This window comes from Misgurnus anguillicaudatus, chromosome 14 (genome assembly GCF_027580225.2).
Source record: "Misgurnus anguillicaudatus chromosome 14, ASM2758022v2, whole genome shotgun sequence".
NCBI lineage: Eukaryota > Metazoa > Chordata > Actinopteri > Cypriniformes > Cobitidae > Misgurnus > Misgurnus anguillicaudatus.
Window position 1 is genome coordinate 23,992,559 of NC_073350.2, and position 576,716 is coordinate 24,569,274.

A 576,716-nucleotide genomic window follows, 5' to 3' on the forward strand; every position below is an offset into this window, starting at 1 on the left:
CTGTAGGGTGTTTGGGTCTGAACAAAGTGCACTAGTCTGTATGGCCCCTCCTGCTGTTCTTTCCGACCGGATCGCAGTGTGTCCTCGCAGCTCGGAGACCTCGTTAACGGGCCGACGTGTGAAAGCCTCGCAACCTTTCGCTGACCTCACCGAGACTGGCATGCGAAAAAATCCAGCTCCTGCGAGTAGAAGTAGGAGTTCAGAAGTTCACCAAGAACCCGCTGACAATCCAGCAGTTCTTGTCTAATCCCGGCCACCCTCGCTATCCCCTTTACGCCCTGTTAACCACCGCCACCACGAGCTCAGCAGGAGAAGCACCAATGCGAGACCCTCATCAGAACGGGAACTGAAGGCCAGGCGATCATCTTTCACCGAGAGCGCACATGAGAGTGATCAGAGTAGATGTGCTTTCCCAAAAATATCTAGATGAATGGAAACGCCCTTCACTTCCATTCATGCTATCAATGTTGATGGTGCTTGCAAACCAAAAGAGTTAGCAAGAGAATTGGTGCTCACACATCATTACATTTAAATCACATTTTTAATAGTTCATGCTGTGGTCATGCTAAGGAAACTACAAATCTATGTAAATATTGACCATGTGTGGCCCTGTGTGATTCACTTATTTGAATGGCTTCTAATAGTGCTCCCCGCTAGCTTATCTTCATTGATCTACGCTAGCATGCGTTCGTCGTTGCACGTGTGTTTCCACAGATATTTAAAAGAGTATTAGGTCAATCAAAGTGCAATCAGTGGCGCTTTGAGCTTTGCAGGCTGTGGTGTGCGCAGCTAACACAAACTGTGAGGGAAATTCAGCGGCCAGGTCGTACTGTGAATATCAATCTGTCATTAGTGGAAGCCACATAAAATACAATCTGTGCTGCAGTTGAATCATCTCATGCCAAGAAGACTTGCTGCCACATCACTACAAATCTTGTGTTCTGTCAATAGAAATAGTTTATGATTCAATATTCCAAATGCTGCACGAATTAAATAATTAGACATAATCGTTACAACGACAGCTTTCACATGGACACAATTATTCATGAGAAATAGTTTTTAGAATATTGCATGAGTTGTTTGAATAAAAAAACAAACAAGGATAAGAGTATGATGTAAATCGACCTGTTGGTGTATATAGGGGAGAGCGCACAACCTAACGCTTTTTAGATTAATCTTTTTTTTTACACAATCACACACCTCTCTGCTACAAACGAACACTTAAACTTTGTTTGTTGGACCTACCGTTATTGTACAATTACACCGAAAGCGACAAGAGTGCAAACGTTACATCTTACCCCATAGGTGGGGTTAATTGTAACACCTGCTAGAAAATGTATACTAAATGTGGATATTGTTTATACAGCTGCCTATAATAGATAGATATCCAGACATTTATCCATTCATGATCCTTCATCTAACCATTCTTGTATTAAGTATCAATGCATATAAATAGATTTTTTTGAAAGGGCTGCATAATTAAGACAAAAAATTATAATTGTGAGCTATTTCCTCTGATTGTATTAACAGTTATCATTTTGATGAATAGTATTTACATTGTTTTCATTTCATTATCATTGCATATTAGTTGTAACGCTGTGTTACAACTAACCCCACTGTGTAAAATTTTTTTCAATCCCAGCTATAATTTACTAGGAGTTGCTGACATGTTTCCAATTTGTGTTATGTTTTTAGGTACCAAGACAGTGATTAAAATATAAGGTTGGATTTGGTGACTTACACACCGAACTCAGAAAAAAAAACATAAGATGGAGAAATTTAGTTTTATGCCTCCAAAACACTCTTTGTTCAATAACTTAACCAAAACACATCAAAACTTTTCACTAATTCATAGGAGATCATTTTCTGATAGTAAGAAAAAAAAGACCAAAAGCAAAGATTGCTCGGCCTTGTATAAATTGCTGTGTTACAATTAACCCCGCTTTAGTTTGTGCCCCGCTCATCCCTACTGTATCTTCATATACAGTAAACATCAGAATGTAAATAAAAATATAAAAATCAATTTATTTTGATAATAAATCACACGATTGCTGAATTAAAAAATATTACTCTCCTATTTTAAAAAATTATATTTCATAACTTTTACACAGCAGGGAGAGGTATGACATTCACATTGGTTATGTAAAGATTTTTCCCAAATTACTGTAAAACTGGGGAATCAGCAAGGACAGCTGGTAACATTGAGACCTAAGTCGAAAATTAATCAATAATCTAAATGTGTCCTCAGTTATTAACTTATTCAAACATTTTTGTAATACCCTAATTAGGTGAAATTATTATTTATTGTAATAAAATAATAATAATAAGTATTATTATTAATATTATTTTTGTTACTATTATAGCAGCAGGAGTTGTATTTTTATAAAAAGTGCAAAATGTTTCTCAAATTTAAAAATGTTTTTTTACAAACACTATTAATCACAAAATGGACAATTTAACAAAAATATTTGCATAAATATTAGTAATAAAATACATGTAGAAAATACATATTTTAAAAGACAATATTAATATTATATTATTTATATTACTGCACTGTAAAAAAATGCAGCACAAAGTCAATTCAACATAGTATTTTAAGTTTTGGCTTGTGATAAGTTAACACAACTTATACAATTAAGTTGAAATTGTTAAAGTAACAATTGTGGACTGGTGTTGAAAATTAGCATTAACACTTAAGCAAGTGCATATGGTTTGTCCAATAACGTGATGTCCTATTAAATAAAAAAAAAAACATGACAAAAATGCTGCGTTTTTTTACAGTGTGTGTATACTAAAACAAAATATAAAAATGACATTTAAACATGATATAATATATAAATATTTAGAAATTAGAATAATATAACATTAGGAATAGTTTGACATTTTGAAAAAAGCCTACAGGTTAAAGTAGCATTAAAATGACAAATAAAAGCTCATTTGTATTATATCTTTGCAAAAAGTTTTTTTAGAGGTTTGATAAAATTGTTTATAAAAATCCTTTTCTCGTGCATGAAAAGTTTCAGTAATAGAATTCATGCTGGCTGCCATTTTATACATCCAAACAGTCCAAAGTACACGAAGTACAAGTTCTCTTCTGTTCCCTGTTATAATATAATAATGCTGTGTAATTTTAATATACATGCTGGAAAAGAGAATACAGGCAGTACCGCAAAATATGTCACCAATTCCAGTAAATAAATTATTTACGTGAGTTTATCACAAAGTAGCCCAGTTACAATGATGAACTAAGCAGAGGGAGCCATCTCCAAAACTGTTTTAGGCAAAAACAATCAATTCTATCCAAATACCAGATACCAGGTTTATTCAGTATGTGAAAAACATTCGTCAACAGAAGCAGAAAAAATGGCCTTGAAGCTTTATTTGGAACAGATTCACAGGGAATGTACAATATTTGCCTATTTTGATGTACGTCATAGCTACAATTAAGATACACTTGGGGATATATTAAAACGCATTTAGGGATCTGCGCCTTTGCCATTTCAAAGCACGTTCCTTTTGGTAACATACCAAATGTAACATTAACTCCTCAAAGATCTTGCATGACATCCTTTAAATAGAGGGGCTGTAGTACATCTCTCCAACCAAAGACCTGAGCCTTTTCAAGGTTTGTGGAGAAACTTAATGCAAGACAGAGATCCAAATGTTCTGCCCTTCAGGAGTAAATTTGCCCCAGACATACAATTTGCCAGATAGGGGAAGAGTGCAATGATGTTTATAATAGCTGGATGGTGAGGGAGGGAAACTATACATTGAGAATTGCGTTTATGAAATATTCCAGACTTTTGAAGGAAATTATGTAATAAATGTATTTATAAAAAGGATGGAAAGATATCTTATGGTATAATATAAAAATAATACCATGGCTTTCTGCATGAATAGTGCATAACGTATGAGGATTATATCGCAGAAAGTCATTTAACTGTACTATTACGACCACTTACACCATTTCATTCAATTTAATTTCATGCCAGAAAAGAAAACTCGAATGTTTCAGCCTAAAAAAGATGTCAAAAGATATTTAGTGCTGAGTGTTACAAGTAGCAGCAGCTCTCAAATAAAAACATCTGACTTTTACATTTACTGCAAACGCGCATACACTTACACATTCTTCCCTGGTCAACACGGTTGCGTCTGGCCTGCTGTAGTTGACCTATTTAACACTGTGAACTCTGGGACACACGCATGCGCAATATGTACAGAAAGAGATCACAAACAATCGAGACATTGCAGTCGGTATTACACTTTAGATGTTATCACGGCATAAGACCTAAAGCAACATTTAAGATGCATCTGGCAATAAATTATTTAATATATCATATTGTATTTTATAATATTTGAATTGCTTTTTAATTGTATGTAGTCTTTGTTATAATGTTATGTTTGCTAATGGACCCTAAGTCTGAAAATAAAGCTGAATTGAACATATTCCACATGAAAAAAACCTAAACAAATTCTAATGGTTTCCACTACAGTATAAACCATCAGCTGTTTACCATTAAAACACATACCATGTGGAGACTCAGAGAGACCATTATAGTTTTCATTAAAACCAATACAATTTCCATTATAACCATTACATTAATCGGAATTTCTGTGATAGTTTTATTGTTTTATTTCAGCAGGGATATGCAACTGAAACAGCGAAATAATAGAGAACAAGAAAGAAATGATTTTAAAAGAGGAACTCTTTCGCCATCTAGTGGCGATTTGTCTGTAGTGCACCAGGGAAACGAATAGGACCATATTATTGGCGACAATAAACTGTTTATTTACGTAAGACCTGTTAATTTCGTCTGAAGATGAAATAGTAAGTGTTAAATTTAATATCGTTAAAAATCGTTACTGTCCATTTTACTTACCTGGCATGTTTTCATTTGATGGTTGAATCGATGTGATGGAGAAGCGTTACAGTCTCTCATGGATTGCTCTTTTCTTCAAACTGCTTTAAATCTCGTCCTCGGCTCCACAGCATCTTAACATGCTCAGTAGTTGTATTTCAAATCTGTCCTATATAACATTTTTAATTTGAGGCGACATTATGTTACCAACACAAGTTGTTTCTTAGTAAGGCCTCGGTATTTAGAGAAGCCTGTGTGCCGTCAATTAAAACGTAATTTGAGAGGTGGCTAAATTTAGTTGCGTCCTAAACTATCAACAGACTAACGTCTAATAACAGTTAACTTTGTAAGGTGAGGAAGAAATGTTTTACGCTTGATTTACGCCGACTGTTTGCACGCGCAAGCCTACAAATGCGACCTCCGGAGGCTGCAGCCTTCCGAAACGGCAGGTATTAAAAGAAAACCACTGATTTTCAATATTTTACCATGTTCTTTTATCAACTTAGACAAATTAATACATACCTATCTTTATTCAATGCATGCACTTAATCTTAGTACAGCGCGTCATGAATGTGTTAGCATTTAGCCTAGCCCCCTTCATTCCTTAGGATCCAAACAGGGATGAATTTAGAAGGCACCAAACACTTCTATGTTTCCCCTATTTAAAGACTGTTACATGAGTAGTAACACGAGTAAGTATGGTGGCACAAAATAAAACATTGGGATTTTTTAGGCGGATAAAAATGAGAACTATATTGTATGGCGGAAGAGCACTTAGTTTGCAGCACTTCGATCTCGGGTGCAGTAATATTGATGGAAGTTTGAGCGAGAGGGGGAGTAGTTGGATAAGGTTTTGAATTCACCTGTAATTTGAGATAAAATATTTAGATGAACTTTCCTACCCTCTACTTGAGTAAAAATGTAACAATTATTTTATGTCTATGTGTGTTTTTTCTTTATTTATTTTCTTTATTTATTTTTTATTATTTTTTTTTCTTTATTTTTATTATTATTTTTTTATATAATTGTAAATTCCTCAAAACAGAATGTTTGTTCTTATTATTGTATAAACCTATGTTACTATGTTCTCAAATGTCAATTGTTACTGACATAATGGTAATAAAAAATTGATAAAAAAAGGGGGGGGGGAGTAGTTGGGAGTGATAATGTCACTGCGCGCCGAGGTTGAAGTGCTGCAAACTAAGTGCTCTTCCACCATACAAAATAGTTCTCATATTTATCTGCTTAAAAAAATCTCCACATTTTATGCCACCATACTTACTCATGTAACAGTCTTTACAGTAAATAAGTGAAACATGTAAGTGTTTGGTGGCTTCTAAATTCACCCCAGTTTGGATCCTTAAGGAATAAAAGGAGCTAAGCTATTGAAAAAAAGATAGGTAACTTATGTATTAATTCGTCCAGGTTGAGGTAAGAACATAAACTATTGAATAACGGTGGTGTTTTCCTTTAACATATAACATATGCATATAACCAATATCTGATCTGGATTTTTCCATAGATTTTTTTACATGTTATGTTTGACGTATTATTTATGTTTTGTTTATATTTATTTTTGTTTATTTTTTTATTTAATTAGTTTTAAAGTCTTTAACCTTGTTTTTAAATAACCAAAGATAACCACAATGTTTGTTTTTTTCGCAGTAGCCACAATTAATATTAAATCCTTAATCCCCACAATTTAATTAAATTGTCGATTATGGCATTACAAATTAATAATAAAAAAAAGATGTAGATTAGAAGTGAACTTTTAGCTTTTTAATGAACACATGAGAATCCTACAGTATGAATTTATACAGCAGGGGTAATCTGTTTGTACTGGAACTAACAATGCTTTTCTTGACCAGTAGATGGCAGTGTCTTCATGTTTAACTGTAAGCGCGTGCTTGTTTGTTTTGAAATGTAGATGTTTATAAATATTCATTTTCATCATCGCAAACTCGATTGTATTTTTTGGCTTGCAGCAACATCGGTAAAATGACATGTCCCCAAAGTCTCAGTAAATCCGACCCAATATCTTTCAATAAGACCTGTCCTGCCCTTTAACTTTTAGTAAATGAAATCCACAGAAGCAAAGGTGATGTTTTCTGAAGCGTAGCAAAGACGTCAGAGTACCAGAGACATGTGTTTAGTCTAAAGCTATACAGCTCATAGTCCTGCTATGTACAGTATATATTTTTAATGCACAGCGATTCATGTTGATCAATGTACTTATAAACCTTTGTTTACAATTGAAGAGCTTAGATGCAAAACCCTCTTAAGTGCATCTGACATGCTTTCTTGTAAATTAGCATTTTTATTATCAGTCTCTTGGATTGGATTATGCAAATAAAACAGTATTTCTGATCTGAGTATTTGGTGTCCTTTTGTAAGTGCCGAGACCATTCAGTTAATATGTGTATTAGGACGTTTAGTTCTTTAACAAAATCAGGGTTGGGTTTGAACTCGATACCCTGAACTGGTTGATTTAATTTCAAAAGAGTGCAATGTGTCGAGATGGCAAATGAGATGACCGGAAGATTTGGTACTGCATCTGTTATTCACATTCTGTTCTTCATCAATCAGTCCCAGACTTGATAGATTCTTCTTTATTAAACTGAATCGCTCCTGTATTAATCAGTCTTATGTTGACGAAGGAACAATCCATCTTCACCTCTCTCTTTTTTATATCCTTCTTTTTTTGAGTCTGTTTGGCTGAGTGATGACCAGCCACCTTCAGAGAAGGAATGGCCCCTGTTGGAGCTGTTATTGGTGGCATTATTCTGGCAGAGAGATGGGCAGGACCCTGGAGGAGACTCGTGATTCATCTGGCAGAGGCTAGAGAGCAAATTGGTCAGAGAAGTTATAAGAAAAACCTTAGATTTGTGACCACCTTACACTTTGGTCTCCCCCCATGGCGGTGGGTAGGCAATGACTTTCAGGACAAAAATAGTTACCAGCCAATAACCTGTACTCAATGGATAGCAGTGTATTGTTTTATAGATCTAATAAATCACAATAAATTACATATTTTTTCTCGTTCATCTGTAAGTGGAGTATAACTTTTTGTAATACAATGGCTACTTGTTTTCGTCTCAACAGGTGCTAGCATGGTCAAGGTCAGAGGTTTGAATCCCAGGTAACGTACTTACCATACATACAGATTATTAAATAAATATAGATTTACATTTACGAATTTGGCAAATATCAAAAGTGATTTACCGTAAAGCTATATTCTATCAGCATGTTTATTTTCTTGGAATCAAACCCACAATCTCTGCTTTGCTTATGCAATGCTCTACCATATGAGCATCACAGAAATGCTAGTAAAACAATTGTTTTTTAAGCTGACCTGTATACGCCGGTTTTATATCTTATGTTTAGTTAGAGTAATATAAAGTGAAATCTGGACATGCAGCTTCATCTGATATGTGCCATTTTTTTTAAGTCATCTGAGTACACATGGCCACACAACATCCTGCTGTTGATGGATATCTCTCTCTGTAATCTCTGTTTTTTTGGATTTATCTGAGAGCACACAGCTGTAAAATGGTTTGCTGATAGACATCTGGGCCTGTTTCTCTGACAGCTGTGTCAACCAAACAAACAACTCACAAGAGCCTGTGCATCTTTCTGAGGACTTACTGTTAGTGGACGACCAATTTGGGTTTTTGATGGGCGATGCAGATATAAAGAAAGCAAGGGGGGGACGATTTGGATGATTTAAGGCCGATATAAAAAAAAAGATATTTGTTGTAACTAAGAAACATATAAAGAATTAGTGAAACTATATGAACGTTTATTTGGCATAATATTTAAAAAATCAGTCACGGGTTGGATCACATGGCCATGTTCCTCCCGAACTTAGTAAACTAAACTTCTTTAAAAAATGGGGTTAAATAATTACTGCTTTAATCTAACAAAAATATAGATAACATGTATAATTAATGACAAAACAGTATTTAATTTATTAAAATTAACAAATAAATAGCATTTAGTTACTTTTCTCAGTAAGAGTTACCTGTAGGAATTAAAGGTTTCTTAAAGGAATATTCCATTTTCTTAAAAGAAAAATCCAGATAATCCACTCACCACCATGTCATCCAAAATGTTGATGTCTTTCTTTGTTCAGTCGAGAAGAAATTATGTTTTTTGAGGAAAACATTGCAGGATTTTTCTCATTTTAATGGACTTTAATAGACACCAACAATTAACACTTAACTCAACACATAACAGTTTTTTTCAACGGAGTTTCAAAGGACTATAAACAATCCCAAACGAGGCATAAATAACAAATATACACTTTTAAAGCACAACTTCTCGTCTAGATCCAGTCCAGTGCGACCTAACGTAAATGCGTAGTGACGTAGGGAGGTCACGTGTTACATATATAAAAAAAAAATTATTGTGAACAATAAACTGACACAAAGACATTAATTAGTATCAGTTGACATACAACAATGTATAGGAACGGTCCTCTTTCTCCACACTTGTAAACACTGGGGCGGAGTTTCGCGTTCGTCTTTTGTGACCTCTTGACGTCATGACGTATTGCGTGGGGTCACGCTGGCGCATCACGACCAGATCTTGACGAGAAGTTGTGCTTTAAAAGTGTATATTTGTTATTTTTCTTGTCAAAAATGACAATCGTTTTGCTAGATAAGACCCTTATGCCTCGTTTGGGATCGTTTATAGTCCTTTGAAACTCAGTTGAGTTAAGTGTTAATTGTTGGTGTCTATTAAAGTCCATTAAAATGAGAAAAATCCTGCAATGTCATCAAGACATCAACATTTTGGATGACATGGTGGTGAGTAAATTATCTGGATTTTTCTTTTAAGAAAATGGAATATTCCTTTAAAGGTAAAGTTATAAATATAGCACTGGACTAAAAAAAGATTTATGTCTGTTTTTCTGTTTTGTACACACAACACATTATCACGTTTAAAAGGAAATGGTGATCAGATATTTCACAGCTGTCAGACGCTGACAGTGTGTTTAAGTTTGTGCTGCACCGCATGAGATTTCAAAGGGACATATCATGAAAATTAGACTTTTTTCATGTTTAAGTGCTATAATTGGGTCCACAGTGCTTCTATCCACCTAGAAAATGTGAAAAAGATCAACCCGGTAACTAAGTTTTGGTTTACCATTCGCTGCAAGCATGTAAAAAATAGGTTATTGAAATTTGGCTCCCCTTGTAATGTCAGAAGGGGATAATACTGCCCCTTAATCTGCACATTTTGCTTACTCCTACAAAGTCAATTTTAACATGCTAAAATAAATGATTTATATAGTATTTTAAGCTAGAACTTCACATACGTATTCTGGGGACACCAAAGATTTATTTGACATCTTAAAAAAGTCTGGTGAAATATTTATTCCCTTAAAAAGCATATAAAGCAGTTTGCTGTCGCTTTGATGTCGTGTGACAACCAGTCTGTGGGTCGATGCGTAGGCTCTAGTATATTCATCTTGAAACACAATGCTAATACATGGCCCAACTGGCGAATTCATTGTCCAAACAGAAATATTTATTGGCAGATGCCAGTAATAAAAAAATGTCCAAATATTGGCTGATATATCGGCTTTATCGACCACTACATACAGTATGTCAGACTTGAAGTTACAGCAATGCAGTATTCTTTTGAATTAATTCAATACAACATTTGACATTTATATCTTCTGCAAAGATTACTTTCTTAAACATTTATTATCTTCTGGTCCATTAACAGTGTTATTCAATTACTGTTTGATGTTGGGACACATTTTCTTCTTGTGCTTGTTTTTGTGGAATAATAGCCTATTATATTAACTCACTGTGTTCAGGTTCGTAAAGCATATTATGTTGATGTCAGGTTTCTGGCATTATTAATGGTGCTAGAACCGTGTTTCTTAAGAAATAAAATACCTTAAAGTCCATGTAATTTCAAAGAACATTATAAATGTTAGAAATGTATTGTTGTTCAACAATATATGTCACCCAAGATCCAGAGCTATGTCACCGGGCGGTCAAGATGTACCAACGAGCACTGTAATCTCATCATATTTTTCATCAAGTGTAGCGCAGCTCTAAGTCCCCATCACTGTCAGCCCGTCCTCGAGCTGAACTGACATCTCTGTCGTTACTCTCCCAGTCGCGATGTCACATGGATAAAAGTCTGTGCGTGTCCTTTCTCGACAGTGATTGACTTGATGTATGTGTCATGTGACCCCCAAGGAGGAAATCTCTACTGCCATGTAAGAAGGCAGCTGAATACCAAATATAACGGTGGCCATTGTCACATGGTGGACTTTTTCGCTGCTGATGTTGTATTGTGAGGCTGATCGGCCTAAATTTAATAGAATTTACCACTGAAACACATTTGGCTGTTTTATCTTATGGTGACATCTCTATTTAGTCATGCTGTATGTGCAGAATGCTGTGTCACCGAGGCTGTGTGATAGATTACACAAGCAAGTGGTATTTAGAGATTTTGTCTCATTGCTGTTGAAGGAGAATTGCTTTAAATCAGTTAAGTCTCTCTGGCATCGAGATAAAGGGTTGTGAGGGGTGAAGGTGGAAGAGATTTCCATTTCTGGTTTATTTTCGGCTTGTGCCCTGCAGCTCATGCTCTGCCCGCATGGCTGGTAGCTGCATGTTAATGATGTCATTCTTTCATGCCATCTCTTCCACCAACCTTTTGACCCTGTCAGCAGCATGGTGTATACACTATTTATAATATACAATGGTTGAAATCATGACTACAGGAGCATGGCATTCTTGAATTATTAATAATGTATTGCGAATAATGAAATATAAAACATTGCATTGTCATAAAAGGTCAGCAAGCGTAGTATTGTATACCACAATGAAAATATTTTGAAACATATCTAAAAATATCTAAACGTCCTCAACACAAAACACATCTTGTGGGAAGCAAATTTTAGTGTAGTGGCAACAAAATTTTTGAACCTTATGCTTAAAAGATAAAGAAAACCTAAATATCCCAAATAATTGGGTCCCCAGTGCTTCTGTCAACCTAGAAAATGTGAAAAAGAACAACCCAATAACTTTGTTTTGGTAAACCATTCTCTGCAAACATGGGAAAATACACTGAAAAAAACGATTCATTGAATTTAATAAATTTTTTAAGGTAAGTGGTTGCAATCAATTTATTTAAGCTACATTTAAACAAAAGTTTTATATTTTACGTTACTAATCTTTTTTGTTTGAATGTAGCTTAAATTGATTGCAACCACCTACCTCAAAAAATTTATTAAATTCAATGAATCATTTTTTTCAGTGTAGATTATTGAAATTTGTCTCCCCTTGTGATGTCAGAAGGGGATAATACCGCTTCTTAATCTGCACTATCCAACCACGGCACTGCCATTTATTGCAGACATTTGCATTTAAAAGGACACACCTACGAAGTGTCAATTTTAACATGCTATAATAAATTATCTATATGGTTTTTTGAGCTAAAACTTCACGTATGTATTCTGTGTACACCAAAGATTTATTTGACATCTTAAAAAAAGTCTTGTGAAATGTCCCCTTTAAGCTTTCTCAGGCCTGTGTTAGGAGAGCAGTTTTCTGTTCTGAGGATGTTTTGGCAGACGTGATTTGCTAGGAGCCTGAGTGCCAGATCCCTCACAGGCAGATCTGAGATCAGGTGCCAAGATTATAGAGAGACTGTCCAGGCTCTCTCAAGTTATATTGCCAAATCTGAGTATTTATAGGAACTTATTATAAGGGTTATGTCTGCAATGCAAAACCTTTTAAACCCCGGAACGTTTAAAAATAATTATGCTTTAATTTAAGAAAGTATTTCCTTAAAAGAATATACCACACTTGCAGAAATATGGTCTGGTCAAGCTCTTTATTAATTTTAGCATAATAACTAAATGGCTAAAACTGGTACTGCAATCACACAAATGGTGGCCAATACACAACATGACAACATAAACATCAGTTGAGTGCTGCAACTCCACTTTTTAAATGAAAATATCCTGGCCAGACCACTATTGTCAGTGATATAAGTATTTGAAATGAAAATTATTTCTTAATGTGTAGTGACATATCAGGGCCATTTTATGATTAATTGATATAAATTTCTTACATACTGTTCCTTTAATATTAAATCCAATATAAAGTATTATCAATATATCCATATATTATGTCGAAATAAACATGTACTACATAATAGTAATGGCCAATAGCACATTTGACACAAAGGCACATTCAAAATACATTTAGTTTGTCATCATTAAGACATTTCAGTTTTATATACCCAGTTTTCCAATTGGAACAGATGCTGCTATCACCTATCCCTAGGCACACCGTGATCTCATCTGCGGCTCACTGTGTGCTACCTAGCAGGCCCTTTGTTTGTCTACAGTCCACTGAGGCTGAACTCAGAGCAGCGAGAAGGATCTTCTTTTGAGTCTGTTCCCTCTCGACATTGAAGGATGTAGCGTCAAAATGTACTGTACAGATGTGTCTAGCAGCCCCACGTGAGTTGGCGTAACACAGATGGAAAGAGAAGCAGAGTGTGTGTTTTTAATGGAACGTGAACAGGGAAAGGTTTTCAACGTGTAACTAGTCAGCATCTCTGAGAAATCTATTGGTTATTTCTCATTGGAGACTGGTGTTAATTACATGCCTGTTTGCTAACATCTAATTCAGTGAGACATTGAAGGAGAATTGAAATAGAGCGAGAGAGAGAGAGAGAGAGAGAGAGAGCACATTTGGGGGAAGCTAAACGTTAAAGAAGTAAAAGTGAGTAATGACGTGTCATGGGGCATTTACACCGCTCATGGGCAAAAAACCTCCAATCCCACAACTAAAAGGGCTGCACCAGAGACAAATTGGATTAGCCAAGTGAAGCGAAGCAGTCATGGGAGAGAGTGAGTGTGTGTGCGTGCGTGCGTGCGTGTGTTTTTCTCATTTCAGTGTAAGCTAGAGTCTAGTACGTGAGTGTTGAAGGCCTGTGTCAGGTGCATTAGCCATCATTGTCAGCGGTAGCATTTGGTGTGTTATTGTTAAATATGGTCTATTCTAAAGTAATGATTTTACAAGTAAGTATATTAACGCAATGGACCTACTGAGGAAACTGAGTGATGCTTGCCCAAAAACTCACAGCTGTGATGTGGGTGGCTGACAAAAATTTTCAAAGTGGTTTTTAGTGCGTTGCTATGTGGTTGCTAGGGTGTTCTAAGTGGTTTCCTAATGTGTTCTGAGTGTTTTTAAATGTATGCTAGGGGGTTCTGCGTGGTTGCTAGGGTGTTTACACTGCTCATTTGCATAAAGTTAAGCTTTGTAATTTTTGTCCCATTTCTAACTCTCATTTTAAAAAAAAATGGTGTATGGTTGCGTTGTCGCTATAGAGTGTAGTCAGCGTAAACATGAATTCAAAATTTAGATGCCCAAATATGGTTTAAAGCAGTGTTTCCCAACCCTGGTCCTCGGGCACCCCCTCCCAGAAAGTTTTAGATGTTTCCTTATTTAAAACACCTGATTCGACTCATCAGCCTCCTTCCAAAATGGTAAAGATGTGTCCCTAACAAGCTGATGAGTTAAATCAGGTGTGTTTAATAAGGAGACATCTAAAACTTTCTGGGAGGGGGTGCCCGATGACCAGGGTTGGGAAACACTGGTTTAAAGGATTAGTCAATTTTCTTTAAAAAAAAAAACCAAATAATTTACTCACCATTGATGTATTTGTTTGTTCAGTCAAGAAGAGACTATGTGGTTCAAGGAAAACATTCCAAGATCCCTCCCACCCCAATGGACCCCAATGGACCCCAACACCTTAAACTGCAGTTTAAAAGTGCAGCCCCAAAGAACTCCAAACGATCCCAAACGAGGCACAAGGGCCCCATCCAGCGAAACGACTGACATTTTTGGCAAGAAAAACAAAAAGTATGCACTTTTAAACAACAACTTCTCTTTTGTGTGACGAGCCAGCGCAACCTCACGTAATTGCTTAATGATGTAGGGAGGTCACGTGTGACATATAGGAAACGCACATTTGCGGACCATTTTAAACAATAAACTGACACAAAGACATTAATTAGTATCATTCCACATACAACAACGTCAGAACGGTCCTCTTTCTCCACACTTGTAAACACTGGGGCGTAGTTTGCGTACGTCATCCGTGACCTCTTGACGTGATGACGTATTACGTGAGGTCGCGCTGGTGCGTCACAGGACCGGAGGAAGAAGAGAAGTTGTGGTTCAAAAGTGCATATTTTTTATTTTTCTTGCTAAAAATGACACTCATTTAGCTACATAAGACCCTTATGCCTCATTTGGGATCGTTTAGAGTCCTTTGAAACTGCAATTTTAAACTGCATTACCACTGTTAAGTGTTGGGGTCCATTAAAGTCCATTAAAATGAGAAAAATCCTGGAATGTTTTACTCAAAAAACATAATTTCTTCTCGACTGAACAAAGAAAGACATGGTGGTGAGTAAATGGATTTTTTTTAAGAAAATGGACCAATCCTTTAAGGTCATACCTTTAGCGTGAGTCAATGCTTTTTTGACAGTAATGCAAGCTCGCACCACTTAATATCCGATTACCCAAGACGTTAAGGAATGGCTATTCAATTATTATATATTATATAACTGCCATGATTAGCAAAATACTTGTTAAGTATTGACTTGACAAAAGAAGTGATTCTTGATACTGTGTGTTGTAACTTGGAAATTCAGTTATTGTTGTGTATTATAGACTATATGTAAACATCTGTTAATGGCTTATTTAGAAAAATAGCTTTGAGTAGCACTTCTCACATTATTGCATGTCAAATTAAGACAAATTTAAGACAAATTGCTCTATTGTTTTTCCTTACTTTTGCTTTCCCTAATATCTTTGGATTAAAGGCATCTGCTAAACGCCTAAATGTAAATGTGTTCATGACACAACTATTTTTCTTTTATTTTTAAAAAAAATATTATTATTTTGCAAATTCTGCAAGGGATATGTAAACTTATGAGCAGAACTATATCACTTTTCTTTAAAGGGGACATTTCACAAGACTTTTTAAAGATGTCAAATAAGTCTTTGGTGTCTCCAGAGTACATATGTGAAGTTCTATAAAACACCATATAGATAGTTTATTATTGCATGTTAAAAATGCCACATTGTAGGTAAGCTTTCAAATGCAAATGAGTGCAATGATCTCTGCACTAAATGGCAGTGTCGTGGTTGAAGAGTGCAGATTAAGGGGCAGTATTATCCCCTTCTGACATCACAAGGGGAGCCAAATTTCAATGACCTATTCTTTCACATGCTTTTGAAGAGAATGGTTTACCAAAACTAAGTTACTGGGTTGATCTTTTTCACATTTTCTAGGTTGATAAAAGCACTGGGGACCCAATTATTGCACTTAAACAAGATTTTCATGATATGTCCCCTTTAAACATGGAAGAAGTCAGATTTTCATGTCCCCTTTTAATTTTAAATTACATAGTTTTATCAGCAAACCAGAAGTAGCAGTTAAAAGCGCTACATGTATCAGCAGCGGCAGTTTTTGGGAGATACAGACCTGTTGAGGTTAAGTGAGCATACAGCAATGAAGCAGATAAGTGTGATGTTCATCCAAACTACACCTGTCTGTCCTACTGTTGTCATGTGCTTTTCTCACCTCTGCTGCTAAAATTCATGGGGACTGGAACAAAGTGATACCCACAAAGTCCTTTAAGTGTTAAAGCAGTCTACTGTAAAAGGCAACCTTTAATACCCTCTAAATCAAAAACAGTCGTCTTTATTTCACAGGCTATTGCTTTGGCCTGAAGCCACATTCAGTAGTTATTAACAGAACCTGTGACCTTTTATCTTTGACTGTTTGAAATAAAACTTATTCAATTCAATATTCCAATATTAATGGGATAGTTCACCCAAAAATGAAAATTCTGTCATCATTTAATGTTCCAAACCTGTAGAAATCTATTTGAGCAATGTTTGTAAATAGTTTTGGGGCACAATTGACTTCCATAGTATTTGTTATCCTACAATTGAAGTCAGTGGTGCTCCTGGTTCCTGCTTTCTTACAAATGTCTTCCTTTTGATTTAGCAAAACAAATAAATGTATACAGGTTTGGAACAACATTTTTGGGTGAACTATCCCTTTAAGTCAGTAAAATAATCTGCACTTCCACTACCTCCCTCCTGCAAATTTGTACACATTTTATGAAATGGCTAATTCATATGAATGCATACAAAGTGAATCGTACAAAAAGGTACACAATTGTACTCCAAAAAGTTGCATTTTAGTACTTCAAAGGTACATATTGGCAGATCAAAGATACATATTTGTACCTAATTAGGACCTTTTTTAAAGGGTACTGTCTCAATGACAGCTTTGTACCTTAATTTTTGACAGTGTAGTAGGGTGACCATACGTGCCATTCTTCCCGGACCCGTCCTGTCCAGGATTTCGGGTGCGTCTTCTGGAAGTCGCATTTGTCGACCACATACGTCATAGAGGATTATTATTATTATTACAGAAAAGCAACCATTACATTTTAAGGTAAGAATGAAACTACGATTGTATATCTTATGTATGCGGTCAACAAATACGACTTCCGGAAGTCGCACCGGTAAGAATGGCACGTATGGTCACCCTACAGTGTAGCCACCTCGTAAATAGGAATTGCCATTAGTTTGTGTTGGACATTTCATAAAGGGGCCAGAGCACTTTAATGACCTCTCCATCACTTCTGCTGTAAAGAAAACGGCAGGATAATTGGGACCTATAGGCAGAGATGTATCTGTTGCTTTTCACAGCAGGGTTGTTGGTTTTAATACGTCATGTAGTTTAATTATGAGTACACTGCTCTAATAAATATAATAATAACATCTGGCACAAAAATGATAAAACAGCCACTAGGGGAGCCAAACTGCTTGTTGTTCACACATCAAACAGTTCGAAGCTGAAACAATCTAACACACATTTTTCATCAGTTAACATTAAAAAACATGGCCTTAAAATCTTTCATGACCAAGCAAAATCCCAAAGATGCTGACATCTGCTGAAGCCGAATAAAACAAAGTTCACTTTGATAGCCCCCGTCATCATTTGGCTGTCACGCTCGCATAAACACCTCCCATAATAGCGCGGGTGTGAAAGATGCTGAAACTCGGCTCAAGCAATATAACACTAACACAATCGACTAGCAAACCACGGCTGAGACGAGAGGGGCAGGTGGCAAACAACGTGATGAGGAAATGAGAAACTAAATGGATCTCACCTCCAGCATGCTCTGTTTGTTTTATGTATTTCTTCGCTTTTTTCTCTCAAGGCGAATTGTGTCATTTTCACATCACTGTGTTCCTGTGGCGGAGGTATACGTTCCCCCTGCTGAGAAGTGACACAGTTAAAGAGAGTGAGACAGTGGGTCCTTACCGCGGTAAAATCAATCATGTATCCGCACAATCCATACTTTTAATTTACACTATAGATCCAGAACAGGAGACACTCGTAATTACTGTGCAGGTCTGGGTAATTATCGAATTATCTGATTTTTTATTGTTTTGCTGATGAAATTAAGAACATTGTAAATATCACAATAATTTTAATGTGCTTTTAATTTGGTCCATATGTTTCATAAATGTCATTAGACATTTTCCCCAATCCTCACGCTTTTGCAAGTTAGGAGAGTATTATTTAAAGATGTTTAAATCTAATTAAAACTTTATTATTAAGCTGCTCGTTGAAATACTTGATTATGATTGGCCAGTTGCGACATTTGCATGTTTGTTATTCCCAGATGTCCAGAGTGTTGTGCAAAAAATGTTGTACAGTTTAAAATGACACTAAAATGAAATATAAGGAGGGACTTCCTAGAACAAGGAAGACATCAGCCTGTTTTTAGGACAGTGAAAACAGCAGTATACAGATAAGTAAATTGTGTGAAAAATACCGCCTTTTTTACACGTGAAACATGAACACATGTTATGTTGCGCACTGTAAACACAATCAAAGCTTCACAAACACAGAAAGAACAAGACCTTTAAGGGGGACATTTCACAAGACCTTTTTTAAAACATTGATAATTTATAATAACATGTTAAAATCGCCACTTTGTAGGTGTGAGCAAAAATGTGGCGTTTTGGGGTGTGACTCTTTGAATGCAAATAAGTTGATCTCTGCTGTAAATGGCAGTGCCATGGTTGGATAATCCAGATTAACGGGCAGTATTATCCCCTTTCTGACATCACAAGGGGAGCCAAATTTTAATGACCTATTTTTTCACATGCTTGTGGAGAATGGTTTAGCAAAACTAAGTTACTGGGTTGATCTTTTTCTCTTTTTCTAGGATGACAGAAGCACCGGGGACCCAATTTAAGCACTTAAACATGAAAAAGTCAGATTTTCATGCTGTGTCCCCTTTAATAACTCTGACTGAATCTGGCTGAAGAAGGAAAGACATCGGATGACATGGGGGTGAGTAAATAATCAGTCAATTTTCATTTTGGGGTGAACTAATCCTTTAAGTTACGATTGGTACTGTTTCGATTTGTACTATTTTCGGTTTTGCAGACTTAAATCTGTTCAGCAACAATAGCTGTATGGTTAAAATAATGGTTCCCCTGACAGCCTCTTTAAGCCATTTAGAGCAAATAAAGTTAAATGAATTTCCCATTTATTGGAGACCAAATAAACAAGCAAGAGTTTACAAGGTTTGACCTATCAAAACACATAAACAACATACAAGGAATCATCTTGAGACACGACCAATTTAAAGAGCACTGTTGAGAAAAGCCTCTCACTGACACTTTCACTTAAACTCACCGCACAAACATCTGTTCTCGCGTTATAACAGGAATCGTTTTGTTTTGTCATTGCATCTGTGCTGTCTTTTCATTTCAGCTGACCTTGAAACAACAGTCTTCCTTTTAAGAATGCAATGCCAGAAACACAGTAAATCTAAGATATATCACATCTCTTAGCTTCTGGACAAGAAATGGTAAACATGAAGGTGCAGGGATGCTGTTTTCTATCCACAGTGAGTGCACAGAGAACATAATGGGTTGTCAGAAGATAGGAGAGGTTAAATTTATGAGTTTAGAAGACAGCTCTTTATGCATTAATCTTAAGCCAAGTGTACGCTACAAGACTAAAACTAGTTCACGGATAAGCTTCAGGTCATATCCGCCAGCGCTTAAAGTGTGAGTGACCATTCGTCACTTGTAATTGACACCTGGTCTGTAATTATTTATGTGAACATACACAAAACAATAGGGGTATAAGAAATATAAATGTGAGTATTGGGGTTTGGCAATACTGTATCAATTCTTAAAAAAAAAATGTTGGCAGTTGTTTCGTTTGGAGTTTACATCCCGACCACTAGATAGCATTCTTCTTATCTCTGAACTTAAATGACAGGACAGTACTAGCATGGGGCCCGCCACAATTCTTTTTGCTAAGGTTTGCATTTGGTTGTGTGTTCTGACAGCTTTGACCTAAAATCAATGACCTTTAATTTTATTCCTAAATTATATCCCTAAAATAGTAGGGGAGAGCAGGGCACAACCTAATGCTTTTTGGTTTTGGCTAAATCTTTAAAAAAATATTTGAGTTTGATTAATTATATTTTTACACAAGCAACACATCATCTTTTAAAGTTAGTTTCTAGTATTTACCATTCTTGGACAATTACACCAAACGTGACCGAAGTGCAAACGTTACAACTTACCCCATTGGTGGGGTTAATTGTAACAGGCAGGGGGTTAGTTGTAACACTTGCTAAAAATTAAGTTTGCAGGCAAATATTTCAATACTATTTTGTCTATATACTTGAAGTGGATCTTGTTTATATATCTGTCTATAATAGACAGGTATCCACACTGTATTCATTCATCCAGCCCTTTTCTAACAATAGTTCAATTATAAATGGATACAAATCTCTAAATATGTGAGATAAAGCAGCAAAATTTGGGAAAAAATTTATTTTAGCCATTCATTTCATTATGATTTCAATCTTTGACGTGGCCTTATTCAATCAAAATTAAAGATGAACAAAAATAAATTTGTTGGCAGCCAGCCTATTTAAAACAACAACAAGAAATATGCTAACGTTAGCGGTTCTATATCGTAAGTGCTGAGGGATTAGTTGTAACACAGGGCTACAATTAACCCCGCAGGGTGAAAATATTTTCAAGCCTACCAAAAAAGTTGCTAAGAGCTGCAGACATATTTCAAAACGATGCTATGTTTTAGTCAACAAGACACTGATTAATATGACATAGCATTGGATTTGGTATCTTTACACACCCAACTTAGAAACCGAAAAAAAACATATGATGAAAAAATTTACTTACATGCCACCAAAACACTCGTTCATCAATAACAAATAATAATTTGCGGGAGATCGTCTTTTGACAGCGTGAAAAAAAATACCGGAAAATCAAAACGCTCAACCTTGTGCAACAATGTAAACAGTCCGTGTTACAACTAACCCCGCGTTAGTTTTTGCCCCGCGCACCCCTAAATATCCCAACATATCTCCTCACTCTACAGTACGGTAATGTAGCGCAATATTTTGCACCACAAGACATGTACTGTGATACGTATTGTGAGATTCTTGCCAATACACAGCCCTAGAAAACGCCCACTTGGCTGTAATACTTGACATGTATCTTGCATGACAGTTCTGTTAGTTCTGCCTTCGTGGTCACTTAACGTACGTGGACACCCATTTTTGCTGTGTAATATATTTCTTGTTGGCAGCATGTAACTGATGCGTAAGGATAACGGTTTTGAAGATTTACACTTGTGTAAATCAAAATTCCCATTGCTAAAGATCAAATGTTTTTATTGCTTTCGACACCTGCTCAACTCCTCAACGACATATTTAAGCTACAGTATAGACAGACTTGGCATCATAGCAGTTTTTGCTCCGCTCGCAGTTTTAGTCCTGACAGCTGGCCGAGCGTTTTGTATGTCCACCACATTCCCGAGATCAGCTCAAAGGCGGATGACATTTTGCAGGGCTTTTTTCCCTCTCCTCTGGGAAAGCTTTGCCCTTTTGCTCTGTTCCAGGACCAGCTAGCTCTAATGCAAGATGCTTATCTTAACAATTGTGATATAACCCTATAAAACTGCTCTCACAACAGACTAAAAGGGCAATATCCACCGACACCTGTTGCTTTTTTGTTACTCGCTCCGCCCTACTGGACATCTGCCTCAACAGGCAACTAGCATCCTGCCAAGCTAAACAACATGCTGCACTTGACATTCATTTCTTATTGATGTGTAGGGCTTTAATTGCATCTGGGGAGCTTCAAGCTTACTTCCTGCCAGTAGCTGGACCTCCTATCCCGACCCGAAGCTATGCATTTATAGTGTCACGCTGGGCGGTGTTAGTGCAGTTGCCCTTTAGCAGCACACAAACAAAACCATCTGAGGATCAGAAGACAAGAGTTAGTGGTATATTTCCAGTAATTACTTGTCATCTCACTTACACACAAGTGTTGGTGTTGGTAGTTGATTTAAATAATTGAATGTAACCCAAATACTAGTTACGTGGAACTGGGTTCTGTAACCATTATATGAGTCTTGGACAGAAGTTTGGAGTCAGATGAGAAATAACTTAATTATTTACTGTACCAGGTACAACGTTGGCCTTTGACTTCTGCTTTGGAGATAAAAAGGTTAAATATTTTAGATGATTATGACATCAATATTTAATGTAATTAGAAGTAACATACTGTTTGTCATAAGACCTAGACAGTATGAGAAATGTTATTTAAACAATGTCCTAGTTAATATCCTTTCTGGGATTTTTGTCTAGCACACAAAATCTTGCCCTGCCCTTTCCCTGTGAGTTTTTTAGCAGTAGTATAGATAGCGTATGGTGCTAAATTCATCCACAAAGTATATCATCTTCATTTCAGAGGCAAGAACATAGGAATACAGGAACAGTATGCAGGTAATATTTCATTAAGTACCATTCCCTTGTGTGAAGAGAGCCAAGGCACCGAGAAACAGAATAAATCAAACAAAGATAGGTGACCAAATCTAGGCTATGTCTGTATATGAATGAGATTTGAGCATCAGAAATTGATTTCAATCTTTGCCGTGACCTTACTCAGTCAATATTAAAGATATCAAGGTTATATTTTTAAAGGAATTCCTTTACATAATGTAGAATATGATTTTATGTAAAAAACAGTAATCGCAAAAATTGACTTTTGCTAGGTTTTTACTTGCAGGATCACACAGGGTGTTCGGTTTCATTTCATGAAAGAGACCAAAAAAGTTAAGTTCTTGGGTGACCTGTAATTTTGCATGAAAGACACGCAATCAGGCTGAATTGATTTGAGAGGTCAAGGCTGGTTTTACAGTTCTCTTAGGCTTCATTTAAAGTTTTCCTAACACCTGAGCAGACTGAAAATCTTTTAATACTGAGCTGGTCAATCTTTTTTCCCTGGAGGAATTACCAGTCCTGTTGTCTTGTTCAGTGTAGGTTGTTGTGTTTGGGCTCAGTTCTTGTAGATGGTTTTAGATCATCAGCATCAGACCTATTATACTGCATGTGGCTGAGGCAAGACCTACTCTCTTTTTAAGACCAATTATAATAGACCCGCTCACTTTTTCTCTAATTTAGCGCATATCAGTTCACTTGTCAAAGTGCTGTCTGTCAAATCCGTTCCACTAGAGAAACGTCCTAATAAATTAAACTTCGTTATGCGTTTTAGCTACAGCCTTGACTTACACGCTGCTGCTTCCTCAAATCCATTTCACTTGCCTCATTTTGGGGCTTTTCCATTGCATAGTACCCCACGGTTTGGTTTGGGCCAGGTCAGCTCACCTTACTTTGGCTTGGTTAGCTTTTCCATTGAGTTTAGTATCACTTCGCAGTGGGAGGGATTATAGGCGTGTCGTTATATTTGCATTGACATCATACAAGTGAGAGCGTCGTTGTACATTCCCATACATTTATTTATTTCTCAGTCTGCCACAAAATTAAAATTGACCACCACAAATAGATGTTTGCAAATCACGTTAATCACTACCTCTGTCTCACATGACAGTTTCTGTACAAACACCGGTGGCGTCGGTTGACGCGTTCCACTGAGCCCCATTTAAGTTGCATTTAAGCATATATGCAGACGTGCATGTCGCAAATGTGCCACCACAAACTGAAAGTCTGGAAAAAACTGGTATGGTGTTCTTGATTCTCAACCTGTGGATGTTTTTCATTGCCAAAAGGGAGTTTGGGAACGTATAGCAGAGCACAGATTACGACATGTTTGCTCGAGACAGCGCAAGCTAGCATGAAGGTAAAGCTAATTTTTTACATTATAGTGATGACGCTGGTAGTGACGATTCTCTCAGACCAATCAGTGATCTGCTGTGTTTTCGTGTCACGTTTTGGTATCAGCTAGGGTCGCTTTGAACCCCAACCGAGGTGGAACTAAAAAAAGTATCGGGTACTACTGCACCCAGTGAAAAAGCCCCCAAAAGTAAGCTGACCCGACCCAAACCGTGGGGGACTATGAAATGAAAAAGTCCATATAAATTAAACTCCATTTCGTGTTTTCATCACTTTCACCAACTGTACTCCCGCGACACAACAAGGTAAGCAAAGCTTTTAGGCTACAAAAGCTTCCGACACCCATATTTTAGATTCTTGTATTATCGCTGCTTTTGCATTATTTCAAAGAATGCCCGAGAAACACATTTTTATTATCATTTGTGAGCCTGTCTGGCTCATAAGTCTCGTAATCTAATTATGAGATTCAGAGCATTAAATATTGATTTTACTCATTGATATCACATTGATTTTAATCTTTGACTTGATCTTATACTCAGTCAGTTATTAAATATATCAAGGTTATATTTTCACAGAATGTTCTTTACATTATGATTTTAGGTAGAAACAAAAAAAACACAAACACAAAAAAAAGATTTTAGCTGTCTTAACATTAGGGATGTAACGATTAATTTTGTGTCCCATTAAAACTGAAACCGAATCTGAATCGCAAGGCTGCGATTATGTGTTTAATGCACAGCTTGAGCGTGTACTATGGCATTTGGTCAGTAGGAAGTCCGTATCAATCTAAAATTATTATGAGTCGTAGTCGTTTATAATGTGCATTTAAAAAAGCAACACTCGTTAAACAAAATCATTCAAAATATTCTTTATTATCATGAAAATACCTGAAACAATTTGAAGAACAGCGATATGAATATTCTTGTAGACATTTCCTGGAATAGCGTTTGTAACGCTACTTCTTCTGTGGCACAAAGGGAGTTTCTGCACGAGAGCGCCCCCCCTGGCGTTCGGATGTGCCGGGATTTCACTGTAATTCATTCAAATTCATGTATTGAGAAAACGCGCATTTGCACGGTTAATCGTTACAGCCCTACTTAACATGCAGGGTCCTAATAATTATGGCCTGTTATAGTCAATAAATAAATGTGGTTGTCCCGTATAAAATATTCTATTTATTCACAGTGAAATGGAAAGACGTGGCCACACCCACCCTGAACATATTTTCCTTGCGTATCTAATTAATTGTGCAGTTTTATGTTAATGTGGCCTCATTCCTGGGATAATTTAAGGGATGCTTCAAAGGCTTCAATTCTTGGACCGATCTGAGGTCTAAGGGGATTGGCTGGAGGGAGACTTAATTTTACACATGCAAAGTTAACTATGGAACTTCAATAGAGAGCGTTACCTTTGGGAGCATGCACCATTATGGAAGTTATGAGAGATGTTCTAGATACATCTCCAGTTTCATTTTATTGTCGGATCTGCACTGGTTTTCTCTGTACATGGTGTCAGGATTTCGACGAGGACAGGAGAAATAAATAAATAATGAAGCTGGCGAATCTTACGAAGGTATACACTCATGAAGAGATTAACATATAACTCAACTGGGCTATGTTAGCATTATTGATATGTGACCCAGTTAAAGTCATTTTTGTGATTTATTCTTAATATTGACTAAGGACATATATCATGAAATCAATGATTTAATGCTCCAAGTCTTTGAAACTTCAGTCTGGATTTCACAGACAGGGTCACGTTTAACATTCATAATAATGAAAACTTCCTGTTCTAAAACACTGTGAGTTGCCTATGTAGTTAGCATTTTAAGTACTCATATAAACACAGGGATTGTGTTTTATAGCTTACAACTTGCCTTTTCTCAGCAAGATTGCTTTGAGCGCTGAGTGTTTTAAATTACAGTATTATAAGTAATGACTTTTTCAGATACAGATGTTTGATTGCAGGCTGATGTCTACAGTATATGACCCCATTATGCCTATTTTAATTCCATTCATGTAGTTGCATGCCTTTCAGTGCGTCGTGACAAAGGTCTGATTTTCTAATTCCATTTACCTGTCTGGAGATGTTGAAAAAGCTTTGAGAAACAGAGTCTGACGCTTGTCTAGCTCAGCCCAGTTGTCCTTTACTAACCAGCAATGATTGACTGCCCAATGTGAGTTAAATAAAGGGAAGCGCGCCATTTGCTTCCAGAAACTTCTCTGATTAACTGAGGTTTGCCTAATAAAATGCAATGAACACGGCCAGATCTGTGCCTGCCTCGCTTATGAAAAACTTAGGGATTGGTTTGAAATTGATTTATGTCATATGAAGGTCAAGCTGAGTGAATATCTAGAGTCTGTGTTGTGTGTATGTCTTCAGAATGTTAACATGGTTTTATTGGTTAACATACACAGAAGTCTATAAAAATACACTTATTATTATTTATTATGGCAGTAATATTATTTATTGTTTAAAAATATATATATGCTTGTTTTATTATCTTTTAATTATAATGATAATTTTTCTATTAATAATATTAGTAATAATCTATCTCACTAGGAAATGACATCAAGTGTTGTTGGCTCATCCCTCCATATTAAAAGGCAAAGACAACACAGAAAAAAAGCAGTAGAGTCCACGAGCCAGCATGCTGATAGACTTCCCCCGTTCGTCTCAAATCTGCATGCAGACAACTACTTTATGGATATTTGGGTTTCCTCACCATAGCAACAGAGCTGCAAAACCGTACCGTACAGTCTCTCATCACACACAGTCGTGCCTGGGATCGCACGGCACGCGGGAGAAAGAGGGAAAGGACTCCGCTTCCATGCGCCTAAATCTCTGGAGGAATTTTTCTCATTACAACCATGACAGTTCACTTACAACAGCACCCAAGAGCCAAGGGTCATGTTCACAGTCGCCGGTCGAGCAGTCGTTCCTGCGTTCAACTGAGAGACAAATGGAGGGATGCAACAATTTCACTGTTTGCTCACCATGACGGAGCCGCTCTGTGCTGAATCCTTTTGTGTCACGCAGCCAAGCTTCTGTCCTCGCCTCACGCCTGTGGGTTAACTGCCAGAGGAAGGCTGGAAGAGCCCCCTCCTCTTCCACACCGCCAATCTGCAATTTTTACTCAATCTGCCTCTCTTGTCTCGTTTTACCTCAGTGTGCGAATATCTCCACCCCTTTCTCTCACTCTCTCATGCTTTCTCTCTCCCTCCCACAGCTTGCTATCTCTCCTCCCCTCGTGCCTTCAAAGCCAGTCTGCTCGCCACTTTAGGGCTGCTTGCTAGATGATCTCTCGGAAAACAACATCCGCTTCTGTCTCCGGCAGCTCCATGTCGAGGTTTCTTTAGGATTTTTTGTCCAAGGCAGCAGGATGCTGATGTGCCGGCACTGATTCTTCTACTTACCTTCTAATTTTCCCCTTTCCCCTTCCCTCTCCTAATCTCCTGCCCTCTGACCTTCATCACCACCTTTCACCTGTTCCCTTCCATCCCTATTCCCTCTCTTTCTTCGTCCCTCTTTCTTGACCATGTTGCCATGTGTCTGCCGGTTCCAGCCTGTCCTTGCTTTGCTATCCTTAACTTTCTTTACTCAAGGGGAAAACTGTCCAGCGACCTGCCTGTGTCCAGACCCTCACACCGTAGACTGTAGCGGACGAGGACTTACCCGTCTACCGGAAGAGATCCCGCTGGATGTGAGAAGACTGCTGTTGGCCGACAACTGGATCCCACGTATTCCCTCAGACTTCCTAGTGCTCTTCAGTGACCTGGTCTATCTTGACCTCCGCAACAACTCGCTGTCACGCATTGAGCCGGGCACCCTTAGCACTTCCTCCAGGTTAGTTTTCCTGGACCTCGGCTGCAACAACCTGACTGAGATCCCCAAAGGGACTTTTGGAGAGTCGAGGAGCCTAATTAAGTTGCGCCTGGGCAATAACCCCTACTTAAGCATGGTCAACGAAGACGCCTTCACGGGTCTCACATCCTTGCGTGAACTTGAACTAGAACGCAATGCTTTATCTGGGCTACAGGTGGGTGCCCTGAGCCAGCTGCCCTCGCTCCGGATGGTAAGGTTAGAAGGCAACCCTTGGGTGTGTAACTGCAACTTTGCCAACCTGTTTACTTGGCTGGTGGAGAACAGTCGCAAGCTTCCTCATGGTGAGTCCTTGAATTTGACATCTGTGCAATTATCCCTAAAGCTAGCTAGCTATTATAGAGCCATCTAATTGTTGCATAAGCTTTACTGTACGACATGATTCTCCTATTACCCTAGTTTAAATAAGGGACCTCTTTGATCTAAATATAGCTCTTTCCCACCCCCACAATGACTACAAGGGATTTCCACACTTATGACAGACAAATGAGGACAGTACAGAAGCATTATGAGACCCCTTTGTGTACTGGGTGATGCCCTGTCCTTTGCGGAGCTCGTGATCGGTTTGTGATGGTCAGACGTGCATCACACATATGCTAAACGCCTGCTTCAATCAGCCTGGTGTGCGTCTGTATTTGATATACTATTAGCCAGTTCAAGACATGGTATTTACAGAAACAACAACTATAATCAGTCATCCTTTGCTGTAATGAACAGTTTAATAACGTGTTTGTTATTGTATATTCAGGTTTAGATTTAAATGTCACAAATAATTTACCATAGTACTCCCCTTACCATAGTACAAAAAATGTCCAGGCATTGTCTCTAGACATAAAGACATATTTTGTGTGCATATTTTGTGTGCCTAAGGGAGAGAGAGAATTAAAGAGCACATCATACTCCAGAGAAAGGGTCACAATAGCAAAAATCGGCTTATACAAAAATTCGTCTCATTGTCTGGTGTGAGGAGCTCAGAATTGTTCTGTGAAACGGATAATGATGTGGCTGACGTCCAGGGAATTTCCACCAGACACTTATTTCGTAGTCACAAAGATGTCTTGTATTAGAAAGTCGCATGTATTTATCCTCTCTGGGGCCGTTTTCTTTATATTGCCAAATATAAAACAAAACATAAACTCAGTGGCTGCATGCTAGAATATAATATTGTTATAGTTTTATAACATATATAACATATATAATAAGCTGTATTGAAAGCATTGCACCTGTATAAACATACATTTTAACAAAATTGGGACATCAATGGGTTGTAAATAAACCTATGCTGGGTTGTTGTTACCCAACCATAGGTTAAAACTTCCACGTTTCATATCCCTGTCGTGTTTATACATATAAATAAACATGTATTTCTCTCAAGGGTTTTTCCCCTCCTAGGAGTTTTCCCACAGGGTTTTTGTCCTAGGGTTTTTTTCATCCCCGGAGAGTCAGCCAACATTGGATTAACTTAGCACTTTCCTGTATAAGTTACATTATTATTACTACGCTCGCTTGTAAGGTTATTCTTAGCCGCTGTATTCTGCTTTTTATATTATCTATCAATTATTCTGTATTTTCCCCTACATCTATTCATGTAAAGCTGGTTTGAAACAATTAACAATTGTGAAAAGCGCTATATAAATAAAATTGAATTGAAATAACCCAGCACTTTATTTATGACCCAACTGTTGATTCTGTCCATATTTACCCAAACATGCGCTAAAACAACCCAAAAATATTTACACTGGATGTACATTCTGTAGTTTTCAGTGTTTTGTTTTGTTTTAAATTTCTAATTCCTTTTTCTAAATCATAAGTAAAATAGTAGTATTAAACAACTGGACATAAACTTCTAGTCACATGTGTAATTTCCCTGTAGATAAAATGGAAAACCAATCATCTGTACAAACAATATATCTAATGGGCAAACACCACACGACCCCAGAGCTCCATTATCTGTCATTTAGCTTGAACAGATGAGCTTCTAGTCCTGTTTGTTTACACACAAACCTGACCTTGTCTTGTGGGTATTTCAACTCACTGTGATGCAATAGTACGTTATGAGTTGCTCATAAGGAGTAAGCACAGAACAGCTTGTAAAAACCGATTTCCATTTCCTTATGATGCAACCGCTGTAAAGAGAAAATCACATTGACTGTCAACTCCCTACCGTCCGCTGTTTTCATTACATTCACATTCCATTTCCCTTGGCTGATGAGAATTTTGATTTGGGCATTGAAAACAAGTTTAGTGCACCGGGTAAAATATGATATCCCTCAGTGGCTCCTGCAAATAAATTGATCATGGGCTTTCACAGAAGTCATTAGCAGCCATAATGAATTGTAAAGAGCCGAGAGCCAAGCATACATCAGCATCAGCGTCCGCAGCAGTCCGGGGGCAAAAACTGAAGCCGAGCCCTCGGTGTACCCGCACTGATGCACTCTGAATTGAGTTAGGAGCACGCATCTCACCTCATGTTTATTACTTATTTCTGCATCACTGAGCTCTTATAACTTCAGGGCGTTAGAGAGCAGGAGGTTAAAACTACAAATAGTCTAACGTGACCTTTAGAATATGCATATCCAGAGGACTGGCCTGTGTTTGTCCAAGAACCTCTATTTATCTCTGCATGATATGCATCTATATGGACTTTACTTACAGTAAGGTTGTAATAAGGGTTTTATTTGCTAAATTGATGTATGTATTCAAACTTAAAATAGTGTTTATTAACTTGATCTTTGACACTAAATCTAAAATAATGGCAACAAGCAGGGCTCAAACACTGATGATAGCATGGATAGTGGGCGGGGTGAAGCCCCAGGTCAGCTTGGAAAAACAGGTGCATACATTGAGACAGAGTGTGAAGGTGGTCACTAACTTTGCAAAATTAATTAGACCTTCAGAAAGATAACTTTGACCGATTTTCATCAGGATTATCAGATGGTTATGTGAAACAAACAGAAGTGAGAGAAAATCTGTTAAAGGATTAGTCCATTTTCAAGTCCAGATAATTTACTTACCACCATGTCATCAAAAATGTTGATGTCTTTCTTTGGTAAGTCGAGAAGAAATTATGTTTTTGAGGAAAACATTCCAGGATTTTTCTCATTTTAATGGACTTAAATGGACACCAACACATAACAGTCTTAATGCAGTTTAAACAGAGTTTCAAATGACTCTAAATGATCCCAAACGAGGCATAAGGGTCTTATCTAGCGAAACGATTGTCATTTTTGGCAAGAAAAATAAAAAATATGCACTTTTAAACCACAACTTCTCGTCTATATTTGGCTATGTGACGCGCCAGCGCGACCTCACGTGATTGCGTAATGACATCGAAAGGTCACGTGTTACATATATGAAACGTACATTTGCGAACCATTTTAAACAATAAACTGACACATAAAGACATTAATTAGTATCATTCCACATACAACAACGTTGGAACGGTCCTCTTTCTCCACACTTGTAAAAACTGGGGCGTAGTTTCGTCATCCATGACCTCTTGACGTGATGATGTATTACATGAGGTCGCGCTGGCGCATCACAGGACCGGAGGAAGATGAGAAGTTGTGGTTTAAAACTGCATTTTTTTTTTTAGATAAAGACAGACCCTTATGCGTCATATACTAGATAAGACCCTTATGCCTCATTTTGGAATTGTTTAGAGTCCTTTAACTGCAATTTTAAACTGCATTAAAACTGTTAAGTGTTGGGGTCCGTTTAAGTCCATTAAAATGAGAAAAATCTTGGAATGTTTTCCTCAAAAAACATAATTTCTTCTGAACTGAACAACGAAAGACATCAACATTTTGGATGACATAGTGGTGAGTAAATTATCTGGAGAAAATTGACTAATCCTTTAAGTACTACTAATAGCGCATCTATACACAAAGTAGGATGGGGAATATCCATAACTGGTACGGTTTTAATCCTGTGCCCTCTGGGTTTTTCTGGTGAAAACAACCAACCACCACCATTTTCTGACACAAATGTACAACCATGGGGGTTTATTTCTTTCTTTTAAATGTTTTGAGTAGCACTTTGAGTAGTAGGGTTTTGACCTCCCTTCTGAGTCATTCCAAGCTTAAGCCACCTGTGTTTTCGTGATCGGGGCAGAAACAACCCAGAGGAGTGGTTAAGTACAGTAAATGCATACAGAGCGTAGTTGGCTCTGACGGATACGCAAATACTTACTGAGATTCAGGGTTTTTGGCCGGGGAACCTGCGAGTTGGGGCCTGGTACTGCGGCCGGATATTGTAACATGGGATCAATTTACATGTTTCCCCTCAAACAAATGACCTCGAAAACTCACATCAGAGCTTATGTAGGTGACAAACGCACATCTTTGGATTAGGGTTGGGTACTGCAACCGGTACCTTTTAGAGCACAGACCGAATTATGTTGGTACTATCAAGTATTGATTCACATTAAATCAATCGGTGCCAAACTTTAGTACCTGAGAACGCAACTGGGCTCTGCGTGAGCTGGTAGAAAAAGTGAGAGAGATTCTGTGAACCATCCAACTCGTTCAAACACAACATACAGCGCAATGTGCTGCATCGTCACCATCGTTTATCTTTGTCACATGCTTTTAGATCATAGCAATGTAAATATTTGAGCATAAAGAAGACGCATAACAGATCTCAGTGAACTACTCACACACTGTTCAGTGCGTGCATGCATTCCCGGAAAGCTCCAATCTTAATGCTTCAGACAGTGTGCAAATACTAACTGAGTTATTATTTTCTCACGCTGGAATGGACATATTTACCCCAAATTATCTAAAAATGTGATTGTCCTGGTCCTACAGTCTGTTAAGCTACCTCCTAAGTGGTAGCAGTTGGGAAATAAAACGCGGGTATGACAGTTTCAGCAGTAACAACATAAACAAGCGGCTTTCGTGGTCAACACGTAACTTCCGGTAAAATCCACTAAGAATAAATAACAACAAAGTACTTTAAACTTAGTTTATTTATATAACAAGCAACATAAACAACACGTAGAATACCTAAGAAACCAAAACATTTGTTATTTTCGACGAGGTATTTGTTTAAGTGTTCAGTTTAGCAACTAGTCAGACCATTAAAAGAACTGAAACCGAAAGTAAAGTTCGGACCAGTCGCGTATCGCGTCACCGCACGTGCGTCCGATGAAACCGTTTATAAATGTATACTCAATCCAGTATTACAGTATTATAAAACGGTTAGTTCCAATCCTTGATTCTGATTGGTCAATAGGTGTGCTTTATTGACGATAAAACACTGCTATGACCGCTTCACCCAACGGTTCTATTTAATATCACTGCGCCCTTAGCAACACCCTTAGCAACACATAAACATATAATGAGACAAAGTCTGAGAACAGTTTGTTGTTTTTATTTGAGCTTTCATGTTGTTGTTCGCAGTCAGGGACTATTTTTTCTAGCGGAAGGAATGCTTTTATTGATTTAACTTCATGAAAGTTGCACTAATATTTTTTTTACTTTAATATTGTGTGTTAACCGTTTTATAAAAGCAATAAGGTACTCGAGGCAAGTGCTGTATCGTGAATAAGTAACGAGGTAAGTGCTGTATCGTGAATAAGTAACGGCTGAAGGGGTTGCAGGCACTCCGCTTCGCGTCGTGCCTAACAACGCCCTTCAGCCGTTACTTATTCACGATACAGCACAGCCTCTCGTACCTTATTGCTTACTTAATTTATTAAGCTTCTATACCTAGAACTACAGACCAACCTGAAAAACATGAACATTTCTAAATGAATAGCAAAATGTTTAAATTGAGTTGTTTAGACTTATTTTTATCACAGTTTTTGTTGTTACATAGAGAATAAAGTACCGAAAAAATGTACTGTTGGGAACGAGTACCGAATTTCAAGTACCTACACTGGTATCATACCAGTTAAAATGTGAAAGGTACCCAACCCTGCATGGGATAGATACCTTCCACAGATTTGTTTTGCCCTAAGGACTGCCCATGAAAGCCTGTGTTTTAGCCCAGCGCAGATGCTTTACTGGTGAGAGCTAGCTACTGATTGTTTAGATAACACCATGATCTGTCGGCCTGAGGACCTGCGGCGTGCGTTATAGATGACTCATGTACGAGTGGCCCTAGAGGCTAGCCATGAAAGACAGAAGCGCTACAATGATTTACACCAAAGGCTGGCTACATATATCCCCTGGGATTTAGTTTATTTAAAAACGCACCCCAAGTCTGATGCAAAAGCGAGCTTTGCAACCAAACTGGCTCCACTGTATGCAGGTTCTTATCGGGTCGCACAATGCCTGTCTGATGTAGCCACTGTTGATAATGATCTAGAAGTAAGTGTAGTGCATGTGGTAAATCTTCAACCCATTCACACTTGGCGGTCATCTGATTCACAAATCACACCAGTCCCTGAGCAAAGTGGTCCTGACATTTCAGGCACTGGTCAGAGTACTCAGGACCTGAGTATTGATATGGGTTTGGACCTAACCCCCTGCATTGACAGGGAGGGTGCAAGAGAGGCGGATGATGTCTCTTGAACATTCTGGATTGAACGAGATGGTCATATAGATCTGGGATGAGATGTGAGTGAATAAATTATGAGAGAATTTTCATATTTTGTTGAACTATTTGGTGGAGTGGGAGAAAAACTGAATTGTGCAGAATCTATATACTGTATTCTCCCTCAAGGTTCAGGCTTTATAGAGTTTTATATCATCTAAACGTCGTAGCTGTTCTCTTCATATCAGTGTAATGGTTTATTACCCACTTAAGCCTTACTGTTGAACCACTGGGCACACTAGAGATACTTTGCCTCTGTCAGAAATACAGTTCCCTATTAGATATCCAGTGCATCAAAGCTCACCGTGGATTATCCTCTTAATGAGAACATGGATTTCTTAACAGCAGGAAACGTCAGTTTCTTTATTCCTAGTAGTATGAGAAAAGTGATAAAGGAAAGAAGTGTTTGGATTAAAAACTGAAAAATCCCTGTTGTATATCCCTTCACTGTTTGATATTAGAGCTATTTGATATGATAGCTTCAGAATAAAGCATTCTCTAGCATTGTGCGCTTAAGACAAAATGTACAGTAGTTAAACAAAATCTTGTTTTTTATTAAACTCAAATTTTTTAGAGTTGGGTTGAAAATGGACAAACCACACTGTTGTGTTTGAATGAATCTAGAACATTATTGGTTAATATTTAACCTAGCGGTTGGGTTTGTCTTTGAACCAGCCATGTGTTAAAATAAGTTAACATTTCTTATGCTGCGTGCATCAGTTATGCCCGGGTTGATCCGAAAATATTTTTAATGATGTTCGGGTTGCGGTGGGTCGGGTCGTTATAAAGATGCCAGTTAACTATTTCAAACAATTACTACTTTTAAAAAATGCGGGCCAGGGAGCGGGTCGGGTACACTATATTTTTTTTGCAGTCCGAGTTGTGGGCGGGTTAGTTGAAAACGTCTGTCGTGTTGTTTAATACATTAGCTACTAGCAATACAAGCTTGGCGACTTCGTTGACACACCGACAGTGACTGTTGGTGACAGGAAGTGGACGTGTCCATGCGACAAAGATAAGAAAAAATTTATTTCACACAAATGATGAGCGACTTTCAGGAGTGACTACCAAAGGAAGTGAAGCAGTGCAGTTCACGTCATCGGTCTCATTTGTTTATAATTGTTACTGGGAAAACCAGAATTTGGACCGCCTCCTAATGACCTCATTGAAAGAGACGGGCGTCACACAGCAACGAGTCGAAAAAAGTTAGTTGACAGACTCCTTATGTCAGCGGCGGCTCGTGACTGCTCTTCCGAGGGGCGCAAATTCAAAATCATGTGTGTTGCTTGTGTTTTTAAAATATGTGTTTGTTGAGTCATGTGAACCATGCCCATCACGTGTTTTGTCAGAATAAGAGCCTGCTGCACACGCGTCAAAAGCGTTTATGATAAAAGAGACGCTCATGTTCACAAAATAAATGCAAGACACTCCCTTAATATTAAACTCTGATTACGCATGAGATTATGCGAGTATCTGGCAAATGCGAGCGTCTGTTTATCATAAACCCTTTAGATGCGTCTGCAGCAGGCACTTATTTTGACAACACACGTAATGCACACAGGCTCACTCGACACGCCGAACACATATTTTGAAATCACGAACTACACACATGATGGGCTACATACATGTTGTGACGAACTGGCCGCCACTGCCTTAAGTGCAATTTTACGTCTACGTAGCGCCTACGCTGTAGGCTATGGGTAGCTCTGCATAGCATGATTCCCTCTTGTCAGGTCAAAAAATTATGTGAACAGTATAAATGAAAACTACACGTAGATGCACACCTACAGTGTATAGAGGCTATGGCGTAGGTCCTACACAAAAGTATAAATGACCCATTAAAGTTTTTTCAATAGCATTGCCTAAATAATCTGTATATCTAATATTGCTTCTTCAGTATCACAGCACCACAAGCATAGTCCCTCAGTGATGTTTGACAGATGGATGCTCATTTAGAGAAGCTCATCTGTGAGCATCAACACTCAGAATAAACCAGAGCTCATTACAGTCAATCACTGCCAGGTCTGATTTATATCACTTTGACCAAATCACTTGAGCTAATGGTCACAGGAATCAATTTTTGAAAGTGTGAAAGCAGCTTATCATGCCATCGGAAAGAAATTGGATTTTGTGGAAGAGGGATGGAAAAACGTCTTCGCACACGAAATATTCATGATTTAACGAAAAGCAATTGATGTCTGCATAGGCAGACAGATAGATTCAGCATCAGTTGTTTGTTGTATGTTTGGGGTTGCTGGTATACAACCAGTGTAGACATGTTTTGTGCTTGTTGCTCACTTTCACACATTCTGATTTCCCCTGTGATCGTGTGCCCTAAACACAAACTACAGTAGGCTGCCTGGCGGAATGAACTGTGATGGATAATGGCTGATGGAATCATTTAATGGATGGATGGGCCTTTAAATGTGTAACCTTTGAACTTGATGTTTGGTAGAGGGAAGAATTGTGAAGTGTTTGAATATAAGAATGATTTTAATGAAATAACTTGAAATACACAGTGTCCTCATGCTCATGAGGATGTGCTTTCTCAGTCCACCTCCAGCCTCCGCTGTGAATCATTCATGAGGGAAACAGGTGTAAACATGATCCACCTCTTTCATCGCCGCTCATGGTTAAGAACAAAGTCCATTTATAATTTATAATTGTGACCTCAGACCGTCCTGACAGTTGCCTTTTTAACCGATTTACAACCAGTGTTTTCCACCCAAGACATGTTAGATGAAACCTTATAAAGTCATCTCAGCTTGTTGATTTATTAAGTGTATTGAGATAGGTCTACATCTGAATGTGACTGATGCTTTTATCCAATGCAAATCTCAGCACATCTGTTTTATTAATGTGTTCTCTGGAGATCAAATCTGTGACCTTGGTGTTGCTGGTACAATGCTGTACCCGCCGAGCTGCAGGTGCACAATTTATCTTTAGTCTGCACACAGTACCTGAACTGACAAGTATGTTACCCTGCCTTTGAAAACCTAGCTGAAGTAATTTTTTGATGATTTATTTTTTTACATAAAATATAACCTTTAAAGATCGAAATCAGTGATGTTTGATGTTCCTAATCTCATAATTAGATTATGAAACTATAGCATAGATTTCACAGACAGTGTTACATATGACTTAAAGGGAGAGTTCACCCAAAAATGAAAAATGAAAACCCTCATGTCGTTCCAAACTCGTAAGACCTCCGTTCATCTTCGGAACACAGTTTAAGATGTTTTATATTTAGTCCGAGAGCTTGTTGACCCTGAAAATATACGTATGGTATACTGTCCATATCCAAAAAGGTAATAAAAACATCATCAAAGTAGTCCATGTGATATCAGTGGGTCAGTTAGAATGTGTTGAAGCATCGAAAATACATTTTGTTCCAAAAATGACGAGTTTATTCAGCATTGTCTTCTCTTCCGCGAGACTAAAGTCACATGACTGCAGTGACGTGGATGATGTATGACACGGCTGACGTGTTATCTGGTGCGCCCCAGCTGTTAGTTTTTTTTTGTGCGCCTGGGCTTCGTTTACAGTCTGAGGGAGACGCACACTGTAAGTTTGAAAAAAAACTTTGCAAACATGTGTGAGGATAACACATCATCCGCGTCACTGCAGTCACGTGACTTTAGTCTCGAGGAAGAGAAGACAATGCTGAATAAAGTTGTTTTTTTTTGTTATTTTTGGACCAAAATGTATTTTCGATGCTTCAACACATCCCACTGATGTCACATGGACTACTTTGATGATGTTTTTATTACCTTTCTGGACATGGACAGTATACCGTACATAGATTTTTAATGAAGGGTCAACAAGCTCTCGGACTAAATATAAAACAACTTAAACTGTGTTCTGAAGATGAACAGAGGTCTTACGTATTTGAAAAGAGATGAGGGTGAGTCATTAATGACATTATATTTTTTTTTGGGGGGGGGGGTGAACTATCCCTTTAAAGTAAAAAAATGCACAGTCTGGTGTTTAATCGCATTTAAAATATAACTGCAGATAGATTTTTTGTGTATAATATGTGCCAGATATTACCCTACCATCTGTGATTATCTTGGCTAAACCCCAGCCAGCATCCTTTGCATACTTTCTGCATATATTCCCATTATGTAACAGAGGACAAATATGTCTACACGTGTGTGGTATAATCTGTCATTTTAATTTTAATTAAACTCTGGATCCAGACTGCCATGTGGCGTGTTTCCACTGCGAGACTTTGTGTGTGTTTATTTACAGTAAGTATGCATAAACTATGTCATGGCATGCATAGTATGCACTGCTGTGACATCACAGAGTTGCCCATTGAGGGAAACCCCTCCTGATGGGAATGAGTCACATATTGAGAGCTTCCTTATTATAACTATACTGTGATATATTGCTCACTCCATCTCTCTCATCATTCTCTACCTCTCCTTGACCTTTATCTCCGTTTCATCTTTTGCACTGATTTTCTGTTTGTATGCTAATACATGCAAAATCTTACCATTATGAGAGCTCAGTCACACAGCTTGTGTGAGAGCTATTGAGTAGCTGTGTAGTATTACATGATAGAGTGCCATCAGAGTTAAGCTGAGGTCAGGCATGGCTGTCAATATGCTGAAATCCACACCGGCTATTCATGAGACGATGGTCAATGGTCTGAATGGAGTTGGGTTGGGTGCCAGACTCCAATATCAGGCTCAGTTTGGCCAGGTAAATCAATCGGGAGAAAAAGCGTGTTAGCCCAGAGCTTTCGGCCTTCATACCCGTCGCTAATCTTGAATTTAATCCATCAACTGCCAACATCACATGGCCGTTTGTCTAATAACACCTAAGCTGTTTTTACGATGTCACAGATTGCTCACTTGTTCACTTCCAAACTGTTTTCTGATGTTAGCCAGTAAGTTCATCCACATACTTTGTGTTACTTGCAGTTTTTTAATAATAACACTTTACTTTATCAGCTTTTTGGTTTCACAGATACTGTAGGTAATACAGTATCTGTGAGGAGAGATTTGAGGAGTGAAATATGGATTTAAGTGAGATCATGAGTCCATCAAAAGGAGCTTTGACAAAGTCTAATGGTGATGTGCTGGCGTATTTGTATAACTCATAAAAGACAGAGAAATGCAGAGATCTGCACTGGATTATTGGAGACTGTCCTCCAAAAATAACAACCTTGTTTGTGCAAGCACATTTTAACGACGTAAAGTGACGTATTAAGGGTTTAGTGTCCTCTAGCGGCAGCTTAGATATATACACTAGATGTTGCCTTGGGGTTCTAAGCATGTGTAAAACCGCCGCCATTTTGGAACAGGGGTCTTGTCATAGGAAGTATCTAGGTAAAGCTGCTATCTCCGCCTGTACTTCGAGTTCATGGACGATGCCAGACTTTTGTGCTGCGTCGGGATGTTAGGCCTACTAGCACTATGCATTATAGTTAGAAAAAGGAGATTTTCATAATATCAAAACTTTAATTTTTTCTGGACTCAATGCTAAATACATGTCTCACTGTTGAAACAAACCAAAAGAAAACCAAGAAAATCGCATTCATGACGATTTATGGTGATTTTATTTCCGTTACACTTTTGCCTACAATGACGCTGATGCGAGGCTCCCCTGTTTCAAGATGGCGGCTCTATTTGACACATTCAGTCTAATGAACTGCCGTAGCCAATGCGACATCTAGTGTAGATATCTATGTAGCGGCAGTAGCTTATACAACCTGTTGTTACGTTTTAAGGTTTTTGCCTTATACATCAGATCTGACACATTTAATTTTATGAATTTGTAAATGTAGAAACGGTTTCATAAACATTTATGGTTTTAAAAATATTTTGGAGCATCTCGCCCCACCCTTACCCTAAACCCAACCACTTCTCAAGCATATAAAACACAACACGCAAGTAAAAGTACAGTCATGGGTATTTATTGCATAAAACAGTATAAAAGTATTACAAACTATTCATGTTGCAAACCTTGCAAACTGAAGCCATATGATTACTTTATATGAAGAACTCTGTGATCAAACGCACAGTCAGATCTCATTCAAACATAAACCAGCATGACGTAGTCGGTCACAAGAGCCAATATCGCTTCACATTCTTAGCTAACGTAATGATGCAATCGGTCACAAGACACACAGCCAATGCCTTTTCACAATCATCGCTTCTTCTGGCGGCAGTTTTTGAACGAGTACACCGGATCTGAAATTTACAGCGGATTGTCATCACTTTTGCATCTTTTCTTCAAATAAATCAATCGTTTGACCTCGGTACACTTGGAATATTTTAAGTACATTTTAAAAAGTGACTGTTTTGTATGCTGTGTTTATATCATGGGTACATTATTTGCCTAAATGCCTGAATAGTGTAATGTGTAATAAAATACAATTAATCCTGGCGGTTTAAATTGAAAATCTTATCTCAGTACATGTCATCATAGCAAAATTATAACCCCAAAATATAATTTTATACCATAATATATTAAGTTTCACCTGCTGCTGGTAGAGGCGCTAATTTAGTAAATGCATCTATGAGGCTGTTTACACTTGGCATTAACATGTGTTTTCGTCGATCGGATCACAAGTGGACGACGTTAATGCCAGGTGTAAACGGTGTTCAAAACGTTTTGAGCTCGTCCACTTTCGACCACTTTCAACCACATCCAGAGGTGGTCGAAACCACTTTCGATCGGATCGCTTTGGAGTTGCGGAACGCACATGTGGTTGAATGCGTTCGAACAGCCACACGCGACCGCCTTCTCTCCGCCCATTTATCTAATCTGAGGTATTAAACACAAGTTTTACGTCTTTTTTTACTTCTGGCGTGAAGATATGGTGAACAGCGCTATTTTTAGCCCTTTCATTGATAAAACTAAGCGGCTGATCTCCGTAGTTTCGTTTTGAAAGCGTGTGAAAGTTGCGCGATCCTATTTCATCAATTGCGCTGAAAATTCAAAGAAAGCTCTTACATACTCATGTACAAAACACTGTGCAGCATGTTTACTTGCTAAACAAGCAGTGCACTCTGACATAATAGTTTGCGTCCATATAAACTCATAATTACTCCCGCTCGGGTTTGAATGACAGCAGAGAGACTCGCCCACCGTCTCACAGACCACCCCCTCATAGTATTCAGCACAGAAGCAGTCGAAAGTGGACAAAAGAGACGGATTTAAATACCAGGTGTAAACGTAATGTGTCTCTCTTGTCCACTTGTGATCCGATCGATGAAAACACATCTTAATACCAAGTGTAAACAGCCCCTATTGGTCGTATTTGGTGAAATGGACAAACGACCAAACCAATCGTATGGGTTGGAGAATAGGTTCGATTATTGGCAATCGAAAATCCCAAACTATTAGTGTGTTACAATACTGCTCAGGTATTCATTGAACCAAGGCCTTTAATTTTATCTGGGTAATCTACCTGCAAAGAAAAAACATTTTAAGTTGTAAGATTAAAGAAAATCCCATGGTTTAATCTCAGCTGTTCTGGATGCATGTTAAACAGAAGACCGTCTTTTGACCCTTATGAAGAAACCTGAAACCATCAGGCACAGCACGGTCTCAGATCCTCTCATTAAAAGCGAGCAAGTGCGATTGTTTTCCTCTGGGTCTGTTAGCGCTGTTCGGGTACCTGACCCGTTTCAGATGTTCACAGCTCTGTATTCACACCTGAGGGTGTGGAAAGGACCTAGTCAATGTTAAAGTGTTTGCTGTGTCAACATGTACCTTAAGTAAAAAGATGCTAAACTTAAATAGAAGTCATTTGACCTAAATTTTACACACTGCAATTCATCTAGTATATAGAGAGTCCCCAGTGTCACCTGCCAAGCTGAAAATACCATTAGCTGTGGTAGCATTACTCTACTATGTCAAATATTACTACAACTTAAAACAAGAAAGTGCACTGTAGAGTATTTATGTAGCTCTATTTGCATAATATTATGTAATGGATATGATTTGCATTAGCAGAATATATGAAGAGTTTGGTTCCAAAACGCGATAAACGCCATTTTTGAAAAAAATGAGTTACTGCCAAAATCAGTATTATATCAGGTCAGTAGTTAAAAGTAAATTCTTAATTTTACGCAAAATCCAATATCCGCCGTGATATTCTGTCATCTTTTCTCCCATTTTTCCCAAAATGCGATAAACGCCACTCCCCCTTTTTTACAGAACGCAATAAATCCATTTCTGATATTACAGCCCACCAGTCACGCAATGTAAACAAACAATGGCGGACGCGCTGAGTACACGGAGTCCTAGTTTTCCTCATCTACTTTGTACTTCGTGATCAACAAACAAAACAAAATAATACTTTAATTGCATTGCTAAACCTGTGATGGTTTTCTGTGATGGGAAAGAAACGTAAGCCATCAGCATCAAATAATTTCCCTGAGAGGCACTCGGGAGACGGGTGCTTCTCCCGACAGCATCAAGCTTCTCATGCTAACACATTGACCCCAGAGGATCTTATGAAAAACTTTCCATAATTTTACTCAAAGTCAACGAAAATCGAGCAGGACCAAAAACATTTTACAGCTGATCGCTGTGAAAGACGTTAAGCGACGACGTCAAGTAACCGCAATGACAGTGATCTTAATATGACAAAGTAAGTGTTTTGATTAATGCCATTAATGTTTATATTTTTAATTAGTGTGTACAACTAGTCAACTAAATGAATATAACATGGCAAAGATGAATGCACATTTATATAGGCTATTGATTCAATAGATTTATAGCATTTTGAATAAAAACTTGTCATGGATTTATTGCATTTTGTGGAAAAAATAATCCGTTTTTATAATAAATCTTTGAAAATCAATTTATGGATTTGAATTTTTTATGTTTTTATAACCTAAAGATGCCATGTGAACGTTTGTAACAGAAAATAGTTGTTTTCATCTTGTCACTTTCTTGGTATAGAAAACACGTTTTTACCAAAATTTGTCAAAATGGATTTATTGCGTTTTGGAACCAAACTTTTCATATATTTACATTTCTTTATTTAGCAGAGAATCTAAAGAAGCCCAGGTAAATCATTATGATAGCAAAATGGGAATTTAAAGAATAATTTCACGGCAATAAAGTAAAAAAATCAATAATGTATAACTTTTTTAAATCAAACAGTGTAGTTTATTTTTGATGACAAGCTAAATAAATGACAAGTAAATTACCATTCTTCACATGTGTCTTTAATTTCTTTCCTGGCTGCCAAACCTCTCCACACAGTTGTGATTTATGCTTGTCATCTCCCCTCATCTTAAGCAAACCCAAACATTTTATTTTCGACAAGGTATTTGTTTTAGAGATCAGTTTAGCCAATAGCCGAACCAATAAATAAGTACAGATTGTAAGTTCACTGCGGTTCAGGTATGTAACCTCGACATCTCGAATGTGTCTGATGACACCGTCTAATAGTACCCTTTAAAAAGTGTATATTTGAGGTACTAATATTAACTCTTTAGATGCAAAACAGTACTTTTTGAATAGGTATCACCCCAGTGACAAATACCATTTTTTAACATTTGTCTGTGTAGATTTATGTTAAAGGGAACATTTCACAAGATTTTTAAAGATGTAAAAGAAATTTTTGGTGTCTCCAGACTCAGAGTTCATATGTGAAGTTCTAGCTCGATATCTCATATAGATAATTTATTTTAGCATGTTAAAGTTGCCACTTTAGGGGCCCTATTTTAACGATCTAAGCGCATTGTCTAAAGCGCACAGCGCAACGTCTAAATGGGCGTGTCCGAATCCACTTTTGCTAATTTAACGACGGGAAAAATCGTTTTTGCGCCGAGCGCATGGTCGAAAAGGGTAGGTCCTATTGTAATGGGAGTATTTTGGGCGTAACGTGCAGTAAACCAATGAGAGTCACAGCTCTCATTCCCTTTAAAAACAAGTTGCGCTGGCGCTATGTCTAATCCCTATTTAGATGACGGACTTTGTAAACTGAAAAACTAAGCGGAGGTAGAAGATCCCCAGTTTAAGATTAATGTTAAATAATTGTGTTCTTTTTCACTTGTATTGAAATTGTTATTTTTTTATTAAAACCTTTAAAACCCGTTTTCTTTTAGTCATGGAAGTAAAAAGCAGGCTTGTAATTGCTTTAAATGTATGGCTATCCAATATCATCAAACAATAATTTACAAGTATGTAAGATAAGGTTTGTACTCTAAAAATACTTTATTTGTAACAAACAGGAGATAAAGAAATTACAAACGGCTCTCCTCACGTTTCAGCACTTTGGACAGCGTTTTTTTTTAGCAAATAGTTTTTTTAAGCATTACTTACAAATGTTTCTCATCTCGCCATATCCACAGGTACATCATATACTATAAATCCGTGAGGTAGCATTAAAAAAAAAACATTTAAAAACAGACGCATTTGTTTAAAGCAAAGCATTTATTTACTTATCAGGCTACAGGTAAAGCAGCTCTTTGCGCCTTCTAACGTCTCATAATCAGTCCTCATTTATAAATATGTCCAAGAGACTCAATAATAATCTCTTAAATTCAATCCTTTAATCTTTCATATTTAAAAGCATTTTTGTGCTGCTGCGCATTTATGTACTTTGTGATAAGCAAACCTGCGTTGTCCTCCCGTTTATAGGCGCATATTACTAATGCGCTCTTTAAATAACATAAAACATATTGCGCCATTGACTTTAGACTTTAGACCAGGTTTTTGTTGGTCAATGGCGTAGTCTATTTTAGTTGCCTCAAAATAGCAACGCGCCAACAATGCGCCTGAACACACCTCGTTTTTCAGACCAGAACGCCCATGGGCGCAAAGGGGGCGCAAATGCATTTGCTATTTAAACAACGCGGCGCTAAACGTGAAAATTAGGGTGGAAACTAGCGAAAGACACTTGCGTCGCGCATTGCGCTGCATTGCGCCGGGTGTAAGATAGAGCCCTAGGTGTGAGCAAAAATGTGCCGTTAAAGGGGTGTATTATCCCCTTCTGGCATCACAGGGGGAGCTAAATTTCAATGACCTATTTTTTTCACATGCTTGCAGAGAATGGTTTACCAAAATTAAGTTACTGGTTTGATCTTTTTCACATTTTCTAGGTTGATCGAAGCACATGAGACCCAATTATAGCACTTAAACATGGATTTTCATGATATGTCCCCTTTAAAAAGTGACTATAGATTTGGACAGCTGTATTAAAGAGCTATTAGGCTATATAGGCAGGTCTTATTTGTATTTATTTCAGTCATCTTCAGCATGCATTGTTTTTATTTTAAACCCTAAAATGTTCAGACTCATGGCATACGCTCACCTTTAAATGTGCTATATAATAATGTTAGCTGCTCCACTTTATAGCTCTTTATTGAGAAGGAAACATACTGATTCTATTAATAAAAACAAGTTTAAATCTAATAGTTTTTTAAAAACAAAATGGGTAAAACATGTCTAATTATTTGCCTCCATGAATAAAACACACATGAATATAAAAAGTATACAAATGTCCTAGAACTGCATATGGAGCACGGCTGATGAAATAATAAAGAAGTATACTTTTCACAGACCCTTTTCCTTCTCCAAAAAACGTATTTCTCATATAGCCGTCTACACAGGCCACTGTGGTGGAAATAAATCACGTTGAAAGCGTAACCAGGTCACAATGCATTGAGGTCAAGATTTTTTCCTGCCGCACTGAGTATTGATTAATTTTTCTCCCTCAGAGTACAGCATGCACTTCATAGAAAATAGAAAAACACAATTACATTTTGAGCAGGTATATGAAGTTTTAAGATGCAGGAGGAGACAGATGGGGGGGTCCAGACAGAATATAGCCCTTAAAGTGATAGGCCTCTTGAGTGCTGTGAAGAAGCTATGAGAATATAAATAGAGGCCATTTATCTCATTCATCCTTTAGTGAGTTAGCATGACCTGTAAACACATATGGACTGCTGTCTCACATTACACTTCCTCTTGGTGGTGGAAATCAATACGTCAGCATATACACTATCATTTTTTTTTTAAATGAAGAAGAAATTATTATAGGGCCTGAATGATAAGATCATTCTCAACTGTGTTCAACTTTTGCCCAAATGTATATCAAATGTAGATCACTTGCTTTTGACTAGCTTGCTTATATCTGATTGTATATTTTTGGATAAAAGCATCTGCCAAATACATAAATGTAATGTACATGTTCGTCAGACTTTAAAACATCAACCTAACAAGCTAAACTGTGTTTTGAGTTGTTCCGTCCCTTCCATAAAACTGCATTTGGCTCCAGCAGCATCCACCCACCAGTTTCATCAATCAGATCAGTATTGTGCCCTATGTGTTTTTGGAAGTATTCTCAGTGTTATGTTTTGTGCTGTTATCTGTCATTTACCATGCATGTTACAAATGTTAATGTAACTTATAATGGCTTTTTCACATTGGTGATATAGAGACATGTATGGTTAGTCCTGGCTGTCATTGAGGTCTGGTTAATGCAATAGGAGCTTTCATCAGACTAATATCTTTCTGTGAATAATATCCCGACAAATTCAATGGCTTGCGAGTCTGTGGTTAAGAGACATCCGTCAATGAGTGTTTGTGATTAGACGTCGACATGTTTCCGGTTTAATGCGGCCAGTTGCGAATGATTTGTCTGGACAGAGCTGCCAGAAACATTTGCACTTGACAGTCTATTGCTAACTAATTCAACAATTATATAATCGTAATAAAAGCGCTTAGCCAGCTTCTGCAACAAGAAAGATGCCATAAATGTAAAAGCCTATAATTAAAATGCCTTCGAAAGGCTTTTGTTTTACATCAAATCCTTATGAATTAGTTAAATATAGTAAAACATTTCATAGTGAATTTACAGTATATTACTGGCTACTGTTTATTACTCCTGTTAGTTCACTATAAAACAAATCTGCATGATCAGTAACCCTGCTGTTACTTCGGACACAAATCTACTTCTACACCAGTTGTCTCAGTCTATGTAGATACTATTGCAAACATCTGATTAAAAGGCGGGGTGCATGTTCTCTGAAAGCCAATGTTGACCTTTGAAATCACCTAAACAAACACACCCCTACCCCAATAGAATCTGGACCTTCTTTTGATAGACTCGTCCCACACATATGCAACCCAGGCAACGATGTCGGTTAGTAGACATGCCCTTTACTGCTGATTGGCTACAAGTGTGTTTTGGTACTCGGCCCAATTCCCTTTTCCAAAGTGTTTTTTAAAAATCATGCACCCCGCCTTTAATTAATAGTTAAATTGTAAAGCCTATTGTTCTGGGGTAAGCAGTGGGGAAGATGTCACACATTTGACATCCACCTTTTTCTCAAACGCTGAAGTGATGTGACGAATATCCCTTCCTGTGCGAGACTTCCAGTTCAATAGCTAGCCGGTAGAAAACAGTGTAGTGGGAGCACGCATTTAAACAGTTAATATTTACTACACCTGCCATGTATGAACCAGTGTGAGGATTAAATTAATAAGTGGCTTGATATATGAAGATATATTCAAACATTTCGTGTTGTTGATCGGAGGTGACAGGTCTTCAATGCGCAAATATAAAAGCAGAGACATACCAGTAGCTTTACAATGGGAAAGTCAGTCGAGTGTTTGTACACGGACTTCGTGGTTTTAACCTTTTCAGGGGATGGTTTAGAGTGTCACAACTGGCCCTCTGGTGTGAGTTTTTTTTTAATGGCAATTTTTAATGGACTTGTTTATTGTGACACGTCGAGCTTCACGCGGTCCGACACAGCCAGAAATCTTTCTCATTCAACACATTGTAAGTTATTTGAACAAAGCATAATGAACATATTAAACTACTACATGTATTGATTATTGTTTTCGTTTTATGAAAATATTATGACATCACTTCTTACGCACTAGGTGGAGACGTGAGCTTATAAAATTATTTGCCTACTTTTTAAACTATTTGCTTTTTCATTTAAAACAAAACAAAAGTACGCGCAAACACATTACAAACTATTTTAAAGATTAACTAAGCAGATTATGTCGTATATATTCTGTACTATAATCGCATTTTTGTAATAATATATAGTAGCAGAATAAATAAATCAGCATATTTTATCAGCATAATATTAGTTAGTTAAACAATTATTGTATTTATTGTTTACTGGCAGTTTCTATGAAAGGTTTTACTGGATGGATTTGTAAATACAGATCAAGAGTGCATGTGCGCCAAATACACATTCAGTTCTTGTGCATGCATTATGGTTAAAACAAATGTTTTGTAGAGATTTACTGTGTTTGTATTAGCTATTATGGACCCTAACTGCACAAATTATGTATGTCTTCCTGGATTTCATAATAAATGTTAAACAGCCAGTCAAAATGGCACACTTGTGTTTTTCGCAATAGACTACCATTAGCTTTAGTGGCTCACCAGAAGTCATAAACAAGAAAGCTCAAAGATGGCAGCGCCCACATTTACGTCAAGATGTGGATACTTTCCCCCTGTTTGTAAGGGGATGAAGCATTCATGTGTTTAGAAAAAAATATTTTTGTGAATTGCCTAAACAACACTGATGCAGGTAGTAATGTGATTTAAAGTCCTGCTTGTGAAAAAAACACAGAATGAAAACAATTGCGCAAGAATTTTCAATTACTATACTACAAGTCCCCATGTTTTACCCACATTTCATTATGTTTAATTTCTCAATGAACTACTTTATAATGAAGGCTTTGAGAGATTCTCCCAGTGATTATTTTGCAGTATTTTGTGCAATGTTTTATGGTAAAACGTTTGACTCCTAGAGTATTTTACAGTACAAGTGAGACATTATATTTTTTCAGACACTTTTCTCATCTTCTGCCGTTGTATGACTATCCCACACAAACTGTGAACTATTGCTGGATATAGTTACAGCTCCCACACAGAAGCTCACACGCCCGTGCATCAGATGACCTGACTGTTCAATGCAACGATACCGAACTCTCATTTCTCTCTAAAAGACACTGAGCTTTATTAATGTGACAGATTTAAGTAACACAGCCCCCACCCCCACCCCTCCCGTTGCTTGTTTCATCATCTGTAGACACGCTCCTGCTGTTTTATTTCATGTTTCTGCAAGCGTTACACTAAGGTGACACCTCTTTCTTGATATTATCTTCGTAGCGCATTTAATTTTTTTATTTCCTCAGTCATTTCTTTTTATTTCTGCTCATTTAGCCTTAATGTTTCCGCATGAATTCTAAAATCTTATTAACACTACACAAATATATCATTTACGTTTATTGAATGCAAACTGATTAAATAGTGTGAGTGCAGTGAAAGTTGTTATTCCTCTCGGTGAATTTCATGATTATGAGCTGTAGTCTTAAATGTCCTTGATTCAGTCTCATTAACACACAGCAGTGTATCAGAAGACTCATACTGTGAAGGTCTCTGTGTGTTTAACTTTCGTTTTGACTAAGTGAGCGATGGCCGTTTTATTTTCCCCTTACATCATGTTCAGGTCAAACAGTGGCATCAGTAGAAATGAAATGTGATGTTCTTATACAACGGAATGGAAATTGACACAAGTCCAGGAATTCAATTTGTGTCAAATAAAATCTAATCTGGATGGCTATCCAGTACTACAGTCCTTACATCTATTTTGTAAACTAATACTTTTTAGGTCATTAAATTGGCTCAATTGTGTATTCAGGAGGCAGTTCAGCATCCATTTAATAAACCTAATGTTATCCTTAAGTAGATATCAGTAGTCAAACAACATGCAAGGGTTCCTGTATTCAACATAGTTAAGTGCAGTATTGAGTGTTCTTACATAACTATACTATGGTTTTACTATAGTAACACTGACTTTAGTAAATGCAGCATCAGAAGAGGTTCACATTATACAATCTAAGAGTGGACCGAGGGAATCTACCTCATACAGTATTTATTTTACCCATGGCAGCTGTAGTTTATACATTTACAATATGGCCAAAATTGTTCTACTTTTATGGCTGGAGCCATGCCGAAAAAAGACAAGGGTCCTACAGTACCCGGACTGCGGTCACAATGTTAAAAGTGTTTTCTACACTGTAAAAATGTTTGCTGCACTTAAATGTTGAAGCCCATTCAACTATTTTTTTTGTAATTTATACCAACCCCTCACTAGCAGGGCTGGCCCTTGGGGTTATGGGGCCCTAGGCGAGACCATAAAAATGGGTCCCACTGGTGTAAACATTTTCATAGCACTGCAATTTGACAAGTGAAATAAAAACACAACTGTAGTGCTACAATAGGCCTACTGTATGTATCAATACAAATATCATGGATATTAATAGGCTACAGAATAATTGCTATACACTGAAAAAAAATGATTCATTCAATTTACTAAATTTTTTTAAAGTAAGTGGTCGCAATCAATTTATTTAAGCTACATTTAAACAAAAAAAATTTAGAAAAACAAAACAAAAATCTTTTGTTTAAATGTAGCTTAAATAAATTGATTGCGACCACTTACCTTAAAAAAATTGAGTAAATTGAATGACTCATTTTTTTCAGTGTAGGGTGATCATATAGTATTCTGTTTTTGAACCTTACTATAGTATATTTTTAGTATCTAAAATGTTTCTTTTTTTCATATGGGTTCATTAAAAAAAGAGTGATGACATCACCTTTAAATTAGCATACACATTAAACAATGTAAAGCAGAAAATACCTTTACTTTGTGATTTTTCTGCTTTTCTCTTTTTCTCTTCATCTACTAAAAGGTACCGTTTTATTGCCATAGTTTGCCTAATCCTACCACCACAACATCACTAAAATAAATCTTGTTTTTATCTTTATTGAAAGATGTAACGTAAACATTATGTTGCTATACGATACTACATTACCCATAATCCCAAACATTTAATTTCCAAGCATGCACAATGAGACACATCTCCGCAAGTGTGTCATTAACATTATGCAAATTAACCCTCTCTGCTCCTATTTTGTAATGTTTTATGTTTTTATTTATACTAATGTTTTGTATTTTTTATCATTTTATTGTGGATTGTTGTATGTGGAGAATTTATCCTGTTATTAAATCCCTGTGGGGTTTTTTCACCTACCATCCCTATTTTAATCAATAAGGTCCCTGCGCATGTAGCGCATAATGCCTGCTGATCGCGTCCATGAGATTTGTGCAATGACAAAATAGTTTTATGCATGGAGGGCCCTCGTCTTGCCTATATTGCCTGTTGGACAGGCCGGCCCTACTCACTAGTCAAGAAAGTTAAAACTACTTGTTAATTCAATTTTTATTCTTTTATACAGGTATAGAGAGTATGGAGTGCTCTTTGCCCACCGACGGTCGCCGTGTGCCTCTCAGCCAGCTTTCCCAGGACAGTTTTCGGGAATGTCAGATGACCCTGACCCTCACAGATTTCCTCATCATCATCTTCTCGGGCATCTCCGTCTCTGTGGCCGCCATCATGGCCAGCTTCTTCCTTGCGTCAACCGTACACTGTTTCCAGCGCTGGAGCAAAGGAACCAAAGGAGATGAAGAAGAGAGTGAAGAATGAGAAGGATAAGATGAGTTACCTTCAATCTGATTCAGAGCCAAGACTTTGAGTAGCGGAGAGATAAACATTAAGACTCTACAGACACCTGCTCTGTGGTCACCGGCTTCTCAGTTGGACAAATGTATCTGGTGACAGTGCTACTAAAATGACTAGTATGCATTACTGGACTTCTGGTATGCGGGTAAGCCTTAGTATGCAAACATCCAGGGATTTCCGTGTAACAGGAGATTCTTGAAGACCTTGTCCTCCAGTAACATTTTCAGTGTTGAATAATATTGTCTGTAGAGTTTCTATTTATGTAGTAAACACAGTAAAGATAGCAAAATAAAACCGTGCTACTTGTTAATTGTGCCAAATTAGCACAGGCAGACAGCAATGGACTGATCTACAGATAACAAAGTCATAAAAGGCAGGTAGAAGTCAAATATATCAGTTATAGCTTTATACAGCCAGTATTTGTAACAGAAGCCATTTAAAATGTGAGAAAAGGAACTTGGATTTCAAAAGGCATTACCTAAATGAAAAGACACGATATTTAGAATAGTTTCGTGTAAATAGCCATGTCAAATAATGCACTTTAAAATGGTTTAAGTTGCTTCCGCCCTCACTAAGTGGACTGGCTTGGCCCAGATCTGCCAAAGAATGCTTAGACTGAGGGTCGCTGTGTGGTTAATGTGTCTTGGAATATAGATTTATTTTTCTTTAAAGATATCATGTGATCTTAGCAAGATTACATTTATTTATCATACTCTTATATTTACCCTTAATGTGACTTCCAAATACAATATTTATGAGATGGAGATAAGTACATACTACTGTTTTACAAATGTCTTTGTGTCCTTTGTGTCTTAAAGATATATTGGCATAATGAATACAGTGGCCCTGTTTATTTGGACTTTTAAGCCACACTTAAACTAAATAAAATATGGTAATGGATTAAACTTTAGCACAAGTGCACTTTTCAAGCGAAATTATTCACAAAAAGATGTTAATTTGACATTAAATTATCAAACAATATATGAAGAGTTTGGTTCCAAAACGCAATAAATTCATTTTGACTAATTTTGGGTAAAAATGTGTTTTCTATACCAAGAAAGTGACAAGATGAAAATCACTATTTTCTATTACAAACTTTCACATAGCATCTTTAGGATATAATAACATTAAAAATTCAAATCCATAATTTGATTTTAAAAGTTTTATTATAAAAACATTCTTTTTTCAGCAAAGTTTTTTTTTTCAAAACGCTGTAAATCGATTGAATCAAATATATAAATGTGCATTCATCCTTGTCATGTTTTATTCATTTAGTTGACTAGTGGTATAAAAAATAAACATTAATGACATTAATCAAAACACTTACTTTGTCATATTAAAAACACAGTCATTGCTGCTGTCATCTTCGGGACGTCGTTGCTGAACTTTTTTGACAACGATCAGCTGTAAAATGTTTTGGTCCTGCTCAATTTTCGTTGACTTCGAGTAAAATAATGGAAAGTTTTTCATAAGATCCCCTGGGGTCAAAGTGTAAGCATGACAGAAGCTTGATGCTGTTGAGAGAACAACCAACAACCGTCATTTTTCCTTCGTCCAAGTGGCTTACGTTTCTTCCCTGCCACAGAAAACCATCACAGGTTTATCAATGCCATCAAATGTATTATTTTGTTTTTGTTTGTTTGTTGATCACGAAGTACAAAGTAGATGAGGAAAACTAGGATTCTGTGTGTATTCCTGCCGCCATTGTTGTTTACAGTGCATGGAATGGTGCGCTGTGATTGGTTGAGTGGATTTATTGCATTCTGCAGAGAAGGAGGACTGGCGTTTATCACGTTTTGGGAAAAAGGGAGAAAATATGACAAAACAAGATGGCGGATATCGGATTTTGTGTAAAATTAAGAATTTAGTGACATGATATAATACTGATTTTGGTGGTAACAAATTTTTTTTAAAAATGGCATTTATCGCGTTTTGGAACCAAACTCTTCATATGTTCCTTTCCAAATTAAAGGGATAGTTCACCCAAAAATACAAATTCTGCCATCATTTACTCACTCTCATGTTGACATACATAGTAAGAAAAGATCGGTTTGGTTACAAACATTACTCAAAATATCTTCCTTTATGTTAAAAGACCTTTGATTGTTTGTCTTTGCTTTTCTGTATATCCTATACACTCAGAGAAAAGATACAAAAGTTGTCACAGGGATGGTACCTTTTAAAAAGGACCTAATATTTACCACTTTGGTACAGATATATTCCTTTGAGGTACCAATATGCACCTTTTAATGCTTCCCCAGTGACAACTTTTGTACCTTCTTGACCTTTTTTCTGAGAGTATATACACTGTATGACCAAAAGTATGTGGACGCCCCAAACCCACACCCATAAGTCTATGTGTTGTGTTTTATTTCAAATCAATTTGTGTTTTGAAGGTTGTTGGTAACAGCTTCCTCTCTTGTCTGTGCTCTCTCATGTAGACACAAAGCATCAGTGAGGTCAGGGACAGATGTTGAGTGATGCGGGTCTGGCTCGCAGCCAGCTTTCCAATTCATCCCAAGGGTGTACATTAGGGTTTAGATCTGGGCTTTGTGTAGGCCAGTCAAGTTCTTCCACATCATGAGTCAGTAAATAATTTCTTTATGGACCTTGCATTGTACACAGGGAATTGTTATGCAGGACATGAAAAGGCCCTCCCCAAACTGTTGCCACAATGTTGGACGCACTCAATTCTGTAGACTGTCATTGTCTGATGACAATGCCGTAGCATTAAGATTTAAGGGACCAAGCCAAACCCATTCACTTCAAGGGCGTCCACATGCTTGAGGTCGTGCTTGCTTGTTTCATTTAAAGGGCTTTATGTGTCTTTGTTGATCGGAGTACATGGTGAAGCGGGTGATTTTCTAAAAGTACGTTTATTAAAGGGTCTTTTGCACAATATTAAGTATTACATTCATTAATATCTCATGTGTTGACACATTTTTCTGTTCCCACTGCTGCTGTCCGGGAACAGATGCTGTGGATGTGCTATTTTAAGAACACGTTGCTATATTTTCCCAGTATCACAACTTCATTTTTGCTAAGCATGAATAATTAATTGGATGTGAGAAATGAAGGAGACGGTGTGCTTGCTGTCTAATATTTTATTGGGATGGAAGGCCACTTTTTAATTTGTTTATTCTGGGAACATACATTCTGCTTGCATGCCTCAGCTATCATATTTTTTGGGATGTCAGAGGCAGGTCTGCATATTGATGTAATGTAAATGGACTCAGTTGATTCATATGCACACTTATTTTAAAGCTGGACTGTAGCATGATATCAGCAAAAAATCTGCAGCTATAATATTTAGGATATTGTATGATTTCATATGTTTTTCACACATGTACCTTAATTGTGTTCAACCATCCCCAAAATTTCAATACATGTTTATGAATATGTATTTTGTGTGTTTGTAAATCAAAACTGGCATTGTCATAACAATTTCAACACATCTCCCAGGCCATCATAAGCCAACATGGCTTATTTTTAACCCATGGTACAGACTCAACCATTATAAATGAATAACATGTTATAAATTAATCAACCCGATCTCACAGGGATTTTTCTACCCAGTCTCATGTAGATGCGTATAAATAGCACAAAGTGTGAAAACTTGTGCAATATTTGATTCCAATTTTATATGATATATATTGTCCTGTTCACTTAGTACAGTGCATCTTTTTGTGTCGTTTAATTTATTGGTTTCTCAAATGCGTTCTATTTTTTAAACCATTTTCACTTGGGTTTGGGGTTAGATTTGGGATTTGCTATAGGATGCTATTTAATATTTTTCTCCATGTTTTTGTCTATTTTTAAGCCATGTTCACTTGGAGTTAGGGTTAGATTTGGGGTTTGGGTTAGGATGTCATTTTATGTAACAAAAAATTGTTCTAACCCCAAAGCCAAGCGACAATGGTAAAAAAATAGAAAAAAACATTAACATAAAACAACACAAAAAGATGCGCTGTATTATGGGAACGTGAAGCAGGGAAAACCATTTTTTTAAGGGGGCACAGCTCAGAAAAATTTGTACATACACAGACATCAAACGAAATATTATAGAGCTTTCAGTCCTTTCCATGGCACTTACATTTCTAACAATTTGAGCGCCCCTGCCTTCATGTAAAAACCTCCAAAATAAAAGTGTTGACTAACTTTCATATCAAATACTATTCAATCGGAATAATTACATATTGGCATAATATTTACATCTGAAATGGCATGTTTTATTTACGTTTTGTTTAATGACTTGTTTAATTGTGTCATTAATGCATTTTGCACAACAACTGCATTATCCTATAAAATTAATGTAATTTTGAATCCATTAAGTATATAAACAACGAAAATGACATAAGCTATAGCCACGTGATTGAGTTTAATGTTCAATAATGAAAAAAATATGTTTAGATAAAATTATTAGAGAAACGGATTTTTGCATTAAATTTTACCTCACATGTGAGCATGTGTGATTCTTCCGCGGCCCCGTCAACTCTGGCGAACTTTGGCGTTGTACCAAGATGAATCTAGAAATCTACTAATATAATGTTGAGACGGTCACATTTTAAACCATACATTTTCTACACAGAGGGGGTTAACTGCACATTACCGTACTGGGGTTTGGAAGAGTTGTGAGCGTTTCTTACACGTTTTAATTTCTCAGATAGCAAAATGCAGCAGCAACAGCAAAGAGCTCGTAAGCGCTGACTGCAGCGCCTGCCGCCAGAATAAAGCAATATTGCACGATCAAAACACTATTAAAAATGGTAAAAATCTCCCAAAAGTGACAAGGATGCAGCACAGAATTGATAATATTGTGCATATTAAACAGATTAAAAGACAAATAACAGATTAATGGACGCTTCTTTAATTTTGAGGTTGCATGCAAAATCCATTTGTCTCAAAAAAAACGAGGGGGCAAGTGCATCATATGTATGCAAAATTGGAATATGTATTGCTCGAGTTTTCACACTGTTTATACGGATCTCCATGAAACTGGTGGAATTTTTACATATTTTATGAGGCCAATTTGTATAAATTCATACAATGTGAATCGTGCACAAAGGTATGATTGATAGAAAAAAGCAACATTAAAACACCGTCCCTAATCCCCAAAGTCGGCGAAAGGCAAATCATACTAAAATGCTCAAATGAGGTCATACGAATTCATAGGAATTGGTTACCTTGTAAAATATGTATGAGTTCCCCTGAGATTAACCTATGATGGGTTGTTTTAGAACTATAGGGTTGGGTTTGCAAGGTTTCTTAAACCCAGTGTTGGGTCAAACATTGTACAAAAAATGCAGCAATTTTGTCAGATCAACACATATTTTTATGTTCCTTTAAAGGGACATTTCACTTTTTTGAAGTAGGCTAGTTTTCCGGCTCCCCTAGAGTTAAACATTTGATTCTTGCCGTTTTGGAATCCGTTCGGCCGGTCTCCGGGTCTGGCGCTGGCACTTTGGGCATAGCTTGGCGCAATCTATTGAATCTGATTAGACCATTAGCATCATGCTAAAAAATAACCAAAGAGTTTTAAATAGAAAAAATATCGAAAATCTTTGGTTATTTTTTAGCGCGATGCTAATAGTCTAATCAGATTCAATGAATTGTGCTAAGCTATGCTAAAAGTGCTGGCGCCAGACACGGGGATCGGCTGAATGGATTTCAAAACGGTGGGAGTCAAGTGTTTGAATCAGGGGAGTTGGAGAGTGGGCATATTTTCAAAAAAGTGGAATGTCCCTTTAACTTAACAAATTAAGTTAAACAATTCCAACTTGTTTTATAACTTATATCAACTTAACACAAGTAAAAATTAAAAATATTAGGTTGAATTGACTTGCAAAACTAAGTTGTATTTTAACTTCATGCTGCATTCTTTTTCACAGTTATCAGTTGGGTTAAATTAAATCAGAAAATGTTTATATTTGACCCAACAATGAGTTAAAACAACCTAGCATTTTGGGTTGAAAGAGTGCACCTTCCTTTAGCGTCTGAAATGACACACGATTCCTCCATTTTCAATTTAGTAAAGATGCATAATGGCCCCTTTTTGCATACAATTATTGTGTCGGCAAAATGACATTGCAATTTGTGTCACTATAAATGAGGCACATCTTTCCAAAGACATTAAAATATGATGTGTTCAGTGTTGTACTGCCTGTATCTGAATTCATTATGTGTATTATATGAAATAAGCCCACAGCATAAGTCATGTCCTTAACTGTCATAACACTGAGAAATATAGTAAAAACGTGTATGTGTTGCATTATTATCATGGTGTATAGACTATGTCCATTGTGTCTCGACTGAACACTATGTATACCTATAGTAAACCAACTACTATGTAGTTACAGTAAAAAGAAAGAAAAATGTGAGGTGAAGGAGGGTTTTTTTCTTTACTGCATGATTCAAGGGAAGATGATTTGTGACCCTGTCTTTGAAATCCAGACTGAAGTCGTAATCTAATTTTGAGATCAAAGTTGACAGGATCTTACTTAACATTAAAGTAATCAAAGTTATATTTTAACAGATAATGTTCTTTACATTGTGTAAGATGATTTTATGTTGAAAACAGTAAAATAAAATGACTTAAGCTGGTTTTTCAAAGATTGGGGTAAAATTTATTTATTTTAAAGGGGACATATCATGAAATTCTGACTTTTTTCATGTTTAAGTGCTATAAGTGGGTCTCCAGTCCTTTAAGCAACCTAGAAAATGTGAAAAAGATCAACTCAGTAACTTAGTTTTGGTAAGTCATTCTTTGCAAGCATGTGAAAAAATAGATAATTGGAATTTGGCTCCTCTTGTGATGTCAGAAGGGGATAATACCGCCCCTTAATCTGCACTATGGAACCACGCCACTGCTATTTAGTACAGATATCAGCTTTGCATTTGAAAGGACACACCCAAAAACGGCACATTTTTGCTCACACCTAAGCAACTTTAACATGTTATAATAAATCATCTATATGATATTTTGAGCTAGAACTTTACAAACGTACTCTTGGAACACAAAAGATTTATTTAACTTTTTTTTTAAAGTCTTGTGAAATGTCCCCTTTAATTTTGTTGATGAAATACAATAGCAGATTAAACAACTGACTAGTTTGATCTTTAATTTTTTTTCTTTTTTTTATTATTTTAAAACTGAAGTGTGCAAAACCGTATCAATACAAATAAAAACAAAAATTTTTTGGTTAATTTCTTCAAGAACATTTGCCCTGGTGAGACTGATCTGTTTGATGACCAGTGCTGGACAGAAAGAGTGTTTTCTGTTTGGTGATGCTCGTGGTTTACACACTTCAGCCTTATGTGCAAAATTTGTTTATAAAGATATATTAATAAAAGTCTTAGTTTGTGTATCACATTCTCATAAAGCTTAATTGCTCATGGGTTTAATGGAGTTTGTAAATTCGGGATAGTAAATGGGAAATTAGTAGCAAACATTGAGGAGACACTGAAGTGACTCAATCATACTCAACATAATTTCACTTCCCAGTTTTAACGCTTGTGACGTCATTCAATGGGTGATAATGAACTGTCAGATGATATCTGCGATCTGTCAAGAGAAAGATGACTTTTGAGGGACTTAGACTGTAGATTCCCTTGACGATCAATAACAGCATGTTTTGGCAGATATATCTGAAGAATAACATGAGCATACCAAGGTTGTGCTAAAAAAAAGTATTTGTCACTTGATGGATAAATAAATTGGTTTTTATTAGTAATATTAATTTGGAGCTCCTTAAATGACAGGCCTACCCAACAGAAAACTTTGTTTTGTGATTATTTACTCACTTTTGTGTCAATATACTGTTTGTTTTTTCTTTTGTAGGACGCAAATTAAATATGTTTATAAATCTTAATATGCTCTTTTCTATTCAGTGACGTCATCTCATAACATTAAAACAAGTATAACATAGGACACATGCATTGAATTTAGAATAATGAGCTTCATGCATTATGGATGTTTGTCCCGTCACTGTTTTTCAGCATGATGCAGCAGATGTGTACAACCTCATTTCACTCTTTAGATTTGGTAGCACATTGAAAGGCTACACTGTAGATGGATACACACTGTGAATAGCAATCCATCCTTTCGCTGTTCTCCACAAACCTGGTGTTTGTATGGTGAGAACTCTTATAGGCAAGGGAAGGGTGGAAAATGAGAACCCTCCTGCAACCATTTACCTCATTTGGTTGCCATGGCTACAGGGCCAGAGGCTTGCACGGTGGGATGCTGAAGCGTGAGCAAGGATGAAGGCGGAAATAGTCATCCTCGTCTGGCCTGTGAACAGTACACTAGAAGTTGCCAATATTGGGAGGTCCACATTTGACTATATCATCTTATCTGGACAGCAATGAGATTAAACTGAGATCATAAATAAAGATCCTAAAATATGCCCAGGATAGGGTGTGCAATCAAAAGCCACTAGACACTTCTATGGAGTCAAATATATTCATGAAATTCTTCTGAGGCCACTGTCTTTTTATCAAAGTTGAGGCTTAACTAAGAACATCCAGAGCTATGAAAAAGCCACATGTGCAAAAACATTTCAGTCTGAGCGAGCAGGTGGGTTCGCAGGGTCACTTTCAGCATGGAGCTTTAGTCTCTTCTCATTAGTTTTGGTGCAGTCTCTTTAGATTAAGATGGCTGTGACCTCTATTTCTCATGCGCACACGCATTTAAACTCTCTAAGGTAACCCTCCTAGGATTTAACATGCAAGATTAGCCAGAGACATGAGACAAGGATTACATCTGATGCTTTTAGTGTACAGTAGCACAGGGAGCTTTCTCATAACAATGCAAACACTAAGCTTTTCGAGGGATTTTACAGTCTGTTTACAATTATTTCAGTAAAAATGGTCGGAAATATGTATGACCTGTTTTTGAATAAAGTACACTGTGAAACATTTCAATACACAAACTGAAATGTGAAATTTCTATTCTTTTTCAAATGCCGTATTTCCACAGGACAACAGCGTGAAGTGAATTGGAAGTAAAACGTGACCTAGAAACTCCTGAGAGAACAACAGCAAGGAATGCTGGGTAAAAGAAACTGACACCTCTGGAGAGATCTGTATGCAGAGGCTCACTGGTCCCCCCTAAACTTCAAGTAAAGACAGCTGCTCAGGTTACTGTACTATATCCTGTGGGGTCAGGACTTGCACGCTCTTTTTTTATTTACAGTACAGAGGGGTTGGAAATTGCTGCGGTTTTACAGGTCATTCAAAAATGGATGGATACATTGGCACATCAACACATCACGTGTTTATTGATTAACATCTATTTAGTATTTTTAATAATTTAAAATAATTTAAAATTTTAATTATTTAGTATAGTTAAACTGGAAAGCAGCTCAAATCAATTTGAAAATTCCTTGGGTCAGCGTATAAAGATTTTTATTCTCAGAACTAAGGGACCAAGTTTAGGGACGATGCATCTAGGTGTCACAATCATCCTAAAAATTGCTGGCTTATTTTCAACCCAGCATTGGGTCAAAAAGGAACAAACCCAACTGCTGGGCTAAATTAAATCATATTTTTTTATATTTGAGTTAAAAAACAGTATTTTGGGTTGAAACTACTTAGCATAGATTAGCTACATTACAGCCATTAATTACATTACAGGGTTCGTCCCTTTTTGACCCAACACTGAGTATCTTGTTATTACTTTGGCACAAAAATCAAATAGCTAAACAGCATAAAAAGCATGTTATAAAACGGCTCATTCTGGTTCTTCATTCTGATTGGTTCTAAGCCGTGATAAAATAACCTGGTAACCCCACAGTTCACACCGCATTACATAAGTATCACTGCGCCACTGTTGCTGCGTACTGATTTATGAAAATTAACACCACAGTCTTTAATCATATTTTTAATTAGTCTACAATTGCACAATTAATGACAAAATCCAGATAAATGGCAATAAATATTGTTGAGTCATCTCGTCAATAAAGAGAAAACGTTCCCTGAGGAGTTTCTACCTCAAATCCATATATCCGCTTTTATCCACTAGGTGGCAATCTTACCCAACTTAAACAGTGACGCATTCCCTCAACACTAAAAACACCGTGTAAGTTTTGATCATGACTCTGAATCTGATCTCTTACAAAAGTTCTTCACAAAAATTTTATTATCTCCGCTTTTAGCTGTAAATTTGAGAGGTGATAAGAGAACAAATGAAGCTAAGATGAAACTTTTTTTTTTAAAGCGAACCGTCTGTTCTTTCGTTTGATATATTTTATGTTTATTTAAAGAACATTTTTCTGGAAGGCATTAAACTAAAACTGGGTGGCAACATTTTTAAAAAAACGCTGACGGGGAAAGAGTAAAGCATGCCTCCAAGCATATTTGATCATCACTTCAACAGTTGCATGATATAAATGTGAATGTATAAATTAGATGAATGTTGATTTATAAAAATAAACACCACAGTCTTTAATCATATTTTCATTGTGTCTCATGCGTCTGTGTTGGTTGGGAACTGCGCTCTGTTGCAGCCACACTTGATTCTGAGGAACTACTTTGTTTGGCGAAAGAGTAATATTTGTACTAATATAATTACAACTTATTTGTGTTTTATTTTATGAAATCCTGCTATGCATATGTAGTAACCGTTTTATAAAAGCAATAAGCCCCACAAAGCAGTAGTGTTACAGTGCATTTTATAACAGCTAAGGGGGTTTTAGGGGTTTTAACAATGGTAACCGACTGCTTCTTGGAGCTTATTTCTTTATCATTTGGTCACATCTTGTTTTTCTTGTTTATAGCCAAAACGCTTAACTCTTTCCCCGCCATTGACGACTTATCTTGTCAATTAAGAGAAAACATTTGAATAAAAAGTGTTTTATGTTAATCTGCAATATCGTGTTTATCCACTGAATGGCGCACTTACTCAATTTATGAATAAACTGAAGCCAAAACAGTATTTACTCATTTTAAAATCTGTGTATGTTTGATAATCGTTCTGAATCGGATCCCTCACAAAAATACCCATATTTAAGAGTTTAAGCAGAGAAAAAAATATAGATAGGATGAAACGTTTTTCCCCCTTTTGTTTGTTTGAAAGCAGAGGGTCTCTTTTTTCATTTAATTTATTTGTAGGTGTACATATATATTTATTTATTTATTTGTAGGTTTATACATGAAAATCACAAGAAATGCTGACGGGCCACTTTTAAAAAAATGGCTGGCGGGGAATGAGTTAATAATTTAAAAGTTATTATATAACAAAATTTCACAGCATATTAAGGATGCCAGCATAAGAATCTATTTGGAATACCAGGACATCTAGTTAAATTCTGCATGTATAGTGTGATGATATGAACTGTATGATAATACAGATTATAGAGGTCTAGCTGTACCCAAGCAGCCCCCCCCCCCCAACTTGCTCTTAAAGTACTGCGTGCCTGATAGAATGAGGACGTATAGACAGGTTTATTATACTCACAAAATATATGTGACCTGATTCAGGCATACTGGTACAGGGGCGCATATATTCTTGCTACGTTAACACTTTATTTGCTATTATGTAGTAAAATGGCTTTGGTGAATTATAGCTTAATATACAGTAATTGGCTCATAGCACTGCGGGTGTTCCCTGCAGCACTCCTGGGACCCCTTGTACTGCAAAAGTCGTTTTAGTTTAGCAAAAAAGTTTTGTGTACAAACAACAATAGGCAGATAGTGGCTAATCATCAGATTTTAATGTCAGTGTTGGTTTTCCCTGTAATCATCAATCAAATCCTGACATTATTGTGTCTGGCTGTGAATCGGTGGATGTGGCCTTGTATAATATGAATGAGCTTTAATGAGATCTTCCTCTAAGGCCACAACCCCGTAATGTGATTGATATCTGCTTGACTTTCCCAGATTAATTCAGTGTGGCAAAACCGATTGGAGTGAGGAAAACGTGGAGAAAGCCAGAAAGCACAATGAGTATTGTCATTCTTAATGAGCCTGATCTATTAGACATTCATCAAAACCATGTCATTTCTAAAGGCTTCTGCTCCGTAAACATGGTGGATGTTGAATAGATGGATGAGTGCTGTCTTAAGATTTAGATAAATTATGGTGACTTTTGTTGTTTATTTTTGTGCATCCCATAGAAAACAATTGCTAATGAACACTCCATCTGCTCTTGATCAAACAAGTAAACAGTCCTGCCGTGAAATCATACCATTGTAACTGCTTAAACTAACAGAGCCACTGTGTTTACAAAACAACCCATGAATAACTTGCTTATAAATGTACAGTTTAAATGTCAAGGTTACTAAGACACATCTGCTTACATGAGTGCAGACAGATATCCCAACACAATATTTGTTAAAGTTGTAGACAAAACATTTGTAACATCAGCCGTACGTCTTTACTCTCTCCCCGGACCTAACAATAAGTCACAAAGCACAAGTGCATATACCTAAAAAGGTCAACTTTGTTTTTTGATCAACTCACTGCGTATGAATCAAAAATAATGAGGCCTCTGCTAGAGTGGCCTGGAGCGAGGAAAGGGAATTATGGGTAAATGTGAAATAAATGTAAATAACAAACTGTGAGTGGATGGCATAAGCATGCTTGAAAGCGAGAACTACACACAAAGGAAAGGATGGAGTGATGTCCTCTAATGCACTTTTTAGATACAGTCTTTGCAGTCACAGCGGTTAGGAGGTCTATAATACCTGTGGAGAGCTATATGTACTGTGTACCCATTTATCAATATAGCAGTTGCTCGGATCGCAGGAAACACAGTCTGTACCTTAAATGTACTGTAAAACACTTTGCATAAAAACATCTGACAAATGCATAAATGGAAATGTTAGTGTAATATTTGATAGAAAGCTACAGGAAAGAAGAAAAAATACGCTGAAAAAGTTCTTGCTTAAGACTCTGAATGTATTTGCATCTCAATCTTATTTAGTTTAGAATAAATGATATGACAAAGTAAAAAACTATTTCTAAAAAATGATTCTCATTCAAAGTTAATGACCCGGGTGTGAGGGACCTGGCTTAGGTTGTGCTCCTGTCTCACTCAGCATTCTCCGGCTCGGCTCCCTTCGGAGTCCTGTCTGAGCTAATTAGCACATAAACTCAAAAGGGGATGTCGCATGTCCCCTTTGAGTTTATCTAAGAGTGTAAGAATAGCAGGAGACATAAATAGGTTGAACTGTGCATTAGTTCAAAGTAAAACTGCATACATAGTTGAAACTTTCATCAAGGAAAATGGAAAAGGAAATCATACCCAGCTCTTTCCATAAACCGTGTGCTGTCAGAATAGGTAAATGTCCAATGTGATAAACAATAGGGACAACAACTCTAAATCAGTCCAGGTGTCAATCAAACTAGAAGAACCTGTAAACTCTATATAGTTTTTTTAGAAGGTTGACATTTTTTGCTGCCATTGCCTGAAATCCAAAAATCACAGTGTTCAAAAAAAACAACAACTCTAGAATACATTATATTGACATGCATGAAACTGTAGAAATCTATATGAAGAGAGAGGGGGAGAGATTTATGCTTAGTCAGATTATGTCAGTTTAATCACATCTGCCAGAGCACCATTATGGCAGACTCGGGGTTTTATAATCCCATAGCAATCTCAGCCTTGGTAAATCACATCCACTTATACCAGCACCCATGAAGAAAACCACTGCACTGGCCTTTGTATTCAGGTAATGTATTTAGGTTACAAACTTAATAAACATTAATAATTATTACAGTATATGGATGGATTGTTGTTTTATACTGCCCTCTTGTGGTGTGGTGAAGCAAGTGTTCAGAAGCGTTAAAACGACACCTTGTGGATAGCAGACACTGCAAACTGAACATACAATTTAGTTTTGTTATGTATTATATATTTAAACATACAAACATAAAATGGATAATACATATATATTTTGCATGTATAATTAAACTATAATTTTATTTTAATTGTAAGCATTTATGTAAATGGTTGGAATATATGAGGTCAAATCACAAATCTGCATACACATGAAATTATATCGCATTAAAAAAATCAAATTGCATTGTATTAAGTATATTGTATGTATTTTAAGTAGTTTTGAAGTAATAAAAAATATTTCTTTTAGTTTTAGTCAAAGTGAATAACGACAATGCTAGGGTGTGTGAAAAAGAAAGATAAATGATTGATCTAATTTTATTAAAGGTTTTTATTTATATCACGGCTTTTATCAAACTTGTCGAGGCGCGCCAATATTACGTCATCTCATCATCGTCATACATAATCGTCTTCACGAGGATTACACGGTTGTTTATGCTATTATATTCAATATTAACATTTCTTCCCAGAGGATCTTTTCATTTCGATTGCCAAGACATTACCGTGTTATTATTTTTACATATCTTCTCACAAATATCTAAATATTGGGCCAGTATTTGGTTATGCACGCTATAAAGGATGCTATGATTAATAGCAGCTCTGTGTCACGGTGGACAGTCGATATTAAGGTTTGGTTTTGATTACTGTATGCGTATTTTTATATAAGGTGTGCTACTATTTTACTGTAGGAGGCTGTTTACACTTGGCATTAACATGTGTTTTCGTCGATCGGATCACAAGTGGACGACGTTAATGCCAGGTGTAAACGGTGTTCAAAACGTTTTGAGCTCGTCCAGTTTCGACCACTTTCAACCACATCCAAAGGTGGTCGAAACCACTTTCGATCGGATCGCTTTGGAGTTGCGGAACGCGCATGTGGTTGAATGCGTTCGAACAGCCACACGCGACCGCCTTCTCTCCGCCCATTTATCTAATCTGAGGTATTAAACACAAGTTTTACGTCTTTTTTGACTTCTGGCGTGAACATTCGGTGAACAGCGCTATTTTTAGCCTTTCATTGATAAAACTAAGCGGCTGATCTCCGTAGTTTCGTTTTGAAAGCGGGTGAAAGTTGCGCGATCCTATTTCATCAATTGCGGTGAAAATTCAAAGAAAGCTCTTACATACTCACGTACAAAACATTGTGCAGTATGTTTACTTGCTAAACAAGCAGTGGACACTGACATTATATTAGATCGCGTCCATATAAACTCATAATTACTCCCGCTCGGGTTTGAATGACAGCAGAGAGACTCGCCCACCGTCTCACAGACAACCCCCTCATAGTATTCAGCGCAGAAGCGGTCGAAAGTGGACAAAAGAGACGGATTTAAATACCAAGTGTAAACGTAATGTGTCTCTCTCGTCCACTTGTGATCCGATCGACGAAAACACATGTTAATGCCAAGTGTAAACAGCCTCTAGGATTTAAAGATTTTTAATCTCATGTGTTTCCACAAGGGAGCAGCAAAGCAAAGCACGAGACACTTTTCTGTCAAGGCTGCAGCCTCCGGAGGTCGCATTTGTAGTCTGCATACGTCATAAAGATTGTCTTATTTCAGAATATTAACAATTAAACCGTTTACTGTTATTCTTAGTTAATCGTTTATTGTTGTAATATGCTTATGACTTGCGCATGTAATGCTCAGTTAACTTAAATAAACCAAGCTCGATGACGTATGCAGCCTGCATATGCGACCTCCGGAGGCTGCAGCCTTCTGATTGAGAAGCGGCCTTATCTAATAACAGATAATTACAGAAATGACACCGATTCAAAGTGCTGTTCTGAAAGCAAAGCTTTTGGTTTTTTGTGGTTGCTGCGAGGTTAGATTCTCTGTTGATTTATTTCACACATTTTTGCATTGTTAAAGCTTTACAAAATTGAACAAAAACAGAAAAAAGAGTGTAGAAATAAGGAAGAGAAATGATTGAAAATAGGAAAATTATAGAATACATAAAATACCTGGTGTTATTACACATTTTTCAGAAGATGGACTTTAACATTAACTGTAAAAATAAGTCTTTTGAAACTGTACCTATAATTTAGAATTTCTTTATCCTAAGAACAGAAATTGGTACCAGATTTGCTGATTAATTCTGAATAATACAATCATAATTAACAAAATGATATCTGAAATCAGGTTTTGCTTAAAATCTGTGAGAATGATACATTTTACATATTCACTGCTCATCTTTTTTGGAGACTCCTGCTGGCAATTAACTGAGATGTTTCCCCTCACTGTAATGTTTCACAGAAATCCCTTTATCTGCTTTAAATTACAGATCGCCTTGAGGTTAATTTTGTGAAAATCTGCACCTATTATATGCACCAGACTGTTCTAATGGAAGAAAAAAGTACACATTGGCTGCCAGGACACTGGTCTTTACCTTGTTAAAATTCCTTCCCACGGTACTTAATGGAAATCCAATTTTTATAAGGGGCATTTTAAGATGCATTAATTTATTCTGTTCCCCAGAAATACTACAGTCAAGGTGTGAAGGTAACAAGTCTATCTTTTATATAATTCTTCTGCATTTTTTCCTTTTCTTGGCCTTTATAGAGCTTGTATGCATGTTACACTTTCTCGTCTAATCTGAAACGGTCTGTTCCAAAGATTAGTTCTCTTGTAGCTCATTGGAAAAGTGTCCATTGTTACGCTTACTGTTTGCTTGCCATTCTCGTATAATGACATTTTCGGCTCTCGGCAGAGCCACCTCTGTCTTCTTTAATCACTTTTTAATGAGAGAGAGAGAGAGAGAGAGACTACAGTCCACAGTGGCTTTGGTTGTCCTCACTGTAGCATCCTCTTCAAATGGCTCCTCTGATGTGGATTCATGCTCCAGACTTTCAGTGTAATTGGCCACAGATTTCTCATATCGATTTAAAAGAGAGTGGCGAAAGAGTTTCTTCAAAGCCACATGTGCAGATGGTTATGAGTGCACAAAGCAATACTTTAAAGGAATGTTCTAGGTTCAATACAAGTTGAGCTCTATCAACAGCATTTGTGACATATCGATTAGCAAAAAATCCTTTTTAAAGTTTTGGGGAAAAAATACATCAATGTCACGACGCTGGTATATCCAGAATCTTTTGCATGATACCAGCAGAAAATCTAACCATAGGTTTTACTTTATAATGCCTACTTTATAAAGTTCATAAAGTATTTCCATCTCAAAATGAATGTGTTTATGAATAATAAATCATAAACCAATCATATAAGTAATTTGTGACCCGGGACCACAAAATCATAAGTCATAAGTTCCACAGGTTTGTAGCACATTGTATGGGTCAAAATTTTTGAAAGATTTTTTGCTAATTTTTTACTCATTCCCCGGGCGGCCATTTTTTGAAAAGTCAAACAAAACGTGAAAAAAAACTTTTCATCCTATTTATTTTTTTTTCTGCTTTAAACTCTTAAATATGGGTATTTTTTAAATACACATTTTTTTTTTTAGCAAAGGGCTGTAAGAATTGCATTTTTGTGAAGGAGTTTTGTTGGGGGTCGGATTCGGAGCGATTGTCAAAACGTGTACGGAGTTTGAGATGGGTAAATGACGTTTTGGGTTCAGTTTTTTTTCATAAATTGGGCAAGTGCGCATATAGTGGATAATTGCGGTATTGCAGATTAACATAAAATTTAATCAGGAACACGTTTTTTTAAATAGTTAAAAAGATATTTTGTTAATTTCTTACCATAACTATATCACAAAGTTATTTATCAATGTATCATTGATAATATATGAAGAGTTTCGTTGCAAAACGAGATAACCACCGTTTTTTTAATTGTTCAGAAATCTTGTTTTTTGGTTGTGCATTCCAATTAATTTCAATGCAACTGCAGTTGGTTTGTTTTGATTTAAACCTTCATAACTAAAAAAATACAGCAAAGTAGCACCATAAAACAAAATAATAACATGATAACATAATAATAAACATGTTTTGACAAAAATGTTAAAAAATTGATTTATCTTGTTTTGCAACGAAACTCTTCATATGTTGCTAAGGACTAACCTGGCTAACACCAGACCAGTCTCATAGAGAATGAGACGTGGTCTGGAAACCACATGTTCATTTTCTCGTATTTGAGGCGTGGTTTACAAATGCTCAGAGCCGTTTATTGGGCACTACGAATGTCTATCAAATACGTCAAAATGGTGTGTTGCATAGACGTCGTCATCGTCTTGCTGCTCCCTCCTCGTTCTGTGATTGGTTCCCTATGCCGTTTATTGGGTGCTACAAATGTCTATCAAATGCGACTCTGTACGTAGCTCATAGCCAATCGGTGTGTCGCATAAACGTCGTCATCGTCTTGCTGCCTCCTCCCCGTTCTGTGATTGGTTCCCTATTTCAGGGAGAAAATAGGTCCATAGTTTCCATGCTAGACTTGCATCCTAAATAAATTTTCGTGCAAGGCAGCATGGGGAAACCCAGGCTACTTAATTTGAACAACTTTAAAGGCGATTTTCTCAATATTTTCGATTTTTTTTTGCACCCTCAGATTCGAGATTTTAAAAACTCTGTCAATTATTGTCTTATGCTGAATGAATAAATAAGTGTATTATCGATGTATGGTTTGCTAGGATAAGAATAAATATTTAAAAGAATTAACCCTTAAGGCTAGTTGTGGTCAAGGCTCACATTTATGTTAATGCTTTAGCAAAAATAACTTACATCTCTGCCTAAAAATGTTGTAAGTGCTTTATCGTGATTTTGCCTAAAAAAAAACTGTTATTTGTGGTGGTAATAGACATTAACTTATAGTCTATCCAAAACATTTCTTTCACATTAAATCTACAAATTTCCGTTTCAGAAAATTTCTACAATTTCTAAACCCTCCTACATCTCTCTTCAAAGTGACAGAAATGTTTAGAAACGAAACATAATTTATGTTGAGAACATCGAACTAACAAGTTCCCCGTCACTCCCCTAATATTTTCAACATTTGCCATCGTTTAAAAAGATACAAACGCTCACCCTGATCTACGGCTTTAACTCGCATGTTTATGGCGACAGGACTGCATATACGCATGCATGTCGGCACACACAAAAACAAACAAAATTGTGTACATGCGTCAGCGCAGGAGACTTGCAGTCAGGGAGCAGAATAAATGGCGTCATGGGGGTGTGGTAAACATGTTAGATCTCATCCTTCTGTCAGACGGAGGGGCTGCAAATTGGGTGACAGCGATGAGATAAGTGGGGGTTGGGTGTGGGCTGTTTTCCATGCAGATGCAACTCCAAGACCAAAGGAAATGGGAAATTCAAGGAATGATGGGGGTTGGGGTGGAACAGTGCAGTGGCCTGAAGATGAACCCATCAGGGGTTTTAGCTCAGCAGGGTCATCTCAAGTTCAGGTCTTTCCCTGACTGGGACAGTCACAGTGTATGGCAGAAAGGACTCTTCGTGGAAGCCATGAGACCAGGAAGCGAGCCCCCCGAGGGTCCTTTAACGCAAACCCCTTTATCGCTGAACTTCTCATGTGAGGAGCTTTTTAGGGATTGCGGGAAAGCCAGAGATAATTTACAACCCTTTAGATGAAGGTTTTACTGGATTTGTCCTTTTCAAGAGCTGTATTTCCTGCAGCATGCAATTTATAGTGGGGCATTCAATGGCTCAGACAATAAATCCTTCATCTACAGACGCAAGCAAACTTCTCACCTAAAAAGAAAACAACCCAGACATGACCAGGGTACATCATAAAAGCTTTCTGCCGTTTGTGACATCATACACAAAGGTTGTCGATTCCAGGTGAGAGCTTGTTTGAACATATGGTGAAGGAGACAGATATTGGCCCGGGTTAAGACGGAAAGGAGCCAGTCAGTCACTAGATGCTTCAGGAGTCAGGGGTGGCCTCGCTTCTCTGGCACTTTGCACAGACGGCAACAGCAGGAGTCTTTTGACTGGATCAGTAGACCATACTAGTATGTCAGGGAAAGGATAGTAATGAAGGGTGTTAGCGGGGGGATGATGAGATGAGGGGGTTGGCTTATTTGGAGAAGTGTTGAAATGTTGCTGAAGTGAACAGGTGTTTGTTGATAGAGACTAAAAGATGGGATTTCTAAGAGGTGTGGGCTTTATGAGGTGTGTGGGCTTATTGTTTTCCAGGCTGTTTTTACTTCTTTTCTATTCCTTTTCTACCTGTCTGACACTGCAAAAAAAATATATATTTTTCTTGTTTTCAGTAAAAATATCTAAAAATTCTTAAATTAAGATGCTTTTCTTGATGAGCAAAACGACCCAAGAAAATAAGTCCAGTTTTTAGACCAAAAATATAAAAATATATCAAATTTAATTGATTTTGAGCATAAAACAAGCAAAAAAATCTGTCAATGGGGTAAGCAGAAAATCTTGAACATTTTTCTTAAACACTAAATTCAAGAAAAATTAGCTTACCCCATTGGCAGATTTTTTTTTGCTTTTTTATGCACAAAATCACTTACATATGATATTTTTGGTCTAAAAACTAGACTTATTTTCTTGGGTCATTTTGCTCATCAAGAAAAAGCATCTTAATTGAAGAATTTTTTGATATTTTTACTGAAAACAAGACAAAAATACTAAGAATTTTTTTCTTGAAAATAATTTTTTGCAGTGTACAGATTCTTTTTAACTTGTTTTCTAATAAAAACTTAAAACAATAAGTTTGCTTTAAAATGTACACCGCATACAATATACATTTACATTTAGCAGACGCTTTTGTCCAAAGCGACTTACAAAGATTAGGAAACAATAAAAGCGATATGTCATAGGCAGTGGCGGCCAGTGACTTCTTTTTTCGTGGGCGCTCAATGCGAAGGTCGTCACAACATCATGTATGTAGCCCGTCATGTGTGTGGTTCCTTATTTCAAAATGTGTGTTCTGCACATCGAGTGCGTGTATGTGCATCACGTGTCTTGTCAAAATAGGTGCCTGCTGCAGATGCGTCTAAAGGGTTTGTGATAAAAAAGACGCTAGCGTTTGCCAGATACTCAAATAATTTCATGTGTAATCAGAGTTTAATGTTAAGGGAGTGTCTTGTGTGTATTTTGTGAATGTGAGCGACTCTTTTATCATAAACAGTTTTGACGCATGTGCAGCAGGCAATTATTTTGACAAAACACGCGATGCACATGGTTCACATTACGCAACAAACACTTAAAAACGCAAGCAACACACGACACTCCGAATACTTATTTTGCGCCACTCGAAAGAGCAGTCACAAGCCGCCACTGGTCAGAGGGAGGAAATATTTCAAATATTTGTGTATTTTCATTCTTTTTCACTTGCTATAAGTTTTAACAAATTATAAAAGAGAAAAAAAATCAGCTGGTGTAGAAATATAGAGATATATAGTATGGCAAAATATACTTATGCAGTCAGAAAAAAATGGTCCCTAGGTGTCACTGGGGTCAAAACCCTTTCAAAAAGGACACCTTCGCACCCAAAGAGTTAATATTAGTACCTCAGAGGTACATACTGGTACCAAATAGTGCATTTTTAGTGCATTAAAGGCACATATTAGTACCTCAAAGGTACATCATATTTTGGTACCAATATGTATCTAAATGGTCTATATTAGGACCCTCTTAAAGGGCACTACCCTTCTCGATAAAAAAAGATTAATTAAAAATAGGATTTTGCAGAGATCTATTAATTTAATAGTTTTTACTATATATTATAAATAAATAAATAATGTTTTAAGGTTTATTAAATTAATACTGGGGTCGTTTGTATTATTTAAATATGCTTTAACAAAAACAATGTATGTCAAATGTTGCATAGACTAAGTCAAACATAAGCTCATTTTGGCTCTTTTAATGCAGTTCAGATACTGACTGTCGGCTAAAAAGTTGTTTATCAGATCAATCAAAATTGAGATGCTTTTCTTTATTGCAGCAGTTTTTTCCTACAAAACAGAAAATACAGAATATATGTACAAAAAAAAAATACATTTTCAGTAGTAAATGTCTTCTTTAGGCATCGTTGATGTTTAGTGTGACCTCTCTTGGCACTAAACAACAACTAAATCTTGAGCGTTGTTGAGCAGAATGAAGTAAAAAGACTAATTTCTTTAAAATTAGAAATTAGGATTTAATTTTATTTAGGTTTAAGAGATCCTGCATTTTTCTGCTATTGCTCACATCAGTTTACATTTTTATACAGTTTTTAAACCTATATACACATTTCCTGTATTTTATGGATGTATTCTATTAAAGTGACTGAGAAACAATTATATATGATCACTATAACATTGCAAAAACAACAAATCTAATTATGGCATGGAGGCCTAAGACTTTTGCACAGTTGAAAATATGTTATGAGGCACATTGTCTTGTGAATTTTAGGCAAAGATCTGTAGTGTCTGATTTAATGCATGCATGGCCTTTGATGTTAACAACTTTTCAAAGTTGATATTCATTCAGTTATCTTAGGAATGCAGATTATATGATTAAGTGCATTGCATTTATTATTATATACATCTAGCATTGTTTTGTCGAGCTTATCCGTGAGAATATCAAAACTTGCAAGCCGTTTCTTTGCCATGGTCCACCATTTTGATATTTATTGCATATGCTAAATTGCTTATTTGAATGCCTCTCGTCTATTTGCAGCAAAACAAGGTTTTGAAATCTGTTGAGCACATCCTGTACTGAGCTTGATGTGTATGCAAATGTTGCACTTTAGCTGACATCTAAACTTTCATTGAACTCGCTCTTTCCCAGCAAGAGTTTGTGTTAACAGTATGTCTGGTATGCAAAACAAATTGTTTTGCATTTGCTTCTATATTTAAAAGATCTAACAAAGACTGATTCCCATCTCCTTGACGGCAGCAAAAAGAGAAAGATTGCAGGGATAAGAGGAACTGAAGAGCAGAGCAGAGGGTAGAGCGAGGCATAATGGAGAGGTAGAGGTAAAAACACGGGGGGTTGATGGGGACTGCTGTGTGTGAACAGGGGACCTCTCGGTGAACTGCGTAGTCGCGAGCCGGGTCATCGGGGTGAGGCTGTCAGAGCGTGCCTGAAACAGTAACCCGGGAGTTCAGCCAGAGTTCACACACAGAATGTGTAGGATCCATGTCCACTGCACGGTACATTTTCTTCCACAGATACCTACACTTTTAACAATTAATAAGCTAAAAGAAAGTTCCCAGTTGTGATTTTTTTTGTATTAACTCAAAATGTTTTGTTATAATTACCTACAAAAAATTAAAATAGAAATTTGTTAAAATGTCTTAAAAGTATGAAGCTGTAAAATGAATGTAGCTTCTATATAGGCCTATTGTAGGTAAAATAATCTGGATTTGGGTAAATTTGATGAGAAATGATTAAATTCATATTAATCTCTTCAAGAATATCAACAATTGATTGCAAACTTGACAAATCTGAGTTCAGTTTGTGACATTGTTGAGATCTCTTCAGAAACTTCAGTTTTGAGATTCCTGGGTCTCAGACACTTAAAGAAATATCTCAGACACTTAAAGGGACACTCCACTTTTTTGAAAATATGCTCATTTTCCAGCTCTCCTAAAGTTAAACATTTGATTTTTACCATTTTGAAATCCATTCAGCCGATCTCCGGGTCTGACTGTACCACTTTAGCATAATCCATTGAATCTGATTAGACTATTAGCATTGTGCTAAAAATAACCAAAGAGTTTCGATATTTTTCCTATTTTAAACTTAACATTTCTGTAGTTACATAGTGTACTAAGACCAACAGATTTTTTTTAGGCTGATATGGCTAGGAACTATACTCTCATTCTGGCGTAATAATCAAAGACTTTGTTGCCGTAACATGGCGCAATGATATTACATAGTGCCCAAAAAATAATTGTTGTCAGTTTAATTAGGGGGAGTTGTTTCAAAATATACTCCATCAGTCTGGCATTTACATCATTCACTTGTGTGTTTTCATCAGATTGACCTGGTTTCTTGTTAGACAGTGATTTAAACGTTAATTTGGCTTAATACGTCAAAAATCCTTTAAAAACGTATAAAAGTTGATGAAATATGACGAAATGTGTCCAACTAAAGGCTGCATAATTTGAAGGATGCAACCTTCGTAGGATGCATACTACAAAGGATGCATAATTCGTAGTGTGCATACTACAAAGCATGCATCCTTCTTAGGGTGCATACTACAAATGATGCATACTTTGTAGTGTGCATACTAGGCTAGAAACGATACTAATCTGGCGTAATAATTAAGGACTTTGCTGCCGTAACATGGCTGCAGGAGGCGCAATGATATTACATAGTGCCCCAAAATAGCTGGGAACTATTTTCGGGCGCTGTGTAATACTGTTTTAAGGACACTTATGAGCTGGTACACCTGATATTTAAGTTGGTTTTGGTTGATTGGATGACGCTAAATACAGGTGTAAACGAGGTGTGAAAAGTTTTATGCTTGTCCACTTTCGACCACATTTAGAGTTAATCGAAAACGCGTTTTGGTGTAGACGCGCATGTGGGTGAATGTGTTTGAACAGCTACAAAATACGACATTAACATAATAAAATATGACATTATTTAGGCATTGTTTAAAGGCGGATATCTGAAACTACTCAGCTGATCATTTGCGATTTATAGATTTCACATCTGAAAGAAAGGGGTACGCGCGTTTTTTTGTATGTACGTTCATTTTATGAATTATGTACGCATGATCGTAAGATCAAATGTAGGATGATTTCTACACCAAATTTTATAATTGAGGCCCCAGGTGTGATCGAGAATGTGTTTTTTCGTCCACTTGCGAGCCAACCGACCACAACGCATCTTAATACTAGGTATAAAAAAACAAACAAAGCCTTAAGAGGACACATAAACAAAAGTTTCCATTTGCTCTCCATTTAATCTCAAAGTGTTGGATAAATAATTGAGTCATTGATCTTATCTGTGATTTTCTTTTGGGAGTGTGCTTTCCCAAAAGACAACATTTGCAGAAAATATTTAATTAATTTAATAGAACAACAAACAATAATACATACGTAAGATTTGTGTAGCTTGGTTTAAAAACATCTTTTAATAAAAAATGCAGTTGAGAAGTAAAGCCTATAAGGATCCACTGGTATAGCTGAAATGGGAAAGACCACTAAGTCCTATCTGACCCTATGGGAAAACTGCCTGCTTTACTCCAATTTAAGACTGGCTGGCCCATTGTCAAGCAAAGAGCTTGACCTGAAGTTGAACCCAATTGTCATGCCCACAATGCATTGCAGAAAATCAGGGGAGGATGGGTCTAAAGAGGTAGAAACATACCAAAGGTATGGAAATTGGTTTAAACCGTTAACCACAGTTGTTCGCCATGAAATCCATTCAATCTGTTAATTTTCAGAACGTTGCAGTAACCTTAAATCAAAGCAGGGCGGACACGCAGAAAACAACTTGATTTTATAGTCTTTTTTGACGTTCCTGACAGTAAATGCTGGAATTGTCTGTTGGAGCTCAGTTTCCCCATTGAGTGGGCTGTGCTCATCTCCTCCCCGTCTGCAGGCCTTGCGGGACTGAGGCCGCGTCTGCGAAAAGCAGCCCCAGCTGTGGTCACCGGCGCCAGTGCTGAGTGCAGACTAAAAGCCCTGAGCCTTCAGAACAATCCAGCCTTTGTGGAACTACTGGAAGCCATCAGCCAAAAATCAAATGACCGTAGACCGCAGATATAAGCCAGATGTGGGGATTCCGACTCCGTTCCAGCGAGCCCCAGCCCAGTTAAACTCACCCCATTCAGTGTGGTGGTGGCAGCCAGGGGAAGGGGTCATGCAACGGGTATTGTGTTGCTCCAGCAAATGACATGCTTGTCTTCATCTTCAGTTCCCATCACTTTTAAACCATTACAATACGGAACGGTGGAGGCATGAGCCGAGGCCTTAGCAGTTTTTGGTTTACTCTGTGTCCTGGCTTTGGAAAAATCTATAAATCTTGGTTTTATACACGCTTGTACACTTTCCAAAAGTAATTTCCTCCTATAAGTGCTGTGAATTCAAAAGTATAGTGCTTGTTAAAGGGGCCAGACATCCTCCACCCTGACACGTGTAGATTTATGTTCTATTTCAATGAAAATCAACAGCCAAAAGATGACAACAGCGCTAAGAAACCGTCATGTTGTCAGTTTAATTAAGGGGAGTTGTTTCAAAATATACTCAATCATTCTGGCATTTACATCATTCGCTTGTGTGTTTTCATCAGATTGACCTGGTTTCTTGTTAGACAGTGGTTTACACATTCATTTGGCTTAATACGTCAAAATCCTTTAATTTTGTGTTAAAAACATATAGAAGTTGATGCAATATGACAAAATGTGTCCATCAAAAGGCTGCATCATTTGAAGGATGCATCCTTCTTAGGGTGCATGCTACAAAGGATGCATCCTTCTTAGGGTGCATGCTACAAAGGATGCATCCTTTTAGGGTGCATGCTACAAAGGATGCATCCTTCTTAGAGTGCATACTACAAAGGATGCATCCTTCTTAAAGTGCACACTACAAAGGGTGCATCCTTCATATCTGTCCCCACTTTCTATATTTTACCTTTAAATATAAAGCATACAATTCTTAAGATATCTTTTTTTTTTGCATTTTTGTGTGGCTCCATATCCCATCTTTGCTTTAAAAACTTTTACCGTTAAAGTGTCTTAATATTTTAGATCAAATGGACATTCAGTAATATTTCACGTTCAAGAGAGTTACGTAATCTGAAGGCCATGTGAAGATCAAAAGTTAATTTTCTCATTTTCTTTTCTGTACTAACAATGCATACTACAAAGGATGCATACTACAAAGGATGCATCCTTCGTAGGGTGCACACTAAAAAGGGTTCATCCTTTGTAGGGTGCACACTACAAAGGGTATATTTCTAACTTCAATGGGTGCATCATTCATAGGGTGCATCCTTCATAGGGTGGTAATGAGCTGCTGGCCACCTGTTCTACACGTACCTTGACGTCGTAATTAGGTGCTTGCACAAACAAACTACGAGCATATTAACAATGCACAATGCACAAAGGATGCATCCTTCGTAGGGTGCACACTACAAAGGGTGCATCCTTCATATCTGTCCCCACTTTCTATATTTTACCTTTAAATATAAAGCATACAATTCTTAAGCCGCCTTTACACTGCACACGACATACGGAAACGACAGTCGGAGTTCTCCCCCTAGTGGCAGTCGTAATGAAGTTTCAGTTTAATCGTATATGGGAGAGAAGCTCGTTTCAGCGCAAGAGGCTTAATTCTAATATGTTTACCAGGTGGAATAATGAAATGAATGACTTCCGGCTTATTGGCCGTCGTTTGTCGTGTGCAGTGGAAAGGCGGCTTTAAGATCTTAAGATAAAGTGAAGATCAAAAGTTAATTTTCTTACAAACTGCAAAGGATGCATACTACAAATGATGTGTCCTTCGTAGGGTGCACACTACAAAGTGTGCATCCTTCGTAGTATGCACTTTAAAGGGTATATTTGTAACTGCAAAAAATAATAATGCATACTAAAAAGGATGCATACTTCGTAGGGTGCATACTACAAAAAAATGCATCCTTTGTAGGGTGCACACTACAAAGGGTGCATCCTTCGTAGGGTACACACTACAAAGGGTGCATCCTTCGTAGGGTACACACTACAAAGGGTGCATCCTTCGTAGGGTACACACTACAAAGGGTGCATCCTTCATAGAGTTTTAAAACTATATCATTTAAAACATTATTCGTAGGGTGCACACTACAAAGGGTATATTTGTAACTGCAATGGGTGTAACATTTTTCGTAGTGTGCGCACTACAAAGTGTATATGTGTAACCGCAATGGGTGCATCATTCATAGAGTGCATCCTTCATAGGGTGGTAATGAGCTGCTGGCCACCTATCCCTACGTACCTTGAGGTCGTAATTAGGTACTTGCACAAACAAACTACGAGCAAACTAACAATGCATACTACAAAGGATGCATACTTCGTAGTGTGCACACTACAAAGGATGCATACTTCGTAGGGTGCACACTACAAAGGATGCATTCTTCGTATGGTGCACACTACAAAGGATGCATCATTTGTAGGGTGCACACTACACAGGGTGCATCCTTCATAGAGTTTTAAAACTACATAATTTAAAACATTATTAAAAACTACATAGAACGCAGACAGCAGAAAACAGCATTTGTTATCTGTCCCCACTTTCTATATCTATATAAAATTCTTCAGATATCTCTTTTTTGCATTTTTGTGTGGCTCCATATCCCATCTTTGCTTTAAATACTCTTTACTATTAATGAATCTTAATATTTTAGATCAAATGGATATTCAGTAATATTTCACAAGTTCAAGAGAGTTACGTAATCTGAACCTTCTGAAGACCATGTGAAGATCAAAAGTTAAATTTCTCATTTTCTTTTCTGTATATTTTATGATATTGATGGTATGACTGTAAATGTCAATCTCAATGTTCTGTCTTGTTACCCATATCATTTCTTTGATGTTATCTGTTTATTTTAAAATACACATTTTAATAAATCACTATTTGCTCAGTGTCTTCATGCTTAGCACATATTCAATGCAGCTATATTTCATGTATTTGCTAAATCTATGCTAAAAACTCAAACCTGTTACTTTCAGTCATGTTCTCAAAAAGGCCTCTATCCTACATTAAGAAACCATGTTAAAATAAAAAAGTTACCTGAGATTGATCAACACTCATCTTGAAAAGTATGTGTGATATTAGATTTAGTGTTGGAAAAAAAACTGAAATTTTGACCTTAAAGTGTAGTCACCGGTTGTAATAAGCTGCTGGTCGCAATAAGGCACATATAAATTTAGGTGCTTGCACTCTCACTATAACATACACACTACAGTCATAATGTCTCTGTTTTAACATCTATATCCACTTGAACTCGATTACCAGGCCATGTCAGTGCATGTCAAGTCAGTTATGGATATGCAGGGGTTAGATTTCGAGTGATTGTTAGTGAAGAAGTCCTCCACAAAAGATCAATGATGACTGGTCCAACAGATTTATTGATCCAGAGAGTGTAACCCTGGGTGAGAACTATGTCACGTTTTTGATTTAGTTCCCCACGGGTCCTCACAATTGACATCAAACAGGTCCATAAATCCTAAAGGAGCAAACACAGAGCAACAGGTCACAGAAAGGTAACTCTCTATGTCTCCTCTGGAGGATCTCCGAGTTGGTGTTTATTAATGGCCAAAGGCATTCGAACACATCTGGTCCCTCACTTAGTCATGTCTTGATCTGTGTGTGCATTTGTAAGCTTTTTAAGCTGTTTCACCCGTTAGCTCAGGGTGCTATGAAGAGCTTGTATCCTTTTCCGGATCCTTGCTTGATTAAAACGGGACTCTGGCAGTAAGGGTCGGTTCTTCTGGTAGAGCGCCTGGGAACACACGGTTGCATAACTGACGAGGAAGTGGCTTGGGTCGTAAATAATGTGTCTGAAATGATCCATCTGGGAGCTGCACTTTCAGTGGACACTAACTTGCTGCTGCCTAGTTGCTTTTGTAAAGCGTACATCGCCAAATCGTAAACTGTGTTTAACCCATGCACCCCATTCCCCATGGCTTTCATTGGGGAATTCTGTTTTTAAACATCTCTCTCTAACAACATTAGAGAGAGATGTTCCTAAAACATTTTAATGTTTTCATTATAAGCCAATGAGTGAAAATCAATTGTCAACATCAAAATAATTGCAAATGAACACATGGATGCACAAATGAACACCTTTACACCTTATTCATAGACATCAACGTAAAAACCACACACACACTGGGATCAGTGTAGCAAAAGCTTTGTTTTTGTATCCATTGTAATCTGAGGTGTAGTCTCTTGCAGTTAGATGAAAGCAGACAGCACAGCTATCAAGGCAAGGTGATTTGGCACGCCTGCGCAGCTCTTATGTAATTTCTCGCCTGGCTGTGATGTCCCTGGCTCTGTTGTTATTCCTGCTTTGATCTGTCTCAATTATAACGGTGTTCCAGAAACTGGCGCTAATGAAATAGATATAGCAGGAGTGTAAGTTCGGCATGGCTCACAGGAAAGATTCAGTGTTGATAAGTGCACCGCTTCTCTCTCTGTACACTTCATCTATAGAGGAAGCATTGGTATACATCGTGTAACCAGACATAGCGTTTGATCTGGGAGCAATAAAACAAAAAGATTAGGATTAGTGTCAGGATATAGTTTTGGAATATTCGCATGAACAGCTTAACGGGGACATTTCAAAATACTTTTTTAAGATGTCAAATAAATCTTTGGTGTCCCCAGAGAGTATGTATGCGAAGTTCTAGCTCAAAGTACCCGATTGATAATTTATTATAACATGTTAAAATTGCCATGTGCCGTTTTTGGGTGTGTACTTTTAAATGCAAATGAGTTGATCTCTGCACTAAATGGCAATGCTGTGGTTGGATAATGCCGATTAAGGGGCAGTATTATCCCCTTCTGACATCACAAGGGGAGCCAAATTTCAATGAGCTATTTTTTCACATGATTGCAGAGAATGGTTTACCAAAACTAAGTTACTGGGTTGTTATTTTTTACATTTTCTAGGTTGATACAATAATCTGGGAGCTAATTATAGACTAAAAAGTCAGAATTTCATGATATGTCCCCTTTAATATCAAAACATATTTGGAAATGCATGGATGAAACATTTCTTTACAATTATTGCTATAGTGAGTATAGTAAGCATATTGAGATGCTTTATGCTTTTAATTCATGCTAATTATTACTATCTGATTATTGTGGTAGCATGACTTCAGTAGCTGTTTTTTATTTAAAGGAGTAGTTCACCCAAATGTAAAATTCTGTACTTTTATTTCAAATACAACTTTTACAAATGTATCATTTTACTTCAAATTCAAAATATGTGTTCGGAGTATCATGTGTGTTGCTCATGTTTTCAAAATATGTGTTTGTTGCATCATGTGAACCATGTGTATCACGTGTTTTGTCAAAATAAGTGCCTGCTGCACACGCGTCAAAACCGTTTATGATAAAAGTGATGCTCACGTTCACAAAATACACGCAAGACAGTCCCTTAACAGTAAACTCTGATTACGCATGAGATTATGCGAGTATCTGGCAAACGTGAGCGTCTCTTTTATCATAAACCCTTTAGATGCGTCTGCAGCAGGCACTTATTTTGACAAAACACGTGATGCACATAGGATCACTCGACGCGCAGAACACATATTTTGAAATTAAGAACCACACACAACAAGTCATATATATCTGGAATGGCATGTGGGTGAATAAATTTAGTAAAATGTTCATATCTGGGTGAACCATTTCTTGAATTTGTAAATGTAGTTCATTTTAAAATTTGAAATTTGCTAAACCACATGATGCAGTTCTGGCTGCTGCCGTGCAGAGAACTTGATGTTAGCACTCTCACTATCCATGAACTTTAACCTCCTGCCTCAGCTGCCCATAATTCTCAGCAGACAGGGCAACTGAGGCATGGAGTTCAGCGTCTTGCTGGGGGTCAGCGGAGTCTCATTTTGTCAGATCAGCTGTTGAGTGATGGATGCAGAGTGGGTGAAACTAGCAACAGTGCCGATCGTGAGTAAACCATTGTGGAGTCTTGCCCAATGTATTTGTTTCAATTAGAAAAGGATTAATTATAATAGTAAAACAGTTACTTTAAAGGTACTATAATGTTTTGAGATAGTATGGGGGGGGGGTGGCTGGGAATTAAATTTTTTTACATTATATTTATGCATTTGGTAGACAATTACTGTATACCCAAAGTGCATTACAATGTATGCTTCATTGGGAGTTAAAGGAAAACGCCACAGTTATTCAATATTTTATGTCCTTACCTAAACTTAGACAAATTAATACATACCTATCTTTTTTAATGTGTGCACTTTTAATCTTTGTACGGCACCTTGTGAATGTGTTAGCATTTAGGCTAGCCCCATTCATTCCTATGGCTCCAAACAGGGATGAATTTAGTAGCCACTAAACACTTCCATGTTTTTTCTAAGACTGTTACATGAGTAGTTACACGAGTAAGTATGGTGGCACAAAATAAAACTTTTGTTTGGAGCCATAGTAATGAATGGGGCTAGGCTAAATGCTAACACATTCACGAAGCGCTGTACAAAGATTAAATGTGCACGCATTGAATAAAGATAGGTATGTATTAATTCATCTAAGTTGAGGTAAGAACAGTCAAATATTGAAAAATGGTGGTGTTTTCCTTTAAGGTGGGTTTCCTGGGGACATTTTGCACTTCTAACAGAAGAATATTTGAAGAATTTGGTTCCAAAACGCAATAAAGGCCATTAAGAAAAAAATTGAGTTACTGCCCAAATCAGTATTATATCAGGTCAGTATTAAAAAGTCGATTCTTAATTTTACACAAAATAATATCCGCAATAAACGCCACTCCTCTTTTTCTACAGAATGCAATAAATCCACTCCACAAATTACAGCGCACCATTCCACGCATTGTAAACAAACAATGGCAGCGCATTGAATACACAGAGTCCTAGTTTTCCTCATCTACTTTGTACTTTAATGGCATTGATAAACCTGTGGTGGTTTTCTGTGACGGGAAAGAAACGTAAGCCATCAACATCTAATAATTTACACGAGAGGCACTCGGGAGACGGTTGCTTCTCCTGACAGCATCAAGCTTCTGACATGCTAACACATTGACCCCTGTGGATCTTATGAAAAACTTTCAATTATTTTACTCAAAATCAACGAAAATCGAGCAGGACCAAAACATTTTAAAGCTGATCGCTGTGAAAAATGTTAAGAGAAGATGTCAAGTATAACCGCAGCAATGACAGTGATCTTAATATGACAAAGTAAGTGTTTTGATTAATGCCATTAATGTTTATTTTTTTAATCAGTGTATACCACTAGTCAACTAAATTAATATAAAATGGCAATGAATGCACATTTATATATTGATTCAATAGATTCATAGCATTTTGAAAAAAAAACTTTTCATGGATTTATTGCATTTTGTGGAAATAATATAGGCCTATAATAAATCTTTATAATAAATCTTTGAAAATCAAGTTATGGATTTAAATTTTAAATGTTTTTATAACCTAAAGATGCTATGTGAAAGTTTGTAACGGAAAATAGTGGTTTTCATTTTGTCACTTTCTTGGTATTAAAATCACGTTTTTACCGAAATTGTCAAAATGGATTTATTGCGTTTTGGAACCAAACTCTTTATTTTATGTCTTTTGACTTTCATGCACTTGACCTAAATTTGAGATGGCATACAGTGCAATTCAGGTATTTCTCTGTTTGATTGAGAATTGAACCCATGACTTGGCTCTGCGAACTGTGATATAGTAACACCTGGCACACCTTGGTCCCATATGTGATCTGAACAACCACTCACAATTTGTTAAGTTGTATGTATATTTTTGAGTGCTATCTGCCATACAATTGCTAATGCATATTTTCTAGGGGGTTTACCTTACATCTTAAAAATCGTAGTTTTTAATGAGTTTAATTTACAATGTGCTTATATGTTAATATCCCCTTTGAAGTGAACAACAAAGGAGTCTTAAAAAATGTGTACAAATCTATTCTTGTTTAGATGATGTACTGTATGTTATTCTCATGTATTCCCTCAACCATGACATTGTGCGTGTATCGCTTTTAGCATTACTGTGGCTTTTTGTACTTCCTCATAAGCCTTTTTGATCCATGAGCCAGGAAATATGGATTCATAGAAAGAAACCATGGGAGTAATATGAAAAACAGATTCGGCAGGATAAAGAACTGCTGCATAACCGCAGACCTGCAACAGTGAGATTTCCACATTGCGATTCCACAGGGTTTGACTACATCAGATTTATCACGAATCACGTAAAAACCACTCTGTATTCAATCAGCACTATTCAGAATCTGACAGTGATGGTTTATGTGGCTTCTCTGTGGGAGATGCACATACAAAAGGGTAATTAATAATCAGCAATGTGTTCGGTGAAGAATGTCCTCTCCGTGTTTGGAAATAATAAATATTACTTTGGATAGGAAGAAAGTCATTGTCTTTTGGTTGTTTTGCTTTCTGCTGCACACATGTCCTTTTCCAGTTCACAAGCACTGTGATCAAAGTCTGATCGCTGTTGATGCATTGCAAACACTGTCTAATGATTTCAAGCCAGTTCTGCAAGTGAATATGACGTGTACGAGACGCCGCTGATTTATGCTGTGGTCCGATTTATGTTGTGTTTGAGTAACCCTGATCTGAACCTGCCCAATGGGGTCTGAATCCTTCTTTCCTTTCGTATATGTACAGCTCCCCAGCTTCATGACCCGCTGTTGACATCTCACAGTACTTCAAATGGCCCACTCCGGGGCAATGAAAATCAGTCGCCACAAGAGACTCCTTTTTTGCTTTAACTAAGCAAATTGTAATTCATTATCTTTCCTGTCTGTACTACAATTCGAGCCCAAATGTGTGAGGCATGTTCAAATCAGGACGGTTCTTGTGGGTTATCTGGAAGCCGTAGGCCAGACACATCCAACAGCTTTATTTATTTTTCATTGTTCGGACTTGCACAGAGGTTTCTTTGCTGGTATAATGTGGAACGACGCATACTTTACTATCCTACTGAAGTACCTGATGTTTTTACAATAAATTTCAGTTTAACGGGACGGGACATGATTTTATACATCATTAGATATTGGTGGGATTGGGAAATATGGACGTACTTGAATTAAATATCGGAATTTGCTAGCTAGTAAATACTCTCATCACAGGTTTATTCTCCAGTTAACTGCACATGAGAGCACAACGCAATACTTCACTGAAAGGCACACGTTTATTTTTCAACATAATGCAATAGCAATGGTGGGATAGATTTGTGGTTAAATATTTCCAGCTTGCCATAAAACATCCCACTAAAACACTACGTTTTTTTTACTGGTCTCCCTGAAACTTTGTTCTCAGAACAAAGTCCAAACTTTTGAAAGCACTGTTACAATCAGGCCAAACCTCCAACGGAAAGTAAAAGAGATCTGCAATGCAGTAACTTGAGCTTTGCTTTGAAAATAAACCAAGCTTTGCAAAAGAGAACGGACCAAGACATAAAGCATATCTGACTTCTTTCATTTTTACTCTAAATGTTTCTGTCAGGAGGAACGAGCCAGACTACGTGCTCGAGAGCCAGGTCAGGTCTGGGTTGTGTTGGGAAGTTTGGAGCGCCGAAGAACCATTTACCGCATTCAACCCCAGAAGAATGCACGATGACATGATGCGTCATGATGTCTGTTGTAAGCTAATCTGCTCGGTCTGACCACATATTTGCTTTTTGAGCCTGTAAAACATCCCTGGAATAGGTGCTTAAAACTGCATTTTATTCAGATGCTGAATTTACAGTGACAGTAGTTAAAAGGTAATCTTTAAAAACGTTAAAGTACATATACAGTACAGCGGCTGGTTGAGGCTTCATGTGCATACTGTGCTGGTCCAACCGCACAAGGTCAAAGGTGACCCGCAAGTGTTCTTGAAATGAGGCATCATGTGCGTCATAGTATCCTTTTTTCTACTCACTGCCCCGTGATACTCCAGAAATGTCTCATTTTCACTCCATTGTGATTGTTCAGCTATAAAAAAAGTTTGATTGAAATGTAACACTTGAACTCCTGTGGCATCTCTATGTCCTCTCATGTCCGTCCCTTGAAAGTATTCATGCAGGTGTAGGTTCCTGAGAATTTATGGATTTCTTCAAGGGCACTTTCTGGAAGGACGCTGTTTTATGGGTAAAACCAAATGATTGGAAATTAATAAGCATAATTATCTGATTCAGTATAATTGTTTTGGTGAATAAAATCAGACTTTACCTTTTGAGGATTACAAGAACATTCATAGTCCATGGAAGGTAAACAAATGGTGTGTTTGTTCGTACGGCATCCACCGTCCTTTGGGCCACCACCTCTGGTTTTAGCGGAGGGAAGAGTTTGGGAAACCTGTTGAGCAAAAATACCAGACATGAATACACTAAATACAGCTGTCTAAAAACTCAAGCGAGTTGGCTGTCACACAAAAAGCAAAAATTTGAGTCAACCAATTTAACTGATATATATATATATATATATATATATCTCTGATATATACCTTATGTTTATACCTTGAAAGTTATTCAAGGAGATTAAATATAGTGTGGACGTATTGGCAGACTTGGGAGGGTTACTTTTTAAATGGATTCCGTTAGTTACAAATTACTTCATAAAAAAGCAACTTAATTAAAGCACCAAAATATAAAAGTAAAGTAAGCTGATTACTTTTGGATTCCTTTAAGGTCACATATATTATATATCATTCCTTCTGTTCCACATTTATAATGCTATGAAATCAGCTTAAGTAGTAACTAATAAGTAACTTTAATGACACTTAAATGACTTAGGGGCGGTTTCACGGACAGGGATTAGACTAGTCCTATACTAAAGTAAATGTAAGAGCTGTCCAAACTGAAAACAACTTGCACTGACATATCTTAAAATACAACAGTGTCCTTTGTTTTGCCTCAAAGTGCACACAAGTAATGTTTTTAGTAAGACATGTTTGTTCAAACTTGTTATATTTCCTAATTAAACTAAGGATTAGTCCTGGCTTAAGATAATCCCTGTCCGGGAAACCACCCCATAATGTCATATCGATGCATTGTAAAAAGGAAAAAAAGTGATTTACAGAAATTAATTGAATTAGTAACCCAACAACAATAAAAAGACGAAAACATTCAAAAAAGGTTTAGTCCTCGTTTTTTTATTCGTATGTGATAACAAATAAGATTTCAATGATATTTTAACTATAAACTTGGACATGGTTTTTATTTGAAACTTCTGGTCACATTACTGTTCAGTCAAGCAGTGCTTGAAAATCAGTGTAAACCTTTGTAATCCTGAAATTATTACCATTTTTTACAGAATGTAACTGTAATCTGATTACTATGTTTTTTTACGTAATTGTAATGGATTACAGTTACTAGTTTTTTGTATCCTGAATGATTTGGTAATCCCGTTACTCCCCAACCCTGCATATTGGATAGGTAAAATAAAGTAAAGAGGCAAGCCAAAATGATTTCAGATGTTAAATTGTTCATAATCTCATCAGTAATGTGCATTTTGACTCCATATTGACTTCAGCTCACCTGACTCTCATGCCCTGAAACATTTCAGTGTTGGTGTGGAATGGGAGGACAGTGGTACAGCCCACACCAGGACAGTCCAGCAAACCCAATGTGAGGCTTTCCATGAAGGCCAGTGAGGATGATTTTGAAGTGCAGTAGTCTATCGCACCAGGAATAGGTGAGAGAGATAGGATGGAGTTGAGACACACAACATGGCCGTTTTGCAGTTCCAGCATACGAGGCAGGAAGGCTTTTGTGGTCTGTGGAAAATAAAAAAAATGTATACATACAGAAAGCAATAAGGTACTTCATGACTACACTCACACTAATGTCTTAATAATACAAATAATAAAAAATATTAAGGACACAAATGTTTAATAATTTTAATATTATTATTAAAAATATAAGTTATACAAAATAAAAGTGATTTTTGGCATGGTATATGGGTATGTGCTGTGTGTAATTATTATGTATAAATAAATACACACACATTCATGTATGCATTTAAGAAACATTTACATGTTTATATATATTTATTTATATTTGTATATATTCTATATTAAAAATAAATGGAAAAAAATTATATATATAAGTAAAACAATTCTGAAATGAATATATGAATGTGTATGTGGTTAAATATAATTGGGCACAGTACACGCACATATATTGTGCAGAAAAGGTCACTTTTGTTTTGTGTGCGATTGGTCGCGATTAATCTTTGCCCAGCACTAATTATAATTGAATATAAAGCGCCATACTTCTGTTGAAAGATATAATCCTTGACATGTAATGACTAACAGAACATTGCTATGCAACGTAAATTACACGAAGATTGTTGCAGCTGTTTGTGATGGTCTGTTAAAAGCTTCCCACAATCCTCCTGGCCTAAGATAAGCCTACTTGATCTGAAATGACCAGATGCTTCAGGTTTCCTCTTGATCATCCAAACTTACCCAAAACTGGCCCAGTGTGTTGATATGCTGTGTCTTCAAAAGTGCATCATCATCACTGTCCAGCAAACTCTTCCCATGCACAACTGCAGCATTATTCACTAGGATAGTAACATCTCCCACCTGACGTAAGTAAAAAAAAAGACAGACTGTGAGACATTGTATTCTTCTAGAGTTATCTTTTGCTGCTTTTCTTCTGTGTCTTATCAAATACAGACATTTTGAGTGAGGGGTAATCTCTTTCCAGAGGTTGGGGGTGGTCAGGTTAAAACAAAGCCAGTATTTGGGTTTTAGAGGTTGTTAGAACAAAACCTTTAGCCTTAGAACTACATGGCATTCAAGAAACAGAATTTATTATGGTTTTAAAGAAATCCCTAAGGTTTTATAAGATGGGGCATACCTTTTCTCTCACAACCTTTGCTTGCTTGTAAACTTCTTCTCTGTTGGCCACATCGCAAACAAAATAATGGCACTCTGTTCCCATCATGGCGATCTCTTCGCATGCCTCCTTCAGGCATTTTTCCGTTCGACCCCACAGGATTAGCTGATAGAAGATAGGGAACAATAGTCAATGGTTAATTAAAAAAAAAATATATAAATTTAGTGTTTAAAGTACTATAAGAAAAAGCTGTGATCTGTCACTAACAGTGATATATCTTTCTGAAAAAATTACTAACATCATTATCATTTACTTACCTTTAAGTTGTTTCAAACCTGTTTGAATTTTTTTTTTGTTCTGCTGAACACAAATGAAGATATTTAAAAAATATATCTACTATGGAAGTCAATAGTGCCCCCAGATCTTCTTGGTTACAAACATTCTACAAAATATCAGCAGAACAAAGAACTGTATACAAGTTTGAAACAACTTAAAGGGACACTCCACTTTTTTAAAACTATGCTCATTTTCCAGCTCCCCTAGAGTGAAACATTTGATTTCTACCGTTTTGGAATCCAGTCAGCCAATCGGTCTGGCGGTACCACTTTTAGCATAGCTTAGCATACTTAATTGAATCTGATTAGACCATTAGCATCGCGCAAAAAAATGACCAGAGTTTCAATATTTTTCCTATTTACATCGTGTACTAAGACCGACGCAAAATTAAAAGTTGCGATTTTCTAGGCTGATATGGCTAGGAACTATACTCTCATTCTGAGGTAATAATCAAAAACTTTGCTGCTGTTACATGGCTGCAGCAGGCGTAATGATATTACGCAGCGCCCGAAAACAGTCCCCTTAGTATCTAGACTATTTTCAGGAGTCAAGTTTTAAATAGAAAAAATATCGAAACTCTTTGGTTATTTTGAGGGCGATGCTAATGGTCTAATCAGATTTAATGGATTATGCTAAGCTATGCTAAAAGTGGTACCACCAGACACAGAGATCAGCTGAATGGATTCCAAAACGGTAAAAATCAAATCTTTTATTCTAGGGGAGCTGGAAAATGAGCCTATATATGTTCAAAAAAAGTGGTTTTTTAACTTAACTTTAACTTAAGTAAATGTTGACAAAATTTTCTTTAAAGCAGAAAAATGTTCACTGCTGAATAAAACAAATTAGATTATCAATATAAATCGAGTAAAAGTTGAAGTGAAAAGATGATTTTTTTATTTTGATTAAATTACATAATTTAAAGCTCGCTTGAGGAAAAAAGCATCTTGTGTGCTTCAGTGTGGACAAATATTTGAATAGCAGTGCATTCCTTATTTGTTCCTTATTCCTTGTGTATTTCAGGTATATATTTATTTTAGTACAGTGTCTTACCTCATATATAATGAGTAAAAGGAACTTATGTTCTTGAATATGGGTGTTTACTAGTAAAACTGCAAAACATGAAATGCTTTATTGACATTTTTCATCAACTTTTTGACACATAAAGCATGATTCTGAATTTATTCTGGTACTGGTCCTTTTTTAAATGAAAAACACATTTACCTCTCTATGAGAAATTGTAAAAATATGATAGGGTTAGGATATTTATTAATCATATCTTCAATTATGCTACTGCTACCACAGATCTTCAAACTGGTTTATGGTTTTTCTATACAGTCACAGGAAACATATACCACTTCAACATATGAAACTAGTTGTTAGGCATGCAGGAACAGAAAGGTCCCTTTCACTAAAGTAACAGTGGGGCCATTTTTCAGGCCACAATTAGTTTGGAAACGGATTAAGAGAGATGACTGCGTGAATGGATCGGCTGGGACAGGGTACTTGGGGGGCAGTGATTGGTCAATTAGATTTGTCAGTCTGAGGGGTCAAGAAGAGGTAATGAAATCAGGGCTGCTGCCTCATCATCTCCAACAAAGATTACACTGACCGTTGGGCATACGCGCCAAGCCATTTTCCGTTCAAACACCGTAATAATAGTGAGATGTTTACGATGATACGATAAACCCCATAACTCTCAAATAGTTCTTGCTGTAACAGCAAATACTGTCTACAAAATAATGAAATGTACAATAACCTTCTTGACACTTCTGGCTTCTAGTCAATGAAAACTGAAACACATTGACTTGAATGAAACACATTGCCATGTGTGCTTGTAATTGGTCCAATTAATCCTTTCTCTGTTTGAGAAAGCAGTTTGTTAAATTTCCAGCATGTGTGCCAGCATGTGCACGTTATTTTTACATAAGTAAGCACTCCAAGCCATTCCTAAATGGAAAATCCGAAGAAACAATGTTTACCATCATAATTAAAGGAAAACACCGCTGCTTTTCAATGTTTTACTATGTTCTTACCTCAACTTAGATAAATTAATACATACCTATCTTTTTTTAATGCATGCACTTTTACTCTTTGTACAGCGCTTCTTGAATCGGTTAGCATTTAGCCTAGCCCCATTCATTCCTATGGCTCCAAACAAAAGTTTTATTTTGTGCCACCATACTTACTCATGTAACAGTCTTTAAATAGGGAAAACGTGGAAGTGTTTGGTGGCTTCTAAATTCATCCCTGTTTGGAGTCATAGCTAAATGCTAACACATTCACAACGCGGTGTACAAAGATTAAAAGTGCATGCATTGAAAAAAGATAGGTATGTATTAATTTGTCTAAGTTGAGATAAGAACATAGTAAAATATTTTCCAATAAGCTAAAGTAATCTTTGTGGTCCCTATCAGCATCAATGGACTTTGTCAAAGATGGTCTGATCTGTAGGTGGTTTCAATCTTTGGCCTAATTGACCTCTATTTGATAAACCTGGCCTTGTGTTTTTGCATGGGGCCGTTCTGTATGCATGGCCTTTAGGGTAATTACAGAGATGGCCCTGATTAAATTTCTAATAGGATTTCACAACAATCTTGATATTTCTGTTGGAGAACAAGAGCTCACAAGGTGGTCTCCTATACAATCCTGTTATGAGCTTCATCTGCACACATTAGCAAGTCTTATCATTCGAGTCCCTAGAGTAGAAATGGGCGAGTGCGCAGCATTAGCATATAATATGCTAATATAAGAAGCAAACAAACCGTGCTTAATCCTATTCCATGAGGACACACATTGTAATCCTTAATCACACAACTGATCAGTGCTCTGTGTATGAAGCGGATGAAAGTCATTGAACTAACATTGATCCAGGGTCCACATTGCATGCTTCAGAGTTTGTGTAATGAACTTGCTTGACTTTTCCATGACATTTCCAGTTGTAAAACTCCAATGTTAGGGGATTATAGATATTAAAATGGATTTTCAGTGGTATGTCAGATACCAAACATTTGTATTTATAGATCAAAGTATGTACAAATGTGAAAAGACTAAGATAGATTTGTATTTTTATTTTCTCATCCTTACTAATCTTAACAGTTTTATATATACCGTATTAATTTTAGTTTATATTTTCAATAAATTTATCACTCATTATTATTCCAATTTTCCATGGCTGGTGTTTAATAGTAGGCTGTAGGGATGGGACGATTACCGGTTTCACGATTAACCACGATAAAATGTCCCGACGATTAGTATTATCACATATACTTATTTGCACAAGAAGGCATTTAAGGGATAATGTATTGTATTCATTTACGGAAAACTTATTAGAAAGATTTATTTATTATTAAACAGATTTATTTTTTTAACACAGAAATAATTTCAGAGACATAAAATATTAAATTGTGATTTTCAAAAAAAAAACTAAAAAAAATTTTTTTTTTCAGTTTGTGTATCAGTTAATTTTGAACATTTCCATCTCATTTGAACAAAACCATGATATTAATAACCGTGGTCACTATAATCATGATATGAAATTTTCATACCGTCCCATGTGTGGCTCATTTTCAAGGCTGGGTACTGTTACTGTCTTAAAATTGATTTTGATGCTCATTTCCCAGCTCCCCTAGAGTTAAACATTTGATTTTTACAGTTTTGGAATCCATTCTGCCGATCTCCGGGTCCGGCGCCACCACTTTTAGCATGGCTTAGCATAATCCATTGAATCTGATTAGACCATTAGCATCGCGCCTAAAAGATAACCAAATGCAATGATAACGCAATGATATTACGCAGCAGCCGAAAATAGTCCCCTTAGTATCTTTCAATAGCAGGGGACTATTTTTGGCTGCTGTGTGATATCATTGTGCCTCCTGCAGCCATGTTACGACAGCAAAGTCCTTAGTTCCTAGTCATATCTGCCTAGAAAATTGCAAATTTGAATTAGTACACAATGTAACTACAGAAGAGTCAAGTTTTAAATAGGAAAAATATCAAAACTCTTTGGTCATTTTTGAGCGCAATGCTAATGGTCTAGTCAGATTCAATGGATTGTGCTAAGCTGTGCTAAAAAGTGCTAGCGCCAGACCCGGAGATCATCTGAATGGATTCCAAAAAGATAAAAAAACAAATATTTAACTCTAGGGGAGCTGGATTTAAAAAAAGTGGAGTGTCCCTTTAACAAATAGTTAATCGTTAAAACCTATTGCAAGGACTAGTAAACTGGATCTGAACCTTGGATCTGCAGGATCTCATGTCTTTGGCATAGCCATAGTTGGATCTATCCCAAAGGACCCTTAACATTACAGAAAACATTGAGGAGCATATATTCCAGTGCAGGTGAAATATATGATACTGGTGGGTTTAATATCTGCAAGACATCAAGTCTATTCCACTTGCTCCTTAAGTAATCCACTTTGCTCCCTATGGAATGAGTCTGCATGTGTATGGAGGGGTGGAGTGCGGGGCACAGGGAGTTCAGTGGCCGGTTGCATAAACATAGCCGTGACGTTAAGACTGCGTCTTAAGTATGATTCTGACTAACTAGCAATTAGTTAGGGCTAATCAGTCTTATTATTTGGATTTAAATTAGACCAATCTACCTTTCTATGTAACATACTTAAAACAGTTATGATCAGTCTTGAAGAAAAAAATTCATGACTAACTTTTAAAGCTAGTCTTAAAGTTTTATGCAACCGGCCACAGGAGGCAGTCGCCTGCCGCTGTCTAATTAGTGTGGAGACAGAAGGGTCAACCGCAGGGCACTGCCCAGCTGGGAGCTGTATATTCCCTGCCACCCTCCCCCTAGCCCATATACATACAGAAAGCAATTTACATAGGGCTCACTTCCTTCACACTTCCTTAAGCCATCAGCCACAAGAGGCCATGAGACCACATGTATGTCATGGATGAGGGTGCTGCCTGCCATCATTTCCAGAATTTATGGGGATCTCTATAAATCAGTCATGCTGTGGGTCTTAAAGTGTTTCAAGTTTTGGTATGGGTAGTAGTAATAGTATGGTGACCAATAACACGGCAGTTAGGGCGAAGGTCAACCCTCACCCAAAGGCCAGGGTGGTCTTGTTAACTTCGAGTCTGTATTCTGAAAAAAAGCGCATTAATGACTCATGCCGTCGCCTCTTTAGCATTCTCTAAGAATGGGGTAACTGTGAAAACAGCCACTGCAGGTGTTGTTTCTACAGCCTTCACACCTTGACAATGGCAAGCAACAGGGTGTTGACAACTACAGTGGCTTCCTTTAACGTACTGCTGCCAAGCTTTAAAAAGTGCCGCTTGTTTCAGAGACCTTTGACCTCGGATGATGTAAAATGCGAAGGGTCCTTAGTAGTTTGCGGTTTGACGCTTGCATTAAACTTTTATATTGCATTTCATTCACCCTTATATACAAATGCTCATCTGGGGTGAAATAAGTCAACTTAGCATCAAGGCTGCTGTCACTGTGGTTACAGAAGTTATTAAGCTCTGTTTATTACAGTTCAGGCATGGAGTCTATTTATAATGTAATGTCTAGGGTGGGTGAGGCAGCTGAGATATTTCTTTCCAGCTCTTGACTGTCAGTCTTATTTCATTAAATTGTACAGAGACAGAAACATAATACTGTTGCCAATATGAGATATGCCGATAAGCCATTAATGCATTATATATTGATCATAATAGAAAATAATTTTAAAGGGAAAATCAGACTTCCTAACAGGTTTGAAAAGCAGGAAGCCAAGGTCAAAGTTGTTGGCACCAATAACTCTTTAGAGGGTCAACTGCTTCCACAACAATGTAATAACTTGACAATAAGTCATAAAAAGGCTAAATTCCCCCCCCCAAAAAACCACTGTTCTCTACGTGACCCAGTTTGTTTTACCAGTTGAACCAGACATTGGGTTTCAGGTCTGGTTTTTGACAAGGGGTCATGACCTATAGGTTGTCTAATCAGACCTAAGCACTGTTAAAACAATGGTTTAATGAACAGGACATGCAATGTCTCTAGGGAAAAGAGTAACCCATACAAAGTAATGGAAAACAAGGCTAAATTAACCGTTACATAATGATCTGTGAAAAAGTGGATTAAATTACCTATCGTTTGGAAAAGTTTTGAAATTCACCACGGTACTACAATAAAGTACCATAAAACTTTACACTTGGTTTAAATACAAAAATAAATACAATTTTGCACAATATGACAAAATGATTTTGGAAACGTCCGATAATGTTTGAAGGTGGGATGTGTTAACTTGCAATGGTTTAACAGTACACTTTGAGAAAAAGACTAGCCCAGGTGAAAAAGTAGTACACTTCAATAGTGTACTTAAAGTGCTTTATTTTCGTACACTAATTTTGTACTTAATATACAAAAAAATCTTCTTTAGTACTTCTTAAGATCATATAAGTGTACTTCACTGTGCTATTTTGAGACACCATAAATATTAACTAAAAGTGCTAAAAAATGTATTTAAAAAAATGTATATAAGTACCACTTTTAGTAAACTTGAACCCATATTTGTATGAAAGTTGAGTTCAAGTTTAATACAAGTGTTAACTAAATACATTTTTAATACAGATATAGTATGTTAAAAGTGCATTTTTGTTCATATTCATGGTGTCACAAAATAGCACAGTGAAGTACACTTAGATAGAATATCTTAAGAAGTACTAAAGATGAATTTTTAGTATATTAAGTTACAAAATTAGTGTGCGAAAATAAAGCACTTTAAGTACACTATAAGTGTACTACTTTTTTACCTGGGAGGGCGGTACCTCAAAGATACACATTGGTACCAAAGATATACATATATATTATGTACCTAAATGGACTTTTTAAGGGTACCGTGCCATACTGTCAGTATAGGAATAATATTTATTACATGTTCCTAGCTCCATTTGTAGAGTATTATGTTAGCAACCCAAAAGTTATTAGTTCGATCCCAGAGATCACACATAGCCTATAAAACAAAATTATAGCATACTTGTCACTTTGGATAAAATGGGGTCTAACAAATAACTGTACAATTTTTTAATAAAACTGCCTACCATGCTTATTTGTAAATGTAAAACAGAATTCAGCTGCCCTGATATGTGCATATAAAAATGACCAGTTGGAAAAATAAATGTTTGTAGTCTGTTTATAACATAGTAACAGCATTTCATTTTTATCTTATATGAATGTGCTGACAGCTCAACTATTGTGACAAATGAGACCTGACTCCATTAAAGCCACACAAATTCTCTATTTATAGAATTTGGTGCGGTGAAATATCCCATGTCAGCATGTCAAAACCGCAATATGACTAAAAGTAATAAATCGTTGTTTACCTTTTTAGCGCCACGCTTAGCGAACTCCACAGCCAGGTGACGCCCGATGCCCCGTCCGCCACCCGTGATAAGCACCACATCTCCGGTCAGATCTCTCCGCCTGCTCGGCAGGAACCAGCACACGGTCGCCCTGACAATACAGTAGACTATGTGAATGGGCAATATCAGCACACAGCCCAGCGCTTTTAGATCCATTTCAGTGTCAGTAAGCGCTTTTCTCAGCTCTCGCCCGGAACAATTGATCGACTAATTGAATCCTTGCTCGCAGCGATCACCTTTACTCTTATTTATAAGAGTTTTGAAACGCTGACGCACGCTCAATAACAGACATACAATGTAATCCCACGCAGTTTACGTGCGCCTCGGCATTTTGCGTAGCCCTACGTTGATTTCTCGCGAGTCAAAGAATAAACTCCTCGTGCACGGAGCGACAAGTGTGCGCGTGCCTTTACGCTCCAGATGCGCTGTCCGATCGCGACTGAAAGCGAGCAGAATCAGACTGTGAAGATACCTCGGACCTGATAGGGGTTTTAAAGGGACCATTTATCTTGATTGACAGCTGGAGGTTCGAGACGTATTGTGTTATCAGACGTCGTGCGGGTTTGTTTATGACGGAATAAGTCCCCTCCCCCTTTACCGGTGCCACGAGCAATTTAGTTGGCTGCTCAACCTGTGGTTACATTATAACTCATTTCCTCTGGTTAGGCTGGTGTGTCCCTAAAAATTATAGTGCTAAAATGGGTTATTTGCAGATTTCTCTAAAGAACTTTTCAGTCAAAGATTCCTAAAAAGCCATTTCTTTAACTTTTTAGTAGGCTAAGTAAAACCACTTTCAGTACAAGTTTCAGTACTTCTAAAATGAACCGGAACCGTCGTTTTTAAGTATGTATGGTTGCATGAACTACCAAAGTTGGTTTTGTTATTTGTGGTTGTTAAAGTGTTTTTCACTCATAACTTTTTAGATAAGATGCTGCGAACTAACACAAGTGTTAACATGATGGAGGAATTAGGACTTTGAAAGAAGTCGGCCCTCAACCGGTTTGACAAGACACATTTAGATGAAGAGAAATATATCAGGTGTCATACAGGATTAACAAACAATGCAGGATTTTAAACATTTCATGTGGCAGGTTTTTATACTGTTCAATGTGGTCAATGTCAGACTATCTCAATCCAAAAATTGATGGCACCAATCCTGAATGTATAGGGCGTCTACAGTCATAAAACATTTAAAACTTCTGATTTACAGGCCTACAAATGTCACGGATATTACAAAAAAACATGTCAGGCTCTACAATCAATGTATCATTTTCTATATATATTGTAAGAGATCTCAGATTTTATGAGTTAGAAATGGCTCTTGTGAGAGGATTGTCTAAATAAAGGCCAGAATCTAAGAAATCTAGTAACTATAAAGCACAATTTTACTAGAAATTCTGCAGTCAAATGAAGAGTGAACCCTAATGGCCATCATTTTATTTTGGATAAAATTAAAATCTCAGAATTGCTTGTTTATTTTTCATTTTCCTTTTGGGTTGCCACGTCTACGACATTTCAGTTTGTTATGTGAGCAGGTGTCTGGTGTAAATGTTGTTACACTTCTCTCTTTTGCATTTTCACATTGCTGCTCGTACTCTTTTAGATCGATGCACCTCCAGAACATTTGTAAATGGGTTTTAAACTCACACTGTAAATCCAGGAGCCGTTTTGGAGATTCCAGACTGTGATTTTTGGCCTGGCCTCTGCTGCTGAAAAGCTGAATGGAGGGCTGCTCGGATCAGGCCGAGTCGAAATGAGGCCTTACAATGACTGCTTTGTGCTTTGCCGTGCCTCTTAGTAATGGCCCAGCAACTCTCACATAAGACTTAGGGGTTGTCTGGTGATGGAAAAAACATGGGTTATTCTGGCTGTTTCTGGATCTGTTGACCATGAGGCCGAGAAACACAGGCTAACATAACATTTTCAGTTTACATTACACCTAAACATTAAATTTATTTAATGTGAGCTTTGTTATATCTTCTATTGTGCGTTGCTGTGTCACCATGTTGATGCCAAAGGATTTCTTTGTCTGTCAGTGTGTCACTGCCATCTGCAGATCAAAACTGGAAGTTCACAAAAAAGTCTGAGCTCTACCACAAACATAACCTATAATGGAAGGTAGTTTTATCATTAAATGTGCATTTGCATGACAATATAGGATTAAAGGAGCTAAAGCTCCTTTACTTTTACTTAGAGCTTTGTCTGTTTTAAAGCCATGCCACCATTCATTATCTCCAAGTAAACATTTAGCCTGGTATAGGCCTACAGTATTTCCATGTGTGTTGTTTACATTACTAATGAGCTCCTGTGTTATCGGTCAACTAAACTATCTAGTGCGGACGTTTGATAAGATACTAGTCAGGGTTGCCAGGTGTGTGTGGAAAAACGCAGCCCAATTACCAAAGAAAGCAATCCATTACCTAATCTCTGAATAAAACATGCCTGATATTTTGTGCATTTTTTTGTGTCTCGTGTTGTGCAAGGAGAGGCATTGGGGACTTGCTTAGAAAATATAAATGCATTTAATTTAGGTTCTTTCACTTATATTTTAAAAATCGAACCAGAGGCAAAGACTTGGCAACCCTGGAACTTATTAACCTTGCGTCTGCACTATAAATCGTGACGAAAGTGTATTTTCACCATTTGAAACTGAGTGTGCAGAACATTAAAGCAAGCATCTACATTGGATCTGTAGCTATGATCATTAGTTTTGCAGCTCTTATTGCTTGTCTTTGTTTGTTGTTAGCCAGCCTAGTGTACTTTGAGCTGAAGAAATCAAACATTCCTCCTGAAGTTGATAGTCCTGGAAAACTACATGTGGTTTATTGTGTGTTTGTTGGGATTGCGATTGTGGTGAGCGTTGACTTTTTGTGTTGCAAATGCAAATACTATTATAGCATATTTCTTGTTAAATTCCAATATGCACAAGAAAGGAGATTAAAAGTAATGCTTGTTAAATATTTTAAATGATTTTCCACATATATTCCCTATTCTCTCTGAAAAATAGAAGTAAAATTGAGTTTTTATCATCTTTATTTTTTTCAGTTTTCAATACAATGTCCATGCACATTGTTTAATACCACTTATGATGTATTTTTTATTAGTTTTATTCTGTAACCAAAGGATCACTCAAGGGCATGATAAAGAGATATGAGCCACTTTGCTTATCTCAAAATATGAATACGAAATTCAAATGGCCAGACAGTCGTTCTTACTGAGTCTGAGTGGCACATTTAATGACAGCCTGAGTGTTATGAATTGGCCGAGCGTTGTCAATCAGTCTCTTTTGTATTCGACCCACTTTAGGGCCGATGTCTGGAGCGACTGGGGCTATGCGATCAAGTGAATTTCACACGATGGTGCAGAGCTCGCATCATGGTCCACAAAGGGCCGCATCCCCCTGGGCTTTGTATTAAGGACATGACCTTCAGTGGAGTTCCAGTGAGGGTGTACGAGCCTACAGCAACCACGGGAGAGAAAAAAAGAGGCTTAGTTTATTTTCATGGTGGAGGCTGGGTGTTTGGCAGCATTGGTAATTTATGCATGCACAGACACGGTATGGGACTTCGCTTGCAAAATGCTCATGCTTGAATATTTCATAATGCTTTCTTTGGTTTTTCCACAGATGAGTATGATGAGGTGTGTCGATATGTTTCGTTGGAGAGCAACACCGTCGTTGTGTCTGTCGGGTATGTTTGCTTTTGACATTACTGAACCCTGCCCAGTCATATTTAATTATCTATTTAACATGAACTTTCTTGTTCCTTTATCACCCTCCCTTCAGTTACAGACTGGCACCCGAGCATAGGTACCCTGCCCACCTGGATGATTGCGAGGTCGTGACTCGCCACTTCCTGTCAATAGCGACAGCTGATTTCGGGGTGGACCCACGCAGGGTGGCAGTTGGTGGTGACAGAGCAGGGGCGAACCTGGCAGCCGCACTTTGCCAGAGACTGGCGAGACCACAAGATGCTTGTCTGCCATCTCCCTGTGCCCAGGTTCTCATCTACCCAGCTTTACAGATGGCAGATTTCAACCTGCCGTCATACCAGCTGAACCACTCTGTGCCCATATTGTTCAGAAGCCGAGTGGTGTATTATTTTTTGCAGTACCTAAACGGCGATATATCCGTGGGCCAGGATCTTCTGGATGGAAAGCACGTTCCTGCCGAGCTACAAGTACATTATAAGAAATGGCTGGATCCAGCTAATCTTCCTCTTCAGTTTAGAAAAGGAGTAAAGAGTCAACAGGTTATCTCGGACCATAATGCTGAGGTCCACCATAAAATCAAACATGGCCTTGATCCAGAAATGTCCCCTTTACTAGCCGAGGACGATGTTCTTCGCCTCTCCCTGCCCACCTTTGTACTGACCTGTGAGTTTGATGTGCTGAGGGATGATGGCATTCTGTTCCAAAAGCGACTGAAGGATCTAGGTGTTGATGTCACATGGCAGCATATATCTGATGGCTTCCATGGGATCATGAGCTTCTTTAACAAGGGCTGGCTGACATTTCAGTCCTCTCAAAAGGTTATGGACAGCTTTGTAAGCTATATAAAGACATTGTAAGTCAAGGCTATACGACTAAGTTAGTTAAAAGAATTATAATTTAAAGGAATAGTTTACCTTAATGTGCAAATTCTCTCATAATTTGCTCACCCTCATGCCATCGCAGATGCAGAGGCGGTCTTAACATAGAGGCATAGGTAGGCGGCTGCTTGGGGCCCCCAACCAACCTAATAAATAAATAAATAAAACCCTTATCATCATGAACACTTCAAAAGCATTGTAAATTGTATTAACATTCTTAAGAAAAACGTTGAAACTTTGAAGTAGTAGTTAAAATCTCCAGTTCATGTTTATCTGTCGCTACACACATACACCCCCTTCTTTCACAATGATGTGGACTAGTCCGTAATGGTGCACGTTGCATGGCGTGAAAAATAAACAGAGTGACAGGAGGACTGGGAGAGTACACGAACAGAGATGAATCAAGACAAATATAAACGTGAAAATGGGGCTTTGGTGAGTCAACCGCCTAGTTCTGCTAGTAATAGCCTTAGCCCTACACTGATAAAAATGATTTTGTGGTGAAGTAAATAAGGTTACTACAAAAAAAAGTAACCCTTATGTTATGTTGGGGTGCTGTTGAGTCTTACTTTGCCTACAACTTTCTCTGTGTTTCAGCAAATGCAATGATCTTTGGTGACAAATCGTATTTTGACACATATTTTGGGAAAATGCTTTGAATTTTTTTTAAAAACTCAATATACTGTGGGCAAATTCACAACACGTTTGTTATGTTCGTAAAGAAAACATCCACTAAATTAAACTGCTGTAAAAATCTGATAAATATATATATATTTTTTTTGCATAAATCTGTTAATCAACCTCAGTCCTGATTAAAACTGCCAAATGTTTAATAAAAAATCCAAGATTTTTACTCTTTAATTGACAATGATTTTTTCAAAAACTCACTACTGATTTGGGGAAACACACATACAATTACTTATTTTTAATATAAAAAGTTATTATGAATTGTTTTTTTAACCTTTTATCACAGTCTTGGCCATGTGAAAGACTAGTAACAACATTGGCTTTGAAGCATTGCTAGTTTTTATGCAGCATCAGATTTAAATGTTTTCTCCTTCATTTACTGTTTGTGGCTGTTTTTGCCCCATTGACTTATTCTCTATTGGTTTGTGTACACTTTGTGTTTTCTCTGCTTTTCATCTTTATTTTGGAGTAAAAAAAGTCATTCTCTTTTATCGATCGGAGAGGGGGGCTCCATACAAACCTTCGACTTGGGCCCCCAACTTGCTAAATCCACCACTGCGCAGATGTTGACGCTTTATTCAGTTGAACACAAACTAATAATTTTATATTAAAATGCCATCATGTTTTTTTTCTTTTATAGGGGTAAGCATGGCATTAAGTTCAAATATAGGGACATCTCAGGAGGTTGAATCTTATAGGTTCTTGCATGTCTCATGAAGAAACATACATATGACAACTAGTCATGAGATCCAGGAACCAATGAGACTTAAAGTTAAATTTGAATTTACCGCTCTGTACAATGGTATGTATCGTATTGATCGCTAAATAAGCTCAAAATATTAAAGAGCATTGTCCGGTCCGATGTGTATTAGTACATGTTAATGATATGACCCCAAGATGAAGGTCAGACCCCAAAGTAAACGATGACGCAAGTTATCATCTCCAACGTAAATCTCTTTTCTTGGACAACAACAAACACACGGATTGTTAGCAACAGTTTACTTCCTGGGATTGGTGATGTGGACAAGACCGACATTATCATAATTCCTCCCACTTCAGACTCACAGCCTTTAAGTTAACTGCTGTTAGTGACAGAATCTGTCAAACATGGTAAGAAGCTTCACGTTTCCGGCTGACATCAGAGGTATTCAGACCAATCACAACGTACAGGTAAACTGGCCAATCTGGGACACAGCGCTTTTCAAATCCGTACGTTTCAGGAAGAGAGTAAATTCTGGAGCTACAAAAATGTACGGGTATGTTTAAACTAATGTGTTCTTTAACCATAAACCACGCGAACACATAACATTGTTTTGTAGCAATGAAATAGGTGCTCTTTAAGCATTTTAACTCACAAATGTATCATTACTCTTCTGAAGATATTTATCAACCTACTAAAAGATTTTAGATTAATGGTGGATGTAAGAGCTTTTGGGAGGTTTGCTAAAGCCCTACTGTATATAAAAACATAACATGATGACATTTTAATATAAAATTATTAGTTTGTGTACAAGTAAGGAAATCTGGATGCGAGTAAATCATGAAAGAAATTTCATATTCAGGTGAACTATTCCTTTATGTGACCCTGCTTGTAAAAACCCAGCTAAAGTCTTAAAGTTTTATGATTTACTGTTTACTACATAAAATCATGCTTAATAATGGATATAACATTCTGTGAAAATATAACCTTGATATATTTAATACTGACAGATTATGGCAATTTTACACGAAAGGATTTAAAATATATCAGTTTTCAGCAATATTCTGCAGACAAATTACCCCATTTTTCTTTCAAACCAATAATTTTGAATTTGATTGGTGTAGTGTTGCATTAAACTGTTTTTCCCATGTACAAACAATGCATAATTTGTCCATTGAGTCAGAAATGATGTTCTAAATTGTGACACATACTTAAAATTCCTCCCACATTGTATATCCCTTGTATACCCTCATTTGTATGAGACTGCAGTCTCTCCTTTGGTGCTACAAGTGAGGCTAATTATCATCATTCAGTGTTAGTCAGTATTTGCATGCCGCATGTAAAGGAATCTGAAACTTCTTTTGCTGCAGCTGCTCCCATGGTACCAGCAGAAGTGTTTGGTGTATCCATGGCAACAGAGGTGTAACCTTTCACCTGCTTCGACACTGTCATTACCGTATCCGAGTTTGTGAACTACATCACATCTGACTGTCTAGAGGTTTTCATACTGTAAGTTAAAGAACTTGTGACTTTGATGTAACTATAGATTATACAAAATGGAAAAGCTTTATGACAAATGGAGCCAACCTGGTTGGAGAATAGAGCAGAAATATGGCAACAAAGTACTCATTGGTAATTGGTCGGAGGAAAAATTGCAAGTAGGTATTTGTTAACTTATAAACTTCTATCGGGTGACACAGTATTAATATTTACATTTATGCATATATTCATTTGGCAGACACATTTATCCAAAGCAACTTACAGAGCACTACAAGGTGTATATTTGTCAGTCATTTGTCATTTGTTGGAATCAAACCAATGAACTTTTGTGCTGCACAATATAAATAAACAAATACAATGTTGTATTTTTTTCCATAAATTGATTTTTGTAATAGGTGATTCTGATTGGTCATTAGAAGCATTCAAACAAAAGTTAATTAAAAAAAAAAAAAACTATAAAACCCAAAATCTCAGTGTATTTAATAATAATTTGTGGTACAATATTATTATATTACTATATATTATATTATATTATACTACCCTGCTTGCAGTAAAAACCCAGCTAAAGTCATTTTTGTGATTTATTGTTTTTTAACATAAAAATCATCCTACATAATGTAAATAACATTCAGTGGAAATATAACACCAAATAAAAATGCATTTTTTTATTATTATTCCAAATGTAAACACTTAAAAACGATTTAATTTTATATCTTACATTAATGCTTACCATGCAGTTTTAGCGAGAATTCTCAATTTATGATGTTCTGGGAAGTTAACACAATACTTAAAAGCTTGCCAGTATGCAATGTTCAAACGTTTAAATGGATGCAGTTTCCCTGCAGGCAGTGCTTAAATCTATGCAAACGTGATTAGTGCTGCTGATCAGCTTGGTCAGCACAGACTGGAGGTAGACAAATGGGATTGATGCTGGAGTTGCTTAGTCAAGAAGAGACCTGAGAGCTGCATGGAAAAACTACACATGATCGATAAAAAAGTGTGAGGCCGAGCTCTGCTGGGCGTAAGCCTATAGTTTATTGAGTGTGTATGTATGCTGGTTTGACCTACATGGGTGAAAAAGTGAAAAAACATGCAGGAAACAAAAATCAGACACTGCTATGTTAAAAACACTCCAACTGTTCTTTAATTAAAATGGATTAGGAAACAACGATTTTTGGAGCACTGGGACATAAATTATAATTAGCTCAGTATAAAAATATTAAGTCTTGGTTAGTAAGTATATTAAATATAAAGTTGGCATTTGGCAACTACCAACATGTACTGTATGTGTTTATTGCAATTCATGCGAGAATGCAAGCCAGCAAACAGTACCAACAGACTGGACTTCACACCCAACTTGTTGCACAGACCTGATGTAGTCGTGAGAAGAATGGGTCTTCGCAGATCGGAGGTTTGGACTCGTACCTTACATCAGGGATATTCCATGCCAGCCTTGAATGGCTGGTGTCCCAAACAATTTACTTCCAACCCTGTGACAGAGTGGTCTGTCCCTATGCCCTATGTTGGTCCACACACACATACTACATGCACACGCACGCCGGTCTGGTCTTCACACATGCATATCCATTCCGTTTCCATCCTCATCCTTATTTACACGGGCTTTAATGCACACACATGGTGATGGGCGATTTCGAAGCACGCTTCATGAGGCTTCGAAACGTTTATGAATCTTTTGTTTCGAATCATTGGTTCGGAGCTTGTTTCAAACTGGCCAAAGTCACGCGATTTTAGCAAACGAGGCTTTATTACGTCATAACTTTTTCGAAACGTTTCGAAAATCCGATGATTCACCACTAGGGGGAGTTGATCACAAATGACCAGTGTAGGTGAACTCTGGTTAGTTTAATTATAAAAGTTCATAAAACATTCATCCTTCTGACTAATAACACTATAAACAAAAAGCAGACAAATTGGTAGACAGATTTAATGACAAAAATGTGCATAATTAAAAAGGGAGTTCGTTTAAATTATTTGTTTGCCATACTAAAAACAACTAAAAAAGCAACTAAAAACACAGAATACACTTTTAGTTATGTCTTAATTAAATTAACTTATTTGTCTTAAAAACATATTTTTAGAACAATGCCATTATTTTGTAAAAAGTGTATAATGTTTAGAAAGATCTTGCTGTTTTTACACTTTTTTACCAGTAGGTGTCGCCAGCGTGTTTGCTGTTTCGAACGCTGCGAAAAACTGAATCAATTTTCAAAGCAACTGGTTCAATTGATTCAAAGCTTTGTTTTAACCATCACTATACACATTAGCTTTGTCTTTCGTTTGATGTTTTGTCCTGTTGTTGTGTCTATATTTACCTGTTATTAGCGTCTTCCGCGTTGCTTCTCCGTAATCGGCCGGTCGAACCCGATCGCCACCTGCGGCCTGAATAAATAGCGCCGGGTCCGCTATGAGTGGGCGTGTCGTCGTGAAGCAGCCGGAAGCCGGCTCGTCCATTATCCTGTCTGTTGCAGGGGGAATAATTAAATTAGATATTATTATTTTGTGTTTATTATTTTTGTTTATCTTTTGTGTTTGTTATTTTGATCACCTTTTGGTTTCTATACATATTTCGTTAATATATGTTTAAATATATATAATTGTGTTGTGTAAATGTACATACTACTTACCTGTTTACTTACCGCTTGTGTTAATGATGGTCTTAACTAAAAATTGCGGGGCTTGGCCTGTAATAAGGCGTTTTTCACAGTTTTGGTTCTTGTAGCTACATGTTGGATCTGGATTCACCTCTTGTGCACTAGTGATGGGAAAAAAAGTAAGCTCTATGAAGCTTCAAATCAATTGAACAATTGCAAAATCTGTCCAAACATTTGACACTTTTTACAAAATAATAGCAAGATTGTTCTAAAAATATATTTTAAGAAAAATAAATAATTTAATATAATTTAGACATAATTAAAAGTGTATTATGTGTTTTTAGTTTTATTTATAGCAAAGAAAATCATTAAAACAAACTCTCTTTTTAATTATGCACAATTTTGTCATTAATTCTGTCTAAAAACAAAAAGTAGACAAAATGGTAGTGTTATTAGTCAGAAGGATGAATGTTTTATGAACACTTATAATAAAAACTGACCCAAGTTCACCTACACTGGTCATTTATGATCAACTCCTCCTAGTGGTGAATTGTCGGATTTTCGAAACGTTTCGAAACAATTATGACATAATGAAGACTCGTTTGCTAAAATCACGTGAATTTGGCCAGTTTAAAACAAGCTCCGAACCAATGATTCGAAACAAAAGATTTGTAAATGTTTCGAAGCCTCATGACGCGTGCTTCGAAATCGCCCGTCACTAGTGCACTGTAAAATTAACATCAATTTTACATCTTTGCGAGTATTGACATTTTTTTTTTTTGTTATTTTTTGGGGGGAAACTCAGTTTCGCCTGACTGGGGGTCTGCGAAGACCTGTTGTCTGATAAGCCCTAATCAAACCCACCTGCCTGTAATTTTCAAATAATCTTGTGGACTTCCATTAGCATCAGGACCGGAATTGAATAACCCTGCCTTACATCATCATGATACCTACATTAGACACTTCAACTTTTATATAAGCTTTTATAGTTAGCTTGTGCTCTCTAATGTGTTTAGACTTTCAGTGTCCAATAAAATAAATATTCATGTGTTTATTCGACAATTAAGGGTATTCCCACAAGGCTTCTGCTCTCTCATCACGGCGTCCCCGCCTCCAACTACCTGGTGACACTTTACGATGAGTCGTATGGGCGGCAGACCTCTGCCGGTCTGCCCACACTGCGCACTTGGCACTCTGACAAACTGGCCTGGGTCCCAAAGAGGTCAGATCACCCCATCCAAGGTATTAAGCATTCCTTTCACTCCAGATGGTTGCTTGTGGATTTTAATACAGTCCAGTCCACTTTTTTAATTAATGTTGTAGAACATCCCTATAAATCATTACAGTTCACTCAAACTTTATTCGTTTTCCTAAGTCCTAATTTTATTTGCTATTTCACCACAGACAAAAATAAAACAATGGCAAATGCGTGTGCGAGACTGAACATCTGTTATTGTCAGTGGGTGATTTAAAGCCGATGTATTATAATTTGTCTATTTTAAAATGCCTCCTCTTATCTTAATTTAATGTCAAGAGAGAACTCTACATAAGCCATTTCTAGATTGATTTCTCTAAAGAATGTAAACACTTTCAGCATCATACTTTCTTTGAGCAACATGTTTCAATGGCATAAGTTTGGGATGGGACTACTTCTCTATCTGACCAATCGTTGACAGGGCATACTTGCATTAACTTTAATTTCTACTTCTCATCTGCTCTGCTACTTATACACAGGTCCCCCTACAAACTTTGGCTTATTGGAGTCTTGGCGGGCTCAGAAGGAACACCAGCGGGCAATTGTGCCCACACTGAGCGTGTATAAGGCTTCATACCCTTTACACCCCATCAGTGCCTTCTGTCACTCTCGCTGCGTCACCGCGCCCAAGAGCTTCTCCAGCAGTCAGCTTCCTGCCAACCACAGCAATAAGAACCTGGCACTGAGTCGCAGACCCTGCAGGCAGATCTCCAGTAATCCAGCCAGCCCACTGTGAACCATGCACATTGTCTCAACACTTTTAGCTTTCCAGTACACTCTTAAAGTAAAGGTCCCAAAAAGGTTCTTTTTTGAGATGTATGATTTCATAAAGAGACTTTACCTTCGCATGCACAAAAGAGTACTTGTAGTGGAAAAGTTTGGCTAGACGGCCTCAGGAGCAACAACATAAACAAACGTTTCCAAACGAAACATCTGGTAGACTTCCACATAGAATCAATAACAAGAGTCTCTTTATAGTAGTTTATTTGATTCATATATCTTAATTCATATATCATATCTAACTTGTATCAACTACTACACTGAGCTAACGTTACTGTGTTAAATTAATGTATACAATGTTAGCTCATTCTTGCCTGCCTGCCAAACTTCTCCACACAGCGGTGATCCATGCTTGGTGTCTCCCCCTGTCTTTAGCAAACTGAAAAATTTTTGAAACACAAATTGTATTTACATTTATATTAAACTACAATTAGTGCAAAACCTGATGATCCATTATTCCAGCATGATAATAAGATATAAAGATTATTCCAAAGAACATTTTGGGCAGTTTCTGGACAGGGCCTATCCTAGTCCCAGACTAAAATGCACTTTGAACTGGCTTAGTTTAAGAACATATCTGAACACATATCATTGCCATGGTTTTGTCTCAAGATGCACACCAGTAGGCTATTGTTTTTTTTTGTAAGGTATGTTTATCTTTATTTTCAGGAGTAAAGTTAGACTTTAAGGGATGGTTTCCTGGACAAGCTGTTTTCAGTTAAGACAACTTTAACGAAAATTTTAGTCTGGGACTAGCTTAAAGGTGCAGTGTGTAATTTTTAGAAGGATCTCTTGACAGAAATGCAAAATAATATACAAAACTATATTATCAGGGGTGTAAAAAGACCTTTCATAATAAACCGTTATGTGTTTATTACCTTAGAATGAGACGTTTTTATCTACATACACAGAGGGCCCCCTTACATATAAGTCGCCATTTTGTGCCGCCATGTTTTTACAGAAGCTCTTAACGGACAAACTTTTTTACTAAGTTGTCTCTGGCAATGAAATGTTTGTCCGGTGGCGGCTACCGTAGCTTCTCTATGTGTTTCAAAAGCAAGAGGTGAGCAGTGGACTGAGCCTTTGGTTGCAATTCGCAACCTCGCCACTAGATGCCAGTAAAATTTACACACTGCACCTTTAAGACCTGGCCAAGACTCTATTAACCAACCTGATCTCACAAATTTCCGTGTTATAGTCACGGAATATTTTGCTCATTTATCCGTGTCATTGTCACGGATCTCCGCATTTTTCCGTGTCTGTCCCACGGACTTTCTTTTCCGTGTCAGCTTCATGTATTGGTTACTCATTTGTTTTTCATATTTTCTTACCATTTTTGCGTGGGTTTGGGATTAGAACGACTTTCTGCAACATAAAATGACATCTTAACCCAAACCCTACTCTAATCCTAACTTCAGGTGACAATTGTTTAAAAGTCCGAAAAAAAATAGTATAAACCAATAGTTAAAGCAACACTAAAGAGTTTTTGCTCTTTGCTCCCCCTACAGGTTAGAAGCGTAATTGTCCATTACCACTGTCGTAAATACTGCAGCATAGCTGGCTCTGATTGGATTGTAGGTCTGCCGTAAAGCAAGTTTTTGTAGTTTTCACTCGAACTACAGGACCGCGACCCGACGTTGGACACTTCTTTAGTGCGATTTTGGCCGATAGAGGGCTGCAAAGTGATTGTGAAAGTGCCGTTCACCCTGTTTCGAGTGGATGAACGACTGAAACTTTTTTGGAAGCGTTATTTTAAGGTAAAAAAACTCTTTGGTGTTGCTTTAAAGTGACATCCTAACCCAAACCCCAAATCTAACCCCAAACCCAGTCGAAAATGGTTTAAAAGTAAGAACAGGTACAGACATGGAAAAATGCGGAGATCCGTGACAATGACATTTTTCCATGTCTGAACCTGTTCCTACTTTTAAACCATTTTCGACTGGGTTTGGGGTTAGATTTGGGGTCTTGTGACTTTAAATGAGCAAATTGAGATCAGGTTACAATTAACTGTGTGTAACTGTACCCAGCGTACCTACTGTATCAACATTTCTTAGATTTAAACGTTTTTCAATCATCAAATGGTTGTTCTGATTGTTTCTTTTAGTCATTCATTGCAATGCACCTTTAAATATAACTGGATGTGTGTGAGATCAGCTTATGCTGTTGAGCTATGTTCGCTGATTTATCAAAAGCATAACCTGCAAAATCTATTTTTACACAGTTATGGAGGAGGCTGTGATATCCGTTATCGCAGCAGAATTGTAGAATTGGGATTGTAGGTATAATCAACAGTTCGGTTAGACCACAATGCTACTGCACATGAGGGACAGCCAAGCCATTGACATACTCTAAAGGGACTTTTTCTATCTCCCATCCCATTAAGTGTTTAATTATGTTGAATTCAAGTGTTTAATTACTAGGAATCGGATGCTTATACTTGACGTTCAGCCATCTGTGTTCACACTTCTCCTGCTGTGTAGGTTTTGCTTCCGAATCCCAGAACTCTGCTAGGCTTTGCAACAGTTCTGACTGTGTCAATGTGTCTTTCTGCATTTATGTCAATGACTTTTTGTGTGTGGCACCCTGCTTGTTGAGATTCTGTCCTTGATATTTGGTCCACTTGATGGTGCTAGAGTTACACATAGAGCGTTGTCAAGGCGCGCTGCATCACAATCACCACAGACTCTTCATGTGTGCCATCTCTGATCAAACATGCATATGCAATAGTCTGTGATTGTATTGCGTATTTTCATTTACAATAATTGATTATGTGATTGCTTTTCCTTTTACACCATAATTGCATTTAAAATTAATAAAGATCCTGCATGGTCACACAAACGCCTCTTGCTGCAACTGCACATTTTGTAATAACTTTTTACTTATTTAAGTCTAACACAAGAACCAAGACTCGGTTATAATTGATAAAGTGATTTTTATTCCCATTTCTTCAGAAGATAGAGACAGAGATGAAGAGACGAAATATTAAGTTCTATCCTTACCCATTAAGTCATTAGTTTACTCTATAAAGTCTAGATATACCTCTGCGTTCCCTAAAGTGCTTCTGCGATGTAAAAAAGTCTATGGAAAGATCCATTAGAAGAAGCACAGTGTTGATTTAGAGAAATCAGAGATGCTTTATGAATAAAACCATTGATCAAAAAGATCCCATTTTCTGATACGATTACATGATTTATGAAAATGGCAGAAAAATATATAGACACAATAAAAAGATTTACATTACACTTTCTGACCCCATCTGTCTATGGTAAGTACTATGCTAAGTAATATAACTTCAAATATGCAAAGAAAATGTTATGAATAATAGCTAGCTTACATAAATTGTTGCAATGGCAACCATTCATGTTGTCTATGATGCTTGCTATGCATTTGCGTCATGCTTTATTGTACATACAGTATTGAATGGAAAACATTTTCCAAAGAGTGTTTTAAAGCAGTATGTTCAGTGAAACGTTTTAAGCACTTGTGCAAAACGTTTCCAAGATGTAAAGGTTGACATCAGATTGGATGGAGGGCCCAAACAAACAAATGGCTTTCACTGAGACAGTAGATTTATTTATCGGTAAGTGCTGCGTAATTGTGATCTAGCTGTACGACAAATGGATGTAATAGCCTTGATATTTCATCTCATTTGCCGCTAATTAAGACACCGTACATTTCACAAACATGCACTTAATATGGTCCTGAACATAAAAAAATAAAAAAACTGTAATTACCAAGCTGCTTCATACTTGACCTTGCTTAAACACGGGTCTGTGGAGTGGTGTTGTCGGGCAGCACAAGGACAATAGGAAACAAATAGCCTTTAACTGGTGAGAGCACTTTCAAATCCTGTGCCACAAAGCTTGGAGATATCTCGTCTGCGAGAAACCGCAAGGTGAATTGTCTGCTCACGCAGTAGATAATATTGTCCATGGTCACACACTGAAAGGCAGTGCAGTTGGAGAGGCGTATCGTAGAGCATTCGTACCATATACGAGCCGCAGCGTGGTAGCGATACACATTGATGCCAAGAGCGCTGACGTCAAAGCGGTACAGGAAGTTTCTCACCGCCACCATTTCCGCAGTCCTGTCTTTACTGCCTGCAATCGTGGTCTCTCGCCATGTGTCGGTCTTAGGATTGTATCTCAAGAGAGTGTATCTCAAAATGCCTCCAGTAACAAACAGTTCGCCATCGCAAGCTGTGGCCCGGTGAGCTACGGCGAAAGTGTCATTTGGGAGTGGTGCAACAAAAGTCCACCTGTTGGTCCTGGGGTCATAACGTTCAACCGTTGAGAGGCATTCTCCACCAATGGCATAAAGATAACCCTGCAGAGCGACGAGTTTGCAGTGAGGCCTTGCCTCGTTCATGGGGCTTATTTCACTCCAAATTGAAGTAATTGGATTGTAACTGTACACCTTCTTTGAGGGACGGTCTGGGCCTTGGAAACCCACAGCGACAAACAGATAGTTATCCATGGTACACATTGCACAACCTTTAGATAACACTTCCTGGGGAATTTGGCAATAAGGGTGCCATGTGTCCTTATAGTCATCGTAGTAATACATTCCACAAGATGTCTTAAGTGATTCAGACTCTGAAACTGTAGACTGTGTTGGACGTATCCAATCTACAGAGTCCATATCTGCAACCACTAACCACTTTCTTCCTTTCATGCGCTGCGTTTGGATCTCGTCACGTTCCCCTGCTTTCAGCCTCCCGAAGAGAGCTGGTTCTCTGAGGACCTGGAGGTAATTGTCAGACATGACACGGAGAGCAGCTTGCTGAAGGGCAGCATGACCATGTTTTTTAGCAAGTGCTAAAGCTTCCAAGCAGTTGCCTAAATCAAGCTTTCCCGCTAAACTCTCAAGTTCTGCGTTCCCCATGTTTTCGGGAAGATGTAGGAATTTTGCCCCAGCAACAGTCTCTACCTGTGGTTCCTCGGGTTCATCCGTGTTTGTTTCATCAGAGTCTTGTGACTTTAAAGTGGTGTTGTTTAGTTGGGCAGGAGAACGACTACGATGCGTTTGTGTGGGGAAGGGCATCGGTAGCTCAGAGTCAGCAGCAGAAAGATAGCTGTCTTGACGGATGACTGCTTGCCTGCTGGATCTACCACGGTCTGGTTTGAAGACAGGCAGAGGCTCGTTAGAAAATCGTGGAGTGAGACCAAGATCTCTCATGATAAAACTGGAAGGTTGTGGACTTGGTGTTCGAGAACGTTCTTTGAATTTTGGAAAGTCCAGTGAATTCGATTTAAACAAAGGGCTCTTTTCCAATTGATCAAATGCTGGACTGATACACCTGGACTGACTGGGGCTCAAATCGGCAACACAATGAGAGGAGGACTCTATGTAGTAATCGTAGATTTTGCTATAGACTCCCGATTTGTTACCCGGCCCGTCAAGGATAAGGTCAGCGTTTTCTACTTTGATTTCTGCCTTTGACTGAAAAGTGGAGTACATACCCTCATGACCAAGGTCTTGTCTCAGTTCCCTGCCAACACCAGCACCACCATCAAGCTTCTTTAACAGGCACGGGGATCGTCGACCGCTTGGACTTTCTGGACCTTTCTTAGTTTCGTCAGGGGGTTGTAAGGTCAATCTCAGATTCCCCCTATTCCTTACTTGAACCACTTCTGTACCTACATCCTCCGTTATGTTAGCTTTGTCCTTTCCAAAACTGTCCAAGTCTGTAGTTCCAGGCATGCTTTTTTCAACTGCACCATTGGCATTTTTAAGTCTTTCGTATGAAGGCTCTTCTGAGGATATATTATCCTTTGCACAGCTGCCCAGGTCCGTAGCACGGACACATTCAACCACACCATTGCCATATCCAAGGTTTTCCTCTAAAGGCTTTACTAAAGACTCCTCTGTTGCGGCTTTACTTTGTGGTTCTTGCCCATTACTGAATTTGCTGTTTCTTTCCTGGATTTTCTTTGTGCCCTTTTGTCCTTGACGTTTGTTTCGTGCCCTGATGTGGTAGAATCCAAAAACAAATGAGACGAATAGTATGGCAGCACCAGACAAAGTCAGCTTGCCCAGGAGCTGCATGTCAATTTGGACTCCAAACAATTCTACTACTGACATGTCTGAACTGAAATCCGTGGTAGTCGACTGGACATTGGGTTTAATTTGGATTGCTTTCCCAGCCAATAAAGCTTGCAGTCAGTCGCTGAGAGCAGCAGCGAACTGTCAGGTGTCTCTCTCTTCACACAGGGTGACTCAGAACCTGATATCCGAGGATTTGCATCCTGTGTTCTCTAAGGGTGGGGACAAGTATCATTCCACCTGGTGCAGGTGACTGCTTTAAAATCTTTAAAGCACTAGTATGATGTTTTCAGAGTTTAGCACCGCTCTAGGAACAGTTTATTAGCAATTTGAAGATGATATAACAATGAAAAAACTTGTATTTTCGTGACTTTTTTATTAACATTCTCACTAATAAGATAACACTGTTCCAGGTAAGAGAAAGCAACACCACAAAAAAACAAAACATGCAAATGACACTAGATGGAGTGATGACTGCATGTGTTTGTATGTGTCTAGGTCAGCTTATGTTAGTGTAGGTAGTATGTTAATAAGACTATGAGAACAGAAATACTCATGCTATTGTAAACATAATCATAAGAACAAATAATTTACTTAAAGGTGGAGTAAGTTGATACACTACACAAATTACAGTCATGAGTCTGCTTGAACAGGATGCTGATGTTTGCACAATACATGCTACAGATCAAAGTTCTTTCCCATGAACACAGGACAACAGTGTCTATGATTAGCCGGGCTTTAATAGATGATAGAGTGTTTTGCATTTACCAGGAGCAGTATTTGCATAGCCTTAAAAAAGGTCACATTGTATTATGCAAGCTATAACTTGAAATACCATAATGCAACAACAGTATTGGTTGACTTAATCAGAATAACATAAACATCCCAGACCTTTCTAAGCCGAATGCTGTCTTTTGTAGACAAACATTGTTTTGCAATATGATACCTGCAAGAAAACCACGCTTACTCGTAAATAATTGACTGTCACGTCACAAAGGTCTGCTGCTCCTCTGGCCCTCCCCTCTCATGTGTCGAATGAAGAGTATTGGATGCAAAGACACAATGGATTTCATTATAGAAAACCAATTTAAATAAATAAATAATAGACTTAAACTTGCAGCCCATGCATATATTATGGTGACGTTGTCAAACTAATCCGATTCTGGTGGGTTTTAGATATGGGCCCAATTCTGTTTACATATAGTTAGGTATTTTGTCTATAGGATAAACTAGACTCTTAATCTCACTATTTTCATTACTTGCTTGTCACTGCACTAATGATGCCCATATACATACGACACAAGATATAATGAACAATGTCAGTAGCCCAGAATAATGGACTCCTTGTAATTTACTTTTCCAGGGGATCCAAACAAAGTAAATCATCATAATTCGCTCCTGGTAAGATATCAGGCTATTTTAAGACACTTTAATGAGTATCTCTACACCGGTAACTAATCAACGGGAAAGACTTGAAAGTCTTTAAAAACACTCAAGGAGAATTATTATTTACTTGCGTCTATGGGACATGAGATGATTTTTTTCGCACCACTTTTGATGGTATAAGTGTTCAAGAAGAATAATTAAGCTATTAAAAGACATTTTCTATTACTTTACATTACTGTAACTGACAATGACATTTATTTAAAGTCACAAGAAATGAATAGTAAATTCATTATACTAAATTAATTTAAAAAAGTTAGTGTGATTACAAATGATTTTCATTTGTACGTTTTCTTTGACCCATTAAAGTCAAATGACAGTGGACCTGTCGTCTTGATTTTATTAAGCCTATAAAACCACCTCTCCCACCTGGGATTTAGTCTTTATCCTTTAATACATGGTGGGCCTAGAAAATTCCAATTCATCCTAATGTACAAAAAAGTTGGAAAGAGAAAAGTGGGATTACTTTGCATAAGCACAGTGTGTGAGAAGAGGTGGCAGAGGACACACCTATAAACAACACCAACAAAGGTTAGCCGCATATTCAGAGCTGATATATTTCCCATAATGACTTCCATCCCATGAGGTAATGCTGTAGGGTCCATAATAGGTGAAATATGGAGATTTTTAAAAGACCTTAACACAATCCTAAACCTAAATGTAACATACGCCCTAATCCTGCAATCTGACTGGTTAATGGAATATTCCATTTTCTTAAAAGAAAAATCCAGATAATTTACTCACCACCATGTCATCCAAAATGTTGATGTCTTTCTTTGTTCAGTCGAGAAGAAATTATGTTTTTTGAGGAAAACATTGCAGGATTTTTCTCATTTTAATGGACTTTAATAGACACCGACAGTTGGCACTTGGCTCAACACGTGACAGTTTTTTCAACGGAGTTTCAAAGGACTATAAAAATCCCAAACGAGGCATAAGTGTCTTATCTAGCAAAACGATTGTCATTTTCGACAATAAAAATAACAAATAGTCACTTTTAAAGCACAACTTCTCATCTAGATCTGGTCGTGATGCGCCAGCGTGACCCCACACAATACGTCATCACGTCAAGAGGTCACAGAAGACGAACGCGAAACTCCGCCCCAGTGTTTACAAGTGTGTTGAAAGAGGACCGTTCCTACGTTGTTGTATATAACTGATACTAATTAATGTCTTTGTGTCAGTTTATTGGTAACAATGGTCCGCAAATGTGCGTTTTATATATGTAACACGTGACCTCCCTACGTCACTACGCATTTACTTTAGGTCGCGCTGGACCGGACCTAGACGAAAAGTTGTGGTCTAAAAGAGCACATTCTGTTATGTGTTGAGTCAAGTGTCAATTGTTGGTGTCTATTAAAGTCCATTAAAACGAGAAAAATCCTGCAATGTTTTCCCCAAAAAACACAATTTCCTCTCGACTGAACAAAGAAAGACATCAACATTTTGGATGACATGGTGGTGAGTAAATTATCTGGATTTTTCTTTTAAGAAAATGGAATATTCCTTTAATGAAAATGTTGATCCAGAACCAACAATGGTGTTGATCCTACATCCTACTTGGTGAAATCACATTCACCATTGGGGTCAGTAGGGACTTCTTGTTGCCTTGCTAATGTTAAACTCTAAAGAAAGAAGAGTAAACAGATAAAAATAATACAAAAGATCAAATAAAGAAGTCAGTAGGCAACAACTTTAATCACAAATAATGCACAAGTGTGAAAGTAATGAACAAATAATCTTATCAAATGAATGTTGGTACTTTCCAAAAGTGGTAACATGTTTTTATCACTCCATTGTCAAATCATATTTATAGATTTGGACTGTAAATATTTATACATATTGAACAGGATCTGTATAGTTTCTAGTTTTAGCCCATTCCTTTAGTAAAAGACTTGTCAGACCAATTAAAATAAGTTAGTTAGGGAGTTATTAGTCTCACTGCATTTTTAGCCAGTAAAGACTACTCAACAGATGCACTGTTTTGCCATTATCTTTTTTTTTTTTAGAAAACATCTCATTACATTCAATTTAATCATAACTGGGGGAAAACACACCTTGTAGTTGCAGAGCAAAATCTTAAACTCTGAAATGCTGAAAAAAGATGTGAGTCATTGTACTATAGGGTTCTTTCCAGATATAAGGTTCTGTCATCCTCAATGCACCTGTTAAAACTTCAAATAAACAATGATTCTGGATGACATCAGTCTATGAAACCTAAAACAGGAAAAGTTTATAAAAACCAGACCCGTATGTAAAAAAAATCTCACAAAAAAATGGGTCAAAATAGTATAAATTTATAATAATGATTATTATTATTTCATAAAACCCTCACATCGTACTCTCTTGGGAATGCAGAAAAATTGCAGCCTGAAACCAAACATTAAGAGGAAGTCAAGAAAGACTTTTGCACCCCATTGACTTCCATTCTAACATATTCATACACTGTCAGAAAAAATAGTCAAAAATGGTCACCTGGGCAGTAGCCTTTTGAAAAGTACATCTTGAGTGCATATTAGTACCTCAAAGGTACACTTCAAAAACAAACGGTGCTCAATAGCACCAAAAGCGGTTCCCGGCCAGCAATCACAGAGGAACCATTTCCAGTGCCACATAGCAAATATGAAGCACCCCATATTTGGGTAATATAGCACCACATATGGTTCTACATAGCACAATATGGTTCTACACCGGTGCTACACAGGTACTTCATCGTTGCTATATGGCACCTAAAATAGTTCCTCCATAACTACAAGCCAATAACCACTTCCAGTGCCACCCAGCACCGTTTATCTTTAGAGCGTACATATTGGTACTAAATCTGTACCTAAATTGTAGCCTACATATTAGGACTTTTCATTTTTTTCTTACAGTGTACATGTACAGCTCATGTTATATCTAAATTCATTTGACAGTCACAGGCCCAATAAAAAATCAACATGTAATGGAATGGCTATATCACAACCTGTTCGAAGTAGTTATTTTTTATTTTAAAGGACAAGTTCGGCATTTTACACTCAAAGCCCTGTTTTCAGATTGTCCACGATGAAATAAAACGTTTTTGACTGAAATTTGGACACACGATGCCGGCCCAAGAACTTCCGGTTTCCGCTGCATCACCCCACCACCTCCACAATGTGTGCACAGGTGCACAGGAACAATCCCTCCCAAAATGCATCAAACCTTCATCCACAAAGACGCGAAACTCACCGAGTGGTCAGGGGTGTTCACTGATATGTTCACACAAAAGATGCTTTCCAACTGTTTTAGCATTCGTTGTAAACTTGTGGACCTATTTTTCCAAACGCCTCACACCCGTACATTCTTCCGCTGAGAGCTTAAATAATAAACACTCCAGCCCAGGTGGTGGCGATACTCCACCTTTGCCAATTAAAAGAATACAAACAAAGTCCCCGGAGCGGAGTAATACCGTACCTCACAGCACATCGTATACAAGTCAATGGAGTTTGACAAAACTAAGATAAAACCTGTTGGAAAGCATCTTTTGCAGCGATTTTTGTGTGAGCATATCAGTGAACACCCCTGACCACTCGGTGAGTTTCACGTCTTTGTAAGTTTAATGCATTTTAGGAAGGATTGTTCCAGTGCACCTATGCAGCCATTGCAGAGGTGGGAGGTGATACAACAAACACCCCAAAACTCTCGGGCCAGCATCATATGTCCCAACCTCAGTCAAAACCGATGCATCATAAACAATCTGAAAACAGGGCCCCAAGTGTAAAACACCGAACTTGTCCCTCAATAGTTAAAAACAGAAGCAATGCCATCTAGTATGACTGAATCTTTAGCACGATGCTGCTGAGGAGAAATATGAACTCAAAACAAAGCATCCAAAGGCCAATCACACAAAGACGTTTAAGTTGATCATCTCCATTTTTAATACAGGTGATATGAAACAAATGCAACAACCCTGTTTACACTTGAGCTTCCTTTGGGGGATGGAAGGGGGGGGGTCGTAATGGCATCTAACATGATCCTAGCAGTAACTGTTAGATTAGAGATAAGGACTGTACACGATGCGGGTCACTGAATATGCGACAAGAACTTAAGTACAGGAAGGCAACAAACAGATGAGACGGGAAATCATCTTCAAACGTCACATGCACCACCAATGGAGAAAGGTTGCCCTCTTTCGTCTGTGATCGAAAACAGTCACACGGATGTCGTAGATACTGAACGCATGAAATCAGAACTTAGAAAGGCCACTGATTCCACTGTTGTCTAAAAGCTGGGTTGGATTTTGGGCGATGGCCACCGGGGATGACCAGACACATGGAATAAAGCCATTTGCTGCTACCCCCTTGCATCTTCCCCCAAATCCTGACCCCGAATCTCTATTAATTTTCATTTTTTCTTTTCCGTAATATACTTTTTATTATTTACAGGGATGTACACAAAATACACTTAAAAAGAGGATCTTCCATTTCTTTGCGATAAAACGTTTAGTATTGTCTCTTTTTGTTACATTCCAGCCGAGAACCATTCGAGAAAATTAAAGGGGAAAAACATGTGATCAAAAAACACAAATGGCGTCCATAAAAAGGGGATTTCGTGTCCTGTTTGTGCCAAGTGTGCGGTATTGGATGGACGCGGCTTGAGTACGGCTGGTCGGATTTGAAGTGACAGTCAACGTTTTCAGAAGCCAACTATTCCTCAGTGTCTTTTTTCCACGCCCCAGTGCATGACAAATTTGTTCAGCTTGAACGCCAAGGTCTTCTCCTTTTTCTCTTTTTCAATGACAGTCCTTTATTGATTGACAGGCAAGTAAATGCAAAAAAGCAAAAATGGCAGATTGGAGATGCTTGTTCTTGTGTATTCATTTTTTGTATTATCAATATTATCATCATTTCCATCTGGATCTTTTTTGGACGTTTTCACAAAAAAAGATGCTGCGCCCCCTATTGGAGGCTCAGGTCTCCAACAGATGAAAGCAAGGTAGGTTTATTCATGGGCTGGAGAAGGCTTGTGTTTGTGTGTGTGCGTGTGTGTTTGTAATATATGCACCTGCCTTGAGAGGAGGTGCGTTTGTGTGGGGTTGAACTGAGGATATTCACGTCAGCTTAACAGTCACTGTGAGAATAAGTGGCAGGCATATCAGTCCATACGTGTGCAAACCGGCAGCCCCGTCTGAAAGAGAACGTAAGGTAATTACTATTTGCCAGGAATATTCTCATCACACCTTGGCCTTAATCCTGTTTTTTGATGCAGAAACATATCTCTGCCTTAAAGGAAGTCATTTTTACTCCTATACACTATTATTTTAATAGAACATATAAGCAGACCAAAATGAAACCATATTCAAATCAAATAATTTATGCAAATCATAATCCAACCCTAAAACCAAATACGGCGCAAACATGGCAGGTTTGACATTGTGATGTTTGGTAACACGCCACATGAACCAATGCCTTTTGATGTTATTGATGTCCAACCTGTGCCTAAGGCACCATGTTTGATTCGAGAGTTACGTAATGATTTGCACCGAGAGTGATTAATGACTTAAATTTAGGTTTGCTTATTATATACAAAGCTATGGTATGGCTTCAAAAGACTTGAAATATAATGCACAAGGCATAAAAACGCCTTGGAGCTTAACAGTCTGTGTTTACCGCTGTTTGCTGTACCGTATGAAGTATAGTTGAGTAAATAATAACAACATCATACATTTTAGGTGAACTTTAGCTTTAAAGTGCTTTGACGCTGATGACCTCCTGTACTAAAAGATCTGGCAAATAAGAAGCTCCTCACTTTTTTGCATGTGTGACAGTAGGCAAACAAGTAATATGAGAGTTCATCTTTTCTCAGGTACTTTACTGTAATTGTCTAATGCACTGTAAAAGGTTTAAATGAGCTTGAATGGGCCAGAACCTTTCTGCAAGCTACACAGTGTTCAATAAGCGAGATGATGGCTGTCGCAAGCATTACGAGCAATAGTTCTTTAATGCTATAGTAATTTTATTACCATCTCTCACTTTCACTGACAAAACAAGCGATAATATGTAACATTACCTCAATTTTATGGCTTTATGGTATTATGATATAATTTTATATGGATAACTACGATCCAAGATGACAAAACTATTTTCGTTTTAGGGTCAAAACTCAATAAGTGTTAATATATCAGCCATACTAAGGGTTATTTTCAACCCAGCATTGGGTTAAAAAGGGACAAACCACTTCATGCGTTTTTTCTGATCGGATAGCTATCCGATCGTAAAAAGACCAGGCGTAAATGCCCTCCGAAACGTTTTCGAGATGGATTTAAATACGATCGCTCAAACCACTTCAGGAGGTGGTCTGGGACGCATTTCAGACGAAACGGGACAAGTGTAAATACATCTGGTTGATGAAACCAAATATGTCAGCGTTTACTCTTGCCAAATGTTAGCACGTCACCCGGAAGTTACCCGGCAAATACGCAAACAAACAAAGATGACACGCTTATTGCTTTATGTAGTGACGACAATGGGTAAAAAAACTTTCTAGAACCAATAAAAAGTCTAATGACAAACTCGATTATATTAAACAAAGAAATAAAGCTTTGAGAGAGAGTTTGTGAACACTTTTCCCCGTCATGGTCCTGTACGTTAAATCATTGCGCCGTCACTCTCCTGCTGCGCTGTACTGCGCGCTCAAGCTCATGCCTAGCAAGGAGATTCGCATAGCCTGCCCAACATATAGTACAACATACAGTAAGTGCTGCCTTTTGTTGCATAAACATTGTCTTAAGTTTTTTAAGGCGGAGTAATGAAGAGTGTATTTTCCGTGGGAGAAGAAGATCAGATTCTTATCCATTTTCACAAGACGTATTTATGTGGCCAAATGTAAATGTTTTAACAAATCAGATGGCTATCCGATAACAGAAAACACATGAAGTGACCAGGTGTAAAAAGCCCCCTAGACGCATAAAAATATGTATGTTTTTGCATTCAATGCAGCATGCATTTTTTTACTTCACATTTTACATACATAACTAAAATTTACACCAGCCTACTGTACACAGTAAACAAACTGCATACTGCAAAAACAGTATGATAATACGCCGTTCCAGACATACCCATCTTTCCTCATCAAGGCTACAAATATAAAAGTATGATTCCAGACTCTGGACCACTTGTGAGAGTCTTCAGGGTGTTATTTTGTGAGTCGGGAGGGTGTTTGAGATTCAGACACATGTCAGATATGGTGACCTCCTGAGGCCTTGTTCTACAAGCCATTTGACTTGCATACGATGGGCATTTGAGGCTCGCGCACACGCTGACCTGATTCTGTCCTTGCTCGCACACACCTGCCCTGACGCATTTGCATATTCAAATTCACATCCGCAGACGTGGCGGAAGGTGAGGAGCGTGGGGTGAAGAAGATGAGAGAGGCAGGGAGAAAATAAAAGGAAAACATAAGGAACCGAAAGAAATCCCCCTTTATCCCACTGTCTGACGGTTTTTCATCTTTACATATGAGACTCAAAAACTGTAAATGAGCCAGCACTGAATGTGTAAAACAACTGTAATCCATCACTGAATTATATTTGCTGTGGACCCGCTGGTGCATTGGTAAGTGATGGCTCACTTCTACTTTCTAAATGATGAAGGCAGCAGGGCTTTCAGGAGACACATGGCATCGTCAAAAGGATGGGATGGAGAAAGGCCAGAAATGATACAAAAGAAAAAAGCATCTGGAAAAAATGGACATGGCGAGCAAAATTAGGGGCAAAATATCCGAAATGTATGGCACAATTCCTTTAAAGGGGACATTTCACAAGACTTTTTTAAGATGTCAAATAAATCTTTGGTGTCCCCAGAGTACGTATGTAAAGTTTTAGCTTAAAATACCATATAGATAATTTATTATAGCATGTTAAAATTCCTACTTGGTAGGTATGTGCAAAAATGTTCCGTTTTTGGGTGTGTCCTTTTAAATGCAAATGAGCTGATCTCTGCACTAAATGGCAGTGCAGTGGTTGGATAGTTCAGATTAAGGGGGAAATTTTATCTCCTTTTGACATCACAAGGGGAGCCAAATTTCAATGAAATATTTTTTCACATGCTTGCAGAGAATGCTTTACCAAAACGAAGTTACTGGATTGATTTTTTTCACATTTTCTAGGTTGATAGAAGCACTGGGGACCCAATTATTAATATAAAGAGCACATATTATGCCCATTTTTACAAGATGTAATATAAGTCTCAGGTGTGCTTAGAATGTGTCTGTAAAATTTCAGCCCAAAACATCTCACAGATCAATTGTGTAGCATGTCCAAAACGACCCTATTTGGATGGAAACAAAAAAGCGCTGTTTTCATGTGTGTACCTTTGAATGCAAATGAGCTACTGCTTTTGGTTGAAAATAGATCTGATTCCTGTGAATACAGTATGAATATCTTCAGCGGCATTAGTGCTTCAATGTGCCAATTACATTTAGAAAAGCTTTTTGGTAACCAATAAAGCCCCTTTCACAAATACGGAAAATACACGGAAAATTCATCCAGGATTTGTCTGGGATCATTTGCTTTTTGGGTTATTTACACTGCCAATGACTTTCCGTAATCTTTGTGTGCATTCACACAGATACCATTAAGATCCCGTAAAGACACGTGACGTGTTTAAGGTTCTGCATCTTGCGTGCATTTTTGTTTATGATAAGCCTATAAAAGAGAGCTTGACACGTCGTTCTAGTATGCTGGTGAATGATTTTTAGCTTCAGATTGGATATTTGACGAGCTCCCTGATCTCTGCTTCATAACAGTTTGCAGATATTTTCCTTGAATGTTAATGTGCATTTAAAGCCCCATTTTAAAGAGCTGAACAATATTTGTTGCGTGCATGTTTGTTTATTATAAGCTCATATTCTTTGATGATCTCAGCTTTAGCGCTGATAGTGATAAGCTTTTCCCTACTTTAGTTCAGTTTGCAGACATTTCTCATCGTGAATGTTAATCTGCATGTAAATCCCTCATTTTAAAGAGATGAACCATAACTTCATTGTTGCGCTGACCCGCGTCCTTTCTACAACATCCCCCTAACATCATTGTTTCTGCATCTTCTTCACACATAGGGCTTTCCGGGAATGTTATGGGAATGTTACTAGGTCCACTTTTCGGTAGCGATCCCAGAACATTTACGGGACGTGTTTGCGTTCACACAGAAGTCTTTCTGACAATTCTATGGGTATTTTCTAGGACCAAAGTGCTATGTGAATGAGGTTTGTGTTAACCAGTCACAGTGGTGGCTCGTGACTGCTCATCCGAGGAGCGCTAATTCAAAATAAGTGTTCGGAGTGTCATGTGTGTCGCTCGTGATTTCAAAATAAGTGTTTGTTGCGTCATGTGAACCATGTGCATCACGTGTTTTGTCAAAATAAGTGCCTGCTGCACACGCATCAAAACCGTTTATGATAAAAGAGACGCTCACGTTCATAAAATACATGCAAGACACTCCCTTAACAGTAAACTCTGATTACGCATGAGATTATGCGAGTATCTGGCAAATGCGAGCGTCTCTTTTATCATAAACCCTTTTGACACGTCTGCAGCAGGCACTTATTTTGACAAGAAGCATGATGCACATGATCTCTAGACACGCAAAACACATATTTAAAAAAAAGGAACCACACACATGACGGGCTACATACTTGTGACAAACTTCACATCGAGCCCCCTCGAAAAAAGAAGTCACCAGCCACCACTGATCAGTCAGTAAGTGGCTGTGGCAGAGCTTTGTTAGTGTGACATCACATTGATAAGAAAATCAAATCAGAATGTCTAATGAGACTACTTTGGTTTAATAGGAATTAAAAAAGAAAAAATGGGTAAATTTTTTCACTGTAAGGTGGTAAGGTGGTTGTGTTCACACACTGCCAACACACATTTAAATCCAAGTGGATTTTGCATAATATGTGCCCTTTGATCTACAGAAAAGATTATCATAATCTAATGTTGCAAAATTGTAATTTTATACACTTCAAGGTGACTTCTCAAACAAGACAAAAAGGCATCACCAATACATCATTTTTTATTTAGAAGTTCAAATACTTACTGTTAAGATTCTGTGTGTTTTTCATCATACTCGGGTTTTCTGTAGAACAGAGAAAGAGGAGGGGGATTTGAAGATAGAGAGAGAGAACAAGAGAATATTAGTGGATATAAAAACAAGAGAACTGTGATTCAGGTTTGCGGTCTAATGATGGATGAAGATCGCCGACTCCTTTGTTGCAATAAAGGAGAGAAAGACAACCATCTCTCCAAAGAGCTCAACAGTGAGAGTTCACAAGTTTAGCCCTTCGATGTAAAACCCACAAAAGACTAAAACCTCTTGAACTTTGAGCTCTCCGTGAACCGTCTCCACTACAATTTTTTCTCCAAGAATCCTCTTAAATACTACACCGCGCCCTCAACTGATACCATATAGCCGAAAAATCTATTAACAAGACCTGACACTGCAAGCTTCCTTCTTCGTAAATGCTCATCTTTGTTCTTTAATACAGCTGATGGGCTCTAATGAATGGCTATTGAAACGGGTCAATAGTAGCCCAGTTCAAAGGCTCTTAATCACCATTCTTCTCTCCTTGCCACCCGTGTTCAGACTCAAAGCACATGCCCCATCTAAATGAGCCAGATGATGACTCGGGGTGAACTGGGCTGTTAAATGGACATTAATGCTCTGCCACGTGAGCCATTCCCCAGGCGCCGTCTACCCCAAAGATCTGAATCATTTGAAAATGCTTGGGATAGAAATGAGTAGAATGACAGGGCAAGAGTGATGGACAAATTGTCCTTTTTTTCAGAGAGTGAATATGTGTCCTAGCCCTGTAACCAATTACTGTACTATATATTCACTTTTATCCAAAGCGACTTACACAAGGTACACATTTTAACAATATATGTGTTCCCTGGGATCGAACCCAGGACCTTCTGCGTAGGTATTGCAGTGCTCTTCCAGTTGAGCTACATGCATCATACATTATGATTTTTATAATATTAAATAGCTTAAAATATTTACGTGATGTATACTTATACATAATTTATACTTTTCGCACCAGTATACAGTAAGATGCAGTACATTACAAATTCAATTGAAGTGTTTAAAGGATTAGTCCATTTTCTTAAAAAAATCCAGATAATTGCCTCACCACCATGTCATTAAAAATGTTGATGTCTTTCTTTGTTCGGTCGAGAAGAGGTTGTGTTTTTTGAGGAAAACATTCCAGGATTTTTCTCATTGTAGTGGACTTTAATGGACCCCAATACTTAACAATGTAAAATTGCAGTTTCAAACGACTCTAAATGATCCCAAATGAGGCAAAAGAGGCACTTTTAAACCGGTCGTGTGACGCACCAGTGCGACCTCACGTAATTGCGTAATGACGTCGAAAGGTCACGTGTTACATATATGAGACGCACATTTCTGGACCATTTTTAACAATAAACTGACAAAAAGACATTAATTAGTATCATTCCACATACAGCAACGTCGGAACGGTCCTCTTTCTCCACACTTGCAAACACTGGGGCGTAGTTTCGCATACGTCATCCGTGACCTCTTGACGTGATGACGCATCACGTAAGGTCGCAGTGGCGCATCACAGGAGTGGAGAAAGACAAGAAGTTGAGGTTCAAAAGTGCATATTTTTATTTCTCTTGCCAAAAATGACAATCGTTTAGCTAGATAAGACACTTATGCCTCGTTTGGGATCATTTAGAGTCCTTTGAAACTGCAATTTTAAACTGCATTAAAACTGTTAAGTGTTGGGGTCCATTAAAGTCCATTAAAATGAGAAAAATCCTGGAATGTTTTCCTCAAAAAACATAATTTCTTCTCGACTGAACAAAAAAAGTCATCAACATTTTGGATGACATGGTGGTGAGTAAATTATCTAGATTTTTTTTAGAAAATGGACTAATCCTTTAATGTTAAATGTCAAGTTTTCATTTGTGCATCTACATAAAAGGGTTTCTGTTTATGATGGGTGCAACTTTACTACTCAGCTCAAGTCTCCTCAAGCACCGCATTTAGCTTGTAACCAGGGTCCATGGCTGTGGGTGTCCTTCATCTTTGGAAACTCATCTTTGATTAGATCTGCACTCATGCTATAGGCAGATCCCTCATAAACCCTGACAGCCACCAATGCTCGAGGGGGAAATTAGTCCAGAGGCGGTGAGAAAACACACACGCAACGGCATCAGCTAGCAATCTCTCTCTAACATCAGTGAAAACAAAGCCGAGACTTAGTGAGCACAGCATCTGTTTTAGCAGCAAAGGATAGCAAGGCAAAATCGCAGGGGAATGAAACAGTCACATAATCACACAAAAGAGGCTATTTATCTTTTCACATGACGTTGATGAAAAACACTTGCACTAATGAATGACTACAGTATGCCCCTTATGAGAGAGACATCTGTGGGCTAAGCATTTCAAAGTATTGTAAACTGAAAGGTGCTGCTCAAACTTTATAAGGTCTACTTATTAACAATAAAGTTTTTTCTGATGTCATGAGTTAATCGGTAGGAGCCATCATTTGTTAAAGGTGCAATGTGGGACTTTTAGAAGGATCTCTTGACAGAAATGCAATGTAATAAACATAACTATATTATCAGTGGTGTATAAATACCCTACAAAATAAACTGTATTGCTTTTGTTACATAATGCTGCATTTACACCAACCGCGTTTCAGGCGTCAAAATCGCGTCTACCGCGCCTAGTTTGCTGCTTGAACATTTGAATGCATTCGTCTAGAGCGAAGTAGACGCGCAGAAAAAGCAAACATTTGACGCGCATCAGAGGCAAAATCCGCTTCTTGTGGGAGGGGCAAGTGCTATGTGGTTGTCTGTTTGCAAGATGACTGATGTTTTTACAACTTACCAGGTTTACCTGATTGGTTAACACGACGCGAAATTCCAAATTTTCCAAATTTTCCAAAGATCAAATTTTTTAACTCGGGCGTCAAACGCAAAATGCACAAAAAGCACTATTCGCGCGAACTAGACGCGCGAATGAGACGGAATCGCGTCTTCCGCGACATGCCAAACGCCTCATCCGCGCCGCGAGACCTCCAGACGCGCGTCAACGTGTCTTCACATTGACTTAACATTGAAATCACTTGCGCTTCACGCCTCTACCGCGGCTGTTTTTATCTCCGTACACCACGTGTCCCCGAACATGGAAGTCACCATTTCGCATTATCATGTTTCTACAGTAGCCCTAAATGAACAAACCGTTGTATAGATTGTATTTTATTACTACGCTGTCTCAGACGATGACTTAGTTGTCCTCAGTGCTTTAAGTGGGTCGGAACGCCCCGGTACTCAGTACCGCCACTTCCAAAAATAGCTCTTGAGCGTACCACCACCTCTCCGTGCGCCCAGAACGTGCTTTTAGCGTACCAGAACGCTCATTTTCACATCTGTTTAAAAATCAGAGGTTTAATTTAATCCTTTGGCTGCACTGCGGCTTTTCAGAGCGCCCTTAAAGGATAATTCCGGTATTTAACACGTTGAGTCTCATTTCTGGTTTGTTTTGGATGAACTACAGTGATGGACACAGACATTTTGACAATAGGTCGTGTCTTGACTTTTCGACTCATTTAGAAGCGTCTCTTGACTGCTTCAGAATGGAAGTCAATGGCCATGCACAAAATGTCATTAAAACAACACTTAACGTTCATTTTCAAAACTGTACTACTCACCGAGTGGTTCATGGTGTTCGTTGATGATTAAAAACAAATATATTGGCGCAATGTATGATTTCAATCCGTGTTATTTGCTATAGTGGAACTATTTTTTCAGATACCTCACAACCGCGTATATACTTCCGCTCTATATTTGAGTCTGAAGCATGAATGAACATAGTCCAACAAACTGTAATAAAACGGTAGCATACTTTCAAAATCAAGTTTATTTATAACACTTACACCATCCAATATGTTTTTTTCATCGGCAGAACAATAAAGAAGATATTTTGCAGAAACCCCAGTGCTCCGTCATGCAAGTCAACCGATCCGCACACTTTAAGAGCTAAAGCATATATATCCAATACAACAGTAATCCCCCATAACTCTGTGTGACATACTGACGTCTTGTGAAGCAAATCAATCAGTTTTTGCAAGAAACTGAATGTTATTTACAATATTATTAGCGTGAATGTCAAAGCAGGAAGCGCGTTTTCCATTTGAGGCGATCTCTTCCACTGGTGTGCGTTTGGTGGCTGTTGGCTATGGATGTTGGTCTCTCTGCGCCACCTATAGAGCGGGAGCGTGAAGCGCACTTCCTGCTTGGCAAAAGCTCTGCATTAACGCTGTAAAATATTTATATATATATTCAAATCCCAAAACTGAAATACGGAACGAATATTCGAATATTCTGGTCCAGCCCTACAAATATGGGAAAAATTTATTCTGAGAGAAACCGAGCGAAAAAACATCAACCACATGTAAACAGTCCCTTTTCCTTTTCCGGCGGCGGCGGAGTGATATATCAGCGAGCAATGAGTCTTCCAGAGAAGTCAATGGAATTTTACAAAATGCCAAATAAAACACGACAGAAACTGTATTTCGCTACACAACTTGTTTTTGGTCATCAACGAGCGCCGCGGGCCGCTCGGTGAGTGGCGCAGTTTTGGAGGTGAGCGTTGGGTGTTGTTTTGGTGACATGTTTGTGCATGGCCATTGACTTCCATTCTGAAGCAGTCAAGAGACGCTTCTAAATGAGTCAAAAACTCAAGACGCGACCCATTGTCAAAATTTCTGTGTCCATCACTGTAGTTCATCCAAAACAAACCAGAAATTAGACTCAAAGTGTTAAATACCGGAATTATCCTTTAATGTACGCTTCCTAATTCGTACCACCGAGAGCAGAGACTACATTACCCATACACCCTTGCGTTTACAAGTTAAAAGCACATGCGTCGGTCAGTCAGTGTCAACATGCTCTGGACTGGAGAGGTGTGTTTGTTTGTGAAACGCGCAACCATAGCTGCTCGGTTAAAATGAAAATACAATGAACACTTAATATGCCTTCCTTGTTTTAAACTCTGAGTAGTAAAAGATCAAGGTCAGAATCAGAGGACTCGCTGGCTGACATCCCACCAAGCCAGAATGATAGCTGCAGGTCAGACGCAAGTTTTGGAGGTACGTGATAATCTCTGCTGTCGCGGCTGTCAGTTTGGTTCCCCTCGACACAACTTCGGATTTCCTCAGGCGATGTGCAGAAAACATTCGTGAAATTGTAATATACATTTAGTTTAATTGCTAAACTACAAGTGAACGAAATTTCAATAAATTTGAACGACCTGCACAGTAGTTTTACCACCCGCAAAATGGAAAACAATGGGACAAAATAAATGACTTTCGAGTTTCAAATGGCCAGTATTTTGTTATTCTTGAACCCATAGACATGGTCTTGGTGTCATTTTAAAGATTTTTTTTCAAGCTCTTTCTATCTGAAAACTAGTTTCAGCATTTAACCATGCTGAAAATTTTACTCACATATCTACCTTTTGCACATTTTATTTATGTTCAGTAGCTATTTCTAGCTCAAGCAAATCCACAAACTTATAAAAGGATTTATTATTTTTTACAATGTTGTCTGTTGACTGCTGAATTTAAAACCCCTTCAATATAGGAGTCGAGTTAGCAAAAAAAAAAAAAATAGAGTATACCGGCACCTCTTTTGGGCCACTTAAAGCACTGGTTGTCCTGTAGCAGCTACCATAGCCTCATTATGCATTTCGAAAAAGATGGGTGAGCTGTGGACTAAATGATTGGTTTCAATTCACAGTTTCACTGCTAGATGTCGCTAAAAGTCCCGCATTGCACCTTTAATGCATCAGATTTGTGGATGTTGTGGAAATTCAGAAAAGGCAGTTTTTCGAGATATGAATTACATATTGAATCTCTTATTTAAAAAAGTAAGGACATTTAAGATTTTCACTATATGGCCCCTTTTTATTTGTACAAGTCATCTATTATTGTTGTTTTATTATTGATTTATCATAAAAACAATAAATAAGAGCTCAGATGAACCCACCTCATATCACGGGAATTCATACGTATGTTACAAGTAGGCTAATTCGTATAAATTTGTCATAAAAACAATAATTAAACCCTGATTTTAGATTTTACACACCATAAAAAGGTTAGAAAGGAATGTTTCCTATAAATCTTTGTCTTGAAAGGTACCCAAAATAGTTATTCAATGGCAATGCTGCAAAGAACCTTTTAAGAACTTTATTTTTTTAATAAAAAATAAATGTGTGCGTTGGGAACACTCACCAAACACAATGAGTCTTGTATGTGTGTCAGTAGATCCCAGTGGATTCTGGGCCGTGCAGCGGTACATGGAGCCATTGAGTTCTGCAGGGACTCGCTCCAACACCAGTTCCTTCCCATCTCTCTCCGCACTGCCATCCAGCAGTCTCCCACCTACCCGCGTCCAGGTGAAAAGAGGCTCGGGAAACACCTCATTCTGGAAGTAGTGTGTGTGTGTGTCCAATAGGATTGAAAGTAGAAAGAGAAAAAAAACTTTTTAGTCTAAAGCCCAACATTTCCTGGTTGCAGAAATACATTTAGTATAAAAGGCATACTGAGAAGATTAGGAAACTTAAGAAACTATTGTCACAGTGGTGTTTTGTGTTCGTTGTTCATGTCTTTTATTATAAAGTTTTGTGTTCCATAGTCGTGTCTCTAATTTTGAAAGTGTTCATTGTGATGGTTGTTTCTTGTTTCCCTTTCCCTAATGTGTCATTTTCTGATTGGTTCCCCAGAATGTATATAAGCCCTCTTGTGTAGCATTGTCTTTGTCTAGCTTTGTTTTCACTGGAGGTTTTGATGCCATGCCATGCCACTAAGGCCAAAGCTTAGATTAAAAATTAGGCCTTGGTTAAATTGCGACATTTAGGTTGCTTATATAAACATGACTTACTGGTGTGCATCTTGCGACGAAACAATGTCACTGATATATTTTAAAATATTTTAGGTCAAGTTATTTTCAAATAGGACAGCTCAAACATACATGTTAGTTTGGGACTAGGTTTAAGCATTGTCTGCAAAATTGGGCTTATATTATGAATAATACAAACCCATTCACCAATGCAGAATTACATTAGCAGTTCAAGCTGTAATTGGTTTCTCTGCAGGTTTACCATAATTCATTTAAAAAAATTTTCTTCCGTATTAAATTTGTGACTATAAACACAATCAATAAATATAGCTGCAAGCAGCGATACCGGGGTCAAGCCAAACATGGCAAAAAATGATTCATACGTGATGACTGTCATGATTTAAGATCTAAGTTTGCATTAGTTTTATGAAAAAATAGCAATTTTTTGTATCTTGAGACCACTAGGTGGCGCTTTGCCGAAACAATAGATGGTGCCTCAGGTCATGACTGTGATGACACATACCAAATTTAGTGTAAATACAATAAAGCGATACGGAGATATAGCCTTAAATGACTTGACCACTAGGGGGCACTGACCAAACAATAAATTGTGACTCAGGTCTTGATTGTGATGACACCCACCAAATTTGGTGTAAATACGATAAAGAGATGCAGAGATATAGCTTCAAATCTCTTGACCACTAGGGGGCGCCGAAAAGTTTACAAGTCCTCCCAGAACATGTTGGTGATGAACCATACCAAGTTTCATAACAATACGCAATTGCGTTTCTGAAATACTTGAACTTAAAGAAAAAATTCAAAATGGTGACCAGTAGGGGGCAGTGTGACGAAATTGTGCATGCACCCTCAGGTCATCACTGTTATGACATATACCAAGTCTCATATTAATACACAAAAGTTTTGTGAAGATACAGGCTCAAACACATTTTGGCGTCTCGCCCTCGCATTCTTTGATGCGTTATACGACAACCGATAGGTCTACCGAAAAGCTTTTGATAACTTTTTGTCTAGAGTGTCTCTAGATGATGCATACCAAAAATCAAGCCAATTACACGAGCGATCTAGGAGGAGTTCGATAAAGTAGGTGTTCAATATAACTCAATATGGCCGACAGGAAGTAGGTTTGACTCAGACATATTTTGTACAGTCGGACTCAGCATGAGCCAAGGAATCAATAGAGTGAAGTCTATTGTTATACTGGCAATTGAATCAAATGCTATAAAGATTTTAAACAATTTATTTACATATCCTGACCACTAGGTGGCGCCGTCCTAAAGATTTATAGGTGCGCTCAGAGCATGTCACTGATCAACCATGCCAAATTTCGTAGCGATACGCCATTCTGTTTGTGAAATACTGAACTTAATGAGAAAATTCAAAATGGCCGACACCCAAAATGGCCGACCGAAAACCGTTTGGTATCGTTTGACTCGGCATGCCTCAAGGAATCTAACAAGACCACCTTCATGATTTTAGACTCAAGTTTGAAGTAGTTATAAGCGAAAATATGCATTTTTCGAATCTCGTGACCACTAGGTGGCGCTGTGACGAAACGTTGCAGGCACCCTCAGGTCATGACTATAATGACATATACCAAGTTTTGTGTCGATACAATAAAGTTTTGCGAAGATATGGCCTCATGTCCGTTTTGGCGTGCTCGCCGCCATATATGTTGTCAATTTATACGAGAACGCATTGGTCTATCAAAAAGCTTTTGATAACTTTTTGTCTGGGGTGTCTCTAGATGCTATATACCAAAGGACATGCAAATCGGACGGACGCTCTAGGAGGAGTTCGAAAAAGTAGGTTTTACGGAAAAATCAAAATGGCGGAAAGATTTGCATGACACAAATGACATCAACGTATGCAATTGAATCATCATGAGCCAAGGATTCAGAAGAAACAGGAATTTAGTTTCTAGGACTCACGGGTCAGAAGTTATGAGCATGAACGTAAGTGGATTTTTGGACTGTTGGTGGCGCTAGAGGGTTTGAGTCAGACACACCAATGTTGCTAAAGTAACTTCTAAGACCGTCCTCTACATGTGTGCCAAATTTCATAACTTTCCTACGTACGGTTCTATGGGCTGCCATTGACTTCAATGGCGGAAGAGGAAACATAATAATAATAATAATAATAATAATAAATATAGCTGCAAGCAGCGATACCGGGGTCAAGCCAAACATGGCAAAAAATAATTCATACGTGATGACTATCATGATTTAAGATCTAAGTTTGCATTAGTTTTATGAAAAAATAGAATTTTTTGTATCTTGAGACCACTAGGTGGCGCTTTGCCGAAACAAAAGATGGTGCCCTAGGCCATGACTGTGATGACACATACCAAATTTAGTGTAAATACAATAAAGCAATACGGAGATATAGCCTTAAATGACTTGACCACTAGGGGGCACTGACCAAACAATAAATTGTGACTCAGGTCTTGATTGTGATGACACCCACCAAATTTGGTGTAAATACGATAGAGATGCAGAGATATAGCTTCAAATCTCTTGACCACTAGAGGGCGCCGAAAAGTTTACAAGTCCTCTCAGAACATGTTGCTGATGAACCATACCAAGTTTCATAACAATACGCAATTGCGTTTCTAAAATACTTGAACTTAAAGACAAAATTCAAAATGGCCGACACACAAAATGGCCGACCAAAAACCATTTGGTATCGTTTGACTCGGCATGCCTCAAGAAATCTAACAAGACCAGTCTCATAATTTTACATTCAAGTTTGCAGTAGTTATAAGCAAAAATAGACATTTTTTATATCTCGTGACCAGTAGGGGGCAGTGTGATGAAATGGTGCATGCACCCTCAGGTCATCACTGTTATGACATATACCAAGTCTCATATAAATACGCAAAAGTTTTGCGAAGATACAGGCTCAAACACATTTTGGCGTGCTCGCCCTCGCATTCTTTGATGTGTTATACGACAACGGATAGGTCTACCGAAAAGCTTTTGATAACTTTTTGTCTAGAGTGTCTCTAGATGATGCATACCAAAAATCAAGCCAATCACACAGGCGCTCTAGGAGGAGTTCAAAAAAGTAGGTGTTCAATATAATTCAAAATGTCTGACAGGAAGTAGGTTTGACTCAGACATATTTGGTACAGTCGGACTCAGCATGAGCCAAGGAATCAATAGAGTGAATTCTTATGTCATAGTGGCAATTTAATCAAATGATATAAAGATTTTAAACAATTTATTTACATATCCTGACCACTAGGTGGCGCTGTCTTAAAGATTTATACGTGCGCTCAGAACATGTCACTGATGAACCATGCCAAATTTCTTAGCGATACGCCATTCTGTTTGTGAAATACTGAACTTAATGAGAAAATTTAAAATGGCCGACACCCAAAATGGCCGACCAAAAACCGTTTGCTATCGTTTGACTCGGCATGCTTCAAGGAATCTAACAAGACCACCTTCATGATTTTAGACTCAAGTTTGAAGTAGTTATAAGCAAAAATAGCCATTTTTCGAATTTCGTGACCACTAGGTGGCGCTGTGACGAAACGTTGCAGGCACCCTCAGGTCATGACTGTTAAGACATATACCAAGTTTCGTGTCGATACAATAAAGTTTTGTGAAGATACGGCCTCACGTCCGTTTTGGCGTGCTCGCCGCCTTGTATGTTGTCACTGTATACGAGAACGCATTGGTCTATCAAAAAGCTTTTGATAACTTTTTGTCTGAGGTGTCTCTAGATGCTACATACCAAAGGACATGCAAATCGGACAAACGCTCTAGGTGGAGTTCGAAAAAGTAGGTTTTACGGAAAATTCAAAATGGCGGAAAGATGTGCATGACACAAATGACATCAATGTGTGCAGTTGAATCATCATGAGCAAAGGATTCAGAGGAAACAAGAATTTGGTTTCTAGGACTCACGGGTCAGAAGTTATGAGCATGAACATAAGTGGATTTTTGGACTGTTGGTGGCGCTAGAGGGTTTGAGTTAGACACACCAATGTTGCTATAGTAACTTCTAAGACCGTCCTCTACATGTGTGCCAAATTTCATAACTTTCCTACGTACGGTTCTATGGGCTGCCATTGACTTCAATGGAGGAAGAAGGAAGAAGAATAATAATAAGAAAACTAACAGATACAATAGGTGTCTACGCCACTTCGTGGCTTGACCCCTAATAAGAAAACTAACAATAACAATAGGGTTCTACGCCCCTTCGGGGCTTGACCCCTAAATATAGCTGCAAGCAGCGATACCGGGGTCAAGCCAAACATGGCAAAAAATGATTCATACGTGATGACTGTCATGATTTAAGATCTAAGTTTGCATTAGTTTTATGAAAAAATAGCAATTTTTTCGTATCTTGAGACCACTAGGTGGCGTTGTGCCGAAACAATAGATGGTACCTTAGGTCATGACTGTGATGACACATACCAAATTTAGTGTAAATACAATAAAGCGATATGGAGATATAGCCTTAAATGACTTGACCACTAGGGGGCACTGACCAAACAATAAATTGTGACTCAGGTCTTGATTGTGATGACACCAACCAAATTTGGTGTAAATATAATAAAGAGATGCAGAGATATAGCCTTAAATGACTTGACCACTAGGGGGCACTAACCAAACAATAAATTGTGACTCAGGTCTTGATTGTGATGACACCCACCAAATTTGGTGTAAATACAATAAAGAGATGCAGAGATATAGCCTTAAATGACTTGACCACTAGGGGGCACTGACCAAAAAATAAATTGTGATTCAGGTCTTGATTGTGATGACACCCACCAAATTTGGTGTAAATACGATAAAGAGATGCAGAGATATAGCTTCAAATCTCTTGACCACTAGGGGGCACCGAAAAGTTTACAAGTCCTCCCAGAACATGTTGCTGATGAACCATACCAAGTTTCATAACAATACGCAATTGCGTTTCTGAAATACTTGAAATTAAAGAAAAAATTCAAAATGGCCGACACACAAAATGGCCGACCAAAAACCATTTGGTATCGTTTGACTCGGCATGCCTCACGAAATCTAACAAGACCACTCTCATAATTTTACATTCCAGTTTGCAGTAGTTATAAGCAAAAATACACATTTTTTATATCTCGTGACCAGTAGGGGGCAGTGTGACGAAATGGTACATGCACCCTCAGGTCATCACTGTTATGACATATACCAAGTCTCATATTAATACGCAAAAGTTTTGCGAAGATACAGGCTCAAACACATATTGGCGTGCTCGCCCTCGCATTCTTTGATGCGTTATACGACAACGGATAGGTCTACCGAAAAGCTTTTGATAACTTTTTGTCTAGAGTGTCTCTAGACGATGCATACCAAAAATCAAGCCAATCACACGAGCGCTCTAGGAGGAGTTCGAAAAAGTAGGTGTTCAATATAATTCAAAATGGCCGACAGGAAGTAGGTTTGACTCAGACATATTTGGTACAGTCGGACTCAGCATGAGCCCAGGAATCAATAAAATGAATTCTTATGTCATAGTGGCAATTTAATCAAATGAAATAAAGATTTTAAACAATTTATTTACATATCCTGACCACTAGGTGGCGCTGTCTTAAAGATTTATAGGTGCGCTCAGAACATGTCACTGATGAACCATGCCAAATTTCGTAGTGATACGCCATTCTGTTTGTGAAATACTGAACTTAATGAGAAAATTCAAAATGGCCGACACCCAAAATGGCCGACCGAAAACCGTTTGGTATCGTTTGACTCGGCATGCCTCAAGGAATCTAACAAGACCACCTTCATGATTTTAGACTCAAGTTTAAAGTAGTTATAAGCAAAAATAGGCATTTTTCGAATCTCGTGACCACTAGGTGGCACTGTGACGAAACGTTGCAGGCACCCTCAGGTCATGACTGTAATGACATATACCAAGTTTCGTGTCGATACATTAAAGTTTTGCGAAGATACGGCCTCACGTCCGTTTTTGCGTGCTCGCCGCCTTGTATGTTGTCACTGTATATGAGAACGCATTGGTCTATCAAAAAGCTTTTGATAACTTTTTGTCTGGGGTGTCTCTAGATGCTATATACCAAAGGACATGCAAATCGGATGAACGCACTAGGAGGAGTTCGAAAAAGTAGATTTTACGGAAAATTCAAAATGGTGGAAAGATTTGCATGACACAAATGGCATCAATGTGTGCATTTGAATCATCATGAGCAAAGAATTCAGAGGAAACAAGAATTTAGTTTCTAGGACTCACGGGTCAGAAGTTATGAGCATGAACATAAGTGGATTTTTGGACTGTTGGTGGCGCTAGAGGGTTTGAGTCAGACACACCAATGTTGCTATAGTAACCTCTGAGACCGTCCTCTATATGTGTGCCAAATTTCATAACTTTCCTACGTACGGTTCTATGGGCTGCCATTGACTTCAATGGCGGAAGAGAAAACATAATAATAATAAGAAATATAGCTGCAAGCAGCGATACCGGGGTCAAGCCAAACATGGCAAAAAATGATTTATACGTGATGACTGTCATGATTTAAGATCTAAGTTTGCATTAGTTTTATGAATAAAATAACAATTTTTTGTATCTTGAGACCACTAGGTGGCGCGGTGCAGAAACAATAGATGGTGCCTCAGGTCATGACTGTGATGACACATACCAAATTTAGTGTAAATACGATAAAGCAATACAGAGATATAGCCTTAAATGACTTGACCACTAGGGGGCACTAACCAAACAATAAATTGTGACTCAGGTCTTGATTGTGATGACACCCACCAAATTTGGTGTAAATACAATAAAGAGATGCAGAGATATAGCCTTAAATGACTTGACCACTAGGGGGCACTAACCAAACAATAAATTGTGACTCAGGTCTTGATTGTGATGACACCCACCAAATTTGGTGTAAATACAATAAAGAGATGCAGAGATATAGCCTTAAATGACTTGACCACTAGGGGGCACTGACCAAAAAATAAAGTGTGACTCAGGTCTTGATTGTGATGACACCCACCAAATTTGGTGTAAATACGATAAAGAGATGCAGAGATATAGCTTCAAATCTCTTGACCACTAGGGGGCACCGAAAAGTTTACAAGTCCTCCCAGATCATGTAGGTAATGAACCATACCAAGTTTCATAACAATATACAGTGGCGTTTCTGAAATACTTGAACTTAAAGAAAAAATTCAAAATGGCCGACACACAAAATTGCCGACCAAAAACAATTTGGTATCGTTTGACTCGGCATGCCTAACGAAATCTAACAAGACCGGTCTCATAATTTTACATTCAAGTTTGCAGTAGTTATAAGCAAAAATAGACATTTTTATATCTCGTCACCAGTAGGGGGCAGTGTAACGAAATGGTGCATGCACCCTCAGGTCATCACTGTTATGACATATACCAAGTCTCATATTAATACGCAAAAGTTTTGCGAAGATACAGGCTCAAACACATTTTGGCGTGCTCGCCCTCGCATTCTTTGATGCGTTATACGACAACGGATAGGTCTACCGAAAAGTTTTTGATAACTTTTTGTCTGGAGTGTCTCTAGATGATGCGTACCAAAAATCAAGCCAATCACTCGAGCGCTCTAGGAGGAGTTCAAAAAAGTAGGTGTTCAATATAATTCAAAATGGCCGACAGGAAGTAGGTTTGACTCAGACATATTTGGTACAGTCGGACTCAGCATGAGCCAAGGAATCAATAGAGTGAAGTCTTTTGTCATAGTGGCAATTTAATCAAATGAAATAAAGATTTTAAACAATTTATTTACATATCCTGACCACTAGGTGGCGCCGTCCTAAAGATTTATAGGTGCGCTCAGAACATGTCACTGATGAACCATGCCAAATTTCGTAGCGATGCGCCATTCTGTTTGTGAAATACTGAACTTAATGAGAAAATTCAAAATGGCCGACACCCAAAATGGCCGACCGAAAACCGTTTGGTATCGTTTGACTCGGCATGCCTCAAGGAATCTAACAAGACCACCTTCATGATTTTAGACTCAAGTTTGAAGTAGTTATAAGCGAAAATAGGCATTTTTCGAATCTCGTGACCACTAGGTGGCGCTGTGACGAAACGTTGCAGGCACCCTCAGGTCATGACTGTAATGACATATACCAAGTTTCGTGTCGATACAATAAAGTGTTGCGAAGATACGGCCTCACGTCCGTTTTGGCGTGCTCGCCGCCTTGTATGTTGTCACTGTATACGAGAACGCATTGGTCTATCAAAAAGCTTTTGATAACTTTTTGTCTGGGGTGTCTCTAGATGCTACATACCAAAGGACATGCAAATCGGACGGACGCTCTAGGAGGAGTTCGAAAAAGTAGGTTTTACAGAAAATTCAAAATGGCGGAAAGATTTGCATGACACAAATGACATCAACGTGTGCAATTGAATCATCATGAGCAAAGGATTCAGAGGAAACAAGAATTTAGTTTCTAGGAATCACGGGTCAGAAGTTATGAGCATGAACATAAGTGGATTTTTGGACTGTTGGTGGCGCTAGAGGGTTTGAGTCAGACACACCAATGTTGCTATAGTAACTTCTGAGACTGTCCTTTACATGTCTGCCAAATTTCATAACTTTCCTACGTACGGTTCTATGGGCTGCCATTGACTTCAATGGCGGAAGAGGAAACATAATAATAATAATAATAATAATAATAAAAATATAGCTGCAAGCAGCAATACCGGGGTCAAGCCAAAAAAGGCACAAAAGGATGTAAAATTGAGATTGGATAAGCAGATTGAAGAATCTAGGTAAACCTAATAATTTTAGATGAAAAAAACGCAAAAGTAATCAACAAAAATAATCTATGTTCTTGTCTACTGCAATCGTCCTTCTGTTATTGACAATCATGGAACATTAGAGCACTGAAAGACATGTATGTGATGTTTGCAGTGGCAAAACATGGGTCACAACATGTTACAGCAAGTTAAATGAGTCAAAAGAGACCATCCCCGTGTCTCTACGATGTTCTGATGCAGAGAAAAAGCTGTTGCAAAAACGGTTGATAAGGTATTCTCATTGGTTGCTAGAGAGTAAATGGACATCCACCAGTGATAATAGTTCAATCCATGAAAGGAATAATCCATAAAGACGCATGGTTTTAGATGTGTTGTTGCAGCAGTTTCAGGCAAAAATAGCCATTTTCTATCTCCAAACCACTAGCTGGCGCTATGAAAAATTTGTGCATGTAACCTCAGGTCATGACCGCATTACATCTAGCTAGTTTTATGACTATACACATTAGTTTAGTTAAGAAACAGTTGTATGACCATAAGGCTGGCTTGTTATCAAAGGTTTTGTTCAATTATAAGGCCATCTAGTGGTGCAACCATACAATTTTTTTTGTGTAGCCTCAGAATGTGCTCATGCATCAGCGTATTAAATCTGGTGAAAAAATATATTTTCGTTACGAAGTTACAACCATTTATGTGTAAAAAACACAAAATTTGAAGGCAATTTTTAGTTTTTTGCAATTTTCGGCCATTTCTGATGAAAATTTTAATATAACGTCAATATAACTTTTTGTTCAGAAGGTAAGGTTAGTTTCTTCCTATGGTGTTTTCGAGTCGATCGGAAAAACGTTTGTGGAGATATTCACGCGTGTTTTTTAAGCGCTATTTTGCTGCGCAGGGTTAACCGTAAGGTGGATTCTGGCATGTTTGGTATCGTTGGACTCGGCAACTATTCAGAACTCCAAAGAAACAAGTCCCGTGAAAAAACGTCGATCGGAGCCAAAGTTATAGGCATGTAAAGCATAAGTCTGACCACTAGGTGGCGCTGCGATGAAACTGTGCATGCACCCTCAGTTCCTGACTGGCATCACATGTACCAAGTGTCGTGTCAATAGGCCTAAGTTTGACGAAGATACAGCCTAAAATCTGTTTTTTTGCGCTCTACGTAAACTTCGTTAAGGTGGTATACGACAACGGATTGCTGTATCGAAATTCTTTTGATAACTTTTTGCCATGAGTGTCTAAAGATGATACATACCAATTTTCCTGGCAATCGGACAAAAGCTCTAAGACGAGTTCGAAAAAGTAGGTTTTTTTATTAATTCAAAATGGCGGGAAAATTTACATGACGGAAAATGACATCATATGGTCCAATCGAATCGTCTTGAGCCAAGGAATCAGAGGAGGCAAGAATTTCGTTTCTAGGACTTACGGATCAGAAGTTATAAGCAAAAACATAAGTGCAACTTTGGACTGTTGGTGGCGCTAGCGGGTTAGACATAGAGACTCCAAATTTGCTGTGGGGACACATTGAAGTGTCCTTTATCAGTGTGCCAAATTTCATAACTTTCCTACATACGGTTCTATGGGCTGCCATAGACCGCAATGGCGGAAGAAGAAAAATTTACTAACAGAAACAATTGCCAATATAGCTGCAAGCAGCAATGCCGGGGTCAAGCCGAAAAGGGCACAAAAGGATGCAAAATTGAGATTGGATAAGCAGATTGAAGAACCTAGGTAAACCTAATAATTTTAGATGAAAAAACAAAAAGTTATCAACAAACATGATCTATGTTCTTGTCTAATGCAATCGTCTTTCTGTTATTGACAAGCATGGAACATTAGAGCACTGAAGGACATGTGAGTGGCGTTTCCAGTGGCAAATTATGGGTCACATTATGTCACAACAAGTTTAATTAGTCAAAAGAGACCATCCCTGTGTCTCTACGATGTTCTGATGCAGAGATATAGCTTTTGCAAAAACGGTTGATAAGGTATTCTCAATGGTTGCTAGGGAGTGAATTGGCAACCACCAGTGATTATAGTCAAAGCCATGAAAGGAATAATCCATAATGACTCATGGTTTTAGATGTGTTGTTGCAGTAGTTTTAGGTAAAAATACCATATTCTATCTCAAAACCAGTAGGTGGCGCAATGACAAAATTGTGCATGCAACAACAGGTCATGATTGTGTTATATCTAGCTAGTTTTATGTCTATACACTTTAGTTTAGTGAAGAAACAGTTGTATGACCATAGGGCTGGCTTGTTATCAAAGGTTTTGTTCAATTATAAGGCCATCTAGTGGTGCAAGCATACAATTTTTTTTGTGTAGGCTCAGAATGTGCTCATGCATCAGCGTATCAAATCTGGTGGAAAAATATATTTTCGTTACAAAGTTACAACCATTTATGTGTAAAAAACACAGAATTTGAAGGTATTTTTTCGTTTTTTGCAACTTTCGGCCATTTCTGATGAAAAATTTAATATAACGCCAATAGAACTTTTTGTTCAGAAGGTAAGGTTAGTTTCTTTCTATGGTGTTTTCGAGTCAATCGGAAAAACGCTCGTGGAGATATTCACGCGTGTTTTTTAAGCGCTATTTTGCTGTACAGGGTTAACTGTAAGGCGAATTCTGGCATGTTTGGTATCGTTGGACTTGGCAACTATTCAGAACTCCAAACAAACAAGTCCTGTGAAAATACATCAATCGGAGCCAAAGTTATAGGTGTATAAATCATTTTTCTGGACACTAGGTGGCGCTGCGACGAAACTGTGCATGCACCCTCAGTTCCTGACTGGCATCACAAGTACCAAGTGTCGTGTCAATAGGCCTAAGTTTGACGAAGATACAGCCTAAAATCTGTTTTTTTGCGCTCTACGTAAAATTCGTTAAGGCGGTATTCGACAACGGATTGTTGTATCGAAATTCTTTTGATAACTTTTTGCCATGAGTGTCTCAAGATGATACATACCAATTTTGGTGGCAATCGGACAAAAGCTCTAGGACGAGTTTGAAAAAGTAGGTTTTACGAATAATTCAAAATGGCGGACAAATTTTCAGGACGGAAAATAACCACATAGGGTCCAATGGAATCGTCTTGAGCCAAGGAATCAGAGGAACCAAGAATTTTGTTTCTAGGGCTTACGCATAAGAAGTTATATGCAAAAACATAAGTGCAACTTTGGACTGTTGGTGGCGCTAGTGGGTTAGACATAGAGACTCCAAATTTGCTGTGGGGACACATTGGACTGTCCTTTATCAGTGTGCCAAATTTCATAACTTTCCTATGTACGGTTCTATGGGCTGCCATAGACCGCAATGGCGGAAGAAGAATAACTAATAATAATAATAATTATTATAAAAAGAAAACTAACAAATACAATAGGGTTCTACGCCCCTTCGGGGCTTGACCCCTAAATATAGCTGCAAGCAGCAATGCCGGGGTCAAGCCGAAAAGGGCACAAAAGGATGTAAAATTGAGATTGGATAAGCAGATTGAAGAACCTAAGTAAACCTAATAATTTTAGATGAAAACACAAAAAAGTTATCAACAAAAATAATCTAAGTTCTTGTCTACTACAATCGTCCTTCTGTTATTGACAGTCATGAAACATTAGAGCACTGAAGGACATGTGAGTGGTGTTTGCAGTGGCAAAACATGGGTCACATCATGTTACAACAAGTTTAATAACTCAAAAGAGACCATCCCCGTGTCTCTACGATGTTTTGATGCTGAGATATAGCTTTTGCAAAAACGGTCGATAAGGTATTCTCAATGGTTGCTAGGGAGTAACGTCTCGGTTACGGATGTAACCCTCGTTCCCTGAAGGAGGGAACGGAGACGTCACGTCGTGACCGACGAATTGGGAGCTCGCTTAGAGAGACCAATCTGCTTCGAATACTACTAAAACGCCAATGAACTTGGCATTGAGATATTTGCATAATGCTGGCGCCGCCCCGCCAGGTGCGCATATAAGGCGCACGTGCAAATAGGGAAATAGCTTCTGTTCGCTGAGAAAGCCGGAAGGTGACCGGCCTAAACAGCAGGTGGCAGCACCTGTGGCGACGGGACGTGACGTCTCCGTTCCCTCCTTCAGGGAACGAGGGTTACATCCGTAACCGAGACGTTCCCTTTCAGTCGGTCACTACGACGTCACGTCGTGACCGACGAATTGGGAAACCCTACTAAAACGCCACTAGGGGCTGACCTCTTCCAGTGTCTGCTTAAAGCCCTCCGGTTCCACTTAAGGATAGGAGAATTAGGTTTCAAGGCAGAAGGCCGGGCACTAGATGTTCCTTTAACCCCACAGTAGTGCCAGCGACTGGGAAGCGCCCTAACTGAGCGGTATAGGGACGCTGCGGAAGTCACCGCCCCGTTAAGGGCTAATGGTGGACGAAAGTCAACCGTAGTTGAGGTATAAATGACAGCCGTGGCTGTGTAAGCAAAGCAGTGCTCTGCTAAGGGAAACGTGGGCTGGTAGGATTAACCCCACGGAATAATACTCACAAAGGAACCCGTTGGGACACAATGTGGGGCCCTGGCCAAACACGTAGGTTCGTAAGAATACAGCTAGTGAAAGGCTGACAGCCAATGCTCCGCAACAAAGGCTATCAAGGCAGTGGAGAGAGCAAATCAAACCATTACGCATTTTTGCTCTGTTAGCCTTCCATACTGAAACTCAATTTGGAGCCTCAGTCGGAGGCTGCAAGCCGACTTGCGAGTCTGCTCTCCGTGTCCTCCCTGGTGAGGACAGAACACGAGAGGATACAGGCTCGATACGAACATTGTAGAATCTAATGAACGTATTAGGTGTCGCCCAACCAGCAGCTCTACAGATGTCTGTTAGCGAGGAACCACGAGCTCATGCCCAAGATGAGGCAACACTCCGAGTGGAGTGCGCTCTCAAATTAAGGGGCAAGGAATGCCCTGCAAATTATAAACCAGGGCGATAGTATCAACTATCCAATGAGACATCCTCTGCTTAGTGACAGCTTTCCCTTTCTGCTGGCCACCATAACAAACAAAGAGCTGGTCTGAGGTCCTGAAGCTTTGCGTGCGGACCACGTAGAATCGCAGTGCGCGTACGGGGCACAACAAAGCCTCGGTTGGGTTTGCCTGCTCCAAAGGCAACGCTTGCAAGCTCACCACCTTATCTCTGAAGGGAGTGGTGGGAACTTTGGGCACGTAGCCTGGTCTGGGTCTTCAGTGAGACAGCAGGACCAAACTAAAAGCACGAATCGTCAACAGAGAATGCATGTAAATCTCCTACTCTCTTCATGGAGGCCAATGCTAGCAGGGTCAGAGCTTTCATTGATAAAAACTTCAGACTCGCACACTGCAAAGGCTAAATCGGAGACCTGAAGGCTTCAGCACCATGGACAGGTCTCAGGAAAAAAGAGGGAGGGCGCGAGGGGTTTAGCCTGCGAGCGCCTCTTTAAAATGTAATAATTAAATCATGCTGGCCAACTGATCTGCCGTAGATAAGTGAGTGATGAGCAGAAATAGCGGCGATATCAATTTTAATGGCGGAGGGACAGCCTACCATCTAACCCATGTTAAAGATATAAAGCATAATGTTAAAGGGCATTCTCTGGGTCCTCGCGTTGCGAAGAGCACCGGGTGACGAAAAGGTTTCATTAAGCGCGTAAGCCCGTCCTGTGGACGGTGCTCGAACCGCGTCGATGGTGTTAGATACCGCTTGCGTTAAATCACCTAAACCTTGCGCGCGCTCAACGACCGTACATGGATCTCCACAGGTCGGGGCGCGAGTGCCAAATGTGCCCCTTCCTAAGAAAGAAAGTCCTTCCTCAGGGGAATCCGCCAGGGAGGGCTGTCGCGAGGAGCATTAACTATGAAAACCAAGTCTTGGTCGTCCAGTACGGACGATTAATAAAAGGCTCTCCTCGTCCTGCCTGACTTTGCACAGTGTCTGCGCAATAAAGCTCACTGGAAGGAATGCGTATTTACGCACCCCCCGCGGTCAGCTGTGTGCCAACGCATCCACGCCGAGGCTGCCCTCGGTTAGTGAATAAAATAGGCGACAGTGGGTATCGTCCGGCGACGCAAACAGATCTATCTACGCACAACCGAACTTCTTCCAAATTAGCTGGACCGTCTGGGGGTGGAGTCGCCATTCGCCGGGGGCGCAGCTCGGAAGCGCGTACCGCTGTATTGAGCGATCCCGGGATGTAAATGGCACGAAGGGACCTCAGATGCTTCTGACTCCAAAAGAGGAGATGACGAGCGAGATGCGACAGGTGACGAGAGCGCAAAAACCGCCTTAACGGTAAATAACGCAACAGTCGCAAAGTTATCGGTGTCGACAAATACATCCTTCCCTCGCATCTCCATAGCGGAGCGTACAAGTCCCAGATATACAGCGCACCGCTCGCGGCAGTTGGGGTGCTATGCACACCCCAGACTGCAGGCCCGTCATACGTGGCTGAACATCCCGTGCTTAGGGCATCGCATGCTACAGAATGCCAGGAGACCCCTCAGAGGCATATCTTGCTATCAGAAATGCTGGGTCTACTACGGGGAAATTTAAATGACACGCAGGTGTAGTGTTTTACACAATGTATGCCGGTGCGCCACGCTCTCCTCGAGACTCGATCGTAAAGCCAACGCTGAAGCGGTCTCATATGACGCAGCTCGCAGTGTCACGGCTGCAGCATGCTGTCATATGTCCAGGAGCTTCTGAAATTGTATCAGAGGGACCGCGTACTTCCCTCTAATTAAACCGAGGCAAGTCAGAACTGACTAGTTGCGCGCTCTTGTAAAACACGCCAATTAGTTGATCGAGTCTAATTCCATACTGAGAAAAAGGATCCTCTGCACGGGGCAAAGTTGCTCTTTCCCAGTCGACCTGATGACTTAAACGTGCGAGATGCCGAAGCATTAACTCTCTGTGTTCGCGCACGTCTGCCAAGAACGGGCTATTATAAGTCAACGTAAATAAAGCAGAATGCGAACAACGCTCTCTCTCTGATATTTTAATGCCGTGACTAACACTTTCATGGAGACACGGAGAGAGAGAGACAGCTCGAATGGTGTACTTAATATTAATATGCCCACCCCACGACGCAGAGCGAAAAAACGGTCTAAGGCGAGGGGAGATGGACACAAAAGTACACGTCTTACAGGTCTAAAGCTGCAACCGATCTGAATATTGAAATACGAGCCTCGGCGTTATCATCCAAAAAGACCACCTCCGTAGAGCCGGGCGTAAATCAAATCGATCGTAACCCACCGCGTATTTCGGGTACTATGAGATAAAGGCTGGAAAACCCTATCATCATATCATCATCTCGGTAAGAGGGACCGGCACGATAATCCTTCGCCAGCAGGACATCGACTTATGCACGCAGTACATGTGCATCGGATACTTTCACTATAGAGAAACGAAAGCCCGAGAATTTCGGGGTTGTGCCGGTAATTGTATTTCGTAACCGAGGCGGATCGTGCGTAAAACCCAACGAAACGGGCTGGGAACTGAAGCCAAGCACCCAGGCACCGTACGAGGAGAATTAACGACACTACCAAAGTACCCGCGGTGGGGCAGCGAAGCGAGACAGGTGAGACTGCCGGTGCGTCTGCTGAGACAGCATAAGCATCACAGTATGTGTGTGTGTAACACTGACCTGAGCCCGCTGAGGGAAACGGTCGTCCGGTCTCCTCAGCTGAGGACGCAGACACCGAAGGGGTTGCTGGTGGTCCGGTCTCCTGAGTGGAGGGCTCGGACTCCTCAGAACACCCGCTGGCGATAGAGGAGAGGTAGGGTAAGCTGGTGTGTGCCCGCTCACGGCTCTCTCGATCCTCTGGAGACCTGGAGAGGGAAGAGGAATGCACTCTGTGTGTGGTTAGTGGGCACCGGCTAAACAGCCGGTGGAACATATGTAAACCAAGAATTTTCCACCCGACCCTCTATCGGGGGAAGGAGCGAATCACCGTCTCCTGAAGAGTGATCCTCTGCCAATCCAGGTCGCCCGCTTACTGGCCACTTAAACTCCCGATTCACGGGAAGCGGCTAAGCGGGCGGGCGAGCTGCTGACGACCGGTTCCCCCGCGCTGCCGAGATGGAGTCCGAGGAGGGGAACGGAGGTGGTCGCCGCAGGACGCCGACGGCGAGAGGCAGACTGAGGAACCGGCGTGGTGGTTTTTACCAAGGGCAGCTCTCCTTCGCCGGGGCGTGACCACAGAGATCGCCTCAGTCTGCGCAGCGGAGCTGTACGACTCCACGGCCTCGCCGAAGAGGCCGGTCTGTGAGACAGGAGCATTCAAGAAGTTGTTCTCGCCTGCGTCCGTCAGCCAGACACAGCCAAAGGTGGCGATCTTGAACCACTGTCGTGAACATCGCACGACTGAAGGTCGCGGCCTCCCTCGTAAATCCTTGGTGAACCCGTAGCAACGTTATTGCGTGCAGGGCTGAAGCCGCCTCTCCGCATGCCTGACGGACAGCGCCCGTGACCGGACGACTATCTACAAACACGGGAGGGAAGGGTTGGGTGGTCCCTCCAGGAACGCAGCTGCATCGCAACCCCCCGCTCCACTGAAGGGTCCCTGCCCTTAGCAGCTCCATTGGTGAGGGAGGTGAGGGGTGAAAGCTGAAGCTGAACGGCCGGATGGCCGCAAACCACGTCAGCTCTTCGTGCCGTCGGGAAGAAAGGCACAGGAGCAGAGGACCGAGAGGCCCGAGCAGCTCCGAAATACCAATCACGTGGGCGGTACGGTTCGGGCGGAGAGGGGTTAACCCCTCCAACTCTACCGTTACCGCCGCTCGAGCGGGCACGGCCGCCATCTCCGGAACGACTCCACTCCGGAGGAAATTTGGACACCCCTCTGATGCTGCAGAAGTGAACGGGACCAGAAGGAGGTCCAATGGATTCGGCAGACATCGTAGAACACGACTCTGCCGTCTCCACCGGAACCTCAACCGGCTGAGGATGAAAGGCCGGTAGGTGGAGGACGCGCCCTCCGTCCTCCTCAGCGTAGTGATGCGAAGAGCGTCATGCGAGCGCTTGACAGCCGCACCATGGCGGTGTCAGCACTGCAAAGACGCGGACAGCATTCCCGTAGAAACGTCAGTCGTCTCCGCAATCCAAGAGGGTTATGCTCTCACAGAGAGAACAAAAACTCTCCACGAGCGCAGCCTCAGAGTGCTTGATGCCCAAGCATGAAGACAGCGCTCGTGACCGTAACTGGAACCCTTATACCTCTCACATCCAAGATCGCACGGACGAAAAGCAATCCTGAAAAGGACGCTGATCTCCGAATATACGAGAGAGTGGCTGTCTTTAAAAAGACACAGAGCTCTCACGTATCACTCTTTCAGGGAAATCACTCTTTAGGTGCTCAGCTGATGATGCGCACAGGGAAAGGCAACGCACACACTAAACTCAAAACAAAAAATATGCAGAGCAGTGGAATACTGCGAGCGTCCGCTGTGTTAGTACTGCTTGTCAATCAACTTCAGCAACCGTTCCCCGAAGAGCAGATAGTAGCTTCTCAGTCAGATAAAGCCGGCTTTCGAAGCGAAAAAAAGCTATTTCCCTATTTGCACGTGCGCCTTATATGCGCACCTGGCGGGGCGGCGCCAGCATTATGCAAATATCTCAATGCCAAGTTCATTGGCGTTTTAGTAGTATTCGAAGCAGATTGGTCTCTCTAAGCGAGCTCCCAATTCGTCGGTCACGACGTGACGTCGTAGTGACCGACTGAAAGGGAACTTGGCAACCACCAGTGATTATAGTCAAAGCCATGAAAGGAATAATCCATGATGACTCATGGTTTTAGATGTGTTGTTGCAGTAGTTTTAGGCAAAAATACTATATTCTATCTCAAAACCAGTAGGTGGCGCAATGAAAAAATTGTGCATGCAACATCAGGTCATGATTGTGTTACATCTAGCTAGTTTTATGACAATACACTTTAGTTTAGTTAAGAAACAGTTGTATGACCATAAGGCTGGCTTGTTATCAAAGGTTTTGTTCAATTATAAGGCCATCTAGTGGTGCAAGCACACAATTTTTTTTGTGTTGCCTCAGAATGTGCTCATGCATCAGCGTAGCAAATCTGGTGAAAAAATATATTTTCGTTACGAAGTTACAACCATTTATGTGTAAAAAACACAAAATTTGAATGTAATTTTTCGTTTTTTGCAATTTTCGGCAATTTCTGATGAAAATTTTAATATAACGCCAATAGAACTTTTTGTTCAGAAGGTAAGGTTAGTTTCTTCCTATGGTGTTTTCGAGACGATCGGAATAACGCTCGCGGAGATATTCACGCGTGTTTTTTAAGCGCTATTTTGCTGCCCAGGGTTAACCGTAAGGCGAAATCTGGCATGTTTGGTATCGTTGGACTCGGCAACTATTCAGAACTCCAAAGAAACAAGTCCTGTGAAAATACGTCAATCGGAGCCAAAGTTATAGGTGTATAAAACATTTCTCTGGCCACTAGGTGGCGCTGCAACGAAACTGTGCATGCACCCTCGGTTCCTGACTGGCATCAGAAGTACCAAGTGTCGTGTCAATAGGCCTAAGTTTGACGAAGATACAGCCTAAAATCAGTTTTTTTGCGCTCTACGTAAAATTTGTTAAGGCGGTATACGACAACGGATTGCTGTATCGAAATTCTTTTGATAACTTTTTGCCATGAGTGTCTCAAGATGATACATACCAATTTTCGTGGCAATCGGAGAAAAGCCCTAGGACGAGTTCGAAAAAGTAGGTTTTACGAATAATTCAAAATGGCGGAACAATTTTTATGACGGAAAATAACGACATAGGGTCCAATCGAATCGTCTTGAGCCAAGGAATCAGAGGAAGTAAGAATTTTGTTTCTAGGGCTTACGGATCAGAAGTTATAAGCAAAAACATAAGTGCAACTTTGGACTGTTGGTGGCGCTAGTGGGTTAGACATAGAGACTCCAAATTTGCTGTGGGGACACATTGGACTGTCCTTTATCAGTGTGCCAAATTTCATAACTTTCCTACGTACGGTTCTATGGGCTGCCATAGACCGCAATGGCGGAAGAAGAATAACTAATAATAATAATAATTATTATAAAAAGAAAACTAACAAATACAATAGGGTTCTACGCCCCTTCGGGGCTTGACCCCTAAATATAGCTGCAAGCAGCAATACCGGGGTCAAGCCGAAAAGGGCACAGAAGGATGTAAAGGTGAGTTTGGATAAGCAGTTTAAAGAACCTAGGAAAATCTCTTGATTTCAGACAACATAATATAACAGTTTCCAGCAAAAAAGCTGCGTTCTCATTCAGTGAAATCACTCCCTCTGTTCTCGAATATCATTGACAACTAGAACACTGAAGGACATGTGAGTGGTGCTTGCAGTGGAAAACTCAGCTCACAAGATGTTACAGTGGTGTTAATGAGTCAAAAGAGACCATCCCCGTGTCTCTATCTTGTTCTGATGCAGAGATATAGCTTTTGCAAAAACGGTTGATAAGGTATTCTCAATGGTTGCTAGGGAGTGAATTGGCAACCACCAGTGATTATAGTCAAAGCCATGAAAGGAATAATCCATAATGACTCATGGTTTTAGATGTGTTGTTGCAGTAGTTTTAGGTAAAAATACCATATTCTATCTCAAAACCAGTAGGTGGCGCAATGACAAAATTGTGCATGCAACAACAGGTCATGATTGTGTTATATCTAGCTAGTTTTATGTCTATACACTTTAGTTTAGTGAAGAAACAGTTGTATGACCATAGGGCTGGCTTGTTATCAAAGGTTTTGTTCAATTATAAGGCCATCTAGTGGTGCAAGCATACAATTTTTTTTGTGTAGGCTCAGAATGTGCTCATGCATCAGCGTATCAAATCTGGTGGAAAAATATATTTTCGTTACAAAGTTACAACCATTTATGTGTAAAAAACACAGAATTTGAAGGTATTTTTTCGTTTTTTGCAACTTTCGGCCATTTCTGATGAAAAATTTAATATAACGCCAATAGAACTTTTTGTTCAGAAGGTAAGGTTAGTTTCTTTCTATGGTGTTTTCGAGTCAATCGGAAAAACGCTCGTGGAGATATTCACGCGTGTTTTTTAAGCGCTATTTTGCTGTACAGGGTTAACTGTAAGGCGAATTCTGGCATGTTTGGTATCGTTGGACTTGGCAACTATTCAGAACTCCAAACAAACAAGTCCTGTGAAAATACATCAATCGGAGCCAAAGTTATAGGTGTATAAATCATTTTTCTGGACACTAGGTGGCGCTGCGACGAAACTGTGCATGCACCCTCAGTTCCTGACTGGCATCACAAGTACCAAGTGTCGTGTCAATAGGCCTAAGTTTGACGAAGATACAGCCTAAAATCTGTTTTTTTGCGCTCTACGTAAAATTCGTTAAGGCGGTATTCGACAACGGATTGTTGTATCGAAATTCTTTTGATAACTTTTTGCCATGAGTGTCTCAAGATGATACATACCAATTTTGGTGGCAATCGGGCAAAAGCTCTAGGACGAGTTCGAAAAAGTAGGTTTTACGAATAATTCAAAATGGCGGACAAATTTTCATGACGGAAAATAACGACATAGGGTCCAATGGAATCGTCTTGAGCCAAGGAATCAGAGGAACCAAGAATTTTGTTTCTAGGGCTTACGGATAAGAAGTTATATGCAAAAACATAAGTGCAACTTTGGACTGTTGGTGGCGCTAGTGGGTTAGACATAGAGACTCCAAATTTGCTGTGGGGACACATTGGACTGTCCTTTATCAGTGTGCCAAATTTCATAACTTTCCTACGTACGGTTCTATGGGCTGCCATAGACCGCAATGGCGGAAGAAGAATAACTAATAATAATAATAATTATTATAAAAAGAAAACTAACAAATACAATAGGGTTCTACGCCCCTTCGGGGCTTGACCCCTAAATATAGCTGCAAGCAGCAATTACCGGGGTCAAGCCAAAAAGGGCACAGAAGAAAGTAAAGTTGAGTTCGGATGAGCAGTTTAAAGAACCTAGGAACATCTTTTGATTTCAGACAAAACAATATAACAGTTATCAGCAAAAGAGCTGTGTTCTCATTTAGTGAAATCTCCCCCTCTCTTCTCAACTAGCATTGATAACTAGAACACTGAAGGAAATGTGAGTGGTGCTTGCAGTGGTAATACTCAGCTTACAAAATGTTACAGTGGTGTTAATGAGTCAAAAGAGCCCATCCCCATGTCTCTACGATAATCTGATGCAGAGATATAGCTCTTGCAAAAACGGTTGATAAGGTATTCTCATTGGTTGCTAGAGAGTAAATTGACATCCACCAGTGATTATAATCCAAGCCATGAAATGAATAATTCATGATGACTTATGGTTTTAGATGTGTTGTTGCAGTAGTTTTAGGCAAAAATTACCATTTTCTATCTCAAAACTACTAGGTGGCACACTGACAAAATTATGCATGCAACCTCAAATCATAACTGTGTTGTATCTAGCTAGTTTAATGACTATACACTTTAGTTTAGTGAAGAAACAGTTGTATGACCATAGGATTGGCTTGATATCACAGGTTTTGTTCAATTATAACGCCATCTAGTGGTGGAAGCATACAATTTTTTTTGTGTGGCCTCATACTGTGGTCATACATCAGCGTATCAAATATGGTGAAAAAATCTCTTTTCGTTGCGAATTTATAACCATTTATGTGTAAAAAATACAAAATGTAAAGGTAATTTTTCGTTTTTTGCATTTTTCGGCCATTTCTGATGAAAATTTTAATATAACGCCAATAGAACTTTTTGTTCAGAAGGTAAGGTTAGTTTCTTCCTATGGTGTTTTCGAGTCGATTGGAATTACGCTCGCGGAGATATTCGCATGTGTTTTTTAAGTGCTGTTTTGCTGCGCAGGGTTAACCGTAAGGCGAAATCTGGCATGTTTGGTATCGTTGGACTCGGCAACTATTCAGGACTTCAATGAAACAAGTCCCGTGAAAAAACGTCGATCATGTCCAAAGTTATAGGCATGTAAAGCATAAGTCTGACCACTAGGTGGCGCTGCGACGAAACGGTGCATGCACACTCAGTTCCTGACTGGCATCTCAATTAACAAGTTTCGTGTCAATAGGCCTAAGTTTGGCGAAGATACAGCCTAAAATCTGTTTTTTTGCGCTCTACCTAAAATTCGTTGACGCGCTATACGACAACGGATTGGTTTATCAAAATTCTTTTGATAACTTTTTGCCGTGAGTGTCTGTAGATGCTACATACCGATTTTCTTGGCAATCGGGCAAAAGCTCTAGGACGAGTTCGCAAAAGTAGGTTTTACGAATAATTCAAAATGGCGGAAAAATTTTCATGACGGAAAATGATGTCATAGGGTCCAGTCGAATCGGCTTGAGCCAAGGAATCAGAAGAATCAAGAATTTCGTTTCTAGGACTTACGGGTCAGAAGTTATAAGTGAAAACGTAAGTGCAACTTTGGACTGTTGGTGGCGCTAGAGGGTTGGAGATAGAGACTCCAAATTTGCTGTGGAGACACATTGGACTGTCCTTTATCAGTGTGCCAAATTTCATAACTTTCCTACGTACGGTTCTATGGGCTGCCATAGACCGCAATGGCGGAAGAAGAAACGGAAGAAGAATAACTAATAATTATAATAAGAAAACTAACAGATACAATAGGGGTCTTCGCCCATTCTGGGCTTGACCCCTAAATATAGCTGCAAGCAGCAATGCTGGGGTCAAGCCGAAAAGGGCACAAAAGGATTTAAATTGAGATTGGATAAGCAGATTGAAGAACCTAGGTAAACCTAATTATTTTAGATGAAAAAACAAAAAAGTTATCAACAAAAATAATCTAAGTTCTTGTCTACTGCAATCGTCCTTTTGTTATTGACAATCATGGAACATGAGAGCACTGAAGGACATGTGAGTGGTGTTTGCAGTGGCAAAACATGGGTCACATTATGTTATAACAAGTTTAATTAGTAAAAAAAGAGACCATCCCCGTGTCTCTACGATGTTCTGATGCAGAGATATAGTTTTTGTAAAAGTGGTTGATAAGGTATTCTCAATGGTTGCTGGGGAGTGAATTGGCAACCATCAGTGATTATAGTCAAAGCTATGAAAGGAATAATCCATGATAACTCATGGTTTTAGATGTGTTGTTGCAGTAGTTTTAGGCAAAAATACCATATTCTATCTAAAAACCAGTAGGTGGCGCAATGACAAAATTGTGCATGCAACATTAGGTCATGATTGTGTTACATCTAGCTAGTTTTATGACTATACACTTAGTTTAGTTAAGAAACAGTTGTATGACCATAAGGCTGGCTTGTTATCAAAGATTTTGTTCAATTATAAGGCCATCTAGTGGTGCAAGCATACAATTTTTTTTGTGTGGTCTCAGAATGTGCTCATGCATCAGCGTATCAAATCTGGTGTAAAAATCTCATTTTGTTGCAGAGTTATAACCATTTATGTGTAAAAAACACCAAATTTAAAGGTAATTTTTTGTTTTTTGCAATTTTCGGCCATTTCTGATGAAAATTTTAATATAACGCCAATAGAACTTTTTGTTCAGAAGGTAAGGTTAGTTTCTCCCTATGGTGTTTTCGAGTCGTTCGGAAAAACGCTCGCGTAGATATTCGCGCGTGTTTTTTAAGCGCTATTTTGCTGCGCAGGGTTAACCGTAAGGCGAATTCTGACAAGTTTGGTATCGTTGGACTCGGCAACTATTCAAAACTCCAAGGAAACAAGTCCCGTGACAATACATTGACCACAGCCAAAGTTATAGGCGTGTAATACATTAATCTGACCACTAGGTGGCGCTGCGACGAAACTGTGCATGCACCCTCAGTTCCTGACTGGCATCACAAGTACCAAGTGTCATGTCAATAGGCCTAAGTTTGACGAAGGTACAGCCTAAAATCAGTTTTTTTGCACTCTATGTAAAATTTGTTAAGGCGGTATACGACAACGGATTGGTGTATTGAAATTCTTTTGATAACTTTTTGCCATGAGTGTCTCTAGATGCTACGTGCCGATTTTCGTGGCAATCGGACAAAAGCTCTAGGACGAGTTCGAAAAAGTAGGTTTTACGAATAATTCAAAATAGTGGAAAAATTTTCATGACGGAAAATGACGTCATAGGGTCCTTTCGAATCGTCTTGAGCCAAGGAATCAGAGAAAATGAGAATTGTGTTTCTAGGACATACGGACCAGAAGTTATAAGCAAAAACATAAGTGCAACTTTGGACTGTTGGTGGCGCTAGCGGGTTAGACATAGAGACTCCAAATTTGCTGTGGGGACACACTGGAGTGTCCTTTATCAGTGTGCCAAATTTCATAACTTTCCTACGTACGGTTCTATGGGCTGCCATAGACCGCAATGGCGGAAGAAGAATAACTAATAATAATTGTAAAAAGAAAACTAACAAATACAATAGGGGTCTTCGCCCCTTCGGGGCTTGACCCCTAAATATAGCTGCAAGCAGCACAGAAGAAAGCAGCACAGAAGAAAGTAAAGTTGAATTCGGATGAGCAGTTTAAAGAACCTAGTAAAATCTCTTGATTTCAGACTAAATAATATAACAGTTATCAGCAAAAAAGCTGTGTTTTCATTCAGTGTAATCTGTCCCTCTCTTCTCGAGGAGCATTGACAACTAGAACATTGATGAAAATGTGAGTGGTGCTTGCAGTGGCAATTCTCAGCTCACAAAATGTTACAGTGGTGTTAATGAGTCAAAAGAGACCACCCCCATGTCTCTACGATGTTCTGATGCAGAGATATAGCTCTTGTAAAAAGGGTTGATAAGGTATCCTAATTGGTTGCTAAGGAGTTAATTGGCATGCACCAATGATCTCCAAGCCATGAAAGGAATAATACATGATGACTCAAGATTTTAGATGTATTGTTGGAGTAGTTTTAGACAAAAGTACCATATTTCTATCTCAAAACCACTAGGTGGCGCAATGACAAAATTGTGCATGTAACCGCAGGTCATAACTGTGTTACATCTAGCTAGTTTTATGACTATACACTTTAGTTTAGTGAAGAAACAGTTGTATGACCATAGGGTGGCTTGATTTCAAAGATTTTGTTCAATTATAAGGCCAACTAGTGGTGCAAGCATACCATTTTTTTTGTGTAGCCTCAGACTGTGGTCGTACATCAGCGTATCAAATATGGTGAAAAAATCTCTTTGCTTTACGAAGTTACAACCATTTATGTGTAAAAAACACAAAATTTGAAGGTAATTTTTCGTTTTTTGCAATTTTCGGCCATTTCTGATGAAAATTTTAATATAACGCCAATAGAACTTTTTGTTCAGAAGGTAAGGTTAGTTTCTTCCTATGGTGTTTTCGAGTCGATCGGAATAACGCTCGCAGAGATATTCGCGCATGTTGTTTAAGTGCTGTTTTGCTGCACAGGGCTAACCGTAAGGCGAATTCTGGCATGTTTGGTATCGTTGGACTCGGCGACTATTCAGGACTTCAAGGAAACAAGTCCCGTAAATATACGTCGATCGGAGCCAAAGTTATAGGTGTATAAAACATTTCTCTGGCCACTAGGTGGCGCTGCGACGAAACTGTGCAGGCACCCTCAGTTCCTGACTGGCATCACAAGTACCAAGTGTCGTGTCAATAGGCCTAAGTTTGACGAAGATACAGCCTAAAATCTGTTTTTTTGCGCTCTACGTAAAATTCGTTAAGGCGGTATACGACAACGGATTGCTGTATCGACATTCTTTTGATAACTTTTTGCCATGAGTGTCTCAAGATGATACATACCGATTTTCGTGGCAATCGGACAAAAGCTCTAGGACGAGTTCGAAAAAGTAGGTTTTTTAAACAATTCAAAATGGCGGAAAAATTTTCTTGACGGAAAATGAATTCATAGGGTCTAATCGAATCGTCTTGAGCCAAGGAATCAGAGGAAGCAAGAATTTTGTTTCTGGGACTTACGGATCAGAAGTTATAAGCAAAAACATACGCTCAAATTTGGACTGTTGGTGGCGCTAGAGGGTTAGAGATAGAGACTCCAAATTTGCTGTGGGGACACATTGGACTCTCCTCTATCAGTGTGCCAAATTTCATAACTTTCCTATGTACGGTTCTATGGGCTGCCATAGACCGCAATGGCGGAAGAAGAACCAGAATAATAATTATTATAATAGGAAAACTAACAAATACAATAGGGGTCTTCGCCCCTTCGGGGCTTGACCCCTAATAAGAAAACTAACAATAACAATAGGGTTCTACGCCCCTTCGGGGCTTGACCCCTAAATATAGCTGCAAGCAGCGATACCGGGGTCAAGCCAAACATGGCAAAAAATTATTCATACGTGATGACTGTCATGATTTAAGATCTAAGTTTGCATTAGTTTTATGAAAAAAAAGCAATTTTTTCGTATATTGAGACCACTAGGTGGCGCTGTGCCGAAACAATAGATGGTGCCTCAGGTCATGACTGTGATGACACATACCAAATTTAATGTAAATACGATAAAGCGATACGGAGATATAGCCTTAAATGACTTGACCACTAGGGGGCACTGACCAAAACAATAGAAGGTGACTTAGGTCTTGATTGTGATGACACCCACCAAATTTGGTGTAAATACGATAATGAGATGCAGAGATATAGCTTCAAATCTCTTGACCACTAGGGGGCACCGAAACGTTTACAAGTCCTCCCAGAACATGTTGCTGATGAACCATACCAAGTTTCATAACAATACGCAATTGCGTTTCTGAAATACTTGAACTTAAAGAAAAATTCAAAATGGCCGACACACAAAATGGCCGACCAAAAACCATTTGGTATCGTTTGACTCGGCATGCCTCACGAAATCTAATAAGACCAGTCTCATAATTTTACATTCAAATTTGCAGTAGTTATAAGCAAAAATAGACATTTTTTATATCTCGTGACCAGTAGGGGGCAGTGTGACGAAATGGTGCATGCGCCTTCAGGTCATCACTGTTATGACATATCCCAAGTCTCATATTAATACGCAAAAGTTTTGCAAAGATACAGGCTCAAACACATTTTGGCGTGCTCGCCCTCGCACTCTTTGATACGTTATACGACAACGGATAGGTCTACCGAAAATCTTTTGATAACTTTTTGTCTAGAGTGTCTCTAGATGATGCATACCAAAAATCAAGCCAATCACACGAGCGCTCTAGGAGGAGTTTGAAAAAGTATGTGTTCAATATAATTCAAAATGGCCGACAGGAAGTAGGTTTGACTCAGACATATTTGGTACAGTCGGACTCAGCATGAGCCAAGGAATCAATAGAGTGAAGTCTTATGTCATAGTGGCAATTTAATCAAATGATATAAAGATTTAAAAAATTGTTTTTACATATCCTGACCACTAGGTGGCGCCGTCCTAAAGATTTATAAGTGCGCTCAGAACATGTCACTGATGAACCAAGCCAAATTTCGTAGCGATACGCCATTCTGTTTGTGAAATATTGAACTTAATGAGAAAATTCAAAATGGCCGACACCCAAAATGGCCGACCGAAAACCGTTTGGTATCGTTTGACTCGGCATGCCTCAAGGAATCTAACAAGACCACCTTCATGATTTTAGACTGAAGTTTGAAGTAGTTATAAGCGAAAATAGGCATTTTTCGAATCTCGTGACCACTAGGTGGCGCTGTGACGAAACGTTGCAGGCACCCTCAGGTCATGACTGTTATGACATATACCAAGTTTCGTGTCGATACAATAAAGTTTTGCGAAGATAAGGCCTCACGTCCGTTTTGGCGTGCTCGCCGCCATATATGTTGTCAATTTATATGAGAACGCATTGGTCTATCAAAAAGCTTTTGATAACTTTTTGTCATGGGTGTCTCTAGATGCTACATTCCAAAGGACATGCAAATCAGACAAACGGTCTAGGAGGAGTTCGAAAAAGTAGGTTTTACAAAAAATTCAAAATGGCGGAAAGATGTGCATGACACAAATGACATCAATGTGTGCATTTGAATCATCATGAGCCAAGGATTCAGAGGAAACAAGAATTTAGTTTCTAGGACTCACGGGTCAGAAGTTGTGAGCATGAACATAAGTGCATATTTGGACTGTTGGTGGCGCTAGAGGGTTTGAGTCAGACACACCAATGTTGCTATAGTAACTTCTGAGACTGTCCTCTACATGTGTGCCAAATTTCATAACTTTCCTATGTACGGTTCTATGGGCTGCCATTGACTTCAATGGCGGAAGAACAAGAAACTGAATAATAATAATAAGAAAACTAACAGAAACAATAGGTGTCTACGCCACTTCGTGGCTTGACCCCTAAAAATATAGCTGCAAGCAGCGATACCGGGGTCAAGCCAAACATGGCAAAAAATGATTCATACGTGATGACTGTCATGATTTAAGATCTAAGTTTGCATTAGTTTTATGAAAAATAGCAATTTTTTCGTATCTTGAGACCACTAGGTGGCGCTGTGCCGAAACAATAGATGGTACCTCAGGTCATGACTGTGATGACACATACCAAATTTAGTGTAAATACAATAAAGCGATACAGAGATATAGCCTTAAATGACTTGACCACTAGGGGGCACTAACCAAACAATAAATTGTGACTCAGGTCTTGATTGTGATGACACCCACCAAATTTGGTGTAAATACAATAAAGAGATGCAGAGATATAGCCTTAAATGACTTGACCACTAGGGGGCACTGACCAAAAAATAAATTGTGACTCAGGTCTTGATTGTGATGACACCCACCAAATTTGGTGTAAATACGATAAAGAGATGCAGAGATATAGCTTCAAATCTCTTGACCACTAGGGGGCACCGAAAAGTTTACAAGTCCTCCCAGAACATGTTGCTGATGAACCATACCAAGTTTCATAACAATACGCAATTGCGTTTCTGAAATACTTGAACTTAAAGAAAAAATTCAAAATGGCCGACACACAAAATGGCCGACCAAAAACCATTTGGTATTGTTTGACTCGGCATGCCTCAAGAAATCTAACAAGACCAGTCTCATAATTTTACATTCAAGTTTGCAGTAGTTATAAGCAAAAATAGACATTTTTTATATCTCGTGACCAGTAGGGGGCAGTGTGACGAAATGGTGCATGCACCCTCAGGTCATCACTGTTATGACATATACCAAGTCTCATATTAATACGCAAAAGTTTTGCGAAGATACAGGCTCAAACACATATTGGCGTGCTCGCCCTCGCATTCTTTGATGCGTTATACGACAACGGATAGGTCTACCGAAAAGCTTTTGATAACTTTTTGTCTAGAGTGTCTCTAGACGATGCATACCAAAAATCAAGCCAATCACACGAGCGCTCTAGGAGGAGTTCGAAAAAGTAGGTGTTCAATATAATTCAAAATGGCCGACAGGAAGTAGGTTTGACTCAGACACATTTGGTACAGTCGGACTCAGCATGAGCCCAGGAATCAATAAAGTGAATTCTTATGTCATAGTGGCAATTTAATCAAATGAAATGAAGATTTTAAACAATTTATTTACATATCCTGACCACTAGGTGGCGCTGTCTTAAAGATTTATAGGTGTGCTCAGAACATGTCACTGATGAACCATGCCAAATTTCGTAGCAATACGCCATTCTGTTTGTGAAATACTGAACTTAATGAGAAAATTCAAAATGGCCGACACCCAAAATGGCCGACCGAAAACCGTTTGGTATCGTTTGACTCGGCATGCCTCAAGGAATCTAACAAGACCACCTTCATGATTTTAGACTCAAGTTTGAAGTAGTTATAAGCAAAAATAGGCATTTTTCGAATCTCGTGACCACTAGGTGGCGCTGTGACGAAACGTTGCAGGCACCCTCAGGTCATGACTGTAATGACATATACCAAGTTTCGTGTCGATACATTAAAGTTTTGCGAAGATACGGCCTCACGTCCGTTTTTGCGTGCTCGCCGCCTTGTATGTTGTTACTGTATACGAGAACGCATTGGTCTATAAAAAAGCTTTTGATAACTTTTTGTCTGGGGTGTCTCTAGATGCTATATACCAAAGGACATGCAAATCGGAAGAACGCTCTAGGAGGAGTTCGAAAAAGTAGGTTTTACGGAAAATTCAAAATGGCGGAAAGATTTGCATGACACAAATGACATCAAATTGTGCATTTGAATCATCATGAGCAAAGGATTCAGAGGAAACAAGAATTTAGTTTCTAGGACTCACGGGTCAGAAGTTATGAGCATGAACATAAGTGGATTTTTGGACTGTTGGTGGCGCTAGAGGGTTTGAGTCAGACACACCAATGTTGCTATAGTAACTTCTGAGACTGTCCTCTACATGTGTGCCAAATTTCATAACTTTCCTACGTACGGTTCTATGGGCTGCCATTGACTTCAATGGCGGAAGAGGAAACATAATAATAATAAGAAAACTAACAATAACAATAGGGTTCTACGCCCCTTCGGGGCTTGACCCCTAATTAATACCTCTTCCATAGAAGTAAAGAGTAGAAAAAAGAAATACATTTCGTACAGAGACATTTTAAGCAAGTCTTGCTCAAGAGTTGTCAGGAGAAGGTGCGTGAAGGGTTTGATGTTGTTAAGGGATTATGAGAAATCACATCAAACACGTAGTTCACAAGAGGCAAAAGAATATCAAATATTCTTATATGCTCCTTTAAAGACATTCATGTTGTTGCTTTGTGTATGCCTGGAAGCCCACTAACACAAAGAGTGAAGCATGCTTCATGTTTATTTGAACAAAGTTTCAAAGTTTTTAATGTTCATGCATTCAAATGTTTTTTTAAAAAGTCAAAAACCAGATCTTTGTAGTTTCTCAATATCTTTCCCCTACTGATCAAACCAATCTGTACAGGTTCTAGGTGTGATAAGTGACTAGCTAGCACAATCCATCTAACTGCACAATATCATGTAGCTTGTTCGGTTGACCTTTCATAATGGCTCATTGGAGAGCGTGGTTTGCCTGTGTCACTGGACTTCCACATTCACACCATGACAGCAGTGAAATGAGTTTGCACTCGCTGGTGGAATCAGGTCAGATGCAGATATAAAAATATCCCCTATGGTACTTGCACAGGACCAAGATCTAACACATAACTTCTCTTTACTCAATTTCGCATTAAAAATTCATTAGCAAATTAGCAAGAAGGACGGACACACCGAGGTGACCCCATCTGTTGGCGGTTTTACGAGTATATGGCTACACCAAAGGGGATATTGAGTCTTTTTCGTTGCCATTTGATTTGCAGGGGAGGATTTATTTTTCTGTGTTAACATTTATCTACATGTGAAACCCAGGGCATTGGAGCAGCTGAGGATAAAGGAGATGTTCTTCTGAATAAATCTCATTGGGTTTCAAAATCTTCTGAAATCTCATGTGCACAAATAAAAATCCAAACTGAGTCCCAGTCAAGCCTGTTTATGGTGACCATTCTTTCTTTTATTTAAAGGTGTACATCAAATACATAAATGTTGGGTAAAAATTAACACATAGATCTGCCAAACAAACTGCCCGTGACGGTGTGCAGAAACAACCCGCTGATTTAGCTCCATCTCAGAAGTGATACACTTTCATATAATAATTATTCTAATAATTAGTAAAAGGTCTCCACCTATTCTCCAACCCATACGATTGCTTTGGTCATTTGTCCATTTGTCCAAATACGACCAATAGATTCATATAATATATCAAACTTAATATATTAGGGTATGAAATTATATATATTGAGGTATAATTTTGCAATGATGGTATGTACTGGGATATGATTTTCAATTTAAACCGCCAGGATTAATTGTATTTTATTACACATTACACTCTTCAGGCTTTAGGGCAAATAATGTACCTATTTATTTACTATATGATATAAAAAGCAGTATACAAACAGTCACAACTCTTTAAAAATGTACTTAAAATATTTTTAAGTGTACCGAGATCAAACGATCGATTTATTTGAAGAAAAGATGCGAAAGTGATCACAATCGGCTGTAAATATCAGATCCGGTGTTCAAAAACTGCCGCCAGAAAAGGCGATGATACATCTTCTATGATTGTGAAAAGGCTCTTGTGTGTCTCGTGATCGATTGCATCATTTCGTTAGCTAAGAATGTGAAGCGCTATTGGCTCTTGACCGACTACGTCATGCTGGTTTATGTTTGAATGTGATCTGATTGTGAGTTTTGATCACAGAGTTCTTCATATAAAGTAATCGTATTGCTTCAGGTCGCAAGGTTTGCAACGCGAATGGTTGAATAATTTTATACTGTTTTATGCAATATATACCTGTGACTGTACTTTTACTTTTGTGTTGTGTTTTATATGAAATGAATTATTACATAATCAATTTTTTTAAATCAATTAGATTTAGTTTGAATCTGATTGACACTATGATTAGGATCAATTCAATGCAATTCACTATGCCGGATCACCATTTTAAGTGAAATCATTTAAAACCCAAAAAGCGGGGGTCAAACAAATCTACTGCAATGTTCCCTGAAACTCATGACACACAGAAAAGGACATCGCAAAAAGCAGATTCAGTGATGATAGCATATCAAATCTAATACCATTTCACCTGAATGCAGAAAGTCAGACAATCTGAGTCAGAGCTGTCACAAAGATTGGGAGGATCATCACCAAAACTGCTGTTTTCATCTGCTAGGCAAAATGTTTTTTAGCTCTTGGCAGACGATGATAGTTACACCGAGAAAATTTCCCTGTCTGACTAGGTCTATGGAACTGACGGAGTATTGAAGCAAGTATAATTTGGCGCTGTTGACAGAAAAGCGCTTCTGGCTAGCTCTGTGCACGCACCTGTTTTTCTAGCAAGACTGACAAGCACAAAGCAAAATAAGAAAAATCCTTGAAAGCTGTTGTGATGTAGACCGACAAACAAGTGATTCGTTTTTAATCAGGTGCTCCATTGCCTTCTGGTAAAAAATCCAAATAGCAAAGGAGCACAAATTAGAAGAGTTGAATGAGCAAAAAGAAGCCCACTTAAGAAACTTAAGCATAATAGATGACCTTATTTCTGATGCCAGCTCTTATCAAGCAAAGTCCTTAGTGCAGCTTATTCTTTTCTTTAAGATCTAACCACAAAATGATGGCTATAAATGTCTAAATGGAACAAATATGACTTGTATAATCATTTAGCCATTTGGCAAACACTGTTAAAGGGACTTTAAAGTGAGGGGCAACCTTCCGATCTCTCTAATGAAGCCAATACGGAAGTGACATAAGGGGATCACACACCGGACGGGCAGCTCAGCGCCGCGCCGTTCTAAAAAAAAAAACGAACACATTGTTTTACATGAGTATACGCACACCGGTGCCGCCAGGTGGCACCTGTCCACGCCGCCAAGCTTTGACTCACGAAGTTGCTCAAATCTCTGTCACGCCACACAGCGCCACTCACATAGTTTAAGTAAGCAATAAGGTACGAGAGGCTGTGCCGTATCGTGAATAAGTAACGGCTGAAAGGCGTTGTTAGGCACGACGCGAAGCGGAGTGCCTGCAACCCCTTCAGCCGTTACTTATTCATGATACAGCACTTGCCTCGAGTACCTTATTGCTTTTATAAAACGGTTACCACACAATATTAAAGTAAAAAAAAATATTACTGCAACTTTCATGAAGTTAAATCAATAAAAGCATTCCTTCCGCTAGAAAAAATAGTCCCTGACTGCGAACAACAACATGAAAGCTCAAATAAAAACAACAAACTGTTCTCAGACTTTGTCTCATTACATGTTTATGTGTTGCTAAGGGTGTTGCTAAGGGCGCAGTGATATTAAATAGAACCGTTGGGTGAAGCGGTCATAGTGTTTTATCGTGAATAAAGCACACCTATTGACCAATCAGAATCAAGGATTGGAACTAACGTTTTATAACATTAAATAACATCATATTTGTCCCAAATCATTAACGATTACCATTGGCTGCTAACGTATATTTTGCTTTTTGAAGTAGACGCTATCTAACGAAGCTCGCGCTATTTTATGTGCACTTCCGGTTTACGATACCTCCGAGTTGTCCTAGATGCGACTCGATGTGACGCGACGCTGAGCCTCGTGGCCGGTGTGCAACCTCCTTTAAACTGCAATTCATTGACTGGCCACTAGAGGCTGGCTCCAAAAGGGAGTCAATTCCCATTGACCCTCATGTTAAAATGTCCAACTTTAGAGTAGTAAATAATAAAATAAATTTTTGGCCTGTATAGCTAATTTTGCCCTTCATGACAACTGGGGGTGATTTTTTTGTAACTGATTCGTTTAATTTATATTAAGCCTTAAAATTCTGCATAATTAAGGGCGTGGCCACTTAAGTGACAGTTGAACGCCACTGCTGTCACTAAAGTCGAGCTAAGCGGGCGTGGTTTCAGCAACCAGCCACCTCGGCTTCACCCACGTCCCGCGTCTTTACTCATTTACGGATATCTGCGAATGATGCGCAGTAACACGTGGCCAAGATGGCGGCGGCAGGCACAGCCTACTATTGGCAATCTTCAAAAACCTATGGGTGACGTCACAGACACTACGTCCATCTTGTTTTTACAGGCTATGCTTCATGCATGTTTTGTCTTTGGGGTTGCGTGCGGCATCTTCTACCGACTGAGATACAAGAATGTAATTTAACTTTTCACAAATGATCTTTAAAAGCAACACCACATTATTTTGGTTCCATTTTGCTTTGTCCTTAGAGAAGACATCAACATATAGAGTCACACAAGAACATAAGCATCAACAGAACATTTGAAAATGTCAGCATTGAAAATGTCATGGGTTCAATCCTAGGGAACAAACATACTTATCAAATCGCTTTAAAGTGTTTGCCAAAAGCAAAGTTTAATGTTAAAACAAGGATAATCAAGGCATTTCATCAAAACAACATGTTGTCACTTTTGTCTATCTATAATGTCTGCAGATTCTACATCAAACTGTTTTTCATATTTCACAGCTGCCATTAATTCCGAACTTCCTAAAAGTCTCGAGTCTCCTTTAATTTCTGAGTTGAAACCCAGAGGGTCTCTATCAATATATCATTTCCAGACTTCTTGTTCTCGTGACCTTTTAAAGACTTTGAAAGCCTCTGTTTTGATTTCCTCACCACGTTCATGATTGAACGATGTGATTTTTCTAGATGAAACACAACCTCTCTTTGGACAGGCTAAATCATTTAGATTGATTGCACATGAGTTAGAACAGCAGGTCAGGAGCTGACAGATACATGTGTTGTATTGTACACTTAGTGGGAATGGTCACTATAGTTGTTCAATACACAGGCTTAACTGCACATGTAGGACCACCTCCTTGTATCCAGAACTGGACCCAACCCTGGTTTCGTAAACCCCATGCACTTACCCCTGGAGATCCTACCTGGAAACCTTGGACGGTGATGCGCACTGTATCCCCTACCTTTGCCTTGGCAGGGGTTATCACGAGCTTGGGGCCTTTGGGAGCCGCTATGGAGAAAAACAAGAAAAATGTTGCATAATTTTAAGCCAATCACACTTGTTTTACATATCAAAATTAATTGATCTTTTTTTTGTGTAAGAATACAAAGCAAGTGGTGTAAATTACGAGGTCTCAAAATCTAAATATGAAATTCATTTCTATAAGTAATTTTAATATTTGACATGGCTTTGACTGGGTATCATATGATAATTAAATGACCACAATGAAATATGCTCACAAAATAGTGTACAGCCTGAGCATACTTCTCTTTAAAAAAGTATACTTGGGTTTAAGGTCATGGCGTTTGACTTGGAGGTCACTGGTTGAGACCCTAGGGAATCTATATGTTTCCTTCATTGAAATGGCTGAAGAGTATTTATTCCCCAAGAGGGACAAGAACTAAATTGGCTAGGCACTCATTACTGAAGAAGAAACAGAGCGTGCAAGGCAAGCTGTGGAGAAAGTAAGATAAGAGACACTTAGAGAACTAATTCCCTTGTCTTGCCTGGACTGAATCTCCGGATGGGTTTAATTTGGTCGGAGAGAACGACTTGGATGTGATGAAGGAAAGGAAGGTTAAAACATCATATTCTGACCTTCTCAGACACCAAGGATTGTCTTGTGTACTCAAGGGAAAGATAAGGAAGTGATTCTGTACATGTCTGGAAAGCGAGACAACGAGTGAAACTTCATCTATCGGCACTTTATGGCACCCGAGTAAGACCGGCCTTGTGTTAAGTGGTTCTGCATCGTTTACTCTCATTACCAGCATCCACTCTGCATAGCTTTGAGAACCATAAAACAAGTTTTGTGAGCCATATGTTTGTGCTAATACATAATTTCAGTGCTAGGCTTGGAAAATGTAGATTAGAGTCGAAATTGTACAGAAATACATCCCGCTGTGCCACTTTTCAACCATCATTACGGCTAATGCTACTCTTTGGCTTCGACTACACATTTGGATAATCCAACTACCGAGAACTATTTTAAACAATAGCTAATCGTGCTTTTAGCCATCAATAAAGTCACACAGTGTCCAGCAAAAACTAATGAGGCATCAGGCCGGTCTTAGTCGGTTTAATGATTACCCCCCTAGTGCCGCTTAATGGATTATCATTTCCGCTCTTACATCTGTAATGGATCATCTGAATGTATATTTCACACATAAATCAAGTTATAGCAGGACGCTGTACTGAATACACAGAGATCCTCTTTCATCTCCCTCGCTATTATAAAAATGATTCGGGATATTAGCAGCCCGTCTCTGTAGAGTGGAGAAAAAGATGTGAAATGCAATACGCGGGAGAGATTAAGAGCTTGTCAAGGCATGAATCATGACTCAATGACTTCATTGATTTTCCCTTAGAAAACAGTTGAAAAACAAAGGAGGCCATTGATAGGGTTTGTGTTCCGACAGAGCAGTGGGCACTCAAAGGCCTGACCCTGCTTTTTATCAGACCAAGTGGACGAATTAAGGGATCAATATGGTGGATTGCCCAACATAAGCCTCAACCACAGGAGGTGACAAAAGTCACTGAGCTGTGATATTTTCCAACTCATCACATGTCTGTACAGTCATTGGTGTCCATAAGAAATAAAAAAGAAAAATGAAAGTACCATTTTGAAAATGTTGCACAACAGTCCCTCAGAACATATTTGATGCTTAATGTATTTATACAGAGTATAATTTCAAAGTGGGCGGGGCTACTTGACACAACATCTTCAAATTAGCACCGTAACTGACTGAGGCTACTTTACACAACAAGGACATGGTAAAAAATGGAAAGGCTTTTCCAAATTGTCAAAATGATCCAATAATCAATTATTGGCGGTGTTACTTTATGAAGAAAAGCTATGCACTTTCGCACATACTCATACTTCTACACAGCAATAAATACAAACAATCAAGACACGAAAAGCATCAAGCAATTTTGCTTAAGCAAACAATGAGGTAGGTTCATTACTATATAGTATGAACTACATAGTGTAAAGTAATATTACTATTCTATATATATATAAAATGAGCTCATATGGTCCGTTTCACGTTTTTACATTTTCTTTGGTGTGTAAGTGTGTATTAGTACATGTTAACAATATGCAAAAGGTACATTTCCCAAAGTAAATGATGACGCGATTTATCGTCTCCATCATAAATCTCTTTTCTTGGACTACAACCAAGGCCGCCTTAATGCACGGGCTTACCTGGGCTGAAGCCCAGGGGCCTCCCAAGTTCAAGGGCCTCCCAAGTTTGCGTTCATGATGAGCTGAAAAGGTCATATTGTTTTGTAACTTGTCAGGTTTTCTGGCAATCACTCTAATTGCACGTTCCATGGCTGCTGATTGGTCCGTTGTAACTTAACGTGAAATAAAATGTTAGACGTAACATATTTTTTATTCCGCGTAATGTAATTAAGTGCGCGTTGTCAACTTGACATTCCTGCACGTTAGACTGAGTGTGACAGAGAAACGGGAAATAATCCACCAACAAATGAAAGAGTAATTTCTGAAATTTCATAATAAGCATTAGTGAGGTGCAGGTCTCTCTCTCTTTCGTGCGCGCGCTCGCTCGTTCGCTCTCTCTGTGCTCCTGCAGCTGTCTGAGTCTCTGGCATGCAGAAGTCTCTCCAAACGTGCGCAAAAAAACTGTGCCGCTAAATTTAGAAAGGCGTTCCCGCACATAATGCTGTTAGTTGTTATAAAGTTTAAGTTTACTCGCGTTTATATCAGTGACGCGTGCGCAGCTGGAGCGATGTAGTTTGACGCGACGTTAGCTCACAGTACACACATCTGTTGGTTTAGAAAGACGAGAAAGAGACGCAACAGTAAAGGTGCAAGTCTAAGAAAGTAAAGAGCGACGACAAGACCATCTCAAATGATCATCCCCTGATAGCACCATTATAATCTCATTATCTAAAGATCTTATATACAGGTATGTTCCCTGTCTGTCTTGTGCATATTCATACTTGGTCGTTTTACATGCTTATGTATGCATAAATACTAAATACAATGCATACTATATCTTCAGTAGCCTACAAAATAAATAAATGATTAAAAAACAAGATTCTTATCTTTTGTTATCATTAATGCATTTAACAAGATTCTGTCTATAAAGACTTATCTTTTGTTATCATTAATGCATTTTCACTTTAAAACTAACTTTAACTTATTATATTTTTAAAACTGTGGTGAGCATTTAGTTAGTGAGTGGCAATTTTCTGCAAATTTGTATATTCCAAAAACTATATAAATATAAAGCTTATAAACATATATACTTTTACACATTTTGGTTTTATTATCACCACATGTTGCTGTGTGTGGTTGCTAAATAAAGTGTTTTGTGTTTATGCTCAAGTGGGCTCAGTGATATGTTAATAACAATATTATGGTGTTTTCTGGCTCAAAGAGGGAAAACTCACTGTTGTATGTCTCGAAAGAAACTAATGCATTTTAATATTTAGATTACCTAGATATTACACTTAAAAAAAAATTTGACCATAAATCGAGGGGAAGGGGGGCCTACAAAACCTCTTAGCCCCGGGGCCTCACATTAGGTTAAGGCGGCCCTGACTACAACAAACACACAGATTGTAGGCAACAGTTTACGACAAGACCGACATTATCATAATTCCTCTCGCTTTGGACTCCTGTAAGCTAACTCCTGTTAGCATTGCATTGTGAGCGAGTCTTTCAAACATGGTAAGGAGTGTCACATTTCCGGCTGACATCAGAGTTATTCAGGCCAATCACAATATACATATTAGCCGGCCAATCAGGGACACAGCGCTTCCCAAATCAATGAGTTTTGTACAAAATCAGTGTGCTCCGGAAAGACAGTATATGTGGCGCTACAAAAATGTGCGGTATGTGAAAAAAAAGTGAACCATAAACAACGAGAACACATTGTATTATACAGGCATGAAAACGGGTCAGGGGTGAAAAAGGTGAGAAGGGCGCTCAAGGGGCGATGTGGCCTCTGATGGGGCCGCGAGGTGGGAGGACCCCCCTGAATAAATATTATGGCCTCATTAGGGAACATGCTGTAACTTAACTTATTTATTCTTCAGGCATGTGAATGGCCAAGGACAAAAAAGTAGGAAGGAACTCAACATCCCTCCACGTGCGCAGAAACAAAATTCCCACCATAACATACATGACTATTATTTCAATTATTTAATTCTGACGGACAATTTAGATTTAAAATGTAAACATTTGACTAGCAACAGAAACCATATCTAATTAAATGGGTTGATAAATGTGGAAAGCTGTAACAAGTAGAATTCCCTTACTATTTTACATCTGCAATCATTTTATTTTGCCATAATCAGACCATCAGTCACAAGGCCATACAATTTTAAGTTGGTTTTGCAATAGGGTGGACCTGAAGGCCTACATCTAATTTAAAATGACTTAATTTTACAATATAGTACTGGTTAAATGAATTACATTATGGTTTTTGAGTCATGGGTTGAATAATTTTCAGATAAGCAAAAAAGTGATGTGGGAAAATAAAATAAGAACAAATCAAGACATTACAAGCATATAAAATAGAAAAGAACAAAGTTACAAATAAAGTAAGATCTAACATTATTGATTAGGTAGAAAAACAGTATCAAATTAACATAACACTGTTTTCATACTATAAATTAAATATAATTAATCTTTTTAAAGCTATAAAAGTGATTTCCTTTTATCTTTTGTAGTTTGATTAACATTATGACTCAAACATATGCATTTCTTATGAGACGAACTGTCCCTTTAACAACGGAGAAGCGATCTATACACTGACACATGATCAACTTCTCACTTATAATAAACGGCTGTTTTTATGAGAATACTTGCAGAGACTGTGGTATTACAATATAGTTTGTGCGTATATCTCCTGTCAAGCCCAAAAAATATGCGTTTGCGTGATTTTTGAGTTTGTGCGCGTATGCGCACTGAAAACAGTTCACTTTAGCATCTTTGTCGCTCAAATAGTCTAAAATCGCTAAAATGTTACTGTAAACGGTAAACTTTCTTATTAACTGTATTAGTAACAGTATGTTCTTATTACAGCATTTCATGCAATATTTTGCAGTTTCACCATATTTACATTTAAGTACTTACAGCCGTAGACTAGTAGACCAATGTGTCTTAAAAGCGAGGAGTACGTCCATAATTCGTTCCAATCCACTCCAACAAAAATCTTTTAGGTCACTTTGCAGTGTCAGTCTATGTAGATGTGTTGTTTTAATTGATTGACGCATTAGAATTCTACAATGATAGTTTTACAGCGTTTTGTGTTGACTTTACGTCCCGAAGGCAGTCGCTCTACCCATCTTCAACAAGCTTGTATGACGAAGAACACAGAAATGCGGATGACATCACAGTAGCGCGAGAGCCGTTCGTAAGCAGACTTCCTTATGGCTTCTCGATTCACTCTCGTGATACTTTGATGTCACCTGCCTGCCTGTCGGTTTTTGCAGCGCAGCATGAACTCAAACAAATCTATGTCTGGGATACATGTTTGGATGACGGCGAAGGGCGCGTCTTCAAACAACGCGCGCATACCCCCCCTCCCCCCAAAAAATGTTTTCTCATCGAATCTACATGATTCACGTGGGTCACCTTTTTTGGATTCAAAACGGCGAATTTCGCCGAAAGGTGAGGGATTTTCATGCCTGATTATACCAAATACACAAAAAAAGTTGTTTTTAGCAATGAAATAGGTGCACTTTAATAAAATTAGTATCTTGAGTAGCACAAACACTCGATTTGCCATTGTTGTTAAGGTTGTGAAGTAATTGCGCATGCCTTTAGACTAAACAAGTATACGCATGTGCATAACATCACTGTTTTCATGGATTAGCATTTTTGTTATTAACACTGAATGTCGTCATTTTAAAAACTTGCACCTTAAATCCCTTTTTTTTCTCGAATGTTTACATTTTCAGGACCCAAAACAAGGTTGAAATAATGATTATTTATAAAAAACAATTTATAAAATAATTATAATAAATTATTTATAAAATGCTATTTTTAAATTATTTTTTATAATTTATACCAACTCCTCACTAGTCAAGAAACTTTTAATTAATTATTTATTAAATTAATAAAATTTTAATTAGTTGATTAAACTTAAAAATTTAAGTGCAACAAGGAATTTTTTTACAGTGTAGATAGATCTTACACAAGCCGATTCACATGGTGATTCCTACAGCTCTCACTTTATCTTGTCTGACCAAACCTTCATGTCAGCTTGTCTCCCACTTCTACGGTCCACTGAATCTCTAAGCTGCTAGAGCTCGAATCACTTAATGAAGAAAATAAGGTGCTTGCACACACAAATTCATTCACACTCCCACAAACAACCCACAGCAAACATCTGCGTCCTTATTATCAGTCTATTGGGTGGAAGAACCTGGCGCGCAGGCATAGATCATCTCTTGCCTCTGGATGTGAGAAAATAACTCATTCCCCGTCAGTATTTTTTGCTGAATCAGTAGCACCTTCACCCATGCAAATCCTTCACCGCTGAGCCTGCCCCAGCTTTAATTATTAAGGCAGTGACTGAATCAGTGCATATTTGGAAATGACTGACAGACCAAGTCAGGGCAATAAGCCCAGACGTGAAGCGGCGAGGTGAGGACAGCGTTCCGAGAAAACCGCCTCCACGGACCTACCACATCCATTTAGAGCGCAGAGCGAGTCTCGGCTCATGAATATTCAGTGGGTGTAATACAAATTTGAATCCCTGTCAAGATGTTTCTGTCTCATGCGGAAATATTAAAACCTGTGAAAGATTTATGACTTGTGAATACTGCTGTGACTTTGCGTTTAGGTTAGTGAATCACCTGAACTGGAAGTGTCAGCTGTTCAGATGAATTAATAAAACTTTGCACTGAATCTTAATGGTCACTCCACGCCTGGTCTGTATTAACTAGAATGCAACTTAATACTAAATAGCATGAAGAATAAACTATTTCAATAACAAACCCAAATACATGCACACACAGACTCATAATTCTTCACATTGAATTTTCCAATGTTATTTGGGATTGTGCCGAGCTCCAGCAAAGTTTGCTTGGAATTCTGAACGAGATCCAATTAAAATCAACAAATGCATACTTCTGCTTCTCTTGAGAACAAAGAGAAGCTCAGACAGTTCTCTTTGTTTTTTAAAGGAACATAGCTGCTGTTGAATTTACGACTTGAACCGATGCATAGAAAAGGTCTTGTCAGAATATGAAAGCGTGCCTTTTTTCTAGGCCTCCACTCCAGTGAATTCACTTATCTCCCTTACTACCATGCAAGCTTTCCTGTGCAACTTGAGATGCCCCTGCACTCGAGACAGATTCAATGCATTCTCGCTTTGATGCAGCCAACGTTCACGTATAATACGTGCTTTAAAACCTTAAGCAAAAGCTGGCAATTCATGTTGGAAAGTTTTATAGTGGTGCATAAGGCAGTGCAATTTTTCATGTAAGTGCTGTTAGCTCATGGGAGCTCATGTTTGAATCCAGCCAAGAGGAGTTTTAATCTTATTCTTTCTTTCTCTTCCATTTCTCTTTCCGCCTCTACTGTTCTGTAAATAAATGCTAGAAAAAGCCTAAAAATACACAAAACAGCTCTATGGTTATGTCGAGCTATATATAGTAAACCTTTTTATAGGAATCTTTTATCATTATAAAGCAAGGATCTCCTTGCATGTGGTTGAGGCAGTGCTGTGGAGAGATAAATGCTATATTTTTTACTTATACCACGGGAATGATTTATTCTGATTGGTTAAGAAATGTTTCAAGGGTGTTGATTATTTTTCTGTAAAATTCACACCTAACCTGTCAAATGTCTTAAAATAACACCAGAGCAATGTTTGTGGTAACCGTGGTAGAGGTCTTCTCATCCAAACAAATGTACCCGACCTGAAATGACCCGAATCACTTTTTACTCAAACCCAACGTGCATAAATCTTTTTGTTTATTTTAAGAAAGACCCGACCCGAGACAAACCTGACAAAATTATACCTCAGTCTAAGCCAAATTTTTAACCCAACTGGACCTGAATGTAAACAGCACCGACATGTGTGCAGTCTGCAGCCCTGCACGCAACAGTCAGACAAAAAGAAACCCTGGTGGCTTTGCAACCAATTTTCCGCCAGCCACACAATGTCACAAGCGCTCTTGGCAAACAGAGGAGGGGTTGGTAAGGACACACTGCAAAAATTATTTTCAAGAAAAAAAATTCTTAGTATTTTTGTCTTGTTTTCAGTAAAAATATCTAAAAGTTCTTAAATTAAGATGCTTTTTATTGATGAGCAAAATGTCTAGTTTTTAGACCAAAAATATCAAATTTAAGTGATTTTGTGCATAAAACAAGCAAAAAAATCTGCTAATGGGGTAAGCTAATTTTTAAGTGTTTAGTGTTTAAGAAAAATTTTAAAGATTTTTTTACTTACACCATTGGCAGATTTTTTTGCTTGTTTTATGCACAAAATCACTTAAATGTGATATTTTTGGTCTAAAAACTAGACTTATTTTCTTGGGTCATTTTACTCATCAAGAAAAAGCATCTAATTTAAGAATTTTTAGATATTTTTACTGAAAACAAGACAAAAATACTAAGATTTTTTTTCCTAAAAATATTTCTTTACAGTGTATCTATGAACTGCAAAAAATGATTTTGAAGAAAAAAATTCTTAGTATTTTTGTCTTGTTTTCAGCAGAAATATTTAAAAATTCTTACTTTCTTGATGAGCAAAATGAGCTAAAAAAAATTCTAGTGTTAGACCAAAAATATACAATTTAGGTGAAATTGTGCTTAAAACAAGCAAAAATATCTGCCAATGTGGTGAGAAAATTTTTCTTGAATTAAGTGTTTAAATTGTATATTGGTTGTCTAAAAAGACATATTTTCTTATGTCATTTTGCTTATCAAGGAAATAAATCTTAATTTAAGAATTTTTAGATTTTTGAACTGAAAACAAGAATACTATGTAAGAAAGTCATTTTTTTGCAGTGCGCTGCGAGATAGTTTGGGTCGTCTCTGGTCCGTTCGCAAAACACAATGATTTTAAATTACCCGAGACCTGGTGCTGCTATTATACCCGACCCGTGTCTGAGGCACGTGTGACACTTCTAGACCCAAACCCACTTGGGTCTTGGGTCGGACCTCGGGTTTTCGCATCTAAGTGGACCCATGAAGACCTCTAAACCGTGGTATAAGCAGAATAATTGACTCCAGTCCTTTGAATTATTTGAAAATAATGCACACCCACGGTGTAACATGGCTTCGCTTCATGTCGCATTACCAACTTGGGTGTGCGCACTGCAAAAAATGATTTAAGAAAAAAATTCCGTAGTATTTTTTTCTTGTTTTCAGTAAAAATATCTAAAAATTCTTAAATTAAGATGCTTTTTCTTGATGAGCAAAATGACCCAAGAAAATGAGTCTAGTTTTTAGACCAAAAATATCAAATTTAAGTGATTTTGAGCATAAAACAAGCAAAAAAAATCTGCCAATGTAGTAAGCTAAATTTTCTTGAATTTAGTGTTTAAGAAAAATGTTCAATTTTTTTTGCTTGCCCCATTGGCAGATCTTTTTGCTTGCTTTATGCACAAAATCACTTAAATTTGATATTTTTGGTCTAAAAACTAGATTTATTTTCGTCGTCTTTTTGCTCATCAAGAAAAAGCATTTTAATTTAAGAATTTTTAGATATTTTTACTGAAAACAAGACAAAAATACTAAGAATTTGTTTGTCTTGAAAATCATTTTTTGCAATGCACTATTTCCAATAAATCAACGGCCGGTCATCAATCATTCCTTACATACGAGCTCAAATGCAAAATCCTCTAAGTGTGTCTGACATGCTTTTTGTAAATGAGCATTTTTATCAGACTCTTATTTGAGGTTTCATAATTCAGTGAAGTTCACTAAAAGTACTCACAAAGGACCCAATTTTAAATGTGATCCACAGTTGTTTCACATTCGTCTTCAGTGCCTCTTGAGAATTTTGTTGAAAAAAATTGACATTGCGTTTTAAGGATTCTGTCAACAAACTGGTATTTGTGAACGGCCTGAGGATGGAATAAAGCAAATTTGAAGTAAAGTATTCAACAGCATTCAGTTAATATCACCCAATTTTGATGAACGTGGCATGTGGTGTGGCATGGCATGGCTTTTGCATTTGAGCTCTTCATATTCTGGCTATGTGCTCAAAGTTTACATTGCTGTCAATCTGTCTGAGGCTTTAATAATTTCATGCATGTTTGAGAATTTTAAATGAAGCAGGCATTATAGTGATCAGTCACAAGTCTCTTACCTTAAACCTATTTGTGTAACACATACAAGGACATCCTTCTGAAACAAGACTAGACTGACTGCATAAAAACACGTAAGGAGTAGAAATACTCCCTGAAAACCGCATCAACCTCTAAACCATCCTTGCTTTCTCCTCTTTATCTCTCGTTTCTTCCCCTTCATCTCTGTTTCTGTGCTCCTGCACCACTAAGTGAGAGAAATGTCTCTGTTTATCTTGTCTGGTGTCTCATCACTTGCCTCTTTCTGAGGGCTGATAGCAGAGACTACAAGTGAACACTGCCTTTGAAGTGATAATGGGATCTTTAGGCCATCTTTGTTGTAGCTTTAAAAGCAAAAAAATAGGCCTGCTATGCATGAATATACAGAGGTATGTATGTAGGTATCTCATTCATCATGACTATTGCAATGCATCTTTTCATTACTTTTAAACAAGTGACCGCAAAAAGCCAATTTCACATATTCAAATCTGAAACATAAATGAAATGTTTGCGTATCCTAGCCTCTGTATCTCCATTAGTGGGATATGTACACCTATATTACATTTAGAAATGAACTGCAATGTCAGAGAGTTCTGCAACAATGCTGTTTTTGAGGGTACGGTGAGATTCCTTTTATGCTTGATTTCTTTAATTCGGGTTGACTTTTTCAATAACGTGGTAACGTTAACTCAATCTACCGCGCAGACAGTTCAATGAATTGGCCTGTCAGTCATCGAGAGATTTTGCATTCTGCATTAGCAGCTGCAATCTGCTTGCCTGTAATGCAATTAAGCAACAAATAGAAACCAGTGTCGGTCTCACTGCATCTGTCAGTGGAGATGTAAAGCGATTCGGCCACAACGGGGTGAGGAGAAGCTGTGGCTGGGTGCATTTAGGCTCAAGGTTAAAAACGTGAAGCTTTAAGGTCGTCCTATGACTCTGTATCATGTTAGATCTATTTCAACAAAACTGATAAGCAAGACTCACCCAATATGACCTCAGTCTGCATAGGCATGGATAGAGCGGGGTGCGTGACCTCGCAGCTAAACAGTGCATCGTTGTCCAACTGCGGGTTCAGGGTCCACGTAAGTCTCGCCTGGACCAGCACAGACCCATCGCTTTGAGGGATGTGCGTGCTGCTGTAGTAGTACAGGGGGTCTGTGCTCTGAACCCAGCGTGGGAACTCCCGGCTGACCACCGTCTCTGGGATGGTCTCTGTGGCCGGGCTGGGATCTTGACCAGGCTGCTTGGCCATGTAGCTCCGCCCGGGGCTCTCTGTATTGAGACGTCCGGGCCTGCCATCCGGACCCAGCAAGGAAAGGGATTTCCGCAGCTTGGTGTCATCCAGATCCCTGCTGATCAGAGGTCTGGCTCCACGAACACCTGCAGATCCACCACCCTCGTACCCCACGGTAGGGGAAACGTAGGAGATCACCTCTATCAGCTCCCCATCCCGCTTAAATTGTACCTGGAGAAAAACAAAGCAAATTAACTGGAGGAATTACAGCCTGAGGGGCTTTGACATTCAAGACATTCAAGTAATGTCTGGACTAAATAAAGCTTTTGAAACAACAACAGCCTAAAAACAAAAAACAAAACTAGATCATTTCGTTAAAATCAACAAAGCGGCCGACGCGGAAAATGGACAATGCCGAAATGCAATGCATGTTTAGTTGATGTACATGTTCCCAAATGTCACACTGCACAATGACTCCAGAAACTTTATTTTATTTTTCTAAATAATATCATTTCATTTTGAATACTGTATGTGTGAAATGATTGCTTTTATTAGTTCAAAATAAATGCATCAAAAGCAGTTCATCGAATTACTTAGTTTCTTAAAATATATTCTCGATTATGTTGGAAAAGGTGCATTAGAGTTTTAAAGGGATAATTGAAAACCCTCTTTCTCACCCTCTTTTTGTTCTAAACCTATATGCATTTCTTTATTCTGTTGATTACAAAAGAAGATAATTGATAAATGATGGTAACCAGTTGACGGCACCCATTGACTTCCATAGGAGGAAAATACAATGGAATCAAAGGGGTGCAGTCAACTGAGAGGTAACAAACATTTATTTTAATATCTTTAGTATCAGAATTTTAACTATTTGGTGAACTATCCTTTTAAAGGTCCACTGTGTAGATTTTTGCGGCATCTAGCAGTGAGAATTGCAACCAACGGTTCAGTCAACAGCTTACCCCTCCCTTTCAAAATGCATAAGGTAGCCACCACAGGACAGACATGTCATCATCTGGGACAACGTATTGACAAAACGCGCTCTGTAGATGGCGGCACGAAATGGCGAAGGTGCTGAAAGCATTCTTTAGAAATGTTGGCCCATGTTGATAGGATAGCATCTTGCAGTTGATGGAGATTTGTGGGATGCACATCTAGTGCACGAAGCTCCCGTTCCACCACATCCCAAAGATGCGCTATTGGGTGACTGTGGGGGCCATTTTAGTACAGTGAACTCATTGTCATGTTCAAGAAGCTAATTTGAAATGATTCGAGCTTTGTGACATGGTGCATTATCCTGCTGGAAGTAGCCATCAGAGGATGGGTACATGGTGGTCATAAAGGGATAGACATGGTCAGAAACAATGCTCAGGTAGGCCGTGGCATTTAAACGATGCCCAATTGGCACTAAGGGGCCTAACATGTGCCAAGAAATCATCCCCCACACCATTACACCACCACCACCAGCCTGTACAGTGGTAACAAGGCATGATGGATCCATGTACTCATTCTGTTTACGCCAAATTCTGACTCTACCATCTGAATGTCTCAACAGAAATCGAGACTCATCAGACCAGGCAACATTTTCCAGTCTCCAACTGTCCAATTTTGGTGAGCTCATGCAAATTGTAGCCTCTTTTTCCTATTTGTAGTAGAGGTCTCCTGCTGTTGTAGCCCATCTGTCTCAAGGTTGTGCGTGTTGTGGCTTCACAAATGCTTTGCTGCATACCTCGGTTGTAACAAGTGGTTATTTCAGTCAAAGTTGCTCTTCTATCAGCTTGAATCAGTCAGCCCATTCTCCTCTGACCTCTAGCATCAACAAGACATTTTTCCCATCAGGACTGCCGCATACTGGATGTTTTTCCCTTTTTTACACCATTCTTTGTAATCCTTAGAAATGGTTGTGTGTGAAAATCCCAGTAACTGAGCAGATTGTGAAATACTTAAACCGGCCTGTCTGGCACAAACAACCATGCCACGCTCCAAATTGCTTAAATCACCTTTCTTTCCCATTCTGACATTCAGTTTGGAGTTCAGGAGATTGTCTTGACCAGGACCACACCCCTAAATGCATTGAAGCAACTGCCATGTGATTGGTTTATTAGATTATTATTGCATTAATGAAACATTGAACAGGTGTTTTCATGTGTATTACATTGCACTCCTGTCAAAAGATCCTTCCAAATGTTACACAATGCATTTTTAAAAAGTGACTTGCAGCAGTCAAACTAAATACTGAAATTACACACCCTTTGATTGACAGGTCTAAACAATAGCATCAGGGATGATGCTAAGCTTCAGCACCTGTGAAAGGAAAATGTACATGACGCAGTTTCTTGCATTTATGTTCCACAAGCACGTGGCTGTAACAGCCTTTTCCCACTACAGTGCATCTGGGTATTAAGATTCCCGACTGGTAAATCACTTGACAGGGAATTAAGTCCCCACTTCAACACACATCCTCTAGATATGTGTATTAAATTCAGCAGGCCTAATGCCTTTCGCATTAATGTTTGCACAGCGCTCTGCTTGTTCCCCGTTTACTACCAATCCCTGCCTTTTGGTTCCTCCACAGCTCTGCAAGACGGAAAGAGAGGGATTCGATTTAAGACAGGTGCAAGCAGCGTGTTATATGCAGTATAGTATATACTTTAAATCCCATTTGCACAAGATTAAAGTGTCAGTGCATTACACGATACATTTCTCTGGACCTTAGCCTTCTTCTGCCCTTTCATTTGTGATACATACTGTATAGTTTGTGTGATTTGGGATTTCTTACACCACTGCGCACTGCTGGTAAGGAAATGAAACAGTATAGCATGTGTGCATTAAGCTCACGTCCTTGAGAAGTCTAGTTTCTTGCTTGCATCTTAACAAGAATTCAGAAAAAGAAAGGGTCTTCTAAGGGACAATGTTATTTTGCTTCATGCAGGGAGTGTTTTGGCAGCTAATGTGCTCTAAAGTACACACTTTATCTCGGCTGCCGAAAGAGGTTAACAGCGTATACCACACCGTGGCTTTTACTTGCATTATCTGACTATTTGCGTCTGCAGCCACAGGGAAGAACAGACAAAGCAGATGCGTAGTGCAAACCTCATGCTAATAGCTGAAACTACAGACAACAGCCAATGCCTAATAGAAGTGGGCTGGGTGAGATAACAAAACAATGACTTGACTATGGAGTCCTTTGGAGAGGACAGTGTAATAATTCACCAACGTGCTGAATACTAGTCAACAGCACTGTGTGGAGGAACTAAAGTCCTGGGTTTATATGCACACATGAGATTTTCTTGAGTAAGCACCCTTCAACAAAATCGTATAGGTTATCATATAACTGTGGAAACACACTACTTTATATACATTATTTCTTTTTTGTAGAATCTGTAAAAATGTTCCTTTAGCTTAACTGGTAGAGCATTGCTTTTGCAGCGCAAAGGTCATAAGTTCAATTCCAAGAAACACACATTCTGTTAAAATGTATAGCTAGTAATGCAATGTAAGTTGCTTTAAAAATATCTGCCAAATGCATAAATGCAAAATAAGTTTTTTAAATGTATATATTTTTAATGGCTCTTGAAAGTAACATTTAAAGGTCACCTATTTCATTTCTAAAAATTAAGTTATTTCGTGTATTTGGTATAATACAATGTGTTTGCGTGGTTTATGACTAAAAACACATTATTTTCCAAATTTTTGTAGCTCAAGATATCCCTGTCCTCCTGAAACGCACAAATTTTGTACAAAACTCATCGATTTGAAAAGCGCTGTGTCCCTGATTGGCCACCTAATCTGTGCGTTGTGATTGACCTGAATACCTCTGACGTATTGGAAATGTGACACTCCTTACCATGTTTGTAAGAATCACGCACAATGCAATGCTAACAGGAGTTAACTTATAGGCCAACACATTCTCACTCCCCAAGGCGTCAAAATCTGAAGCATGTTCAAACGCGTTCAGCGTCAGTATGAAGACGTGAAGCGTGCCCCTATGCGTCACTATATCGACGAAATGGGAACTCCGTTGATTTCGTGCCCTCAGCGTCGGATATAGACGAAAGGGAATCCCGGAAGGTGATGGCGTCACGTTATGCGACGATCGGCAGGATCACGCCCCCCCTGGACGGCAACCACTCAACCTCTTTCCAAATTTTAAAACATTGTAACTTGGGGTTGGGGGTAGACTTGGGGTTTGGATGTCAGTTGGTTTATACTTTTTGTCTTCTGATTTTTAAGCCACTGTTGCTTGGGGTTAGAGTTCGGGTTTGGTTAGGATGTCTGTATTGGTTTATACTTTTTGTCTTCTGATTTTTAAACCATTGTCCCTTGGGGTTAGGGTTAGAGTTTGGTTTGGGTTAGGATGTAATTTTATGTAACAGAAAGTCGTTCTAACCCCAACCCCAAGCGACAATGGTAAAAAATTTGGAACAAAAATTGAGTAGTTACCATCCAGAAGCGGCACGATCCTGCCGATCGTCGCACAACGCGACGGCACCACCCTCCGGGATTCCCTTTCGTCTATATCCGACGCTGAGGGATTAGCACGAAAGCAACGGAGTTCCCATTTCATCGATATAGTGACGCATAGGGGCACCCTTCGCATCTTCATTCTGACGCTGAAGGCGTTTGAACATGCTTCAGATTTTGACGCCTTGGGGAGTGAGAATGGGTTGTATAGGCTGAGCCTGAAGCCTATATTATGATAATTATGATCACCAATCCCTGGAAGTAAACTGTTGCCTACAATCCGTCTGTTTGTTGTAGTCCAAGAAAAGAGATTTACGTTGGAGACGTTAACTTGCATCATCGTTTACTTTGGGGAAGGTAATTACCGAAAGGTAATTATTTTCGTTAATAAAGTTTTAAATATGGATATTTCTACAACAACACTGCGCGGATTACCCTCAAAAGACCTTTGTTTATCATCCTGGAGCCTTTTGGATTGATTTTGTGAAGGATGGACGCACTTTTTTTGGACTTGAAGGTCGTGGACCCCGTAACTTCACATTTCATTAACTGAAAGATCAAAAACATTTTCTAAACTATCCAAAAATGTGTTTGTCTGAAAAACGATGGACATATGCAACTCGGACAGCTTGGGGTTGAGTAAATCATGTGTTTAATATAATTTTTGGCCGAACTAAACCAGCCTACAGTGAACGGCTGGTTTGGACTACAGCCCTCTACTTCCTGCTTTAATGACGTCACTAGAACAGAACTCCGCCCACAGGAATGCGTCAGTCGCTAGCTAAGCTAACGGCAAGCTAAGCTGCTATCGAATCACAACAAACTAAACAAACTACATAATCAGAACTCGTTACGTATTTCTGAAGGAGGGACTTCATAGAACAAGTTTTGAGGACAGTGAAAACAGCGCTATTGAGATAAGTTTTTTACACGTGAAACATGAACACATGTTATATTGCGCACTGTAAACACAATCAAAGCTTCAAAAACACAGAAAGAACGGGAGCTTTAAATCCACTATTGTATTATAAATAATTGTTTTACAGTCCATACACAGTATTTAGTTTCATTACATCAGAAGTAACTGTAATTAAATTACTGGAAAAATAAGAGTAATCTCTTACTTTACTTTTCAAGGGAAAAGTAATTAACTTAACTAATTACTTAACATACATTTTTTAATCAGTATGTGTTCCCTTGCATATACTGTATATAATATCGAACAGTATAGTATAATATTTTTGTGTGAAAGTCTATGACAGATATTTATTTTTGAGTGCCATCATTGTAAAAACTTTGTTCTGAGCAGATACTCCTACTAATAAAAGCCTTTACTTAATGGTAATAAGTAGCCTAATCCAGTGTTTCTCAATCCTGGTCCTCGAGTACCCCCTTCCAGAATGTTTTAGATTACTCCTTATTCAGTGAGGGCCAGTGACTTCTTTTTTCGAGGGGGCACGATGCAAAGTTTGTCACAACATGTATGTAGCCCATCATGTGTGTGGTTCGTAATTTCAAAATATGTGTTCTGTGCGTCGAGTGAACCTGTGTGCATCACGTGTCTTGTCAAAATAAGTGCCTGCTGCAGACGCATCTAAAGGGTTTATGATAAAAGAGACGCTCGTGTTTAACAGATACTCACATAATCTCATGCGTAATCAGAGTTTACTGTTAAAGGAGTATCTTGCGTGCATTTTGTGAACGTGAGCGTCTCCTTTATCATACACGGTTTTGACGCGTGTGCAACAGGCATTAATTTGGACAAAACACGTGATGCACATGGTTCACATGACGCAACAAACACATATTTTGAAAACACGAGCAACACACATGACACTCCGAACACATATTTTGAATTTGCGCCCCTCGGATGAGCAGTCACTAGCCGCCACTGTTATTATTTAACACATCAGCTTGTTAGGGAGACATGTTAACCATTCTGGAAGAAGACTGATGGGTTAATTTATAGGTGTTTTAAATTAAAGACATCTAAAACTTTCTGGGAGGGGGTACTCAAGGACCAGGATTGGAAAGCACTGGCCTAATCTACAAAAACTATTAGCTACTTTTTTGAACGATCACACTGATTAATAATGCATGCATGGACTTGCAACTTATACTTATAAATATACATATAAAGAGTGATCAGATTCCATCCCAAATGCAAAGTGCAAGTTTTCTTTAGCAATCGTGGGTGGACTATATATGTACTGCAGATCTCCTGCAGCAACTACATTTATCCAGCAGGTGGAGCTATAAAGCCTCTGCCACAATCTAAGGGAGAGAGAAGTTGGCTGTCTCTGAATATAGTGCACAGAACTCCTATTCATAGTCATTCATGCTAATCACCAAGGTAACGGTCACACAACATGCTCAACTCATTCCAAGCTCCCTTCTTTGCAAACAAGGTCTCTTCAATTATTCATACTGTAATACTGCTCTCTGACGTGAACACACTTTGTGTTTCAGATAACATAGTAGAGTGGTTCAGACAGCAGAAACCTCTTTTGAACATAATCTGAAATATAGAGAGACATTTCTGCTCACAATATTGATGTGCTTTGAGCATGGATTTGTTGTTGCAAAAAAAGCACAATCAGAGATGTTTGTGAGGTCATACTTTTTATCCATGTACTTGTTTTATCTGTGCGTTTCATGGAATTCAACCCATAGAGTTTGAGTTGCGAATGCAATGCAATACCATAGAGCTGCAGCTATATTACCTTCTTATAATACGAACTGTACACTATGGATTGCTGCATTAATCATTTCTGCGGAGCACTGTTCATTTCTGGGAAAGTCTTATCACGCTATGTGCAGGAAAAGACCCATTGTTTCCTTTAAAAGAGGGTAATCGATTGTCCAAACAAATAAGGGCTTGAATTGAATTTTCCTCTAACATGCTTCAATAATTGCCTTGTTTCTAAAGGCGCAGTCACAACGCTCCTGCCAAAACAAATTAGACATCAGACGTGTCGGATGCAGTGATGATTATTTGGCTGCCTTTTGATTGGCTGTTTGCTGGGTGAAGACATGATTTACACTTTTAAAAATAACGGTGTAGAAGAACTATTTTTAGATCCATATGGATCCATAAAAAAACTATAACATCCACAGAGCCTTTGGGCCCTATCATACACCCAGCGCAATGCAGCGTTTTTTTTTTGCTAGTTTAATCCCGGCACAGATATCATTTTTACGTCCAGCGTCATGTTGTTTAAATAGCAAATGCATTTCGCCCATTTGTGCGCCCATCGGCGTTCTGTTCTAAAAACGAGGTGTGTTCAGGCGCATTGTTGGCGCATTGCTATTTTGAGGCAACTAAAATAGACTAAGCCAGTGGTTTTCAAACTGGGGGCCGGGCCCCCAGGGGGGCCGCAACATGGTGCCAGGGGGGCACAAGTTTTATGACATATTATGAAATACTTTAATTTATCATGAAGTTTGTGTAATTAAACCTAAAAAAATAAGGCTACTAACCAAAAGTACTACTTTTTTGTATAATTTAATGTTTTTTTTATTAAAATGTTGAGTTTTAGAACAGTTTTTTTGTCACAAATTTTCTTTGGGGGCCACGAAGGAATGCATCGTACACAAGGGGGGCCGCACACTGAAAAAGTTTGGGAACCATTGGACTAAGCCATTGACCAACTAAAACCTGTGGCCAGCTGCATAAACATAGCCGTGACGTTAAGACTGCGTCTTATTATTTGGATTTAAATTAGACCAATCTACCTCTCTATGTATCATACTTAAAACAGTTATGATCAGTCTTGAAGAAAAAAATTCATGCGCATTGTTGGCGCATTGCTATTTTGAGGCAACTAAAATAGACTATGCCATTGACCAACTAAAACCTGGTCTAAAATCATTGGCGCAATATTGTTTTTGTTATTTAAAGAGCGCATTAGTAATATGCACCTATAAACAAGACGACAACACGCTTGTGCCTATTACACACATGGATGCGCAGCAGCACACAAACGTTTTTACATAAGAAAAATTAAAGGATTAAAATTTTAAAGATTATTATTGAGTCTCTTGGACATAAGTGGGGACCGATTACAAGATGTTAGAAAGTGTAAAGAGCTGCTTCGCCATGTAGCCAGGAAAGTAATTGCATGTTTTGCTTTAAACAAATGCAAATATTGGATTTTTTTTTATGCTATCCCACGGATTTATTGTATTTGATGAATTTGTACCTCTGCATATGGTGAGATGAGAACCTTTTTTTAAGTAATGCTTTTCAAAACACGTTTCAGCTCTCTGCACATTTGTAAATTCTTTATCTTCTGTTTGTTACAAGTAAAGTATTTAAGGAGTACATACCTTATCTTGCATATTTGTAAATTATTCTTTGAAACTACACTGATCATGTAGGCTATCCATACATTTACAGCAATTAAAAGCCTGCCAATTTTACTTCCATGACTGAAAGAAATCGACTTTTAAAAAGAAACCAAAGGTTTTAATAAAAAAACAAAATTCAATACAAATAAAAACAACACATTTTTTAAAATACATCTTAAACTGGTGGTCTTCTTCCTCTGCTAAATTTTTCAGTTTACAAATTCTGCCATCTTAAAGGGAATCGGCATGGCGCAAACACAACTGGCTTTTAAAGAGAATGAGAGATGAGACTTTTATTGGTTTATTGCACGTTACGCCCAAAACAAACCCATTATTCATTACAAGAATAGGAACAACCCTTTTAGACTGTGTGCTAGGCGCACAAACCATTTTCCCGTCATTAAATTAGCAAAAGTGAATTTGAACACACGTTTAGACTGTGCGCTTTAGACCATGCACTTAGATCGTTAAAATAAGGCACTTTATGTTGCACAAAAACGTATTTATAGTGGAAAAAGGCTATAAAAGTTTGAAAAGAAATGGTTCCTTTAAAAACCTCAGACCTAAAATGACCAAAGATGGCTGTTCTATGGCATTGCTAGAGCATAACTTTTTGAAGTCCCTTTTAAGGATCTAATCTGTTAGAGAGATGCTAGGCTGTCAAACGAATGTGACTCCTAGTGTCTTAAAAAGAGTATTTATATACAGCTCAATTGAGAGTCTATCCAAACATATACTATATTATGCACAATAATACAGTATATGAAGTACTGAAACAAGCTGTAATATACTGCATTGCCCGTGAAGTATTTTTGGCAGTTCTTAGATGCACACATTACAATGAAAAGGAAAAAAAGCCCCTATTTCAGTTCTTGAATGAATCAGTGTTCCAACACGCTTCACACAATGAAAGCATACAAAATGTGCGCACCTCTGCGGATTTGAATGAGCACAGCAAACAAACAGCTTTGTACTAGCATTCGCTCACCACGTACGGCACAATGCTTCATGCCGCCAACAGAGCGGTTTGCCCGTGAATGGACGCTAATGAAGGCACCTGCATGCAGCCTATTGCCAATGGCCCTATTTCGAGTGGCAAGCTCATTTAGAGACTTGACAATAGTGGCTGTTCATTTGGCCTCTCTTTCTCCTTCCCAACGTTGTCGTATTTAATCACTGGAGTGTCAGAGAGACGATGGCGTCACTTCTGTAGTTACAATGCAAGAGTGAGAGCTGAACGGACTTAATCATCCCATGTATTATCTGTCATTATCTAGCTCTCACTCAATCAGCGGCAGATTGTGGAGAGGACACGCCAGATTGTCCTGTCAGATGAGGGACCGCTGTGTTTTTAAAAGCTGCCCCTCGTGGTGTTTAAAATAAGAAACACCCATTAAGGTTCATTGGCCATGTGGGGGGACTTTTATTTACAAAAAAAATTACACCTAGAGAACTTCTCAGGCTACACTTGTAACAATCGTTCCCTGAGAAGGGAAAGAGACGCTGTGTCACTTTGGGAAGCACCCTCACTTCGGCGATGCAGTGCAAGTTCCCTCAAAGGGGAACCATGGATATTACAATGTTTTAACTATACTTTTTTTAACTGCAAAATCCCACTAACCCACTTCACCAAATCTGGATCTGTTACCAAAACTGCAAGATGCTACATCCACACCAACAGGTGTCAGTATAAAATCCCCAAACCACTGTGGTATCAACCAGAAAAACATGGATAAATAAAATATTTTGTGCACCTTTAAATCTGTGTATGTTTCTAAAATTCGAGATTAAAGATGTTGATGATATGAAGGCAGTTTTATTCCATAAAAGAGCAAAGATAAGATGTCTTACGCTCTGCACGCTGTGTGAATGATACAATGTTTTGAACCCCAAGCTATGCACATCGGCTGTTAAATTGATTTTAAGAGGGTGTTAAACTGAAAAGCCGTGGCATTGATTTGACCTACTATTGAAAGACGAGAGTGAAAGGGTGTGGAAGAAGAGAGAATGTACCAGATGGTTTAGAAATAAGCCATGAGGCAGCAATGCTGATAATGTCGAAATGAGATGCATCATAAAATTGTATAGGATACAGGCGAAGAAAAGAAATTCACTCAAATTCTGCGCCCCTCGAGCACAGCTGAGAATAACGTTATTTTATTTGCATGTTTAGTGAACCGAGAGGCAAATAAGTGAATGTGCATCCTGCTGGAACTACAAATAAATAATTGTAAAAATAAGTGTTGGCACAGTTTTAAACCCGACTGCTGAAGGTTTTGTCTAGGTATGACTGTTTTACCCTAGGGCATGGTGTTGCCTCCAGGCAACATAGGTTATTTTAGTGTTTTAAATTATTTGAGATGCCCATTTAATTGATCAATGCAAGCAGAACTGTATGCTTTTTTTACTCCAACTAAACAGTTTGCAATTCCTTATTTCAGGAAGAAGGACTTTTAATTCAGATCGTACGTGGATCTCAACAACATCAGATCCACAGTTCTATCTAGGTCTATAGGTATCTGGAGACTTCCTTAGTAGATAATAATATCCAAATGATGCCCCAAGTGTTATGTGTTTACTTGTTTACTCATTTATTTCACTGCACAGTGGAGCACAAGGTGACTTTGACGTTATTGTTATCCCTCAATGGGTTTGTTTCAGGTCCAGAGATAAAAAATTATTTCCTGAAGACAATTAATTTTAAAACATTGTTCAGCGGAGCTTCTGAGGTTTGAACGCGGAAAAGAGCCAACGAATCACATGAGATAGCCTACAATATATATATATAATTTGGCAAAAAAATCCCCATCCTACTTTGGCCCCATGGAGACCCATGTCCTGAATGAATTTGAGTCTTATCAAAATGCAGAAAACTGCTCCACCCTTTTCTTCACCACATCCTTAATTACCTTATAGTCCAATGTACTTCATTAACTTAATTGAGTGTTTTTTTATGCGAAAACCTTCAAGTTCTTTTGTTGTTTTGATCAGAATATAAACTTCTGCAAAAATCTAGGCTCGACTTACATAGAAACTTTTACGATTTGGCACTGAATTGCAGTGGTACAGCATGGCGTTAACAGTGCAAGTGGTTGTGGGTTTGATCCCAGGGAACACACATATTGTAACCTGATCTCACAAATCTCTGTGGTATAGTCACAGAATATTTTGCTCACTTATCCGTGTCATTGTGACGGATCTCCGCATTTTTCCATGTCCGTACAGTGTCAGTTTCACATATTGGTAACTCCATTGTTTTTCCTATTTTAAACCATTGTCGCTTGGGTTTAGGGTTAAATTTGGGGTTTGGGTTAGAATGTCACTTTAACTATTGGTTTATACTATTTTATCCAGATTTTTAAATTGTCGCCTGACGTTAGGGTTAGAGTAGGTTTGGGTTAGAATGTCATTTTTTGTAACAGAAAGACGTTCTAACCCCAAACCCAAGTGATAATGAGATCAGGCTGCACATTGAAATAATGTATACTTTGTAATGCAATTTGGATAAAGTATCTGCCATGACCCATTAATTCCTAAGTATACTATAGGGACAAAAGTATTGTGACGCCCCCTTTTAATGAATAGGTTTGACTACTTTAGTTATTTCCATGAGCACAAATGTTAATGCTACATCATATAATTATATTCTAGAAAACTGCGTGCTTCAAATTTTACAGCAGTGGTTTGGGCAAGGCCCCTTTCTATTCCAACATGACAATGCCCTCATGCAAAATCAATAATCAAAATAAAAAATTGTCCCAAACTGTCACTGTGGAAGCAGTACCCTTTAAAAAGTTCCTTATATGTACCATTTGGGTACAGATATATGCATACATTATGTACCAATTCAGGTACTAAAATCCACTCTCTTGTATCAGTGTGAGGTACTAATATGAATTAGGTGCGAAGGTGTACTTTTTGTAAGGGTACCGCCCCAATGACAGCTAGAGACCCTTTTTCTGACAGTGTATTTTAAGGTATAACATTAATATTTTTTGTGATTGGAATTACTGATATAGATAAACATATTTATAAGAAGGGCTGCGTCCCAAAACTTTTGAATGACCTAACACCTTAAATGATGAAAAATATAAAAAAATATGCAAATGATTATAAAAGCAGACCCAACCAAAATAAAATGCTTTTTTCACTATTAAAGGGGACTTATCATGAAAATCTGACTTTTTCCATGTTTAAGTGCTATAATTGGGACTACATTGCTTGTATCAACCTAGAAAATGTGAAAAAGATCAACCCATTAAAGGCGCTCTAAGCGAATTGACGCGTTATAGACCATAAAACATTTTTTGTTACATACAGCAAACATCTCCTCACTATCTGCTTGCTGCCTGTCCACTGATCAAACTGTTAAAAAACGTGATCTCTGTAGACAGCTCAGGCTCGACAAACGGCAATGTCAACATAGTGGCCAAACCTAGCACAACAAAACATAACAAAGTGTTCCAGCCAATAAACGACATGAAGGATTTGGGGGTGGGGGTTGGGCTCGTTTATTAAAGCACGGACGGGAGAAGGAGGGGGAGGCGTTAGCTACGCTCCGTTTGTTTGAGAACAGTTCAAACATCAACAGGAAGTGACGTCGCACATTATTCGCTTAGAGAGCCTTTAACTTAGTTTTGGTAAATCATTCTTTGCAAGCATGAGAAAAATACGTCATTGAAATTTGGCTCCCCTTGTGATGTCATAAGGGGATAATACCGCCCCTTAATCTGAACCATAAAACCACGACTCAGCCATTTTGTGCACAGATCAACTCATTTGCATTTTAAAGGCCACTCCCGAAACGGCACATTTTGCTCACACCTACAAAATAGCAATTTTAACATGTTATAATAAATTATCTTTATGGTATTTTGAGCTAGAACTTCACATATGTACTCTGGGGACACAAACGATTTATTTGACATCTTAAAAAGTCTTGTGAAATGTCCCCTTTAAGGATGACACAAAATCAAACCACATTTAACCACCATCCCAGATCTGTTATGATCCATTTGAAAAATATTATCACAGGCCCTCATCAGCTTTCCGGAATCATTTAGAGATCCTCCAGTCTTTCCGGACTAATTTAGCTGCTGTTTCTCTTCTCCCGCCGCTTGTCTGCATTAGCAGGTCCTCCTGTCGGATGAAAAGCGAACAGCCTATGCTGATGAAGCGCACGCTCTGTATGGTGTTAGTGAATGGCAGCGGATTGGGTGTTAATGAAGGCGTAGCTCTCCACGGGTACCAGACCTGCACTCACGGGATCAGTGCTGATGGACCCCAAAGCCGGTCAGCCTGGTGCTCGGCAATGTGGCTCTCCAGGTGGAGTGGTGAAAATCATTTTTACACCGTACGCCTCTCACGCTGAGCTAATAATTGCTGGAGATGGGGGCAAGATAGATCCGGAATACATTACCGTTCGCCCACAGAGTATGATTAATGGGCTGGTGGGACTTTTGCAAACCGCTGGCTGAACTCGAGTGGAGTGGCATGGTTGGTGGGCATGAGGTTAACGTGTGTGGGCTGCAGAAATTCTTCTGACTTTAATAAAAAGACTCACTTTATATAGACAGTTATAGAGACTTTGAACTCTGCCCTAAGTTCAAGAGTGTTAACCACATGTGTATGTCTGCAAAGTAGGAACTCACCACTGGGGCTGGTTTGCCTCCTTTGGCAGTGCAGATCAGGGTGAGATTCTGTGCCTGGTACCGGCTGAACGGTGCTGGGGTGTTCTCAGCCACAACTGAGATGTTGTTGGGTGGAGCTGTGGGGTAAAGACGAAAAATGAGACATGCACAGCTGCAATTTAAAAGATCTATCCTCAGAATGATGGGAATAGCTATTTCCTATCAACCCTCTATAACACGCTTTGGTTTTTGAAACAGACTCTGAAATCGTGTGTATATCCAATGCCCTTTCATGTGCAGATGCGATGTTGAGTGTTGCATGGCTGGGGGTTTTGGAGCATGTCAGCCTAGCTTTATTCTGTCAATGAACGCCTTGCTTTTTACAGCAAAGAAGAAACATTATACTGAAAACTGTTTAGGCAAAAGGAAGGAAGTAGACGTCTGAAAGATGAGAAATCGTGGCTGGGCCGCAGGGAGCTCCAGCAATGCGTTAGTTGGTCTGCAAAGACCCTGACCCCAAAATAAAATGAGATACAACCACCTACATACAGTATGATGTGTGGTCCTGTGGGAGCTATTATAAGACTGAAGTCCAGTGTTACTACTATCTAAACTATAAAAAACATCATTTGTAAAGGCTGTTTGTGAGAGAAGCGTATTGCTTTATGCATATAATATCAACTGACTCTTATTAAGCTCTTTCGGGAGCCCAATGAGTGTGTCATGACTTCAGAAAAGCAAGCGTGTATACTACTCCCTGTAGGGATGCATGGGAAAGATGAAGACTTGGTAGTATTGACATCTATTTAACACAGAAAAGATACATTTTGAAAGTCTCTTTTCTCCACTTTCAACAGTTGTATTTAAAGGAATAGTACAACTTTAAAATTAAAATGACTTTTTGAATACAAACCCGAATTTAAGTCTGTCACAAAAAGTCATCTGACTTCAAAAGGCTTGGAATTTAATTCACAGCTTCAGTCTCTATTCACATTCATTGTGGAAAAATAGCCAGGATATGCAGTCACATTTGAGTCCAATAGAAAAGCGAAAGTCATAATGAGAGTAACTTACAACAGCATTTTAATTTACCGATAAATTATTCCTTAGAGCCGACGTGTCAGTGAGAAAAATCACACTTTTTTTAGCTGTCCAGGTATGAAAAGGAGGTGTGTATCACATCTGCGTTTTTTACTAGCACCGAGCGATTTATGATCCTCTGTCAACGTGCCAACGTAGGTGGGCATTGACTATTCCGGCAGCTGCGTGATCATATAAAACACTTCCTGCAAATTCCCTGCTGAGAGAAATGGATGATGCCGCTAGTCACTTTAGAGCCGTCTTGCATTTTTCGCATCTTGAAAGCTTGAGAAAAAGCATGCGCTATCAGCACAGAGGGTTAAAAGTGAACCCGGCAAGACATCTGCTGTGAAGCTCTTGATCAATAACGCTTGCATACTAAAAAGGCGAAGGAAGAAAAGGATGCTGTATTAGGAGAGCAGCATGGGTAATACAAGTGTCACTTTAGGTCGAAATCTCTTTGCCACTCTCCAATAAGCGTCCAATACAAATTAATTGATTAAAAAATGAAAGTGACGGAGATGGTCTGAGAAATTCGATTTAATTTCTTATTGATGGCAGACATATAAAATAAAATTAACCTCAGCTCACACTATTAGTTCTTGTGGAGAAAGTGGCTTATCCTAAATTGGAAAATGATATGCTGTCACATGATTCTGCGGATGGGACTATAATACGCACCTGCACGCACATCCAAGAAGTACTGTCCCTAAATTGATAGCATCCCAGAGCCATAAAAAACATGTTTAATGTTCTGTTTGCTAAATGCTCACAGTGGTTTTGATGGATGAGACCCCATGGTGTCTGTTTATAGCAGCGGCTATTCAAGGCTAATTAACCGTGTGCTCTCACAACTGCTTCACGAAATGAGCCAAGCATACCAATACAGACCAAAGGCCGCCAGTGAAATCTAAAGGCCGCATCCTTGGAATTAGCAAGATTTGATTTCAGTTTAATGCATTCATGCCACTACTAAATTGTACCTCAATTATTCAAAGATTTGGCAACAAAATGACTGTACAGCAATTGATTATAAATCGATTATGAAGGTGTGTAGTCTACTGTGCAAAGTAACACTCATAGATTTTTTCTTGCTGTGATGGTAAGCTTCCAGCAAAGTCTTTTCTCTATTGGTGTATCTGCAGACGAGTACCCATGATGTCACATAGGGTAGTTATAAAACCTGGAAATGCCCAGCTCTGTCAATGCACTGATGTAATTTCCACTGAAATTGGAAGTTAGGGCGGGATATATTAAGTAGCTCCTCCCTTTTAAAATAGCCAATAGCATTTAGTTTAAAGGGGAGGTTTTATGCTATTTCATGCATTCTGACTTATTAACACAGTTTAAGAGTTGTAGTCCTCATGCTAAACATAAGCAAAGTGTCAAAAAAGCAGTTGAGCTTGTAACAGAGTACTTCTGAGCCAAACTCACGCCTCCTTTTTCCTACAAGTTTCGGAAAAATTTTTTCAAATGGGGGTATCCGTTACGACTGATTGACCCCATATTCCTTTTATGGGCCTTTACCCCCAGAAAAGCACGCCTGCCCTGCACGTCAAATGAGAGCGAGAACGCACATTAGCATTGCTCCGTCGAGTAGAAGTCACCGGTATCATTGCACAGCACGCGACAACTTTGTTTTAGCAAGATAGTTCGACAAGAAGTTAGCTTTCCCTGTCGTGAGACAACAGTGGATGCAGTTTGTCTTTACCGGACAGCAACGTAATTGGGAATGAGTGTTTGCTCCCTGGCTGCATTTCGGAGAGTACTGCTTTACAAACAAGGTTCAGTTTGATGCCGGATTTTCCACATTTTTACAACTATTGGAGCGGTCAAAACTTTAAAAGACCCCGTTTAGGAGTCACAACCACAGGTGTAAGTAATTCAAAATTTCACGTGTTTTGTTTGCAATCGCGCATACGTGCATGTAATGTAAACAACACCGACAACATCACTTTGTACTGCATTTACAACATTTACACCTTTGAAAACGGGCAAATGCAGTTAAAAACTGGATTATGTTACTTTTTTAATTAAAATAGCGGATAAACAAACAAGGATTAATTACCTGATAGAGACGTCTTGCTGTAATCGTTGCTGCTATTGTTCCTGTTCGTCCATTACTGACAAAGTATCCGATTCTGGATCATATGTATAATGTAAGGCTTGTTATTCATAAAAAAAAGTTTTTTTAAAGTTTGATTTCCATCTGTGTCGGCTGTAAATCCAAAACTAGTATCCGAAGCTGCGCGTACTCGTAACTCTTCAGCTTTGCCTACCACACGTCTTCAAGTGTTCGACCTTTTACGCCAAAAATCGGAAAGGCTGTTTTTTCTTTTATAAATCTGACTAAACAAAAGACTCTTTGGACATATGAATGATGAAATGCTACTCTATATATAAGCAAGATTAACATTAGATTGGCAAAAACGTCTTGTGTTATGTCAGCTTTAAGAACGGAATAAAAATAAATTCTGTTATCTGACAGATCTATGAAGCAGGTGTGCTTACGTATTTTGCCTGTCCCTGTCACAACAGAACAAAACAAATATGTGACATGAACAGCTGTCAGATCCATATAAATCCAGTCAGTCATTCTGCACCTTCACAGGAATGCCCATATATGGCAAACAGGAAACCTGTAAAACTTAGCTGTCAGGTTGTTGTACACATTTTTTATCCTGACTGGACCCGAATATAAACCACACCGACGTGTGTGCAGCCCCGCACCAGTCAGACGTAAAGAAACCTCGGTGGCCTCGCAACCAATTTGGCCTGCTGCTCCATTTATTTCCATTTGTTATGTGACGACGACACCAAGGTAAACGCTTACAGTGTGTATTCAAAATTGATTGACTGGCTCGACGATAATTAACCTACAGCCAGCCATACAATGGTGCAAGCTCTCTTAGCAATCAAAGGAGGCGCGGAGAGGGAAAATAATTCGATGCACACATGCGAGATTTAGCTCGGATCTTCTTGGGTCCATTTGCCAAAAACACCTGAGACCTCAGGTTGCTAATATTATACCTGACCTGTGTCCGAGGTACATGTGAAACTTTTAGACCCAAACCCGCTCAGATCACGGGTCGGAAGACTTGTTTTTGGATCTAAGTGGACCCGTGAAGACCTCTAGATACTACCTACAGTACACAGGGTCAGTGAAAAGTGGCGTTTATTGTTCATGTTCTCCCCTTGCGGGCGACGCGAAAATTGGTTATCCAGATACTTCCACACTGTCCCCATGTGCCACTGTTCAAATTAACAGGAATTCCTGCATGAAGCTCTATTGGCTGAAAACTATTGGCTATACATAGCCTACATATCAGATTATTAAAGCAACACCATGTAATTTTTCAACCTTCATAATAAATTTTCAAGACCCTTGTGATAGTACATCGACTTTAAAAAGGTTGAATGACATGTCTACCATAGCCTGACGGGGTCTGTATCGCTTTTACTCGTACGTTAAAAAAACTTAGGGTTTCGGGTAGCAACCAGAGCACAAAAAAACGACAAAATTCGACTGCTTTACGCCATACATCACTTCCTCCACTTCCTCAACACAATTTTTTTACGTGAATTTTGCTGGAGGCTACTTAAGGAGTGTAGAGAGCAACTTCTATTATGTGATTCTGTGGCACCGTGTTAGTGTCATGGACCTATTCCCCTTTAAAGCAATTTTTTATATAAGCTCACGATCTTGATTCATACATAAATGCGATCTTCTTTATAAATGATGGCGATTATCTTGCATATAGTTCCCTGTATTCAGATCCTGCATTCACGTGTTCACATATTTACCTTTCTTTTACTGTCTATGGTATTTACTTTACAATCCAGGATGCTATAGCAGTCAGTCAAACTTGCTCAAACTCACACAGTGTAAAACCAAATTCATTTAAAGGAAAACATCACCGTTTTTCAATATTTTACTATATTCTTACCTCAACTTAGTCAAATTAATACATACCTATCTTTTTTCAATGCGTGCACTTAATCTTTGTACAGCGTGTCGTGAATGTGTTAGCATTTAGCCTAGCCCCATTCATTTCTTAGGATTCAAACAGGGATGAATTTAGAAGCCACCAAACACTTCCATGTTCTCCCTATTTAAATACTGTTACACGAGTAGTTACACGAGTAAGTATGGTGGCACAAAATAAAATGTGGCGATTTTTTTTACGCAGATTAAGATGAGAACTATATTGTATGGTGAGCACAAACATGGAAGTGTTTGGTGGCTTCTAAATTCATCCCTTTTGTTATCCTAAAGAATGAATGGGGCTAGGCTAAATGCTAACACATTCATAACGCACTGTGCAAAGATGAAGTTCATGCATTGAAAAAAGATAGGTATGTATTAATTTGTCTAAGTTGAGGTAAGAACATAGTAAAATATTGAAAAACAGTGGTGTTTTCCTTTAAAGTACACTTCATAAACACAGATACAGGTTCATGCTTTTCAACATGAGATAACATCAAGATGTTTTGCTTCAAGACAGACTCATAATAAACTACAAAGGCAGTCTATATTATAATAATGGGATGTTTGAAACGATTAAAGACTGCGGCTGCCATGCTTAGCACACAACAATACCTTGTTTAATCCTTTGCCGGATTAGAAATGTTGTTCGATGTGGTGGCATTACTGCCTTTTCACACTCAATTTGATTACACTTGCAAGGTTTCTTGAATGCTTTGTGAAATTTGGTGCAATGAGAAAGAAAACACATCTGGTGAGAAGTGGCCATTTTGTCTCCCTCGAATGAACGTACGTTGTAAAAATTTGTCAAAATATGCCATCATGATCACACAAAGCATTCAAAAAGCAAATGCAAGATTGGATGTGTATCCAGGGAGTCATTTTCAGTCCCAAAATGATCAAGTTGAAAAATAATCATTGCTTCTCTGACTGTGCACTTTTATTTCCAGAGTAAACAATGGTTCTTAGCAAAAAAAATGGCATTTAATCTGCATGGAAAAAACACAAAATTGGACTCAATACAAACATAACTTCATTTTAATGTATGTAACCTTTATGAGGTATATACTTTGACCTTTTCTATTTTTTTTGTCACAAGTTCATTTCAGTTCTGACTGGCCCTGAGGTAAATCATTGCGTCCTGCCCACAAAACCGAGATGAAGTCTTAAAAAATCCTCAATAAATCTGATTGATTGTTTGGCATACTGGTGTTTTACGATGTCTTACAAGATGAATTATTATTATACTGTACATGAATGGCACAACACAAGCCTGTGCCTCTGGCAGATGGGGAAGTGGTCAGGAAACCAGTCATTATTTTCTTCGCTGAAACCACGTTTCAAGGATGTTACGGTATTTTTACAGCAGTCATAAAAAAAACTTTACCACCCTGAGATTTAATAAATAAGTACAGCAAAATATACTCCAATAGGAAGGAAAAGCCTGCAAACCCTCCTAAGGCACTTGACCCTGTCACCGGGCCACGCTCCCCTTAAGTGCTTCTTTGAATTTCATGCCTCCTTCTAAAAGAGCATGCAATAAATGTTTCACCACTCCATCGCCATGTTTTCACCCTTTTCTCCTCTTTAAAAAAGTGTGTCAACCATCTCCCCCTCACATAATCCACGCCGCAGAGCCATTCATTCTAATAGGGCCAGCCGGATTCCTTTTGCAGCGCGATAGCCTGGAGCACCATTCCTCTCTTTACAAAATAACAGCAAATAGGTTTTTCTTCATTCGAGGAATTTAGCCGAGCGTCCCCTGCAGATAGATCTCATTGGCCTGGTAATTAAAGGATTTAGTGGTCCTTTGAGACAGGGGAAAGGGAGGTGGGGGCTTCAATACCTCCCCTCACCATCCTCTGACATCTGTTACTGAGATGTAATAGGTCTTCAGTCAAAACACAAGAGACAGAGGTCAAAGCTGTTCGTTTTTTTACTTTCCTAATGAAACAATTAGGTGCATAGTAAGTCCAACTGAGACTAATTAATCAACGTTTGCATAAGTCTTCAGACATTTATTTCATCAAACTGTTTATCAACAGTTTTAATAAGAGCAGAATGAATGTAATGACAGATAATCACACAAAACCACCGATGCATTTGATTAAAAACCTTCCTGATTAATTCAGTGAACTGTCTTAAGGAGCAAACACATTATCTTACTTCGACTGTAATTTATGATAGCGCTAATCATATCGCACATTCTGTAAAAAGTCTTAAGGTTGAAGTTGTTAATAGTTAAATAGTGAAAATATTCAAGCTTGTGTTTATTGGTTCAGCTCAAAACAAGAGTAAATGTAATTGGAAAGGGAAATATATACAGTACAAATACATTCCTGCTGTTTCACCACTGTGCACTGCGAGCGAGGCACTTAACCCCAGGTTACACCAAGGAGGCTCTCTAAAAATGAATGCATTATGAGGTGCTTACAATATGCAAGGCTAATACACTCGGTTCACATGCCATTTACTGTAGCAGACACTTGTGTACCCATGTCTACAATCTACAATATCTTCAACACACAGATTGTTTTCATATTTTTTTCAAAATGTATTTACATTTATGCATTTGCCAGACACTTTTATACCGCCCCAGTGACAGCTAGACCATTTCTTTTTAACAGAGTACTGTGCATTCAATGTACATTTCATTTAATCCGCATGTGTGTTCGCTGTTATTCATAAACACGCTGTTACATAAAATCTACATTTAAAATATATTACTTTATTTATGGTACTTTGTGACACTATCTGTGAAATCCAGGCTAAAGTAAGTTTGATTTCATTTAAAGCAACACTATGTAGTTTTTTACCTTTAAATAATGTCCCTAAAATTATTTCAGTGGTAGAACAACTTTTAACTGGACAAATTGTACTGTTGCTGCCACCTGAGCAGCCTCCTAGCTGCTACAAGCACACTCTGAAAGTGGCGGTGGAGGGTAGAGCACACAGCCTCCCCCTGCCTGCAGAAGAGTGTCTGATACCAGGCACTGTTGCGCTTTTCAACCACATGGGGGAGCTGTAAGTCATTTTTACATGGAAACTACATAGTGTTGCTTTAAATGACCTTACTAGATATCAAGGTTATATTTTAAAGGGGACATCTTACAAAACTTTTTAAAATGTAAAATAAATATTTGGTGTCCCCAGAGTACATATGTGAAGTTCTAGCTCAAAATATCATATTTAAATAATTTATTATAAAACGGCCTGTTCTGGTTCTTCATTCTGATTGGTTGAAACGCGTTCTAAGACGTGATAAAATACCCCGGTAACCCCACGGTTCAGACCGCATTACAAGTATCACTGCGCCACTGTTGCTGCGTACTGATTTATGAAACTAAACACCACAGTCATATTTTTAATTTGTCTACAATTGCACAACTAATGGCAATATCCAGATAAATGTCAATAAAAACTGTTGAGTCATCTCGTCAATAAAGAGAAAACGTTCCCTGAGGAGTTTATAAATCAAATCCGTATTCCCGATATTATCCACTGGGTGGCGAACACTAACGCATTCACTGACTCAACACTAAAAACACTGTGTGTAAGTTTTGATGGCTTTGAATCTGATCTCTTACAAAAGTTCTTCACAAAAAGGGAATTATCTTCGCTTTTAGATGAAAATTTGAGAGATGATATACAAATGAAGGTATGATGAAATGTTATTTTTTAAAGCAGAGTGTCTGTTCTTTCATTTGATATATTTAATGTTTATTTAAAAAAGATAATTTTAACTAAAACTGGGTGGCGACTTAAAAAAAAGGCTGACGGGGAAAGAGTTAAGCATGCTTCCACGCATAATTGATCATCACTTCAAGAGTTGCACGATATAAATGTTAATGTATAAATTAGATAAATGTTGATTTATGAAAATAAACCCCACCACAGTCTTAAATAATATTTTAATTGTGTCTTTGCTGCGTCTGTGTTGGTTGAGAACTGCGCTCTGTTGCAGCCACACTTGATTCTGACGAACTACTTTGTTTGGCGGAAGAGTACTATTTGTACTAATATTACATAATATAATATAAATTACAACTTATTTGTGTTTTATTTTATGAAATCCTGCTATGCATATAACCGTTTTATAAACGCAATAAGCCCCGCAAAGCAGTGGGGTTACAGTGCATTTTATAACAACGCCCCTTAGCTGTTATAAAATGCACTGGTAACCCGCTTCTTGGGGCTTATTGCTTTATTATAGCATGTTAAAATTGTCACTTTGTATGTGTGAGCAAAAATATGCCATTCTTGGGTGTCATTTTAAATGCAAATGAGCTTATCTTTGCACTTAATAGCAGTGCCATGTTTGGATAGTGCAGATTAAGAGGCGGTATTATCCGCTTCTGACATCACAGGGGGAGCCAAATTTCAATGACCTATTTTTTCACATGCTTGCAGAGAATGGTTTACCAAAACTAAGTTACTGGGTTGATCTTTTTCACATTTACTAGGTTGATATAAGCACTGGAGACCAAATTATTGCACTTAAACATGGAAAAAGTCTGATTTTCATGATATGTCCCCTTTAACAAAATGTTCTTTACATTATGTAAAATGATTTTATGCAGACAACAGTAAATCCCAAACAATACTTTAGCTGGGCTTTCACAGCAAGGTCACTTTTATGAATTATGCCTTGAAAAACTTTTGAAAATTTAATAAATAGGCATGTTTCTAGTCAGAGTCATTGATTTCTATGTCTCTTGAATGTTGATGATTTTGTGCTCTTGGCAGCCAATAAGCACAACACAGAATACATTATGGTTGGCACAGACCATGTTTATCCTCAATTCAACTGTAGTATCTAATGTTGTGTTTATTTTCTAACCTGCACACGGTATGAAGGCATCTGACTTATTTTCAGAGGTAAAACCAATTTCCAGATAACAAAAAAATATTGTAGAGCTGGAATCACAAAAAAGCAGTTGAGCTTTTATAAGCAGATAAGACTTTCTGGTTTTTGATAATCTAATTAGGCATGATTATTAGCATTTTACCTTTTCCATTCTGAACAGTTTTTCCTGCTGTGTGCAATTACAGCTCTAATATTTTAAGTTTAATTTGAAAGTTTCTACTAAACACATCATAAAAATATTTTTGTATTAAAAAAAATCTCCCTTTTCAATAAAAGGAGCTTCTTGGGATTTCAACCTGGTTGGGTAAAATACAGATACACTCAAATGTTGGGTTTAAATTAATCTATGCTACAGCAGGTTGTTTCAACTCATGGTAAACTCAAATATGGACATGTTCTTGGTTATTTTAAACAAACAGTTGGGGACATTTTACTCAATCATGGATTAAAAGAATGAAATTTAGAATGAAATGATTCGCACTTGTTGAATCATCATCATACTGTATGTTGTGTTTTAAGTGTCAGTCTCTAACATGAGAACCTTATATGCTTCTTAACTTGCTGACTAGTGAAACCATCATAGTCAACGTGCATTATTTGAAAGACCAACTAGTATTTCAGCACTGACTATCACAAACTAGCCATTATGAAACATCACGCTAGTCTATGATGATCAGTAGCCTATATCAGTAGAATAATGTTCTGAATAATGAAAATGTCAAGCTGTGTCTTGCATTACTTTTTACAGATGCAGCTCTCGTAACAGCAGATTACTTATTCAAGGTCTTTTCTCCACTCCTTCATGGCATGGCAAATTTAAAGGATTCATTCGCAAGAGTTCATTTGATGTATCCTCCCTGTGAAGTAAACACAGGCTAAAGCACGAGAACATCGGAGCAGCGATGTATTATTCACAGTTTTGAATGACATAACTGTTCATACTTTGAAATGAGGAAGAACAGATATATTTTCATTCAGTTTGAACCCAGATGCAGAAACTCGCCCAGAAAGTGAGACTGCTCTGACTTTAAATCCAGTTTACAGCCATCTGTCTATCACTGCATCTAAGAGTCCATCTGAAGAAACCAACAATGTACAATGTTGTATGAGTACTGCTCATCTTCTGACACCCTGACTGACACCTTACAGCTCTGCCATGTTCACAATATCACTCAAACCCACAAAGAGGATTTCAGATTTGTTCTGTTAAAACCATTATGGAATGCAAAGGTTACATTTTTTGTAAATGACTACTTAATAATACTGATTTTGATTTATTGATCATGAATGACACATGTTAAACTTAGCATTCACTAATATGTTTAAAAAAAAAAACTGGTCACATTAGTTAAATCTCTTAGCGTACCAATGTACCATGGGAGGAACACTGCATTATTTGACAAATAACTTCATGACATACAACAATTCAATAACAAAAAGCTAAACATGCCACGCATCTTTAGAAAGCTGAGATTCTTGTGATTCGAATGACGTAAACCCTTTTAAGATACACTCAACACAACAGGTACATTTGGTCCATGCATCACCCATACATTTCTGAAGTTCGTTTTTGAAGCTTAAAGTAGGCTGTGCCTGACGTTGCCATCTTGCCCGCGCGTCACCATGCATTACTCGCGCATATCCGAAAATGAGTAAAGACATCCTTAAAGGATTAGTCAATTTTCTTAAAAAAAATCCAGATAATTTACTCACCACCATGTCATTCAAACGGTTGTTGTCTTTCTTTGTTCAGTCGAGAAGAAATTATGTATTTTGAGAAAAACATTCCAGGATTTTTCTAATTTTAATGGACTTTAATGGACCCCAACACTTAACAGTTTTAATGCAGTTTAAAATTGCAGTTTCAAAGGACTCTAAACGATCTCAAACGGGGCATAAGGGTCATATCTAGCGAAACGATTGTCATTTTTGGCAAGAAAAATAAAAAATATGCACTTTTAAACCACAACTTCTCTTCTTCTGCTCACGTAATTGCGCAATGACATCGAAAGGTCACGTGTTACATATATGAAACACACATTTGCGGACCATTTTAAACAATAAACTGACACAAAGACATTAATTAGAATCATCCGCCATACAACAACGTCGGAACGGTCCTCTTTCTCCACATTTGTAAACACTGGGGCGTAGTTTAGCATACGTCATCCGTGACCTCTTGACGTGATGAAGTTTTACAGGAGGTCGCGTTGGCGCGTCACACGACCGGAGGAAGACGAGAAGTTGTGGTTTAAAAGTCCATATTTTTATTTTTCTTGCCAAAAATGACAATCGTTTTGCTAGATAAGACCCTTATGCCTCGTTTGAGATCATTTAGAGTCCTTTGAAACTGCAATTTTAAACTGCATTAAAACGGTTAAGTATTGGGGTCCATTAAAGTCCATTAAAATGAGAAAAATCCTAGAAATGTTTTCCTAAAAAAAACACAATTTCTTATCGACTAAACAAAGAAACACATCAACATTTTGGATGACATGGTGGTGAGTAAATTATCTGGATTTTTTTAAAGAAAATTGACTATTCCTTTAATTATGCAGAACTTTAAGGCTAAATGTCATTTAAACGGACAAATTACAAAAAAATTCACCCCTCCTTACAGTTGTAATGACAGGCAAAATTACATGGACCAAAAGACCAAAACAATTTTTGTACCAGGCTGTAAACATATTATTTTCTACTGTAAAGTTTGGCCTTTTAACATGGGGGTCTATGGGAATTTACTCCCTTTTTGAGCCTGCCTCTAGCGGCCAGTCGATGAATTGCAGTTTAAATCACTTCCGTATTGGCTTCATCAGAGAGATCGGAAGTTTGACTAATAAATACTTAAAAAATCTATGCTGCTCATTGTTAGTTCCTGATTAACTAATGTTAACAAATACAACCTTTTTGTAAATTGTTACCAATATAAAAAAAAACATAAAAATTGGATAGAAACTAAAAAAATGAAACATATACAGTGCATAGTTTATTATTTTAGATTAGTTATCACTAATCTAAGCTAAGAAACCAGCACATTTTCTCAGTATAATACAGCACCTGCATAACCATAAACCTTAAGCAAGTTCCTAGATTTCCAGGTTGGACCAGTAAGCCTATAGAAGAGACAGCAGGCCTGCAAATACCTATGAAAGCTCAATTCCCTCTATAGGGAAGAAAAGGCTCAGACGAGCAGCTCTGAAACTAGAGTCAGCCCTTTGAAATATTGTTCCCAAGACGAGCGGTGCCACGAGATAAAAGGCTCTATAGCGCTTTTTAATCACATTGCCCATTGTGCTTCAAGCATTTGCATGTGCCCCACGCCCTTTCCATTTGCATTCGTCATTACTGTGCTGTCAGGCCTTATCGAGGTTTCTTTTGGAGTGGGGGGAAGCCTGCTGCCGAAAACGGAGCTCTGTGGCGGCCAAGAGCTCCAAATGCACTTTGTCTGTTGGATGGTAGACAGGGCTGACAGACCGTGCCAAACGCCGGTGTCACTTCGAACAAGTTCACCGGTTACAGAGCTCATTAATCACACTCACGGCATTAGCCGACGTTGGTTGCCACGTGGGGACACGTGCGCGCTCCCGCCCGGGCCCTTTCGACCGTTTAGCGCCGTATGCTTTCATTCACACATCACCCTGTGGTGAAAGCCGTCAACTGCGTTGTGTCTTTTGTTCAAGCTGTGCTTCTATAGATACTTGGACCTAACGAAAAAGCTCTGAACGTAAAGGCCCAGGGCTATTGTTGTTTAAATGTCACGCTAAACAGATAATTCTCCTTTAAAACTTTCCATTGCGAAAAGTTTCCACTATTCAAAAGGAGAAGTGAGACGAGGTGGGTCGAATCATTCTCTGCCTCACTTGGAAGCGCTCGTTCAACTTAAACTCGGTCACACAAAAGCGATTCTTGTGAGCCTGTTCCCACACGATAGGAAATAAGATTGTGTCATGGGTATATGCAGACTTACTGTCAATTTCCTTCTTTGAAGCCCTTGGCCGCTAAAAGAAGCCTTGCAGTTGGAATGCAGGAGATTTAATGGAGATGGGTTGGACGAGAGAGAGAGAAAGGAATGCAATGGAAAAAGGGACAAAGAATAAAAGCACCAGAGAGTGGCAGATGGGCACCCAGTGACTGCAATCGCCATCCGTAATGCCATGGCTGGCACTCACAGTCCTAAAGTCGACGATTATCGGACGGGGGGTCTCAATCACAATCTGCTTTCATTTGGCTTTTCGATTTCACCCACCCTTACTTATAGGCAGCTGGGTAATTTACAAAACCCCTACACTCCAGTTCCTTTAAGGTCCCTTAGAGACTCGGGAGAACCAGACAAATTGGTTGATCAGCGTGGTTGTAAGGCTTTGTCCAGACACCTTTTTTATAAGACCTAATTTACTGTCCAGGGAAAAATAGGGCCATAAACTTATATGAGGCCAAGGAGAGTTGGACCGAATCACTGGGATCCATCATTCAATTCTCAGCTCTGTCCTGTACCGTAGTAACACATGCCATATGAGCAACCCTCCCTCATGGACATACAGAGAAATGACATCACATACCATATGACAGACGCTTCCACGCCTCCAACCTGTCAGCACATAAGCAAAGCTTTAGGGATACAGCTGAACTTCCATATTTTAGAACGCGAAGCCAAGAAGCCCGGTGTAGCCCACACAGGATTTAGACAGATGGAGAACATTGCTTTTCTGAAAGCTTCCAACCTCCAGAAAGCTCCATTTGCTTGCCCCTGAGCACGGACCCAGTTCGCTATAGTCGAGAGCAAGGGAGACATAGTGTTGAATAAGGGGTAGACGTTTCCCTCCAGGGCCAGCATGACAAACAAATACAAGCTTTGCCAGCAGATCCGTTCCCAGTGAGCAATTTGTAAGAGCTGTTTTTCTAAAGCATGATTAAACAGAGTTCAGCTGGAAAGTAGGAACAGGTTTAGTATTTTTTTTTAAACGTATACTTAATTATACATGACTGAAACACAACTAAAGTAATGTCGCACAACTGGGCTGACGCATGAAATACCAGCATGGCTGTGATTCGCCATTGGTAATCAGAGAGGTATTCAGTTTAACAGAATAAGGAATAATACGAAAAAATGATTTGTCAGTTATAAACTATAAAGTGTATCTATACTGTAGTTCAGAGTTTTGCATTAACTCTTCAAAGGTCATGCGTTTGATTCCTAATGAACACGCATACAGATATAATTTATAACTTGAATGCATTGTAAATTGCTTTGGATAAAAGTGTATGTCAAATGCAAAAGGGTCAATGACGTGACGTACATTTTTTTGTTTTGGTTCAATTAAATGTAAAAGGTTTAAAATTTCAAAATAAATCTTTTTTTGAGGACCAAGTCTAAAATGTATGGTTTTATTTCATTTTGAAAGAATATTTGGGGGATAATTGCAAAAATGTCAATGTGGTGTAACCAGTCTGTGTCAACTGGTGTAACTCTTTTTAAATGAAAATGTAAATATATTCATAAAAAAATTTGAATAAAATATAATCATCTAGTTTAGTGTAATATGATTTTTTATATAAATTTTTACTTCATTTGTCAAGGATTATTTAAAAAAAGAGCTGTTTTCAGCATATGTGAGGACAAATATTACAAAAACGCATTAAAATTTACATTTAGATATAACTAATAAAATTATATATATAAAAAAAAAAAAAATATATATATATATATATATATATATATATATATATATATATATATATATATATATATATATATATATATATGAATTATATGAAGAGTTTCGTTGCAAAACGAGATAAATACATTTTTTTAAATTATATTCAAAAAATTTTTATTATTATGTTATCATCTAATTATATTTTTTTATGTTTATACTTAGATGTGTTTTTTAAGTTATGAATGTTTAAATCAAAACAAACCAACTGCAGTTGAATTGAAATTAATTGGAATGCACAACCAAAAAACTAGATTTCTGAACAGTTAAAAAAAACGGTGGTTATCTCGTTTTGCAACGAAACTCTTCATATATATACATTGAAAAAAATGATTCATTGAATTTAATCAAACCTTCCAAGGTAAGTGGTTGCAATCAACCCATCCAAGCTACATTTAAACAAAAAAGACCAGTAACGTAAAATAAAATATAAAACTAATATATTTTGTTTAAATGTAGCTCAAATAAATTGATTGCAACCACTTACCTTAAAAAAATGTATTAAATTCAATGAATCATTTTTTTCAGTGATTACGCTTACATGACATCAAGGGGGATAAAATATTTAATATTTTTCATTCTTTGGCACAATAGGCGGTTACCCAATTTGACATTTTCTTGCCATTCAGTCTTAACTTTCATAAAAATGGTGCAAATGTAATTTTTTATTGCATAAAATTTACATAAATACACTATGTGCATTAAAAATAAACCTGATGCGTGCTTTTAAAACATGTTTTTTAGATTTTTACATTTCTCATCTTGCCAAACCATTTTGTGTCACTGACCCATAAATGATAGCATCATGCTAACACATGCTAACATCATGCAAAATCAAAGTCCCTTTAGGGAAGTCGCAGCAGTGGGCGGCTAAATTTGCAATGCCTTCAGGCAGTTATTTCAATGATGCTAACTCAAATTGTGTTTAAAACACCTTTTTTCAAGGTCATTTCAGCTTCTGAGCAGGCACACAGGTTGGCATGCGCCTCATGGGAGACTGTATAGAGGGTATGCATTGACGTCACTTTTCCACATGACCATGCTGGAGCTTGCCCTGTCGAGTGGCAAAACATTCAACAAATGGCTGATTTTCATAGCGGCTTCTGCGAAAACGCCAGTAAAACGGACTATTATCAGCTTAAATTGAATTTAGTTGGCCTTAACAGTGACCAAAACAAACAGCCAAACAACCAGTAGTCTGTGGACATTGGCATATGGCCAGACATTGCTTTTCCTGACATATATGTTTGTCACTATTAAACCATCCCACCTTTGTAGAAAACAAGGCTCATCATAATGAATGTTTATCCAAAAAGTTTACATACCTGACATACGGCTGATGATTTACTTCTCCTTTGAGTGTTTTTTTTTTGCAGTTTGGAAAAAGACAGCTCCAAATTTTTGTTGAATCTGTTAGCACAGTCGAGCACACAACTACTTTTCCCATTTTAGACGCGTTGTCATGCTATGCTAATGCTGTCGCTCAGACTTTTTGCCACTCAGTGGGCGTAACCGCAGTCACTTTTGCCGAAGGTGACGTCACGTGCAAACCCTCTATATCTTTGGCTAAATCATGTTTACATCATGCCTAGCACCACTGTAATATTTTGTAGCCCGAGTTTTGCCATGGCAAGTATCACTCTATTATTATTTATTATTATATAAATCTGGCATCTAATTTTTTTCATATTAACAATATTTTTGACTCTAGCATAGTATTTTTAGATCATAATGGTATTTGTTGCACTGCCTGTATTAAAATGCTGAAATACAATAATGACACACATATCAAAGAATAAAGAGTAAATGTCAGCATACATTACAAGTCGTGAAAAAGGTTTTATTTTGTTTCTGCTAAGATATTTTTCTCTATTTGAAATAAAACATGGTCGTCCAAACTTTGCTGCCATTTTGGCACATTTTATTAAAAACTTGAGGATGACAAGATGTCCCATAATAAGAAGTTCCTTTTCCCAATAGAGCTGGATCTGTGGGTTATGTGTATTTGCTGAATATATGGAAAAATAATTTCAGCAAGCTTAATGTTGATTTAAAAGAAAGAAAAGTAAAATCGGCCTGCAGTATATCAGGAAGGCGAAACTAGACTTGACCTCTGGCAGCCTGTAAAAATAAATCAGTATTTGGGAAAATCAGACAAGGTTGGCAACTTTAAGTTGCGGTCTTTGATGAAAACAGTCGGTGGCAAGCAAGCACCGCTGCGACCCGACCACACAGCCACCCAATGTTATTGTCTGAAACAAATCCTGGAGTCTTTTGAAACGCAATGATTCATTAAATGATGTGTAGTTTGCTTTATACAGACGTTGCAAGCTATTCAAGCAACAAAAGTATGCCTTTGAAACTAATTATCCCTTATAAGTTTTTCTGAATCAGGAACGCATTTGCATGGCCCCTTACCTCATTATTTCCTCATTGTTCCTTATTTCACAGAAAGGTTAACCAGGGCTCGTACCGAGAAACAGTACATAGCGGGGGACATAATTACTAGTGGCACACCAAAGACACAGACAAAGTGAGGTTTGTCCAGCTCGGTGTGAGGAATGCGGTTCTTGAGTTATAAACAATGCGAGGGAGGTTGATCGTGCAGATTCGGGTCCCGGCAGGTGTTTTTGGCAATACGGGCTTTAGTTTCTTTTAGAAGCGGTACCACTGCGAGACAGTACCGGCCATAATCACACTGCTAGCCTGCTTGAAACACCACTGCAGTATAGACAATGCAGCGATAACAAACTGTGCTGATATTCCTCCAATAACTCTTCCTTATTCAAGTCAATGCTAATGTATTCCTAATTTTTTTCACCCATTTTTACAGCTCATTGATTATGCAGTTGTTATCGCTTGTGTTTGGAACAACCAGATTGCTGTGTTATGTTGCAAATAAGCTATCAGCAAGGGAACTAGGCAACTTTCTTTTCATTCCAATATCTAAATAAATACACTGATGGGCAGGGCATCATCCTGTTCCTCTCTCCAAAATTTTAATGAAAAAATATGGAAATTCCAAACATCATTTGTTTAAAACAACCAATTCTGTGCCAACTTGGAATCTTCTTTCAAAAAATAAAGTTTTACTATAGCATCTGCAAAGTATTCATGAGGGAATATTGTTGTTTCCATGCTTTCTATGCAACAAGCAATGCATAAAACAACTGTTTACGCCCACTTGAACCTCCACAACACCAAAGCCTCAAATATTTTCATTTGTTTCATACTGTTTCGGCACAGGAATTGTATTAAAAATATCTAAGTACAAAGCCCTGGAGTCTGTCACCATCTCTTTGACCTATCCATAGCATAGGCTATTTTCCACATGGCATATTCTCAATGCAGCAGATTGCAGAATAGGCTAAATTAAATTTGAAAAGTTTGCCTCTGGACATGAGTCATTTTTTTAAAGATCATCTTTCATTACTCAGCAATGAAACAGCCATCAGTACATTACTAAAGGCATGATAGTCCAACATTTACCCTTTTATTAAAGTAGAGTCTTTTTTTGTTTAAAATACTTTCTCCTATGCAGACCTAATGCGGAAAGGTTTCAGAGAAGTGAGCAAGCCGATATTTTTGCTCGGGGTGCGAGGAAGCATTACATTGTTATACATTACAGCACCAATAATGAACAAACTTCAAAAAACACTAGCTGCCATCTACTGCATACTGTATCTGTTTTCTGTTATACTTCCTGTAAAAGCCTCTTTCTACTTGGGCAAGACTGAGAACAATATGGTAAATAAAACTTTGCTTCATCATTCATGTGCATGTAATATTACTTAAAGGTCCCGTTCTTTCTGTGTATTTGAAGCTTTGATTGTGTTTACAGTGCGCAATATAACATGTGTTCATGTTTCACGTGTAAAAAAACTGAGGTATTTTTCACACAATTTACTTATCTGTATAGCGCTGTTTTCACTGTCCTCAAAATGGGCTGATGTCTTCCTTGTTCTATGAAGTCCCTCCCTCAGAAATAGGTATTGAGTTCTGATTGTGTCGTTTGTTTAGTGTGTTGTGATTCGATAGCAGCTTAGCTTGCCGTTAGCTTAGCTGGCGACTGCATATTCCTGTGGGCGGAGTTTGGTCAAAAAACTGTTCTACTGACGTCATTAAAGCAGGAAGTAGAGGGCTAGTCCAAACCGGCAATTTGTTGGCTTTGAAAGGTAAATTCTGTTAAAGAAAATATATCGCCTGGCAGTGAACTTTGAGCTTTATCATTTTACAGGTATTAGTCATGCTATTATAGCAACATTACACACTAACTAGGGTTTAAAAAATGGGATCAGAAAGAATGTGACCTTTAATGAATACTTCTGGAAACATTTACATTTATGCATTTGGCAGGCACGTTTGTGATTTACAGTAGATTCTAGCTATACATTAAATCAGTATGTGTGTTCTTTTTCAAACCCAAACAAAATTGTGTTTAAGGGGGCATTGAGGGCCTGTTATCGCAGAAATAAGCCCTGACAGTGTGATCAGGACCCAACACAAAGTGGCTTATTTCACAATAACAACCTGCTGTCTGTACATTATCCCACTTATTTTACGTCTATTTACCTCATAAGTAAGGTAAGGAACATTAAATAGTGATTCAAACGAATTCTAACGAATGCAGACCTTCCGCGAGAAAAACATGTTTATTTTAAGATAAGACGAGACATTCAAATGTCACAAACACACTATTTGGTTTAATCATTTGTAAATATAATGTTATAATATGTTGTTAAAATACATATTTGAAGAGATATAAATCTATTTTGACTAATTTCAGTAAAAATGTGTTTTCTATAAGAAAGTGACAAGATGAAAACCACTATTTTCTGTTACACACTTTCACATAGCATCTTTAGGTTATAATAACATAAAAAAATCAATTCATAATTTGATTTTCAAAGATTTATTATAAAAACTGATAATTTTTTCTGCAAAATGCAATGAATACATGTTGTTTTTTTCAAAATGCTATAAATCTATTGAATCAATATATAAATGTGCATTCATCTTTGCCATGTTATATTCATTTAGTTGACTAGTGGTATACGATCATTAAACATTAATAGCATTAATCAAAACCCTTTATTTGTCATATTAAGAACACTGTCATTGCTGCTGTCATCCTTGGGACGTCGTCGCTGAACTTTTTTGACAGCGATCAGATGTAAAATATTTTTGTCCTTCTCAATTTTCGTTGACTTCGAGTAAAATAATGGAAAGTTTTTCATAAGATCCGCTGGGGTCAATGTGTTAGCATGACAGAAGCTTGATGCTGTCGTGTGAGGACAAGCAACAGCCGGCATTTTTTCCTTCGCCCGAGTGCCTCTCGCGTTTTGGAAAAAAGGTAGAAAAGATGACAGAATAACATGGCGGATATCAGATTTTGCGTAAAATTAAGAATTTACTTTTTAAATCTTTCACCGCCATTGATATCTCGTCAATTAAGAGAAAACGCTTCCCCGCCAATGACGAGATTTTCCGTCTTTCCGCAATACCGCTATTATCCACCAGGTGGATACTTCCGCAACTTTTTAAACCCGGAAGTATTGCCCTATGGCAAGTGGCTGCATGTCCGTGTCTGTTTTAAAGATCCCTCTGAATGGGATCTCTATGAAAAGTCCGTCACAAAAATGGAATTATCTCTGCTTTTTGCTCAAAATGTGGTGTTTTTGCAGAAACCTACCCATATTCAAAAGCTGATTACAAAAGAACCACTTAAGGTAGAATGAAACAGAGTTTTTTTTTGTTTGAAAGCAGAGGGTCTGTTCTTTCATTTGGTATATTGTATGTTTATATATTTAAAGAAGAACATTTTCTGGAAGGCATTAAACTTTGATGAAAATCATGAAAAACGCTGGCGCTGGCTGGCAACTTTTTTAAAAACGCTGGCGGTGAAAGAGTTAATACTGACCTAAACTTAAAATGGCATTTATCGCGTTTTGGAACCAAACTCTTCATTTATATTGAATTTTTGTGTAATATCAAAATGTACCTGGCAAAATGATTTGCATCATCCGGTTTACAGTGTTTTAATAGTTTTAAGCGGTTGTTATCAGGTAATAACAAACCTGCTAATGTCACAACTAGCCAAGCAGAATCAAGCATTCCAATGAGCCATGTAATAAATTGCAATAATCCAATGCTCTACCATCTAAGCTACAGGAACAGAAGTTATGCTACATAAAACATAGTATTTATTTACTCAAAATGAATATACCTGACAGGCACACCAAACATTCACAATGCATAAAAAGCATACGGTCTAGTCCCTCCAGAAGTAACCTCCTGAGACTGTGTGACTATCAGCAGCCCAGGTTTCTTGTGTGTCCAGCTAACGCCTGCTAACATAAGCCATAATTACACTGTCCAGCTTGCTACTTAGTAGACAGATCCCGAAACAATGACATTTACTAAGTGTGGTTATTTGTGACTCATTAAATGGCAAGAAAACACTCTTAGGCAGGTCATGCGCTTCCAGTGATGTCCTATTTGCATGCAACATTAAAAGAATAATTAAGACTTATTTTCATATTTTAATAACAAAACACAAAAAGCAAAAACACAACCTCAAGAGGCTGTGAGAGCCCTAATAGATTGTGCTTATAGGTCTACCAGCTTTTATACCAGGTCCACCCATGCAATGCTGTTAGAGTTCATTTCTCCTAGATTACCTGAAAGTAAACAGTAATTTGACACAGTTATAGACTCGGATAATATAGTGGTTGGTGAGGAAATGTATTGTTAAATACTGTAGCTTGGCTTGTGACCGAAAGATTGCAGGTTTGAACCCAGCAAGAGGTGGATAGTAAGTACCAGGAACCATACTGTATTGTAAATCACATTTGGATTTCATCTGCTGAATAACTCTTCACTTACTAATATGATTATGGGTGGGAATCTTTAAGTACTGCACCATTTAATTCGATTCAAATTGGGAAGTCATAATCTGATTCCCAATTTGCTCCACAATTTTCTTTTGCAATTTTTCTCATAGATTGCACTGCGATCCATCCAAATCTAATGCAGACGCTATAAGTGGAAAAATGGTTGAAAAAGTGTGATATTGCACCTTTAAAAGACAGCATGTGATTCATCTCCAGTATTTACAGTAATTCTCCATACAGGCAACTTGTTTATTTCTTTCTACTAGCTGGAGGGCTTCACTTTGAGGGATACTTAATGCTGTCAATCAAACCGTTTACAGGCATTAACATTTCATCCAACACTTGATTTAAATGAGACTGTACCTTGATGTTCCTACATCACGACATCATCATGACAGCAGTACAACGCTCTATGCTGAGCAGGTTATAAAATGACCAAGATATTTCTATTGTCATCCCAGATAATGCCATTCATGTATGTGTACTGTATATCATACATGCATTTGCATCTACAAACACACGCTTTGACAGGAACCCAAAAAAAACTAAAAGCACGCTGACGCTCTAATTGCACCAAGCTTTTCCAGACACAACTCATTGCATCCTTTTTGCCACTTAAAAGATGTACTTTGGCAGGTGCCAAGTATCATTTTGCTGATTTAAAAGGGTGATGATGGGCACATTATGCCATTTGTTTATTTGTTTACGGCCAAACACAGCTGAGTTTGGCATCCGAGTTTGCCCCTAGGCACAGCTTTGCAAAATAACAAATAGGGGTAAAGCACATGGATAGAAGGTCATAGTAATGATGAAATGCTGTATTGCATAAAAACTACGAGCGTAGAACTTGAAAAAGATTTGATTAATTGCCTGAATTGAAGTGTGTTATCATCACGATGTGTCTTCTTTGAGCCTGGCCAATGTAACAAACGATCTATCTGTTAACATGCAGTACATATGAGAAGGAAACTGACACAGTGCAGATGGTTTTTAAGGTAGCCATATTTCTGTTGAGTAATTACCTGCCATGAATAGATAACAGGTTTGGCAACAATAATTCATGAAGCACTTCCTGAGTCCTGCAAGAGGTAAAAAAAAACGAGGAGGTAATGCATCACCATCTACCTTTTTAAAACACCACCAGCCAGCACAGGAACTTAAAATAACTCAGCACCGCATAGATGCATATCCAAATTCCACCATAAGGACAAGCATTTCAGAGCATTAATCAAAGAAAGAAACACAGACGCTGTGCTTTGTCTTTTCACTTCAGCAGACCACAGAAACTGTCCAGAGATAACCTCCCATGTTCCAACAGAAATAGTCCTGCTATAATTGTAACTTAGGTGCGGACCTTGTTTCCATTTTGCAACCGCTAAGCCACAGTAGGTTAACAGAAGCGACTCGGGCAAAGTCACATTCAGCCGTACAAAGCGTGTGAGTTTACGTTATTGGGTTCGAGGTGTCATTTAAGCAGAATGTCCCCGTGCAAAAACGATTTATTAGAGACACATCACTGTTAATTTGTGGTAAATTGTAGCAAACATTTGCCAGATGTTTGCCAGAGAACTGTTCCCGAACTCTATGGGGTGAATGTAGTGAATGTACATAAATTAAATATAAATGCAGTGTTGGCATTGTTGCACGCAATTCACGTAGGAATTATGCAAATGTGCCAAACTAAATCTGTGCAATGCAATTCCACCTTGAAAGCCAACATGAATTTTAGGTTGTGGAGAGTGCTTTCAATATCTCAAATACTTTACATTTTAGCATTTTGATAAGGGTTATTTATAAGGGTCAATTTTGTCTGGGTCAAATCTGATAAAATGTTAAAAGACACATTAATATTGGCAGATATTGTTTGGAGTCCTTGACTTCACGGTGTTATGCGTTGATTCTTAAAAAGGCTTTATTGGCTTTGTGTGTTTGTATTTATATATAACTTTACTTATAATACTGTTGCATTTTCAAGGAAAATGAATTATGAATAATTCATGCATAATTTTTTTGGGAATAGTCATTTGTTTGTGCTAAAGTCTCATAATTTATTTTGTGATTTTGAGCATTAAAGTTTGACTTCACTGATTTCATATTGAATTCTATCTTTGTTGTGGCCTTACACTGCAAAGAATAACTTTTCTTTCTTAGTATTTTTGGAGACTGCCAGGTAGCTTATTACGATGTAAAGTGATGTATTAAGGGATTAGTGTCCTCTAGCGGCAGTAGCTTATACAACCTGTTGTTACGTTTTAAGGTTTTTGCAATTGGACACATTTTAGTTTAGGAATTTGTAAATGTAGAAATGGTTTGATAAACATTTATGGTTTTAAAAATATTTTGGAGCATCTAACCCCACCCTTACCCTTATCCTAAACCCAACCACTTCTCAACTATATAAAACACAACACGCAAGTAAAAGTACAGTAATAGCCTGGTATTTATTGCATACAGTATAAAAGTACTACAAACCATTCACGTTGCAAACCTTGCAAACTGAAGCCATACGATTACTTTACTGTATATGAAAAACTCTGTGATCAAACGCACAGTCAGATCTGATTCAAACATACACCAGCATGACGTAGTCAGTCACAAGAGCCAATAGCGCTTCACATTCTTAGCTGATGTAATGATGCATCGGTCACAAAACACACGAGAGCCTTTTCACAATCATAGATGACGTATCATCGCTTCTTCTGGTGGCAGTTTTTGAACGAGTACACCGGATCTGATATTTATAGCGGATTGTCATCACTTTTGCATCTTTTCTTCAAAAAAATCGATCATTTGACCTCGGTTCACTTGGAATATTTTAAGTACATTTTTAAAAAGTTGTGACTGTTTTGTACGCTGTGTTTATATCATATAATAAATAAATGGGTACGTTATTTGCCCTAAATGCCTGAACATTGTAATGTGTAAAAAATATAATTAATCCTGCACTGCAAAAAATGATTTTCAAGAAAAAAATTCTTAGTATTTTTGTCTCGTTTTCAGTAAAAATACCTAAAAATTCTTAAATTAAGATGCTTTTTCTTGATGAGCAAAACGACCCAAGAACATAAGTCTAGTTTTTAGACCAAAAATATCAAATTTAAGTGATTTTGTGCATAAAAAATTTGCTTACCCCATTGGCAGATTTTTTTTGGATTGTTTTATGCACAAAATCACTTAAATTTGATATGTTTGGTCTAAAAACTAGACATATTTTCTTGGGTCGTTATGCTAATCAAGAAAAAGCAACTTAATTTAAGAATTTTTAGATATTTTTACTGAAAACAAGACAAAAATACTAAGAATTTTATTTGATCTAAGAATCATTTTTTTGCAGTGTGGAGGTTTAAATTGAAAATTTTATCCCAGTACGTGTCATCATAGCAAAATTATACCCCAAAACATAACTTTATACCCTAATATATTAAGTTTCACCTGCTGCCGGTAGAGGCGCTAATTTAGTAAATGCATCTATTGGTCGTATTTTGTGAAATGGAAAACGACCAAAGCAATCGTATGGGTTGGAGAATATGTTGTATTTTTGTCTTGTCTCACAAAGTTTCGTAATATAGTCACATATTTTTTTGATTCTTTTTTCGTAATATTATCACAAATTTCCGAGTTTTTCGTGATCGTATAACGAATTTCTGTTTTCGTGTGATTATCACGTATTGGTTACTCAACTGCTTTTTCCTATTTTTAAATTTGGTGCTATACTATTTTTTATACTTTTATACTATTTTTTCTGATTTATTTTTTTACATGTCGCCTGGCATTGGGGTTAGAGTTGGGTTTGGGTAGGGATGTCATTTTATGTAAATCTAACCCTAAACTGAAGTGACAATAGTAAGAAAATAGGACAAAACTGTTGAGTAACCAATACGTGATAATCACACGAAAACAGAAATTCGTTATACGATCACGAAAAAACACAGAAATTCATGATAATAGCACAAAAAAAGAATAAAAAATATATGTGACTATATAACGAAATTTCGTGAGACTTGGCTGCAAATATCTATTTTTTTAAGATCTATTTTCTTAATGAATAAAAATTCCTAAAAAATAAGTCTAGTTTTTAGACAAAACAATATATGAATTAAGTGTTCAAGAAAAAAATCTAGATTTTTAAATTTGGCATTGGCAGATTTCTTTGCTTCTTTCTTTTTTTTTGTCAAAGACTTATTTTCTTCGATCATTTTGCTCATCGAGTGCATCTTAATTTAAGAATTTTTAGATATTTGTACTGAAAACAAAACGTAAGAAAGTAATTTTTTTAGTGTACTCCTAATAATAACCACCTAAGACCCAAGCTTTGGTTTGTCTTTTTTCCAGATTTCTTCCAGCTATTTTGGGGTTAGGAAGAACCAATAAACAAAACAACCAAATATTTTTCTTTGAACATGAAGCAGTGTAATTGTTCACGTTTGTGTACAACAGGTTCCAGTTACACAGAATTAAATATTATGGTGCAAACAACAAAAAAATGGACACACTAGGTCTTATGAGGTTAAAGATATCAAAGTTATATTTTTACAGATTTCTTTTTTTACAGTAAGTAGGAGGAGGATTTTATGTAAAAATGATTTTAGCTGGGTTTTCTCAGTCTGGATCACAAATACTTTTTTATATTCTATAAATGAAACAGTGAAATCTAGCAAATGGCAAATTTGACTCATTAATGTCAGCCAATATACGATTCATATTTTCTGTGATCTGGAATTAAATCTGCTGTACGGGTTATTGGATGTTTTAAATTCATTCTACTGAAATAAGTCTTGTATGTAATGCATTGCATTCCTAACTGTTCAATGAGCAGACGTTCTGGGATGGAGTGACATTAAATTACCTTCCAAGAGAGGTATAAAAACAAGTGGATATATAATATGTTCTCAAGCAGGCTCATTACAAACCTGTCTTTCCTCACTGCCAGACACAACCTCAGCATCCAGACGGTACATGGCTTTTCCATTTAGTCAATTAAAAAAAACCCAGCCTGGTGGGAGAGAGCCGTGCTAGAGCAAACCTGATGGAATTGTGGGAGGAGGTAAGCCAAATCCTGTGTGAATTCCAGCTCCTCTTCTCTAATTTGTATTCAAACTTTGGGAAAGCTGGCAGAGCGAAAACAAATCCATTAGCTGCACGCCTATGGGCGGCATCCACGAGTCCTTGAACCTGTATTGCTGCATGTGTGTGTGAATGTTTGTGTGCGTCACCGCCAGGCAACAGCTGCCCATATGAAAGGCTCTTCGGGACCGACTCCAAAAATCTGTCCGCCTCACATATTAATTTCAAAACGTGGCCTCTGAAGGTTGGCACACGACATGTGACGTTCCTTTGAGAGACCAAATCCGGACTTTGTCGAGCCGTGATGTGATTTGGCGAGAGCGTTGGGGACGAGAGACTTGGCATGGTCTGATTTTTCGTGCGTCGGTTTCACACATGCGAGCAGTCGAAGAAAACACAAAGCTTAGCTGAAGCAATCGTGCAGATAATACATTCCCCACCCTCAAAACTGAGATTAGAATTTGACATACTTTCTATGTGTTGTGCATTATATATGTCTTGGAAGTTGAGAGTAAGAGGGAGCTTTGAACAAGGTGGGCTTCATGTTTTCAATATCTTGCGTCACCACAGAGAGAGAAGGGAAAAGGATTTCTCCACCTCATCATCTGCTTCAATCAGCAGCTCTCTTTGGAGGTGACATTCTCGCTCCATCAGCAAAGGCCAATGTGGAGATATGATGGCCTGCTTGAAGTGGAGGGTTTACAAAGGTTGAAGCCACGAGGTCAACTGTCTAACCAAATAGGAAATTGCCAAAGTGTGCCACTAAGTATAGTGAAAGTGATGTGATTGCCAAGTATGGTAACCCATATTTGAAATTTAACCTCTGCATCCCAGTGAAGAGTGAACATACACACTGCAGGTTGTGAACAAACACACACACCTGGAGCAGTGGGCAGCTATTACTGGGTGTCTTGCTCAAGGGTAAATCAGTCCCTACCTGCAAGACTCAAACCGGTGACCTTTGGGTTACAAGCCTGGCTATCTAACTATCAGGCCATCTTGGATAAAGAAACCAGCTGAAACATATGCAGGTGCTAACAAGTGCCCTCAATCCCCCCTTGCAAAGTTATGTGTCAATGGGAATTTCTTTTTTAAGTTTCTCTGTGTTTGAAGATGGAACCTTCAAGATTATTAAACAGCATTCATGAATAACTCTCAATTTGCTGAAGGTCACTGGCTCTTACCAATGTTTGCATTGCACATTGCCACCTTACCAAGCTTTTCTTATTTAAACAGTGCTGGAGGATAACAGGTACAGTATAATAAACTTTAATTTACAGTTTTAAATGCGAGTTTGCGACACAACATCCTTTTCAAAGGACCTTATGAGATCTTGACTAATTCCAAAGACTTCAAAAACACAAGACAAGTGCTTCTTTTGACAAACTCGAGAAGTGTGGTTTAAAGGGATGCTTATAATTCAAGTTCAATGTCATTGAGCTAAGTTTGGTTTAAACTCAAATGCTTGCCTGGAAAACAAGCTCTTGTCAAGTTTCATCTTTGCAGCCAGCACAGTCATTTATTTCTTCCAGTAAACCACATTTCCATTAATGAGTTTGCAGATTTGATTTCGTTCATTTTTATTTTGCTCTTCTAGGCCAAATTAGCATCACTTACTTTAAAACCAAAACGCTACTTTAACTCTTGTCCCGCCATTGACGAGTTAACTCATCAATTAAAAGAAAAAGCTTCCCTGCCAATGACGAGTTTTTACGGCAATCCTTATTTCTGTTATTATCCACCAAGTAGCGCTCTTACCCAACTTATAAAACCCGGAAATATTCCCTAAGGGCAGTGCTTCCCAACCCTGGTCCTCGAGCACCCCCTCCCAGAAAGTTTTAGATGTCTCCTTATTTAACACACTTGATTTAACTCATCCGCTTGTTAGGGAGATTGGGAAGCACCGCCTTAGGGCGAACACAGGGTTCCCACACCTTAGTTAACTTCGAATTCAAGGACCTTTAAGGACTTTCCAGGTCCGCTACCCTCAAATTCAAGGACTAAATGTGGGGACACATTTAAAGTAAGAGCAAGGTAACATCGTGTTACCTTTTAAGATACATTGTTACAGTTCCCTTTCGAGGGAACTTGCGCTGCGTCACTGTGGTGACAATTTGGGGATGCCTCCAGGATTAAGTGCGTCTGAATGTGTTTATCAAATTCAGCCAATGGTGAGCCTTAACGACAAAAACAGGGTGACGCTGGAGCCAGGAAGAATATCGCTATCTGAAATATTGCCAAAGACGGCTTTACAGGGATGCGGGAAGTATGGCAAGGGAGACACAGTGTCTCGTTCCCTTCTCAGGGAACAACAGTTACATACGTAACCTGAGACAAACACAACTATGCAAAAAAGCATTTTGGTATGAATCAACATTCGCATACAGAAGATATAAGCATTAAAAGTGAACAGTTTAGCACGGGTGCTTAAAAAGCAGAGAATTTTTATGATATTATCCTACACTACACATGGAATAATATGGATTTTTTTTCAGAAAACTTCTTGCATAAAAAAAAGATTCAAGCACTTTCAATGACCTGAATTTATGTATGTATATTTTCAAAAACTTCCCAGTGCCTTGATTTTTTCCAAAGATTCACAAACTTTCAAAGATTTCAAGGACCCGTGGGAACCCTGCAAACAGTTCAAACTCGTGTATGTTTTGAGGATTGCTCTGAATCTGATCTCTATGAAAAGTCCTTCACAAAAAATGGAGAGGTGATTAAATATTCCCATATTTGAGAGGTGATTAAAAGAAAACAAATAAACGTAGGATGAAACGTTTGTTTTTTTAGTGTTATCATTTGATATGTATGTTTATATATTTAAAGAAGAAAATATTTCGGGAGGCATTAAACTTTTGTGAAAATCATAAAAAATGCTTGCGCTGACTGGCAACGCACGTTTTTTTTAAACGCTGGCGGGGATAGTATAGAGTTAAGCTTGCATGCCTGTCGTGCCCCAAAGTTCATTTTCGGGTGAATGCAACGCAATGCATAAAATAGTCACTTCAGATATTTTGCGACACAAAACTCAATTTCCCATCCCGCTGTTGATGGCAGGAGCTGTAATTTTCTTAAAACATACATATCACCCATGCGATTCACAATAATTGTTAAACAATAATTCAGTGACCCCTTCCAAAGTCATATTCGATCATGTGCATTATAAGTGCGCATTATCGGACCACGCTGGGCATGATTTTCTGAGCAACAAACGATCCTCCACAGGAGCATTCACACAGGCTGTAATAAACAGCCATCGGTTCACGCAGGGAAAATAATAGCAGATCCTCTGTAGGCATTGCGCACTGCACTTCTAATGTAATCTGCTAAACAAAAGTGCAGCACGGGAGAGCAAACACAGTGTGTCATTCATTTGGCTCCTCTACACTTAAAATAAGATGTCAAGAGAACCCTTTGAATACATGCACGAATGACGTGTGGACCACCGGCAGAAATGTGGCACGTTGTTCTGACAATCAAAAGCACTTTGGGGCCTGCTGGCCCATTTATTTATAATGAAAGCATGGCTTATGTTCAAGCACAGTGTTTGCCTGATAACCGTTTGTGTGTGTGGTGGTTCGTCATTAAATCTGAATGTTCGATTCTGGTCCGAGCATGCAGAGTGCTCCTCGCTCACGTGAGTGTTCGCTAACCCCGCTCCACTGCTCAAAGATGCACCAGACCGCTTCGCTCATTTTCCGCGCCCTTCTCACCTACAATTTTATCCCACTCCGGTGAAACTGCTCTGCGCTCGCTCAAATTTAAAATTCCTCTGCATGCAACACTTGCCGGTTTCAACTGAAGCCTTACGCCAGGGACACAGGGTGACAATTTTGTTATTTGTTGACGCACATATACAGTAAATCTCCTTCACATTGTCACATCTTTAAACATGCAAAAATGTTGGTATTAATCATTAAATCATTGTAAAAAGAAAGCAAGGAAAGAAAACGAGGATGCACAAATAAAAAATTAAGAAGTACCCGTGGTGTGAGGGGTAATAGAGCGGAACCGGAGCAAGACAAAGCGATCAATCTGGCCTTTGGATAAAACCCGCTCTGCGCTCCGACTATATTTCGTACTTTGCGCTCCTCGCTCCCTGCTCCGCTCACATGCTCTGATTCTGTTGGTTTTCTTGTATGTTGGGTATTTTGGTTTATATAAAACGCATGGTATGGAACCAGTGTCGCAGCTTAATGCTTTTAAACAACTGTGACCTTATTGAATAGTTTATTTTAAGTGTCTAATCAGTGCTCACTATCTGCATAATGCCCAGTGTTTATGGTCCACTTGAAATCATGGTACACAATGTACATAAGAGCCTCTATATGGCTTTATAATTAATTATTCAGCATACAGCTTTGTGCAATATATTCAGTTTTTCAATTACTAATTAGTAAAAAGTATTAAAAAATGTTTTTATGAAAGAACAATGCATTCATTTGGCACACATTCATAATACAAGAGGGTTAAAGTGCGCAAGTTCAAAAAGCCCATGGTAATTAAAAACCCTGAGCCTCACTGGGGTTATTTTACATCAGTTGGTGCCTTGGCTGTACATTATACCTTACAGAGAAATTGAGCATCCAATTCTCTGTAGTATTGTAATCGGGCTAATTAATAATTTTCTAATTAAAAGGGAAAGAATTTGACATCAATTCATATACCCAGACCATTAGGTGGAAAACAGCTTCTTAATGTTTAAGTTTATTATACCCATATGGATGATATGGATGGTCTCAGAGGTCAAAGTTAGATAATAATTCTGGATAACTAGTATGCAAAAACAAATAAGGAAAGCAACTTTAGTTTGCTTCCTGCAGTTTAAAATAAACACAAACAAAAGAGAAGCAGGTCAAAATAAACAATGCACACTTTGTTGTTATATACAGCCATTTTTAAATAAACATAATATAGATTTACATTTGTGGATTAAAAAAGTTCATAAGTTTGGTCTGAAGTTTGGTTTTGACGTCAGGCAGACATTGTGTTTTGGCGTCAGTCCACTGTTAAGGGCGATTTGTAGTCGTGCGTAGGTCCTACGGCGTAGCAGCGACGGCGTAGGTTCCGCGTCGGTTTTCATTTATACTTGTGCGTCGCCGTCCGCGTCGACGTGCAAACACATGCGAAACCGCTGGTGGGCAGTAATCACACGTGTAACCACAGTAGCAGCAGAAGTCGTCACAGAAGAAGAAGCTAAGCAAGTAAACCCACAAACGAAGAAGAAATAGCAACTTGTTGTGTATAATTTGAGAAGACCAGCAATGATGGAAGTAAATAAACAGCGACTTATGTTTCAGTTTGAGTTAAATCACTCCTCAACTTGGCTCATCTTTGTTTTCACCGTCTCAAACAGAAATACCTATGACGCAGTTTTTTTACCTGACGGGAGGGGTTCTGGTGGACCAATCACAGCGCTTACGGTCCGCGTAGAGCCGACGCGCTGTTAGAAATTTTGTGAGGTGCGCGTCAGGCTACGCAGAGCTACGCACAGGCTACGGATAGCCTACGCCGTAGCTACGCCGTGGGACCTACGCACGACTATAAATCGCCCTTTAGGTTCTGATGTTGGGCTGACGTTTTAGGGATGGATAATGATTAATCGCGATTAATCTATAGCAGAATAAAAGTTTTTGTTTACATCATATATGTGTGTAAACTGTGTATAATAACTTTGTATAGATAAATGCACACACATGCATGTATATATTTTGGAGGTGTTTACATGTGTATATACATTTGTATATTTGTGTCTAATTTATATTATATATAAATATAAATACTTAATATATAAATATATATTTTTCCTTAAAAATATATATGCATGTGTGCATATTTATATATACATAATTATTATACACAGTAAACACACATATATGATGTAAACAAAAACTTTTATTCTGCTATAGATTAATCGCGATTAATCATTATTTATCCCTAGTTTAGACGTCAATCTTGGGTTTTGACGTCAGTAGGACGCTTGGTTTTGAAGTCCGAGTGAGTCAATAAATCTGACGTTGAGATTTGACGGCAATCCGATGTTGGGTTCTGACGTCAGGCCGACATTGGGTTTTGACGTCATTCCAACGTTGGGTTCTGACGTACAGGGCATAGACTGTAAAAAAGATGGACAACGGGATGTCGCCTAAGTCCATTGTAATGAATTGAAGCTAAAAATGTCTGACCATGGTCGCCACCATGTTAAGTAAAAACGTCAGTTTGGAGCTAAGGCATGCACAGAAGGAATCGTTCGTGGAGCCAGAGGCGGAGCCACGGTATCAAACTTCCGCCCAAAAGCTCACTCTGCCAATTCAACTACGCCAATCATTAAGACAAGCCCTGTTTCTACAGCATCAAATTACTAGCTTAGTAATTGAAACTTATCAAAAAATGAATAATTGAACATATATCAGCATGATAACAATTACCTTAAATGACCAAAAGCATCTTTCAGAAAAATTTTAATGGAAGTGTTAATTTTTTTAAATTTAGAGCAGAATCCCATTCGTTTGAAAAGAGAGGGCGGGGTTTATGACTTGTACTGCAGCCAGCCACCAGGGGGCGATCAAAGAGCCAAAGGCTTCACTTTTCAAGATGTATGAGGCACAACAGGTTTTTATTCCCAACCGAAACTGAACATCTGCCCAAAATTCCAGCTTCACTTCAGGCCGCTTTGGCCTTTTCCACCTCATCTCTTGAAATACAGACATTTCTGGTGGTCTCCACTGATCCACCAAGACTTAATATTAGAATAAGATTTAAGTAAGCCACACAGGACAATTCACTTAAAATAATAAATACCGAATTACAGTGCTACCCTTGGGGCCCATCTTCACCCCATGAGCGGTCCCTGAATGTGATGTCTTAAGAATAAGCATAAAAGGTATGAAGTAAAAGCAACAATCACTTTTTAAACTTCTTTTTAAGATGTTTCAACCTGTTACTGCACATAGACTCTCATTATCAACCATCTCTTCTGAAGACAGGACCACAGGGTTACAGCTGATGTTTAAAACTACACATGTTCACCACATCCTCTTAGATACACAAAATATCTACATAGACTGACACGTTCAAGTCACTGTATAACAAATGCCTAAATTACTGAAACTCGTATCCTCTTTAAACTGACAGACATCAAACACTGGCTCTCTGAAGACCTCAAACTTGAAAAGAGAAATGAACCATCAAAAAATATCTCTAGTTTGTTTAACTGAAACCGCAGACGGATAGGCAAGTGTTGGTGTGGAAATCCTTCGGGAAGCTAATGGTTGTTTATTTTCCCCTCAATTATAACCCCTGGGTTTTTTCCCTCAGAAAGGCGTTTAATAATTCATCTGTTTTTTCAAACGCATCTCTCTTTTCTTTTCAATAAAACCTCTACAAAGCTGCTGAGAACACTGCAAAAATGATCCTTTCACCATCAAAGAATGAATGGCAGGAGGTCAGGCACCATATCTGAAACGAAGCTTTATTTGAATGTTGAGTCATGATTTTTTTAGATGTTTTTCAAACCAATGATTTCATGATGAAAAGAAGTCTGAAACAACAGGTAGGTTGGCTTTGTAATGATAGGACGATGACCCAGCGGCCCTTAGAGGAGACGGGGAACAATAAAGCACATGGATTTTGAATAATGAGTTTTTCTCAGAGGTTAGATGAAGATAAAGGAGACGAAGCTCAAGACCCATGCTAACCTCGCACACATTATGCCCGGAGTCATCCACTCTGAGCTGAATTTGATGAATCCGGTGAATACATTGTCCTCAAGAGACACTTACCATCCTTTGGTGCTGACATCTTTTCCCAAACCCTCTAGGTTGGGCCCTGGGGGTCAAGCTTAAGGCTCACCGAGCACCAATTATGACTATAAAGTGTCTTTGGCTAAACAAATACAATTGGGTTATCTTAATATTTATGTGTGGAGTGTCACTAAAGATGGAGATTAGTTTGAGTTGAACTCAGTGACCTTTTATTGTCTTACCAATACCCTAGAAAAATCGCTCAATAATGTTGTTGCCAGATATAAAAAGATTCACCCACATCGACAGAGGAGTATCAAAAAGTTACATTTAGCTCCTCTTTGGGCGCAATCAAAGGTCACACATAAATGCTAGGTTCTTTCAAGCCATGATTGGACAAACCTAACGTTTGGTTTTAAATTAACCTAGAAAATGTCCACATTTGACCTAACCAAGGCTTGAAACAACCTGCAGGACCAACATGCACGCACACAAACTCTCACAAGTGCTCCACGACTATCCATCAACCTCCCCCATCTTCATCCCAGCTGCTCCTGTACCACACACAGCCTCCAACCTCCGTCATGTTTGTGCTGTAGTGAGGTGTCATTAATTCCCCCATTTATAAAAGCTGCATGGCTAAATATACACACTGTTTGATTAAAGTTGGGCACCGTAATTGAAGTGAATACCAGTTTATGGGATGAAGATGTAATTGCTCCCCAAGCACCCCGCGGCTCATCTTTCTGCTTTTAGCTCTCCCTCGATCTTTCTTTTTTAGAAGGTGTATATAAATACAGGCCCTCCTGCCTCGTGGAGGATGTCCTCTCAATTACATTCTTGCAATTTGCAAAGGTTAAAACAAAGGATTTGCATGCTTACGTGATGTGAACTTGAATGCAGTTAATCGACTGGGATCTTTTAATGCAGGATGGGCTAAACTGGTTCAACTCTTGCGATGACACCATGCGTGAAGTAGACGACAGCTTGGTTAAAGGTAGGGTATCTAATTTTGAAAAATGCTAATGTAGCCAACTAGCAATGTAATCACGATCCCAACCTCCATTCGAATCGTCTTCCAAAGTCACGCCTTTTTCAAAACACATGAACATGCACAGATCAGACATCCACCTCATGTCTCATTCACCAGTAAGAAAACTTTGCAGTACAAAGTGAATATCATTACCAAAATAACCAACTTTTGCAGACTTTCAGTTGTGTAGACTTAGTATGTGTAGACAACACAATGTTTCATCAAAGTAGAATATCTGAATCCATCTCAATACAAACATATTGCGTATCTACCTTACTAAAATAAATAGTGCAATGACCCTTTCAGACCCTTTGCCTCCTGCAGCTGTTTGCATCTCGTGGTAAAGCAGTAAAGTTACAGATTTTAATTTGGGTTTTTGCTCTTTGCTGATCCAGGCAGTTTTTGTCAATGTTGTTATAAAGATGCCTTTCGTTTTGTAGCTCCTGTGCAGGTTGTCAATTCAGCAGGAAAGTTTGCCATTCTCACCCTCTGTTTACAGACGAGAAATGACCGCACGTGAACGTGCTGATGACATATGGTGTCTGCGTGAACAGGCTGCGCGGTGGCATTCAAATTGCATTTACAGATGAGGAACAGAAAGGCAACGTCCGTTCGGACCGAGATCTATGATTGATTGAACATTTTTTGGTCCTACGCCTTTCACCGATGACATACATTTCTACAAATACATTTAAACAACTTAAAATGGTGAATGCTATCAGGATTTGAAGAGACTTTTAACCAGCGTAACTAAAAATGTTTCTGGATCAAATCAGATACTCTGCCTTTAAGTCTGTCAAAGCGTGCCTTTGCTAAATTATTTATACAGTCATCTGATGTCGTTGCAAAGAGTTCAGATGCAAACGTTGCTAAATGACACAGATAATGATTGTAAGCAAATGCTTTCGACACGTAGTATACGTTATCAAATACTTTAGCATCAAATCTGCTTAATTCCTCCATCAGGCCATTCAGAAATACAGGTGACTGCTCTTCAAAGGGGCGCAAATTCAAAATATGTTGCACACGCATCAAAACCGTTTATGAAAAAGAGACGCTCACGTTCACAACATACACGCAAGACACTCCCTTAACAGTAAACTCTAATTACGCATGAGATTATGCGAATATCTGGCAAACGCGAACATCTTTTTTATCATAAATCCTTTAGACGCATCTTCAGGAGGCACTTATTTTGACAAGACGCGCCGAACACATATTTTGAAATGACGAGCCACACACATGACGGGTTACATACATGTTGTGACAAAATTTGCATCGCGCGCCGTTAACTCATTCACCGCCATTGACGAGTTATCTCGTCAATTATGGGTTAATATTTAACTAATAAACACGCCTTTCTGGACGAATTTCAAAGTGAAAGTGTAATATCCACCGCTTTTATCCACTAGATGGCGTCAAACCGAATTTATCAAAAACGAAAGTTAAAAAGATTTAATGATTTATTTTAACTGCCTTTATGTTTGATAGTCATTCTGAGTCTGATCTCTAACATAAATTCCTTTACAAAAACGCAATTTTTTAAGCTTTTTGCTCAAAATGTATTTTTGAAGATAAATATCCATATTTCAGTGGTTAAATTAAGTGAAAAAAGTAATTATATAATGAAAGTTTTTTCCCCATTTTGTTTGTTTGTTTGTTTGTTTGTTTATTGTTTGTTTGAAAGCAGAGGGTGTGTTCTTTAATTTGATATAATTTGTATGTTTATATATTTATAGAAGATAACTTTTCCTGCAAGGAATTTTGTGAAACTTTTGTTAAAATCACAAAAATGCAGGTGGGCAACTTTTCTCAAAAAGGCTGGCGGTAAATGAGTTAAAAAAAGAAGTCACCGGCCGCCACTGGTTTTTAGGCAGAATCCTTTGAGAGTCGGATAAAAAATGCTTGTTAACAAGAAATCCTGCCAGATCCACTTAGTGGGTTTTGCATCTGAGCTTTTTATGTACAAAAAGAATTAGGTAGTGTGACCTTATGGGTAAAGAATTGGTGGCCAGTCCCCTGCAGAATTTAGCCTAAACCCTCTTCATAGACATTTATTGACATACAATTCAGCAGTCAGTGTGGTGTCCGTGTTGTCTGCAAATTGGGGAGGCTAAGATAGGAAAATTGGATTTTCGTGTGAAAAAGTACAATAACATTTACATTTCCAAACCAATTTTTATTCTTGACAAGCGTGAGTTTAACAATTCCTCATGACAATACATTTCTGACAATGATAAAGTAACTGTAGAAAAAGTCTTATTTAGATCATTGAAACAGTTTTGTGCTTTTCAACCAGAAAAAAACCCACAGCCCCTATGTTTACTTGTACATGATGTCTTGGTATTTTTGCCCTTACCAATATGGCCGACTTGTTGGGGTATTCCAACAATGAGTCATAGCAGCATCATAGGAGCATTTGTAGCCTAGTGGTTAGAAAGTCAGGCTTGTAACCCGAGAGTTGCCAGTTCGAGTATCACGGCTGGCGGGTTGCGAATGTGGTTTCCTTGAGCACCTACTTGCTCCCTGGGTGCTGGGATAGCTGCGTGTTTACTACTCACTGAGATGGGTTAAATGCAGAGGTCACATTTCGAGTATGCGTTGCGTACTTCACAAGGTTGCCTCTTTCATCTATTTACATCTGTGATCAAGATTACTTGATCTACAGGCAGGTGTGTTTGATCAGAGTTGGAGCTTAACTCTGCAGGGAACTGGCTCTTTAGGATTGGAGTTAAATAGCCATGCTTTACAGAAACTATTATTGTATTGCATGGTGCTTTACTCTAGTGATGTTGTGTGCAAACTCCACCGGCCCTAGTCATGATGTAATATCATTTTCTAGTAGAAAGTGAGCTTACTGACATAAAACCACAACTGCTTTTACAGTAATGCACATAGAGTATAATGGAAGCTTAGCAGGCCAAATGGTCTGAATTGTGAAGCTCATTTGTATTAAAGCACTTTGAGTTCTTAAGTAAAAATGTTTGCTATTCACCGGTAAAGTTGTCTAATTCATCTCTTTAAGGTGGATTGCTATTGTAGGTAGCTAGGCATCACCGATGTAGTTTTGCCTGCTTTGCTTCTATTATAGTGTATTACTGTTTATGTGATTTGATTCGTTTTACAAGTCACCTGCAGTAATTGCTGTGCTATTTTTTTGCAATACTTGATACTAAACCGTATACTCTTGGAAACTAGCTGTACTTTCCTCAGAATCGCTTTATCAGTTATGTCAGTTACGATCAGTTTGTCAAGTTCACAGTTGCACATTTACAGCAAAGGCTAACTTCACGGTCCTCTCCGCTTCTTTAATTCACAAAATTTTCTGTCAATTTAAAGGTGTTAGCAGACAAAAGAAATTAATGAGGTTTAATTCAGCAGAGCTTTTTAAATTCTAAACCTTCACAGCCATGGGCAGTATCAGGCACCATACCTTTTCTCCTGAATATAGCGTTTAATTTCAACTAATTACTTGCCTAGCTGACTTCACAGGTTTGTCCAAGGTCATCTAATCTGGTGTTGAATGCCATTTTGTAACACACGTGTTGCGGTTTGGCATGACATTTAGCCCCAGGAGAGGAATGATGCATGTCAAATTGTCAGATAAATAATTGGAAAGAAGTAAAAATAATAGAGAAAAGGCTAACAGTGGGGTAAACATTGACAGGTGGGCTGTCGGTCTGAAATGTGTGGGCAAATGTAGTTAGAGAGATGTGTACCAGAAGTCAAATGAAATGAGCGAGAATAAATATCATCATTATAATGAGATGAGAACATCTCTGTTTGTGGATGATAAGACAGTCGCAGCAGCAACTGACTAAACAAACATCAACACAGTGTTTCACTCCGAGAGGACAGAACTCCTTCGATATCAATTCCCCTTTGGTATCAAAGAAAAGTAAAAGAAAAAGCTGGCATTAAACGTGCTAAAATACTGCAGTATACTGTATTATATATAGAGTAGATTTAGATTGCATATCTACTGAAGTAAGCTGTAGTATACTGTGCAGTCCTTCCAGAAAAACGCGGAGTTTTTTTGTGATTGTTGCGGGCAAAAATCCTCAATTTTGCGGCACGTTTTCTTAAAAAATGCGATGGAATATGCGAGATATTTAAGCAATTTATGCGATGGAATTGCGGGAATTTGCGAAAATTGCAGAAACTGCAGAAACTTGCAAAAGCTGCAATGATGTTCACGTCACATAATCACGTCACTTCATAACGTTCCCATGGCCACAGAGGACACGGCGCTTGTGTGAAGTAAATGCAACATTTTTCAACTTTCTGCTTATATATATGTGACTTTTTGCTACGAAAATGCGGGGATTATGAAATCATGCAAGCCCCGCATATTTTGTGCGCGGAAATCTGTAATTAAAGCGGCGAAAGTGCGTCATATTTGGAAAAATGCAGCCCCGCATAAATATGCAGACTTTGGCTGATTATGCAATAAATCGTGCGATCGCACAATCGCGTTTTTCTGGAGGGACTGACACTTTGTTAAAGGGACACTCCACACTTTTTTCAAAATATGCTCATTTTCCAGCTCCCCTAGAGTTAAAGATTTGATTTTTACCATTTTTGAATCCATTTAGCCGATCTTCGGGTCTGGCTGTACCACTTTTAGCATAGCTTAGCATAATCCATTGAATCTGATTAGACCATTAGCATCACGCTAACAAATAACCAAAGAGTTTTGATATATTTTTCCTATTTAAAACTTGACTCTTCTGTAGTTACATCGTGTACTAAGATCGACAGAAAATTAAAAGTTGCAATTTTCTATGCCGATATGGCTAGGAACTATACTCTCATTCTGGCGTAATAATCAAGGACTTTGCTGTCGTAACATGACTGCAGCAGGTGCAATGATATTACGCAGCACCTGAAACTAGTGCCCTTGGTAACTTTCAATAGCAGGGGACTATTTTCGGGGACTTGTGCCTCCTGCAGCCATGGTCAACAGCAAAGTCCTTGCTTGTCCTTGGTGATAATTTCTTGATTTGTTCTAATTTTATTTTTCTTATTTCCATTTTTTGCTAATCTGAAAATGATTTAATCCATGACTCAAAAAACATAATGTAATCTGTTTAACCACTACTATTTTGTAAAATGATGCAATTTGAGAGTAAGCATTGAGATCTACCCTGTTTCACTGAGGTCCACTCAGTTTAAAATGACTGGCCTCGCCACTGTACTGCACTGTAATATTTTTTATATGGGCTGTGTTAAAGGTGGGGTGCATGATCTCTGAAAGCCAATGTTGACATTTGAAATCACCTAAACAAACACTCCCCTACCCCAATAGAATCTGGACCTTCTTTTGATAGACCTGTCCCATGTTGGTTAGTAGGCACGCCCCATACTGCTAAAGTGTTTATTGGTAGTCAGCGCGACTCCCTTTTCCAAAGTGTTTTTCAAAAATCACGCACCCCGCCTTTAAGTATAAAAACTTGCATCTTATTCACTAAACCCTCACAAACTAATTCATTGGTCAATCATTCATATTTTTTTAATCACCAACAAGTTTTCCATCTACGTGAACACTAAACAGACAACGTGCAGATAAACTGCTTATGATGTCATAAAACATTCCGATTTACAGTAACCTGTAATTTCTGCACTCTCACTGGCTCACAAATAAGCAATTTCTAAAGTTACATATACATGATGACTTTTGAATAGTATGAAGGGCAGTTAAAAAAGCTCAGGTAATTTGATGTGTGGCCTTAAAAAGCAAATGCTTCAAATTTCCAGCAAAGATTCATTAAAATAGTCATTCTTATTTATGGGGTTTTAATGAATTAAAAAACTCTCTGTGCAAGGCTTCATGTTAATTAACATTTTTCACTCATTTTCTTTCTCGCACACGTCACATTTTCTCTCTGCTATAGCAACTAAACTTGCGACACTAATAGGTTATGAATAATTCTGTTTCAGCTTAGATGGCAATTAGCCACAATGCTAGAGGCGATCCTTCTTCTCCTGAAGAGGTGTGGGGATTTGTGATGAACACATACTCAAACGCTCTCAGACACACAGTTTGCTGGGATTCCTAAGTAATTAGAAGATAGATTTTCTAAAACACATCCTATTGATAAAGTTTAGCCCAGGGGTTCTCACTTGTTTTGGGGTTTGGAACCCTATTTTGTACGTTTCAAAATCCCCTCTTGGTTCCATTTGCTTCTAACGGAGTAACTGGTACGCTAGCAGCGCAAAAGGTTTTGGCTTCGATTCCCAGGGAACACACATACTAATAAAACTATAGCTTGAAGGCACTTTGGATAAAGTGTCTGCTAAATGCGTACAGTAAATGCAATGCAAACAACCCTTTCAAAAAGTAGGGGTGCGCGGGGTTAAGCCCGATTTATAGTCGTGCATTAGTTCTACGGCGTAGGCTATCCGTAACCTTTGCTTAGCTCTGCGTAGCCTGACGCGCACCTCACAAAATTTTTAACAGCTCGTCAGTTCTACACGGACCGCGCTGTGATTCGTCCAACAGAACCCCTCCCATCAGGTAAAAAAAACTGCGTCATAGGTATTTCCGTTTGCGACGGTGAAAACAAAGAATGGCCGAGTTGAGGAGTGATTTAACTCAAACTGCAACAAAAGTCCCTGTTTATTTCCTTCCATCATTGCTGGTCTTCTCAAATCATACACAACAAGTTGCTGTTTCTTCTTCGTTTGTGAGTTAACTTGCCAAGCTTCTTCTTCTTTGACAGTCGCGCTGCTACTATTGTGATTACACATGTGGATACTGCTTACCAGCGGTCTGCGCGCGTGTTTGCACGTCGTGGCGGACGACGACGCAAACGTATAAATGAAAACCGACGTGGAACCTACGCCATCGCAGCTACGCCGTAGGACTGTTTACATTGTTGCACAAGGTTGAGCATTTTGTTTTTCCGGTATTTTTTTCACGCTGCCAAAAGACGATCTCACGCAAATTATTGGAAATGTATAATATTTTTCCAGAGAGTTATTGAAGAACGAGTGTTTTGTTGGCATGTAAGTAAAATTTTTTATCATATGTTTTTTTCGGTTTCTAATTAATCAGTGTCTTGTTGACTAAAACATAGTATAGTTTTGAAAAATGTCTGCAGATCTTAGCAACTTTTTTGGTGGGCTTGAAAATATTTAGACCTAGCGAGGTTAAGGGCTCGTTAAAGTCGTGCGTAGGTCCTACGGCGTAGCAGCGACGGCGTAAATTCCGCGTCGGTTTTCATTTATACTTTTGCGTCGTCGTCCGCGGCGACGTGCAAACACACGCGCGACCGCTGGTGGGCAGTATCCACGCGTGTAACCACAGTAGCAGCGCGACCGTCAGAGAAGAAGAAACTGGGCAAGTTAACCCACAAACGAAGAAGAAACAGCAACTTGATGTGTATGTTTTGAGAAGACCAGCAATGATGGAAGTAAATAAACAGCGACTTTTGATGCAGTTTGAGTTAAATCACTCCTCAACTTGGCTCATCTTTGTTTTCACCGTCACAAACGAAAATACCTATGACGCAGTTTTTTTACCTGACGGGAGGGGTTCTGGTGGATGATTGCTGGCTGCCATCAAAATAAATGTGCCTGTCTTATCAAAAATCGTGTGTCAAATTTATTTTTGTTCATATCTTTAATATTGATTGAATAAGGTCACGTCAAAGATTGAAATCATAATGAAATTAATGGCTAAAATCAGACTTTGATGCTCATTATCTCAGAAAACGTTGTCATAATTGTGCTGCTTTTTCTCACATATTTAGACATTTGTATCCATTTATAGTTGAACTATTATTAGAAAAGGACTGGATGAATGAATACAGTGTGTCTATTACAGACAGATATATAAACAATATCCATTTCAAGTATATAGACAAAATAGTATTAACATTTTTGCCTGCAAACTTAATTTTTAGCAAGTGTTACAACTAACCCCTTGCCTGTTACAATTAACCCCACCTATGGGGTAAGTTGTAAAGTTTGCACTTCTGTCACGTTTGGTGTAATTGTCCAAGAATGGTAAGTACTAGAAACAAACTTCAAATATTTTTTGAATGATTGAGCCAAACCAAAAAAGCGTTGTGCTGCTCTCCCATACTCCTTTGTACCTACACTCTAAAAACAAACGGTGCTATATAGCACCAAAAGTGGTTCTTTGCTCGTAATCATAGAAGAACCGTTTTTAGTGCCATATAGCAGTGATTCCCAACCGGGGGTACGCGTACCCCAGGGGGTACGTGAAGAGTTTCCAGGGGGTACGCGAAAATATTTACATTTTGCTTTGATCTCATTTACTTTTAATAAAAATGTCTTTCGTTTGTCCAGTCGTTGACCTACGATTGATTTTTGTGAGGAAAGCATTGTAAAAAGAACAACTTTGTAATTTTAATCTTATCATTAATATAATTAGCCGTCAAGAGTAAATGCGCTGCATGATCCAAAACGCAATAGCGATGTCCAACTCAAGAACGATCTGACTATTTTTAATGAACCTGAATAGTTTCTTAAGACACAAAGTTTATTAACTATAATTAATGTTTAAATAATGTTATAATATTAATTCCCGCTGCCGTTGCATTTTCAAATTATGCAAAAAAAACTTTTGCATTGTTTTTGGCTAACATATTGTCCCGTATGATGTCTTTTGTATTTATAGAGAATGCCTTAACACATTTTGTTTCTCTTTATATTTGAACAGAATAATTTAACTTATTTGCACATTTTAATTATTAGTAACTTAAATTGAGATTTTAGTAAATTTAGGGCATTTACTAAAAAGGACGTGAGAGCTCAATTCCAAATAAGCGCCGGAGTTGAAAATTTGCGTGTGATTTACTACACTGAAAAAAAAAATCCTTTCAATTTACGTAATTTTAATGTGTACATCGGTCCCACATGATCCGATTGTTTAAAACCAAAATAATTTTCCTCAAATAATTTTTGTGTGTCAGACCAAAACATTTTAATTATTTTAAGTAGTCTAATACAAATATGTTGACTCAAAGTGATATTTCTCTTTACTATAACACATTTATTTTGTAATGTTTAAGTAATTTTATTATGTAAGGGGACTACTAGATTTTCATCTGTAATTCCAACATGCTTTTTTAATGCTTATATTATGGGATTATGTAACTCTAAAGCAATTTCATTATGTCTCTGGCACCAGAATAATCACCCATAATTATCCAAATGTTATTTATTTCTTTTTAAATACAAAATACATTTGCATTGGCATAAAAAGTGAAGAGTTTTGTACAAATGTTTAGTGATATTGAGGCAAACCACTGCTTTCAGATCATCAATTCATTTAAATCACTACACATTAATTCAATAACAGTCAATAACTATTACAACAATCAGCACATGCAGTACATACATAAAGGGGCAATTTCCCAAACAGGTTGTAGATTAATTCATGACTAGGCCCTAGTTATATTAGGATGAAACTGACCCAAATGTTTAAAATAGTTACTATCACAGTAGATTTAGAAGTGCTAAAACACAAACACTGCATTCCAAAGAGACATGCAAAACAGTAAGTACTATTATTTTTAAAATGGATTTACAAACTGGAAAATATCAATCCTTCAGAAAGTCAGAGCTACAGCATTTGTATAAACTGTTAATCAAAGATTCAACAAAAACAAAATACAACAACCATTTCCAAAATCAACTCTGAGCAGCAAACTGTTAATGTATTAATAAGAGAAAACACTTAAAACAGATAAATAAAAAGAACATAAATGAGCAGCACAGTCTTTCTGATCCTTTCACTGAAAGAAACTGTTCGTTAAAGTTACTCTCAATGCAGTTCCATTAAAATCTTTTGGATTTCCTCAAAAATAAAGCGGAGATCAGGATAGCTCAGGTTTAAGGCATACATCAGCTCAAACAACATGGCACGATGTTGCAACACCTTCATGCCTTCCAGGACTATACAAAGATCCTCTTCTTCATCACAAGAAGCAGGTTGTTTGAGAGCACAAATCCCAACATTGGTGTCTTCAAATGACCTCACTGATGCTGACTTCATCCATGCCCTGTACAAAACAAACAAATGTAGTTAAAGAAACAGAAAAAAGGTTACTGTTACAATAAAAGTGTCATTGGAAATTAGTACAATGCAAACAAATATAAATGTAAGTATACAGACCCATGTGCATTGCCACAGCATGTTACAATTGGTTACAAATATATGGGTTACAAAGCAAGGCAGCTGCACTGTCCACTGCTCTGGGTGTGTGTGTGTGGGTGTGTGTGTGTTCACTACACTGGGATGAGTTAAATAAAGAGGCCACATTTCGAGTGTGTGCTACCATACCTGACAATCACAGCAAAAGTGAATTCTCTCATTTTCTCACTCTCATGTTGTTACAAACCTGTATAAATGTCTTTGTTCTGATTAACATGAAGGAAGATATTTATTTTGAGAAATGTTTGCAACCAAACTGTTCATGAGCCCCATTCACTTCAATAGTATTATTTTTCCCCACTATGGAAGTGAATGGGGCTTATGATTGGTTTGGTTACAAACATTCCTCAAAATATCTTCCTTAGTGTTCATCAGAACAAAGACATTTATAAAGGTTTGTAACAACATGATAGGGAGTAAGTGATGAGAATTTTTATTTTTGGATGAACTACCCCTTTAAATCTTCCCAGGTGTTTTAATGACCCGTGTGCCAAAAGATGTTGTAACTAAAACATACTAAGTGTTCTGTACTTCCAACAAGGTTTACACATTTTATGTCTATGAATCTATATTACTTACATCTGTCATTTGATCATTGATTGTTTGAAGCCTTTTTGCTAGCTGTCCTCCTTTCTGATAGAAGAGTTTCATCAGGTTTTTGGATTGGAGTTCCAGGTGACACGCAGGAACATAAGACAGTAGTGATTCTTTCGAATTCAGCATTTACCTGAAAACAAATTAACCAACCATTGTATATTTGAGTACTGCGAGTCAAAGAATAATAATTGTATATTAGTTACAAAAATAAGATATAGCTCCTAACAGCAGTACAAAAGTGAAAGAAATGACTTACCAATGCTGTGTAGCGCATGCAAGGATGATGGACCTATAAGAGGAAGTATTCAGAGGTGAAATCAACACACAACCTCAAATGATTAAGACCACACATACACAGAACAATAATGAAATAAGTATTATATCTGTCATAGGACGCAATTTTGGACAAAATGAGATCTTAAAACAACAAGGTTCTCTTCTGAAAACGTCAGCTTTAAGGTGTGGCACTTCAAATCGATTTTTTTCAGTGAATATACCAGACGTCACGCGAGACATTTAAAAAAAGCTTTTTCTAATAGAATCAAGTGTTGCTCGTGGCGTAGCGAAGTCACGAATAACTGACGCGGGTCTGATAATCTGATTAAGCAGACCGTTTGTTTCATACGCAATGTCATTATTAATGTAGTTAATTGATATCATCTGGTAAATTACCTGCATGGATAACGTTACTCTGGACAGAATAACTTTTGGTTAGCGTTTTATTTGTCCTGACAGGTTTCCATAGAACAACTGAGTAAAAAGTGCCTCAAAAGTCAACTCAAAGCTGACAGTTTTCAACTCAGATAAAACTACCAAACGTGAAATAACATTAAACAGCTGACGTTTTTAAAACGCTGTGTTTTTCTTTATGAGCTTGACTGACTTACTCCACCAACCTCCTCCAAACTAATATTTACTACAAGTCATTGCAATGGCTACATATTGTAAACAAAAAAATAGTCTATCTAGTGAAGATATATCACGTATGAAGCGAACATAAATAAATAATATAACTTACTTTAATAACGTGGTGTCCGTCTGAGAGAGTTCTTCTGACTGACTGACTGACTGCTGCTGAGTCTTCTTTTTGGCGCCCAAAACAAACGATCTTTATTCTTCTTTTATGGCAGTTGACGTCCTTTTCATTGAGCTATACTGCCCCTGCTGCTCAGGAGGTGCCGTTTTGTGTCCAAACCCAATTTTATTGTTTTAAGTATTCAATTCAATCAATTTTAATCAATGTGAGAATAATGTGTTCATTTTACATTCAAACAAAACATTTTAATCCTAATCAATTAAATTATGTTTACACAAGGAATATAAATATTTTGTGTTGCATATACATGTTTATTTTATTTAAATTCAAAGACCCACTAAGTCCATTTTTTTCAGTGTACAAAGGCGCAAATAAAATACACAGGCACAATAATGACATAAGCACATTTCTCTAATGACCACTGCAATCTACTAAGAGCAGCGCAAATTAGTACAGGGTCGCAAATAAGAGACCACGGCAGGACATCGCAATGAAAATGCGGACTGCGGAGTGTGAAATTCCAGCTAAGTAAAAGTACACTATGAACCGGAGGACGAAAGATGAAGGGTAAAATACGTTTTGAAATACCTGATTTTACTTCTCATCGTGACTTCTCCTCCTCTTTTCTCCAGCAAATTAAACATAGCATGGCTTGGCAAACTATATATTTATTTTAAAGTATGTTCCTCTGGCAAAATGTAATACTCTCCTCGCATTAATGTTAACGTAGGAAAACTTCCACAAATGCACATGCAATAAGGTCGCAAAAATAACAGCTTTTCAGAGCTAAATATCTATTGCGTGTCTTTAGTAAGTTCAGTCGTTATTTAACGTCAAAATGATGGTTTGCGCAAGCTGTTAGTAAATCTGGCCCTTAAAGGGGTCATATGATGAATTTTTTTTAATTTGTAAAATAAATCTTTGGCGTTCCCAGAGTCCATATGTGAAGTTTTATCTCAAAACACCCTACAGATAATTAATTATAGCATGTCAAAATTGCCATTTTGTAGGCCTGAGCAAAATGTCTTTTAAAGAGCTGATAAAATGCAAACACTGATTGCAATGGTAGTGGTTTGTTGAAATAAACATGCTTCATCAGTCAGTGCTTTTTACTTTAGTATTTAAAATTAATTAATTAATTAAAATTACGAATTATTTGTCTTTGAAACACAACTTTGGTTTAGTTTCGATGAAGGGGTACTTGAGCCTTACTGATAGGGCTGTGGGGGTACTTAGGGCTATAAAGGTTGGGAACCACTGCCATATAGCACCGGTGAAGCACCAGTGAAGCACCTGTGTAGAACCATATAGTGCTATGTAGAACCAAATGTGGTGCTATAGTGGTGCTATATGGCACTAAAAATGGTTCTTCTATGGTTACGATTCAAATCAACAGTTTTGGTGCTATATAGCACCGTTTGTTTTTTTAGAGTGTAGGGGTGCATATTAGTACCTCAAGGGTACATATATGTACCTAAATAGTACATATTAGGACCTTTTTTTCTGATAGTATAGATAGAGCTCCAAAAAGAGTAAATAAAAGGCATTTTGAAATTTTCCACAGCTCCACCTGCACCTCTACCCATCCTCCAAGGCGTCACAAGCCATACATCTAGCATTAGCACTACCATCAACCTGGCTTCTGACTGGGCGGTATCATTTGTTCATAATAGGTTGAGTTCTCTCTATCTCTAGCTGAAGGCGATGGAAGTGGCCTTCTTTAGTCTGAGACGCCTTTATTCACATCAGCCCTTCTGGAGCTTTTACAGACTTCCATTCACTCTTATCAGACAGCTAAGCAGCTGTCCAGAACTCTCAGCCTGAGGACAACACGCATCCAGATTTATTTATTTATTCTAACAATGGGCAGGAAATGATGAGGCTCCTTATTAACAGCAGACTATCTCGGTCTGACTGATGGAAAAAGCGCGACATACACAGGCCGTCGGTCATTAGGCGAGTCCCAGGCTAATGGCTGTAGGGAGGTAGCTGAGAGGCGTAGAGTGCATGTAAGTGTCTGGATTCCTCCCTTTAGACAGGCACAGTGATGTGGTTATGGTGGCAGATGAAAGGAAACACCTTTAAGCGTCAATCATCGTGATGCATAGATAAACATATCCTCTGTGGCTATACTGACATTGAGATTTGCTAATGAACTCTATGTGGTCAACATTAAATCATACTGAATGTACATTGAATATGTCAATAACAATACATTATAATAACTTGCAGTATTAAAAGTATTATGTTAAGTTTAACAGATATATATTCAAAAATGAAATATTTAACATTTCTGCTGTAACTCCACAAATGCACATTAACTAAAGATATGTTGAGCATTATATAATCTTTAAGCAATGAAATTTTAAGTGTAATTTTAAGCAAAATGAAATCATAGTTGGCCAATAAAACAAAAAGCTATCGCTTCACCTCAGAAGACATTTAATAACTGCATGAATTAGTAATAACTGCACTTTTTGGAGCTTTAAAAACGAGGCACTATTCAATGCCATATAAAGCTAAAAAAATAATATTATTTAATATAACTCGTTTTCGATTGAAAAAAGAAAGTCATACACCTAAGATGGCTTGAGGGAAATATGAGCTCATTTTCATTTTAGGTGAACTATTCCTTTAAATCATTGTATTTTCCAAGCCTCACTGTTTTGCAAGTGTTGAAGATGAAGTAAAGACAAAGTACAGATCCAAGCAAAGGATTGTAGATCAGCTATGCAACAACATCCTTTGGTCAACTTTTCTGTCATCTATTTAATGTCAAAAGGTCTGTTACTTCAATTTATGTTTGTCAACATCAGGCTTAACTCTTACCGTGGGTTCACACTAGCCGCTTTTGAGGCGTCAAATTCGCGTCTACCGTGCCTAGTTTGCCGCTTGAACATTTTGAATTTACTCGCTTCATTCGCACGTGAAATTCTATTCATCGAGACGCGGAGATTTGCGCCATGGGAGGGGCTTCTGCAACTCCGCTGGCTTCCTGTAATCACGTCACTACTAAAGCAAGCTCCTGATTGGTTAACGCAGCGCATTTTTCCACCAAAGTTAAAAATTTTCAACTCGCGCGTTTGCTGCGGCAACGCTCAATTCGCGCCATTCTTGTGAACTAAAAGTGCGAATGAGGCGGAATCACATATACCGCGCTAAACGCCTCATTCACTCCGCGAGACCGCCAGACACATGTCAACGAGTCTTTACCTTGACTTAACATTGAAATCACTCGCGCTTGACGCCTCTGCCGCGGCTGGACTAAACGCAGCATAACCGTGGGTTCACACCAGCCACGTTTGAGGCGCCAAAATCACGTCTAGTTTGCCGCTTGAATATTTTGAGTTTACTTGCTTCATTCGCGCATGAAATTCTAGTCATTGAGACGTGAAAATTTGGCCATGGGAGGGGTTTCCGCAACTCCGCTTGCTTCCTGTAAACACGTCACTACTAGAGCAAGCTCCTGATTGCTTTACGCAACGCGTTTTTCCACCAAAGTTTAAATTTTTCAACTCGCGTGTTTGCCATGGCACCGCTCAATTCGCGCCATTCTTGCAAATTAAACGCTCAAGCTGCGTTTGAGGCGTCAGAATTGCGTCTACCGCGTCTAGTTTGCCGCCTGAACATTTTGAGTTTACTCGCTTCATTCGCGCGTAAAAGCCGTGCATGAAAAACTTTTATGCAGAAATTCGCTCATGGGAGGGGATTCTGCGTCTGCGCTCGCTTTCTGTAATCACGTCACTACTAGACAAAGCTCCTGATTGGTTTACACAACGTGTTTTTCCGAAAAAGTTTAAATGTTTTTAAGTTGCGCGTTTGACGTGGCAACGCTGAAATAGCGGCATTCGTGCGTCTAAGGTGGAATCACATCTACCGCGCTGCACTAAAAGCATAATTCGCACCGCAAGACCTCCAAACGCGCATCAACGCGTCTTCACATTGACTTAGTATTAAAATCACACATGCTTGACGCCTCTACCGCGGCTGGACTAAACGCAGCATAACCGTGTGTTCACACCAGCTGCGTTTGAGGCGTCAAAATTGCGTCTACCGCGTCTAGTTTGCCTCTTGAACATTTTGAGTTTACTTGCTTCATTCACGTGTGAAAGCCGTGCATTAAATTCTAGTCTTCAAGACTTTCATGCAGAAATTCGCTCATGGGAGGGGATTCTGCGACTGCGCTCGCTTTCTGTAATCACATCACTACTAGACCAAGATCCTGATTGAACGCGTCTTCACATTGACTTTTTGAAGATTGAAATCACTCGCACTTGATGCCTCTACCGCGGCTGGTCTGAACGCAGCATAAGACCTGTGAAAAGCGTCTCCAGCTTCATTTTAAGGGTTTCAGCTACTTTACCATGGACACTTAAACATATCCACTAGTACAATATACAAAACAGTTGCTGACCATTGTACTGTAGATTTTTCAATGAATCATTTGTAAATTAAACCACAATAGCACACCCTGTCCTGCATATCTGATGGGTAGAAATAAAAGCAGAATGTGCATTTATACTTACACATCACTGTAAGCAAGACGTTCCCTGATGCCAGGACAACTTTCTCCCGTGTAGCTCTGTCATAAATTCCTACATGGCATTCGTAAGGTCCGTTGTCTGAGATCCGAACCTCTGGGAGCCTGGGAAAAATATGAGAAAATATGAGCTTCATTCATTAAGCACATTTTCAGTTATTCATAAGCTGAAAGTTATTATAATTTTGTGTAGGCTCTTATATTTAGGCTCAAATGAATCATATTGTTCCCAATCATAAGAATAATCATTAATCACAAAACTTTATTAGCCCGTAACTGTAAAAGCAATTGCAAAAGTGATACTTCCTTTAGTGTTTTTGATATCTCAGACACACAATATAGAGAAACTATTTGATAACACACTTTTCCAAACAGATCAAGCTTCATTTTGTATTCTGTACACAGGCTATAATAACAATGCAAATAAAAGTGAGTCACTTCCAGCTGCAGTTAAACTAGCAGTTCAGCATCAAAACCGAGAACTATTGTCCTTGCTGCCCTCCCGTAGCAGAAGAAAGACTGCAGTGACGCTGAGGAAAGAAAATCATGTCATACTGTACCTTTGTGCCAGTCAAAGTGAGAAAGAGAGAGAGACCGAGAGAGAAGCCTGCTGAGATTACCAATCCCTAAGAAAACAGTAGACTTGTCAAATACCCATAATGCATCTCTCCAACCATCCACCTCTGTTGTCTCTGGAGCTCAACCGCTGACAATGATACTCAGATGTTTGTCTTGTATAAAAATAGCCAGTGGTCCATTATTGTAGATTTTATCCCTTTCATTCTTTTCCTCTCATTTTCTCTACAAATCTGTCTCTCAGGACCCTCCAGTAAAACAAATATAAGGCTGTAGGCTGTTACTAACTTTACTCTTTGATGGATAAAGGTTACCACTGTAAGTTATATAAGAACAGATCACAAAATGTTTTTAATGATGTCCAACTTTGAGCACAAAGCTATCAGTATTTTGGGCTTGCTTTCTATAAATCTTTTTATTTTTTTATTTAACACAAGACAATAACTTTGTCTTGCTTTCACAAGTAAACATGTAAAGAGTTTGGTTCCAAAACGTAATAAATGGCATTAAAAAAATAATTACCACCAAAATCAGTATTGTGTCAGGTCAGTATTAAAAAGTAAATTCTTAATTTTACACAAAATCTGATATCCGTCGTCTTCTTTTGTCATATTTTCTTCCTTTTTCCAAACCGCGACAAACAGCAGTCCACCTTTTCTGCAGAATGCAATAAATCCGCTCAACAAATCACAGTGCACTATTCCATGAATTGTAAACAATAATGGCGGCGCGTTAAATACACACAGAATCCTAGTTTTCCTCATCTACTTTGTAATTTGTGATCAACAAACAAACAAAAACAAAATAATACTTTTGATGGCATTGATAAACCTGTGGTGGTTTTCTGTGGCAGAAAAGAAACGTAAGCCGTCAAAATCTAATAATTTACGCGAGAGGCATTTGAGCGAAGGAAAAATGCCGGCTGTTGCTTGATCTCACACGACAGCATCAAGCTTCTGTCATGCTAACACATTGAGCCCAGGGGATCTTATGAAAAACTTTCCATTATTTTACTCGAAGTCAACGAAAATCGAGCAAGACCAAAACATTTTACAGTTGATCGCTGTCTAAAAAGTTCAGCGACGATGTCCCAAGGATGACAGCAGCAATGACAAGTGTTCGTAATATGACAAAGTAAGTGTTTTTTAATCAGCGTATATCACTAGTCAGCTAAATGAATATAACATGGCAAAGATGAATGCACATTTATATATTGATTCAACAGATTCATATCATTTTGAAAAAAAAAAAACGCATCATGGATTTATTGCATTTTGCGGAAAAATAATCAGTTTTTATAATAAATCTTTGAAAATCTAATTCTGGATTTGAATTTTTAATGATATTATAACCTAAAGATGCTATGTGAAAGTCTGTAACAGAAAATAGTGGTTTTCATCTTGTCACTTTCTTGGTATAGAAAACACATTTTTACCGAAATTTGTCAAAATGGATTTATTGCGTTTTGGAACCAAACTCTTCATGTGCTTTTTGAAAACTCAAGCATGTTCAATTTTTTTGGAAAGCAGAGCAAAATGTGATCATTGTGGTCATTTAACATTGCTGATATTTTTTGCATTTCTATGCAACACTTATTTATGGTCTCCTTTGCTGTGGACATGTGCAAGATATATTTAAGAACTTTCTCAAAGCCTTATGAAAAATAAAATCAATTCCGGCCTCCGTCTGTCTTAGCTTCTGTCAAGCGATTCTTTAGCAATCCCAACAAGGTTTGTGTGTGTTCGGTGCTGTTCGACACCGTCCTGCTGCTAACCTCTTTAAAAAAAAGCAGCAAACAGCTAGACTGACTGAAACCAAGCTCATTTATATTGAATGAGGGCAGCGGGCGAGTTCTCAACATTCCCTTCATGTCTGCCTTCCACCCGCCCCGTCGCTGTTTTTTTCCTCCTGCATCTCACGCAGTTCACTTGAGAGCAGACTTGATGAGCAAAAATGCAGGCTGTGTTAATTGCAGCGTATTCGACATCATGACAATGGTAACAAAGCAATGCCTGCAAATGAAACCGCTCTGCTATTTCTCTTTGCAGATGTCTGTAATTTTAATCTCATCTATTGGGAGTTTTAAGAGTTTTTATTGTTGTTTTCGCTCATTTCGTCCTAATTTTCAGGGCTGCTTGACATGCACGGAGCGTGATGATTGGATGAGGGTTTTGGCTCAGGCTCTGCATGTTGGCATTGGTCTCACGTTCAACCCTGCAAGTGTCCTCTCACTGGATGAGCTTTACTGCCCAGGTCTCTGAATCCTGGCCAGCACATTTCTCACAGTTCCTGTCTCGCTCACCCTTTGAGCTTTGCATCGGTTTAAACCCCCACATCTCCTTTTCAACACCGTCTCTGATTCACCTTATTGCCTACACCCTCTGCAAGCCTCTTTTTCGGATTGCCGAAACATCTGCGATGTTGCACAATAGTGTGGCTCACTTCGATATTCAGTTCTTCAAAATAACCTCAGTGGGACCAAAACTCCAGCTACTCCGCTATCTCATTCTCACTCCCTCTCTATCTCTCTCCCACTGTGCCCTAAAAATGTAGATGGATTGTTAATCAGAGAGTAATAAAAAGCCGATTAGCACTAAATCATATCGATGCAAGAAGGGATTTGCCTAGCCAGGTCCTGCCACTCTGGTTTGTGTGTATGTGTGAAAGCTAAGAAGGACGGAGTGATTGCTGCCAGGAATATAACATTTTGTAATTACATAAATGTGCCTTGAATTTCTCAGCACAGGACTGTTCTTACAGGTGCTGTGGGCGTCTGACGTTAGAATGCATTCGAGGATGAATTTATGGTGTTATAATATTCTCTATACATCATACTTTCATGATTCATCAAACACATGGGTCAGTTGAGGTTGATGGTTTTCTTTCACGCATAAATTCACTCGCAGGGCATCGTTCATGAAATGTGACTGGAACAGATTTCATTGTAAATCGTTTGCAAATGCAATTTAATGCAAATTGCTGAGAACAGGCCTACAGTATATAGTGGTTGATAGTGGTTGTCAACTAATACATTGTTTAGGTCCTGTACCCATTTTGGGATTTCTTAGGGGGTGGATGGGGGGTAGCCCCCCAATAATGAAATAAATCAAAAAATGTAAATTTTTATTCATGTTTGTACAGTTGACACTTCATCCAGCTGACACTACCACAGGCCAATGCAAAGTAAAATTGATTGGGTATTTCTTAACTCGTTTATGAACTTTCCCTAGTAAAAACAAGACATTTACATGACCTTACTTGTTGTCTGGCTTCGTTAACATAATCTATGCAAGGTCACAAATGTAAACGCACTTATTGACAAGGCTGTAAGTAGATTTTGGATTGTTTGGATTAGACATGAGGAACAGCTAATACTACACTTAAGGGCCAGCATATTTTGCAATATATAATTGAATGTTTATCTTATAGGGAAGGCAGTGGGGAGGAATGGATAGACAGACAGACAGACAGACAGGCACTTAGATAAAAAGACAGACAGACAGACAGACAGATGCTTAGATGAAAGGATAGACAGACAGACAGATACTTAAATGGAAGGCAGTGGGGATAATTGGATAGACAGACAGTCAGACAAATACTTAGATGGAAGGCGACTAATGAATGAATAGACAGACAGCATGAGAGAAACAGACAGATACTTAGAGAGACGGAGACAAACATGGATAGATGGATGGATAGGTGGATGATAGACAGACAGACACTTATGGAAGGCGGTGGGGAGGAATGGATAGACAGATAGACAGGCAGACAGACATACAGACAGAGAGACAGACACTTAGATGGAAGGCAGTGGGGAGAATGGACAGACAGACAGATAATTAGACAGACGAACAGACACATGGATAGATAGATGGATGTACAGACAGACAGATACTTAAATGGAAGGCAGTGGGGATGGATAGATGGACAGACAGACAGACAGACAGACAGACACTTAGATGGAAGGCAGAGGGGAGGAATGGATAGACAGACAGACAGACAGACAGACAGACATGGATAGATGGATGGATGGATGGATGGATGATGTATGCATGAATGATAGACAGACAGACAGATAGACGGACGGACGGACAGATATATACTAAGATGCATGTACAGACAGACAGACAGACAGACAGACAGACAGACAGACAGACACTTAAATGGAAGGCAGTGGGGATGAATGGATAGACAGACAGACAGACATTTAGATGGAAGGTGGTGGGGAGGAATGGACAGACAGACATACAGACTGACAGACAGACAGACAGATACTTAGATGGAAGGCGACTGAAGGAATGAATAGACAGACAGACTGGCAGACAGACATACAGATACTTAGACAGACGGACAGACATACATAGATAGATGGATGGATGGGTTGATGATAGACAGACAGACACTTATGGAAGGTGGTGGGGAGGAATGGACACAGACAGACAGACAGATAGTCAGATGGGAGGCAACTGAAGGAATGGATAGACAGACAGACAGACAGACAGACAGACAGACAGACAGAAAGACATACATTATGTATGGACTTATGGGTGGATGATAGACAGACAGACAGATAGATACTTAGATGGATGTACAGACAGACAGACATATACTTAATTGGAAGGCAGTGGGGATGAATGGATAAACAGACAGACAGACAGACAGACAGACAGACAGGCAGACAGACAGACAGAAATACACTTAGATGGAAGGCGACTGAAGGAATGGATAGACAGACAGACAGACAGATACTTTGACAGACGGACAGACATACATGGATAGATTTATGGACGTATGGGTGGATGACAGACAGACAGACAGATAGATAGTTAGATGGATGTACAGACAGGCAGACAGATACTTAGACAGACAAACAATATATCTGTTAGACTAGTTTACTGTAACTGTTTACACTAGATGCACTAAATTTACAAAGCATTTTGAGACATGCTAGAATTTAGCATTCAGACATTGTCAAGTCACTCTTTAACAAGCCTCACAGTTGGAAATAAAACCGTCATGAATCAGTGAGGTGGCATTCGTAAAAGCCATCTCACTCACCTTTTTCGTCAAGGTATATAACAGAAGCTCCACAACTCTGACTGCTAGACTAAAAAAGTAACATCACATGCCTCATTGACACAAACCATATTTCATCTCTCCCTCTTCGCACCGCTGTTGCGTTTCATTGGAAAGTCATAAAAAAATCTTGATAGATGTGTGTGATAATCAGGAGCTTTTACTGAACAACGGGCTTCTCCTGAAGGGCCCTGGAGGGTCCCAGTGGGCGTAAGTGCTTTTGTTTCTGAGCTTTAAGCTGAATGTTTTGCCAAGAGCAGCTCTGTCTCAAAGGAGCAGGTGGAGAGATGAGTTCTCCATAATAATGAGAATAAAGGGCCAGGTCAGAGTGCAGGGGGAGGGTCCTGTGGACCTTCTTGTTTGATTGACAGCTCGAGCGCTGAACTCTGGCTAACTACATTGACAGGTCCATGCCAGGAAAAGAAGTCTGATGTGAAGAGAAGTGACGAATAGGAAAAATAATCTCTTCTTCTAACACCATGACTCTTATTAAATATTTAAAGTGAAAAAAATCACATTTTCAAACGTCTTCGACAATGGAGGGTCCTTAAGGGAGGTGTGGGGAGAATTTAGGAGAAACATGGAATTTCAATTTAAGTTGTAATGTTTTATTTGACGCCTTATGTGGGTGTTGAGGTTATCTCGGGGAAGACTAGAATAACTTTGGCAATTCACTAGGAAGACGTTGTTTAAAAAGAAAAGACAACAAAAGCTCTTTCTCCATTCCCAAATATAAGACGTGAGGTATTTGCTTATAAGCAGCACGTAGACAGACTTAGACTAGTAGCTTCGCCTCTTTCTCTGTGTGATGTGAAAATCAAGTCAGCCCAGCTAGAGGCAGACATCTCCGGCTATCTCTGTCTGTCTTTCTCTTCTCAAAATGATCCTCACGATTGTTTATTTACAGGCGTAAGGCGGAATTAGAGTGGCAGTGCCTGCTGCTGTTTCTTTTTGCCACTGGAATGAAAATGAAAGATAATACCTGTGAAATATCCTGTCTGAGTGCTTGGTCTCTCAAGGAATGTGTGATGGAGGCTACAGGGAAACGGATTTGTGACATGCGTGTCTGTGTCTTTTGTATGTGTCTGAGAAAAAGATGGACTGCGTGTTTATGTGCATTAAAGCATGTGAGCAGAATGACAAAAACAAAACGTTCTGTCCCTGCTCGTCAAGATTGTGAGATGAACAAATCGTTTTGGATTAAAAGGCTTGGATATTCCATTTCCTTGGACTTTTGGGTATTTATGAACAATTTGTTTTGGACAATTTCACCGAAGCGGATAAAGGGAAGATTTTGAAGGTAAGTAAATATCCTAAATTCGGCGCCGCCCGGTTCAGGTAACTAACAACTAGATTACAGTTTTATGACTGCTAAAAATCATATTATGCTTTGTGTGTGCGCTTAATGGAAACCCGAAAGTCTAAGCTTTACAACGATGTGCCGCATGACCGTATATTTTGAAGATTTAATGCTTCAAAGTTACAATGACGTAATGCAGCCTCACGTGCAAGAGAGGGGGTGTACCGTGTATGGCACAGTGTTCCTTATCAGGTTAAGTAAAGATAATGTTCCATGAAGATATTTTGTAAATTTCCTACTGAACATATATAAAAATGTATAAATCAAATAAATTTGAGCACCATTAATTAGTATAAACAAAACCAAGCATAGACATTTTTATGGCTGCTCTTACTAATAATTATATCACATTTTATTGGGGTTTTGTGGTACAATATCGGCACAAAATGGCGACTTCCATGTAAGGGGACCCTCTGTGTATGTAGATTAAAAAGGGCTCGTTCTAAGGTAATAAACACATAACGGTTCATTATGAAATGTCTTCATACACCCCTGATAATATAGTTTTATATTATTTTGCATTTCTGTCAAGAGATCCTTCTAAAAATTACACACTGCACCTTTAATCTGAGAAATATCGATACGGACTACCGGCACATCCGGGAACTTGACTGTAAATTTCGTCACCGCCCCTTTTTGGGGGAAACAAACCAGACTTTTCATAGACTTCCTTAAAAAATAGCGGAACAAAGCAACGTTCGTACACAGCCGACGGGCGTAAATAACTTATGAAATCACTCAGATTAAACATGTTGAGTAATTATCTGTCCACCCTGCCTGCCATAGAGCCAAAAGATACATTAACACATTTAATTTGGTCAATATAAAAACATGTCCCTTTCATTCTCACAGTGTCAAATTTGTGTAACCACGCCATCCAGTGATTGCTGGAAAATCACTAAGGCTAGTTGTATGGCTGGACGGAAAAGTGCACTCAGTACTCTAAATCAGGGCTCGAAATTGCGACCATTTTGGTCGCATATGCGACCGAAATTTAATCTGTGCGACCTTAAAATATATTTGGGAGCATTTGTGCGACTGCCCATTTTGTTGTGACGCGAGTTGATCGTAATCCTGCGTGCTGGCGCTGTCCCAGGTTCAGTGTTCTCTCCAACAATACATAACCAATCAAATTTCACCATTTAAGTTCTTGCGTTTAATGAAGACCGCAGATTGGCTAATATGAGCGTCAGTCATTCCTTGTTGCCGTGAAGCGCGGAAATGTGAAAAGACGAATGCGTCGCGAGCATGAAGAGAGCGAGCGATTACAGCTAAGGTTATTACTGTATTTTATGACGACGATCCGGATTCAAATGTAACTCCACCACCGGAAAATACGAGTTGACGTTAAACATTTCAGAGAGAGTGGCTTAAAGATTTCGAGTGTCTCTGCTATGAAAATGTAACTTGGCTACTGTGTTTACTGTAAATCCTGTAAAACGGCGTTAATGGCGGAATCAAACATTTTAAGCGCCAGACGTACCTTGCTTAAACATGGCGAAAGTGCCAAAAACACAAGACGTGTCATGACAAATGTGTTTATTATTGATGGAGACACCGAGCTGTCTGTCAAAGTGTGTTTGATGGTGTATGTGCGCATGCGCTAGTGAATGGACATTTGACAAACATCCTTGTGGTCCATGTTGCTGTGGAATACGGCAATGCTGATGGTATGTTTTTGTTGTATTTTTTAAAACATTGCCTATTTAGTAGTAAAAGCATCCTGGTAATGCAGTTATCAATACCAATATATATTAGCCTTCTATATTAGGGTCACTTTTGTAATGTCACAATTAATCAGTGTTTTACGTGTTTGCTAGATTTTCTATCTAATCTTAATCATGTTACCTGTAATTGTTAAATTATTATTCCTGCAATACTATTTCAACAGCATTTGGGTATTAATTTAGGAATTTATGCAGCAAAAAATAAAATAAAATAAAATAGAAGACCATCTTTTAAATGCTGGCCATAGGATGTGTAAAGCCCGGTGGTGGTGTTTTATTTTTAATAAAATAAATCTATTAACATTTACATTGCAGTTGTGGTGCTTTTAAATTTTTTGATGGATGCGCCTAAATTTTTGCTGGTGCTCCTAACTCTTTAAAGTTGGGAGCACCAGTGCTACCAAATAAAAAAGTTAATTTTGAGCCCTGCTAAATATAAAGACATAATATATAAATACGAAGTAAAATCATTCACTGGCTCCCCTGTTGACTCAATGAGGTAAGAGTAAATGTCCGGATAAGACACCTCTGGCCAATAGGGAGCGTTGTTACACAAATTTGACGCTGGGAGAATGAAAGGGACATGTTTTTATATTGACCAAATTAAATGTGTTAATGTATCTTTCGCGCTCTATGGCAGCCATTGTGGACAGATAATTACTCAACATGTTTAATCTGAGTGATTTCATAAGTTATTTACGCCTGTCAGCTGTGTACGAACGTTGCTTTGTTCCGTTATTTTGAATGGAAGTCAATGGAAGGTCTAGTTTGTTTTCCCCCAAAAGTGGGCGTGAACCTGTTCAGAGACATTCTATGAAGTTGCGCCGGTTGTGCGTATATGTATGTATTAGTAATAAAAATGTGTGGCTAAAGAATCGATTTTGGACAACTTTAAAGGTGATTTTCTCAATATTTTTATTTTTCTGCGCCCACAGATTCAAAATATTCAATTAGACTAGTTGTATATCGGCAAAATATTGTCCTATCCTAACCATACAATCAATGAAAAGCCTATTTTTCATCTTTCGGATGACATATAAATCTTAATTTCATAAAATTGACCCTTATGACCGGTTTTGCGATACAGGATCATATAAATATATCTCAGTCTCTTTATTAGAACACAATCAGAAAATACAGTATTACTTTTTATATACAGTATTAAAAAAACAGAATAAATAAGCTAAAGTATCAGGTATTTAATGTGACCTCCCCTTATACTGGACCAATAACAGGAACCTGCAAGGCTCTCTTAAACTCAAATCAGTCTTCCCACACCTTATTTAACTTCAAATTCAAGGACCTTTCGAGGACTTTCTAGGTCCAATACCCTCATATTCAAGGACTAAATGTGGAGACAAATTTCAAGTGAGAGCAAGATTACATTGTGTAACCTTTTAATATACATTATTACAGTTCCCTTTAGAGGAAACTCACGCTGTGCCACTGCAGTGACACTTTAGGGACGCCTCCAGTGGTAAGTGCGTCTGAATGTGTATATCAAATTCAACCAATGGTGAGGCTTAACAACAAAGACAGGGTGACACGGGAGCCAGGAAGTATATTGCTATCTGAAATATTGCCAAAGATGGCGTTACAGGGACACAGGAAGTATGGAAAGGGAGACGCAATGTCTCGCTCCCTTCTCAGGATACAACAGTTACATACGTAACCTGAGACATTTTCAAACACAACTATGCAAAAATGCATTTTGGTATGAATCAACATTCACATACAGAAGATATAAGCATTTAAAGCGAACAGTTTAGCACATGTGCTTAAAAAGTCTAGAATTTTTATGATATTATCCTAAACTACACAGGAAATAATATGTTTTTTTTGTTTGTTTTTTTTAGAAAACTTGCATAAAATAGATTCAAGCACCTTCAATGACCTGTATCTATGTATGTATATTTTCAAAAACTTTCCAGGGCCTTGAATTCTTTTCTCCAGATTCACAAACTTTCAAGAATTTCAAGGATCCGTGGGAAACCTGCACACTGTATGCAGACCCCCGTGTATGTGTAAAAACAGGACTATCGTTCCAGCTTAATACTTGCACAATACTGTATATTTAGGTTGTACATCCACACATCATCATGTTTTATATGCTTTTTTATTCCAGCCAAAATCATGCAACTCACACGCTGTGGGGCGCATGTTTCGACTTGGGGGACTGCAAAATATCTACGACAGCCCTTTACAGTTGCTGTCTTACCTCCTGAAAATTATGTTAGACTGAAAGGTCAATACAGGTGATCCCTACTGCTGTTTATAGTGTGACAGTCAATTTACTTCCTGCTGAGTAAGACTGTTTGCTCCTGTGTGTGTACTTTAGAAACCCCATTTAGTGTCCCACTTTCAAGTCAAAGCAATGCTGGTCTGATTAAGTTCCAACTGTTATCTAAAAGCACTGTAAATGCACATATGACAATCCGAAAATGAAAAAGGACGGGTACCCTTAAAGCAGGTCAAACTAATAATAAAAATCTTTTCTCATCTCCTCTTCATCTAGCACTTTGTAACAGCTTTTGGTCTGACAAGAAAGTTGTCAAATGAAAATGTTGTGTTGAGGAGCGTGTGAAAAGGTATTTCCGTGGCTTGCCTTGCTTTCTAGCTTGAAGCTGAGCCTCAGGTAACAAGATTGACTTAGGAAACACGTCTGTTTCTCAGCGGGGCGTGTAAAACACCAAAGCAGATGTTCGGAGAGGGAGGCTAAAGCTGATGCTTCCTGATTGGGGAGCAGGGAAATTTAAACTAAGGTCCTAAAGGAGAAGCATTGCTTTGATGGGTGCAAATATCAAAAAATAGTTTCCTAATCGGCTCATGTTTTGCTCGTCATGCGTGTATCAATTATTGATTCAAATGCATCAACTTTCCTTAGCCGTTTAGGGACGTTCTCATGGGGTCCATTCTTGAGTTTAAAAACTTTCACAAAGAGTGCCACAAAGATGAATGGAAAGCACGTTTGTATGCAACACACACACACAGCATATCAACTGACAACCAGGCCAGGATCTTGACATCACACCGCAACTTTTTCAACAATAACCAGTCCTCTATAGATTTACTGTCATAACATATTCTACTAAATGGTCAGATTTACACAAAACTTTGCGATTATGAATTAACAATGAAGAGCTCTTACCGGACTGTTGATTGATACACCAGGTCTTCCCGCCTGCGGTAATCCTCCATATGGGAGTAATTGGTATTGAACATAGCATCGTATGTAAAAATCTTCTGCTTAATAGTTCCCCCGTCTGTAACCTGTTAAGAAATACGAATAAAACATTAATGAAGAGAAAAGTGTCGATATTCAACAGACCCATATGCATAAATGATGAGACACTACCCAGAGGCAAAGTTAGCGCTCAAGCTAGTGATCTGTATAGAGTTATTATTGTTATATTATTTAGAGAGAAATGCGAATTAGCTGCCAAACATGATGAAATCAAGATTGCGTATGTGGCATTAGGAATTTAGTGCTCTATCTAATCACGACTGACATTTCTACTCCATTTTGTTGGTCTGCGGCACGAAATGTGTAATGAAATGTGAAGGCATATTGCAGAGGTGAGGGATATTTGAAGCCCCGTTGGCTCATTTTGCATCTTTTTCCCTCCTTGACTTTCCTGGCAAATGATGGAACGTGATTCTTTTGCGTTAATATACACTGGGGAAAGGAGTCCCTTAGCATATGAATGACTGCGATTTCTCTTCAGAGCGCACAGAGAGAGAAAGAAAAAAAGAGAGAAAGGGGGTGACAGATTTTAATAGAACTGTTAATGCTTGTATTGAAGTGCTGGAATTGTTGGTAGGACAGGTGTCTTTCTTCCGACGAACGGTTAAGATGTTATCTGCTGCGTCTCATTCTAGTCCCCTGGCGCTGTAAATCTGTTTCTACACGGATTCTCGACTGGTTTTATTCTGTGTGGGAAACAACAACGGCGCGGGGACGATGTTAAATTGCTTTGATTCCAACAAACAATCCACGCTGCCCTCGCAAATGAGCGCGGGATGGCCTCAATAAGCCCTCCAGAGACTCGCACTTAAATTGCTGTTGAACATGGTGGGCACAATGACTCATAATTGCTCAAATTCTTTTTAGAAAGGAATTATGGGAACAATGAATATAAAAGGCAAACAACTGAAGAGTATAAAAAATGTTTACATAATACATGTCTGCAGACTGACGATAACAATGAGCTATTGACCCTTCGGTAAGCCTCGCTTTACTGGCGAATCCTTGCTTGGCAACTGTTGCCAGTTGCGTTATTGTGTCCATTCTACTGTGCTTCTATGTAACTGTTTCATGTGTTTTGTAATACAGTACAAGTGTCCGTTTGAAGTGAAAATAGAGATACATGTTCATAATTAATGCAATAATTCTGTATATTGAAAAATTATGAAATAAAATCATATTAAAGAGCACACATCTCCCACGCTCTCTCTTTTTTCCCCAATAAACGGAAGCAGTCTCATTGCACATGCTATTCTGATTCTCTTGTTAATGTGATGTCACACTGATAAAGCTCCGCCCATGACCACTGACTGACTAGGTAGGCTAATTTTACCCAAAAGCTTTTCTAAATGTGTTTGTTGTTATGCTAATTTGGCTAAATATAGTCTCAAAATGTATTCACAAGAATCAGATTTATTTTAATCAAAAGCACTCACTGTCTGTTGGTAAGGGAGTAAGGAGCAGTAGCTCATTTGCATTTAACGGTACACACATACACATACAAAGCAGTGCTTTTTGCTCCCACCCAAATAGGGATATGCTATAAAAAATGATCTGTTGGGTATTTTGAGCTGAAACAGACATATTCTAGTCATGTGTTTGACCCACTTTCGCCTTCAGAACTGCCTTAATTCTACGTGGCTTTGATTCAACAAGTTGCTGAAAGCATTCTTTATAAATGTTGGCCCATATTGATAGGATAGCATCTTGCAGTTGATGGAGATTTGTGGGATGCACATCCAGGGCACGAAACTCCCGTTCCACCACATCCCAAAGATGCTCTACTGGGTTGAGATCTGGTGACTGTGGGGGCCATTTTAATACAGTGAACTCATTGTCATGTTCAAGAAACCAATTTGAAACGATTCAAGCTTTGTGACATGGTGCATTATCCTGCTGAAAGTAGCCATCAGAGGATGGGTACATGGTGGTCATAAAGGGATAGACATGGTCAGAAACAATGCTCAGGTAGGCTGCGGCATTTAAACAATGCCCAATTGGGACTAAGGGGCCTAAAGTGTGCCAAGAAAACATTCCTTACACCACTACAACACCAGCCTGCACAGTGGTAACAAGGCATGATGGATCCATGTTCTCATTCTGTTTATGCCAAATTCTGACTCTACCATCTGAATTCAACAAAAAATCAAGACTCATCAGACCAGGCAACATTTTTCCAGTCCTCAACTGTCCAATTTTGGTGAGCTTGTGCAAATTGTAGCCTCTTTTTTCCTTTTTGTAGTGGAGATGAGTGGTACCCGGTGGGGTCTTCTGCTGTTGCAGCCCATCCGGCTCAAGGTTGTGCGTGTTGTGGCTTCACAAATGCTTTGCTGCATACCTCGGTTGTAACGAGTGGTTATTTCAGTCGAAGTTGCTCTTCTATTAACTTGAGTCAGTCGGCCCATTCTCCTCTGACCTCTAGCATCAACAAGGCATTTTCGCCCACAGGACTGCCGCATACTGGATGTTTTTCCCTTTACACACCATTCTTTGTAAACCCTAGAAATGGTTGTGCGTGAAAATCCCAGTAACTGAGCAGATTGTGAAATACTCAGACCGGCCCGTCTGGCACCAACAACCATGCCATGCTCAAAATTGCTTAAATCAACTTTCTTTCCTATTCTGACATTCAGTTTGGAGTTCAGGAGATTGTTTTGACCAGGACCACACCCCTAAATGCATTGAAGCAATTGCCATGTGCTTGGTAGATTAGATAATTGCATTAATGAGAAATTATAAGGTGTTCCTAATAATTCTTAAGGTGAGTGTATATTACAACTTGTAAAAATGCATTTAAACTGAAAACAAATGCATTACTGCATGATCTTTGCATTTTGACGTGTCTTTTTGGATGACTTGGTGTTTAGCAAATGTCACAGTAAACAAGCGCTCACGAGAGCCAAAAGCAAAGGTCTTAAAAAGAGGGCAGTGAATCGCTCGTTTTGCTGCTGAGTCAACCAGAGGCGTTTTTAAGTGACACCACTTAAAAACCATCCAAGGAACACTTTGCCATTTCACTGCGAACATGAAGATTGCTCTGGCCATCTGGCTGTCTTGTAAGTATGTGCGGATGTGCCTGCTTTAGGGCACTGTTGCATTTGGCTACAGGATTACAGGGAAGTGGTGACATTGAAAGGTCAGTCGCTAAAAGCAAACCTGTGTTTGAAAGTTGTGCTTTCCCTCTCAGGTTGCTTTTGTAGTTGACTCCAATAATGCTTTCAAAAATGCTTGAAAAGGCGAGATCTTTTCTGTCTGACAAAACGCGGACACATAGATAGTGCTCGCAGAAGGTGAATAATACAAAATCCTTCGGTGGTTTTGACTCCAAATTGTTGCGCCATTGTTATGGACGGTGAGCAGGTTCGCTGCCTGTCTGGAATGAGGCAACAATTTAAAAAATTGTATTCTGCTGTTTCATATATAACAATATGTATGAAAAAGCCCAAATCCTATTTCTTAAATCACAGTGTACGGTATTACAGAACCACATGAAAAATAGAATACACACACGCTTGTTTCGTAATTGAAAACTCCCAGAACGAAAAATCCAACTCCATAATTGTCAAGAGACACAACGTGGGTTTTCTTCTGTTTACATGGATTATAAAATGAGAGGATGCTTGTGTTTATTGAAGCACGTATGAAATTATTAGATAAACAGCGAGCGTATGCTAAAATTGGCAAGCACGTGATGAGTGGGAGAGGCAGAGTAAAGGTCCTGACATTCTCTATGATAAATAGAACCGCGAAATGGGCCTTTTGAGAAAAATAGACACTGTCACTCGCTTTGTCATGATGACAAGAGAAGAGGACCATAATGAGAACGTCAGGAGCATGATGGAAAACTAAAGGTGCTTGGTGTCACTGTGCAACTAAATCAGATCAATAGAAAAAAAACATGTGGTAAATAAATGAATAAACATCATACCAAATCTCATCTTTTTAATATACAGATAGTGAATGTACTTAAATTGACTTCAGATCAGTCACATTTATGCTACATTTGGATTGCAGTTCTCTTCTGTTTCAGATAGATGATAAATATAGTTTAACTTTGTATAATGTATTTCAACATCCTAACATTCTTTTGAATTTGGCAGCTCCCTCCAGATGTTCATAAATGCAAAAATGCATCCAGTGTTAACAACTTGTTTTCTGCGGTTTGATGAGGCGTGTTGCCTTTAATGGCAGCTGAGATGTCTTTACTTTGGACTTGCAAATACAAATTTTTCTAATGGTAGAAAAACGGCTGAATGTACTGAAGAGTCGGGAGCAATTAACTGCATTCATTTTTTACTGAATGTGACACAGCTTAAGGTTTTTTGACAATTTACTGTTTTCTACATAAAATCATGCTATATGACAGTGGCGGCTGGTGACTTCTCTTCTGAGGGGCGCAAATTCAAAATAAGTTTTGTGAGACTTTAAGATTGTGAGACTTTAGCTTGGGTTTTACAGACAGGGTCACGAATGAAGATGTTAAATTGACAAGCCCTTTATCAAAACAAAAAAATCTAATATAAGTTCATATGTGACCCTATTTGTAAAATTCAGGTTAAAATATCATTATATATTTTTTATCTAAAATATATTTAGTGCTGAGCAAAGATTAATTGCGATTAATCACATACAAAATAAAAGTTTTTTTTAACATAATATACAAGTGTGTGCTGTGTGTAATTATTATGTATATATAAATACACACACATTCATTTATGTATTTAAGAAACATTTTCATGTGTATATATATTTATTTATATTTTTATATGTTTAATATACATTTAAAAAAAATATAATTAGTGCTGGGCAAAAATTAATCGTGAATAATTGCATACAAAATAAAAGAAATTTTTTTTTGCTAAATTTATGAGTGTGTGCAGTCTGTAATTATTATGTATATATAAATACACACATTAATTTATGTATTTAAAAAACATTTACATGTATGTATGTATATATATTTATTTATATTTTTATATATTCTATATGCTATATAAATAAAAAATTATATATAAATAAAAAAATATTAAATTAATATATGAAGAGTTATAAAACGCAATAAATCCATTTTGACAAATTTTGGTAAAAACGTGTTTTCTATACCAAGAAAGTGACAAGATGAAAACCACTATTTTCTGTTACAAACTTTCACATAGCATCTTTAGGTTAAAAAACATAAAAAAATCAAATCCATAACTTGATTTTCAAAGATTTATTATAAAAACAAATTCTTTTTTCCACAAAATTCAATAAATCCATGACAGTTTTTTTTCAAAATGCTATAAATCTTTTCAATCAAATGTGCATTCATCTTTGCCATTTTATATTCATTTAGTTGACTAGTTGTACACACTGATTAAAACAATAAACATTAATGGCATTAATAAAAACACTTACTTTGTCATATTAAGAACACTGTCATTTCTGCGGTTATACTTGACGTCGTCGCTTAGCATTTTTCACACCAATCAGCTGTAAAATGTTTTAGTCCTGCTTGATTTTCGTTGACTTTGAGTAAAATAATGGAAAGTTTTTCATAAGATCCCCTGGGGTCAATGTGTTAGCATGAGAAGCTTGATGCTGTCGGGAGAACAAGCGACCATCTCCCAAGTAAATTATTAGATGTTGATGGCGTTTCTTTCCCGTCACAGAAAACCATCACATGTTTATCAATGCAATTAAAGTATTATTTTGTTTTGTTTGTTGATCACGAAGTACAAAGTAGATGAGGAAAACTAGGACTCCGTGTACTCAGCGCGCCGCCATGTTTGTTTACATTGCGTGAATGGTGCGCTGTAATTTCTGGAGCGGATTTATTGTGTTCTGTAAAAAAGGAGGAGTGGCGTTTATCGCATTTTGGGAAAAAAAGGGAAAAAAGATGACAGAATAACAAGGCGGATATTGGATTTTGCGAATTTACTTTTAACTACTGACCTGATATAATACTGATTTTGGCAGTAACTCATTTTTTTTTCAAAAATGGCGTTTATCGCGTTTTGGAACCAAACTCTTCATATGTATGTGTGTGTGGTTAAATATACATAATTATTAAACGCAGTACACACACATATATTATGCAAAAAAAACTTTTATTTTGTATGCGATTAATCGCGATTAATCTTTGCCCAGCACTAAAAATTATATACAAATAAAACAATTCTGAAATGTATATATGTATGTATGTGTGTATGTTTAAATATACATAATAATTATACACAGCACACAAACATATATTATGCAAAAATTAACTTTTATTTTGTATGCGATAAATCGCAATTAATCTTTGCCCAGCACTAATATTATTAGATATTAAATATTGACTTACTCAGTCAATATTAAAGATATCAAGATTATATTTACACATAGGGCCTACTGTTCTTTACATCATTTAGGAAAATTTTATGTAGAAAACGGTAAATCACAAAAAAATAATTAGAAAAGAATGCTAAGAAACGTTTTAAAATAATCATCAATAATTCATAAATTTTGGTTATTTACCAAAACAATGATCTAAACGTTACATTGTAGATTCTCATGAAATTACCAGCCTACCAGCTAGTAACTCAATTTTATTCAATACTTACTGTATATGTGTTAGTTTTGACCCTGTATGAGAAACATACCTGACCTATATTCTGTCAATTTTGATCTTAGGGGAAGCGCAAGCATGCAATTTGAATCAGTGGGGGTTTCTGACGGCTGCAACCTACAACAGTAGTGGTGAGCAGGGCAGAGGATCCCTACAGAGTGTAAACAATGTAAGCCGTCTGCCGCGTTCCACATGGTAGTCCTGGATTTCTCTCTACCTTCATTCAGCTCACTTCAGCAGAGTGGCATGATATCCCCCGGGTCCCACCGAGCTGTGGCTATATATAGAGCACTCCTAAATCACAACCTGTAGATACAGTAGATATGCACACTCACGCTCGGCAGACATTCAATATGAAATCGTGACCTTAGATAACTATCAACATCTCATGGAACGCAAGGTTTCAGGTAAAAGCGTGCATTCTTATGTATGACTGCATTGATATCAATGTGCTACACGGCTTTCTTCAGTGCATTTAGTTGAAATGTCATAAAACGCATGGGCTAACTGACATTGTTTGGGATTTATAACTGTATTTACAGTTGTTTTGTATATAACATAATGAAGGAGTGAACCTTATAATGTCCATATGGACAAGTAACTAAAGTCTTTTAGTACTGCAAAAATCATTTCCATTAGTCTGTATTTTTGTCTCGTTCACGCAAATAGTTTTTTGTTTTTCTGCATACAAAATAAAAATATATATATGGTGACTGCCTACAACAAAAAAACTGTCAAATATGTTTAAAACAATCCTATTTTATTTAAAATGTATTTTTCTAAACTGAAAATAGTCCGAAAAATTGTCCCAAGCTGTCACTATAGGGCAGTACCCCTTAAAGGGACACCACATATGCTAATTTTCCAGCTCCCCTAGAAATAAACATTTGATTTTTACCGTTTTGGAATCCATTCAGCTGATCTCCGGGTCTGGCGGTACCACTTTTAGCATAGCTTAGCATAATCCATTGAATCTGATTAGACCATTAGCATTGCGCTCAACCATGGCTACAGTAGGTGCAATGATATTACTTGGTAACTTTCAATAGCATGGGACTATTTTCGGGCACTGCGTAATATCATTGCGGCTCATGCAACCATGGTACATCAGCAAAGTCCTTGATTATTACGCCAGAATGAAGGTATAGTTCTTAGCCATATCGCCAAGAAAATCACAACTTTTAATTTTCTGTCTATCTTAGTACACGATGTAACTACAGAAGAGTCAAGTTTTAAATCAGAAAAATATTGAAATTCTTTGGTTATTTTTGCACACGATGCTAATGGTCTAATCAGATTCAATGGATTATGCTAATATGCTAAAAGTGGTTTTGCCAGACCCGGAGATCGGCTGAATGGATTCCAAAGCGGTAAAAATGAAATGTTTAACTCTAGGGGAGCTGGAAAATGTGCATATTTAAAAAAAAATAAAAAGTGGAGTGTCCCTTAAAACTATTGCACAGTGTGATATATTTCATAAAGTCATTTACTTATTATCCAAAAATTCCCAAGGATTCGTATGTCCAAAGAAATTCCTGTTTTAAATAATGCCTTGGTCATTGTCTTTCCTGTAATTGTCACCTTTTTAGTGACTCCTCAGTTTCCAGTTGTAGAAACTATGGCAACCCGAGTGGACAAATGCGGAAGTGGAGGTAATATAGCATCTAACATGCAGCTGTTTTGCCTTGCAGCTAATTCAATACGCTGGTATAAAATAATGTGATTTAACATACAGGTCAATACATTTATTCATTACCTTATTCATGAACATGATTAGCAAATTCTCTGAAAGGTAAAAACAACCTTTCACATCGTTCCACTTTCCTTCATTAAGCTTCACCTTTGTTATTGTGTTTATGATGAAATAGCGGCCTCTATGGGTGAAAATCTTACATATTGTGGCTTTCAAAAGATCCTAATGTACCATTTAGGCACAACTATGTATACATTTTGTAGCAATATGTATCTTTGAAGTATTAATACAGTATATGCACTCTTTGGTACCAAGATGTACCTCTGAGGACATAATCTGAACTTTTTAGGATGCAAATGTATGCCGCCGAGTGACAGTGATAGGAAGCATTTTTGACCACTTTTTTTCCTGACAGTGTGCACATTTTTGTCTAAAAGCAAATGTGTACTGTTTCAATGATATTCAAATTGCTCAAACACATTTTACCAACATCACTTTTCAAATTGGAATTTTATTTTAAAATGCAATTTTGAGTTGCTGCCACCGCTGTCATCCTCTCAGATAAGTGTTCAAAACCCTTTCTAGTATTTCATCCTTCACCCAAACCCTTAACAGAAGCCTCACTTTAGGACCACACTCTTATTTGCAGCCATTTGTCATAATGTTGACAGCCTGAAAATTACCCATTGACAGCAAAAGTACAACCAGTGCATTTACGTCAAACGTATGTCGATGTCACAAGAAAACCACAAAACAGGTACCTATTCAGTACATGCGGCCATACTGTACTGTGTGTGTTTTTATTTGTATGTTCTCAGTTGATGTGAATAGAGTGCATGCAGCAGTCTAGCTTTTGCACAGAATGCTTTTGTAAACAAGCCGTATTTGCTATCGACTTGTTTTTATCTTCTGAATGGTGACCGAACTACACAGCACTAAAGCTAACACAAACTGTTTAAACTAGAGTGTTCTTATAGCTCTGGTAAAGCGTGATGCCAGCAATGTAGAGGTCACACAGCATGTGTAATTCGAAAAAAACTCTCAGAGAAAATGTGCACACTGAAGAAACGGCATTGGATAAAAGCATCTGCCAATTTATGAGCTGGAATTTGAATTGAATTGATTGTGCTACACAGGGCCTTGAATTAAAATTGGAATGACATGAAGAAAAATTTACAGAACTGCAAGTCAAAGAAATGTAATAAACTTGGTTGGTTTCACATAATGATATTCTAATTTATGTTAAAGTGTCAGGCTTGTAACCTGATGACGGTATGATTCCCAAGACCGCCAGGCAACAACTAATGCGCCCTTAAGCAAGTCACCTTTCCCCACAATCCCCAAATGCAGAAGACACATTTCAAGTACGGGTTACCATAGATTGGCCATTAAGTCACTTTCACAGTTGTTGTCATATACATTTTCCATTTTGTATGACAAAACAAGCAAAAAAATAGGCTAAAACAACTAAAATTTTCAAGTTATTGCTTTTTATACATAAAATTTCAAAGTTACATTAAAGAGCACCTATTTCATTGCTAAAAAACAACGTTATTTTGTGTATGTGGTATAATACAATGTGTTCGTGTGGTTTATGGTAAAAAAACACATTATTTTCCACATATCGTACATTTTTGTAGCTCCAGATTTCATTTTCTTCCTGAAACGCATGAATTAAAAAAGTTCTGTATCCCTGATTACCCAGCTAATCTGTATGTTGTGATTGGCCTGAATACCGCTGATGTCATCCAGAAATAAAACGCTACTTACCTGTTTGAAAAATTTGCGCACAATGCAATGCTAACAGGAGTTAAAGGAACAGTATGTACGAAATTTATATCTATTAATCATAAAATGACCCTCATATGTCACTAAACATTAAGAAATCATTTTCATTTCAAATACTTATATCACCGACAACAGTGGTCCAGCCAGGATATTGTCATTTAAAAAGTGGAGTTGCAGCCCTCAACTGATGTTTATGTTGTCATGTTGTGTATTGGCCACCAGTTGTGAGATTGCAGTACCAGTTTTAGCCACACGTTGTGTGATTGCAATACCAGTTTTGACTACAATCCTACATACTGTTCCTTTAACTTACAGGCTGTGAGTCCAAGCGGGAGAAATTATGATAATGTCGGACTTGTCTACGTCAACAAGCTCAGGAAGTAAACTGTTGCCTTCAATCCGTGTGTTTGTTGTCCAAAAAAAGAGATTTACGTTGGAGACGATAACTCGTGTCATTGGTTACTTTGGGCTATGTACCGTATCGTTAACATGTACTAATACACACTTACACACGAAAGGAAATTTAAAAACGTGAATCAGACAATAGGTGCTCTTTAATTATTAATCTTCCTTGACTACAGAGGAGTTGCTATTAAATATAAAAATTAAGTTGCATTAATTTAAGCAAATTCAACTTTATTTTAATAATTTGTAGCAACTCCTCCTAGTCAAGAAAGTTTAATAATTAAAGAGCACCTATTGTCCGATTCACGTTTTTAAATTTCCTATGGAAACTGTAAATGAATGAAAAAATACTGTGCTGCCTTAAAAAAAATTGTTGAATCAAATCGGATTTACAAGTCATTTCAACTTACTATTATTTATATTGACTAGAGATGAGTTGTTATAACTACAGGTGAGTTGTTATAACTTATAAAATTAATTTGACTTTCCTTAACTATATTTTATAAGTTGTGACAACTCATCTCTGTTAACATGACTTGTAAATCTGAGTTGATTTAACAAAAAATTTAAGGCAGCAATATATTATATATATATTATTTTTTTTTATTTTAAGTCCTTCTCAATTCAATTCTTAAAAGGCATACTGTATAAGCGCCTTCATGGTCTCCTGCTAAACTTCGGGTTTAATAAGATTTATTGCAGTTTTTAGTGTGATTTTACACATTGTTAAATCTCTAACAAAAAAGACACGATCATCGTATTGTACTGATCCCAGTGTTACAGAACAGCTCATCTGCATGGCAATTGGTTTAATATTGTTCTCCCACAATAGGAACAATGGAGGTTTTGAAAGGAGCGTGAAACAGTAGCGCTGTACAGTAAAAGCGTGGCCATTCTGCCATCACTAAAGGGTTTTTGTTCGAAACAACATAAAAGATCACATTTAAAGCTGTGTGATAGGAACTGTAACTAAAGCATAGCCCTTGGTGTTTTCCACGTGACCCTATGATATTTCCACTGTCTCTCCACAGGAATCGGTTGTAAGCTTAAATGTGCTCTACCTGCTCACCTGGGAACATAGGTGCGTTGAGATGCCTGCTGTGCTGAGCACAGTAAGCGAAGTACTGAATGAATTTCACGCTGAACATGTCAAATTGTGCCCCTCACGGTCACAAAAATGAAAGGTCTTTTGCAAATGGGACAGGTTATCCAGTGCTTCCTAAAGTATGACTAGACTGCACTATTTCATGTACCTTTCTCACATTTATTGACATACTTGTGTAAAAAAAGGCTTAAAAAAATAGGGTGAGTAAACGCTGAATAAATGTTTTAGGTGAACTGCAAAAAATGATTTTCAAGAAAAAAATCTTAGTATTGTTTTCAGTAAAAATATCTGAAAATTCTTAAATTATGATGCTTTCTCTTGATGAGCAAGAACCCAAGAAAATAGGTCTGGTTTTTAGACCAAAGGTATCGGATTTGAGTGGTTTTGTGCATAAAACAAGCCAATGGGGTAAGCAAAAAGATCTAACATTTTTCTTAAACACTAAATTCAGGAAAAATTCAAGAAACAATTGCTTACCCCATTTTATGCACAAAATCACTTAAATGTGATATTTTTGGTCTAAAAACTAGACTTATTTTCTTGGGTCATTTTGCTCATCAAGGAAAGGCATCTTAATTTAAGAATTTTTTGATATTTTTACTAAAAACAAGACAAAAATACTAAGAATGTTTTTTCTTGAAAATCTTTTTTTGCAGTGTGAACAGTACACTGCAAAAAATTACTTTCTTACTTAGTATTTTTGTATTGTTTTCAGTAGAAATATCTAAAAATTCTTAAATCAAGTTGTATTTTCTTGATTCGCAAAATGACCTTAAAAAACACACTGCAAAAAATTATTATCAAGAAAATAAATTCTTAGTATTTTTGTCTTGTTTTCAGTAAAAATATCAAAAAATTCTTAAATTAAGATGCTGTTTTTTGATGAGCAAAACGACCCAAAAAAATAAGTCTAGTTTTTAGATCAAAAATATAAAATTTAAGTGATTTTGTGCATAAAACAAGCAAAAAAATCTGCCAATAGCGGAGGCAAAAAAAATCTTGAAAATTTTTCTTAAACACTAAATACAAGAAAAATTCTAGAAAAAATTGCTTACCCCATTGGCAGATTTTTTTTGCTTGTTTTATGCACAAAATCACTTAATTTTGATATTTTTGGTCTAAAAACTAGACTTATTTTCTTGGGTCGTTTTGCTCATCAAGAAAAAGCATCTTAATTTAAGAATTTTTAGATATTAGATATTTTTACTGAAAACAAGCCAAAAATACTAAGAATTTTTTTCTTGAAAATATTTTTTTTTTGCAGTGTGAACAGTACACTTGCTAAATTACATTTGCTAATTTTCTTGATTAGCAAAATGACCTTATAAAGTCTAAAAATATACAATTTAAGTTATTTTGTGCTTAAAACAACCAAAATTATCTGCCAATGGGGTGAGAAATTTTTGCTTAAATTGTGTAAGAGAAAAAGAAAACTTATTTTTAGTTTTTTTTCTCACTCCATTGGCAGATATTTTTGCTTGTTTTAAATGTAAATTTACTTAAATTGTATATTTTTATCTATAAACTAGACTTTTCTGCTCATCAAGAAAAAGCATCTTAATTTAAGAATTTTTAGATATTTCTACTAAAAACAAGACAAAAATACTAAGTCAGTCAGTCATTTTTTGCAGTGTACCTTTTATATAAGTATATTTTAATTTTTTTTGTTATTTTAAGATATACTATAAAGAGTTATATAAAAAATAATAATAAAACAAACACTATTTGGGGAGCAGAGCATGCAAGAGTTTTTTTTAGTTTCAAATGTATGTGTGACCAAAATACTAAAAATGAGACACAGAGACACAACAATCCCACTATGCAGGTGTCATAACACAGATCAAGTCTTAAAGATGCAATGCTGTCATCTGCATCTCCAGAATAAGAATATTTGACAGACTTCACACATTTTGTGTGTCATAACAAATAAAACTACAGTAATGAGGCACCTAAGCAGTCAAAACTACACATTTCATATATTTTTATATCTATTCCAGGTAACCATCTTATTAACATTGGCTATCATGGCTAAGCGGATATCTTGGTATGTCTGTCAGCTAACAGAAAAGCTGTAATAATGGATGTGTGTGAGAAATCGAGACACAACAAGTTGGTCACTGTACTAATAAATATTCCCTGTCCTGAATATTACATGCTCCAGGCATGCTGTCACTCATTTTCGTTCCAAGACCACCAGGGAGGACAAAGCCGTGATTGGATGAGGCATTTTTGGCAGACTGAAACCGTGGGATTAAAACACATGCTGCCAGACATGTTTCAGCTCCGACTGGTACCAAATCACAAAAGAGGAGAACATCCGATTGGCTCTGGTTTCATAGGTCAAGCCGAAAGCAGATTTATTGATGCCCAAATACCGTGCAACTTATATGTATGGCAAACAACCACACTACAATTTTAGTAACTTAAAATGTAAAACACTAATAGTCCAAATTCGTGCCACTCTAGGTGTAATTTCATGCTTATGATTTCATAAAAAGTTGCATCTACATTAGTTGCTGAAACACTAAAATAATTACAGATCATGTTATCTGATGTCTCCTGCCTTCCGGTCCAGCAGGCAACAGACGAATAACCAGGAAGGCTAAATTTAATAGAGAATGCAGCCACTCTCCTGCTTATGATGCTGTAGATATACTGTACTGTCTGGAACATACATTAACCTACGGTTTAAGGACAATCACGACCAAGGGGAGGCAATAAAAGGTTATATTGCTCTCCCAGAAGGACAGCACACATGAGACCTTCAATTTCCCTACAAAACAGGAGAGAAGGAACCACTCCTGCATGTGCATATTTCATAACCTGCAGAGATGCCTTTTAGATAGCAGGTTAATGCATCATAGGCGCACTCCTAATGCCAAAGATGCTCTAAAAGCAAGCCAGGTAACATGTTTACGACTTTAGATGACGCTTCAGACATCTTTGTGCCAGATATTAACACGGCATAGCATGGGCAAAACAAGAATGCTTGGCGACAACCTCACAAAAAAGTAAGTAATATTATATAAATGATAAAAAAATGTAATCTAACTTTATTTTTGAGATTTTTTGATTGTTGCGAGCAAAAGTCCTTGACCTTGCGGCAATTTTATGCGATGAAATTGCAGGAACTAGCAAAAACTGCAGGCCAATTTTTTTGTTGCACATATAAGATTAAGGTCTGAACTTACTATAACCATTATTTTAGAGGATTTAAAAAAATATTTCCTATAGAATTATTTAAATTTTTTAGATTATCTTTATCAAAAATAATCATTACCGCAACATGATTTTACATTAAATATATGCATTTACAAACTCATGTTTCGGTAATGAGAACTAAAAAGTTGTCTAGGTATTATAACAAACTAAATTTTAACTTTTATCTGGAGAGAAAAAATAAGAACTGCTTACCTGGTAACCATCTTGAGTGTCACAGTCAATAAAAATGTTAGTTCCTTGAGGGCCTAAACAATGATTGAAAATTGTTGCGGAGAATGAGAAAATTGGTCTTGGACACATTTATATTCCTTATTATTCTCTCTACATTTACCAATGATCACCAAATACCACATGCTTCTTTACTGTAAATGTTTATAGTATATTATACAACAGTTCTTTCTGGTTCTCGAATCTGATTGGCTAAGAGCCATACGATATTGTGCTGATAACAGCACTGTAACCTCTTCACCTTTCGTATTATTCCGCCACCTAGTGAATGGAGGTCCTAAGCAGGCTCATCTCTGAATGGAAAAACACAGACGCGCTGTTTGAATCACTCTCCGTTTGTCTCATTAGTTGGCTCATAAATCAGTCTGAAAATCCAATCAGAAGTATTATTCCGTCAAAGATCAGCGCTCTTGGATGTTACGTTACAGTTAATGGGAGTAATGTCTTGTCACATCGTGTGGATGATTAACACTTGGAAAGAGGAATATAAACACTCGTTTTTTTTTCTGGAGCTATATTTCTTATCAGAACGCGAAAACACCGTGGAACTGCAGGTAAGCACCGCAGCTTTTAAATGTGGACATTGATCATTTAGTTTATCGTGACCTGACTATTAAAACATGTTATGAGATATCGCCACTGATATATTTATAAGCAGCATGCAAGAACAAACAGTTTTATATAGTACTGACAAGAACAAAGTTTAATAATAATAATCGAGTGCTCGTATCACGTTAAGAATAAATGAGAACGCAATAGTAACGTTATACAAATAGTTTTATTAACTTTTACCTCGCGCCAAAACAATAACAACACAAAAGACACTAAATATGAATTAAAAAACAAGTAATAGTTTGATCATGACACCAAAAACTGCTGATTTGATCTCATTTTGACGATCAAAAACAAACAAGGCCAACATGAGAGCCAGGGTATCTCTTTCAGAAATGTAGCCCAGAGAGGGCGGTGGTCAGCGGGTCGAGTGAACACTGATGTCCGCTCATGCTTTGGTTCTCATTCGTACCGAATCTCACTAAGCAAACGTTCAAACAGGCGCTATCTTTACTAATCGACTGCAGATTTAAATATAATACATATACATTCTCGTGCGGCCTCGTGCCTCTGGCCTAATTACAGCCGTGATGATATAGAGCTATATCACACGACTCCGAGAGCGATATTGCTTAAACATGCACTGAAGCTTTTTATTTTTTAGATTTTTTTTTATTAAATATTTCCATGTCAAAGAACCCAAATCCAGTCATGGACATGTTGCGGTAATGAAAATGTTCCCCTTAAATGTGGAAAAACAACAAAATTGGTCATTTTAAATCATGTGCAAAATAGTACGTGAAGAGATGTTTGTAACTGTAGCTTCTTATTTTGATACTCTTACTTTGCATTTACTTTTTTTTAATAAAAATGTTTCATGACACCTCATAAGTCTAATTTCACAAAAATCACCCTATTGCCTTTGTTTTATAGTGGATTGTCCTGTCTCAATATTTTCACGCACATGCGCTGTTGTATGCCGACTGTCCGCACGGTCTCAAATTTTGGGCATGCACGCGGACGGTGTGCGCGGACGATCGCGGACCCTCCCGATGACGAAAATGACGGCATGCGGACGGCGCGAGGATGCGGACAGACAGTAAACAGACAGTAAAGCAGCTTACTAAGAGCTTCCTACTCACTTCCTCTCAATATAAGTTTAAAACAGTGCAGAACCGTACACATCAACAAAAAAACAAACTCATCCATTTCCCCAATATCCACCCACACACTTAAATAAAATGAAGACGTTACATAAGTTTTGTCAATGAGGAAATAAAAAGCACACGTTATATAAGCATCATTCTGCACTCTGAAAATGAGACTTAGACTGCAGGACAAGGTGACAAGAAGGCTATGATGAGAGAGAACAGCAAGACTTCTGTGAGAGGTCACAGTTAATCCCTATGGTTCTTTTGGGGACATAAAATGTATTCATTAACCATGAGTAAATACATATTTTATATTGGCATACAATCTGTTTTCGTGCCGAAATCATGACGTACAGAATATATGGTACTGTACATTTTAGCAGCACTCTAAAAACAAACGGTGCTATATAGCACCAAAAGTGGTTCTTTGCTCGTAATCATAGAAGTTTTTAGAAGAACCGTTTTTAGTGCCATGTAGCACCAGTGATGCACCTGTGAAGCACCTGTGTAGAACCAAATAGTGCTATGTAGAACCATATGTGGTGCTATATGGCCCCTGGCTATATGGTTCTACACAGGTGCTTTACAGGTGCTTCACCGGTGCTACATGGCACTAAAAACGATTCTTCTATGATTACGAGCAAAGAACCACTTTTGGTGCTATATAGCACCGTTTGTTTTTAGAGTGAGCACATCTGTGAAAACCCAGATAAAGCAGGGCTCCAGACTGCCACCAAAATTTGAGAGTGTGCCACTGAATTTTACATCCAGTCGCACATGTGCGGCCAGTAAATTTGACCTTTTTTTGTGATGTGATGCTGAATTTGAAACAGCACATTGTACTTTCTGCATCTATCATCAAATTACTTATTAGTAATACAGTGTATTATTTAGTAGAAATGTGAATATTTGGTTAGCATGTTGATTTACAGTGTGTGCCCCTAAATTTTCTTGTTGCGCCCCTAAAATTTTCAGTTGGGGGCCACTGTGCGTGCTCTTAGTGTAAAAAGTTAGTCTAGAGCCCTGTAAAGTCATTTTTTCCTGTTTTCTACATAAAATCATCCTATATAATGTAAAGAACATTCTGTGAAAATATAATCTTGATATCTTTTATATTGACTATGAGTAAATCCAAACATTGATGCGCTTAATCCTAAAATGATGATTATTTAGCAGGGATTTCATAGACAAGGTCTGTGTATTGTTGTTAAAGGAACAGTATGTAAGAAATTTATATCAATTAATCATAAAATGGCCCTGATATGTCACTAGACATTAAGAAATAATTTTCATTTCATATACTTATATCACTGACAACAGTGGTCTGGACAGGATATTGTCCTTTAAAAAGTGGAGTCGCAGCCCTCAACTGATGTTTATGTTGTCATGTTGTGTATTGGCCACCAGTTGTGTGATTGCAGTACCAGTTTAAGCCACAAGTTTTATGATCGCGGTACCACTTTTGGCCACAATCCAGCATACTGTTCCTTTAAATTACATTCTCAAGCTATGCTGAATTATTGCACTAAGTTTGCTGCAATGGAAGATATCTGCCCTTCTATTTATCTGCTCGCAATTATTATTTTTGGTCAAACTGCTAAAAAAACTGTTTGCAATCAAGCCATTTGGAAAAGCACACAGACGGCACTGTGGCAACGCTACACACCATGGAGTCAAGACAATAATTATTCTGTTGATCCGTCATTTGAATATTTCATTTTATCCTTCTGCAGATGCAAACAGGCAGGGGTAGGCGAGAGCGCCAACAGACAGATGGTCCAGAAGACATTACGGGCCACAGCCGATCCTGTGTGCCTGCATATGTTTGGAGCGTTCCAGAAGAGACTGTCTCTTTGCACTACACCTGCCGATCTGGACAGAAAGTCTTACCATCTGGATGTGATGGTGGCAGAGCTAAATAAAGGAAAGACGGCGTAAATTATGCAACGCTGGCAGAGTAATATAAACTTTAAAAATGTTAGTCTCAGCTAAAATGCTGAATTGCTTTCAGCAATGTTTATGTGTATGTAGCAAAATGAATGTCTGTGATTACGAAACTGGGATATAACACTAATGGTTTTCTTATATACTCTATATAACTAATAAATCTCTGGGACTTAATTTCTGAATGTCCTGTGAGTGATTCATGGGTTATTCAGATTATTACATTACATTATATTTTTACTTCCAAAGTGAAATGCATTGCATATGTATGTTTATCTATGGATATCCTAGTATGTTTTGCACGTACAGCTGTTGTTTAGCTATTTAAACATTTAAAGGAATAGTCTACTCATTTTCAATATTAAAATATGTTATTACCTTAACTAAGAATTGTTGATACATCCCTCTATCATCTGTGTGCGTGCACGTAAGCGCTGGAGCGCGCTGCGACGCTTCGATAGCATTTAGCTTAGCCCCATTCATTCAATGGTACCAATCAGAGATAAAGTTAGAAGTGACCAAACACATCAACGTTTTTCCTATTTAAGACAAGTAGTTATATGAGCAAGTTTGGTGGTACAAAATAAAACATAGCGCTTTTCTAAGTGGATTTAAAAAAGGAACTATAATTTACGGCATAATAACACTTTTGGGAGTACTTCGACTCGGCGCAGTAACACCTTCCCTCTCCCATTATGAGAGTGAGAAGGGGAGCGGACTTTTCAGGCGAGTCGAAGTACTCCTAAAAGTGCTATTACGCCATAAAATATAGTTCCTTTTTTAAATCCGCTTAGAAAAGCGCTACGTTTTATTTTGTACCACCAAACTTGCTCGTATAACTACTCGTCTTAAATAGGAAAAACGTTGATGTGTTTGGTCACTTCTAACTTTATCTCTAAATGGTACCATTGAATGAATGGGGCTAAGCTAAATGCTATCGAAGCGTCGCAGCGCGCTCCAGCGTTACGTGCATGCACAGATGATAGAGGGATGTATCAAAAATTCTTAGTTAAGGTAATAACATATTTTAATATTAAAAATGAGTAGACTATTCCTTTAACATATATTGTACTAAAATGTCCTGAAATAGCATGTTTGAGAAAATATATTCAGCTTTACTATAAAGTGTATTTAAAAATAAACCTATTTTTGGGTTCCTCCTATTACAGAGATGTCATGGGCGTCGATCAAAAATGTGTTTATCTGTAATCCAGAGAAGGGATTTGGCTTTTATTTTCTGATGATGGTGTGTCAGGCAGGTTACTAGGATTAACATACAGGTTTAAAGTAATCATTCCTCGTGTGTTCTGCACAATGCAAAAAGTAAAAAAAGAGTTTATCCTCTGACAAAGCCTTCAAAAATTCATCAATCTCCCATGCCTAGCAATAAGGCTTATTTTATACTTACAGTAAAACCAAGCACAGCATGACATTCCCTGTTTATTAATTTTTAACAAACTTTAAAGAGGAAACAGACGGTGACCTATTATTTACAAATCATTTTGTTTTTGAGTGCGACTCTGTCTCCGCCAGATAAACTGAGCTACACGCAGTTAATTACGGAACCAAAACTCATATAATATTAAATATTTCCGCACGAGTTTTCCACCATGTGTCAAATCTGGTTTTCCAGTGTTTTTTTCAGTTTGTCTCGCAGTATTGACGTATAGCGGCCCTAGCCGGATTGTAATGCGCTATGGCAGCTAAAGGGAGTCTTCAAAGGGAAGTTCTTAAAGGGAATGTAAGAGAAAAGCTTTCAAAGATAAACTAAAAATGTCACTCGTATTCAAAGAGCGTGTGAAAATGCTCCCATCATGAATGTTTCCTTAAGACTTCTTTATTCACAGAGACATTACAGTGTCACGTTGAATTTGATCAAAACCTCATGGTCATGACCGAAACTCTGCTTTTAAAATGCGGCACTCAAAAATTGCACCCGCTAACATTACACATGAACATGTAAAGAGCTTGTAGCATTAGATTTGCAGACCATTTCTTGATGCAGTTCTTGAATCAGAGACTGTGTTTTTAATCCATTTGAGTTCTGTTCAACCAAATTCAGGAATTGTACTTATGTAGCTTATTGAATGTGCATCTATATACAGTATATATATACAATTTTATAAATAAATATTAATCCCCATGCATTTCATGATTTTCAACAGCAATTTTGATAACATGATAACATGACATGGAACACACTTTTAAAACTTGAAAAGTTTAATATTATTTAATGAAAATAATGCAACCTCTATGTATTTCTTAAAATAAGCCCACATTTTTTATTTTGGGGATTTTCCTCAAAACAAGAAATAAATACTTCTACACTTTTACAGAAGTTGTTAATGGGGCAATACCTTTTCAAAAAGTAAACTTTTGTACCTAAGGGGGTATTCACAGCTGTCTTGTTTGGTTCGACTGAATCAAACTCAAGTTCGTTTCCCCCCTTGGTGCGGACCTTTTGGGCAGGTGTGAATACAGCAATTAAACTCGGGTGAGGACCAAACAACCATACTGAGACCCAGCTGAAGAGGTGGACTCGGTCCGGGTAAAAGCGAACTCTGGTACAGTTGTTTAAAGGTCACATTCTTCCTGATCCCATTAGTTAGTGTGTAATGTTGCTGTAATAGCATAAATAATACCTGTAAAATGATAAAGCTCAAAGTTCACTGGCAGGCGATATATTTTCTTTAACAGAATTCGCCTTTCAATGCCTACAGCTAGGGGTTGGCGATATGACCAAAATCTTCTATCACGATAGGATTAATTTTATATCATGATAACGATATGTTTCAGGGTAGAGTTTTTTATGTTTTAATAAGGTTTAAATCTTTAATACCATAGAAATGTTCATAATTCTCACAAAAAACATACAAGCATAGAAAGAAGATAAAAACAAACAAAACTCAAGCTCTCTGAAGATAAACAGTCAATGATATAAGAATGATGATAAATAATTATGCATGTATGTATAGGCCTATATATATTTTTATTTAAGGTAGAAAAGTGATTTAATCAGGAGCAGTGAAAGATTTTCTCTCAATGCTGTTTGATTAACACGAGTGACAGACAGGAGCAAAATTAGGTAACTTCCCCTTTAAGACCAAAGTCCGGATCACTGTTACACATGCTCTTTCTCTCTTAGCTGTTTACTTTCTCTTAAGAGCTAACTGGTCGTGTTTATGAGGATGCTTGCAAAGACGGGAATTTTGACGCATTTTTTTTTTATTTAAGGCCAATAAAGCGGAAAAATGCTTACGAGCTTAATGAGCAGCGGTCGCGCGACTTGCGCGCTCCTCACAGACAGAAAGAACGCACGCATACAGATCTGTCATCTGTGTTTCAATGGCTTAAAATAACTTGTTTTAAAACTGCAGTGCTTAATTACGTATTCAAACGTTACGTTTTCGCGACCACGCGCACAGGAGCGTGACATGGGCGCGTAACCTCGATAGAAACGATAGTCCAAAATCTCTACCGGTTGACAAATTTCTACCGGTTAATTATGCCTACCGGTTTATCGCCCACCCCTACCTACAGCGAATGGCCGGTTTCAACTACAGCCCTCTACTTCCTGCTTCAATGACGTCACTAGAACAGTTTTTTGACTAAACTCTGCCCACATGAATACGTCAGCCGCCAGCTAAGCTAAGGGCTAGAGGTCTTCTCGGGTCCAAAGAAATGTACCCACCCCGAAATGACCCGAATCACTTTATACCCAAACCCGACGTGCATAAATATTTTTTTAAAGAAAGACCGACCAGAGACAAACCCGAAAAAATTAGACCCGAGTCCGACCCAAACTAGTGGCAATTTTTTTTTAACCCGACTGGACCCGAATGTAACCGGCACTGACGTTTGTGCATTCTGCAGACCCACACGCAGCAGTAAGACAGAAAGAAACTCCGGTGGCCTTGCAACCACTTTGGCGAGCTGCTCCATTTGTTTTACTTTGTTAAAACAGACGACGACACCAAGGTAACCGCTAAAATGTACATTTAAAATTGACTGACATGTCTGTCTCAACAAAAATTAACCTACCGCCAGCCACACAACGTCGCACGCGCTCTTGGCAAACAGATAAGGGGTTTGAAAAGGACATTGACGCACACACACAAGAGAGTTTGGGTCTTTTCGAGTCCGTTCTGCAAAAACACATTTATTTTAAATTAACCAAGATATGGGTCTCGGTCGGACCTTGGGTTTTCGGTTCTAAGTGGACCCGTGAAGACCTCTACTAATGGCAAGCTAAGCTAATGGCAAGCTAAGCTGCTTTTGAATCACAACACACTAAACAAACGACACTATCAGAACTCGATACGTATTTCTGAAGGAGGGACTTCAGAGAACAATGAAGACATCAGTCTGTTTTGAGGACAGTGAAAATAGCGCTATAGATATAAGTAAATTGTGCAAAAATTAAAGCCTTTTTTATGTGTGAAACATGAACACATGTTATATTGCGCACAGTAAATACAACCAAAGCTTAAAAAACACAGAAAGAACGGGACCTTTAAGGTGTGAACATGTCCCGACCTCGATTCGCCGCAAATGCAGTAAGGACTGCGCCTTATTTGGAGTTAATTGGGTCCCGTAGTTCTGTAGAGTTGCATTTTGGGAAAGTGTTGTGTTTGCTACATTAGCCATTCCAAAATGAGTCGTGGTTTGACATGGAGCTCCGAAGAGACACGCTGCCTGATGCAGATGCCCATATATCACAGCTACAGTACTAGAGAGGATGCATAAAATGCTGATGTGTTCAGCCAGTTTAGCGAACGGATGAAGGAAGGGAATTCAGCGGTCTCCCGCACAATGCCGTATAAAAATACAAAAAACACCAAATCAATATCCGAACAAAAATTGCATTACAAATGATCTCCATGACTTTGCACTTCCTGCTTTCCTCCCACCTGATAATTTCAGTCCAATGAATGGATGACCTTAAAGGGTCTATAAAGATAGTCTCTGGTATCCCCAGAATGCCTGTGTAAAGTTTCAGTTCAAAATACACCACAGATCTTTCATTATACGATGTTAAACATGGTCATTTGTGGCTGCAATGAAAAATGCGCTGTTTTTGTGTGTGTTTTTTTTAATGCAAAGAAAGCTTCTGTGCCCTTCCCCGTATGCAAAGTATGAGGTAGAGCACTTACACATGTGCTTTTGACTACATCAAAACATATGTCTCTGGAACAAAGTTAAACTACTCGTTCATAAGACGGAGTCTGTGAGCAGTTATAGTTGGGGCGTAATCAATGTGACATCACATTGCTAGGGGATCCCCAACAGCCTGTTTTGCATGACTGTTTATGCTTAAATGAGATTACACAAAGGAAAAATAGATAGATTTGTATAATAACAGGATATTTTTGCACACACACTGGTGACTAATTTTCTGATAGAAACACATTTAAAAGTGCATTGTCTAGGTTAGGGGGGCTTTCACACAAATGTGTTTTTTTTTTTTACAAATTTTAGTTCACTTGCCAAAAGGGCAGTGTAAAAGCAAAGCACACCAAACAAAAAATTTACATTTTATTTGGTCCGGACCAAATACTAGCAGAATTTCAGCAAATTAGCAAATTGGTACCTTAAAGTACTTTAAAGCAGTGGCAACCAGTGACTTCTTTTTTCAAGGGCGCTCAATGCAAAGTTTGTCACAACATGTATGTAGCCCGTCGTGTGTGTTTTTTTTTCAAAATATGTGTTCGGTGCATCAAGTGATCCCGTGTGCATCACGTGTCCTGTCATAATAAGTGCCTGCTGCAGACGCGTCTAAAGGGCTTTTGATAAAAGAGACGCTTGCGTTTGCCAGATATTGCATAATCTCATGCGTAATCAGAGTTTACTGTTAAGAGAGTGTCTTGTGTGTATTTTGTGAATGTGAGCGTCTCTTTTGTCGTTGACTGTTTTGACGCGTGTGCAGCGGGCACTTGTTTTGGCAAAACACGTGATGCACATGGTTTACATGAAGCAACAAACACATATTTTGAAAACGCAAGCAACACACATGACACTCCGTACACTTATTTTGAATAAGCGCCCCTCGGATGAGCATTCACGAGCCGCCACTGACTTAAAAGTACATTTCGGTACCAAAATGTTAAATATTAAGACCTTTATAAAAGGTACCGTGCCATTTGCACCTTTTTTTTTTTATAAACAATGGTGCTATAATAGGTTCTTCCTGGCAATGCCATTTTGGTTTCCTGAATGACCATTCAGTAAAAAGGTTCTTAAAGCAGACTTTTCTTCTTAGCTTGTTGTAATCTAAAAAGCAAAATTTTTGTGAAAAGAAAAGGGTTTTAATGGAACCGCAGTGCCAAAAAAGGTAACAAGTAGCATCTTTATCTTTTAAGACTGTATCTGCCAGTGGGATAAGAAATGCATAAAGTTAAAGGAATATTCCATTTTCTTAAAAGAAAAATCCAGATAATTTACTCACCACCATGTCATCCAAAATGTTGATGTCTCTCATTGTTCAGTCTAGAAGAAATTATGTTTTTTGAGGAAAACATTGCAGGATTTTATCATTTTAATGGACTTTAATAGACACCAACAATTAACACTTAACTCAACACATAACAGTTTTTTTCAACGGAGTTTGAAAGGACTATAAACAATCCCAAACGAGGCATAAGGGTCTTATATCTAGCAAAACGAGTGTCATTTTTGACAAGAAAAATAAAAAATAAACACCCTCAAAGCACAACTTCTCGTCTAGATCCGGTCCAGCGCGACCCAACGCAAATGCGTAGTGACGTAGCGAGGTCACGTGTTACATATATAAAACACACATTTGCAGACCATTGTAAACAATAAACTGACACAAAGACATTAATTAGTATCAGTTGACATACAACAACGTAGGAAGGGTCCTCTTTTAACACATTTGTAAACACTGGGGCGGAGTTTCGCGTTCGTCTTCTGTGACCTCTTGACATCATGACGTATTGCGTGGGGTCACGCTGGCGCATCACAACCGAGAAGTTGTGCTTTAAAAGTGTACATTTGATATTTTTATTGTCAAAAATGACAAACGTTTCGCTAGATAAGACCCTTATGCCCCGTTTGGGATTGTTTATAGTCCTTTGAAACTCCGTTGAAAAAAATTGTCACGTGTCTAGTTAAGTGTCAACCGTTGGTGTCCATTAAAGTCCATTAAAATGAGAAAAATCCTGCAATGTTTTCCTCAAAAAACATAATTTCTTCTCGACTGAACAAAGAAAGACATCAACATTTTGGATGACATGGTGGTGAGTAAATTATCTAGATTTTTCTTTTAAGAAAATGGAATTTTCCTTTAAGATTATTTTTTCTTGGTTTAATGAACTGCAGAACACCTTTAAAGCGAATGTATGTATGCCTCAATCTAAAGTAAATGCATTCTGTCATTAGGATATTGAAATATCTATAGTGGAAGACAAAACAAGTGTTCATATTGCTCAGTTGGTTTAGCATCGTAAAAGCAATCGATCAATTCGATCCCAAAAGTGTCTTTTAGCATTTACTCCAATCTAGCATTTAAAATACTTACAATCACATTAAACTAGAATGTCTTAAAACATCCCATCTTCTATTTGTATCTACTAAGTTAATCCTGTTAATGACACCCAACCACTCGGAGGACTCGGCTGGACACTTTAGCAGCTAATAAAATGGCTGCTTTGCAAAAGTAAGTAGGGATGAGTAAATGCATCCAACTCCAGTACCCCAGCACCTAAAGCATTGCTGATCCTACTACCTCTGTTATAGACTTTGCCTTGATTACAATAATTGTTTTCTATAGCAAAACTCTCATTAACAATATTGGACTCAAGAGTGCTGACTTCTCAGACTGCAGGAGTTTGACAGGCTTAACAGAATATTAATTGTTTGTGGCAGTTTACATGAGTACAAATTGAACCGTGTAAAACATTAGCCAATAAAAAATTGGACATTTACCCAGGCGGTGTTAATTATTGCTATCCTCAGACGCCGTTCAGATCATTGCATGCGCTGCATTCAATGTGTCAGTCAAATCTGTTGTCCCATCACGTTTAAGACGCGTGGTTTATTTGCATTCCGTGATTCAGGTTTGTAATTTCCCTGCAGGCCTTGACTTATCGTCTTATTCCCGTACTACAGAAAAAGCATGCCATAGCCTAAGGATAGAGCTTCAAGCATGGCTGCTGTTACAAAAGCATGAGTCCTTAGTCACGCTGAAAAAAAATGCTGTGCTGTTGGTTTTTCATAAGAAAATATTATATTATTGCATGTCTCACATGTATTCATATATGAAAGGGACTTATTAGTGTTTCTATGTGCTATGAGAAGGGATGCTCCGATCGATCGGCATCGGCCGATAATGGCATTAAATGACTCGATCGGTGCTCGCTAAATCTGCAGATCTCATAAACCGATCTTTCTGTTTACTTTTGTCATCAAAAGGATCCTGAATGCGGCTGCAATTTGAGGCATTTTTTAGGTAGCGCGAGAATTTTTACAACCCGTTGCTCATGTGCGACGTGCAGATTTGAATTTCTCTCTCTGCCTTTACAGAGATATGCATATTTTCTATGAGGACGCGCTCCGGTCAACAGTGCAACGCGTCTTCACATTCCCATCAAACAGCCTAATTCATCTCAATAAAATCACTCTCTGCTCTTGACTAAAGAACTGTTATAATTCATACGAATGCGGGTATATTTCATTCATACAGTAAAGACTGTGAAGTTTTATTTTAATTAGGTGACAAACGTTTTTAAAGAGATATTAAATATCTCTTGGCAGAATAAATATTTGTTGTGTTTATTTATTTGATTCTTTATTAAAACAAAAATAAACCTAATTACTGCAAGTAATATAACAAAGGCAACATCTGTGTTATTACTTTATCTAGAAAACATGTTAACAGTTACAGTCTTCAAAGAGCTTGCATATCAGCAAAAAAAATAAAAAATAAATCTGTATCGGCCAATCACATCACAATCGGTATCGTCTGCAAAAATCCTGATCGGAGCATCCCTAGCTATGAGTATTTTACCTTAAATTTTGTAAAAAAAAAATTATGTGCATTTCACCTTCTGCTACTGTAAACGTAAATTTCCTCCCGTATAATATTATGCCTTTATGTCATAAACAATAATGCTACCCAGCCTCACGAAATTATAGTCACGATACTGTCACGAATTTCCGTGTTTTTATGTGATTGTATCATGAATTTCTGTTTATGTGCCATTGTCATGTATTGGTTACTCAACCGCTTTTTCCAATTTTCAAACCAATCGCTTCGATTTAGGGTTAGACTTGGTGTTTGCGTTAGGATGTCACTTTAAGTATTGGATTATACTATTTTTCTGATTTTTTTATTAATATTTTCTGATTTTTAAACCATTGTTGCCTGGCGTTAGGGTTAGAGTTGGGTTTGGGTAAAGATGTCATTTTATGTAAATCTAACCCTAAACCGAAGCGACAATGGTAAGAAAATAGGACAAAAGAGTTGAGTAACCAATACATGACAATGACAAATAAACAGAAATTCGTGATACTATCACGAAAAGAATAAAAAAATTACGTGACTATAGGTACGTAATTTCGTGAGACTGGGCTGCTGTCAAGACTTTATGAGGGTTATTTAATACTGAGGTCTCTTAAGAAGGCCAGTTGCACATTTTGGCATTTTCCTCTCCACATACAGCTGATCCTTTATGTTCTTCCTTTCTTCAGGATATTTGATGCAAATGAAAGTGAGAGAGAGAGAGGATAGTAAAAAAAGGGTAATGCTATTTGGCCATAAGGGACCCACTTAGGAAATGTCTAGACAATACGAGAATTTCCAGAGTGTGCGTTTTTTTATGCTGCTGACATGGAAATGTTGATTTTTTCATTAAAGAACAAAAATAAAGGGAAGCTCGATGGTTCCTTAGAGACAAAGGAACCAAAGTAATTCATCATCGATGGACATTGCCGATTCGTGGCGTCAGCATTGTTGAGTTTGACCAGTGGCGGCTGGTGACTCTTTTTTTTGAGGGCGCTCGATGCGAAGTTCGTCACAATATGTATGTAATCTCATGCGTAATCAGAGTTTACTGTTAAGGGAGTGTCTTGCGTGTATTTTGTGAACGTGAGCGTCTCTTTTATCATAAACTGTTTTGATGCATGTGCAGCAGGCACTTATTTTGACAAAACACGTGATGCACACTGGATCTCTCGACACGCAGGACACATATTTTGGAAAAGGGAACCACACACATGACACTCCGAACACTTATTTTGAATTAGCGCCCCTCGGATGAGGAGTAACGAGCCACCACTGAGTTTGACGCAACGTGGCAGCAACCAATGCGAGTGCAGACCATCCGATAGAGTGGTCAGATACTGTAGGTAATATGGCGTTAGTACAGATAAACAGCACAGAAACTTTGCAACCTAGTGCTGTCAATCAGATTGCAGCAAACAGGATATCTTGGGTCAAGACTTAAAGCCGACAAGATAGCAAACACATAAGTCATTGTATACGGCCTAGAATGCCCACCAGTCACATTCACTCCAAGCAATGCAATAAGCCGGTACAAGGATCTCTCAGCACCTGCCCCCATCTTGACAGGCAAACTCACACCTGTTATATCCTATCAGTTCTCACAATCCTAGATGGGTTGTACTGAGCTACCGAGAAAAATGTGGACTAATGGATTCTGCTAGGAAAACAGAACTCCAGGGAGCACAGAGGCATAAATGTTTACGGTTTCGTGGCACGGGACACACAAGACGTGACATTCATGTTGGCAGCATCGCAAAGCGAAACAGACGAGAACACCATAAAATCTCCCCATTTTGGGTGAACTTTAAAGGGATAATTCACCCAAAATTGAAAATAATGTCATTAATGACTCACCCTCATGTCGTTCCAAACTCGTAAGACCTTCGTTCATCTTCAGAACACAGTTTAAGATGTTTTATATTTAGTCCGAGAGCCTGCTGACCCTTCATTGAAAATCTATGTACGGTATACTGTCCATGTCCAGAATGGTAATAAAAACATCATCAAGTACTCCATGTGACATCAGTGGGTCAGTTAGAATGTGTTGAAGCATCGAAAATACATTTTGGTCCAAAAATAACAAAAATTACAACTTAATTCAGCATTGTCTTCTCTTCCGCGTCTGTTATGAAGTGCATGCGCGAGACTAAAGTCATGTGACTGCAGTGACGTGGATGACGTGTTATCCTCAGACATGTTTGCAAAGTTTTTTTTTTCAAAGTTACAGCATGCGTCTCCCTCAGACTGTAAACGAAACCCGAGCGCACAAAAAAACAACAGCTGGGGCGCACCAGATAACACGTCAGCCGCGTCACTGCAGTCATGTGACTTTAGTCTCGCGCATGCGCTTCACAACAGACGCGGAAGAGGAGAAAATGCTGAATAAAGTCGTAATTGTTATTTTTGGACGGAAATGTATTTTCGATGCTTCAACACATTCTAACTGACCCACTGATGTCACATGGACTACTTGATGATGTTTTTATTACCATTCTGGACATGGACAGATTTAAAAGTATTAAAATGCTTTTAAACTATTGATAATTTTTCATAATTGATACGCAATGCTCTAAAAATGTATTCTTTTCTTTCATATTTGTATCATTACTTAACGAAACTGAATGATAAAAACATCACTAGACACATTTGTTTTCTTCATCTCATTCTTTTGACAGGCTTAATTTTTTAAAATTCATATTCCACATGCACCCTGGGCTTTACACACCCCCGACTGGGAAAAATGCCACTGAGCATGCAGATGGAGGAAAAAAGAGATCCTCTCGAAATCTTCCTGTTTTCCTTCACTACCACTCATCTTCTCTCATTATTCTGTGTCTTCAAGTCTCTGGGAGTCTGCGGCAGGCGAGGGGGCTGTCAGAAAGAAGACATGAAAAAAGCTATTGTTTCCTCTCCATGCACAAGCCCAGGGAATTGAATCCTGCATATGCACGAATCACAGCCTGAAAGAGTGAAAACCCACATAAAAAAAACAGAGCAAGGAAAATAAAGAGTTTGCCATCGGAAAAAAAAGGCTGTATTGTTTAAGCGCTACATACGTGCTTTCGGGCTTCGGCTGGCCCAATTTTTCAACCCCACACGCCATGACAATGCTCCAAAATCTGCCTAGTAGGCAGTATTTTAAGGCACGATTATGCGGCAGTCTAGTTTGTTTTGGTCAAAAATGTATGGCATCTTTGCCAGTGACCTCCAAAGTTAAAGCAATCCCAGAATGCATTGCAATGACACATAAAATGAGATTATCATCATTTTAGATTTCATTTAAACGGACCAAAAGCCTCGGGTCAGAGCAGACTCATGTTTGTTTGGCTTTTATGCAGAATCTATACACAGATTAGATAAGTCACCCTACTTTTGAAATTTCTGAAATGCATCAGTAACCACTGACTCCAAGACTTACTGAATCAAAATCGAATTTTACAAAAAAATGCAACTCTACTTAATGAGTTTTCATTTCAGTCCCTATCCCCCCTTAGAAGGTAGTATGCAGAAAGCAAAAAGTAAGCATCTAACTAGATTTTAAAGCCTACGGACTGAGCATCAGTGTGTTTGTTGGCGCAATAACACGTCACTTGTCATTGAGCCATCACTCGTAACTACTGGAGCTTCAATGTTTTCTCACAGGTTAATGGTTCTTGGAAGAATCAATACGTAAAGCATCTGGGTGATATGTGATGAAGTGCACAATTCGGAAGAGACACGGAAACGGAGGAAACATGACCCTCGAGGAATGAGACTAACTAACTGTCCCTTGCAAGGCTTGCAGCAATAATGAAAAGCTATCCTGAGTGCCCTTCTAAGACACTATATAAATCACTCCGGCTACTACAACCAGGCACCACGCTGCCCCTGAGGGAAAGAGAGAGAGAAAGGGAGACATGCATTATTTACCAACAGAAACTGCAATATCAACTCCTTTTCCCCCAGCTTGGATCCAGTCGGACTGCGATTGTCCTGTGCCAAGTGCACAATGGAAGTCATGGGAGAGAGAGATATGTGATAGATCACTAAATCTGCTCTGCACTTCAGACTGTACAGTTGTCTGGATGAACTGTTAAAGTCTTTGTTTATCTTTTACAACAAGTTGAGGAGGGCTGACCGGAAGGCTATTACATTATTAGAAATGTCCTAAGTGGCACATCAGCAATTTCACAGTAAAACAAATCAGACAGGGCACAGATCCCTCCAACAAACTTTTATCCCACAAGACAAACAACCGTAACAGACTGTAACTTTTGTTCTTTCTGTTTGTTCCCCCCTAAAACATGCACATTTGCTTTTACCATGGTAAAGTTTGTACCTTTCTGCTTAACTCCTCAAATATTGGAAAGCAAACGTGCCAATATCATATAATTTGGCAGAATTATGATATTGTTAATTAACATCCATTAAAGCTATAACAAAGATTCAATGGGTGTCACACAGATAAAAAACTAAGCACAAGAATACATAGTGGATTATTGTGTTTGGTAAAAAGCCCTAGTTTAATATTTTACAATCTGCATTTGGCAATTTATGCAGATGGTTTGATTTGGGCTTTATCCAGTTTCTGGAGCTTAACCCACCTTTCCAAGCCTTTCTCACCCATAGCCATGTAAAGACAAGCTGTGTAACTGCAGCACAATTTATAAACTAATTGGGATTACCATTACATGTGAGATAATTACATGATCACCAAAAGGTTCAATTACAGCTGTTCATTTGTGCTCTTTCGGCAGCATGTTTGGTAAAAAAAATACAGTGGTGAATTAGAGATTTCATAAATGTGATAAATTGATGTGCCGTTTAGCCATTCGTTAGGGGTGTGACGAGATCTTGTACAACGAGATTTACATAAGATTTACTATTTACATAACATTTACATAAAATGACATCCTTACCCAAACCCAACTCTAACCCTAATGCCAGGTGACAATGGTTTAAAAATCATAAAATATAAAAAAATAAATCATGAGAAAGGTATAAACCAATACTTAAAGTGACATCCTTATGCAAACACCAAATCTTACCCTAAACTGACAAAACAGTTGAGTAACAAATGCGTGACAATGACACGTAAACAGAAATACGTGACATGTTCACGCAAAAAGGCAGAAAAACGTGCCAGTGTCACAGAAAAGACTCACAAATTTACATGACTATAGGTACATACTTTCGTTGCAGTGTCAGATGTGAAGTGTCTCAGCAAATTAAACTGACTTTACATGATTTTATCTCTGCATGTTCTTGCTAAAAAGAATAACAGTGGCTGTATCATTTTTATTGGAAAAAATTTGACAAATGATATAGATTTAAATAGTTTTAAACGTTGTTTGGCTAAAAGTAAGTGTTTTCTCAATCTAAAGTGGAAGTAACAGAAGCGGGTCCATTAGCGCACCCTGCAGGCATTTGTTATAATACATAGTGCTGTTTTTATTACAAAGGCTCCGTATTACTGTAATGTGTTAACTTGTTTTGATGCTTTATTTAAACCAATTATTATTGCATCATCATTATTATGTAATTTTAAAGGGATAGTTCGGCCAAAAACGATATCAAACCCATGATTCACTCACCCCCAAGCTGTCCGAGTTGCACATGTCCATCGCCTCCCAGACAAACACATTTTCGGATATTTTAGAAAATATTTTAGATCTTTCAGTTGATTAAATGTAATATTACGGGGTCCAGCCACAGTCCACGACCCTCAAGTCCAAAAAAAGTGCGTCCATCCTTCACAAATTAAAACCAAACGGCTCCAAGCAAAGGTCTTCTGAAGGTAATCCGTGCGGTGTTGTTGTAGAAATATCCATATTTAAAATTTTATTAACGTAATTAACTACCTTCCGGTAGTGCCGCCATCTCTGAAAAACGATGGACATATGCAACTCGGACAGCTTGGTGGTGAGTAAATCATGGGTTTAATATCATTTTTGGCCGAACTATCCCTTTAAAGGTTCTTGCTCACTTTTTTGCTCAATTTTAAAGGTTATTGCTCTATTTTTATTACAAAAAATATCAAATTACTTAATTTTCAATTAGCAAACTAATTGTTAGGGTAAGTCCTAGATTAGTTAACACATTTTGTGATTTTAGTTTCCCCATTCATTTATTTTATCATTAAGGATTTTAAAAAATCCTTGTTCTCGTGAACCCAATCTTGTGTCTCGTCTCGTGGATTAAGTGTCTTGTCACACCTCTACTAACAACATAACTCCCATAATTATTTGTGATAAACATTATTATTATTTAGTTTTGGACGTTTAAAACGTACTATGGAACTGCTTTACAAAAAGTAAACCTTGAATATAAAATCTATTAATCGTCAAGAATAACCACAATTTTAATATCAATAAAGCACAATTATGTTTTTTGACGTAATCGTGCACCCCTGTTCTACAGTGTCTGAAATAATGTATTTTTTAATGAATGCAATAATGTCATGAACATAAGAACTAAGAAAGTCAATTATTAGTATATTAATATTAGTATTGTGTTCTTTGATAGGCTGGAACGCTGTCCATGGTACTGAACTATTCATTCTTAAAGGGATAGTTCACCCAAAAATGATAATTCTGTCATCATTTACTCACTCTCATGTTGTTACAAATCCGTATAAATTTCTTTGTTCTGATGAACACGAAGGAAGATATTTTAAGAAATGTTTGGGAAGAAACCGTTTGTGGACACAATTTACTTCCATAGTAGGAAAAAATAATACTATGGAAGTAAATGGGGTCCACAAACAGTTTGGATACAAATATTTCTAGAAATATCTTCCTTTGTGTTCATCAGAACAAAGAAATTTAGACAAGTTTGTAACAACATGAGAGTGAGAAAATTATGACAGAATTTTCTTTTTTGGGTGAACTATCCCTTTAAGAATGAATAGTTCAGTACCATGCAGCGCTCCAGCCTATCAAAGAACACAATACTAATACTATACTAAGACACTTAACATTAGGGATGCACCAATATATCAGCCTTTAATCAGTATTGGCAGATGAAAGGATTTTATTTCAGTATGGACATCAGCCAATTGTTTAAAAACAGGTGGTAATCATGACAGATTATATCCTGGCAATTAAAATGGGTGCATCAAAATCAATCAAAAACGCATCAGAACTCTCATTAATATGACAAAAGAATTCCAGGTTGTACTCTCTGCACTTCTAGGATTTCACAACATAATAATTTGAAACAAGCATTAAAAATCCAACTATTGGACTAATTTTGTATCAGTGCACGCCTAACTAATATGCAAATACCATTGATTTTACTGTCACCCCAACTCATTCATTTTTTTCTTTTCCCTTTCAGCAATGGAAGAATTACATTCAATGTGCCAACCAAAAGCAAAACAATGCCATTGCAGGTTGAAATAGGACAACCTTACACCCGAAAATAATGTTTAACATTGAACACTTACTTGAGTGAATCAAGAAACATTATAGTGCGAGTCAAAGTGGCAGAGCTGATAGGAAAAACAGATGCAAAGCCCAACAGTCTATTGGTTAAATTAAACAAGCACTGTAATAAAGTTTTTTTGTTAAAAAGGCTGTTGTGCTTGGCTGCTTTGTGTTATATGTGGCCACCAATGAAGTTGCATCATGAAGCCCTAATAACCTCACAATGTGAAGTCAAAGAATTTTTAAGCACACAATTCTCTAAGAGATCACACAAAATGGATCAAACGTTCACACACAAGGGAACATGAAAGGACTCAAAACAATTTTCTCTTAAAAATCACTCTAACGCATTTATTATTTAACACGAGTCTATGCAAAGGAAAGATCTAAAATGCCTAAATAATTGGATTCTTTAGGTAAGATGGAACAATAAAAAGTTATATAAGACTCACCTTTATAACCTATATTTGCTATATGGGTATCTCCATGTGTACCTTAACTTGTCAAAACGAGCATCTGCCATATGCACAACAGATGGTGCGACAGAAATTCTTGAATGTTCAGCTGCACACATCACCACACTGCTTGTTCCAACTCAAGGACTATTAGAACGGAAAGAATGGTTAGGTAGCAGAAATGCCACACCAGCTAAGACTCATCTCCTCCATCTGCGCGGTACTTTGAAGTTTTTTTTTTTTTTTTTGGTTTAAGATCTTACAAATCCTTGATCTCACTCTAATATCAATTCCTATGTTTTCTGTACTGTAAAGATACACCGATATTAAGAAGCCCATTAATACCGTCGCTGTATTATTCCTGTCTGAAAGCTTTTTCTTTATTCAGCGTGTCCAAACTTGCTCTCCGGTGTGCAGAAACAGGACAATAGAAGGAAAATCTCAAGGGTTTGGAAACAGCCTCCAGCACAATGCCCTGAAGACACATTAAGCTCCCTCGTCTAATCAATTCTATCGGAGAATGCGTTTGATGATGGTAGCATCTTGTTCCAACAGGCACCTTTGGGAATATGGGGGCCTTGGAACACGCAAACCTCTACAACAAATCAATCGAGCTTCTTTCTGCCAAGAGAAGCTGATGTCACGGCCCTATCTTCACAACCCAGCTGCTCTTCATCTCAGCTCATCTTCCTGTCACTTCTCTGAATTTGATTCATCAGGGCTTTTTTCTGGCCGCTCATTTACTGCTCCGGGAAAAATGGCTTGCGTCTTAGATACTTTAACGGCCTGTAAAAACAGCTCAAGGGAAGCCTCTGACAGATTTATCTGATACTATGAATTTTCCTAATGTTTATGTATCTCTGGCGTTTTATGCAAGGCTGTGAATGAGGTAATTGAATCGGTAAATGGCGAGCCATGGAACGCCGGCGTTTTGTTCCAAGGCAGATCTTTCGCAAACACTTGAAAACGAGGAAGGCAGTATTATACTGTAAATCAAAAGATGCGTTTATCATACATGATTGAGAATCTGAGAACAATGATTTATTTTGGAAAGGCCAAATATACAAACCATGCAAAAAGTCTTCGGGTATTACACTTTTGCAAGCACACACACGTGCTCATTAGCACACAATAGTTTTATACACTTATTAACCTGAAAAATAATTAAAATAACTCATTCCCTGAGAGCATTTTTTGAGATTTTCACAAAAGTTTCACAAAATGCTGTTAGGGTTTTGGACAGATGAACCCAATAGCAGACGATGAAGGGGTAACAAAAGACTTTAATATAAAACAAGACAAAAACAAAAGCCCACGTGGGGGCATACACCAAAGACAGACACAAAACACAGGACTAGACTATTAAACTCTTGACTTGACAATACTAGATACTTGACTGGAAACAACTAGACAACGCTGACAATACAAAATGAACCTGCACAGAAACAAGGACAAGAGAACGTTATATAAGAGAAACTAAACAAGATAACGAGGAGGGAACAGGTGATGTGAATAAGTAATAATTAACAATAAGCAGGAGGACGAGGGAGCGGGGACAAATGACAAGACACCGGAGGTACATGCCCAAACACAAAAACAAGGCATGAACCTCCACACAAGGCTAGGGACTGCCAGAACTCTGCCACCATGACAAAATACAAAATTTAACAAGACTTCAAGGCAGAGTCCTGACAGTAGCCCTCTCTCAAAGGACGCCACCTGGCGTCCAAAAAGAGAACACACAAGACAAGAAAACATGACAGATAACAACATGACCAGACAATGAACACATCAGAATAAAACATAACAAAAGGTGCCAAAAACAAGATAAATACGGAACTAAATCAGACACAAAAGTCCATGGCAATAATCAAAACAGTCCAAGGGGGCTTGGGTGGTGGAGGCTGCAGCTGATGCGCGGGCTCGGTGGGCGGCGCGGACTGCGCGGGCTCGGTGGGCGGCGCGGACTGCGCGGGCTCGGTGGGCGGCGCGGACTGCGCGGGCTCGGTGGGCGGCGCGGACTGCGCGGGCTCGGTGGGCGGCGCGGACTGCGCGGGCTCGGTGGGCGGCGCGGACTGCGCGGGCTCGGTGGGCGGCGCGGACTGCGCGGGCTCGGTGGGCGGCGCGGACTGCGCGGGCTCGGTGGGCGGCGCGGACTGCGCGGGCTCGGTGGGCGGCGCGGACTGCGCGGGCTCGGTGGGCGGCGCGGACTGCGCGGGCTCGGTGGGCGGCGCGGACTGCGCGGGCTCGGTGGGCGGCGCGGACTGCGCGGGCTCGGTGGGCGGCGCGGACTGCGCGGGCTCGGTGGGCGGCGCGGACTGCGCGGGCTCGGTGGGCGGCGCGGACTGCGCGGGCTCGGTGGGCGGCGCGGACTGCGCGGGCTCGGTGGGCGGCGCGGACTGCGCGGGCTCGTTGGCAGCGAGCAAAGGAGCAGAAGTTGAGGTGACGGACTCGGGACCGGGCATCCCGTAAACAGGCTTAAACCAGACGGCGGCCAACCCAAGAAACCGGCCAATCACAGCAGCAATCTCTCTGCAGCCCGGATCCGGCTTGATGAGGGCTCTCCAGAGCTCAGCGAAGAGTGTGGATCGAGTCTTGCCCCTGAGCCAGTCCGGAACTGGGCGTACTGCGATGGGCAGTAAAACCCATGCAGGAGATGAAGCTGTTGACCCCGACACCGTCGCTGGGTTCAATCGTGGCAGGTTCATTCTGTTAAGGTTTTGGACAGATGAACCCAATAGCAGACGATGAAGGGGTAACAAAAGACTTTAATATAAAACAAGACAAAAACAAAAGCCCACGTGGGGGCATACACCAAAGACAGACACAAAACACAGGACTAGACTATTAAACTCTTGACTTGACAATACTAGATACTTGACTGGAAACAACTAGACAACGCTGACAATACAAAAATGAACCTGCACAGAAACAAGGACAAGAGAACGTTATATAAGAGAAACTAAACAAGATAACGAGGAGGGAACAGGTGATGTGAATAAGTAATAATTAACAATAAGCAGGAGGACGAGGGAGCGGGGACAAATGACAAGACACCGGAGGTACATGCCCAAACACAAAAACAAGGCATGAACCTCCACACAAGGCTAGGGACTGCCAGAACTCTGCCACCATGACAAAATACAAAATTTAACAAGACTTCAAGGCAGAGTCCTGACAAATGCCTTCTAGGAATTTTTTCTTCTAAAAATATATAAATATACAAATATATCAAATGACAGAACAGACCCTCTGCTTTCAAACAAACAAACGTTTCAGGAAAACGGGGGGGAAAAACGTTTCATCCTATCTATTTTTTCTCTGCTTATAAACTCTTAAATATGGATATTTGTCTTTAAAAATACTTTTTTTAGCAAAAAGTTAAAATAATTGCATTTTTGTGAAGGAATTTTGTTAAAGATCAAATTCAGAATGATTATCAAAACATACACAGAGTTTAAAATTAGTAAATAATGTTTTGGCTTCAGTTTATTCATAAATTGGCGGTAATCCAAAAAATTCATAAATAATCGCGGTATTGCAAAAAATCCAGATAATTTACTCACCACCATGTGATCCAAAATGTTGATGACTTTTTTGTTCAGTCGAGAAGAAATTATGTTTTTTGAGGAAAACATTCCAGGATTTTTCTAATTTTAATGGACTTTAATGGACCCCAATATAAATGCAGTTTAAAATTGCAGTTTTAAAGGACTCTAAACGATTTCAAACGAGGCATAAGGGTCTGATCTAGCGAAACGATTGTCATTTTTGGCAAGAAAAATAAAACAATATGCACTTTTAAACCACAGTGCGACCTCACGTAATACGCCTCAGTGTTTACAAGTGTGGAGAAAGAGGACCGTTCCGACAATGTTGTATGTCGAATGATACTAATAAATGTCTTTGTGTCAGTTTATTATTTAAAATGGTCTGCAAATGTGGGTTTTTATATATGTAACATGTGACCTTTCGACATCATTACGCAATTACGTGAGGTCGCGCTGGCTCGTCACACGGCCGGAGGATGAGGGGAGGTTGTGGTTTAAAAGTGCATGTTTTTTATTTTTCTTGCCAAAATGACAATTGTTTCGACTAGATAAGACCCTTATGCCTCATTTGAAATCGTTTAAAATCCTTTGAAACTGCAATTTTAAACTGCATTAAAACTGTTCAGTTTTGGGGTCCATTAAAATGAAAAAAAAAAAATCCTAGAATGTTTTCCTCAAAAAAAAAAAAAAAAACAATTTCTTCTCGATTGAACAAAGAAAGACATCAACATTTTGGATGACATGGTGGTGAGTAAATTATCTGGATTTTTGAAAATGGACTCATCCTTTAAGTTCAGAAGAATGCCATCTAGTGGTCGGGATGTAAACTCCAAATGAAACAGCTGCCATGAATCTTGTATGATTTTTATTTTTAAAATATCAATATTGCATTTTTGAGAATCTATATTTTGCCAAACAAAATATCACCTTACTCGCATATCAATATTTTCTTACACCCCTATATATACCATCATAAATATACAAAGCATAAATAAAAAAACATGCGAATACAGCATATACACATTAAAGAAAACATAGTTATTAGGATACTGTCACCAAAATCACAAAAAAAATTCTGAGAAAACTGTCAGATAAAATACTCCAAAAATGATCCCAAGCAGTTATTGGGGCAATACCCTTTATAAATGCCATTATATAGGTATAAATATGTATACATTTAGTAAAAAATATGTAGCTTTGATGTATAAATATGAATTCTTTAGGAGCAAAAGTGTCATTTTTGAAAGGGCACCACAGCTACAGACCTTTTTTTACCATTTTTAGAGGGTGTGAACATTTAAGATTTAAAAACCACTTGCATTCCCTCTCCAAAAGTTTTTGTTTAATGCATGATTGAGAAAGGTGTGCTTTTCACAGAATGGGAAATGCATGAAGAACAGATCTATTTAACCAGAGTATGTAAGCTAATAATCTCCAATGCATAGTATATTCTCATATCCTCCTAAGTAATGCTTGATTTGACCATGGCTCTTCACACAGGACGTGTGCGTTACCTGATAACTGCATTCAGTTTTCATTCGAGACATCCTGTTGACAGTATTAGCCAGAGTAGCTTGATTTGATCAGACACATTACAGCGATATCAAACTGATCTGGGACCAGGAACCAGCACAGATCTTTACCCACATCTGTGACTGAGTGATTTAGCGCCTCTGCGTATATGTCAAACAGATCACAAAAGGTCCTTTAGGGTTATAAAAAGGTAGGAAATAATTGGTTCTTTAAATAAACTTTGACTGAACGGTTCTTTGAGGAACCAAAAATGGTTCTTCATACTTTATTTCTTCACAGCACATTTATTTTTTAAGAGTGGAACAAGATTAGCCCATGCAACTTTTTAATTGAAAAACTCTGTTTCATGCTTGGCAAAATCATTCAGTGTGATCAAAAGCAACTTTGACAGCCAATGTAACTTAATCTAATGCAAAAGGATTGATACGAGACCATCAAATATACATTTTGACAAAAATGTCCCATTTAGAAATCAGCCCTTCATGGAGGTCCCTGTCTGGAAATAACATCAAAGCCTTTTGGGAATCTTTTGGGGATCAATGAATAATTGCATTAGTCTCATACTGTATGTTGCATGTCAGTCTCCCCCAGTAAGACAGCTCATTAAACTCACAGCTTCTGTGTCTGGGAAAGAGGCAAAATGCATTCATATGTGAAGCAGATTTTATGAGAAATGCACGGTGGAGAAAAAAATAACCCCAGAATTTAATTATGCTGAATCTTAATCTCCCCTTGTCTCCACAGTCACGGCGTTTCTGAATATGCAACTACAATCTTTATAAAGTCCTCAAAGCTGCAAGGCTGCAGTGATTCATTTAAACTCCCCAAGCAGGAGGAAACCACTGCATTATGTCTACGTTTGCTAAAAAGCATGCAAACATGTCTTGGAAAAAAACTCATACAGTCATTTGCATAGCCAACAATATATAATGATGCAAGATATGGGACAGGCCTCAGAGGACGAACCAAGCATTTATTCCCGTAATATGGTGCGTGTTGAACACAGTAAGCATTCTTGTCAACAATTAAAGTTGGGAAAACATGGGGTGCTCCTAATCTGGATATGTAAAAGAGAGCGAAAAATCGTTTCTTTGTTGCAACTTGGCTCAGGTTGGTACAGTCATTAGCGCAATGCGAATAAAATATATATAATCCAGGCACCAACTCAGGTCTGGAGAGCCCAATTTGGATTCAGTGATGCAGTGTTATTCTGACAAAATTAAAATAATCATAGACTTTCTTGGAGAAAAAGCACACCTGCAAGCAGATGAGAGCATATGGTTTATTCTTATACTGTAGTTCAATAGAAGCCTAATTATGGGCTTGAAACAGACTGGAAAGATTTTAGAAGGTGCTGTTTGACATTTCAGTGCCCCCCTATGACTTAAACCTTTCTTGAAACAAACAGGCACTAAACAAGGAGATGAAGAGAGCAGATAATGGTTATGTGGTTATGTCTTAGTACTGTATTATCATTGTGGGTAAGCACTGAATGTTTTATTTTCAGCCCTGCTATTTTTCCAAGTTTATATGGCAGACAAAGTCTAATCTTTAAAAAAATCTAGAAAAAAATCGGACTCACCTAAAGTATTATTAGGAACAACTGTTCAATTTCTCATTAATGCAATTATCTAATCAACCAATCACATGGCAGTTGCTTCAATGCATTTAGGGGTGTGGTCCTGGTCAAGACAATCTCCTGAACTCCAAACTGAATGTCAGAATGGGAAAGAAAGGTGATTTAAGCAATTTTGAGCTTGGCATGGTTGTTGGTGCCAGGCGGGCCGGTCTAAGTATTTCACAATCTGCTCAATTAGTAGGATTTTCACGCACAACCATTTCTAGGGTTTACAAAGAATGGTGTGAAAAGTAAAAAACATCCAGTATGCGGCAGTCCTGTGGGCGAAAATGCTTTGTTGATGCTAGAGGTCAGAGGAGAATGACTGACTGATTCAAGCTGATAAAAGAGCAACTTTGGCTGAAATAACCACTTGTTACAACCGAGGTATGCAACAAAGCATTTGTGAAGCCACAACACGCACAATCTTGAGGCGGATGGGCTACAACAGCAATAGATCCCACCGGGTACCACTCATCTCCACTACAAATAGGAAAAAGAGGCTACAATTTGCACAAGCTCACCAAAATTGGACAGTTGAAGACTGAAAAAATGTTGCCTGGTCTGATGAGTCTTGATTTCTGTTGAGACTTTCAGATAGTAGAGTCAGAATTTGGCGTAAACAGAATGAGAACATGGATCCATCATGCCTTGTTACCACTGTGCAGTTTGGTGGTGTAATGGTGTGGGGGATGTTTTCTTGGCACACTTTAGGCCCCTTAGTGCCAATTGGGCATCGTTTAAATGCCATGGCCTACCTGAGCATTGTTTCTGATCATGTCCATCCTTTTATGACCACCATGTACCCATCCTCTAATGGCTACTTCCAGCAGGATAATGCACCATGTCACAAAGCTGAGTACTGCCCTCTTCAGGTTGAACGGTGGCTACTGCAGTTGAATTTTCCTATTGGATGTTGGGTACAAAAAATACGTCGTGACCACGCCCTTGTTACGATCCCATCACTATGAGCTTAGTTCGTCCCCTCTATCTCCGTTGGGATCTGCCCACTTTTCTTGCATTTTTCAAATATTGCCAGTGGGTGGAGTCAGGCTCTGACCAGGGGTTTAGTTACTCTTTAAGTTATTTCTTACAGTGTAGAAAAACACTTTATGACACTTCCTCGCATTATTCTGAAAATAAATAAAGGGGTGTGAGGGGCCTCCAACATAAATTCTGCCTAGGGCCTCCAAATATCTGACTGACTGAAGCAATAGAAAAAAAAACTTTAGAAGAAAGAAAATCAAGGCTAACAGTAGTCTTTCATCTTAACTGGGACGTTTTTAATTGTTTCATTTTTATTTATTAACTTCCTGGCTTGGCCCTAATTAGCTAAATGCTAGCAGTAGGAAACTTGGTTGAAATTCATTTTAAGTTTGTTAACATCTTCATCAGTTCATAATTATAACCCCCCTAATTCTTAGTAGTGGATGATATACTGTATTATCCTCAAAACAAACAACATAAATCATTAAAATATGCTTTCATTAAAGGAGCGTATTTTCAGAAGAATACAGAGAGGGTTCCAAAGACACGGTTCTCTGCACATTTCCTAAACGTCTCTGCTTAACAACTTTGGCTTTAGTGACCAATAAATAAATCTTTCTTTTCATTAAGGTCAAACGTTTTGCATACCCAAAGTCCCTTTAGAGAAGTCGTGCCATAGGCGGGCACATTTGCAACGTCTTCAGTCATGCAAGACTAAAGTCTCATCTACTTGAATGGGAAAAAACAGATAGTTCTATAAGTGTGTGCTAAATCCCAATTAAACAACATATTTCACACTAACTTTTGTTTCTTACCATCAAATTGCACTTTTCCAATGTCATTTCACAGGGATCCCACACCTTAGTTAACTTCAAATTCAACGACCTTTCAAGGACTTTCCAGGTTTAAATTCAAGGACTAAAATGTGGAGAAACATTTCAAGGGAGAGCAAGGTTACATTGTGTTACCTTTCGTGGGGAACTCGTGCTGCGTCACTGCGGTGACACTTTGGGGACGCCTCTATAGGGGTAAGTGCATCTCAAATTCAACCAATGGTGAGGCTTAACAACAAAGACAGGGTGACGTGGGAGCCAGGAAGTATATCGCTATCTGAAATATTGCCAAAGACGTTACAGGGAGGCAGCAAGTATGGCAAGGGAGACACAGGGCCTCGTTCCCTTCTCAGGGAACCAAAGTTACATACGTAACCCGAGACGTTTTCATTTGTCAAACAAATGAATTTTGGTATGAATCAACATTCGCATACAGAAGATATAAGCATTTAAAGCAAACAGTTTAGCACATGTGCTTAAAAAGTCTAGAATGCAATGTATGTCGCTTTGGATTAAAGTGTCTCTTAAATGCATTCAGTAAATGTAAAAGTTAGTCATCAGCTTTGTGCTTTAATGACGGCATGCACTCAAGCTGACTCCACACAATAATTCATACACAATGGTCTCAGACTTTTATACTACATGTTCATGTATGTGTGTGTGTAAGCCTGTTAGATGTGCTTTTCTTGCCTAGCTTTTGATTAGCTGCCTGTCTGTGCAATGGAATGCTATAGGGACAAAATTGTTTTCCAAAGCAATTTGCAATTTAGACAAAATGTCATCAGCCCTATTGGATCAAATTACAGGCATTAGTCAGACGCCATTTCTATTCACACCTCTCATTTAGATCTGATGTCTATAATTCTCGGCTTTCAAGTCAAGTCCTGACGTAATTCATTTTCTTGCCAACGGTCTGCAAGGTCCAATACTCCCATCAAGCAAGTCACAAATTTCTGAGACATACAGAAGTGAAAAACAGACAACAGTCAATATTTTCCGACCATGACAATTTGCACACAAACATAACGCTTTGACTTTGCAGACAATCGATTATTACTGCATAAACATGGGCACCATCAGCAGAGTACAAAGGAATGAAGAGACAAAATCAGACTGATATATGTATTAGAAAACAGCACAGCTAATCTTTGACTCTGAATCAATAAACTTTGAAAAGTTTAATACCCCATCTTGAATCGGCTACTAAACGCTACTAGCATCTTTTGTTTCACAAAGATCTAAGCGAGATGAGAACTGGCATCAACATTAATATTTGAAATAATGCAGTTCAACAGTGCCATGCAATTGTCGCTACACAAGCAGTGACTTATGGGAAATGGCAGAGCTATGTGATATTAGCACTTGTTGAGTTATTGCTTTAGATAAAATCTCATAACTGTCTAAGCCATCATATGAAATTGTTCCAAATCTCATATCTTTTCCACCCTTTGTTCCTGTTGCATTTTCACAGCGAAGGTTTTTGGCTTGCATGTGCTGTGTATGTTTCCACTGAGTCACACCTGAAAAATACAGCTGTTTTAAATCCAACATTTCATTGGGACACTTGGATTGTATCATTTTAAATTCTGGTAACACTTTACAATAAGGTTCATTAACTACATTCGTTAGCATGAACTAATAATGAACTGCACTTATACAGCATTTATTAATATTTTTAATGTTTATTTAAGCCATTACCAATACTTTATTAAAATCTTGTTAACATTAATTAATGCACTGTGAAGTGTGAACTAACATGAACAAACAATGAACAGCTTTATTTCTATTAACTAAGATTAACAAAGATGAATAAATACTGTAACAAATGTATTGCTCATGGTTTGTTCATGTTAGTTAATACATTAACAAATGTTAACTAATGAACCTTATTGTAAAGTGTTACCTAAATTCTTTTATTATGCTATGGCAGCTAATATATGAACAAATTGAAGACACGTAAGGTTAAAAAGATGCCAGTACGGCAAAAAATAAATTTCTTTGGCCAAAAATATGTTTTAAATATATATGCCAAATACATTTTGTAGAAAGTAAAGCTTAGTTAAATATATTTTTTAATAAAAAAATATGTATACTTAGTTTTAACCTTCATATATTAACATATATAAAGTTTGTATAAAATGTATAAAGTATTTGTATAAAATATAAAATTATAAGTATATTTTTGCAGTTGAAAAAATATTTAATTTTAATCTCTTCAAATCTGTTTTGTTGTTTGTAACATACAAAGTTTTTCTTTCAAAGTGACGTTTTTTTTCTTCATTTTCATTTCATATTTAAAAAAAGACAATGTACATTATTCAACATTACAATAATGTAAATGTACCCGAGTTGGCTCAAAAGTGCTATTAAATTTTCATCGGCAGTCCTTCAGCCGCGTTTAAAAGTTTTGGTGTGTCCAGCCCCTTAAAAATGATCACAATTATGAAATCACAAAATAAAATTACATGCAACACATTGTAGTTAGCAAATACAATTCATATAAAATAATTATAAATGTATAAATACACAAAAAAATTGTGCAAAAAATATATACATTTAAAAAATTAAATATACAAAAAATTGCCAAATTCAGTACAAATATGTTTTAGTCATATTTTGTATATTTTAAAATATATTTAAAATTATATTTGAAAATATATTTTTCCATATGGGAGGAAATACAGATCAGATTTGTTTTCGTTGAAAACATTGAAATCTTTGACAACCGTACGCTCATCAAGCTTTAGGAGGCGTCCACACCAAGGCGTTTACGCCGGCAGCCGGCATATGTTTTCAATTGTTTCCAATGGAAGCGCTGCGATTTTCAAAAACGCCAGCAACTGCTCAAATTTGTGTGAAACGCTCTTCAATGTCATTTCTTACTCGGCCGTCCAGTCACAATAGAGGAAGGGCAGGACAAATATTACACCAACCATATTACAATAACCAACCTGCAAATGGTTTAAAAACTGATAAACAAAGTAGAAGTATCATAGCAACCAAAACGCCTAGTTGAAAAACTGCAAGTGCCTATAGGTGGCGTCCGCCTGGTGTTTTCAGCCGCGTTTAAACGCTTTAGTGTACACGCCCCCTTAGGGATTACTAACCTGTAAAAATAGTTTTGCTGCCTTAGATTTTTAAGTTTAATCAAATCCATTTCAACTAACTATTATTTATCTTGAGAAGAGATGAGTCGTCTTATTTAAACTACATTTTATAAGTTATAAGAACTCATAGTCAAGATAAATAATAGTTAAATACGTTAAAATGACTTGATTAAACTAAAAAAATGAAAACAGCAAATAATTTTTACAGTAATACTAACTACAATTGAAGAGTTTCGTTGCAAAACGAGATAAATCCATTTTTTTACATTTTTGTCAAAACATGTTTATTATCATGTTATTATTTTGTTTTATGGTGCTACTTAGCTGTATTGTTTAAGTTATGAAGGTTTAAATCAAAACAAACCAACTGCAGTTGAATTGAAATTAATTGGAATGCACAACCAAAAAACGAGATTTCTGAACAATTAAAAAAACGGTGGTTATCTCGTTTTGCAAAGAAACATTTTTTTTATCAGCTATACTGTACCTAAAGATGTGAACATGAAAATATAAACATCAAAGATGAGGAAAGATAAATACTACCACTTTAGTAGTGCAATATCTGCAATAACCTTCTCCATCAACTCCATCAATGTCAATCACAAGCTCATTCATGCCGTGTATTTTTGCACCCTGACTAATAAAAGTCTGTTTATAATATAACTATATATAATACTTGCAATAGCATCAAAAAGATGAATGGTCTGAATTTGAGTATTTCGGTAGACTCTCAAGGCAGTAACTGATGCAGTCCCATTTGAAAACAACACAATGTTAGTTTAGCTCAAGGGCACAACAATAATGGAGCAGTATAATCCCAGCAACTCTATAGTTCCTACGTCACAACTACTAGTGTTTTACCAACACTCTTTATGTGAGCAACCCAGAGCGGGTCAATGTGAAATAGGAAGACAACTGGTGATGCAGTGGGCTTATAATGCAACAGGTTTTGTTAAGCTGCCATAGAGTATGTCCTACACTGCAAAACCTAACAGTTAACATAACCCAAACCATTTAAGTAAACCGGTTGCATTAGGCCATTTAAGTTTTAAAACACATACATTTAAGTACTGTGAACAGAGTTGTATAGTACTAAAAGTAAATTTTCAAGTATTCGTATTTTATTAGTGTTTTTCTTTGGAAAACAAACATTCCAAAACATATTATCATAATTTTTACTCCACTACATTTCATAATTTCAAGTTTTTGGTTTATATTTAATATTTAAGTACATTAAACATCTAGTAATTTTTGTACTTTTACTTAAGTAAAATTTATTTTCGTACTTTTACTCGAGAAAGTAAAAGTACACAATTTTTATGTAATTAGGCATTAAATCAATTTTAATATGCAATATATAATGAATACACAGTATGATTTTATGCTTTAGAATGTAGTGAATATTTTTTACTAAAGAAAAGTAATTTTTTTCCCAAGATAAACACTCTGATAAAGCATAGATGCTTGGAAAATGTAACTAAAATACTTAAGGAGTTAACTTTTAGGTTTTACAGTGTAAAAAAGTCAATAATGTCTGTCAATAGTCAATATTGTGACTGTTGGTTGTGATTAAATTAAAATAAAATTAACAATGAACAAAAATAACAAAAATAACAAAAATTTCAAATGTGAAAAAATGTCATTATTTACTTACCCTAATGTTGTTAGACTATAATTTTGGACTATAATATTTAATAAATTACTGTTAATATAATAAGCATCTTGAGATTGACAAACAAAATTTCCCTTTCTATTAATTTTCACTGACTCTTTGTTAAAAAAAGACAACACGTATGCCCCATGTTCACCAAAGCATTTAAACGGTTGAAAATCCCAGCAAACGCCAACTGGGGCCAATGCCAACGTTTCTTCATCCGAGTGTTATATGGTACTTCTGTCGTTGTCCAATGCACCAGTTGGTTGGTGTGATATTTGTCCCGCCACACCTTTACTGTAATTAGAGAACTGAGTAAAAAGTGCCACTGATGAGCTCAGCATTTCACTCAAAGTTGATTTTTCAACTATCGGGCTCAGCGCTAGGAACAAAAATGCCAGCTGCTGCCGTTTTTTAAGATGCATCGCTTCAACAATTGAAAACATAAGCCTGCCGCAGGAAAAACTACTTCGACAACAAGATAATTTTTACATTCATGTACTTTAAATTTTTTTATCAGTGCTTATTTCACGACTCTTTGGAATCCTTGATTCTGATTGGCCAGTCGCGACATTTGCAGGTTTGTATTCCTAGATAACAACCGCTCAAAACTAATAACACACGGTAACCTGGATGCTGAAAATTATTTTAACTGGTACAGTTTAATATTACACAAAAATGTAATATAAATATATATTTTAATAACATATATGACATTAAAACAGTCGTTTAAAGGGGACAGAGAATGAAAAACCATTTTTACCTTGTCTTTGTTGAATAATGGTAGTCTACCCACATTCACAAATATACAAAAAGTGCTAAACATGCTAAACATCTCAGTCTCATAGAAATTCCTCTTTTAGAAATGTCATTCAGAAAACAGCCCAATCTGAAAAACTGATGCTTAAGACATCACAGGCATCTAACTGCCCCTCCACTTTAAAATAATTGGCTACATTTTTTGAGTGACAGCAAAGTCAGCCAATCAGTAATGAGATTGCAAGTTAAGCCAGTAGGGGGAGCCAAATAGGTGCAGAACCACTTGTTTAAAATCCCCCACCCTAATAGAGCTATCTGAGAGAGGTTTTTAGGAAGCTTCTAAGGCATTACAGACCCAAACAAAAAAAGGTTTTTCTACATGTCACATCACAGAACAAGGATAAATACCCCGTTCAATCAATCTATGTCACCTTTAAAATGTGCTAATAAAATATTTCAAATCAATATTTAATGTTCCTTACCCTACTTATGGGGTAAATAGCCGTGTATTAAAGAAACAGTATGTAGGATTGTGGCCAAAACTGGTACTGCAGTCACAAAACTTGTGGCTAAAACTGGTACTGCAATCACACAACTAGTGGCCAATACACAACATGACAACATAAACATCAGCTGAGGGCTACAACTCCACTTTTTAAATGAAAATATCCTGGCCGGACCGCTGTTTTTAGTGATATAAGTATTTGAAATAAAAATTATTTCTTAATGTCTAGTGACATATCAGGGCCATTTTATAATTAATTGATATAAATTTCTTACATACTGTTCCTTTAAGTGGGATAATGTACAGACAAACGATTGTTGTCGTGAAATAAACCCCTTTAGTGTGATGGCATCAGGTCCGGATCACACTGTCGGAGCTTGTTTCTGCAATAACAACCGGCTGCTTATACATTATCCCTTACTTGTTTTCTAGGAATCAAACCCACCACCATTAGCACTGCTAACACAACGCTCAAGTCCAAAACCATCTCGGTCATATCATGTACATGTGTAAACACACAAAATCTACCTCCCACATCATCATACGGTGACATACTTGCTATACCACACATAACACGGTGCATAAACCCATCTGTCAGGAAGCCAAAATTAAAAGATAACACAGCGTGACTTAAGCCGCGACTGGTCACAAGAGACGAACAGACTGGAGAAGGGCAAGGCAAGGTTGGATACAGATTAGAAGTGAAATGAACAGCCCTCACTAGGATGAATTATAACAAAGATAGAGGCCTTGAGTGGCTTGGGAAGGGGGGGGGGGGGTTATCTGTCACTTCCCCCCCTTACAGCAAGATAAAGCAGAAGTAGTGAAGGGGGTTTATCCCACTGCGGTAATGCTAAACGTCAGCTTTTAGTAATAAAAATGCAGAGTGAGACTGAGCATCACCATTGTTGAGAAACGCTTAAAGGTGCACAAAGGTAAATGTGATTGAAATGAGATAAAAACTCTTATCATATCTGTGTGACCTAAAAAAACGGTTATTCTCCACAGTCTGAGTTAGTCCCTCATGAGTGCCACCATACTGAGATCACATCACCAGCCATTTACATTTACGCATTCGGCAGATGCTTTTATCCAAAATGACTTACAGTACAGTAGATTACAATCTATACCTTTCATCAGTATGTGCGTTCCCTAGAAATCAAACCTATGAGCTTTGTACTGCTTAAAGGGACACTTCACATTTTTGAAAATATGCTCATTTAAGCATTGGATCTTTACTGTTTTGGAATCCATTCAGCCGATCTCAGGGTTTGGCAGTACCACTTTTAGCATAGCTTAGCATAATCCATTGAATCTGATTAGACCATTAGCATCACACTCAAAAATAACCAAAAAGTTTCGATATTTTTCCTTTTTAAAACTTGACTCTTCTGTAGTTACAGCGTGTAATAAGACAGACAAAAAATTTCAAGTTGCGATTTTCTAGGCTGATATAGCTAGGAACAATACTCTTTAGAAACCTTAGCTAGAAACTACACTTTCTAGGAACTTTCACTATTTGCCGCCGTAACATGGCTGCAGGAGGCGAAATGATATTACACAGCGCCTGAAAATAGTCTGAGGACTATTTTCGGGCAGTGCGTAATATCATCACGCCTCCTGCAGTCATGTTACGGCAGCAAAGTCCTTGATTATTACGCCAGAATGAGAGTATAGTTCCCAGCCACATCGGGCCAGAAAATCGCAACCCTAAACCTTTCGTTGGTCTTAGTCAGTGTTGGGGTAAGTTCATTTTAAAAGTAATGCAATACAATATTAAGTTACTCCCCAAAAAAGTAACTAATTGCATTACTTAGTTACTTTTCATGGAAAGTAATGCTTACATTACTTTTACGTAACTTTTGCGTTACTTTTTCTTACTTGGCTGAGGCTTGATCTCTTTCAGGCCTTGTAGGTGTTTTTTATGATTGCAAAAATGTCAAACTCTGGCCTGCCATCTCCGTTTCTGGCATAAACTGTTCCCTCTCAGGCGCACAGAGTGCGTAATTCTATGTTAATATGTTCCGTTTAATTCAGTACATTATTTTATTTTTAAATTTATTTCATTAAACTGAAAAGTAACTCACATTACTTTTTTAAAAAAGTAACTCAAATATTAATGTGTACATTTATAAATTAATTTGTTACTTTACTCATTACTTCAAAAAATAACATTATTACGTAATGCGCATTACTACTAATGCGTAATACGTTACCCCAACACACGTCTTAGTACACGAAGTAACTATAGAAGAGTCAAGTTTTAAATAGGAAAAATATCGAAAGTCTTCTTTTATGTTTTAGCGCAATGCTAATGGTCTAATCAGATTCAATGGATTATGCTAAGCTATGCTAAAAGTGGCACCATTGGATTCCAAAACCATAAAAATCAAATCTTTAACTCTATAGGAGCTGGAAAATAAGCATATTTTCAAAAAAGTTGAGTGTCCCTTTAAGAAAAATGAATTAAAACAACAAACATAATATACATATTAAAAACACATAAGCCAGAGTCAACAGCATAGTCCAGAGTGATGGTATCGATCAGCATATGTGTGTAATGTACCACTCCAAACAAAATGAGTTGGAAATGGAAAATATATCAGAGCTATGAAGCAAACTGTGGCTACCCGCAGTGCCCAAGCCAAAGAGTGAGGACAAACTGAAGGACCTCAAGCACAACGGCCAGTACACCACGAAATCTCTCAGCTCCCAGACACATCCGCATCATCTGCAGGAGCACAGCCAACCGCACGATGCAGATGGAGCGCAGCAGCGCAGCCACACATCAGCAGGAAACACCAATAACGCACTAACATTTGCTGAAGTGATGGTGTCGCATTCTGTCTCATATGCGTCTTGAGTGGTAGGGGATAGCTTTGAGGGCAGCAAAGCTACACGAACAGAATATCTGCATACATTACCAACAAAATAACCAACATAACACAAAAGCCCAAACTAGCACATTTGTTAGGGTTCACCACCCTGCTCAACACGCCATAATTGTTCGGCCTCAACCGTGTGCTTTTAAAAGCGCTGAAAGCTTTTTTAACTGCGGCACCAAAGTGTTCGTCTCATTACCAGGAGCATGACAAACATTGCATGGAGTGATGGGTAGAATTAATACAGCTCTGAGCCTGGAGGGACAGCGGCGGCCTCGCCTCTCCAGATGCCTTTGAGCTCGGCGGACACAGAGGTCAGCGTCTCATTTTACACCGACAAAAATCTATTACAAAACCCATCTTTCTGCACAAAGAGTTATACCCTAAGGAGGAGAGGGAGGTTTCTTTAATTGTTTCTCCTCTGCCACACCGCTGACCCAAATAGCTGCGGTCCGCACCATAAAGATAAGCGCAGGGAGGAAACGCGCTACCATTGATCCGACTCAAAACATCAGAGGCACCAGAGAATGAAACGGTGGGCAGGGAAGCGACGCTTCATTTCAACAGTAATGACCACGTTCTACGATTGATTCGCAGCTGTCAAAAACACTTACAGTTACCACAGTTTGTGGCAACCTAATATCCCCACATGACCCCCAAATTGTCTCATCTGCTAAACGTTGACAGCATATTTTCTGTTTTCTATCCGTCCTATAGTCAGAAATGTGGAAGTCATCTGAATGCATTACATTTCCGTGACTAAATGTGGCCTTGTACCTTTGCTGGTTGGAGCACGTACGTCACGCTGCTCATGCTACCTATTCAACATGCTGTTTTCTGCCGGCATCTGTTGGAAAAATGTGCTTCAGAGCACAGCGTGACGCACGTGTAAACCCTTCTCGAAAATCAAGTCAGGGTGCACTTCCCTGGCACAATCAGCACCCTCCAAGCTGTTGCTGTTCTCAAATGGCAAAGGGCAATACTGGTTCTGGTTCTGCAAAATTATCCATATTCGTACAGAAAATACTGAAAGATTTGACCTCTGAATGAAAATCACACTTTTTATTTGCATGCAAAATTCCCAATCAGACTTTGATCCACTTCGTAAACACTGTCTTGTTTGATCATTCTGTGATATCAAAATAGATTTAGAAAATCTGTTTTGAGACCACTGATGCCCACAATGCCATTAAAAAAGCTTTATTCTTCACACCAGAAGCGTTTTTCGAAGCATCCTTTGGAGGTTTGAGCAGTATTTATGCATATTATTGTTTTGGCTATTCACAGATGTGATGATTGATGTTTAGTGACAGTCAATAGAATCCAACAACAACAGCATAACCTTGAAAAAGTTATTCTAGAAATGTTAGCCATTTTAAATCCATACACACAGTATTATATCAGTATGTTTTATCAAAGCAAATCTCAAGTCAAAGCAATGGAAATAGTCAATGCGTAATGAAATGCAATGCCACTCCACAAATGTGTTTTGCACAACAGACACAGGACATTTCGGGATCATCAGATGCAATTTCCTTTGGAAAAGCAATTCTGAAATCGACTGGATGATCATCACATTGTTTCAGTTTTAAACCCATGTAATTTAATGATGCACAGCAACTGAGAGGACTATAAAAGAAAGAGCTCAACCTAAAAATAAAAATCATTTACTCACCATGTCATTTCAAATCAAATGATTTCCTTTCTATTGCAGAACGCAAAAGCAGATGTTGACAGGATATTCATACTGATCGTACTCGTACGCTGAAACTGGATGGTGACCAGAGGCAACAATCTAAAATAATCCTAGGTTGTTTCAACCCATAGTTCGGGTCAAATATAGACATTTTATAGGATAATTTAAACCAATGGTTGGGTTTGTCCATATTTTGCCTAGTCTCAGCATAGGCCGAGCTTGCAGGGGAGGCAGCTTGCATCTTAGCTTCAGACGTCACGGTCACAGACCGTGGCTGAATGTCTAATGCATTCGGCACGCTTAACTGCAAATAGCAGTTTCAAAGTCATTCACTGATTGGTTGAATTCTACAGGATTTCCAGGAGATGTGCACGTCACATGTCGTACATGTCCATCTGGAAAAAACACAAAGCTGTCTGTTTGAAAATTGCGTTTACATTAGTGACGATAAAATCACTAATGAACTAAATGCTGGATTATTAAAAGTATGCAAGGTTTACGGCATAAACATTCTTGTCAGATTTTGAGACGTTCGTGAATGCACATCGGAATGCACACAAAGAACAAAACGGGAGTGGTTGCTTTACCTGTCAGTCATATGGACTTTTGGGTGGTCTTAAGCCATTCAAAGCAGCCATGGTTTCCAGATCTTCTACCGTCGGTCTGACGGTCTGGCTATGCAAGACTATATTTGATCCAATCATTAGGGGTGTGACGGATCACAAAACTCACAGTTCGGATCAGGGGCGTAGCCACGAGGGGGCCTAGGTGGGCCTTGGCCCCCTCATTTACATGTCTGCCCCCTCAGATTTCCAATTGCTTAAAATAAAATAAATGTGTTGATTTCTTAGTTTGATTGACAGCTGTTTCAAACTTGATTGGATAAGCTCATGGCACGTGTTGTTGTGTGTAACTTACAGTATGCTGTCATCTTTGCATGAGAGTTCATTAATATTTGGTGACAATGGCAGCTGACGCGCAAAGTACAATATTACGCTTTTTCAAAAAAGCACGGAAAGTTGAGCGAGAAGAAGAAAATGTGCCATCCATATCATCTGAGTCTACTTCATGTTCTGCTGAAAGTAAATATGGGACCCACCAAAAATAAAATTCTAGCTACGCCCCTGGTTCGGATCACATTACGCTTTTGGAGGCACGGATCAGATCATTTTTCGGATCAGCAAAAAAAGGGGTTGGAAAAATCTAATAACAAAAAAAAAGAAATTACAAACATTAATAAAAAAGAAAAAAGTTGCACATTTAGTAAGGTCTAAAATTTGCATTAGGTACATAAATCGAATCAAATGAATCATAACACTGTCTTTATTGTATACATTAAATATAATTATTATTTTTTAAAGCTACAGAAGTGATTTTCTCTTTGTCTTGGGTTATTTAATTAACATTAATGACACAGACTTAAGTTAACAGAGGTTACTTTAAGATAAGCACGGACTGGTTTCTGCATAATCTATACATAAACTAAGACATAAACAAATGTTTTTATTAGAAAAAGAATACTGTGAAGATCATTTTGTTTGTATGTGCCCGGTCAAGAACAGAAGATTTTACGTTCGCTTGCTTTTTGAAGATGCGTCTCTCCGTGTGTCCACTTTTGAGTGCATTTAAACGCGTGCACACACACAGACGTAGGGCGAATTCCAAATGGCGCCACATAAACAGTTGCCCCACATAAAAACTTTACATTATTTTTCATTGCTATATTTGCCAAATGTATGTTAATGGACTACAGTATAAGACACAGTAGTGCAACTCTCTCTAAAGTTTACACATCAAGAGTTCTGATCTTTGAACGGTGTGGGGATGATCACGTCTGACTAAAGCTGTACCGAACACATTTAATTGCATGTGTGTATGTGTGTACAAAAAGCTGCTCACTTTAGCGCCTTTTTGCAGTTAAATTGTTTAAAATCTCTTAAATTTGCAAGCCTTTGAAACACGTGCAAATGATAAACTTTCCCTATTTAAATGTGCGTATTAATCCACGAATCATGGATCAATCAACTGCGATCCGTCACAGCACTACCGATCATGGGTTAAAACAACAGCTCCAAACAAAACATATAAGCATAAAAGTTTCCTTCCACTACACCTCTATATACTCATTTGAGGGATTTAAATATGTAAAATTTGCATATTTGAAGCATTATTATTGGTTATGGGCCACATAAGAAACAATGACATTTGGCATCGTTAATGTCAAACCCAGCAATACATTTCTGAATATATGTGCACACTTGGAAAGCTGCAGTAGAGATTTCAAATGACTTACATTTCTGCCTTCTTATATAGTATAGCTATTGCACTCCTTCAGAATAAAATATGGTATACTTATAGTACTTCAACAATACTTTTATGGTACTTACTTCAGCTGTAAAAAATCTGGATAGTCAACATTAAATTTTTTCTTTTTAAGGTCACACAAGTTTGTAAGTGATCGCAAAACTTGCATTTTCAGGTGAACTCTTCCTTTAAACAGTTGAAGTGACAATGACAGTATATATAGGAAGTGCTGTACTGTAGGAACCTAGTTTTATTGGATTTTAAAACTATTATCTTTATTTTTAAACCATCGCTCCGACAAAAAGCACCACACATATAATAAATGAAGGTACATGCCTATAAAAGCTAATTAAGAAAGAATTTTAGTATTTTTTTTAAGATAGATAACACAATCTCAGTGGCAGTAATTCTCTAAGCCAATTTTGTCTTTTAAGGGCTCATTAGACAGCAACATTAGATTTAGAGCAGCTATTGCACTGGAGACTTTGCACCTCTGGGTTTACACCGGATGCACAGATTAAAGCTTTTTTTTGCCATAAGAGCGAAAACTGTTCTAGTGCTGACATCTGTGAATATTGATTGTGAGTTTTCCAGCACAGTCCTTAGTGTAAATATCAGATAATATCACACAATTATGAGGATCATTTGTTCCACTGTTATTATATGGTGTGTTACCCACATAAGCTTGAGTTATTTGGTGATAATTTGCGACTTGTGCAGGCTTTAAACATTAAGGGTAATAAAGCCTTGTTAACCTGGACAACTTTCTGTTTCTCTATCATTTCATAGGTCATATCTCCTCAATGCTTACAGTACACCAAAGCTTTAAAGTGCCTCTATGCTTTTGTGAACATTACCTTTCATACAGTGTGTAAAATAGTTGTCTCTTATTCTAAATGGTCTGCAAAGTTGTCAATCTTAAAGTGCATGATGATCTAATTATCTCTCAAAAGGAAGAATCGACTCTGGAGGGCCTAAACTGAAGCCGCATCCATATTTGCCTACTTATATTATGACCTAATAGTATGTACTGTGTTTGTGTTGGAAACGTTCCTACTTTTGAGTTGGTCGCAGTGAGTTGTCCACAATAATTCATAATAATATATTGGAGTGTCCATGGATCTACACTTTGAATTTTCATCTAAAACTTTATTGATACTCATTTTAACATACTATGATTTGGGACATACTAATACTTATTTCAAATGCTATTTACAATGGATTGTATGCAGATTGAGACGCAGGGCGAGTCCTTAGTAAATAAAATCTTAAAAATTTTACAAAAATATGTAAATTTTTCATAATGCCTGCCAGCTGATTGATGTGGTTTACATCATGTCAAGAAGACGCTGTGTTAACAGATATGTGTCATTGTCACCTCCAAATGATTAGGGTGTCAAGTATCAGTCATTGCACTACTATAGCAGTACAAGGTCAAAGAGGTCAACAAAGGATTCGCAAGACATTTGTCCATGAAAGATGAGTTGGGTCCATTTGCTTGGACCAAGTTTCTGAATCACAACCTGCCAGTACGATTAATATTTTCTATTGAGTATTGAGTGTTATGTGGTGTGCATCTAGTAGAGGTCTTCATGGTTCCACTTAGAAACCGAAAACCCAAGGTCTGACCAAGCAGGTTCGGGTCTAAAAGCTTCACGTGTGCCATGTACTTAAAATAAATGTGATTTTGACGAACGGACCAGAGAAGACCGTTAGTATCTCGCGTGAATGCATCAAGTTTTTATCCAGACCTTCCTCTTTTTGCTAAGAGAGCTTGCGACATTGTGTGGCTGACGGTAGGTTAATTTTCGTTGACCCAGACCTGTCAATCAACCTTGAATTTTAGCGGTTACCTTGGTGTCTTCGTCAGATAACAAATGAAATCAAATGGAGCAGCGGGCCAAATTGGTTTACGAGACCACAGGGGTTTATTTCTGCCTGACGGGTGCATGCAGGGTTGCAGACAGTCGAGTTAAAAAAATGTCACTAGGGCGGGTTGGACCGTTTTCTCGGATTTGTCTCGGGTCCGGTCTTTCTTTAAAAAAATGATTTATGCATGTCGGGTTTGGGTAAAAAGTGATTTGGGTTATTTTGGGTCGGGTAGCATCTAGGGCAGCTCTAGGTCTCCAGCTAATTGATGAGGTAAAATCGATGCCATCTTTTCGGTCCGTACCATATTTCTGAAGACTGATACGCCTCTGGAGTTTAACTTCAGTTATGATAATGGGCATTTTATTCGACTCATGAAAATATCCTATCCGCTCTTTCTATAAGTCAATAAGTCATGAGCTGCCAAGATACAAAATAACAAAAAAGTATTATAAAAATTGTTGATAAAATTATATCATAAATGTTGTTATATTTTAAATATTATGAAGTCACACAATAGGTTTGAGTAAACAGTGGACAGTTGCCATCATTGATCCTCTTTCCCTCCTGCAGGCTGGACGTCACTATATCAACAGTTCATTGAATTGAATCAAATAAATTGTTCATTCACAAACTGGAAAAGGGCGGCATGCTATTTTTAACATTTCTAATACACAATTAATTAAATTGCTGTCTGATTACACAGAGCAATCATATGTCTTCATAAAGGTCTCATCCACGTGCACTATATGTGACTCTGGACTACAAAACCAGTCATACTGTAAGTTGCACGGGTATATTTGTAACAATTAGCCAAAAATACATTGTATGGGACAAAATGATCGATTTTATACGCAGGGCTGGAGAGTGCGACCAATTCACCCAAAAATGAAAATTCTGTCATCATTAACTCTCCCTTATTTTGTTACAAACCTGTAAAATTTCTGATGAACATGAAGCAAGATATTTTGAGGAATGTCCACCCCAGGAATGTTCACCAGAACAAAGACATTTATACAGGTTTGTAACAACATGAGAGTGAGTAAATGATGACAGAATTTTCATTTTTGGGTGAACTATAAATGTGATGCAGTCAAATATTTGGGTGCACCAGCACAAAAGTTAGGTGCACCCAAATATTTGACCGCATTACATTTATTTCAGTGCAAAAAGTTAGTGTAGAGCTTTGATATGCCAAAAATCATTAGGATATTAAGTAAAGATAATGTTCCATTAAAATATTTTGTAAATTTCCTATCATAAATATATAAAAAATGTATTTATCATCAGTAATATGTATTGCTAAGGACTTCATTTGGACAACTTTAAAAGCAATTTTCTCAACATTTAGATTTTTTGCACCCTCAGATTCCAGAGTTTCAAATAGTTGTATCTCGGCCAAGGCATAACAAACCATACATCAATGAAAAGCTTATTTCAATTAAAAAATGTACCCTTATGATTGGTCTTGTGATCCAGGGTCACATTTTACATATATAATATTTATAATAAAACAGGTTTGGAACCAAACGTGGTAAATAAGGGTAAATGTAAAATGAAGTTTTTTTTAGTCTTGCCCACAAATAGCCTACACAGCATAAAGCACTGCCTTCAGAAACCTAATCTAGATTCTCTCTAGTCAAGTATATAAATATCCAGAAAACCGTATTTTTAGCCAAGGCAGCAACTCTTATCAAATACAGAATAGCGCTTTCCACCGAACAGTGAATTTGCATGACACAATTACACAAGGGTTTCTAAAATAGCAGTAAGTGTGGCACGTGGGAGCTCCTCAGTGCACCAAGTACACAAAGTGAGACTGCATAAAGACTCCATCCTAGACTTCTGTTACTATAGCAACCGAGAGCTGGAATTCTCAAACTAGGAATTGGAATGTGCTGCCTTACAGGTGCAATGTTAAGAAACAGTTGCTATTTAGTCCAAGTTCATCCAAATTCATCATCACCGGCAGGTCAAAAAAGTCCCCTGAAGCTGAAACACATATACAGTAAAGCTACATGTAACAAATAAACAAACATGATACAGTCAACACATAACATTTCGTTTCGGTGGTCTAAAGACAGGCATGTTAATCTGCACACTCCTCCACTCCTTAAAGCTGTATTATCTTGCCAGGAGCGAAGTCATTTGCATACTGTAATGGTGTGCTTCAGTGTCAATATTGGTAATGGGATTTATGGAGACGTGGGCTACAAGCTAAGCTTGGGAAATAACCAAAGTGTCCAGAATATCATAGTCGAGTGGAACTCTGAGAATGTGCATATGCAAGTTAAAGGCTGACCTTACTTTGAAACAGAAATTAGGTTTTTGGGATCCTTTTATTCTATAAGAGTCACCTTGGATTTATCTAAGGGTTGTGTGCTGTACGAACTGAATAGAAAATGGGTTTAAAATGATAATTTAAATGCAGAAATTGCTTCCTAAAAATGTAGATGAAGAGCCAACTGATTCACAAAAAAAGATCCTTGTGGACAAACCTGTTACTGTTGTAACAGAGAGCAAACATCTGGCCAGTAGGTGTGAGCCTGCACTTTATCAAGGTATTAAAAGCAAGAGAGAGTTAACCTGGAAAGATCACAGTTAATGCAGACTGGCATTCAACAGGCATTCGAGCGGAAACCCACCGTTAGCAGACGTCACCGTGTAGTCGTCCGTCGGGACGGGACCGAGGGTATCTCTTTATTAGAATGACATAATCAGTACAAGCACAATGTGAGATGAACTGCCAGACATTTCATTGAGAAAAATTCTCCATGGACCTTCCCAGGATTCCAAGCTCTCGCTTGGCTCCAATAGGCTTCAAAGTGAATTCCATATCTATTTTTAGCTTTACCCACAGCACACTATCAAAGCATCAGAGGTTTATCTGTAGTTTGACGTAAGCCGCAGCAATCTACTTCAATGTGGGATTTGGAAACTACATGAACATGTTAATTAAATCCTTTAAAAATTGCAATTTTTCATGTTATGCATTTTACTTATATGTTTCTATTACTTTACATGATAACTTCTAAATTGGTAGTGGTTGGTTGTAAAGGTGGTACTGCAAAGTGGGTGAGCTACACCTTGAATTTCTACATCTGTGCTGGAGTACACTGAAAAAAATGATTTTCAAGAAAAAAAAATCCTAGTATTTTTGTCTTGTCTTCAGCAAAAATATCAAAAAATTCTTGATGAGCAAAACGACCCAAGAAAATAAGTCTAGTTTATAGACCAAAAATATTAAATTTAAGTGATTTTGTGCATAAAACAAGCAAAAAAAAATCTGCCAATGGCAAAACGAGATTTTTTTGCTTACACCATTGGCACTTTTTTTTGCTTGTTTTATGCACAAAATCACTTAAATTTGATATTTTCGGTCTAAAAACTAGACTTATTTTCTTGGGTCGTTTTGCTTATCAAGAAAAAGCATCTTAATTTAAGACTTTTTAGATATTTTTACTGAAAACAAGGCAAAAATACAAATAATTTTTTTCTTGAAATCATTTTTTTGCAGTGTAGATTGAAGAAATGTAACTGAAAAGGGAAGCAAAAGAAAAATATTTTATGGATTTGTGTCTGAACTAATTCTCAAATTAGGAGAATAAAAGTTTAAATTCACTAATTGGTTTCACATTGATTTCAATCTTTGACATGACCTTACTCAGTCTATATGTTAAATACCAAAATTATATTTTTACAGAATATTCTTTACATTATTTAGGATGAACAGTAATCACAAAAAATGATTTTAGAGGGATTTTCACATGCAGGGTCACACTTTCATCATTTTGTAGCATTTGGAATGAGTCACCTGAACCGGCTGACACACTTCAGTGCAATTTAAATAAGACATGCATCAACATTTTCCACGCTTTCAACATTTTAGTTCTTTTCCATCATTGCAAAAAAAAACAACAACTAAGGCATGCAGTTGGGAATATTTAAGTATATTTTATTCATAAAATTTTATGCAGGTAAAAAACTAGTCAATATTTCAATGCATACAGTATCCCACTCATAACCTAATTTGTTGTTGTCATGAAACTGAAGAAGAAATGTCTATTAAAGGGGCAATGTCATGAAAATCTGACTTTTTCCATGTTTAAGTGCTATGGTTGGGTGCCCAGTGCTTCTATCAACCTAGAAAATATGAAAAAGATCAACCCAGTAAATTAGTTTTGGTAAACCATTCTCTACAAGCACATGAAAAAATAGGTTGTTGAAATTTGGCCCCCCTGTTATGTCATAAGGAGCTCTTATTATAATAATACCACCCCTTAATCTGCACAGCACTGGCATTTAGTGCAGAGAAAAGCACAATTGAGTTTTAATTGCAACAAACCACCATCATTGTGATCAGTGTTTGAATTTCATCAGCTCATTTGCATTTTAAAGGACACACCCAAAACGGCACATTTTTGCACACACCTACAAAGTGGCAATTTAAACATGCTATAATAAATTATTGATATGGTGCTTTGAGCTAAAACTTCACATATGTGCTCTGGGGACACCAAAGATTTATTTGACATCTTAAAAAAGTCTTGTGTCATGGCCCCTTTAAGACATTTTTTGCCAGTGCTGGTTAAGGAGGCTCTCTGGAAAATCCTTAATCTCGAACAGGTAAAGAAGCTCCTCACCCCGACAGCAACTCTCCAAAGATTGAAGGTGAAGTCGGACAGTGGTGTGCATAACAATACCTCAGATAGAGCGCGTCAAGATAACAGCGTCCCGGTAATGAACAGCCCACAGCTGCAATCCCCTATTCAAACAGCCTTCGTGTCACACGCCAAGCTTGTGATTAGATACGGTGAATCCCAAAGGTGGATATCAACCCGCGTTACGTTCGAACAGAGGCGAAAATTGAGAAGTCGACAGTTTAGTCAAATAAAAGCCGGAGATTAAAGCAACTTTGGCAGTCAAGCGCAGATAATTGATTTATAATGTATTAGGCCCTGTGATGATCAGCAGTCATAGGAGACGGAGGGTTGGTTCATATTACCACCTTGCGGTTTTGATCAGACGCCAATAGTTGATGTTGACAGCTTCGCCCGCAGAGGCGCTTCCCTTAAATTGCGGCTGTCGATGTGCAAATAGACATTACTTCTTAGCTGCTGATCAGAAAGGCGTGCTTTGCATCGTTCGCATTCATTATCGTGTAAACGTGTCCAGCAAGCTCTGCTTTCGCTGTTTTAACAAGCACTGTGAAGAAGTGCAAAACCAGTGGGCAATAAGCATACTTGTATTCTGTGAAGTCCACATGCAATCAAAACTACTTCTCTAGATTCAATCAATTTGCAGTGGAAACAAGCCACAGCCTTTATTTTTCTCATTCAATATTTTGTTTCATTCAGAAAAAAAAACATTACAATACTGAGGTAAACTCGGTCACAACTTATAGTTCACACACTTTTTAATGCAAAGTCAGGTATTATCAAACTAAAACCAGACTGATCTCATATAAAGTCGTGTTATAGTCAAGCAAAATTTTATCAATTTATTTGTGTCCATTGCATGAAATTCAGCTTTTTACGTGCCTTGAGCACAAATGTATTTTTCGTGACACACAACTTTCTATATTTTCTGTGTGCGTTTCCCGACTTTCTTTTTCGTTTCATTTTATGTATTGTTTTTCTCATTGTTTTTTTTCCTATTTTCTTCCTATTGTCGCTTGGGGTTAGAATCACTTTTTGTTACATTTTTAGACATCCGAACCCAAACCCCAACTCCAGGCGAGAATAGTTTTAAATGCGGAAGAAAAATATGTAGAAACCAATACATAAAAGTTCATCCTAAACCAAACGCCAAATCTAACCCCAAGAGAAAATGATTTAAAAATAGGGAAAAAAAGCAGAAAACAATACATAAAATAACACGAAAAAGAAAGTCGTGCCACCGACATGAGAAACTATTTATAGAAATTTGTGCGACTGTCACAAAAAATACATTTGTGCTCAAGGCACGTAAAAAAGCTGAATTTCGTGCCATGGACACAAATAAATGATACAATTTTGTGTGAATATAACACGACTTTCCATGAGATCATGTTGACTAAAACACACTGAAAATCTTTAAACATTAAAATCACAATGAAATTGTATGGAGCCCCTAAGGGTACATGAAACAAAAATGAAATAAAGTTTAGTTTCGCGTGCTCACTTGAAACTTTCGCATGCTCACGTGAAACTTTCGCGTGCGCACGTGAAATTATCATCTGCGCACGTAAACGCACGATAGTTTCATGTGCACGCGCGATAGTTTCACGTGAGCACGTGAAACTAAACTTAAAACAATTCTGCACATGAAGGTTTCGCGTGAGCACATGAAACTAAATTTTAGATTTTTCTTACTCCAATGTCATCTTAAGGGCTCGGTAAAATTGAAACTAAAACCATAATTTTTTTGTAATATTGTGGTATTTGATTTTTGTCTTATTTTCAGTACAAATAAAAAAATCTTCAAGATGCATTTTCTTACTGAGCAAAATTACCTAAAAAAAAGTCTAGTTTAGTTTTTACACAAAAAATATCAAATTTAAGTGATATTGTGATATTAAGTGAAAAAAATCTTCTAATGGCGTATGAAAAAAAATCTTGAAATAAGTTAACTTTTTTCTTAAACACCTAATTCAAGAAAAATGCATGAAAAATTTTCTTACCCCATTGGCAGATGTTTTTGCTTGTTTTAAGTGCAAATTCACTTAAATTGTAATTTTTTTGTCTAAAAACTAGACATAATTAAGTAATTTTGCTTAAAGAAAATTCATTTAAGTGTTACATTTTAAGATATTTGTACTAAGACAAAAGTAATTTTTTCTGTCTTTACTTCCGGTCATGGAATATGGCAGGTGGGTGGGGCCCAAAAAAAGATCGCAGTGATTAGCAAATAGCAATATGACCCAACTTCCAACGATCCAATCAATTATGGACGAATTCAGGTCAAGCCCTAGCTTTTCACTCGGATATACGTCACAACGGGGAAAATGAGACATTCGCCAATTCCGTTTTATTGTGACTTTAACCTTCATCTGTGGAATAAATATAACCAACCATACAAAGGAGGGACCTCGTATAAACAAACAAGCCTTCTGGAAGTGTCTGGGACTGTCTAAAAGTTCAGTATGATATATGAGTCTGTGACTAATATGTAAAGTGCTATTAATCTCTTTCTGTTCTGTCTGGAAAGGTCAGCATTTGCAAAGACAAGTCTGCAGACAGGAGATGTGTTTGGTTTGAGAACAGAAGGTTGAATCAAAGACAGTGTTTTGCCATTAAACCGATACGGCCTCGACCATCTGTCCGTACATGATTAGATCACGTCTCAGATCTTACCAGCAGTGGGAACGGTGATATTTGACTTCATACAACAGTTAGTTCCGGTTCATGAATCTGATTGAACGATAGGTGAGTGCTGATATAGGACCTGAACAAAACTGGGACGCTTTACTGTTTTGTATTACTCTGATATAGGAAATGCTAGGCAGAACAGAATAGAGGGAAGTATTTTGAGATGGGCTAAAATTGACATTCAATCACAGTATGAAACTTTTTAACAAGCAAATTATTACTACAGTACATCACATGCGCTACAATCTCAATCTTTTGATTAAAGCAGTGCAACATGCTGATTCATTACCATTTCCGAAAACCATTTGTTTTGCGGCGAGCTCACTGCGTAAAGTTTGTTTTCAATAATGCTCACAAAGGGGAGCTTTGCTTGTCATGAATAATTGAAAATATTATAACCTCAATATCTGACGTGATATTGGGCTGATATTAAAGGCTTAAACCTCACAGGACGACAGAATATCACGGGTTACATTTAATAAATAATAAATCAGTCCAAGACTGCAGCTTAGACATTAGGACTGAATGCTTAATGCATTGCGCTGCAATAACGGTTCCAATTTCGCAACCAAAACAGATTATAAACAGCAAATTGACACAAAATCACCATATACACATGCAAAAGCTGTAACTTACCCTGTACCACACGATCTCGCGCAATCTTCCATCTGTCTTAAAGTTGCACTTTAGAGTCACTGTCTCTCCCACAACAACTGGAAGCAATGGCTCTATCGTTACAGTCAAATATCCTGTGGAGGCAAAGACATCAATTTTATTTTAAGACATTGCAAAAGCAAAGCAAGATTTTTGAGCATAGGATTAATAAATCATATTATGGCACAATAAATTGTAAATATTAGTTAACTTCCTAAAGTTAATCGCCTACACAAAATGTTGCTAGGGAAAGACTATCGCTTTAATACAATTAAACCATGTTTGTTTTGTTGAGTCATTAAAAGAACAGCGGTTATTGCAGTCATTGACACATATTTATGTGTATGCGTATTTATCATCATATCACCGGATCCACTTGTATTTTCAACTTCTAAGGTGCTTGAGACAAGATAAAGATATACTCTACTTTCACTTTGTGGCACCCATTTACTTTGAGATATATAGAAGTGAATGCAGTAGTATGAATGTATACTTGTATGCAGGCAAGCAACAAAGTATGAAAGGCCGTGCTGTATCACAAAATAAGTCATGGCTTAAAGGAAAACACCACCATTTTCATTACCTCAACTTAACGGATGAATACATACTTATCTTTTTTCAATGCGTGCACTTAATCTTTGTACAGCGCGTTGTGAAAGTGTTAGCATTTAGCCTAGCCCCATTCATTCCTTAGGATCAAAACAGAGATGAATTTAGAGGCCACCAAACACTTCCATGTTATTCTTATTTTAAGGTCAAGTTCGGTTCTTACACTTAAAGCCCTGTTTTCAGATTGTTTATGATGAAATAGAACAGTTTTGACTGTTTTTGGGAGTTTGTTGTATCACCTCCCACCTCTATAATGGGTTTATAGGTGCACAGGAACAATCCTTCCTAAAATGCATTAAACTTTCGTTTACAAAGACGTGAAACTCACCGAGTGGTCAGGGGTGTTCACTTTTATGCTCACACAAAAATCTCTGCAAAAGATGCTTTCCAACAGGTTTTATCGTAGTTTATGCCAACTCCATTGACTTGTATTAGATGTGCTGTGAGGTACTGTATTACTCCGCGTCGGGAACTTTCTTTGTATTCTTGCAATTGGCAAAGGCGAATTATTGCCACCAACTGGGCTGGAGTGTTTATTATTCAAGCTCTCGACGGAAGAATATACGGGTGTGAGGTGTTTGGGAAAATAGGTCCACAAGTTTACAACGAACAGCAAAACACCTGTTGGAACGCATCTTTTGCAGCGATTTTTGTGTGAACATATCAATGAACACCCCTGACCACTCGGTGAGTTTCACGTCTTTGTAAATGAAAGTTTAATGCATTTTAGGAAGGATTGTTTCAGTGCACCTATACACCCATTATAGAGGTAGGAGGTGAAACAGCAAACACCCGAAAATTCTTGGGGCATATGTCGAAATTTCAGTCAAAACCGTTCTATTTGATCATAAACAATCTGAAAACAGGGCTTTAAGTGTAAAATACTGAACTTGTCCTTTAAAGATTGTTACATGAGTAGTTACACAAGTAAGTATGGGGACACAAAATAAAAATGTGGCGAACTATGATAACTATATTGTATGTCAGAATAGCACTTAGCATTTTGACCTCTGGCGCAGTAATTTGACAAAAGTTTGAGCGAGAGGTGGAGTAATCACGAGTGATGATGTTACTGCATGCCAAGGTCGTAGTGCTGCAAAGGTCGAAGTGCTCTTCCGCCATACAATATTTCTCATTTTATCTGACGAGAAGTTGTGGTTTAAAAGTGGATATTTTTTATTTTTCTTGTCAAAAATGACAATCGTTTCGCTAGATAAGACCCTTATGCCTCGTTTGGGATTGTTTATAGTCCTTTGAAACTCCGTTGAAAAAAACTGTTAAGTGTTGAGTTAAGTATTAAATGTTGGGCTCTATTAAAGTCCATTAAAATGAGAAAAATCCTGCAAATGTTTTCCTCCAAAAAACATAATTTCTTCTCGACTGAACAAAGAAAGACATCAACATTTTGGATGACATGGTGGTGAGTAAATTATCTGGATTTTTCTTTTAAGAAAATGGAATATTCCTTTAAGGTTGCTTAGGGTGCTGTGAATCGTTGGGTGTTTATCGTAAATACATGCAGCTATTGACCAATCAGAATTAAGGATTAGAACTAAACATTTTATAATATCATTTATAAATATTAAATGAAAATCTTCCATCTTTGGGACAAGGGTTTAACAAAAAACAGCTGTCTGTGCTTAAGGCATTTTTTTCTGGATGCATTGTCAAATGGCCAATCTAAAATTGAAATTTATAAAACAATTTAAAATATATCAAGTGGATCAAATATTTGTCAAATTTAATCCACAATGCTCTTTACGATCTCATTCTCACTACACACACACACACACATACTGGGAAGGAGTTTCATTTGCTTCATTAATTATACTTAAGCCGTGGACACTTTCCCATCTGTTTAATTTTGTCTGTGAGTCAGCTTTGCTCCGTCCACCCCACCCCACAAATACACAGACATTCCCACACAACTAACCGTAACACACAAACAGGCAATGACTTCATATACAGACTTAAGATGACCTACATTTCATCATTTATTTCACACAAATGCATTCTCTTTCCTCAGCACACTCAATTTCTAGGTTAACAAAGACGTGTGAAATTGGATTTCTTCCAGTGCGCATTGTTTTCTTGCATCCATTTTCTAATGAAGTTTTCTGACAAATTTCATTTCAAAAGAATCAAATTTTCTTGGAAACAAATGAGGCCTGCCCGCATCGCACCGAGAGCCTAATCCGCATACGTAGATCTCTGGATAATTCCAGATCAACAAAGTTCTTTGTGCTCCTGTTTCAGCGAGCTAATGAGTCTAATTACAAAGTTGATCACATTTCCGACACAGTGAAAAGCACATTTATCAAAATGTTGAGATGCAGACACTGATGACAAATGGAGGAGATTCTGCCTCTTAAGGATAAAGATGGGAATGTCCTGCTCTAGTGAGCACTCTCTCTATCTGCCTAGCAGGTGGCCTGGATTCTACTGACTGCACGGCTTATCCATCTAACTAGTCAATACTGCTCCTACCACAGACAATTTAAACAGTTTTAAGAGATTCAGAACTTTATTTGATTATTTAATTTACTCCATTTCCACCCAGCACGTCCCTAACGCATTCAAACCCCATTAAAAACAGCGATGATAACTGCACGTTTCACATTCATCTCTAACATCACTTCATGAGGAGATATCCAATCGCGTGCTGGGAAATTAAAGCCCCACATAGTGGGGGCCAAATTAAAATAAAACTCCTTAACTCCCCTGCCAATCTGCTCATTTACCTTAAGAGATAAAACATTTAATTGAAGACTATAGACGACAGCAGATTTATTGAGTTTTGATGTGAAATGAGAAACATGGGGTTTTAAAGCTCTCTAGGGTAGTAAATGATTACCGTGAGAATGAAATATCATACGCACAGCTGTATTCACTGCAAACCTGACATGTTCATGCGTGATTAGAGTTCTGACATGCTTATTTAGAATAAAATACCTTTATTTTTACATCTTACTTAACAGCTAATAGTAATGTTACATTAGCTACTTCTGTATAGCTCACTTATAGGTTTGCAGAGTAATAATATATACGCTTTAAAAATTGCTGGATTTTTCAAACCCATGGTGGGAAAAATCACTGCTGGGTTCAATTAACCTAGAAAATTTAAATATTTGACCAAACCATGGGTTAAAATAACCCATAATTTTGGGTTTAAGCCCAGTGTTTGAATTGAGGGGGGGCTGGGGTGGTCCCGGACCTCCTATAAGCATTAAAGGGGACATTTCACAAAGTTTTTTAAAGATATCAAATAAATCTTTGATGATCCCATACTACATATGTACAGTTCTAGCTCAAAATACCATATAGATAATTTATTATAGCATGTTAAAATTGCCACTTTGTAGGTGTGAGCAAAAATGTGCAGTTTTTCGGTGTGTCCTTTAAAATGCAAATGAGTTGATATCTGCACTAAACGGCAGTGCTGTGGTTGGATAGTGCAGATTAAGGGGCCGTATCATCCCCTTCTGACATCACAAGGGGAGCCAAATTTCAATGACCTATTTTTGCACATGCTTGCAGAGAATGGTTTACCAAAACTAAGTAACTGGGTTGATCTTTTTTACATTTTCTAGGTTGATAGAAGCACTGAGACCAAATTATATCACTTTAACATGGAAAAAGTCCGATTTTTATGATATGTCCCCTTTAAGGGTCCCCTGGTTTTTATTACATTTAAAATACTACATGAATTAAAAATCCTCATGCTGTGCTGCCACAAACCGATAATGTATATTATTTGTCCCAATTTCGCATTAAACTAATCCAAAAGATTTCTGTCTGAAATAAATTTAAACTCTCAAGTGCGCCTCACGCTGTTTTCTGGAGGAACTGACAGACAAGTCAGTAGATGTTTCTCAATGTCAAGGAAGGATCCTCTTAAGCCAGAATTTCGAGGATGCTACGTCATCGACATCCGTTGAAGGACTGTTCTAATGTCGAGGATCCTCGGAATTTCAACCAATTTTTCCTTTATTCGAAAAATATTCTATATACAGGAAAGGATGCATATGTGTAGCCCTCACGCTCTTCGCGCTCTGACATCACCCACAATCCTATGCGTCCAGTGCCGAAAGCACACCTTTCATTGACGAAATGACGCAATGACGTGCACTTGCTAGCATGTTCCATTTATGGGTTCTCCGAATGCTAAAGAGGAGCCTCACCTAGCCTCTAAAAGAAGTGACTTGGAATGACCAGTCCTGCCAAGGAAATATTCTTGACGTTGAGAAACACCTAGTGTCTCTCTTTAGTTATTATTTTTAGTAATCTTTAGGGTACACCAAAGCGTTTAAACATGGCCGAAAATGCCAGGCAGACTCTGACTGTGGCCGCTTGCCAGGGTTTTTTCGGCTAAGCGCTTTGGTTGCTATGATACTTTTGCTTTTTTATCAATCGTTGAACGATGCCCCAGTTCACTCCACTACAATTGGACGGCCGAGTGAGAAGTAACATTGTGACGAGCTGAGCGTTTTACCCAAAGTTACAGCGCTAGCTAGGTGCTCAGCGCTGAGTACAGCGCTTCCATTGGATACAATTGAAAACATACGCCAGCCGGACTGAATGCCTTGATGTGCACGCCCCCTTAGGGTTAGGGCTTTTTAAAAATTCTTCTCACTATTATTTCACAGTAATTAAAAAATGGTTAGGGTTTGAGTTAAGGGTAATTTAGGGTTTCTTTGATTAAAATGTTGATCCAGGACCAACACAAAAATTTTAATCCAGGAAAACATCTTACTTTGGGGGGGCTTGGCCTGGGGGTGGCGCTTAGCTACTGTAGGGGACTCCCCATAATCTCTGACATAATTTTAACACTGTTTAAGACACCTAGCATACATGTACATTAATTTAAACCGAACAGTACGTTTTGTCCATATTTATGAAAGCATGGATTGAAACAACCCACCATTTTTTAAAGTGTAGTCTTACACTATTTCCTAAACAGACATGATGCAATATGATTCCTGTGATAGGCAATTTATCTGTCCATACCGAACACAAAAAAGTGACAAGGCACGATGCAATCAATCACAAGCAGAACACAGCCAATAAGAACAGTTTTTCTTTATGCGCACTGCAGCTGAGGAGCAAACACAAACACAGAGACACATCCCTCTGCTTTTTATTGCTTCCTCAAGGGATTTGTTTTATGTTTCTGCTTTTAAACGTCCATGTTTGATGATAATGCACATAACTTTTATTGAATGAAATCTCTGTGTAGGCGGGGCTGTCAGGCGCAGAAATAGAAACTTTTTAAAATAGAATCCTCTGTCGCACGTTGCGGCATCGTGTCTGGTTAGGACACAGTGTTATTGTAGCTCAATTGTAAAGCCTTGTGCATGCAGAGCCAAGGTCACAGGTTCAGTTTCCAGGGAATGCACATATGGATAAAAAGATGCATAGATTGAATGGACTGAATAAAAGCATCCGCTGAATGCATATACACTGTAGCATCTACCCACATAATTAATTTTCTCACTTTTTCCCACATTGCTTTCAGACCAATGCACATTGCTACTTCAATCTATTCAATCATTTTAAGCTTCTTTCGATGTATTTCGCATTTCGCTCAAAACAATTGTTGTCAAATGCTGTCAAGTGTGAGAACATGTGCGTCGCTATCGAATCATTACGCTTCAGAAGGTTGTAAAGAACGTAAAATGATTTCACAGACCAATTGTGTTTTTCAATGATCTGTCCATCTCGGGGTCTTAATTAGCTCTTGTCAGCAAAACAGCTCAATCGGTCAAAGAATCGGCCAGGGCCTTATCACCGCGTCAAACTGACAGAATTGACTTGGCAATTCTGTACATTTATCTCAGTGGACGACAGACCAGCTCGCTCGGAGACTCAAGGGAAATAAGGGGAGAAGGATAAGAACAAATTCCTGCAGATTTGCGACCTCACTTAGTTTCAAAAATCCCAAACTGTGATGGAGGCCGAACCCCAACAAATCACTTCCTCCTAAACTTTACAGGGCCTTTGCCTTCTCGAAATCAAATCATTTTCTTGGGTCCCAAAGCAAGCTCTAGCCAGCACAGCTGGACTGCTGGTGAGAATAAAAAAAAAATCACATGTGTTAACAGCATATGGACTCTATAAATAATGATAGATGTTTTCTCAAGGAGACTGATTTAGATCATTTTCTATTTCACACGTGCTAATGAGAACAAAAACATATGGCTAGGCGGCTTGTCTCTTTACATTTTATAATTCCCAAAGCATAATTATACATTGCAACTTTCCCAATCTATGAAATATTAAGTATTCACTGGAAGCATCTGGATGGACTAAAGTTAACTCAGTTCATGCAAATGTCCTTGCTGAACGTGAAATATGTTAAACAAGCTTTCACATTGTTGCAGAATAAGAGTCACAATTTATGCAAAACTGAGGCTTGCGAGGCTAATTTAAAGAGCAGAACTGCAGCTGTGAATTTATTTGCGACAAAAATTACCACACATGAATAAGAAAAGATGACAAAATTCAGGGATTAACTATAAACATTTAGGGGTGGTTTCCCGGACAGGGATTGGCTTAATCCAGGACTAGGCCTTAGTTTAATTAGGAAATATAACTAGTTTTAACAAACATGCCTTACTAAAAACATTACTTGTGTGCATTTTGAGGCAAAACAAAGGGCACTGATGTATTTGAAGATATGTCAGTGCAAGTTGTTTTCAGTTTGGACAGCTCTTAAAAATGTTTCAGTCTAGGACTAGTCTAATCCCTGTCTGGGAAACCACTCCTTAAAGCAATAGTCCATTTTCTAAAAAAAATCCAGATAATTTACTCACCATCATGTCATCCAAAATGTTGATGTCTTTCTTTGTTCAGTCGGGAAGAAATTATGTTTTTTGGGGAAAACATTGCAGGATTTTTCTCATTTTAGTTGACTTTAATAGAGCCCAACACTTAATACTTAACATCTAATAGGTTTTTTCAACGGAGTTTCGGGGGACTATAAACGATCCCAAGCGAGGCATTGGGGTCTTGTCTAGCAAAACGATTGTCATTTTTGACAAGAAAAATAAAAAATATGCACTTTTAAACCATAACTTCTTGTCTTCTCCGGTCCTGTGATACGCCAGCGCAACCTAACTTAAATGCGTGGTGACGTAGGGAGGTCATGTGTTACATATATGAAACGCACATTTGTGGACCATTTTATACAATAAACTGACACAAACACATTAATTAGTATCATTCCACATAAAACAACGTCAGAACGGTCCTCTTTCTCCACACCCGTAAACACTGGGGCGGAGTTTCGCGTTCGTCCTCTGTGACCTCTTGACGTCATGACGTATTGCGTGAGGTCACGCTGGCGTATCACAGGACCGGGGAAGACGAGAAGTTGTGGTTTAAAAGTGCTTTTTTTTTCTTGTCAAAAATGACAATCATTTTGCTAGATAAGACCCTTATGCCTCGTTTGGGATTGTTTATAGTCCTTTGAAACTCAGTTGAAAAAAACTGTTAAGTGTTGAGTTAAGTATTAAGTATTAAAGTCCATTAAAATGAGAAAAATCCCGGAATGTTTTCCTCAAAAAACATAATTTCTTCTGGACTGAACTAAGAAAGACATCAACATTTTGGATGACATGGTGGTGAGTAAATTATCTGGAATTTTCTTTTAAGAAAACGAACTATTCCTTTAAGGTCTAACTAAAGTCCAGACCTAGTGTCTATATGATCCTATGATGTCTGGTTCAACACAATAAGATGGTCTGCCAATGCATACTATTCTCTTTCAGGTCTAGCCGCACCAGGCGCTGTTAAAGAAACTTAATTTAATCATCACGCTCCAGGGATCTTTATGCCGAAGGAGATTTGAATGGATAAGCCTCAAGAGCTACAGGTCATTAAAAGGAGTTGAAGCGCTCGCATAAAATCCTTTCCACTTAGCACCATACAGTACATCCATAAAGAGCTTTGAAAGGCTACATCAGGAAAAATTAGTACGAGACGAGTATATGTTCATATGTGCTATTTTTTTTTAAATGTCAAACGATTACGTCGGGTAAAAATAAGCTACATAAAGAGCTAGAAAATCATCACTTTTAAAAAAGAAAAAAGACTGGACCACTTTTGTTTGGTGCTAATAATTGTATGTGAATCACTAGTTTATTTCACATGCTTACCTTTACAGTCTTATAGACATTTTTAATTAATATATTTTGTTCATCAAAATCACCTTGACTGTGTCATATAACACTGAATAGTAGTCTTTTCTATTTATTTTACATTTATGCATTTGGCATTTATCCGAAGCAACATGCGGTGCATTCAAGCCGTACATTTTATCAGTATGTGTGTTCGCAGACCTTACAACCCATGACCTTGGTGTTGAAAGCGGCATGCACTACAAACTAAGATACAGGATAAGTGTTATCTTGAAACAAATTCTTAACTCATACCAGCGATTTAATAGACTCCTTAAATTTTAAACATTCAAATTAATCAATACGGTAAATGAGAATCACTTCTGTTCTCTTGCTTTGTCCAATTTTTGTATTGTTAATTGTTCCTCTTTGAAATTTAAATGGGACACGTGTTTAAAAAACACCATGATTGATGCTACCGTGCTATCTCTTTAGCGACCAGTTGTGCATGCCATTGTGTTTGCATGCTAAATTTCAAGCAGGATGGTGCGATATTGTGTGACTTACTGATATGAAAAGAGCTGTGAGCAGTGGATTTTAAAACAGCTCATTACATGGACTCTGCACTCGGGCCGGGGCAGTACATATTTCAATACTTCCAACTAATGTCCAAGCCAGACTGACTACTGCAGTAAATTTCCGTACTCATAAACCTTCATATTAAAAAACTCAAAATTGTAATCATACTGGGATCCATCACAACAGTACTCTCACCTTATTGAAATGGTTTCAAGGGACACACTGTGTTTCAATACCGGTCCACGTGGGAGAACGGTCAGGTTCGGCTAAGCCCCGAAGCCGGTGCTAACGCTAGCTTAAGGAAAGACCACGGCTGGATTACACAGTTACATGGAGTGATGATGATTGGGTTGGCCTAAAACTTCACTTCGCTATTGACGTAACCGCTAACAACACGGGCGGTTCAATTTCTAGTCGGCTGCTACGCATTACATCATGCGCATCAGCCTACGACTTAACTGTAATTTAATCAACCTCAAAACGCCATCCAGCAGAAACACCATCAGTCATTCTTGTGCCAGGAATTTTCCTCAATATGATTTGTGCTCATATTTGCCATTGTCAGGTGGAAAATGTAAAGTAATGACCCGGGTTCAATGTGAGTTGAGCTTCATAAACAACATTTGTGGCATAACACTGGAAATGCATCTGAAACGGCATACCGTGAGAGTAAGTACTGAATTAGATGGGTTGTGTAAATGAAATTTCGGACATAGTACATCTGCCATGTTGATACACCATGTGACATTCGTCACAAAAAAAACAAAACAAGGTGAGCCGTTACTTGGTTGTTAATGTGCACCTATGGTCCATTTCATGATTTAAAATTTCCTTTGGTCTGTAAGTGTGTATTAGTACATGTTTACAATATGCAACAATATACAACAAGTTATCATCTCCAACGTAAATTTATTTTCTTGGACTACTTGTTTTTAGCGATGGAATAGGTGCTCTTTAAACAAGCGCAGTTTAACCAGTTTTAAAGCCGCATTACACCTTTTCATAATTTTTTATATATCGACGGCTCTCCTTCTTCATCGTTGGGTGATTCCTCTCGCAGGGGCTCATGGATCGAATGCCCACTTGGCTAAAGTAGTACAGTAGGTCATCTGGGTACTTTTCCACTAGTTTTTCGAACACTATGAATTCGCATATACTCGCCTTGTCTACTGATTTCTGCCTACTATATGGTATAGAAGTAGACAATTTTGGATGCAACGTTATTTTTATTACTTACTATACTGTATGTTGCTGTAAGCAATATGTATTTGAATGTTTATCACTTGGCTCCATTAAAGGGATAGTTCGGCCAAAAATGATATTAAACCCATGATTTACTCACCCCGAAGCCGTCCGAGATGCATATGTCCATCATTTTTCAGACGATGACATTTTCAGTTCTTTTAGAAAATGTTGTAGATCTTTCAGTTAATCAAATGTGAAGTTATGGGGTCCATGACCTTCAAGTCCAAAAAATGTGCATCCATCCTTCACAAAATAAATCCAAACGGCCCCACAATGACAAACAAAGGCCCTCTGAGGGCAATCCACGCAGCTCCGCCGTAGAAATATGCACACCCAAAACTCCATAAACGAAAACAACTCGCATCCGGTAACGCCGCCATCCTAGTCGCGTCCGCATTCAAGAGCTTTACGCAGCGTACGGAGGTTTCTCTGCTGATGCTCTGTGCCTCCGCCCTCCGAATTTGTCATACGTCACTAAGAAAAGTGCGTACACTACGCTAATACTCTCTCCTGAATACAGAGGAGTCTAAGATGGCGGCGCTACTGGAATGTAGTTATTTTCTTTTATTAAGATTTAAATATGGATATTTCTACAACAACACTGCGCGGATTACCCTTAGAAGACCTTTATTTATCATCCTGGAGCCGTTTGGATTTATTTTGTGAAGGACGGATGCACATTTTTTGGACTTGAAGGTCGTGGACCCCATAACTTCACATTTAATTAACTGAAAGATCTAAAACATTTTCTAAAATATCTGAAAATGCGTTTGTCTGAAAAATGATGGACATATGCATCTCGGACAGCTTAGGGGTGAGTAAATCATGGGTTTAATATCATTTTTGGCCGAACTATCCCTTTAACTTTCATTGAAAGATATCTACTGTAACCACTGCACAAACTGAAGCAAGTCATCATCATTTTCTGTGGTAATCAATCAAGCTTAACCTCATTAAAGCCACTATATTTCTTCTATTGAAATACTAATGAGTCTAATAGCAAAGGCTGCTGAGAACCGGAGAGCGTTCTTCATAGCACAAGGTGCTGCATTGATCAAACTTAAAAGGATGCATTCAATGTTAAGCTCAGGGCCACATGGCATTCAGAAAGTTAAAGATATGATTTAAAACAAAACTATTCTGTGCACATTTCTCCTTGCACATCCCTCATAAACCATGTCCATATCATCAGAGAGGTTATACCTTCACACCTGATTTGCACTAGACAGCTCTGTCCAACTTACTCTGACAGATGACTGGGTCTTTCCAATGTTCAGAATCAATCCTTCTGATGTCAACAAACTGTAAACAGAAAACCCTTGCATAACTCAAATAAGTGTCTGCTGCCAGTCTGAGAGAAAATTCCCATGGGTGGCAGCATTCTGCTTGTCATTGTGAAGTTGAGGGACAGATGCGATCATTGGAATCTAAATAAAACAAACTTGCCAAAATGTAATCAGCTGTTGATGGTCACCATCATGACCGCTTTCAGTGTTTCGGGTTTGTTCCAAGCAACAATCACATAATAACCATGATCATGCTCAAGCTCATTATCACCATGGTGATGGATCTTAAAGACCAATGAAATGTGTTGATGAGTGCAGATTTTTATGCTGCTGACAGACTGAAACAGAACCAACTTTCATACTTTCGAATTTTAAATGGATTTTTCATTACATTTTACATTTACCGTATGCATTTGGCAGAAGACTAACAGTGCATTCAAGCCATAAATTACAAAAACTGTATTTTTCTTTAGGAATATTGTGGGTTTTTTTTTTTTTTACAAAAAGACGTATCTGTGAGCTTCGCTATTTGTTCTCAATGTTCTCATTCTGTTTACGCCAAATTCTGACTCTAACATCTGAATGTCTCAACAGAAAGCGAGACTCATCACATCAGGCAACATTTTTCCAGTCTTCAACTGTCCAATTTTGGTGAGCTCGTGCAAATTGTAGCCTCTTTTTCCAAATTGTAGTGGAGATGAGTGGTACCCGTTGGGGTCTTCTGCTGTTGTAGCCCATCCGCCTCAAGATTGTGTGTGTTGTGGCTTTACAAATGCTTTGCTGCATACCTCAGTTGTAACAAGTGGTTATTTCAGTCAAAGATGCTCTTCGATCAGCTTGAATCAGTCGGCCCATTCTCCTCTGACCTCTAGAATCAACAAGGCATTTTGTTTCACAGGACTGCCACATACTGGATGTTTTTTCCTTTTCACACCATTCTTTGTAAACCCTAGAAATGGTTGTGCGTGAAAATTCCAGTAACTGAGCAGATTGTGAAATCCATGAGTAAAATCAAACTTTGATGCTCCTAATCTCAAAATTGGATTATGAAACTTTAGCCTGGGTTTCACAGACAGGGTCACTTTTTTATTTTTTATAAAAAGCTCATTTTTAGAAACCGAAAAATCACACTGGGGGACCAAGTGAGACTTTCAAAGTTATTGTAGTGCCAGTTCCAATAACAGAAAATTTCCAAAAATTTATAATAAATCCGGTACAGCTGGACTGCTATGTCTGCTCATGTGTTGAGTTCAAGCTTAAATCCACTGAACAGGGTTACAGTACATACTCCAGCATTGCAGCATTGTATTGATCTTCCCAGTAGCATAAGCCTGCACCCCGAGGAAACCAGACAGTCCTGTTTATAGCCTGCACACTTTCCATCTGCTCCTCACCTTCATCCACTACGTGTATCGGAGGCTGTGCCAGGCCGGATATTGCTGCTAAATGTCAGCAAGACATCTCCACTGTGCACCTAACATTTATTAATGCAGTTCCTCTATCGCCTGGCTTGTCAATGTTAAAACGCTGCCTTTAATGTCTGAAGGGATGGAGCTCAGTGCTGCAGGGTCTCATGAAAAACACATCACTAGCTACCGCGTTTACAAATGAATAAAAAACACACAGCTTTAGCAAGTCATTGAGATCTGGAGACGTGAATAGCACGGCGTTCACCATGCAGCAAAGCGCTGAGTGTACAAGCGGTAAAATCATTTTGAAATGAACCGGAACCAAGTCGAGTAAAACGTAAAAAAGTTGAGGGCGGCAAATGTCACAGTAATTGGCTGGTATTAACCGGTTGTAGAAGCAAGCGAGTCCTCTGCCGCATCTTAATCCATCAGTCTCACCATTAAAATAACATTTAATGAGAGTTTGCAAAGCACCCTTTCTGCCATCAATAACAGTAATCTGCCAAAGGCACAACAAGAAATCTAAACACAACTGGAGAGATGGACCAAGCCGCTTTGCACTGTGGGTAATTCGTTGGCGTGATTAATAGTAATGGCTTTTCTAGCATCAATGGCAAAACTAATGTCTGTGGGAAGAGAGGAATGGCTGACTTTGTGTAATACAAGTGCTCTTCTACGCTACATCATAAGTGGGATAAACAGGTCCTGATTTGTGGTGTCATAGACATTTTTAAGTACTTTCATAGGACCTCACGGGGAAAAATAGGCTGGAACAAAGCAACTTGGTTCTTTCTCAGGGGGAAGGAGAAGATGAAATGTGTGTTTATGCTGAGGAAGCATCTCTTAAAAAACAAAGCCTTGAGAAATATTAAGCAAGGCCACATGGCCCTTAAAGCCCAGACATGTTGTTCTTCACAAGATTTAGAGATGCTCCTTGCTGCTGAATGTGTTTTAGAAGAAAACAGGTCTGCAGTCTATAATTCATAAAAACAAAGAGCAAAAAAAAAAACTTTACATCTTGAAAAAAGAGCTAGGTACAGTAATGCAGTGAGCTATACATTTTGGGGGAATTTTACAAGAACATTAATCTAAAGATAAAGTAAAATAATGTTATCATAAAATCACAAATAAATGTTGAAGATTATGCATTATATTTCTAGAAAGTATATGATCAAAAAATTGACAAAAGACATACTGTACAGTCAGAGCCGGCGCCAGACCATAACTAACAGGGGGGCACTCGGCTTCCAACGGGGGGCACGCAATAGCAACAATAACTTGCAAAAACAAGACATTAAAACAACAAATACAGCAAGCACACACTCATACAACTAGTACAGACTGTCAGCTCATTTCCCGTATAAAGTGCAAAAGACCACAATGCACAAAACTATTGAACTTCGACCACGGCGTGAGCGCAAGCTGCCCTCCGCTGTGCTCGCGCTTTGCTCGACGCAACATCAAACAGCCCTCACGCGGGGCAAGCCATTGAAATTAATGGGTTTCATAGTGCAGCGCAGCACACACCGCGTCCTAGCTTTAAAAAAGCTGCTTTACCATAATCACGTCGTAATGCTGTTAACGGTCTATAGCCACACTTCACATTTAAGTTTACGTAATTTAAAACAACGCTAACTTACCTTTAAAATAGCTGAAGATGGCATGAAGGAACATTAAACTTCCTTAAAACAGTGTCCTGTAGATTTGTAAATTCCACCTCGACCTCTAATCTCTGAGTTTGAGCCAGTCTGTGTTTGCATGAAGATGAAGCAGGCGGTGCTGGTTCGTTCTAAATGTTCTAATATCCATATTTTACACGATCCATAAAATGCCGCGAAAAAACACGTTGCTAGTATCAAGTCACAAATATGCTAAAGACGTAGACGGGTGAGACGCGGCAATACATCCAATCAGAGAAACTGGTCTATTTTAATTAAAGAAAACACATATCAACTATTTTCCTCATTTGATTACATTACAAGTCATGAAACATTCAGGGGCGGTTTCCCGGAAAGGGATTAGACTAGTCCTAGACTTAAACACTTTTAAGAGCTCTCCAAACTGAAAACAACTTTCACTTACAGATCTTAAAATACATCAGGGCCCTTTGTTTTACTTCAAGATGCACACAGGTAATGTTTTTAGTAAGGCATGTTGTTTAAAACTAGTTATATTTCCTAATTAAACTAAGGCCTAGTCCTGGATTAAGCTAATCCTGGTCCGGGAAACCGCCCCTCAATGTTTAATTTATTTTAATTATTCTTGATATATTAAAGTAATAAAAAACTTTGTGGGGGGCACAACAACCTGTTCGGGGGGCACTGCCCGCGAATGCCCCCCCTTGACGCCGGCCCTGTGTACAGTAGGCTCAACAATACTGTCAATATGTCTAAAGTGGGATGCCCTAATATATTAGCCTATAATCGGCTTAGATAAAAGCATTTTCCCACTATTGGACATCGGTGATTGTTTAAAAGCAGCCGATGATCAGGGCAGATTATAGAAGAAAACGCATCAGACCTCACGCTGTGTGGTTATTTTAAATTGGGAATTGCAGTTTCTATTTGCTTGACACATTTTCTAGAATGATACATGTAAATAAAGAATTCTGTAATTTCTTCATCTTTATGATGCCCTTATCATATTAAATGTAGTCAGAGGTAATGCTGTGAACTCTATCTGTCCCACCACCGGAAAATGTTGAGAGCAACTAGGGGAGAACCGGGGCAAAAGTAGCACGGGACGAAAGTAACGCAACCCTTGACAGAGCTGACAGATATCGTGTTTTTCCTTACCGTTTTGCGCGTGTAGGTCCAGAAAGCTATTTACAACCATGATAAGAAAATTCCTAAAGCAGTCATTTTTTTCAAATAACATGTTGTATTTCTCATTTCATGTGTTAAAGTACTAATCAATCTACAGGTTATTTAGTGCTCTAACTAGGGTGGCCATTCGTGCCAGTTCCTGCGGTCGACCAACGCGACTTCCGGAGAACGAATCCGAAAACATGTTCGGGACGTGTCCGGCGGAACTGGCACGAATGGCCACCCTAGCTCTAACACATCCTGAAGTTTGACTTCTCAGAGATTTTCAAAATAAAAGTAAATCAAAATTCAAAATAAAAGTTTAAATGTCAGGAGTTCCCCTCGGAACGTTACTTTTGTCCCACTGCTAATACTGTTGCATTATGTTAAACATTTATATTATTCTAATTTGATTTAATTTAATTTTATAGTGTTTGAACTGTTAAAAAATATATTTTCAACGATTCAAGTTTGTACTGTCAGGTTGCTTTTGAAAAATTTGATAAAAATTTAATTTAAAATGAAAATGTAATTTCATTATTTTTTTGCAACAATAAATGACAAAATATGTTTGCAGTTACATATGAACAAGGTCACAGTCATGTATATTAAAAAACAAGTGTAACGCAAGAATCTATTTGTTTTATTGTGTTAATTTTCACCCACCTGTGTGTTACTTTCATCCCTGCTGACAAGGTCAAAAGTAAGAATGTGCTACTTATGTTCAAAGTGAAATTATACTGAAGTCGTTTTACATTTGTTAAAAATTCCACCTGGTATTGATAGACCACACTTGTGCGTTACTGACCAGAGCAAAAATATATCTCTTTCTAAAACATTATCTTAAAAATGGTACTTTCGCCCCTGCTCACCCCTACTAATCAATCAGGAACTACTTATTAAAGGGATAGTTTGCACAAAAATATTAACTCACCCTCATGTTGTTACAAACCTATATACATTTTTTTGTTTTGATGAACACAAAGAAAGATATTTAGGAATGTTTGTAACCAAACAGCCCCATTCACTTCCATAGTATAATTTTTTCCTACTATGGAACTGAATAGGGCTCATGATTTAAAAATGTTCAGGGTGAACTATTTCTTTAAAACACAAGTCTAAAGAAAACAATCTGCATGTTCATCTAAATGAAATGCAAATTGAGCCATTTTAACACTGAACATCCCTCTTCAGCCACCATACCAAATGCAAGAATAGGAGATAATTTTTCTCTCAAGGCAATTAAAACCCTTCAGAAAAGGAGCGGCTGATACTGTAAATATTTCTTGATTGCCTCTTGTTCTGTTGCCGTTTTGGCACACGGAAGGATGCACCAAAAAGAAAACTTTATAAACACACACACACACCTTTTCACAGCACGAGGAAACCACCCGCAAATGAGTTCCTAATTACTCTAAGAGTTACTTCAGTAAAGTTTGCAGAGACAATTGGTATTTTTCTTTTATTGGGTAATAATGGGTATTTTTCTACAATGATTCAAGAGACCGGCAATTATGCACAATGCAGCCCAACTTAATGAAGTGATTATAGTCGCTCAACAAATAAAAAGCTCTTAAATCAAGATTGCTGATGATGATAACCATCGCCATTGGGGTTAGCAATTATATACAGTAAGCGTTACAATTCAACACCATTAACCAATGAGAAATTTTTTTTTTTAAAGGTTATGACTGATTAAAACCAATTAGTCAAATCAGTGGTTGACACTTATAAGTTCATACAAGGACTACAATTTCTTATACAATATAAAATGTACAAGTGTTTCCATTCGATTGCATTTAATACAATTCTACATTAGTTTCTAGGGGTGCAACGGTTCACATTAGGTTCACATTGCGGTTTTTGAGGCACGGATCGGATTATTTTTCGGATCAGCAAAAAAAAGTATGGGAAAAATCTAATAACAAATCAAGAAATTACAAAAATTTATAAAAAAGAACAAAGTTGCACATTAAGTAAGGTCTAAAATCATTAGGTACAGAACGGTTTGAAATCACTTGAATGTTAACATTTGCAAACCTTTGAAACCCTTACAAATGATAAACTTTCCCTATTTAAATTTGCATATTGATCCGCGAATCACATGCGAGCCGAATCAACTGCGATCCATTACACCACTATTAGTTTCTAAACTAAACTAAGAGTTCAAGTAAAAAAATACACAGACATCAATTTCCATTTATTAACAAATCCGACTGTGCAGTTCTGTTTAAGCCATTTACAAAACAAGAACAAAATACGCGATAATTGCAATCACGCCACCATCATTCAGGAAGGGAATGCTGTTTATTACTAACAAACATTTGATAAAGAATCTTGATTTTTATATAAATATTGTCACACTTAAAACAAGATATTGTGTCCGAGACAATTTGGGTTTTATGTAAAAAAAAAAACACACAGTGGTGGGCAAAGATTAATCGCGATTAATCGCATACAAAATGTGATTAAAAAAGGGATTTTTAGCATAAAAATATATATTTTAGCATAATATAAGTGTGTGTTGTGTGTAATTATTATGTATATAAAAATACACACACATTCATGTACGTATTTAAGAAACATTTACATGTATATATATATTTATTTATATTTTTATTCTGCAAATAAAATTTTTCTAAAAGGTATATGTATGTGAGTGTGTTTAAATATACATAATAATTACACACACACATACAGTGGCAAGAAAAAGTATGTGAACCCCTAGGAATGAACTGGTTTTCTACAGTGATTTGCCATAAAATGTTATCTGATCTTCATCTAGGTCACAACAATAAACAAACACGATGTGCATAAGCTCACAAGAGATAAATAATTCCAGTTTCTTGTGTCTTTTTTGGAAACACCCATTAAACATTCACAGTGCTGGAGGAAAATGTAAGTGAGCCCATTCTTTTTTGTCAGAAGCTGGCAAACTGGAGTCCAATTAATAAAATGAGTTTAAATGTGTGGTTTAGTGCAACTTTGATTGATATTAAGACACTAACACATTTTAAGATTGCTATCCTTAAGAAGCATCAGCTCTTCTGAACCATGCTCTTAAAAAGATATCTGATCAAGAGATAAGGCTGAAAAGGGATACAAAACAATCTCAAAATGTTTAGACCTCCATCAGTCTACACTTAGACAAATTGTCTATAAATGGAGACAGTTAAATACTGTAGCTACCCTTCCTAGAAGTGGGTGCACAGTCAAGATGACTCCTAAGGCACCATGCAGAATACTCAATGAAGTAAAGAAGAACCCACGAGTAACAGCTAAAGGCTTAAAGACATCATTGGAACGGGCACACAGCTCTGTTCCTGAGTCTACCATACGCAAGTCTTTGGACAGGCACGGTATCTACGACAGTACACCACGGAGGAAGCCGCTGCTCTCCCGAAAAACATTGCTGTGAGCCTGAAGTTTGCAAAAGAGCACCTTGGCAAACCCCAGTGCTACTGGGAAAATATTTTATGGATTGATGAAACAAAAGTTGAATTTTTTGAGAAAAATGTTATGGCGCAAAATGGGCACAGCTTACCAACATCAAAACATCATCCCAACAGTGAAGTTTGGTGGAGGGAACATCATGATTTGGGCTTGCTTTGCTGCCTCATGGCCTGGACCACTTGCCATCATCGAGGGTAAAATGAATTATTAAGTTAAAAAAAATTCTACAGGATAATGTCAGGGTGGCTGTCCACCAGTTGAAGCTCAGTAGAAGTTAGTTGATGCAACAGGACAATGACCTTAAGCATTGTAGTAAATCCACTACAGACTGGCTTAAGAAAAACAAAATGCGCCATTTGGAGTGGCCTAGTCAAAGCCCAGACCTTAACCTGTGGAATGACCTGAAGAGAGCGGTTCACATCAGACATCCTACAAATGTGTCTGAGTTAAAGCGGTTTTGTAAAGGGGAATGAGCAAAAATTGCTTCTGAACGATGCGCAGGTTTGATTCAGAACTACTGAAAGCGCTTGCTTGCTGTCAAATGAGGCTCAACAAGCTGTTAAATCCAAGGGTTCACTTACATTTTTCTCCAGCACTATGAATGTTTAATGGGGGTTCTCAAAAAAGACACAAGAAACTAGAATTATTTGTGTGTTGTCACCTTATGCAGATTGTGTTTGTCTATTGTTGTGACCTAGATGAGGATCAGATCACATTTTATGGCAAATCACAGTAGAAAACAGCTTACAAACATCAATGGTTCTCATTTTTATCATCTACGCAGTGGATTAAAATGTAGAAAAGTGAACAAGATTATTTAAGGCACCCTATTCATCTATTTACAGCACCTTAACTAAGCTGAGGTGAACTGTCAAACTGAGGCCTTAAACGGCAATGATGCGGCCGGTGACCCGGACCTCATGTGTTAAATGGGTTTTCATATTCAGGGGTTCAGGATGAAGTGAGTGGGAACCGGGAGCATGACAAGCGGATTTGTGAATGATGAACGTGTGGATGACGCCTGATTTACACTGCTTAAAAAGATGATCTGCCTCCTGGAGCTGGGACTGGGTTTGTTACAAAGTTGCTAAGAGATGATGCATGTTCAATCAAAATGATTTACCGTTTAATGACACGCTCGAGTACAGAGCGTTGGGCTTAGGGATGCATGACACATCTCTAATCTACCTCCTGCCCATGAACCACAGAATAGACAGCAATCAGGAGCCCATATCTGCTGCTTCTAGACTCAAGGGTTTTAATTGCCGGGGATGTCGACATTATCTCTCAAACCCTGACGCTTGGAGTGCTCAGTCTGGTGGAGGGGGGGTGTAAGGAGTGTGTGGCCAAGTGTGACCGGATGATCTGGTATGAACTACATGTACTGTAACTAGACACGACCTGGTCGGGAAAATGTTTAAATAACTCAAACTGATTTGTTTCTGCAATAAATGCTTCACTTTTTAAAAGTCACTTTTTAATTAAAAATAATAAATAGAAAGTGTAGGCAAGCTTGTAATAATGATTTATAATTGTTATAAGTGTTGAGTTTTGTGGGTAATGTAAGATTGACCAGCACAATCTCAAGGAATTTTACGATGTGACTAATTCATATAAAACTGTAATCTCATTTGTAGGTTTTAGTACGATCTGATTTCGCCCCAGTGACATTGGGTTTGAGGCTTAATTTTTTTTTCTTATACTCATTTTTGCATTTTTACACAAAGAATACAAATCAGTCATCTCGTAAAGTACAAATTCTCATGAAATCAGGCTGGTTTGACTTTAACTCACAAAGAAAATAACTTTGCAAATCACCTGCAAATTTAACTTGCAATTTCCAAAGTTTTTAAAAAGTCAAAAGTTACGAATTAAAATAAAGGTTTTAATTGGAAGAAAACGACTGTATAGAGAATATCTTCTATGTTGCAAACTATCCAGAATTCAAAGCGCCAACCTATTTATAAAAACACCCCTTGATGCTTGGCACCAATTAAGCTATGGGTGCAATATATGGCAAACCACAGCAATAATGATAACGCAAGAAATAATAAATATGTGCAAACTTGGAAACACATGGAATCTGGATTCTTCATCACCATAATGAAGCATAACAAACTACTGCAGTTCATTTACCTATTTCAGTGCACGAATTGCTACATCAATTAATTTTACATATTGATGGGTAGCCCGTGAACAACCCCTTAAAACTCAGATTAGAATAGATAATGTACATTGAGCCAAGCCAGTATTTTATTATGGGTCTGTGTTACTAAAGGAAGGCAAGTAAAGTACAAAGTGCCGCAAGCTGTATATATTAGCTGTTGCCCAAATATTGTACTGTTACTTTTATTGTTTGTAATTTACTGCACTGGGGGAGTGGGGCAAGTTGTCGTACCATCTGCTCCATTGAATATTTATCTCGACTCCAAAGCTCATAGTTCCAAGAAACAGCCCTGACCCATTCATATCTATATAATATACAATCTGTTTAAATGCATCTTCCTCGAAAAATGATGTTAAATATGACAATGATAACCTGGAGCATGATTCTCACACATTAACCATTATTTATTAAGCAGACACTTTTAAAGGTGACTACATGCTGAAAATTAAATGATACAAACATGAAGGGAGAAATGACATGGACTTAATATTAGCAGTGCCAAAACCCCAGTCCGCAAGAGTACAAAACAGTAGAGAAAAACAGTTCAGCTTGTTTATCATAATAACATATAGTGGCTTTTAGATGAATGTGATTATGCATTTTGCAATGTTCACACAGAGGAGCTGTTTTCAGCAATTGAGTAGTTTATTCAATTAGTCGAATTTCATTTTAGAAGCAGTTAAAGCAGTATTACCTGTGCCGACGGACTACATCTGATAAGTGTCAAGTATTTTCACTTAAAGGGATAGCTCAGCTAAACAGGAAAATTACCCCATTATTTACTCAACCTCAAGCCATCCTCTGTGTTTGATTATCTTTTTTCAGACGAACACAAGCAAGCACTGGATGTAGGACGTAGCATACGAGACCTACACTGTAAAACGTTTCTGTGAAATTACAGTATTATTGGCAACTAGCTGCCAGTAACTTACTGTAGGTTTTACATTTATGTTATTTACTGGCAACAGTTTGTTCAAAGTTAAATGAACATGAAACATTTTCAGTCTTTATCTTCTACAGTAAGTTACTGCCAACCAGCAGCATAATTACAGCAAATTATTTTACAGTGTAGCGGTATAGTGAAGAACGCAAGGGTGAACCATTTTAAAAGCCTATGAAAATCTACAGTATAACTCACTTTCGCAAATTTCAGGTCTGAAAAACGAGTACTCGATTAACTGGGGGGCGGGGCAATCAAAAGGGGCGGGGCATACACATCATGGTGAAAATAAAATATTTATTTAAGAAAAATCTCAAATAAAACCTAATTTTGAAGAAACTATGACAGAAAAATGACTTTGGATGACTAGAATTTCACGCGCGAATAAAGCGAGTAAACTCAAAATGTTCAAACGGCAAACTAGACGTGGTAGGCGTGAATTGGCCAACTGGTAGACGTGAATTTGAGGCGTCAAGTGCACGTGATTTCAATGTTAAGTCAATGTGAAGACGCGTTGACGCGCGTCTGGAGGTCTCGTGACGCGAATGAGGCGTTTAGCGCGGCACACGTGATTCCGCCATATTCACGTGTCTAGTTTGCGCGAATGGAGCGAATTGAGCGTTGCCGCACCAAACGCACGAGTTGAACATTTTTTACTTTGCCGGAAAAACGTGCCGCGTTAACCAATCAGGAGCTTGCTTTAGTAGTGAAGTGATTACAGCAAGCGAGCGGAGTCGCAGAAGCCCCTCCCATGACACAAATTTTCGCGTGAATGTCTTGACAACTAGAATTTCATGCGCGGCTTTCACGCATGAATCAAGCGAGTAAACTCAAACTGTTCAAGCACCAAACTAGGCGCGGTACACGCGAATTTGACGCTTCAAAAGCAGCTGGTGTGAACCCTCGGTTACAGAAATAGCTGTGTGATGAAGTAAAACTAAATAGTTAATAATCACAAACTGAAGCGCTTTCTACAGTGTATGACGCACAATATTAACATAATATTATAATATACATAATATTAACCCTTGATACAACATAAATTATACAACGTGCGTCTATCTGCACAAAATGCAAGACTTAAACTAAGTTATGTAACATTTACTAAAGTTTAACTGCGTGCTTTTAAACATGTCCAGTCAAAGCACAAGCTGCATAACATTAAGCAGCTTTAAGTCTTTTGCTATCATCTTTTGAATCATGCATGGTACTGATGTCATACGCCGGTCTGTGCAGCTTACAACGACGGCAAACACGCACCTAGTCATTACGACCACAGGTGCTTGTGACGCTAACCAGATATCACCATAACCACAAAATAAATAAATAAATACTCACAGTAATTGTTTTCGTGATCGATCATAGATGGTACGTTCAAGTACTCGAGCAATCCATACCTCATGCCCAGTCCTAATGTTGGCGCTATCCACAATTACAAAAAAATCATTGCTCGTTGTCCAATACCAGAAGCTAGTTATTTTAGTTTGTAAATTTTTAAATATTAATATTTTTCTTAAAAATTTGCATCGATTGCCCTCAGAATGTCTTTATTAACCCCCTGAAGCTGCATGGATTTCTTCTGTGAAGGATGGATCAGAAGCACCATTTACTACCATTATAAAGCTTGGAACAGCCAGGATTCTTTTTAATATAACTCCAATTGTGTTCGTCTGAAAAAAGAGAATCGAATACATCAAGGAAAGCTGGAGGGTGAGTAAATCATGGGGTAATTTTCTTTTTTGGCTGAGCTATCCCTTTAAGAGAAATTGTGGTCCATATTACAGCTTTTTCTTGCCTGGAAACGTACACTGGCACAGATCATATGGCTGCAACCAATCTTGGTTCATCTTGCAATGAAAAATCTTGCAGTGAGCAAAGCAGCATAGAGCCAACAAGAACCTTATACAGCAAAAAAAAAAAGGTTCTTGATAAGAAAAGATTTCTTTGCTGAACCGAAGGTGCATAAAAGTCATTTCCCCTTTCCATTTATCTTTCTTTCTGTCTTCGCACTTCCTGTCTGTCTCCCTCAGATAATCCTTGAATCAATCGTTCTGTTTTTGGTGTAAGTCACAGACAGGCAGGATTCAAAGCCTGTATTCTTAGTCAGGCAAACAGCGCATTGTAAACATCCTGTAATACTAAGACAACACTTCTACTTCGGTATTCCAGGTTCTGCCTTTTGTATTCCCCACAAAGTCGGATGTAAATACGCTGAGCCTGCCAAGGTCCAAAAAAGAGGCAGTCAGCATGTTCATCCGCTCTTAATTTAAAGTAAGTACGCTCAAATGACACGTGGACAGCATTGCCCTTGCAATTGTTTTCCTTTTGAAAATACTTTAGATGTGAAAGCCTGTGGGCACACCAATCATAGATGTTTGACATTAAACTGAACTTGAGCTCTCATCACTGCCTGATCATGAGTCATACGAGCTTAGTTAAGATCAAGACTAGAGGGAATTAAACAGCTGAATCAGTCTACTTGTGTTGGATTTATAGTTTTTTTTTTTTGCATGACCTAAATTTTACATGTAGTTCAAGCAACAAAAATGTACAGCGTTTCGATATACAGAACTATTGAACAAGCTACTAATAAAAAGGTAACCGTTGTTAATCATTTTGCACCTACCTGTGAGTGTATGTTAAGTAAGTGACATAATGTTCTTTTATTCCCAATATGACATTTTGTTGAATTGAATTTCATAACAATAACAGTAATTTAAAGCAAGGTTAACATTTCTAAATCTTTGAATTCTTGTAAGATTTGCACTGCTGTTATATAAAAACCTCAAAGCGCAGCATCAGAGATGTGATGGCAGGAAGGCATTTATGAAATGTTGAAGCATTTATGACATTTGTGCATTACAGACAGACAGCATTTTTGAGTTCCCATCTGTTAGAAGAGATGACATTTGCATGTTCATCGTGCATGCAGCCTACACAGTGGAAATTGCTTTATAGGTTATGCAATTATGATCACATAATCAATGGAAATGAAGTAAAATCCGCTCTCTTTCCCCTGTGGATTGTGGTGATACAGTCTTCTGAACATCAGCTTTGATGGATCATCTTTATTCATTAACACACATTCACACCTTGTATTCATGAAACTGAATCGTGTTTTGGGTGCCAGAGCACAGCAAAAGAGACCAATGCAGGTTATTTTACCTAAAAATCCTGTCTGGTCTTGCATAAAAGTGGACAGAAGCGAATAATTAATATTACAAGATTACTCTTCCTGTATGCATAAAAATATATTTTATAGATTAATGTGATTTGTTTCACATAAACTTTTTCGGCCACAGGCACACCACTGCGGCCGGAGCTTTTAAAATAAGCAGAAAAGAAAATGTTGCATTCCAGTACAAAAAATGTAATTATGACCAAAAAGTATATTTAATAAAAAAGTTATGACATACTGTACAACTTGTTCTGAAAGAAATTATAAATATTATATAATATTTCAAAAAATAACTGCATAAAAATTTAAAACTACACAGACATGTCTTTGCGGTCAACAATATACACTACTAAATACATTATGTACTCTATCATACACCCAGTGCAATGCGTGACGCAAGTGTCTTTTGCTAGTTTCAACCCAGCGCAATTACATTTTCACGTTTAGCGCCATGTTGTTTAAATAGCAATTTTGCGCCCAATGTTGCGCCCATGGGCGTTCTGGTCTGAAAACGAGGTGTGTTCAGGCGCATTTTGTTGGCGCGTTGCTATTTTGAGGCAACTAAAATAGACTACGCCATTGACCAACTAAAACCTAGTCTAAAGTCTATGGCACAATATTGTTTTTGTTATTTAAAGAGCGAGTTAGAAATATGCGCCTATAAACGGTAACGCGGGTTTGCTTATCACACACATGGATGCGCAGCAGCGCAAAAAGCTTTTAAATATGAAAAATTAAAGGATTAAAATAAAGCAATAAACCCCAAGAAGCAGTGGGTTACCAGTGCATTTTATAACAGCTAAGGGGCGTTGTTAGGCACGACGCGAAGCGGAGTGCCTAAACCCCCTTAGGTGTTATAAAATGCACTGGTAACCCAACGCTTCGAGGGGTTTATTGCGTTTATAAAACGGTTACTTCATATGCATAACGTTAGCGGGGTTTTATAAAATAAAACACAAATAAGTTGTAATTTTATTAGTATAAATATTACTCTTCCGCCAAACAAAGTAGTTCCTCAGAATCAAGTGTGACTGAAACAGAGCGCAGTTCACAAACAACAGAGACGCAGCAAAGGCACAATGAAAATATGATTAAAGACTGTGGTGTTTATTTTATAAATCAACATTCATCTAATTTATACATTAACATTTATATCGTGCAACTGTTGAAGTGATGATCAAATATGCTTGGAAGCATGCTTAACTTTTTCCCCGTCAGCGTTTTTTTAAGTTGCCACACAGTTTTAGTTGAATGTCTTACAAAAAAAAATTCTTCTTTAAATAAACATAATAAAAATAAAATATCAAATGAAAGAACAGTCCATCCGCTTTCCAACAACATCAAAAAACGTTTCATCCTACCTTCATTTGTTGTCTTATCAGTTATCACCTCTCAAATTTTCAGCTAAATGCAGAGATAATTCCATTTTTGTGAAGAACTTTGTAAGAGATCAGATTCAGAGCCTGATCAAAACACACGTCACGCTAAATCCACCACAACGCTGTTGTGTCGAGTGACTGCCTCAGTGTTTAAGTTGGGTAAGATTGCCATCTTGTGGATAATAGCGGAAATATCAATAAGACAAAAAAAACCTTAGAGAACGTTTTCTCTTTATTGACGAAATGTTTTATTTATTGACATTTATCTGGATATCGCCATAATTGTGCAAAGGTAGAAAAATTAAAAAATGATTAAAGACTGTGGTGTTTATTTTCATAAATCAGTATGCAGCAACAGTGGCGCAATGATACTTGTGATGCGGTCTGAACCGTGGGTTTACCGGGGTATTTTATCACGGCTTAGAACGCGTTTCAACCAATCAGAATGAAGAACCAGAACGAGCCGTTTTATAATGTAAAATATTATTATTGAGTCTCTTGGACATAAATGAGGACCGATTATGAGACGTTAGAAGCCTGGTAAGTAAATAAATGCTTTGCTTTAAACGAATGCATCTTTTATAAATGTTTTTTTTTTTTAAATGCTACCCCATGGATGTATTGTATATGATGACCTGTGAATATGGTGAGATGAGAACCTTTTTAAAGTAATGCTTTTTAAAAAACCATGGCGCTGTCCGAGTGCTGAAACGGCTCTCCGCACGTTTGTAAATTCTTTATCTCTTGTTTGTATTTTTAGAGTACAAACCGTTTCTTGCATATTTGCAAATTATTTGATGAGATTACAATGATTATGTAGGATATAAATACATTTACAGCGATTAAAAGCCTGCTATTTTTACATCCATGACTGAAAGAAAACAGCTTTTAAAGGTTTTAATCCAAAAAAATAACAATTTCAGTAAAAATGAAAACAACACAATTTTTTAACATTATTCTTAAACTGGTGGTCTTCTTCCTCTGCTTACTTTTTCAGTTTAAAAATTCAGCTTTTAGGCAAGGCGCCAGGCACAACTGGCTTTTAAAGGGGATGAGAGCTGAGACTCTCTATGGTTTATTGCACGTTACGCCCAAAACACACCCATTATTTATTAGGAAATAGGAACAACCCTTTTAGGCCGTGCGCTTGGCACACAAACCATTTTTCCCATCGTTAAATTAGCAAAAGTGGGTTCGGACATGCCCGTTTAGACCGTGCGCTTTAGACAATGCGCTTAGATCTCTAAAATAGGGCCCATAGTTTCGGAATATGATTGCCAACGTTTCAATATGAATTTTGTCATTTTAGCATCATTAGCCACACCAACAGCATATTTAAAACAACGCTTGTTGACCAAAGTGCAGTGATATTGTAAAAAAAAAACACATCACAAAACAATTACACTTAAACAAGTTTTTCAGAGGCAAGTCAATACTACTTAGCATACGCAACTGAATATAGATGTGTTTTTAGCACCAAAAATTTTGTGAAAACCAAAGAGATTGTTTCAAACTAATTTTAGGCATCACCATTGCTTGGACAAACAGAACGCCTCACTCTGTTATATAATAAACAAACAAAACAGATTTGAGTTCCCTGGCGATAGTGGCACAAAAACTACACATTTTATTTTTAACACCAGCATTTTGACACCAACATTCCTTTTCACACTATCATCATACAATTTAATCAGAGAGACAGATCACTTCATACCAAAGTTGTTTTTAGTGTTTACAAGATAAACTACTGTTTTCTTACATGTAGTAAAATTTAATTCCACCATTTTCTCCAATTCATTTCAGTACACCTAAAAAGCACACCAAAATCACTCCTGATAAAGATGAAACAGCTCGCAAACACATATTTCAATCTGTTTTAATAGGACAAATGCAACCTTTGCTGCTAGTACAACAGGACCACCAGTCTGCGTGTGCGAGGTCCTCGTATTGGAGAGAGGCGATTGTTTGACTAACCTCTCAGATCAATCATGCTTTGTATGTTCAATCAGAGACCCCGGCATTGCCGCGGGTCACAAGAGCAACAGAAACCTATAAAACAGGAGGAGACAGAGACACACAGAAAAGGCTGCTTCGGAGAGCAGGAGTTTTCAGTGAAAGTGTGGGCAAAACTACAGGAGTCCATCTATCAAAGTCCAACACGCACTTCTTTGTTCTCGTTTTTTTGGAGTGAGGTCCTCCACTGAATAGTCCTTTGCATTGTCACCAATCTATCCACAGCCTCTTGTATTGTCAAGAATAAAATGTCACCCAAACACATAAAGTTGTGGTTGCTTCACCCTCAGTAATGCTATATTGCTTAAAACACACACACGTCTGGTATTTGAGGGTTACGTCAGACAGACAGACCGATCAATCTCTACCTCTCCCATATTCATATTCTGTCTTTTCATATCTCTATAAATCAAATTTACAAAAGCTCAAAATATAGAAACTGAGTCCTCATAAACGAGAAGCACGACTCTGTCAAGGCCACATCTGTACACTCATTATGTTAAAACCATAATGCATTTGAAAAACAAAAAAAAATAAATCATTACTCTTTCAATGCTGGCTCGTTCAGTCACTTCATAGGGGAAAGGATGGCAGGACATTCTGTGCCTGACGTAACCAAACACTAGAGCATATAATCTGCCATCTACACCCACACAGCCAGGAAAAGATTACTGACGGTGCAGCCTTCCATTGATCTGTTAAATGACAGTGAATATGGACAAGCCGAGGGATAAGTTACCACGGCAGACGATTTTCCGATAGAAGAAATGTTGAAATCTAAACGAAAGCTGTTTTGAAACTGTTGAGGTGTTGTATTTTTTATACTCTATGGAAAATGCTGGGTTATTTTTAACCCAGCGTTGGGTCAGAAAGGGACAAGCCCAGCAGTTGGGTTGAAATTAACCCATTTTTTTTATATTTGACCCAACAATGAGTTAAAACAACCTAGAGGGCTGGCCTTGTCCCTTTTTGACACAAAATAACCCAGCATTTTTAAGAGTGTAGTATTGAAGTAAAGATGTTATTCAGTACATTCAAGGAAGTTGGCAAAGACCAATATTTAATACAAAAAAACATGAAAATGAGAAAATACTGCAGACATCATTTGTAAATTTTAAAGGGACACTCAAATTTTTTGAAAATATGCTCATTCTCCAGCTCCCCCAGAGTTAAAAATTAGATTTTTACCATTTTGGAATCCATTCAGCTGATCTCCGGGTCTAGCGGTACCACTTTTAGCATAGCTTAGCATAATCAATTAAATCTGATTAGACCATTTAGCATCGCACTTATGGAATAAAGAGTTTTAATATTTTAATGATACTACGCAGTAGGGGTGGGCGATAAACCGGTAGACATAATTAACCGGTAGAAAATTGTCAACCGGTAGAGACTTTGGACTATTGTTTCTATCGAGGTTACGCGCCCACGTCACGCTCCTGTGCGCGTGGTCGCGAAAACGTAACGTTTGTACACGTATTTAAGCACTGCAGTTTTAAAACAAGTTATTTTAAGCCTTTGAAACACAGACAACAGATCTGTATGTGTGCGTTCTTTCTGTGTGTCAGGAGCGGACAAGTCGCGCAGCCGCTGCCTTTTCTGTCTGTGAGGAACGCGCAAGTCGCGCGACTGCTGCTCATTAAGCTTGCGAGCATTTTTCCCGCTTTATTGGCCTTAAATACATATATGCGTCAAAATTCCCGTCTTTGCAAGCATCCTCATAAACACGACCAGTCAGGTCTTAAGAGAAAGTAAACAGCTAAAACAGAAAGCGCATGTGTGACAGTGTATTGGATCTGGACGTTGGTCTTAAAGGGGAAGTTACCTAATTTTGCTCCCGTCTGTCACTCGTGTTAATCAAACAGCATTGAGAAAAAATCTCTCACTGCTCCTGATTAAATCACTTTTCTACCTTAAATAAAAATATGTATAGGCTTATACATACATGCATAATTATTTATTATCATTCTTATATGACTGTTTATCTTCAGAGAGCTTGAGTTTTGTTTGCTTTTTATCTTCTTTCTATGCTTGTATACGTTTTTTTGTGAGAAGTATGAACATTTCTATGGTATTAAAGATTTAAACCTTATTAAAACATAAAAAAACCTCTACCGTGATACATATCGTTATCATGATATAAAATTAATCCTATCGTGATAGAAGATTTTGGTCATATCGCCCACCCCTACTACGCAGTGCCCGAAAATAGTTTCCTTGGTAGCTTTCAATAGCAGGGGACTATTTTCGGGCAGTGTGAAATATTATTGCGCCTCCTGCAGCCATGTTACGACAGCAAAGTCCTTGATTATCAGCCAGAATGAGAGTATAGTTCCTAGCCATATCTGCCTAGAAAATCGCAACTTTGAATTTTCTGTCGGTCTTAGTACACGACGTGACTACAGAAAAAATTTTCAATAGGAAAAATATCGAAACTCTTTGGTTATTTTTTTGCGCGATGCTAATGGTCTAATAAGATTCAATGGATTATGCTAAGCTATGCTAAAAGTGGTACCGCCAGACCCGGAGATCAGCTGAATGGATTCCAAAACGTAAAAATCAAATGTTTAACTGTAGGGAGCTGGAAAATGAGCCTATATTCAAAAAAAGTGGAGTGTCCCTTTAAGAATTTAAAGGGGTGTTTGTAACTTTTAGAAGGATCTCTTGACAGAAAATATTGTCAGTGGTGCATAAAGACCTATTGCTATTACCTTAGAATGAGCCATTTTTATCTGCATACACTGGCTACTGTAGGTTCTCAATGCGCTTCGAAAGTGAAGGGTAAGCTGTGGACTGAGCCGTTGGTTGCAATTCACAATCTCACCACTAAATGCAGCTATAAATCTGCACAGTGGACCTTTAAAGCTGCAGTTTGTAAATTTCCGCCTCTCTATCACCACCTCTGTTTCAAACATAAAATTACAGGTTACTTTATGTACTAATCATATGCTTGTTGGTGAGATTCGGTTACTCAAATAATAAATCATAGCTTAATGTTTTGGATTGTGATAAGGTAAGGATTGTTTATGTACTTGCTTAATAACTAATATTTGTTTATTTTACCTAAAAAGTTACAAATTGCAGCTTTCATATAAGATTTAATCCACTTTCTGGTTAATTTTAGATGGATAGAATAGTAATATGCAAGACACTAAGTATGGTATCGACTTTATCTATAAAGGAATTCATTTCTTCATCATCTCAAATGAAGCACACCAGCATGCGATCTAAAAGGCAGTGCAATTAAATCATTATCACTGACCCATTTTTGATTTCTTTCCAACCCTTTCTTGGCTAAAGAAAAGACGCGCAGACCGGCGACCTGGGTCAGGCAAGTTCAGCTGCTTAACAACACTTAATCTGTTTCCCATTGTTTGAATGGTGAGAAGCCCATATAAACACACAGGAATTCAAAGCCCAGGTTGGATTCACGGGTGCCACATGCTTAGCAAAGGATACAGTGTCCTTGTGACACGTTGGATGCTAAAGCATTTCTGCCTATGGCCTAAGCTTCCATGTCCTTGCCCCTGCTCAGCGTAACACTTTTCCCCACAGCTGTGTAGCCGTGTCTGGGCGCCGCAGGACAGTGGCCTCCTAAACATCCACCTGGCATGTCGACCGGCACTTTCCTAGTCAATCTGCATCCTAATCTCCTGGTTTGGACATTATATCTAAGTGTCTGAGAGCAGACCCAGGGCCGCTCATTACTCAGGGGCCAGACAACTGGTGAGAAGGATAAAAATGAAACGCGTGTGCCGATTTATCAGTGCAGCGGCATGGATTAAAGGACTGCCAGCCGCCCTGCCTGCGTTGCCAACCTTCTGCCTGCATGCTTTGTTTCAGTGCATTTTAAACCCCCTCTGTGTCTCAAGATGCGCTTCATCATTTCAACAGAATTATGACTTTGCCTGTACACCGAGTTAACAAAAGCAAAATTAAAGGAATAGTTTAACAAAAATTACATTTCTGCCATCATTTAATCACTCTTATCTTGGTTTAAGTCTGTGTGATTTTCTTTCATCCTTTGTACAGAAAGAAAGATTTTAAGAAGAATGTTGCTTTTACTGTATGCTGTCATTTTTCAATTACATTAAAAGTGAATGGTGATCAGGGGCTTTATATATGTAGTGCGTATGATACATGCACTGCAATAACAGACTAAGAGCAAGATGGACACTCTTTTAAATGTTTCTTTACGTTTTAGGGCTCATAACAACATGAGGGTAAGTACACTCTAAAAGATTACAGGTCCATTTCCATGATACAAGAACCATTTCGATGCACAAAACATTAATTGTAGTATTAAAAGGTTTTCCATCTGCCCCAGCATGCATTTTTAAGGAGTGCTCAGAGGGACATTGTCCAATCGAATGAGAGGAGAGGCGGGGCTTCCATGTGGTCACAGAAGATTACCAACCTGATCTCACAAATTTCCGTCAAATAGTCATGCATTATGTTGCTCAGTTTTGCGTGGCATTGTCACGTATTTCCACCATTTTACGTGCCCGTGCCATGCTTTTTTTTCAGTGTCAGTTTCACGTATTGGTTACTCAACTGTTTTTCCTATTTTTTAAACAATTGTCGCTTCGGTTTGGGGTTAGATTTGCTGTTTGCGTTAGGATGTCACTTAAAGTAGAGCCCGACCGATATGCGTTTTTTCCGGCCGATGCCGATACAGATATTAGGGAGTGAAAAAAGACCGATAACGATATATCGGCCGATAATCGTTAGGTGTATATTATAGTACAGTACACATATACTACAGTATATTATACTACAGTAGTGTACATACACTATATACATTATCAGAATACTGTATATAAATAAATACAATGCAATGCAATGATCACTCACAAATGTGGTGATCAAACACTTATATTGACGTGACAAAGATATGTACTATAGGCAAGAAGTTAACAATAAACTTTATTATCCAAAATAAGTCTGATATCAGTGCACTAAACAGTAAACTTGACTTATTATAAATAACTTTAAAACACAAACAAAATACATAAAACTTGCATCATTTGTAGTTTTGACGAGAATAACAATATATTGGACTTGTATTGAACTTGCGTGACTATTTCACGTATTTTGTGAGGTCAGGCTGAGATTAAAGTTGCTTGGAACAACCGGTCTGCACTCACTTACTGTCTCCTGTGTGTTTGTGCATCTCTCACCCTCGATCTGGGTCAGAGCAAGCGTCCTCTTTTTAAAGTTTCTGCTAATATGACAGTTAACAGCAAAAGAGCGCTCACGCTTCAATATTTGATTGACAGGACAGCTGCCTCGGTTGTTGCCTAGCAATATACTGTAAAAAGCCGCACCGCACTGCTCTTTTTCAAAGTGACCAAAAAAGCAGTGCGGCACACCTTGCATTTCCAAGCCTTTAAAATGGGTTTGGTGTGATTGGCCCCTAAGAGAGTAAAATGGAAACTGAAAGGATACTTTGACGAACCAAAAAGGTTTGATGTGGCTCAGAGGGTAAAGGTCATGGGTTCGATTACAGAGAACACATACTGATAAAAGAAATGTCGATTGAATTCACTATTAGTCACTTTGGATAAGACCATCTGCAAAATGCATAAACGTATGTAATGTAATTGTTGGTCCTGGATAGGGGTGTAACGGTACGTGTATTCGAACCGGACCGTTTCGGTTCAGGGCTTTCGGCACGGTGCACACGTGCACCGAAAGCATTTTGTGTGCGCCTGTGCGGAACATAATACGTGCGTTTCCGCACGAACATATTAAGTGGCGGAAGTCTCCGCGTTCAGCGCAAGTCTTCTGTCAAACATATAACATAATTCGGACCGCAGAAAGATTTTTATTTACTTAGTTGTATATCCGTTTGATTATTGATGTAAACGTTTACGTGTCGTATCTAAAAGCGCATGTTAAACGCGTGTCAACGCGCTGCTTTGTTCTTTCAAAAGTGCGTGAGAGGATGCGCGTCTTTCGTTGCTACGCATTCATGAGACGCGCTTTCTGTGACAGCGAGAATAAGGAATGCGTGATCAGATTTTTCATCTGCACATCATGTCAATCACATCATTGTGCCAATGCGATCAGCTGGTCGGGACAGAGAAGAGCTGTAACCCGGGCTTACTCAGCTGTCACTCAGCTGCGGAGGGGTTCGTTACAGCTTACATTGACGACACAAGCAAAGATTAGGAGAAACATGCAAAAGATCAAAGATGGCTAGGTATGCAACTCACTAATCTCAAAATGAGTGTATAATAAGTATATCATCATGTTGCTTGCTATGCAGTTACACATAGAGCAGTAATAATATTTTTATACAGAGATGGTACATAGCCAATTCAATACTGTGAGTTAAACAATCCAAAATAAATCAAAACAGAAAATTTTTGGTGGCAAAAATGTAAGCTAATAGTTCATAAATGTATTCAGGAATTGAATTTGTTAGTTCAAGGTTTTAGTAGAAAAAGTTTAAGAGAAGGTTAAGAAAAGAGTTACCTTCTGTTATAAAATAATGTAAAAAAGAACTTTGCAGTAGTATTTTATTTATTATTTTTTCATTTTATATATATTTTATATGTTATATTTTAATAAAAAGTGTTTAAAAAAGTGTAAACAAATTGTAAAAAAAAGTTTATAGTAATAAACAACCTGCAGTTTAATGTTTGCATTTCTCCCTTACTGTACCGAAAATGAACCGAACCGTGGCTTTAAAACCGGGGTTCGCACCGAACCGTGATTTTTGCGTACCGTTACACCCCTAGTCCTGGATCAAGATTTTCATTAAAGGTCCTGTTCTTTCTGTGTTTTTAAAGCTTTGATTGTGTTTACAAAACCCCCTTAGCTGTTATAAAATGCACTGTAACCCCACTGCTTTGCGGGGTTTATTGGGTTTATAAAACGGTTACTTCATATGCATAGCAGGGTTTCACAAAATGAAACTTGTAAAAGTTGTAATTATATTAGTACAAATATTAGTCTTCCGCCAAACAAAGTAGTTTCTCAGAATCAAGTGTGGTTGCAACAGAGCGCAATTCTCAAGCAACACAGACGCGGCAAAGACACAATGAAAATATGATTAAAGACTGTGGTGTTTATTTTTATAAATCAACATTCATCTAAAATTGTATTAACATTTATATTGTGCAACTGTTGAAGTGATGATCAAATATGCTTGGAAGCATGCCGAACTCTTTCCCCGTCAGCGTTTTTTTTTTTAAGTTGCCACCCAGTTTTAGTTTAATGCCTTACAGAAAAAATATCTTCTTTTAATAAACATAAATTATCAAATGAAAGAACAGACCATCCGCTTTCCAACAACAACAACAACAACAACAAAAAAAAAAAAACCCCGTTTCATCCTACCTTTATTTGTTCTCTTATCAGTTATCACCTCTCAAATGTTCAGCTAAAAGCGGAGATAATTCCATTTTTGTGAAGAACTTTTGTAAGAGATCAGATTCAAAGCCATCAAAACTTACACTTCACGCTAAATCCACCACAACGCTGTTGTGTCGAGTAAATGCGTCAGTGTTTAAGTTGGGTAAGATTGCCATCTAGTGGATAATAGCGGAAATATCAATTTAAGACAAAAACAACCCAGAGAACATTTTCTCTTTATTGACGAGATGACTCAACAATATTTATTGACATTTATCTGGATATCGCCATAATTGTGCAAATGTAGAAAAATTAAAAAACGATTAAAGACTGTGGTGTTTATTTTCATAAATCAGTACGCAGCAACAGTGGCGCAGTGATACTTGTGATGCGGTCTGAACCGTGGGTTTACCGGGGTATTTTATCACAGCTTAGAACGCGTTTCAACCAATCAGAATGAAGAACCAGAACGAGACGGTTTATAAACACAATTTTATTTGATATCTTTTATTAGCACATTTGTAAGAAAAGTAAACCTTCTGCGAGGGAAACCTGTTTCCTAATGGCTGTAAGCAAAAACGCGTTAAAACAAGTTCAAAGTCCATATGAGATAAGCATATAATTTATTAATGTCTAAACAACATGACATATATGTTAATAACTATACTGTATACATTCATAGGTATTAAACTGCACGTGGTAAGATTACTCATAGTACCCAAAATGTTTTACTCCAAAACATTATAGCAAGAAAAACTTACATTTCACCTTAAAGGCACTACTTGTATTGTAGTCATAAGTAAAGTTTGTTTTTCCATCAAAATAATAATTTAATTTTTAGTTACGACACGGAAATGGGAAATACGGAAATGGTAACGCAACAACAAGTGTATGACAAGTCTTGTGGTAAAATTGTTGACCAATCAAAATGCAGTGGGAAGAGATCTCTGGACCTGGATCAAGCCCCGCCCCCTGCATCTGGATCCAACCCGGCCCCCTGGATGTCGTGTTCTGCAGTGAGGCGCAACTGGATTTTTGCGCATAAAACAATAAAAAGAAACCTCTCAATGCAAAAAATAAATAAAATAAAAACGGTTTGATTGGGGACTTAATCACCCCAGATGATATAACTGATAAAAATCACCTGCACCCTACCACAGTGTCAAAAAAAAAAAAAAAAAAAACTGAAGAGGAGCTGTTTAATCTTTGTCTTTTTATAGATCAACCGTAATGATCAAATGAAGGACAGAGCCACACACTACATTACTGCATTTTTTGTTATTATTACTTTCAAAGTGAAAGACCGCTCAGTCGCATACTAATCCGGGTGGCCCCGGTGTCCACCAGGGACAAAATAACCTTTATGTAGACTTCATCACTGAGCTTGTGTATGATTGCACAGTAGGTCTCTTAATATGAGTGGTAAAAAATAGTCTTTCCACCCCAGCAAGAATTATTCATCAGAGCGGAGGCCTGAACGGTGGCAATGCAAGAGAGAACCTGTATTAAACAGAGCCGGAAGAGAAGACAGCTGTCCCTGCCCACATTCTTTACAGAGCAGGCTGCGGTTTCCAAAGCCTGATCTGAAAACAAATTAAAGAGGATCACAGCTTGGCACTAAGGATACTCTTCTTAGCTTTTTTCTGTTCTAGGAACAGCACCGTCACACCCGGTGTCCAAGATGCTGACCTTTTGCCCACTATCTTTCGATAATCGACACAACCCGGATGTAAAATGTCGAGATTGGGTTGTAAAACTACCGAAATGTCACCGACTTTATGGATGTCCTGTTTTGAAAATTAGCTGTCATCTCATTTTCCCCACGTTATCAATTGATGTATGAATTCGCGCCTCACATGTTTCAACTCTGAGTGGGATGCGGAGAATACAAAAAGAAGAAGCATTTTTTATGTGCTTACATCAAAAAAAAATCCCATCACATCAATCTAGTTAGTGCGTTCCGCTTTTGACCGAAAACAACTTGGCAGTTATGCTGAGGATAAACAAATGTACATCTTCAGTGTAGGAAAATTCGATTACTACCAGCACTGCACATTTGTCTTAGACGCACAGTGACAAAGTGGGCAACAATACTAACAATACTTTTCAACAGCAGTTTTCCTCAGAGTGCATTAATTGCCATTTTGGGTTTTTTTTCTTGTTTGCTTTATTTATAAATATACATTTCGGTATGAGGTAAGCCATTTATCCATTCCAGCCGGAGCCAAGAAGACGGGACCGCCTCCTTCCAAGGAGACAATTTTAGGAAAAACATTTTCCCGGCAATTAATTACATTATGTCTCATAGGGACGGACTGATTCGAGAGCGGCATGACAATTTCCTCCGACCTCCATCTCCACGTACAATTCCGTACAAATGTGACTCCTCTCACTTAGAAGAAGTCATTATCGGCAGAGGCCCACAGACGGACACGCGTGCAATCACCAAGCATAAACATCGGTATAAATCTCTCCATTAACTTCGGCTAATGGTTATTGGAACTGCGAGGTGATTACCGCATTCCTCACTTTGACTTTATGACTTTCACTCGTCTCGCCATTCTGGGGTGACACGGTCTGCTGTCGGACGTCAAAGCCGCCTCCTCTCCCTTACAGCTGTCACTGCGCCCACACCCACCCGACACATTTGCCTGTGATGAGTCAAGGGCGTCCGCCACGATTAGCCGTGATGCTGGGCCAATCAACTCCCTGCGAATTTCACTGTATCGCGACGGTGACGGGCCGGTATTAATCAGCTTTTATTATCCTCAGTGTCTCAGTTGTGGCTATGCTGTCACGAGGCCGATTTATCCTCACGTCCCGGCCTGTCACAGAACAGGTGTGAGAGTGTCTAAGCTGAGCCTCGTGTCATATCCTCGACGCTATTATACCTTTCATGGGATGGAGAAGACGCGCCAGCCGGCCGCATCTGCAGGGACGGGGCGGAGGGTCATAGGGCACCGTTCTTGGCTGAGTACAGCCCTGACTGACAAAAGCCTTGAGAGATCTCTATCGCTACCATCATATTACCTACAGAGTATTTCATTAAGATAGAGAGGACAATCTTAGCGGCTGACAGTTCTATTTGTTGAATCCTCTGATAGCACACGCAAGAGTGAAATGGTAAGCGATCTTCCTTTCAAGAACCTGAGCAGACCCCCTCCCAAAAAATAAAAACGCTGTCATTTTCAATTTTGCCATTGGCGTTTTGTCTGTTTTGCCTTTTAGGATGAGAAAAAAAGAAAGACAAGGAAAACATATTAAAGACTGTAAACTACTATGCATGGTACTGTATCTCCATGAAAGTCAGAATAACGTTAGTTTTATTGTCACGGTACAAGATGATACCATGTAACCATGGTAGCTACAAAATAATCTCCTCGCTGAGATTTCTGCCAACGACCTTCATTTTGCCCTCTCTCTACACCGCACACCTCTCTGTTCCTGGTCACCTCTTTGGTCTGTCTGCTTTGCAGGCTCCTTCCTGCTCGATACATTGGTATTCATTTAAGTCTGTCAGCTCTGGATCTCCTTCAGAATTCGGACACAGAGAGCCACAAATGGGGTGTTAATTGGAGTAAAGTGTATTAAAGCAAAGGAGGATGAAACAAATGCATAGCTTTAGGTGGTGGATGAATTGCAACTGTCAGGTTTATAAGATCAAAGAACAGATACAAGGCAATGTGTCTTCATTATTTTATTCCCCATCTTGAAGGATAGTTCACCTAAAAATAAAATTTGTGTCATCATTTACTTACCCTCAAGTTGTTCCAAACCTGCACAAATGTCTCTGTTCGGCTGAACACAAAGGAAGATATTTCGAAGAATGTTTGTAGCCAAACATATCAAGGGCACCATTCACTTCCATGGTATATATTTTGTCCTACTATGGAAGTCAATGGTGCCCCAGATCTGCTCACAAACCTTCTTATCTCATTCCCCGCCAGCCTTTTTTAAATGTCACCTATTTCATTGCTAGCAATGTTATTTTGTATATTTGGCATAATACAATGTGTTCGAGTGGTTTATGGTTCAAAAAACACATAATTTTTCACATACCGTACATTTTTGTCTTCCTAATTTTTGAAACACACTGATTTTGTACAAAGCTCATCGATCTGAAAAACGCTGTTTCCCTGATTGGCCAGCCGGAAATGTGACGGTCCTTACCATGTTTGAAAGATTCGCTCACAATGCAATGCTAACAGGATTTAGCATACAGACTGAGTCCAAAGCTGGAGGAATTATGATAATGTCGGTCTTGTCTACATCAACAGGCCCAGGAAGTAAACTGTTGCCTGCAATCCGTGTGTTTGTTGTAGTCAAAGAAAAGAGATTTACGTTGGAGACGATAACTCGCGTCATTGTTCACTTTGGGAAATGTGCCTTTTGCATACCGTTAACATGTACACTTACACACCAAAGGAAATGTAAAAGCGTGAATCGGAAGATAGGTGTTCTATAAAAAAAGATTAGATTTTCCCAAAAGTTTCACATAATGCCTTCTAGGAAAACTTTCTTCTATAAATATATAAACATACAAATATATCAAATGAAAGAACAAATCCTCTTCTTTCAAACAAACAAAATAGGAAAAAAAAAACGTTTTATGCTAATTTCATTTGTTCTCTTTTTATAACCTTTTTAAATATGGGTAGGTTTCTTAAAAAAAATTTAAAAAAAAAATAAGCAAAAAGCTGAAATAATTGCATTTTTGTAAAGGAATTTTTTTTAGATATCAGATTCATAATGATTATGAAAACATACACAGGGTTTAAAATGTTGATAAATTATTTTTATTAATTGGGTAAGAGCGTTATCTAGTGGATAATAGCTGAATTACAGATTACCATAAAAACTCGTCATAAAGCGGCATTGGCAGGGAAATGTTTTCTCTTAATTGACAAGATAACTCATAAATGGCGGGGAAAGAGTTAAAAATAACTTCCTTCGTGCTCAGCACAAAGTAATGTCTACAGGTTTGTAACAACTTAAGGGTGAGTAAATGATGACTGAACTTTTCGTTTTTGGTAAACTATCCCTTTAAAGGGATAGTTCGGCCAAAAATGATATTAAACCCACGATTTACTCACCCCCAAGCTGTCCGAGATGCATATGTCCATAGTTTTTCAGACAAACATATTTTCAGATATTTTAGAAAGGTCTTTTGAGGGTAATCCGTGCCACATTTAAAACTTTATAAATGAAAATAACTTGCTTCCGGTAGCGCCGCCATCTTAGTCGCGTCCAGATTCATGATCAGAGCTTTACGCAGCTTACGGAGGTTTCTCTGCTGCTGCTCTGTGCACCGGCCCTCCGCATTTGTCATACGTCACTAAGAAAAGTGCGTACACTACCCTAATACTCTCTCCTGAAACAGAGGAGTCTAAGATGGCGGCGCTACCGGAGGGTAGTTGTTTTGGTTTGTGGAGTTTTAAATATGGATATTTCTACAACAACACTGCGCGGATTACCCTCAGAAGACCTTTATTTATCATCCTGGAGCCGTTTGAATTTATTTTGTGAAGGATGGATGCACATTTTTTGGACTTGAAGGATGTGGACCCCGTAACTTCACATTTAATTAACTGAAAGATGTAAAACATTTTCTAAAATATCTGAAAATGTGTTTATCGGAAAAATGATGGACATATGCATCTCGGACAGCTTGGGGGTGAGTAAATCATGGGTTTAATATCATTTTTTGCCGAACTATCCCTTTAAGAAAATGATTTTAACTGCCAAACAAAAGTAAAATGCTCTTCATACACTGTCATATAAAATTAACAAAAAGGTCCCAAGCTGCGTGCAGTGCCATTTAAAAACGTCCTGATATGATATATATATAGGTATAGATATGTATACATTTGTTAACAATATTTACTTTGGAGGTACCTAAATTTACAAAGTACTCATATGAAGTCTTTATGTGCAAAGGTGTATTTTTTGAAAGGGTACTGACCCAGTGACAGCTAGGGACCATTTTCTGATCATTTCTGACAACAAGGTTTGTCTTTCAAAATGTTGACCTTGACATTTCACAACATTGTTCTTTACTGTATTTTATGCAGAAATGCATGTGAAATCCTTACATGGGTACATGTTCGCATATAATTTAACATATCGTCATCTGATTAAACGTCTAAATCTGTCTTCTTGGTTTTGACTGATGATAAAATTGTGACAATACAGTCCGCTATACACTGACTTGAAGAATGTACGTGGGAACTCTGTTTACATGTTATGTTTCATGTAGTGCCAGCACTGCACAAATGATAAAGATCTCCCTGGAGCGCTGCGTATATGGCACGACGTAATTCACCAGGTGGTAATTCACAGCAAATGCATAGATCACTCTCTGAGCAAATAAACGCCTCGAGTGGACTTGAGCTAGGACAGAATCATCAGCATTTTGACAGGCACTGAATTCACCAGCGCGCGACTGCGATTAAATAGCACGACCCATCTCCTGTAAGTTAATCATATCGCTTTGTGCTTCGCAACGTTTGCTGATAGTTCCACAAAGCCGATCGGTGTAATTATCAGTGCAATTATGGTTATAATTAAATTAACCTATGGACACCTGGGGAGAAATGATGTGCATGAGTGCAGGTTGTGTTAATAGAATTAATTACTTCAGATATAGTGGATTTAAATAGATTAGCATGTTAAATTAATGTTAAAGTCTTTAGCAGGAGGTACAGTAACTGTAAAACTGACGCTTATGCTCATTGGACGTTCTGTTCGATATATGTGCTGTATTATGCAAGTAAGGTCACGTGGTAAGTTTGGCTTCAAACCCAATAAACAAAAAACAATATGGCTGTTTGTACTGATTTCCGAATCAAACTGATATTAAACTCGCACATTAATTCAAACTCAATTACAAAAAAGTGACATTGTATTGTGGACGTTTATATTCACAATCATGCTGGCAGATGCTTTTATAACCAAAGGAACTTTCAGTGCATTTAATTTATACATTTTTTATATCAGTATGTGTTTTGGGGGATTGAACCCATGACCGTTGCATCGCTAATAGAGTACTCTATCAAATGAGCTACACTAGTATACACTCACCTAAAGGATTATTAGGAACACTTGTTCAATTTCTCATTAATGCAATTATTTAATCAACCAATCACATGGCAGTTGCTTCAATGCATTTATGGGTGTGGTCCTGGCAAGACAATCTCCTGAACTCCAAACTGAATGTCAGAATGGGAAAGAAAGGTGATTTAAGCAATTTTGAGCGTGGCATGGTTGTTGATGCCAGACGCGCCGGTCTGAGTATTTCACAATCTGCTCAGTTACTGGGATTTTCACGCACAACCATTTCTAGGATTTACAAAGAATGGTGTGAAAAGGGAAAAACATCCAGTATGCAGCAGTCCTGTGGGCGAAAATGCCTTGTTGATGCTAGAGGTCAGAGGAGAATGAGCCGACTGATTCAAGCTGATAAAAGAGCAACTTTGACTGAAATAACCACTCATTACAACCGAGGTATGCAGCAAAGCATTTGTGAAGACACAACACGCACAACCTTGAGGCGGATGGGCTACAACAGCAGAAGACCCCACCGGGTACCACTCATCTTCACTACAAATAGGAAAAAGAGACTACAATTTGCACAAGCTCGCCAAAATTGGACAGTTGAAGAATGTTGCCTGGTCTGATGAGTCTCGATTTCTTTTGAGACATTCACATGGTAGAGTCAGAATTTGGCGTAAACAGAATGAGAACATGGATCCATCATGCCTTTTTACAACGGTGGTGTAATGGTGTGGGGGATGTTTCCTTGGCACACTTTGGGCCCCTTAGTGCCAATTGGGCATCGTTTAAATGCCATCACCTACCTGAGCATTGTTTCTGACCATGTCCTCCCTTTATGACCACCATGTACCCATCCTCTGATGGCTACTTCCAGCAGGATAATGCACCATGTCACAAAGCTCGAATCATATCAAATTGGTTTCTTGAACATGACAATGAGTTCACTGTACTAAAATGGCCCCCAAAGTCACCAGATCTCAACCCAATAGAGCATCTTTGGGATGTGTTGGAACGGGAGCATCGTGCCCTGGATGTGCATCCCACAAATCTCCATCAACTGCAAGATGCTATCCTATCAATATGGGGCAACATTTCTAAAGAATGCTTTCAGCACCTTGTTGACTCAATGTTACGTAGAATTAAGGCAGTTCTGAAGGCAAAAGGGGGTCAAACACAGCATTAGAATGGTGTTTCTAATAATCCTTTAGGTAAGTGTAAATGTACATTTGATTTGCTAATATGCACCCTCTTTTAGGTACAAATGCATACTTTTTGAAATGGCTTTTGTACCTTTATTTTAGCTATTTAACAATACCACAGCTTTACCATCTTGTTCTATGACTGTACCGTGGTACCACTACAGTACTTTGGGAAAATTACCTGAACATCTGAATGTAGATATCAAACAATAAGCTTTAATGGGCTTCAAATGAATAATCATTCTGTGAGTGAAAGTTTTCCTAATGTTTAACAAATGAATACACATGGGGAATCGGTACGCCACTTAAAAATGCAATACCGCCTTTTTGCTCTGCTAAGCAAAAAGGAAGCTAATATTTGTAAATGTATTTCTTCCTTGTAAGCACATCAGGAGTCTCTCCCAGCTTGGTTTGAACGTCTAATCGATATTTCCCCCAGGACGCAGCAAATGTTATATAATCACCATAACCAATTTACCACATCTTCAGCTGCTAAACGTAATATTAATGCACACCGAAATGGATTAAATGGTCACTAGCGGCATATGATGGACAGAATCATCTTAAATTGCTATTTGTTCATATTCAGCTAAATACGCATTCAGAATGAGTCTGAAGCGACTGCAATACAGAAACAAAAAGGGATTAAAATAGTAACGCATGCTTCTTCATACAGTATTATAGGCTTTCTATTGACCCGATACGTTCATTCGCAACACGCCAGGCCCGAAACAGCTGAGCTGATCAATAAAAACAGCATTAAAGTTTTCTTTGCAAGGACAAGGAAACAATATGACGTTTTGACAGCTCGTTTCACGCCTTAGAGAAGGCAATAATTGTGGGTGGCGAGTATAGAGAATGGATTCGAGTTGAGGACAGCAACAGTACATGCCTCAAAGAGATACAAGCCGCTCAACGCTTCACTGGGTATTGCGGCCGCTGTGCTGTGTGCCACTGTTTGCTGGTTTATTTCTGCTGATATGCTGCATGAAAATGTGTCTGCTGCAGGAACGCGAGCGTGGCTGGATTCGTCTGTGTCTTGAACTAATTGAATTTGCATATGCAACAAAACACGCTCTCATTAAGTGAGTCTTTAACTCGATGCGGGCGTCAGAATGGGTGTCAAATAAACAACAAAAACAACCCAAGAACAATGCCTTGACTTCAGCAACCCGCCCTAACCACCGCGAACGCCCCACTGGGTGTTCCTGTCCCGTTACATAATCGGAAGAAAGTGAAGTTGTGAGAGGTGATTTTTAAGCAATATCGCTCGAGTAGCAGTGTGATATAGCTCTATATCATCACGGCTGTGATTAGGCCACAGCCGTGATGATATAGAGCTATATCACACGACTCCGAGAGCGATATTGCTTTTATACAACAGTTCGACGGCACACGTTTGAAAAACGAAAACTAGAAAACAACAACGGAGTTATTTTAAAAGCCTCTTTGTTTGAGAACTACTTCTTCCGCCACGGATTTGAGGGCTGCCAGAATGACAGGTAACACTTTCGGCTGCTTTGAATCTCATAATAACTCAATGGACAGATAGGCGTTTCTTTATATTAACGTTTCTTGGTCACAAAGTGTAGTTTTAAGATTAGTTCAGTCGAGAATATATATTTATTATATTTAAATCTACAGTCGATTAGTAAAGAGAGCGCCTGTTTGAACGTTTGCTTAGTGAGATTCGGTACGTATGAGAACCAAAGCATGAGCGGACGTCAGTGTTCACCCGCCCTGTTGACCACCGCCCTCTCTGGGCTACATCTCTGACAGGGACTCCCTGGCTCTCATGTTGGCCTTGTTTGATCAAATCAGCAGTATTGGTGTCATGATCAAACTATTACTTGTTTTCTTATTCATATTTAGTGTCTTTTGTGTTGTTATTGTTTTGGCACAAGGTAAAAGTTAATAAAACTATACTTATATAATGTTACTATTGGTTTACCATTTCATCTTAACGCGATACGAGCACTCGGTTATTATTAGACGTTCTTGTCAGTACTATATAAAACTGTTTTTTAAAAGTGTCAGAGAGATGTTTTTGCATGCTGCTTATAAATATACCAGTGGCGATATCTCATAACATGTTTTAATAGTCACGTCGCGATTAAATAAATGATCAATGTCCACATTTAAAATCTGCGGTGCTTACCTGCAGTTCCACGGTGTTTACGCGTTCTGATAAGAGATACAGCTCCAGAAGAAAAACCGAGTGTTTACATTCCTCTTTCCAAGTGTCCACACGATGTGACAAGACATTAATCCCCTTAAGTTTAACGTAACATCCAAAAGCGCTGATCTTTGACGGAATAATAACTTCCGATTGGGATTCACCGACTGATTTATGAGCTAGTGAACTAATAAGACACACGGAGAGTGTTTAAAAACAGCGCGTCTGTGTTTTTCCATTCAGAGATGAGCCTGTTTAGGACCTCCATTCACTAGGTGGCGGAATGATACGAAAGGTGAAGCGGTTACAGTCCCGTTATCAGCACAATATCGCATAGCTCTTAGCCAATCAGATTCGAGAACCAGAAAGAACTGGTGTATAAAAAAGTATAGCTCATCATGAGAAATCAAACTGTCCTTGATCTTTGGAGATAAAAGCACTCTGTGCACTATAAACACATACTGTAAGATGACTGTAAACTTTCTCCTTAGAGAAGAAGGCAGTATTTATAAATCTCATTTGTGCAACTTTGCTTCTGAAACTTTCTGAGAACACAAAGATGAATTGATTTACACAACCATCCGAGTTGATGGATGATGATTATTGAACACAATGAACAGAAGAGATGAACAGAAGCTGAACCCGCCGAGTAAAAATGAGACAGTAATAAGCAGACAACATAGATTTATAGCCATTACTGCAGTTAAGTACAGTAGACCAAAGTAATGTTGCCCATTTTACAAGCAAAGGCATTTGACATATTATGCACATTTTTGCACAGATGTAATATACGTCTCAAGTGTGCCTAGAATGTTTCTATCAAAATACCCTACAGATCATTCGTTATTGCATGCCCAAAATGTCCCTATTTGGGTGGGAGCAAAAGAGTGCTGTTTTTATGTCTGTACCTTTATGAACTACGGCTTCTCACTCCCTTACCAACAGACAGTGAGCGCTTTAGGTTACAGGGACACTCCTTGGTTACTTTCAATGGCAGGTGACTATTTTCGAGCAGTGCGTAATATCACTTCACATTTTTAGCACAATGCTAATGGTCTAATCAGATTCAATGGATTATGCTAAGCTATGCTAACAGTGCTAGCGCCAGACCCGGAGATCGGCTGAATAGATTCCAAACGGTAAGAATCAAATGTTCAACTCTAGGGGAGCTGGACAATAGCCTCTTTCACACAGTAATTCTGGTAAATTACCATGAATTTACCAGAATGAATTTACCAGTAAATACAAAAATGTACTGTTCACACACGCAGTGGCGTTCCGTTATTTTACCAGTAAGACATCATTCACACATCAGTATTAAAATACTAGTAAATTCGTTGAGAAAGCGGAAGTACCTGTAGCACGCGGCGAGCTCAGTGTTGTATTTGTAAACAATCCACGTCGTTCATATCCACGGTCCGTATTTTGTTGTTTTCACGTCTGTGGTAAACAGTCGCGAAGTTGCTCATGACCAAACAACATTGAATGAGACGACGTCAAACCGAAAATGCGTTTTTAACAACAGTACTGTTTGCACTTTAGGCTTCACAGAGGGCGTGCTAAGGACGTCTGCAATTCGGCGGTAAGCTGTTTTAAACAACTTTGGTGAAGAAATGTGGACGTAAACTTCAGGTGTGCTCAACTTTCAAGCAGCATGTGTGTGGAAACGTCAGTAAACAGTGCGGGGGTAAACGCGTCATCTGTATTAAAACGCTATGATTGGCCCGAAGCTGTCAGCGCGGTCTGACGTCGTCCGTTCACGATTGGCCGGTAATCCTATAATTTTCGTTCACACACAGCGCTTACCGGTAAATTACTGGTAATCTTACAACCTGTCTTACTGGTAAATTGGGAGCACTGATTTACCGGAAAGGTTCTGTTCACACATGATCTGTTAACTGCAATTTACCAGTAAATTACCAGTAAAGACTGTATGTGTGAAAGGGACTAATGAGCATATTTTCAAAAAAAGTGTAATGTCCCTTTAAAAAATAGATCTGATTTCTGTAAATACAGTCAAGTATATTTAGCCGCATTAGCGCTACAATGTGCTAACAAACACATTTAGAAAAGTTTTGGGGTCAAATTAACCAGTCCGTCGGTAGCCATGGGCGGGGCTTTTTTGTGTGAATCACATTGCAAAAAGAATCAAAGGAGCATGTCTAATGTGACTGCTTTGCTGTAATGGGGATTAAAAAGGAAAGGGTGGATATTTTTCATTGTAGGGTTGTTGTGTTCGCACATTGCCAACACACATGTATGTCTAAACACCTTGTAAAAGTGGATTTTGCATAAAAAGTTCATTTCATAGGTTTGGGGTTTGTCCAACCAATGGCATGTTTGGACATTATCATAATTTTTGCAATTCTAAAAAAGCCTCTTTTAAGTCACAGCAGCAAAATAAATAAAATAAGAAAGATTATAATTTAAAAAAAAATTAAAAGGGGACATTTCACAAAGCTATTTTAAGATTTCAAATAAATCTTTGGGGTTCCTAGAGTTCGTATGTGAAGTGCTTGTGAAATGAGATGATCTCTGCACTGGCACTCCCGTGGTTGAATAGTGCAGATTAAGGGGCGGAATTATCCCCTTCTGACATCACAAGGGGAGCCAAATTACAATTATCTATTTTTTCACATGCTTGCAAAGTTACTGGGTTGATCTTTTTTACATTTTCTAGGTTAATTAAAGCACTGGGGACCCAATTATACCACTTAAACATGGAAAAAGTCATATTTTTTTGATATGTCCCCTTTAAGAGTTAAAGAAACAGTATGTAAGACATGTATATCAATTAATCATAAAATGGCCCTGATATGTCAGTAGACATTAAGAAATCATTTTCATTTCAAATACTTATATCACTGACAACAGTGGTCTGGCCAGGATATTGTCATTTAAAAAGTGGAGTTGCAGCCATCAACTGATGTTTATGTTGTCATGTTGTGTATTGGCCACCAGTTGTGTGATTGCAGTACCAGTTTTAGCCACAAGTTTTGTGATTGCAATACCAGTTTTGGCCACAATCCTACATACTGTTCCTTTAAAGAGACTTTTAACAACTAAAATATGGCCCAAAACACCAAGTAATATAACAAATAGACCTCATGGAAAATATTTTAGGTAAAAATATAAGTAAAAAACCTCCCTAATAGAACAGGACAAAAATGTATATATGTATGTGTATATATTACTAACATACTGTATATACAGTACTGTGCAAAAGTCTAAGGTCACCACCACTAGACTTGTTATTTTAGAAGTTTTAATGTCCATCCATATTTATTTTTCAATCTATTTTATTAAGATACAAACAGAAAGTACAGGAAATATGTAAAAAAAAAAATTCAAGACTTAATGTCTTACTTAGGCATCGTCTGGGTTTAGTGTGACCTCTCTTGACACCAAACACATATTGAGCATTTTTGAGCAGAATGAAGTAAAAAGACTAATTTCTTTAAAAATAGAAATTAGGATTTAATTTTATTTAGGTTTAAGAGATCATGCAGTTGCCTGTTATTGCTCAAGTGGAAGTTTACTCTAAATACTTAACACATCAGTTTACATTTTTATACAGTTTTTAATACTACATATACATTTCCTGTATTTTCTAGATGTATTCTATTAAAGAGACTGAAAAACAATTATATGATCACTATAACATTGCAAAAACAACAAATCTAATTGCATGGTGGCCTAAGACTTTTGCACAGTACTATATATGTGTGTACATATATGTATATATATTTCATTTATTTAAGCATTTGGGAGACTTGGATCCCAAGCAACCCACAGCGCATTCAAAGTAAACATTTTATTAGCATATTTGTTCCCATAGGATCAAACTCATGACCTTAAGTGCTTCTAATGCAATGCTCTACCAACTGAGCTACAGGACTACCTTACTTTCTGTTCTATATATTAGTCCAAAGTGCATTTTATATATAAATAGATCTCCCCATGTATTACAGTGTGAAACACGAGGACCATCAGCAGGTCACAATGTGACCCAACGGCAGAGATACACACAATACCCATTTGTCTCAAGTGAACTGTGTCAAAAGCTTCCTAAATAAGGTAACACAGGAGGCAGATGCGGTTAGCCTGCGTCTCACTGCAAGGTCACCCATCTCACAGGGGCTCTGGGCTACTGTCAAGGGAGTCTGAAACAATCAGGTGTCTACATCTGCTAAGGGAGAAAAAAATCCCCCACTATTCAACGCATCACCACTGCCGCCCCGGGAAGAGAGTCTGTGCCTATGGAGTTCAGGTTCATACGAGTAGTTGAGGAATTGCAGTGAAGCGGCACTTATCTAATCATTTGGAACTGCTGCAGGTTCGATGTACTCCTGCTTATGTAACTAGCGACTACATTGAAAAATGTCCACTTGGAATTGCTCAGAAAAGTCTGCTGGAAACTCTCGAGTATTCTACATATACCAAATCTGTGTTACTGACGATCTCGAAACTACAGTAGGAGATTATTTCTATCATTCAATAAACAATTTCACCCTCTTTCTCTCACAATCAGACGCACAGAGCCAGAAGCGCGCCCTAAAGAGAATGGATAAATCGATACATCATTTTGTCTCTTCATTCCGAGTCCGCGCGAGGCAGCGGCCGATGGAGACACATTCCTGAAAGGTATTGTGGAAAGACCATTATTTGGCACACCAATTGACTGTCATTCCAAGTTATCATTTGGCAAAGCACAGTTAGTCATGGTCTTCGGAGGGAATATACTGGGACTATCAGAACCACCCTCGGGCATTTCATAAAGACTTCCATCAACCGCTCAGCACGTCTCTGACTGTTACTTGTCATTTTACGCATCGTATTGATTCATGGCATACTCAAGACAAAACTACATACCGGGGTTGAGTTGTGAAAGTACACCCATCCAACCAATTCATTATGGGATCAAGTGAAGCTTAACCATTTTACAAAGATTGCTTAAAGAACACCTATTTCGTTGCTAAAAAAACACATTATTTTTAGTGCTGTGCATTGATTAATCGCGATTAATCGCATACAAAATAAAAGGGTCACACTTTATTTTACGGCATCACTGTTACAGTGTAATTATACATATAAGTACTAAGTAATAATCATTAACAAAATGTACTTACTATAGGGTTGGGGTTAGTATTAGGGTTTGGTTTAGGGTTAGTTGCATGTAACTATGCATAATTAACTGTTATTACTATAATAATTACATGTAGAATGTGTAACAAAGACACCGTAAAATAAAGTGTTACCAATAAAAGTGCATTTTTGCCCAATATATGTGTGTGTACTGTGTGTAATTATTATTATTACAAACTCATATCCAGTTTTATAAAAAAAAATCACTTTTATTTTGCATGCGATTAATCGCGATTAATCTTTGCCCAGCACTTTTGTGTATTTGGTAAATACAATGTGTTTGCATGGTTTATGGTTTAAAAAACATTCTTTTCCACATACCGTACATTTTTGTAGCTCCAGAAACGCTTGGATTTGAAAAGTGCTGTGTCCCTGATTGGCCAGCTAATCTGGACATTGTGATTGGGCTGAATACCTCTGACGTCAGCTGGAAACTTGCCGCTCTTTACCATGTTTGAAAGATTCGTTGCTAACAGGAGTTAATTTACAAGGTGTAAGTCAGAAGCAGGAGGAATTATAATAATGTCGAATTATGATAATTACCAAAGGAAATTTAAGACCTCACAGACCTCTTAAAGGACAAGTTTGGTATTTTACACTTAAAGCCCTGTTTTCAGATTGTTTATGATGAAAAAGAACGGTTTTGACTGAAATTTGGACATATGATGCTGGCTCGAGATTATCGGGTGTTTCTTGTATCACCTCCCACCTCTAGTATGGTTGTATAGGTGCACAGGAACAATTCTTCCTAAAATGTATTAAACTTTCGTTTACAAAGACGTGAAACTCACCGAGTGGTCAGGGGTGTTCACTAATATGCTCACAAAAATCGCTGCAAAAGATGCTTTCCAACAGGTTTTATCGGAGTTTTTGTCCAACTCCATTGACTTGTTTTAGATGTGCTGTGAGGTTACGGTTTTATTTCGGAACCTTCTTTGAATTCTTGCAATTGGCAAAGGCGGATTATTGCCACCAACTGGGCTGCAGTGTCTATTATTCAAACTCTCAGCGGAAGAATGTTCGGGTGTGAGGCGTTTGGAAAAATAGGTCCACAAGTTTACAACGAATGCTAACACATGTTGGAAAGCATCTTTTGCAGCGATTTTTGTGTGAGCATATCAGTTAACACCCCTGACCACTTGATGAGTTTCACGTCTGTGTAAACGAAAGTTTAATGCATTTTAGGAAGGATTGTTCCAGTGCACCTATACACCCATTGTAGAGGTGGGAGGTGAAACAACAAACTCCCGAAAATTCTGGCATATGTCGAAATTTCAGTCAAAACCGTTCTATTTCATCATAAACAATCTGAAAACAGGGCTTTAAGTGTAAAATACCGAACTTGTCCTTTAAGACCTTGCTGTTAAGGCGAACCATTGACTTTTTGGTTTTAAACATATGTGACCCTTTCTGTAAAATCCAGTCTAAATGTAATTATGAGATTAAAAGCTATAAAGTTTGGTTTCAAATTGATTACAATCTTTGACAAGATATCAAGGTTATAATTTCACATAATATTCAGCTTTTACAGACTGGGTCACACATGTACTTCGGTCCTAAAGGCTGCAGTGCACACATTGCAGTAGCGTATTTAGAAATGTATTATTTTCTTTCCATTTGGTCCTCCAATAATGGCTTCCAACGGCTTGCATCTGCACCCCCTCTTTTTAAGATTCCCTCTAATCGTAATTTTCGAATATTAGACTGTGACTCTAAGCTTTATATTATTCAAGAGCTTCCAGACAGCAGAGCGCAATATCTGAACAATGCCTCATTGACTTTTAATAGGTTGCAATTTAAGCGCTAACTTTGTGTTGTATAGCAGTATTAAATACTTAAGAAGCAATGGTTCACCCAGCTGCTGACGTCTGGTCATTTGAGAACAGCCTAGCACTAGAGGTCGACCGATATTGGATTTTGCCGATAACGATAGCTTAAGTGGGACCTAACTGCCGATAACCGATAAATTAACCGATAGTTTTTGACCATTTACTGAATTCAAAACACAACACTCATTCACTGAAATTAAACATACTTTATTACAAAACCAACAAATAAAGTAGGCCAATTAAAATAATACTAAACCCAAGTAACACACTAAAGAACAATAAAAACAGATTCAAAATATGTAAACAGTATAACATTAACTATTGTAAAAAAAGTTACAAAATAAATACAGCATTGGCTGAAAATGCCTGGTATAAATTTTTAAATAAAATATATTTATATATTAAATATAAAACTTAAAATAAGAATAACAAGACTGAACTAAAGTTCACAAAGATCACTTATTCAAAGAACATCAAACAGATATAAAATAAAATGTCAAAAAGTCTAGGAAAAGTTTGTTTTGGCATGTGCGTTTTAATACTCAAACTTCAGACTTTTTAAATTATAGTGCAAAAAGCACAGTTGCTGAGCATGATGTCCAGTCAGTCGGCTTCTCCTGGAGTCATAAATTATGCCCACCTCACTGAACACTCTTTCACTTGGCACAGTGGATGGTGGGGGGCACAGGAATTTCTTGGCCATTGGTGCAAGTGTTTTAAACCGCACTTCATTTTTCTGCCACCACTGCAGAGGATTGTCACCACGTTCAATGACAGGCTCCAACAAATAGCATTCAAGCTCACTTTCAAAGCTGTACAGCCCCTTAGAAATAGCTGTGGCTCCAAGGACCTTGGCATACAGTGTGTCCAGTAAGGTGGACTGATGCATTTTCTGCTTCTTTGCCTCAGGATCTGATTCTGAACCCTCATCCCCTTCAGGTGTTTCTGCAGTAGAGCTCGGACGTTCTTCTCTGGGTGCACCATGCTCTTCAGCTTCCTGCTGTAGCCACAGTTTTGCATTTTGCAGTGTTATTTCTGAGGCAAAGGCATGGCCCTTGTATCGAGGATCAAGGAGAGTTGCTAGGACCAAACATTTTGTTTCCTCTGCCTTAGAGAATCGCTTTGACAGGCTGTCTAGCATTGTCTTGCGTAATGTTTTAATCCCCCCCGTGTATGGACCCTCTGCTTGCAGCATCAGCTTTAAAACAGATACACTGGGGATAATGCATGCTGCTGATGACTCAGAATGGCTCATCTCCAATGTGATCTCTTCTAAAGGAGTCAGCGTGTCAATCAAGTTACAGACAATGTCCCACTGTGAAGCAGATAAGCAGGAGATATGGCCGTGTTCACCAGCATAAACGTTCAGTGCCCGTCTCTGTTCGTACATTCTCTGCAGCATGTGAAGTGTTGAGTTCCACCGAGTTTGAACTGCCTGGATGATGGTGTGCACTGGAAGGCCCAGCTCCTCCTGAATGGTCTTTAGCCTCTGTTTGGCCAGTACAGAGTGCCCAAAGTGAGTTGCACAGTTTTTCAAAATACCAATAATATCCAGGACAGCTCTCTGACTAGATAGACCATCATTGATAATGAGCTGAAGGGTGTGAGCAGTGCAGCTTACATGAGGTAGTTCAGCTAGAGTCATTCCTTTTACCATGTTTGCTCCTCCATCTCTTAGGACAAGAACTACACGCTCTGGTGCAATATCCCAATCTTCTAACATTTTGAGGAATGTTTCTTGGATATAACTGCCTGTGTGTGATCCAGTCATTGGCTTGACATTGAGCATCACTTGCATTCTGGACCAGTCTTCAGAAATGAAATGGCCAGTTAGGCTCATCAGGGATTCGGTGGTACCAGACCAGCAATCAGTTGTAAAGGCCATGAAAGGGGCTTTGTCCTGTTTCACTAGACTTTTTACTTTGGTCAAAACTCTGGAATACGTTTCATCCAGCATTTTTGTTCTGTAGAATTTTTCATCTTTAATCCTGTACCTTGGTTCCATAAGGGTCACAAGCCTTTTAAATCCGATGTCTGACACCACTGAAAATGGTTGGTTGTCAACAGCAATCATTTCTGTGACAGCTGCATCAATCCTGACAGACCTTGGATCTGTATTCTTCCATTCTGTTTTTTTGTCAAAAAGTTGGGATACTGAGGGTTGAGAAGGGTCTTTTGTGTCTTTTTTCTTTTTAGCTTCTTCACTGGCTTCTGGATGGACATGCTTAAGGTGACTCCACAGGTTGGTGGTATTTTTACCTGAAGATGTAGCTGAGCCCATGCTGATTATTTTGTCACAGATATTACACTGTGCCTTTCCTGGTGACACTTCAACAAAATACTCCCACACTGGTACTTTCCTCAAAGCCTTTGCCATCTAAAAACATTAAAAATAGGAGTTAAAATATTACAGGTAAAAGTAAATAATCAAAAGTTTAAAATGTTAAAAAATAAAAACAGTAATATAATGCACTTATTTAAAATTTAATAACTATATACAGGAATACTTTAACCATGTCATCACTCTAATAATGAATGTGTTAAAACAACACATGTTGTGTCTAGTTAAGAACAACATATTTAATGTGTTGTCCTTAAATAGACACATCTGTGTTATTTTTGGAACAACACACTTTGTGTTGTTTTAACACATCTTGTATTGTCCCTTTAATTTATTTGAACAAAAAATCAACACAAAATGACACAATGTGTTAAAATAACACATAATGTGTTAAATAGGATAACACAAATCACCTTTTTTTAGAGTGTACAAACGAGCGGTTTAAACTTTTTTTACAGAGCGCGTTTTTTAATTTTCATCGGGCATGATGTTACCATCAGAAGTTTATCATTTACAGCATGCTATATCTGACTATACTGCGCTGTGTACAGCGATCATAAAACCTCGCAAGATCAGACTGACTTAGGAACTTGCGCTGTGTGAAAAGGACAAGCAGTTCGTGCAGGCCCATCTGACTTTGTGTAAAGAAACCGCATATCTGACTGTGCAGCTCGATCGCACTGTCGAGTCATGTGATTTCTTATAATGCCTTAAGACCACATTAATCTAATCAAAATAACAAATTGTGTATTTCAATGATGATAAAAATAATCGGAGACCAAACCTTAACTGTTTGTACTTTTCTCTCGGCTGCATGAATGCTAAACGCCATTCTCTAATCTGACGCTTTAAATATTGATATTATAGGCTATGACACGTTAAAAATGTGAAATGTGGTATTAACTAAGGGCAGGCAAAACGCAGCAACAATCAAGACATGTATACATTGTTTTGTATTTGTGTGTTGTTGGGTTTTTTACGCTTAAGGTAGCCTATTAAAGTTAGCATCCTCTCAGCCTTATTGGGAAACATACAAGTTACAAACAATGCAGCATCTAATCTATTTCTTACTTGTACGGGTATATAATTTTTATTAGATAATATGACAACGTGAACTGTAGTGTAGTGTACCTTTTCACTTGGTTTTATTCTTTCATCCACCTGCGATGTATCCTCTGTTCGGCAAATCACTGGATCCCTGCGGTGTGTAGGTTCACGTCACATGTCCAAACAACCACCACGAGGCATTAAAGGTTTAGTTTTCACCAGTAGAGGGCGATCTACCACTTTATAATGCAGAGCAGTATCAGAGCTTCCCCACTGTCTTCTGTGTTGCTTATGCAACAAACACAACCGTAAAAAACTATCGGTCAGAATTTTTGCCGATGAACGATTGTTATTGTTATCGTTATCGGCGCCGATTCATCGGCAAATACGATGAATCGGTAGACCTCTACCTAGCACTGCATTCGGAAAAAACGCATGATGACAATAATACAACCCCAGCCCCCACCCACCCACCAGCATCAACTGGTGGTCTTAATAACTGGCTGTACCTGTTTGATATTGAGTAAACAAACGTAAAGGTCTCACATACATTGCAAAATACTAGGGTGAATAAAACAATGTCAGTCAATGTCAACGAGACAGACGCAATAAACATTAGCCATGGAAGAGATATGTATTCATGACTGATGACACTTTGAGGCCGCATTTAGTTGAATTTCAAAAAGGTAAAGCTGTATATAGATATATGACCTGCGGATGAACCGTGGTAGCTTTCTGCCTGGCTGAAGGGGAAAATGGCATAGGGATTGCTGGCCGATGGACACAGTGACATTGCCTTCCTCAGCATTTATAACAGTGATTTGAGGTTTTAAAGCTGTTGCTTTTTTGACAAGTAAGGTGAGGGAGAAATCTGTGTGTATCCAAGCACTGTCAATTGAGTCGTAATCGCCAAGTCCATTTCCTTTGACCTTTACACAGGACGGTACACATCTAACACTAAACAGCAGAACAAATACACAAAGAACAACTGAAATTGCTATGTGTGATTTTTGCCTTCATCTGCTGTGCCTAAGAGAATCAAAATACAGAAATATACAGATATTTCTGAAGAGTTATGCTAGGGTGTTGTGAAAGTCCCTTTAGGGAAGTCGCACGACTAGGGGGCCAAGTTTGCAATGCCTCCCGGCAGTTATTTCAGTCATGCAAGACTAAAGTAACATCAACAAAATTAAACAACATATTTCCAACCAACAAAAACCTAACATACAGGGTTACCACACCTTAGTTAACTTCAATCGCTGCGTTACTGCGGTGACACTTTGGGGACGCCTCCAGAGGTAAGTGCGTCGGAATGTGTATATCAAATTCAAACAATGGTGAGGCTTAACGACAAAGACAGGGTGACGCGGGAGCCAGCCCCTTACGAAACAAAAATATGTTGCAGTATATTGGAAAATATCATGTAATATATTAGGCAACATATTCCCATATATGGGATTTAATATTTATATTTTCCAATATATTGAAATATATGCATGAAACATACATGTATATATGATACAAAATATATTGCAATCAAGAACAGAAAGGGCACTGTATTTTTTACATGTAATAGTTTGTCTTTATATGCTTTGATATATTGCAATATATGCATGAAACATACATTTATATATGATACAAAATATATTGCAATCAAGAACAAAAAGGGCACTATATTTTATATATATATATATATATATATATATATATATATATATATATATATATATATATATATATATATATATATATATATATATATATATATATATATATATATATATATAAAATGCTCGAGTAGGAAGCTGAGATTCAGGCGCGAAGAGAGGACAGGATGCGTAACAGACACCAGCAACAAGGAGGCTGATAGATAGGATGATCCTGACCCACACTCCTAATCAGTAGGTGGCGGTAATGCCACTAAAAGTTGTTTGCCAACTGCCAGTAAATCTCAAGAAGAAGAAGAAGAAGAAGGCTGATGTCAGCAGGCTCCAAGGAAACTTCAAGTTTTAAAAGGTATATAAGTTTTCAGAGCTGGTGCTTTTCAGTTTTTATTGCATCTCTGAGAGATTTTTGTGAACAACTTGTTGTTCTGCTCCACAGATGCTGTTTTAAAACAGTTTCCTATAAGGCCAAGGAAGCTGATGTCAGAAAATCTATCAACAGTAGAATCTGCGAGCTAATGGCATTAAGACACCAGGTGAAGAGCAAAAGCATGGGTATGTAAGTGGTTTACATCAGTGAAGAACCAAGGTGGACTCCTAACCAGGATAATGGACTGTTCTTTTGGCAAATGTTTTTTTTTTTTTTTTGCTTTTTCACGGTTCCCAAAACTTCTTGAAAGTTTGTTTATTATTTATATGTTCATTATTGTCTGTGCATTTTGTTTATTGATATTGTCTTTATTGATATTGTCTTTATATTGTATAATGGCACTGCTAAAATTTTGAAATAATTTAAGTTGCTTCAATTTATATTTTGTATATTTTTTGTTTAATGGCACTCTTTTAAAATGTAATTTATGTAAATGCAATGCAACACATTTATGTAATGTAATGTAAAGCCAATCACATTTCCTTTGACTGACCATATGCAAAACCTGGTGGTTTTAATAGGCCTATAGAGCTCTGTACCTCAAATTGGGTTTAGTATCTGTGCCTGATTAAAAGAAAATAAAGGTGGCTTTTGATAGATTACCCATCAGTCTGTGTTAATATGTGGTGTAAATGTTTGTATATTGCAGGTTGCATATTTAAGTATTTATATATTTTAGATGTTTCATGTACATATACTGTATATATCCCAAATATATATATATATGTACACATATTGTGCATACATTTACAATAAATATGTACATATATTTCCATCTAATTTTACATATATGTAAAATGTATTCCACAAGATATCGAACACATATCTACATATATATTTCCATATAGTTGTACATATATTTGAAATATATTCTACCATATAGTAAACATACATGTGACACTATATCTGTACATATATTTTTAATACATATTCCCATATATGCACATATATTTCCCATCTTATTTTACATATATTTAAAATGTATTCCACAATATATCGAACACATATCTACATATATTTCATGTATATTTCCATATAATTTTACATATATTTGAAATATATTCTACCATATAGTAAACATATATGTGAAACTATATCTCTACATATATTGTTAATACATTTTCGCATATCAATCAAAATACAATATTGCAGATATTTATAAATATAATATTGCATATATTTTTTAATATATAAACACATATATTATATCCATGTACAATATATTGAAAGTGGCAATAATTTGTATATTTTGCAATATACTGCAATATATTACACATATATAGAATATATGTACCATCAATATATTATTCCTTGTATTGCCAATGTATAATATATTGGAAAATGGAAAGTAAAATAATATATTGCAATATATTACAATATATTTCAAGTAATATATTGGTAAATATATTTTCCTTTCGTAAGGGAGGAAGTAAATCGCTATCTGAAATATTACCAAAGACGGCTTTACAGGCATGCAGGAAGTATGACAAGGGAAATGCAGCGTCTCGTTCCCTTCTCAGGGAACAACAGTTACATACGTAACCCGAGACGTTTTCATGTGTCAAACACAACTATGCCAAAAAGCATTTTGGTATGAATCAACATTTGCATACAGAAGATATAAGCATTTTAAGCTAACAGTTTAGCATGTGTGCTTAAAAGCCTAGAAAGTTTATTATATTATCCTACACTACACAGGGAATAATATGGATTTTTTTTCTATAAAACTTATTGCATAAAATAAATTCAAGCACTTTCAATGACTTCTATCTATGTATGTATTTTTTCAAAAACTTCCAAGGGTCTTAAATTTTTCCTGTCCTGATTCACAAACTTTCAAGGATTTCAAAGACCCATGGGAATCCTGAACATAAAATTTCTCAAATTGCGCTAAACAATACCAACATAAAACAATGTTTATCGATTAATGACTGATTTTTTTTTACTGGAAGGTGGGACTTTCATCGCCCGAGGACCATTTTGAGCATGCAATGTCCTACTATAGCAGTGCTAAATTTTGTTATATCCAATATCTTTGTGTTTTATTTTTTAATGATTTTTGTGTGTTGCTATGGAGTTATGTTGGATTGCATAGTTGCTGCTTATGTCAGTCCATACAAACAAAAATAGCCATGCATTTCTTCACTCTTTGTCCTCTGACAAATCGCCCTGAGAATACGTTAGTTACCTCCGCACATTCAACTGTGATAGAAAAAGTTTTCTAAAACTGATAAAATTACAGTCATTATCCTTAACCACCCAAATGCAAGACTGTTTACACTGTTTGGTCGGATGCAAACACACAAAACATGCTCGTCTTCAAATCCAAATGGCCTGACCGCTGTGCAAAGGCCGCCATCTCTTCCGTTCCCTCATTAGCTTGTAAGTGCACCTCTAATGAGTCCGAAAAAAAAGCCTCTGTTTTGTGTAAGATGAATGGATCTAAAAGCAGTTTCGAAGACTTTTGTCGAGTACCGAAGCGTCTGTGTTTGAGTGGAATCCTTGATGCGCATCCCCAAGGGCTGACAAAGCCCCATGAGCCCGTAATTATGTGATTAAACTAATTATTCACATAACCATTACCACGGAAACCCATTCTGTGTCTATTTCCACCAGGTCAAGAGCAGGTAATGATTCAAATGCAGATCGGTAATACAAACGGGCTCTCGTGGGTGAGGACACAAAGGGGTTGAAAATCAGATCTGTTTTTTCCTTCAGCGATACCCTACAGCACTCCCTGCTTCCACTATTCTAATAAAACCAAAAAACGTATGAAACCTTGACAAGTGCAGTTTTCTTTCTTATACTGACATATTTTCTATTTTAAAAAATATACTCGGACAAAGCACATAAAAGGACTTTTAAGAGTATACGATTGGACAAAAATTTGAGTAGTGCAAAATGAGTCATGTCTGTTTTGCTATTAAAGGTGCAGTGTGTAAATTTTAGCGGCATCTAGTGGTGAGGTTGTGAATTGCAACCAATGGCTTAGTCCACGGCTCACCCCTCGCTTTTGAAGCACATAGAGAAGCTACGGTAGTCGCCATCAGAAAAAAACGTCATCGTCAGTGACAACTTAGTAAATAAAATGTCCTTTAAGTGCTTCTGTAGAAAAATGGCAGCACAAAATGGCGACTTCCATGTAAGGGGGACCCTCGGTGTATGTAGATAAAAAGGTCTCGTTCTAAGGTAGTAAACACATAACAGTTCATTATGAAAGGTCTTTATACACCCCTGATAATATAGTTTTGTATATTATTTTGCATTTCTGTTAAAAGATCTTTCTAAAAATTACACACTGCACCTTTAAAGAAACACTTTTTACATTTTACACAATCTGAGAGACATAAAGGCCACAAAACCTGGGGTATTTAAGGTCCCCAAGCTGCTCTGCAATCAGTCATAACTTAAAGTGACACTACCTGTGGTTTGAAATGTTCCTGTTTAAAGCAGGCAGGTGGTCTCGAAGGACGACAAGACTCATTTGCAGAGATTGACCTTTTAGCCAGTGGTAGTAAACCTCTGAAACAAAAAGCCTTTGCAGAGAAGGCCATTAAATATGAATAGTTACATATATTGCATATGGCATGTTGGATTGTCCTGTGATTGGCAACCATTCATGCCTCAATTCATTCTAATAGTCCATTTTAAAATAGTGAAACAATGCCTATCGCCCAACAGAAAAAAAAAGGTCAGCATATATAAATAGGAATGACTGAGAGCCACCAAAAGACAAGACAAAGAAATGTATTAAAAGAAATGCATTCTTATAGAAATAAAAGGAGCGGAATACAGAAACCTTTGATAATAATACAAAAAAATATATGCTTCTTGTAGTTTTTCGTGTAGCCCGTTTTAACGCTCATCAAAAAACACCACACTGGAATTGTTCTTCTCATCCTTTAAACTGTCTTCACTTTTTATATACACTAAAATGAAGGCTTAATGAAATGCAGTTAAAGCCCATAGTTTGAAGTTTACACTGATTCACAATGAGAGAGGTTGCAACCCCTTTTCTTTTCTTTCTGCATCTCTGTGTGAGTACATTTACAAAGGCGTCTGAATTGAATCCAGCAAAGTAATTAGTAAGACATTCACAAACTATCAAAAACCCTTTAAAAAAATACAGTACTATGCAATTTAATAATACAGAGGCGTACTAAAAAACATCTCAATGATAACCTCTGGTACAAATGATGCGTAATGTAATGCTGTGTTCCTTTTAATAATAGTTCCTGCATTTTGTCATTGAATAGCAATCTAAAGCAACCTCATCCTTATATTGTTGGGACTTTTTGTGCAAGTGTATGCAGACGCTATATGCTAATTCATGGCTTGAATCATTTTAATTTCATTTTAAACAATGGGAAAGAGTTAAAGTGCTCGCTTAGAAACTTCAAGGTTTAATAGATCTGAATAAATTAGGTACTGTTATCCTACGTAGTAGGTCTAAGTTTTAAAGAGCACCTATTTCATTGCTAAAAAACATTATTTTGTGTATTTTGTAGGGCTGGGTATCGATTCAGATGTTCCAGATCGATTTCGATTCACAAGCTATCGATTCTCGATTCGGATTCTCGGATAGATTTTTATACTCGATTCAACTCAATGAATATAGATTTAATACAAATTGATTTAATACAAATACTATATTTATAAAACATAAGTTTACAAGGGTAATCAAAAGAAATTAAGAGCCACAAACCTGTTTATTAACCTTATTTTAGGTACACTTGGGTACATTAAAACAAAACCCATCACTAATTTTCAAATGCATACAATTATGTTAAATACAATACAATTTTGATGCAAGATTAAAAATGTATGCTGAAAAAATTCAGAACAGTCGAGTGGAGAAGACTAGTAATTAGATTAACCTTAATTGTACGTTCAATGTTTGCGGAAATACATATGTAAAAAAATATATTCGTGGCCTTTGAGAATCTATTTTGAATCGACCACATAAAAAAACGATTAATCGAAAAATAAATTATTATTTTGTCCAGCCCTAGCTTTTTTGTATACAATGTGTTTGTGTGGTGTATGGTTAAAAAACACATTATTTTCCACATACCGTAAAGTTTTGTAGCTCCAGATTTCACTCTCTTCTTAAAACGCACAGATTTGAAAAGCTCCCTGTCCCTGATTGGCCAGCTAATCTGTACTTGCGATTGGCCTGAATACCTCTGACATCAGCCAGAAATGTGACGCTCTTTACCATGTTTGAAGGACTCGGTTGCTAACAGGAGTTAGCTTACAGGCTGTGAGCGGGAGGAATTATGACAATGCCGGTCTTGTCTACGTCAACAATTCCAGGAAGTAAACTATTGCCTACAATCCGTGTGTTTGTTCTAGTCCAAGGAAAGAAATTTACGTTGGAGACTATAACTTGTGTCATTGTTTACTTTGGGGTTTGTACCTTTTGCATATCGTTAACATGTACTAATACACACCTACACACCAAAGGAAATGTAAAATTGTGAATCGGACAATAGGTGCTCTTTAAAGTCGCCATGAAATGGAAGTAGGGATTCTCTTTGTTTCTGTAGAAGTGGACATGCGTCTGCCGTGTCCCACTTGAAAAGGTTTTTAAAATATGTATTTCATATTTAGCAATAAATCATCATGCAGGCTGGATTAGACACACTTGTGGGCCGTGTTCGGCCCACGGGTAGTATGTTTGGCACCCCTGATCGTGACATATACTGTATCAGAGCTTCTGAAATGAAAAAAACATACTAGGTGGGACTTGATTTCATCCATCGAAAGTCATTTATAAAAAAAAAACACAATATTTCATACGTTCATTGCTACTTTAGACCAACAAAAAACCTCTATGGCTGCATTTACACTGTCACAAAAAATCGGATTTAGTGCTCACATCTGACACAGATCAGATATTGCTGCACAAAACACAAAAAAAAAACTTACAGAGATCCGATTTTTCCTATCCGATCTGAGCCACTTCCAAATTGGATTTTTATCGGATACATATCCAATATCCAGACATCCGAACTGCGTCAAAACACACATATGAATCAGCTTGATTATGACGTCAGTGTTACATGCCGGATTGCGCTGATCGTCATCATTTTGCACCTGAAGTAAAGAGGAGTTAAACGGGGCTGCACCTGGCTGCAATGCCAGTGCAAAATAAAGAGCATTAAAGCCAAGTATTAGGAAGTTAAGGATCACAACAATCGCAGTATTCAGGACAAAACGGCTTGCCTATTTTATGAGCAACTGGAGCGAATTTTGGGCGAAAAACCTAGCTGCCGACCCCCGAAGTTCTCTAAAGTTTTTCAGAGGAAGACGTGATGAGAGAGAAAGACATTGTGGATGATGATGATGCCGAAGGTAATCATTTACTTCTGCCTTTACATTAAATAACTGATGATAATATTAACGTTAGATATACCCAGTTAAGCTAGCATTCTGTCTGGGCGGGAGTTTAATGTAAACACGGACATTGGATATGAGGCGTATGTAAATGTGTAAACAGGCAGGACAAAAAATCGGATATGGTCAAAAGATCGGATCTGTGCATTAAGATTTGAAGTGTAAATGCAGCCTATGACTTCCCTCAGACTGTCTTAAATCGAGAAAAAAAAATTCAGACATCCTTGCATTTCAACGAGACAACCAGACAGAAGTTAGCGAGGGTTGCACAAAAGTTTTCCAAAAATAAATGCTTGCGCATCTAATCATCAATGAGCAGTTCACATAAAAAGGTGCCAAGAGGGAAACGTAATGAAAAACAGCAGGAATGCTACGACAAAACAACGTCTCTTAAACGGCTTCAATTTGGTGCGGGAATTGATTAACGATTTGATTTTATGGGTCTGCTCGCTTGCCAAATCAGTCGATTGAAGAAACCCCCCTGCCTCTGTTCCCCAGGAAATAACATTTCACTTGCACCATTAGGTTCATGTTGTTTAGATGTCAAGGGTTTGAAAGCACACATAAATATCAGTCTGCCAATCACTCTACCATGCTAAACGTGCTCTACCATCGGAGGGGAAAAGTAAAGGTGAGCTGTACAGGCCGGTACGCAGCTGTTGACACCTCCAAACAGGACTGACAAGCGTGAGTGGAGGTGCTAGAATTTTGAGAGGGCAACTCAAAAACTGCTGCTTTCTTACCTTTCAGCTCAAAATGGGTACCTTGGCGAAGTCATACAGGGTGTCACCGGTAGCTCATCTTTCCCTCAACAGCCAAGCGCACATGAACCCTGACAGATATGACAGTCACATCATTTAATGAGGGACCTCCAGGGGCAAGACAATGTGGGGACCATGGAAGACTATAGGCCATTAATATTTAGTGTGGGATAAACAATATAGACACTGACATAAGGTGGACAGACAGTGACAGGTAAACAGAAGTTATAGGGAGCAACTAATGCTGGGTACACAACAAAAGATAATCGGAAAATCCTAGTTATGTCCCAATTATCTTGATGGTTCTACAGATTATCTAATCTGATTTTCCCTTGGTGTGAGGTGTGTAAAGAGTGTCAGAACCTGATCGGAAGAACGTCGGAGGAAATCAGAAATCCTGATGTGTGGGGGGAACCCCAAGGACAAATGCGCGCACGCTCTTGAGATTATCACGTGAAACGAAACAATATCCAATCAGAAAGCGAGATGATGGAAAACAGAAGCAGTAATGGCGCAGCACAAAGTGAAGATGATGCAAAGTGAACTTGTACAGACCATGTTCCAGCTGTCTTCACGACTTCACCCAAACCCTTTTCTTTTTTCCTTTGAATTTTTTGTGAAAATCATTCCGAACCCTATAATTGAAATTTCTTCCTGCATATCGTCCACCATGCTTTTCTGAAGTCTGGCATACAGATATGTACTGTATACATTTGGTACCAATATGTACCTAATGTGAACTCTTTAGGTACAATTTTATCAATAATGCACGGGTTGATCCAAAATGAGTGGGTGCCTGCGGTCACCTGCAGTTACGAGTCATCCAAAAATATTTTTAATGATAATGGGGTGGCGGTTGGTCAGGTCGTTGGAAATAAAGATACCAATTACCTATTTTAAACAATTACTACATTTAAAAAATGCGGGCCAGGAAGCGTGTCAAGTACTATATTTTTATTTTTTATTTATTTATTTATTTATTTTGCAGTCCGAGTTGTGGGTGGATATTCTACCTAGTCTCACAGGGTTTCGTGATATAGTCACGTAATATTTAGATTTTTTTCGTTATATTATCACGAATTTCCGCGCTTTCTCGTGATCGTACAACGAATTTCTGTTTTCATGTGATTATCACGTATTGGTTACTCAACTGCTTTTTCCTATTTTTAAACCAATGAGTACATTTACATGCACAGTCTTACGCCGATTATGCTTAATAAACTGATAACACGTGGGGTAATTTAAACGCGATTAAAAAAAATTCCCCTATTTTTTTAATCGGGGAAAGCCCATAACCGGCGTAAGCAAAAACCGATCGGCACAGGTAGTTTTTTGCTCATTTCGTGAGGCATGTAAACACCTTAACCGGCTTTCTCACGGTTTTGTCCATGTGCGCATGTCTCCACGTGTGACAGATATATGTCAGATGCGGAAGTAGCGCATAAAAGTCTCTGCTTTACTAAAGCAGTTGGCAGAGAAAGCGCGAAAATAAAAACTGAAGTTATATTTACATGTTCTGGAGACACGAAAAGAGGTAAAACAATATAGCTTAAGACAGATATGCCGTCGGCTTTTTTATCGACTATTATGTACTATAGGCGATGACATCACTACCTGCGAGAAACCTGACAAATCTCCAAGTTCCATGTAAACGCAGTTGTCTGCATAGCCGGTTTATTGATTTGCATATAAAACGCAGATTTTTGATAGTTATCCGCTTATTATGTGCATGTAAATGTACTCATTGACGCTTCGGTTTATGGTTAGATTTGGTGCTTGCATTAGAATGTCACTTTATATATTTTTAAATATACTTTATATATATTTAAATAGGTTTAAACTATTTTTTCTGATTTATTTTTTTTTATATGTCGCCTGGCGTTAGGGTTAGAGTTGGGTTTGGGTAGGGATGTCATTTTATGTAAATCTAACTGTAAACCGAAGCAACAATGGTAAGAAAATAGGACACAACAGTTGAGTAACCAATACGTGATAATCACACAAAAACTGGAATTCATTAAACAATCACGAAAAAACGCGGAAATTCGTGATACTATCACGAAAAAAAGAATAAAAAAATAACGTGACTATATAACAAAATTTCGTGAGACAGGGCTGAAATATTTAATAATTGCTAACGTTACATTGATAATTGTATTTATTATTTTCTAGTTTCTGTCCATTTTTTTCAGATAAATACTGAAATTGATACATTTATTTTTAAGAAGCTTTCAAAGCAACTTCCCTCGTGGACAGACACACACTCAATTTTCAGTGATGTTAAAAAACACATTTATGTACTTTCATCTCTTTTCATGTGCATCTCAATGACATATTTTCTACAGAATGCAATGCTTCATGCTACCCCAATACATTTGATTTTCGAACACCACAGAGGCTTTGCTCGGCATTCATGTCCGTACCTTCAGGGACCTTGAGTTCATTGTGTGAAAATTATCGATCAGGTGCGCTCCGCTCGGAAATTTGGCTTTTGCGAGGGGAACATTTGCCATGCACAGTATTAATATGTTGGAGGCAATGAAAAGCAAAAATCAATTTCCATATCGCGTGTGAAGAAAAGCCGGGGCGGCGACCTGTTTTGACAAAATGCATCTTTAATAAGATTCCTCTGCTCTTGGCGAGGGCTACAGGAGGAAGCGGTTGTCTCAAAGGAGCCGCTCCAACTGTTGCTTTGAAAGGGACACAGTGGGTGCAGGAGTCCAATATCTTCAACCGCGGAGCGTACGTGCACACATCAGAGCTAAACTCATCTAGACGTTTTATTAAACAGCTAATCAGCTCAGCCTGGAACCATATTGGATGCTGCAAAAAGAATCTTTCTTCCCCTCCTTTTGAAAAGCATGAGGTTGCAACTGGAATGCCCTTGATTTTCCTGCATTATTACAAGATTCGATGAGTTTTGCACATCGAACAGATTTCATCTAAAAGTTAAAGGCAGCCTCGGTCTGTATGATGAGAACATTCATGAGAGTTTTTGTCAGCCTTGATTGAAGGAGCCCTGATGGTAATAATACTGTACATCAGACATGATTTTTAATGTAGCGCTCCATCTCCGACTCAAATTTATCTCTTACTTGCAAAGCTCGGCATCTGTTCTAAACGCTTACTGTGTGCCGTAAACTGTGTGTACAAGCCACAAATATGATTAGTCAAAATTTGGCTATGATACTATGCTTTTCAGTATATTACTCACTGTCAATTTAGGAGAACAGCACAGTAAGTGATTATTAATTACAGTAAGTAAATTAAATCGTTTAACTAAATGCATGACACATTCGTTCATTGGCTTATAGCAATTAAAGACTGAGAAAATAATTAATGTGTCTCGGTTATCAAAACAGCTTCTCCTTGAGTTCAAGTCATGAAATTTAACACTGCTTGGGATCAGGTAACCATAATATTTACATCTCACTCACTAAATGTACGATCAAAATATTATAAATTGGGTATAAAATAATACAGAAAGTAATATAGATACTGCATTAACATGGAACAGGAGGGATACGACTTTATGAGGGTTTGTGGGTTGCCAGATTTTATTATTTATCAGTTAAGTTGTGGTGCACTAAATAAAATATATATACATACTATATATACATATATATATATATATATATATATATATATATATATATATATATATATATATATATATATAAACTGACAGTTGACAGATTGTTTATCTGACCTCAGCTGAACAATATATCCCCACAACAAGACCAAAAATAGCAGGCTTGGTTTGTTTTCCCCGGCTCTTTGTTCGAAACTCCACTTGTGTTTGTTACAGGCATAAATTTTATACAGTAATTGGAAGTAGCTTTGGTCAACGCGGTCTGCCAAAATGAATAAATGTGATGTAAATGAAAAGTGACAGGAAGTAGAGCAGCACTTTTGACAAGCTCCCATAAGCGGACTCTACAATCCTGGAAATGCTTCTAATGGACAGCTCAAAGCAATGGCTCTCAGTCCAATTGCGACTGTAACACTGACACATCGAGTCTGCTTTTAAATCAGCTTTAGACGTCCATGACAAACTCCACCAGCCTCGCATTACCAGGCAACAAGGCAGCCATTTGTGAGCCAACTGTGGGTTCTGAATAAAAAACGTGTCAGACAGTGCGGTATATAAAACATACAGTTTACACAATAAAAGCTTGTCCAGACTGGCATTCAACATTGTTACACAGTAGGGAAGCATGTGGGATCCCTGCCGTGCAGGTCAGATTTTAAGAACATAGAAGCAGCATTAAAGAAAGAGTATAGCCAAAAAAGATTGCTCTGTCATTACAGTACTCTAAACTTGTTACAAATCCATATGGTTCTTTTATAAGGAACACATCAAAAGAAATAGGTCTTTCTAACAGTTCTTTCTGTAAAGCCATAGATGGCTGAACATAAGTGGATCTCAACCTTTTTGAGTTCAAAGACACCCATTGCCCACAACAATATTTGAAGAACCACCACTCACAATTTCTTCCCAATAAAATATTCTACAGCTTAGCGCAACTAGAACATATACATTTGTTATAAAAAATAACCTAACACTAATAAATATTCTGATTTTACTTAAACCAACACTTGTCTTATTTTAAATCATTTTAAGTCATCTTGAGGCCTTGTTGCAATTGTTTTAGGCCCCCTAGTGGACCACTGTTAAATAATGCTAATTTTCCAGCTCCCCTAGAGTTAAACATTTGATTCTTACCATTTTGAAATCCATTCAGCTGATCTCCGGGTCTGGCACTTCCAGCATAGCTTAGCACAATCCATTGAATCTGATTGGACCATTGGCATCGCGCAAAAAAATATCCGGAGAGTTTGGATATTTTTCCTATTGAAGCTTGACTCTTCTGTAGTTACATCGTGTACTAAGACCAACGGAACATTAAAAGCTGAGATTTTCTAGGCAGATATGGTACTCTAATTCTGGAGTAATAATCAGTGACTTTGCTGATGTAACATGGCTGCAGCAGACGTAGTGATATTACGCACTGCCCGAAAATAGTCCCATTGGTTCCTTTAATGGCAGGGGACTATTTTCGGGCAGTGCGTAATATCACTACTCCTGTGCACATTTTTCACTGCTAAAAGGAAGTTTGGGAACTTACAACAAAGCACAGATGACAACAGGTTTGCTCGATGACTCTGTTAGTGACGATTCTCTCAGACCAATCAGTAATCTACAGCGTTTTGACGTCACGTTTTAGTATCAGCTCAGCTCGCTTGGATCCCAAAAGTATTGGGCACTACATAGTGCACCCAGTGGAAATCCCCCAAAAGTGAGCTGAGCTGAGCCGTGTGTGCTATGCAATAGAAAAGCGCCATTAGATACCAGTACATTCCTCTAAGGTACCAGTGTGTACCTTAGCGCTACCAATATAAACCTTTAAGTGTACTTTTTAAAAAGGTACCACCCCGATGTTTATGGTACACCACCAACTTGTGTATGGATTAACCAGTTCTCGCCAAAGAGTTATAGATGCTGGAATGGCGTGAAGAATAAAGAAAGAAAGAAGAAAGAGAATTACCATTGACCTGCCATTCTCATATCAGTCAGCTTTCATGAAAAATAACCTCCAGAAGAGCCTTGTATCAAAACCTCACTTTCCTTATTATTTTAATGAGAGCTGTCAATCGTGATGGATTACTAAACAGATTATTGATCTAAAAATAAGAGGCCCTGGAACTGTGCACGCATCATTAAAAGGACAGTTTGGTTTTACACGCATGCCCATTAACAGACTTAATCGGGATAAAATGTCTATCTCATCAATTTTCAATGGCTGACCGCATTAATGAGTCATTAAGCATTGTGTTTAAGTGAAATCTGTCTCCATTATTTGCTGAAACGAGCAGCACTCCTTAGATTAGACCCTCACCCACCAAAGAAGAACATCAAGAACCATAAAACAAAAACGTTTGTCTGAGGCAAATTGACCCAGAAAAGACTCAAGGTTCAAATAAATGCGTTAAGAATCCCATCACAGGATGAGACCATTAAGGCCTATTTGCCTGTCATAATATCCCTTTTAGAGACGATTTTGTCTTTTTAAACTCTGTCAGTTTGAGAAATGACAGAAGGGCAAAAGCATCTCCTCTATGGTGTCTGCTGAATCAAGAAATGGTTGGTGCTCAACCACCAAACTAATTCATATTCAGAACAATGTTTATCCAGATAGCAGTGAATGCAATAAAGTTGTCAACAGTGTCGCGACAAACAACAGGATTTTTAGACCAATTACAGAAAAGAAATATTAGAACCAGTTCACTTGAAAATAATTTTCTATTATTATGTCCTCACACTCATGGATACAAATCCCTATTGTGTTCAAAGGAGAAAAAAAGTCATACAGGTTTGTAATGACATAATGGTCAGAAAATTATCAAATTTAAATTTTTTCATTCAACTATGCTTTTAAAAGTGAAACCAGTGAAATCTATAAATATTAAAGTGCTTTGAAACCCAAATCTGGCCACCTCCACACCATATTCTCACGTGAAGGCACATTTAGATAATAAATGTGATTAAGTCAGAGGATGTCATGGTGCGCTTTGAATACTCGTGCTGTCAATCTAGGTGACATAAATACATTTGGTGGTAAGATATAAGGTAATGGGTAACATGAATAATGAGAAAGAAAGGACAAGGGGATTTTTTTCAAGATGTCTTTCCGCCGAAGGCAGTGGTGAGTGCTGTAAGTGACTTCCGTGAGAGCCCGACTTAATTGCTCGCTTTGCAGAAAAGAGAGACTTTCAAATTGAAAAATGGTCCATTTATACTTCCCCTTTACCCAAGGAACAAATTATTCCTTTTTGTTAGACAGAAAGGCTCTTTAGCACATTTTAAAGCTTATCGTTCTGTCGATATTCCGTATTAGTACTGCATTAATGGTGCTTAATTGCTTCATCTCTGAGACTGATGTCAAAACAATATGAGAATTTATAATAAACGCGGTGACTCTGTCAATAGTTTGTGAAGGATCAAACCGAAATCAAGTTATGAGGAAGAAACGAGAGCTTGGGTGAGATCATCCGAAATAATACATTACAGTTGTATCGTAAATTCAAACTGAATCACCACTGAATCATTTCTGTAACGGACAAAGTAAAGTGCTAGCAAAGCCAAGGTCATGGGTTTGATTCCTAACAGACAAGCATACGCATTAATGCATAAGCACTTTGGATAAAAAATGGTAAAATGCAGTTTATTTAATCCTGTAGCTCAACAAAATTGTTTTTGTTACTTCTGCATTGGCGTTTTGACCCAGTTTTGCTTAATCTCACTAAATAATCCTGCTATGAAAAATAGCTTTATCTGTAGCCTCCAAATCACTTTAGAAGACAAAGCAATACATTTTATGCAAATGCATGTTTTAAATGTTTAATTCTTCTAATGAAGAGGTGTTGAATTTTCTGAAATTTTCTCTGCCAGGCCATCCTCCTACAACATCTAAAAACAGTAACATCCCTGCAGACTACAAACATTACTTTCCTCTCTTAAAACTACAAAGACCATTCACATATCAAAATAAACCACATAACATTTAGATTGGAGGTGTATCGGTACACCTAGCACCAGTCCTGTGTTGACTACCCTGGTGAAAAACAAATATACTTTATTGTATTTCAAGTATATTTAACTTTGCAATAGTACATTACAAATATACTTACAAAGGAATGTACTTTCTTTAAACATATTTAAAGTATGCTTACAACATATTTGCGCGTATTTTTTACAATTAAACTTTTAACATACTTCAAAATAATTATACTTTAGTATATTTTCTAAAAGTATACTTTAGAAAAATATACTTAAAGTTAAAGTTTTGTGCAATTTTTAAAGTATACTCAATTTAAACTTATTTTAAAATGTATTTTAGGTATACTTTATCGGTATGCTTAAAGTTATCATTATAATAATGCACTGACAGTATATTTCCAAAATACATTATTTAGTATTCTTTAGAAACAGTATATTTTTAGCACATTTTGAAAGTATGGGGTGTAAAAATGTATATTATTTTATGGAGAAATAACGTGGGCTTAAAATTACGAGAGAGCAGTATGTTCTGTTACATTTTATATTGTAGATGTATACATTTGTTATATACTATTAACATAATAAGGTACACTTTAACTTCATAGTCAAGCATTGGATAAACCAATTAACTGTGTTTTACCACAAAATAACCATGGTTTTGCTAATAATAATCAACACACCAAAAAAAAACATGGTTACTAAACTTTTACCACAAAAAAAAACCATACATTTTCGTAAGGGGAATATGAGTGTTTGTTTTTTTGTAGTTTTTGAGTCAATTGCATACCGCTTTTAGCTGTACACATTAATTAACTTAAACAGTTTTCGTAAATGCATTTCAGAGAAAAATGAATTCTGAGATTTGAATAATGCATCTGACGTGTGGGATGACGTCACGACGCACGTATTTTGATTTTTCCAGTTGTTCAAGACAGACGGATTCAGTCCCAAGGTACGTTAAAATATCTTAAAATTAATTATATTTGATTATCGTTTGACTATTCTGAAGTTTATCAGTAGACTATCATATTTCGAATGCGAAATGTTGTCAATAACGCGGTGTCTAACTCGCTATTAGTGATAAGCTGCTGTGTAGCTTAGCTTAGCTTATAGCTAATGTTAAAGGTTTGAAAGATAGCACTGTTAGCCTGTTATATCGAATTAGTACACCCGATTGTTTTGTTAAATATATGTATTGGTGTGTATGTATATGTTAATGAAAAAAGGTAGCGTCAGAAAATCAGTTTTTTTAATGTAGCGTGAAAGTTAACCATTTATTGACTGTTTAGAGGTTGTAAGGCTTTTACCTAACTTAACTGTATTTAGTATTAATGATGCTGCATTCTTTCCTCAGAAGCTAAAGTTTTTCAAAGACATTTGTAGGGAGGACTTTGCAGCTAATGGTAAGTCATTTTAAACTCTTAAGATATAATAATTCATTCGTAGTAGTAAATCAAGCTTCAGTTTAGATACCGCCTCAATATGTATATAACGTTTTCCCGGACATGGATTAGACCAGTCCTAGACCAAAACAAATGCAAGAGCCGTCCAAACTGAAAACAACCCGCACTAACACATCCCAAAATACACCAGTGTCCCCTGTTCCGCCTCAAAATGCACACAGGCAATGCTTCTATCAAGGCATGTTTTTTGAAACTAGTTATATTTCTTTATTAAACTAAGGCCCAGTCCTGTTTCAAGCCAATCCCTTTACAGGAAACCACCCAATTGTCTGCTTGTTGCATTTTCTTTCTGACAAGTTTTACATTTAAATTTAATACAATAAAATCTTTCTTTAGGAGCTGAAGTATTTTATGTAAGGAGGATTTTGCAGCCCATATAGGCAAGTCATTATAATGAAAACTCTTAGGGGTGGTTTCCTGGACAGGGATTAGCTTTATCCAGGACTAGACCTTAGTTTAATTAGGATAGTTTTAACAAACATGCCTTACTAAAAACATTACTTATGTGCATTACGATGTAAAACAAAGGGCACTGATGTATTTTAAGATATGTCAGAGCAAGTTGTTTTCAGTTTGGACAGCTCTTACATTTATTTTAGTCTAGGACTAGTCTAATTCCTGTCTGGGAAACCGCCCCTTAATATATATGATGACATTTTAGTCAAGCTCTAGTTTAGGTAAAAATATATCTGCTATACAATCTCTGCCAGTAAACTATAGATTTAATACAGTAAGTCTTAAATAAATGTAATGTTTTAATATTAAACACTTTTTGGTTGGGCTTGTTGTCTATCTTTTTCGGATTTCCTTGGGCTGAACCAAAACCTGCCAGACTAAAGTTGATTTGGGAGAGAAAGACGTTGTAAACTTTAGGGCTGCACGATAAATCGCATGCGATACCACGCGCATCACGTCAGTAATGCCGGTTCCTTGATTAGTATTAAATCGCCATCAGCTGTTTTCGGATGGGGCAGCTTTAACTGCGCAGAGCCTTGTGCTGCGTCCGAAATCGCCTACTACCATGCTATATAGTATGCAAAAAGCACTACTTTGCCTACTGTGTAGTGTGGAGGTGGGCGGTTTCGGACGCAGCGTTGGTTCCCTGGCAAGCTGGGCCATATCGCAGGCGATAGGTCCGCGATAATGAATGCGAGGTTGCCCCGATTGTCGGTGAGCTACGGCTCTGTGTAGTTGGAGCTGCTCCATCTGAGAACAGCTGATGGCGATTTAATACTAATCAAGGAACCGGCATTACTGACGATTTATCGTGCAGCCCTAAACTTAATCATCTTGACATTCTTCAATGAGTAATTGTTCAATTTTTGGGCAGGTGCTGTGCACTTTGAGTGCTGTGAATGAAACTATATTTTGGATGTGTTTGAGATGAATTGTTTTTGACTGTTTTAATCAGCTTTTATTTATTTGGAAAAAAATATTTTGGTTATGTTACCAGCTAAAGTAATCTATTCCCAAAATAGCACTCTTTAAGTTAACTAATTATTAAGGCACTTGAAGTATACTCATTACTAATCTAGCTGCAGGTATGTAAAAGTATACAAAATGTAATGTACTTGGCATATTCATTTTTCACCAGGGCAGTTTTTAGAATTTTGGATTGGCCAAAAATATATAATTATATTTATATTTAAGGTATACTGATTGTATGTTTGCAAGACACTCATAATACATTTGTAATGTACTCCTAACATAAATAAAACACACTCTAAATCCACTTATCAAGCATGAATTTAGCACAAAAACAGTCTTGTACTTAAATTGTACTAAATACACTTAAAGTTGTTCCACTTTAGCACACAAAAGTACACTAAATACACTTAAAGTTGTACTTTGTTACAATTTATATACAACTAAAATATATTAAGTACAAAATTAGTTGTTCCAAAATAGCACTCTTTAAATAAACTAATCAATAGCACACTTTAAGTATACTGGTCATTAGTGTGACTGCAAGTATACTTAAGTATATCAAAATTAAATATATTTAGCATACTATTTTTTCACCAGGGTATGGCACGAGTTGCTGCTCTCTTTAAAGGGGCGCTTCACTTTTTTGAATATAAGCTCATTTTCCAGCTCCCCTAGAGTTAAACATTTGATTTTTACCGTTTTGGAATCCATTAAGCCGATCTCCAAGTCCGGCGGTACCATTTTGAGCATAGCTTAGCATAATCCATTGAATCTGATTAGACCATTAGCATCACGCTAAAAATGAGCAGTAATATAACCCCCACTACCTGAAAATAGTCCCCTTGGTAACTTTCAATAGCTGGGGACTATTTTCGGCACTGCCTAATATCATTACGCCTGCTGCAGCCATGTTACAGCAGCAAAGTCCTTGATTATTACGGCAAAATGAGAGTATAGTTCCTAGACATGTCTGCCTAGAAAATCGCAATTTTTAATTTTCCGTCGTTCATAGTACAAAATGTAACTACAGAAGAGTCAAGCTTAAATAGGAAAAATATCGAAACTCTTTGGTTATTTTTAGCATGATGCTAATGGTCTAATCAGTGGAGTGTCCCTTTAATAATAAACACGATTGTGTCAATCTGATCAATCCTGATGATGTCAGTGCCCTAAACAATGTTATTCTGAAATATTCCACATTCAGAGATGAATGATCAGGTGATAGACGTTATTAAAGAGGAGGAGTCCCGATGAAGTTACCCTAGTCATGCAGTTGTCACGCTGATATTGGTGCAACTGGCACTGTGCTTGCTATTCTAAATGTAAGCTAGAAAGTAAAATAGTCATGCTGCCTAAACATACAAGGGGTGATCAAAGGTTAAGAGATTATGCCATGATAAACAATGTAAAACTTACATAAAATAAAAATGAATAGATGCGGTTCAGATAATATAATAACATAATGTTTAAATGATTATAAGTGTTTTGTTCCTTGGGGTCAAAGAGACCATTTTGTATCTTTAACAACATGTACAGAAACTAAAGTCTTTTACTACACTAAATTCTGTTCATTCTGCCATTAGCCCACTTTTGATTTAGGCAAGCTATGAAAGAAAGAAAAACAGATTTGAAAAGGGCTTGAACCCAGCCTTTTATGCGAAAATGATTAGATAAGATCCTTATGACCCTTATGCCTCAATTGGGATCGTTTAGAGCCCTTTGAAGCTGCATTGTAACTGCAATTTGGACATTTAAACCATTGGGTTCAATTGAAATCCACTATATGGAGACAAATGCTGGAATGTTTTCGACTGAAGAAAGAAAAACATAAACATCTTGGATGACATGGGGTTACTAAACTATAATAATAATAATAATAATTCGTTACATTTATATAGCGCTTTTCTGCAGACCTCAAAGCACTTTACATATGAATGGGGGAATCTCCTTAACCACCACCAATGTGCAGCATCCACCTGGATGATGCGACGGCAACCATATTTCACCAGAACACCAACCACACACCAGCTTATTAGTGAAGAGGAGATCGAGTGGTGTAGCCAATTAGTATGGGGATGATTAGTAGGCCAATGGGCAAGTTTTGCCAGGATGCTGGGGCACACCCCTACTCTTTTTCAAAATGACATCTGGGATTTTTAATGACCACAGAGAGTGGACCTCTATTAAACGTCTCATCCGAAAGACGGTGGTTTTTGACAGTATAGTGTCCCCGTCACTATACTGGGGTGTTAGGACCCACACAGACCACAGAGTGAGCACCCCTTACTGGTCTCACTAACACCTTTACCAGCAGCAACCTGGCTTTCCCAGGTGGTCTCCCCTCCAAGTACTGACCAGGCTAAGCCCTGCTTAGCTTCAGTGGGCAAGCTGTCTTGGGCTACAGGGTGATATGGTGATAGGCAAATTAACGTGAGAGTGCAATTTAAAAAAATGTCCGTTGGGATTGGTAATATCTGCGGATTATTTACTAAAAAAGCGCAAATTAAATAATGCAGGCGCAACAGCTGATTTCCATAATGATCAACACAATCTACTAAGAGCAGCGCAAATTAGTTCAGAGTCGCAAATAAGCAAAGCTGATGATGTGCACTTGATTCGAACAAAAATGAAGGTTTACAAGTTTTGAAACATCTGGTATTGTTTGACTTCTCCTGGTGACTCCTATTTTATTACCTTCAGCAAATAAAAAACAATATTGTTGAATAATATGTTCCTCTGGCATTCCAAATAAACTGTTACATGTTAAAACAATCCTCTGCATTATATCACATGCTCTATTATCTTGGTGATGACTCTTTTATTAGCAATAATTGCAGCCATTTCAAGCACAAAATAAATTAAGACATGCTTTTTTCAGCGTTAAATAATGCCGCAAATACCAGTCACAATACACACACAAAATTTAGTAAATCGCGTGAATCATTTGAATAATCTACTCCCAAAAATTTTGCGTCTGAAAGGGAAACCCCTAGAAATGCATATGCAATAAGGTCAGTCACAAAAATAACTAGATCACAAATTTTCATCTTTGCATCTTTAGTAAATCCCGCTATTGTTATTTAACGCCAAAATGATGGTTTGCACTGATGCAAGCTGTTAGTAAATCTGACCCTAGAACTGCAACTTCTATGCTGTAGGCTATGTATAAGTATTTAATGCACAAATCTTACAGTTTTTCTCAGTCGCTTTGGTACAATTCTCAGATCAGAATTGAAATTCTCAAAACTGCTTGTTCAATTCTCACATCATTGTGTCACTTGTGCATATCAAAAAAGCAGTTTCTCATTTCTTTGAACAAGTTGCAAATGCTTTGGTACATCCATGCAAATGATTATGTACAATTCTCTGCTTTTTCCTACATTATCAGTTGCTTATGTCATGTTGATCAAAATGTATTATAATGGGTCTCTGTTGAATAGTCTTACTCCCCACAACATTTAGGCATTAGTTCATAGTATAAGTCTTTACATGCAAAATGGTTGAACATGTTGTCAAAATACAGGATAAGGTCAAACATATTTCTATACATTTCCATTAGACATTTTTTCTAAATCTGTCCTGAATTGGTAAATTCCTCCTAGGTGAATCTTGACTTTCTCTAACAGACAGAAATGTCCCCAGCAAGCAAAAACCGAGACGTTGAAATGACTGCTAACTATTGACCCAATATAGTCCGGCTATGAGTAACCCACTTCTACCCTAAATAACCTTGAATTTGGTTACATGCCATTTTTGCCAAAAGAACTTGAAGACGTATGATATTCCAACATGTAAGCAAAGTGTGTTCAAGGTGTTTGCTTTCATTTTTTTTTACATGTTCTAAAAGTATGTGCATCATCTATTCTTGGGTTATGGTTAGACATCTTTTAGACATCTATCATGTTCACATTTCTACTTTTGTTTTTTGTTTTCTCTTTATGCTATGCAGTGCTTGCAGTGCTGTCTTTATCTTTCTTTATGGCAATGACATGGTCTTTCAACGAATTACAGTACAAACAGCGTAAATGTAAATTTTGTCAAGTCTCTTGCAATCAAACTCCCACATAACTTATACTAAGTGTAACTTACAATTTACAATACTTGACGTCAAAACTTTAGCCATAGTTTACATCAAAACATCACTTCAGAGTAAACTGTTATATTGACAACATGACTAAACAATTTGACTGTCTTATCCGTACACAATGACTCAATGACTTGATATTCTGATGGCACTGACATGTTCATTGACACAGATATTTAATTTTGAGAGATGAACTAAGTATTTTGAGTAAGAGAGAGGCTTTTGCACGTAATCCATGGTGTTTTGCTATTTGTACGAATTGTTTTGAGAAATGCACTTACTGTTTTGCAAATTGTGAGTATGATTCGAGAAATGTACCAAAGCGACTGAGAAAAACTGTAAATAGTGTACCTTTAAAGGTACAGTAAGTAGGGTTTTTCCCCATCTAGTGGTGAAATTGTATTTTGCATTCAAACGAATAGTGCTCTCTAGCGCCACGGTTTTCCGGATGCGTACTGCAACTACGGTAGCCGTTACAGGGCTCCAGATTGCCACCAAATGGTGGGGTTTGCCACCTAAATTTGAGAGTGTGCCACTGAATTTTACATCCAGTTGCACATGTGCGACCAGTAAATTTGACATTTTTTGTGACTGAATTTGAAACAGCACATTGTACTTTCTGCATCTATCATCAAAGTCTTAGAAATACAGTGGAAATTTGTAGAAATGTCATTATTTGATTAGCATGTTGATTTACGGTGTGTCCCCCTAAATTTTTTGGGGTGCCCCTAAAGTTTTCAGTTGGGGGCCACTGTGCTCCTAGTGAAAAACGTTAGTCTGGAGCCCTGCGTTATGTACTCATTGATCTCCTTGTCCGTTTTTAGCTGGTTCACGTGTTCTGAACAAAAACGCGTTGTGGAAACGCATTGCGGTAGGCTAGTGCTTTTTGTCCCTCTCTGCTATTATAGTTTTTCAATATGGCGGAACGACAGCCTTCTAGGACTTACCCGATCAATGTAAATAAAGAGAAGAAATTATAAGCTTACAAAGAAAAGTCTGATCATTGGCAGAGGTCATTTGACACTAATGAGGACATATTTATGAATAAAGACATTGATTTTGACTAATAAAAAAACTACACATTGTCCCTTTAAAGCAAATATTACTAAAAATATAACTTTTCTTTCCAGGCATTTATGGTACATACATGTACGAAAAGCAAGGAGCTATGAGTATATATGTAAATAAGAACAATGATCACTAAAAAGACAATATTACAAAAATCTTCTACCAAGGAACATATCGCTACCAGGTAACTATATACCCATATAGACAGTATTGTCTCATCCCCAAAAAACTCTTTAAACACAGAGGCGTGTTTAAGCTCTCATCCCACAGAAGAAACTTTTAAAAGCTGATGCAAATCCCAAAGAAACAAAACTCTTGTGTAAAAATCCTGGTATGTAATTGCTTTTCGCAGCCTTAAATGACTAGCATGCTCACTCAATGTCTTGGCAGGGACCAAAAAGTGTTCCGAAACTCAGCACACAATCTGATAAACTGGAGAATTAAACAGCCTTTGGCAAGATGTTACCTGCCTGCATGTATTCAAATGGTGTGTTTAGATGAGTTTGTTACGCTTCTAGTGAAACTAATAAGTATCCCTAAGACTCACTGGAAATCACTTTCGAAACCAGACTGGCTCAACTTCAACAATGCATTTAAATTGCCTGTTCTAATTTGTTTTGCTAGATAGATAGATAGATGGATAGATATAGATAGATAGATAGATAGATATAGATAGATATATAGATAGATAGATAGATAGATAGATAGATAGATAGATAGATAGATAGATAGATAGATAGATAGATAGATATCATCAGAAAAATCGTACGGATTGTAAGACCACCTGCTTCCGTGCCATTAAATTCTATAGGGGTAATCAAACTCCATCACATTCGAACAGTAGAGACCCTAATGAAAATATCCCCTCACCTCTGCTGCCCCCGGACCCCAAAGTACCTCATCACGCACAGTTTGAAATTTAATCATACAGCTGCCAATCAAGACCGATGATGGCGTGAGAAGACTGTAACGCATCGTCTTTTCTCTAGACAGCCTCATTGAGGCATAATAACATATTGTGGATGACTTATTGGTATTTGCATAATGCCAGCAGAACTGCATGTCACATGTTGTCACAAGGCACATGTTGTCGATTTCAGCTATAGGTGCAGATATTTCAAAAACGAACATGAACCTGAAATAAAAAACAGCGTTTCAGTGCACTTCAAGTGAGCAGTCATTAAAATCAACAAATCTGCCTACACTACATGCAAAATGATGCTAGAAGCTTTGTTGATTATAGTGGGGGCGCGCTGAAGTTTTGCATCGCAACAATCTCTTGTACTGCAGGGAACAGGTGCGCTGACAGCGTTTACGGTATCTGCAAATTTCCTGCAAATAACCAGCATTAGGATACATGCATGTGTAAATAAGATTATGCTAACCGGGAAAATGACTGGTGAGACAGAATCTTCAGAAAACGGCTGTTTACAGTGTGTGGAGAAATAAAGAAACAAAAGGGACGACACCCTTTAAAAAGGTCTGAATATGTACCATTTAGGTATAGATATGTATACACTTGGTTGCAATATGAGGTACTATTATGGACTCTTTAGGTACAAAGGTGTACTTTTTGAAAGGGTGGCAGGTTTTTTTGTACTTTTATTGTAAATGAATACTGTATATATGTGCCATAAAATATAAACTGGTCATGCATTGCTATATGAGTACAAAAATAATGAAAATGTTTATTTTATTGGGTGGGGAGAAATGTTTAGTAAAAATGAGAGTTTGTTTTTCTGCTTCAATGTTTTCTGTAGTCAGTTATTGACCCTCTATACATGCATTTTCCATGTCTGTTCATCAAACCCTCAAAAGTGTAAAGTTAAATCAGCACATTGCACATTAAGCTCATGGATTTTTCAAACAAGTGGATTTTCTATTGGTTTTAAGCAGCTCCACCGAGAGCTGAGCACTTCAGTTTGGAATGGCTTTAAATACAATGGCTAAAGACTGCAGAAACGAGGGCTAATGATTCTCCTGGGGTTGGCAACACAAAACGGATCCAGCGCCTCCTAACTACCTTCATTACAGCCAACAACCCAAAGCTGAAGCCTAAGAATATACAACTATTTACTGCTTATATGGATTCAGAAATAATAGGAACATTTAAATAAACAAAGCTCCCCCATACCGACTCGAAATTTCTTGATGTTATTCAGAGTATAATAGCTTGCAGATTACTATGCACAGCAGGTTGAGAGCTCATTTTAAAGAAACTGGATTTTCCTTAATCTTCCTCTCCTTCCTCTTTGATTTTCAGATTCCATTAGATGAAATAATTGCATGCAGAACTTATTATTAGTGGTATTTAAAGAGGCCGCTTCACAGGAACGTAACAAGACAACCCGAGAGAATTTAAGTATTTTTTATCCAGTCTGACATTTAACCGCTGAATTCAATAAAAGCTCTTGATTATTGAATAATAGAGGTGTGTGTGTGGGGGGCTACACCAATTGAAAATCCAATAAAGAGAAAGGAGAAACAACTAGTAAAAGTTAAAGTAATAAAGCGAGTAAAAGATCACAGTATATCACCTTTAAAAGAACAATATCTCAGATAAAAATATCCAAAATTACTATCACAATGTTAAAAGGGGCATATTATGAGATTTTTTTTAAAGATGTAAAATAAGTCTTTGGTGTCCCTAGAGGGCATATTTTTAGCTAAAAATACCCCACAGATCATTTATTATAGCAAGTTGAAATCGCCATTTTGTAGGTATGAGCAAAAATTTGTTGTTTTTGGGTGTGTCCTTTTAAAGGATTCGTTCATTTTCTTTAAAAAAAAAAAATCCAGATAATTTACTCACCGTCATCCAAAATATTGATGTCTTTCTTTGTTCAGTCGAGAAGAAATTATGTTGTTTTTTTTAGGAAAACATTCCAAGATTTTTCTAATTTTAATGGACTTTAATGGACCCCAACACTTAACAGTTTAATGCAGTTTCAAAGGACTCTAAATGATCCCAATCAAGGCATAAGGGTCTTATTTAGCGAAACAATTGTCATTTTTGGCCAAAAAAAAATAAAATGCACTTTTAAACCACAACTTCTCGTCTTCCTCTGGTCCTGTGACGCGCCAGCACGACCTCACGTAATGCATCATCACGTCAAGAGGTCACAGATGATGTATACGAAACTATGCCCCAGTGTTTACAAGTCTGAAAAAAGAGAACTGTTAGGACGTTGTTGTATGTGGAATGATACTAATTAATGTCTTTGTGTTAGTTTATTGTTTAAAATGGTCCGCAAATGTACGTTTCATATATGTACCACATGACCTTTCCACAAAGTTGTGATTTAAAAGTGCATTTATGCCTCGTTTGGAATCATTTAGAGTCATTTGAAACTGCAATTTTAAACTGCATTAAAACGGTTAAGTGTTGGGGTCCATGTTTACCTTTTAATCTAAATGGCAGTGTCGTGGTTGGATAGAGCAGATTAGGGGGTGGCATTATACATAGGTGTGATTGGCAAATGACAAAAAAGCAGGAAAATATACGGCACACCTACCCTGACGTGGCATACATACGCACACGCACACACATATATATAAAATGAAATACAGTTGAAATATAATTTGGGCTCAAAATTGATTGATCTGAGTAGCCAATCATCAATCTGTGTGGGCAAGTGCCACCCTGACCATCATGTAGCCTTGCCACTACATCAGACTGAAAAAAAATCATTTTGTGCAATTAAAGGTAAATACATCAATGTGGTCCATTTTGAGAGTAAAAATAAGTGACTACATCTATGAGGATTATTATGTTTTTGTAAAAAAATTTGTGCCCTTTTAGTAAAATCTTTCGTTGCATATTGTAATAATATTAAGCAACACAAGACACATACACAACTAGATAAATGAGATTTGCCAATGGTCAAAACATGTTTAATTTTTAAAGAAGACTTAGTGTGTGCATTTAATAAAGATTAATTTACAACATTTGTACGCTGAATTTAAAGTAAATACTGTAGATTCATTAAAGTTACTTAATTCAAATTATGTTGTGAAAGGCAGTCAAGTGCATTTGTCTTTTGCATAGTTCTTTTGGTAAAGCATCTAACAGTCAAGAGCTACGCGTTTCACAAACCAGATCCATGAATGTGTGTGTTTGTCATTCTATTATTCTGCCAGATTCACAAACCATTAAGAGCAGCAAACGTATGGGTGTGTTCGTCAGGATGACGTTGGATCTGATTCGCGTATATGCGCGCGTTAACGTAAGTGATTACAGAATAATATAATCCAAGCAAACTTTTTGACAAAAAACGCAACTTTATATTGATATCGCGAGACTGATATTTACAATTACTGGCATAGGCTTCATATACTTTTCATCCTGCTGCCAACGTAAACTTGTTATGACATCTCTGCAGCCGCGCAAAACATCTGCAGCTGGATCTCAGCCACACCTAAAAGACCCCACCTATTTTACTTCTGAATGGCTATTTTGTTATTTTGGTTGAGAGTGAAAGATGTGTTCCTCTCATACTATTTGTTGGCGAACGCATGATTTTTTTTATTCGCAGCCAACACCACACGCCGGAGATTCGAGTGCAAGCTCTTTGGTGAGCTCTGCTTTGAAGTGACATATAAATAGACTACTTGCAGAGTGATATGCGGTCATTTATGATTATATCATAAGGTGCTACCTATGCCACACAAACAGGTGAAATCTAAACAACCTAAATTTTTCACATGCTTGCAGAAAATGGTTTACCAAAACTAAGTTATTGGGTTGTTCTGTCTCTAGGTTTTCTAGGTTCATAGAAGCACTGGGGACCCAATTAAAGCACTAAAACATACAAAAGTCAGATTTTCACGCTATGACCCCTTTAAGCCCCGGGTATAAAAGTATACACAACTGCGCATACGATTTTCTATTGCAAACTAAAGTTTAGTAGAAACAACAAGAAAACAAAGAACTGGAATCAAACATTATGGAGAAGGAAATCCGTCTAAGCTTTCTGTTCTTGGAAGAAAAAGAAAAGAAAAGAAAGAAAAGACGATGCTGTGTGCGACTGCTGTGTATTACTATTGTGTATATGGTGGACTATTGTGTATATATGGTGGACTATTGTGTACATGGTGGACTATTGTGCATATGGTGGACTATTGTGTATATGGTGGACTATTGTGTATATGGTGGACTATTGTGTATATGGTGGACTATTGTGTATACGGTGGGCTGAATGCGGACAACTGCGGCCCCTCCTGATGCCGAACATTATGGCAAAATTATACTTTAGGCTTTACGTATTTTTTTATATATATTTTCTAACAATGTAGGCTTACATTATAATGTAACTGTTATAAAACTTTATTTAATTACATCAAATAAAGTCATTTCAAATCAATTCCTATAGTCAGTGAAGGTCAAGACTACAACTCTTATCATTTCTATGTGAAAATGGCATGTCTTTAAATACCTATACACTAAACAAAAGCATTTATAAATATAAAATTCTATCTAATTTCAACCCACTGTAAATACAAGTCTAAAACACAAACTTTAAGATTCAACAGAGAAGCAATAGACAATTTAAGCTGCAACAACATAAACAAACAACTTCCGTGACCCAAACATAACTTTCGGTTGACTGCCGCAAAGAATCAATAACAACAGAGCCCCCTTAGAGTAGATTATTTTTAATAACAAGCAAAATAAAAAATTTATAAATTAGCTTCATATCTAAAGTATATCAACACTTTCAATGAGCTAATGTTGCTGTGTAGAATTAATGTATACAATGTTAACTACACATCCTTGAATTCTGCCAAAACTGCACAGCGATGATCCATGCTAATTCTGACGTTTTGCTTTTTTCGGAAACCAAAACATTTTTATTTTCCACAAGGTATTTGTTCCAGAGGCCAGTGTGGTTGCTAACCAGACTGATAAACAAGCACAGATCGGAAGTTAACCTAGTCATTTTGATTAGTGAAAATTTACTCACCACCATGTCATCCAAAATGTTGATGTCTTTCATTGTTCACTCTAGAAGAAATTATGTTTTTTGAGGAAACATTCTAGGATTTTTCTCATTTTACAATTACATCCAGTATAATATAAATATGATGCAAACATTTTTATTTACATTAAAGTAAAGAAATACAATGTATTAGATCTGTCCTTGTGGAAAAACTTTTATAAAGAGACACAATTACAGCTGTCTGGAGCTTAAGTGTTCTGCCAATCCAAAGACCAAAGCATTTTCACTTTATCCACCATTGTTGTGTCTAACAAGTCGGACCAATGAGACATATATAATTAGATTTATAAATATATACAATAAAACCATGTACCAGACTCGACATGCTGTAGTTAACATGTCTACAGTAAGTTTAAAGGTGAATGCATATCCAGCAAAGAATACAGCTCTGTTGCAAAACCTAGTGAGCCATCTTGCTACCTTTCTACATAGACTGTTGTTGGTCACAGTGCATTATGGGATTGTCTTTTATCTTAAAAAGCCTATGCAATACTGCCTGAAAACAATGTGACACCACCTGTGAGTAAGTGTTTTTTACATCCTCCTACATAATCTAAAAAAAAAACATTCTGGGAAAATATGACGTTTATATCTTTAATAATTCAGTAATTAGATTGTATTTCACAGGGTTACATACCTTACTGTATATACATTCAAAAGATAGCATGAATAGTTGTCTGGAACAACCTTTGCATTGTAAGCACATCTATAATGCCTTAACTGCCTTTCTAAGCAGCTCACTAGGTTTTGGAACAAGGCATACAAGACCACCCCTCCGAATATTGATTTATATATTGAACCAGTGTTATATTTAAGAGGACCCTAAAGACTCATGTGCTCTAGATAATTCAGCCCCAAACAGCAATTTCCTTGAAAACGCCGCTCAGGTACTTGATATATGCAGTGGATTGCCCATATTGGCTGTTCTGTCATGGTCCCGAGCATGTTTGCTGAATCTGACGAGCGGCAGCCGCGAAGCAGATGCTGTGCAGCTGCGGGGCACTGCCATGCATGGATCGCAAGAGCTGAAGAGAGTTACGGCCTCATTACAGAGTCCACAACTAAGTGGGTCAGCGTGCAGCCCGGCATCACGCGGCCCGACATTCCATATCACCTGCTGGCATAGCTACCGACAGGTGGGCCTGTGAGTTTTGTCATCTGTGAAATGTCAGTGGGTGTATGGGAATGTCAGAGGAGACGTAACACGGGGTGGTATTGTGATTTTAAGCGCAAAGCGAGAGAGGCGAGATGATAAATGTGGAAGTAATGCGAGGGAAATCGGCTGTGCCCATTGGCTGTGATAATGCTGCAGGTGTGCCGAACAGGTTTGTTGTTTTTGTTGCTTTAATAGGGTATTTTACGGCATGTCAGCTACACCGCCGGATCTCAAACTTTTTGGGCTAAGTGCGCATTTGAGTACCATATAAAAAAATGTTGCATGGGGGAACCACTTTAAAGGGGCCATGGCATGAAAACCTGACTTTTCCCATGTTTAAGTGCTATGATTGGGTCCCCAGTGCTTTTATCAACCTAGAAAATTTTATTTATTTATAGTTTTGGTAAACCATTCTCTACAAGCACATAAAAAAATAGATCGTTGAAATTTGGCTCTCCTTATGATGTCATAAGGAGCTCTTATTATAATAATACCGCCCCTTAATCTGCACTATCCAACCACAGCACTGCCATTTAGTGCAGAGAAAAGCACAATGAGTTTTAATTACAACAGACCACCATAATTGTGATCAGTCTTTGAATTTCATCAGCTCATTTGCATTTTAAAGGACACACCCAAAACGGCACATTTTTGCACACACCTACAAAGTGGCAATTTTAACATGCTATAATAAATTATTTATATGGTATTTTGAGCTAAAACTTCACATATGTGCTCTGCGTGTCTTTCTTCCGCTTTTAAAACTATTCTCGCCTGGAGTTGGGGTTAGATTTGGGGTTTTGGGTTAGAAAAATGTAATATAAAGTGATTTTAATCCTAACCCCAAGCGACAATGGTAAGAAAGAGACACGGAAGAGACATTCGTGGTCCTGTCACGGAAAAAAGCTGAATTCCGTGACATGGTCACAGATAAAGTGATAAAATTTTCTGTGACTATAACACGGATTTCCGTGAGATCAGTTTAAGTTGCCCACCAGCATTTTGTGTGATTTTCACAAATGTTTCACAAAATGCCTTCCAGGAAAATTTTCTTCTATGAATATATAAACATAAAACATATTTAAAATGAAATAACAGACCCTCAGCTTTTAAATAAACAAACAAATAAACAAACAAACAAAACGGAAAAAAGTTAATTTGCTCTCTTTTATCACCTAAAAAATACCTAATTTTTCAAATACCTTCAAAATAATTCAAAATTACCTAATTTTGAGCCAAAAATGTGAAATAATTGCATTTTTGTAAAGGACTTTTGTTAGAGATCAAATTTAGAACGATAATCAAAACATACACTAAGTTTACATTATTGTTGAATTTTTTATATGTTTTTTATAAATTATGTAAGAGCGCCACCTAGAGGATAATAGCAGAATTATAGATTACCGTAAAAACTCGTCAGGGAAGCATCATTTGCAGGGAAATGTTTTAATTCTCGTCTTAATTGACGAGATAACACGTCAATGGCAGGGAAAGCGTTAAATGCTATATAGCACAAACTATAAGTGGGAACTATAGCATCATAGCACCACATGTGCAACCGATTTTAAAATAGTAACATACTTTTATTGAACAATCTCATTTTCATATGTCTCAATGTTCATGCAAATATCAACCTTATCATGAAAAATAAAGTATTGTCAGAATTGTCACGTCCATAATGGAGAAATGTGACATTCATAATAAAGTTTCTTCCTCATAAATGTGCATACAAAACTTAAAATAAAACAAATAATAAATGTTCTTTGAAGAGCCATCCCTTCTCCATGTGTTGAGTATTATAACTTCTGGCTTGTGCATTTTAATTCACAAAATTCATACAAAGTATGTTCTCTCCCAAAAACGTGTTTCCTTTTTTGTCACATCCATAACGCATACATGTTTCCCTTATCTAAAATAGCATGAGTATAACTGATATCTGGACTCTATCATCAGGGGTTTATCAAAATATAAAAAAAATGGTATAATATATTGGTAATAAATGCATTATCTGAGAAATTATATTACAAGTTTTGACTGAAAATATGTCACTTCCAAAATGTTGGAATTGTTCATATGGTTCTACATACAGTAGGTGCTTTACAGGTCAAAAAGCAAACTCTTTACTATGTGCGGTCTATGAACCACAGATTAAAAAAGACAAAAACTTTAACCAAACACCACTATCAACATGCTGGAAGGATTTACACCCTAAGGATGGATCTAACAACCAAAACAACCAATGTATTTGTTAGATCAAAAAGGAAGTCCGCCGAGCCAAATGCAATTCGAATGCATGCTGTATCTCTAAGCCTGCATATATGCAACGTGTACCTGAGAGTTGTAATCCTCTTTAAAATGCATTCCCCGGCTCCTGTTCATATACACCGATGTGTGAGCGAGTGTGCAGATGCGTATAGAGGAGTAACAATCAACACAGCTAGATTATTTGCATATGCCTTTGAATTAAACAGCCATCCTGCTTGGTCTAGCGTTTAATCGACCATTTAATCCATTCATATCATACAGCTGTGGAGGCACGTGTGTGCAAAGAATCTGAGATTTTGAGCTAGAGTCATAGTCATACAGCTTTCGATGCTAAGTGTCGACCTGTGCTGTGTGACATTTGCAATGCATGCGAATATGTATTCAAGGGGTAAATGCATATATAATCCATTTATATCTGCTTGTTTGAGCGCAGACGATCCAATCAGCGGATTGGTCGTGTGCCGAATGTTTGCCGAATGCAGGAACAGCAGGGAAATGGTGCAGGAGGTGAAATAAATGTGTTGTTCACTGGGGAATTCAGAGGGGACGTGCTTGTTGACATGTCGGGTTGATTTCTGCAATTTTTTTTGATAAAGCAATTTTGGGAAACCTGCTACAGACCACCAAGCAACTAAAAACTTTATGTGTTTAATCTCCAAGACACTTGCAGGAAAATCTAGAAGGTACTGATTTTATATCCTAACACTGGGAACAATCCTTTTGATTTGTGTCGTAGGCCACCATACCTGCTTCACCGAGACATCTTTAATGACCAACCACCTGACATCTCAAGCCAAGACTGGCAGGAGGCTGATTTTGTCCAAATCACTTTACAGAACCGAAAGCGTTTGTAGAAGAGCCTAGTGCAACTTCTCAAGCCAGGCTGACATTTCAAACTGATGAGGACCATAAACACCCAGTGGGAGCTTGGCAGTTTCCCATCGCTTCTATGCTGCTTGCTCTTCTCTCCACACGTCCTCGAAACAAGCAGCCAAGCCTGGAGGACACGTCCACAAAGAGCTGCCCATCTTTTGGTCATTCCATCCCAGCTGGCACTGCATGGAGCTAAGAAAGAAAAATAAAAACTGTCCCTCCCTGGGCAATATTCAGCTAGGCATTTAAGAACAGCAGGGTAAAGCATCCCACACTCAAGCTTCAGAAGTTTTAATGTCTTGGCTGAAAAATCTTCCATTTTGAAATGTGAAAATGGAATGAGAGAAACTGAATGGAGAATGGGAACTTGACGGGAAGTGTTACAACAGCATATTGTGTATAATCTTAATCACATACATTGGAGTGACCATATGCACGGCCATGCAAAAAGCGCTAGTGCAACTATACACAGACCCAAAACCACTGAGCTCGAACAAATACAAAAAGCATGAACAACAGCCTGCTATTGAATGCAGTTGTCCTACGGCCAGCCTGTTTAAAAAAGTGAGTGTTGAGGGTATGAAAGTATAGTTCCTAGCCATATCGCCTAGAAAATCCCAACTTTTAATTTTCCGTCGGTCTTAGTACACGATGTAACTACAGAAGAGTCAAGTTTTAAATAGGAAAAATATTGAAACTCTTTGGTTATTTTTTTAGCCCGATGCTAATGGTCTAATCAGATTCAATGGATTATGCTAAGCTATGCTAAAAGTGTTAGCACCAGACCCGGAGATCAGCTGAATGGATTCCAAAACGGTAAAAATCAAATGCTTAACTCTAGGGTAGCTGGAAAATGAGTATATTTTCAAAAAAAGTGGTCCCTTTAAATATAAAAATATATTTAAATATAAATAAATAAGATACGTTAATAACACTTTACAATAAGGTTGTACCTGTTAACATTGGTTGATGCAGTGGTCCCCCCTTTTGTTGGGTGCATCCCTTTGCAGCCCCCCCCCCAAAAAAAAATTCATGATATAAAACTCTCAGACTTGAATTTGAATTAAGCAAAACATTAAATGATCCATTAAGTGCTGTTGGTAAGTACCCTTATTTTTCTGAGGTTTAATTACACAGCATGTATGATAAATTAATGTTTTATAAAATGTCATAAAACTGGGCCCCCCTTGCACCATTTTGTGCCCCGCAGTTTGAAAACCACTGGGTTAATCCACAGTGATGCCATCAGCTAATCAGTATTAAGAAAACATAATTGTCCTGCGGATTTAATCATCAGTCACATGCCACTTACTGTACCCCTCAGATGATTGGCTCAAAAAAGCTGCAAGCCCATGAGAAAGATGACAGATTTCAAATTGTGTATTACTAAACCGAGCTGAAAAATGATATCTTCAAACATGGATGACTTTTATTCAAACCAAAAAACTGAAATCTACCCACACACTATTTGTAATGCATTGATGTCTCCTCACTATATATAATAGGGTCTGATTTGAAAAAAGCACAGTGAAGGTCAACATCACATTTCATAATGCCTGCAGGTTCCAGCTTTTGCAAAATCACCACTCCCGCAGACGTGCTTACAAACGCAATTCTTATACAATCAACAAAATGTCCCCATCCATACACAAGACCAAAAATAGGTCTTGATGCAGCATAGTCACTCTCAAACATCGAGTAAACAGCTGCCAAGGCCAATTTTGCCAAAGAGCTAAAATAAAAATAACACTAGGTCCAGATTTGGACTTTGACAAGTCAATAGGCCCTATTTTCACGATCTAAGCGCATTGTCTAAAGTGCATGGCCTAAATGGGCGTGTCCGAGGCCACTTTTGCTAATTTAACGACGGAAAAACAGTTTGTGCGCCAAGCGCATGATCTAAAAGGGTTGGTCCTATTCTCCTAATGAGTAATGGGTGTGTTTTGAGCGTAACGTGCAATAAACCAATGAGAGTCTCAGCTCTCATTTCCTTTAAAAACAAGTTGCGCCTGGCGCCATGCCTAATCCCTATTTATAAAGCGTAATTTGTAAACTGAAAAACTAAGCGGAGGAAGAAGACCACCAGTTTAAAGGGGACAGAGAATGAAAAACCCATTTTACCTTGTCTTTGTTGAATAATGGTAGTCTACCCACATTCACAAACATACAAAAAGTGCTAAACATGCTAAACATCTCAGTCTCATAGAAATTCCTCTTTTAGAAATGTCAGCCAGAAAACAGCCCAATCTGAAAAACTGATGCTTATGACATCACAGGCATCTAACTGCCCCTCCACTTTAAAATAATTGGCTACATTTTTTGAGTGGCAGCAAAGTCAGCCAATCAGTAATGAGATTGCAAGTTAAGCCAGTAGGGGGAGCCAAATAGGTGCAAAACCACTCGTTTAAAATCCCCCACCCTAATAGAGATATATGAGAGAGGTTTTTTAGGAAGCTTCTAAGGCATTACAGACCCAAAAAAAAAAAATTTTGTCTATATGTCACAGAACAAGGATAAATACTCCATTCAGTCATTCTATGTCACCTTTAATTGTGTTGTTTTAATTTTTATTGAAATTTTATTGAAATAAAAAAATTTTTCATGTTTAAAAGCGTTTTTGTGCTGCTGCGCATCCATGTGTGTGATAAGCAAACCCGCGTTGTCGTCGCGTTTATAGGCGTATACTAACGCACTCTTTAAATAACAAAAATAATATTGCGTAGTCTATTTTAGTTGCCTCATAATAGCAACGCGCATAACAATGCGCCTGAACACACCTCGTTTTCAGACCATAACGCCCATAGGCGCAAAATTGGGCGCAAATGCATTTCCTATTTAAACAACGTGCCGCTAAACGTGAAAATTATAAATGCGCCGGGTTGAAACAAGCAAAAGACACTTGTGTCGCACATTGGGCTTCATTGCGCCGGGTGTATAATAGAGCTCAATGACACTGTGTTTACATCCATAAGCAAATTATGCACTCCAATAAGATTTCTTAAGTTGATCTTCTGCCCTTGAACTTTAAGAGCAATAATGCGTAGGAGTAAGGTTCCAGATATGCCATTTATTTTCTTCCAATTGATTTTTAACAATAACAAATAAACCTTGCAGAACGGACCCACCAGGAGCTCTGAGATTGTTAAGAGATGAAATATGCGTTTGTGACAGCCACAAAACTGTGATTTCATTTCATTTAATAGCTGGAACCCAAGTGATAAACTGCACTACCCCAAATCTTGAAGAGATCCAATTGGATCCACCAATCATACAGTCAAACAGTCCCAGTAAATACACTTAGCAATGGCCACCCACTCCCATGATGCACTGCGGGTCATAATCAACTCAGTCTTTGTACTGTATATGAGATTTATTTTAATACTTAAAAATCATATTACAGTATATTATTATTATTATTGTACATTGTATGAGTTCAACAATACAATATATACCAGCATACAAGAATTTATGTGCATAGTAGTATACATAAATATTTTTACTTTACACATATATACATAAATATTTACTTTATTGCCATGTACTATGGGTTCACTGTGGGTTCATATAGCTTTAAATGCCATCATGTAATGTTGTGATTCATCTTAATAATGGTAAGTTGGGTTAATGGTGTAGACATTGATATGTATGGAAGAAAGAAAGAAAGTGAATAGGAGAATATTGCTAGAGCCAATGTAGCCATAAAAAGTGGGCGGTTTCTGGCTTTGCTACTGAATCCAGTTAATATCCTCTGACAGATTTAAAAAATGAAGAACTATTAAAATACTACAATTTCACATTTATAGTCTAAGGCAGACTGCTGCGAATATTACAGGTGCTCCTTTCCCCACCCACTTAGAAGCAGGCATACGAAATCATTATGCACCTCACACACACACATGCAAGCCACAACCTATTTGATCTGTTGCCCTCTGACCGGCGTTTCAGAGCACTGCAACCAGAACATCTAGGCACAAGAGCAATTTTCCCTCAAGCTATCTGTCTCATGAACAATTAACACTGCTTCCCTCTACAGAGCAATGCAACCTCATCTGCAACATGCAAATTGAATCGCTATTAGACCTGTCACAATAGCTAATTTTTATAAGTCGGTTAATAGCCCCAGAAATAATGGCAATAGTCTATATTATTGTCTTTTTATTAAGGCCATTATATAATGACAATATATAATAGCATAATATTGGAAGTACATCGTTTCTAAGAACACAACTTTTAATTTTTAAGAATATTGACGTTGAAAAAAAAATATATTGTGAATAGCTATTTAAAACTGAAATAAATATTATAAAATATGCTTTACTATTTAAAACAGCTAATAGTCAATGTTCAGGGTAAATCCCATGATTTATTCCTTTTGGCGAGTGTTACTCTGATCGCATCTGTGAGTATGTGCCATTAGGGGTTCGCAAAATGTAAAAATCCCTGGTAGCCCTTTTTGGTAGTTAAACGTGCAAACAGCAGCGACAGATCAACAACAGAACCAGGATTCATACATTATCAGATATTCACGCAACATTACCTTATTAAAAACCACGCGAATCCTCGGTCCAGAGGATTAATATCCAAAGGGCAGATTGTCTTCGTTTCATCTACCACAGTGGTCATTTCTAAAGCAGGACTCTTTTCAGAAAGTTTTGGTTTTGCGTCGTCTTTCTCCTTTTGTGCAAAAAGAGAGATGTTTATGGTTAGGGTCAGAGGCCATCAGCGAACGTCTATCCGGATGTGCGCGAGACGGACCGCGTCATCTTGCGCGGACACGCGCGCGTCTCCGTTCAGCTTCCAAACACGCATACACATGATTTCTCATACAAATTATTACTTTATCAGACCATCAGGGCAGCAATCATTTGTGTCATTTACAGGACATTCACAAATTAAAGATAGAAAAAGTGGCGAAATGTCTGTCGGCTCATGACGACACGCACCTTGTATTAACAAATATTTTTTTATTTTAACTGATAATGTTAATCGGTCATAAATTCTTACCTTCGGTTAATGGTTAAACGGTCAATGTGAACATCCCTAATGTTGATGTTTTTTAACAAACAGAACACCCAGATTTCCATGCAAGCCAGCTGTTCCTACTCATCTCCACACTGGATATACTCACCATTTAATGGATCACAAAACTCACAGTTTGGATCATATAATGTTTTTCCAGTTAAAGATTGGATAATTTTTTCATTCAGAAAAATAGGGGCTACTGTCGCTTTAAGAGCGAGTTACTTATGCTGCGTTCAGACCAGCTGCGGTAGAGGCGTCAAGCGTGAGTGATTTCAATGTTAAGTAAATGTAAAGACGCGTTGATGCGCGTCTGGAGGTCTGGTTGCGCGAATGAGGCGTTTAGAGTGGCGCAAGACGTGATCACGCCTCGTTCGCGCCAATGCAGCGCATTGAGCGTTGCCGCATGAAACGCGCAAGTTGAAAATTTTGAACTTTGGCAGAAAAATGTGCCGCGTTAACCAGGACTAGACTTAAGCCTTGTCCAGGAAACCACCCCTAGATGTTATGGTTAGGTTTTAAATGATTTTTTATTTGTTTTTTCATTGCCTCTGTTTTTAAACAAAGTTGACATGCCGGCTCGTGTACGTTAATACATTTCCTCTCCTCACGTCTTATTCATGTTGGAGATGCAGGTTGTATCTTTGAAACCAATTCAAGTCGGATTTATTCTTTTAAACTGTGTTAATTCATCAGAAAAACACAAAATTACAGCTCGAGTAATGCTTTTTCTTTACCTGTCACTGTGGGTGTGTGTGCGCGCGAACATGTGGACCCCGAGCAATCGTGACTAAAATGCTAATGACATTCATTTTTATGCAAACAAATACACATGTAAACACTACGGCAAAATATTGCCTCTCCAAAAATGGAGGTCATGTTCATTAATCGTGCAATAAGTCGATAAAGTAATAATCACAACAGGCCTAATCACCATTAATACACATTACCTGTCCATACTGGCAAATACATATCCTATTCTATCTTCTATCTTATTCTATTCTATTTATACTTTTATTTTATATTACACTAAACGTTTCCTTCATTTTGCATGACAACTTATATTGAAATTATATTTATTCCTGCAAAAACTGATTTAAATGTGAACATTTGAAAGCAAATCATAGTCCTCAAAGTCATCAGTCACGTAGCATTTACGGCTCAAGTGATTGTCTCTAAAGCTGCCATCCCATGAGAAAAGCTGACAGATTTCAAATCTTGTACCACTAAACAGCAATAAAAAAAACTATATCTTCAAACATGGATGACTTTAATTTAAACAAAAAAATAATTGATGTAACTTCAGTCTGAATTGACGTCTGACACTGATTTTGATTCTTAAATTCATTACAGTCATTCAGAAACTGCCTTAACTGTAAACACTGAAACATTCACAAGCACCGGTGCGATGATAGGCACTAAGAGCGTCTCAAAGGTACGAGCCCCTGGTGTGAGATTTAATTAATAACAGCCGTGGCAAAGATGAGGATGAATATACTTTGAATGCAGAGCTTAATTGTTTAGTATCATTAGTGGATGGTTCTTGTTTTCTTCTACGTTCACGGGCCTTGATTCCAGAGTGGATCCGGTGTCAGATACTAATCACGTAAAACATGCATCCTGTGAAGTTAATGAGCATGCACCGAGCATTCTGCCAAAGCTTGAGCTCATCAATAGGGTGTACTCAAATCAATATTCAAAGGAAGAGTTCACTAAGAATGAATTTCACACAACTTGTAATGTTATTTGCACATGCACTCGGCATAGTTTTAGCACTGCACTTGGTTCAGAATCAGATTATTAGTTAACACCCACGTGCATCACTAAAGGTCAACATTATCCGGCCCACTAAGTTGTTTTATGGTGTAGCCTACTCATTACACTTTACACAAAAAATAAAGGTGACATGCCATAAATAAAACAATTTTTCGCTGTATTGATTGATAGAATGGTTCTTTGGGGAACTAAAAATGGTTTGTCTATAGCATTGCTTTGAAGAACCTCCTATAGCATCTTTAAAGGGTCAATATGTAGGATTTTACCACTAGAGGTCTCACTTTAAAAACAATAGGGTGCCACAGGAATTAAGTATTTTTGTAGGCCTGGAAGTTAGTAGGACACTGGTTCCCTCACAAAAAATAACAAAACACGTTTGGTCCAACAAGTTAAAGGATTAGTCAATTTTCTTAAAAAAAACCCCAGATAATTTACCCACCACCATGTCATCCAGAATGTTGATGGCTTTCTTTGTTCAGTCGAGAAGAAATTATGTTTCTTGAGGAAAACATTTCTTGATTCTTCCTATTTTAATGGACTTAAATGGACCCCAACACTTAAGATAATACATTATTTAATGCAGTTTAAAATTGCAGTTTAAAAGGACTCTAAACTATTTCAAATAAGGCAAAAGTGTCTTATCTAGCGAAACGATTGTCATTTTTGGGAAGAAAAATAAAAAATATACACTTTTATAGCACAACTTCTTGTCTTCCTCCGGTCCTGTGATGCACCAGCACGACCTCACATCAAGAGGTCACGGATGACATATCGAAACTATGCCCCAGTGTTTACAAGTGTGGAGAAAGAGGACCGTTCCGACGTTGTTGTATGTGGAATGATACTAATTAATGTCTAATAAGTGTGCGATTCATATATGTAACACGTGACCGTTCGACATCATTACGCAATTACGTGAGGTCGTGCTGGCTTGTAGAGAAGTTGTGATTTAAAAGTGCACATTTTTAATTTTCTTGCCAAAAATGACAATCGTTTCGCTAGATAAGACCCTTATGCCTCGTTTGGGATTGTTTTGTGTTTTGAAGCTGCGTTGAAACTGCAATTTTAAACTGCATTAAGTGTTGGGGTCCATTAAAGTCCATTAAAATGAGAAAAATCCTGGAATGTTTTCCTCAATAAACATAATTTCTTCTCGACTGAACAAAGAAAGACATAAACACTTTGGATGACATGGTGGTGAGTAAATTACCTGGATTTTTTTTTTTTTTAAGAAAATTGACTAATCCTTTAATAATCACAGATTAATACAAATTTTATGAATTTTAATGTTTAAATGTGTTTACTAGAAATATAGCAAAATTTTGATTTTAAAACATCTTTTTGCTTTTTATCCCGAACCAGTCCGCGGGACACTCAGGCGGCTTATCAGATGCGAAGGTCCGCCAATGCGGGACTCAGCGGCCAAGGGGGCGGAGACGCCAACGGCCCACCACAGCCTCCTGACTCAGCAAAACACACCTTTCCTAGGTTACGGCCTTCGTCCTGCCCCTCAGCCTCGAGACAGGGAGTCTACAACACACCCGAGAGTGGCCCCACCCTTTATGAAAATTAACCATGGTTTTACTACAGTTAAAACAAAAAAAAACATGGTTTTGATGGTTTACAAAAATCCTAGTTAAACCATGGTTAGTGTAGTAAAACCACAGTTTTGCTGATAGTAGTCAATACACCAAAAAAACATGGTTACTACACTTTTACCACAATAAAACCATGGTTAATTTTGGTAAGGGCGCCGGTGGGGCGCGGGTCCCTTGCGACGTAAAAAGTTTGCACCCAAAGTCAGGAACTGTGCCAACTGAAGAAAACTATATCGACGAAGGTGACGACTTAGGATTTAAATGCTGAACACACACTCTAGAAAAACAATCAATGTTCAATTTCAAATGTGTCAACTGCAAACATGTTTGATATAAACACAGGAAGACCAAATAAGTCATAGATTGAATGATGGGTAGTTGAGGAACAATATAGGGAATAAATCTTCTGTAATTTCAGAAGTTCTGTGAGAGAAAGATCCACTGACCTATATTTATATTGTGCCGGTCGGAAGACATGCTCGATTATTGCCTAACAAAGAACGAGACTTCTACTGAACCTCCAAGGAAAATTAAACAAATAAGTCAAAGCAGCCATAATTGCAACAAAGAAAGCCCCTGTCGAGGTTATATATAGAGACGCAGCTGTACTTCGGCTTTACGAAATTGCGCGGATTGATTTAATGTTTGTGCATCAAGTGTAACTGGGTCATATTTGTGCGGCTTACACAGATTCTCTGATATGAAATATATGAAACAGCCTGAGACATTTACATGCAATAATGTATAAACGCGACGACAGGCATATTTGTAGTTTTATGATTCCAGTATAATCAAAGCACAGAAAAACATTCTCAGCCACAACAGTAAACATGTTATTTCCCTTTTTGCGTTCCTAACTCACTACTAACTACAGTATGTGCAAAGACTTGAAACATCAAAAGGAATGGAGAGCAATTTTGAAAAGCTATTTCCTATCAAGGTATGCACAGAGAAAAAGATAAATAAATAGGAAAAAGAAATAAATAGGAAGCATTCATGATGTCATGCTGGGATCTGAAGTGCATTTCATAAAAGCATTGTTAGATACTACAGTCGCAAGTCTGCCGTTACCAACATAATTCAATGATTAAGGTTTTTCCAGAAACCATTGTTCAATATATATTCACAAACTTAAAATCATAGATCCGTGTTTGTATGACCTGAGACTTCGATCACGTTCAAGTCACGCTCTGGAGTAAAATAAGCAAATTACATGCAGTGCATTTTATATACTGCACATCATTTCAAATATATGTAAGCAATAAGGTACGACAGGCTGTGCTGTATCGTGGATTATAAAACGGCTCGTTCTGGTTCTTCATTCTGATTGGTTGAAACGCGTTCTAAGCCGTGATAAAATACCCCGGTAAACCCACGGTTCAGACCGCATCACATGTATCACTGCGCGACTGTTGCTGCGTACTGATTTATGAAAATAAACACCACAGTCTTTAATCATTTTTTATTTTTTCTACATTTGCACAATTATGGCGATATCCAGATAAATGTCAATAAATATTGTTGAGTCATTTCGTCAATAAAGTTGTTTTTGTCTTAAATTGATATTTCCGCTATTATCCACTAGATGGCAATCTTACCCAACTTAAACACTGACGCATTCACTCTCATTCTAAGGTAATAAAAACATAACGATTCATTATAAAAAGGTCTTTATACACCCATAATAATGTAGTTTTGTATATTATATTGCATTTCTGTCAAGAGATTCTTCTAAAAATTACACACTGCACTAATATAGGCTGAAATATTAACGATTATCAAAACATACACAGAGTTTAAAATCAGCAAAAAAAGTTTGAAAAAAATTTTCAATTTTTTTTTAATCTAGTGGATAATCGCGGTATTACAGATTAACATAAAACCTCATCAGAAACGTTTTTCACATGGAAATGTTTTCTCTTAATTGACGAGATAACACATCAATGACGGGGAAAGAGTTAACTATGTTGTTCAATCAAAATGGTTTAAATGACGAACGTACGACAAAGTTACTAGGTTTTCGGTAAACAATCGTGACTAGCTAGTTAAGCTATGTTTAGAGTCGATGCTTCTACACGTTGGTACGCGCTGCAAAAATGACGTCAACGCCGGATGGGCGATCGTGCGCGTTGGGTGCGCGAGACCCCATTTTGCGTGGAGGTGTGCACGCCAATTTTTGTAACTGCGAGAATCTGTCCGAGCAGGCAAGCCTGTGACGTATCTCTTTGATCAATCCATGCAAAACAATGCATATAGTATTTATCTGACACTCTGGAAGTAAAGTATGGAAACTTTGCAGTTTAACACACAAATTATTTTACATATGATTCAGAATGTTGGATACTATTTGTATTGAATGAACCACTGGACGAGAAATAAAATACAAACCTTAAGATGTCTGTACTGCTTGTTTAGTAAAAACGTTAATGAAATGATAGTTTTTGAATAAAGACATTTTTAATAGAGTGTTGTTTTATTCATGTTCTCATATTTATATATCAAGTTGATGTTAGAAGCAGCAGGGTTGTTCCAGCGGACAACTTCTTCTATCCTCTTCTTTGTGTTTGTTTTTGACTTGATTGCTCGTGTCGCCCCCTGGCGGTTGAAAGAATAGTGCAACAGCGAGTGCGTCAACTATAAATGCCTCGTTGGTTTGTCGAGACGCGTGCATGATCAGCGAAGGCTCGCGTTGCAGACCAAAGGGCCACTATAAACAAAGTTTTAGTTTCTCCAACGATGCATCTTACTAATCAAAGTTTTATGTCATTGTACGGGAAATCCACCCCTGTTTGATACTTTCGCTAATTAGCCCAAGGCAATGTATAATCCTATTCCTTCCCTGCTTAGCAACTGCTGGGTGATGTACTTTAATGTAACAGTTTTTGCAGTCTTTAGGATCTTTGCATCATCTCTCTCTCTTTAGTTCTTTACATTAGCACAGAAGGTCATGCGCAGAAGGTCATTAAATAAATAATCTTTTCTTGCTTGCTTTTCTTCTAAATGACCTTGTCTATAAGAACCAGACTGCATTCATTTGAAGTCAATAAGATCAGTCCCATTTTTCAAACCAATTAACCAAGCTAACCTTGAAGTCAGTTTGCATGTAGCTAGTTTAAAACTTCATGAAGAAACAAAAACAGGATGGAGTGACATGAGAAACGAAACTTGGTAAAGAATAGTTCAGCATGGCATGTTGTTCCAAATCCATACGGGATTTGTTTCTTGGAACACAAATGCTTCTTGTTCTGTGGCAGACATATTCAAAGCCCAAAGCCAAATATGTTGTCACTTTGACCTTGTACGGAAATACACTGGTACTGTGAACAGGTTGGAAGTGTGTTACTTTGGTCTGAAATTTCGTTGCTCTATTTTCCCCTCAAAGGAGTACGCTCATTTCTTTCAAAGCGACCTAAGCTGTGAGAGAGAGATTAAGAATCCCTGTGACGCAATCTTCTCACGAGAAACGCTCTTCTTTCTTATCAGGTGTGCTGAAAAGTGTTAAATGTGTCATATTCACCTTGCTGGAAAATAATGGTGCCATCTGCAATAGCAAGGACAAGGAGGCGTTTTGCCTCGTGCCTCAGAAACTCCTGTATGATTTTAAGTTGACAACTTTAAAGACAGAAAAAAAGTGACTCTGAATCAAAATCTCCTTTGTGGCGGCATGAAAGCGTCTCTGAAGAAACGAAAAGTTTCAGTCGAGACTTTCTTCCGATCATACACTTACCGCACACCATAGCTTCATCTTTTAAAGCGAGGTGAACTGATGTGTTCGTATGTGAACGCAGATCATAATAGAAAACAATGACTTTCATTATAAGAGCTCCTGTAAACTAATATGTTAATGACGCAAACTCTCAAACGATTTAAAGGGGACCTATTTCGTTGCTAAAAGAAAAACAAGGTGATTTTTTGTATATTTGGTATAATACAATGTGTTTGCGTGGTTTATGGTTAAAAAAACATTATTTTCCAAGTACCGTAAATTTTTGTAGCTCCAGATTTTACTCTCTTCCTGAAACGCACCGGATTTGAAACGCTCTGTGTCCCTGATTGGCCAGCTAATCTGTACGTTGTGATTGGCCTATATACCTCTGACGTCAGCCGGAAATGTGACGCCCCTTACCATGTTTAAAAGATTCGCTCACAATGCAATGCTAACAAGAGTTAACTTACAGACTGTGAGTCCAAGCGAGAGGAATTATGATAATGTCGGTCTTTACTCCAATCCCCAATCCCAGGATGTAAACTGTTGCCTACAATCTGTGTGTTTGTTGTAGTCCAAAAAAGAGATTTACGTTGGAGACGATAACTCGCGTCATTGTTTACTTTGCGGTATGTACCTTTTGCATATTGTTAACAGTGTTGGGGAACATTACTTTTAAAAGTAATGCATTACAATATTAAGTTACTCCCAAAAAAGTAACTTGCGTTACTTAGTTACTTTTCATGGAGAGTAATGCTTTTGTTACTTTTTAGTTACTTTTGCGTTACTTTTTCTTGACTGAGGCTTGATCTCTTTCAGGCCTTGCAGGTGTTCTTTATGACTGAAAAGTTCTGCATTCAGAAATTGCATATTTTATCATAAAAATGTCAAGCTCTGGCCTGCCATCTCAGTTTGTGACTCAAACTGTTCCCACACAGGCGTGTACGCATAGAGTGCATAAAGTTTAGTTTAATTTAGTACATCTTATTTTTTTAATCAAATTAATTAAACTAAAAAAGTAACTTGCATTACTTTAAAAAAAAAGTAACTTAAAGTAACAGTATGTAGGATTGTGGCCAAAACTGGTACTGCAATCACAAAACTTGTGGCTAAAACTGGTACTGCAATCACACAACTGGTGGCCAACACACAAAATGACAACATAAACATCAGTTGAGGGCTCCAACTCCACTTTTTAAATGACAATATCCTGGCCAGACCACTGTTGTCAGTGATTTAAGTATTTGAAATGAAAATGATCTCCTAATGTCTAGTGACATATCAGGGCCATTTTATGATTAATTGATATACATTTCTTACATACTGTTCCTTTAAATATTAATGTGTACAATTAAAAAGTAATGCGTTACTTTACTCGTTACTTCAGAAAAGTAATATTATTACATAATGCACGTTACTTGTAATGCGTTACCCCCAACACTGATCGTTAACGTGTACTAATACACACCAAAAGAAATGTATAAATAGGTGCACTTTAAATTTTTGTCGACTATCTTTTTGGTACAGTAGCTGTGAGTAGTTTTTATTTGCCTTTGTGTTGCTTAGTAAATGTTTAAATGTAGATCTTGATGGGGCAGCATAACTTTACAATAGAGGCTTTATATCGCATTCAAAGTACTCAAAATCTCATCATTTAAAGCTTAAAGCAAGCTTAAGAAAACTCAAGCATCTCATATAATCCTTTAAGGTCACATCTCGTCAGAGTTTTACCCTGCCACGTTTTTACTTTGTTATATAAATGTCATATTAAATCTGTCCTGATTACATTTTACCATGATTCATCATTTATTATAAATATGACAATGCGCTATAAAATCCTCTTTTTAAAGTATGATACAAAGAATAAAATAAGCCAATTTAATATCCGTTTAGTGAACATGATTTCGTGATTCTTATAAAATGGCTATCAATTTTAACACAAATAACCAATGTCCTTCAGTTGTGGCATTGGACAGGTTCAAAACATTTTCAAAAGTTAGTTACCCAGTTGCCATAGAGACAACATTGTATGTAAAGAGCACAGAGATGAAATATGAAAAATGAAGGTAAATGTCACTTATATCACAGAATGTTTTCAGTGTGCTTCCAATCATTTTTAATTAGGCTACAATAATGTTAAAGTATTCAAACCGAACCAAACCGATCAGAGGCCCCACTGACTTCTATGGCAATCTTTTAACCTACTATGGAAGTTAAAGGAATAGTCAACTCATTTTCAATATTAAAATATGTTATTACCTTAACTAAGAATTGTTGATATATCCCTTTATCATCTGTGTGCGTGCACGTAAGCACTGGAGCGGGCTGCGACGCTTCGATAGCATTAAGCTTAGCCCCATTCATTCAATGGTACCATTTAGAGATAAAGTTAGAAGTGACCAAACACATCAACGTTTTTCCTATTTAAGACGAGTAGTTATACGAGCAAGTTTGGTGGTACAAAATAAAACGTAGCGCTTTTCTAAGCGGATTTAAAAGAGGAGCTACGTTCTATGGCGTAATAGCACTTTTGGGAGTACTTTGACTCGGCGCAGTAACACCCTCCCTCTCCCATTATGAGAGTGAGAAGGGGAGCGGACTTTTCAGGCGAGTCGAAGTACCACCAAACTTGCTCGTATAACTTGCTCGTATAACTACTCGTCTTAAGTAGGAAAAACATTGATGTGTTTGGTCACTTCTAACTTTATCTCTAAATGGTACCATTGAATGAATGGGGCTAAGCTAAATGCTATCGAAGCGTCGCAGCGCGCTCCAGCACTTACGTGCACGCACACAGATGATAGAGGGATGTATCAACAATTCTTAGTTAAGGTAATAACATATTTTAATATTGAAAATGAGTAGATTATTCAATTTCTGTATGGTTACAAAATTCCTCAAAATATCTTTCTTCGTTTTCATCAAAACAAAGAAATTTATACAGGTTTGTCACAACATGAGAGTGAGTGAACTATCCCTTTAATTCTGTCTTTCGGAAAACATAAAATGCCATGAAATTAGCCATGGCTTCTTAAAGAGCCAATTTATACCAAAAACGTTAAAAATGTTGCGTTCACCACTAAATGTTATGTAAACGGTTCAGTAAATGACTAATAAGACTGTGAAGAATGTATATTCACTGTTAGACAGGGTTAACAGATTAAATCAACCACTGTGATAAATATGTGTTTAGATATTGTCAATGGTTGAGGAAACAGTAGATTCATTTATGGACAACATGCCGCATTCGAACAGAATGAATCTGAAATTAGTGCAGCGAGAGGAGAGTGAATCTGTTTTAGATGACAGATGTCTAGCACAGCTCTCGACCAGCTGTTCAATAACTTTCATTTAGAAGAAGCAAAATAAATAAATAAAACCGCAGCCCCACTTAAACAACAAAGTGACAGACGTCAGCTGGCTGGTATCTTAAATCATCTCAACATGGCGTTAATGGAGCACTACAGTCTGCCTACATTTCATATGAGTGGCTAGAGAATATCACAGCATCTTTTATTTTGATCACAACTGATCTTAAAAACAGACAAAAAGGTCTTGTAAAATGTGTATATTTTAAATATATTTAGAAATATACAAATCTTTAGTTTTACTACAATGCAATTCATAATCACATTAAAACTGCATTATTTATTGTTTATACTTCACAACTGACCACTGCTCTTTGAATGCAACAAGGACAAACTGGTTCAAACCAAATCACTATATTCAACTTAAAGGGATATATCACTCAAGAATGAGAGAGAGAGAGCGAGAGAGAGCGAGAGAGAGAGAGAGAGAGAGAGAGAGAGAGAATTTGAGTAGAGAGTAATTGACAGCACAGTTAAATGTTTCCATTTCATCAGCTCATTTGCATTTAAAGGGACATGCACATTTTGCTAAAGTGGCAATTTTAACACGCTGTTATAAATTATATGTGGGGTATTTTGAGCTAAAACTTCACATACACACTCGGGAGACACCGAAGACTTATTTTACATCTTACAAAAATCTCATGAAATGACCCCTTTAAAGTGGTATTATTGGGTCCCCAGTGCTTCTATAAACCTAGAAAATGTGCAAAAGATCGACCCAGTAATTTAGTTTTGGTAAACCATTCTCTGCAAGCATGTGAAAAATAGATCATTGAAATTTGGCTCCCCTGTGATCTCAGAAGGGGATACCACCCCTTAATCTGTACTTTCCAACCAGGACACTGTCATTTAGTGCAGAAATCAGCTCATTTGCATTTAAAAGGACACACCGAAAATGGCACATTTTTGCTCACACCTACAAAGTGGCAATTTTAACATGCTATAATAAATTATCTATATGGTATTTTGAGCTAAAACTTTTAGATTTATTTAACATCTTAAAAAAGTCTTGTGAAATGTCCCCAGAAAGTTGTTGTCCCCAAAAAGTCTAACACAGATTTGTGGCAAAATTGTTATCTGCATGTTTAAGCGTACTTAAGTTTAGTGTGGCATAATCTGTTTGACCGACCAATGACAGACTGAGAAGATATTTAGTTCAACTTAAAGGGATAGTTCACCCAAAAATAAAAATTCTGTCTCATGTTGTTACAAACCTGTATACATTTATTTGTTCTGATGAACATGTACAAAGATATTTTGAGGAATGTGTGTAACCAAACCAATCAGAGGCCCCATTTACTTCCATAGTGTGAAAAAAGAATACAATGGAAGTAAATAGGGTCCACGAACGGTTACAAACTTTCTTAAAATATCTTCATTTGTGGTCATCCGAACAAAGACATTTATACAGGTTTGTAACAACATGAAAGTGAGTAAACGATGACAGAATTTTCATTTTTAGGTGAACTATCCCTTTAATGCTATTGAGACATGGCCACTTACCCGACCCGATTTCCATTACACTTTACAGTAACAAAAAAACAAAAGCAAATTGTAGTTACATATGAATACAACTCGTACTGTAAAATCAATTAACCTTACCACCTCAAATGTGTGCACTTGAACTGGGCCCACTTAATAAATCCAGCACTAATGTACAGTGAATTCCCTTTTCTCTGTTGCCATTTGAATATTTGGTAAAAATGTATTTTTTTATTAAAAATTTCCTTTATTTGTTATATAGTACTTGTTACTATCACTGCACCACTATCACCAAGACAAATTGTAAATCTGTAGTACTTGGCCGCAGTATAATTCAGATTTTATTGGTGCAGAAGTTACACAGTTTAACCCAGCTATTAACATGTGATTAAAACTTGTCGTTTATTCATGTTCATTTAAATCATCAGATTTTTTTTATCTGGCAACCCACTTTACACTCGGCACACTGGTTAATACGCTTGTTAATTGTAAGACATTTGGTTAATCAAACTCTTTGCACCATATGTCCTGTATCTAGGTCGATGACCTATGGCTCGTCTCTCTCATCTGAAATTAAGCCATGTCCCACGCTGAGCACATAAGCCGCGAGCATCTGAGTCACACTGTTCCTAACCCAAATCCAGAGTGCCTGTTCTGCATTAGAAAAGCAGTGGGAAAACGCTCAAGTGTTGTGTTGATTGTTCAAATCCTTGCATTGCAGTTGTGGCTGTTTTACAACCGGCAGCGTTGAAGTGAAGCTGGATCTCTACCAAAGCTGAGCAAATATGTACTATACTATACATTATTTACACCCATCATTGGGGTGCGTGATCATGCATATTCGATGCATTCTATGAGACTAGATATTATAGTAAACACAACCCCAGACCTCTTTTTTATTGCTCTGCTCCTCTACAGCATCATCATATACCAACAGCAGTGGCAAACTCCATTCCCAGTTGCAGTATTAATGCAAAAGCCATGACTGAATTAATTTGATTAAATTCAAATGGATTTCTATACGCAGCTTTACAGTAAATTCAAGAACTGTATAGGCAAATAAAAAGGTGTATGAGATACTGTATATGGGATATATGGTATTATTCAAAAATACAAGCATATTAGCAGTACCAAGCGTGAAAACATTTTGACCATTATTTCAGGTTTTCCACACCTTAGTTAACTCCAAATTCAAGGACCTTTCAAGGACTTTCCAGGTCCAATACCCTCAAATTCAAGACACAAATGTGGAGACATTTCAAGTGAGAGCAAGGCTACATCGTGTTGCCTTTTAAGATACATTGTTACAGTTCCCTTTAGAGGGAACTTGCACTGCGTTACTGCGTCTGAATGGGTATATCAAATTCAACCAATGGTGAGGCTTAACAACAAAGACAGGGTGACGCGGGAGCCAGGATGTATATCGCTATCTGAAAGACGGCGTTACAGGGACGCATGAAGTACGGCAAGGGAGACGCAGCGTCTCGTTCCCTTCTTAGGGAACAACAGTTACATACGTAACCCGAGATGTTTTCATGTATCAAACACAACTATGCAAAAAAGCATTTTGGTATGAATCATCATTCACGTACAGAAGATATAAGCATTTAAGGCGAACAGTTTAGCACGTGCTTAAGAAGTCTAGAATTTTTATGATATTATTCTACACTATACAGGGATTAATATGGATTTTTTCCAGATAACTTCTTGAATAAAATAGATTTAAGCACTTTCAATGACCTGTGTCTATGTATGTATATTTTCAAAAACTTCCCAGGGCCTTGAATTTTTTCCCCCAGATTCACAAACTTTCAAGGATTTCAAGGACCCGTGGGAACCCTGTTATTTGTATAGCACCCAGTATACATCTTGGTTTCTATTTAGTATTTAGCAATTTTTTATATGATACCCTTTACGATTGCTGTAGCATAAATAGCATTCTGCCTTTAAGCAAAATTTGTTAACATCATTTGGATAATTCAAAAATAAAATAAAATGCAAAACATATGGCTGCGTTCTATAACTCATCAAGGGTTTTCAAAACTTTACATTTACATTGCCATTCAGCAGACACTTTTATCCAAAAATAAGGAAATTTATGAAATGATTCATCCTAAACTCATCCTGAAAACATAGGAATATGTCCAAATTTAAATTAAATAGGCATTCAGTTAAAGGAACAGTATGTAGGATTGTGGCCAAAACTGGTATTGCAATCACAAAACTTGTGGCTAAAACTGGTACTGCAATCACACAACTGGTGGCCAATACACAACATGACAACATAAACATCAGTTGAGAGCTGCAACTCCGCTTTTTAAATGACAATATCCTGGCCGGACCACTGTTGTCAGTGATATAAGTATTTGAAATGAAAATTATTTCTTAATGTCTAGTGACATATCAGGGCCATTTTATGATTAAATGATATACATTTCTTACATACTGTTCCTTTAAGTAAACTGGTATTTTTTTGGCCTAAATTACACATTTATTTATCATTTATTTCATATCTTAATGCTTGTCGATCACAACCCCTGGAAATACACTGTTGTGTTCCTCTTATAGTGACACTCTTAGCCGGAGAGCATGATGGGAAATAATCTGCTGTCAGAAGATGTGCAGCGATCACTGACTCTCTCTCTTATTTCCTGCACCTTAGTCCATCAAGCCTGACGTCAATATGTGGATTAAAATGTTTTCATCTATCACTCTATCCTCGCTTAATAATCTAAAAGCCGCTTTCACAGGAAGCATAACAGTGACATGTGTAACAAAGATCAAAAATCCCTGAGCCAGAGGGTGAATGATTATTTTTCAGCTTTATCTACGAAACAGTCTCACTCAATTTTATTCACCTTTACAGTAAAAGGCATACAGTGACTGATGGGGGTGGGACACATCAGCTACACTTTCAATAGAGCATGCTATATTTACATTTATGCATTTGGCAGACGCTTTTATCCAAAAAAATTTTTTGGAATTGCATTTAAAAAACCCACTTATATTTAATATTGCTCAAAAATATGACTGGGCACAATGTGCTTCTAAAACCAGCAGTGGCAATAATCCTGGGATGTTTTATGATTGTGCTGCTGACAGTCCTTCCCACAGTAAAGTACACTGACAGTGACAGAATGCATGATATATGTCTAGTACCACATTTAACAATGATAAACAAGCCGCGTAGTCCATATTTACAGCACACGACAAAGAAACCCTTTCTTTGAAATTGCCTTTGATGCCTATCTAAGCAAAAACTGATGCTGATTCTTCAAAAAAGTAGGGAGTATAGTTTCATCAATTCTAGTCTGTCAATGTCCTCAGGACATCTGAAGAGAAGCTCAATATTTCATTTTCTTCTTTCCAGCATTTCTAATTTTTAGAAAGTAATGCCATCATCTGGTGCAAATAATAACTCCATTTAGTGTCATTTGATCCTAGATATGAAGTGGTTCCTGGACATGACCTGACCTAAATATATAAAACTCTTAACACAGTAAAACCTTTTGAAAGCAGATATTTCCTGGATATCAGGATGGCCGCTAGAATCCGTTCTGACTTTTGAGATTTAATTTGTATGCCACAGTAAGCATACTGTATGTCAGTGGCGGCCGGTGACTTCTTTTATCGAGGCCGTTCGATGCGAAGTTTGTCACAATATGTATGTAGCCCCTCATGTGTGTGGTTTGTCATTTTAAAATATGTGTTCTGCGCATCGAGTGAACCTGTGTGCATCACGTGCCTTGTCAAAATAAGTGCCTGCTGCAGACGCGTCTAAAGGGTTTATGATAAAAGAGACGCTCGCGTTTGCCAGATACTCGCATAATCTCATGCATAATCAAAGTTTAGTGTTAAGGGAGTGTCTTGCGTGTATTTTGTGAACGTGTCTTTTATCACAGGGTTTCCCGCAGCACTTTGCAGTACAGGCGGCCCGCCTAAGCTAGGAAACCCTACCATCTTAACTAGGTCACCCAAAAAAAAAAAAAACCGCTGCACAAAAGCCCATCAAGTGTACCTCGGAGAATAGCGCAGAAGCGCTTCACACCGCGAGCGAGCACACGCACCACACGGCCGAAATGAGAAAAATGTGATCCGTCATGTCTGGAGGATAGCCAGTTGATAAAACATCTCAGAGAATAGCACGGACGAGCTTCACACCGCGAGTGTGCATGTGCGCCACACGGCCGAAATGAGATAAAGACGCTGTCCGTCATGTCTGGAGGATAGCCAGTTGCTAAAACGCCTGTCTGTGAGACCTGTAAGTGGACTTATGTTTTGGATTTATTTAAGCCTGTTATTGTATTAGTCTATAGTTATTGCAAATTTAAAGTAAGTTAGCTGGTGATTTTGTTGTTTGAGCAACCTGCTAGCTAGGTTGCATGTGCCTGTTGATTTTATATAATTGTTGATCGCTCTTGCTCACGTTATTTATGTGCATTATTTACATGCTACAGTAGTTACACTCCTTTAAGATAATGTAATTATTAGTGAGAAAGAATCAGTTTTTACAATCTTCGCGCTATCTATCATCGTTCGCCAGACGTTCTACAACATCTGCTTCAGTTTGTGTTTATTAACCCTTTAGTTTCACTTCATCATGCAAGTATTCCCGTTAGAGTTACAGTAAAAACAATTAATTCATTAATAATCTAGTATGTATTCATTTCTGTCATAGTTTCTTCAAAATTAAGTTTTATTTGAGTGTTTTAAATAAAAATATTCACTTTCATCATGATGCATTTGTTGATTGCCACGCCCCCCAGCTCCGCCCACCTTAACTAACACATTTTCGGCGGGAAACCCTGTATCATGAGCGGTTTTCAGATGAGCAGTCACGAGCCGTCACTGCTGTATGTAAAAATCAAGAATACTTTTATTTGCATTGTTTTGCTGTGAGTTAAGACACTGATTACTGGAAAGTGAAGTCCTGAAAGAATAAAATGACCCAAGTGTCCCTGGGTTTCAACTACTCAAGAGAATCAAAAGGGAGAAGCTGGCTAACTCTCAGTGCTCAACTAAACTAAAAAAAAAAAAACAGTTGGGAAAGCCCTCCTGTCACGTCTGCTGCAAAACCTTAAAAATGCTGAGTAACTCGCCAAGGCTGAGTCTAAAAAAACCTTTCTTGTGGACGACTCCCAACTCTTTACCCGTGGCATTTGTCTTGCTCTCAAAAATGATCCACTTCCAACACATGACTACACAGCCTAGGATAAGACACCTTGCCAAAATCAAAAAAGCCAAGGTAAATTCCAAAGCTATTATGCCGACCTTCTGGAATTTCTCTCTTTTACATGACTCTCAAGAGTATGCAATAAAACAGGGCATCTTGGATAATGGGCTGCGAGTCACTGTATAATTTGTACTGAGGAAGACTTCCGTGTCCTCTGGGTTTGTCTCTTAGAAACCTCAACCAGCCAATAAGGAATCAACTTAGATGAAAAACCATTTCCTTGTGTTAATAAAATATGCTAATAGATCTTCACCGGTACCTTTCATCTTCACTTAGTACCACAGCAATTCCCTAAAGATATTAAACAAATTGTTTCATTTTAGGTTTGGCTGTTTACTTGGGAGCTTAATCCAATCAATGTGACATGTTTGCCTGTGGGAGCAAGAAATAAGACTTAGTGACACTCACTTGGTCTGCATGGTCTACCTAGTCTAAGTGTTTACGTTGCTCAACTGGTAGAGTATTGTGTTAGCAGCACTAAAGGATATATGTTTAATCCCAGGGAACACACAGATAAAAATGTATTGTTTTGAATGCACTGTAAATCGCTTTGGATAAAAGCCTCTGAGAAATGGATGAATGTAAAAATGCACTGTAAAAAATACATTGCTGCCTTCAAATTTTTTGTTAAATCAACTCAGATTTACAAGTCATGTCAACTTATAAAATATAGTTGAGAAAAGTCAACTTAATTGTATAAGTTATAACAACTCACCTGTAGTTATAACAACTCATCTCTATCAAGATAAATAATAGTAAGTTGAAATGACTTGTAAATCCGAGTTGATTCAACAAAACATTTTAAGGCAGAAAAGTATTTTTTACAATGTGGTGATTTTAATAGAAAATAATAATAATATATAAAAAATTAAAACAGAAATATTAAAAAAAATAAAAACACACGGGAAGGATTATTTGTATCAATTATCTTTGGTCATTTGGTTATTGTCCGCTTATTCAAGGATGTGCTTATAATATTGGTGACATGTCATGAAAAGTTCAAATATCTGATCTCAGTACAGTTCCACCTAGAAATTTCTTTAAAAAAATCCTGATAATTTACTCACCCCCATGTGATCCAAAATGTTTATGTCTTTCTTTGTTCAGTCGAGAAGTAATTCATTTTTTTTTTTTTAAAGGAAAACATTCCAGGAATTTTGTCATTTTAATAGACTTTATTGCACCCCAACAAATTACAGTTTCAATGCAGTTTAAAATTGCAGTTTCAATGCAGCTTCAAAGGGAATATTTCTTTGTGTCAGTTTATTGTTTAAAATGGTCGGCAAATGTGCGTTTCATATATGTATTGTGTGACCTTCACGCAATTATGTAGGGTTGCGCTGGCACATCACACGACTGGTGCAAGACGAGAACTTGTGGTTTAAAAATGCATTTATTTTTTTGCCAAAAATGACAATCATTTCGCTAGATAAGACCCTTTAGAGCTTAGATCGGGCCCAACAAATCAAGCCCGACCCTACCCGAGCCCTTTGTGTCTGAGCCTGGCCCGTTATAACCAGGGGCGGCGCCAGATTTTTTTTACGCAGGTGCTGCTGTGCTAGATCATTTAGGCTACAGGGGAAAGCTGCGCAGTTATATACAGTATATATTATATAAATACTATTAATAAATTAGCAAAAATTGGCCACTCAATATTAAATATTCGATTATTTTAATTATCATAATTAAAGTTTTAATTTTATTAAATTGAACAAGCACAACAATCAGCATTCAATTAAATATTCTTCAAGATTAATTATTATTAATGTTACTTTAACATATTGTTTCATTATTATATTGTCTGCTATATTGCTTTGTATGTATTAAACCTAGGCAATTGGTTGTTGGAAAATTTATTAAAATTAAGATACAATTTATACTAAACAAAATTCACTTTAAAGAAAATATTTTTTCAAAACAAAACTTAACAAACTTGTAACTTAATGTGCTTATTTTATGGCTAAAACACGTAGGCTACTACAGACTTTGTAGCACATTCATTTAATTCTGAAATTTACACATGTAAGTTAAAAGGCATTTGTTTGTGCATAGTAAAACATATCTGTAACATTTATCAAGTTCATAATTGTGTGTGCAATGTGCATTTATTAATTATTATCTTAATGAATAATATGACAAAGAAGAAGCATGTAAACGGTGTTGTTTGTTTATTTAGAAATAATTGAATGGATTGATAATGGATCTAAAATTCCGGATGAAGAAACGTAATGGGTCGGGTCGAGTCCGGGCTCAGGCAGAGAATCTAAGCTCTAAGACCCTTATGCCTTCTTTGAGATTTTTAGAGCTGCATTGAAACTGCAATTTTAGACTGCATTGAAACTGTAAACTGTTGGGGTCCAATAAAGTCTATTAAATTAAGAAAAATCCTGGAATGTTTTCCTCAAAAAAATTCATTTCTTCTCGACTGAACAAAGAAAGACAAACATTTTGGATGACATGGGGTGAGTAAATTATCTGGATTTTTTTTTAAGAAAATGGAGTATTCCTTTAAGACTGCACTTTTGTGTTTGTATATGACAATACATTGACCATTATAAGAACATGGAGCAGGGAATGATCCAGTCAAAACACACCTTAAGGCAAAATGAATGAGCGATAACTGCACTGTCACCAGAACAAAAGCAAATGTAATCATAAAGGCCATCATGCTGTGACCACAACATGCACGACAGCTCAAGCCAGAAAGATTTTATTCTTCTAAAATTGGCCAATCATTTGCAGTCTATTGCTTTTACTGTAAAGAAAGGAAAAGGCAGAAAATCTTCAATAGAAAGTGCAATTTGCAGGATCACTTTGTGTTTGCGCTGTTGTCACTCTTGTATTAATAAAGAGGTTTCGGGCCATTCTGAGTCATCATGGATGCGTCCTCACTAAACTGAGGTTAGGTGAAGCAATTTAAAGTGCAGAGCCCATGCCAAATCTAACAAGAAGTTGCTGTGTGCTACAAAGAGATAACAGATGTTCATTTAAAGATTTCAACCACAAATCATCTTTACTAGAAAAAAAAGATCTATACCCAAGCGATTTCGCTCTTTTTACTTGTCTAATCATTTTATGTAAGCGTGGCTTCGTGCCATTGGCCAACGATTGGTGGGCCAAAAGCTGCCACATTCCTCTTTCCTGCCAATATCTATTCTCACTTCCTGTGAGTCAAGCCCAGCTGTCACAGACAAACGGGAACAGGACAGAGAAAAGCCTCAGATCAGCTCACCAATCACAATCCTGAAATATCCAACTACTGCTGTTGCCATGACCCCGCTGCAGCACAACTATAATCCACACTATTATAGATAAGCGCTTCCATTACAGAAAGATTTGTTGATTATAATGCAAACAAGTTAGCAATATTAACATTTAATGTGAATAGGATGTAACAGCAGGTTGCCAAACAATGTCCTGTATTTATCTGGCACATTAAATTAAACGTCATGTGCTGCATGTTAAAGGGTTTTTGAAATTGCCTTTCTACAATGGCCTAAAATGTGACTCATCCAGTCCAAATGGCCAAAATATATGTAATCAACAGTCACTGGGGCTGTACCGTTTCAAGAAGCACAGAGCCCTGCTGAAAAAAAACAGTATCAAACCAGCATGGACCAGCATGGGAATTATGCTGTTCTATGCTGGTTTAGCTGGTGGTCACTAGCAAACCAGTACCAAAACACGACATATGCTGGTCTTGCTGGTACAGTATGCTGTTTTTTTTTCAGCAGGATGGTGCACCTATTTTGTCACCAAAGAGATACAGTACATAATAGTATCTCAAAAGTACATACTGTATTGGTACAAAATGTGTACATATTTGTACCTAATTGTACATATTAGGACTTTAATATAGGGCACTGCCCCAGTGACAGCTGGGGTACATATTTTGACACTTTTATTATGATTTGAATCTTTTTTTTCTTAATTTGAGTTACATAATGTGTATATGCACTATTGCCAGACTGTCTGATTCAATCCTGATTCAAACCATTTGTTATGAATCATCTTCATTTGATTCAGTTTGCTATCACCAAAAGTTCCAATTGTTGCAAAATAAAATAAAAAATAAACTGAAATCCATTTCTTTTATAAAGCAAAAATATCTCAATATACACTCGAAAAATACTTTTGTTATTATTTCAGCCTGATCTCACGAGAATTCATATAGATTTTACAAGTTGGCTAGTTCGTATGAAGTTAATCAAGAAAAAAAAAACGAAACCCCACCATGAGATAGCGTTAGTTATTTTCAACCCATTGTTGGGTCAAAAAGGGACGAACCCAACTATTGGGTTAAATCAACTAAAAAAATTTTATATTTGACCTTGCAATGGGTTAAAACAACCCTGCATTTTGGGTTAAAGGAACTCAGCATAGGTCAAATTGCAACCCAACGGACCGTGATGTTAGCTCATACCACATACATCATGTCAGATAAAGGCCTGACATTCGTTGGTAATCATGCAGACAGTATGCTTCTATTCAGTAGGATGCATGACCACCTGCTCTACAGGCCTGGGTTTGTGGACAAAATGAACCTTGAAATAAAGGACGGATGCTACTACATTTATCCACAAGCACACGGTGGCCTCTTCTTTTCTATGAATTTCATCATAATAGGTTGTGTTCTGTGCATACTGACCTCTAAACACTTCCAACTGTTAAGATCGATTCAGGCCACAATTGCAGCTTCACCTTCTGCACCCTAAATACAGGACTGTAGATAAGGTCGTCGTGCATCCTACCTTCAGTAACCGAGTTGGTGCATACTGCCTTTTGCACTATTAGTTTGAGTTTTAAATATTAGTATTTCACAGTAAATAGAGTATGGCAGATTTACATTTCATTGCTAGGCCTGCTATGTATTAAACTGTGTGTGTGTGACAAATAAAAATCTTGAATTCTATAAATCACGTAAAAAAATGTCATAAAAGAAAATTATTATCGGAAATGTCAAGAAAAAGTCCAGGAACTGCTTTTCAATTCTTCTTAAGTCCAAAGGTGCGGGGAAGTACAGTGTCGCTTGAATGATCTTTCGTGAGTATGGGGATAAAAGGAAACGTAATCTTGGATAGGCTCAAAGTAACATCAATCGCTAAGTGTCTATGTGTTGGTGCCAACACTGGTTTCACTCGTGCAGAGACTAACAAATACAGAAACAAGAGCTGCTTTCCAATTCAACAGTGTCCAATGTCCTATGTCATCTGCAGTATACAGTATGCTTATCCTATAAAAATTTGAGAGTTGTGCTTCATTTACAGTGTCAACAGGCGTTTCTCCTAAATTTTCTTAGGAGAATTAAAAATAGAAACAAAGATGACAATTAAAAAAAACAACATGAGTAGAGCTGTAAATTTAATGTAGAAATATAGCTAAAATAAAGCAATAAGCCCCAAGAAGCAGTGGGTTACCAGTGCATTTTGTAACAGCTAAGGGGTGTTGTTAGTGCCTAAAACCCCCTTAGCTGTTATAAAATGCACTGTAACCTCACTGCTTCGCGGGACTTATTGCTTTTATAAAACGGTTACTTCATATACATAGCAGGATTTCATAAAATAAAACACAAATTAAGATGTAATTATATTAGTACAAATATTAGTCTTCCGACAAACAAAGTAGTTCCTCAGAATCAAGCGTGGCTGCAACAGAGCTCAGTTCACAACCAACACAGACGCAGCAAAGACACAATGAAAATATGATTTAAGACTGTGGTGTTTATTTTATAAATCAACATTCATCTAATGGAGATAATTCCATTTTTGTGAAGAGCTTTTGTAAGAGATCAGATTCTGAGCAATCAAAACTTACACGTCACGCTAAATCCACCACAACGCTGTTGTGTCGAGTGAATGCGTCAGTGTTTAAGTTGGGTAAGATTGCCATCTAGTGGATAATAGCGGAAATATCTATTTAAGACAAAAACGTTTTCTCTTTATTTACTAAATGACTCAATATTTATTGACATTTATCTGGATTTCGCCATAATTTTGCAAATGTAGAAAAATTAAAAGATGATTAAAGACTGTGGTGTTTATTTTCATAAATCAGTATGTAGCAACATTGGCGCTTCTGTGATACTTCTGTAATGCGGTCTGAACCGTGGGGTTACCGGGGTATTTTATCACGGCTTAGAACGCGTTTCAACCAGAATGAAGAACCAGAATGAGCCGTTTTATAATAAACTGTTTTGATTATTTGAGTAAATTTCATAAGAAAATGTTTGGGTTCAAATTAGCTGTGTTTCCATAACCTTTAAAAATGTGCAAACTGAAATAGCGAATTGAAAAGTGCTGGGCGATAATTCGATAACGATAATTATACAAATATAATTTTCCGATAAAACAGTACCGACAGTAGGGATGCACGATATATCGGCCGACATATCGTTATCGGCCGATAACTGCTTATTTTTAATATTATCGGTTATCGGTCTGATAGCAAAATTAGGCCGATAAATAAAAGCGGATAAATTATGGATTATTTTGGTTTGTTGAACCACTTCACTTGCTCATTGCTGGCCATGTGGAGTTTTGATTGGTGCTTTCTGTGGGCTTAAAAAGAGTATGCTAGTCTAGCGCAAAGACAAGATGTCTGCGTCTGGGAGTTTTTCATTGTGAAATTAATATGAATATTTATCGGCCTATATATATATATCGGTTATCGGCCCCCAAATATAAAGAGTTATCGGTTATCGGTATCGGCCAAAAGGTCCATATCGGTGCATCCCTAAACGACAGTATATTGAAACTTAAAGCAGTCTGTCTTGGGTCTTAAAGTGACAGTAGTCTGCTGCTTTCTTTGTCAGAAATGTGTTGATTTCATAACAAATATATTTACATTTAATACCGATGCCTGAACATTAAAACAAGATTTTACTATTTGTATTTGTCATGTTCTGAATTTGAGTAAATTTCATAAGAAATTTTTGAGTTCACAATAGCTGTGTTTCCATAACCTTTTAAAATGTGCAAACTGAAATAGCGAATTGAAAATGCGCCCATGGAAACACTGCAATTTCGCATAAACTCCCATATATCGTTTATACGCTCGGTTTTTCAGCCATTGTTGTGCCTAACAGTCACATGATCATTTTTTAAATATGAGGAGGTATGTTTGGTTGGAGGACAAGACCGAAGAGGTGTGGTCAACTTCATGTGTCGTCACAATATAATGACATTAAAATACAGCAAGAGGGATTCCGAAGTCAACTGCTTTTTATGCTTTTAGAGTCGCTCTTGCTGTTTTTTGATGTCATCCACATGTCGGTCTGTATAGCACTTGTTTGAAGTCGAACACACCCGTCGGCATAGTTTATGGAATGACAAAATTACGTTTTAATCGCATAACATCGGTTAACGGAAACAATATCATTTCACACATCTTGTCGACATTTAGAAAATAAATGCACCAATCTTTAATGGAAACGCAGCTACTGAAATATTCAATAATATTGAATTGGCAAAGTCAATATTCAATTCCAACAAGCTACAGACTTCTAAAACTTTAATGGAGACATAGTATGTGAGATGTCTGGGTCTTTTTCTCAGGAGAATCTGAGGAGACTTAAGTATATTCGCTCTGCATTTAATCACAGTTTTGATATCTAGTAAAAGTAATTAGTAACCTCATATTCCCTACAATTTAGAAACTAAGTTCACATGGCTGAATACCCTATGAAGTCCACTTCGCAGGGCACTATTGAGCGTTTCGAACATACTCTTTGTCCTCTCCTCCAACAGTAACAAGTCACAAGGGACTTCCGCAAGCACGAAGACTGGAATCAAGATTATTAGAGGTTCATTATTGAAAAGCTCAAATCTGAACTTTGATCTCACAGTGTTGGAAATGAATGTGGTAAAAGATTAAAATCAATATACAGCACGGTAACCTTGAGAAATCAATGTAAAACTCTTTTTATATCTTAATAAGAGCACAGAGGTGAAGTCAATTGGACCAAGTTTTAAATAATTAGCTCTTTGTGGATAAACAACAGGGAGTACAGTGTACAGTCATACAGAAAATGACCGAATTGAGCAAATGAGCAAACTGCACAAAGCAAAGGCTATATAAACGCCATAAGCATTTAAGAGGTGTGATTCATTCCAAGCAAACCAACAATAATAAGAAGCCACGGCTGGGGAAATGCATGGGTCACCAGGCCTGAGAGTTTATGGCTGCAGGTGGAATTTAATGGAGGGTGGGAATGTTTGCATAGGAAAGCCACTGACACCGGAGATTGATGCATCTTACATAGGGGTGGGCTGATACCACTTTTCCATAAATATATATATATATATATATATATATATATATATATATGCACACAAAATCAGGAGAATATCATGTCAAGTGTAAAAAAACATACTTCAAATGAGATACAAGTTTAAAAATGTAAGTGTTCTTAATTATTTATTAATAATTAATGAGTGGACATACGACTGAGCAAATAAATAGTCCAAGTACATTTTTACTTAATTGCGCAATACATTAAAGACTTCAGTGTTGAGTGTCACAGTAGCACTTACGCACATCATGGGAGAAGAATGATGCACTTGAATCATCTTGTCCTTTTTAGCGCTTCCAAGGCATAGGATAATTTGCTTAAAGCATCTTCTCATGGATCTTGTAAATGCCAAGCACATAGTGTATTGCATTCATCCAGCGGTTTACTGAGACTTTTTAATTAGATGTTTAAAAAACGGTTGTGTTTGTGTGTCTTGTGTGTGTATGACGCGTATAATTCACCACTACTCCAGTGCATTAACTCCGCGAGCACCGCCCATTTATTTTTTGTGACCTTAAATATCTTCATATATTAGGGGTGGCACAATACATGTATTCGTTTCGAACCGAATGCATGAATTTAAACGGAGAATATACGGTATGAAAATAAAAAACCTCGCGTGCAAAATAATTAATGTAATACGGAACTACTGTTAGATATGTGGGTTCTTTATGGACAGCTAATCTGTTGCCCCGCTTTAGCTCTGAAGCTCTGATTGGCGCTGATGCAGCCGAGCTCCGCCTATGTATGCGCTCTATCAGAGCCCGTCTACATTCTCTGGCACTCTGCATTTTTTTGTCAGGTCGACGCCGGTCCAGTCAGTGAGTGAGCAGCCGACAGCCAGTATGGCAAGTGGTGTTCCACAAGCGTTAGACGCTCCGCCAGCCTCTTTAAGATCGCAAGTTTGGCAAAACTTCAGTTTACCAGTCAGTTACAATAGTACAGGCGAGAGATTGGTGGAAAAGACAAGGACTTTGCGTCGGCGTTGTTAGCAGTTGTTAGGTATGTGAGTGGAAATACATCTAATCAGGGCTCTCAAGTCTCACTCATTCACCTTGACACACACGCATTTCAGTCAGTTCAAACGCCACACTTTGTATTTCTCACGCTGAGAAGTAGGAGATAAATTGTCCTGCTATATACAACAGGCATACGCAGGGCAGTTCTGTCGAGTTCAGCTGCTTTCAGTTTTTTAAGCGTGCTCAACTTTACGCAGCGCCATCAGCGTCAGAGTACCGCGAGAAATCTTGCGGAGGAGGCTGATTTCAAATCGCTCATCCACTTGTCGTTTCTTGCAGCGCCTCGTGAAGTCGTACACACCTATTAATTCATCCTACAAGACTATTTTTTTTTCTTTAGTACATTGATATGAAATAAGGCCAAAATGTAATTTTAAAATGTATTTAGGTAACACTTGTAATACATTTGAACCCATATTTGTATGAAAGATGAGCACAAGATTACTTAAAGTGGTATGCATTTTTGAAATACGAGATAGTATGTTAAATGCATTTCAGTTCATATTCATGACATCTCAAAATAACACTGATAAGGACACCTATGTTTTTAAGATTAGCTTAAGTACTAAAAAAAATGCCGCCTTCATTTTTGTTTTGCTTTTCCCTCCATTGTACCGAAAGTGAATCGAACCGTGGCGCCTGAACCGAGGTACGAACCGAACCGGGACTTCTGTGTACTGTTCCACCCCTATCATATATGCATTTGTTTTTTGCATAAATCTTTTGAATATATAAGGAAGACTTTGAATATAGTGTATAAAAACGTTTATGGTGCTTTTATAATAGTAGCCTTTTATATAGCATGACAGTAACAACCATGTGTAACGTACAGTATCGGATTTGGATCCTCCCAGTTATTCCAATACCAGATCCAGCAAAAAAGGTCCGGACCGACCCGATATTTGATCCAAAGTATCGGATCGGCCCACCCCTAATCTTACAATGACACTCGCAAACCTATCTCATGGCAATTTGTACATATTTTGCAAGGTGGCTAATTCCTATTAATTCGTACAACCACATTCATACATTTGCCCCTGTGACGTTAGATTTAAGTTTTGCAAAAATAACTTCGTACTTCATACTAACTTGTAAAATATGTACGAATTCTCGTGAGATCAGGCTGACACTTGCTATTAGGGATGCTCTGTAATAAAAGTTCTTGGCCGAAACCGAAAAAGAGGAAACCAAGGCCGAAAACCGAAACACAGATATAAATTATTATGCCAATTATTAGAACCATTGCCTTTATGGCTATCACTGTGTACTAACTTTACTAGGGGTGTGACGGATCACAAAGCTCTTGGTTCGGATCACATCAAAGTTTTTGAGGCACGGATCGGATTATTTTTCGGATTAACATAAAAGGGGGTGGGAAAATCTTATAACAAATACATGAATTGCAAACATTTATTTTAAAAAAAAAACAAAGTTGCACATTAAGTAAGGTCTGAAATTATCATTAGGTACAGAAATCGAATTAAATGAATCATAACACTGTCTTTATTGTATAAATTAAATATAATTATTATTATTTTAGCTACAGAAGTGATTTTCTCTTTGTCATTGGTTGTTTGTTTAACATTAATGACACAGACTTAAATAGGTTAACTGAGGTTACTGTCTCTTTAAGACCAATTAAGCACAGACTGGTTTCTGACTGTAATCTATTCATACACTTAAGACATAAACAAATGTGTTTATTAGAAAAAGAATACATTATTTTGTTTGTTTGTATGTCCCCTGTCAATAACAGAAAGATTTTATGTATGTTCGCTTGCTTTTTAAAAACGCGTCTCTCTGTGTATGCACTACTGAGTGCCCTTAAACGCGCACACACACAGAGACCGAGGGCGAATCCCAAACAGCGCAGCATAAACAGTCGCTTCACATAAAAAAACGTTACGTTGTTTTATTGCTTTATTCGCCAAATGTATTTTAATGGACCGTATGAGACACATTAGCGCAACTCTCTCTAAAGTTTACACATCAAGAGTTTTGATCGATTACGTCTGACACATTCAACCGCATGTGCCTCTGTGCGTACAGAAAGCGCACTTTAGCGCCTTTTTGCGATTAATACGTCCACACCGCAGATGTTGCCTTAGACAAGCATGTGCAGATCGCGGTTTCTGTTTGCGTCATCTCAACATTTCGGCCGTATTGTTTCGATGATAAAAGTGTTTCGGCCGAAAACCGAAAATGCTCTTTTTGGGCCATTTTCGGCCGAATATTTGGTGCATCCTTACTTGCTATGCAAGTTACTGCATACTGAGACTATACTGTATGGTATAGTTTTGGATTGAATAGAATTTGCATGGATCTCACGTCGATGATTTGCATCACTTTTCAAGTCATTTGTAATGAAAATCATTTTACTCCATTTATAAATATACTTTTGGTGCACTGACTATATAGCAGCTACAAAAAACTTTATTTACTATTGAACGGTACTTGCCTTTTTTCCATTTTTCCATAACCGTGAGACCCCCATAATATAATCTATTTTGCAATAATTCCTTAAGCAATTCTTTGCTGTAAGATTTCACAAACATCCCTAAAAAATACACTGATCTTTGATCTGATGTCACAGTTTTCCCCTGTACGCCAATCAAATACAACAAAACACATCTTGCTTTGTTTTTATGCCTCTGTCATGATGAGAGGCCCTTCATTGATGATTCAGCTGAAGAGATCCACATCCCGTGCATTAGAGTCCCGGTGATGAGCCAAGAGAAGATGGGTGAAGAGCTTTAGATTGCTCCTACACTTTGAAATTGTCATTCAAAGCATTTATTTCCTCAACCACTTAACCATCCAATGTAAGTGAAAAGGAAGGACCACTATCCCTCATCAAACCAGCAGAGTTAAAGCAAAACTGTGACCGAAAGATAGTTTTAAAGAAAAATCTTTAAAATTTGAAAGATTCAAATTCATTTTGCAAATGTTTCCAATGTTCTTTCGTCAACAAATGACCTTGTGATTAACAAAACCACAGACTGCAAGATGAATTACTTCCGGATAACTTCAATGGTAATTTTAAAACATCTGTTGTCAAACGTAATCAATTGTCAGCACAGGACTTGGTTGCCAATTTAGCCATGTAATCTTTAGATATATGCCTACGATAACAAAAGTCAAAGCTGTCCAACTTGTCAAAAGTCTTAAAAGTATCACAGCCTGCACAGATACAGCAAACTTTCTTTTTGGCTTACTACAATAAGTACCCTCCAGTCTGCACCCAGTTTTTCATTTCTGATAAATGGTACTGATGAAAACAATGCCCAATTGAATCAATTGAAATGGGTTTTAGTTTTGCTTGGTCCTTTGGGAATGAAATGACAGAAGTTCATTGTCTTGGCTCTCTTGGTTGCCAGCAAACACAAAACCAGCACACAGGATAAATTGATCCTTACTACCTCTATTACAAACACATACAGGACTGTAAGAATACTGTACTGTATATATATATATGTACAGTACTAAAACACTAGTTCCCCAACCTATAAACAAACACTTTTACAAGCACTAGCACCACATTCATTTTATAGCCATTCAATATGTGCTCTTTACTCCTGTGCTGACGAAAGCCCTTTAGGCTTTATATACATTACAGCAGTCTGCTTAGGCCAGTATGAGTGGACAATTTACAAGAAGCATTATCCTCTTTCTAAGATACACAGGGAAACAGCGGCTATGCAACAAACTGTCAACAATCAGATGGATTATGTTCGTTTTTATTTGCAGTGCTGTAGTCTAAGATAGAAAGCCCTGATCTTTATCACCTTTCTGGGCCTGCACCTTAAAGCTACATGCTGAAGGAATATAGCAGGCTTTATAAAACAAAGAAGGCAGCACAATATAATATTAGTGAAATATACGGCAATGCTTCAGCAAAATTAACAACATGACATTATTTTTTAAAATAATGTCTAAATGCACTACTTGCATAGTTTTATGATTTTTAAGAATTAAGGAATACCTGTCAACACTCCTGTTTTTGCAGGGATTTTCCCGTATTTTATCATTCTTTCCTGCCATCGTCCCATTTAAATAATTTCCCGTATTTTTTGTCTATCTATAAAAATATTCCACTGGCCGTATTTGATGTTTGCTACATTCACCTCCCGTAAAGCAGGTGGCAGTATATCTGTATATCACTTAAACAACACCCGCCAATAAAACAAAAAGAAGAAGAAAAGCTTCCTAAGGATGAGTGGAGGATGACGAGCCGCGCAAAAAGGTACCGCGCATTAGCACACAAACTCACACATTTGGATGTGCTGGCTAATGGGTTTTGACTGGGTGTGCTTTTTCTGTAACTTTGCGTGTAGGGAAACACTGTTGTTTGAACTTTAACACAAGCAACAAAAAAAATCTGCCAATGGGGTATGAAAATTTAAAGAAGAAATCTTTAATTGATATTTTTTGTCTAAAAACTAGAATTAATTTCTTAGGTCATTTTACTTATAATGAAAATATATCTTAAAGGGATAATTCACCCTAAAATGAAAATAATGTAATTAACCATCATGTTGTTCCAAACTCGTAAGACCTCCGTTCATCTTCAGAACACAGTTTAAAATGTTTTAGATTTAGTCCGAGAGCTTGTTGACCCTTCATTGAAAATCTAAGTACGTTATACTGTCCATGTCCAGAAAGGTAATAAAAACATCATCGAAGTAGTCCATGTGACATCAGTGGGTCAGTTAGAAAGTGTTGAAGCATCGAAAATACATTTTGGCCTAAAAATAAACAAAATTATGACTTTATTCAGCATTATCTTCTCTTCTGCGTCTGTTGTGAAGCACATGCACAAGACTAAAGTCACGTGACTGCAGTGACGCGGATGACGTGTTATCCTCAGACATGTTTGCGAAGTTGTAGTTTTTTTAACTTACAGCGTGCGTCTCCCTCAGACTGTCAACGAAGCCCAGGCGCAAAAAAAACCCAAAACAAAACAAAAAAAACAGCTGGGGCGCACCAGATAACACGTCAGCCATGTTGTATGTCATCCGCATCACTGCAGTCACGTGACTTCAGTCTCACGCTTCACAACAGATGCGGAAGAGAAGACAATGCTGAATAAAGTCGTAATTTTTTTTTGTTTTAATCAAATGTATTTTCGATGCTTCAACACATTCTGGCTGACCCACTGATGTAGCATGGACTACTTTGATGATGGTTTTGTTGCCTTTCTGGACATGGACAGAGTGCCGTACGTGGATTTTCAATGAAGGGTCAACAAGCTCTTGGACTAAATATAAAACATCTTAAACTGTGTTCCGAAAATGAACGGAGGTCTTACGAGTTTGGAACAACAATGAGGGTCATTAATGACATTATTTTCATTTTTGGGTGAACTTTCCCTTATTTGATATTTGACTGAAAACAAGACAACAATACTAAGTAAGAAAGTATTTTTGCAGTGTAACCATCCATTCCCTTGCATAGTAATGAAGGGGGGGAGGGTTGTTAGGGTTATTTTCAAATCCCAATGTTGACAGGTATGGGATGAGGGTGCCTAACTTCTTGTTCCTGCTGGCATCTACCTAATTTGGCATGATCCTACTACATTTAGGCCAAAATATGGGTTCTAGTGCACGCAGAGACTTTGATGTCTCCAGCAAAAATATGACTACCATTTTTTTTCACTATTTATTTTACTATCCTAACCATGCATGATAATACACAGTGAGTTGCATTTTATCATTTGAATTCAGCATTGTATTCCTGCTGTCCATTACTTCTGTGTCCCATTTTTGGGACCATGTCACACCATTTAACCTAGCCAGGGTAAACTGTTGTCGAAGAGAACATACCCAAGCATGGCTAAGTGAGATGACAACGTTTAATGACATCTTTCATGTTTTATCATCATAACGCATTAACAGAATTAAGTTTATGAAGAATGTATTTATAATTGCATGCTCACATTACACGCTCTCTTACGGGAATTAATAAAAAAAATCAATCGGATGATTCAGACATCATGTCTCCAATGAAAACGAACTTAGCTAAGCCACAGTAGTACCTCTGGTGATGGGCTTGGAATAAGGAGAAATCATTGTTAAATTGAAAGAATCAACTTTGTATTTTGGTGACAAAGCAGCTCCTGAAGGTCACGTTTATGTCTTCTAAAGGAGACAGGAAATCAAAGAGTGATTATTGGAGACTAAAGCTAGAATTGCCAACACCTGTCCCTGCAGCAGGCAGCACACTTGATCATGATGGATCTGTTAAGGAAGAACTCTCTTAAGAAGAGGAAATGGCCGAATCCACAGGGGGGGTTGAATGGCTTAGTTGTGGAGAGCCTGCGGTGCCCTGAGTTGTGAGGGATGTAGAGGGCGATGCTGTGGGTCACTCCTGGAGTGGTTTTGGAGTTAAAGGTCATTAGATGTAACACCACCTCCAGATGGGCTATATTTCTGAAAGATTTTTCCAAAGTCTGAGACTGCAGTTATGTCAGGAGGGCACAGCAGCCCATCGATGGAAGATGTGTTCATTTTCTAAAGTAGAAATGCTGTCTTGAACTATTAAGAGAAACAGACACGGAAGTTTACTTGGATCGATTGCCTTTTGGATCTTCTGGGTAATTGAATGTCTGTGTGCCATCAGCCTAACTATCGCCACTGTCTATTAAAGAAAATGAAGCTCAGGAATTTGCATAAAATAAAATGCTGCTTGCAAAAAATGTCGGATATGTTTGAAGATGTGTTCATGTAGAAAGATTTGTTAACTAAATACCCCAGAATTAAATCTCATATTTGAAAACTGTCAAGCTATGCAGAAGTTTTGTCAATTTTCATTTTGTTACTGTCACCACAATGATGATAAAACTGTTTATCTGCAAAATTGTATTCAGCGGGCAGCCAGGCAGCACATTGTTGAAATATTGGAAGACAGAAAAAGGAGGATGGCGGTGCCACTAAACATATGAAATCCTATGTGATCCATTGCTGTACGTTTACAACACTGATGGTAACCACAATCTCAACTCAACTTTATGAGACCCGATGGTTTACGCAACAATAAATGACGCTCTCTCTCTCTCTCTCTCTCTCTATCTCTCTCTCTCTCTCTCTCTCTCTCTCTCTCTCTCTCTCTCTCTCTCTCTCTCACACTCACTCCACAGCCCGCATAAAGCACAGGTGCATTAAAAATATGGGACAGTCCAAGCACCAATGTAGTCGAATATGAAGAATTATGACCTCACTCTGTATGGTGAGGTGTGCGGGAGTTACTGTATATCACCGACTCGGTTATGATTTAAACGCCTTCGTGTGGGTTTGCGCACGAGCGCGCGCAATCTTTGAGTCCGGCTACGATGGATGCAAGTTATGCAACCGAGTGAGGTTTAACACAAGTACCCTAAACGCGCCAGATGTTAGAACCGCGAGGTTAAAACGCCAACACGTCAATCATCCAGAACGCAAAAGAACCGCGAGAGCGCACTTCTAATTCACTTCACGCCATCGTGCTGATGGTCGCTTATCCATAGCAACATGTTTAAGGTTTTATTCAGTATTTATAAAGAAATGTGCAGTGAAAATTGCAACAGTAACTCCTCATCCTGTGCGTTTTTCTCTTTAGGTAACAGGCTGATGTGTGGTTAAACAGTTCGTGAGATCGTAAATGAGGCATGGGAGGTTTTGGGGTGGATGGCTCTCAGCAATAAGGGAAAGCTACGCGTGATCTATGAGAGCTAAATAAATAACAAATTGTACTTTATAAGTGTTGACTACTAAACAGATGTATGCAAAAATGTATGCCTGGCAAAGCTGAAATATACAACATTACCTTAACCAAACTTGCACGTGGCTCTTCACAGTTAAATTAGAAGTAATAAACACGAAGCATCTGTTGTTATGTTTGTAGTAACTGATATGATCAGGGTTCAAGTCAACACTATAAACCGATAGTCGAATTACGCTCTCGGCACTAATGCGTTCAGCCTCATTTATTCCTGAGAATGCTCAAATGTCCTGCTGTTTTACCGTGTACCGCTATGAAAAATGACATTCACATAGTCCCTGTGCCCTTTCTCGGGTAACACTGCCTTGTGATGCCAAGCCAAGTACCACGATGTTCACAAATTCAGAGGACAAAACTGAGCGGCTCCTCGCGTAAAACAGGCATGACATGAAACGATGCGCATAACAGTGTTTAAAAATACACAAAGCGATTGTTACTCACCAACAGCTACTTGCAGTAGATCGGAGCACAAGAAGAAACACAAAGACAAGACGGTCATCTTTCCCATATTTTGTAATAAATCCCAAACTCCATTGGCGTTTACATGCTCTCCGGGATGTTGCCGCGTAATTCCCAGCATTCCAACGAGAGGCGATCCCGCAAACTGGTCATGATGCTGTCCGGGAGTCAGAGGGAAAAATGAAGTTTAAAACAAATGCGCACTTCAGTGAATGTAAAGATTGCGCGCGAAGGTTATTAGAAGCGTTGCATTGCGAAACAGTCTCCTCGCGTTGGCTACAGCCAGCGTTTCACAATACGATGGCAGACGAGGATTAAAAAATAGATATGGATTTGGATGAAAATCTATGCTCTCGCTCTCCCTTTCTCTCTCACACACACTGCCTCCCTCCCTTCAGAAACAGTCAGGAACAGAGTCACTCGTGATCACTCGCTTTTTATTTCACACAATTTGCTTTAATCCTGCCATGGCTCCAAACGCTTCCCCTCTAATTCCGTCCACTAAGCCGATTTTATTCCAGCAGGATTTTTTGCCCCACTCTAAAACGGTTTTTAAAGATCATTATAGGTGGAGAGATGCTCTGTCCTGCATTGACTGCATAGAAACTGAAAAGATCAAGTGCTTGAAATGTTTCAACGACCATCTGAACGAACAGCGTCACCTAGGGTATGTGCAAATTAACCCCACACAGCTTCAATGGGGGCATGAAGTTTTTATATACTGTATGTAGCCTACTAACAGTCAGCAAGAAAGGGATTTGTATGAGAATAATTATTATGCATTATTAAATCGAGGTGACGATTACATCTGTCAGTTACATTTATGGATTTGGAAGACACTTTTATACATAGCAAACTTATGATGTTATACATTGTATCAGTACACTCTTAAAAATAAAGGTGTTGTTCACAGTGTTCACGGCAATGTCATAAAAGAACCATTTTTAGTTCCCCAAAAACCAGTCAAGGTTTATAAAATAACAATTTCTTTTATATCCGTTATATAGTATAGCTTTTTGTGCTCCAGAAAGGTTTTGTGGGTGTTAAAGGTTCTTTATGGAACCATAAAGCCTGACAAAGTATATTTTAGGAACTTGTGTTCCCTGAGGATTAAACCCATGGCTTTTGTGTTGCTCTATCAACTGAGATACAAGAATACAGCTATGAATTTCACGACTGCCAAAGCTATTTTAAACCCCAAACATACCTGATACTAATGTGATAAAAAAAGTAAATTCACAGTCTGGGTCACATATCCCAGACTTAACATTCATGGAATAAATGTTGTAGAAATATATGCAAATAACACCAGACCATTCTCATGGAGAATAAGACGTGGTCTGGAAACCACATGCTAATTTTCTCGTATTTGAGGCGTGGTTTACAATGCCCAGTTTTTGGGCATTACAAATGTCTACCTGTACGTAGCTCATAACCAATCGTTTCAATTTTACCAGATGACGTATGTAGAGCGACATAAATTCAAGCGTCAACAACTTTTATTGGTTTGTGTGCACACAGCTGAAAGCTATGCAACTAAACCGGTAGCTGTGTATTGATATTGAAAAGCAACACAACTTAGTGGCACTGTGGTAGGTAGATTATCATTTGATTATCATAAAAACAATAATAAAACCCCACTCCTAACCCCAATGTATGTGGACGTACAAAGTAGGCCTACGAATTCATACGAATTAGCCACCCAGTGTTGCCAACTTGGCGACTTTGTCACTAGATTTAGCAACTTTTCAGACCCCTTCAGCTACTTAGGCTGCGTCCGAAAACTCTAAATTGCTGCCTTCTGAGGCAGCTTTCCAAGGCAGGAAGGCATCAAGGCATGTCCGAATTCAATGTTTGGTTTACTTCCTGTCTCCTGAGATACCTATTCGTGGACGTACATTAAGAATGTGATTGGTCGAGCCCGGTCGAGTTCGAAAAAATAAAATGGCGGCCAAGGACGCGACTGGACCACCATTTTGGTGTAAATAAAGGTAGATTTTCACTTTTTACACCTTTTAATTGCATTTCTAGCGAGAAATTAGTATTGTAGTTTTCAAATATGTGATTAGTTGTCACAAAGGCGCTCTCTGTTCAAATTTCAAACACGCTGCCTTTGAAGTGTGTCCGAAAGTCTTTCTCTGAGCTGCCTTCATGCCTCCGAAGTCATTTCCTTATGAGGCAGTGAGGCAACGAGTCACTGCCTTGAGTTTTCGGACGCAGCGATAATTTCAAAAAAGCGACCAGCGACAAATTTAGCGACTACAGGCATAATGACAATACGATATTAATAAATAACACTTCCCATTTATAAGTTAAATGGACTTCGTCGACAACGATGCCTAGCGGGTTGGTCCTATAAAACTCCGTGGCTATCATGTCTTGCCATATCCAAACATCCTTCTTGGATATGAAATTGTTTAACGCCAAAAGTTGCTCTTTTTTTAAAATAAACTTGCTTTTAAAACTTCCCAGCAAACAAAGGTTGGACGGCAACGTCATCTCCCCGGCCAAAAGGGGTCGCCGCAGGACGCCACAAATGTTGTAATTGGTCCGAAATCAACGTCGTCTCCCTGTCCAAAATTAGTCGCGACTGGACCTCACAAATGCACAACATGTCCTAAAATGCATTTATATACGCTTGTATACACTTGTATATGTCTATATTTGTCTGAGGTTGCGCGTATTCAAAATTTTTGAATTTTCAGATTACGTCAAAGACGTAGGTTGGATTGTCATTTTGGAACTATTTTTCAACCATGACGGGACATGACGGAGGGACGTATTTTTAACGGTATCGGACGTCCAAATGTTTGCTGGGTATCTAAGGCTGCATCGAAAAGTAACTTCGCGTTGGCTGCCGTGTTGGATAAACAAAACTTTGGTGTGTCGTATAGACGTCGTAATTGTCTTGCTGCCCCCTCCCCGTTCTGTGATCAGTTCCCTATTTCAGGGGAAAAACAGGTCCATGGTTTCCATGCTAGACTTGCAGCGTGAATAAATTTGCGCGCAAGGCAGCATGGGGAAACCCAGGCTAATATGCAAATGCAATATTATAATGAAAATGATTTTATTGTCCTCATACAGTATAATAACACACACAATAGTGTGCAAACAAAAGCCATTTAACTGCTATCTAGTGTGGAGGACAAATACATCAGTGTGCCAAGTTCATTGTTTAAAGGTTATGCTGATTCAACGGCTGAATGTGGCCATGTGGGTCTTTACCATCAATGAGACCGTTTGTTGACGCTCCCACATGTTTCAAATTAGCACACAATGCTTACGCACTTGCATTTTACCTGTGGAGGGGAATGTACTGAAATGCTAATTCTGTCTCTCACAACATCCACAAGGAAGAACCAAGCAAGGATGTGCAAATTACACAATACTCTGGGGTCAAGACCTCATTGCAGGCGCTCCGAAATTCAATCGAAGCACAAATTTGAAAATATATTTCTAAACTCTCTGCCGGAACCTGCACGCTACAAGTGCTAATTAAAGAGATGTGGGTGTACAGATATATACCTAAGGTACCCTTAATGTTAAAATCATTGTATGGAACAAGTTTAAATTACGTAAAGTACGCCCACACTGCAGATGCTGAACTGTTGGCCTGCTTAGAAGAAATATATACAGTATATCAAAACAGTCATTTCTGGTGAACTGTTAAAAGGAATAATTGGAGGAAGAAGAAAATTATCCTGCAATTTTATTCACCCTCCTGCCATGCCAAGTGTATCTGACCTTATTTCTTCTGTTGAATACAGTCAGTTAAATTAAATAACGTCCTGGCTCTTCCTAGCTTTGTTATGATGGTCAACAGTTTAAAGCTTTAGAAAGCACATAAACCCATCAATAAAGAGATAGTTCACCCAATAATATACATTTACTCACCCTCATGTTGTTCTAAACCTGTATGCTAGGCGTGTGACGGATCACAAAACTCACGGTTCGGATCACATTACGGTTTTTCAGGCACGGATCGGATAATTTTTCAGATCAGCAAACAAATGGGTGGGAAAAAATCTAATAACAAATAAAGAAATTACAAACATTTATAAAAAAGAACAAAGTTGCACATAAAGGTCTAAAATTAGCATTAGGTACAGAAATCGAATCAAATGTATAAATGTCGTATAAATTAAATATAATAAAAAAAAAATTATTGATTAACATTAAACTATTAGTCAATTTTCTTAAAAGAAAAATCCAGATAATTTACTCACCACCATGTCATCCAAAATTTTGATGTCTTTCTTTGTTCAGTCGAGAAGAAATTATGTTTTTTTAAGAAAACATTGCAGGATTTTTCTCATTTTAATGGACTTTAATGGACACCAACACTTAACACTTAACTCAACACATAACAGTTTTTTTCAACGGAGTTTCAAAGAACTATAAACAATCCCAAACGAGGCATAAGGGTCTTATCTAGCGAAACGATTGTCATTTTTGACAAGAAAATAAAACAATATGCACTTTTAAACCACAACTTTTCGTCTAGGTCCGGTCAAGCACGACCTAACATAAATGTGTAGTGACGTAGGGAGGTCACGTGTTACATATATAAAACGCACATTTGCGGACAATTGTAAACAATAAACTAACACAAAGACATTAATTAGTATCATTCCACATATAACAACGTCGGATTGGTCCTCTTTCAACACACTTGTAAACACTGGGGCGGAGTTTCGCGTTCGTCCTCTGTGACCTCTTGACGTCATGACGTATTGCGTGGGGTCACGCCAGGGGCAGAGTGGGACCAAAAAAATCTACCGGGAAATTTCGTATACCACCGGCCCTCCGTGGTAAAAAAAAATGTCTCGTAGCCTATTTGTAGTAAAAATAGGTTAATACAAATCGTAATCAATTTGCCCAAAAAAAAAAAAAAAAAAACATTTTCATAATATTAATAAAATCATTAAATCATTGCTAATTTTCCTAAATGAGTAATACAAAATGATACATGGTTGAAAGACGGAGATGCGCACCTCAAACAGCTATTACATAACAGAGCGGCGAGACCAGAGATGAATGTGCTCATAAACGGAGTAATATGGAATAATTTGTGCATCTTTGAATAACTGTAAGAATATTTCCTTTAAATATAATTTTTGTCATATAAAGTTTTGAGAGATAATAAAGTTTTTTCCACGTTATTGCTTATTTATTTTAACGTGTTTGGCGCATTACCTCAGAGTGTATTTCAGTAATATTGCTTTTTTTCTGCTAATAATAATACAATTTACATGCCAATCCTGCTTCCTTGTCTTTTTATTAATTTCATTATGCTGTTATATTAAGTTATGTGGATATTTAATGGCATATGAGACGTTCATTGCCGTTATATTATCTCGTCTAATATTCAAATCATATCCGGAATAATGTGTGCATCTTTGAATAACTGTACAGTTCATTTGAAAATAATTTTTGTCAAAGTTTTGAGAAATAATAATGTTGTGAGGATATTTATATATATCAGTTGAATACTCTCGTCTGTTAATATGGAAATCTAATAGAAATCTAATAGTAGGAAATATAAAATGTGATACTGCAAAGTTACCCTTCTAAATTTTATTTATTATATATAGCCATATGGAGATAAACCTTTGCAAATGTGTTGATTTTATCCATTCAAGTACTGACCACCAGGCTAGAGATTTTAAACATCCTTAATCCACACTTGATGGATCAATCCGACCGCATATGTACTGAAATAAACAGGCGACGCGGCGACGCGGCTTTTCACATCAAAGGCCGACAGGCTATTGCAATTTGGAGAGGGGCCGTTCAATAATTCCCCTATATTTAAAAAAAAATCCTAAACATGGTTAAACCTGGCGAACAGGTTGAGCACTTTTATATAGCCTATGTGTTGAGCAAAGAGGCTGCACAGTTTGACCAGCGGGAAGCGGCCGCACATCAGGCCGCCAGACGGGGTTGCTAAATAACTTGCAATGTATAACTATTAACCATTATCAGACCGGCCCTCGCAGCCTCAAAACACTACCGGCCCACCGGGAAATGTCCCGACTCTCCCGATGGCCACTCCGCTACTGGGTCACGCTGACGCTTTCAGGACCGGACCTAGACGAGAAATTGTGGTTTAAAACTGTATATTTGTTATTTTTATTGTCAAAAATGACATTCGTTTCGCTAGATACGCCCCTTATGCCTCGTTTGGGATTGTTTAGAGTTCTTTGAAACTCTGTTGAAAAAAACTGTTACGTGTTGAGTTAAGTGTTAAGTGTTGGTGTCCATTAAAGTCCATTAAAATGAGAAAAATCTTGCAATGTTTTCCTCAAAAAACATAATTTCTTCGGGACTGAACAAAGAACGACATCAACATTTTGGATGACATGGTGGTGAGTAAATTATCTGGATTTTTCTTTTAAGAAAATGGACTATTCCTTTAATGACACAGACTTAAGTAGGTTAATTGAGGTTACTGTCTCTTTAAGACCAAATAAGCACAGACTGGTTCTGACTCTAATCTATACATACGTTACATTTGTGAAAGAAAACGGTTAACATTTTGAGCTTATTTAGTGATTGATACATTTTATATTGTTATAAACATACAAATCAGTATGCTAGTCAGTTATACACATAATAGTATTGTGTAAAGAAGTGATTTTTCCAGCATGATCTGACAGGGTTCGTATTTTATGAGTTGGCTAATTCGTATGAATTTGTATGAAGTGAATCATACAAAAATATTTGATTATCATAAAAAAATAATAAAACCCCACTCCACTCAATGTCACAGAGGGAAAAATGTAAGAATTTGGACATACAAAGCAAGCCTACGAATTAATACAAATTAGCCACCTTGTAAAGTATGTACTAATTGCTATTCGATAGCATTGGATTATTCAACTTGTGATTATTGTTAATAATTATTGTAATTATTTCAGAACCAATGAGATTTGATTTGTTATCAAGGTGCTGCCATATTTGAATTTACAGCTCTGATTTAAAGTTTCACAATATATTAATCTCTAAAACATCTTAAAATATTGTTTTCTCACACAGATTTAAAGATTTGGCTTCAGAAGACATTTATTAACCTGCTGGAGTCCTCTGGATTACTTTTATGATGGATGTATATGCTCTTTAGAGCTTTAAAACGTTGACATTTAATGGCATTACAAAGCTAGGAAGAGCCAGAATATTATTGAATATAACTTCCTTTGTGTTTAGCTGATAAAAGAAAGTCATATACACATGGGATGACTTGAGGTGAGTAAATTATGTGCTAATTTTCATTTTACGATGAACAATTAATTTAACATTGTAGATCATTTGAATGTTTCATTGCACAGAAAAATACAAAAGTGGAAAGCTTGTCATACCTAACACACACACACGCGTGCTTACATCCCTACTGCATATTTATCAGCTGAACTGTGCTCGGTGTCAGTCAGTTCCTCTCTGCTCTCCTCGGTCCTTCCTCCAGGTGCATGCGTGCTTGTGGAGTCATGACAAGACCCTTGGTAAACCTCTTAGATGATTTATGAGACGGTGTCCTGTGACATAAGAAAGTGAACAGAGGGGAAAAGAGAGAAGGAAAAACAAAACGTGAGGCCTCATAAATGGTCAAAGGCAGTCGTCTGTAACCATTCTAGAGGAGTTGAACCAACCACACAGCTTACGGTGCAACATGAGGTGGCATCTGGGCAAGGGCCTGCAATACTAATGTGATATCGCACATCTCTAGAGGGCAGTGTCAACAACAATTTATTGAAGCAACAGAGCCCAACACGTTTCTGTCCATATGGTACCTGCCCCCTAAATACAGCAAGACCTCTCCCCTCTCAAGAGGCTTCCAATCCTTACCTCATCATGGGTGCGTTTTGGTTTCTGTTTCTTTAGTTTTGTACACTGTCAGAAAAAAATGGTTAAAAAATAGCCCCAAGCTATCATTGAGGCAGTACCCTTAAAAAAGGCCTAATATGTACCATTTAAGTATCTTTATATATATCTTTACATCGGCCTAGAAAATCACAACTTTTAATTTTCCGTCTGTCTTAGTACACAATGTAACTACAGAATAGTCAAGTTTTAAATAGGAAAAATATCGAAACTCTTTGGTTATTTTTTAGCGTGATGCTAATGGTCTAATCAGATTCAATGGATTATGCTAAGCTATGCTAAAACTGGTACCGCCAGATCCGGAGATCAGCTGAATAGATTCCAAAACGATAAAAATCAAATGTTTAACTCTTGAGGAGCTGGAAAATTAGCATATTTTTAAAAAAGTGTCCCTTTAAGGCCAGAAAAGAGTTTGTTTTTTACGTGTACGTGAACGTATGCATGTGGTCGTATGCACAGCCTTGTAAAGTATAGTTGATTTGACTCGTACGTGTACATAGATGATCGACGAATGCACATTGCGACAAAATCCAATGCATCTCCTGGGCTACATACTACATTCACCTGTAGGCGCATACGCGATAAGCGTAAAATGAAGCAGGGTTTCAAAAATCTGGCAGTGCGTGTACAATACGTGCACACTCGTCTGATGATGATAATTGCATCCCATTTACTATAACCAGACCACCGCGTGCACTTTTAATTCAAAGGGTACTGTCTCAGTGACAATTTTTTGACCATTTATTCTGACAGTGTAAAAGCTAAGAAGTTAAAACCAGATTGAAGAAAATAAAGATTCCTATTGTTTGACTGAGAGTCAGCTTCAAAGTGTCTCCCTGACAAAAAGACAGACAAGCCCGGTTGAAGAATGAATCCTATTTTCCTGCACTTACTTTTTTATAAAAAAACCCGTAACAGTCCTCTCCGTTGTGTGCAGTTAATACCGCAAGCAGGGAAAAGGAGCCGGACAGATTAAATTTGCAATTCTCACTGACGTCAGTAAACATTCTCTTTGTGTACAAGATACATTTCTATCATCTGTCATTCTAGGTGCCTAGAGTCTTCTATCACACTTAGCAAGACTTGTGGTGAAAGAAAAGCTTGTGGTATTTGTATCCAAAATATGTTACTGTCAAAACAGAAAATATTTACACTAAAATATTTATTTCAAATGACTTATCTTTTGGTATGTCATAAATAAAGACAAATACATTTTTTTACAGGTTAAGTGAGATTTACCGAAGTATGTGGTGATGTGATATCCAACTGCAACACACTGGAATAACTTCAACCATGTGCAATTACAGAACTGTGAACCAAGTACCAACACATTTGAAATTATGCACAAAGCTCATTTCAAAAGAAAATGACTTTGTCTACATGTTTCTTTTGACCATATAGCCATATTGCTTTTGATATGTAAGATGGAAGCAGATGTTAGTCCCAACAAGCGTCAACCTAAGCCGTGGTTCTTACAAAGCCTTACATAGCCAGAGTACCTAAATCCCAAACCTCATACAGGAGAAGCAGGATCATCCATGTGTGGTGGAACCTGCTTAAGGATTCCCCTGCTTCCACCTGCCCATTGAACTACTTTAGCTTGCAAACAAGGGCTGTCACAGCATCAGTCAACCAGAGCATGTCTCGCAGAATACAAGGCCAACAAACAAACACATAATCTGATATGCAAATGAGGCCTTTCCAGCAGCCCTGGCGCTCTTGCATCTTTCAACAAGAGTATCCCAATGAGAAAACTACTAATCTGTGGACGAGCGTTACAAATACACCTGCATCGAGTAAGAGACAGATGGCACTTATTAAAAGCACAATGGCATTATGCAAGTTAATAACTAAATAAAAGAAAGAAACCCTGAGTCTAACATAATTTATCTATCATGTATGTTGAGATTTGTGGTACGTGCACAGAGTGTCATTGCTTATCTATCAAGGTGTCGCTCCGCAAAGACATCCAGGATGTTAAGCCCCTCTCTATTTCTCCATGTTAGTCGCTCAAAGATTTTCCATTGTGCTAATGCTGGTTTTCAAAGAGATTACAGCACAAATCTGTCAGAAGCAGAATTGCAGATATTATGCATGAGGTAGGCTGCCTTGTAACAGTGCCAGCAGGGAAAACGTCGCAGCAAGTCCATACTATCACTCTGGATTAAGAGCAACTTAAAAAAAATGGAACATTTCCAAGCTCCAGGGTGTGACCAGGTTGACCCAGCTACAGCAAATGGTGGGGTTGCAAGAATTTACATCATGCAGAATTTGGTCTACACATGTGGACTATCATACTGACTGTAACTTAAATATATCATGACATAAATCTATGTACGAAGCACACTATAATTCCATGGGCTTGAATAGACTATTTCTCATGTAAAGGAGAAGTAAAATATATGTCGCTGGGGTGGTATCCTTAGGTTCCGTTTTGTACCTTTATGCTCCATTCAGACAGCCAGCGACTAGAAGTAGCAGAGCGACGTGATCTCATTCATTTTAATGAAAGCTTGGAGACTTTTGGTGACACACGCAGGGCCGTGCACAGGGGGGTGGCCCGGTGGCTAGAGCAACTGCCCTTCTGCCCTAATCGGCTGAGGTGCCCCTCTCGCCAACCCCAGTCAAAGTGTTCTGTTACCGCTCGTCCAAAGATCCACTGTTTCTGGTAATCCACTTCGTGATTTCCCACCCGCTCCGCAGCATCTCTCACATTCTGTGTCCACTCTTTGAAGGGCGAAGACGACAGTTTGTTGTATTAACAGGTAGATTCATTACATTACCTCAGTTGTTGAGCTGCTCAATTAGTAATTTGGTAGTTTGAAGCCGAGAGAGGTCGTGTTCTATCATTATTTTTGCTTGCTTGTATTTTCGTGATCACTACTTAATTTTCTCGTGATCTCGACATAACAAAAGTTGTATTCTTGTGATGTGATTAAAGCTTACGTGTACTCAATAGAACATAATTTTTAGACAGCAAAAGCATATTTTAGCTAAATTAGCATGGATGAACAAATGAGATTTTACTTATGTTGTGTTTGCACTATAATTTTTACAGAATACAAATAAAAGTCGGGACAACGATCGGCATTTCTTCTTTCGTTCTTTACTGCGCGTCAGTAACTCTGCAACACGTTACTTGTTATTCTATTGCATCATGAACGGGCCAACCAGAACTTTACACAGAGTTTAACAACATCTAAATACACTACCAATACCTTACACAGAGTTCAACAACATATAAATACACTACAGTTTCCTCCCCCCTTAGATAAGAAAATCTTAAACAAGTATTATCAATTTTTTTCTCTGTTCTATTTACAACAAAACATTTTATATACTAACAAAAAGAAATGTATGCTACTGCATAGTTATAATGTCCTTTGTAAGGTTTTTCTTTATTATTTATAAATCAAGACGGTTTGGTGGTTTCCTTATTCTGGTAGGATAACGTTTCTCTTCAGAAATTGAAGTTGATGTTTGTGGTGCTTCACTGAAAGACGTAGTGACATCTTGAGGGGTTGTTATATCACTTCCACCAGCAGCAGGATTAACAGTGGTGAATGGAACACTCACAGGAGCACTGTCCAGAGGAACAGACGATCTTCTTAACTGATCAATGTGACGTCTCCATACAGTATCTGGTGCAATCTCAACAGTATATGAGAGTGGTCCTGTTCTTTCTTTAACCTTTGCAGGTGTCCATTTGTGATCTCCTCTATAATTTCTAGCAAGCACACTCTCTCCAATTTCCAACTCTCTTGTTTCTCCACCTCCTTGTGACTGTTTCATCTGCTTATCCTGTACAGCTCTCCTCAGATTGGGTTTCAGCAAGTCCAGCCTTGAGCGTAAAGGTCTACCAAGGAACAACATAGCGGGCGTTCGATTTGTAGTGACATGAGTCGCATTGCGATATGCAAACAAGAAATTATGTAACTTCTGGTTTAGTGTAAGCCGTTCATCTGTCATGGCTCGCAGACCATTCTTCAAGCTTTGCACAAACCTTTCAGCTAAGCCATTGGTGGCTGGGTGGTAGGGTGCCCTTACGAAAAAGAAGTACACTTTAAGTTCATTTTATTAAGTATACTTAAGTAATGTTGGAGTATAGTTTTAAGTATACTTTATGTAGTTAGTGTACTAACATTTATGTTCTAGTAGTAAACTTGTAAGTGTACTGCTTGAATACCGCTTGGGACTAAATTGGCCCACTTTTAGTATATAAAAGTATACTTCTAAGTGTACTATAAGTGTAAGAGTAGTCAACTTTAAGTGTACAACTAGTGCACAATTAGTTCTTAATTTGTACTGCAAGTGAACTCATGAGTACACTAGTAGTTTTCTAGACTTATACTTCAAGTGTACATGCAAATGTTTGTTAGATTACTCTTAGTAAAATAGTAGGTTACTAATTTTGTGCTGCAGGTATACTTCCAAGTGTATTTTTAATATACTTTTATTTAACTAGTAGTTTACTAGTCATATACTGAAAGTGGAGATGCAAGTGTTCTGTTAGTGTACTTTTAGTAAACTAGTAGGTCACTTATTGTGTGCTGCAGGTATACTTCCAAGTGTTTTTTTAATATACTTTTAGTTAACTAGTAGTTTACTAGTCATATACTGAAAGTGTACATGCAAGTGTTCTGTTAGTGTACTCTTAGTAAACTAGTAGGTTACTTATTGTATACTGCTTGTGTAACAAAGCACTTTGACACTGAGGATCCATCTGCAGGTTTTTATTAAACACTCATATTCCAACAGGCAAGGTCAAACAACAGCAATGTCAGGCAGGCAAACCGCTCAGCAATGACAGCCGGTACAAATCAAGACTTTGCACTAACTGAATGTTTCCAGAGAGTTTATATAGGCTGTCCAATGAGTTTCAGGTGGCAGAGTAATCAGTCCAGGTATGCGGGATTATGGGAAATGGAGTCCAGAACGAAAGTAAATATTCAGGGGATTCAGCCATATATATAGATACATATATACAACCTCAAATCAGAAAAAGTTGGGACACTGTAGAAATTGTGAGTAAAAAAGGAATGGAATCATTTACAAATCTCATAAACGTATATTTTATTCACAATAGAATATAGATAACATATCAAATGTTGAAAGTGAGTATATAATATATAAATAATATATTTATAATTTTTTTATTTATTATTTTTGTTTGATTAGCTCACTGATAGCATACGAAAGATTTAGCTTCAAATTGAAAGTAAAATTAAAAGGTATATGTCAAGTATAAAAATTAATACACAGGAACATTGTATTGTACTTTAAGTGCAATATATATATATTTATAGTATGATGTTAAGTTCACTTAAAGTAAAGTTGAGTAGTAAACTACTAGTTAACTAAAAGTATAGTAAAAGAATACTTGCAAGTATACCTGCAGCACACAATTAGTAACTTACTAGTTTACTAAGAGTACACTAACAGAACACTTGCATGTACACTTTCAGTATGAGTACACTAGTTAACTAAAAGTTTACACTGTAAAAATACTTTGCTGCCTTAAAATTTTTTGTTAAATCAACTCAGATTTACAAGTCATGTCAACAAAGATGAGTTGTCACAACTTATAAAATATAGTTGAGTCAACTTAATTTTATAAGTTATAACAACTCACCTGTAGTTATAACAACTGATCTCTAGTCAAGATAAATAACAGTAAGTTGAAATGACTTGTAAGTCCGAGTTGATTCAACAAAAAAATTTAAGGCAGCAAAGTATTTTTTTGCAGTGTAGTAAGGGAATACTTGCGAGTATACCTGCAGCACAGAATTAATAACCTACTAGTTTACTAACACTAAAGATTCTCCATAAACATAATATACATTTGTACACTACATATACTTTCAAAATGTACTTAAAATATACTGTTTCTAAAGGATGCTAAATAATGTATTTTATAAATATGCTGTCAGTGCATTATAATGATAACTTTAACAGATAAAGTATACCTAAAATAAACTTTAAAATAAGTTCAAATTAGTATACTTTAAAAATTGCACAGAACTTTAACTCCAAGTATATATTTTTTTAAAGTATACTTTTAGAAAATATACTAAATTATAATTATTTTGAAATATGTTAAAAGTTTAATTGTAAACAAATATGTTGTAAGCATACTTTCAATATATTCAAAGATGGTACATTTCTTTCTAAGTATATTTGTAATGTACTATTGCAAAGTTAAATATACTTGAAATACAATAAAGCATATTTATTTTTCACCAGGGCTATTCATATGGCTTTTTGCAGCTTTCTTGATGTAGCTTTTGTTGTTGCTTTTTACTTAATACTTTTAAGTATATGTCAGTAAACAAGTATAGGCCAAATATACTTAGACATTTCGGTCAGTATAGGTCAAGTATATTTTAGTACAATTTAAGTATATTTCTAAGAAGTACCTAAAGTACATTTTAGAGAAGTACATAAAAAGTCAACTGAAAGTATACTTTCTTATTTTAAGTTTAAAAAAAGTATACTTATAGCACACTTGAATAAACTTCTTTTTCGTAAGGGTGCTGAGGTCACATGCTTGATTCCATTGTTTTTTAGAAAGATCTGAAACTCCTCAGATATAAACTGGGGCCCATTGTCACTCACTAGCTGTTCTGGTACACCAGTTCTTGCAAAGAGTTCTCTGAGAACCGTCACCGTTTGAGCAGCTGTTGTGGAGGCCATGCTGAACACCTCTGGCCATTTTGAGCAAGCATCCACAACGACCAGAAATGTGGTGCCCATGAATGGACCCGCAAAGTCAACATGAATCCGTTGCCATGGTAATGCAGGCCACTCCCATGGATGTAGTGGTGCAGTTTTTGGCATCTTTTGCACATGTTGACATCCAGAGCACTGCATGGCGAGCTGTTCAATCTGCTGATCTATACCAGGCCACCATACAAAGCTTCTGGCGAGTGACTTCATCTTTACCACTCCAAGATGTCCCACATGAAGCTCCTTCAAGACTTGGGTTTGCAGCTTAGGTGGTACAACAACTCTGAGTCCCCACATAACACAACCACCGTCCAGAGTTAGTTCTTCACGGCGTTGATAGAACTGCTTGAACTGGATCTTTTTATCTGCAGTCCAACCCGACTGTATGGCTGTATATACCTTGGACAATGCGGGGTCTCTCCTGGTCTCTCTTCGAATCATTTCGTCTGTGACAGGGGAACTTTCAAGCTGAGTCAATGTAAACACATCCAAGGGTATGTTTTCTGTCACTGAGTTTTTATCAGGTCCATCCGATGGAAGACGTGATAGTCCATCAGCATTTGCATGTCTGTGTGTTCTTTTAAACTCAATCTGGTATCTGTGTCCTCCCAGGAACAACGCCCATCTCTGCATTCGTGCTGCAGCTGTCAGTGGAACTCCTTTCTGCGCACTGAAAATGGAAACCAAAGGCTGATGGTCTGTAACCAGTGTAAATTTGTTTCCATACAGATATTGATTGAATCGTTTCACACCCCATACCAGGCTCAAAGCCTCTCTGTCAATCTGTGCGTAATTCTTTTCGGCAGCATTGAGGGAGCGTGATGCAAATGCTATGGGACGCTCCGTTCCATCATACATTACATGTGAAAGCACTGCTCCGATGCCATATGGAGAAGCATCACACGCCAACCTTAGTGGTTTATGTGGGTCGAAGTGGGTCAGAACTGTATCTGACATCACCAGTCTCTTTGCTTCCTGAAAAGCTTGCATGCACTGTTTTGTCCAAGTCCATTTCTTTCCTGCTTGTAACAGGGCATTCAGAGGGTGCAGTACAGTGGCTAGATTTGGCAAAAACCTGTTGTAGTAATTGACAAATCCAAGAAAGGACCTCAATTGTGAGACATTTTCTGGCTGAGGGGCCTCTGCGACTGCTCTTAGCTTATCGTGACATTTGTGCAGACCGTTTGCATCGATTTTGTGTCCACAATATGTGACGGTTTCTTTGAAAAATTCACACTTGTCACGTCTTGCACGTAGTCCATACTCTTCCAGCCTCTTTAAGACCTGTGCTAAGTTTTCCAGATGACTGCTGTCACTCTCACCCGTGACGATGATGTCATCAAGGTAACACTGGGTACTGGGGCATCCCTGAAGTACCTGATCCATAGCTCTTTGCCATATAGCTGGTGCTGAGGCAACACCAAAAACAAGTCTGTTATAACGATATAGGCCCTTGTGGGTATTAATAGTCAAGAAGACTTTTGAGTCCTCCTCTATTTCCATTTGCAAATAGGCTTCGGCAAGGTCTATTTTGCTAAAGAGCTGTCCTCCTGAAAGTGAAGCAAAAATATCCTCTATTCTCGGTAGTGGATATTGTTCCACCTGCAATTCAGGGTTAATGGAGACTTTAAAATCCCCACACAGTCTTACAGTTCCATCCTTTTTGGCAACAGGAACAACTGGGGTTGCCCATGGACTCCAGTCAACCTTGGAAAGTATTCCTTCAGCTTCCAACCGATCCAGCTCAGTTTCAACTTTCTGGCGAATAGCATAGGGAACAGGACGTGCCTTATGGAACTTTGGTACTGCATCCTTATTCAGCGTTATTTTTCCTTTTATATGCTTTAGAGTTCCAATGCCCGACTGAAACACTGCAGCAGCCCCAGCCAGTACTTCTTCCAGTTTCTTTTTAGTGCACAGTGACTCTGGAACTGTAATTTGCAGACTTTTTATGGATTTCCAGTCCAACTGCATCTTTCTTAACCAGTCACGTCCCCAAAGTGCTGGTCCATCTGTTGGTACTATGTACAGATCTAATTCACTCTGCTGATCATTGTACTTTACTGTCACAGGCATTATTCCTAGAGGAATTATGGGCTCACCTGTATATGTTTTCAGTTTGACAGGCGACGGTTTTAATTTATTGTACTTGAAATGTTCTTTAAACTCATGCTGTGACATCACTGATACAGCAGAGCCTGTGTCCAGTTCCATTCTGATTGTTTGTCCATTCACTTGTGGTGTAAGCCAGATTGCTTGTTTCAAGTCACTTTTCAGACTGTAGATTTCTAAATTTGCCAACCCTGTTTCACTTTCTTCATCAGAGATCTGTCCGACAACATGCACATTTTTACTTTTCTTTTTCTGAGCTTTGTACTGCCTCTCTCTCTCTTTGTGCAGTACATCTGATCGACATGCTCTTTGTATGTGTCCAATTTTGTTGCACTTTCTGCACGTTTCAGTTTTAAATCTGCACTGGTTTGCTTTGTGCCCACCTCTGTCACAGCGGTAACACAGTTCAACTCTTTGCATTGGTTGTTTAGGTTTATACACAGTGCTCACCTTGTTCACAGACATTTTCACTCCAGATCGCAGCTCCATAGCGTCTCTGGCAGCCGTTTCCATAGCGACAGCAATTTCAACCGCACGTTTAAACGTTAAATCCGCCTCCGTGAGCAGTCTCTTCTGTGTACTCTCTTGTGAAATGCCACAGACTAAACGATCTCTCAACGCATCATTTAGTCCATCCCCAAACTGACAGTGTTCTGACAACTTTTTTAACGCAGCTACATAAGCTGCAATTGACTCTCCGTCGTTCTGATTCCTTTTATGAAATCTGAAACGCTCAGCAATGAGCAGCGGTTTTGGCGCTAGGTGCTCTTGCATTACCTTTACAATGTTGTCAAAACTCAGATCAGCCGGTTTTGCGGGAGCAGTGAGGCTTCTCAGCAGTGCATACGCTTTACTTCCTATCGCACTCAACAACACTGACACTCGCTTGTCGTCATCGATGCTGTTCGCTTTGAAATACTGCTCGATTTGTTCACAGTACATCGTCCAGTCATCCGTACCGCTGTCAAATGGGTCGATCTTTCCAATGTATCCAGCCATTTTGTCTTGTTTTTGCTCTTATTTACTGTTTTTGCGCTGAATGTACCCCTCTGTGCCCGGGTTTCGTCACGCTTCTCCCAGAAAAAAAAAATGCCCACCGGAAAAAAACTTGGAGACAGCGTTTTCATATCATATCCAAAAATAAATCCTCGTCGCCAACTGTTGTGTTTGTACTATAATTTTTACAGAACACAAATAAAAGTCAGGACAACGATGGGCATTTCTTCTTTCGTTCTTTACTGCGCGTCAGTAACTCTGCAACACGTTACTTGTTATTCTATTGCATCATGAACGGGCCAACCAGAACTTTACACAGAGTTTAACAACATCTAAATACACTACCAATACCTTACACAGAGTTCAACAACATATAAATACACTACAACTTAGATCAGGGATTTGCTCAAGATGAAACAGATTTGCCAATAATTGACCATTTGATAGCACGGTGAATTTAGGGACCGTCTTTAAAGTAACCCCATATACGTTTCTACTTTAAACAGCATTAAAATGGAATAACTTAAATTCAACAAACAGTCACAAAACCAACTGTAAAGTGTTCGTGGTTGTCAACTATAATGCACACTTTTTTTAGATGTTTTATATTTATTCAAATAAACTTTTAAATACTATTGAAGATAGAAACGTGTACAGTGCACTTTAGAGATGGTCCCTAAATTCACGAACATCAAACTTTATTTATTTATTAAGTCTATCGACAATTAGCTACGCGGCGAAGACTCATGCATCAGCAGTCCACTTCAAAATAAATGAAATATTACGGACAGGAAATTACATTATGGCATTTGGATTATTATGTCTGGATAGCGAGAAAAATTTTTTTGTTATCTCGAGATCATGAGAAAACAAGCAGCAAAAATAAAAATATGGATGACCTCTCTCTCGGCTTTCCTATGTTTTTTGTATTTCTGTGGGTAATGATTTGCTCTCGGTCTAAAGTGCTAACAACTTAGCAAACATTTTTAGAATTACAGTGATTGTCTAATGTGTAATGTACCCGATGAGATCTTATATAAATAACACCACATTTGCTGTTGTTGGCACACTTTGTCGACAAAAAAATAAAAAACAATGTTTTTAAAAAAAGAGTTGGAAGGGAGGCTGCAAAAGCTGTTTAAAATTGCAAACATGGATTCAAAGCTTCAGCATGTAAATCATATAGAATATTAAGAAGTTTTGTCACACTCTAAATCTTGTTATAAAGTCTATTTTCCATTATAATCACTTATATTATTTTATACTAATCTATAACACATCATATTGTTAAAACCATATAAATTGTGCCCCCTTTTTTGGTTTGGGCCACTGCCCCTCAAAATGTCTGTGCACGGCCCTAAGGGAAAGTGACCGTTGGCGACGGGATGGGTGTGTCCAGTGACGTGAAAAATTACTGTACCTTAAGGATCTATTGTGTACCTTTTGAAGGTACTGTTAAAGGACAAGTTTGGTATTTTATACTTAAAGCCCTGTTTTCAGATTGTTTATGATGAAATGGTTTTGACTGAAATTTGGGCATATGATGCTGGCCCGAGAACTTTCAGGTGCTTATTGTATGACCTCCCACCTCTAGAATGGCTGCATAGGTGCACAAAAACAATCCTTCCTAAAATGCATTAAACTTTCGTTTACAAAGACGTGAAACTCACCGAGTGGTCGGGGGTGTTCACTGATATGCTCACATAAAATTGGCTGCAAAAGACGCCCTCCAACAGGTTTTATCGTAGTTTTTGTCGAACTCCATTGACTTGTATTAGATGTGCTGTGAGGTACGGTATTACTCCGCGCCGGGAACGTTGTTTGTATTCTTGCAATTGGCAAAGGTGGATTATCGCCACCAACTGGGCTGGAGTGTCTATTATTCAAGCTCTCAACGTAAGAATGTACGGGTGTGAGGCGTTTGGAAAAATAAAACACCTAAAAGACCTGTTGGAAAGCATCTTTTGCAGCGATTTTTGTGTGGGCATATCAGTAAACACCCCTGATCACTCTGTGAGTTTCACGTCTTTGTAAACGAAAGTTTAATGCATTTTAGAAAGGATTGTTCCTGTGCACCTATGCAGCCATTGTAGAGGTAGGGGCTGACACAACAGAAACCGAAAATTCTCCGGCCAGCATCATATGTCCAAATTTCAGTCAAAACCGTTCTATTTCATCATAAACAATCTGAAAACAGGGCTTTAAGTGTATAATACCGAACTTGTCCTTTAACTGTTTAAATTTAACTGGTACAAAATCGTTCCTTAAAGGCGAGGTGCATGATCTCTAAAACCAACTTTGATATTTGAAATCACCTAAACAAACACAGCCCTACCCCAATAGAATCAGGACCTTCTTTTGATAGACACATACGCAACCCAGGCAACGATGTCGGTTAGTAGACACGCCACCCATACTGCTGATTGGCTACAAGCGTGGTTTGGTACTCGGCCTGACTCCCTTTTCCAAAGTCTTTTTCAAAAATCGTGCAACCTGCCTTTAAGGTGCACAATAGATCCTAATATTGGTACAAAAAGGACAACATTTCAATGTGTACCCATGAAGGTAAAAAAATAAACCTTCGAGGGCATCACCTCAGCAACAAATTTTTTTTACTTTGTTCATATCTCAGGAACGCTTTCACTTATTGAAACCAAACTTTGTTCATGAACTTGGGTCTCCAATGTGAGGATGCACAATAAAAAAACTAAATTGGCGGCACCAGAGCAAGCAAACTTTCGAGGTTCCTCCGGAAATGCATTTAATAGTTAAAATTAAAATCTTATTTTGTGTTCAATGGAAGAGAGAAACTCATACAGATTCAGATGAACATAAAAGTGAGTAAATGATGACACAATTTTCACTTTAAGTGATTTTTTAAAATGATCCCTTTAAGCTAAAATAGTGCAAAAAACTACTTTCCTTGATGTAGCTTCAATTACTATGCATTAAAATATTATAACAGCGTAGGGTAGCCTATATTGTTAAGTCCAATATCTTTGGTTTAAAGGGGCCATGGCATTAAAATCTGTCTTTTTCCATGTTTAAGTGCTATGATTGGGTGCCTAGTGCTGTTATCAACCTAGAAAATTTGAAAAAGATCAACCCAGTAACTTAGTTTTGGTAAACCATTCTCTACAAGCACATGAAAAAATAGGTCGTTGAAATTTGGCTCTCCTTATGATGTCATAAGGAGCTCTTATTATAATAATACCACCCCTTAATCCAACCACAGTACTGCCATTTAGTGCAGAGTGAAAAAAATAATTCACAGAACAATTGAGTTTCAATTTCAACAAACCACCATCATTGTGATCAGTGTTTGCACTTCATCCGCTCATGTGCATTTTAAAGGACACATTTTTGCACACACCTACAAAGTGGCAATTTAAACATGCTATAATAAATTATCTATATGGTATTTTGAGCTAAAACTTCGCATATGTGCTCTGGGGACACCAAAGATTTATTTGACATCTTAAAAAATTCCTGTGACATGGCCCCTTTAAATTACTGACTGCAGCCTGAGTACTGTTTAAGACATAATCCCAAAATATTTTTCAAGGGAAAGATCTGAAAAACCTGTAAGCCAAAATCCCTTTAAACTACTGCCAGCGAGAAGCAGATACAAAAGAAGATTTTTCTTTCCTATGAGTTGTCACCGTAAACTAAACATATATTACTGGAATATTCATGGATAATACTTTCAATTTAACAAGGCAAACAAAAAGCAAAACACAGTAATAAATTGAAGATGCAATGTGAGCTGAATAATAAACTGTGATACATCTGTGCAACAAAATCCACCTTCCATAACCGTAACTTATTGCCGTTTATAAAATAACAACGGATGTCTGAAAAGCTTACCTGCTAGGCCACATATTCTCCCAAACAGGAAAGTAATGAAAGCAATATTTTGTCATGACATTACCACACAAACTTCATTGAAACGGCATATTTATGGGATTCTTACTGCTATTATTATTATTTGCAGAAGTTACACCGAATAACATCCTTTCATAGTGATAAAAACACTAACTGGACCCTCACCAAATGATTCAGGTTGCTTGTAACATCATTTACTAGCTGTCACAGTCGATTACATCTGTTGTGTGTTTACTAGGTGAGGAATATTATGGAGGTTATCCTGGATCGTGTGGATAATAAAAAAGGTTATGCAGAAATACAGGAAATGAAAATTCATCAAGTACGATATACGCCTACATTTTTAAAATCATTTTGTTCTACTTCATTTTTTCAATATTATGCTTTCAATGTTTGCTTTTCATTTTCTGATAAAGTTATTTTAAAAATGTTTAAGGGCAAACTTGATGAGAGAGAGAGAGAGAGAGAGAGTGCATCCTATGAAAAATTATATAATGCATAGAAAAGCACAGCTTGAACTGAGCCAGAGGGGCTCTTTTTTAATATGTGTTATCTCCCTCTAGGCTGGGCGATCGTCCATTTTTTAGATATTTGTTCCAGGTAGCCTGGCAGGAAAACAACATGGTGGCTACATTCCATTAGGGTTTTTTTATATTTGCACCAATCTAACATTCAAAGCTTTCAAAACTTTTGAGCTTTGTAGGTTAAGCTTGGAAATAAAAACGTCCTTATTTAGATCCTTATTCTGGTATTTGTATCCTTTTTCGGCACAACCTGGAATCAATCAATGGGAGCATCACACACATTGCTGAGCTACAGTATACTGTAGGGACATCCCAAGATCAGCTGGCCATTTTCCTCTTTCCATAAGTACTTTAACTGCAAAGATTCTTTTTTCTTTCTGTCAACTGCAAAAGCTAGCTTGTTATTTTCTTCCCTGTACTCTATCAGGTTCTCTTCACTGCGCCGAACAGACCTTGTCACCCAGTTGCTCTCCATTTTACATTGATAGTAAGCAATAACAGCATATGAATGTGTGCAGTGGCCTGCATCTCCATTAATAAAAAAACGTGTAGTGCAAATTCAGCATGCTTCTTTAATTTCGCACTACTGACAAATTGAGATAATGGCAAGCCATACATAATGGGTTTAAAGCTTATTTTCTCATTAAATTGGGGCCTCTTTCCATGCAATGTTATTACAATAGACGTGAAATATTGATAACAAGAAAAATGACAGTATAGCGTCGCGTTGGTGCAGAAGAAAAGACGTTTGTCATGACGCAACATGCAGGGTTTTCCATTTATTGTACACATATTATTTCGGGGGTTATGAAATGAGGCATATATCAAAATCTCTTTGTATGCCACCTCTCTCCTTGCAGCTCTCCTTGGATAAGATATGGATTTAAAGTAGTATATATGTAAATCAGCCCCACTATATCACTGTGCTGAGTCGGGACAACCATTTTTGTCAAAATTACCCTTTTTGTACTACAGCACTGACAGTAACTACGAAATTATTTCAGCGTAACAGCCTAATAAACTTTATGCATTTGGCTGATGCTTTCATCAAAAGTGACTTACATTGCATTCAAGCAATACTGTACGTTTATCAGTATGTACCCATGACCTTTGTAGGGCATGATCCTCCAAGTGAGCTACAGGAACATAAAGCATTTATTTAATCATTCAATCTATTTCTGAGAGTAACCTTGGTAAGAGATTTCTATGATTTGCGAGACTTACGAAAAGCACAATGACTTCTAAATATGTTGCCTATAGGAATACAATACTGTTTTCACCATATTGGCTTTAATTGACTTTCAAAACAGGCATTGTGTCTGTTGACATATAAAATATATGTATTTTGGTGCAAATACACATAATGGATTTCAGATAAACATAACTGTAAGTCTTTCAACACCAGACTGTCCCCTGGACTGCAGATCTACCTCAGCCTATATTCTTACAGCTCAAAGGGCTAAAGGGATCAACATGATTTGCTTAGCATGACCTGTAAACACAATTCAAATGAAAATGTCCAATAATGGTTATTTTTATTGGTTAACATAGTCATAGTGGTAGCAGTGTGATTTTAAATGGTTTGAATATTTAGTGAGTTACCATCTCAGAGGAAAATTTTATTGCTCACTCTTTCATTACTCGGGAGACTTATGGGAGTTCTGGTTCATATAAGCTAAGAGTTTATAGACATAACAGTATAACTATATTACTTAAGACATTACAGACATACATAAAAGTATGACTGTAGCTGCTTTGAAACAATTTGTACTGTAAAAGTTCTATACACTGTAAAAATGATTTTGTGGCTTAGTAAATTTAACTAAATAAAATTAGTAAATTGTATTCAAAAATGAATTCTTGTTCTTTAATCAATTTTTATTAAAAATAAGACAAAAAAGTGAGTAATTCTAAATGAACACATTATTTAGTAAATTCAACTAACTTTTATCATGTAACATTTCTAAGAAGGAAATTAAATTAATATTTTTTGGTTGAAAACACTTGAATTATTTGAGTAAATATAACTAACTAGGCAGTGGACTAAAATGGCTGTATTTACTTAAAAATATTGGGGCGGTTTCCCGGACAGGGTTTAGGTAATCCAGGACTAGGCCTTATTAAAATTAGGTAATTTAAGAAGTTTTTACTAACATACCTTACAAAAAACAATACAGGTGTGCATCTTAAGACAAATTACTGTTAACGAAATATGTTAAAATTAAACAGGACATGGTGTTTTTAAATTAAAGCAGCTCAAACATGCATTTTAGTCTGGGACTAAGATAAGCCCTGTCTGGGAAACCGACCCATAATTTTTACATTCACTTTTAAAGTAAGTTTTACATGGAATTTTAAGCAATTGCTTAAATTATTGCTTAAAATTCCATGTAAAACTTATTTTAAAAATTGCTTAAATTGCTTAAAATTCCATGTAAAACTAAATTGCTTAAAATTCCATGTAACACTTACTTAAAAAATTGCAATTGCTTAAATTCCTTAAAAGTCCATATTAAACTTACTTAAAAATTGCAATTGCTTAAATTGCTTAAAATTCCATGTAAAACTAAATTTTTTAAAATTCCATGTAAAACTTACTTTAAAAAATGCAATTGCTTAAATTGCTTAAAATTCCATGTAACACTTACTTAAAAATTGCAATTGCTTAAATTGCTTAAAATGCCATGTAAAACTTACATCTGGCAGTCGCTCCTTAGGGGGAGGCTACTGTCAGGACTCTGCCACGAGAGTTTGGTTATATATTTATGTTTTATTGTGATGGCAGAGTTCTGACAGTCTCTTGTTTAATGTGGAGGCCATGACTTGTTTATTGTGGCATCTGGTGTCTCGTCTTTAGTCCCCGCCCCCTTGTTCTCCCTGTTAATTATTCATTATCAGTTTATCCCTTGCACCTGTGTTACCCTCGTTAAGTTTCCCTATTTAATCTCCTCTTGTCTCTTGTCCAGGGCTGGATCATTAAGTTGTATCATGTCATGTCATTCTCCCATTAAAACGGACGCTTTTTACACACGAAACATGAACAAATGTTATATTGCGCACCATAAACACAAAGCTTTGTAAAGCAGGAAAAACGGGACTTTTAAGGTCCAAATACTCAAAACAGAAGTTTGAATGCCCTCCATGGTCGTTGTCTTTCATGCACTATGAGGAATTTTGTGAAAAATGTATGTGTCATTTAATGGATTCTGCAAGCAAAGCGATATTTCTGAATGGCTTAGGCTGGGATTAAGCATATTTGTAGGTTGGGATTAAGCAGATTTGAAGCAAAAGTATTCGATGAACATATAATACGTTCCAAGAGCATTCGGTAAATATCATTATCTAATTTTTGACAAAGCTCCGTTTAGCTTTTGCATTGGAGCTCTTCAAATTTTGAGACAGATATAAACTGTATGAGCTTAACTCCTTATTTGAACCTGTCTAGGAGAAATAATTGTGAAATTTTGCGATTTTTCGTTCTTATGGAATCCTTAGAACTCACCATCCAGCCTATTTTCTGTGTTGAAGAGAACATTATGTGTCATATAAAAGCCTTTGTGAATTCAGTTTTCGCAGACAGACTCTCAAAGTATTTCATGATGCACATCCACAGAATTCCTAACTTTGATCTTTAAGTTAAAGGCCCTCTAGGAATAGAAAAAGACTCCAGCTACCACAGACTATAATAACAGAGGACACGCATTATATTCTGACCTCTACCAATGGAGGGATATGAATGGACGTTTAAGTAGCTTAACCTTTTCAAAAGTGAAACACTACAGAGACGTTTTCCACAGACCAACGTCCAAAAAGAAATGTCTGAAACCACTTACTGAAACAGAGACTCTCATTATAGCTGCTATCTAACATTGTTGAGCCCTGTGTTCACACTGACTTTGCCGATGCGTATCATCAGTCTCTTTCTGTTAACTCTAGATCTGTGTAATGGCTATGACTGTCACTGCTGGATGTCGTTGAATGTTGACATGGTTTCATTCCACTTAAAGCAAACATTCAAGAGGGGAAATGTTTCTAAAATTAGTTTCCTTCTTTAGAAGAGAAACCGAGTGCTTTAGTTCACTACATGAAAGCGTGACGCATGTAGCTAGCAGGCAGGGATGCTTAACTAATGTCATGGCAACGTTTCGTGAGTAAATCCACTAAATGATCATTCCATCTGTGTGTCACCACTAGGGGCTGGCTGTGTTTGACTAAGCCACGCCCCTTTTTAACTCCCACCTCGAGGAGGTCCCCAAAGCCGACCCAATGAGCAGACAAACACGGAGACAGGTGAGTAAAATTTAAAACAAGCTTTATTGAATTTTTAAATACTTAAAAGGACTGGGGAAATTGGGGAAGGGAAATTTAAAACTAATGGCTTCTTCTACTCCCTCCAGGGGACTACAGCCACGGGTGACAAGGATGGAAACAACAGGGGTGCCAACCACCATCAACGGGGGCAAGGGGGAAACGTCAGGCTCCCGCCTGGACCCTGCTGGCCGTGGCGCCCTCCTTCTTCTCTCCTGGAGGCAGACAATTTCTGGTGTGGCTGGTAGGGATCTTTCCCACTGTTCGTGCCCAATGGCTCACTCTCGCCTTCTTCTCTCTCCACAGGCGGCCGCTAGGATGACAAAGACACTGTTACTGACTTTGAAAGGGGTCTCACCGGCTCCCTGCTTACAGCTTCCTGGGTAAGTATCACGTGCACCGTCGGTTCCTCAATAATTCACTCTCGTTTTCCTCTCTCTCTCCACAGGTGATCGCTAAGACACAGAGACACTGTTATTGGCCTTTGAATGATTCTCACCAGCTCCGCTGCTTACAGCTTCTGGGTAAGTATCACGTTTACAGTCGGCTCTTCACTGATTCACTCTCGTTTTCCTCTCTCTCTCCACAGGTGATCGCTAGGACACAGAAACACTGTTATTGGTCTTTGAATGTTTCTCACCAGCTCCGCTGCTTACAGCTCTCTGGGTAAGTATCACGTTCACAGTCGGCTCTTTACTGGCTCTTGCTCTCGTTTTCCTCTCTCTCTCCACAGGTGATCGCTAGGACACAGAAACACTGTTATTGGCCTTTGAATGGTTCTCACCAGCTCCGCTGCTTACAGCTTCTGGGTAAGTATCACGTTCACAGTCGGCTCTTCACTGATTCACTCTCGTTTTCCTCTCTCTCTCCACAGGTGATCGCTAGGACACAGAAACACTGTTATTGGTCTTTGAATGTTTCTCACCAGCTCCGCTGCTTACAGCTCTCTGGGTAAGTATCACGTTCACAGTCGGCTCTTTACTGATCCACTCTCGTTTTCCTCTCTCTCTCCACAGGTGATCGCTAGGACACAGAAACACTGTTATTGGTTTTTGAATGTTTCTCACCAGCCCCGCTGCTTACAGCTCTCTGAGTAAGTATCGCGTTCACAGTCGGCTCTTTACTGTTGGTCAGCAGGGGGGCGAAGGTCACACACCACCCCGCCGGGTCGAACGCTACCCTATCCCCACTGTCCGTAGGCCGATCGAATCCCGGATAGGGGCGCCCTTTCGTCGAGACCGCGGGGGCAGCAGACCCGTTCGCCTCCGACTCTGCGACAATACAACACAGGTAAGCTTACACCACAATTGCTTTTAAGATGTTACTCACAGTCGGTTCTTCTGTCGGTCAGCAGGGGGGCGAAAGTCACACACCACCTCGCCGGGTCGAGCGCTGCCCTATCCCCACTGTCCGTAGGCTGATCGAATCCCAGATAGGGGCGCCCTTTCGTAGAGACCACGGGGGTAGGGGACCCGTTCGCCTCCAACTCTGCGACAATGCAAACACAGATAAGCTCACACCACCAATGCTTCTAATATAATACTCACAGTCCTCCACAGCTCTTGGCCTGCGTCTCTTCGTACTCGTAAAACAGCACACAGTGTATAATAGCAATGAGGTCTACGGTCGTTGGCCCCTCCGTCCTCCTTCCAGGGGAGAGAATGGATGGTGCGGGGTTTCTCTGACAAGACACACAGCAACCCACAGCAAATACACAGCACCACTCTAACGTGAAAAAGCTTATGATATGTAAAATCTCACTCACCACACTGCAAGTGCAACACCACAAGGGAAACGCCCGGTCTCTTCCACTGTGCTTGGGGCTAACGTAGAGGCGATGGCAAAACGACCAGACCAAAGTCGCGTCGCGGTGGCTGTATGAAATGTATGCTTCTAGCGGCTCGCCCACCACGCTAATGATAGGGGTAGGGCCGCCTTCCTAATCCTGGAGGATTCCAACGAATCCCACAATGCAAGTTTCTGCTAGTTATACTACACCACGGGTATACTCACAGCGGATAGCCTTTGTGTACGTTGTGCAATGTGATCAAATCGCTTCTCGCTTTACTCCTTCCAAATTACTAGTTGGACCGGAGTTCCTTCTACACCCGTAGGGTTGTTTCTTAAGTCCAGCCGGTCCACCGTGACTGCAACAAGAGAAAAGGGAAGAGAGAGAGAGATATATCCAGTCACCACGTCTAATAATGAGCACAGCTCCGTTTCTCAGCACACACTTCGAACTGCCAACTGTCATCTAACTGTGCTTTTTGTACTTCTCCTTACACTCCCGTTATCCAATTACCCGGCGATCTCGTCAACTAGGCACAGCTGTGTTCAATCCACTGATTACAGCCTTCGCAAAACTGCCGGATGTCCGGTGTTTCCATTTTTCCGGTCGGGGCGGAAACATCCGGGCGGAACCAACTTCTTCAATTTTTGGTTCCGCCCTAAAAAGTCGTCACCTCGTGACATCCTCCCCCGCCAATACATTCCAGTCCCTGGAATGCCTTTGAGTAGTCCACTCACCATAGCGGGAAGGGGGCCGGCCGCGGTTCTCCCGTTGGGAGCGTCTTACAGGGGAGTCAGGTGCAGCGGGCTCGGGCACAACCTCAGGTTGTCTTTGTGCGGCCAGGGGTTCGGCTGGCTCTGGTGCTGGTCCTGGCTGCCTCTGGACGGCTGGGGGTTCAGCTGGCTCAGGTGCAAGTTCTGGCTCTCCTGGGGCGGCTGGGGGTGGTGCCACCACAGGTAAACCTGGTACCACAGCCCATCCTTCCATCCAGGGGGCCGTCGGTGCCGGCTCCGCAACTACCTCCTCCGTGACCTCGGGAAAATTTGGACAAGGGCGAATCATGTTTCGGTGAACAACCCGTTCCGGGCCGGCCTTTCCTTCCGGCCGGATGGTATACACCGGCTGGCCCGGTCTCTGCTGCCTACAGACTACGTACGGGGTGGCCTCCCAACGGTCGCTCAATTTTCCTTTGCCTTGCCGCCGGTTATCTCGTACCAGGACTCTCTCTCCTGGCAGCAAGGGGGCTTCCCGGGCCGTTCGGTCGTACAACCGCTTGTTCTTTTCTCCGGTGGCCCGTATTTTCTGGGATACCTGTTCATAGGCAAAGTGCAGCCGTTGGTGGTGGCGCCCTACCCATTCAGTCACGCTTCCTTCTTCCTGGCTCGCGGCCGCTCCCAAGACCAGGTCCGTCGGCATCCGCACATGCCTACCGAACATCAGATAAGTGGGGGCATACCCCGTCGTACTATGGATGCTATTATTATAAGCTTGTAAGAGGTTCGGTAGAGCACTCACCCAATCACTCTGCTTGCGTTGATCCAAGGTCCCTAAGAGCCCCAGCAGGGTTTGATTAAACCTCTCGCAGCAGCCGTTTCCTTGAGGGTGGTAGGACGTCGTATGGGTCTTCGTGCACCCATACAGCTGGCATAATTCCCGGATCACCTTTGATTCGAAGTTTGCCCCTTGGTCTGAGTGTAAGAACTCTGGACATCCAAACGTTTGGAAGACGTGCCGCCATAAAGCCGTTGCGGTGGTACTTGCCGTCTGATCGAGGGTGGGAATTGCCCACGCATATTTCGTAAATAGGTCGGTGATTACTAAGATGTTCGGATAACGGTCCTGTGGCCGGCCCAGGGTCAGGAAATCCATCGCCATGATGTGAAGGGGGGCTTTGGCACATATGGGTATCATCGGCGCTCGGGCCTCTCGTCGAGACTTGAATAACGTACACCTGGGGCAAGCTTGGACCAAGCTACGCACTGATACTTCCAGCCCCGGCCAGTAGAAGAACCTGCGTAGCAGTGATACGGTCCGTTCTTGTCCCTGGTGTCCCAATTGGTCATGGTAAGCAGACACCAGGGCTGCTGTTTGGTCGGCGGGCACCACGATCTGGCGCACCTCCTCGCCCAGCTTCGGATCACTTACTTTTCGGCAAAGCACCCCCTCCTGTATCTCCAGCTTGTCCCACTGTCCCAGCAGTCTCTTTCCCGTCTCCGTCAGGGTCAGCCTCTCGGACGACGTTGGTCGCCGGCCTTGCTCCACCCACATCTTCACCTGCCATAAATCCTGATCCTGGGCCTGTCTTTCCTTCCATCGGCAGGGATCCCAACCCCAGCTCCCGGGTACCGCCTCCTGCTGGCCTCCTGGTGCTTCCACAACCCCTATCAGGTAGCCTTCCCCCTGGCCTTCCTCTTCCTGGCCATCACAGCCACTGGGGCCGTCCACCTCTGGCAACCGGGACAAGACATCCGCGTTCGTGTGTTCCCGGCCGGGCCGATACTGCAGTTGGTAATCGAAGTTGGCAAGTTGTGCCACCCAGCGCTGCTCCACAGCCCCCAACTTCGCTGTCTGTAGATGAACCAGAGGATTATTGTCTGTAATCACCGTTACCTTAGCACCCCAGAGGTAGTCCTTGAACTTCTCGCTCAGGGCCCACTTCAGGGCCAGCAGTTCCAACTTGAATGAGCTATAGTTCGCGTCGTTCCTCTCCGCTGGGTGGAGGCTTCGGCTTGCGTAGGCGATCACCCGTTCCGTACCCGCTTGTCGTTGGGCCAAGACTGCTCCCAGCCCCAGGTTGCTAGCGTCTGTATACAAAAGAAATGGCTGGGTAAAGTCTGCATAGGCCAAGATAGGAGCCTGTAACAATTCCTGTTTCAACCTCTGAAATGCCCCTTCACAGGACTCGTCCCACTCAATAGAGGGCGACCCCCGCCCCCGGTTTCGCCCTGTGCCGACCAGCAGCTGGTTAAGGGGTTTGGCAATCTTTGAAAAGTCTTTTATAAACCGTCTGTAGTACCCCACAAACCCTAGAAATGACCGCACTTGCCTCACAGTCTTGGGTGCACTCCAGTCTCTCACCGCGGAGACCTTCCCAGGGTCTACGGCCACCCCAGCAGCGCTGACCACGTGGCCCAGGAACTGGACTTCCCGCCTCAACAGATGGCATTTGTCGGGTTGCAACTTCAGCCCATATTTCTCCATCGCCTGGAAAACCTCTTCGAGGTGTCGGAGGTGGGAATCGAAATCTGGGGAATACACAATTACATCATCCAAATATACCAAGACTGACTCCATTAACTGACCTCCAAGACAGCGCTGCATGAGGCGTTGGAACGTGGCCGGAGCGTTACAGAGCCCGAAAGGCATCCGTTCCCACTCGAATAGTCCGAACGGGGTCGTAAAGGCGGTCTTCTCTCTATCGGCCTCGGCCACTGGCACCTGCCAATATCCACTGGCCAGATCCAAGGTGGAGTACCAAGCGGACCGTGTGAGACCGGCAAGGGAGTCTTCAATCCGGGGTAAGGGAAACGCGTCTTTCTTGGTCACCAGGTTAAGCTTCCGATAGTCCACGCAAAACCTCCAAGCTCCTGACTTTTTCTGCACAAGTACGATGGGGGCTGCCCAGGGGCTACTGCTTTCCCGGACGACTCCTCGCTCCAGCATACCCTGCAGTAGCGAGCGTACCTCTGTATACAAGGTGGGTGGAATCGGCCGGTACCTCTCTCTACTGGGTCCTGCATCTCCAGTCGGTATATGGTGTTCCACCACCTTCGTACACCCATAATCCTCCTCGTGTCTTGCGAATACATGTTGCCATTTCTGAAGGAGGGCTTGGAGTCTTTGTGTCTGCGCCTGTTCCAACTCTTCCCCTTGCAGGGACTCACCTGCCAAGTGCCTCGGCACGTCCCTCCTTCTGTTGTTCGAAGGGGCTTCCATCTGGGTCAGGGCCACCTCGATGACAGTGGGGCACACCTGACGGAACCTAACGTCTCTCTCTTCCCTCACCTGGTGGGGCGCAACCCCCGTTAATCGGGCCAGCCGCTGGTGTCGGTGTAAGTATACTGGGTAGGGGTGGTTGTTTCGGACCTTCACAGGGACCCTCCCCCGGCGGACCGCCGCTAGGCCTCGGGCTACTTCCACTTGGGGGCAATCGGCGTGAGGTTCGACCAATACCCATTCTTCGGGGCCAACTCCTCGGGGGGCTACTCTCACCCACACCATGGCCTCACTCCTAGGGGGAATAGACAGAGCAAATCGACACATCACTCTTCCTACCTCTTCCCGGCCTCTGCGGACCTGGGTCATCTGGACCCGACGACAGTCGGCCACTACTTGCTCCCATAGGGGCCTCTCGACAGGGGGGATCCTAGGGCCGGGCTTAGCCCGAAATAACTCCTCCCAACATTCAGAGAGGACGTTCATCCCTAATAGGGCTCGATGGGCACCCAAACATCTGTCCTCCACGATAATCACTCCTTTTTGGGGAACCAACACCCCATGAACTTCTAAGTCCGTCAGCCGATAGCCAATATAAGGGATCTCTAGGCCGTTGGCGCCCCGCAACGTCAGCCAGGGGGCCTCCCCTCCTTGGGCACTCTGCTTCCCAAATAGTTCCTGCGAGAGACTTTCCGCAAACAATGTCACTTGAGAGCCCGTATCTACTAGGCACTGTATTGTCTTGCCACATACCTTCACCTCCGCCACAGGGCTGTGTCCAACCATCCGGTCTCTAGAATCCTCACGTCTTCCAGGGTCTTCTCTGGGGGTCCCGGCCACACGACCCACTGTGGCCGGTCGTCTTAAAAACCCCCCTCTGATGCCCTGCGAGGCCCACACTGGCGACTGTAATGCCCCGGTTCTCCACACCGATTGCAGATTGGCCGCCCTTGGTCATCCCACTCAAAGCGGGGCCGGTTCAAACGATTCGGGCGTCCCGGTGGCTCTCGGCCCCTCTCAGAGTAGACTCGCTCTCGGGGTGCCGGCCTCGGTTCCTCCCGCGCCCTACTTTGGCGAAGTTCTCCCAAAAGGGTCTTAGATAGCTCCGACATCTGCTCTCGGACATCTTTCAACAATTCCACCCTCAGGGCTTGCTTCCAGTCTGTGTGTTCAGGTGGTGCTGCTGTGTTTCCACTTACGGCTGCACACACGGGGGCTTCGGTTACTTCGGCCTCATCACCCTCCAGGGCTAGCGCCTCCTTCTTTAGATCCTCGAAGGTCAGCCCGGGGTCCCTCCGGAACTGGACCCTCAGACTTTGCCTCACGGGGCCTTCTTTCATCCCCAGGAGGAACTGGTCGCGTAACAAAGCTTCTCCATCTCCTAGCCCATGGTCTCGTCGGGCTTGCAGGCGAGTGAACTGCTCCCGCAGCCTGAGGGCGAAAGCTCGAATAGGTTGTCGGGGGCCTTGTTTGCAATTAAAAAATTGTGAGCGGAGGACAGCTACGGGGGTATGGTCACCATATTGTTCAGCAAGGAACTGGAACACAGTCTGGGCGGTGGCTCTAATCGCTTCGGGGGCGGCTTGTACCTCTCGCCGTGCTTCTCCTTCTAGGGAGTTTAACACAAATTGGAGCCGCTGGGCGGCGCTAAGGCCCTGCAGGTCGGACAAGTACTCCAGCTGGGCCTTCCATTCGGTCAGGCGTACCTCCGACTCGGCTCCTCCGTATCTCTGGACCCATGGACTGCCCATGATAATGGGTGTGGCACGGGGTGGGGCTGCTGGCCCCGCGTTGTCAGTCATTGGGTGACCTTGGTTACTCAACTCGAGGTGGGACCCTGCCGACTACGCCAAAATCTGTCACCACTAGGGGCTGGCTGTGTTTGACTAAGCCACGCCCCTTTTTAACTCCCACCTCGAGGAGGTCCCCAAAGCCGACCCAATGAGCAGACAAACACGGAGACAGGTGAGTAAAATTTAAAACAAGCTTTATTGAATTTTTAAATACTTAAAAGGACTGGGGAAATTGGGGAAGGGAAATTTAAAACTAATGGCTTCTTCTACTCCCTCCAGGGGACTACAGCCACGGGTGACAAGGATGGAAACAACAGGGGTGCCAACCACCATCAACGGGGGCAAGGGGGAAACGTCAGGCTCCCGCCTGGACCCTGCTGGCCGTGGCGCCCTCCTTCTTCTCTCCTGGAGGCAGACAATTTCTGGTGTGGCTGGTAGGGATCTTTCCCACTGTTCGTGCCCAATGGCTCACTCTCGCCTTCTTCTCTCTCCACAGGCGGCCGCTAGGATGACAAAGACACTGTTACTGACTTTGAAAGGGGTCTCACCGGCTCCCTGCTTACAGCTTCCTGGGTAAGTATCACGTGCACCGTCGGTTCCTCAATAATTCACTCTCGTTTTCCTCTCTCTCTCCACAGGTGATCGCTAAGACACAGAGACACTGTTATTGGCCTTTGAATGATTCTCACCAGCTCCGCTGCTTACAGCTTCTGGGTAAGTATCACGTTTACAGTCGGCTCTTCACTGATTCACTCTCGTTTTCCTCTCTCTCTCCACAGGTGATCGCTAGGACACAGAAACACTGTTATTGGTCTTTGAATGTTTCTCACCAGCTCCGCTGCTTACAGCTCTCTGGGTAAGTATCACGTTCACAGTCGGCTCTTTACTGGCTCTTGCTCTCGTTTTCCTCTCTCTCTCCACAGGTGATCGCTAGGACACAGAAACACTGTTATTGGCCTTTGAATGGTTCTCACCAGCTCCGCTGCTTACAGCTTCTGGGTAAGTATCACGTTCACAGTCGGCTCTTTACTGATTCACTCTCGTTTTCCTCTCTCTCTCCACAGGTGATCGCTAGGACACAGAAACACTGTTATTGATCTTTGAATGTTTCTCACCAGCTCCGCTGCTTACAGCTCTCTGGGTAAGTATCACGTTCACAGTCGGCTCTTTACTGATTCACTCTCGTTTTCCTCTCTCTCTCCACAGGTGATCGCTAGGACACAGAAACACTGTTATTGGTTTTTGAATGTTTCTCACCAGCCCCGCTGCTTACAGCTCTCTGAGTAAGTATCGCGTTCACAGTCGGCTCTTTACTGTTGGTCAGCAGGGGGGCGAAGGTCACACACCACCCCGCCGGGTCGAACGCTACCCTATCCCCACTGTCCGTAGGCCGATCGAATCCCGGATAGGGGCGCCCTTTCGTCGAGACCGCGGGGGCAGCAGACCCGTTCGCCTCCGACTCTGCGACAATACAACACAGGTAAGCTTACACCACAATTGCTTTTAAGATGTTACTCACAGTCGGTTCTTCTGTCGGTCAGCAGGGGGGCGAAAGTCACACACCACCTCGCCGGGTCGAGCGCTGCCCTATCCCCACTGTCCGTAGGCTGATCGAATCCCAGATAGGGGCGCCCTTTCGTAGAGACCACGGGGGTAGGGGACCCGTTCGCCTCCAACTCTGCGACAATGCAAACACAGATAAGCTCACACCACCAATGCTTCTAATATACTACTCACAGTCCTCCACAGCTCTTGGCCTGCGTCTCTTCGTACTCGTAAAACAGCACACAGTGTATAATAGCAATGAGGTCTACGGTCGTTGGCCCCTCCGTCCTCCTTCCAGGGGAGAGAATGGATGGTGCGGGGTTTCTCTGACAAGACACACAGCAACCCACAGCAAATACACAGCACCACTCTAACGTGAAAAAGCTTATGATATGTAAAATCTCACTCACCACACTGCAAGTGCAACACCACAAGGGAAACGCCCGGTCTCTTCCACTGTGCTTGGGGCTAACGTAGAGGCGATGGCAAAACGACCAGACCAAAGTCGCGTCGCGGTGGCTGTATGAAATGTATGCTTCTAGCGGCTCGCCCACCACGCTAATGATAGGGGTAGGGCCGCCTTCCTAATCCTGGAGGATTCCAACGAATCCCACAATGCAAGTTTCTGCTAGTTATACTACACCACGGGTATACTCACAGCGGATAGCCTTTGTGTACGTTGTGCAATGTGATCAAATCGCTTCTCGCTTTACTCCTTCCAAATTACTAGTTGGACCGGAGTTCCTTCTACACCCGTAGGGTTGTTTCTTAAGTCCAGCCGGTCCACCGTGACTGCAACAAGAGAAAAGGGAAGAGAGAGAGAGATATATCCAGTCACCACGTCTAATAATGAGCACAGCTCCGTTTCTCAGCACACACTTCGAACTGCCAACTGTCATCTAACTGTGCTTTTTGTACTTCTCCTTACACTCCCGTTATCCAATTACCCGGCGATCTCGTCAACTAGGCACAGCTGTGTTCAATCCACTGATTACAGCCTTCGCAAAACTGCCGGATGTCCGGTGTTTCCATTTTTCCGGTCGGGGCGGAAACATCCGGGCGGAACCAACTTCTTCAATTTTTGGTTCCGCCCTAAAAAGTCGTCACCTCGTGACATCTGTACAGAACGAGATTCACTCCCAAAAATTATTTACAAAGAGGTAACCATAGCAATATTCTGCCGTTATGGCATTTTTAGCATTCACTGTATTCAAAAATAATATTACAGGGTTATGTTCTGCAATTTTAATAAACCATCGTCTACAGAGGTAACGTGTGTGTTGTGTTGAAGAGTGCTCTCTTGCTGTGTTGCCATATCCACCCATTAAAGGTCCCGTTCTTTCTGTGTTTTTGAAGCTTTAATTGTGTTTACAGTGCCCAATATAACATGTGTTCATGTTTCACATGTAAAAAAAAACGCGGTATTTTTCACACAATTTACTTATCTGTATAGCGCTGTTTTCACTATCCTCAAAACGGGCTGATGTCTTTCTTGTTCTATGAAGTCCCTCCTTCAGAAATACGTATCGAGTTCTGATTGGGTAGTTTGTTTAGCGTGTTATGATTCAATAGCAGCTTAGCTTGCCGTTAGCTTAGCTGGCGACTGAAGTATTCCTGTGGGCGGAGTTTAGTCAAAAAACTGTTCTAGTGACGTCATTAAAGCAGGAAGTAGAGGACTGTAGTCCAAACCGGCCGTCCGCTGTAGGCTTTGAAAGGCGAATTCTGTTAAAGATAATATATCGCCTGGCAGTGAACTTTAAAGGTGCAGTGTGTACATTTTAGTGGCATCTAGTGGTGAGGTTGCGAATTGCAACCAACGGCTCAGTCCACTGCTCACCTCTTGCTTTTGAAACACATAAGAGAAGCTACGGAAGCCGCCACCGGTCAAACGTGTCATCGTTGGAGACAACTTAATAAAAAAGTTTGTCCGTTAAGGGCTTCTGTAGAAACATGGCTGCACAAAATGGCGGCTTCCATGTAAGGGGACCCTCTGTGTATGTAGATAAAACGTCTCATTCTAAGGTAATAAATACATAACGGTTTATTATGAAAGGTCTTTATACACCCCTGATAATTAAGGTTTGTATATTATTTTGCATTTCTGTCAAGAGATCCTTCTAAAAATTACACACTGCACCTTTAACGCGGTTGTCACTGCCTACGTTTTGTGGGAGTTAAAGGAACAGTATGTAGGATTGTGGACAAAACTGGTACTGCAATCACAAAACTTGTGGCTAAAACTGGTACTGCAATCACAAAACTAGTGGCCAATACACAACATGACAACATAAACATCAGTTGAGGGCTGCAACTCCACTTTTTAAATGATAATATCCTGGCCAGACCACTGTTGTCAGTGATATAAGTATTTGAAATGAAAATTATTTCTTAATGTTTAGTGACATATCAGGGCCATTTTATGATTATTTGATTTAAATTTCTTACATACTATACTTTTAATTTAGTTGTAGAATATGGTTGTCACTCCCATAAATATCTGAGCTGCATGTGCATAAAATGACAACCGATTTTTTTCCCGGTGTGTATGGGATCTTATTGATGTTTACGTGTGATCATGTGAAAAACGTGAAATTCATGACCCAAAAGCAAAAGTATTAAAACGGTTTTGTCTGTTTTGTTTCAAAACCGTGTAATCATAATCACACTACATTTCTACTTTATTTGTATCATTCTTTGTATCTTAATATAACCAAACATTTTCCGGCTGGTCTTACTTCATTTATGACACAGGGCTGGAAGATGCATACATGCATTGAAAACTATATCGGATGGCCTGGTGCAGGTTGATCAACTGAGGACAAAATTGAAACTGGCATGCTGCACATTTTTTATGACCAATCAAATTGCATCTGGTTGTTATCACTGTGAAAACATTCAGCAAATAATCAAATTTTATGCGCACAACAAGTTACCGGGAAAACATTGAAATGTTCTACATTAACCCACAAACCAAAATGGAAAGTGATTTGCCTCCAGAATACCTAATTTGAGCACAAGTGAACCATGCTCATCAAGACCACACCCACTAAAGAAGATTAATTGTGTTTTTCTTTCAAACTAATTAGACAAAGTCCTTCAAGGGTCAAGTTGAAAAATTCCAAAATCAATCCACCCATATTAGCAGAAGTTAAAGAAAATCTGGACATGGATGAAAAGTAAAGAGCTGGAATGAGTAGTTGGAGGGGCATGCTGCTCGAGTCTTATAATCAATTACACACTTGTGTGTAATGTATGGCAGAAGCACTTCACAGAGGGATGCTGTTGATCGATTTCTCATACACGTAAGGACTGCCGGCTCTTACCGGTACTTGCTGTATTAGAGGGCAGCAGCCGGGTTCGTGCATAACGTATAACCTGCAGCAACTCAAGTAATATTCCACTAGTATATTTATCGTAAATAATAACTTGTGTAATATTTAAGGGTTTCTACAGAAAATTGGATATTAGATGGGGCAGTTAATTACTTCAAAACACAGTTTGGTCTTTAGCTATATATCTTGAATAATGACAAGTTAGAAAACCAGAAAAACATCTGTATAGTATTTCATGCTGGTGTTTGATTTAATCAGTTGTGAAATGCAAAATACTGGTACACCTATGAAATGTATCAGATATGCTTTTTTGGATGAAATAACAATAACAGCAAAGAACTCTTTTTTTTATAAAAATCAGAATACCTGATACTAATAATTAAAGAAATATATGGGTGCGCTGAGCAAAAACTAACACGGGGTTAGTTATAACACGGACCGTGTATATTTTGCACAGGGTTGAGCGATTTATTTTTCTGTATTGTTTTCCTGCTGCCAAAAGACGGTCTTCCGCAAATTTATGGAAAGGTTTAATGTTTTTCCATCGAGTTATTGATGAATGAGTGTTTTGGTGTCATGCAAGTACATTTTTTCATCATATGTTTTTTTTTTCGGTTTCTGAGTTGGGTGTGTAAGATACCAAATCCAATGTTATGTCATATTAATCAGTGTCTTGTTGACTAAAACATAGCATCATTTTGAAATATGTTTGCAGCTCTTAGCAACTTTTTTGGTGGGCTTGAAAATATTTTGACCTAGCGGGGTTCTAACGCTGTGTTACAAATAACGATAATAAAAACAGCTAATATTAGAATAACTACACTGTAAAAAAAAATCCGTAGAAATTTCAGCTGGGTTGCCGGTAACTTACCGTAAATTTAAATTTATGTGTTTTACTGGCAACATTTTGTTCAAAGTTAAATGAACATTGAACATTTACAAGTCTTTGTCTTTACAGAGTAAAACTAAAAAAACAGCATCAAGCAAAACATTCTGGGAAACAAAATCTAAGGCAAAAAAAAAAACAGAAAAAGGTTGATGATGATTTCTGGTTCCCAGAATGCTTTGCATGAGGCTGTTATTGTATAGTTTTATTCTGTAAAGATAAAGACTTGTTAATATTTAAAATGTATTTAACTTTGAACAAACTCTTGCCAGTAAATAACGAGTTTGGATCTGCGGTGGGTTACCGGCAGCCCAGCTGCAATAACATTGTGGTTTCTACTGAATTTTTTTACAGTGTAACTATTGATGTTGTTTTAAAAAGGCTACACACTAATGATTGCATTTTGCCAACAAAATAAATGTGCCTGTCTGATCAAAAATTGTGTGTCAAAATGTATTTTTGTTCATATCTTTAATATTGATCGAATAAGGTCACGTCAAAGATTGAAATCATAATGAAATTAATGGCTAAAATCTGACTTTGATTTTTATTATCTTAGAATTTGATTTTGAGACTTTAGTATTGTTTTCACATATATAAAAAAAGTTTTTTTTTGTCATAATTGTGCTGCGTTTCTCACATATTTAGACATTTGTATCCATTTATAATTGAACTATGGTTAGGTGAGGGATGCATAGTGTTATATATAATTATTTTTTATGATTGAGCCAAAACCAAAAAGCGTTAGGTTGTGCCCCGCTCTCCCCTACTGGTATATAGGAGTTCAGATTCAAAACCCTCTAAGCACGTCTGACGTTTTCTTATAAATGAGCACTTTTATCAGGCTCATGTTTGGGTTTTCATTTTGATGGCAATGAAAAGGCTGGTCAGTAATTAAAATGCCTCATTTTCACAAATGTCACTTTAGTTATTTCATTGGTATTTAACAAATTTGAAAGTCTTTCACTGCAAAAAAAGTGCATGCAAACTTCTTTGGCAAAAAATCCACTTCTTTTAACATGACGTAGTAAAGAGTTGCAGAATGTAAAAATGAAGAAACTGAACCACACATTAGGGGGCGCTGTGATTCATGTCACTGCCACATTCGGGTTGTAATCAGGTTCAAGTACACACAAGGAACACAAGTTTGAATCTTTTGATTCGTTTGAGTCATTTCATGTGCTGTTGCTCATCCAATTCATCTTGGGTGCACTTTATGGACTTTGCCACATAATGGTATTTATGAATGACGTGGGGCACAGATTAAGCAGATATGAAGCGAAGGTATTTGATGAACATACACTCACCTAAAGGATTATTAGGAACACCATACTAATACTGTGTTTGACCCCCTTTCGCCTTCTGAACTGCCTTAATTCTACGTGGCATTGATTTAACAAGGTGCTGAAAGCATTCTTTAGAATTGTTGGCCCATATTGATAGGATAGCATCTTGCAGTTGATGGAGATTTGTGGGATGCACATCTAGGGCAACATGGTGGTCATAATAAGAAGGACATGGTCAGAAACAATGCTCAGGTAGGCCGTGGCATTTAAACAATGCCTAATTGGGACTAAGTGGCCTAAAGTGTGCCAAGAAAACATCCCCCACACCATTACATCACCAGCCTGCACAGTGGTAACAAGGCATGATGGATCCATGTTCTCATTCTGTTTACGCCAAATTTTGACTCTACCATCTGAATGTCTCAACAGAAATCAAGACTCGTCAGACCAGGCAACAATTTTCCAGTCTTCAACTGTCCAATTTGGTGAGCTCGTGCAAATTGTAGCCTCTTTTTCCTATTTGTAGTGGAGATGAGTGGTACACAGTGGGGTCTTCTGCTGTTGTAGCCCATCCGCCTTAAGGTTGTGCGTGTTGTGGCTTCACAAATGCTTTGCTGCATACCTCGGTTGTAACGAGTCGTTATTTCAGTCGAAGTTGCTCTTCTATCAGCTTGAATCAGTCGGCCAATTCTCCTCTGACCTTTAGCATCAACAAGGCATTTTCGCCCACAGGACTTGCAGCATACTGGATGTTTTTCCCTTTTCACACCATTCTTTGTAAACCCTAGAAATGGTTGTGCGTGAAAATCACAGTAACTGAACGGGTTTTGAAATACTCAGACCGGCCTGTCTGGCACCAACAACCATGCCACGCTAAAAATGCTTAAATTTCTTTCCCATTCTGACATTCAGGTTGGAGTTCAGGAGATTGTCTTAACCAGGACCACACCCCTAACTGCATTAAAGCAACTACCACTGATTAGATAATTGCATTAATGAAAAATTGAACAGGTGTTCCTAATAATCCTTTAGGTGAGTATATACTGTAATATGATAATTCAGTTAATATCATTATCTCATTTTTGAAGTGGCGTTTGTTTTTGCATCTGAGCTCCTGATTTGATACTGACAATTTAAAAGCCTATTTAAAATATGAAATATACAATTATTTAATTGCCTTTACAGGTTTCATACAATTCAATACAGAATCACATTTAATACTGTAGCTCTATAGGAATTTTTCCCATTCAGAGAAAGTTCATGAAAAATATTTCGCACCTAATCTAAATTAACTAAATTATTGTGTTTTAAGTACTGCTATTATAGCACTGCAGTTTCAAAATAAACGACAGAAATGAAATGAACCACTTCAAAATAACCACATTCAGCATTAAAAGAGAAAGATTTAACTTATTTTCATAATCAATAATGAAAAGCGAATGGATTTAACATTGGAACTCCCAATGTCAAGTTAACCACAAGCATCGACTGTAAAACAGTGGACTGAACTTACTCGGTTCATTTTAATATGCATGTCTTGCTGTTTCCACAAAAGAAATAAACAGTCATAAGGAATAGCGTAGATAATAGAGTACACATAACTGATCTGAATAAAAAGAAGGCCTTGGCTGTTTGGAATGAAAATAATATACGTTTATGGAGTTGTAAAGTGCTTCTTGACACTCTGTTTTTGCATTGCGGTTACATGCATGCATAGCGTTACGAATAGTCCATTTAAAAGCACATCTGATTCAGAACCAATGGCCTGTGTCAAGTCAGTTCTGTTTCTGAATTTCAAACAAATTTATTTGCCATCATCCCTAGACATTTTTTCTCTCTATTACAGTGCGTCTCTCTATTCCTGCTACTATTTCTTTGGAAATTGGGTAAATCGCCACTCATGATTGAAAAACAGTGTCCTCCATCTATCTATCATGGTCCGTCTATCATGGTTGAAACGAGATATACGTGACATTGGATGTAGTTCAAATGGTTATTTTGTTTAAATTAACTTTAACAAGTACATATGCAAAAACATGTTCACCCATATACTAACAACACATTAGTGATATCAGATTTAGCAAATTGGGGGCCCAAGGCAAAGGTATGTATGGGGCCCCCCTATCAGATCTATAAAAGATAACGAAATTTTTTTTACTCCAAAATGAAGATGGAAAGCAGAGAACACACAAAGTGTAGCACTACACAAACCAATAGAGAATAAGTTAATGGGGCAAAAACAGCCACGAACAGTAAATGAAGGAGAAAAAAATTAAATCTGATGCTGCACAAAAACTAGCAATGCATTAAAGCCAATGTTGTTACTAATCTTTCCCATGCCCAAGACTGTGATAAAATGTAAAAAACACTTTTTATATTGAAAAAAAAAGTAATTGTATGTGAAAAAAATCATTGGCAATTAAAGAGTAAAAATCCTGGATTTTTTATTAAACATTTAGCAGTTTGAATGAGGACTAAGGATGATAAACAGATTTAAGCAAAAACATTTAAAACCAAATATTTATCTGATTTTTACAGCAGTTTAATTTAGTGGATGTTTTCTTCACAAACATAACGAAAGGTTTGTGAATTTGCCCACAGTGAATTGTTGAGTTTTTGAATTTTTTTTAAAACATTTTTCCAAAATATGTGTCAAAATAAGATTTGTCACCATAAATCATTCCATTTGCTGAAACACAGAGAAAGTTGTGGCCAAATTAAGACTCAACAACACCCTATAGTGGACGAAAACATCCCCACCATAACACAAGGGTTAAATTAGTTTAAATTAGTTTTTTCTGAAGTAACGTTATTTAACATGAACTGGACATTTTAACTACTATTTCAAAGTTTCAATGTATTTCTTAAGAATATTAATACAATTTACAATGCTTTTAAAGTGTTCATGATGATAAGGGTTTAATTAATTTATTTATTAGATTGGTTGGAGGCCCCCCTAATATGACCGCTGGTAGGGGGCCCCAAGCAGCCGCCTACCTATGCCTCTATGTTAAGACCGCCAATCCAACCACCTGATTTTTTCTCTTTCCGCTATATGTAAAAGAAATAAAATTATATTAGTATAAACATCCTCTTGCATTAATGGTATTTGCATCAACCGTCTTGTTTACGGCCACCAAACCAGATGCTGGCCGTATCCAGTGCGAATAATGAATCTGGAATCCAGCACCGTTCCACATCTCCCCTCTCACTTAAAAAGCGGTTATGTCTTATTGCTCCTGGTTCTCGTGGGAATCATGTTATGCATTATTAATGGCTCTCTCTTTGAAAGATTAATTGTCAAGTGCTCAGAATTTTACTATCAATCAGAATGCAGAAGCTTCTTGAGCCCATCAAATGGTTTCAGGCACTGCAGAGGTGACAAATTGAATCACAATCCTGTATTGGATGTCCTCTGTTCTTCAGCTTTAATTTTACATAAAAAATGTTATATGAATATATAAATGATTTTCAGTGTGCTATTATCACTGCATGCGGCATCCAAATGGGACCCATTATACGGATGCAGATACGGAAATCTAAAGCTGAACGGCCGGTGCGCTACAAACTTTGTGGTCCCTTATTGCAACAAAAAATTCAGTACTCTAGTTAACACCCATAGGTCGACAACCTCGCTTTCTTCATATCACTGCGACTGAAAGAGACTTAAAAATGCTAATTTTGATCATACAAATAAGACCAATTAAAATCAAAACCAAATATGGCTGGTTTCATGTATGAAAGTAAAGAGAGGTACAGTTTCTCCTGTCTCAGCTCATTATCTCTAATGCAATCACACCCACAGTGTGTGCTATTCATACGATAATGACCTGATGCAAGCCATCCAAACATGATCAACACCCACAAACAATGACAACAAAGCATCAACTTTCATCAGATTCATATTTTCACTGCTATATGTGCTGTGAAAGTGACATATTTGCCAATGTATGGCACTGCACAGCAAGTCGTGAACACACCTTAAGCAATGGGAATTACTGCAGTGCGCAGGGAACAATAGGGGCACTTGACTTGCTCAAGGGCATCTCAGTGGCAACCTGCTGGCCATGAGACTTGAACCAGTATGTCTCAGGTTACAAGCCTGATTCTCTAACTATGAGGCTATGACTCATGGTACGCGTGTGAAAGATCTTCAGATGGGTCTGGACAATGTAGAGTAAAGAGTTCATATGAACCCCAGAAAAGCATTGTGAAAATAAAGAAACTAAACCAGACATTGGGGGGGGGGGGCTTGAAGTAATAGGTCTCTGTGGAACAAAAAAGGGGCGTTTCACAATTTTGGGCCGTTTTTAAACTGGGATTAGGCGGTTTAAACCGTCCACTCAAAAAAGTACGGAAGCCCTGAAAAGCCATACATCATTCTTTTTTAAAATTGGGAAACACCTATTTTTGTTCCGCAGAGACCTCTTTCTTAAAAATGCATTTGGGAGCCAATCAGCCAAAAAATTTGCAATTTGAGACAATCAGACAAAGAGGTGGAAAAACACTTTCACGTTCAGTTTGAAAACATGCACCCCAAAATTGGGAAACGCCTTTTTTGTTCAGCAGAGACCCCCGTCTCGCCACATTCGGGATGTATTCAGGATGCAAAAGTATTTAATGAACATATAATATGAATAAGAGCATTCGGTTAATATTATAATACATTATTTTACACAGGTGCCGTTTAGCCTACCCAATCTCACAAGATTTTGTGATATAGTCACGTAAATTTTTGTTTCTTTTTTTCATGATATTATCACGAATTTCCGCGTTTTTTCGTGACTGTAAAAGGAATTCCTGTTTTTGTGTGATTATCACGTATTGGTTACTCAACTGCTTTTTCCTATTTTCAAACCATTGTCGCTTCGGTTTAGGGTTAGATTTGGTGCTTGCATTAGAATGTCACTTTATTTATTGGTTTATATACAATTTATTCGGATTTATTTTTTATATGTCGCCTGGCGTTAGGGTTAGAGTTGGATTTGGGAAGGGATGTAATTTTATGTTAATTCAACCCTGAACCAAAGCAACAATGGTAAGAAAACAAGACAAAACAGTTGAGTAACCAATACGTGATAATCACACAAAAACAGGAATTCATTATACGATCACGAAAAAACGCGGAAATTCGTGATAATATCACAAAAAAAGAGTTTTGATTATATTTTGTGAGACTGGGCTGTGTTTAGCAGCTTTTGGGTCTTAGCTCCTCATATGGACACACCCAACCGTTGGATTAATCAAACCTAGAAAATGTCCATATTTCTGTTTTGAAACAATGCAAAATAAAAAAAGCTCTATATATAGTCAAAATTTACATATTTTCCCAACCATTTGGTTTAAATTTTGATTAATTCAAACCATTGTATGAAAAAGTACAAAACTGTACATTTTCTGTCGCCATATATATAGCAGTGTTTCTAAAACTTTTTCTACCATTCCCCACTTTGGAGGTAGGGAAGAGTTCTGAGCCCAATCTCCACAATCGCCCCAACAAAATTGTAATTAGGCGTTAAGTTTAAATGTTGAAATTAATGTAATCACATTAGAATTTAAAACATAACAGCATTGACACTAAATAAAGTGCAAATGTATTATCACTTTGCATGAAATGAGACTTTGTTCAAAAGTAATTCATAATAATGCAAAACTCGTACAAAAGTCATCACACTTTTATTTCGGCTGGCTTTTATGTCCACAGTTTTCTCTGCTGGTGCCGAATCTCCAGTTTTCTCTTCATTTTGTCTCACAAACTTATCCATTGTTAACTTTTACACTGTCTCTCCACATTAAAGTTTTTGTTCCGCTTCAATTAACATTTTGATGCCAATTCATTCTTGTAGGCTTTGGTTCTGCGTGACATTTTCTTCACAGTCTGATGTTGTTTTAAGTTAGACTTATATTTAAATGTGTCGTTTTGAGTGTATGAGTCAATAAATAAAGGAATTAATAGAGATGGGCTCAAAAATGACAAAATTTCCACCCATTTGTCACGCCCCACTTATAATGTTCCTATTCCCACCAGTGGGGCCCGCCCCACACTTTGAAAAATGCTGCTTTAACAGGCCCTTATACATTTAACTGGTACAAACTGTTTCCACACAATAGGTCCTTAGGGTATAATATTGTACCCCAAAAGGTACAACATTTTAATGTGTTGTACCTTTTTGAACCTTAGAGGATACCACCACAGTGACAGAAAAGCACCATTGATCAGTAATGTTAAGAAGATAAACACAAAGTCTGAGTGCCATTAGATCAAATTCAGTTATTAATCTATGGCAAATAAAGAGGGCCAAAGATATCTATTAACAGATCACATCTTCAGTTCAGTTAATTACAAGCCTCATTAATTTAGGCAACAAAGTCAATTGGAAGTCTTCTTCTTTAATAGTGTTGAGAAAAGATTTTAACTTTTTTCTCTCTTTGAAAAAACTAGGGGATAAAAAGGTGGTTTGTTGATACTGTAGGCTCTTCTCTACTACAGCAACAAAGGGAATGAAAACAGCAGCGTAATAAGCACCAGCCTTGCACAAATGATGCTTAAGGGTAATATTCATTGCAGTAATGGATAGAAAATACAAAAGCTCTTCCTGATTTTCCATTAGCATCTATATCGTACAATAAACTCTGACCCATAGGACAGTTAAGCCTTACCATAAAATAACCTCCTTGGAACTGCAGCATATCATTGAATCTAATTGCACATAATTTATTTTTCATAATAAGTAATCTATTATTGATCTTTCTAACCTCTTTGCGCAATCATGCTAGTACAAAAACACCACCTTCCTCTTTCCTACCGAGTTAATTCGATCACCAAGTACAGTATCTGTATCTGTCTGTCTCATGCTACAAAGTACAGATATCTTTTTTCCCTTTTCTGTTATTGTTTGAAAGGCAACACGGAGCAGTTGGATCCGGAAAGGTATCTAATGGCCACTCTGCGCAATTAAATTTGTAGGTGCAACACGAATTCTCCATCACGTCTGTCTTCCGGTGAGATGTTTTTTAGAGCCTGAAAGATGGCCCATGCAAAGTCCTAATAAACTGTATAGTGCATGAGAAGGGATGAGCACATGCTGAGATCTTCAGATTAATGAACTTCATCATTCCTTTTAATTTACCGAACCCATACATCAGGATCAGCATAACATCAAAGGCCGTTCGAGGGGATCAGCCTGCTTGATCCATGCAAATACCCTCCAGGGTCACTGTTGATTGAAATTGTATATGTGCGTGTGTGTGTGTGTGCGTCTGTGTAACATCAATGTGTGTGTTACATCAGTATTCATAGGATGCGGTCAGAGGCCGGGTGAGCTCATCATGCTAAAGAGAGCATCAGCGCCATGAATCATTCTGTATCTATGTATGAATGTGGATTAGCTCAAGTCATTTCGATTTAAAACTTAAATTAAATTAACCTAAAGTGAGCAAAGGGAGATGCCAAATTAACACTAGAATGAAAATTCTTCCATCTTGTGCCGGATTTCAATTCTCCTCCGGCCACCGGGTTGCACTTCACTAAGTTTACCGGATGAATGTAAAACGGTTTGCAGAAGATGTATTGCATTCATACTAAAGCAGTTCCCATACTCATCCTTTCTCCTAAAATGGTTACTTGCTTGTAGGCAGTGCCTTCATAGCCTCAAGTTAAAGGGACACTCCCCTTTTGTTGAAAATTGGCTTATTTTCCAGCTCCCCTAGAGTTAACATTTGATTTTTACCGTTTTGGAATCCATTCAGCTGATCTCTGGGTCTGGCGGTACCACTTTTGGCATGGCTTGGCATAATCCATTGAATCTGATTAGACCATTAGCATCACGCTAAAAAATAACCAAAGAGTTTCGATATTTGTCCTATTTAAAACTTGAATCTTCTGTAGTTACATCGTATACTAAGACTGGCGGAAAATTAAAAGTTGTGATTTTCTAGGCCGATATGGCTAGGAACTACACCCTCCTAAAGGATTATTAGGAACACCATACTAATACTGTGTTTGACCACCTTTTCGCCTTCAGAACTGGCTTAATTCTACGTCGACAAGGTGCTGAAAGCATTCTTTAGAAATGTTGGCCCATATTGATAGGATAGCATCTTGCAGTTGATGGAGATTTCTGGAATGCACATCCAGAGCACAAAGATGTTCCACCACATCCCAAAGATGCTTTATTGGGTTGAGATCTGGCGACTGTGGGGGCAATTTTAGTACAGTGAACTCATTGTCATGTTCAAGAAACCAATTTGAAATGATTCGAGCTTTGTGACATGGTTCATTATCCTGTTGGAAGTAGCCCTCAGAGGATGGGTACATGGTGGTCATAAAGAGATGGACATGGTCAGAAACAATCCTCAGGTAGGCCGTGGCATTTAAACGATGCCCAATTGGCACTAAGGGGCCTAAAGTGTGCCAAGAAAACATCCCCCACACCATTACACCATTGCATTAATGAGAAATTGAACAGGTGTTCCTAATAATCCTTTAGGTGAGTGTGTACTCTAATTTTGGCATAATAATCAAGGACTTTGCTGTCGTAGCATGGTTGCAGGAGGCGCAATGATATTACGCAGTGACCGAAAATAGTCCCCTGCTATTGAAAGTAACCAAGGCCATTAAAATGACATCTTTTGCAACTATTTATTTTTGAAACAACTACGTCAGACGTTACTAAATGTACAAGTGCAGTTTTGTTATCCACACATTCAGAGCGGCATTTATCTTCAATCGCTTGACCATGACAGCATGATAAAACGTGATCGACAAATAAAGAGGTTTAGAACAACAAATGATGCTAGAAACTATATTGCTCATTGTAAGTTCATGTAAGCTAATGCATTTAGTAATGTTAACAAATACAACCTTATTGTAAAGTGTTCACAAATACATTTTGAATAGACATTTTATATACACTAAACCTTAGATGTCACATAGATTGACCCTTCCTGCTAGCAGCTGAAATATTTAATAGAGAAAAGCCGGGTCATTGAAGCAATGGAGGTTTTCACCTTAAGAGTGATTTTGAGTCTGTCACAGTGTGGCTTTCTGAGTGACAGGGTCACAGCTTGTTTGAATCGTTCAACCCCCTGCGTCTTCAAACTGTTGCTGTAACGTCTGCATCAGTATCTGTAAAACCCATTCGAAATTTTTGTAGGTCTGCTTCTAACGGGAATGAAGGGGAACTGACAGCTGTCACAATATGAAACGTTATACTTCGTATAATAGAAACGGAAAAGATGCCGTGGCGTGGTGAAGATCAAATCAATTTGTAAATGCATTAAAGTCTTGAATCAATGCCTTTGCCTTCATATGATAAGCTCATCAGAAAGACAAAGGTGATGCGGCGTCTTGTTACCTTCTTAATATTTTATATTGGTTTGAGAAAAATGATACAAACATGTAAACAAGCTGTAAATCTATGCTGCTGGGATAAATTGGAAGCATGCCAAGTAGAATTATTCTGCTTTGTTTTTCTGTTGTCATCTTTTTGTTTTCCAATAAACCTTAATACCCCAAAATCTTCTCAGACATTTTTACAAATACGTGTAGATTTAATTCTGCCAAAGCCTAGGTGGCTTTTCTTATCTTCTATTTCCATCTCTTTTACATTTTTAGTTTGTATATGCAGTTTTATTGTAAGTTGGAATATACAGTGCAATGCATATTGCATATGTGTGTGTGTTCAAACAATGCTTGGTTAACCCATGGTTGGGTCAAAAAAAGGGACTATCCCAAATGTTGGGTTTTAGCCAATTCTGGGTTGTTTCAACTCATATTTGGGTTAAATATGACATTTTCTGGGTTAATTTAACACAATGGGTTCGTCCATTTTGACTCCATGCATTTTTTTAGAGTAAATTTATTTTTTATCTGTCTGCCCGTAATGTCTTATTTATCGATTGCATCTCAGCAAGCAATTTCGCATTTGCATCTGATAGCCATTCAAGCACAGCCCAGACGTCTAGGCTATAACAAGGCGACGTTTTGTCTGTCAATGAAAATTTTAAAGACGTCTAACTATAGGACAAAAATAAATAAAATAAAATATATAAATGAAACCAAACACTTTGTAATCACTGTTGACTTTGCCAGAAGTGGATTAATTAAAGGACTACATCTTGCAAAAAATGACTTTCTTACTTAGTATTTTCTCTTGTTTTCAGTACAAATATCTAAAAATTCTTAAATCAAGATGTGTTTCCTTGATGAGCAAAATGACCTAAGAAATAAGTTAGGTTTTTAGACAAAAAACATACAATTTAAGTGAATTGTTGCTTAAAACAAGCAAAAACAAAACTGCCAATAGGGTAAGAAAAAAATCTTAAACTTTTTTCTAAACACTTAATTCAAGAAAAATAACAAAATAAAAATCTTAGCTCATGGCAGATTTTTTTTGCTTGTTTCAAGCACAAATTCACTTAAATTGTATATTTTTGTATAAAAACTAGACTTATTTTCTTTATTTCTTCAGGTCATTTTGCTCATCAAGAAAATACATTTTGATTTAAGAATTTTTAGATATTTCTACTGAACACAAGACAAAAATACTAAGACAGAAAATAATTGTTTTTGCAGTGTACATTGCAAAAAATTATTTTCAAGAAAAAAAATTCTTAGTATTTTTGTCTTGTTTTTTTTTTGTTTTTTTTTTAGTAAAAATATCTAAAAATTCTTAAATTAAGATGCTTTTTTGATGAGCAAAACGACCCAAGAAAATAAGTCTAGTTTTTAGACCAAAAATATCAAATTTAAGTGATTTTGTGCATAAAACAAGCACAATCTTGAACATTTTTCTTAAACACTAAATTCAAGAAAAATAAGCTTATCCCATTGGCAGATTTGTTTGCTTGTTTATGCACAAAATCACTTAAATTTGATATTTTTGGTCTAAAAACTAGACTTATTTTCTTGGACCGTTTTGCTCATTAAGAAAAAGCATCTTCATTTAAGAATTTTTAGATATTTTTACTAAATAGATTTTAGACTTTGATATGCTGTAACGTTGTTTCTCAATGATTAATATAAAATCTAAAAAAATATATATAAAGATACAATATTATTTCGAAAATATCCAAGCAATAAATGTTTTATTAAACTGATTTGCTTACTGTACATTTTCTGAAAAAAAAAAATGGTCAAAATGTACCCTTTAAAAGGGTCCTAATATGTGGCATTTGGGTACAGATGTGTATACATTTGTTACCAGTAGGCACCTTTGAAGTACTACATGCACTCTTTAGGTACAAAGGTGTACTTTTTAAAAGGGTACTGTCGCAGTGACAGCTACACTGCAAAAATGACTTTCTTACTTTGTATTTCTGTCTTGTTTTCAGTAAAAATATCAAAAAATTCTTAAATTAAGATGCATTTTCTTGATGAGTAAAATAAGAAAATAAGTCTAGTTTTTAGACAAAAAGTATACAATTTAAATGAATTTGTGCTTAAAACAAGCCAAATTATTGGCCAATAGGGTGAGAAAACAAAACTTGAAATAAGTTTACTTTTATCTCAAACACTTATTTAAAAAAAATCTCACCCCATTGGCAGATATTTTTGCTTGTTTTAACCACAATTTCACTTAAATTGTATATTTTTTTGTCAAAAAACTATATTTATTGGGTCATTTTGGTCATCAAGAAAATACATCCTTAGATATTCTACTGAAAACAAGACAAAAATACTAAGTAAGAAAGTCATTTTTTGCAGTGTAGTTAACCAGTGAAATGACGGCTATTGCTCGCTGGTGAGTGTAAATTAAATTTTTGTCACCAGACAATGCTACATAAAATACGAACCTAAATTTGGGTCAAAGTGACTCAAAAAGATGACACTTGGTCACGTACACAGTAGATCACTGATCACATTTGTCTGTGAGCAAGTGAGTTTCTTTCAATAACTCTTGCTGTGCTGGCCACACGCCCGGACGTTACATTTAATGGACAGCGTTTTGCCATCCAGAATCTGATCTCATTCCTGGTGGCCCAGTTGTTTAATAGCTGTGACAAAAGAATGAAATAAAGCGACACATGCCAAGACACAGAGATCTGTGCAGGTTGACGTCAGTAACCTGGGTTTAATGTGATAAGAGCAATGATCGATGAACGTAGACCCAAGCAGCCGCCACATACAGAAGGAATGATTAAATGCCAACTATAACCTAGGACGCTTTAAAATAAAGTTGAAAGGAACAGAGCTTGCAGGGGTTACAGTGTCCTAAAACTGACGAGATCGGGCTACCCCCTGTGGGGTATAAGCCAGTAAGTTTTCCATCTTCAGTCGCAGTTGAATCTGGGATGCAGAGAGTCAAACTGCTGTGCTTGAGCCTTTGACATTCACAATAAAGAGGGGTCGTGGCAGACCGGTTATCTCTGAGGCCAGTGACAGCTCTCCAACAGTTTCATCCAGAGGGTATAAAGGAGACGGCTCAGTGTCCAGCTGTTGGAGGATAGGTAGACCAGATTGACATTCTTCGGGGTCGAGGACATTAAGGAGGTCTTTACATTTACTCTCCACTCAGACCCAAAATGGGCTTATTTTTTGATCCCATCAAACTGGGCAGTTGTATGAAAAGTGTCGCAATTTTGATTTATCCTCACTGCGTTATTTTGTGACAGGGAACTACTGCTTTCCATCGACTTAGATCTCAAATGTGGATGAGCAGTTCAATCTTCACATGCAGAATGCATATCCATAAATGTCCTTACGCTCGCATAACCACAAGTGGCCACTCCAAATGGCCTTCGTGTTATTGCCCCATCTTGCTGTACTTGTAGAGATACTTAAAACCCATATCGTATGCCAAAATAAAACATCTGTCAGATTGGGGTGGGGTGTGGGGGTAATTGCCCCGCAGTAATTTGCCTACTATTAAAAAAGTTCTCCATGTCGCTTTTGAAGTTGCTATTAGGATGAGAGAGAGAGACACGTTTTCTTTATTAAGAGCAGCCATGACTGCTGCACTCTGCCTGTATTACATCAATCTGCCATGCTACATCAAACAGCTCTTGGCTTTTAAATTAGAAAGATAATTAATCGAATGCCTTTGTCAGGGCACAGTGCACCTTCAGGATTCTTGCTTCATACATGAGACCACCACAGGACCTTAGAAAGTTATTGATTTACTGTAAGATTTATTCTCCAACACTTTTATGGCATATGGACAAATTATTTATGACTAAACCAATATGCCATAGGTACTTTGGATGTAAAGACATTTTAAAAGGGTAAAATAGGGGTAAATGAGACAAAGAAAATGAAAAATTGGATAAACTTACAAAAATACTATAAATAGTAGCACCTTAAAAAGGAAGCTAACATTTTTTAGGTGTTAGCAGTTGAAGTAATTTTTTAAAAGTGTTTTCACCTTAAAATCTTCACTTAAAGTCAGAAAATTAAAGTTGAAAGAAATTGAAATATTTTTTTTAAAGGAACAGTATGTAGGATTGTGGCCAAAACAGGTATTGCAATCACAAAACTTGTGGCTAAAACTGGTACTGCAATCACACAACTGGTGGCCAATACACAACATGAAAACATAAACATCAGTTGAGGGCTGCAAATCACCTTTTTAAATAACAATATCCTGGCCTGACCACTATTGTGAGTGATATAAGTATTTGAAATGAAATGATTTCTTAATGTCTAGTGACATATAAGAGCCATTTTATGATTAATTTATATACATTTCTTACATACTGTTCCTTTAAGTAAATCCAACTTTCACTTTTTACATTTACTAGAAAAAAAGAAGGCACGTTTGTCAAGACTAAATATTGTACACAGATCGGACAAAGCTTTGTTTAAAAGTTAACTCTTAATGGTACTACATGATGGCATAGAAGAAAAAAATGGCTAATGAACCTTTAACATCCAGATAAACAAAATGTTAATTGCAATGGGTCTTTATTCTGCTATTTAAAAGATAAGAAAGAAATAGTTGTTTTTAAACTTTTCACTGAATGGTTCTTTAACCCAGACACCGTCCTGTGAGTTTACTTCAATATTTATCAATGTAAATATATAAATTATATGTCAATTTCATTATCATTGCAAAGGTCTAAGAGTCTAGAATACATATTTCAACAGTGTTTTATAAAATAAATGATGTACACTGCAAAAAATTATTTTCAGGAGAAAAAATCTTATTATTTTTGTCTTGTTTTCAGTAAAAATATCTTAAAAAATCTGTAAACAAGATGCTTTTTCTTGATGTGCAAAATGACCTTAGAAAATAAGTCTACTTTTTAGACCAAAAATATTAAATTTAAGTGATTTTTTGCTTGTTTTATGCACAAAATCACTTAAATTTAATATTTTTGGTCTAAAAACTAGACTTATTTTCTTGGGTCGTTTGGCACATCAAGAAAATTCATCTTAATTTAAAAATTGTTTGATATTTTTACTGAAAACAAGACAAAAATACTAATAAATCTTTTTCTTGAAAATCATTTTTGCAGTGTAGTGTAATCAAAACATTTACATTATGGTGTGAAACATTTTTTATACTTTTATGTATACAATATATATTTTATTTCATTATTTTTTATTTATTAAAGTAAATGCAAACTGCTATAACATTTTTTATTTTATTTTATATTTTCACGTGCAGGCACTTCAATGAAAATTATTTATAACAAGAAGATCAAGATTAGGCTTTAGACCGAAAAATGCCAGATTTATATGAATTAAAATGCCAGAGTTATATTAATTTGAAGGTGTACATCACATTTTCACCCCCCGCCCCACTCAAAAAGACTGCGCGTAAGAGGTGTTAAGGAACCAAAAATGTTTCTTCTATGAGATTACTTTGAAAAACTATTTGTAGCAACTTTCAGGGTTCCCACGGGTCCTTGAAATCCTTGAAAGTTTGTGAATCTGGGGAAAAAATTTAAGGCCCTGGAAAGTTTTTAAAAATATACATACAAAGATTGAAAGTGCTTGAATTTATTTTATGCAAGAAGTTTTTTGGGAAAAAATCCATATTATTCCCTCTGTAGTGTAGGATAATATCATAAAAATTCTAGACTTTTTAAGCACACGTGCTAAACTGTTCGCTTGAAATGCTTATATCTTCTGTATGTGAATGTTGATTCATACTAAAATGCTTTTTGCATAGTTGTGTTTGACACATAAAAACGTTTCGGGTTACGTATGTAACTGTTGTTCCCTGAGAAGGGAACGAGACGCTGCGTCTCCCTTGCCATACTTCCTGCATCCCTGTAATGCCATCTTTGGCAATATTTCAGATAGCAATATACTTCCTGGCTCCCGAGTCACCCTGTCTTTGTCGTTAAGTCTTACAATTGGTTTAATTTGATATAAACATTAAGACGCACTTACCCCTGAAGGCGTCCCCAAATTGTCACCATAGTGACGCAGCGCAAGTTTGCACGAAATGGAACTGTAACAGTGTATCTTAGAAGGTAACACAATGTAACCTTGTTTTCACTTGAAATGTGTCCCCACATTTAGTCCTTGAATTTGAGGGTATTGGACCTGGAAAGTCCTTAAAAAGGTCCTTGAATTTGAAGTAAACTAAGGCGTGGGAACCCTGAACGTTATTTTTAAGAGTATTTCAACTTTTCTAGACCTTAAACCCAGACAAACAGCTGGTCAGAAGAAAAGCAGAAACTCACAATATTCTCTTTTCCAATTAAAGACCATCCACCCATATTATAGTTTGCCAAGCTCTACATCGCCATTAATGCCCCAGTTGTGATGCAGTATGGATCTCCATAGAGCCCTGTGTGTGGGAATGAACTTCTGTAGCCGTGATGAAACTGGGGTTTCCTGCTGTGTCTTATGTCACTCTGCTGGACAGATGATAATGTCAGCAGTGTCAGGATTAATCTGGGTCTAGAAAAGTCGGAGATTAAACCGGTTCATGAAAGTGGGACAAGTGTACCACCAACAACCACTCTTATAGGTCATATCACTAATACCCCAAACAGCACAGTGTAGCTAATGCCCTTTCAATTTATATATGATCGGCATCATTAAAAATGTATTATACATCCATCACTAGAGCCAGCATTCTGATCACATATACAGTATATTACCACATATACTTCACTGAAAGATTACAGAAATCCAGTGTCATTTTTTGCATGCATTTGTAATGACAAAATTCAATCAGTATATTTGTTTTACCAGTATACAATCTTATATAGTATAATCTTTCTAACAATAATACATTGGCTTAAAGTAAAATGAGTTTTACTGGCATATCTTTTCATTGCAGACAGATGCTCAAACAATGTCCAATGTTTGTTTGTTGAATTTATTCATAACGCCATTCCAGCATCTATGGCTATATTCATAGCGGGAATTTGTTAATCCATACACAAGTTAATCCATACACACGTTGGGGGAGGGACAATTTGGCATCTCCAATTCATCTAACCTGCATGTTTTTGGCCTGTGGGAGGAAACTGGAATACCCGGAGTAAACACATTCTGACACAGGGAGAACATGAAAAACTTTACACAGAAAGGCCACCTGACCCTTCATACATATACATACATGCATACTAGAGGTGAATATCATTTGAGCACCTGTCTATAACAAGTAGATATCCTTACATCTATCCACCCACCCATAGAGTACATCCCTCATCTAACTATCCTTCTATTATGAATCAATTGGACAATTACGGTAATTGTATTAATAAATGCAATTGACATCAATTTTATTTTATATAGCTGTTTCAACCCCAGCTAACAGTTACCAGGAGTTGTGAAGGATGCTACAGTATGTTTTAGGTTGCTTTCTCACCTGCCTTATTTAGTTCTGTTGGATCGTACCAGAGTTTGACACCTCACTTCGTGCAGTTCGTTTTGGCAGGTGGAATGCAGCAATCGAACACGAGTGAGCACCAAAAGCAGGCCAAACAAGCGGACTAAGACCTCCTTGAAGAGGTGGTCTCGGGACCCTTTCAAAGGAACTCTGGTGTGGTTTGTTTGTGGTGAGAACTCGATCCGACCTCGAACTGATCTAACTGCAAAAAGTACTGCACATTTTTGAACTACTCCAGCTGCCATAGTCAGCCACGCTGTGGAATGAAGAAGTGTTTATATAGACGGTTTCATTGGAAGCACGTGATACACGTCTGGATCCGAACCTTACTTCCGGTTTTGTTTTTTTAATGCTCTGACTAGTTGCTAAACTGATCTCTTGAACAAATGCCTCGTCGAAAATAACAAATGTTTTGGTTTCCTATGTAATCTATGTGTTGTTTTTTTGCTTGTTATATAAATAAGCTACGTTTAAAGAACTTTGTTGTTATTTATTCTTAGCAGAGTTTACCGGAAGCTACGTGCAGCCGCGTTTATGTTGTTACTGCTGAAACGGTCTATATGGTTAGCATGAGCAACAAAAGCCTGATGGCAGCTTTCTGACAAACGTCGCAGCTTGCAGTGCATTAAAAAAAACATGCTTTATTCTCGAAATGAAAAGTTTATCTAAAGTGGTGCATACAAACTATGTGTCTATGACGACCACGAATACAATCAGAACAGACGTCTCCCATACAATATGTGCGATGTCTGCTGTATTTCCTCTTCTTTTGTTTACTTTCGAGGTTCCGTTTGGAATTTCCCCCATTTGATTCCGACCAATCGAAAAGCAGTTTAGGAAATAGGTTCAAAAACGTGTCCAACTGCATTTTAGTTTTTCAACTGGTTCGGACCAAAGCAATCAGTGTGGTGTGAAAACGAACCAATACTTCTAGAAAAGCTACAATTAATAATTTTTTGCCTTTGGTCCGGACCAAATGAACTGAACTACAGATGTAAAAGCACCCTTATGCTGCATTTACACCAGCCGCGGTAGAGGCATGAAGCACGAGTGATTTTAATGTTAAGTCAATGTGAAGATGCGTTGACACGCGTCTGGAGGTCTCGTGTGTTTGGCGCGGCGTGGTAGATGCAATTCCGCCTCATTTGCGTGTCTAGTTCGCGCGAATGGCGCGAATTGACCGTCTGCCGCGGTAAGCGCGAATGGTGCTTTTTGTGCATTTTGCATTTGACGCAGTTGAAAAATTTGAACTTTGGCGTATTTTCGCGCCGCGTTAACCAATCAGGAGCCTGCTTGCTGCTGTGGCGGCAGCCCCTGCCCCGAGTCACTCATTCAACACGAAGGAACACTTGATATTGTCCGTGAGCAGTTACCCGGAGCTATACGACACAAGTTCTTATTTCTATAGATACAGGAATAAAAAGGACCTCATTTGGAAGAGTGTCAGTGAGGACATTGGGCAACCTGGTAAGTTATAAATACACATTTCACTTTTGAGTCACGTGACGTTTATCGACCCACGCCGTTTATTTTCCCCCTAAAGTAAGGTGACCAAATACAAACTGGTAACTCCCACAAGAAGCGGATTTTGCCTCTGATGCGTATACCTCGCTATAGATGCGCAAATGCATTCAAACTGTTCAAGCGGCAAACTAGGCACGGTAGACACGATTTTGACGCCTCAAACGCGGTTGGTGTAAACGCAGCATTAGTCAACAACATCGTTTTTTGAAAGGGAGAGAAAAGATCAAAAGTATACTTTGTGTAAGCTCTATTACATTAAACCCCATACTCCGTGCCCCACTACCATACTTGAATAAATACATAAATCAATGCTGGGTACATAAATAAATTGGCATGTTAAATGCCAGGTAAATGTGTTTCATTAGTAAAGGTTCCAAATGTAAACATCAGATACGGATGTCACAACATAACAGTTTTGGACACACACATTCTCTCTCTCTAATTCTCTTTGCTTTGCTTTGCTTTTCTGTCTGGTGGAGACTGATACAGAATCAAGGGAGAGCATTTATCAGGTAGTTTTTCATGACTATTGTATTTTCTTCCGTCTGTGCCTATGTAAACAAACAGGTAATTTTTATTCAAGGCAAAGAGAGCGCCAATTATCTAGTGTATTTTGAAGATAACACTGTCTATTTGCAACTCTATTAATTTAACTTGGAACTTTTATAAAATAGCCTCTTTCATACAGATTAACGTGGTCCTAATACTAAACACAACACCTGTCTTGCACATACACTGAAATACAATATATATATATAATACTTGGAGGCTGATATAATACAATACACTGACTGTACTGCTAATTAAAAACTTTCAAGAAAAAAGTTTCATGCAAAAGTTATGGAAAATCTATATTTTCTTATTTAACACTAAAAGACCAACAAAATAAGAGACATACACCTGGCAGAAGTGCAGTACATGAATAATTGGCCGCGGGCCTCTAAAGTGCATTGGATATATTAGAAGGATACCATTTTTATTCTTAGATATCGGTTTAAATTGGCTGTCAAATATTGTAGTCTTGGTTTACCCTGCGTTGTACTATGATCCTGACTTCTGTTTAAAATAATCTCTTTAAAACATGCAATGTGTGATATATTGTCAGCTTAGCATGACAGCTTTTACTGTATAATGACATACTATAAATAAAAATGAGGTCGAAAACAATACCACAGTAACAGGAATGACACAAAATATAATCATCTATGAAACATCTATTATTGACATCTATTTCAATAACACCTGTAAAATCATTAAGATAAACAATAGATGAATTGCTGTTTTTGTTCACATTTTGTGCCAATTTTTTATTGATCATTGTAATGATTGTGTAATAAAAGACTTGTTTCAATTTAGCTGTTGCTATTAAAAACACTGCTTTTAAATAATACACAAACCATATCATTCATAAAGATAAACTTATACCCTGTATAAAGTGTAGTCTGTCACACTAAGCTGTGTGTATTGATTGTTTTGTTTGATTTTTTTCCGTTTGTTGTTGTATTTTGTAAAACCAATGCAACCAATGCAATGCTACAGTACTATATACATCACGTATATGGATGTTCAGAGGCAGCATGTCACATTAGACGCTGATATGTTCGCTCTGATCATTGCAAATCAAATGCAATGTAGACATGCTGTAGTCATTTATAATGTTATCGTAGCCTTGCTGGAGTGCAGTCAACAGTTTACTGGCAACTGTTCTGAGTCATATTGCAAATAGAGAAATTGCTGATGTGTATTAAAAACGCTATCATCCTGAGCTATCTATCACTTTGTTTACTTCAAAGATACTGAATTGAAGTTTACTCCTGAGTGACAACTGTTGTAAGCTTGTTTCCTGAGGGAACAACTAAAAGACTATTTGTTTGAATTTCTTACCGCAATTCATAAAGATCTGTTAGCTATTATATGTATAATCTTAAAAAGGTAAACAACTTTAGCTGTAATTTAGGCAGTTTTATTGAAAGTGACCCCATGCATTACTTACATTAAATGTATACATGTCACTGTATTCAATACATTTAATTTAAATAAAATCGCATGAACATTTTTAGGCCACTGTAGGACAAAACTCAGGATTATTTATTGGCATTCAGATGATACAGTATAGTTTTCTTTGTAGTTACAAGGACAGTTTTTTTTATCAAATATGACATTTCAGTTATCTCTGTCATATTTTTTTGCTTGAAATATTAAAAAAAAAAATCTTATAAACATTAGGGAAGAGCTTTATGAGAAACTTCAATGCACAGCTACCATTAATAAACCACAGCATCCCCGGTGTTTGTTTTCTTGATAGGAATCCGTACTGAGAGTTTGAACAGCTGTACAATTTCAATTAAAATTCTGTATCAGAATCCAAAAATACTTATTGACTGAAGGATTTTAACTCTTTAATGCATAAATGTATTATTACATATTTGGGTCTTTAGTGACCCAGGATGTTTTTTTAACACAACTTGATCTCTAAACTGCAAAATAATATAAAGCTTCTAATATTTCATGAACAAATCCAGAATAATCAATTAAAGCATGTTTTGTTATACTTTGTTTACATTTTTTTGTGAAATTAGTAAATATATTAGCTAACATGAATTAACAAAGAGAGCAATCTAGTTTTTCAGCATTTATTAAAGGGGACAGTTCGCTCAAGGGGACTTTTTTAGGATGTTAAATAAATCTTTGGTGTCCCCAGAGTACATTGTTGATGTTTTAGCTCAAAATATCATATAGATTGTTTGTGGGTGTGTCCTTTAAAATGCCGTTGTTGGATAGTGCAGATTAAGAGGTGGTATTATCCCCTTTTGACATCATAAGGGGAGTCAAATTTCAATAATTTTTTCACATGCTTGCAGAGAATGGTTTACCAAAACTAAGTTACTGGATTTTACATTTTCTAGGTTGATAGGCTGACTCAGTTATAGCACTTGAACATGGAAAAAGTCAGATTTTCATGATATGTCCCCTTTAATTGCTGTCAATGTTAGCTAAGGTAAACAGTTATTTTTAACTTTTTAAAAATAATTATAAATTAACATGAACTAAGATTAATAAATGCTGTATAATTATTGTTAGCTAATGCATTAACTAATAAATACAACCTTATTGTAGTGTTACTGTATTCTGTCTTCTATCGCCTAACCATCCCACGAAGCTGTTATGACATAAATATTTTTTAACTAGTGAGAAGCACCTGGAATGCCCTAACAATTTTTTGACAGCTGGTTTTACTATATTCGTGAGGACATTTTGAGGGCAAAATGTGTCCTTAACACCGAACAAACTTGCACACACACACACAACATTAATAATTCAGGATTCATGATTTCGTAATGGTGCCGTGTTGCGGGCAATTGTGTGCAAAGGAGGAAAACAGGCTCGTAGACCACAGATGCATAAGTGCAACAGTGTAGTCTAATAAATACAGTAGATAAATGACACGTCGGCGTGTAAAACAATGAACAGCAGCTCAGAGGAGGTCATTAGCGATTAATACAGCGAGTTAAGGGCTCTGATTGCTCTGTTTATTACACAGCCGCTCTATGAGTAAAGCAACATGTGGATTTTTTCCAGGGGCAAGAAACTGAAAAAACTGATGGGCTGCAGAGAGGAGTTCATTGGAGAGACCATTTGGGTTGCCCTGAGCAAAACTATGAAAAATATATTGAAGGATGTCTGCACCTGATTGGCCGTGTACACACTAACCAGTCGTCTGTAGACTGTGAGGTCAAAGCTACAGTAACAGTTATGGATGATGTCAAGATACTGTACTCTGATGTCTGTAAAACTATAAACATTGCCACGCATTAATTTTTCAGGACTCAAATGACTGTTTCTGGGAATTTTTTCCCCATAACTGTTTTGCAATAATTTTGCAATATGTTGTTCATATTAATATATGAAATAATAAATAAAACCACCACATGCTTTTAAAAAGATTTTCTGAAAAAGAAAACATTTTTGATGGATGGCTTCTGCATGTTTCAAGGATGACTAGGCAATTTTGAGAAGGTTAAATCATAGGTGAAAAGAGGAGGGAGTAGAGGACACAGCCCTGAGACACTCTGGTACTCACTGTACACTATAAAAAATGCTGCATGAAGTTAAAACAACTTGGTTTTGCACAGTCAATTCAATCTACTATTTTAAGTTTTTACCTGTGATTACCTATGAGTTGACAAACGTTTAAAAAGTTAAAATTGTTAATGTACTTTTTTTAAGGCCCTATTTTCTAAGCGCATGGTCTAGAGCGCACAGTGCACGGTCTGAAAGGACGTGTCCAAATCCACTTTTGCTAATTTAACGACAGGCAAAATGGTTTGTGCGCCTAGCACACAGTCTAAAAGGGTTGTTCATATTCTCATAATGAGTAATGAGTGTGTTTTGGGCATAACATGCAATAAACCAATGAAAGTCTAATCTCCCATCCCCTTTAAAAGCCAGTTGCGCTCTCACCATGCCGATATCCTATTTAGATGGTGGAATTTGTAAATTGAAAAACTAAGCGGAGAAAGAAGACAACCAGTTTAAGATTTATTTGTATTTATTTGTATTGACATTTTTATTGTTTGTATTAAACCCTCATCTCTTGTCAAGATAAATAATGGTAAGTTGACATGACATGTAAATCTGAGTTGATTCGACTAAAAAAAAATGTACATTCTTTACAGTGTGGGCATAGGAATCAAAGAATTTTCTGTACTACTGTACATAGGCAGCCTTTCCAATCATCGTGTGCATACGCCTGACACGATGCAGAAAGCATTGACCTTTTAAAATGTTCATGTAGCTCAGTTGGTTGAGTTAGCGGCACAAAAGATTGTGGGTTCAATTCCCAGGAGCACACATGCTGACAAAATGGTTAAAAAATGTATAGCTTGAATGCTGTAAGCCACTTTAGATCAAAGCGTCTGCCAAATGCGTAAGCGTAAAATAATTTTAGACAAATCTAGGGGCAGCATAGCATTCTAGAAGCAATCAATCCCATAATGCATAGCAACAGGATCAACAAAACAATCTATCAAACATGCCACATGATTTTCACACCTTCACGTGAGCAATAATGCAGATAATTTTGCACAATTTATACACCATAAAGCCGTTTTATATTGATCGTTTTTAAAACATTATGCTGCAATAAGCGTAAAATTATAAGCATTCAAATCTGTTTAATAGGACATACTCAGGGTTCCCACACCTTAGTTAACTTCAAATTCAAGGACCTTTCAAGCACTTTGCAGGTCCAATACTCTCAAATTCAAGGACTAAATATGGGGACACTTTTTAAGTAATAGCAAGGTTACATTGCGTTACTTTTTAAGATACATTGTTACATTTCCCTTTCGAGGGAACTCGCGCTGCGTCACTGCGCTGACACTTTGTGGAAGTCTTCAGGGGTAAGTGCGTCTCAATGTGTATATCAAATTCAACCAATGGTGAGGCTTAACAACAAAGACAGGGTGATGCTGAAGCCAGGAAGTATTTCGCTATCTGAAATATTGCCAAAGATGGCGTTACAGGGACCCACGAAGTATGGGAAGAGAGACGCAGCTACATACGTAACCCGAGAGGTTTTCATGTTACAAACACAACTATGCAAAAAAGCATTTTGGTATGAATCAACATTCGCATACAGAAGATATAAGCATTTAAAGCAAACAGTTTAGCACATGTGCTTAAAATGTCTAGAATTTTTTGATATTATCCTACACTCCACTACACTTTAAGCTTAGCGTTGTGAACCAGGGTAAAGGAAACGGTGTTGAACACATATTGTCTAGGTGCTTGCTCAATGTAAGTTCATGATATTAAAAAGACTGAGCTCCCAATTCATAGTTACAAAACAGCTCAGTTAAAAAGAGATGAACGGATATGGAAAGACATGCCTATGAGATCATCTCCCCCCACCGTTCGGCAACATATGGTGTGATCCATAGCCTCATGTACTGACCTTTTGCTTGCATCATGGTCTGCGTTAAAGCCCACCTGATCTCGCTGGCACAGTCTTAATAACTTGAGGCTAAATACATTCTGATCAAACCATAAGAGTCAGCGAACAGATGGTCCTCTTGTAAACTGCATGTAAATATGTCCTTTAGTTATGTCTCATTGCACATGGTATTTTTTCCACCTTAAGCAAATTTAAGCATCAGCGGAGATAAACAGAGCAAGGTGGCGTTTGCACTTATCTTTCAGGTTATCTCTCTGCACTAGCAAGAGGTGAATTCCCTGACAGCCTGTGAAAACATTTCATAGAGGATCTAAAAATAAGAAAGAGAAACAAACAACCTTCTGGACAGGTAATATAAAGTGCTGTTTAGCAAAAAAACACAGGGCACATATATCTAGGGGCAAACGAAGGCTTTTCTACACCCTCTGGGCAACTAGATGAAGAAAAATATAGCGTAAACAGCAGAGGATAAAACCATTTAGTTGTCACACACCGGCCCCTGGTACTGTATCAGGGCATCATGAAAGGGCCCTGCAGTTTCCTCTCATTATATGTGAACCTGTCGGTGACCCGGAGGGTAACCTGGGCTTTCAGTGTTGCTCTGAGGTGACATTTATTCAAAGCCATTGGGTTTGCAGGAGCTGTGCTAAAACTGTAGATGTGCTAGACAAAAGAATCGTGAGTCACTCTCTTTTTCTTTGTAACTGCATAGGAGATTTTTGTTTGCTGCATGTTGAGAAAATGTGTCAGCGTATATTTTAAAGAATATTCATCTTGTAAGTGAGCTGATGTTGTGCCATTACAAAATATGCTTCAAGCTTGTTTATGAGACTGTCGCAAATTTAATTAGTCCCAACTAAACTCTTAATGTCTTGTTCAAAAACAGCATGACAGCTGACAGATGGTGATGACGTGTCAGTTACTTTGTTGTTTTTTCAAAGCATATTTGTTGGATTTTTACTTTGTTTGACATACATGTCATTTAAAGGGGTAGTGCGTTCAAAAACGGAAATTCTGTTATTTACTCACTCTCATATCTTTTAAAATCTGCGACTTTCTTTTGTGGTATACAAATGGAGATAATATAATAAATATCCCATTGAGTGGATTCAGTCAAAGTCCCTTTAGGGAAGTCACGCCACTAGGCAACCATGTTTGCAAAGCCCTCGGGCAGTTATTTCAGTCATACATGAATAAAGTCATTTCTACTTAAATGGGAAAAGACAGATATCTCTGAAATCGCGTGAACAATTAAACATATTTCAGGCCAATATTTAAATCTGACATCAACCGTACCATAACTTTTGTTTCTTAAAGGGACACTCCACTTTTTTAAAAAATATGCAAATTTTCCAGCTCCTCTATAGAGTTGAAGGAATAGTCTAGTCATTTTCAATATTAAAATATGTTATTACCTTAACTAAGAATTGTTGATACATCCCTCTATCATCTGTGTGCGTGCACGTAAGCGCTGGAGCGCGCTGCGACGCTTCGATAGCATTTAGCTTAGCCCCATTCATTCAATGGTACCAATCAGAGATAAAGTTAGAAGTGACCAAACACATCAACGTTTTTCCTAAGACGAGTAGTTATACGAGCAAGTTTGGTGGTACAAAATAAAACGTAGCGCTTTTCTAAGCGGATTTAAAAGAGGAACTATATTTTATGGCGTAATAGCACTTTTGGGAGTACTTCGACTCGGCGCAGTAACACCCTCTCTCTCCCATTATGAGAGGGAGAAGGGGAGCAGACTTTTCAGGCGAGTCGAAGTACTCCCAAAAGTGCTATTACACCATAAAATATAGTTCCTCTTTAAATCCGCTTAGAAAAGCGCTACGTTTTATTTTGTACCACCAAACTTGCTCGTATAACTACTCGTCTTAAATAGGAAAAACGTTGATGTGTTTGGTCATTTCTAAGTTTATCTCTGATTTGTACCATTGAATGAATGGGGCTAAGCTAAATGCTATCGAAGCGTCGCAGCGCGCTCCAGCGCTTACGTGCAGGCACACAGATGATAGAGGGAACAATTCTTAGTTAAGGTAATAACATATTTTAATATTGAAAATGAGTAGACTATTCCTTTAAACATTTGATTTTTACCGTTTTGTAATCCATTCAGTTGATCTCCGGGTTTGGCGGTAATACTTTTAGCATAGCTTAGCATAATCCATTCAATCTGATTAGACCTTTAATCGCGCTCAAAAATAACCAAATAGTTTCGATGTTTTTCCTGTTTAAGACTTGATTCTTTTGTAGTTACATCGTGTACTAAGACTGACGGAAAATTACAAGTACTGATTTTCTAGGCAGATATGGCTAGGAACTATGCTCACATTTTGGCGTAATAATCAAAGACTTTGCTGCCGTAATGTGGCTGCAAAAGTTGCAATGACATTACGCAGCAGTCAAAAGTAGTCCCCTTAGTATCTTTCAATAGGCGTAAACAGAATTTGGCGTAAACAGAATGAGAACATGGATCCATCATGCCTTGTTAACACTGTGCAGGCTGGTGGTGGTGGTGTAATGGTGTGGGGGATGTTTTCTTGGCACACTTTAGGCCCCTTAGTGCCAATTGGGCATCGTTTTAATGCCACGGCCTACCTGAGCATTGTTTCTGACCATGTCCATCCCTTTATGACCACCATGTACCCCTCCTCTGATGGCTACTTCCAGCAGGATAATGCACCATGTCACAAAGCTTGAATACTTTCACATTGGTTTCTTGAACATGACAATGAGTTCACTGTACTAAAATGGCCCCCACAGTCACCAGATCTTAAACCAATGGAGCATCTTTGGGATGTGGTGGAACGGGAGCTTCATGCCCTGGATAGCATCTCCATCAACTGCAAGATGCTATCCTATCAATATGCACCTTGTTGAATCAAGGCCACATATATATACACATAATAAGTAAATTATCTATAAGTACATTAAACCTTACACTCTGCAGCAGCAGTTGTACGAATTAATAAGAAATAGCCACCTTGTAAATACATACAAACTGCCCTGAGACAGCATTGTTAATACCACTATAGATATGACGAGTCATCCTGTAAAAGTAGCTGTAAGCTGTCATGCTACCAAAAAGCATTTTAATAAATTTTTTTGTATGCAGTGAGTCAAGCCATTTCACACTACTGGGACACAAAATCAACATCAAGTTGCTGTTCTCCATCACTGCACATAGCACTTAATTGCTTAATTTCCACTTCATGTCCCTTTAGAAAATTAAGAAACACTGCAGTCGCAAAATCCTCCAGTGAGTAAAAATATTTGCTGTCGTGTGTGTGTAACATTTTGCATAATAACTAATGATGATTACATTTCAGTTTTCTGTTATTGCTTTCTTGCTCATTCTTCAGAATGCAATCTAATGTATGTTTAGCTATATACATTATATGAAAATCTCAGCATCAAATCTGTAGGCAGCTGGTAATTTCTGCCACCCAATCGCTCATGTGCTAATTTTTAGGTTGCTCAAGGTGGCCTCGGCACAAGTTGAACGTTAATGAAATGAGCAAATCCATCTGGATCCAGATAGATTGCTCTGGATGGCAGGGAAATTCCATTAAATCTTGGCAAAGGAGACTAATATCCCAAGTCTGGGCCAAAGACAAGTGGTGTGGCTGTGGAATGTATCACAGGGGAAAAAAATGACACCCATCACGGCTTACCTATAGCTTGAGTAAAAAACTTACGATCACATTAGTTATGGGTTTCCTTAAAAATATTAGTTGTACAGGTATAACGTTGGCCTTTGTTTTCCACAAACCTTCTTCAAACTTATCTCATTATTATTTGTAAAAGCTTGCCTGCGCTGCAAAGCTTCAGCAGATGTGCCGTGTTGACGCGCCATTGTCTCTTTGATTGAAATCGTCCCTGAGAGTCTCGCTGTTTGGCATTGGCTTTCCTCTTGACAGACGTGTGGAATAACACCTATCCAGATTTGAAAATATTATTACACAATAAAATAGTCTTCAGACAGAATTACCTTTGAGAATTGAAAACGGTGAACAGTGAATTTCAAAATAATCCATGTGCTATATTTCCGCATACCTGCATTGGTTTGGTTCCATAAGAGAAATGAGAAATGTCCTGAGATTTTGACCATACTGTAAAGGATACATTTGTAAAAAAAAATGTATTATTATTTATGTATACACATAGTATTCCATTTCTTTATGGCTCACTTTCTTTTGTAGAATAAAAATGTAGATGTTTTTAAGGCATAACACAAGTTTACTATACTACACTCAAATGGTGCTATATAGCACCAAAAGTGGTTCTTTGCTCGTAATCATAGAAGAACCATTTTTAGTGCCATATAGCACCGGTGAAGCACCTGTGTAGAACCATATAGGGGCCATATAGCACCACATATGGTTCTACATAGCACTATATGGTTCCACACTGGTGCTACACAGGTGCTATATGGCACTAAAAATGGCACTAAGAACCACTTTTGGTGCTATATAGCACTGTTTGTTTTTAGAGTGTATACTATACTAATACTATCTTTGCTTTGGCACAACAATCAAGTGAGAAAATCACTATATTTGAGCAAACTCCCTTTAAACTCGACTAAAAGTAATTAACATCCTAGCATACCTGTGATTTTCATATTAATACCTGACACGCCATCTGATATTGCACTTTGATGGCCAGTCCTCCAAGAACTGAACATTTTCAATTAGTAACATAATGAAGCTCATGTTTGTTGATGTCTCTGGACATGTCAGCAGGTGTTGCGGAGAGCGTCCAGGTAGCGGGGAAATGAGGATGTTGGAAGCGATATTAATGATGATTGAAAATGAAGAGCTTTTGAGCCTGTAATTAAAACACTGAGGGACTTGAAATATAATGCAGTAGTGCTCATTAGGGTGCTGCCCAGTGACACGTGTTATTAATGAAGCGGCTCCCGTCTCCTGAGATTTCTCAGCCGAAATATCCCCGGTCCCTTCAAAACAAGCTTGGGAAGAAAAATCGCTTTTGGCTCAAGCTCAATAGTTTAGTAATCCTTAGGTGTGTGCAGTCAATGAGGCAGCTAAACAGATGTTACCGATACACTAGGAAAGTGTGAGGAATTTTATAAGTGCTTGAATTTGCGTTGCATAATGAATCTCAGGAACAAAAATTGGTCCCCTACTATCTCAAGAACATGCTTGTTGGCTTAATGGTCAGTCTCAAAGAGCTTGTTTAAGACATTTAAACTTGAGGTTATCCGTTCTGAATATGTGGATGCTATATATCAACATCATCGTTTTTCAATATTTTACTATGTTCTTACTTCAACTTAGATGAATTAATACATACCTATCTTTTTTCAATGCGTGCACTTTTAGCGCTTTGTGAATGTGTTAGCATTTAGCCTAGCCCCATTCATTCTTATGGCTCCAAGCAAAAGTTTTATTTTGTGCCACCATACTTACTCGTGTAACTACTCATGTAACAGTCTTAAAATAGGGAAAACATGGAAGTGTTTGAAGGATTTTGAATTCATCCCTGTTTGGAGCCATAGGAATGAATGGGGCTAGGCTAAACGCTAACACATTCACGAGGCGCTGTACAAAGATTAAGTGCACGCATTGAAATAAGATAGGTGTGTATTCATTCGAATAAATTGAGGTAAGAACATAGTAAAATATTGAAAAACTGTGTAGTTATCCTTTAAAGTGCTTGTTATTCTAGTTTTGTTTTGGCTGCCCTGTTTTTACTCTGAATTTTATCTGCTTATACAGTCGAGAAAAATGAAAGCTGATAAGACGCTGCCCTCATGCCATGTAGGGTCAGACTTTTAATCGTTTTTTCTCATTTTGGCAAGCATAGAAGGTTCATAAAAGGTCCCATGTCATATAAAGACAGACCCTCATCTTGTCAGCTGTGACTCTAGGCAACAGATCAACAGATACCAGCAATAAAGATTTTCTTCTTTGAACTTTAAGAAAAATGTATCAAACAGCAAACTTTTCTTACTACCGATTACATAAGCAAACAAAAAAGACTTAACTTTAAAAGTAAATAAGTAGAGTCTCTTATACACTGTCAGAAAAAAAAGGGTACAAAACTGCACCTTTTCTTGGGGTGGTACCCTAAGGTTCTGCTTTGCGCGCTATACTAAACATAATAAAAGGTTGCACTTTTTTGGGGTACATTATTGTACCTTAAAGGGATAGTTCACCCAAAAATGAAATTTGGAGGAATGTTTGTAACCAAACCAATCAGAGGCCCCATTGACCTCTATAGTATTATTTTTTCTTACCATGGAAGTCAATGGGGTCTCTGTTCGGTTTGGTTGCAAAATTCCTTAAAATGTGTTCCGTTGTGCTTACCTGAACAAAGAAATTTATACAGGTTTGTAACAATATGAGAGTGGGTAAATGATGACAGCATTTTTTATTTTGGGGTGAACTATCCCTTTAAGGATTAGGTACCTTTAAAGGTGCAGGTTTTGTACTTTTTTTCATACAAAAAGTTTAAATTTCATCTAGAAGTATCTATCTAATTTTCATTTAAACAAATTCTCAATGTACTATGTACAAAAAGATATTGACACATTTACGGTACCAGGAGCTGAAAGAGCAAAATGATTATTTATGATTTATTTCTTATTCATACTTGGCAGCAAAACAGCTATTGTACTACTATAGCTTTTTGACATTAGACAAATTAACACACGGTAATTTACATTTATTCAAGTCTGTTACATCTTGTTTGATGACAGCGTTACTTTCTCACAATATCCTAAACATGTGTTTGTTGTTTTCTGGTTTATTATCTAAAGCTATTTGCTTTGCTACTCAGTGAGACCTTGAAATAATTCACAGACAAATGGCTTATTTTTTGTGTTTTCATTTCTGTTTACAGCAACAATAATGTAGCAGTGAGATATATACATCCTGTAATATTGCGTTTGTCTTTTCCCTCCTTGACATGTATTAAATAAACCTTGTTTGGATTTATTGTCTGTTGCGATAAAACATCAGAAATCTGAAATAGGGTCTGGCATACTACTACTCAGAAATAAAATGTTGTTTTGTTTATACATACGTTTGATCATATCTGTACTTCAGCATGCATTGAAATATATGACTGCGGTGAGGAATTACACCAGATCTGCTTTGAGTCTAGATAAATGGTAGGATTTCACTAGTGGCAATACTAATTTTAGCAGTAATGATCCGTTTTGTCAATTCAAAGGTAATTTTGTTTCAAAAAAGTAACTATTTGTCCATATTCATAACATATACATAGATATGGAACAGTAACATTTTACAATAATATTGTATTTTGTTTATTAGCTACAGCATTTATTAATCTCATAGTTCTTGTTAATTTGAGCATTCACTAATATATTATTAAAATCACACTTTAAACTGTTAAGTAAGGTACATTATCCCACTCATTACATGGCTATTAACTTCGTAAGTAAGGTAAAGGACATTAAACATTAATTTGAATAAATTTATGAGCTCAATTTTAACAAATGAGGACCTTCCAGAAAGGAAAACATTTATTTTTGAGATAAGACGTTCATATAACAAACACACTATTTGGTTTAAATGGGACATATCATGAAACTCTGACGTTTTCCATGTTTAAGTGCAATAATTGGGTCCCCAGTGTTTCTATCAACCTAGTAAATGTGAAAAAGATCAACCCAGTAACTTAGTTTTGGTAAACCACTCTCTGCAAGCATGTAAAAATATGTAATTAAAATTTGGCTCCCCTGTGATGTCCGAAGGGGATAATACTGCCCCTTAATCTGCACTATCCAACCACAGCGCTGCCATTTAATGCAGAGATCAACTCATTTGCATTTAATAGACACCCCCAAAAACGACACATTTTTGCTCACACCTACTAAGTGGCAATTTTAACATGCTATAATAAATTATCTATGTGATATTTTGAGCTAAAACTTCACATACGTATTCTGACGACACCAAAGATTTATTTGACATCTTAAAAAAGTCTTGTGAAATGTCCCCTTAATCATTTGTAAATGTAATGTTATGTTATTTAACTCTTTCACTGCCAGCGGTTTTTTTAAAGTTGCCAGCCAGCGTTTTTCATGATTTTCACAAAAGTTTAATGCCTTCCAGAAAATGTTCTTCTTCAAATATATAAACATACAGTATACCAAATGAAAGAACAGACCCTCTGCTTTCAAAAAAAAAAAACGTTTCATCCTACCTTTAGTAGTTCTTTTGTAATCAGCTTTTGAATATGTGTAGGTTTCTGCAAAAACACCACATTTTGAGCAAAAAGCAAAGATAATTCCATTTTTGTGACGGACTTTTCATAGAGATCCCATTCAGAGCGATCTTTAAAACAGACACTGACATGCAGCAGCTTGTCATAGGGCAATACTTCCGGTTTTAAAAAGTTGCGGAAGGGCGCCACCTGGTGGATAATAGCGGTATTGCGGAAAGACGGAAAGTCTCGTCATTGGCGGGGAAGTGTTTTCTCTTAATTGACTTCTTCTTAATGTCTAGTGACATATCAGGGCCATTTTATGATTAATTGATATACATTTCTTACATATTGTTCCTTTAATGCACTATGAACTAACATGAATAACTGTATTGGTATTCAGTAACTTTAACAAGTATGAATAAATGCTGAAAAACAATATTGTTCATTGTTTATGCATTTACTATTGTTTACTAATACATTGTTATTGTAAAGTGGTACCAATGGACCTAAAACATAAAATGCTTTTATTATATTCTCTAAAAAGCAGACATCTTGAAGCAGCTTCTTCATGCAATGAATGCACTGACATTATTCTGGATTATATGCTAATTTTATCTGAAAGGGCATTATGATCATTGTCACTTATTACCTGCATTGTGGAGAAAGACTGCTCTCATTGTTCCTGCAAGAAAATCTAAGGGTCGGTTTTCCTAAATGAGTATGGCTCCTGGCCTATATGTTTGTCAGAAGGTAATAGACGTCGGTCTTGTAAGGAGTCTGTTTATTCTTCACATATAAGACTCAGAATGCTTTATTCACACTGCAAAATAATGACTTTCTTACTTAGTATTTTTGTCTTGTTTTTAGTAAAAATACCATTAAATCAAGATGTATTTTCTTGATGAGCAAAATGACCTAGGAAAATAGTTTTTAGACCAAAAAATTAAAATTTAAGTAAATTCGTGCTTAAAATAAGCAAAAAAAAAAAAAACTACCAATGGAATATTTTTTTCTTGAATTAAGTGTTAATGAAAAAAGTAAACTTATTTTAAGAATTTTTCTTATTCCATTGGCAGATTTTTTTGCTTGTTTTAATCACTAATTTACTTAAAGGTACAGTGTGTAATTTTTGGAAGGATCTCTTGACAGCAATGCTAAATAATATACAAAACTATATTATCAGGGGTGTATAAAGACCTTTTTATAATGAACTGTTATGTTTTGTATTACCTTAGAATGAGACATTTTTATCTACATACACAGAGGGTCCCCTTACCTGGAAGTCGCCATTTTGTGCCGCCTTGTTTCTATAGACGCCCTTAACGGAAAAACTGTTTTTTTACCAAGTTTTCTCCGTCAATTACATGTTTTTCTAGAGGGGGCTACCATAGCTTCTCTATGGGTTTCAAAACGAGGGGTGAGCAGTGGACTGAGCCATTGGTTGCAATTCGCAACCTCACCACTTGATGGGGCTAAAATTTACACACTGTTCCTTTAAAGTTTATATTTTTGGTCTAAAACTAGACTTATTTTCCTAGGTCATTTTGCTCATCGACAAAATTATGTAAAAATTAATTTAAGAATTTTTAGATATTTTTACTGAAAACAAGACAAAAATACTTAGTAAGAAAGTCATTTTTTGCAGTCCAGACCTTTGTTTAGGCCGTGGAAGTTTCCCATTTCTTTATTCTTTCATGCCACCCTTTAAAGTCCACCACATACTGTATTTAGAACAAAACCACCTAATGCCCAAATTCATAACTATTTTTGCACCTGAGCAAGTATTTAATTAATAATGAAGCAATTGGGCTGAAGGCACAAATGACAAAAAAATCGTGGGTAATTGTCCTGAGCTATTTAGACATTCATGAACAATTACAATACCCAGGTTCCTGAAAAGGTTTTCAGTTTCAAACTCATTAGAATCAATTGAATGGATAGAGATTGTATTCCATCTTTATGTGCCTGTAGTCAGATGCCTGGTGGGCTTTCGTGAGGGGGAGAATTGAAGAGGAGGGTACTGGCCACACACCCTGTGGTTTAGTGGCATTTGCCTGCTGACAGCAGAGTAACTCTGACTGTCAACAGCGTCATAAGAAAGGCTCTATTCACAATGATGACCTTTACTATGTTTTTTCTCTATATTACCATAATATTGATTTCATTTTCCGACATTGGAGGACATCGTTTTTATGACCCCTGTGAGCTTTTCCTACAGCAATGGTAAATCGATTGAAATCTTTATGGGCAAAATAAACCTTGACTGGAAATGCTTTAATCATCGTGTTGATAAAACAGTTATGAAGGTGGGCATTAACAATCTTTGGATATTTTCAACTGATTATTCATCAGAACTGTACTGTACATGGTTTTATTTGATGGAAGTTAAGTGGTTGTTATGTCTAATGAAAGTTTATAGTTAAATATTAACGCTCAGCTTACAGAAGAGATGAACAGCACATGAAACATCACTCAAAACAAATGCAACTAATGCAACCACATATTTTATTCATGTCGCAGTTAATGCTGTGAAATGAAATTAAATGATAGTACTGTGTAGACATGATATAAATGTGCGAGAGATTACTGCAATGTAGACGCAGCTAATCACAGTGATTCTGCTATAAAATCACAGTCATTTTCTGCTCCTGTTTACTGTGAAGTCATGATATACAGTTCAAAGGTTATAATTAACATGTAAAGCAACTAGTAGCTCAAATTAAATTGACAGAATATTTTTTTTATATGGAGTGCTCATATTTGAAATGATGGACTTTTCCTGTGACAATTTTTGTTAGATTTTCCATCTGTTTACATAGATGAGACACTTCGCAATGCTGCCAGAAAGAAAAGCTTACTTATAGTAAAGAAATCTTTTTATGAAACTTTGGACCATGAAAAAGTGTCCAACCATTATTGAAACAATAATCGTGTTTTGTAAAAGTTCACTCTAAAAAATGATGTGTTGGATTTACTTAAAATATATATGCACCATTTTTGCATCACACTTTTTAAGTATTCCCAACTTTGATAGTTTTACTTAAAATTTACAAGAAAACCTGTGTTTTATTTACTTAAATTTTTAAGTAAAGAATGATGATGAACTCAAATATTTAAGTTCATATAACACATATTTTCTTGTTTATTTTAAGTAAAATTATTCCAAGTTGGGATTACTTAAAATATATATGCACCATTTTTGCATCACACTTTTTAAGTAAATCCAACATATATTTTAGAGTGAAGTTGGAGCAATTTAGTATACACAGAAAGGTATACATAATTTAGTGTACACAGAAAGGTCTCCTGAACAAAGTCTTTGTCTGACTTAGCTCTTGCTTGAATCAGAGACCTTTTTGCTGTGAGCAAACTATGATGCGTGCTAACCCACTGTGTCGCCCTTTACACTGAACACACACTTCTCAATCATGGTATAAACAAACATAATTTTTTCAAAAGAACTTTAAATAGAACATATACCTATCATTAACAACATATCAACATAAATAAACCCAGCAAACATTAAAACAGTCATCTTTTTAGTAACTATTAACCAAAGAAGTGAACATGTCGCAATGCATGCTGGGAACTATTCAGACCATTGTTTTTTTTTAAATTGGTAGTTCAGATTACTCAATTTGGCAAGTTGGGTAAACAAATTGGACAAAAACTTAAAACTCCAGTCAACAAATGATATTTGTTAGCAGGATGATTATGCTTATTTCATTCAGTGAACACAAATTAATGAACTGATGCCCTTCAACAAGAAAAACTTTGTTTTTTGTTAAAAGAACATTTTGAAGTTGAATTTTTTACAGGGCATGTGCTTCACAAAATGGCTACGACAGATGTCATAATTTTTGGCTGGAAAGGCATCATGGGAAATCACGTGGCTCTATAGTTACTTAAAATGTTATGCTAGATTTACTTAATTTTGATGCAATTGTTATAGTAGTTAACACTACTTATGTTTTTTCATTTTATTTTTGGATACATTTAAGTTCACCTGGTAACTTAAATTTTTGTGTTACACATACTAAATATGGTAAGTAGAGGTTGAAAAGTTATAAATACTAAGTTTTTTGTGTTTAATCCAATTACTTTCATAAGTTATGGTTGTTCAGCCAACGAATCATTTTTTAGAGTGTTGGTTGTTTTCTATGTGAAATGTTTTCAAAGCTTGTAAAAAGCTTGAATGCTATACAAGATGAAAAGCACTTTCTTTAAAACATCTGCATACACAAACATAAACGATCAAATCCACTTCTTGAAATGCTCTGTGTACAAACATTTTCAGATTATGTTGAAAACAGGAAGTGCCAAAATTGAATGCTGAGCGATGATGCAAATGGCACAGAAAATGACAACCTTTAGTAACAGATGGCGGTCTTATTTGTCCATTCATTTTTTTCTCTCTTCTTTCAGCAGTCATCTGAACAGCTGCTCCAGAAAATGTATTTTTGTTTACCTAGGCCGCAGTCATAATGCAGATAATAAGCAAGAGTCTTTTGCAGGTGGGGAAGGGGATTAAGATACCTACATGCACGAATTCAATTATTTATTTTATATTTTAGCACAAAGAATAAAAATGAATTTTTACATTTTTGATTGCATTAAATTTGACTTTATGCCAAGTGTATTTTTTATATTTTTATATTCCAGCACGAAGAATAAAAAATGAATTTGGCATAAAGTCCTTTATCCATTTGGCATAAAGACTTTATGCCAAATGTATTTTTTATATTTTTATATTTTAGCATGAAGAATAAAATTAATTTTTAAGTTTTTGATTCCATTAAATTTGACTTTATGCCAAATTTATTTTTTATTTTTATATTCTAGCACGAAGAATAAAAATGAATTTTTACATTTTTGATTGCATTAAATTTGACTTTATGCCAAGTTTATTTTATATATTTTAATATTCTAGCACGAAAAATAAAAATAAATTTTTACGTTTTTGATTGCATTAAAGGAATAGTCTACTCATTTACAATATTAAAATATGTTATTACCTTAACTAAGAATTGTTGATACATCCCTCTATCATCTGTGTGCGTGCACGTAAGCGCTGGGGCGCACTGCGACGCTTTGATAGCATTTAGCTTAACCCCATTAATTCAATGGTACCATTTAGAGATAAAGTTAGAAGTGACCAAACACATCAACCTTTTTCCTATTTAAGACGAGTAGTTATACGAGCAAGTTTGGTGGTACAAAATAAAACGTAGCGCTTTTCTAAGCGGATTTAAAAGAGGAACTATATTTTATGGCGTAATAGCACTTTTGGGAGTACTTCGACTCGCCTGAAAAGTCTGCTCCCCTTCTCCCTCTCATAATGGTAGAGGGAGGGTGTTACTGCACCGAGTCGAAGTACTCCCAAAAGTGCTATTACGCCATACAATATAGTTCCTCTTTTAAATCCGCTTAGAAAAGCGCTACGTTTTATTTTGTACCACCAAACTTGCTCGTATAACTACTCGTCTTAAATAGGAAAAACGTTGATGTATTTGGTCTCTTCTAACTTTATCTCTAAACCGTATAAACAGTAAAGTTATGTGTAGTAAATGTGTAGTTTTACAGCTCAGTTTAATTGCACATGGACCTGATATAACAGAAACAATCCTGAAAATTTTGATCTAGTGGCTTAGAAGCGCAATGAATATTCATCTGGAAATACACTGAATATTTCAAAGGAGGAATGACAATGTTTCTCATTGTGTGTGGCGCAGTGTCATATAAATAAAAGAACTATCAGCAGACACATCAGTGTCATTCAAATGGAATAAATAATGGTCTGAACGAGGATCACATGTCGTGCACACAGCGAGAATAGTCATTCACATGTAAATTTCACCTCGGTTGAGAATGCGGTGCATATGCAACTGAGAAAATAATCAAATCCTGCCCCGTAGAACCTCATCAGATATTGCATATTGCAAACCAGAACATTCAAACTGCACATGTTCCTTATAAATAGGTAATGCACAAAATCAGGCATAATATTTAGATGCCATACAATAGATAGAAATGCATTTTTTAACATCCAAATATGTATGTATAGCATTGTGAATTTACTGTAGACACGATTTTTTATTATTGGCAGCTGCCCTGCTGGCTTATCTCCAGTGTGATGGGTATATAATTTAATCCAATATGACCTTCAAACCAAATATGTGTTTGAAGGACAGATAAGAGACATAAGGACCTGACTGGGGACTATGTGGTCTCTGTGGTGTATGATTGTAAATGCATACAGCTAATGCTATTAAAAACAAGCTGAATAAAAAGTCTGATTGACAACCTACAGGCTATAATCTACACACTGCAAATAATGAAAATTCACTTAGTTGGTAGAAACTTTAATAATAAGAAAAATAAAAGAGAAATCTTTTTAATACAATTCAATTGTTTTTCCTAGACAAAGACGCATTCATTGAATAGAAAAAGGAAACTTTTGTTAAAGTCTGACTTTTTATGAGAAAATCATTAGTAATCTCAACAAGAGCTAATGTACAAAACTGTCACCGGGGCTGTAAACTTTCAAAAAGTACTTATTTGTACCTAAAGGGTGCATGTTAGCACTTTTAAAGAGCACCTATTGTCCGATTCACGTTTTAAAATTTCCTTTTGTGTATTAGTACATGTTAACGATATGTAAAAGGTAAAAACCCCAAAGTAAACGATGACGCGAGTTATCGTCTCCAACGTAAATCTCTTCTTGGACTACAACAAACACACGGATTTTGGGCAACAATTTACTTCCTGGGATTGGTGATGGAGACAAGAACGCCATTATCATAATTCCTTCAGCTTTGGACTCACAGCCTGTACGTTAACTCCTGTACGTTAAATCTTTTAAACATGGTAAGGAGCGCCAAATTTCCTGCTGACGTCAGATGTATTTAGGCCAATCACAATGTACAGATTAGCTGGCCAATCAGGGACACAGTGCTTTTCAAATCCATGCATTTTAGGAAGAAAGCGAACTATGGAGCTACAAAAATGTACGGTGTGGAAAATAATGTTTTTTTTATATAAACCACGCAAACACATTGTATTATACCAAATACACAAAACAACGTTGTTTTTTAGCAATGAAATAGGTGCTCTTTAAGGTACATTCTGGTACCTCATAGGACCATATTCGTATCCAAATAGTACATATTAGAACCTTTCTAAAGAGTACCATGACTTATAACTTCTGTACCTTTATTTCTGAGTGTGTATGACATCCATATTTGTTAAAGGAAAACGCCACTGTTTTTCAATATTTTACTATGTTCCTACCTTTACTTGGATGAATTACATACCTACACTGTAAAAAATACTTTGCTGCCTTAAAATTTTTTGTTGAATCAACTCGGATTTACAAGTGAAGAGTTTGGTTCCAAAACGCAATAAACGCCATTTTTGAAAAAAATGAGTTACTGCCAAAATCAGTATTATATCAGGTCAGTAGTTAAAAGTAAATTCTTAATTTTACGCAAAATCCAATATCCGCCGTGTTATTCTGTCATCTTTTCTCCCTTTTTTCCCAAAATGCGATAAACGCCACTCCCCCCTTTTTTACAGAACGCAATAAATCCCACAGCGCACCATTCACGCAATGTAAACAAACATGGCGGCGCGCTGAGTACATGGAGTCCTAGTTTTCCTCATCTACTGATCAACAAACAAAACAAAATAATACTTTAATTGCATTGATAAACCTGTGATGGTTTTCTGTGATGGGAAAGAAACGTAAGCCATCAACATCTAATAATTTCCCTGTGAGGCACTCGGGAGGCGGCCGCTTGTTCTCCCGACAGCATCAAGCTTCTCATGCTAACACATTGACCCCAGGGGATCTTATGAAAAACTTTACATAATTTTACTCAAAGTCAACGAAAATCGAGCAGGACCAAAAACATTTTACAGATGATCGCTGTGAAAGACGTTAAGCGACGACGTCAAGTATAACCGCAATGACAGGGTTCTTAATATGACAAAGTAAGTGTTTTGATTAATAACATTAATGTTTATATTTTTAATTAGTGTGTACAACTAGTCAACTAAATAAATATAACATGGCAAAGATGAATGCACATTTATATAGGCGATTGATTCAATAGATTTATAGCATTTTGAATAAAAACTTGTCATTGATTTATTGCATTTTGTGGAAAAAATAATCCGTTTTTATAATAAATCTTTGAAAATCAAGTTATGGATTTGAATTTTTTATGTTTTTATAACCTAAAGATGCTGTGTGAAAGTTTGTAACAGAAAATAGTTGTTTTCATCTTGTCACTTTCTTGGTATAGAAAACACGTTTTTACCAAAATTTGTCAAAATGGATTTATTGCGTTTGGGACCAAACTCTTCAAGTCATTTCAACTTACTATTATTTATCTTGACAGGTAAGTTGTTATAACTTATAAAATTAAGTTGACTTTTCTCAACTATATTTTTTATAAGTTGTGACAACTCATCTCTGTTGACATGACTTGTAAATCTTTTAATCTTTGTACAGCGCTTCGTGAATGTGTTAGCATTTAGCCAAGCCCCATTCATTCCTATGGCTCCAAACAAAAGTTTTATTTTGTGCCACCATACTTACTCGTGTAACTACTCATGTAACAGACTTTAAATAGGGAAAACATGGAAATGTTTGGTGGCTTATAAATTCATCCCTGTTTGGAGCCATAGGAATGAATGGAGCTAGGCTAAAACACATTCCCGAGGCGCTGTACAAAAACTAAAAGTGCACGCATTGAAAAAAGATAGGTGTGTATTAATTCATCTGAGTTGAGTTAAGAACATAGTAAAATATTGAAAAACTGTGCTGTTTTCCTTTAAGCTGTACATTTCGACTGTATATCATTCCTTTATGTTTATATATAATGTATGTCTCGTTTCCAGTACTTCTTAATGTTAAATGCTCTCTCATTTGTAAGTCATTTGTATAAAAGCATCAGCTAAATAAATAAATTTAAATGTAATTTAAAAGAAACATTGGAATTATTAAATAAATGCAACATAATTGAAAAGTCCATAAATCTCATGAAATAACACAAAATAAGAGCCATAGCAAAAACATTTTACGCTCTAATGAAATTTGTACAAAATGCATCTACAGATTTGCTCTCATACAGTATAAGCTTTTCTAAAAGGCACTATGGGTGAACCTGGATATTGTACACAAAGAATAAAAACCTTATTTGATGGATGTGAAAAAAGGTATGATGGATGTTAGATGCCTCCATGCCAGTTCCTTGAGTAAGACCCAACTAAGTTATTTCCTTGATTTCCAAGACAAAAACCATTTCTTAAATGTACACATTGCTCATCATAGCCAGGAATTGCAAACAATGTCAAATAGGAAATGTTTTTGATATTCCTGCTCAAAATAAACAAAAACAAAAGCTTGAATTTCTTTCAACATCCGCAAATTACTAGCTTATGTCACTTCTGGCAAGAGCATCTTATGTTACCGCGAGGGTTAATGTCTGTGAGTCATTATATCATGGTGAATGTTGTTGTTCCCTTTGGAATCACACAGTCATTTCAACCTCCTGAATCATGTGAATGTGGCTTCTAATTAGCATCAAAATGATGCCGTGTTCTTGTTACAACAATGTGACATTGCGTGAGTAAATAAATGTGACATTCATATCTAAGGGAAAACACTGTACCTGTATCTTAACCCGTAGAGATTAGAAACCAAGCAACCAAGCATGAGAAAGCATATAGTGATTAAATGTTTGGCATGATTCTTCTGTTAGTCACTTTGGATAAAAATGTTTATACCTATGTAGAGTTTGGTTCCAAAACACAATAAATCCATTTTGACTAATTTGAGCAAAAACGTGTTTTCTATACCAAGAAAGTGACAAGATGAAAACCACTATTTTCTGTTACAAACATTCACAGAGCATTTTTAGGTTAAAATAACATTCAAACCCATAATTAGATCTTCAAAGATTTATTATAAAAACTGATTTTTTTTCCCACAAAATGCAATAAATCCAATTTTTTTTTAAATGCTATAAATCTATTGAATCAATATATAAATGTGCATTCATCTCATTTAGTTGGCTAGTGGTATACACTGATTAAAAAATAAACATTAATGGCATTAATCAAAACACTTTGTCATATTAAAAACTCTATCATTCCTGCTATTATCCCTGTGACGTCGTCGCTGAACTTTTTTGTAAAATGTTTTGGTCCTGCTCGATTTTTGTTGACTTGAGTAAAATAATGGAAAGTTTTTCATAAGATCCGCTGGGGTCAATGTGTTAGCATGACAGAAGCTTGATGCTGTCATGTGAAAACAAGCAACAGCCGACATTTTACCTTCGCCCACGTGCCTCTCACGTAAATTATTCGATTTGATGGATTACGTTTCTTCCCTACCACAAAAAAAAAAAAACACCACAGGTTTATCAATGCTATCAAAATGACTATTTTGTTTTTGTTTGTTTGTTTATCACGAAGTACAAAGTAGATGTGGAAAAATTTTATTCTGTGTGTATTCAAAGCGCCGCCATTATTGTTTACACTGCGTGGAATGGTGTGCTGTGATTGGTTAAGTGGATTTATTGCATTCTGAAGAAGAAGGACTGGCGTTTATTGCAGTTTGGAAAAAAGGGAGAAAAGATGACAGAATAACATGGCAAATATCGGATTTGTGTAAAATGGAGAATGGACTTTTTAATACTGACCAGATACAAAACTGATTTCAATACTGATTTTTTTAAATGCCATTTATCGCATTTTGGAACCAAACTCTTCAAATGTAAGTATTTAAGATTAGGATTTTATTTAATTTAGGTTTAAGAGAGCCTGCAGGTTTCTGCTATTGCTCAAGTGTTAGAGAAGCTCACATTACATATTTGACATTTTAGCTTAAATTAATTCTGTTTTTTAAAACTGCACACACATATTTTTTGGGTTGTATAATTAGATATAGAAATAATTATATGTGGTCACTATACCATTGCAAAACAACTAATCCAATAGGGGCCAATGAGACATTTGCACAGTACTGTACATTACAGCAGTATTGATCACCCCCCCTCCATAAATATATTGAATGATGCACTATAAATACATCACATGTTTTCCTGTAGCTCAACTGGTTGACCAGGAGGGTAAAGGTTGTGGGTTCGATCCCAAGAAACGCACATACTGATAAAAATGTATAACCTTAATGCACTGTTAGATGTTTTGAATCAAAGTGTAAATCACATCGACACAAAGTTTATATAGAGTTTATATAGTTTATTTCTGTTGCAGTTGGGTCGATCTGTATCTTTGGTAACAGTGTCGTTGTTTAAAATCTGTTGCCAAGCCATAACAGCTGAACTGTATTCAAAATCACTGTATGAACTGCAGACAAATGAGTACAGCGTAAAAACAACCAGATTATCTCGCTCCTCACCAAAGTGAGTACATCAAAAGCACGACCGTTTATTCATTTCTATATAAAATGAACACATGCTGCGTTTGGCCTGCAACTTACATCGACTTCCCCTCTTATCAGACCTTAAAAACTATTAGATGTCTTGTCTTATCAGCAGTCAAGATGAGAAAAGTGCCAAAGTGGTTTCGAAGCAAACTTTTGAAGTCTATTAATTTCCTCGAAGCGAATGCGCCCCGCCCTCCGCCAGAACAGTGGGCCTGTACCCGCTGATGAATCGAAATAAATGAGGCGATAATTCAAGGCCACCATAAACACACTTCTGAAGAGAATTAAGAATAAGCTTAACAGCTTACAAGCTTAGCAGTACTGTACATTATCATTTTTTCCTATTTATCAACACACTGGTGCAGTTTAGTGGGTGAGCTTTCCGGTACGACGGTTCCAAAAAATTCAAAGGTATTTTCTTCTTTTTCAGCTTATGGAGTGTATGGACAAGCGGAAGGTTCATTTTCAGTCTAGACGGCCTGCCTTCCAAATCCCATGGGATCCGGTCAAAACCCGGTGAAGAAAAAGTTCTTTGAAAGTCTAAATGGTTTTTTGTGTGAAATGTGCGGTCAGTGTGCTTGTGTGCAGCGAATGAGGGGCTGCTTTAATCAAAAGACATGTTTTTATTGGCCCTCCGCCCATTCTTTAGTGGTGCATGAAATTAGCACCGCAAACCACTTTGATGATGTTTTTCCTCAACGTTTATATGGGAAGTTCTATTTGCTTATGATGGTAAAAGGTTTCTGCTGGGAATTTTAGATGTAATCTTTATTGCAAAGTAGGTGTTTATTCAATTTCTGGGAAAAGGGCCCTTTACTTTTGCCTGCTAATAACATCCAATCTTTATCTCACTGGGCACTGAAGTCCAGACGTGCGATGCATCTCCTGAATTACTCTACTAATCAAAGTAAATCGCTTCATTCGGTTACATTTTTCTGCACTGGATCCACTTTAAGACATCAACAGCCTTTATTAAGAGATGGAAGATATTGTAAATATTATCTTCTGTTCTAACTACTTTACCAATACCTTGGTAAATCAGTCGCACAAGACTTTTTAAAGATGTCAAATAAATATTTGGTGGAGTAGGGGAGAGCAAGGCACACCTAACGGTTCTTGGTTTTGGCTCAATCATTTAAAAAATATCTGAATTTGATTAATTATATTTTTACAAAAGCAACACACACATCTCTGCTACAAATGAACATTTGAAGTTTGTTTCTATTGCTTACCATTCTTGGACAGTTACACCAAACGTGACATACGTGCAAACGTTACAACTTACCCCATAGGTGGGGTTAATTGTAACAGGCTGGGGGTTAGTTGAAACACTTGCTAAAAATTACGTTTGCAGGCAAGTATTTCAATACTATTTTGTCTATATACTTGAAGTGGATACTGTTTATATATCTGTCTATAATAGACAAGTATACACACTGTATTCATTCATCCAGCCATTTTCTAACAATAGTTCATTTATAAATGGATACAAATGTCTAAATATGTGAGAAAAAGCAGCACAATTATGACAATTTTTTTATATGTGACCCAGTCTGTAATAACCATACTAACGTCTCAAAATCAAATTCTGAGATAATGAGCATCAAAGTCGGATTTAAGCCATTCATTTCAATATAATTTCAATCTTTGATGTGACCTTATTCAATCAATATTAAAGTGAACAAAAATAAATTTGACACACGGTTTTTGATAAGACAGGCACATTTATTTTGTTGGCAGCCAGCAATCATTCGTGTGTGGCCTATTTAAAACAACGACAAGAATTACGTTAACGTCAGTGGTTTTCATATCGTAAGTGCTGAGGGGTTAGTTGTAACACAGTGTTACAATTAACCCCGCTAAGTCAAAATATTTTCAAGCCAACCAAAAAAGTTGCTAAGAGCTGCAGACATATTTCAAAACTATGCTATGTTTGAGTCAACAAGACACGATTAAGATAACATAAAATTGGATTTGATATCTTACACATCCAACTTAGAAACCGAAAAAAAACACATGATGAAAAAATTTACTTACATGCCACCAAAAAAACTCTTTCATAACTCTCTGGAAAACATTATACCTTTTCAATAATTTGCGGGAGATTGTCTTTTGGCAGTGTGAAAAAAATGCAGTGTGCAACAATGTAAACACAGTCCGTGTTACAACTAACCCCGCGTTGGTTTTTGCCCCGCGTACCCCTACGTATATGAAGTTCTAGCTCAAAATACCATATAGATAATTTATTAAAGCATGTAAAAATTTCCACTTTTTAGGTGCTAGCAAAAATGTGCCATTTTTGGGTGTGTCATTTTAAATGTAAATGAGCTGATCTCTGCACTAAATGTCAGTGTCGTGGTTGGGTAGTGCAGATTAAAGGGCGGTATTATCCCCTTCTGACATCACAAGGGAGCAAAATTTCGATTACCTATTTTTTCACATGCTTGCAGTCAATGGTTTACCAAAACTAAGTTACTGAGTTGTTCTTTTTATATTTTCTAGATTGATAGAAGCGCTGGGGACCCAAATGTAGCACTTAAACATGGAAAAAGTCTGATTTTAATGATATGTCCCCTTTAATTCAAAAATATGTTGAGTCAACTTATACATTTAAGTTGAATTAACTCAAAATTTAAAGGCACACTTACTTGAGTTGAAACAACAAATATTTTTTACAGTGCAGGATTGGATGTCAAAACAGAGTTAACTATTTTTGATTACTATCGTCTGCCTTGGGATTTCAAGTAGTTGTAGAGTTTTATACAGCTTCAAACAAATGCCTTTGATAGTATTATGCATCAAACAAGGTACTAGAAGGTCACCAGGGTCAGACAGCTGTGATCAAAAGAAAGTAAGGCTGGAAACCACATGAGAATCTTTTGTTATCTTTTAGGTATTTCTGTAACACTAATCCTGCTATAGTTTTAACTGCAGATCATTGTTCATTGAATTCTCTTTGATTTGTACATTCAGCAATATGAATGCTGATGATTTGACAACAAAAACATCTAAAAGAATGCAACAGGGGTGCGTTTCTCGAACAACTAACTACCATAGTATGATGCATAGTTGGAGAAACTAACTAGCATGTCACAACTGTTTCCCGAAAGCAAAGCAACTTTGTCGCACATCCGTCTTTTGAATCACGTTGGTTCAACAACATAGTTGATGATGTCACGTGGGAGGTGGAGTACTAATTAATCTGTTCAAATCGATTTAATGTCAGATTATTGCTGTAAATATCGTACATTGCATTTTGTTACTGTGATTTAGTTCTTTGTTGTTTTATTTCAAGATTTTTAATTAATGTGCTCTTACGTCACTTCTCCCAGGGATTCCCCAGGGTCTTAAAGCTCGTAGGCCTGCGCACATGTGCAGTTTTTAAATACAGCGCTTTAATTATGTTTACAAACTGAATGATGGATATAGAATGCACTACATGATTTTTTGCTTATTTTGTTCAAAATCAACGTAAGTTTACATAAAATATCAATGAACTATGCTTCAAACTGTTCAAACCACACAAGTTTGCGATGCCACTTGTGAATGTTCATTTGAACTATGGTTTTGGGAAATACAAAATCGTTGAACCTTGTCAGTAACGACGGAACTTACGACAGTAGTTGGCTAACGATGCTTTTGGGAAACACACCCCAGGACAGTTTATGAGTAACCTTTACAAGTTTGATTCTACAGGGAATGTTAACACCGTTTTGAGAAAGGATGAGTCCATAGATTTTACACTTTTAAAAATAAAGGTTCATACTCTCAAAAACATTTTGGGTTATTTTTAACCCAGCTTTGGGTCAAAAAGAGACAAATCCAACCCATTGGGTTGTAATTTAATGTATGTTCAACCCATGGTTGGATAAAATACAACACAATGAGCTGAGCTTGTCCCTTTTTGTTTGAAAATAACCCAGTGTTTTATAGAAAATCTTTATCTAAAAGATAAAAACCCAACATTGTTCTTCTATGCATTCGCTTCAACCTACAGTGTTGAACAGCAAATTGTGTCTACACCTTAACACCGAGTGCCAGTTTATGGGGAGGTTTGAGGGGCCTGGACCCCTAATTAAGACTTGGATGCTTACAAACAGAAACAGTGTTCACCTGAGGCGGTAACCATAGCAACAGCGATCCGCACAAGCACTTTCCATTTGGATGATAATCAGATGGAATGTTGACAAAACATAACTAGCCTCATTATTTATCACTTTATTATAGATTTGCATATCACCAAACGCACTTTGTGTAGAAAGATATTCCACATTTTGTGAACTGTGCTGAGGTGCCAAAGATGATTCGGGTTATGCAAACAGAAATAAGCTATTCAAAACTGCTTTGGGAAAAATATACTTCTCGGAAAGTTACTGTATAATTTGCACACTACTTTTTTAATTCTCATAGAGTCTATGAAGGAATACCACACGGTTCTGCTATTTCTTTTGAGAGGTTTATTGAATTATGACTTCTAGTGTTATGAAGAAATAGTTGAGTGCCTCAGGTGAAAATCTCATTGTCCTACATTTGTTGAAGTAGGTTGGATTTAAAAGACATTAAAATGCCAATCACAATAATGTGTCTAACTTGGATGTCTTTGCTAAAATTGTAGCTTTAGTTGAATGCCCTGCGTTCAAAATTGTAATGCTGCCTCTGACAGGTATTTTGATAGCAGACAAGCCGTATAATTCCTTTCTTGTACCTTTCTTGTCACGTCTCCAGATATCATTGTTGCCATTGTCAGCTTTTTTCCAACCCAGCTGCAATTTCACAGTCATTTAACCTTAATTGGAGCCATGCAAGGACAAATATTGAACATTCAAAAGTAGAGGCAATTGTGTGAAAGGTTTTCAAGAGGTTTGTGAGTTTACTTCAACGTCCCTGTTGGCCGAGATAGTTTTGTTGTTTAAAATGAGCCTTCATTGTTTGACAGTTAATGTGGGACTACGAGCAGTATAGCACCAACTAAATACACAGAAACTCTACATCCTTGAAAGAAATTTGTGGTGCTGATGAAATTTTTTTTAGAAAATATGGCACATGCTGTTTATAAGCACTGGGCTTTGGTGCTTTAGAGAAGTAAACGCATTTAATCCATGACTATGATTGATTATTGATTTTTCACAGTTAAACAGTGATGCTGTTTACCAACAGGTGCAATGTGACCAGATCTTAACAGCAACCAGTTGTTCTATACATGTGGAAAGTGAAATGATTGCAATGTACAATACATTTATCATTTAACGCATATTTAAATGACGGTGCATTTGTAGTATAGGGGTGAGCGGAGGATAAACTATTGCAGGGTTAATTGAAACAGTGATATTTTACGTAGTTACACAGGGCCAAGCAATCTGTGCTTTTGGACTTTTCTCTTACTGTCAGAAGTTGATCTTTTTGAATTTGTGAAAGTTTTTGATGTGTTTCTGTTGAGATATTAGACAAAGAGTGTTTTTGGAGCCATGAAAGTAAATGTGAATAGCTGCAAAACCTTCTAAGTGCATCTGACACGTTTTCTTCTTTCTTTTCAATGTAAATGACATTGTAAATGTATATATATATATATATAATTTAAGTGACTTAATTTGCCTCAAATCTGCTTAATTTTTTCAGTAAAAATATCTAGAAATTGTTAAATTAAGATGCTTTTTCTTGATGAGCAAAATGACTCAAGAAAATAAGTGTAGTTTTTAGACCAAAAATATCAAACTTAAGTGTTTAAAAGATTTTTGCTTACCCCACTGGCAGATTTTTTTTGCTTGATTTATGCACAAAATCACTTAAGTTTGATATTTTTGGTCTAAAAACTACACTTATTTTCTTGAGTCATTTTGCTCATCAAGAAAAAGCATCTTAATTTAAGAATTTCTAGATATTTTTACTGAAAAAATTAAGCAGATTTGAGGCAAAATTATTTGATGAACTTATAATAAGTGCAGACAAAACTAAAGATGTTTAAGATTTTTTTTCTGAAAACTATACACTGCAAAAAATAATTTAGTATTTTTGTCTTGTTTTTCGTAAAAATATCAAAAAACTAGTAAATTAAGATGCTTTTTCTTGAGCAAAACGACCCAAGAAAATAAGTCTGGTTTTTAGACCAAAAATATCAAATTTAAGTAATTTTGTGCATAAAACAAGCAAAAATTCCTGAAAATTTTTCTTAAACACTAAATTCAAGAAAAATTCAAGAAAAATTTGCTTACCCTATTGGCAGATTTTTTTTGCTTGTTTTATGCACAAAATCACTTAAATTTGATATTTTTGGTCTAAAAACTAGACTTATTTTCTTGGGTCGTTTTGCTTTATCAAGATAAAGCATCTTTATTTAAGAATTTTTTGATATTTCTACTGAAAACAAGACAAAATACTAAGAAATGTTTCTTATAAATCACTTTTTGCAGTGTAAGACTATTTATTTGGTCAAAAAACTTTTTAAAAGTATTAAACAATTAAACTAATTCTTTACAGGGGTTTAATATAAAACAGTAAAGATAAATTTCCGTCGAATCAGCTTTCAGTGAGGAGCTTTCAGGCTATATGGTGCAATGCAGCAGGGGAAATAACTAAAATTAGTGCAAACATTTTTAAGCTTTTGACCCACATATGATGTGCAATGAATCATGGTTACAGGCCCTAAGAGAATGAAAAACAGTGACAGTACATATACACACACAGTACTGTGCAAAAGTCTTAGGCCACCACCACCAGACTTGTTGTTTTAGAAGTTTTAATGTCTACCCATATTTATTTTTCAATCCATTTTATTAAAATACAAACAAAAAATTCATGACTAAATGTCTTCTTTAGGCATCGTCTGTGTTTAGTGTGACCACTCTTGGCACTATCATCTTTAGCGTTTTTGAGCAGAATGAAGTAAAAAGATTAATTTCTTTAAAATTAGAAATTAGGATTTAATTTCATTTAGGTTTAAGGGATCCTGCAGTTTCCTATTGCTCAAATGGAAGGCGAGTTTACCCTAAAAACTTGACACATCAGTTTACATTTTTATACAGTTTTTAATATTGTATTTTCTGGATGTATTCTATTAAAGAGACTGAGAAACAATTATATATGATCACTATAACATTGCAAAAACAAAAAATCTATTTGTGGCATGGTGGCCTACTTTTGCACAGTATACAGTTACATGTATATGCAGGCCACCAGTATAGCCCATACAGCAAACATACAGCTGTTGAAAAAAGTAAGTGTACCAACAGCAGCAAAGATCAAATTGATGATACTGCCAAAAACAACAGGACGCCAGCAGCTGTGCTCGCACGCCTCATCATTTATACTTGATCAGATCTTATTACCCTGAAAAAAGGCAAAGGCCAAAAAGGGCTATGTTGAAACATAATATATTTAGCAGATAAAATCTCACAAAATACCTTGTTCTTATCAATAAGAGAGGGAAGGAGAGAAAGAAATGACTTCTCACATACCCAGAGTCGGGATTTTATGCTTCTAACTATCCTGCGTGGATAGATGAAAGCAAGCGTACTTGAGAGACATCACTATGACAGAAGTGGATATTACCGCTTGGCAGTAAAAGCAGTCTTGCACCACGACTGTGAAAAGGCTCTCCAGTAGCGGACTTGAAAGCCTGCCATCTCCACATGTAATTGGAGTTATTATTATATCTCAAAAAAACTAGAAAAAATAGAAACATCCACTACTAACAGATAGAATGGCACAGTACCATTACACATCTTTAACTTGGTGTTATGCATACAAATATGGTAAAAAAATTTATTCCAATTGAAAATTAATTCTTATTCTAAAAAAATGAAATCGCTACTACCTTATTTCCAAACCAAAGTCTAATAATAACTATAGTAAAAAAATATTAAAATGTCATAAAATAAAATGTTGACCTTGGGTTCATTTATAGCTTAAGAGAACATCTGCACTCTTAAAAATAAGGGTGCTTAAAGGGGTTCTTCTTCACAGTGATGCATTTGCCAGATGCTTTTATCCAAAATTACTTACAATGCATTCAAAATACATTTAACACATGACCTTTAACACTGCTAACACAATAAGCCCTATCATAGGCCTGGCGCAATGCAGCGCCACGTTGTTTAAATGGCAAATGCGTGAAAAAGAGTTGTGTTCAGGCGCATTGTTGCCGCATTGCTATTTTGAGACTAAAATAATTAAGATAAATAATTCTTTGAGATTACACTGATCATGTAGGCTACCCATACATTTACATCATTTAACATAAAAATACAAATTTCAATACAAATAAAAACAATGCAATTTTTAACATCAATCTTAAACTGGTGGTCTTCTTCATCGGCTTAGTTTTTCAGTTTACAAATCCTGCCATCTAAATATGGAATAAGCACGGCGCGAGCGCAACTGGCTTTTAAAGGGGATGGGAGATTAGACTCTTATTGGTTTATTGCATGTAACATCCAAAACACACCCATTACTCATTACAGTACAAGAATATAAACAGCCCTTTTAGACTGTGTGCTAGGCGCACAAACCATTTTTTCACGTCGTTAAATTAGCAAAAGTGAATTCGGACACACCCTTTTAAGACCATGCACTTAGATGGTTAAAATAGGGCCCAGTTGGAATACAGGAACACATGGCATAGAACAGCGCCCCCTAATGTTCAGTTTCTTCATTTTTACATACTGACTTTGATCATTTGCATACTTGAAATGTGACCTCTGCATTAAACCCATCCCAGTAAGTCGTGAACACACACACAGACCCTGGGCAGTTGGCAGCTAACCCCTTTACTGCCACGGGATCAATTAGGGTTAAGGTGCCTTGCTCAAGGGCACTACAGTTGCAACCTGTCGGCCTTGAGATTATGTTGATATAATAACAACATGAAAATTGAGTTTAAAGAAGATAATCATGTTATCTTTAACTTACCCTTATGTAATTTCTAAACTGTATGACTTTTCTTCATCAGCAAAACACAAGAAGAAATATAAAGAAAACTGTCAGTATGCCTTATTGTAGAATACAGCTATACATAACTTGTATAAATAATACTTTGCTTTAGAATATTATTGACCGCACATCATTTCAACTGCTTTTAGCCACTGAAAAGGTATTTTGTTTATACTCTTTTACAACATACCCTAATGAATACATTTCCATAGATTAATCAAAAATGAAAACAAAAGATCAAAGATTCAGTCACCATTCACTGTAATTGAATGGAAAATAACTTTTACACTGGCCAAGCAAAACCAATCTCATGGGTGGGTGGCTAATTTGTATAAATTCGTACAATCACATTTGTATATTTTAGTACGATCTGCTTTTGCCCCTGACATACGCCTTAATGGTAGGGGTTCATCCACTGTTTGTCAGGTAAGCTTAATTATTTTTGTATGATTCATTGTACAAATTCATAAAAAATCCTCACCATGTGAGATCAACTTGGTCAAGCATGGGCTCTTTGTGTTTTTTTTCTTTTCCACAAAAGAAATCGCTTAGACAAAAGGGCATATGTTCTAAAATATAGGAACGTTTTGCACTGTCATAACTATATGAAGAGTTTCGTTGCAAAACAAGATAAATCCATTTTTTAACATTTTTGTCAAAACATGTTTATTATCATGTTATCATGTTATTATTTTGTTTTATGGTGATTCTTAGCTGTATTTTTTTAAGTTATGAAGGTTTAAATCAAAACAAACCAACTGCAGTTGCATTGAAATCGATTGGAGTCCACATCCTAGTAGCGAGATTTCTGAACATTTAAAGAAACGGTGGATGTCTCGTTTTGCTACGAAGCTCTTCATATTCTTTTCTTATACTAAACCATGACATCATCATAGCATCACTACAAGCCTGTCCGGCAGGAAAAGAATTTGTAAATGGCTTTAATCCTCTTCTGTTGCTGTTTTACACTTTAAAAATGGCTGGGTTATTTTTAAGCCATGCTGGGTAAATATTGCACAAAACACAGCTAGGTTAAAATTAACCCATCGGCTGGGTTATTATAACCCATGCTTGCATAACAACAATCCAACATTGGGTCATTTTTAACCCAGCATGTGCTCTGTCCATTATTCGCCTATTATTGGTTAAAAATAACCCAACGATTTTAGAGTGTAAAAACACCCGTCAACATGATCGGCTTGTCCGTACTCTCCATTTAATTACAGCTTTCAGATAAGGCTAGTGTGTTTTTAACATCATCCACAAGTGTACACAGACATAGAAATCTTAATTAGAACTCTGTTTGGCTCTTCATCTATTCTTGATGAAAATTATTCTCCTCACATCTGTCTGCCATTAGCGGGAGCCTACAGAGATACAAAAATGAGACATATTTTGTTAAACTATGAAAAATTGACTCTGAAGATGTTTTTACAAATAGCATGCCACTAGTTGGAGTTTTCAATCATGCAGTGCACCAACAATATTAAGTTACTACTGTAAGTGTTACAAAGTCTAAGTCATAGTTTAGAGATTACGGTGCGGAAACTCTGCGAATGTCAAAAAGCACAAATTTAATGTGACAGCATTTCATTTTTGCAATCGTTGGCTTAAGTGTACTTCACCTCAGCACTTGTACAGCTGCGTTAAAAACTCACTGATGTATCTGCCTTTTAAAACATGAGAAAATGGTACATATTTCAGAAGCAGAAAACCAAAACATCTTTAAAACCTAAATAAATATAGCACAGATTTCTTTGGTTAAAATTTGGACCAACAAATTATTGTCATGCCAACACAGCAGCATCTGAAGAGGTTGGCATAATCTCTAACAAAACATGTACACTGAAAAAAAGATTTTTTCAATTGACTTAATTTTTTAAGTGGTCGCAATCAATTTATTTAAAGGATTAGTACACTTTCTTAAAAAAAAAGTTCAGATAATTTACTCATCCAAAATGTTGATGTCTTTTTTTGTTCAGTCGAGAAGAAATTATGTTTTTTGAGGAAAACATTCTAGGATTTTTCTCATTTTAATGGATTTTAATGGACACCAACACGTAACAGTTTTAATGCAGTTTAAAAATTGCAGTTTTAAAGGACTCTAAACAATCCCAAACGAGGCATAAGGGTCTTATCTAGCGAAGCGATTGGCATTTTTGAGAAGAAATGTAAAAATATTCACTTTTAAACCACAACTTCTCATCTATTTCGGGTCCTGTGATGCATCAGGGTGACCTCACATAAATGCGTAATGCTGTGAAAAGGTCACGTGATACATATATGAAACGCACATTTGCGGACCATTTTAAACAGTAAACTGACACAAAGACATTCATTATTCGACATACAACATCGGAACGGTCCTCTTTCTCCACACTTGTAAACACTGGGGCGTACTTTCGCATACGTCATCTGTGACCTCTTGACATGATGACGTATTGCATGAGGTCGTGCTGGCGCGTCACAGGACCGGAGATAGATGAGAAGTTGAGGTTCAATAGTGCATAATTTTTATTTTTCTTGTCAATTGTTTCGTTAGATAAGATTATGCATAATTTGAGATCAATTAGAGTTCTTTGAAACTACAATTTTAAACTGGATTAAAACTGTTACGTGTTGGGGTCCATTAAAGTCCATTAAAATGAGAAAAATCCTGAAATGTTTTACTCAAAAAAACATAATTTCTTCTCGACTGAACAAAGAAAGACATCAACATTTTGGATGACATGCTGGTGAGTAAATTATCTGGATTTTTTTTTAGGAAAATGGACTTTAAGCTACATAAAAAAGGCAAAACAAAACACTTTTGTTTATATGTAGATTAAATTAATTGATTACAACCACTTACCTTAAAAAATGTAGTAAATTGAATGATTCGTTTTTTTCAGTGTAGGTTTTTCTACAGTGAATTATAATGAACTGATATACAGGCACAAATTGCAACTTATTCGTTTTGCTTATGTATAATCAGTGTTGGGGCTAGTTACTCAAAAAAGTAATATATTACGTATTACATATTACTCTCAAAAATAGTAATGTCTTACTTTACTTTATTACTCCCTGGAGAAAGTAACTAGTTATATTACTAGTTATATTACTAGTTACTTTTTTTTGCTGGACAAGAATGTTTATTTGTGCAAGCCACGGCCAAGAAAATGCTGGCTTCCTTACCCGCTACCGGACGCGAGGCACAGCGTTCAGAGAAACATTAAAGAGTTCACTTCACCGTCAAGTTATTTTCCTTCCGTTGAACATAATAACATATGACTGAATCTCCACCCGTCGAAACTAGCTTTCTGTTGCTGGGAACCTTCCTCTGAAAAAGAGCTTGCCGTTGTTGACGCTTCCATTTTCCCGATCTGTCTTTGAGTGTGCCGCTGCCGCTCCGTGCTGCTGGCTGCCAGGTGTCGACCAATTGGTGACGGTAAATGATACCTCGTGCCAAACTTAGACCAATCACTGTTCCATTCACTCCTTCCTCCCCTTCCATTTTGTTCTCTGTGTTTTGTGCCTTGTGTGATGAAGGCGCTACTGGCGAATGTAACTCAAGTAACTAGCTCGGGAAAACTGTAATAATATTACCATTTTCAGACGGGTAATGCCTTACACTACTAGTTACTGAAAAAAGTAATATTATTACAGTAACTAGTTACTTTGTAACTAGTTACACCCAACACTGTGTATAATAGAGATTTGTTCACACCGCTATGACAAACAAGTTTGTGAGAATGTTTGTGGCAATGTGAACTTTATAATAAAGCTACAGTAGCAACAGCAGAAGCTATTCATTAAAGATGAGTCTAATAAATTCATGTCATGGCAATGTCATCATAACACTTTATATAATTTCTATAATCTTGCACGGTAAAGGGGTTAGTGTACTATGGTTGCATTAAACAGCACTTTAAACTGTAATTGCTCCAAATGTTGAAAAATGTCTTATGGTATTTATGTACAGACATTATTGATTAATTCCATTCATTTTGAACATGTGATTTTAAAGCAATATGCCCTTAAAAGGAATAGTTTACTGTGAATTCTGCATCATCTCAATGCTCTTTCAAATTTACTGTTAACCACAGCTTTATGGAGCTGACTGTTTTAGACAAAGTAAAAATATTGTTAAACATTTTATAATTTACCAAGCAATAGTTCTTCGGGGACATTTTAACAAAGACGCAGTGATGGACAAACTGATGTAATGTGGTTACAGGTGTATTGCGGTTACTAGAGTATTTACAGTAGCATTGAATATGGACTATTTATTTTATAATTTGTATTTAATCAAACAGATTTTTTTATAGCAGCTACATTGTACTTTAAAAACAACCAAAAACTTTCACATTTCCCCCTCTAAAAATATTAAAAAATCCAAACAAATCCTTTCTGAATTGTACATTGTGTCAAAACAACAACAACAACAGACGTGACCTATAAAGTTGTGAAATGGATACTCCATTCTGGCTGTCTGAAAACAGAGAAAAACATACCATGAACGATGACTAATTTAAGAAAAAATCTACAACCTGTTCACATTGCACTCTTGATCGAATAGTGCATGTCATCCATTTCTGTGTGTTTTGAAAGAAGATTGTACTCATATGCTGTCACAGACATGCTGCTCTGATTTGTTCTCTGAGGCCTGAAGCTCAGTCAACCGTCAGTTCATGTTTACTAGACTGTCACATGCACATTTGGCTGGTTTGACTCGAACTTACACATTTCAAAGAACATCCATCAAGTACGTACACTCACCTAAAGGATTATTAGAAACACCTGTTCAATTTCTCACAAATGCAATCATCTAATCAACCAATCACATGGCAGTTGCTTCAATGCATGTAGGTGTGTGGTCCTGGTCAAGACAATCTCCTGAACTCCAAACTGAATGTCAAAATGGGAAAGAAAGGTGATTTAAGCAATTTCGAGCGTGGCATGGTTGTTGGTGCCAGACGGACCAGTCTGCTCAGTTACTGGGATTTTCACACACAACCATTTCTAGGGTGTACAAAGAATGGTGTGAAAAGGGAAAAACATCCAGTATGTGGCAGTCCTGTGGGCGAAAATGCCTTGTTGATGCTAGAGGTCAGATGAGAATGGGCCGACTGATTCAAGCTGATAAAAGAGCAACTTTGACTGAAATAACCACTCTTTACAACAAAGGTATGCAGAAAAGCATTTGTGAATCAACAACACGCACAACGTTGAGGCGTATGGGCTACAACAGCAGAAGACCCCACTGGGTACCACTCATCTCAACTACAAATAGGAAAAAGAGAGGCTACAATTTGCACAAGCTCACCAAAATTGGACAGTTGAAGACTGGAAAAATGTTGCCTGGTCTGATGAGTCTCAATTTCTGTTGAGACATTCAGATGGTAGAGTCAGAATTTGGCGTAAACAGAATGAGAACATGAATACATTATGCTTTGTTACATATTTTGAAATTTTTTTGAGTACAGTGTACAGTACTCTTCTGTTGAGTTTATGTCATAGGCAGAAGTCATGATAACCTGTATTTGCCATGTACCTGCTTGTTTGATGACTCAGTCGAAGTCTGAATCATCAAGTTGTCTGTTATATTGCTGGCTACCCACAGACAGGACAACTGGTATTCAAAATTACATTTATTCCAATTTGTCGTTATTCCAACTCTGTCTATTATGTATGTTTATAATGGGACCTTTTTTGTACCATCAGGAGAGTCATTGCCTAGCAAAATTGGTGGTAATTGTAATTTAGTACCGTTTTTGTAAAGGTGTGTGAAAAATGTAACTTTTAAAAAAGATACAATATCACTGAAAAAAAAAGATTCATACAATTTACTCAATTTTTTTAAGGTAAGTGGTTGCAGTCAATGTATTTAAGCTACGTTTAAACAAAAGTTTTTTTAATTTTATTTCACTCTAATAATATTTTTGTTAATTGTAGCTTAAATAACTTGATTGCAACCACTTACCTTAAAAAAATTGAGTAAATTGGATGAATCATTTTTTTTTCAGTGTATGGCATCTTTTTTAAAAGTTAAATTTTTTACACACCTTTTTTTCAGTGTATAAAATGGTATAATTATTAAGAATACATGTAAAAGAAGGACATATTTTGTAGATTTAACTCAATAGGATGGGGTGATGCCTAAGGGGTTAAACAACTTAATTATGCAAGTCAATTCAACCCACTTTTTTAAGATTTGACTTGTGATAAGTTGACCTAACTTAGAAAAACATCTTTATTTTAAGTTTAATTTGTTAAGTTAAAGTAACATAAAAATGTATGCTGATATGATTTCATTTTTTACAGTGTAGTAATTTATTTAGGAATAATGTGAGGCTCAATTCTATAATGTAGAATGTATCCTGTAGCTCCTGTAGTTGGTAGAGCATTGCGTAAGCAGCGCAAAAGTTTGCGGTTTAATTCAAGGAAACACATATACTGATACAAAGCATACCTTGTAATGTACTGTAAGTCACTTTGGATAAAACTGTCTGCAAAATGCATAAATGTACAGTATAATATTAGTTACCATAAATGTAGTTTTAAAAATGATTCAAATGTAACTACTTAATTATTGCGACTGATTTACAGTAATATTACAGTTTTGATTTATAATAATATCTATGCTGATTCTGGATTTCCTTCATCTTTTTTTGAATGTTTAATCCCAAAATCATATTTCATGTTAAAATACTTCTACTAAACAAGCAGTCATTAAAGATAGTTTCCCAAAAAGAATAAACACTTTGGTATCTCAAATATTGGGTCAACCAGTGTGTGGCAGATCTCTGTTCATTTTTTAGGAAAAATCATTATTGTTGCTACTCCATTTGGTGCCTCTAATGACACAGAACTTCACATTTAAATTGCGAATCTTTGTTCTAATGCTTCATCCAGATGCTAAGATATTCTGTCGTCTCATGGTTACCTCATCAGTCACTGGTCCTGTCTTGAGTGAGACACCTGAGGTGCACTTGCAGACTCATAATAGCTGCCATGTGTGCAATGACCTCTGACTGGACCCTGAACAAAAGACAAAAACTGTTAATAAAAGCAGTACAAGTCAGCATGGATGTGCTTTGAATTCTGGAGCAACTCACATTTTGTGCTTTTGTGTAGTTTTCAAAGCAGAATTCAATAATGGCATAGAAAACTGAACTACCATCCAATCTGTCCATGGTGGATTCTGACTGTGCTCTGGGAGTCCAAACAAAAGATAAGCAGATTTAGAGAATGTATGGATGACCTGCATTCATCTATCACTTATTATTGAAAATAATACCTTCACGCCATGAAGGTGAAGTATAAAGATTAAGAACACATTAATGTTTCAAATTTCTATTTAGTCTTGACTAACCATGCAATGGATTTATAACAAACACTGCAGTCCAAATCCCTAGATTAAGTTTTAGTCAAATGTGTTTTGTTAGAAATGCTTGTACACATTAATAATCAAAATCTTTCATACGTATTAAACGCATTTACTCATGCAAGATGTTGTGTGACTCCTGTTAGCATTTTAAAACAATGCAGATTAGGTCTAATCTTTGCATATTTAGAGAATTATTAATGTATTTTGGTGTGTTAATCTTTGGAGCCTGATCGTGCCTTAGTTTTTAAACAAATTGGAAAATCTGTTGAGTTGTTTGTTATAGTTTATCTGGCAGCTATTTTTGGTTTTATTTTATTTATAATTTTAAATGTGTTTCCCTGATGTTCTACATCTCTTAAAAAATAATATATTTGGCAGTAGACATGTTAGCTTAGCGTAGCGTAGCAGAGGTTCTACCAGGAAACTCGAATGTTACGTCATTCATTTCACAAGGCGCAATCAATCACCCTGAGAGTATATAAGGCTTGTACTCATCCGTCTTTGCGTTCGCAGATACTGATGCCAGCATTTACACGCTCGATGTTCAGTGCATATGTACACTAAAGCGTTGTTACCTGTAAACACGCCGATTCAAATGATGAGTGATTTTATCGGAAATAATGTCTAAATATTTCTTCGAGTGGTGTTATGTTCGAATATAGTGGTGTTCGATTATCTTATGTGTTTCAACTATTTAATTCTAATCGTCATATGCTGTTTTAATGAATTCCAACATGACTGGAGAATTGGAATGCATCTGAAATAACTTGTTTCTAATTTAATTCAATGTTTTGTTTAAAGCCTGGAATATACCACAGGATTTTTTCACTCTGACAAGATTATAGCAGCAAACGCATTGTGCGGTGATCATGCTGAATTTCTGATACTGTCAGAAAACTATTGTAGGCTATCTTGGATAAAAGACCAGGAAAAGGTCCATCTTTGAACTTCTCCCACCGTACGACACTGTACCACCGACGAAGAGCCACGATCATAGAAATCTGATGATTGTTTCACGATGGAAATTTTTCGTCTGGGAAAGGCGAAATCATGCCGTTATAATTCTAAATGATAACTTCATAAGGAACTTTGTCTGGAATTAGAAAAGTACAATCTACTTGCTCTGCATCCTCAAGAAAATAGCGAAACATGCATCAACTTTCCATATAACCACATTACACCGGCTGCTAGGATTTAAAACATTATAACAGCGCGGCTGCTACACGAGGCAAGCTATTTTAATATATATACATGTTTTTACACAGACTACGGACATGCAGTTCTATAAGTGCTTTATTTTCAATGCCTGCATTACCAACAGGGCTCTTTATCGACTTCCAGGAACTCTAATTGCATACGGCTGCAAGGATTTGAACATGCATAATTGCTACATGTACTGTACAAGACTTTAGCTTTCGTTAGCACTGGGCGTGCACACTTGCCGCGTGCACACAGGTTGTCACGTTTCACGTCCGCAGTCGTGTATGGTGCGGCTTCGATCATTTCTGGATTACCAGTGTGGTGGAGGATCTTTCAACAAATAATTCAGAACTCTTAAGTGCACATCATGTAAGACTATTTGCACAAAACTGTTACGTTTAATCATGCTATTATGGTTAGTCAAAATTTAAGCTGTAAACTTTCATCTAGAAGGCTATTACGTTCGGAGTACATCCATCTATCAACTGCACAACCCTACTGGTACCGCGTCTCAGTTTTTGGGGGGTCTTAATTTACATCGTAAACGGAGAATTGTATATAATCACCTGTGTCATGGCGAAGCAAGCAAGAAAAGGCAATGGGTTATTTCTTAAACCCAAAAGTGCACAAAGCAGAACCAGAATGAAGACCAGAATACAGGACTAAAAAGTGATGACGGCAAACTACACTTGACAAAGGACAACTGAAACACAAGGACTATATATTCATGTGGGTAAACAAGATATCAAGACACACCTGGGGAAACAATCTAGAACAAGGACCAATGAACTACAAGAACTACAGACATGGATGAATTACAGAACTTCAAATAAAGAGTACAAGACTGGGGAAACCCAAGACACGACAGTGACACCGTGCAATCTTTAGCATCAGTCAGATTTGTTTGTAACCATAGAATCTTCTCCCTACTTTTATAATGACAATATAAAAGCATGCATACACCAATTGTGTCTCTTCATCAGGAGCCGAGCTCCTTATTTCATTGTGTGCAGGAAACCACAATGACGGTCAATTCAATATCGGCAAGCAGTAATCAAGGTATGTTTAAGCAAACTACTGGTGGTGGTGGTGTATTTGACCATGCTAAATCATGACCTTTGCCGTTTATATCATTTCTCACTCTGGCATAACGTTGCCTTCTGCGGCCTACGCGGCCTCTCTGCTATCAAGCCTAACGTGGCAGCCTTCTACGGATATCCTCTACTGCTGATATTACGTTCGACATTTATGGACATGTTTATGGTATGTACCTTTTATCAATACTGGTGGTGGTGAATCTTATTGCAAGCTAACCTGTTGGCTTTTCCTACTGGGCATATCGTTGCCTTCTACGGCCTATGCGGCCTATCTAACCCTGGCATATCTTTGCCCTTCATGGCCTACACAGCCTCTCTCAACACGGCATATCGTTGCCTTCTATGGCCATGCGGCCTTTCTCACTCGGCATATCGTTGCCTTCTATGGCCTACGCGGCCTATCTCTATCTGGCATATCGTTGCCTTCTATGGCCTACGCGGCCTATCTCTATCTGGCATATCGTTGCCTCCTATGGCCTACGCGGCCTATTTCTCTGGCATATCGTTGCCTTCCAAAGGCCTACGCGGCCTTTTCTCACTAGGCATATCGTTGCTTTCTATGGCCTACGCGGCCTATCTCTGTCTGGCATATCGTTGCCTTCTAAAGCCTACGCGGCTTTTTCCCACTAGGCATATTGTTGCCTTCTACGGCCTACGCGGCCTACTTCTCCAGCCTATCTCAATCTGGCATATCGTTGCCTTCTATGGCCTACGCGGCCTATTTCTCTGGCATATCGTTGCCTTCCAAAGGCCCAAGCGGCTTTTTCTCACTAGGCATATCGTTGCTTTCTATGGCCTACGCGGCCTATCTCTGTCTGGCATATCGTTGCCTTCTAAAGCCTATGCGGCCTTTTCCACTAGGCATATTGTTGCCTTCTACGGCCTACGCGGCCTATCTTTTAGCCTATCTCTCCAGCCTATCTCTCTCTGGCATATTGCTGCCTTCTATGGCCTAAGCAGCAATCCCATGGCCTCTTACGGCATACGTCAATGTCAGTAGATAACAATTTCTCTTATCTGTTTCAGGAGCCTCAAAGAAACACTGGTGGGTACTGATCATCGTGATCAATTTTTGGGGATTAGATTCTGGCCTGTCTTCATCTTCAGACAGGAACCGCAAGAATCCGTGACCCCCGGATTTGAACTATGGTCGGGGCCTACGCCAAAGAACTATACTGTGTTACATTCCAACCTTGGTTGCTAACTACTGTTAAATAAACGCATATCAATTCTTAACCTATCTTCGAGTCTTTCTGGTAGAAATGTTAGCTTAGCGTAGCGTAGCAGAGGTTCTACCAGGAAACTCGAATGTTACGTCATTCATTTCACAAGGCGCAATCAATCACCCTGAGAGTATATAAGGCTTGTACTCATCCGTCTTTGCGTTCGCAGATACTGATGCCAGCATTTACAACCCACCCTCCCTACCACCATCACCAGGTCGGTTCCGTCCATACTTGAGGGGGATTAGATTCTGGCCTGTCTTCATCTTCAGACAGGAACCGCAAGAATCCGTGACCCCCGGATTTGAACTATGGTCGGGGCCTACGCCAAAGAAATATACTGTGTTACATTCCAACCTTGGTTGCTAACTACTGTTAAATAAACGCATATCAATTCTTAACCTATCTTTGAGTCTTTCTGGTAGAACTTGTTTTCTAAGTACTAATGTAACAGATTAAGGGCTTTTTAGAAAACATGTGTCAATGTTAATTAGGAAGTATTCTGATGAGTGTCACAGTAATGTACATGTGGCAAAAATGTACAGCTATAAGATAATACGTGTTTAAGTTAACATTTTGTTTATAGCTACATTTAAGCAGAGACAGAGAATGTTTTTTTATGAACACGATGACAGGGCCCCCTCACAAAGTGGCTTAGGGCCCCCAGAAGGCCAGAATCGGCTCTGGTGTAGAGGTCTTCACGGAAGACCCGAGGACCTGACCCGAGACCTGTACAGGTTCGGGTCTATATTTTAAAGGATCAGCCGGGTCCGGGTCGGGTCTCAATCTATTACTTCGGTTCCTGGGTTTGTTTCACGTTGTGGGTAATACCTGAGTCGATCGGACTCTGAGAACACACACTCACATTTAAATCAAATATTTCAAAATCAGCAACAAAAACTTGCTCAAACTGTGTTAAAAAGTTTATATTTGGTTGCTCCAACCAGGCAGCTAACGCGCATGTGCTCTTGTAATGTTTCTCTGGCTACCAGTCAGGAGCTTTTGCAGTGAGATGCAATGACTTTACCTTTGACAACTGGCTCTTTTATTTAGAAGACGGGACTTATTCCGCCACACCACGTGTTTTGCACTGACTTCTCTAATTTTTATAATAATATTATAAATTGACCGTCTTGCTGTTATAACTAAAGTTTTCGCGCAGACTCTGCTCAAAGAGCACAGAGATGATAGCAAAGTAAACTATAGCACCCATGACACTGAATGAGCAATCGTTATTATAATCCAAATGGTCAAACAGTATAAAGTATTTTGCAGGTTGACCCGATAAACAACACATGTAAAACTGCGTTATTCATCACCGACTGTAAAGTGGACTTTTAAAGCTGGAATAAGCATTAAGCATTTCAATCGTCAAGAGAGGAATAACATAGATGGAACTGTATTGGCAATGAGGATTGTGCATCACAGTCAGGTACAAGGATACGAGGGAGAATGATAACTTCTATGGGTAAGACAAAAAGTTTAAGTTAAAGTTTATTTCGCTACTTGTTTATGGACTTATTGATAACGAATAAAGAATTTTTGCCGCTCGGGTCTGTGTCTTCCCGGACAGGTTCGGGTCCAGCTTTTAAATAATAGACGGGTCCGGGCCGGTTTCGGGTCCAGCTTTCAAAATAACAGACAGGTTGGTTAAGTCTTGTACATTTACCGGTCTCTTCGGGTTCGGGTAGGAATTTTTGGACCCTTGAAGACCTCTACTCTGGTGGCACCAGCCGCCACTGATGATCAGTACATGAATAATGTAATTCTTTAATAGTACTGAAAACTTTTTTTTTCATGAAATGCTATGCCTATAAAAAGTTTTTTATATTGTTTCACTAGCACAAATGGTGAGGCACTGTGTTAACAGTGCAAAAGACCATGGGTTTGATACTCATGGTGCATGTGCTGCTAAAAAATGTATACTCTAGGGTTGTAAAGGTATACTGCTATGACGGCATACCATGACGTTGGCATGTATGTTTATCGTACTGTGAACACTTGCTTATCCACCGTTTTGGAGAAAAAATTTAAGCAGGTCTCACCTGCGCTGCTGCGCATATGCAACTTCATTCAACGTGACAAGAACATCTAAAAGAACGTGCTTAGACTCCATCCATACATGTGCAGCTGAGAAAATGTCAGAGGCTACAAATTCTGATCTCTATCTCCGCCAAAATAAAGTTCAAATTTACATATGGGAATACTAGTTTGGGTATCCGAAAATGGCCCTGTACTTTTTGCTCTCCCTGCGTTAAAATATTAAGTCACTCCGCAAAAATGTACCTAATTGCGTTATTTAATTATTTTTCACGGAAAGTAATACTTACGTTAACTTTTGCATTAGTTTTTTTACTTGGCTGAGGCTTGATCTCCTTCAAGGCCGGGGTATACCTTTTTTCCGCGTCCGTTTCCGGTCTGCGCAGCTTTCCAAGTATACTCCCCGCGACACTATACGCAATACAAATTATTTCTTATTCAAATTATTAGTCTAACAGGACGTCATGGCAGCACTGATTTGGCGACTTTACAGTAGATTAAAACATTAGGATAGGCGAAGAAAAGTAATCGATCCACCATTGCAAACACAGTTCAGAACAAACAACAAGACAACAAAGAACAGGAATCAAACATTATGATGCTCCACAGCTTTCTGTTCTTGGAAGAAGTAAAAGTTAAAGAAGAAAAACGATAGTCTGTGTGTGTGTGTGTGTGTGTGTGTGTGTGTGTGTGTGTGTGTGTGTGTGTGTGCAAATACTGTCTATTTCCTTTTTATAATTGTTTGTAGTGGAGTGTCCTGTAAATATCTTCACGCGCATGCACTGTTGTACGCGGTGTCAAATTTTGGGCTGCACGCGGACGGTCCGCGCGGCCGACCGCGGACTCTCCTGATGACAAAAATGACGTCATGCAGACGTCGCCCATACGCAGACGTCCCTAGTATACTTTTGGCTTCAGGCCTTCCAGGTGTTTGTTATGACTGAGAGGTTCTGCATTCAGAAATTGCATATTTCCATTGTACAAATGTCAAGCTCTGGGCTTCCATCTCCATTTCTAACTCAAACTTCCCACTCAGTCGCGCACGCATAGACTGCGTAATTTTACTTGACTACGTTCAGTTTAATTCAACAGATTATAATTTTTTTTTAATCGGATTAATTAAAATGAAAAGTAACTTGCATTACTTTATTAAAAAGTAACTCAAATATTAACATGTACATTTATAAAGTAATGCGCTATTTTGTTTGTTACCTCAGAAAAGTAATATTATTACATAATGCACGTTACTTGTAATACGTTTCCCCCAACACTGATTATCATACCTTGAAAATCTCATACAATTACAACCCTACTATATGCAACCTATGATAGGTTGTTTTGTCCCATTGTTGGGTCAAACATATTCTGGGAAAGTTAAATCTAACGGCTAAGTTTGTCTTTTTTTGACCCAAAGCTGTGTTGAAATCAACCCAACATATTTAGAGAGTAGGCTGCTTTGAATAAAAGTGAGGTTTAAAGCTAAATTGTGCAATGTGTGTCACTACAAACTTGCGCTGTTGGTTAAAACAATGTTGCATTGTAGGACTATTTGCAAATTACAATCTTTTTGGTGTATAGGAAAAGGTATTTTAACAAGAAAAAAGGCACACTTGGCTTTAGTGATAATACAGTATCTATGGTGCAGACGTAAATCTTATAAATCTATGAAATGCCAATCAGGCCAGTTCAACCAAGTAGTAAGCGCTTCGTAAATCAGCGGACACACTCGCATATAAAGATGTTCTTGCATCTTGGATTGGAAGCAGTTAGAAAACGCTAAAAATCCGAAAAATGAATGAACTTGTATATAGAAACAGGAACATTTGCACAGAGGAATATAAGGTCGCCTTGACAGATTGGTCACTGAGCAGCATGACAGCTGCCTCCTCATTCCCTGCTAGCATGCAGACTCACAAAAACCCATTGGCTGTCAATCAAATGGAATTTCTAAATATTACAAGCATGAGAAGAATATATGAGGACTATTGCAATCACTGCAAGTACAGCTGAGCTGCCAAAATGATGGAATCCATAGGCACCGAGCTTGAAAACCAGAAAATGAGGATTTGATTCTTATAAGAGAGGATTGTGGGATTTTGTGTCTGAGCTGGACTGAGAAGGAAATTTAGAGAACTTCACACACTGTTTATTTGCATGCACTGTTTGCATTGTTTTAGCACCCAATTCACTTGTTCATTATGCAAAACTTCCCAAAAATCTGCTCTGATCCCACCTTGCAGGCCAACTGTGAGTGCTGAATAGTGGATGATGCAACAGACTTGACTTGACTTGACTTGACTGTACAGCATCGCTCCATCACTGCGTTAACATCTAAGTGTGCTTGAAAATGCTCATTTTGATAAAATGCTCTTCATTATTTAATCACTCTTAGATGAACTGCAGCCGCCATGTTTGCTAGAAAATGGAAACAAACACTTCTTAAAATTCTGTTTAGTGCACACAAACATCACTATGTTTTGTGAGTAAAGCTGTATATAGTCCTCACAACCATTTCCCAAACACATTGCTTGACCGCCCTGTGTTTTAATAGCGGTAATTAAAACGTCTTCTGATGATCATCGGCTTCTGATTCTGCAAACTGATATGCCACAGCACCTCACCGGTCAATACATCTGCGTGAAGTATAATTGCAAAGTGTTTGTTACACTTGACAGGATACCCACTTTAGCAATAATCTCAGTTGGTGTTATTGATCTGTGTTCAGTGGGGGCTCGTGTTCAACTGCGTGAACAAAGTGTATGTGGGAGACCACTGCCAAGAAAGTCACCTCGTCTGTCAGGCCAGTAAAGGAGAGTGTCCGTTTAAAAATCAGGATACAGCTCATTTGGCGTATTTCCTCTTAATATTGGAGTATGGTGACATTGTGTAGAATTGGTATTGATAATTTACATCTTGATTATAAATAAAACATTTGCATAAAGTCAATTCTATCCTCCACGTACTATAAAGATACTGGGTTGTTTTAACCAATGGTTGGGTCAAATATGGATATTTTCTAGGTAATTTAAACACAACGGATGGGTTTGTCCATGTTTTAACCAACCATGCAACCCAGTATCACGAAATTACATACCTGACACATTTTTCCGCCCTTCTGCGTGAACATGTCACGTATTTCTGTTTACGTGTCACTGTCACGTATTTGTTACTCAACTGTTTTATCCTATTTTATTACCATTGTCGCTTCGATTTAGGGTTAGATTTACATAAATTGATATCTTTAATCAAACCCAACTCTAACCCTAATGCCAGGCGACAATGGTTTAAAAATCATAAAATATTAAAAAATAAATCATCCTAACGCAAGCACCAAATCTAACCCTAAACCGAAGCCTCAATGGTTTGAAAATAGGACAAAACAGTTGAGTAACAAATATGTGACAGTGACATGTAAACAAAACTACGTGACAGAAAAACAGGTCAGTGTCATGGAAAAGATTCACAAATTTACGTGACTATAGGTACATAATTTCGTGATACAGGGTTGAACCATGATGTTATTTGGAGTGTAGCATCACAATTTAATGTAAATGACGCAGATATTATGCAAATTGTGATTTTTTATGTATTGGCTATTATATTTTTTGTTTGTAATACATCCGGACACATTGTGTGTCTTCCCAGTGTGTGTTACGTGAATGCACTTAAATGCACAATTCTCTAAAAAAAAAAATGTCACCGGGGCAGTACCTTTCAAAAAGTACACATTTGCACCAAAAGAGTTAATTTTTGTACCTCGGAGGTAAATCTTGGTACTAAAGAGTGCATATTAGCACCTCAAATGTATACATATCTGTACCTAATCAGTCCCTTAAAAAAATGTGATTATGCAATTGCATGATTCAACTCATAATCAGCAAAAGTCCTCATATTTAGGCGGGGGCCGCACTTTTTTAAATATGCTGCACTTTCACAGCATAAATTGGAGATTCCCGTGCGCAAAATATGCGGGGCTTGCATGATTTCATAATCCCCACATTTTCATAGCAAAAATCAGATATATCTTAGCATAAAGTTGAAAAATGTTGCATTTACTTCACACAAGTGCAGCCATGTCCTCTGTTGCCATGGGAACGTTATGAAGTGACGTGAACATTATTAAAAAGCTGCAAAAGCTGCAAACCGTTTTTGCAATTTCCCGCAATTTCATTGCATAAAATTGCATAAATATCTCCCATATTCCACCTCATTTTTTAAGAAAACGTGCCGCAAGATCAAGGATTTTTGGCCTCAACAATCACAAAAAAACATATTAGGATCTTTTTAAAGGGTATTGCCCCAAAGACAGCGTGGGACCATCTTTGACCATTTTTTTGACTGATGTGTGCAAGACAGTGAATTTTGCCTTCTTTGGACACGGTTTTGTTGTTACCCATTTTTTCAAATTTCTTTCAGTGAATAAGAGCGAAGGTAGACCGGCAAAGTGTTTAAATAAGAGGGTTTTTTCAGCTTACCCATGTAGCCAGGTAAGAGGCCTGGTGGTTGAAAGCACTCTGTACTGTATGAATTTCAATGTACGTGTAATTCCTTCAGCCATTGTAAGTCATGAGGTCTCAAATCTTTGGGGAGTAAACGTCGAGAAAAGGACTCATTAGGCAGGATTTTGTCATTGTATGTATTGCTCTCATGATCGAGCCAAATCAGGCCCTGGGGAATTGAAAAGCATCAATTTCAATCTGGGAAAAAAGTTATTTTGTGATCCTTCTCTTTGAGGATTTCTTCATACCACACCAGTGATTGCAGATCACTTGGAGAAAACATCTTTCCCCTGATGTATCTATATTTTCCATCTTCGATAGACGTGCGCTTGGCATCCAAACATTGATGAGATTTTACAATTGCTACGAGTCTATTTCATTCTTTTCCTTGGTGCCGTTTATCAATCCATCTTTTGGCCTCGTGGGAATGTGTTGGTTATTCCCTTATCAGCTGGGACTGATGAAGTGGACTCATTGGGTCAAATTAGATTTTTACAGGATCTCAGTTTTATTGATGTGCAGCACAAAGTTTTACACCCTCAACAAAATGCTGGATAAATTTGGCTGTTTGTGTCAAAGCTCAAATCAGATTTTGCTTTAGGTGCTAAAAGTGTCTTCAAAGAAGTTTATTAACACGCACTTATTACTGTGGGTTATATACTCTCAATTAGCATAAAAGATGAAATATTGAGATTAAATATGATGACTAAATATGATGAGGTTAAAATGTCCTTCACAGTTTAGTCCATTAAATGCTGGAAACGCGATAAACACATTCATCATTAAACTCATTATCATTAGAGTGATTATATGAAACGGGGTGCAATGTTATTCACTACTAACATGGCTCCATACAATCACTGCAAACAAATAGGTAGGCGTCCAAAAGTCTGACATCACAGAGAAAATTATTAAAACATATAATTAGGAAAATAGGTGCATTAGAAACAAAAACAGAAAAAAAGAAATCCAAACTATTTAAAATCCAAATACAGTAATGGAAAAAGAGAAAAAAACTTGTGAACTTTTATGAAATTGCGTTTTGGATAATTGCAACCCTCTCTGTTTTAATCCGAAGATGTGTGAAAACATGAGAAACTGGCATTTTGATTGAGACTGCATGAAAAGACCTGAGAGGGAGAGATAACCTTTAACTTCTGCAAAATGTCTCAATTTGAACATTTGCTTTTTATCAGCAACTACAGGTCAAGCATGACCATTTTATTTGTCCTTTATCAATGTTAGATATGTTCCGATTATAAACCCCTTGCACATGCATTGTGACCTATACTGTAGTAACCATTAAATAAAAGCACATATTACGCATATACATTTTATCTATATATTTTAATATGTTTAGATTATCTGGCACTTCACTGTTGATGCCTTAAGAGCAATCATTAGTTTAACAACACCTGTCTGAATGCATATGCAAACAAAGCCTGCAGTAGACAATGCTTAATTCACTAGTACCCCTCCCTGTTGATTAAAAACATGTCCTCTAACATATACGACAGAAGAGGTTGTTTGTCATTTCCCTAATATATGACTTATATCAGCATTTACTAATTTAGTGCCTTAATGCATTGTGGAGTCTAATTTGCATCATAACCTGTAGCTCAGTGGTCCCAACGCGGTTCCCGCACAGAGTCTGTGAGTTGTCCGCCAAAATATTATTTAAAAATATTTATTACATATCTTTTTACAGTAGCTTGGCTTCTTTTATGTATGTTAACATTTTAAACAATGATAAAACATCAACAAGTAAAATAAAATAAAATCAACAAGTTAAACAAAAACGTTTTGAGTAGACTATATCAAAAAAGTAGCCCTCCAGATTGCTTTATCGATTGTGGTAGCTCTTGCTCACAAAAAGGTTGGAGACCCCTGCTGTGGCTCAATTGGTAGAGCACTGCATTAGCAGAGGAAAGGTCATAAGTTCCATCCCAGTACAAACATACTGATAAGATGTATAGCTACAATGCACTAAGTCACTTATCCAAAGCAAATTGCAAATTTCTGAATACTGAAGACGGGAAAAATTACAGAAACGACAGTGTCTTATTGAGTGTGTTTTTATGCCAGTTAGGGAGCACTCAACATTAAAACTTAATTATACACTGTCAGAAAAAAGGTACAAAAAAGGGTACTTTTTCTGTCGCTGGGGTGGTACCCTCAAAGGTTCATTATTGTAACTTTATGGGTATACAACAAATTGAAATGTTGTACATTAAGGGGTACAATATTACACTTCTATTTAAAGACTTTTACAGTAAGTATGGTGGCACAAAATAAACGTTGCTATTTTTTAAGCGGATAAAAAATGAGAACTTTGTATGGTGGAAGAGCACTTAATTTGCACCTCCTTTTAACATCCGATCGTGGTGAAATCTCAATCCTTATATTAATAGACCTTAGTGCAGCATTTGACACAATAGATCACACAATCTTACTAGATAGACTAGAAAACTGTTGGCATCAGTGGTCAGGCTTTAGCATGGTTTAGATCGTACCTAACCAATCACTATCACTTTGTTTATGTAAACGAGGAAGAGTCGTATCACGCCCTGGTTAAATACGGCGTACCACAGGGATCAGTTCTAGGTCCTATCCTGTTCTCTTTATGCATGTTACCTCTAGGAGACATCATTAGGAAACACAACGTAAGTTTTCACTGATACCCAGCTTTTTACATCTCCTCCTCACAGTTTCCTAAGCTAACAGACTGTATTAGCGATATTAGTGACTGGATGCCAAATAACTTTCTTATGCTAAACTCGAATAAGACAGAGATACTTATTATTAAACAAAATCGCTCCAAACTAAATATGTCTGATTACAAGTTGCACATAGATGGCTGCACTGTGATGCCTTCTTCCACAGTCAGGAACCTAGGTGTGATGTTCGACAGCAATCTATCCTTCGATAGTCATATCTCCAATGTCTGCCTCATAGCATTCTTTCATCTTAGAAACATCTCGAAAATACGGCATATGCTGTCTGCATCAGATGCATAGAAGCTTGTCCACGCTTTTATGACCTCAAGAGTAGACTTTTGTAACTCTATTGTATTGTAACTATTGTAATTGTCACTGCTAAAACCGTCTATACCTGTAATGGTACAAAATGGAACCTTAGGGAACAACCCCAGCGACAGAAAAGGTACAATTTTGTACCTTTATTCTGACAGTGAAGGTTGAAATAAACTGCTAGCACAAATAAAATACGGAGTCGCTTTACATTTCAATATGTGGACAGTAATTGCTTAAAACACTGATAATAATTACCCAGATTCCCCAATAATGTGGGCAACAGTTATGACTCCACTCTGGTTGGTGTGGCTGGTCACCAAAAAAATCAAATTATATTAAACTATAACTTCATTCTTAAAGGTGTTATAGCAAAAATACATTTTTGTAAAGAGCTCAATAAAGCTCAGCGGTTACATCTCATTGTACATGAATGTGCCTGTTTGTGTGTGAATAAGCAGACGAAATAGAAAACAATAAAGACGATTTGTTTGCTAAACAAAGAAAATTAATGGACCAGTACCCTGTAACAATCGAAAAATCCAGCGCTTCATGCCATCAGCCTTCATTGTTTTTCAAAGCCTGGTCTCCACAGAGAAGCTGTTAGTAATTGCTTGGACTAATTATGAAGGCTATGCTATTGGTGTTTGACACAGGGTTTACTCTAGGCAATTTAAAGCTATGTGCTTAAACTGGACAATGGTGCCTTTGCAGGCAGTATATGGAGATGGGGAGGTACAGAGGCATGTCTGAACTCAATGTTCATTTAACATTCAGTCAACTAAAATGCAAATTGCATTCAGCACAGATTTTTATTTCAGGGGGCGTATGCTCCGCTACCTGATTTGCAATTCCTTTAGTGAATGAAGTTATTTATTTTAGTGATAAAATGAAACCGACAGGCAGCCCAGGCAAATACACCATACTGTCATTTGAAGCTTTCCAATATTATTTTCCTGGGAATAATCTCCACTAAATTACTTAACATTTTCATTTTGATTACACACAGCGTTTTAAAAAATAGGCTACTGTTAGTCTTCCAAGAGTCATCATTTCAGTACAAGGAAACAGGTTGGAGGGAAAATACTTTTACATTTAAAACCAGCAAGGACAGGAATAAGATGAAAATGATTGCCATGCTATTACTGATCCTAGGTCAGGTAATGAGTGGAAAATGTGTCTGGCTGTGACTTCTTTCATCATGTATTGTATAAGGCTGCTTTGGTAAAGGATTTGAAGGGCGTACATTATAGCAAGAAAAATGAAATATGCACACAGTACATACTGATGCATAAAACAAATGTGTAATCCTTTACTGTCATATAATCAGAAGCACACAGGTCACGGACATCCTTTCAGATATATGCAAAAAAGTAATCATGGCCTGCTTTTATTTCTTTCAGATACAGCTGTATTTACAACATAAAAGGCTTGATTTGCATTATATTGCTAAAATACCCATAGTGGAGAGTGCAGTGAAGCAGTATGTGTTGCATCAGAGGGACAGCTTTGTGATAGATGGCACAATTGTGTAGATGGCCACTGAGGTTTAGAAACTTTACTTGCTGAGTTCCTTTAGGAGTGCAAAGAAGAAGTGGGAACATTATTGTCCGTGGCACTGTGAGATGGCTACATTCCCACGAGGCCATTAGCTGGGCGGATGGAGGTGGGGGACCGGGGTGGTATCTGTTGACATTAGCTGAACCGACTGGTGTTGCAACACCTTGCTCAGCCCTTTAGTCTCTTTTAGTCAATATCACAGAATGTGTGTGGATTATGACACGTGAAACTTTGGGCTGGAAAAAGCAGGTTATTTTGGATTGTATGACTACTGAGGTTTATGGTCAGCAAAACTCGGTTCTCAGTAATACAACATATCCTGGATGACAATACTACATATTCATCTTATCTAAATCCTAATTTTTGGAGGTTTGTATGTAAAGATGGGGAGG

The 576,716-nt window shown here is 37.9% G+C and overlaps 7 protein-coding genes and 2 long non-coding RNA genes across 15 annotated transcripts; 4 read left to right on the plus strand and 5 right to left on the minus strand.

Annotated features, from left to right (window-relative positions):
* The first annotated feature begins 26,728 nt into the window (after positions 1-26,728).
* Positions 26,729-62,412, plus strand: LOC129427673 (leucine-rich repeat-containing protein 38). Of its 2 annotated transcripts, XR_008638702.2 has the most exons (3): positions 26,729-28,298; positions 51,803-52,231; positions 61,064-62,412. XR_008638702.2 is itself a non-coding variant. In XM_055184345.2 (2 exons), exons 1-2 carry the CDS (start codon positions 27,671-27,673, stop codon positions 52,048-52,050), a joined length of 876 nt encoding a protein of 291 aa, XP_055040320.1. In that variant the 5' UTR covers positions 26,729-27,670; the 3' UTR covers positions 52,051-54,170. The 2 variants fall into 2 exon arrangements, 1 of the variants encoding a protein (XP_055040320.1); XM_055184345.2 differs by lacking the exon at positions 61,064-62,412 and having other exon boundaries at positions 51,803-54,170.
* Positions 62,413-87,220: 24,808 nt separating this feature from the next.
* On the minus strand, positions 87,221-102,550 carry dhrs3b (dehydrogenase/reductase (SDR family) member 3b). 2 transcript variants are annotated; one of them, XM_073876126.1, is made up of 8 exons: positions 102,413-102,550; positions 99,688-99,877; positions 98,002-98,131; positions 90,364-90,507; positions 89,967-90,086; positions 89,035-89,273; positions 87,728-87,853; positions 87,221-87,635 (listed from the first exon to the last, which is right to left on the minus strand). In XM_073876126.1, the coding sequence occupies exons 4-8, from the start codon at positions 90,448-90,450 to the stop codon at positions 87,551-87,553; spliced, it is 657 nt and encodes a 218-aa protein (XP_073732227.1). In that variant the 5' UTR covers positions 90,451-90,507; positions 98,002-98,131; positions 99,688-99,877; positions 102,413-102,550; the 3' UTR covers positions 87,221-87,550. The 2 variants fall into 2 exon arrangements, with proteins under 2 accessions (XP_073732227.1, XP_055040076.1); XM_055184101.2 differs by lacking the exons at positions 99,688-99,877; positions 102,413-102,550 and having other exon boundaries at positions 98,002-98,614.
* aadacl4 (arylacetamide deacetylase-like 4) lies at positions 100,575-102,844 on the plus strand. The gene is made up of 4 exons (XM_055184100.2): positions 100,575-100,893; positions 101,347-101,572; positions 101,666-101,729; positions 101,825-102,844. The coding sequence occupies exons 1-4, from the start codon at positions 100,738-100,740 to the stop codon at positions 102,606-102,608; spliced, it is 1,230 nt and encodes a 409-aa protein (XP_055040075.2). The 5' UTR covers positions 100,575-100,737; the 3' UTR covers positions 102,609-102,844.
* Positions 102,845-105,569: 2,725 nt separating this feature from the next.
* On the plus strand, positions 105,570-111,975 carry cfap107 (cilia and flagella associated protein 107). Its single transcript, XM_073876127.1, has 4 exons — positions 105,570-105,667; positions 106,810-106,927; positions 109,196-109,370; positions 109,863-111,975. Exons 1-4 carry the CDS (start codon positions 105,573-105,575, stop codon positions 110,117-110,119), a joined length of 645 nt encoding a protein of 214 aa, XP_073732228.1. The 5' UTR covers positions 105,570-105,572; the 3' UTR covers positions 110,120-111,975.
* A 1,032-nt stretch (positions 111,976-113,007) lies between these two features.
* klhdc7a (kelch domain containing 7A) lies at positions 113,008-116,313 on the minus strand. The gene has a single exon (XM_055184883.2). The coding sequence runs from the start codon at positions 116,245-116,247 to the stop codon at positions 113,923-113,925; it is 2,325 nt and encodes a 774-aa protein (XP_055040858.2). The 5' UTR covers positions 116,248-116,313; the 3' UTR covers positions 113,008-113,922.
* A 5,219-nt stretch (positions 116,314-121,532) lies between these two features.
* On the minus strand, positions 121,533-467,966 carry igsf21a (immunoglobin superfamily, member 21a). Of its 3 annotated transcripts, none has more exons than XM_073876128.1 (10): positions 467,812-467,966; positions 328,246-328,358; positions 261,307-261,428; positions 249,406-249,524; positions 196,698-196,813; positions 181,980-182,460; positions 170,623-170,723; positions 133,936-134,128; positions 127,707-127,745; positions 121,533-122,799 (listed from the first exon to the last, which is right to left on the minus strand). In XM_073876128.1, the coding sequence occupies exons 3-10, from the start codon at positions 261,378-261,380 to the stop codon at positions 122,723-122,725; spliced, it is 1,200 nt and encodes a 399-aa protein (XP_073732229.1). In that variant the 5' UTR covers positions 261,381-261,428; positions 328,246-328,358; positions 467,812-467,966; the 3' UTR covers positions 121,533-122,722. The 3 variants fall into 3 exon arrangements, with proteins under 3 accessions (XP_073732229.1, XP_055040934.2, XP_055040933.2); XM_055184959.2 differs by lacking the exon at positions 467,812-467,966 and adding an exon at positions 460,436-461,051 and having other exon boundaries at positions 170,638-170,723; XM_055184958.2 differs by lacking the exon at positions 467,812-467,966 and adding an exon at positions 460,436-461,050.
* On the minus strand, positions 242,233-245,239 carry LOC129415355 (uncharacterized). Of its 3 annotated transcripts, XR_012373233.1 has the most exons (4): positions 244,862-245,239; positions 244,100-244,132; positions 243,826-243,973; positions 242,233-243,094 (listed from the first exon to the last, which is right to left on the minus strand). It is a non-coding gene; the product is annotated as an uncharacterized lncRNA (long non-coding RNA). The 3 variants fall into 3 exon arrangements; XR_012373232.1 differs by having other exon boundaries at positions 244,100-245,239; XR_012373231.1 differs by having other exon boundaries at positions 243,826-245,239.
* LOC129428067 (uncharacterized) lies at positions 264,259-280,622 on the plus strand. Its single transcript, XR_008638830.2, has 4 exons — positions 264,259-264,458; positions 268,057-268,398; positions 269,581-269,643; positions 279,869-280,622. It is a non-coding gene; the product is annotated as an uncharacterized lncRNA (long non-coding RNA).
* Positions 382,742-385,818, minus strand: LOC129437110 (zinc finger BED domain-containing protein 4-like). The gene is made up of 2 exons (XM_055195274.2): positions 385,679-385,818; positions 382,742-384,583 (listed from the first exon to the last, which is right to left on the minus strand). The coding sequence occupies exon 2, from the start codon at positions 384,581-384,583 to the stop codon at positions 382,742-382,744; it is 1,842 nt and encodes a 613-aa protein (XP_055051249.1). The 5' UTR covers positions 385,679-385,818.
* Positions 467,967-576,716: the final 108,750 nt, after the last annotated feature.

Excerpts from the sequence above, each read along its gene's own strand:
- aadacl4 (XM_055184100.2), top strand. The coding sequence starts at position 100,738 with ATGATCATTAGTTTTGCAGCTCTTATTGCTTGTCTTTGTTTGTTGTTA. Across the intron at positions 100,894-101,346 it reads TTGTTGGGATTGCGATTGTG|GGCCGATGTCTGGAGCGACT; the intron begins GTGAGCGTTGAC and ends GACCCACTTTAG. Across the intron at positions 101,730-101,824 it reads ACCGTCGTTGTGTCTGTCGG|TTACAGACTGGCACCCGAGC; the intron begins GTATGTTTGCTT and ends CCCTCCCTTCAG.
- LOC129427673 (XM_055184345.2), top strand. The coding sequence starts at position 27,671 with ATGTTGCCATGTGTCTGCCGGTTCCAGCCTGTCCTTGCTTTGCTATCC. Across the intron at positions 28,299-51,802 it reads CAGTCGCAAGCTTCCTCATG|GTATAGAGAGTATGGAGTGC; the intron begins GTGAGTCCTTGA and ends TCTTTTATACAG.
- klhdc7a (XM_055184883.2), bottom strand. The coding sequence starts at position 116,247 with ATGTCAGTAGTAGAATTGTTTGGAGTCCAAATTGACATGCAGCTCCTG.
- LOC129437110 (XM_055195274.2), bottom strand. The coding sequence starts at position 384,583 with ATGGCAAAGGCTTTGAGGAAAGTACCAGTGTGGGAGTATTTTGTTGAA.
- igsf21a (XM_055184958.2), bottom strand. The coding sequence starts at position 460,574 with ATGCTGGGAATTACGCGGCAACATCCCGGAGAGCATGTAAACGCCAAT. Across the intron at positions 134,129-170,622 it reads TCCAGGTAGGATCTCCAGGG|AATGAGGTGTTTCCCGAGCC; the intron begins GTAAGTGCATGG and ends CACTACTTCCAG. Across the intron at positions 127,746-133,935 it reads TACAAGACTCATTGTGTTTG|AAAACCCGAGTATGATGAAA; the intron begins GTGAGTGTTCCC and ends TCTGTTCTACAG.
- dhrs3b (XM_055184101.2), bottom strand. The coding sequence starts at position 98,196 with ATGGATCTAAAAGCGCTGGGCTGTGTGCTGATATTGCCCATTCACATA. Across the intron at positions 90,508-98,001 it reads CTAAGCGTGGCGCTAAAAAG|CTAATCCTGTGGGGTCGAAC; the intron begins GTAAACAACGAT and ends ATCTTCTATCAG. Across the intron at positions 90,087-90,363 it reads CAAAGGTTGTGAGAGAAAAG|GTGGGAGATGTTACTATCCT; the intron begins GTATGCCCCATC and ends TACTTACGTCAG.
- cfap107 (XM_073876127.1), top strand. The coding sequence starts at position 105,573 with ATGGAAAAGCTTTATGACAAATGGAGCCAACCTGGTTGGAGAATAGAG. Across the intron at positions 105,668-106,809 it reads GGTAATTGGTCGGAGGAAAA|ATTGCAATTCATGCGAGAAT; the intron begins ATTGCAAGTAGG and ends CTGTATGTGTTT. Across the intron at positions 106,928-109,195 it reads TGGGTCTTCGCAGATCGGAG|GGTATTCCCACAAGGCTTCT; the intron begins GTTTGGACTCGT and ends TCGACAATTAAG.